Source organism: Acinonyx jubatus, chromosome A1 (genome assembly GCF_027475565.1).
Source record: "Acinonyx jubatus isolate Ajub_Pintada_27869175 chromosome A1, VMU_Ajub_asm_v1.0, whole genome shotgun sequence".
Lineage (NCBI taxonomy): Eukaryota > Metazoa > Chordata > Mammalia > Carnivora > Felidae > Acinonyx > Acinonyx jubatus.
In genome coordinates, this window is record NC_069380.1 from 114363005 (window position 1) to 114851935 (window position 488931).

General features: G+C 48.9%; 5 protein-coding genes and 3 long non-coding RNA genes across 25 annotated transcripts; 6 read left to right on the forward strand and 2 right to left on the reverse strand.

The window, feature by feature from the left end:
- The first annotated feature begins 18224 nt into the window (after positions 1 to 18224).
- Positions 18225 to 53241, forward strand: CXXC5 (CXXC finger protein 5). 4 transcript variants are annotated; one of them, XM_027076562.2, is made up of 3 exons: positions 18225 to 18779; positions 49617 to 50719; positions 52216 to 53241. In XM_027076562.2, exon 2 carries the CDS (start codon positions 49781 to 49783, stop codon positions 50711 to 50713), a length of 933 nt encoding a protein of 310 aa, XP_026932363.1. In that variant the 5' UTR covers positions 18225 to 18779; positions 49617 to 49780; the 3' UTR covers positions 50714 to 50719; positions 52216 to 53241. The 4 variants fall into 4 exon arrangements, with proteins under 4 accessions (XP_026932363.1, XP_026932360.1, XP_026932361.1 ...); XM_027076559.2 differs by having other exon boundaries at positions 18227 to 18779; positions 49617 to 50698; XM_027076560.2 differs by lacking the exon at positions 18225 to 18779 and adding an exon at positions 18796 to 18942 and having other exon boundaries at positions 49617 to 50698.
- A 63383-nt stretch (positions 53242 to 116624) lies between these two features.
- PSD2 (pleckstrin and Sec7 domain containing 2) lies at positions 116625 to 190912 on the forward strand. Of its 9 annotated transcripts, none has more exons than XM_053221888.1 (16): positions 116625 to 117460; positions 142649 to 142800; positions 156291 to 156715; positions 159798 to 160259; positions 160686 to 160880; positions 164316 to 164396; positions 169432 to 169544; positions 170271 to 170331; positions 179980 to 180070; positions 181890 to 181933; positions 182989 to 183179; positions 183353 to 183423; positions 183851 to 184008; positions 184916 to 185060; positions 186303 to 186446; positions 189571 to 190912. In XM_053221888.1, exons 3-16 carry the CDS (start codon positions 156342 to 156344, stop codon positions 189778 to 189780), a joined length of 2340 nt encoding a protein of 779 aa, XP_053077863.1. In that variant the 5' UTR covers positions 116625 to 117460; positions 142649 to 142800; positions 156291 to 156341; the 3' UTR covers positions 189781 to 190912. The 9 variants fall into 9 exon arrangements, with proteins under 9 accessions (XP_053077863.1, XP_026932357.1, XP_053077854.1 ...); XM_053221879.1 differs by lacking the exon at positions 116625 to 117460 and adding an exon at positions 135459 to 135674 and having other exon boundaries at positions 142623 to 142800; XM_027076553.2 differs by lacking the exon at positions 116625 to 117460 and adding an exon at positions 135459 to 135674.
- A 757-nt stretch (positions 190913 to 191669) lies between these two features.
- On the reverse strand, positions 191670 to 378016 carry NRG2 (neuregulin 2). Of its 4 annotated transcripts, XR_008298138.1 has the most exons (12): positions 377051 to 378016; positions 231862 to 232033; positions 226395 to 226513; positions 216950 to 217070; positions 210458 to 210516; positions 205972 to 205995; positions 202132 to 202234; positions 199620 to 199743; positions 199167 to 199294; positions 198116 to 198343; positions 195102 to 195991; positions 191670 to 194342 (listed from the first exon to the last, which is right to left on the reverse strand). XR_008298138.1 is itself a non-coding variant. In XM_015064814.3 (11 exons), the coding sequence occupies exons 1-11, from the start codon at positions 377787 to 377789 to the stop codon at positions 195238 to 195240; spliced, it is 2571 nt and encodes an 856-aa protein (XP_014920300.2). In that variant the 5' UTR covers positions 377790 to 378016; the 3' UTR covers positions 191670 to 195237. The 4 variants fall into 4 exon arrangements, 3 of the variants coding, with proteins under 3 accessions (XP_014920300.2, XP_026932353.1, XP_026932352.1); XM_015064814.3 differs by having other exon boundaries at positions 191670 to 195991; XM_027076552.2 differs by lacking the exon at positions 205972 to 205995 and having other exon boundaries at positions 191670 to 195991.
- On the forward strand, positions 195258 to 210057 carry LOC128315384 (uncharacterized). Its single transcript, XR_008298146.1, has 3 exons — positions 195258 to 195973; positions 208094 to 208168; positions 209695 to 210057. It is a non-coding gene; the product is annotated as an uncharacterized LOC128315384 (long non-coding RNA).
- A 14820-nt stretch (positions 378017 to 392836) lies between the features above and the next one.
- Positions 392837 to 403718, reverse strand: LOC113604464 (uncharacterized). 2 transcript variants are annotated; one of them, XR_008298148.1, is made up of 4 exons: positions 400545 to 403718; positions 396029 to 396110; positions 394543 to 395786; positions 392837 to 393306 (listed from the first exon to the last, which is right to left on the reverse strand). It is a non-coding gene; the product is annotated as an uncharacterized LOC113604464 (long non-coding RNA). The 2 variants fall into 2 exon arrangements; XR_008298147.1 differs by lacking the exon at positions 392837 to 393306 and having other exon boundaries at positions 394541 to 395786.
- Positions 403719 to 433210: 29492 nt separating this feature from the next.
- On the forward strand, positions 433211 to 440688 carry PURA (purine rich element binding protein A). 3 transcript variants are annotated; one of them, XM_027076549.2, is made up of 2 exons: positions 433211 to 433585; positions 439442 to 440688. In XM_027076549.2, the coding sequence occupies exon 2, from the start codon at positions 439586 to 439588 to the stop codon at positions 440552 to 440554; it is 969 nt and encodes a 322-aa protein (XP_026932350.1). In that variant the 5' UTR covers positions 433211 to 433585; positions 439442 to 439585; the 3' UTR covers positions 440555 to 440688. The 3 variants fall into 3 exon arrangements, with proteins under 3 accessions (XP_026932350.1, XP_026932349.1, XP_026932351.1); XM_027076548.2 differs by having other exon boundaries at positions 433212 to 433724; XM_027076550.2 differs by lacking the exon at positions 433211 to 433585 and adding an exon at positions 438755 to 438913.
- A 154-nt stretch (positions 440689 to 440842) lies between these two features.
- IGIP (IgA inducing protein) lies at positions 440843 to 454214 on the forward strand. The gene has a single exon (XM_053221908.1). The coding sequence runs from the start codon at positions 453908 to 453910 to the stop codon at positions 454067 to 454069; it is 162 nt and encodes a 53-aa protein (XP_053077883.1). The 5' UTR covers positions 440843 to 453907; the 3' UTR covers positions 454070 to 454214.
- A 17281-nt stretch (positions 454215 to 471495) lies between these two features.
- Positions 471496 to 481724, forward strand: LOC128315399 (uncharacterized). The gene is made up of 3 exons (XR_008298149.1): positions 471496 to 476339; positions 479007 to 479095; positions 481589 to 481724. It is a non-coding gene; the product is annotated as an uncharacterized LOC128315399 (long non-coding RNA).
- The last annotated feature ends 7207 nt before the right edge of the window (positions 481725 to 488931 follow it).

The following is a 488931-nucleotide window of genomic DNA, read 5'->3' on the forward strand; positions in this document are numbered from 1 at the left end:
TCTACACTTTGGATAATACACAAACTTGGAAGGAGAGCTCTTGGGTTAGGGAATGGCAGGGAGGTCTGTAGAGAGAAGGATATGGTAGTGGTCAGAGGGAGGGACCGTGTTCTCTGTAGTGACCTAGTGATAGAAGCATTCCTTTCCCATTTCCAATGCTACACTATTCCCCTTTTTTCCCCCATTTCTCTTTGCCTTACCAGGTTATTTTGAGCCCTAGGTATATTATCAGGAGAAATGAATTATTTCTAGATTACTGCTGGAATGCCTATAAACTGTCCCTTGTCTGCAATTAAGGTGAAACTGGCTTTTGTCTCATTCTGCTATACCATACTCCCTAATACCCGGTGGCTTTAATAGAAGAACTTTAGTTCCTGGGTCTCCTGAATTGTGAACATATCTTTCCTTCCTTCCTTTAGTCCTTCCTTCCTACTCAGGAATAAGCATCTTTATTACCCCATAGAAAATTGTTACTAGTATTAGGGACCCATCTCCTTTTGATTCCCTTTGTGAAACACTTCATTTCAAGTGATGGGTTATTTTGGTGGATGTGAGGTTATACAAGGGAACGCAGATTTTTTCCCCCAAACATACATACATACAGGTAGAGAGTGAGTGGGGGAGGGGCAGAGAATTTCGATGCGGGGCTCAAACCCATGAGGGTGCAAGATCATGACCTGAGCCAAAATCAAGAGTTGGACACTTAACTGGTTGGGCCACCCAGGCACCCCAGAGAACACGGGTTTTTAATATGAAAATAACTGAAGGTAGCACACTTTCCAAATATACATACATTCATATACATCCACAAGGGAAAATAAATTTCCTTTGGGATGCTCCTGGAGCCTCTTTTCTACTTAATTTTTCCTTATGTTTTACACGCACTTAGGTGAAAAGTGGTTGTGAGTTCTCTGTGCTCCACAAAACTGCCTTAAAAGCCTTCAAAGCTCCAGCTGCTAAGTAGTTGGTCTTCAGGCTCCTTTGAATATTTCCAAGTCAATTCCTGGGTCTGGCCATGGGATCACTTTGTCATGTTTAATATTCATGAAACAACTACATTGCTCCATTGTTGCCTCCATATTTTACCTTAGTTGATAAGAGTGGGAAAGCTCAAGGGTTGGGACTGTCTAAAGCCTTTAAGTCCTTGGGCCTTAGTGGCTGAATGTATAACATGATCACCAACCAGCTTTGGCTTTTCTTATTGACTGTTCCTGGACTGGTTGAATCAGAGTTAGACATTTTTGTGACAAGTGGTCACTCTCCATCTCTGGATTACTTGTGGAGCTGCACCTGATCAGAGGCTGAGTATAATATGCCTCTTAACAGACAGGGAACTGTATGAATATCTTAGCACCAAGGTGGCCTCTTAATAGTTTTTTATTGAGTGGGGTTTTTTGTTTTTAACCTCCTCTGTAAGTTGTTATTGGTAGAATGGCCTTTTCTGAGGCTGGGGCTCCTGAGTGCCCAGGCTAAGCTGTCTGACTGCTGTCCAGGGAAGAGCAGCTCCGGCCTTGGTGTGCTCCTTTCAGACTTTTCCTGAGGATATTAGGAGAAATAGCTACCGTTTTCTCAGGCACCTCTCTCCTTTGCTTTGAGCTACTTGTCCTATTTGAATGTCTTCCTCAGTACTTAAAAAAACGGACTCTTAAAGGATATTCCTCTGACTTAAACTGTAGTGCCGCTAGAAAATGAGTAGAGACGGTTTAGTTTCCTGTCCTCAGGATCAACTACTCCCCCAAATGGTCAGCTTTCTCAGCTTTTAAGTTTTCCATAGGAAGTGAGGGTAGCTTTAGACGCTCCAAAGCTCCTTCTTGGGCCCCCTGACTTCAAAGTTTCTAGAAACAGCTCAAATACAATCTGACATTTGGGCTTTAGAATCAGCACAGTCTCATGGATGCGAGAGTTGGGTCATGCTTGAGATAGTTGGCAAAAGCTAGGCTACCTACTTGACTGCAAGGGTGTCTGTAGCTTCTCCCAGCTAATTAAGGAGCCGTACTGGTTAGGTCTTTCTGGGCAGTTTCCCCGCCTTCAGATGGCATTGCTGCCATCTTTGAAAAGTGTGGCTCCTTGCAGGGTGCTGCACTAAAAATTGAGGGCGGCTGGCCTTGTTTAAGAGGGCATCCAGGATTTCCCCTCACCTGCTGCACTGTGACAGAGGGATCCAAGGCTTTCTCAGGCCTGCCAGAGAAATTGAGCTTTTCTCTAAGTATGGCCCCAGGCCATCTCCTGGTCTTCCTTTAGAGGAGACAAGGAGAGGGCATAAGAATGGGTATGGGGAGGTTCTGGTGCATTGTAACAGGTTATGGGGCAGATACTGTTTCCATGAGGGTGGGTTCAACCTCTATAGAAAGGGCATTTCCTTTTGAAGTTTAAGATGTAAACTTTGGGGGAGGGGGCAGGATTCCTTTGTAATTTCTCCTCTGACACTGTCTCTGTTTGTCCTTGCTTATCCTGCCCCCTGCTGCCCTCTAACTTTAGGTGACAGTTGGATGGGTTTCAGTTACTGTGCCCACAGATGGAGGAGGTGACTAAAGTGCATTTTGCTTGAGTAGGGGTGTGAGCTGCTATCTGAGTGGATGCTAGTGCCTGAGTGGCCAGCAGAGGGCAGTGGTGACCCATGGCTGTTAAAACCGTGAGGTGGGTGGTCAGTAAATCTGCTTGGACAGAACCTGAGAGGGGCTTTTGTTGGGGTGGGGAGGCCTATTTGTGCTTAGCTTTGTCACAGTTTATCCAGAACTGGATGGACCAATATCTAGCTCAGTCAGGCCCTGTCATAGCCTTAGTCACAGCAAGGGAACAGGCCCCAAAGGCTGCCAAAAGTGTCCAACTACCAGTTCCCCTCTCTCCTCTCCATTGGTAGAGTAGCCATATCCCTAGGTTGTGGACAGGTTAGTAGGGTTCAGGGCATGGCCCTTTGCCCACCTGCCTACAGTTTGCATGGGAGTAAAGGTCCTGTCCATCACTTCATATGAATAATGAGATCTCATATTTTGGCAGTTCTCTGCCTGGTGCCCACTCTTGCCTTTCCCCAGAGGCAAGCAGTCCCTGTCACTCCAGCCAACCAGCCCAGTCTCATCTGCCTGCCCACCTACTCTGGGCAACAAGGACATGTTTTCATACCCTGAAGGATGGAGGCCTAGGGACAGGAGGAACAGAGCTGGGGACTGACTGGTTGATAGGGCTCTGGCCTTCCCTTGTTTGTTTTAATCTATCTTGTGTTTGAGGGCTCCAGGCTCCCCAGTCTTCCAGCCCAACAGCTGTGAGCCTCCAGGGCCACTACCCAGAAGCCAGCTGCCTCTTCTTGGGGAATTCTTTGAAATTCCAGTCTTGGCCATCTGGATATGCAAATGTCTCCAGATTTGCTGAACCCTACAAGTGGCTACACCCCAGGCAGAGTTGTGAGAATTCACCACCACTATCCCCAGATGGGGAAACCTGCCTAGGGGCTGTTGGTGCCTGGAACCCAGGTTTTCAACTACTGAAAGACAGACTGTAACAGTGGGAGAGAGAGGAGTCTTGAGGGCTCCCCAGATCCTACTCTAGTTTCTAACTATATAAGGGGATTTTGCGTTCAAAGGATGAGTTGAGAGGCCCTGGAGGTCCTTTCTAGAGAGCTGAGGCTCTGGGCCCAAGAAAGTCCCCATAATGAAGCCTTGGGTCTAGCCTGGCCGGTGGGTTGGGAGCTATCTGCAGGGAAAGTTCCTGATTTCCTACCCTGCCAGAGCCAGGCAATAGAGCTGGACTCATGCAGCCCAGAGTAGGGCCAGCAGCCTGGCCCCCAGAATGCCTTGCTCTCCCCCAGGCCTCCCCCTGGGGCTGGTTATCTGGCTGCAGCAGGAGGAATGTGTGCTCTGAGTGGGGAAGGGGGGTGGTCAGGGTCAGGGCGGAAACCTGGGAATGTGGACTCCCTGCCTGCCCCTGTCCCTGTTAGAGGGAGGGAACCTTGGAGAATGTGGCTGACAGGCTCCAGGCGTGGGAGAGTGTAGGTCTGCTTGTGTGTGTGAATATGTGCTGGAGGGGTCTGCGTGTGTGTGTGTGTGTGTGTGTGTGTGTGTGTGTGTGTGAACTTGTGAGAATTGTGAGCATGGACATTCCTTAGTGTTTATGTACATGGGTATGAGCATAAGCTGTGTAGCTTATGGGTTCAAATCTGGGTTTGAATCACAGGCCATGACTTTTCAATTGTATATTCTTGGGCACCTACTTTTTCTCTCCTTTACTTGATTTTCTAATCTAGAAAAGGGCACCTGGCCCTTAGGCAATGCTTGGTGGAAAATGGCCTTATCAAGTTGAAGGCTGTGGCTTTTGGGTGCTTATGAGTTCTCAAGGAGGTATGCATGGACAATAAGACATCATTCCTGGATTCCTGTAGAAGCCAGAGATTTTCCCCTCTTCACGGCAGGATCAGCTCCTGACATACCCAGGGACTTGGGGCAGGCTGTCTGGGCCTCTTTGGGGCCCACAGCTCACACACCCACTTGGTAAGACCTGCGAGAGTGTGCCAATAAACACAATGGGCAGACATTTGGTTGGACATACCTGGCCAGCCTGTGTATCCCTGAACAGGGTTTATCTGTCCCTCTGCTTCTCTTGGGGGACAAGAGGGGAGTCCATCTATCCCTTATGGTGAATAAAAGTCTAGAGAGGGGGTGGGAGGAGTTACCTCCAGCCACCTGGGATTGAGGGGTCCTGTGGAAGGAGGCCAGACTTCTGCAAGCTGTTTCCCAGCCCTACCTGAAGGATGAGGCTAAGGGATGAGCCATGGGTGATTGACTGTCGAATTGCGCACAGCCCGGGGTCCCTGCTTTCCCCCCATCCTAGGTCAGAGGCTAATAGCCTCTGTCTTACAACTCTCTCCCTAAAGAGTGTGTGTGTGCATTGTGTGCATATATGCATGTACATGTACCCATGTACACATGAGATTTGGGAGTCAGGAGTTCTTGGAGTCTGCTGACAGAACTTGGGATCCCAGCACAGAGAGGTTGGGGAATTATCCAAGGTCACACAGCTGGGCAAAACTAGGGAATGTTCATAGTCTTCCTGGGTAGAACCTTTAGGGGGAGCTCCCTGGCTGCAAGGGTTTGAAGCCCCTGGGATGACGCAGGCTTTCACTGGAGGAAGTGAGGGCTACAGCCCAGCTGGCCCTATACTGGAACCACAGGAGTGGCCTATAAGGGTGTGTTGAAGGAATGACAGATCTTGGCCCTGCTCCCACACACATGCACTGCTGGGAATGGGGGGGTTGAAATTGCTGAGATCAGTGGCCAACCCTGTTTCCTGCTTTGGATTTGGAATAGAAAGGGCTTTTCCGAGGGCCCTGGAACTGATGTCTCAGTTTCTGCATGGGGAAATGGAGAAAGGGATTAATTAGAGAGGGTCCTTAAGGAGACTATGTTAGAGGTCTGGGGCCATATGTAACAGAGTAGATTGCTACTGGGTGAGAGGTGCTTTGTGTTCTACAACTCGGTGAGAGTGTCAGGAAATTGGGCCAGTAGCTATGCACTAGTTGAGTTGCACCTGGTGAGAGATTGGGGGTGGTTTCCCCACCAGAGCCCCAGAGTGTGTGCTAGGCATGGCTCCGTAGTAGGGAAAGTGGTAACGTGTGACCACTGTTGTGGCTAAGTGTAGCAGCATTAGTTGTGTTTGTGGCACTTGAGTAGTGTTTCCCAGGTGTGTGTGATGGCAGAACTAGTTTTGTTGCTGGGATGAATCAGGTTCCTGGAGGGGAATGAACCTACTGGAGAGAGTGAGGCTATTTTAGTAGTTACAGTCATTATATTGATAGGACTCACTAATAACTATTAATAATGATCCTGAGACCGGCTGTGGTTTGAGTGCTCACCGTGTGCCTGGCCCTGTGCTAAGTGCTCACCTGGGAGAAGCTCATTTAGTTATGTCAGAACCCTGTGAGTTAATGCCGTGTTGCCTGCACCCCAGTATTTGTTTATTGTGCCACATTATATCCTCCTCTGGGGATGCCATACAGCTGCATCTGTGTCTTATTTGCTAGGTGCCACTTGTGGTGCTGTGTGGCCTTGTTGTGTACTTAGGCTCTTGATCCTGTCATGTTGCCAATATGGGGCACAACTGCATTGTTGCATAGCGTGACACCCAATTTGACAATGTTCCTTGAGGTGGTGGTGAAGATGTGTAATTTGGCTGTGTGACTTCCTTGCTTTGTTGTGTGACTTTGTTGTGCAGCCAGAGTATGCAGCTCCCTACTGTTGCCTGGTTTGAGACCAGCAAGTGGAATGTATTACTCATTTTGTGTCCTGGGGATGTTGTAGGTGTCTGGCATAGGGTCATAGGTTGTGGTGGTACAAGGGCCTGTTGTGAGTGGCAGGGTGAACTGGTTGTATGATAATGTGTCTATGGTTGTGTCTGGACACTATTGTGTGTGTCCATGTGAACCATTTGTGTAACCCTTGTGTCAAGACTTGTGGCACAAACTGTTGTGTGGTATAACTCCCATGTAGTTACTGTACCTCCTTTGTGGTGGCAGTGCCCCTTAGTGATGTTTCTCTTACTACGTATTGTGTGTCCGTGTGACCCCCTCTGTGCTGCTGTCTCCCTTTGCAAGTCTGTGTGTTGTTTGACCTCAGTGCGGATGCCCCCACCTCCGCCGGCCCGCCGCCCCTCCCCCACGCCGTCCGCCAGCGCCGCTTGGCGATCGATCGCCATTGATTGTCCCTGACGAGCTGCTCCACTTTCCAGCCAATGTCAGGAGGGGGGATCTCCGCCGCCCTGGCGGTGTCATTTCCACACACTCCCTGGGCTGCCGCCAGCGCGGGCGTCGCCAAGAGCCGGCCTGGATCGCCTAGAGCGCGGACCGGACCGCCCACACCTTGCCAGGACACCCCCGACGGGGCGGCCTGACCCCCTCTTGTAACCCTGCACCCAGGGCCCCCTTTTCCGGGTGCGTGGATGTTGTTCCCACAAGAGTTTGGGCTGGGCCCGAGGAGGAGAAGGAGAAAGAGGGGGCAGTTAGTGCTCCCGGGTGGGGGCATGCACGGGCTCCTTCCTGCGGGGAGGCGCCGGCAGGCCAACTTTGCGGGGGCCCAAACAGATGCTAATGATTTTCCGGGAGGCGCTGGTTATCTCTGGCCCCAGCCAGCCACCGCTGCTGGAGCACGGACACCTCCCCACCCTTCCTCTCACCCCCAAGAGACCCGCCAAATAACCAAACAACCCCAAGTGGACGCTGGAGGTTGAAGGCTCCCCGAGGAGCCCCCAGAACTCTGGCTGTGGGTAATGTTTGTTCTGTCCACCCAAGATGTTACTGCATCCTCTTCTGAAGATTTTCCCAAAGCCCCTTTTCGAAGCAGAGGAAACTGAGGCTCAGAGAAACCTTGCACAAGGTCACACGGACCTAGCCACTGCTCGGCTGAGTGAGTTGCCCCTCTTAGAGCCACCCTGTTGGGGACTCAACAGTCCCACATGGCCCAGGGGCTGAGCCAGTTTCCAGGCTCCCCGGTGGAAGTGCTGACGTGGCTCTGGGCAGCTGTCTGGGGCCGGGAAGCAGGGCAGATGTCACAGAGCCCAAGGGAGGAGGCGGCTCCACGGGGAGGGCAGGGAGGGGGAGGGTAGGCAGGGCCTCTAGCCTGGCCAGACACGCCTCCTCCCCCTAGGTCTGGCTGTCTGTCTGGGGCTGGGGCACAGCCACAGGCCAGGCTGACCCGCCTCCAAGTCTAGCTCCAGGTCCTCTGTGTGGCTGCTGACAAGTGCTGCAACCTCTCTGGGCCTCTTCCTCTCTTGTCAGAGCATAACAGCACCTGCTTTAGAGGGGTGTGAGCCTCCTATGACAGCAAAGGTGTACAAAGCCTCTAATCCAGTCCTGGACACACTGTTCCTGCTCAGTAAAATTCGGCTATTGTTATGGTTGTTGTCTTTGCAAGTGGGAATTCAGTGTGTCCAAAGGCAAAACTGAGTCCTGAGGGTACCACCTGGCTTCAGAGGTCATTCCAGCCAGCTTCCTGCCTTGCTGCCCCTGGCCCTCTGCATTTCTCATGCTTGTCTAGCTTTGTTCCTTGTTACTGAAGTGTCAGCCCCCCTCAGCTCTGCCTGCTGCCAGGCTGCCCCCACTCCCTCTTGTTGGTGTGGTTCCCTCCTATCTGGCCGCCACATTGGGTCCCTCGAGCAGCACAGCCCCCTGGGAACAGCAATCGATGGGGCGGAACAGCCTCCCTGACAGATGGACCCACGGAGGCTGGGCTGCTTCAGCAGAGCTCCCTAGGAAACCAGAGATAGGAGCTGAGCCACCATGGCTACCTCCTAAACAGAAATGGGAGGGAGTGGGGAGATGAGGAGGAGGAGACCAGAGCTTCCAACCAGGTCCAGACTGGGCCAGCCCTCTGGGAGTGGGCCCTGAAGGGCAGGGCAGCCCCTATGCTTTGTCCTAGACCCAGAATCCTCGTGGGGAGAGAGCTCTGTAGAGCTTACCTGGTAGGTGGGATACATCTAGTCCCCCTTCATGAGCAGTTGAAGAGTTTTTCCAGCCGCCTATCATAGGCATTTTTTCTAACAACCCCAGAGGCTGCTTGGTAGATAGGTGGATTGCCACAATTCCTCAGGCCACAAATGGCATTTAAAGCCGGAACAGCAGAAGTACCTTCTCTCACTGTGAGGGTGGGAGATGAGTAGCAGTGGTTGTGACAACCAAAAATGTCTCCAGACATTGTCCAGTGTCCTCTGGGAGGCAGAATCAGCCCTAGTTGAGAACCACTGGTCTAACCTCAGGATCAGCCCCCTGGCTTGGAAGCGGTGGCCAAGACCCACAGGGATGCCAGAGGTCCTCTGCAATAGTGGAGGGGGAGGTTTCCAAAACAGCTTTGTCCCCAGCTGTCTCAGACCCAGGAGGGTGGGAGACACTTCCCCCCCTGCACTCCGCCCCCCCCCCCCGCCCCCGCCGCCATGGCCCTAACTGCCAGGTTGGAGGGAACCATGCTTGCCTGAGATGGCAGGGCTGTTGGCGTCACTGCTCAGCTGCACCAGGCTTCATGCCAACACCTCACTGCTGAGACTACACAGCATGGGGGCGGGGGAGCGGGTGCGGTCATAGGGGGTACTCAGGCTGCCTGGGCAGCCTTCTGTCCAGCCAGTTTGAGATGGGAGGAGCCAGTATGGATGATCAGCTTCCTCCCTTCCCTTCCTTTGGTGCCCCAGCAATGTCTCTCGGCTGGTGTTGGACTGTGTATGGAGCTGGCAGGCCTCAGAGCCAGTGGGGGCTACTGCCTAGAGTAGGAGAAGGATTGTGGATACAAGTCCAGCGGGCCCAGCCAGCTGACAGCTGGTCCACCTGAGTGCCGAGCTGGCCCCTCCAGGAAGGGGAGGGAGGAAGGTTCTGTGGGCTGGCTAAATGGTGCCTAAGTCTCCGGACCCACAAGCCCTTGAGCCAGACACCTGGGGAAGGGGTTCCCTCTGGAGTCATCTTCTGCCTACCCACGCAGGCACGCAGGCACTGAGGTGAAGGAAGGTTCTCTGGTGCACAGACTCACTGCTGGGAAGTCCTACTTATGTCTAACCTACTTCCTTTCTTCCTGTAACATCTGCCCTATCCTGGACTGCATACTCTGGCCCCAGCAGAGTAAGAACCCAACATTTCGTGTTCTCTGGCCAGGGTATGCCTTTATTCCTGGAGAAGAGAACCCTTATCTGTAGGGGAAATTTCAGTCGGAATGCAGGTCACTGGGTCCTTGTGTGGGTAGACTAGACTATGGTGCCTAGTGGGCAGGGCACAGGGGATGGAGAGGGGCATTGGTGCCAGTTGACAAACTAAGGACCACAGAGAGCAGGGTTTCCCCAAGGCACACTGAACCCAACACCAGCCTAGGGGGTCCCAGAATAGGGAGGAGGAAGTGGCTGGGAGGTGGGCAGTGCCTTTGTAACCAGAGATGAGCCAAGCTGGCTGAGGTGGCAGCTTGGGGTTGGGGTTTAAAATAGCGCCTCGGCCTGGCCAGGATCGGGTTCGGGTCACCCACAAGGCAGCGTGGCCACCACCATCCAGCTCAGGTTTCTTGCCTTTCTTGATGACTTGATGGAGAACAGGACTACACAGGTATATGGGCCTGACACTACAGTCCCCTGACCAATCTGGCCTGTCTCCTTTCTCCTCCACACCCAACCCCATGGGACAGATCATCCCAGCCATCTTCTGATGACCTCCCTCCTCTTCAATAAACATTTATTTAACATCAACTGGGGACCAGGCCCTTGACAGAGCATGGAGATACAAGTAAAGCCTGACCCTGTCCCAGGCCCCAGGAGTCCTGGCTCTCAGAAATGCGTAGAAGGGGGAGAGCGATCAGTATTCAGCAGAGACCCTCTGGATTTCACTGATGTCCTGGCCTCACCTTGGAAGTCCTAGGACAAGGAAAGCAAGGGGTAGAAAGACCCCCACAGGCTGTAAGAGAGGAGGGTTAGACTTCAGATAAGCCTTCTACAGGAAAAATGGAGGTGGTTACAATGGGGAGGGGAAAATGTCTTCTAACCATTATCCTTGAAAACTCCCAGAGTGGGGCGCCTGGGTGGCTCAGTCAGTTAAGCAGCCGACTTCGGCTAAGGTCATGATCTCTCGGTCCGTGGGTTCGAGCCCCGCCTCGGGCCCTGTGCTGACAGCTCGGAGCCTGGAGCCTGTTTTGGATTCTGTGTCTCCCTCTCTCTGACCCTCCCCTGTTCATGCTCTGTCTCTCACTGTCTCAAGAATAAATAAAACGTTAAAAAAAAAAAAAACAAAAAAAAACAACAACAACTCCCAGAGTGGTTCACTCCCTCAGTGTTCCCTGGAGAAGGGACCAAACAGAATGACTTGTGCCCTCCCTCAAGGCAAATCCCTCATACCCAAGTCTGAGAGGGCATTCTGGTCCTTCTGTGTCCAAGGTGAGTGCCTACTTCCTTAGGCCCACCCAAGGAATCTCTAAGGGGCCAGGAGATAGGAAGCGGGAGTCCCTTTTTTCAATGTTTCAAAAGAAGTGAGTAGTTCCAGCCCTGCCACACTACATAATGCTATTGGAATGGTCAAAAGGCTACCTCAAAAGATGAAAAGTTCTATCTAACCTCTGCTAGAGTCTCTGGATCACTGGGGGCAGTGGCCCCTGGGGCCTGGCAGGTAGCGTTTCTCCCTACTTTCCCTTCCTTCCCCACCCATGGGTCTGAGTGGGAGGAAGTGACACAGGAGGAGGCCAAGTTAGCTCAGGGCCGACCCCTCCTAACTGGAGCAATGACCTGCCCTCTTGATGGAGCTCACATATGTCTAAAAAAGTCTTGTGTATCTTAATGATTTCTCAACATCCCCTGATTGAAGTATGCCCAATTTAGCCGTGCCGTAAGTAACTTTTTATATTTCCTGGGGGAATCGTTTCACTTATGAATCTTTTCTGAATCTGCAATCTCGATTAAAAGTTGATTTTTTTTTTTTTTTTTCTCCATCTCCTAGGCTTCTGAGATGCTTCCCTAGTGAAAAGGGTGGTAGCACCATCAATCCTCCCTCATTAGCCTGTCTTAAGCAGGGTAATTCTTAGGTGGGGGGTCGGGGGGGGGAGGGGCGGGTAGTCTCCCCTGTGGTAGCACCTGGGGTATGTGTCCTGAGAGGCAGCTAGAGGAGGGGCTTACAGAGAGGTAATGGGGGACACTGCCAGTCTCTTGCCCGCATACACTCCTGTACCTGCCCAAATCCGCACGCATGCGCACATACACACACACCCATTGTTTCACTAGGGAGGATTGTCCAGCCCATTCTGCCTTAAGGTTGTCTCTTCACCTATAGCTTAGGAATCTGAGGAGACAGAGAAACCCTCAAGGGTTCAGCTTGAAAGCACAGTTAGTTCAATCAAATCCTGGTCTGGTTTCCTGTACAGCTGCCACAGCTTGGGTAAATCACCTCTCAGAGCCTCAGTTTCCTTATTTACAAAATGGGAATGTGATTACTAAACAGATAACCAAGCACACTGCCTCCAGAAAGGCAGCCTTTATTATTTCCCTTGGGGGACTGCAGCACCAGGAAGCAGGGTTGGAACAATGCTGAGGGTCCTATCCGTTCTGAACAATATCTAGTTCTTTTCCTCAGCCCATTCATTATCTAGTCCTGGTGACACTCCTTGAGGTAGAGTGGGTGGGACTAGCATAATTACCTCCCTGAGGAGGATAAGGGTCTGGTGGGGTTGGGACTTGCCCAGGGGCTGCCCCAGGAGGCCCACCCTGAGCTCCTGACTCTCTTTTCCCTAAGAGGCAAAGGTCAGGGCTGCAGCAGGAAGGCTGGAGGGCAAACAATGGTGAGAAACTCTGAACTTTGAGAGAGGGTCCTCCCCATAGACACCCTCCTTGACAGCCCCCACACCTCCCTCCTGATCTTTGAGGGAGGGACTTCTCCAGGTGCTGGGGCCTCTGGCCGGGACCTCTGACCTCTGACTTCTGGTCTGGGGTAGACACTCTGAGAGCCAGAGTCACGACTGGGTGTGGGGCTGAGGGGACCCAGCAGCAGTGACTGTGGCTCTGGGAGTTAACGATTTACAAGGGGCCCCTTCCTGAGGCCTCCCTCCTCCCAGGCAACAGGCAACCCGTGACTGCCCAGGCGGCTAGACACAGAACCAGTCCCACCAGTTCAAAGAGGAGTTCATCCCAGGCCCACCCCCAGGCACTGCCTGAGCACCCCATTCTCTGGAGTCTGAAGGCAAGTAGAAGTTGGTGAGTGGGGTCCTCTGGTCTGAGGCTAGGTCCTGTTCAAAAGTCCCAGTGTCAAAACAAAACAAAACAAAACAAACACCCAAAAGTCTCGGTGTAAGGGGCATTAATAACCCTCTGCTGCTTTTAGGGCCAGGTCTGTGAGCCCCACCCCTCGACCTCCAGCAGGGCTTTCCCATACCACCCCACCAGACCCTGTAGATGTTGGGTAGAACATTTTCAGGCCGGGCTGGCTTCTTGATACCCAGGGTACCCCTTCCTTTGGGCTGTGTCAGGGGCCTCCTGGTTTGGGACTTTGTGTCCTCCCCCTCCTCCATGACCCCAATTTAGTTACCTTCTGGCCCCTCCCTCTTCCCCACAGCGGGGGAGGAGGAGAGGGTGCGTGGAGCCACAGCTTTGGCCTGTGAGAGGTCACAGTTGCACTCCCATAGTAGAGACAATTGAACCATGAAGGTGCCGAGAGAAGTTAAGAGCTACAGCCAGGAGCATGATGTTCCCCGAACTGCCCCCACTCCCTTTCTTCGCTCCACACACAGGCTGAGTTCCCTGCGTCTGGCAGAGAATGGGCTTGTCTGGCATGTGCGTAGCATGTCTGCATGTCTGTGGCAAAAGGGGAAATACAGAGTGTGAGTGTGTGTGTTGGCCTGGTCTCTGCTCCCTCCCAGCCTCACCCCATAGTCATTTTGTTCTGTGACTGGAGTCCCCGCCAACCCTGCCCTCCTCCTTTCTCAAGTTTACACAGCTTAGGTCTCTGCTGGGGCCACCAAACTGATTTCTCAGGGATGAGTGGGGCCTTGGCATCCTAAGAGACAGACCTGGCTTTTCTGAACTTCTTTTCTAGTTTTACACCTCTCTTTTTCCTTCAAAGGTCATGGTGGCAGGGTTGGTGAGACCTAAGGGCCAGTGGTCAGTTTATGAGGGCTGAGAACCCAGAGGCCCGGGGCCTATGTCTGAGCAGTTAAGTTTCTCTCTTCCCCTGCCCATGTTTGCACCCCTAGTCCTGCCCTGGGATTTTGGTTGAGGTCACAGTCCAGTGTGACCCCACTGAAGATTATCCTGTACCCTGCCCTGAGATAGGGCTCCAAATGTCCTGTTTCCATTTTCTTTGATACAAGCGAGGGAAGCAGGGCCCAAAGAGGGGCCCTAGACATTAGACCAGGCTCCGGACTGGCCATCTTTATTGAAGACCCTAACTCCTACAGCCCTCCCTATGCAGCCACTTCCCAGTCGTTGGATGTTTAATCAATGACCAACATTAGTTGATAAATGACAGTTGTGGAAAAGGCAGATCCCTCAGACAAGGCATGGATTTAAATCTGAGTTTTGTTACTTTGTAACCTTAAGCAGGTATCTGAGCCTGAGGATTAAATAAGCATATGCCCAGAAAGCAATTAGTGTGGTGCCAGACACATAGGAAGTGTGCAGAAAGACGTGGGCTACAATTGTTATTACTGGTACCTATTTAGTGCCAGGCTTCAGGCACAGGGCAGATAGGAGAGTCACCCTTTCAATTCATGGGTGGTAGTAGTGAGGGGACAAAGAGACAAATGAGCAAATAAAAACTATTTCTGTGCACTGTGGTCACTGTGACCATAGGAGGGGATAGATGAGGGGGCCCCAAAGCCAGGCAACAGAGTACAGTTTTTCTGTCTGTGCACTGCAAAAAGGCACCTGGTAAACAGAGCTAGGGACACTGAAAGACAGTCCATGATCTATCAAGAGCATGGGGCACCTGGGTGGCTTAGTCGGTTAAACATTCAAATTTGGCTCAGGTTATGATCTCATAGTTCATGAGTTCAAGCCCCGCACTGGGCTCTCTGCTTTCAGCACAGAGCCTGCTTGGGATCCTCCTCTGTTACCCCCTCTTTCTGTCTCTCCCCACGCTCTCTATCAAAAATAAACATTGGGGCACCTGGGTGGCTCGGTCAGTTGAGCATCCGACTTTAGCTCGGGTCATGATCTCACACAGTTTGTGGGTTCAAGCCCCACATCAGGTTCTGTGCTGACAGCTCAGAGCCTGGAGCCTGCTTCACATTCTGTGTCTCCCTCTCTCTCTGCCCTTCTCCTGCTCGTGCTCTGTGCTCTGTCTCTCCTCTCTCAAAAATAAATAAACATTAAAAAAATTTTTTTTAACTTATTTAAAAATAAATAAATAAACATTAAAAAAAAAAGAGTGTATTTATATGGGGTGCATGGCTGGCTCAGACAGAGGAGCATAGGACTCTTGATTGCCAGGTTGTGAGTTTGAGCCCCACATTGGGTGTAGAGATTACGAAAATAAGTAAACTTAAACAACAAGAAAAGGGTGGACCTACATCTCCCAAAAAAGAGTGCCTTTTCTACTTTGTACAGAGGCTAGCAGTAGCCCTGTAGATTCGGGCCAAACTGACACTGGGAATGGAAGTCAAAGAAGTGGGAGGTGACACATGCCATGGTCTTCAGTGAGGAGTTCATGAGATAAGCTTGATGAAGGCCCTCCTGGCCAGAGAGAACAGTACCCTCAGCCATGGAAACGTGAAGGGATTTTTGGGGTGTCTGAGGGAACCACAAGCGTTGGATAGTGTTGGTCTGCAGGGCCCAGGGATTGCAGGCAGTCCTAGGGCTGATTAGGGAAGTCAGCTTGAGCTGGGGAAGGGGCTTGGCTGGAGCTTATGGGTTCTGAGGAATCACTACCGGAAGTGATGGAGGTGAACCCCAGGGCACATCCATCTGTGAGAAGACTCACTAGGACAGCAAATCACCTCAGGGGTTAGGAGAACAACTTTGGTGCCAGTCTCACTTAAGTTTCCTCATCTGACAAATGGGGATGATACTACTGCTGAGGCTGAATAAAGGATTAAATGAGTTTATGTACCTAGCTGTTTAGCCTGATGCTCTACTCATAAAAGCTTCATAAATGCCAGGTGTGGATATCATAACCAGGACAGGATCCTGGACTGTCACACTCCTACCCAGAATATAGTGAAGGTGGGTGCAGGGCTCCTCTTTCTCTGCAAGGTGCTGGAGACTTCAGAAATTTGATAGCTGAATCTAAGCTGATTGGTTGCATAACAATGTGAAACCTAAATATTCTTTTTTGGAGGCAAGGAATGAGGTGAGAACAGTGAACCAGGATGGCTTCACTTCTTGTGGAAGGGGTCTGGGTGGGGATGGTCTCCAGAGACCTCCCAGGAGTCCTTTCTGGGTGCCCCCACTTGTTTGTTATAGGGAAAGTTCTCTGTGGATGGCCTGCACATGACATTTCCTTTCAGGTTGTGTTCTCCCTGTGGATACTTCTGCCTCTCTCTTCTTTGGTTCCTACCTGGGTTGAATAGGTGAGAGTCTGAGTCTCCCTCCAGGAGAAGACCAAGGTTCCAAGATCCAACCTCTAAACTGGGCCAGGCGTATACCAATACCCCTTGCCTGAGAAAGTCATCATTGGGATCATTTGGCTCATCTTCATTGCAGCCTGCCACCCCTTGGCCTTTGCCCTCCTGACTTCAATGGGGGGGGGGGGGAGTGGGGGCCAGAGGTGGGCAGAGGTCTTACACACACACACACACACACACACACACACACACAAAGTGGGTAATAATAATTCCCTTAGGTGGAGCTACTACCCACTCTCCATGAATATCACCAGCATGAAGCTTTTTTTGGGTGTGCAGAACCTGATTCTGCACTGACCCTGGACTGTAGGAGCCCTTCAGGACTGAGTTTCATTTCTTTGCTCCTAGTCCTCTGAGGCCTGCTGCTAACTCCTGGGGAATAAGTTCCCCCTCACAGTCAGTGCTCAGCTTCCCCAGAAAGGTAAGTAGAGGTGGGCTAAGTACTTAGAGATTCTGGAGGATCTAGACCTGGGACTCTGCCTCCTTTTTCTTATATGGTTAGTGCCCAATACAGTACCTGACACTCAGGGTAGGGCCCAGAATGTCTCTCTTTAAGCAGTTTAGGGGTGGTAATCTAGAGGTGTTCAATTTTCTTAAAACTGTGTTCCCAAAGCAAGTACCTTGCTTTTACCCACATGGTTCGTTTGTTTGAGGTGGCTTTGAGGAAGGGTGCTGGAGAGAAGAGAGGAGAGAAGAGAAGAGGGCTAAACACCTCCCTTAGGAGCCATTCTTAGCACTTAGTTAAGGAAGGATACTTCTCAGCATTTGTGGAAAGGAGGGAATGTCCACGATGTCTCTGGAGGGGTCACTGCCTGTGGCTTGGAAGGTCAAGATTGGTAAAGAAGCAACACATTTCAGATGAACTCTGCCCTTTGACATCTCCCTAACTCCCCTATGCCTGGTTGGGTCAAGGTCCCAAGGCCAAATTTAGAAGGCTTGGGGAATGGGCTGCTCCCAGAAGACCCAGGCCCCAAGGCCCTCTCCTGCCTTGGAGACAGGCAGGCCACACAGAGAGGAAGCAGTGAGGTGGGAGTTGGTTTCAGTTCTCCCACCCAGGCTGTGCCAGTGGCTGGAGGCACGGGGTTAGAGGCTGTTAACTCTCTCTTATCTGAGCTGCAGTAGATTCGCGGGTGTACATATAACCCTAGGCAGACTTCCTGGGCACGCTACCCGTCTCTTATTAGGGTCTCCAGTCGGGTTTTTTTGTTTTGTTTTTGTTTTTTGCCTGGAGGAAACATAAACCCACCTACAAATTCCACAGAACCAGAGAAACTTCCCACTTTGGGATTATCTGCAGTTTGGGATTATATGAGCCTGGGGCTTGCTCTGTGGGCCCCTGAAGTGAAGAGAAGACATCTGCAGCTTTAGGATTAGCCCAAGCTGGGCAGATGGAGGGGGCACTGAGTGAGGGGAAGGATATTCGGGCACAAATCTGTACCCTGGGCTTTTGTTCTCTTTCAACCAGTTTCTACTGAGTACTGCTCTGTGCCAGGCACTGTTTCAGGCTCCGTTTGTAGGCCACAGTCTCAGGGATCCACAATGTAGTTGCCTTAGCCCCAGGAGTCAGGGCTTGGACTGGCGCTGGAGTAGGAGAGAAAATGTCCTTTCTTAGATCGCTTTCCTCATCTGTAAAATGGGGACAAGAATCTTCTCTCCTGGTCTTCCCGGGAACTAGAGCCTACTGAGTCCCGGAAAGTGCTGGGGGAAGGGTGGGGTCTTTGAACCGGAGTCTAGCTCCAAGTGCCCTAGGCTAGGAGTTCCAGGCCCTACGCGCACCAGAGCTGAGGGGCGAGGCCAAGCCCTCCCTACTGGTCCAGGTAGCTTCCGGCGTGCTTAGGCAAGGGGGCAGAGGGATCGCGGATTTCCCCGCGAGGTAGGTCGTCGAGACCAGGTCGTCACAAAATAGGGAAGGTCCTCTTATTTTTTGTAAAGTTGCGGAAAAAAGAGATGAAGACGGGGCGCGCTGGGGAGCTGAGCCTGGGCCGACCTCGTCAGAGCGTGGGGAGCTCGAGGCGCAGTGGCTGCGGCTCCGGCCTCAGAGCCTGCGGCGTCCAAGTGGCCAGAGCTGAGCTGGGAGGGAGGCGGAGGGAGGAGGGAGGGGAGCTGAGGTGGAGGCGGGCGGGGTGGAGGGGGGGGAGAGGAGGGAGCGTCGAGTCCGGTCCGGGTTTTGCCGGCAGCCCCCGGGCAGCGTTCAGAGCTCCTGCCCGGGCGGGCGCGCGGCGGCGGCGGCGGCAGAGGCGGCGGAGCCTGAGCGGGGATGTAGAGGCGGCGGCACTGGCGGCAGCAGAGGCGGCGGCGGCGGCAAGAGCAGGCGCCCGAGCCCAGCGAGAAGAGCGGCCGAACCTTGCCCCCCGAAGCCGGGCCCCGCGTCCCAGCCCTGCCCAGCCTGCGCCCAGCCATGCGCGCCGCCTGCTGAGTCCGGACGCCTCACGCTGCGCCCTCCGCCCGCCGCGCCGCGCTTCGCTCGGGGGTGATTAGTTGCTTTTTGTTGTTTTTTAATTTGGGCCGCGGGGAGGGGGAGGAGGGGCAGGTGCTGCAGGCTCCCCCCCCTCCCCGCCTCGGGCCAGCCGCGGCGGCGTGACTCCGGCTCCGGACCCGGGCACGGCGGGCGGCGCGGCTGGAGCGGAGCGCACCGCGGCGGTGGTGCCCAGAGCGGAGCGCAGCTCCCCGCCCCACCCCTCCCCCTCGGCCTCGCGGCGGCGGCGGCCGTGGCGGCTTGGACGACTCTGAGAGCCGGTAGGTGTCGGGCCACGGCCCTCCCCCGACCCCCCCGGAGGCCGGCCCCCTCCCCTTCCCCGCCTACCTCCCTCTCCTCCCTCGGGGCCCGGTGCGCGGCCGGGGCCGGAGTTCGCTGCAAGTCGGCGGAAAGTTTGGCGGCGCGAGCTCCCCCGAAGTTCAGGTGCGGAGAGCCAGGGACGGGAAAGGAGGGGTCCGTGTTTGGGAGGGGCGGGGGGCGCCCGCAGGCTGAGCCGCGGAGCCCTGTAGCCTGGGAGCCCTAGCGCTGGTGATCGCTCGGTGGCCGCTGCTATACTCAAGCCTCCCCAAGCCGCAGTCGGCTCGGTCGCAGATCACTGAGTACAGACAAAAAGAGGGGTTTTAGGGTCGGGGACTGCGGTTTGGGCGCCGTGGGTTGGGACCGAGGCTCTCCCTGCGGGGTACCGTCCCCTCCCCAAGTACTCGAGCTTGAGGGCGCTGGGGCGGCGGGAGCCCGGGTCCTCACCTCTTGGTGTTGGGCGGGCGCTCCGCCTGCGGGGGCGGCTGATTGGAGATATGCGGCGCGCACTCCCCCCGTCAGACCCCTCGCAGCCCTGTGTTTTGGGGGCTACAGTAACTGCTGCCCTGGACCACGCGTGGCTGAGTCTCACCCCTCCACTTGGAGGGGGCGGCGGCCACTTCTATATTTCCCCTATGGTTCCTCGCCCCCGCTGCCCGCCGGGTGCCTGGCGGGCTGATCAAGTTTGACCTTTTTTTTTCCCCCCTTCTTTTTTACCGTCTAAGTATCAACCCCCACCACAACCTCCGCTCTCCGAGGCCTCTCTTTCCCGTCCTCTCCAGCCTTGGGGAGTCTTTCAGCCTGTCTCCCGAGCTCCGCGTGGCCAAGCAGCGTGCAAAGCCAGGGAGGGAGACTGGGGGTGTTCCTGTAGCTGCGGAGTGTGGGAGGCGGGTGTCCCAGGCGCCTGCCTCGCTGCTTTGGCCCCAAATTTACCCATGAAGTTCGGCCCCAAGCCCCCCTCCCCTTTGCTTCCCTAGAGCGAGGGGCTGAACCGCCGCGAGAAGAATGTGTTAATTTTCTTGCTGGGGGAAGTTGTCCTCTCCCGGAGTGGGCTGCTTTCCGGCGGGGAGCGCGGGGTGCGCCTGGCTTTGTTTATTTGTAGAATCGACAGAAAGTGAGTGACCCCAGTTTTTAAATTGGGGGGCTGCTTCCGGGACCTGTCAGAAGAGCTGAAGGGCCCAATAAGGGAGCAAGATAGCTTTTTTTTTTTTCTTTCCCGCTCGGAAGGGGTGCGCGGAGTTGGGCTGGTGCCATGGGCTGCAAGGAGGCAGCAGCAGATTTGGGGGGTTCTGTAGGGACTCATCCGTCAAGACCCACACCTCCCTTTTTCTCCCGAGACAAGGGTCTGAAGGCAGCCGCGCCCTACTTTGCCCCCAGGATCCTGGGTAGTCTGCGAGTCGCATCTTCGTGTTGGGGGAGAGCTGAACCGGGATCCGGCAAGCCAGCTTCTTGACCTCCGCCTTTCCCTGAGCGGCGGGCGCTGTTCGGAGCCCTCGGTTTTGTGGTGGGCCCAGCCCCCCCGCGTTTGCTCAGGAAGCGCTGGGGAGGGGGGCTTGTGTGTTCGTTCGGCCCTCGCCCCCGCCGGAGCCGCCCCGGGCGGCTGGCAAACAGAGTCCCTTTCAAGTTTTCCGCTGGGGCCGCCTGGCGGGGGCTGCGTGCGCGGTCGCTGCGGACTTGTTTGGAGCGCTATTTGAACGCCCGGCGCCACCTCAGCTGCCCCGGCCCGCGGGGGCGGGGGTATCCTTCCGTGCAACTGAGAGCATTTCAATTAGATGTTTTTACCGGTCGCACTGGCCTAAGCTTCGCGTGAGCCCCCTCCCGAAAGACCCCGTATCCTGGGTCCCAACTGCCGCAGGAACCCCAGGAACTGGTACCCGAGGTCTCCTCCCAACTCTTTTTTTGAGAGCTATGAGGGGAGACTGAGGTCGGTGCTACCTACTACTGTCTAGTGTTGATTTAGCAGTTTCCCTGGATGAGACTCAAGCAGGAGCTGAGGGGGGGGGGGTAATGGCCCGCTCTGCAGCTGTCACCCCCCTCCCAGAACGGAAATCGTTCTCTCCTGGGGAGGAGGGAGAGGGGGTGATTTTTGTCCTGGGAAGGGGTGGGAACAGCTGAGGAAGGTTGGCGTCTGAGTTCTCAGTCAGCCCTGGGGAGCTTGGTAGAAGCACCCCAACCTCATCTTGGCATGAGCTGGGGCTCTCCCAGGGAAGCCCCTAAGCCAGCCTTGTGGCTCCCTCTCCAAAGCCACCTCCCTTTCCAAGGTGGGGGCAGAGGTTCCTCTGCAGAAGACAGACCCTTGGCTGGCTGGCTGTCGGTTGGCGCCTTATTTATGTGTGTATTTGGGCCCGGCTGTTTTCCCGGCTCAGCAGGTGACCCTGGCCTGGGCCTCCTATCTCTCCCCCGACAGAGCCTGTTGACTTACCCGTGGGCCAGCGGCCTCGTCTTTATCACGTGAGGCCTGGAATGTCCACCCGCCTGGGCTGGGCCGGGTGGGGGAAGGGAGAAGGAGGGGAGGATTCTGCATCCAGGGCCCAGGCCAGCACAGGCCTCTGTTCCATGGGTTCCCACTGTAAGCCCCAACTCTTGATTCCTCTTTCTAGCTTTTTGCCTGCCTTCTACCCATTTGACAAGTATGAAACTGAGGCTTATAGGAGTGTGGCAAGCAGGGTTGTATCTGCATAAAGAACCAAGCCTCTGAGAATTAAATGCCCCACCTTCTTTAGAGCCCCACCTAGCTATTTATGGGAGAGTGGAATGGAAATGGGGGTCTCTCTGGGGGGAGGGGTGTGGGCTGAGCTGAGGTCAGCTGACTTTTTAAGGATTCTAGATAGGTCGGAGGAATGAGGGGGTATACTGATGAGCCAGACCCAGGCCTGCTTTCCTAGAGCCCCCTGTCTGGTGGGGTGACGATTAAGGCAGAACTAACTCCCCAGTCCTGGTGCTCTGGAGCATGGCCTTATTGGCCAGGGATGGGGCAGGGCTCATTTACTGTTATTACTGTTATTATTGTCTATTCTCTATATGTAAATAACTTATTCATTCATTGCCCCAACATACATTTTTTGAGCACCTACTATGTGTCAAGCCCCACCTTTCTAACTCTGCCCCTGCTTGGGAGGCAGGCCCAGGGTAGAAGCCCCTCCCTCTTTCCCCACCCACTGGGGCCTGGATTGGGGCTTCCCACCCTTTTTTTCTGGTGCTCTCCCTCCCTTATCCCTACCACCTCTTATCCCTACCACCTGGTGCTGTCCTAGCCTCTCTCTCTCTCTCTCTCTCTCTCTCTCTCTCTCTCTCTCTGTGTGTGTGTGTGTGTGTGTGTGTGTGCGCGCGCGCGCGTGTGTGTGAAGTGTCCTTGATTAAGTGTATTAATAGTTAAACTCTCACTCATAGCTGGAACTCACCAGACCACAAAAAGCCTCCCCAGTTACTCACGCGCTACTGCCCAACAAGAATATCCCACTCAAGTTTTTTTTTTTTTCTTTCTCTTACTTCCCCCTTCATTCCCCCCAACACTGAGCCCACCTCCCAGGCTACAGGCAATGAAAAAGGACTGACCCCCTCAAAGACCCAGGAATCTCCCAGCCATTCCACCTGCCCCCTAAAGCCCAAGGCAGTGTCAGCTGCTAGATGAGGCTGTGTGGGTCTAGTCTGTTGGTCTGGGATGTGGGAAGCTGGGTGGTGTGTGTGCTTATGACTCAGGGCATGTGGTATCTGTAAATCTGTGTGTTGAACGTGTGTCCGTCTGCCTGCCTTGGGGGGGTGGGAGTCTGAGCATGTGTATATTTGTGCATCAGGGCATGTGTATCTGTGGATCTAGGAGTTGTGTATGTCTGCATTGCATCTGTACATGTGTGTTTGTGAATCTGAGTACATATCTGAAAGTTGGATTTGTCCTTGTGAATCTGGGAATGTGCATATTCTGAGTTGTGTGTGCTTAGAATTTTGGAGTGTGTACTTGTGATTTGTGTATATCTGTGTTTTGTGTATTGTAAATCTGGGGGTGTTTGACTCCCTGAGTAGTGAATCTGAATTGGGAAAGTGGTATGTGAATCTGGGAGTGGGCATATCTGAGCTGTGCGGGCAGTGGTCTGTGTCTGTCTTTGGTGGCTGGTGTCTGTGTTCCTTTCTTTTTCTGTATCCGTCTGCCAGTCTGTCTTTCTGAGTCTCTCCCTCCCTCTTCCTCTCTGGTTGAGGCTGTGTGTGTGTGTGTGTGTGTGTGTGTGTGTGTGTGTGTGTCTGTGTAGCATTGAACCTCTCCCACCCCGTCCTTCCCCTCCTCTGCCCTCCCTGGCAGTAACTGGGCAGCCTCCCCGTCTGCCTGCCTGCTGGGAGTTTTGGAAGCTGTGGAGGGAGACAGGCTGGGGCCGGGGTGACAGCGCGTATCCACGGCGATGGCAGCCTGTGATTATGGGAATAAAAGGATTTTAAGGTCATGGGTGTATTTTTTTTTCTTCTGTTTTGTTTTTCCCCCCTTTGGTGGAGCTGGTGGCAGCAAAGGGCCAGAGCTGTGTGTCTGCAGGTTGGGAGTCTGTCCCCATGCAAGTGAACATGGATATGTGGTGCTTTCCTGGAAGCATGAATACATGTGTGTACATGCATGAGCAGAGCCTGTGAAAGTATGTGTTCTACGTGTGTTCTAGCTGCCTGCTCCCCATGTGAGAGGCCACAGGGCTATTCCCTGGGGGAGAATTCCCAGGAAAACTTTTTGCTTCTGGGAGAGACATGGAGCTGGAACCCTGCAGTCCTCTATATCCTTAAGAGCCGTCTGGCCTGATCCCTGCCTACCCGACCTTCCCTCCACAGTAGGGTGTCTTTTGCCAGAGACTGGCTGGGCCCAGTCACCTGGGCCAGGCCACATCTTGGGGTGTCAGTGCCCCTGGCCCTGCTCCAGTCCCTGTAATTGCATTCTGCCGCCTAATCCCCCGCCAGCTCAATTAGATCGCAAATTCTTCTTCATTTCCTGCCTCTGATGCTGGCCTCCCTCTGGGCTCGCAGGGCCTGGGAGAGAGGGAGGGGATCCTGCCCCCCTCCTGCCCGCATCAGGGGCTCTTAGAGGGTGTGATTAGTTGCTGGCACACTGGCCCTGGGGTGCAGGTTGGAACCTTGGGGGCCGACAGGACAGCTCTGTTGGTCTTCTTTGGACTAGCCTCAGTATTCCCATGCTGGGGGAGGGGCTTGTGTTACTGGTACATGGGCTCTAGGTAGACCAGACATCACTCTGGGCCAGGCCCCTACACACTGCCCTCACCCCGTGTCCCCACAGGCTCTGCTCGTGTTCTGTTTCCAGAGCAGTTGCTGGTCACCCTCTGGCACAGTAGTCGTGACCTTGTTTTTGACCTTTCATTGGTGTCTGTTCTGGAGGTCAGTAGGACCACTGAGCTCTTCTCTACTGGGTCCTCTTAACTTCCTCCCTGGTCTCAAGGGAGACTCTGACCTCACCCAGACAAGTGTGTTTGAGCACTGGCTCTGGAGTCACACCTCGTTCCAAATCTTGGCCACGCCACTGTCTAGCTGGGTATATGACCTTTGGGTGAGTTGTGTTCTCTGTGATCCTCAGTTTCCTTATCCCTGAAATGGGATAATAAGAGTGCCTGCCTCACAAGGCCATTTTCAGATGGACACAAGGATAGTTGGTCAGTGCCCAGCACCAGTAGCTAACCCACAGCATGCAATAAAAGTTGGTTTTCCTGGTGACAAGGGCTTCATACCCCTAGTGAAAAGGAAGAAAAGAGTTGGTGGCTCACACATAGCATTTCCGTTTCCATTCTGCTCATTACCAGGTGTGTGACGTTGAGCACATCACTTTGCCTCTCTGGGTTTCTCTTCCCCATCTGTAAAATGGGACTGGTAATAGACCTGACCTCCTAGAACACGCGGGAGGGCTATCTGCATGCAGATGCTTGGCCCCAGCTGCCCGCCCCAGCAGGTTTTCACCATATTGGTTACCTTCCTTTTTCTTTCATCACACCAAGCCTAGGGTGGTGTGGGACTGGTGAAGGCTCAGGCGCAGGGACAGGGGGACTGGCCAAGGTCATGAGGCCCGGGTGGGGTGGGAGGGCTAGGGGATGACCTGCTGGCTTGCTCACTCGTTTACTCGCTGGCTCAGCTGAGCTGTGAGGCATGGACTTCCCTCCCCGCTGGTCTCTGTGGAAAGTGGTGGCTTGGCTGATTTTTTTCTGTAAAGGGGAAGCTTGATGTCTACCCTCTCCTTCCCCAGGAGGCACCCGTGGCAGCGGCTGTGCTGACAGGCCTCCTGGCCTTCTTGCTTGGGTAGCTGGCAGCTCTGGAAGGCCGACTGCACACAGATCAGCCACAGGGAAGAGGGAACCGCTAAGGTCCCCCGCCATCACTCATCCCCACGGCCCCTCCCACCCTCAGCCTGGTCCCTTTGGATAGAAAGACAGAAAGGAGCCACAGCAGGAGAGTTGGGGAGACTGGCTCTGCCGGAGGTGGTGGAGAGGGATGGGGTGTGGATAGGGGGTCAGGAGCCCTCTGCTGCAGGGTCCCAGGATCTCCCTGGCTAGTCTTCTTATTTCTATGACCTCTGTCACTCACTGGCCTAGGTTCTTTAATATTTCATGGCCTGTGGAGCCAGCCCCCTGCCCTAGCCCCCTTTGTCTGTCTGCTTCCCCCCTTGGGGCATCCCTGTCGCTGAGTTGCTGAATTACTGACCCCAAGAGGCTGCCTTCCCGTTCCCCCAACTGGCCCCAACACCTTCTGTACCCCTCCTGACTTGTCTCCCCACACCTCTACTTGTCACACCTTCCACCTCATACACATCATCGTCTCCCCTTCTCTGACATCTCTGACCATCTCCCTGCCCTTTTCCTCCATTTTCCTCTTTTGTTGGCCTCCTCCTCAGCGGAACAGAAACCGTGGCAACTGGTCCGTCTGCCTGCTCCCCTGTCCACCCCTTCCTGCCCCCTCCCCCTAGCTGTGCTGGGCGTGAGAGCTGGTTTTATTTATTTTTCTGTTTGTTTGGGAAGAGGGCAGTGGCAGTTCTGGGCCCTGGCTGCTGCGCTCTGCCTAGAGCGGCGGGCAGACGGGCCGTGCTGGCCTCCCAGGAATGTGGCTGGGACGCCCCGCGCTATATTTACTCCCCTCCAGCTGCCGGCCCCAGCAGGGCAGAGCCAGGCCTGCCCGGTGGCCCTGGGGGAGCCCTGTACCCACCCTCCCCTGTCCAGCAGACCCCACGTAGCCCTTGGGCCCACCACTCCCTCCTTTCCCTGTGACCTCTTCTGACCTCCTTGGACTCGCCTGGCCTGCCAACAGGAACACTCGTGTGCCGTGCCAGTATAGACGCAAAGTGCGGGTGCTAGGGCCTGATTCCTGTGGGGCAGCACCTGGTAGCCCCACACCCCCACCCAGGGGCCTAGCTTAGGCCTGTAATCTGGTGGCCAGAACTATGCAAAGCATCTTTCTGGGGCTCTCCCCACCAGGCCTGGTCCCTGATCTTGCCACAGTGCCCTCAGCTCTGCTGCTCAGCAATGCTGGCAGGGGTAGGGTGGGTTGGGGCCTGGGGCAGCTTTGAGCAGCTGTGTTCTGTGCACTGCTCTCCCCCTCCCACGTAATGTGCCCTCTGCTAGACCTCCCGGGTTTCTCACATAGACATCTGTGTGCACACCTGAGTGCTTGGACATACATGTGCAACACATATGAACACATGCTGGATTATACCTTCCTTGGAGGCAGGGCCATGCCTCCTGTCATTGATTCCCTCATTCATCAGATGCTCATGGGGTTTTGTGAGCCCGCGCCTTGCCAGCCATGCAATGGGATATGGCAGTGATTCCTTCTTGTACCCCCAGTGTCTGGCACCAGCCAAGTAATGGAAGAGCTTTAGCTTCTGCTGTAATCAATTGCTATCCCCCCATTATTACTATAGTAATAATAATAATAATAATAATAATAAAGTTTCCACAATGGTAATGGCAATGGCTAACATCCTAAACCCTTACTGGGGCAGGCACTGTGTTAATGGCTTTCTTTAGTCCTCACAGTAGCCCAGTGGTTGGATGCTGTTAGCATCCCAGTATACAGTTGAGGAAACTGAGGCTGGACAGTTTGTTACTTGCCCCAGGACTTGCCACTTGGGGTTGGGTCCTGGCACAGCTCTTGACTGGCTGTGAACACCATGAGAATAGACACGGTTGTTCTGCATGTTTACTGCACCGTCCACACTGCCTGGCATACATCAGGCACTCCCTGTGTTTGTTGACTAGAAGCCTTGCACTCCTTCTTGGGGCCCTCATACCCCTGGCAGGGGGCCTGAGGTGGTGTGTGTGTGGCGGGGGGCGATTGGCCAGTTGGACAAATGAATTAATGAATGATCAGATGATTCAGTGGGAATGAGTGCTCTCAAGGGACACTGGGTGGGAGATGTGCTTGTGCTGGCGATTGGACTGCTATGTGGAGATCAACTGTCCCAGTAGAGGATTCTGAGAAGTGGAATGGGGGGAGGGGCTGAGAAATGTGGCCAGAGACCAGTAGGCTGCTGGGGCCTAGCCCTTGGTGCAGGTCATGTCTTCTGCCAAGATCTCGGTTTTTCCATCTGTCAAATGGGCTTGGGAGGCTTTGTCCTCACTGGCTTTCAGTTGGCCTGGTCTGGGACTGGCCTAGGGAGCCTGAGAGGTGAGGGGACTGTGGTGGAAGGGAGGAAGCAGTGGGTGGTGAAGACAGGAAGATTAAGCGTGGAGCTTGGCTTGGAACCTGAGAAGCAGGGAGACCAGCCCTGACCTGACGCCTTGTCCTCCCTCTGAGCTGCAGGGTGGAGGTGCAGGTTCACAAACCTCTAGCTACCCACTCTTGTCAGAGCTGGGCTTCCTGACATCTGCAGTGTCAGTGGCTGTGTGTGCCATGAGGGGGTGGCCTGTCTTCCAGGACTAGATTGGCTCTATCTCCTGGCCCATAGCCGCCCCCCCCCCCCCATCCCCACCGCCTTTCCAGTTCCTGTTGATCCTGATGGGAGAGACCCACCCCTTCTGCATGATCCACCTTCTCCAAAGCTAGATGGGGTCTTGGTTAGCTGGGTCCATAACTCCAGTTGAGAGTGGGCTTGGCCCCCTTTCTTCCTGGGAGTGTAAGATCTTGGTGGCCTAGAATTTTTAGTCACAGGAATTTAGAATCAGAATGCTTGGAGCGGAGGGATTCTTTTCAGGATTCTTGTCGTGTTGGGATTCTAGAATCACAGAACCATGAGTTTTACTGCAAAGGAAGCGTGAATGGTCATGTTTCAATCTTGTTTGACGCTAGGGGACAGTGAGGATCTGAGAGGAGGGGCTTCCCTGTGGTGCCCTCAAGTGACATGAGTATGTACCTGAGACAGAAACCCAGGTCTGTCTCTGATCTACCCCTCTTTGGAGATCTGGGCTGGTATGGGGAGTGGGCTGTGTGGGCCCAGTCAGGCAGCAAGGGGGTGCGGCTGGCCTGTAGGCACAGGAGGGGTCCTTGTGGCGGTGCCCACCCACCCGCTGCCCACCCGCCTGCTGCCCACGCTTCCCGAGGCACCAGTGTGAGGAGGAAATGCCGGCTGTTGCTTCCAGCGACAGCCGGCAGGGCCGGGCGGCTTCCCAGCTCCCCCTCTGATTCATGGCCGCCTGCAGCTCCCCCCTCCCCTGGGGGCCTCAGCAGCCCCATCTGTGCAATGGGGAGAGGAGGCTTTACCCCAGAGTCTAACGTCACAAAGGCAATGAATTTGGGGCTCTTTTCAAGATCACCATGATGCTTCGAGAGTGTTGGGAGACCAGCTTGGAATAGCCAGCTGGGCGTTTGGACCCGGAGCATTGAGAAGTTCTGCTTGGAGTCAGTCACCCTAATGCCTCCTATAGTCTGAATTGGTGCTGAATTGGTTCCTGGGGCAGAAAGTGTGGTGGGTGGTAAAAGGAAGAGCACTGGATGGGAGGCTTAGGTCACTGGGCTCTCTCTTGACCTCAGTATACCCATCTGCAAAATGGAGGATGTTATTCAATGAGGTCTTATTCACTGTCAACTCTACCTGGGTATGTGCTGGATGAGGTGCATACTGGGAATGCTGAGGCAAGTAGCAGAGTGGTGGGGCAGGGCGGGGGTCTCTTTGGCTGCAGACATGGGGCGGGAGTATGATTTGGCTGAAGGGGTGGCTCTAGGAGAAGGAATGAGGTAGGGGGGAGATAAGGAGCCTGCCAGCAAGGCAATGTCCAGCGGAAAATCCCAGCCGTTCTCAGGAAGCGTTTCCTCCACCGGTCTCCTGGGAGGGAGGCAAGGCAAGCAGGAAGGCGAGTAGATGGGGGCAAACAAAGCCCCCCAGCCAGTCTGAGTGGAGATGTCCCTGGCCTGGCAGCTAGGCGGGTGTGCCCCTCGCACTGCGGGAGGGCTGGAACGCACCCCCCACCATGCTCTGAAACTGGGCCTGTGGTGGGAGGGCCAGGGCTGCCAGGAGGGGCCGGGCCATAGTCCAGATTTCAAAGCCTTCCCCAGGGGCCTCGTGGTGCCCTCCGCCCTGTCCTGAGCTGCCGCCGCGGGGGTGGCAGATGCTGTTTCATCGGCTGAGGCAAGTGGGAGGCCTCCGGAAGGTCCTCCTGGGAGGTTCCGGGGGGCAGTGGGGGCGTCAGCAGCTGCCGCCCAGCCAGAGCTGGCTCACAGTGGCCTCCCAGGTCCCTGTGTACCCCAGGCTTGGGGCCTGGGGGAAGTGCTTTGGAATTGAGACTGGTCCCCCCTGCCTTTGCCTCACCCACCCCCCCCAACACACACACACACACGCGCGCGCACACACACACACACACACACACACACACACACACACACACTGCCCACCAAGCTTCTTGGCTCTGGCCACCTCCCATCCCTGGCTGTGTCTGCAGAGCCCCCCGGGGAAGGCAGGGGAGGAGGCGCAGTGGGCTCAGAACAGCGGGTGCCCGTGCAGCCAAGTATTTGTGCGAGCTGTCAGAGACAGACAGGCATGTGGGGAATTTGGTGCGTGTGGGGCTGGGGGAAGCAGCCGGGTGGGCAGGCAGGCAGGGAGGGAAGGTGGGGGTGCCTCCCCCGCCTGTTGAACCCTGCAGAGACCACTGTTTTCCCCAGCCCCAAACCAGAAGGTATGTCAGGCACTGTCTTCCTGCCTGTACCAGTGCAGTGAGACTATGACCCTTGCTAGGGTCTGATATGGTGCTGACACTGGGGAAGGGGGTGCCATGTTGAGTGTTGGAGCCTGGGAGAAGCTGTCTGGTGAAGTGTGGAGCCAGGCAGGAATGCGGGTTGTGCCCGACTCTGGCCTCCAGGAAATAGCAGCTGTTATGCTCCCATGTACCCCCGCCACCAACCCCCCTGCCCCCAAGCCTGGCACAACTTGTTTCCTGGCCAGGGTCCGGCTGGGGCAGATTGGAGGAGCCTGGTATTGCCCAGTCTGGGCAAGGAACAGGCTGGGTGGAAGGGGCCATGTTTATAAGCCTACAGGTACTTGGGGTGCTGGGGAGGGGCTTCCCCCAGACATTCTTTTGCGAAAGCAGGTTGGAGTCACTTGGATGAGGGGAACTTGGCCCTTCTTTCCCTGGACAGAGACCCCAATTTAGTCCCCTTTGGGGTCTGCTCTCCAGTAGTGCCTATTAGGCATGTTAGGGCCTAGAGTTGAGTAATACTTGATGTTTCATATCTGAGAACTCAGAGAGGGGGCTACACTGGCCCAAGATCCCATGGTGGGCTCCCCAGCCTTCTCTCTACCCTCATGTGGGTGGGGCCAATGGGGAAGAGGTGAACATTGGGGGTTTGCTGGGGTGGGGGGACTATATTTAGTCCTGCAGAGCCAGGGGGCCCCTGGGAGCAGCTGTCAGTGGGGGGACAGACAGAGGCCTGGAGCTGCATTTAGTCTGGACAGAAATATCCTCCCCCCACCCACCCACCCACTGGCTGGGCGGCCAGGCTGCGGGCTTGTCCCCTGAGGGGCAGCTTGCCTGGGCCTGGCGGCCGGCGGGACAGGCAAGATGACCCGATAGGCTTTTCCCAGCTCAGGTTTCGATGAAACAGGAACCGGAGCCACAGCCTGGGCTGTGGGGGCCAGGGCAGCCGGAGCCTAGGGGGCCAGGGCGGCCTCCCCCTACTCCCCCCTTCTCCCTGTGGTGCAGCCTCCCATTCTCTGAGGCCTGGGGAAGAGGCAGGTTATTTATCAAGCCAGCCTCCCTGCCGTGTCTGCCTGCGCCTCCCCCCACCTTGCCTCCCCCAACCTTGCCTCCCCCCCCCCCCCCCCGACTCTTGTGCTGGCGGCCATGAGCCTAGCAGAGCAGGGTGAGCTGGGCGGGCGGGCAGGCGGCAGGATGAGCTCAGGAGACGTGAGTCACCCCATCCCTAGCAGCCCCACGAGGCCCTGCGGCCTTGCAGGCAGAGCGCACTCACGCACTCCTCACACGGCACACCCAGGGGCACACGCTTGGGACAGACACATTTCACTCAGCACACGTAGTTCCACAGGACCCAGCACATACAACCAATGCACACAGTGCGGTCCTGGTCACCTAATCTGTGGACGCTTACAGTCACAGCCCTGGCTTCTGGCATGTACACATGCTGGCACATACGTAGTCACACGTGGGCGTGCTGTACCCCTGGGAGGACCCCAGACACCGCTGCAGTGAAGTTGTATGTCTGCTCCATCTTCAGGACACAGCCCGCAACCACATGGTCCCATAGAATCGGGCCAGGAGCACTGACACAACAGAACCTGGCATGTGTGCCCACACATGTGTACACACACACACGCAAACACACATGATACAGTTGAGGCACCACTTACCCAAATGACCATTGGCCAATGTAGAGTCACCTGAGTTCTGTAAGGTAGGTGTGAGAAGGGAGGTGTTTTCTCCCATCCCCCAGGCTGGCTTGGCTTTCTCTAGGGGAAGAGGCCCAAGTGTCAGGCTTGGAAATGTTAAACCCACCCTGACCTCCAGGATGAAGTCTGACCCCGGTAGAGCAGGTTGGGTACAAATGGGGGAGAGATACAGAGGTAGCCAGGAAGAGGAAAGATCTGGAAAAGAAAAGCTGTGGAAGATATGTTTTTCTGGGAGTGCCGAGTGGCCAGCTGCTGCCCCACTCAGCGGGCAGGTCCTTGGGAGTTTGGGGGTAGCAGAAATTGGGGGAAGAGACCCCCTTGTTCTAGTGAGCTGTGCCCCAGGAGCCTGCCTGCTCACTCTGGCACCCGCTTTCCTCAGTTCTTTTGGCTCCCAAATCTCATCATCTCCCCCACCTTGCAACTGGTACCCTGAGATTTAGAATTCAGACAAATTTCCTGGTTCTTAGTCTACTGGCCTACAAAATGGGTACAGAGTTGACCTGAATACCAGGAGCGGCTGGGCTGCTGGATTGGAGGGATGCCCTCAAGGAGCCTGTAAGTTTCTGCTGTGCATTGGGTCTAGGGCTTGCCTTCCCTGGACTGGGCAGAACTGGGGGCATGTCTGTTTTTCATATACTGAAAAACACCTGTTTTCAGATTAGAGAATTGAGTCTGATGGGTCTGACTTCATGGTCATGAAGGGCTTTAGACACAATCACCCAGCACCCAGACTACAGATCATTCTGGCTCTACAAGGTTGAGAGAGCCCAGAAGGGGTCAAGAGGAAGGTGGCTGTAAGGTCTTGGGCCCAGGCTAGCTCCCATCTCCTGGCCACACAGATCTCCCTCATAAAGGCCTAGACAGTGGTCAGGGAGGGAAGGAGGGGCCCAGGCATTCTGAAGTAAACAAACAGCAATGGTCAGTCAGGAGTCCTGAGCCATGGACTCGAGTGGGACAGGCCTGGGCTCCAGACTTGGCTTGGTCACTGCCTGCTTTGCAATCATGGGCCACTCTGACCTCACTTTTGCCACCTATAAAATGAGTATGGACCTTATCTCTGTGTCTCAAAGCTATGAGACCTGAAATAGATAGTGGGGTGTGGTTCTCACTATGTCTCACCTGGATCTCCAGGTGAATCCAGACCTCCTCCCGAACTGACTGCTCCACCAAAGCTGGCATTTTCCTGGGAGTGGTACCCCACCACAAGGACTCCTTAATTAGACTATCTTGGATTCAGCCTTCTTTAGGGCTGTTCTCAGGGAACGCTAAGGTGTGGGAGTGTAGAGGCTGACCTTGGGGCCACAGGGAGGGGGAGGCATGGGAATGGGTTGGACCCAGGGAGAGGAATGTGGGGTCCTTGGGTGTCTGGACATCCCTGGGGGCTTTACAACATGGGAGGAAGCAGAGTCAACCATAGATCGACTTCTATGGATTGAATAGATATGAGTCTATGCATTCTCAGTTCCCCAACCCACCAGTACACAACAAGGCCACAAGTTAGACTCAGCAGGGACTTACAGGTGGCAAATAGGTTCTTTGCAGGGTGGTGAGGGGCTTGGCAGACACCTGTGTGAATGCACTGTTGGGACCACTGGAGACAGAAGTGCTGACATAGAGCAGGCCGGGCTGGGGGCCCAGGGAGGGAGGAGGAAAGGTTGGCAGGAAGTATAGATGCGTTCTTCCTGTGGCCAGAAAAGGCAATGCAGGCCTGGACAGCTGAGTGCTGCCCTCTCTATAGACTTCAGACCTCTACCAATGTTCATCTCTCTTTGTTCCTTCAGGTAAGAGGGCAGGGGAGAAATGATCTCCATGGGGCTGGGGAACTGAAGCACAAGGGATTGGCTCAGATTCAAAGGCAAACAGTGACAGAACTGGGGCCACAACCTAGGTTACCCAGCACTCCTGGCTTGAGCTGTTCTTGACGCTCTTGTACTGGCTGATGATGGCAGTAAAAATAATACAGCTGTCATTTGTTGAGCACCTTCTGTATGCTGGCCCTGCACTGAGAACTTCTGTCCTCTCTAGGACCCTGACGAGGGTGGGGCTGTCATCCTGTGCGCTTTACAGACCATGGAATGGGCTGAGCAAGGTCAAGCAACTTCTCTGAGGCCATCTAGAATGTGAGCTGTAGATTGGGAGAAGAAGCCCGATCCCAAAGCCCACTTGGACACTTTCATGGTCTGAAACTGTGCTTCAGGGCAGGGGGGGTCCTACCCATCCCCATAATCACATGACAAGTAATGTTTCTGGTTGGGCCATCCTCTTCCCCACCTGTGCCCAGCTCCATGACTGTCCTAGGGCCCTCTGCTATCTCAGGGCACTCCCCAGGTTTGGACACAAGGGCCTTGGGACTGCTGACTCCTTAGGCCTGGGAAGAGTGAGCCCTGTTGACTCTGGCTTCTGCAAGGGTTGTGATTCACTGGGACTGGGGTAGAAGACCAGGGGATGCACCGGGGAGCAGATTGGTGCCCTTTACGGTTTCGGGGATATCCTTGCACACAAGTTCTGGGAAATTCAATTGCTGTGCTTGTGGGAGCCGCCTGGAGTCCTGGTCAGGGTCACATACCTCCTGCATCCCCCAGCCTCCCACCTTCCTGGGGGCTCCTTTCCCTTCTAGGGAGCCCTGCATGGAGTAGTCGAGAAAGTGCCCTTGAGTTAGAGATATCTAATTCTGTACACAGGGGCAGCCAGAGCAGTGACCCCCCACCCCCAGTCAGTGTGCCAGTTAGCCAGCGAGAGCACCAGGCACAGTGTGGCCCTAGGTCAGGACTCAGTAGAGGTCACTGAGTCAGGTTTTTGTTCTGGAAGTTGGTATTGGCTTCAGATGGAGGAGGAGATTCTCTGGGTTTAGGGTCCTGGGCTATGTGGCAAGTCACTTCCCCTTTCTGGTCTCAGTTTCTACATCTGTGAAATGACAGACAGTCTGCTGAACACGTTCTCTGGGGGAGGGGTAAGTCAGTCAGACACACACCCACATGCCTTCAGCTGGTGTTCCCAGGTCCCCCAGGCCCAGTGTTCCTGTAGCCCTCACACTGGCCACCGGATCCAGGAGGAACAAGGCAGGCTCTAGAATTGGGCAAGCCTGGATTTTATTTTTTTTATTTTTTATTAAAAAAATTTTTTTTTATGTTTATTTATTTTTGAGACAGAGAGAGATAGAGCCTGAACAGGGAAGGGTCAGAGAGAGAGGGAGACGCAGAATCTGAAGCAGGCTCCAGGCTCTGAGCTGTCAGCACAGAGCCCGACGCGGGGCTTGAACTCACGGACCATGAGATCATGACCTGAGCCGAAGTCAGGCACTTAACCGACTGAGCCACCCAGGCGCCTCAAGTCTGAGCCTCAGTGTCTTCATCTGTGAAATGGGTGAACCTTGGTGCTTACTTCTGGGTTACTACTGTGAGGATAAAACAAAGTGTGGACAGAGCACCTGGCACAGACTCTGTCGATGGTAGTGACAGTGGAACCCTGACGAATACCCCGAGCTGTCCTCCTGGTTGCTGTCCCCCGCCCAACCTTGGTCTCAGGGATTCTGGGAAGGAGACAGTGCCAGTCTGCTGGCTCAGCCGGCTTGGCCACTGACCTTCAGAGCACCCAGGCTGTCAAGGCCGCCCGCCTGCCCGCCCGCCCGCCTCCCTACCTGCCTGCCTGCCTGCCTGCCGGGCGGGCAGGGAGGGGCGCCAGCCAGCTCTTCGCCTGATGCTACCCGCCCCTGCTCCCACTCTCCTCTTCCTCTCTGCGCCTGTGTGTGAGCTAATTAATCTCAGCCCCTTTGGGAAATTAGAACGCTGCAGCCGCGGCCTCCTCAACCTCGCAGTGCCTGTGCTGCTACTGGGCCCTGCCAAGACCCACTGTGGTTTGGGGGCATGGGGTGGGGGGTGGGGGAGCAGGATGAGCTGGGCAGGTGTGAGTCTCCCTGAGCGCCCCCCCCCCCCCCATCCTGACCAGGGAGCTCTGGCTTTCTAGCTTCCTCCCCTTCCAGACAGCATCCATAAGGACATCAGGCAATTGCTTCGCTGGGTGAAACTCAACCCCCAGCACCTCCCTACACTGGTCCTGGGGCTGGTATGGTCATCCCTCACCCCACGTTCGATCTCGTTGCGGGGTCCTGTTGCCTGCCCAGTTCAGGCTGATGCAGATAGATGTAATTATGGAATTTTGCTTGGGAAATTAATTTGAAAAAGTTAATTAATTGGTGGTTCCGGAGGTGGCAGGCTCCACGCCCAGCCAGTCCTACTGACGTCAGTGCTGACCCGCCTGAGACGTGCAGCTTCCTGGGCAGGCTGGGGAGAGGGACCCCAGTGACCTGATTGGGCAGTCCTGGTGCAGGCAGAAGCACAGTGAGGAGGAAGAGGCAGACTAGTATCCTCACCCAGTGTTGGCACATGGAAAGTGTGTGTTGACTGGACGTGCTAGATGAACTTGGGCATCCTGAGAACTCCGCCACTTGTTAGCATGTTCAACAAACCATTGTCAAGCTTCTGTATACCACACCCAGTGTCTCAAGTGTCCATAGCCAGCATAGACAGCTGAATGTTTTGTCCACTTCTTATAAATCTCTTTTCTCAAAACCTCTAAACGTATACCCAAAGGCTTTTCTAAAGGGTTCAAGGGACATTATAGATCCATTGTGCAGATGGAGTAACTGAGGCCCAGAGAGGATGTGACTTGCCCATCTTTTAAGCTCTGTCCTCCAGCAGGATGGCTTAGGGGGTGTATAAAGCTTAGGCTTCTTCCCAGGGGAGGAATACTTCCACGGGCAGCCCCCTTCCAAGTTCCAAGTGACAGGGGCCTTAAAGTTGGCTCTGTTCCCTAAGGAGAGGGCCAGAGAACGTGGCCAGCCCCCAACCCTGGCTCCCCTGGTCCTGTTGTGTCTCCTGCCCCGACCCCACTATCAGACATGTATGTTGCCCTGTGTGTGCATGTAGGGGCTTCCTCCACCACCCTACCTAATCCTCAAGATGACCTAGCTGGCTGAGGCAGGAGCCTCCTGCCCCGGGGCTCCCTTTGGTACATAGAGACCCCATTTCTAGTACCTCCTGGCAAGGGCCCCTGACCAAGTTCTAGTGTCTAGAGGAGTGTGGGCTCAGTAAAGTCTTTGTCCAGACTATGGAAGGGTAAGGGCTGGGGCAAGAGGTAGCCATCTATAAAATAGGAGAATGAGAGCCAAGTGGACCGTTAGGACAGGTCAGGGATAGTGACTTGCAGGAGGTCAGCAAGGTGAGGAACTTGGGCTTTCAAGAGGTTTGGACCTGCATTCTTCCAAGCTGTGTGGCTTGGGCAGGTTCCTCAGCTTTTCTGAGATACTTTCCTCATCTGTTAAATGGGATGATCACATAGGCCACTCAGAGTGCTGTGGTGAAGCACAAGGTGGTAGAATCACTTGAGGTGTCTGGCCTTGGCACCAGGCCGGGTGGGAGAACAGGGAGCCAGTGGGACTGTGCTGGTCCCAGGGCCTGAGAAAGCCCACAGGGTTTTGGAAGGGAATCTGGTGCATGTGGTTGGACCGAGGAACTGGAGGACACAAGAGGAGGTGATACTTGTGGGGCATCCAGGGGCCAACAGCTTGCAGCCCAGAGCCCTGGGGCCCTCTAGGGGGAGTCATTCCGTACAGCATCACTCCCAGATTTGTTTAGCACGTTCCCTCAGGACGTTCCCACGACCCAAATGGGACCTGCAGTTAATTGTGTAGGCCTCACCTGATAGTTGTTCAGAATAAAAGTGACCATCATGGACAGGCTGAGCTGGGCACTTTGCATCCCACAGCACTCTGATGTGGTCTGTACTGAATTTCTTCAAGGCCTGACTTGGAGGCTTGGGTTTAAGCAGGCCATACCTATTCCCTGAGCATCCTGTGTAAGCTGGGTATAGGGTCAAAAGGGAGAAGAAGCTTCTTCAACCCACCTTCCCTCCACGAAGCTCTATGGTACTGCCTTCCAGCTCGTTAGACCATTGGCTGAGTGTTCAGGGCTCTCTGCACAGACTGTTAAACATTCCTGTGAGTGTATCTGTCCATAGGTGCCATATATAGCACCCTAGACTGGGAGCTCCTTGAGGGTGGGGTCCATGGCATCTCTCTCTGTATCCCATGCCTAGCACAGAGTTAGCTCTAAATAGGATAGGGCTGTTTTCCTATTTTGTAGGCAGACAAGTTAAGGCTCTGTGAGGACGTTGCTCAGCCAAGGTGAACACAGCCTTTTGAGGGGCAGAGCTAACCTGGCCCAGGTGGGTGTGGGGCTGCTGGTGCCCTCCTGGGGACCTTGTGTGGGCCTCACTACCTTCCCTGACTTCCCTGGGGCCTGCAGCTCCTGATCCACTTGGCGGGCAGTGTTCCCAGTATCCAGGCTTAAGCCCTGTGCTCCCAAGAGTGGGGAGTGAGGAATTCTGGCATCAGAGTGTCAGAGGGCAGATCTTAATCTCTCCAAGCCTCAGTTTCTTCATCTGTGAAATGGGGATCTTGGTACTTCTGCCTGGTAGAGCTTGGGGGTGGGGGAGTGGTTACAAGAAATAATGCATGTGTTCTTAGCTCCATGCCTCCTTAAGTGTTCCGCCATGGTTATTATTATTGTTGACACTGTTACTGTGTTACCATTACATTATTATTCTCGCTCTCCGGGCCCCAGCGGCTGCGGTGGCTTTGGGCCTGGACACAGAGCTCTCGTCTGCAGAGAAGGAGTTACAGTTTCTAATTAGTGCCCCAAGGAGAGGGCCTAGGTTTTTATTTTTTCTGGAGGATCCCACCTGCCCAAGGCTTCCCCAGCCCCTGTCATACCCTCCCCAGCCTCAGGTAGGGGGCCTGGCTCCAGGCAAAAGCCTCCCCAAATTTCCCCTGCCACTCCCCCCGCCTCGCAGACCTCTGGGGCCATGAATCATTTATGAGGCAAAAATGAAACCAATTAAGGACAAACTTTGAAAGCCTCTAATTGCTGCGCCTGGTGGCACCGGGGAATGAGGGGAGGCAGGCCTGCTCGGTGCGGAATCTCCTTGGCCCGGTCCTTCCCAGGCCGCCTGTCCCACAGCGTCTCAGGGCGCCGCGTCCTCTCGGCTCCCCGCCGCCTCCCGGCCGGCCGCGAACGTGCCTGCGCGGCTCTGGCTGCTGCGTCTGCCGCCCCGGCGCCCGGTCGGGTCCCAGGCCGACTAATTAGGCCCGGCTCCCCTCCCCGCGCCGCCCGCTCCAGGCCCGAGGTGATGGCGGCTGTTCCTGCCGTTCTGGGGCCTGTGCCCCAGAGCTGGCCGCGTTTCTCGGGGCGGGAGCCAGCTCGGCTCGCCTGGCTTAACCCAGACGAGCCCAGGACGCCCTGTCCCTGAACTGGGAGGCTGGGGCTCCCCACGCCCCCACAGTGGGGTACAGGCGAGGGTAGGCTTCCGTCGGTGCTGGGGCACATGGTTGGACAGTGCCATTCAGTTTCAGGCAGAGCCGCTCTGCTCAGCACAGCAAGAGTGGAAGGAGCCGGAGCTGGAGGGGGGGGGGGTGTGGGGGGGGGGTGGCTGATGAGAGGGAAGCTGGGAGATGCAGGGCAAGGGGTAGGGCGGGGTATTGAGCTCCTGAAGTGTTGCAGCGGAACCCACCTCTTCCCCTCAGCTTTGTCAGGAACACAGTGACCTAATGCAGATTCCTTAGCCTTAGTTTCCCTGTTTGTAAATTATCAGGACTGACCAATCTTCTCCTGATTCGAGATTTGAGGAACTGGGCTTTATATCCCCTACTTCCCTCTCTTGTGAGCTCTGGGAGGGTGGAGGTCAGGGTCTGGAGTATGGACCCAGCAGGGCCTGCCTCACTGCCATGAGCTCTGGGCACGGGTGACCAACCTGCTCGCTGTGCTGAGGGCCAGGCAGGCCCTGGGCACTCAGGCACGTTGTTTGCTGAAACCAAATTTCTGTGCTTGTGTTTTTCCATAATTATATTAGCAGGTGGGATTTTTCCTCGGGGAGGCAGTGGGAGGGGGAGCGCCATGGCAGTGTCCCCGCCTGCTCTGAGCGTGAGCTCACACTCAGCTCTGCCCGCCCGCCTGTAATGATTTTTTAATTATGCAGCCAGTGCTCGGAATTGTTAATCCGCCTCCAGCCCAGCATCCCCTCTTGCAGCTCACACCCCAGCCCCTCACTGGTGTCCCCAGAGTGGTGGTGCCCAGCCGGGTGTCCATCACCGATGCTTAAAGTCCCCACCACAGTGAGAAAGAGGTTAGGCAGAGAGGGCCGCAGGGGTAACTCTGCTCCATGTGCATGTGACAGAACTTGGTGGTGGTGGGGCCTGTGGCTCTCTTTGTCCTCCTTCCCTCCTTTAGCCCCAGCATGGCTTGTACCATGGCTCCAGGATAGCTGTGGCTCTGGACAGGGACAGAGGAGGGATCAGTGCTCACCCCTGAGTGATTTGGCCACACCCATTTCAGAGACATTAGCCCCACTCTCCAGCCTTGTGTGACCCCAAGGACACACACAAGTATGATCTTTGTCTCTGTCACACACACAGTCACACTCTGCTTCCCTTCCACTCAGACTCACAGCTACACAAGCACAATAGCATGCTCTGTGTTTCTCACACACATAGCCACACCTGAGGACCAGGGTGCCCTCAGGAGACCACATAGCTGCCTCCTGTGGCCTACAGTGCCCTGCCCCCACTCCCTTGCCTTCATACCTTCCACCCCCACCCCCTAACTGGGATGCACTCTGAGGCCTTCCTTCTCCCACCGGGTGCAGTGGCTGCCTGTTGTGGCTGGGCCTGCCTGGACATCCATCGACCTGGCCTGGGGGAGGTGGCGGGGGTGGGGGCTGTTCTGCAGCACCGTGGCGGCGGCTCCTCTCCAGGCGCCCAGCTGTGGCATCTGTCAAGGTCAGATAGCGACTCCGGAACCAGCCGGCTCGGCCCCATGGCCCCTCTCGCCTCATTATTTTTGTGTTCCGGGGCTGCGGCGACACCTCCCTCCTTCCTCCTCAGCCTCCTGCCTCATGCCTGCCTCCCCCACGCCTCTGCAGGGAGGGCCTGCGGTCTGGGGGCTTTTGTTTTCCAGTTTTTTCCACGCTCAGGCCAGGCAGGCTGGGTGAGACGCTGGTCAGAGCTGTTAAGTCTTGAACAACAGGCAAGGAAGGTGCCTCCCTCGTGACTGGGACAGGCTTTCGGCTAGTGGAACCCTGGGTTGGTTTCTCAGGGGGACAAACTGAACGTGGGTGGAACCCAACCCCCACCAAAGCTCAAGCACACCTGTGTGTAGCTTCCTGTTTCCATAGGGGCCCCAGCACCTGGCACCAGTTCCTGTCTGCACCATCCCCATTCCAGTCAGGCCCCACATTCACATCTCAGAACCCCTAGAGGCCCTGATACAATTCCGTGTGTGCACATGCACACAAACACACTGGTATACACACGGCGGCAGTGTGTTGACACTCATGGGCCAGAAGAACCCACAAACATCTACCCGCCACGTAAACCACTATACTGTACACACATGCACACTGAGGCGTATGCTCACATCCACAGATGTAGATAACACACACTCTACTTGTACACACAAGGAGGTAACACGGTCACAGACATTCACCTGTACTGGTTTATAAGCCTCATGTATACATCAGTGTTCACACCCACAGAGTGACATCTTGAGTCTGTGCACTCACACCTGGGCACACCCGGAGTCCCCAGACACACACACTCATGCACACAGCACGCGCAGTATCTGACACACCTCCCAGGTGGATACATGCAGATATCCTGGTCCATAGTGCTGCTCTTCACGATACGCACTCCAGCCAGAGCTCACTCCCTGGGGCCCAGTGTTTCTTGAGCACATTTATACCACCCAGGAGGCATTTGTCCCTGAAATGCTGAAGTGAGCTTGAGGCCTCCCCCTTGATGTGCTCTGTGTGTCCAGGGAGCCCCTGGAGAGTGGGAAATGGTGGTTGACAGATGGACTGTCCTACCAGCCTGGTCAGCCTCTTTATGTAGACCAACCTGGGCCCAAGAACACCAAGATGGAGTGTGACGGGGGCAGGTCCCGGGTTCACATGGTGAACTTGGTGGCTTCTGGCAGAGAGGGCGGCCTCAGGTGGGATGGCCTCTCAGGTTCTGTTTCTGGGTCCCTGGCCACCACCAGCCCCCAGTTAGGGTGTGTAAGTGTTGGGGGAATGAGATGTGGGCAGACTCCAGGCCCCCCAGGGTCTCTGGGGTAGTCCTGGCCATCCACTCACTTCCTCCGCCAGCTGTGGACTGCTGTGACCACCCTTGAGAGGGGGAGGTAGCTGGAGGTTTAGCAGTGACAGGGCCCCCACCCCCCAGGAAACTCAAAACCCTGGGCCAGCCGCGGGTGGCGGGTTGGGGCAGGCACAAAGAGGGCCTCTGTGCGGCCCGGCTGGGCTGCCCACAGGATTCTGGGGGAGGAGGCAGGAGCCGGTTTCCGTCCCATTCTGCTTCCTGCGGAGGCCGCCGGAATGCCCGGAGCTCTGGCCTAGCCTGGCCCGTCCGGCCCACCCGCAGCCCCTTCCCCTGTCTTTTCCTGGGCCTTAGGGTACAGCTGCAGAGTTCTCTGCAACAGTGCCTTCACATGTTTGCCCAGAGCCTGAGAGCCATCCCCCAGAACCCATGGGAAACCTAGGGGGTTCCCCTAGGCTGGGCTGAACTGGACCTCATCCTCCAGCCATAATCCCTCCTTCCATGTCCCTCAGAGCCCTTGGCCAGTGTTGGAGAGCCAGGCCTTGGGGGTCACACAGACCTGGTTTCCAAATCCTGGCTTTGCCACTTATTGACCTTGTGACCTTAGGCAGGTGACTTTACTTCCCTGAGTCTCACCCTGTAAATGGGTGACAATACTAGTTAAAGAGTTACAGAAAGAATTCAGTGAGAAAATGTGTGTAAAATGCTTAGCACAGTACTAGAGTGAGTGTGCGTTATTAGGGTCTGCTATTACGTCTTCTGGGGACATAGGATTGGGAAAGAGCTAGATGCTGCTCTCCCAAATAGGTCTTACATGTGGGGCTTTTTCTCAACCCTATGACCTATTCAAAACCCTTCTCTCCAGTCTTCAGTTTCCCTATCTGCAAATCACATCACAGGCAGATTCAAGTTCTCTGGGATTTAGAGGATGGGAGGGGGTCACTATCTAGAGTCTTTTCTCTGTGTCTCTCTACCTTTTTCCTCGTGGGCCCCTCAGGGATAGTGACTTTTTACAGTTTGGGGTGAGGAATAAGATCCATTCTCCATTTTACAGATGGGAGACTGAGGCTCAGTGTAGGCAAGAGGTTTGGTCAAGTCAACAGGAAGAGACAGGATGGAGCCAGAAACCTAGACTTTAGGACTCTCGTCCCCTACATGGTCCTGTTAACACCCTTGCTCCCCACACACAAGCCCTGGAAAGATAGATCCCCCTCCTCTAATTCCTTGGCCCACTTATGTTGAGCTAGCCTTCCTCGGCTTACCCAGCGGGAGGGAGATCCTGAGTGAGTGAGTGGGTGGGCTCTGATCCCAGGTCGGTGTCAGCTTGGTCATTAGTTTGGGAAACGTTAGTCTAGATCCAGAGGGTCCCAAATGGAGAGGGCATTGCTTTCTCTACATCACAGCTGTTTACCAAACTGCCTGCTCTAAATGGGGCAGTAATCATCTTCCTTCAGAAGGTGTGTAGGAAGATTCAGTGAGACAAGGAATACAGTGTCTGGCACACGGGAAGTCCTCGTTCCTTAACATATTAGCTATTTACCCTCCTGGTTCCATGTGATAGACAGAGAAACACACTCAGAGGCCTTATGCCAAGGTCACACAGAGAGGAAGGACTCTTCTGATCCTTCTGCTCTTCTAGGGAGGGAACCTGGCCTGACAGAGGTACCTGGTAAGGAAGGCTTTGTCTTTATCTGAAGTGTCCCAGATCACTCCCTAGAGCTGCAGGTCAGGGGACACTGCCTGCCTGGGGCCTCAGTGTTCTTGTCCATGAAATGGGCTGACCCCCTCCTCCAGCTGTTTTTTGAGAACTCTGTAAAGGAGAGTAAAGTACCGTGTACTCCTGGGGTCTTCTTTAGCATGTTTCATTCTTCACGTAATGGGGTTTGTGCCTGCCCTAGGTGAAGGGGTCTAAGAGGGTCAGGGGTATGGAGTCAGGGAAACAGAACTGTAGCCCCCTGCTGTCTTTGGTAGTTGGTCTTGCGGGGGTTATTAGTCCTGAGGAAATTCTAGTAGTACTGAGGACATGTCCTACCCCAGGCCATCTGCTGGGTGTTAGCAGTGGTTAGTGTGTACCCGAATGTGTGTTCACCTATAGCTGGATGTGTGCCCTGTGCTCTCTAGCGAGGGCTGCATTTCTCCCAGCCTCCAAGACCACTGTCTCCATGTGCATCTCCTTGGGCCTGAGTGGGGCTTTTTTTCCCCTCTGGAAACTCCCTAGGCTGAATCATGGAAATCAGAGATGCCACCCCCAATCCCGCCCTCCCCCCCTCCCCCAGCTTGCTCAGCTCATCTAAGTTCAACCACCATAGCCTGTGGTCTGTTCTCTTCACCACCACTGCTTTGCCCACCATCAGTCTGTCTGTCCATCTCACCTCCCCTGGAGGCCAAGAAGACCAGCTCCAAAGTTGGTGGAGGGGACATGAAGAGGGTGTAGCAGGGATTTCAGGAGTGCCCATGGAAGTGTGGGGAAGAATGTGAAGAGCCAGAGTGTGCAGGTCTGCAAAGCTGGCCTGCCCAGACGATGGCGGAATGGTGGGCCCTACTGGGCCAGTGCCTCTGGGTCCTGAAGGCCCCTCTGGAATGCAACCTCCTCCAAGAAGCCTTCCGTCAGCAGGTAGGACGGCTGGGAGTCTATTCTAGCCAGCAAAGGAGCAAGAGAGGATTGGCGCCTTGCCCTCAGACTTTGCCCTTGGCAGTGGTGGTGGTGGCGCAACTCTGTAAATTTATTAAAAATCATTGAATCGTACACTAATAAATGGGTGAATTTTATTGTTTATAAACTATGCGGGGCACCTGGGTGGCTCAGTCGGTTGAGCATCCAAATCTTGACTTCAGCTCAGGTCATGATCTCACAGTTCGATGGTTCGAGTCCCAAGTCAGGCTCCATGCTAACAGATCGGAGTCTTCTTGGGATTCTCTCCCTCTCTTTCTGTCTTTCGGTCTCTCTCTCTCAAAATAAATACACTTTAAAAAAAAAAAAAAGAAGAAAGAAAGAAACTATACCTCAGTAAAGCTGTTAAAAAAAAATCCTACCCTTGGCCTCAGCGCCCTGCCCAGTTGGGACTCGGCCAACCTCCCGACCATACCTCGCACCCTCTTCCTTCTTTCTTCTTTTTTTTTTTTTTTTTTTTGAAGCAAACTCTACCCCCCAACAGGGGGATCAAACTCACGACCCTGAGATCAAGAGTCACATGCTGTACCACATGCTCTACCGACGAGCCAGGGACCCTTCTTCCCCTTTTCTTAAGAACTGTTTTCTGGCTCATGTCCCCTTTGGTAACCTCCCCTTGTCTTTAGCTCACAGGCTAGCAGTCCCTTCCTCCAGAAAGGCCTCCAGTGCTCCACTTGGTTGCCTTCCTGCTCTCATTTCATATTGGTTCATGTGACCACTGGCCAAGCTCCTGTGTACTCCTCCAGGGCCGTGCTGGGTCTGTATCCTGCACTGTTTCCCCAGTACCACAGGGCATGGGGCCGCTTTTGGGTAAATGGTAGTGGGATGTGTGCATGTCTCTGTGCAGACAGCGTCATGCCTCCCCCCCAGTGCCCCTTCCCCCATTGCGGTCTGGCCCAAAGGCCTCAGGACAGAGCCCTGCTGGGGATGAATCCTGGCTCACCTGGAGCTCAGGGTGGAGGGAGGGCATTATCATCACCTCTGGTGACTTCATTGCCAGCTGGCATTATGAGGTCAGTAGCCCAGGATTCCAGGTTCCTGCCTGGGCATCTCCAAGCCCCCCAGGTGAAGACACGACACTGGGGTCTGTGACAACTCATCCCCACAACCACGTAGAGGTGACAGGCATGGTAACAACCCTGGAGGGTGGGGGCGGCCTTGGGATTGCTGGGTCACCTTGCCCTGGACTACTTTGTCAGTTGCACAGGTAGAGAGCAAAGGTAATCCCAGAGCAGGGTGACTAACACTTAGATTCTGGGTTCAAATTCTAACGGTCCTGGGTACCAGCTGCTTGACCTTGGCCTGACAGCTTGAACCTCTTTGAGCCTCAATTTCTTCATCTCTCAAATTAATTATTTCTGTTTTGCTGGCCGCTGGCTTCTGGGAGGAGTCGGAAGGAGAGCAGACATGTAAAGCATAAGAGTGCAGGGACTGGTACACAGTAGGTGCTCAATAAATGCTACCTGATAGAGTTAGTTAAGAGACCCTGGGTGTCACTTGTTACTGGGAGCTAGTTGAAGTGGGGTGGGTCTCTGTCTTCTGGTGCTGGCTAGGGCCTGAGAGTAGAGGCAGGGGGCAGTCCCAGTGGCAGGAGAGTGGCCCCAGCTTTGACTTCCTCTCTTCCCAGTTTTGCCAGTAAGCCAGAGCCCATAGGAGGTTGGGCCACAAGGCCAGGCCCTGAGGCCAAGAACCCATTGACCCTCAGCCCTCCTTCCTATCTATCTCTGCTTCCCTGGGCCTGGGCCAGAGTGGGCTGGGGACCACCCACCCCCTGCCTCCCTTTCAGAGCTGTGGGCATATCCAACTGCTTTCTCTTGGTCCTCAGGTCCCCGAGTGTAGGATTCTCTCCCTCAGGGCTGTTTCTATGTCTGTCAGACCCTCAAGTCTTCAAAGCTGGGCTAAGAGCCTTGGATCTCTCTGAGCCCGGGTCCGTCCATTTTCTGCTTCCCATGAAGCTCTGTTTTCTAACCTTGACCCTTTGCCCTGTCCTCTCCAAGTCCCCCTTTCTCTGACCCACCCCTCAAGTTCTCTGTCTCATGATCCTCCCGTAGCACCTGTCTCTGTTCTTCTGCCCCCATGTCCCCCTCTGCCCCCCAGCTCTCCATGACGGGTTACCCCCCCACACCCCCCTCATCCCCCTCCCTCTGGGCTCTGTCCCCACCCGTCAGCCCCTGGTCCCAGCTCCCGGCCGGCCCGGCTCCTGCATGGACAAAGGGGTCCTTTGTGGGCTGACCGCGGCTGGCGGGGCGGCGGGGCGCTGGCTCCGCATTGCTGATGAAACGGAGCCCTTTGTTGTCCCTCCTCAGGCGCAGTATTTCTTTTTGGGGGCTGGATGCGTTCCTGGCAGGGCCGATGATGGATGCGCCCGCCGCCGCCCGCCTGCCCGCCAGCTTTCCCTCCCGCTCATTCCCGCTCCGCTTCAACGCAGCCCCAGCTCCTCCCCTGCTGCCTGGGCACTGCCAGGCCCTTCGTAGCCTGGGAGGGGGTTGCCGTGTGCCTTGCAGTAAAGGACTAGGGCCTGGGAGAAGGTCTTAAGTCCTCCCCTTCCGTGAGTAGGGCAAACAAGCCCTGTGGTCATTGGTCCACTGGGACCAGGGCATCAGCTTTTCCCAGGGTCTAAAGGAGAAGATGAGCCAGGTATAGGGGCAGATTTGGAGCAAGCTTAGGGACCAGGCCTTGGGGACTAACTAGATGTTGGTATCTACCCACTCTGGGGTTTGGGGACAGAATTACCTGTGTGCCAGTCCCCCTTCTGTACTCCCCACCTTCAGTTTCTGTGGCTGACACATCAGTGTTCTGCCTGCAGCACCTGTTTGATGACATATCACGTCGTCTGCTCCATAGCTCAGCATGTCCCAGGACATGGGGGGGCTGGGAGAGGGTAATCCCTGAGGAAGGACAGAAAAATGAAAGATCAGAGAAATTCAAAGAAAGGGCCAGAGATGAACAGAACATGAGGTTTTGTCCCTACCACAAGACTCAGGATGGAGACAAAAGCAGAGAGACTCAGCCAGAGCGCCAGCCCTGAACGCAGGCCCGTGTTGGAGGGAGCTGACTTCTAATTGACCTGCCCGCCCTGTACACAGAGCCAGATCCTGAAGCTGGGAGGAGGGAGGGAGGGAGTAGAGCAAGAGCAGCGTTAATGCAGCTATCGATTTCTGCCACCAGCCAGCAGGCCGCAGAGGCGGGGACACACAGGGGGGCTAGGGCGCAGACTGCTCCCCTCCCCACCTCTCCAACCCAAGGGCTCCTACCTTCTTCTGTCTTCTCCCCTCACCATGTCTGGGGCTGCTGGAGCTTGCTCCGGAGCAGGGTAGTTGAGCTCAGATGGGCAGGGGCAGTTAATTTGGGGTGACAGTCTCTAGCCCTGATCTCACTGGCCCTGGTCTCCAGCACCTAGCCAGGTGTCACTGATGCCCAGAGGGGTACTGATTTCTGAGCGAGGGCCTGAAGAGCCAGCCTGGGCTTAGCCCTCAGGAGGTGGGACAGAACACAGCTATCCTTGGGCATACATCATCCCCTTCCTCTTACTACAACTCTGATCTCTGTGGTACCCCCAGCCCAGCCTGGACACCTTGCCAGGCCCTCCTGGGTTTGTCCTGGTAGAATGTGCCAGCTTGCCCAGCTCTTCCTTACCACCCATCTACCTTCACTAGGAAGGAGCGTTCGTGGGCCAGTGCTCTCTGGGGAGAGGCAGGGAGCGTCTGGCTGTCTGCTGACGCCTGCCATTTTTGACTCACTCAGGAGCCAGAGCTTTTCCCTTTCCTATACGCACTCCTCCTTGTGGCCACTCCTTAGCAGCCCTGCCTGCTCAGGGCCTCAATTTCCCCCTGTGTAAGTGCAGAGGGTTGGACTAGATGACCTCCCGGGACCAGGACCGGCTGAGTCCTGTGACTGGGGGATGGTGGGGTTGCCTGGGGACAAAGATGTATGTGTGCCGGCCCCAATCCTAGGGCGGGACAGGCCCCGCCAGATGTGCGCCTCCCCCTTGAGCCGCCAGCTGCTCAGGCTGGGCCCTCTCCTCCCGCCCTTCTCCCAGGGGTTGCTGGGCCACGGCAGGCAGGCAGGCAGGCAGACAGGGAAGGGATGCGAGAGAGCCAGGGCTGATGAGGAAACGGCCGCTCCATTCCTTCTGGACAGTTCCTCCCAGACCCAAGGAGCCTGGCTGCTCGCTCATAAGCCTTAGCCCTGGGGCCTAAGCAGAGCAGGCTCTGTCCTAGAAAGGGGCACCTCTGAAACATGGATGTGGCCCAAGAACAGGCTCTGCTCCCTGGAGGGTCACACCCACTCGTCCCAGCCTGCACCAGCCAGAGGCCCTTCCTGCCCACAGCCTACCCCAGCTCTGAGCTCTCACTGGGACCTCATCCCAGACCCATCTGGGAGCCAGGCTGGAGCACAGCAGGGAGGCCTGAGTAGAGACAAGAGTGGGGTCTGAGGTAATGATGACTGTGGTTTGAGAGTGAGGAGGAATCGTGTGTTCGATATGTACACAGTGTGTCCCCGCATTCTTACAGGAGAAGGATTGTCCTCTGGCACAGTGCTGCCTGCCCTCTAGCAAGAGGATACATGCTCCTTGAAATAAGGATCCTGTGCGCTATTTGGTAACCCCTGTTAGAGTCACTTTACTTTCCCTGCAGGACTTGTCAGAGCATTGAGATAGATAATCAGTATGTATTAGGAGTTGCCAAATGAGGGCCTAGGAGCAGCTTCCCAGATTTCTGGTCTATACGTTCAAGCTTTGCAGAGGCTGTTCCAACCCCTCTTTGTAGATGGGTCACAGAAGGAAGATGAGGAAGCAGAAGGTGACTCTATAACCCTCTGAGGTTCATAAACATCTCTAGCTCTTCCCTACTACCCCAGCCCAGGAAGAAGTGGCTGCAGATCTAGGCTGTACGGATTCAGGCTGGGCTTCCACCATGATGTTCATTAACCGTAGATCCCTGCTCAGTTCTAAACCTTATGTAAAACGGAGTATTCCTAGCCACTACTTCAAAGGGTGCTTGTGAGTCTGAACTGAAGTAGTACAAATAAAAAATACCTAACCATGTTGGGTCTGGCAGTTAAATAAATGCCCAGTGGGGCTTGTGGTTGTTACTACATGGGGGTACAGTTGTTGGTAGTGGTGGTGACGTTGGGGAAGGAAGTGTTTACTGCTGCCCTGACCCTATACTCTTTTGTCCCGATAGAGAGAAGATCCTTCCACGTGGACACCTGACCATGTGCCTGCCCTGAGCAGCAGGGCCCCCCAGCCATCTCTGTTGTGGGCAGCAGGGCCCGGTGCTCGTCTGTGGACCCCCCGCAGTTGGCAGGCCCCCCCCCCCAGCAGCGGGCTCTGGGCCTCGGCCCCACCATGTCGAGCCTCGGCAGTAGCCCCCAGGACAGTGGTGGCAGCAGCAGCAGCAACAGCAATGGCAGCGGGAGCAGCGGCCCCAAGGCAGGAGTGGCTGACAAGAGCGCGGCGGTGGCCACTGCCACCCCAGCCTCGGTGGCGGATGATGCACCACCCCCAGAACGTCGGAACAAGAGCGGCATCATCAGCGAACCCCTCAACAAGAGTCTGCGCCGCTCCCGCCCTCTCTCCCACTACTCTTCCTTTGGGGGCAGTGGTGGCAGCGGCGGTGGTGGCAGCATGATGGGCAGTGAGTCTGCTGAAAAGGCTGCTGCCGCTGCGGCTGCCGCCTCCCTGTTGGCCAATGGGCATGACCTGGCGGCAGCCATGGCTGTGGACAAAAGCAACCCTACCTCAAAGCACAAAAGTGGTGCTGTGGCCAGCCTGCTGAGCAAGGCAGAGCGGGCCACGGAGCTGGCAGCCGAGGGACAGCTGACGCTGCAGCAATTCGCGCAGTCCACGGAGATGCTGAAGCGCGTGGTGCAGGAGCACCTTCCGCTGATGAGCGAGGCGGGTGCCGGCCTGCCCGATATGGAGGCCGTGGCGGGTGCCGAAGCCCTCAATGGCCAGTCCGACTTCCCCTACCTGGGCGCCTTCCCCATCAACCCGGGCCTCTTCATCATGACCCCGGCGGGCGTGTTCCTGGCCGAGAGTGCGCTGCACATGGCCGGCCTTGCCGAGTACCCCATGCAGGGAGAGCTGGCCTCAGCCATCAGCTCGGGCAAGAAGAAGCGGAAACGCTGCGGCATGTGCGCGCCCTGCCGACGGCGCATCAACTGCGAGCAGTGCAGCAGTTGTAGGAACCGAAAGACTGGCCATCAGATTTGCAAATTCAGAAAATGTGAGGAACTCAAAAAGAAGCCTTCCGCTGCTCTGGAGGTAACGGCGCCTTAGAGGGAGGTGTGTGGGCTCTTGTGTCTGTCTGGCAGTCCAAACCCACCCCCCAGCCCCCCAAACCCGCTTTTCCTACCTGGGCGAGTGGGGGCTGCTCAGCCAGTCCCTGGGCTCTCGGGTTCTAGAGCAGGCTCCCAGACACCAGTTCACTGCCCAAAAAAGTCAGAGCCACATCCTGAGATCTCATTAGGTTGTAGTTTGCAAGGCCAGCATAAAGTTCCAGGAGGGGGCCTAGCACTTCCCAGCCAGGCCCGGGGATCCTGAACCCCCTCCTGGAGTTTTGGGCCAGCTACTGATGTTCCCGTGTAGGTCCAAAGTTGCTGACTTTCAGACATATTCTAACGTTTCCAGTCCATAACCTAGGATGCTGGGGGCTCTTCCTTGTCCCACTTGAGGGGTTCTCTCCTGTGGACCATGTGGCTTTGAGGGGTAAGCCCTTCACTTGCCCCTTCAGAGCCTGGCCTTTCCCCTAAGGCCACCCAAGGATAGAGCGGCCCCCGTGCTCACTGCCCTGCTCTAAGGCCTGGAAGAACCCTGCGTCTAGACATCCAGTTGACAGATTTGGGGTTTCTTGGGGCCCCACAGTCAGTCTGGCTACACAGGTAATGGCCACGGGTCCTACGGGCCTGGAGTGAGGGGGTTGCTGTGATCTTGGGGTGTAGGCAAGGCCTGTCCACCATGGGATGATCGGCTTAGAGCAGGCAGAAGGGTTCCCAAGCTGCTTTCTTTCTCTCCACCCTCGTGGCAGAGCTTGTCCCTGTGCCCCCAGCCGTGGCAGCCTAGCTGTGGTGCCAGGCCTGGGTACAAAAGCATCTTTTCAGCCTGCTGTCCCAGCCCCGGCCCCGCCCCTCTATGAGTGGGCTGGACGCAAATGTTCAGAATGGTTGGAAAACAATAATGGCATCCCAGCCATGGCTACTCCCCACCCCCAAGCCCCAAACCTCATATATCTGCTCTCCTGCCCAGAGAATACACCTCTATGCACACAGAGGCACTCACCTCTCATCTAGTGTAGACACACACATGCGCGCACAAGCGCACACACGGCCCTGCCCAGTACCCAGTCTTACTGTAGGTGCACAGCAAATCCCCTCTCTCCCCACCACACTTCCGGACACACTATACACCGTGGCATCGCTTGAGACACACGTCCGTATGCTTACATGCTCCCTCGACAGAAACATGCACACAGCCCCAGATGCACCAAAGCCACTCGGCGCTTGTAGCCTCTGGACCAGGGGAATGGGTCTTCCTGTTTGGAAGGAGGGTTCCTGGACACAGTGGCTCAGGGGGCCTCAGGGTGCTCCGGGCCCTCCAGCGGCCCAGCGGGTCAAGGCTTCTTCTCTGGCCTGGTCAGGATGGCAGGAACTCCACGGGGTGGCTGCCTTTACTCCATGCCCGTCCCTCCGCCATGAGGCCGTCCACGGGGGAGCGTCTTTGCATCAGGCCCCGCCGGACCCTGACTGAACTCTCTCCTTGTTTTTGTCTCCCGCCCCCGCCAGAAGGTGATGCTTCCGACGGGAGCCGCCTTCCGGTGGTTTCAGTGACGGCGGCGGGAACCCAAAGCTGCCCTCTCCGTGCAATGTCACTGCTCGTGTGGTCTCCGGCAAGGGATTCGGGCGAAGACAAACGGATGCACCCGTCTTTAGAACCAAAAATATTCTCTCACAGATTTCATTCCTGTTTTTATATATATATTTTTTGTTGTCGTTTTAACATCTCCACGTCCCTAGTATAAAAAGAAAAAGGAAAAAAATTTTAACTGCTTTTTCGGAAGAACAACAACAAAAAAGAGGTAGAGACGAATCTATAAAGTACCGAGACTTCCTGGGCAAAGAATGGACAATCAGTTTCCTTCCTGTGTCGATGTCGATGTTGTCTGTGCAGGAGATGCAGTTTTTGTGTAGAGAATGTAAATTTTCTGTAACCTTTTGAAATCTAGTTACTAATAAGCACTACTGTAATTTAGCACAGTTTAACTCCACCCTCATTTAAACTTCCTTTGATTCTTTCCGACCATGAAATAGTGCATAGTTTGCCTGGAGAATCCACTCACGTTTATAAAGAGAATGTGGATGGCGCCGCGTCGAGAAGCCCCTCTATCCATCCACATGTGCAGAGCTGCGGCGAGGAGCTCACAGAGGGGGAGGGAGCAGCCCACCCACCCCTGGGCCCAGGCCAGCCATGCTGCACTCGCGGTACCCAGAATGGGATCCCCCCTACCCCGACAATGATGATTTTGCAAAAATGAAAGTTCTGTTCCTTTATCCATTGAGATCTGGGGAGCCCGTGTCTCAATATTTCCGATCCTGGCTACTTCCCTTAGAGAAAATAAGTCCTTTTTTTCTGGCCTCGCTGATGGCAACAGAAGAAAGGGCTTCTTTGCGTGGCCCCCTGCTGGTGGGTGTGGGTGCCTGGGGGGGCCCCCTTGCCCACGGCCAGCTTCCTGCTGATGAACATGCTGTTTGTATTGTTTTAGGAAACCAGGCTGTTTTGTGAATAAAACGAATGCATGTTTGTGTCACGAAGCACCGATGGCTTCTTGCTCTCCGGTTTGGGGGGCTGGCTTGGGGGCTGTCGCTGGGCAGGGGTTGTCTGGAGCCACCTTGAGAAGAAAGAAGGATGGCTTGGGGACATTTAGAGTGGGGATCTCTTGGGTACTGAGGCCCTGTGGTACCTGAAGGGGGTCAAGCAGGAGCAGCCGGCCTGGCTGACGTGGTGAAAGTGCTGTTAAAGTGACTGGTACTGGAACATCTCGTCTGCCCGGTTGTACCCCCTGCCTCAGAACCCGGACCTCCGGGGACCTTCACTCACTTGGGGCCACCATCTCTATTTACCTAAAGTCGTCGGGGCCTGATCAGTGCAGAGCAGCCCGCAGTACTGGAGGAAGGGCCCAAGCTGCCTGTTCGGTTTCTTTCTTGCAGGGGTCTACTGCTCCCCCAACCGCTGCGGTGACACCCCAGGGAGCAGGTTTAGCCCAGGTTTGTGGGGACCTGGCTGTGCCCAGAATGCATGCAGAAACCTCCCTACCCCCACATACCCCTCTTCAGGCCTGAGGGCTGGCTGCTGGACTGGGGCCTGGGGGGATCCTTGGCTTTGGTTCTTGTACGACTTTCTCCACCCCCAGAAAATGTGTTGGCGCAAGGCTGTCTGCGACCTCAGAGGCCAGATGTCTGGGGAAATCACCACATAGCCACATGGTCTACGCCAAGGCAGCCTGAACAGGAAGGAGTGACAGCTGCATGGCCCCCACCCCTGCATATCACAGAGGCCGGCCTGCAGGATGAGACCTATCATCCACCTGACGGTGGAGGCCTTCCCACCCAGCTGCTTTGAGCCTGGCTGAGATGGAGGCTAGACTTGAGGGAGGACTTCCTGACAATGTCGGGGCCTCGCTTCAGGTGGGTGAGGGCTTTCAGGACGAGGGAAGGGGCAACTTCTGAAGCTGAGTGGGCAGCGAGCTGGGCGAGATGAGCTGCCTCTTGCTATTGTTCCTGGGAGGAGAAAAAGCAGCCCATATTGGGTGGGGGCTCTGACCCCCAACCCCTTCCCAGTGTCACAAGCTCCCTTAGAGCACCAGGAGCTCAACAGCCTGGCCTGGCACAGCAGGGGCAGGCGGGGGTGGTAGGAGGCAGCTTTCAACTCCAGCTCTGCCTGGGAAAAATTCCCTTTCATGTGGCTGCCTGTGATCTCTCCAGGCGGCTCTGCCGAAGGGGGGCGTCCAGCGGGGAGTAGGGGGAGGTGTTGTAGCCAGGAGCACCCTCATCCCCTGCAGGAGGCAAACTGCAACACCTCCAGATCCTCGAGTGGGTGGGGAGGGTCCTCCTTGGGGGCATCAGGGTGGGAAGCCTGGCCAGCAGGGGGCACCCAGGCAGGACGCCCCCGCCTGCCCCCGCCCTGCTGCTGGCAGTACACAGGCCGCAGATGGCCTCGGCCAGCCCTCATTGGCATGCCTACAGGTGTGGGGTGGATGGCTCCAGTGCCAACCCCGAGGGGGGTGCTGTGACTCAGCCAGGCTGTACCTTTTAGTGTGCCAACCCACAGCCCAGCCATGGCTCCTGGGCCTACCCCTAAACACAGAGAAGCCCTACGCTTGAAGCCCCTCACCTCTTCCACCTCTTCCATCTTGGGCCTCTGTGCTCTGCTTGTGGAAATGGTAGGCCAGCCCCTCTGTCTGGAGGAGGCGTAGCAGGGGTGGGGATGGCTGTGGGCTGAACGCAAACGCATGATGAGACCTCAGCTACCTCATCTGGGAAACGGGGACAATAATCATCTCTCCTCCATAAAGTTGCCTGAGGTTGAAATGAGATCACTCTAGGGAAGGGCCTGGCTCATCTTAAGCACTCGGTCAAATGGCAGCTGGTGTTGCTATTTTAAAGCTATTCACCTAAATCTCACCAAGATGTCCCCCACCTTCTGCCCAGGGTGTGGGTCCTCCCTAAAGCCCTAGCCACCTCACCTCCTGCCTCCCACTTCTCCCTGCCATGGGGTAGCTGCTGCCCCTTCCCGCGGGCTCCAGCCCTGGCCAAGCCCTGCTCCAGCATTGTCCATCTCTGCCCATTTCTGTCTGGCTCACTGTCTCCAAATCTCCATCTTGATGGTCTCTAGTGGTCTCTGACTCTCTTCTCTGTCTCTGTCTTACCATCTTTCCACGTCTCTGAGTCTCCACGTGTCTCTCCCTGTATCTTGCACCTCTGTGTCTTCTGTTGCAGGCTCACCCCTGCTGCTCTCCTGCTGACAGGGAAGTACTTAGAGGGAGGCTCCCTGTGGAGCTGTATGTCCAATTCCCTTCCCTAGGGGTGCCCTCCACTCCCCACTGCTACAGTTGGGAGCCTGACTTCCTGGTGACCTGGGAGTCTTCAGCCCATGCTCTCCTTTCCTCTACCTGGATGGCAGGGGTGGTTGGGGGTACACCCGAGGAAAGAGAGAAACCCAGCCTCCGTGTAACCATGTGTGTGTGTGTGTGTGAAACAGAGAAACAGACAGACAGACTTCAAGGCCCAGACAACCATGTGAGGCCTTGTGCAATAATGTGGATACATGTGACACGAAAATAGATCTGTGACAGTGTGTGGTAGGCTATGTGAGATCTCATATGGCCATGGGTGAACGTATGACATCAGCAGCCACACTTTGGGGTATTTGTGACATTGCATGTGTAATCCTGTGACACTACAATCCTGTAACAGACCCAATGTGATACCAGGTTGTACGGCTCGATGTGTGACATTGGGCAATCACGTGTGTGACATCGGATATGCAACACTGATATTGTATGACATGCATGACCCTGTGACAGACACTGGGTGATTCTATGTGGCTTGGGACATTGTGTCTGTGTAACCATCATGGGTGTGGCCTGAGACTGACACCAGGGATTCTATGTGAGTGTATGATGCCAGGTTGTGACCATGCTGTGACCCTGTGACACCGCTTGCATGACCCTGGGCGTGTGCTCGTGACGTTGTGTGTCAGTGTGCACCTGTGATCCCCTCGGTGATGCTGACACTATATGCCATGTGTGGCTTTGTGTACAACATTTCCTGGGTCTCCGCCTTGATGGCGTGCAACTCTGAGGACAGAGCGGTGTCCCTGGCAGCCCCTCTTGCCCACAGCCGGGCCCTGAGGCCCAGTCTGAGTGGGGGAGCTGGTGTGGGGGCAGCAGGCGCAGTTCCCACGGCTGCCACAGCCCCTCTCCCGGCCCTACCACCAGTTTCAGCTCCACAAAATATCCTGGCAACCCCAACCTCTTTGTTCTCTGCGGCCGCCAAAGGCCTCTCCTCACCCCAGCCTGCCCAGCGCCTGCCAGGCACCCCCCTCCCCTCCACGGCAGCAGGGTTTGGCCTGATCTAGTCCCTCGGTGCCCTTATAACCATCCCCCCCACCCCCTCACTGAGGCCCCTGTCTCATGCCCTGTCAGCACTACAGACTGGACCTTTGACCCTCTGCTATGAGCTTGCTGCGGTCATGTTGTGCAGGAAGAAGGAAGCAGCACACCTCTTGTAACGTACTAAGTGATTGTGGGCCAGGAGCTAGGTTCTCTGTATGGTTATTGCCCTTTGGTCCAAGACTAGTTGGAGGCTGTCTTCAATCTAGAATGGTTTCAAGTTGTTGAGTAAGTTTTCTTCTTTGGCTTCAGAAAATCCTCAAGGATAAGGATTACTACCTATTTTACTGACGAGAAACTGAAGCCCAGTGAGAGTGCATGATCTGCCCAAGTCACAGAGACAATGGTAGCAAGGGTCGTACGAGAACTCGGGCTTCTGGCCTCTAGCCCCTTGTACCAGCATGCTTTGGGAGGACCAGTTGCCTCCATGGAAGGGAAAGGGGACTTAGGAGTCTGAACACATGGGTCCTCTTCACTTCTTGGTCCCCACATATCAGTGTGTGTGCGTGTGTGTGTGCGTGCTTGCCCTTGCTACATGACCTTGTCCAAACACCCTTGCTTCTCTGTTTCTAGGAAAGAAGGGCAACATAGCCAGGGATTGTGGGGTGGGGTAGGGCACTTGGCAGGGTGCTTTGCCAAGCAACAAGTTCACTTCACAGTGCCAAGACCCACAGTATTTCCAACAGGGACATGGGGCTGTTGGCCCCGGGGATAGATTCTGACTTGGGCCCTTAGCCTCTATTCTCAGATTCGACTTAGCTCTGGGCAGTCACAAAGGGCGTAGTGATGGCCATTTGGCTCAGCTGCAGTCAAGGCTGCTTAGGCCTGACCTGATTGCAGCACCAGCTCCCACTCCCTCTCAGGTGCCAGAGATGGATGGATGGAGGTCATTGTGCAGCCTGCCTGGGCCCCCCACTGCCCACCCGTGGCCCTATGCTGACAGGCAATGCTGACAACAGCTAAGGTGGGGGAGGGACAGGCAGCCACTAGCATGTTAATAATATAGACCTTGGCCCGGGCACCCTGCCGGCAGGTAATGGGCACAGAGAGGCTCAGCTGCCCCCCAAGGTCACACAGCCCTGCAGGGAGTCCCATCCCCAGAGGTCCACATCTCCCCTGAGGGCCCCTTGAGGGCTCTTCTTGCCACACAGAGCAGAGAGTGGCTGGGGAGGATGGAAGGGCTGCAAGAGGGTCCCCCCGAGGCCACCGACCCGGCTGCCAAAGCGGACACTTTCATCTCTCTTCGCCTGTCGACCTGCCATCCCTCAGCGGCATTAAATTCCCCTCCTGCCAGAGAACAAGGGCTGCTTCAGATTCCAGGCAGCAGGGCGTGAAGATGGGGCGGGCCCCGGGGGGAGGAGAGTGGGGTCCTCCAGGGCTCCAGGCCTGGGTGCAAAGTGCCTGAGCTGGGAGGGGGCGGCTGAATTTGGGGGCTCTGGGGGGCCAGCTAGTAGCTGGCCTTCTGATGCAGGTTTGTTTCCTGTTGCATTCTCCCTTCTAATGGATGCCTTCCTCTTCAGGTGCTGTGTCCTCCAGGGCCTTTTTCACCCCAGCAGGCCAAGTGTAGTGTCCCTGCACCACCCCCACCACTGTACTGATCACTCTAGGTGACATCACCTGGCTTCCGGGCTGTGGTCTACAGTTCAGGGAGGGTGGCGTTAGCACCAGAAAACCTTCTGTAGGCTGAATAAATACATTATGTCCTCTTTCTGGGCATGTTTTCCTCTTGCAAATTTCCATCCCTAATTTGAGCGCTGTTCACAGGTGGGAGAGACTTACTAGAAAGAGCCCCCTTTCCCTAGCCCCCATAGAACATCCATACTCTGCAGATCTATGCTTGGTTAGAGGTACTAATGATATCCCCAGTCTCACTATGCATAAAACTTGTGGCCAGGCATTGGACCAATCCATTGCACTTACTAGCTCATTGAATCCTCACAATAATCCAAGAGGAGGGCATTTATCAGTCAGTCCATTTTATGGATGAGAAAGTTGAGGTTCAGAGAGGTAGAAGTGGAAAAACACACAAGATCAACACAGGTGGGTTCCTCTGGTTTCAGAAGTCCTTTAAACACCTGGTTATGCTTCAGGCTTTGGCTGGAAGGAGCCCCCCCACCCCCCACCCCACATGCTGCCTGTGATCATGCCCAGATGTGGGATTAGGGTCAAGCATTACTTCCTTAAACTTTTCTGCACTTTCTGACTCTGTGTTTTTTCACTCTTTTTTGTTGCAATAGATGTATATTGCTTTTCAAATCAGAAAACCTAATAAAAGTTCTTTAACCAAATGTTCTTAAGCCCAGAAAGGTTTGGAAACAAAGAATACTGTGTGGAGTGAGGGTGGGGGATGAGAGGGTAGCCCAGGAACACTGCTCCCTCCCCTGGAATGACAGGGTTTGGGTATTTGGGGGGCCCAAAGTGGGTGCAGCCTGAATCCACTTGGGCTTCTGCCTCCATGGTGACTTCCCACCACTCTCCCAGCCCCTCACCCAGCTCTGAGGCCTGTCCAGGAGGGGGCACCGCATGTGGCTGAGTTTTAGCTCTGCTGCAGGAGGATCCATAGGCAGCTGCTGGGGTCCAGGGGGAGTGACTGCGAGGGTGAGGGCCAGAGAAGTGCCCGCCGTTGATAAGGCGACAGAGCCCTCGGGAGCCAGGATGCAGTGAAGCCATGGAAACGTGGCTGAGGTGTGAGGCTGGTTCAGCGCTTCCCTCAGGTGGCTGCCTCCCAGGCCTGGTGGGGGCCCAGCAAGACAGGCCTATTCACTCCCTGACCTCCTGAAGACTGGGCTTGGGCAGGCTGCTGGGCACGCTTGATGTCACCCCTGCCCACTTTCCCCAGGGCCAGGCTGGGATCAAGCATCGGGTCTGAGTGGGGAGAGCTGAGGACAGAGGCAAGGGTACTGTGAGTCCTCTGCTCCAAAGTCCCCTGACCCCATTCTGTAATCCCTCCCACTTTCTACTACCCAGTTCCTTTCCTATAAATATGTGTGCATTATTTACCTTAAGCATTTTGATAAATCATAATAGCAGAGACATCTGCTGTCAAAACTGCAAACTGCATTTGGGGCTCAGCTGGTGGCCGAGGGCTAGAGCCTGGGGGTGCAAGGGTTCTGATGGTCCAAGGGGGATAATATGGATGACCACCCCCCCCCCCGCAACTCCTCATCCAAGGAAGGGCCTTGAAGGAGCCCCAGACCCCATCCTTTGGGACCCCTCCTCACCAGCTGCTGACCACGAAACCTTCCCAAGGAGGCTATCCACACCCCCCCATCTGTGTTCCCTCCTTCTGCCTCCCTCTGCCTCAGAATTAATGCAGCCGTGACAGCGGCTGAGGAGTCCCCGGAGCGGAGATTAACTCCTGGGGCAGCGCAGGCGGGGTTGACCATGGGAGGCTGAGGAGTGGGGGCCTGATGCACAGTCCTCACGAGATTAATCGCCCTGCAGCCGGCTTCATCACGAGGGTGCCCAGTGCTCTGACCCCCCCCACCCCAGCAGGGGCACTTGGCTCTATCAGGAGTTTGCCCTGCCTCCTGCAGCCCCCACAGCCCCCAGTCCAACTGGTGGAAGGATTTTGGTTGCTGAAACTGAGTTCCCTTATTTTGTCTTACCTTCCTGGTGGCCATCGGGAACCCTGAGGACCAAGCAGCAATCCTGTGGCCTCTTTCTCTCCCGTTCCCAGCTTGGCTCAGCAGCCTAGGGAGGGGGAGGCTTTTAACCCTTGCCTGCCTCCTGCTGGTTCTGCTGGCCCCACAGGCCTGTGGGTTCTGAGAGCAGAGCTGGGGGATGGGGGGCTCAAAGAGGAGTGCAGTGGGACTGCCAGCTCCAGCCTAATGGGCCTGCTGTCCAGCCCTTCTACCCATCCTGGGGGAGTCTGTGGAGATGGTGGATGGAGAGCATCCTGGACAGATACCAGAGTAAGAATTGCTGGTTGATAAAGCACTGGGGCCGGGGACCTGGGTATTGGCCTTTCTCGGCTAGTCACCCACTTAAATATCTTCTAGGTGTTGCAGCTAGTGTGACTGAGGTTAGACATGGGAGTAAAGTCCCCCAGGCAGGTGGGACCTAAGGGAGGCGGGGCTGTGGTTGGAATCTGCCTTGACTCTGCAAGTCTGGCTGGAGAAGCCTCTTCTGTGCACCCACTGCCGCACGTGCCCCCATCACAGCCCTGCTGGAACCGTACCGCGTGAACTCTTCTTGTTCACTGGTTGGTCTTCCCAGCTAGAAGGTGAGCCCCAGGGAGGAAGGGCTTGTCTTGCTGGCACCTATTAGGTGCTCAGTAATGCCGAATAAATGGATGAGTTGGAGGTAGAAGACATGGGTTGGCCCTCTGTGTATAAGGAGCAGAGGGAAGAAACTATTCGGTCTGAGCTTGAGGTTCCCAAGTGCCGTGCCACAGGCTGGGGGCTGCCAAGAGGGGACCCCAAGAGAAAAAAGGGTCTGCAGCCAGGTACTGAGTTGATGCTCACAGGCTCTATGACTTTCTCTAAGAAGCCTCTTCTCCAGGCTTTAGTTTGCACATCAGCAAGTAGCCCCTTCCCAGAGGTGCTAGGGGCGTGGGATGAGAAGTCCTGCATACAAAGAACCTGTGAAATTTTAAGCCTTGTACCCCTTGGTGAATACAAGATCTGCATGGATGGGAAAAACCAAGAAGGCTTCTCAGACGACTGTGAGAGGAGTTCAACCTCAAAGAACCATGCTGCTTACCTAGGAGACTTGGAGACTGGAACTTCAGCGGCAGTGAGGAGACCGTACCGGAGGAAGTTGACCCTGAGCTCCAGGATGAGTGTTTATATTTTGTCTTGGGGACAGTGGAAGCCAGTGATGGTTCCGGAACCTGGGCAGCCTTTGAAAGGACTTAAGTCTGAAGTGATCTCTTTAGTCAACCTGGATGTGTGGGGCATATTCCTAACCATCTCTCCACCCTTGCAGCTGGGGTGGGGAGTCAGTAGAAGGCTGTGATCCTTGTCAGGTCCTCTTCCGAGGAAACTAAAACATATCCTGTGCTAGAGAGTCGGGGGGAGGGGGAGGTTAAGCCTGACAAGAAGTGATCTGTAGGTCTGGGGGCCTTGACCACTCATTACAGGGTGGGGAATCCAAGCCAGGCTGGTTGGAAGGCTTCAGAGCCTGTTCACTTCCTGGGGATGGAGATATAGGGACGTCTGGGCCCCACCTCTTACCCCCAAGACCCTAGAGGCAGCAGAGTTCTGGGCTTGGAGGCAAGGGGCTAGGATTTCCATGCAAGCTCTGCCCTCTAGCTGGCTTCATGATCACATGACCAAATGCATAGCCAACCCTTCCTGTTCCTGACTTCTCCAATCAGTGCAATAGAGTCCGTTCTGGCATCAAAGTTCTAGGCCTTTCCTGGGGTGTTAGGCCTCAGGAGGGAGCTTTAATTTCAGGGTCCTTCACTCTAGCCCCCTCCCCCACCCTTGTGCTAGCCCCCCCCTTCTGCTTTGCCACCCACACCCCCCTCACCCCTGACCCTGTGGCCAGCAGCCTCTGCTGCTGTCATCCGTTGTCATGGGAACCTCGCAGCTCTGACCTTGCGGGCGCTGGAGAGAGCTGCCCTGGAGCTCCTAGCAGGGGAAGCCAAGGGTAGCAGGGGGTGAGATGGGGGTGCCTATCCCTGCCAGGTTGGCTGGGTTCTGATGCATCCCATGGGAAGATGGCATTGGAAAGATGACCTGGATGGGGGGTGCTGGGGTGCAGGGTCTCAGGGCCTTACTGCTCCTACTCCCTAGGGTCTCTGCCCCTTTCCAGGCTGCCCCCCGCCAAACCTGGATCCAGACTGGCGGTGGTAGGGAGGTGGTAGGGAGGGGGGGGGCGGGTGCCTTCCCATCTCCCTCAGAGCCCTGAGCTCAGCTCATTCTCGAGGCTAAAAATACCAGGGAGGCGGCAGCAGCAGCTCCCCTGACACCCTGTCCGCTGCACCCCCCCACCAGCAACACACACACACACACACACACACACACACCCTGGACCAGGTGCCAAGGTACAGCTTAACTCATAATGGTCCATGAAGTTAACTGAAGTTCTGTCCCTGTGTGAGACCCAGAGCTGGGCTCCACTTCCACCTCTGACCTCTATTTGCTGTGTGATTTTGGGGTAGTCCTCCAGCCTCTCCAGTCCAGGCCTTGGTTTCCCTTTCTGTGTAATGAAGGAGCTACCAGGAAGAGGGGAGGCTCAGGAATGGAGGAGAGTCTGCCCCATCTCATTTAATGACCATAATAGTCCTGGCAGCTCCTTGAGGTATAATCTCCCTTTTCTAGATAACCACACTGAGGCTGGGGAGGTAGGGGTAGCTCAAAGGGTGCTAATTGGGCCTTTGTGTTCCAGGGTGGTCCTCTCTTGTCCTGCAGTGGCCAGCTGAGCTTCTGGGACCCACAGGCATTTGGTGAAAAATAGGTCTGTGCCCCCACAGTAGGGTGGGGGTCAGCTCCCTCTAATCTCACAATAATTCCCAGTTCTGTGAGCATGATTGCGACTGAGGAGTCCAAACTGCCCTCCACCCAGGGTCTGGCTGAGGTTTGAGGTAAAGATCCACATTGCCCACCCATCTGTGGTTGAAGTTCAGGTGAGTATCTACACTGCCCATTTGCCCTGGGCCTATGTCTTCTTTCTACCAACCCTAGGCTCAGACTTCATTTTGGGTTTCATACTCTCTCTTCTGGAAACCAGAATTTTTGCTCATCACCTCTGCTTTAGAGGAGGCCCAGTGTCCTCTGCGGACCAATGGGAGAAAGAAACATGAGTGCCCCTGCTATTTCCAGGAACCTTCTGGCACCCATGGAATCCACCATGGAAGACACGGTCATTGAGCACTGAAAGGCCTGGGAAACCAAACCTCGCTCTCAGAGAACCCTAGGATTCCGCTGCTGTGAAACCCGAGTCACTGAGTCCTGCTCCTTTCCTCTTACCTTGTCACCCAACTCCATGGACATCTTGAGAACCACAGGGCATACCTGCCCACAGACCCAAGGTCTCAAAATCTAGGCCTTGTTTCTGCAGGACCAGGGCATGGATTCTCAAAGAGGCCACCCAATTCTGCAGTGCAGACCGGCTTTGAGTCATACAGTCTAAGTTTGCAACCTCAGCTTTTCCCTTCAGTTACTGTGTGACACTGGGCAGGACACTTCATCTTTCTGGGTCTCTTTATCTATCTGTAGAACAGGTGTTTAATAATACCTGTTCAAAAAAAAATAGTACTTGTTCATAAGGGTTGCTGCAAGGGTTAAGTGAAATATTTCTATAAACTGTCTGGTGGAGTAAAGCACTCGATAATCATTCTTTCAGGAGGCTGGAAGGGGAGACACATGCTCTGAAAGGGTTTGGGGACATTTGTTTATCAGTTATTCCAGTGTCAAGAACTATGTTGGTTGCTAGGTCTCAGGGCTTAAGCCCCCAGCTTGGGTCCCCCACTCTGAACTAGGGGCCTCCAAAAGAGAAGCATTACCCATTAGTTTTGTGAACATACTCTCCACCCATAAATGGATGCTCTTAAGTAAAACATCAGTAAACTGCATCACATTGGTGGGGAAAATTAAATGTAAATTAGATGGTTAAAAATGAATCCGATGCCCACTGCTTGACACTATTACCTCTTATTAAAAGTTATGAGATGTGGGCCTGAGAGAGGGGGGAGGTTGGTGGGAGGCATCTGATGGGGATTGGGGCTGTAAGGGATTGCCTACTGGAGCCCTGTTTGGTCTTTGGAAGAGGCAGACCTAGGGGATGGTCCTGCATAGGCTCTGGAGAATTCTGGGGATGCTGGGACCAGAACCCTGGGTATGGGCCTAGGTTCTGCAGATTGTGGGTCCCTGAGTCCATACCTTCCCCTCCACAAACCTCAGTGGTTCTTCATTTGTAAAAGAAGGATAATAATAGAACCTACCTCACAGGGCTGAAGTAGGACCAATATGAGATGTTTAGAAAGTACCCAGCCTTGGGCCTGGCACATAGTAAGTGTTCATTGAATAGTTGTGATTACTAGAATATCATCATCACCACCATCACTGTGATTAAGTCCCTCTCAGCAGCAGGCCCTGAGCTGAGACAAAAGCTTTACAGACAAAAGCTTCTTCACAGGCGGCCCCTTTTAGTGCATGGGGAGGATACTGTTATCTCCACTGTATTAGATGAGGAAAGCAAGTCTCAGTCAGGGGAATAAGGGATCTAGGATCACACATCCTATGAGGTAAGTGGCATTATTATTCCAAGGTCACAGAGGAACCCAAGGAACAGTAGTACTCCCCACACAAACTCTGCTTCCCAAACTTAACAGGTTACATTGACTGCTTTTTTTTTTTTTTTTTTTTTTTTGTGCACCTGCCCTGTGCTCCAGGTCCAGTGCTGGGTGTGGTGCCCACAGGTAAGTCATTCTGGAGTGAGGAAGACAGTCAGCCAGTCAGCCAGTCAGCCAGAGAGGAGAGAGAGGCTAAATCCCAAAGGAGTATTCTAACCAGAGCAAGAGTCCAGAGAATATACAGGCCTGGGAAGGGGGTCTGAAAACAAACCCCCACCCCCACCCCGGCCAGGTGCAATCTGGTTCAGTATTATGAGAGATTGAAAGAGACTGGAGGGAGGATGGGCAGGGCAGGTAACAGGACCAGCCCGAGCAAGGCTGGGAGGCTGGAAAGCCGGCGGCCAGGCCTGTGGTGGGCTGTGGAGGGTGCACGATGAGGGGGTGGGAACACGGAGCGGGTGAGTCACCGTTTCTGAGCCAGGCAGGCGGCTGCTGCGGAGCGGGGGGCGCATTCCTGGCTGGCAGGGCGGCCGGCACTAATGTCTTTCCCACATGGCCCCGAATTCCCGGCTCTCGGCACGATCACACGGGCAAGACGCTCCCGCGGCCACCCCCGCCCCAGCTGCCTCCTTCCCACAGAGAGGGGAAGGGGGAGGGAGTGCGGTGAAGGCGGGCGGAACTGGCCTCTCCCGGGAGGGCTGGGGGTTCGGGGGTCTTGGGCTTGGCCTCCCAGGGGCCTGCGGCCACAGCGCACCCTGCGCAGTGAGAGCCACTCACAGGGCGGTTTTAATCAAAATAACAGCGGGGCTGGGCCTGTGAAGCAGGAAAGGAAGGAGGCGCGGACGGCCATCGGTCCCTGGCCACATCCCTGCTTCTCTGGCCCCCACTCACCCACCCCCGCCCTGTGCAGGGCCCTGGCAGAGAAGGAGCGTTGTTGGAGGGCGCCCTGGCAGATCCGCGGCGGGACCGTCCGCAACTCCCGCAGCCTCCGATTGGACGCCATCTGCCCCCTCCCCTCCTTCCTGACCCTTGGGCTCTGGCTGGGGTGGGGGACTATCTGAGACTGCTGTGCATCCGGTGGGGGGCTGGGACGGGGGTTCCTGGAAGAGGCCACACCCAGGCCCTCATTCTGTGGGGCGGACAGCCCCAGCGCAGACTGAGGGGACTATGAGCCACTGCTCTCCCACGCAGCCCCTGTCGCTGGGCCAGGCCCCTGGGGGGGAAACTGAGGCTGCGAGGGCGGAGGGGCCCACCCAGAGCTCCCTGTCTGCTGGGGAAAGTTGGCGGTTGTCCCTCCCAGCTGGGCTCAGAGGCGCTAATGAGAGTTAAATGCAGGGCGTGAGTCACCTCAGGGGCGGGGGGGGGGTGGGGGGGGTGGGGGGGGTGGGGGTGGGGGCTGGAACCACCCCCAGATGTGGATCCTGGGTGGAATGGAGGTTTGTCCAGACGGCTCAGACTTTTCCTCACTTGCCTGTGCTTTACCCCCTACTCCTTGGCAGGTGGGACCTGGATTCCTGACCCAGCAGATCAGGCCCTGTCACCTGGGCCAACTTCTCTCAAATGGCTGGCTGCCCTAAGGAGTGGGATGGGTTGGGGGTCAGAGACTATGGAACCACAGGGGGAATTCCAAATCCGAAGATGGGGTCCAGTACCCCAGGATTTGGGGGTTGGACCAACACCTGGGATTGTCTAGTAGCGGTGAGCCCTGGGATATGGTGATGTGTCTTGGGATGGGGGTGGGCAAAGGGCCCAGGCCACCCGGAAGGATCCCTTCAAACCCCTACCGCCCATCTGGCCTCACTCAGACCACCAGGCTGTGACCACACAGGGTGCCTGTCCCCCCCACTCCTTAGCCTTGACCTCAGACCAGCACAGGGACATCAGTCTGCAGTCCTTATGACAGGGCAGACTGTGTGTGTATGTGTGTGCATGCATGTGGCCCTGTGACTGGGTCTATTTGTGCCACTGTGTGTATTTGTGACTGAATGTGTTGTTGTGTATATTTATGTGAGACTGGATGTCTGTGTGGGTCTCAGTATTGCAGGTGGCTTGAGATGGAATGTGGGTTTCTGCATGTCTATATCTGTGTGTCCCTTCTATGTCTCTGTGTGGGTCTTTCCGTGTGACTGTGAGTGTCTGTGTCAGCCTAGTTTCATCCACAGGATCCCTGGTCCCTCCCTAAACACCCTATCACCACCACCACCACCAGGAGCCACAGGGTTAGCCAAGTGGATCTGGAGGGGGGCTCTGGGGAGATACAGTGCCCGCTGTTTCCAGAATGTAATGGCCCGGCTGGGTGGGCAGCACCAGGGGGTGGGCATAGGCAAGGGCAGCCACGGGAGAGAAATGCGGACAGGGGAGGGCCTCTGCTCAGCAGTCCCCTCCCAGCTCCCTCTGCTCCCAGCCCAGCGCCTCCTGGCAAGAGCTTATTTGCATGGTATTTACATTTCATTTGCATCGCGTTCAATTAAAAACCTGACCAGCTCCCGCCTGCCTGGCGCTGCCTGCCCAGCCTGGTGAAAATGTTGGTTGGGCATTGCCTGCCGCCTTCCCACCCCCCCAACCCCCCCACCCCTATGGGTTGACTGATGTGGGAGGGGTCTTCCCTTCCATGAGATCATCCAAGTCACCCATCCTAGGAGTGAGAGGGCTAGAAGTACAAATGGAGAAACTGAGCTCTAGAAAGATTGCTGGGAGCTCCAGACTAAGGACCAGTCTTGGATAGAGCGAGAAGAATATTAGTAGTAACAGCTGCCCTTTACGGAAGAGTCACTGTGCCAGGAGTGGTGCCAACACTTGGAAACAATATCTCGTTTGAACTTTGCTACCTGTTGAGGTCAGGCCTTGCATTATTTCCATTTCACAGATGTAAACAAAACTAAGGCTGGAGAGAGCAAGCCCAAGGTCACTCAGCTGATCCATAATTGAAATCTCTGTCAGTATGACTTTCAAGTCCATGCTCCAGACCCTAAGCATGACTGCTAAAAGTACAGTACTCCCCTCCTGGTGAAGCAAGCTCATTACCCCCAGAGTCCTTAGCTCCAGGACAAGCTACTGCAGCTTTCACCCTAGGCTGGGGGCTGGCCCAGATGTTGCTCTTCTCTAGCTTCCTAAACTGACATCCATGCCAATCCCTGGTTATAGGGTGCAACACACCCTGTAGAAGTCTTTTCTGGCACAGGGCCATAGTCTTGACTGTTGCAGGACTGCCCCTTTTGGCAGTCAGAGCTAGTGACTTTGTAAAAGACAATTAAAGACCCTAATAATGAAAACAACTCTAGGGGAAACTTATAGCTGGGCTAAGGGTGAAGGATAGGTTGGAGAGATCAGGCAGGCCCATGAAAACATCGAAGGCCCCGGAGCAAACTTGGGCACTGGGAACCCTCAAGGCCTCCCCTGTCCTGGATCAGGAGCCTTCTTGGAACCTCCTCTCACCTGGCCACAGCTCAGCTGGTGGATGTCATCTACACAGGTAGGAACTTTTGGAACTGGGGAGAGTAGAAGTTCCCAGGCTGTCCATTGAAGGGTCATCTAAGGCCCAGAATCCAGCCCTGGAAGTGGGGACCCCTGGTATTGACAGGCCCCCAGTGCCCTCCCCGCAATAAAGGCCACTTTTCCCTTCCCCCACCACCCTTAGGGCTCTAGAGGGACTCCACCGACCCTTGAACTGGGGTACCTGGCTAATCAGCAAACACCTCCCCCTACCTCTATTTCCGTGATTAGTTCAGGAATAGACACGTGACCTAGGCCTGGCCAATTGGGATGAATCCCAAGGTTTGGGTTGGAATTATTGAGGGGGAGGGGGTCTGATCTGGTAGTGTAAGAATTTGAGGCCACCATCACTTGAGAGCTATCTATGAATGAATCCAGCAAGGGGAAACTGATCCTTGTATTTGAAGCCAAACACTCCTACCTGAGCCTCAGAATGAACTAATAGGTTCTAATTTTGCTTCAGCAAGTGTATATTGGGTTTCTGTCACTTACAGCCTGAAGTCCTTATCATTGAGTGCATGCTTTGCCCATTTCTGCCTTCAGACCTTTGCCCATCCGTTTCTTTGCCTAGACTGCCCTCCTCTTGCCCTATCCTGACTAGTCATGCCTGTGTTTAGAGGTCCAGCTCACTTCTCTGGAAAGCTCACTTCCATTCTGTACCCATCTTTCCTGGCTCCACCCTCCTGGGAGTGTTACCGAGAACTTCTGACCTCTAGCCTGGCTCCCAGTGTCTATGCCCAGAACTGCTATGCTAATTCCCTTTTCCAGGGCTTGTGTCTCATTGTCCCAGATGATAAATTCCTAAATGGCATAAACTGAGGGATGCCTGGCTGGTTCAATCCGAGGAATGTGTGACTCTTGATTTTGGGGTTGTGAGTTCGAGCCCCATGTTGGGTGTAGAGATTACTTTAAAAAAAAAATCTTAGAAACAACAAAAAAGTCTAAATGGCATAAACTGAGTCTCCTCCTAGGAGAGGAGTGATTCAGTACAGTGGTTAGACCCTTGGCTTTGGAATCAGGCAGCCTCAGTTCACATTCTGGCCCATCTGTGTGAACTTTGAACCAGTCCCTCCACCTCTGAGCCTTAGTTTTCTGTTCTATAAAATGGGGATGTTGTGAGAATTGAATAAGTCTGCATGAAAAAAAAAATTACTTAGCACAGTCAGTTCAGAAATGTTTACTACACACCCACTCTGTGCCCAGAACTGAGGGTTTAGCTGTGAAACACCCACAGTCATGGCATGGTCCCTTACCCTCAGAGCAGCTGAGGGTAGAAGTTAGGGAAGTGGCCCCAGCTGCAGCGGACAGTCAGGAGGGTGGCGGCCATCCTCCCCAGCTTGCTGGCACTCCTTTCTGTGCACAGCAACCCCCCCCCCCCCCCCCCCCCCCCCCCGCCCCAGTCCCTTTTCCTTCCAGGGCACTGGGGGCCCTGGGTAGGGTGAGGCCTGGTCATCCCCTCCCCCTTCCTCTCCCCTCCCTGTTGTCCCTTGGAGCCAGTGCCGCTCAGAGTTAATCTCCTCGCCCGTCAGGGGGTGACAGGAGGTGTCTGTCATTCGGAGCCGAGGCCGTCAGCCTTGCTGGCTAATTGGGGCGCAGGCGCCGGGAGCACGGGAAATGGCCGGAGGGAAGGAGCGGGAATGAGGGAAGGGAGGCTGCCCTCACCTCCTTCCCGCCAGGCTTGGGGCTGATCCACAGGGCTCCTTAGGGGAGGGGAAGGCCAATCAAAGGAGGAAGGGGCTGTGGGATGGGGACTCTGTGACCTTGGGCATATTGCTATTCCTCTCTGGGCTTCTTATTATTATTCATAATGACAACAGCTAGCCTTTATTGAGCAATTACTGTGTAAATCACTTCCCAGCATGCCTGCCAAAAACCTCCAATGGTTTTCTATGGCCCTTGGAATTAAAGCCAGACTTCTTCTAAGGTCCTTGAGGACCCCCAATACTTAAGCCTCTGTCCTCCCAGCTCCCTGTCTCCAGCCACACCAGCCTCCCCACAGGGCAAGTTCTTCCTGCCTCAGGGCCTTTGCACTTGCTGTTTCTACTCCTTGGAACACTCTTCCTCAGCCTCTTAATATGATTGACTCCGCCTCATTATTCAGGTCTTGGCTCAAATGACACCTCAGAGACAAGGTTCCCGACCACCTCATCCAAAACTCTCTGTCCCCTACCGCCTTTTACACCGTCACCCTTTTACATTATCCTAGTTATATTTTCACAGAATTTGTCATAATGTGAAATTCTCTCATGTACATATTTGTGGTTTATATTCATTCTCCCTCTCTGGAATGGAAATCCCTAAGAACAGGAGACCTTGTCTCTGTGATTTACTACTGAAACCCCAGTGCCTAAAACAATGCCCGGCACTTGGAAAGCACTCAATAGATGGTGATTAAGTAAATGAAATTCAGGCATTTTATTAAGGACTTCATTCAACTTACTTCTCAGAAGAATCTTAGAAGGTTGGTATTATTTCCGTGTGACATGAGGAAACTGAGGCTCACAAAGATTCTGTGACTCATTGGAGTTAGTCCCAGAACTGTGACCCTAGAGGTTTAAGGGCTATGGGGATGATTGTGAGGGCCTCTGCCAGCCTGGCCCCTCGGCTAGCATAGGCCAGTGATGGGGTCATGGCACAAGGAGAAGAGGCCAAGGGCCAGGAGACGCCACACCAGGGTGGAAAGTTCTGCTGGGGGTCAGCTGAAGGCAGCCCAGGGCACCTCTTTTGGGTTTGGGGGCTTAGCCTATTCAGGCTCCTCTAACAAAATTACCATAGACTGGGTGGCTAAAACAATACATATTTATTCCTCACAGTTCTGGGGACTGGGAAGTCCAAGATCAAGGCGCTGGCAGGTTCAATGTCCAATGAAAACTGCTTCCCAGTGCATAGATGGATGGCTGTCTTCTTATGATTCCTTCCATGGCGAAAGGGACTAGAGAGCTCTCTGGGGTCCCTTTCATAACAGTACTAATCCCACTCCTGACGTCTCTACCCTTGTGACCTAAACACCTCCCAAAGCCTCCACCTCCTAATACCATAACACTGGGGGTTAGGATTTCAATACACACATTTTGGGGGGACACAGACATTCAGTCTATGACAGAAGTAGAACCCAACATGCTGTACAGTGAGGTGGGTACATGAAGTTGGTGGTGCACACGGGGGACCTTCTCACAGTACAGACATTTCCCTGCCTCAGGGCAGGGGTGAGGTGTGAGCTGTGAGCTAGGGTGGCAGGCCAGGACTCTCAAAGTCTCTTCCTCCCTTCCTACTTCTTATGTCCCTTCCAGCCTGGCAGTGTGCTGGTTCCTCAAGGCCTGGCACAATCTGGCCCTTGCCTCCCTTTCACTTCTCTTCCCCTGCTGTCCTTGAGAGAGAAAGAGAGAGAGAGGGCACAAGTGACGGCCAGACAGAGAGAGAGAGAGAGAGAAGCAGGGCTTGTGCTCACCCAAGGTGGGGCACAGAGCTCACCCAATGTGGGACTCGAACTCATGAACTGTGGGCTCATGACCTGAGCCGAAGTCAGATGCTTAATGACTGAGCGCCCCCAGGCACCCGTCTCTACTCATCCTTTGAAACCCAGCCCATCCTGCATTCTTTAGGAAGGGCTTCCAGGGGAGTGTTTGTGCAGTGGTTGCTGTAGGTCTGATGTCTGCCGGGCTGTCAGCACCCTGTGTCATCCTCAGCACCCATCACATGGCTGCACAAAGCCACTTAGTAAGCATCGTGCTGCCTCCTATCTATCCACGGTCCCAGGTAAGCCCATTACTCTAAGTTCCCTGCTGTCTGGTTCCCTATTCAGCTTCTAGGTGCTTCCAAGCCTGAAATCACAGCCTGGAGTGGGGGAAGGGACATGTATGGACTACAAGATGTCTCTGCAAATCAGTCTTCAACTGCTGACACCTCATGGCCAATCAGACCCCAAGACATTCATTACAGTGATGTCTGGGTCCAATGAGGACAGGTTATTGGCCTCTGTTAACTCATGTGGATCATGCCGCATGAGCCAATCACAGCAGCTCCCTCCTCCTGTTTCCATGTCAGGATCTTTTAGGAGGTCCTAACCTGGTTAAAGGTCTAGGTTGAGGCCAAGCTGTGTGTACTTTGCCCTCCTGCCCCATTATCAGAGCAACAGTTTCCTCCTTTCCAGTCTTTGCTACTGTCCTGTTCCTGGCATCTGTTTCTTCCTGCCCCTTGTCTCCCTCTCTCCAGCCCAAGTAGCCATATCAGAGAAGTGTAGGAGCGCCTGGGTGGCTCAGTTAAGCACCCAACTCTTGGTTTCACCTCAGATCACCGTCTCACGGTTCGTGGGTTCAAGCTCTGTGTTGGGCTCTGCACTGACAGCACGGAGCCAACTTGGGATTCTCTCTCTCCCTCTCTCTGCCCCTCCCCGACTCATTTTCTCTCTCTCAAAATAAATAAACATTTAAAAATAATAATAAAATTAAAGACAAAAAAGGAAAGTGTATGGGTGTGAGGTCAGCTGTTGGGGAGGCAGACTGGCCCTATGTGAGGGGAGGCTGGGATCCTGCTGAGGGGGAGGGGGTGGGCAGGAACAGGGCCCTGCAGAGATGCCTCCTCCTTTCCCTTCTTCTCAACCACTGTCAGTACGAGTCAGGCACCCAGACCCCAGATGTTTCCTGCTGCGCTATGTGTGTTTGTGTTCGTGTGCCCCTGCTCCTGCATACACACCAGTGTCGGCCACTGGCTCCCCTGCTCTGACCTACCACTTTCCCCAGGAAGGGATGGAGGCGAGGTAGGGATGAGGGGAGGCAGGAGGAATCTTCCTATCTCTGTCCCCACAGTACTGGAAATAGACAAGTTTAGGTGGACCCTAAATGGGTACCCCCAAGCCTCTACCCCCTGTTCTGGGTCAGGGGATGTGGCAGGGGGAGGGGGCGTGGACATCAAGAGGGGGAATAGGGTACCAGGCCTGGCCTCTGTGCCTTTTAATGTAATGTGAACAGCATGCAAAGCAGATGCAAATATTATGCAAACTAGAACTTTTCTTTTTCTAGTCAACAGCTCTGACAGACTCTGAAATGGGCTACAGGGGGCCCAGAACTCAAGGGGAGGTATGGAAGTGAGGGCAGACATCATCACTGCTTTGTCAAGAGAATGCTACACTCAAAACAGTACCTACCTGAGCACCTACTGCATACCTAGCACCGGGGTATATAGTATATTGGGCTGCTGAGGAGTCAGATGAAAACCAAGGCATAGAGGAAGTTTAGGAAAGTGAGAACAAGATCCGGCTCCATAGGAGTTTGGTTGAAGGCCTTTAAGAGACATCCTGCATGCATTTAATAGCATGTGAGACCAGATAGCAGAGTGGTTAAATTCTCCTGTTCCGGCCTCACCTAGACCTGGGTTTGGTTCCCAGCTCCATTACTTTAATTGCTGTGTGATCTTAGGCAAGGCACTTTAACTCTGAAGTTTGTTTGTTTGCTTATACATTGAGAACAGTGATACCATAGACCTCATTGGGTGGTCATAAGGCCTAAGTGACACGTATGGACTGCGGGTGGGGGGTGAGGGCATTGTGCCTGGCCCAGGGTAAAGTCTCCATAAAGGAGAATTGTGCCTATAGGAACTGCTTTGCTAAGGGAGCCTCCCACCCCTCCACCAGCTACTGCCCCAATGAGCTCCAACAGCACAAAATGCAATAAGCAAGCATCTGTTTGGGGGCAGGGCCTGGGTTTGCTTCTCTCTGTCCCCACCACAACCTTGTCTGGAGGGTCACTCAACTGATTGAATGAATGATAATTAAATGGTCTCAACTCTTCTGGCAGGCAGGGAGGGCAGGCCAGGACTGAGACCACTGAGGGGTTCAGAGGGTTATCCCCGGGTTGTGGGTTGGGGTCCTGGGATCCCAGCAGTCACTGTAGTACACAACCACTGGGTGAGTCTCTTTCAATGGATCCCCACCCCCTCAGCTTCCCTCCAAACAAAGGTGTTGGGAGAGGATGGGGGGGAGGAGCTTCTGCCCTCAGCAAATGAAAACAAGGTCAGAGGTTGGGTGGAAGGCCAGGGGATGGTTCTGGTACAAAGAGGTAGGTGCATGTCTGGGGAGAAGGGGGAGTTCAGGGCAGCGGTAGAGGTGATTGAGTAGTAACAACACCCATAATAAGAGCCAAAATTTATCAAGTACCTAACATTTTACCAGGTTATATACGGTATTCAAACCTTACAGTAACAATCTTGATTATTGACCCTCCTTTTTTTAAAGTTTATTTTATTTTTGAGAGAGACCGCGAGCAGGGAAGGAGCAGAGAGAGGCGGGGACAGAGGATCCGAAGCAGGCTCCGTGCTGACAGCAGAGAGTCCAATGTGGGGCTTGAACTCACAAACGGTGAGATTGTGACCTGAGCCGATGTTGGACGCTTAACCACTTAACCGACTGAGCCACCCAGGTGCCCCATCGACACCCCCTTTTAAAATGTATTTTTATTTTTTGAGAGAGAGCAAAAGAGAGAGAGAGCTAGCGAGCACGTGAGAACAGGAGCAGGGGAGGGGCAGAGAATCCCAAGCAGGCTCCACACCGCCAGCATGCAGCACGATGAGGGGCTCCAACCCACGAACCGTGAGATCATGACCTGAGCAGAATTCAAGAGTCCAACGCGCAACTGACTGAGCCACCCAGGTGTCCTGATTATAGTCCCCTTTTTAAATTCTTGAGGAAATTGATAGAGATGCTTGCCCAAGGACACTCAGCTGGTGAGTATCAGCACCAGGATTTGAACCCTGGCATTCTTGCTCCAAGGCTTTAACATCCACCTCTAAGTAGCTCCTTCCCTGCTCCCAATGGCTGACCCGGGTTCAAATCCCTTTTCTCTCACCAAGCTTCTGTTGCTCTTCTTCACCCCCACATTCCCTTCATCTGCCTGGATATATCACTAATCCAGTAACCTGTCCTCCACCCCATTTCTCCCCTCCACCCCCATGCTTTTCCCCTCCTCCCTGCTTGTATTTTTGCCTTCTTCTGATCTATATTGTAGCCAGAGGGATCTTTTAAAAATTTAAGTCAGACCATGTCATTCCCAGCTTAGAACACACCAAAGACTCCCACTGCACTTTGCATAAACCCTGACCTCTCACCTGATCTGCCAAATCCTGCTCCATTTGTTTCCCCTTTGGACCTGAGGTCATGCCCAGAGGGACATGTTCCACACCCTGTCCTTTGCCTGGCTGGTTCCTCCTGATCTTTCAAGCCTCAGTTCAGCTCTCACCCCCTCAGAGAGACCCTCTTTGACAACTATAGTTAATATGGTCCCCTTCCTGAGGTCAGTCTCACATGACCAATTTTAATATCTCCATGGCTCTTCAGACTGTTTGAAATGATCTTGTTCAACTATTTGTTTACTTGATTATGGCCTGTCTCCTTGAATTAGAATGTACGTTCTGTGAGTCTGGGGATAAGACGATTTGTTTTCTGGTGTCTTCATAGTCTAAACAGTGCCTGGCACTTAGTAGGTACTTAAAAACAAAAACATCTGAAAGAATGTGTGATCTGGATCAAGAAGTCTCGGCCCTTCTCTACCTCAGTTTCCTTTTTCTATTGGGTTCTGCCTCCTTGGCTCAGCCTCCCCAGGAGCGCTCTGGATGAGCTCAGAGATGGCAAAAGGCTCCCTCCGGGGGAGGGAGGGCACGATGCCCGCCGGGGGATGAGGTCAGCGCGGCAGGCACTTCTCCGCCAAGCCGGAGGCCAGCAGTGTCGAAAAGATCCTCTTGGCTAGACCCCTGCCCAGGCCTGAGATCCTAGATGGGCAGGGGAGGGCGCGCAACCCCTTCCTCCGGTGGGAAGCTCCTCCCGGTGGGGCCTCCTCTCCCCCCCCCCCCTCCCCGGGGAGGCAGGTGGAGCTGCGTCTTCATCTTTGTTCCCATCTGGAGCGCGTTTGGCGCGGCGTGGCGGGGGCGGGGCTGCGCCCCCGCGGTGCCCGGAGAGACGGGCCCGCCCGCTTATCTGATCTGCGGCTAATTGAAACTCCCTGCTCGCGAAGGTCAGCTCGGTCCCCTGACAGCTGCCGAGCCGAGCCGGGCCGGATGGAAAACCCGGGCTGTGCAGGGCCCGGCGGGGCGCGGTGGGGAGGGGTTGTGGGGGGCTGCTTCTGCGGCAAAGTAGACAAAGGCGGCCCCTCCCTCCTCGTGCGCGCCGCTGGGGGTCCCAGAGGTAGCGGCCCTCGCCCTCACCCGGCGGGGCGCTCCGGCCGGGTCACGTGACCTAAGGCCACAGAGGAGGGGGGGACACCCTTAATCCCTACGCGTCCGCCCACCCGGCTCCCACGCCGGGGCCCCGTCTGGGGTCTCTGGGAGAGTCACCCCCAACTTCCTGCCCCTACCCCGCCTCCACGCCCCGGCTCTGAGACTTCCTGCCTCCCCGGCTCCGGGCAGCCCAGGCTGTGGGAAGCTGGCGGGGCGGGGGCGGCCTGATCCCCTCCCCCTGCGCGCTCGACAGGGCGCTGGGGGTCCGGGAGGAAGTGTGCGCGGTGGGGGGCACGGCCTGGCCCCGGGGAGGCCATCCGGTGGGGCAGGTGCGGCCTTAGCCCTGGGAGGGAGGGCTGGCGGGCTTGTTGCTAATGGTGCTGCGGCGGGGGGAGGGCACCGCGGGGAGCCCCGTTTCCAGGGTTCCGGGTGCGGATGTGGCTAGCTCTGGAGACTCCAACCCCGCCCGCCGCGCCCTAGGCGAGCCCAGGCCCTGAGCAGCCTGCACGCGTCCCCTCACCTCCCGCCTTTTGGGTCTAGGCTGAGGTGCTGGGGCGCTCCCAAGGTGTAACTTACAGCCTCCAGGCAGACCGCGCCCTTGAGCAAAGCCTTTTAGGCCTCGGCTTCCCCAGCCTGAAAAAAATAACCCCAACCACAGCTACCATTTTTCAGAACCTCTTGCCAAACATAGTGTTAAGTGTTTAACGTACTTTGTCTCAAGGCTCACAATTCCATTTTGCTGATGAGCAAGCTGAGACGCAGAGAGGTTGTGACTTGCCCGAAGTCACATAGCTAGTAAGTTACCCAGGAGGGACTTGGCTGACTCCAGAGTTCTTAACCACGGGTGGTCTCATTTTAGCAAGAGCTTTGGAGTTGTGCGCCTATATAGGTCGATCCCCCAGGGTATTCACAAGTGCGGTGAGCCCCTCGGCGGCTTCTTGCCGCACATGTTCCCGTCTTGGAGCTAGGCACGTGTTTCTTGGCGCATTCCCGCGTGCTAGAGCCCGGGGACAGAGGCACAACAGCCTAGCGCGCTGGTGCCCAGGTGCGCCGTTCTCGGTTGGGTCCCGGCAGAGTCATATGGCCTGAGCCGCGGGCTGAGTGGAGCGGGGGCGGGGAACTCGGAGTAGAGTCCACGCGGGCCGCGGCGCCTGGGAGGCCGCAATCCGGGCGCCTGCAGCCGGCGAGGCGCGGGGTGACGCGCGGGGGCCCAGCTACCGTGACCTCCTCCGCGGTTTCCATGGAGACGGTGCACTATAAATAAAAAAAAAAAAAAAAAGAGGAATTTCAAACCCGTTTTCTACGGCGCTTGGCGGGAGGGGGGAGGAAAGCTCTCTTTGAATCGAGTTTCCCATTTCACCTTCCCAGGCGGTGGGAGAGCTTCCCCCGCAGCCCAGCCGGGAAATTGCCGCCCCTCACACCGCGTGGCGCCCCCCGAGGAAGCTAATTAGCGCAGCCCGGGGAGCTGGGGACTGGGGACCTGGCCCCGGGGGGCCGGTCCCGCCTCTTAGGGGGGCGCCTACAAATTGCCACACCCCCCCATCTCTCCAGGCGCGCACGCAGCCCGGCGCGGGACGGGGCACAGGGCGCAGGCGGGAGGTCGCATCTGCAGCTTTGGCGCAATGAATCAGGCGCGGCCGTCGCCGCCGCCGCGGAGCGCGTCTGGCATCCGGAGTCTCCCGGGATCGAAAATAATTTGGGCAAAGCGGTGGGAGGTGTGTGCGCGCGCGCTCCGAGGGGAGGGCGGGGGAGCAGGCCGGGCGGGGTGCGCGGGGCGGGGGGAGGTGCCATCCGACAGCCCCGCTGTGGTGAGAACAGAGTTGACACTTCTTTCCTTTCCACTTACTGCGGCAAGTACGGAGAGGAAGCTTAACCCTCTCGCTGCTTGGAAGATTGGAGGCGCCGCGAGCGCCCTCGTGAGGGCGTGCCAGGGTTGGGGGGCAGGTGTGTAGGGTCTTTTGAGACAGGACCTTGCTGCCTGTTGGCTTCAGCTCTCTGCCTCCTTACACTGGCGCCTGAACATTCCTCCAGTCATCCTTCGGGAGCTTTTCTCGGTTCCCCTTTATCTTCTTCAGATCTGGCTAGTGTCAGCCCTAGGGCCTCAGTTTCCCAACCTAACCAAGAGGATGGGAGTTCTTCTGTAGCACTTTCCCTATCTTGCCACCCGTTTTGCGACCCTCTGGGTTGGGGATTGGGCAGAGATGGGGGTGGGTGGTTAGGGCAATGGGTGCAGGAGTGGGAGCTCCACCCTCCTTCATCTCCCGCTTACACTCTGGGTGCCCTTCATCAAAATGGCCGGGTTCCTGTTTTTGCTTCTGACGGCAGAAATGTCACCGCCGCTGCATTAAGCACACTCGGTGGGAACTGGGTTTGGCTTGAGGAGCTGGCGCTCAGCCCTGCCAAGCTGCTTGCTGCAGGGGGTTGGGTGGGCCGGCTGGCCAGTTGGCCTGGCTGGGGTCAGCCTTTGTCTGTGTGGGTTCCTACCTTCCTGCCTCTCTGGCATCCCCAGGCTTCCCCTCCCTCAGCTTTGCTCAAGTTTCTTGGGGGGACGGAGGCATCTGTTCAGACCCTTGTGGCCGTTTGGCTCAAGGATGGCCGGAAGAGATGATGGGGTAGGGACAGAATTCACTTCTTCCTTCACATCCCCATGATGGGGAGCACCTCTGAAATTCATAATCTCCCCATTGGAGGAGGTTTGTTCATTGGATGAGGAACAAGCAGTAGCCAGGCCTCAGAGCATCCCCAGCTTTGTGACCTGAAGTTCCCCCAGCAGGGCCTAAACAGGGGTGCTTTCCAATTTCCTTTACCTTCTTTGCAGCCAAGGGATCCCCCCGGCCCCCAGGGATTCTCAAACCTTGGTGCACATCAGACCACTTGTGGATGTGGGGAGGGAGGGCAGATGTGGGGAATATGTAGTCTTGAGTCAGTGGGTCTGGGGTGGTCCTGTCATTGCTTGCTTCACAAGACCCCAGGGGAGGCCTTGGCTTTCACTTGGAGGCATGACCCCTTACGACCTCACCCAGGAATCAGAGCTAGGAGTCCTACAGAGATCTGACGTCATGGCAATTAGCACTCTCACTGCACACCCTGGGAGATTGGGAGAGGAGAAGGGAGTGTCTAGGGTCACCTGGTAAGGTAGGGGCTTCATTGTTAAGAGTATGGCCTCTCTTGGCTCTGCCCCTAATCAACTGCATGCTGGAGAGCAGATGAGCTAAACTGTGCCTTGGTTTCCTCTTTTGCAAAATCCGGATAACACTAGCAGTTATAACACACCAAAACGATGGGACACTGTGTGGGAAGTGCTGAGTGCAGGTCCAGGTACTTAGTTAATTCCATGATTAATGTGAACTTTATCATTGTCATCACTATTAGAACCACGACTGCAACTCAGGTCTGTGGTTCAGATGGTAGTTTTGGAAGCAGAGGGTCAGGCCCAACCATCTCTGTCTGGTTCCCCAAGTCTGGTCCTTCAGGGGCTCCATCAGGTCCTGGGCAGGGAAGAGTGCGTGTAGGGCAGGAGTGAGTCCCATGAGACCAGGGGGTGGTCTCATCTGTGGGTGTCATCCATCTGAAGCCCTAAGAAGGGTATCCTTTTTTACTCTACAGAAGCATTGCCCTCACATAGCTCTAATAGTTAGGGATGCTCATTGGTCACTGGCCTGGTTAGTGCCTGAAGCCTCGCCCCTCCTAGACCCATGCCCAGCTACACTTTTTTTTTTTTAAGTTTTTTTTGTTTGCATTTATTTATGTAACCTCTACATCCAGTGTGGGCCTTGAACTCAAGACCTCAAGATGGCATGCTCTTCCCGCTTAGCCAGCCAGGCGCCCGTGGCTATGCTCCTTTGTCAAGTCTCAGATTCTCTGCTGGTGGGGAAAAGGCCAGGTAGCCTCCCGAGGGATGGCAGTGAGACCAGGAGTGTTGATTTTGGGCATTTTGGGAGCAGGAACAGGATGGGAATGGGGATGTGGGATTCGACCTCCCTTAGCTCAAGGAGGACGTAGGACCAAAATGTTACTGGAACATAGGGCTGATGTCTGCTAAATTCAGGGGCTTTGGGCCTACTGGTTTCTGAAGTGTCACCCAGGGATTATGGTCAGAATGCTGGAAGGACTTTCTGAAAACGAGGGCTGTGTTCTGGAGAGGGTCCTAAGGTGGCGCCTGGACACAAGAGCGTTTTCAAGTCTGACTTTGGGAAGGGGTGTGTGTTTACTTGAGCCTGGTGGATGGCTGAGATGATCTCTTAGAGCTCCTTCCTTAGAGGGCCCTGCTGTTGTCACACACACTTGCCCACACGTCTACCCTTGCTCAGCCAATACTCATCCAGATTCACATTGGTCCTCATGTTTTGATGCCTCCACATACACATTTTTATACACACATGCTAAAACATCACATGTGCATTGTATGTATATACACCTAGGCATGAACACACACAAGTATACACTTGGATATCCAGATGCACAGAAATTAACATGCGTGTACACATGGGTATCCTCATGCACCCATGCACACATCAGTACCTGTGTACACACATTAACACCCATGTACACACACATGAGCACACATGGGCAAATGCCTAGGCGTTTACTCTCTCATCAGCTCATTTGTGTGTATATGGATTGCCTGTTTCCCACAAGGATAGAGCTTCATTGCCAACTACCCCAGAGAACAGAGATTTGGTCAACCATGCGTAGTGCTCAGCAGTTGTACAATACAGTGTTATTTGGAATAGATGATTAAATGTATAAGTGTGTACAGGAATGTATGAGTCAATAATAACCAGATAGTAAAAGCACCCACTGTTTATTGAGCACGTACTTTGTGTCTAATCCTTGGCTAAGTGCTGTCTTCACAGGTATCACCTCATCTAAGCCTAAGTAGGAAGCGAGTGCTATTATAATTCCTGTTTAGGCCTGTGGGAACTGAGGCTCTGAGAAATGGTCAGTACCTGTATTAGTGTCCCAGGATGCCCTACCAAAGTACCACAGGCTGGGCGGCTTCACCCACAGACATTTATTGTCTCACAGTTCTGGAGATTAGAAGTCCAAATCAAGATATTGGCCACCTCCTTTTAAAGGCTATGAGGGAAGGAACTGTTCCAGTCCTCTGTCCTTGACTCGTAGATGGCCGTCTTCTCTGTATGTCTTTATATCGTCTTCCTTGTATGAGTGCCTGTGGCCAAATTTTCCCCTTCTTGTAAAGATACCAGTCGTACTGGATGCGAGCCCACCCCAATGAGCTCATTTTAACTTGATCATCTCTGTAAGGACTCTGTCTCCAAATAAGGTCACATTCTGAGGTCCTGGGGGTTAGAGACATCAGCATATGAACTTCGGGGAGGACACAATTCAACCCATAACACTACCCAAGGTCACATGTCTAGAAAGTAGGGTAAGCAGGATTTGATCCGAGATCTGGAATGCCAGAGCCCACACTTAGCTCTTATTCTGTGTTGTAGTGTGTGTGTATGTGTGTGTCCTAGTGGTCACTGTCTGTAGCTCCCATCTCCCACCAGCACGTGGGCATCTAGTGCCTGTGTGCATGAGCGGCCAGTGGCCCTGCCTCACTGGCACGCTGGTAGCTTTAATGCTCCTTTGGCTATGATATGGGGACCCAAAGCTGTTCTCCAGGACCCTGGTGGCTGGTGCTGCCCGACAAGTCAACAATGACAGGAATGCTTGGAGATGCACACAGGGGCTGGGGCTGCCTGACTCCCTCCACCAGCTGCCATCTCGGATCCTGCGGCCTCATTTCAGAGGCTGCTGGCTTTGAAACACTGGGCCCAGTCAGGCGGGAAGCTGGAGCCAGTGTGGGGGCAGGGGGCAGTCACGAGGCCTTCCTGCATCAGCTGGGGCAGCTAGGACTAGGCAGGCCCTGTGCCGACCTTTGTCCTGATAGCCCGAACCTTTCCTTGTGCTGCAAGAAGGCAGAGGGGCTGGACCTTACCCCTCCTGCTCCTCTGAGCTTGGCTAGAGATGCTAAAAAAGAAACCCGGCCCTTGGGCCAAAGAGGGAGAAAAAGCCCCCAGTCTGATGAGGGAGGCACCGCCTCAATCCTACAAGGACCCCAGACTTGGGCCTCACGGCTTCTGCTGTCAGAGGTTTTTCAGTTTGAAGAGTCCTAGTTTTTCTGAGTCTCAATTTGTCCATCCATGCAGTGGGGATGACAGTCCAGTTTGCTATGAAGGTTCTGGAGTTACTATGGTAGGGAGGGACCAGGATTGACATGGGCGTCTTACTCCCTGCATAGCTATAGCATTCAGGGGGATGATGATGATATGGTGATGGGTAATATTTACTGAGCATCGATAGGGTCTCAAACTAAATGCTTACTGCATTCTTTACCTAATTATTTACCTAATCATTTAATCCTTCCAAAAAGTCCAGGAGGCAGCTACCATCATCACTGCCATTTTCTAGGTGAAGAAATGGGTTCAGTGAGGTGAACTTGCCCAAAGTCACCCAGTGAGAGAGTAGAGGTTTGACCCTACTCTATGCATTCACAGCAGGCCCTGAACTTGCATGAAGATGAGGGTCCCCAGATGGAAGGCCTCGGAGTGAGACTCTCCCATATTTAGTAATGGTTCTGGTGTTGGGGTCCCCACACTCTGAGCCCTACCCTTGCCTTGGGGTGGGGTCTGAGGTGTGTTCATAATGATGACAATATGTATCCTTCACCAAGGTGAATCAAGCACCTGACTCCACACCTTTGAATTTGGTCCTCACAGCAGCCCTGTGGGAATTATTCCTGCTTTACAGATGATGATACAGAGTGCTGGAGTCAGTCTCCAGAACAAGTTGGAAGGGCTGCACAGGTCTCAAACTCAGGTCTCCTGAGTCCATGAGGATAGTCTTTCTGCTAGAGGCAGGCAAGTGTCTTTGGATGCTTTTTTAAGTTTATTTATTTATTTATTAATTATGATTTTTTTTAACATTTATTTATTTTTAAGGGAGACGGGGACAGAGGATCTGAAGCAGGGTCCATGCTGACAGCAGAGAGCCTGATGTGGGGCTTGAACTCAGGAACCGTGAGATCATGACCTGAGCTGAAATCAAGAGTCAGACCTTCAATCGACTGAGCCACCCAGGCACCCCAACAGGCAGGCAAGTATCTTTGGGTCATTTCAGAGCAAAAGTTCTGGTTCCTTTCCCCAGTGCTGGGTTGCTGGAACTGTGATTGAATGTAGGGACAGGTAAGGAGAGCTTGTGGGTTCACAAGAACCAGTTCCCAATAGCAACACCAATGTCAATAGTTGACATATATTGAACACTCACTTTGTGGCATGGGTGACGTATATGTGTGTTTTTGTAGCCTTAGAATCTTTTTTTTTTTTTTTTTTAGAGGGAGAGAGACAGAGAGCGCAAGAGAGCACGGATGGGGAGAGAAACAGAGGAAGAGAGAGAGAGGTTTTTTTTTTTTTTAATTTTTAAAGATTTATTTTTGATTTTTTAAGAATATTTATATATTTTTGAGAGAGGGAGGGAGAGAGAGATCACAGTGGGGGAGGGGTAGAGAGAGAGGGAGACACAGAATCCGAAGCAGGCTCTAGGCTCTGAGCTGTCAGCACAGTTTATTTATTCTGAGAGAGTGTGTGTATGAAAGCAGAGGAGGGGGGAGAGAGAGAGAGAGAGAGAGAGAGAGAGAGAGAGAGAGAGAGAGAGAGAGAAAGAGAGAATCCCAAGCAGGCTCCATGCTCAGCATGGAGACCAATGCCGGGCTCAAATTCACCATTGCAAAATCACTGCAAAATCATGACCTGAGCCAAAATCAAGAGTCAATCACACAACAGACTGAGCCACCGAGGCGCCCCCTCTCAGAATCTTCCTTAACAGCATCCTTCAGGCAGCTGCGGCCAACGAAGATGAGTAGGCACAGGAACTCCGTTCAAATAAGCCAATTTTAGTAAGCACCTGTGCTGAAGCAGGCACTGGGCTGGGCCCACGGGTTGTAGGGGACAACAAGAGCAACATGTGGAAGGCAGATGTAAGATGTTGTGATAATATAGGGGAACAGCTAGACCGTGGGGACACAGACACCAGGGCTAGGAAGGATTTCCCAGACGAAGTAATATTTAAGCTGAGAACGGAGAGTTAATAGGGTTTAGCCAGGCAAGAAAGGGTTGGGCGAGGGGAAGAGTTCTAGGCTGAGAGAACAGCCTAGAACCAGGGAGGCCTGAAGGTGGGAAGAGAACAGCCTCTCTGATGAACGTAAGGAAGCTAACTATGGCAGAGAATGGCATGTGAAGGGCTGTTGGGGAGGGCAGAGCATTGACTCAGGGCACTGCAGGCCAGGATAAGAGGTCTGGTTCGGACCCTGTGGTATGGGATCTGCTGATCCAGCTTCCATCCCTGTTTCCACGTGGTACTTTCCTATCTCCAAGACCCTTTCACATCAGTCAGATCCACCTAATACTCTTAGAAGTAGGTGGGGTATGGGTCACTGTGCCCATTTTATAGATGAGGAAACTGAATCGCAGAGGTTACAAGCTTGGTCCATTTTACCTGATAAGGCTGGTAAGAGGGGCACTGGGCCTCAGCCCCAGACATCTTCAGGCAGGTGCTGAGCCAAGGGTCTGGGTTACTTGCAGGAAATCAGTGTGGATTCTGGGACAATGGTTACAGGGTGGGGTAGAGGCACAGTCTGGTTTGGGGAAGCCCTGGGACTGTAGGGGGAGGGTGGGGATTCCTCCCCCTGAAGCTCCAGGCTGCACAGGACTGCTGCTGCCTCCCTTTCTCCCTCTTGCAGTCCATCCCCAGGGGCTTGCAGGGGGTGAGTCAGCCTGGATGAAGTCACCCACTTCCTCGCAGCCTGCGCCCCCTGACCTGGAAGGCGCCTGCCAGGGGCACCAGCCGAGCCGGAGGACAAGCTGGGCAGCTCTCCAGGTCGCTCCCTCGCAGTTGATTTAGGGGGGCTGGAGGTGTCCGGAGCCATCAGAAGCAGCTGGGTGTCTGGGGCTGCGAGGCCCATAAGTCATGCCACCACCCGCCGTTCCCCGCAGTGCTCCCCGAGAGGTCTGTGATGAATCGCCAGGGACTGGGCTCATCAAAATCAGTTTATGCCAAAAGGAAATTAATTTCTGTTTCTCTGAGATGGGGTGTGGGGAAGGCAAGGGCAGCTCCAGAGTCAGGCCTGTGACAACACTGTGGGGAGGGGCTGGAGTCCTACAGTGTGGCCATCGTGGTCCCTGGGCTAGATGGAGGTCCTGCCCATGCTATAGAGGGGGTGACTGAGTCTCCAAAGGAGCCTCTTAGTCTTGGGAACAAGAACCCAGATTTTGTTCTTTTTATTAGTTCTTTCTCTCCTCCTCCCTTCTCTATTTCTGTAAGTATTTCTTAGCACCTACTATGTGCCAGGCACTGTTCTATGGTGAGAACACTATAGTGCATGGGACAGAGTCCTGCTTTCATGGAGCATACGTTCTGGTTAGGTAAGACAGACAGACTAGTAATAGATACGTAAGAAAGTGTAAGGGGAGAGTGCTAGGCCAGCCTTAAAACAGGGTGGATGTGACCAACTTACCTAGCTGATCCAGTGGTCAGGGAAGACCTCTGAAGAGTTAGGTAAGCTGATACTTGAGTTTGGGGAAGAAGATAGCCTACCAGTTGTTAGGCAACTCAATATCTAGCCCTGTTGGGGCTGGGGCTGGGGCTGGGATAGGAGGAGAGTGCATTTTAGGAGAAGGAACCAATGAATATAAAGGCAGGAAACTCCCAGCCAAGCACTCCCCTTGTGAGCCCTGGCTGCCGACTGAGTCCACCGTGTGCCCAGCCTGGGGCCTGGTTGTGTCGGTGGTGGGGGGTGGGGGTGGGGGCAGGCTGGGTACATGGCTCTGCTTCCTGGAATGTCTGTCTTACTAGGAGGAGAGTTCGGTAATTGAATACATTATCTTTATTAGAAACAAGAATGGACTGCTTATAGGGAAATTCATAAGATTCTTTAAAGATGAAAGAGGAGATGTCAAAGAAACATCCGGTGGGACAGCTGGCCCTGGCCCAGCGATCTGGTTTCAGTATTCTTGAGCCATGGGGCTGATTTGTGGTAAGGTGTGAGCAGCTGAGTCAGTCCTTTCTCCACCCAGCTTTACTTGAGTCCCTCTCTCTGTTAGGAGCCCTCAGTGGCTCCCTGTTGCCCAGTACCAAGAATAACAGTTGTTAGTTCTTGACTAGTTACTTTAGGCTGGGCAGAGCGCTTGTCTGAATTCTCAGAACAATGCTATGAGGTGGATACTTTTATTATTTTCATTTTGCAGATAAGGAATGTGAGCCTTGGAGAGGGGAAGAGACTTTTCCAAGGTCCTGTAGCTGGTCAGTGACAAAGTCAGGATTCACACTCACAGCCTGAGCCATTAATTGCCACAGCCTCCCCTGTAGGTGCATCCCACTCTTATGGACTCTTGATCCGCTTTCTCCTTATCCTGTGCTCCACCAAACTAGCACAGAGCTCCTTTGCTGCTCCCCAACCATGCTACCCAGTGTCCCACCTCAAAACCTTTGCATGTGCTGTTCTCTCCATTTGCAGTCCCTTCCTTCCCCAGCTTTTTGTTGAAACCCTAACCGTTCTCCATGGTTTAGTTCGGCTTCTTCCTTCCCCGTGAAGTCACGCGTTTATTCTCACAAACAAGGAGGCTGCCCTTTATGTCTTATGCCCCACAGTTCTATTGGGGCTACTCTCTGGGTCCCAATCACACATATTTTGTGTGCCCAGAGATTGGAGTGTGACAGTCTAGGATTTAGATTTTGGTCTCGTTTCTGTCACATATTGACTCTGCCATCTTGGGAGGGGAACAACCTTTGTAAGCCTCAGTTTCTTCATTAGTAAAGTGAAGCTATAGTGGGGAGCAAATAGACGATGAATTAGAAACTCATCATAGAGTCCAGTTAGCACCGAATAAGTGGCGACTATTGTTACATAGCCTTTCCCAGCCTCAGTTTTATCATCTATAAAGTGGAAGAAATAGGAGAAATACAGTAATTCAATGCTCCCTTGTAGGGTGGTCATAAAAGGGTATCTGCTACACAGCTAGCTGGTGCTCAACCAGAGAGGTCAGATTTAGGGATTCATCACATTTCTTTCCCTCCCAGGCCCAGCCCAGGGTTTTGTGGGTTGGAGAATATTTTTTCAGAAGTTGAGGTAGATTTACATTTCCGAGGGATATGGCCTCCCTCAGTCCAGGCAGCCCTCAAACCCAGTCTGGGTGCCCACAGCATGTCTAACATCATCATCATCATCATCATCATCATCATCATCATCATTAATTTTTTTGATATGGGCAACTGGTATTTTCTTCATTTTATGTAAAGCACTTTTGGAAAACTTTGCTGTTATTGATCTGTAGCCTATTATTTAAGTACAGTTAGTGGCTGCACATGCAGCTTCAAGTAAAGCCCCCAGTTCCCTTCCAAACAGACAGCTATGAGTCCTTCCTAAGTAGCAATTTGGGAATGCTCTCTATCCAGCGCCCCCCCCCTCCCCACTGCCCTTCTTGGTTATGAAGCAAATTCTCTGGAAACTGTTCTTTAGTGGCTGGGGTGGGAGGGGTGGTGGTGGGGGAAGACCCCAGGTCCTCACAGAAGGAGGCCTTCAGCCACCTTCACGGGGAGACCAGGTCTGAATAGAATTAGCAGAAAGATGGACTGACCCAGGGGCAAGCTGGGAAATCTACTTTGAGATGGGGGAGGGGGCTGTCCTTAGAAGGCCAGTGGGGCCTTCTTCCCTAAAGACCTGCAGTCTTTCCTACCCATTCTTCAGGGCAACTGTCAGTTCATTTTCAGAGCCGAGAAGACTAAGTGCCAATGGTCCTCATCTTGGGGCTATTTCTCTAGGGATTGGGATGGATCCTACTTTAGAAGTAGAGACAGGGGTGCCTGGGTGGTTCGGTTGGTTGGGTGTCCGACTTCAGCTCAGGTCATGATCTCACGGTTCATCAGTTCAAACCCCATGTCAGGCTCTGTGCTGACAGCTCAGAGCCTGGAGCCTGCTTTGGATTCTGTCTCCCTCCCTCTCTGCCCCTCCCCTGCTCATACTCTATCTGTCTCTCTCTCTCTCAAAAAAAAAAAAATGAATAAATGTTAAAAAAAGATGTTAGAAGTTCAGAGACAGCCAATGGGAGGCTTGATTGTGTCTTCTTTTGGGGCCACAACCAATGGAAATGGAGCTTTTCAGAGGAAGAGGCTCTGTCCAAAGAGTAGCCCTTGAGGGTGGGGGTTCCTGCAGTCTGGCTGGTCCATTGGGTGCCCAGGTGTCCCTGGTTGGGGTCTGAGCATCAGTTTGAAAGCATTGGAGGAGCTGGAGAAACTACTTTGTAGTTTGGAAAATTGGGTTAAGAATAGAGAAAGGGGGCAGCAAACCCTGGGAAGAGTATCTTTTCGGTTCATGGTGCCTGAGAATTTCAAGAGATCCTTTGTCTGGAGGGACATGGAGACCTGGGAGTAAGTGAGCCTCCAGGTGGCTCTGTAGGCCTGGTAGCCCCTCCCTCCTCCCCTTCCCCTCCCCGATATTCCACAGCCCTATGTATCCAGGAACAGCAGAGGCTTTGCAGTGAGTGACAAAGCAGATGGTGTGTGGTGTCAGGAGGAGAGAGAACTCCTTGGGCTTGTCTGGTCAACCTTTACCTCCTCTGCCCTAGAGTGTTGAGAGTCCAGCCATCTTTTTTGTATATTCACTTATTTAATCAACAGTGTTTCTTAAGGGGTGCCTGGGTGGCTCAGTTGGTTAAGCGTCCCACTCTTGATTTCAGCTCAGGTGATGACCTCAGAGTTTGTGAGTTCGAGCCCCATGTTGAGCTGCAGGCTGACAGCACAACACAAGAGCCTGCTTGGGATTCTCTCTCTCCTCTCTCTCTGCCGCAAGCTTGTGTGCATGCATGTACTCACTCTGTCTCTCTTCTTCTCAAAATAAATAAATAAACTTGAAAAACAACAACAACAAAGTTTCTTGAGATCCCCTGTGGCCCCAGGTATTGTGCTGGGGACTAGGCCCCTTGACCCAAAATATGTCCCTCTTAAAGCCCTCAAGGGGGTTCACTAATAAGAGAGATGGGTCTGAGGTTGGAGATGCTTACAGCAACATCCCCTAATCTGGTTAAGAAGCCAGGGATGACTGCCTTGAAGTGAATTGCTGCATTCCTATTATTAGCACCTCCACTTATTAGCTGTGTGACATTGATAGAGTTCCTTAACCTTGCTGTGCATTACTTTCCTCGTCTTTAATTAATATATTTTTTAAGTTTTAATTTAATGAATTTATTTATTTCTGAGAGAGAGAGAGAACAGGGAAGGGGTAGGATAGGGACAGAGAAAATCCTAAGCAGACTCCACGTCCAAGCCCAGCACAGAGCCTAAGGAGGGGGCTCAATCTCACCACTGTGAGACCGTGACCTGAGCTGAAATCAGGAGTCTGATGCTTAACCAACTGAGCCACCCAGGAGCCCCTTAATATTTTATGAATTTATTTAAAGTTTATTTATTGTTGAGAGACAGCACAAGTGGGGGGAGGGGGGCAGTAAGAGAGGGAGAGAGAATCCCAAGCAGGTTTTGTGTGCTGTCAGTGAAGAAGCCAAAGTTCAAGGTTCTCATGAACCATGAGGTCAGGACCTGAGCCGAAATCAACAGTCAGACGCCTAACCGACTGAGCCACCTAGGCGCCCCAGATTTTATTTTTAAGTAATTTCTACGTTCAGTTTGTAGCTCGGAACTCACAACCCCAAGATCAAGAGTTGTATGCTCTAGGGGACTGAGCCAGCCTGGCACCCCTACTTTCTTCATCTTTAAAATGGGAATAATAATTGGTTCCTGGCTGGATCATTTGGTAGAGCATATGGCTCTTGATCTCAGTTGTGGCTTTGGGCCCCATGTTGGATGTAGAGATTACTAAAAGTAAAATCTTAAAAAAAAAAAAAAAAAAAAAAAACGAAAAGAAGAAAAAAGAAAAAAAAACAAAGAAAATGAGAATAGTAATAGTACTTACCTCAAAAGTTTGCTGTGAAGATTTAATGAGTTAATACATGTCAATATTCCTTAGAATAGTGCCTGCCACACAGTAAGTATTCTGTAAGTATTAAATAAAAGATAAAAACGGCTACCACTTGCATGAGTAAGACTTGGCAGACAATTAAATGGGAAAGTGTCCTAGGCAAAGAGAACAAAGGCCTGGATGTGACAAAGTAGTTTCCTCCAAGGAACTTGGTTCTGTGTCACCTGGTGGGTGTGACTGATGGCTGTCCTGGTCAAAAATTTGGGCTAGAAACTCCTCCACCTCCACGGTGTGGTCTTGGGGCTGGTCAGGTCTTGGCCTGAGATGCCACTGAGTCCATGGGCTGGGCCACAGCCCCTTATCCATTCCTCTGCCCGTCCTGCTGCCGCCTGTGAGCTCCGCTCTGGCTGAGCAGTGCTGGGCATTCCCCTGTGGGCATCCGGAGCTCCAGGTGTGGTGGGGAAGCCCTGGGGGCAGGAGGGCTTGGGGGAGGTGCTCTCTGAACAATGTCCTAAGGGAAAATGAAAATTTCCCCAGACGGGGAGGGAGGGAGTTCCAGGCTGAGGGAACAACCTAAAGAAATGTTTTGAGGGAGAGATCCCTACTCAGAAGAGAGACAAAAAGACTTTGGGTGGAGTTTAAGCTCTGGCCCTGGGGAGCCCTATTTGGGTTTTATCAGGGGTTTTGGATTGTCCTCCCCATGGCCTCTAGACCCAGGATGGGTGGTGGCCTAAGAGATTAAAGTCCGTCCAGTCTTGCTCCAGGGCCAGCCCAGAAGCTGGGGTAGGGGTGCCGGTTGCCTGGGTTCCTCCCTCCCTCTGCAGAGCCAGGAGGGCTTGGCAAAGCAACAAGGCAGCCTTTGTGTCCCTCTTTGCGTCTAGGCAGGTCTGGCCCAGCCTAGGCTGCTGCTGGTTTCAGTGCCCTGTGATCCTGTCCAGGCAGTGCAGGGTGGGACGGGCAGGGTGTCCTCAGGGTTCCTAGTGTGGCTGCCTTGTGTCCCTTGCACCCCCACCAGGGCTCCCCAGGGGAGGATACCTGTGGCATGGAGTACACGGGTATGTGTGGGGCTGGCATTGAGGACCCAGAGCAGGTAGTGGGTGGGCAGAGATGTGCACAAGGGAGGGGGATGGGACCTGGATGGGAAGGCTCCTGTGTGCCGCAGCATGTGCCTAAGGGGTACCCCAGGGTGAGTTCTGTGAGTGTGCACTGGGGTGAGGATGTGCTTCTGGGTGTGAGGGTCTGGGCTGTAGCACACGAACAGCCCCCAGCCTGCTCAGAACAGAGCACTGCTGTCTCTCAGTAGCGGCAACAACGAGGCCTCTCTCTTGGCACATAATGTCCCCTCTGTATTGTCTGCTGTGCAGTGGTGACGATAATTTTAAGGTCCAAATCCTTCTCGTGGGGGGCAGGGTAGGGGGGAGTTTGGAGGCATCTGGGGAGGGCTAGAGCTCCTAGGCGGGTTTCTGCCTGTGTGCAGAGGTCTGTTGCGTGTTTGGGCCCTCCCTCTACATACCCACAAACCCTACAGGGGCAGCAGAGAGAAATAAGGACTCCCAGAAGCCTCTGCCAGAATTCCCGCCCGTCTGCCCAGACTTCAAGGCCTGGGGCCTGGACCTCTTCAAAGGAACTAGCTCTGATAGCCCCTTTCACTCACTGCCTGGTCTCTGCTCGTCCAGATGTTTCTTCATGTCTATCCCTAGTCTTTCTTGCTGTGGACGCACTAGACCAGCAGTTGCCAACCTTTTTGTTGTCAGGACTCCATTCCAGGCTTAATAATTACCAAAAACTCCCAAAGAGCTTTTGTTGATGTGAGTTATATCCACCAAGATTTACTATATTAGAAATTGAAACAGAAAATTAAGAACACGTATTTATTCATTTATTTAAAAATAACAGTAACAGTTCATTACATGTTAACATACATAATACGCTTTTATGAAAAATAACTTTATTTTCCAGAACAAAACAAAGTTAGCAGGAGGAGTGGCGTTGTTTTTACACTTTGGCAATCTCATTAATATCTGGCTTAATAGAGCAAACAGCCCCCCCTTGGGATTAGATTCTAATACCTGCTTTTGCTTTCAATTTGTTGTGGTATGTTTGTTTTTCTGTTGTTGAAGTATATGAAGAAAATCTGGCCTCATACAGATCTTTGGGAGGAAAAGTGAGGAGTATTTTCATAGCCTTTTCAGATAATTTGATACTACACCAAAACTTGACAAATGGCAGTTTCTTAAAGGCTAGTTGCCATGTAGAATCTGAAACCCTATCCATGAACTTTGCATATTCTGTTACATGAAGGTCCATTTGTCTGTCTTGTACTTTAAATGGATCTCTGGCCCATGCATGATTTTATAACATCATGCACTGGTCATTTACAGAGCATTAGTTCACGGAGTTATGCAAATCTCTCAAATGTTAATACATTCCATTATATAATATTTAATACTCAAATCCATTGATACCACCACCAATTTCATCAGAAATATCCAGGAAACTATCAAGCTTATGATGACCTATACAAGTATTTTAAAATTCAAAATTTTGCTTAAAAAATAGAATTTTATCATTAGCAATAAATACGGTAGTTGTTTTCCCTGGAGTGACATCCTCACTTGATTCTTTTTGAGAGAATACCCGCCGAATACCCGAGTCTAAAGTTTGTCAGTCTTTTCTTGTGGTGTTCTATAAAAAAAACAGCTAGTTCATCTCGTAACTCGAACATTCACACAAGTAATTTTCCTCAAGGCAACAATCATACTTTGGTATGTTACAGAGGTACTTTATGTGAATTTCCCATACATAACGTTAAATAGACGTGTAGGCAATGTTTGAGATTTACTACAATTACTAATTTTATTGCTTTGCTTCAATAAACACATTCTTTTCTTCTTAAATGTTTATTTTGAGAGAGAGAACAAGCGTGCACACACATGCCCATGCACAAGGGGAAGGTCCAGAGAGAGGGGGGAGAGATAATCCAAAGCAGGCTCCACGTTGTCAGTGCAGAGCCCCAAGTGGGGCTTGATCCCATGAACTGTGAGATCATGACCTGAGCTAAAACCAAGAGCCAGAGGCTTAACTGACTGAGCCACCCAGACACCCCTATTTTTTTTAAGTAGGCTCTGTGCCCAACGTGGGGCTCAAATTCACAATCCCCAAATCAAGAGTTGCATGCTGTAGGGGCGCCTGAGTGGCTCAGTCTGTTGAACATTTGACTTCGGCCTCACGTCATGATATCATAGTTCATGGGTTTGAGCCCTGTATTGGGCTCTCTGCTGTCAGCTGGGGGCTTGGAGCCTGCTTCAAATTCTGTCTCCCTCTCTCTGCCCCTCCCCAACTCATGCTCTGTCTCTCTCTGTCTCTCAAAAAGGAATAAATGTTGGGGCGCCTGGGTGGCTCAGTCAGTTAAGCGTCCGACTTCAGCCCGGGTCACGATCTCGCGGTCCGTGAGTTCGAGCCCCGTGTCAGGCTCTGGGCTGATGGCTCAGAGCCTGGAGCCTGCTTCCGATTCTGTGTCTCCCTCTCTCTCTGCCCCTCCCCCGTTCATGCTCTGTCTCTTTCTCTGTCTCAAAAATAAATAAACGTTAAAAAAAAAAACCAACTTAAAAAAAAAAGGAATAAATGTTAAAAAAAAAAAATTAAAAAAAAAGTTTCATTCTCTACCGACTGAACCAGCCACGCACCCCAGCAAAGACATTCTTAAGTGAAACTAGCTATTTTTTTTTTTTTTTTTTTAATGGATGCTTTTGACACTGACGAATATAGTGACTCCTACCTAGTATAGTTTTGGTGTTACTGTCTTGATTTGTGGTAAGGCACCCACAATTTTATCCACCTTTGCTTTCTCACCATCAGTGCAAATCTCAATGTGGTTAAAAGGTCAAATAATGTCTTAGTATTATTAGTAAAGTAATTTTGACTTCATCTACCCCTGAGAAGATCTCATAGACTCCCAGGGGTCTGTGGACCCTGCTTTGAGAACTGCTGCCCTAGGTTATTCTGTGTCATTTTGTTTCTCAGTGGTGATGAGCATGTCTTATGTATTTCACTGATTAGGACACGGAGGCCCAGCAGAGCCCCACACGGGTCTTCATCTCTCATTCCAGCACTGGAGTGAGAATTTTTTTCCTGGCGGGCACTGGGGAGGCTTCTCAAGGGAGTGGCATAGATCTGATGAATGGGCAGAATGCCAGAATGTCGGGGGAAGGGACCTGGGAGTGCATTCGTGGTGAAGGGAACAGCATTGGTAAAGGCCTAGGGAAAAGAACACAGGATGAGGCCAGATAACAAGGGCCTCGAATGCCAGCCCCAGGGCAATGGCACCACAGAGCATGTTGACAGCTGAAGCAGAAGATGAGATGTGCCCAGAGACAGGGAGGGCCCTGGGTCCTTCACTAGCTGGCCTTCCCAAGACAGCTGGCCTCAGGGCTGTGTCCTTAGGGTTGGGTTAACATATGGCCACTCAGATGGGCCATGATCATGATGGGCAGAGTGTGGTCTCCTGCCCAGAATTCCCTGCTGAAAAGTGTCTCCATGGGTTTCTGTACCGACAGTCAGCTTCTCTTCTCCTTTGTATTGGCTTTCGTGGTAATAGTGACTAGCTTCCCCTAGTTTCTTGTGCCACGCACGAATGTGATGGTGATTTGGGCAGAGGTGGCAAAGAAGAGAGCGATGGGTAGTAGGGATGTGTTGGTGTGTTGTCAGGGCCTCGGCCCAAATCCTGTGAAAGTGGGGGCGTCAGAGCTGGCCCTGAGCAGGGACTGCCTCCTTACCCTACTCCAGACCCGGCCTGCCCTTCTTCTCCTCCAGTGGCCCTGCATCCCTGCCCCGCCTTGTCCCCCTTGAGCTGCAGGAACCCAGGTCTGACATGGGGAGCCAGACCTCAGCTTCTTGCAAGACAGGCCTTGACATCCTGCTGTGCACATCTGTGCTCCTGGGCTGGGTGCCTGGTCCTGCATGGGTATGCCACACATGTGTTCATGGCTGTGCTTTGTGACAGCGTAGGTATGTCTTGTGCCATGTGTATTTGTGACTGTGTCACATGATGTGCTGCACATGTTTGTGAGCTTGTACACCCTGCCATGCACACTGAGTTGTGTGTGTGTTTGCTTTTGTGTCTTGAGTTGGGTGGCGTGTACGTGTATAGAATTTTGTATATCTTTTGGGGGGTGTGAGTGTTACTGTGGTGGGTATGTGTTTTTGTGTGATGGTTTGTCAGTGTGTATCTTGGCCCAGTCCCAGAAGAAGGCCCACTGAGGTGCTGGGGGTGGGGACTGTGCCCAGATAGGGAGCCTCCAGCCAGGAGGTCTGACTGGGAATGGACATGTCCTCTCTGGCCCAGAGAGCATCACACGCCCTCAAAGAGCCCCTGTCCAGCTTCACCACCGGCTGGAAAGGGGGCATGAAGAAACCAAAACAACCTCAGCCCACCTTCCACACCTTGCTGGCACTTGAACCTAGTGGTGGTGGCCCGGTGCCCTGGGCCTGCTCTCCTAGGGCTGCAAGCGCTGTGTGTTGTGGGGGTTGGGCAGGGGCCAGAGACACGACTCAGTTTGGCCCTGGTGGCCAATTTCAGCTTATAATGGACCACAGAGGCAGAGCTGACCCCAGGCGTTGTCGGGGCTGGGGCTGGGGCTGGGGCTGGGGCTGCAGGGAGAATCAGCCCCATTGAGCCAGGCCTGATGCTAAGTTCATTACGTGTGTTATTCATTCAGCAAATATTTATTGTATGTGTGCTTGGTTCTGGGTCTGGCTTTAGGTGTTGGGAGTATAGCAGTCACCTCACTGAATTAGCTGGGAGAGAGGAGACCACTGTGTGTCTCACAAATGGAGAAACACATCCTGAAAAGAATAGCTTAAGTCACAAGAAAGCTGAGATTTGAAGCCAGGCCTGTCTCATGCCAGAGCCCTCTACCCCCTGCCCTTGATTCTCACCATTACAGCCTGTGTGTCCATTGAGCTAGGACCAGCAGGGTGAAAGGTAGGCAGATGATGCTTGGCTAGCCTTGAGCTCCATCCAGGCTATATTGGTTGATGCAGGAGAGCAGGTATAGCAACTAAATCAGCTCCTAGTGGCTCAGCAGGGAAGGTGGTTTGCCTGGGGTGGTCCCTCAAGGTTGTGCATAAAGGTGGTCAGGTGGAGATTCAGGTGTGGGAACGGAGTGGAGGGTATACCTTGTGTTTCTAGGACGCATTGGGACCCAAGGGAATGCCTCCTCACTGGCTATAGGACCTGGGATGCTTCACTCTGAGCCTCAGCTTCCTTATCTGTGAAGTGGGCATAATGGTTATCCCTCTCAGTGGTACAGTGCTCATGGCCTGATGCCTGGCGCACAGTAGGGCAGCTAGGGGGATTGGGCAGAGCTGGAAGTTGGCAGGGCCTCCCTAGGGCTCTCTACTCAGTCCCAGGAAATGGGTAGTGGGTAGGGAGGAGGAGGAGGAGCAGATGTGCCCGCGTCTCACAAGAGCAGCCACATTTAGCCACCAAGTCAGGATTGAAATATTCCTGAGGGAGAAGAACCCTCAGGCTTCAGGGCTGCAACAGCTCGTCAGTGGGGAGCGGGGAAGGGATGTTGTCACCATCTGCCTCGTGTCTGTCTGCGACTAAAATAATACTGGGGTGAGACTCGCCGCAGGCACGGGCCCAGCCGCAAGGTTCCCCGGAAGAGGGAGGGGCCAGGGGGTACTGGCAGGCTCCTGGAGGGATCAGCCTCATGAGTGCGGGGCCAGGGGACCCCCCAGACCTGGCCACCTTCTGCTCCCGAGGGGAGACAGAGCGTGTGCTGAGATCCCAGTAAAGCAGGGGCAACAACAGAAACAAAACAGGAGGGACAGACAAATTGCCTGATTCAGCTTCCATGAGCTGATCCAGAATATTGAAACCAGAAAACGTAGCAAGAAGCTATTTTAATTTCAGCCGACGTATAAGTTTTGGGTCTATGGTTTACTGTGGTTTTTATTTTGAATCAAATATGGAGAATGCTCCATAATCTCAGAGCTCAGGGCTCTGGGGACTGAGTGCCCGCCTTTCCCACTGGGCACAGGGGTCCCTTGTCAACTGCCTCTAGGTGTTGGTACCCCTCGGCCTGGGCAGGTGCCCCTTTAGATCAGGACCTGGCTGAGAGCCTGATGCTTGGCCTCTGGGTGGTGAAGCAGTCACGTCTGGTCTTTTGCTATGGGTCTCACCAGACACGAGCAGTTGGATATTTTTGTTTTTGCAGAGAGAACAGACCCATGACCTCAGAGGTTTATTTTAACTGCGGAAGCACCCTAGCTGCTGGTTGCTGTGTGCTGACATAGCGCTGGGCTGTCAGTTCAGCAGGCAGCACTTGAGTACCTATTGTGTGCAGGCCATGAGCTAGGATGGGCTGGGACCCCTCTCAGCATACAAGGCCAGCCACCTGAGTGCCAGGGAGGGGGATGGGAGTGTCAGCGAGGGATTCAGGATATGGCAGGAGACCATGCTGTCGTCCTGGAAAGGTGACAGATGTACTCAGCCTTGAAGAGGAGAAAGGTGGTGACAGCAAAGGAGAGAGGGGAAGATGCCCAAGGCAGAGGGAACCTGGATTACACAGACCACCACTCTGGGGGGCTCTTTGTGGCGAGGGTTTGCATGTCTTAGATGCAACGTGGAGCCCTTGCTGTAGGCCTGCCCCCATGCTAACGCCTTTACATGTGTTTTTCTAGTCAGTCCTTACCAACATCTCATGAGGTCAGTATGCTCAGTGCTCATCTTGCAGATGAGGACATTGAGGCTCAGATGTCTAGCGACTTGTGCAAGCAGTAGAGGCATGGCCTTGAGCTACAGTGTGCCACCCCCGGACAATGCCGTCATTCAGCAGGCCGTAACTCAAACCCCCAGAGCACACTGTAGAGTATCCTCGGATGGTTGGGGTCTCTCATCTCCATCTGGTTATAATGACCAAAGGAAACTCTTTCTGGAGTGTGTGAGTATGTGTATGTGGGGGAGAGGGATGCAGGTGGGAACCCGGACACCCCTGCTTTCCAACCTTTAGTAAATCTCTTCCTCCTCTGAGCCTCAGTTTCCTCATCTGTGAAATGGGGCTATAGTACCTGCTGTGCAGGCTCCTGGAGAGGATTAAAAGTGAAAGCAGCTATGAGAAGTCCTCTGTGAGTTCATTGAGGCCTCAGTCAGGGCTGATTCTCCTCAAAACACCAGGAGCCATCTTCCCAGAACAATCCAGCCACCAAGCTTTCCCTGCAGCTGACAGGCTCCCGCCACCACAGCAGCCACCACCCTGAATTATTCAGGACCCTCCAGGCCTCTGTGGCAGCCCCTCCCCTCCCCCTGCACGCCAGGCTGTCAGCACCAGCCTCCAAGCCTCTGCCAGGGCTCTGCTGACTCAGGGCCCCAGAACTTCAGCTTGTTCAGGTGTGGCAGTGAGTGTGACAGGGTGCAAGAGTGTGAATATGGCCGAGTATGAGAGAATGATAGTGTGTGGTTGCACATGAGTGTGCAAGTGTGTGTGATGGAGGGTGTGGTGTGTACCTGTGTGAGTGTGAAAGTATGTGAACATGGCTATATGAGGGTACGTGGATGTGTGAGGGTGAGTTTGTGAGTGAGAGCCTCTGTATGTTGTGATTCACCTCGTGTGGGTGAGGATGGCAGTATCTGGAGCCTCTTTAGGTGCAGATCAACTAGGCTCAGGGCTGAGGTCCCTGTGGTTAAGAGTACACAGTGACCTGGGAGTCAAATTCCAGCCTAGAGAGGGAGGGAGCATCATCCCCCTATTTCCAGAATCCCTTAAGGGTTGGGTACGGGGGTGGGAGGAGAGGTTTGGGAAGAAGGATATATAGTAGTTGGATCACGGACAGGACCTGGGGGTCCACTACCTTGCGGGGCTCAGATCGCTACCAGACTGTTCCTGGTGTTATCTCATTTCCTGATGACTTGAGACCTTCAGAGGACAAGCACTTCCCTCCACTGTCCCTTTCCTCCCCCTGGCTCAGGGCTGAGAGTCCCTAGGTGAGAGGTAGGGGACTGTTTTCTTAGATCTGTGGCCAGATGGCAGCCCTCCAGGACTTAGGGGCTTTCGGGAGGGGGCAAGCATCCACTGACACTCTTGCTGGAGGGCCCCCACCCATAGGCAGGAAAGACAGAGCAGACTTTGGTCTGCTGGACCCCTTCTCCTACCTAGGCACTGGCCCTCCTGAAGGTTACTGTCTGCTGTGTGGCAAGATAGAGCTCCTGGGGCGGTGGGAGTGGGATTGAGGAACTAGGAGCCTGCAGTGTGTGGAGGTTGGGGGTGGTCTGTGTGTGAGCTTTGCTGTGGGTGGTGAGGTCTGTGTGTTGGTGTGACGATGTGGGTGGCTGTCTGAGTTTGTGTTTGTATCAGGGAGTTTGTACGTGTGTGACTGTATGTGTGTCACTGTATGTGTGACTGTGCTTGTCTTTACCTACTCGTTCGTGTGCGAGTACCTGTTTGTGTAACTGGCTGAGCACATGCCATCTGTATTTGAGTATGCATGTGTGTAGAGGCGGGTGACAGATGATTGACAGGGAGAGTGTGGGGCCACACTCAGCCCCACAGCTTCATCCCTCCTCAGGCCCCGGTTGGCCCGGGCTGCCATCCTGTCGGACTGGCTGGGACCATGACCCTGGGAATGTGATTGCCTGGCTTGGGCTGGCATTACCTCAGAGCCACATGGAGCAGAGCTACAGGTAGGGGAGGTGAGACAAGTGACAGACTTGATGACTACAGGGGACAGATAGAATGGGCTACAGGAGTAGGGCTGCTGGAGCCTGATGCCTGGGTCCAAGTCCAAGCTCCTCCACTCACTAGAGTTGGGCATGTCACTTCCTTCTCTGAGCCTCAATTTCCTCATGAAAACAACGGGGGTCATGAGAACTTGGGGTGCAGGGCCCACACACTAAGCATTACTCACCAAATGTCCTATGAGCCTGTCTTCTCATTCTGGCTCTGGGAAGTTGGTCATTTGGAGGCCTGGACCCTGGCCTGCCAAAGGCAGTGTTCAGCCAAAGGCAGGGACAAGTTTGACTTGTCCCTGTACATGTACATGTGGAGGGCTCATAGGAACTAAGTGAGCAGGTCACCCTGTCCATCCCCCTACATTTTGGGAGGGTCTGTCCCCAGCCCCCAGACCAGGGCGCATTTTCCATTCCTCTACTCCTCCCGTGGTCTGGAATGGAGCAAGTCCTGTCTGACCTCACTTTCTCTCCTCTGTAAAGCCAGGCAGGTAAGGTGAGTGAGTGGAACAGGAGGACCAAGTGCGTCTGTTGCCAGGTCCTGAGAGCTAGCTAGCTCCCCTAGTGCCCCACACCCTCTCCTCTGTGGAGCTGTGGCCGGGCAGCTGTCCACTGGGCTGAGCGGGTTAGCAACACAAGACAGATGGCGAGGGATTATCTCAGCTTCTCAGAGAGCAATGGTGGCAGTGGTTGGGGCGGGGATGGGGGGAGGCTCTCACACTCTCCCTGCGTGTGTATACATACACACTCACAAATGCATGCAAGCACATACAGCTCCCCACTCCTGCCCCAGACCCAGCCCAGCCTCCTGCTATTATTTATGAGGCGGGCAGGGAGATAGGAGGAGAGAGGAGATTCTGAGAATTGGTGACAACTGTTGGACTTGGCAATTTTGTCCCTGTCCCACTTGACCCCTGGACAAGCAGGGACTTTGAGAAAGCCCTCCCAGGCCCCTCTTGGACTCTGCCCTTGCTTCTGGGGTTTCTCTGCAACTGCCTCCACTCAGAATGGTATGTTTAGGAAAGCATAGACTTGTAGAGAAGCTTGAAGCCCAGAGATGTGTGAGATGTGCCCAAAGTCACACAGTAAGTTTGGCACATCAGCAGGCTGAGCTCTGGGACTTGGCAGGTGGTGGCCTCTCAGATGTCTGTGCACTGGCTGTGGGGTCCCTGGGTCTTCTGTAAACTGGAACTTGTTACTGCCCAATGTCCCACAGGGTGCATAACCTGTCACAGGAACAGCTGCTACACCCAGGACTCAGGCACAGCCTCTCCTTCACATATACTTCAGGCTCTGGATGAAGGCTATTTGGAGTTGAGTGACAGAGCTGGCTCTCCAGGATATGTCACTGGGAAAGAAAGAAAAAGAGGTTAGAGCCCTACTAGAGTGAATTCTCCCACATGTCCCCCAGTTTGCCATAGGCGGACAGTGGAGGGACTTTCTTTTCAGCTTTAGCCACAGATTTAGTCCCCCCCCCCCCCCCCCCCCCCGCCTTAGACACCCTCTCCTCCCCCCAGGTCTGAGTCATCTGTGCTGGGCCCTAGGGAGGGGTGTGGGCCAGGAAGCTGGGCTGGATTTGTACATGGTAATCCCAGGGGACCCTTTTTTTTGAGGGGGAGGGCAGAGTGAAGGCCTCAGGACAGAAACTGGTTGTCCACTAGTCCAAAGTCCAGACCGCTTTTCCCTCCCCTAGAGTGACTCAGGACCTGCTGGGCCCAGGAGTGTGAACTAGAGGCAGTGTAAGGTTGATACGGTGGCCTGGTCCCACTCTCTGCAGAGTGAACCCTCTCCTCTAGGCCTCTGAGGCTTCAGTCTGTCACTGGACCCCCATGTATTCATGGGTGTCTATCTGGGATTCAAGGTCAGGCTGGCCTGGAGGTCAGCCAGGGAAGCACCTGGACCTACCTTTAAAGCTGCATTATTTGAGGGCCTGCAGAACTTGGTGACAGGACCCACACTGTTCCTGTCACAGACAAGACTCTTGGCACCACAGGCTTCCCCCTCCCAAGCCAAGCCAGGCCCTTTCTATCTCCCAATTCCAGTCTGAAATAACACCTCACCACACATCTGGGGATCTGGAGGTGGGCACAGGGAAGGGGTGCTGGTGGAACCCAGGTGCTGGGTTCAGGTCGAGCTCTACCTCTCTGACCGTACAACCTCCAGTTGGTCACATGTATGCTGAGGGCTGGGCGAGACCTCGTCAAAGCTCCCCTCCTCTCCTCAGAGCTTGGCGGGGGGGGGGGGGGGGGGGGCTACGTGAACCTGAGGAATCTGAGCTTCGTTCTCTCTCTCATCAGTGGGATTTTTCTCATCGTTTTCTTAAGGTTTCAAAGTAACATTCTAAAGAGGTACCGTGAGAACCAATCAGAGAGCCTATGTAAATGAAGACTCGCTGATTGGCTGTCTCCTTCACGCCCTTTACGAAACTTCAACTTCATCAACTCAGCAAAGATTTTTTTCCTCTGGCCTCTCGCTCCCTGCAGGAGGTGGGGCTGGGGTTAGTCACCCGGGCCGTCCCCCCTGCTGCAGGCAGGCTGGCCCCGCCAAGTCGGGCCTCTTAGGACAGAGCGAGGCGAGGGCGCCGCTCCCGCGGGGCTCTCGGGGGTTTATTCTGGCACAGAATCTCCGCGGGGGCGGCATGGGGAGTGAGCCCCCTCCTCCTTGTAGGACAGCTGCAGAGAGGGCTGCAGGCCGCGGGTATCGAGCTTGGCTGGACCGGATCGATATCTGCCCGCTGGACTGATGCGCCGCGGAGTCGGCTCGACAGGGTGGGCTCTGCGGCAGAGTGATGGCTGTGCAGGCCTCCCCCCTCATTCTCTTCACCGGCACTTCTGGGGAAACCGAGGCGGGGAAGTGGTTTTGGGATGGAGGGCGCGGCCTGAGGGAGCGACTTTCTTGTTCTGGGTCAAAACCCTCATGTGGGGGCGGGGTTAGCCCGGGACCGCGCCCTGCTCCCCAACTCCTCTCGTCCGCAATCCCCACGATCACGCACAGCTCGAGGCGGTCCCCGCCTGTATCTCGTCCCCTTGTTCTATCCTTCGCCTTCCTCCCATTCTCTTTGTATGTCTCCTTTCTGGCTCTGAGGTCTCTCCCTCCCTTCTCTGTCGGTGGGTGTCTCTGTGTCTATCTCTACCTCTCAGTCTCCATTTCTGTCTCTGTCCCTGGGTCTCTGGCTAGGTCTCTTTTTCATCTTGCTCATTTTCCCTTTCTCTCTTTGTCTGTCTGGCTCTCTTTTCTCCCTCCCTGCAGCCCCCCCTCCCCCCCCAACACACACCTCACAGTCCTGTTTACGACATCCCCAGGGTTGGCAGGTGGGCGGGGCTGCAGCAGAGAGGGGGTGAGGGAGGGAGACGCAGCCTCCCCCCCAGCTGTTAACCTTCACGCTTCAGGCCTCTGCGGATGGCAGAGGAGGGGGAAAGCCCAGCTGCCAGCTTGGCGGAGGTGACCAGGCGGGGGCTGGGGGCTGCCCCTCCCTCTGGGTTTGTCTCTGGGGAGATCTAAGGCCGGAAGGAGTGTGACGGGAGGGCACCTCCCGGCAGAGAGAGGCTATTGGCGGCTGAGTGGCCTCCCGAAGGCTTTTGCTGGCCGGGCGGGTGCCCAAAGGCGGCTCTGAGCCGCGCCGGCCCTGCCCGCGGTCGGGCCGGACGTGGGGGCCGGCGTGAGAATCCCGCCCATCTGTGAGCCGGCCTCACGCCGTCAGACCCAATTTATCTCGCCGCCAAAGTTTCACAGCCATCTGCTCGAGTGGAACGGCTTCCAGCGCTGGCCCCACCGGGCCCCCCAGCCAGCGCGGGGATGTTTTCCAATACGGCAGTATCGCAGCCCCCCACCCTAAAGCAAGGAGGGGGTGTAGGGGGAGGCGGCAGAGCGCGGTGCGTGGGGCTGGCAGGCAGCCCTCTCCGGCGAGCAAGCCGACCCTGAATTTTAAGCGATTGATCAGGAAGCGCAGGCCGTTCCCATCACTTAGAGCAGCCAAATGCGACGGCGCAGGGATTTGAAGGGGCCTTTGCGGAGGCAGTAATGAGGTCACCGTCACCGCGCCAGCCTGCGGTCGGCGGGTGGGAGTGGGAGTGGGGGTGCGGGGTGGGCTGCGAGTACACACGTGTGTACACATGCCTGTGAACAGAGCCACACCTGTATCCACATAACCCCCAAGGCCCCAGCACTGACCCAGGAGAACTCAGCATTCGGATATGAGCTGCTCACTGGCCCCCCTACCCCCACTAGCACCGTCAGAAAGACCAAGCTAGAACCTATTCCTTGTTCCATCCATGACCACCTCAGGCAGCTTTAGCACAGGAACTCCAAACCTCCTCCCCTCTCCACTATGTGCCTAAAATACAAATGTTTGGGCACCTGCCCGTTGCACTTCTGAACAAGCCTCCAGAGACAGATGTACCCCAGGCCCCAGGCAATCACACAGGTGCATACCTTCGGATTACACACCTGACCTCAATGCTCATGCAGTGGTATGGTCCTTACTATCCCCCCCACCCCAAACATGCACACAGGAGCTCCACCATTCTCAGCCAGCACTAAGGAACATATGAGCCCACACACCTCCCCTACCCAGGATACACATGTGCACACTGGCTCTGATGACCCCTCCACCCACCCCCCACCCCCCCCCCCCAGAGCTTGCTGCTGTGTCCTTAGGGTGGGCGCCTCCACTGCCTGCCAGGCAGCTTGGGTGCAGACCTCAAAGAGAACAAAGGCCTGGCGGGTTGGGAGGGAGGGGGTGCTGAGCCCCCAGCCTCGTCCTCCTTGGCGATGCTCGTCTGTCTCAGCTCCGCGGCCACTGCATCGAGCGGCTCTGATTGCCGAGTAAATCACCGCGATGATCTGAATAATTATCGTCCCCTGAAAAGGGGAAAAAAAAAAAACCAAGGGAATAAATAAACAGAGGGGAGAGCAGCCACCTGATTTCTCAGAGCCCTGATGGGGGAAATACAACAGGGTGGGTGTCACTGGTTCTCTACAGATCCCAAGGGCTACCTTGGGTTGCAGAGCAGGTGTGGATGGGGTGGGCATCAGGGTAGAGTCCTTCCATAGAGGTGGAAGTTAGGGTCCTATCCATCCTCTTCATTCATCAGGCCAGCTCCTATGCCCACCGCAACCCATCTGGCCTGTCTCTGCTTCTCACAAAATCAGGCCCACTTGTCCTGTCTCTTGGGCTTGGCTGAAACTCATCTGCCCCCTGGGGCACTCTCTCCATTCCACTTCAGCTTGCCTGACTCTCCCATTTCTGAAGGGTGAACCCTATGCCACTTTCTCTGGGAGGTTCTACCTGACTGCCCAGGCCTACAGCACCCTCCCCTCCTAACATTCCACTTCTAACTCCTGATTCCATATAGCCTGACTAATTTGGGGATGTTCACCAGGTCTCCTCAGCTGGATAGAGAGCTTTGGTAAAAAGCAGCTATGTTTTAAACAAAAGAATGATAATAACAACAGCAGCTACTATCCCGTCTTGAGCATTTTTTTCTGTGCTGGCCCATGCTAAAACCCTTCTGGAATCCTCCCCAGAATCCTGTAATATTCCTGTTTTACTAATGGGGAAACTGAGGCTCAGCTAGAGTAAAGCTTGGCACTTCCCTTTCTCCAGGATAGGTAGAGCATGCAACTCTTGATCTCAGAGTTGTGAACTCAAGCCCCACATTGGGCATGAAGCTTACTTAAAAATAAATAAATAAGATGCTCATCATCTTCTGGAGTCTTTCTGGAGTCCCCCTGATCCTACATTTTGGAGCACCATGACATAAATGCCTCAACCCCATCTTGCCCATTCCTGCCCCCCCCTTCCTATCCTCAGGAGGTGTGCCATCCATGCATTGTGACCCCCGACCTCCCAAAGGGCACGACCCTTCCCCACAGCCCCAGCATCAAAGGAGGGGCAGCTCAGTCCTATGCTTCTCCTGCCTGAAATGGTTCCAGATGTGGGGCCTGCCTGCAGGGGCCTGCAGAAGATGCAGGGTGACGTCTGGCACATGGCTAGGTTTCCTCCTGGAGGCTGCCCTGTGAGAGGCCCGTCTACCTCCCTCTCCTGGCACCTGGTCGGTAAATGGAAGCAGAACTTGGTTCAGCGAGGAAGTCTCCCAGGAGGCTGGGGCAGGAGAGAAGTTGAACTCACTGTGGGTTTGCATTCTACCCTCCATGGGGGGCAGGCTGTCGGATCTGGGGCCTGGTGGCTGTATCCATGGCTGATTCTCCAGGTTATATAAGGAGGCCCAGGACTTAATGGTTTCAATCCCCCATACTCCTCAGAGAAATGCAATTGTAGGTAAGGGGAAACTTGTTTTGAGTCCGGGGTCCCAAATTGGCTCCTGGCTGAGGGTACTTGTGCAGACTTCTCCCATGGGGGTCCCGATTCAGGGACCCAAGTGTTCCTAGGGGAATGAGAGGTGTGTGTGGAAACCTTTGTCTGTGGGTTGGGTAGAGAAGAGACAAGTGAGACTTAGTGTTGATCAAGAAAGACATCCAGGTAGTCCCACCTTTGTGTGGGCGAAAATGAGGCAGGGCCGAAGCTGGCTCAGAGAAACCCTCAGCCCCTACTCCCCAGCCTCTAGAGCCCAAGGCAGTACTTCCTCCCTGGGAGGGAGGCAGAGGTGGCCAATGTCCATGGTGTGGTTTATAGGTACCCCAACCCCAACACCTCTGCCAGCTACTCTTAGTCTCAGAGCAGAACAGGATGTCTTGGCTCCCTGCTTCCCCCAACAAGTAAGATATTTCTTTGGCATTTGTTATGTGCTGGTTCAGAGCATACTCAGTAGATGGGGCAGCATACTCACTCACCCACACAGCCTCACTTCTCCCCTTTCCCCCCAGAATATGACCACTGGGAACCCCGGGAGAGGCAGTAACGAGTGTGGTAAGATGTTTGGAATTAGGCACACCAAGGTTCAGAATCTCGCTCTACTACTTATTGGCTGTGAACAAGTCAATGAACCTCAGTTTCCATGTCTGCAAAGTGGGAATTCTAGTAGAAACCCATGTTCAATAGTGTGTCTATTTCATAATGCGTCTGTGAGGGTTCAGTGAGGTATCTGGCTGTAGACTCTAGCACAGAGCTCAGTCCATGGTGACTGTTCATCACCATTAGTTATTACAGAAGGCTGGAGGAGGGAACTTCAGGTTGCTCCTTGGCCAAACTAGGGCAGCCCCGCTATGGCATGGCTGGTGTCCAGCCTCTCTCTTCAGGTTTGTAGGTTGTAGGTTGTTGGTCTTGGCCGGTCCCCTGAACTGTGCAGACTCCCACTCTCCTGCAAGCTTGGTTCCCCTGTCTGCCACAGCCTCTCCCTACTGGCCTGGTTTGGCTCTTTCTCTCTACCTGCCCATAATTCTATCTATCCATTCCCCCCCCCCCCCCGCCCTCAATGCATAGAGCACTCCCCCATGCAAGAACATCCCTCCACCCCCAATCCCACATCAGCTCAACTCATCAGGCCAACCACAAAATAGTCACAAACATGCATTCACACCCGGGTGCACACAGGCAAGGGGATAGGCACAGCAGCAAAGTGGTAGAGAGACACAACTATGCACATGCTCATGCTCAAGTGCACATGGGCTTGAGGACATCCCACTGACATACACACACACGTGTACACACAGCACAAATAGGTACAAACGGGTACGTACAGACACTCAGCAACAAGCACACAAGGATATGCAAGCATATTGCACACATAGGAATTCACAGGCATATGCGCTCACCACTGTACACATGCATACATGGAACAGACAGGCACAAACAGGTACATAGAGACACACAAGCGTGTCTGCACAGTATGGCACATGCACACACGTACACACACATAGGCACACACCAGCTCTCTCGCCCCCACCCCCTGCAGGGAGCTGGCTGTCCGCCAAGCCTGGCGCTTTCTGCTGGGTGTGCACAACCTTTCACAGGCTCTAATTGAGTCGAGGGTGATTTATAACGCAGCAGCGCCCCTGCCCTAGTGGGCTGCCCCCTCCTGCTGCAGCCCTGGTCAGATCCTTCGGCCACCACCCCCCCCCCCCCCACCACCGCAACCAATCCTCCTCACCCTGGGTCACACACACAGACCCCTTAGAAGGAGAAGGAGGGCTTCCCTCCTAGCCACCAGTTCTTTTCTTTATTCTTGCCTTACTCCTGGGCCAAACTCTGAGCTCTGAGAGGTTTTGCCTACCATCACCACCACCACCACCGCCACCACCAAACCCAGCGTTACACAGCCCAGCTACCAGAAGCCCTACCACATCCTTTCTAACCTGCCTGTTTAGGGACAGCCAGGACCTGGACTGCAGATCCCATGTGTTTCCTGAGCTACAGCAGGAGAAACTGGATTTAGACATGAGAAGGGACTTCCCCAGTGAGCTGGGTGCAGGGGTGGGCTTTGCTTATCAGGGGCTGGGGGAGCCTGGTTCGGGGTGATGGGAGAGGGAGAGACCAGTGAGAATCTTGTTTCCTGCTTCTTTGTCCTTTTGGGTAACTGAGCTGACTGTCACCCTCCCTGCCAGCTGTCCCCATGGCCTGTGTGGCTGGGCCTGTGATTAATCGCATTAATTAGACCTTGAGGTTTGGCTCATAAAGTCCCCTTGTCCACCTAAGAAGAAGCTGCAGGGAGGGCTTTTGTCCTGGTGTGTGGAGGGGAGTATGAACCCTGACCCCTCACCTCTGACTCCAACATGGACTAGCAGCTTTACCTTGGCCTATTAGCTCAGCCCGAGAGCTATTTCATCCCACAGACTCGTGTGTTGGATGCTGATGCTGTTAACTCATTTGACAGTGAGAGCACCCAAGACTCAGAGAGGCCAAGTCCTTGTTCAAGTTACATACCTGGTTCACGGCAGAACTGGGGTTTGAAATCAGACAACAGAGTAAAGGATGCCTGACCCAGATCCTGGCTTTATGATGAAGACTTATCTGGCTCCCAAGACCCCTAGTACTCAGGGTGCTGGTTTTTGGAGCAGGAGAGGCTCCTTGGAGGGGCTAGTCCTCCTGTTCTCAGATATGAAGTTAGCTTACAGCATGAGGGACTCAAATTAGATTTAAGAGGGACCTAACCTGGCAGTAAAGTGATTGGGAGCCAAGACTGGTGTGTGTGTGCGTGTGCGTGTGCGTGTGCGTGTGTGTGTGTGTGTATGTGTTGGGGAGATATGCAGTGGAGAGTCTGGGCTGCCCCTAAAGGAGTCCACATGGTAATGGCATTCAACATTTAGTACTTTCCTATTGCCTATTGACATACACAATCCCTTGGAGAGGAGTTGAACCCCATTTTAGAGATGAATAACACTGATATTCTGACAGTTTAAACCATCTGCCCCAGCCTCATGAATTCAAGGCAGCTGCACTCCCACCCCTTCCCCCACTGCCATGTTCTCCCCCTTCTGTGGTCCAATGACCCCACTTCATCTGGGCTATGGATCAACCCAGCCCCTGGCCCTCCTGAACTCACTGGAACACATTTGAACACATGCGAGCGAAGGTGTGAGATGGGTGGCCTTGAGGGCACAGGGTGCGTCTCAGAGACTCTGTTACTTGGGGATTTGTGCTAGGATGTGTGTGTCACTGTGTGTGCTTAATGTGACCTAAGTCTATTTGTGTGTGTGAGTGTTTGGGATGCTGTGTGGATTTGTGCTTGTCTCTGTGTATCTTTGCATGTTTGTATTTGTCTGTAGATGTCAGTGTATATCAGTGTGTCTCTGCATGGCTTGTGTCATGTGTTTGTATATTTCTGTGAATTTCCTCTTCATTGTGTGTGCGTGTGTGTGTGTGTGTGTGTGTGTTTGTGTTATCTGTCTCTGTACCAGCTTTTGGGTATGTCTCTATGTGAGCATCTCTGTAGGCCCTGCTGGGTGTGTGTCCATGTGGCTCCCTGTTGGTTTCTGCAGGTGACTTTAGGTGTGACAATGTGTCCATGTGTCTGTATCTGTGTGTGACTGTCTTACCTGTATCCGTATAGATGAGGCACAATGTGTGCGTGTCACAGGACAGTGCTGTCTGTGACTGTGTTTCAGAAATGGGACTAGGGTGGGTACAAAATTTCTTGGTAACCAGGGAAATTATTTTAGTGTAGTATTTTTCAAAAATCACAATCAATGCAAAAAAAAATCCATGGTGAAAAAATATAAAACTATTAAAGACAGGATCAGTATGTGTGCACGTCTGCGTGACTGTGTGTGTGGCTGTGACTGTGTGCCCTCCCTCCCGCTCCCCGCCAGGTGAGCCCACCCCCCCTCCAGTCACGCTGCGCTGGGCTGAGCCGCGGTAATTTCCGAGTCGGCGGCGGCTTTGTGTGCACCGGCCGCTGTCTTGGGGGCGGGGATGGAAGGGAGGGTTATTTCTCCCCCCTCTTCCTTTTTATTGGGTCATTAACAACGGCCCGGACTGCCGCTGCGCCCCCCCCTTTCATGTCTGCCGCGCCTCCCGCCATTATCTCCCTCCGCCGCGCGGCGTAATTCGATGCCAATCAGGTTTGGGGCGCGGAGGCGGCCGGATCAAAGACCGGGCCGCGGCGCTGGAGGGAGTGGGGTGGGGGCCGGGCTGTGCTCCCCCGAGGTCGCGGCACCCACCGTGTGTCCCGCCCCAGCGCCTAGGGTCAGACTGAAGAGGCCCCGCCCAACCCGTGATTGGGGCGGGGGTGTCAGAAAACCGCATGGGGTGACGAGGTGCTCGTTGGCTGGACTGGAGTGCCCTGGACCAGTGGCCGGGTCCAGCGAGGCACCGGAGCGATTCGTGGGCTGGAGGTTGAGGGTGGCTTCCTACAGGGCGTGGCCTTTAGGCGGAGCTTTGAAAGATTTCGGTAACAAATGTGTGGAACCAGTAGGGAAATGACATTCTAGGCAGAGGGACCTGCTTGGGCAAAGGCTGGGAGGCAGGAACCAGCAGTGCTTTAGGAATAGAGAGAATTCTTCTGGCTGGGCGTTTGTGCTGTGTTCCATGGGCATGGAGCAATGGGGGGTTCTTGACAGGGAGGCACAGACTCTCAGGTGGCCTTCAGGGTAATTTATCTGATGATGTCTTCTGCTTGCTGGAAGCTCAGCCCACTCGGTTTCTTCCCCTGGGAAATGGGGAAGCTATCAGCTTCCCCCACCTCCTCCACAAGAGATTAGTGAGAAGGTGAACGTGATAAAACAAATGCAACTCACATTTATTGAGCACTTACTATCTGCCAGGCCAGGCCCCAGTCTTGGTTCATCAGCATAACTAGCTCTACAAGGTTAGATAGAGTTCACTTCACAGAAGTGCAAACTGAGGCACAGAGAGCTACAGTGACCTGCCCAAGCTTCTGTAACTGGTGACCTGCACAGTTGAGATTTGAACCAGGCTTATAGATCCAGAGCTCACAGAAGGAGGGTCTTCCCCTGGGAGAGTCCCTGCCCCTGCTTTGTACCCTACTCCATCCCACCTGGGCCTTGGGGAAGGATGGGAGTGAAGGTTTTAGAGACGCCTGCCGCCTGTGTGGGGAGGCAGTGATTCCACAGTGGTCTGGGTGAGGACCAGAATCATCCTCCACAGACTCACAGCCACCTCCCTTGCTTACAGCCCTTGGCCTTGGGCGAGTCACCTGCCACCTTCCCCAAGTCTGCTCCTTCATCTGTAAAATGGGGTTAACAAATTTCTTTTGGCTTGTCCCTGAGGAGTCAGTGAGTGAATGCAGCAAAGGGTATTTTGAAAGTAAAATGCAGTATAAATTGGATTTTTATTATCACCATCAGCCAAAGACTTGGAGGGTGGGTGTCTGCCAGACATTCCCGGCAGAGGATGGAAAGCCCCTTCTCCCCCTAAGAAAATGCGTGTTTAGTCTTTGGTTCTGGAGAGAGTGTTCTCCTACCACCATTCCTGAGACACAGAGAAATATATTTTTCTCTCCCAAATAGTGCTGGGTCTTCACAACTCTAAGTATATCAGACCTGAGAATGTTCTGAGCAAACGTTGGTATACGTAATATATGCTTCTGTTCTGAACTAAATAAACACAGGCTTCTGGACTGTGAGGGTGCCACCCAGCAAGGGTCTTCACCAAAGGTCTGCCCTCGACCCCTCAACCTCAGATCTGGGATTGGGTGTTGGGAGTTGTGGGGAGTGGGGAGGCAGGGCCCTGAGTCCTTAGAGCCTTCCAGATAGTTTCCTGTACCTGCTTGGGCTGGGTGTGCACTGGCACTGGAGAGATAGATGTAGGAGTCCCACAGCGAGTGCCCGTTCTGGTGAGGGAGGCCAGTGAGAGCACAGTTCTTGCACAGAGGAGCACTCTTTTTTCCTAGAGGGATAAATAGTTGGATTGAGAAGAACAGAAGAACGAATAGGAGTTTACCACATGAGGGCTGGGGACAGGAGGCACATTTCAGGAATGTACAAAGCCTGGAGGCCTGAAGGAACAGTGCATAGTGAGTATTTCTGGAGGTGGGGAGGATGAGCAGGGGGGCTAGACTGGAAAGGGCAGACCTGAAGAAACTTGGCAGTAATCCTGAGGATGTTGGGGACCCAGGGCAGCTTCAGAGCAGAAAGTCACCCTAACTCTGCCTCCTCATCTGTAGTGTGGGTACAAGACACTCCTCCCCCCACTCCCACCCCAACCCCGCAGGCCTGGATGGAAGGTAAATGATAGAGAGGAAGGGGAGGTGCTTGTACTTTCATACCCCCCCTCCCACTCAGGGAGCTAAGGGATGGGCAGAGGGTGTGGTGAGGAGGCAGTGATGCGGGGCTCTGTTCCCACTGTTCTCCGCGCACAGGGAGACAGAGCAGGGATCCAGAGCCCCCTCCCAGATCTGATCTGGACTGCCAGATGGAGGTGGCCACGATTAGCAGCTCCAGGTGACATGGGCACGTGACTTTGGTGATGTCTACCACCGAGGAAATAGGATCTTGGTTCTGGCTTTTAGGTCAGGAAAGCGGCTCTCACTGAGGGGCTCTGCAGGGCCCGGCCTCAGAACCGACCAGGTTCTTTCTGCCATCTATTGGTTCTACATTTCCTACCTTCCTAAAGGAGGTCCCTTGTCCCCCATCCTCCACTCCTCCTGGGGAGTCCCCGCCTGGCTGGAGCTGGGTGCCTATGTGTGTTGGGAAAGGGGGTGGTGGCTGCGCCGCACACCGCAGATCCCAGCTGCCTCTGGACGCTGAAAAATCCAATTTTCTTCCTAATTGCCACCGCCCGCGCTCTCTCTCCCCTCACAGCCTACTTCTGCTTGGCGGCGCCTGGTCCCCCACGCTCCCCCTACTCCTGCCTCCCGCTACCCACCCCACGGCAGACGCTGCCCCCCCTCGCGGTCACCCGTGTCGGGACGCACCATATATCATGTCCGCAGCCGGGAGGGGCTGGGGGAGCGGACAGGCACCCGCCCTGGGTTCCCTGACGAAATCGTCCTTTTCCGCGGCGGAGGATGACAGGTTGTGGGAACAACAGCTTGAATTACGGAAAGAAGTTTCCCCACTGAGTTAATCTGCAGTGGCTGGAGGTGACCTTCTGGAGACGGCGATTAATCACGGGCCGTGGCGGGCGCCGCGCCACGCCGGGCCCTTTGGGGGAATACTAATTCCACTACAAGATAAATCATAATTTGACAATAATCATCTGCCCTAATCACTCCAATTCTTCTGTTTAATTATTTGTATACACCGCGTTTCTTCAGCGAGGACCCCTTGTGCCTGTGGGTGGGGAGAGGACAGCCGCCTGGGTGCAGACCCCTCTTTGGCCTCTTGGCCTCTTGGCTCTACTATATGCTTGGGGAAGCCTGAGTCAGAACTGCTAGGGAGAACCTTGGAGCTCAGAGTTATGACAGCATGACTGGGGAAACTGAGACTCAGAAAGATGACAGGCCTTGCCGAGGTCCTATGGCAAGCTTTGGGTAAACCAGGGTGAAGACTAAGGGCTCAGTGTTTAGTCCTAGGCTGTACTCCATGGCACTACCCTGTTGAAGAATGGCCCAGAGTGCCTCACTTCCACTGTCCTATTCCCTGACTCCTGTCCGCAGTATCCTGTTAAGCCTGGTTCCCTCCATCTGCCAGCGTGGACAGGATTGTTGCCTGTTTCCATTCCCTTCACCTGAGCCCTGGGCCCGCCTGGCCACTCAGGACATGAGGATGAGGGGTTGTGGGCATCTGAGCAGGGGTTGCCTGCTTCCATCTACCAGTGCTATGTGACCACTGACAGTTGATGGGACCTTTTGGAAGCCTTTAACATCCGTAGCCTTTCTCTGTGAATTGGATGGGGCTCCCTCTCTCCCAGGGTGATAGAGACCTAGCCCCATGCCAGATTCATAGGAGTTCTCACAGATGCTTCCTGCTGCCCCTTCCTGCTCTGCCAGGCCCCAGCCACTAGAGTCCTATATTTTCTGCCTCCGCCCACCCTCCCAAATCTGGCTCCTGGTGCCGCCATGTTCATCCCTGGGTTGGGCTGCCAGGAGAGTTCCAGGGACCTAATTTTGCCCCTGACGTTCCCCTTGGAGGGGCTGGCTGGGCTGCTGCCAGCTCTGGCTCCCTGAAGCAGGAATCAGAATGACTCAGTGTCTTTCTTTTTCCAGGCCAGCTCCTGGCACCCCTTGATGAGGGGTATTGGTGAAGAGGGTACAGTGGGGGCTGTTGGACCCAGCATGGCCCGCCCCCCTGAGATGTGGCTCATGTGGGAACTGTGGTGTGCCTTTGTGGCAGTGTGAGGGGGGATGACTTCCTTAAACAAAAGCCAAAAGCCTAGCTGGGTGTGTGCTGATGGGGCCACAGCCACAGAGAATGATACACGGATGATAATGAAAATAATGGTAACAGCAGTGAATCGTTCATTCCCAACAGCAGCCTGCCAGGGGATCCTCGTCCCAAGGACAGTTGATGAAAGGCTGATGCTAGAAACAAAGCCCTTATCCTCAGGATGCCCCAAATTCAGGGAAGAGATGTGGCCCCTTTGTTCAGATCAGAGAGAGAAGAAGGAAGCGGGGAAAAATACAAACCACAGTATTACCTGGCTACATTTATGGAGCTCCTGCCATGTGTCAGGCTCCATGTTCAGTACTCGGCCTGTTTCACATCTCTAAGTTCTCATGACCACCTGTGAGTGGGGTGTGATGTCAGGCCATTTTACAGATGGGGAAACCGAGTCTCAGGGAGGCAAAGTCACTTGCTTTATGTCACCGAGTTTATGAGTACAAGGTTGGGATTTGAACTCAGTCTCCTATTCCATCCCCTTCTGCCTCCTAGAAATGTCAACAAAGCCGCTTCATCAGTATTGTACAATTTCTGGTCAGAGGGTCTGGGAAAAGCTGAGCTAGTCTCTTCACTTGTCAGAGTCTGCTTTCCCTGCTATGCAGTTGAGAGACTGGGGATATGACAGGGCACTGGGTCCCTGCCTTGGTCTTCCATACCTGTGAGTCCCTCATGGAGTCCGACTTCCCTCGCTTCTGCTGTAGTTTCCCTTCCCTCATCCTCTGTGGTCACAGCATTCCCTTCTTCTGTGTCTTTGGCTAGATCTGTGCCCTTCCATTCTAGTTCCTCAGTGACCCTTGCCTGGAGGAGGGGATATATATGGGACAGGCAGTGTCTTGTACCTAGTGGCCTCCATCTAGTAATATTCCCTGACGGCCCCTGGGCAGATCAGCCATGGCTTGTGATCCATAGGGACAGTGTTGGCTTTGTGAGAGGTGTTTTGGTTAGGCACCCCTTAGCTATCCTGTGGTCCTTTCTTTACCCAACCTAGAGTTGGAGTATTCCCACACACGAGGCAGGGCTCTAGAGGGTGGCTGAGCAGGAATACCCTACCCCAGCTGTAAAGATCTGAAGGGGGTCATTTAGCCTTTCTGAACCTCAGTTTCCTTATCTGCAAACTAGAAGTACTAATACCCGGCACACATTAAGTACTCAATAATTGTGACCTATCGTTAGTGTAAGTATCAGCCTGTATGGTGAGATCACAGAGACACTCTCCCTTGGCCTGGCCCCTAAGTTGCCTTTTGTGGGTGTTCAAGAGGGGAGGGGCATCCCTCTGCAGACAAGACTCCACTCAGAAAGCCACTGGGTCAGCCCCTTCCCACTGGGGCTGCCTCTGTTCCCCGCCCCCGCCTGGGGTCTGACAAGTGAGGAGAGGGCTGGCGGGGAGGTGGTGGAGCTGTGGCAGAAGAGAGGGGAGCCAAAGGTTGGCCGAGTGGGGGAGAGATGGCCTGGGGGGAGAGCAGCTGAGTCGCTGGGGAGGGTGGGAGGCTGTCGTGCTATAAATACCTCCCAGGTAACAGGACCCGTAAATGAAGGGAGGGAATTAGTCACATTTCGTGGCGCCTGGGAGAGAGGACAGGGAGCAATGACCTGAATCCATGGAAGGGAAAAAATTAGGCTAACCTTGAGATGGGGGGGGGGGTGGTGGTTAGGGCTGGATATTGTGCCTCCTCAGAGGAGTGTCCGGGACTCCATCTGCTGGACAGGGGCCAGGGAGGAATAATCTTGGCAGGAGGGGTCTGGAAGGGACAGCTTGTCTACTCCATGCCCGGATGTGTGAGGGTCTCTTTTCTTCTCAAGGATTCCCTAGCCTCTCTCACAAACTCAATCCTATTCCTCTTGGAAGTTCTTCCTGGGGTCTAGCCTTGATCTTTCCTCATGCCACTCTGAAGTATGTTCCCATTTGCTGCCCTCCTGAAGCCCTTGCTCTCCCTGAAGCCCCTATGTTATCGTGCATGTACCTCTGTGTCATTCCCTGGGTTCCTGGTTCAGGCAGAAGATTCTTTGCTTGGGAAGGCAAGAAGGTTGTGTCCTGCTTCCTCTCTGGACCCCACTGCGGGGGCTGGGTCCGCTTGTCCCTCACTGGGCTGATGACCATGGCCTGCCCTCCACTCCCCCAGCCCCCCTCTTCATGGTTGCCAGAGCAACAGTCAGTACATGTTCTCACTTGCTTACACCTTCCCTACTCCTCTAGGAATGGAGTCCAGGCCCCTTGGCTTGCATACCCAGCCTGCTCCATCAGCCTCCAAGCAGCTTTCTTACCACATCTGCACTTGCTCTCTCTCACACCCAGCCTGCAGCTCTCAATTCTCCACGTCTTTGCACGGACTGGCCTTTCAGTTGAGGGTAACCTCTCCTTGTTCTGCCTGTTAGATTTGCATTTTCTCCCAGGCCCCAAGTTCTGAAATTCCCCCAGCTGCCTCCCCAGCTGAGTTGGGTCCTCCTCATCTATGCTCTGGAAACACTTCTGGCAGGGGTAGTGTGGGAAAGTGGTTAAGATCCAAAGTAGAAGGCCAGACTTGCCTCATCCTATGTGGCCTCTGGTGAGTAAATGAGCTCTCCTATGCCTCAGTTTCCTCATCTGTAAAAAGGGGTTCTCACAGTGCTTCCCAAGGGTGATGCACTTTGGGTGAGCCCTGTGTGAGGAGGGCTTAGCACGTAGTCAGCGGGTGGCTGCTGTTGGGGTCACAGTATTGATCGCACTGTTTCTGTGTCTGTCTCCTCTGTGGGCTGTGAGATGGGGGGGGGGGGGGCGGGTGGCGCTGCGTCCCCGTGTGACTCGTCGCCGCAGCCGCAGTGGCCAGCTCGCGCCTGGCACTGAGACGGTCGGCAAATGTTTGCTGAATTAATGAGTGGGGGCTGCAGGGCGGGCTTGGGCTGCAGTTCCGCCTGGGCTGCTGCAGCTGGGGCGCCTGTGTACATGTGTGTGCGGTGGGAGCATGAGTGAGGGGTGTCTGTGGGGTGGGGGAGCCGTATCCGTGTCCCGTCCCGGGGGTCTGGCGGCGCCGTGGGCAGCCTGGCGCGCCCGCTCCCTGGGGTCCCCGCCCAGCGCCTGCCTGGCTGCGGGACCCCGTTGCCAGGAGCAGTCAGGATGCGGCAGCGTCTCCATGGCAACGCGGCATCTCGAGCCGCGCGCCGCCCTCCCCCGGCGCCCCGCTGTGGGCAGGAGGCCGAGCCTGGCAGCCCCTCCCGGCCCAGCAGCCAGCAAGCTGGGCCAGGAGGCCAAAGCCTGGTGGGAGGGACTGAGGAGGGGGCTCCTTATTTTTCTAGAGATGAGGGGCTGACCTGTCTTTACTTCCCTCTCCATCGGGGGGGGGGGGGGAGGTAGACAATGTGAGGGCTCTGTCCTCTGTCCATGTGCAGCCCCAGCCCCCCCCCCCCCCTTTTCTGGCTAGGAAACCAGGAACAGGTCCTGGTCAGCGCAGGAGACCCTCACTGGCCAAGGGACATCTCTGATCTAAGTCCTGGCTGTGAAAATGACACAATGATCCAGGCTTGAGGGGCTGTTGTGAGGGGGCATTGAGGGACTGCTGGGGAAGTGCCATCCTGGTCTGTGGTGTGAGTGCAAGCCCAGTGACTTCCAGTGCCCACACAATGTCCACCAGTACCCCCCACTTCTCACCGATAAATGCCCAAGTCCCCAGTACCTGCCAAGAACTGTCCTAATGTCCCTTTACCTTCTTGGTCATGCCGTATCCCCGAAACCCATTCAAAGCTTCCCCCTGTGGGCTCAGTGACACCCCAAGTTCTCATCCAGTGCCTTTTGTACTCAACATTTTCCCAGTGCCTCCCAGTACTTCCAAGTACCCACTTGCTATGTAATTGTTATCCATTCTCCCCTTATGCTTACTCAGTATTTTCAGATATCCATTTAACACCCTCCCCAATTACTATCCAGTAACTAAACGGTGCTTTCCTTCCAGTTTAGGCTTGGTGCCCCTTAATACCCCGCGGGATGACCCACTGCCCCTAGTGCCCTTCTATTATTCACCCGGTACTTTGCATATCCAGTGTAGATCCCAGTACCTTCCCAGCACTCCTCTTCACCCAGTGCCACTACAACCTCAGTCTGCCCAGTGTACTCCCACTACGCACCTCCTGCTCCACTCTCTGCTTCCTAGTAAATCCCCCTTATCCTCCTGCCTCCCCGCACTGCCCCAGCTAGAGCTCCGCCAGGCCGCAGTGCTCGTTGGGACCAGGAGGGGGCGCATGAACGGTCAGCCAAAGACAAGCTGCGGGCGCGGCCGGGGTGGAGGTCGAGAGGCTGCATCCGAGGCTGTTGTCTTACGGAGCCTAAGTCCAAGCCCAGCGGGGGGCTGCATTTCGGGGGAATCCTGCCAGCAGTGACGCACCCCACCCTCATCCTCTGTTAGCCCCGCCGGGTTCGTTGCCACAGCCGTCGTGGCTTCGGCTCTGGGAGGGGGCGCGCGCCCTCTGGTGGCCACAAAGCAGCTCAGCTCTCCTGGCTGCTGCGCGGGGACAGGGAGGTGCGTTCCTTCCCTTCCTTTTCCACGTCCTAGTTTATTGGGCCTGTCCTTGAGGTGGTACGCGGAGGGGGTGGGGGTGGAGCGTTGGGATTGTCGGCAATCCAGCCTCCTCTCTGGGGGCAAGACAGAGGGACTGGAGACTGGGATGAAACGAGAATATTGGCTAGGAAGCTTGGGACTGAGGGTCCCTGGAAAGGGACTGTGGGAGCAGAATGGTGGGAGGTGGGGGGAGCGCTGAATCTGCCAAGAAATGGGTCTCTCCTCGTGGATCTAGCAATTTGGGCTTTTATCTCGTGTGCTGCCTACAGAAGGTTTGGGGAATGATAAGGGGGTGGTGGTAGGGTGAGGTGTCTCCAGGCCAAGCCTGGCAGCTCCTGCCTGGCCCTAAACCCTTCACAATGGGATCTGCTTTCATCGACCTACTCCTGGACGACCCCATTATGGCCTCTGCCCACCTGCCTGGGCGTGTTCCCTAATCTTCAGCAGTCCTGGAGGTTTCTTCTCCTCTGTGTAATGGGGAAATAGATGGAGCTAAGCCAGAGGAACCCAGGTTAGACTCCTACAGTCTGTACTGAATTGGAGTGACCTTAGCTTATAGGACCATCCAGGGTCAGGTCTGTAATCTTGTGCCCATCTGTGATCTGGCATGAAGACAGCACTCAGGGAGCCTCTGCTCAGTGGATTAGTGAGTGAGGTCCTTCGAGATGCCTTTTGCATTTTCTTCTTCACTGCATGGATGAGGAAACTGAGGCGCCTAGGAAGTAAATAATTATTCCAGGATCGCCAAGAGTGGATGGTTTGGCGGGAATGTGAGAAAGAGCACTGGCCAGTCTGGGTTTGGTCTCCATTCTGATACTCGCTGAAGGAGCTTGGCCCACCCCTTCTAAGCTCGATCTCCTCATTTATAAATGGAGAATAACCACTCTACTTCCTTCCTTGTGAGGAATCTGATGATGATGTTGGGGAGAATTATAATGATTATAGGTGCTGTTGGCTGAGTGCTTATGCCAGGTGCCATGTAAAGTGACTCAGCACATGAGATCCAAGAGGTTATTATACTAGGTTGACAAAGGCTCAGGGCCTTCCTGAAGAGGCTCTCAGTGACGACCAGCTCACAGGCAGAGTGACAAAGCCCTTACCAGGCCTGGTGCCAGACTCCAGGCCTCCAGGATGAGCTCCAGAGCTCCTCTGCTGGTGCTTGGGCTGGAGGCAGGGGGAGGGACAAGATGACCTTGGGCTGTCTCCTGTGCAATGCTCCCATGTTCCTAGGCCTGGATCAGATTTCCGGCCCCCGGGAGGGCAGAGGGGGCTAGTTGATGGAAGAAGCATGTGTCCTGGCCCGGGCAGCTGGACCTGGGGGCCTTGCCCTGGAACCTGGGGCCTTTCCTGCAGAGGGAATATCCAAGAGCAGGAAGGAAGGAAGTGGGGAGGGGGAGGAAGGAGGGGTGGGAGAAAGGACGGGACAGGCCCCAGCTGGGAGTGAGTTCTCTCTGAGGCTGGCCAAGGCAAGAAGACGTCTGCATTGGCCTGGCTGAGGCTTTTGGGTTGGTTACCCTGGCTGGAGCTTGGATGTGTGTGTGGTGGGGGCAAGAAAAGAAGATGAGTCTCCTCATCTGTGTAACAGGTAGAACACTGCCTTCCGGACTGGATGGGTATAAACAATAAGGTCAGGAATGTAAAGGAGGTGGGGCCTGGAACATAGCAGGTGCCTCAAGTCTGTTAGCTCCCCCTACCTGTCCTGGCTGCCCTGGCTGTGAGAAAATAGACAGCTCAAACAGAGGCCAGTGAACTCATGCATCCTTTCAACAACCACTACTGAATACCTACTATGTGTTGGGTCTGGCGCTATTAACCTGATTAAGAGTCAGTCCTTGCCCTTACAGAGCCCGTCGACACTGAGGGGAGGGATGTGTCACCAGGCAGTGATGGGGGGGCGGGGAGCACAGGGCCTGTGACAGTCCAGGGGAAGAGCCTGACCCAGCCTGGGGAGGTGAGAGAAGACTACTTGGAGGAGGTGATATTCATGTCTGGGCCCAAAGGATGAGTATGCATTAGCCAGAAGAAGGGGCATAGTGAGTGTGTGTGTGGGGGGGGTAGTTCTAGGGAAGGGCAGGTCCCAAGCCGATTGGTTCAGGAAGAACAGGGCTATGGCTGCAGCAGAATGTGTGGCAATGAGCAGTGCTTGGAGGGGAGGCAGAGACTTGGTGCTCAGGGATAGGGCTGGGATTTCATCCCAAGGGCGCTGGGGAGCCACAGAAAGTTCTAAGTAGGTATGGCATGGTTAGAATCGGAATAAGGCCCAATAGAGGGCACTCAGGGCCTCCATGTTGTGCCCTGCCACCTCTGTGCCCTCATCCCTCATGGTTCCTTGATGGGGAGCAGGCAGGCTAGAGCATCACAGCCCCCTAGTAACCCCTCAGGTTTTCCTACCCTCTTCTTTGCCAATCCTCTCCCCTACGTGGACATTATATCCCTTGGATAAGCCAACACCTTACTCTGACCATGAAGCCCCATCACAGGGAAAGATCAAGCAACCCTCAGTCTCTTCCTTGCAGTCCTTCTTATGAGTCAGCCAAAGGTAGAGAGTGTTGGGAGGATGCGGGCAAATCAAATGAAGTAAACAGTTGAGTTAGTTTGTACAGTGTTTCCACTGCTCAGGTGAAAATGAAGTACAGGAGTATGCACAAGCTTCACAATACAAATTGCATAATTTTGGTGATCCTGCAAACGAGTGAAATGTCCTTATATTTGCATTTTAAAACTGGCATTGCACAACATAAAGATGAATGGTAAAATTCATGGTAGCCGTTTAAGTTTTTAATTTTTCTTTGCTTAGAATGACATTATGTAGCAAATAAAAAAACACATCATGTCAAGTTGAGAGACCACACGGGAAAGGAAAAAGCTTTATATGTATTTAGTTTTATATTTGAGTGTCTTTAATATTTAAGCGCCTTGAATGCATTCCCTTGCTCTTTGGACAAGGGGTTCCACATCCACGTTTTTTGCTGGGTCCTGCAGTGTAACCAGTCCCAGGAGGAAGACCCCTTGTGTCCACATTATGGGGTGGACCTGTGAGGGCGGGACCCAGGACTGCCCACCCCTGGGCATTCCCTCTGTGATGCAGCCAGTGTGGTGGGTCAGGCTCTCAATTCCCTGGGCCCAGGACTGCAGGTAGAAATGGATATGCCTTGGGGCGCCTGGGTGGCTCAGTCGGTTAAGCAGCTCAGGTCATGATCTCGCGGTCCGTGAGTTCGAGCCCCGCGTCGGGCTCTGTGCTGACAGCTCTGAGCCTGGAGACTGTTTCAGATTCTGTGTCTCCCTCTCTCTGACCCTCCCCCGTTCATGCTCTGTCTCTCTCTGTCTCAAAAATAAATAAAAAAAAGTTAAAAAAAAAAAATGGATGTGCCTCCTTTTGTATAATATGCCTCCCAACTGGTGAAGACCTAAGCCCTCCCTGGGGGTCCTTTTCTCTCCTGGTGGGCCACAGTCCAGGGTTTGGGGCAGTGAAGGGCATTTGGGGGAGGCCAGCTTCCTCAGGCCTGAAGATGATGCCATCTGTGGCCTTTGAGGGCATCTTCACTGACTATCAACCTGCCCTCCAGCCTGGCAAGCCCCATGGGTTCCTGGTTCCTTCCCTTTAAGATGGGGCTTCCCAAAGACAGGGCCTGCAGACGGGCCTCAGAAACAGGCTGTGGTGAAGCTGGAGAGGGGCTTCTGTCTTCCCTCTTCCGTCAGCTGTCCCCACCTGGGTGAGGGAGAGGGCATGGGTTCCATCTCCTCTGCTTGCTTTTGAGGGATAGAGAAGGGAGGAATGAAACCCCCTTGGCAGTGATCAGCCAGCAACCCGCTGCCTGTACGAGGCCCTCAAGCTCGAGGCACAGGAGTGGTGGTGGGAGCGCAGCGAGGTGGGAAGAAAGGGCCTCATCAGACTGGCCCCTTGAGGAAGGCAGGGGAAGTGGGCAGCACAGGGTGGTTAAGACTCCTATGGTGTGATCCTTTGAGCTTATCCATAAGAAGCAGTCAGTGCATTTAGCTGTTGCCGTTCACAGAAACTTACCTGTTGGGAGGAGGAGGTTGGTGAATTGGCGGGGCCTCCCACCTCTGCCACCAGGAATGCCCTCCATGCCCTCTTCCTCTCCCAGTCTTCCTCATTTCCTCTCCACCCTGCTTCCCGTTTCTCTCACTGTAACATACCAGGCTTGTGCCCACCTCAGGGCCTTTGCACTTGCTTTTTTGGGATGTGGGGAGAGAGAGAAAGTGTACATGAGCTCACGAGCAGGGGAAAGGGGCAGAGAGAGAGAGAGAGAGAGAGAGAGAGAGAATCTCAAGCAGGCTCCATGCCCAGAGCCCCACAGACAAGGGGCTTGATCTCACAACCATGAGGTCATGACCTGAGCCCACATCAAGAGTTGGATGCTTAACTGACTGAGCCACTCAGCCCCGCCCCCCCCCCCCCTCCCCCCCCCCCCGCCCCGGACCTGCTTTTCATTTTGTCTGTAACTCTGGTCTCCTAGCTACTTGATGACTGACTTTATTGTTTCTTGGGTCTTAGCATAAATGTCACCCCCAGGATGGTGCACCCCACTGCCCAGCTGACATCTCTCTGGTGAAGCCACTCTTACATTTCATTGTTCTAATTTTCCTCACAGTACTTGATAGGTGGTAATTTTGTTTACTTGTTCACTGTCTTTCTCCCCTCCCTGCAGGCTGTGAGCCTCAGGCCTTCACCTTGTCTGTCTTGTTCCCCCATGTCCTCAGTGAGTGGCAGCACATAGTAGGTATACTGCACAGAGAGCGCCCTGCTTTTATTTTACAGTTTAGTTCACAGTTTAATGAATGAGGTGGGATTAAACAAGCCGACACGTTTGCTACATGTTTTTGTTTTGTTTTGTTTTGTTTTGCTGTTGTTGTTTTTAATTGTGGTGAGATACAACATAACATGAAAATTACCATCTTGGGGGGTGCGTGGGTGGCTCACTTGTTTCAGCATCCAACTCTTGGTTTTGGCTCAGGTCACGATCTCGTGGTTTGTGAGCCGAGCTCCACATTGGGCTCCACACTGATGGTGTGGAGCCCGCTTGGGATTCTCTCTCTCCCTCTTTCTCTGCCCTTCCCTTGCTTGTGCTCTTTCTCAAAATAAACAAAAACTTAAAAACAAAATTTACCATGTTAACGATTTTTTCTTATCTTAACTATTTTTCAGTTCAGTGGCATTAAGTACATTCACACGGTTATGCAACCATCACCACCATCCATCCCTGAACTCTCTTCATTTTTCACAATCGAAATGCTGTACCCATTAAACACTAACTCCCCAACCCTCCACTTCCTCAGCCCCTGGCAACACCATTCTACTTTTTGTCTCTATGAGTTTTTTTTTTAAATTTATTTTTAAGTCATCTTTACACCCACAAGTCTAAGGTCAAGAGTCACATGCTCCACTGACTGAACCAGCCAGGCACCCCACGTTTGACTATTCTAGATAGCTCATATAAATGTAATTATACAGTATTTATATTTGTGACTGGCTTATTTTACTCAGGATTATGTACTCAAGGTTCATCCATGTTGTGGTTGTCAGAATTCCCTTACTTAAAAAAATTTTTTTTTAATGTTTATATTTATTTTTGAGAGAGAGTGAGAGAGAGAGAGAGTGAGCATGAGCAGGGGAAGGGCAGAGAGAGAGAGGGAAGCAGGCTCCAAGCTCCTACCTGTCAGCGTGGAGCCCAATGCGGAGCTCGAACTGCAAGCTCATGACCTGAGCCAAAGTCGGACGCTTAACCGATGGAGCCACCCAGGTGCCCCAGAATTCCCTTCCTTTTTAAGACTGAATAATATATCCATTTTATGTACACACCACAGTTGGTTTATCCGTTCATCCATCAATGGACACTTGGGTTGTTTCCCTCTCTCGGCTATTGTGAATAATGCTGCTATGAATGTGGGTGTACAAAAATCTCTTGGAGACCTTGCTTTCAATTCTCTTGTGTATATACCCAGAAGTGGAATTGTTGGATCATATGGTAATCTTATTTTTAGCTTTTTGAGGAACCACCATACTGCTGTGGACAGCAGCTGCACCCTTTTACATTCCTACCAGCGGTGCACAAGGGTTCCAATTTTTCCACATCCTTGCCAACCCTTGTTCTTTCCTTTTTTTTTTTTTTAAATAGTAGCCACGCCCAAACGGGTGTGAGGTGATGCCTCGCTGTGGTGTTGATTGGCATTTCTCTAATGATTAGGGTACACATTTTTTTAGAATTATTAAAAAAATTTTTTTTAAATGTTTATTTATTTTTGAGAGAGAGAGAGAGACAGAGCACGAGCGGGGTAGGAGCAGAGAGAGAGAGGGAGACACAGAATCAGAAGCAGGCTCCAGGCTCTGAGCTGTCAGCACAGAGCCTGATGCAGGGCCTGAACTCACAAACCATGAGATCATGACCTGAGCCAAGGCCAGACGCTCAGCCGACTGAGCCACCCAGGTGCCCCTAGGATACACAGTTTGAAGTTAACATCTTTTAAGAGAATGAAGGGTAGGGAGCCTCTTAACTCTGGTGGTCTGGAAGGAGGTGGTATTTAAATTTAGAAGGGAAGGAGGCAGCCAGTGGAGGATCTGGAGGAAGAACATTCCAGTAAGTGCAGGGGGCAGGCTGAAGTGTGAGTGAGCGCTGCATATTTTTGCTGGGGAAATAGTGAACAAATAATGGGCAAGAGGATGGTGATGGGAGATGTGGTCTGAGGGGGTGGGTAGGGCTTTAGCCCTTGTAAAGGAGTTTGTATATGCAGTTTATAGTATGCACTGGTTTCTTCAAGTCAGGTGGAGGAGGGGAGACACAGGGGACAGAGGGATGGACGGAGGGAAAAACGGGCTGATTGGGGGATGATGTTGCTGTTGTGTGTGTGTATCTGGACAGTGTGCGCGGTGCTTGTGGCTGTGTGCCTGTGTACATACATGTGCATGGAGGCCTGAGGGGTGTGTGTGTGTGTGTGTGTGTGCACGTGTGTGGACACTCCCAGAAGCCTCGGATCGTTATGTGATCTCTCTTAAGAATGTGCTGTGTCCACTTCCCTTTAGCCCACAATGGCCGCCCCAGCCAGGAGGGCACCGTGCTTCTTTCCGGGCTCCTACAACCGGCCTGGAACCAGCAGGAAGGATGCGGAGCCATACCTAGGGGTTGAGCCTCGTCTCTGAGAATGACAACCAGTCTTTGAAGTTTTGAAGGCAAGAGCTTGTGTGTCTGAGACCGGGAGAGGCCTCCAAGCCACTCCTTTGCGAGGCAGCAAGGGGCAAGGGGGCGAATGGCTGGGCAAGCAGGGCCGGCTGCTGCAGTACCGATAAGGGCCGCACGGGGGCAGCAGAGGACGCTGAGCGAGGAGAGGAGGCGGGAGTAAGGGATGAGAGAGGAAGGGTATCGTGCACAGAGGGGCGGAGCTCTGTGGTTTGTTTCCAGGTGGCTGGGTGTAAGAAAACAAAGTGAAGCCAGGAGCTCATCACCGTCCCAGTGGCGTTGCATTTTATCCTCACAGGCCCAGAGAAGTGGAGTCACTTGCCCAAGGTTTTTCAGTACGGGGATTCAGACTAAGCCTGCCTGACCGCTCTGCCTGTGCTCTGACCACTGCCCCACCCTGAATGAGTTCATCTGCAGGGGAGTACCGGTTTGTTCATCTGTCTCCTGGCCTCACCCGGCCCCCACCACTCCCTGTCTCATCAGACCACCCTCCTGCTTTGGGCAGGGCCTTGTAGGCTGGGAAAGGAAGCTGGGACTTGAGACCCCTTCCTGAGGACCCCAGGAGGAGCGGTTCAGATGCATGCCTACATCAACAGGGTATCAATGGCACAGTAGTATCAGGTCTCTTTCCAACCTTCCCCCTATGCTTTGGGCTGGGGAGATTCTAGAAAATCTGGCTGAACCCCTGGCCTGCCTCTGGGGCCCCCGCCACCTCTGCTGGATTTCCTCTAATCACTAGCTAGGCCCAATTCCCGAGGACTGTAAGCTGAAATACAACCAGAGTCCCCCTCAAAAAAATACACCCCCCCACTCCCCTCCCCTCATATAAGTGTGTGACTAGCAGTTTGGCTGTCCCTGGGAAAAGAAAAAAACATGGATGGTTTCAGCTGAGACCATTGAACAGAGGGGCAGAATGAAGCCCTGAGAGGGGCAGGCAATCATCCAGGATCATGTAGCAAAGCAGGGGCTGAGGCCTTGTTCATTTTTATCCAGAAAGGACTAAAGGCTCTAGACAGGGAAATCAGTAAGATATATCCCCACAGGTTGGAGACTGAGGGGTCAGAAGAACAGTGAACTGGCTTCCTCCTCCAGAAAGTCTGCCCTGACCATCTCCTCTGCCACTAGTATGAGAAATGGCCTCAGAGTTCCCTTGACATTTTGTCTGGTCAGGGTGGCTGACAAGATTGTCTGAGTTGCTTTAATCAACCTCAGAGACCCTCAGGCCTTTGTCTCAGTCAGCCTAGAAATCCCTTCTCTAGCCCTCCTAGCAGACAGCTGCCTATCCTACTTGCATACCTCATATGACAGGGAGCTCACTGCCTTAAAAGGCAGCCTGTTCCATTGTAAGACCACTCCTTCCAATGAGAACAGACTGGCCTTCTTCTGCTGTTGGAGCTAGCACACACCGTGGAGCAGAGAACGTGTGCCCCCAGAGAAGTCCCCCTGCAAGATCCAGTTACACCATGAACTTTCCCCTTAACTCAAGCATCAGTTGTATCCAACTGGTGGCACTGGAGGTGTCCAGGAATGAGGGGGTGTGTCCCCAGGGAGATGCAAGGGGAAATGAGACAGTGCGTGCAGATGGGAAATGGAGATTTCCGTGGAAATAGGACAGCAGGGCCAGCGTGATAAGGAGAAACTAAAGCCCCCAAGAGCTGCAGGGATTAGGATGGGGCGGTGCACTGAGTAGCCTGTGTCACAGGGTGGGGCCTTTAGTGAAGGGCAGAGTAACTCCGGAGACCTGCTTTCCCTTCCCAACCATGTGTGTAGAGTGTCTTTCCATTTCGGCAGGTATTTGTGGCATACCATCTTAATTGCTGCATAATACTCCGGTGCATAAAGACATCATGATTTCTTTAACCACCGCCCAACTTCGGGACATTTGGTTACATCTTTTTGCCATTTTGCAGTGAACATCCTTGTAGCTATATTTTTACCCACTTCTCTCTCTCTGTATTTTCTTAAGACGAAGGATAACTTCCTAACAATGGAACTGCTGGATTGAAGAGCAGGAACATTTTAAGGCTTTTTTTTTTTTTTAATGTTTATTTATTCTTGACAGAGAGAGACAGAGCATGAGCGGGGGAGGGGCAGAGAGAGAGGGGGACACAGAATCCGAAGCAGGCTCTGGGCTCTGAGCTGTCAGCACAGAGCCAGAGGCGGGGCTCAAACCTGTGAACCGTGAGATCATGACCTGAGCAAGCCAGACGCTTAACCGACTGAGCCACCCAGGCACCCCGACATTTTAAGGCTTTTGATACACGTTGACAGATTTTTTTTTTTTTCCTTAAAAGATGGCACCATATTTGACTCCTAACAGTGGTATGAACATGCCTGTTTCTCCACACCCTAACCATTGGTTGTCTTTTCTTTTTTTAATGTTGGTTGGTTGGTTGGTTGGTTGGTTATTTATTTATTTATTTGTTTATTTATTTATTTATTTATTTTTGAGAGAGAGAGAGAGCGTGTGCAAGCAGGGGAGGGGCAGAGAGAGAGGGAGACACAGAATCTGAGGCAGGTTCCAGACCCCGAGCTGTCAGCATAGAGCCTGACACAGGGCTTGAACTCACAAACTGTGAGATCATGACCTGAGCTGAAGTCGGATGCTTAACCGACTGAGCCACCCAGGTGTGTGCCCCAGTTGTCTTCTTTTTCCGATATTTATTATTCAAACCTTAAACATAAAAAAAGTTGAAGACATTTTACGGTTACCATCACTCAGGCTTTACGGTTTACATTACACTATATTTGCTTTATCACTATCCGTGCTTCCCCCCTCCATCTATCTGTTCATCTTGTTCATCTTCTTAAAAATTTTTTTTTAACATTTTATTTATTTTTGAGAGAGAGAGATAGAGTATGAGCAGGGAAGGGGCAGAGACACAGGGAGACACAGAATCCAAAGCAGGCTCCAGGCTCTGAGCAGCACAGAGCCTGATGTGGGACTCGAACCCATGAACTGCAAGATCATGACCTAAGCCAAAGTCAGATGCTTAACCAACAGAGCCACCCAGGCACTCCAGTTTATATTCTTTCTTACATGTGTTTCAAAGGAAGTTGCAGGAACAGTACACTTTACTCCCAGACACGTCAACATGTATATCACTAGCTAGAGTATAGTATCTGTGTATGGTTGTTGGCTTTTTTTGAGACAAAACTTTAATATAATGAGATGCACACATCTTACCCATATCATTGGTTGCATTTTGACAAATGTCTATACTTGTATACCCCACCTCCTATCAAGATATAGAATATTTCCATCACTGCAGAAAGTTTCCTACTCACCCCTACCTCTGCTGTTCTGATTTCTTTCCACAATAGCTTAGTTTTGCCCATTCTAGAACTTCATAAAAATGGAATCATACAGTATCTACTCTTTTTGTGTCTGGCTTATTGTATTTAGCATATGTTTTGGAGATTCATCCATGGTATGTGTATATCAGCAGTTTTTTCTTTTTTACTGTTGAGTAGAATTCCATTGTATGGATGTATAACAGTTTGTTAATACATTTGCCTCTTTTTTTTTTAAAGGTTTAAAAAAAATTTTTTTTAATGTTTATTTATTTTTGAGACAGAGAGAGACAGAGCATGAATGGGGGAGGGTCAGAGAGAGAGGGAGACACAGAATCTGAAACGGGCTCCAGGCTCTGAGCTGTCAGCACAGAGCCCGACGCGGGGCTCGAACTCACGGACGGTGAGATCATGACCTGAGCCGAAGTCGGACGCTTAACCGGCTGAGCCACCCAGGCGCCCCAATACATTTGCCTCTTGATGGACACCTGGGCTGGTTCCAGTTTGGGGCCATTGTAAATAAAGCTGCTATGAACATTCCTGTACAAGTCTTTGTGTGAACATATGTTTTCATTTCTCTTGAGTACCTAGAAGTGGAATTGCTGGATCATAGGGTAGTTGTATGTTTAGTTTTATAAGAAACTATTTGAACTTTTTTTTTTTAAGTTTGCTTATTTACTTAGAGAGAGAGTACGGGGGGGGGGGAGGGGCTGAGAGAGAGAGAGAGAGAGAATCCCAAGCAAGCTCTGCACTGTCAGCAGGAGTCCAACATGGGGCTTGGATTCATGGGACCGTGAGATTGTGACCTGAGCTGAAATCAAGAGTCAGACACTCAACCAACCGAGCCACCCAGGTGCCCCAAGAAACTGCCCAATCTTTTTCCAAAATGGTTATACATTCCCACCCACAAAGAGTGATCTCTGCCACTGAGTTTGAAGCTTAGAACACGATGGGGTTGTCATCTCCTTGGTTTTGGATGCTAGAGCTCAGTGAATACCACTTAAGGTCATAATAGCAGGGTTGGCTGCAGTTTCCCTGGACATCACTGGACACCTTGGGCTGTTTCTCATAGACAGATGAATGGACGGATGCTCAGCCAAGTCTTGTTGACCCTGAACTTGTACAATTGCTTTGTTGGAACCTGAATGTCAGCTTTTCCATTTGTCCTCATTAAATTCCATCTTGTTTGTTTTGACTTAACCCTGCAGCCAATCCTGATAATGGTGAGAGCAGCAAACTCAGCCAACACTGAGCTCCCTCACTCAGACTTCAGAACAACCCTAATGGGGAGCTACTATTATCCCCATTTTAGAGGTGAGGAAATTGAAGCACAGACAGGTTCAGTAACTTTCCTAAGCTGATCCAGTCATAAATGAGCTAGGATCAGAACCCAGGTAGTTGGGATCCCGACATTGTGATTTTAACCATTCACTCTGTTGTCCCTTTCTAACTTCTGATGTCATCTCCCTCCATCTCCCAGTTTCTGCAAACACACTGAGCATGCCTCTAGGTCTTCATCCAAATTTTTGGTTAAAAGATAAAAGCAAAAGCAAGAAACTTATGGACCAGGTAAGTCCAGGGCCAAGGTCAGAGCTTGGTGACATGCTTCGAAAGATCTCCTTTTGCGCTTGCCTTATTTGACTTGTCCATAATCTTTGATAGTGATTACTCCACCAGAGCAAAGCCATGGAGCTTGGATCCAGGCTTGGCTTTCCACTGGTCTCAGGACAGTCTTCATCAAATACGTCTCTGGAATCCCCATTTCAAATCAGTCCCCAGATACCTGTTCAGGGGCACTAGGAACAAAGGAAAAAAAATGGTGGGGCTGGGGTAGCTCTTATTTGAGCCCATGTGGGCACCCAGTGGCCCTTCATAGCCTCCAGGTCTTGGCCCAGTGTCTAGCAGATAGCAGGTGCTCAACAAATTCTTTTGGATTATTTTTTTGATGGCTGCCTTATTTTTAATTGTGGTAAAATATACGTAACATAAAAGTCAACAATTTTAACCATTTTTAAGTGTGCAGTTCGGTGGTATTAGGTATATCACAAATGTTGTGCAACCCTTACCACTATTTCTAGAACTTTATCATCATCCCAACAAAAACTCTACTAGAAAATAACTCTCCGTTCTCTCCAGCTCCCGGTAACTGCTAGTATACTTTATGCTTCTATGAATTGACCTATTCTAGATATTTATTATAAGCAGAAACATAATATTTGTCCTTTGGTGTCTGACTTCTTTCACTTAACATAATGTTCTCAAGGTTCATCCATGTTGTAGCATGTGTCAGAATTTCCTTATTTTTTGTTTTTTTTTTTTTGAACCTTTTTCTTTTTTTCAATGTTTATTTTATTTTTGAAAGAGAGAGAGCATGAGCAGGGGAGAGGCAGAGAATGAAGGGGACAGAGGATCCAGAGCGGGCTCTGTGCTGACAGCAATGAGCCCCATGTGGGGCTCAAACTCTCCAACTGTGAGATCATGACCTGAGCCGAAGTCGGACACTCAACCGACTGAGCCAGCTGCTCCTGAATTTCCTTCCTTTTTAAGACTGATACTATTCCATTGTATGTATACACCACACTTTGTTTATCCATTCATCTGTCCGTGGACACTTAAGTTGTTTCCACTTTTTGGCTACTGTGACTTAATGCTGCTTTGCAACTTGTTGTTATTTCATAATCCCTTTGTAATCTGGTTTTTCCCAACCCTTCTCATTCAGATGGCTGTTGTAAAGGCCCCTGTGACTTTCATGTTGCTAAATTCAATGGTCACCTTTCAGTCTTCACCTCTCTTGATCCATCAGGAGCACTGGACTTGATCCATCTCCTTCCTCCTTGATATTATTTCTTCCTTGGGCTTATAGGATCCCTCATTCTCTGGCTTCCCCTCTGCCTCTAGATGCTCCTCCTCTTCAGCATCCCGTCTTGTTTCTCTCCTTCCTCCTCCCCTACCTCTGAATATGGGAGGATCTCAGGGCTGCATTCTTGGCCCTCTGACACATGTGCCCCCACTCCTGGGCGGCCTCATCACTTTTCCTGAATGTACCCCATAGCCCAGACCTTTCTCACGTCTATCTGCCTATCTGACATCTCCACTTGGGTGGCCACTTGATATGTCAGGCTCCACCCATCCAAAACTGAACACTTGTTTTCCTCTTCAGACACGGTCTGCCCCACTTCCCCACTTTAGTTCCTGGCAATTCTGTCATTCCCATTGTTCAGGCCCTCCAATTTTGCTTCAGTCTTGACATCTCTTTCTCTTAAACCCCACACCCAATATCTCAACTCATCTTATTGGCTTTACCTTCAAAATACAGCTAGAATCTGGTTATTTTCCCCCAGCTCTACTGCTACCCCCAGGGTTCTGGAATTCAGCAGTAATCCCCTAACTGGTCTCCAGGCTCAGCCCTGACCCATCCAGTCTGTCCCCATACAGCAGCCAAAGGGATCCTTTAAAAATACAAGTCAATGGGACACCTGGGTGGCTCAGTCCATTGAGCATCCGACACTTGGTTTCAGCTCAGCTCATGGTCTCATGGGATTGAGCCCCACATCGGGTTCTGTACTGACAGTGCAGAGCCTGCTTGGGATTCTCTTTCCCTCTCTCTCTGCCCCTTCCCTGCTGGTGTGCACTCTCTGTTTCTCAAAATAAAAATAAATAAACACAAAAAGAAAGAAAGAAAGAAAGAAAGAAAGAAAGAAAGAAAGAAAGAAAGAAAGAAAGAAAGAAAGAAATCCAAGTCAAATAAGGTCAGTTCTTTGTCCCAGAGTTTGGGTGGTTCCTCATGCCTTTAAGAGTCAAAGCCATAGCCCTTATGTAGCCTACAAGGCTCTACATCTTTGGACCCCCACCTCATGCTCTACACTCTCTTGCTCCCTTTGCTCCTTGCTGTTCCTAGAATATGCCAGGCACACTCCCAACTCAGAGTCTTTGTGCTGACTGTTCCTGGTCCTTGGATTGCCCCCCACCCCGCCCACACATCTACATGACAAATTCCTTTACCCTTTTCTCATCTTTGTTCAAATTCACTTTCTCAGAGTCTTTCAGTAGCATTCTATTTAAAGTTGCAATAGCTGTCACCCCATCCACCCTCCTTATCCCCTTTATGCTTCCCTATTTCCTCTTGGAGTACTTGTCACTGTCTTCTTATAAATTTTACTTATTTATTGTGTTTATTATTTCTTTTCTCCTCTCGCCCCCACTAGAAATGATTCAGAAGGTCATGGATTGTCCTCTTTTATTTACTGATATTGTTCACTCAGAAGAGTGCTTGGTGCATGTAGGGCTTCAATAAAAATTTGTTGAAAGAGTGAGTGAAGAACGCAAGTGTGATAATTTGGGAAGAGATCTGGAATCTAAAAATGGGTCGGAGTCGAGAAAAGGTGGGCTTCTGGCCGGATGTCGTGGACATTAGCGCTGTTTGCTGTGCAGCAGTGATCCCCTTGCTCCTGATAACTCTCGCCTTGTTTGCCTTTGGGACATAGCTTCTCCCGCCACCAATCCATATGGATTACCTGGGCTGGCTCCACCCCTCGAGACTTTTGCTTATATTCTTGGGATGGGGAAGGCTTCTTCCCTCAAAGCTAGACACAAGCTCAGAGCTGCCTTACCCGTTTTGTTACGTTGTTGAAAAAGACTGCTGGGAGATGAAGCCAACACACAGGGATACTGGGCTGCAGGTGTGGAGAAAGATATGTGGAAGACTAGACGCAATACTGCTTGCAGCTGGCTCTACTCCTGGACTCCTCGTTTACACGAGCCTCTTTTCATGAAAGCTGGTTTCTGTCCTTTGCAATCACTTAACACCGTACCTGCCCGGGCTCGTGAATTGGGAAGTGAGGAAGGTCTGAGGCGGGTCTGCAGCGTGTGGGAGGTGGCCGGCCCCAGTGGCAGTCTCAAGTGAGAGGGGCTGAGCATACAGATGGCATTCAGTTATTAGTGCTGAATGGAGGGAACTAGGGAACAGATTTGCCACAGCCCCGCCCTAGAGGAGCTCTCAGTCTGTCAGGGGAGAAAGGCATGGACCCTAACTGGGGCAAGACAGACTGAGAGATCCTGTTAGATATACCAGCTGCAAGCTAGGTTGACGTGGATTGTGCCCATGGTTGGGTGGGAAGCGGGAAGGGGAAGATCTTCCCTACAGAGCTAATTCCTGACTGGCTACTTCTCCCCCAGCGCCCAGTACATGTGAAAGAGCCCGGTTAAAATACACACTAGGGCTTTGCCATTTATTAGAGGTATGTTCAAGGGTAGGCCACTTAACTTTCCTAGCTTCAGTGTCCTCATAGGTAAAATGGAATGAATGCTGTCCACCTCATAGGGTTTCCGTGTGGATGAAATGAGATAGTGTGTGAAATGAGATAATGCCGAGAATTTAGGATGAACCCGGTTCACAGAACACTCTTAATAAAAATCAGCTGCTGTGATTGTGCCTGGTGGTGCAGGTGCAGTTCTTGTAGACACCAGCAGGTGACGCCCTGACCCCAAAAGAGCCCATTCTTCGACAGACTACTTTAAGAAGGGCTCCGGAAGGGGTTGGGCAGGGCGGCCTCTCGGATCTCCGCCAGTTAGACTCCTGCCTTCCCGGCTGTGGTGGGGAGAGGTAGCTGCGTTCCCCTCAGTTCCAAGAGCGGGCCTGGGTCACCATGGGATAGTGGAGCCTCAGTTTTCCATCCGTATTTTGGAAGAGCATGGGCTTCGGAGACTGCCTGGGTCAAGTTGAGGAAATACTCAGGTTGGATCAGGTAAAGGACTAGCCAGAAGGAGCGAGCATCCCGTCACGGAGGCTGGTTAGAGAGGGCCTGAGGCTGGCCCTCGGGGCACGGCTGGTGTTGAGGCAGGGGGATGACCCATATGACCTCTGTTTTCTTCCTTTCTGGATGAGAGATGGAGAGCGGGGCTGCCCGCCACGGCTGACCCAGGACCGTGCCTGACCTGGTGACGCGGGACGCTCTGGTAATTCTGTATTTGGCCAGCAGAGGGAAGCAGAGAGCCTCCTGGGCTTCGCGAGGCGTCCCTGCCAGCCTTGGAGCTCGCTCGCCCTCCCGGGAACTTGCTGCTCCAGGCCTCCTGGGGCAGGAGTCCGCGTATTCCGAGTCTCTCAGCGTGCCCTCCTCTCTTCCGCTGGGCTTCTTGAGGGCGGGGAGCGGGAATGGGGAGAGGAACGCGTGGGATGAGGGGAGGGTCAGCTTCAACACGTATTTAGTGCCTCCTCTAGCAGAGCCGCATCTTCCCTGGGCCTCAGTAACTGGGATGGGATCTGGCGGCAACTCTACTCCTAGGTGCTCCGACTTCCTGGTGTTATCTCTCCAAGGATAAGGATTTGGGGGCAGAAGGGGAGCCTCTCTCTAACCCTCATAACCCAGGCCTGGAGGGTCAGCTGCACCTCCGGAAGCAGGGGAGTGCCCACCCCATGGCACTCTGGCCAGTTCCCGGTATCCTCCTGGACAGGCTCCCAGAGGCCCACAAAGGCCTTCAGACAAAGTTCTGGGCCAGGCTTTGCCTGTGCCCTGGGCCCACAGCCCTCTGGCTCTAAGGAACTGCAAGTCCCTGGCACTTCTTATGGGGTTTTGTCCACTAGCCCTGGACCAGTGCTGGCAGGGCCCTGTGCTGGGGGGTGGGGGTAGGACAGGCAACTCTCAGAGCTGTGCAGTCTCCCGTCTTTCCCTCCTGCCCGTGGCCTCGCTCTCCTCCAGGACACCTTCCCCCACACATCATGCCTGCTCAGGCTATGTCTTTTCCCCACTTGTCCTTCTCTTGGCTGCAAGTCCAAATCTTTGCCATCCTCAGGTCCTGCTTATATCCTACCGCTCATTTCTTCATCCATCCGTTTATTCAACAAGTATTTATTGAGCTCCTGCAATGCTCCAGGCCCTTGCTAGATGCTGGGGATCCAGCATTTACAAGACATAGTTCCTGTCCTTTTTGGAGTTCATAGTCCAGGGAGAGAGTAGGTAGGAGACTAGTAAAACTCATACCTAAAACTGGATTCCATTGTGTGATAATTGGGGTGAAGCAGATAAGCTGCCAGCTTCAGGAAGCTCTACCTACAGAGGTGTTTCCCCTGGAAAGTCATCTGATAGGTTGTGAGCTGCGGAGGAAGGGTTTTGGTTTGGCCCTGCTCCTCCTCCTCCCAGGGCCAGGCTCACAGGCATGCACTAGGTGCTCAATAAATGTTGTTTGTACACATGGATGAATCATCATTCTCATGGCCAGGGGCTGTCCAGTGAGAATGGCATTTCCTCCCAACATAAGAGTCATAGGTAATGCTGGGGATCGTACAGATAAGACCCTGAGGTTCCAAGGATTGCATCCTAGGCCTCTGTGGCTTCCTGCCTCGCTCCTCACCACACAGCGTCCCTACCTCGGGCTCTGTCAGAGTCCCATGGCCCATGCATGGGTTTGTCTGTGACCTCTCATTCATCCATTCTTTGGCTCTATCACCTTTTGGGTGCCCACTGTACCCTGGCCCTGAGCTCTTGAGGAAGTGGGGACCTAGAGAAGAGAGGGTCCTTGCTGTCATGGACCATCCAGTCCAGACAGTAATGGCGCAGCGCAATGCATGCTGTGATAGGGGAAGATGATGGTGCTTTGTGAGCCTGGAGGGCTGTTTGCTCAGTCTGGGGGCACCTCCTCAAAGAGGCCTCCTCTGGTCATCTGGCTGAAGGAGCTCCCATTTCCAGCTGGGTGCTTTTACAGCCCCATTTTTTCCCCCCGGAGTACTTTTTAGTATCTGCAGTTACCTTCTTTCTTTATCTGTTAGTGTTTTCATTATCTGAGCGCTTTACTGAGTGCCTGCTATGTGTCAGGCAATGTTCTAGGCCCTGGGCATATAGACGTTGAAAGAACAAATTTCCTTCTCTCTTGGAGCTTATGGTCTAGTGATGATAGTGGTGGTAGGAAGACAGACAATAACCAGAATAAATAGGCAGGCATGTAGTATATAAATACATGTTATGGAGGAAAAGCAAGCAGGCAAAGGGGAGACTGTTAGTATTTTAGGCAGATGGCTAAAGGGGGTGAGGGGTGTTTTAAGCAGAGGGAATAGCAAGTTCAAAGGCCCTGAAGTGGGAATGTGCCTAGTGTGTTAGAGGATCAATGAGGAGGCCACTGTGGCTGGAGAGGAGTGAGGTCAGACAGGTGGGAGGGCCCAGATCATGTAGGACCTTGTAGCCTTTGTAGAGCTCTGCTTTAACTCTTAGGGACATGAGAGCCATTGGAAGCTTTTGAGCAGAGGAGTCACATGATCTGGCTTACGTTTAACAGGATCCCTCTGGCTGCTGTGTTGGATATGTTGGTAGTGGGGTTGGGTGCAAGTGGGGGGACCAGTTAGGAGGCTACGGTAACAATCCAGGTGAGAGGCGATTGTGACTGCAGCCAGGTGGTGGCAATGGGGCTGATGAGCAGTGACCAATTTGAGACATAGTTTGAAAGTAGATCCCACGGGGTCTGTTGAGGTATTGCATGTAGCGGGGGAGAGAGAGACAAGGACAACGCCTGGGTTTGGGCCTGAGCTGATGGCAGGAAGGTGGTGGCATCTACTGCGGTGAGGAAGAGGTCAGTTCCCATTGTGATCACTCAGAGCTGCTCTTTGTACATCGTGGTGGAGCCCTCAGGTCAGCCGTTGGGTATGAGGGTCTGACCTGAGCCAGAAGAGGTTTGGGCTAGAGAATCACACAGGATGATCCTTGGGGTTTAGATGGGCTTTGAAGCCAGGTGGGTGCACCACGGAGGAGGGAGGTGGAAAAGAAGACAGATGACTGAGGTATTTGGGAGTCAGGGGGTGGAGGAGGAACAAAGAAGGGCGAGAAGGTAGAGCCAGGGATATGGGAAAGCGGTATGAGTCCTGGAAGTCAATGGGAGGAACTATTTCAAGGAGGAGGGGTGATCAAGTGTTGTCAAATGCTGCCAATGAGTTAAGATGAGGTGTGAGCATTGACTTTTGTATTTGACATCATAGTAGTCACTAAGGATCAGGCCCCAGTCTGTCTAGTCCATTTGTACAAATATGAGAAAGAGGCCCCTCTAGGCGGACCTGGTGTGCAGGCACACAGAAGGGAGTCACCTCGGTATAAAGGAAAAGGTGTCTGTCCCCCGCCTGATGTAGTCTTGTACCAGGCACAGCATGGTGAGAAGACAGAAAGCTGGATTTCAGCTCCTTCTCCATGCCTTGCGCCCTTGTGCAGTGCCCAGCCTGTACACCTGTACTCAGCAGCTGTGTTGGTGACCTGGATGAGCAGTATCAGTGGAATGAGTGTGGATGAGGGGATGAGAGTCAGATTGGAGTGAGTTCAAGAGAGAAGGAGAGAGAAATTGGAGAGCGTGGACAACTTCTTCAAGGAGCTTTGCTGTATTGGGGAAAAAGAAATGGCACCGTAGCTGGAGGGGCTGGAGGGTTGAGAGAAATTAGCCAAGAGAGAGTCAGTGAAGAGAAGGCATCCTAGGCACAGGACCAGCATAAGCAAAGTGAGGTTATTAGAAATGGTTGGGTTACGTAAGGGTGGATGAGTCCTAGAACATCACATTTGAGGTGAGAGGTGTCAGGAGAGGACACCGGACAGGTGGGCTGGGGCCTTTGTCTTTGAGGCACAGGGGCAAGGGCAGGGTTGGCTAGGTGCACAGTAGGCACTCACTGAGTATTGCAGGATTGGCCTGGCGAATCCCTACCCAGCCTCTCACCCCCTGGCCTCAATCCACTAGCTGGAAGATGGGTGTTTCAGGTGTTCTCTAGGCCAAGCATCCTCTGGATCATATCCCCTTCCTCCGGGTGGTAGGTCTCAGGTTCTGGCCTCTTCTTCTCCCTGGATGCCCCACCCTGCTCAGGCTGAAGAAGAGGAGGAGGCCCTGCCTGGGTCTAGGGAGGCAGGAGGTCAGGTAGAGGCCTCACCGTGGCAGAGGCGGTGGTGGGCTAAGTGGATTGGGAACTAGGCCCCTTCCTCCTGTCCAGCCTCCAACACCTGCCTTCCTGAGACTCACCTTCAGGGGGCTGGGGGGAGGTGGGAAGGAGGATGGAGTCGACACTTGGAGGAAGGGGGAGAAGCTGCTGATCCTTTTTTCCCTGGAGGGATACTGAGGAATGTATTCCATTTTGGCTGCTGGGTGGGGAGACGCTGACCCTATTCTCTTTTAAGAGGCAAAAGTAGCTACACGAAATAATAATAACCCTCTCTCCTGTGTCCAGGGCACCCAAAGCACTCTCTCACACAGAGGCCATCTGTGGCCTTGTGACAGCTCTTTGAGCTAGTTCCACTTTACATGGGAAAGTGAGATTCAGGGAGGGGTTATAGCTCCCATGGTCACACAGCCAGGAAACAGCAGCGGTCAGGTTAGAGCCCAGGTCTCTGGCCCTGGCCCACTCATGCCCACTGCAACAGGCTCCCGCAGCTGCCAATGATGGGGAGCAGACCCAGGCCAGGGACTAGGTTTTGTGTGCCAGATTAAGTGGAGAGACAGCTGTATCTCCCTCTGGGCTCCCTCCATTCTTGCCTTTCATGTATATTTATTAGGTGTGCTAGGTACTGAGCATACATTGTGAAGAAGAAGACCTTGCCTTCAGGGGGATCACAGTCCATCTAGGTGGACAGAGAGTGAATAATCCATTCCATGAGTAAGTCACTCATTACATCTGGAGTAACCACAGCCTGTTGGGTGCTTCTGTGCTCCAGGTCTTGGGTGGGTGGGCACTGAGCATATTGGCTCCTTTTATCCCCATTCCAGCCACACAAGACAGGGGCTACTACTATCCTTATTGGGTAGTTGAGGAAGTGGAAGGTCAGAGGGGTTGTTGAGATGTGACTTGAGCTCATGGGTTCTGAACATGGGGAATATGGAGGCAAAGCCCTGTCACCTCTTTTTCACCCCACAGCTCCTGTTGGTTGTCGCCCATCCTTACCTACAGGTAGCAGATGGCAGTAGATTAGAGGGCAGGACAGCAGGGAAGCCATGTTCCCTCTGTGCCTTCGAAGAAGATCCTGGGCACTTGGAGTAGAGTGGCCCCCTTGTTTCTAGGCTCTGTGGGAATCTCCTAGGGTTTGATGGGCAGTAAGGGGGTGTGGCCTGAGAGCCTTCTCAATTGCCCAGCTGTGTCTCTAGGATCTGACCTCCTGGGACCTTAAGCAAGTGGCTAGTGCTTTGGGGGCCTCAGTTTTCTCATCTGTAAAATGGTTTGTTCTGAGAATTAAATATAACACATGGAAAACATTTAATGTGGGCTTTGGCACATGGTAGATATACAGTTCATAACGGAAGTGTCCCCATGGTTGATGAAACCCCAGCTCCATCTGTGGCCCAGCTTGAAGATGGAGGAGACTCATCACAACTCAGACCCTGCATCTCCCATTATTGCCACTCTGCACAGCTTAGATACCCCTCATAGATCAGCAAATCTTCTCATGTCTCTCACCCTCTGCTCCCTAAGAAGAGAGCCCCTAAATGTGTGTGTGAATATAGGTGGAAGGAAGATCAGAGAAAGCTTCTTGGAGGAAGGGGCATTTAAGAAGGGATCTGAGGACTGAGTAGGAGTTCATTGAGCACAGCATGGTCAAGGCCTGCTCAGGCAGAGGGTGGAACACCTGCAAAGGTCTGGAGGTGGGGAGCAGCTGAGTTCAGTGAACAACCCCTGGGGGCTGGAGTGGAAAGAAAATTGTGGAAAGTGGCCTTTTGCAGTAGGGCTGACTCTAACCTGATCTCTGTTTTTAGTGGGACTGGGCTTGCTCACCCTCCCCTGCTCCCCCCAGTTTCTGGTCTCTCTAGATTCCTATGGGTGGGGCCCTTTACTACTTATCTCAGAGGTGGAATCTTGCCCTGCAGAAGCCTCACCGCTAGGAAGTTCTTCTTGGTGTCTAGCCCAGGTGCATTACTGACATGCTTCTTTAGAGCTGGGGTCCTGGGGAGGAGCTCTTTAAGCTGTTGACTAGCATGGGGGGGTGGGGGGGGGCTGTGGGGCAAGTCCCTTGGGACCCCCCTCCTCCTGACCTCTTGCTGGGAGTCCACATTCTTGATTGGACCCACCTTTCCCCTCTACCTCCTTCAGGGTTTCTCCCCTTTGTCTCATCTTCTGTCCTAAGCCCCCCTACTCTCCCCATATCCCAGGTCTGTCTGTCCCTCTGTCTCAGTAGGTAGGTAGGTAGGTAGGTAGGACAGGCTCAGTTTACCCATCTCTGAGATGGTCCACCTTGTCTCCTGTCCAGGTAGGGTCTCTCCGGGCTTGTGTGTGGGGGGCGGAGGGCAAAGAGCAGAGGACCAGACCTCAGAAGCAGGGCAAGGATCTGTTCCCTCCTTCACCTGGAGGAGGGCTGATCCCATCCTACGGACTCAGGGTTTGGGTCTGAGGCTGAGGGTCTTGCAGCGGGGGCGGTGGCTGGGTTTGACCTGGGGTTGGAGGACAGCTGGGGCCCAGATGGGCAAGGTTGTGGGGGGGGGGGCGGAACCTCGCAGCGCTCCCCTTCCCCCCTTTCTTAAAGGGCCGGGCGCGGGGCTGAGCGGGAAGAGGCCAGCTGCACCATCCCAGGCTGGGTCTGGGCACACAGTGGGGACCTGGGAGTTGGAGGCTTGGCGGGCGGGCCAGCCCGAGTGGCTGCTGTCGCCTCCAGCTCCGCTCCCGCCCGCCTGCAGTCCCCCCGCCCTTCCCCGCCCTTCCCGCTCCTCCCTCCCTCCCTCCCTCCCTCCTTCTCTCTTTCCTTCCCTCCCTCCAGCCGTCCGTCCCCTCATCTCTGCTCAGCTTCTCCACAGCCTCGGCTCTGACACCTGAAGGGACAGAAGCGGGCACGGGGAGTCCCGACAGGCGGTTGTGGAGTGGGACGGTCAGTCAAGCAGAGGCCTCCGCATGGCCCCGCCGTGAGAGCCTGGACCCAGCGACTGGGACCCGGAGCGGTGAGTGGGGCCGCGGGGCCACTTGGTCCCAGGGCCCTCGTTCCGGGACCCCGCCCCTCCCCAAGTCGGATTGGGGGCCAGTGGGGGATGCTGGGGGGAACGCACTATGGGTGGTGGGCGCCGCCCTCCGCCCTCCGCCCTCCATGCCCGCCCGGGTCTGCTTAACAAAGCTACATTTTGAGATCAATTCCGTGGCGGCTGGAGCATCCGAAGGATACGGTTGTCATGGAGATGGGGCCGTGAGAGGAAAGCCCGGGGATGGCCGGGGATGGCCGGGTCTGGGCCGGGGAATGGGGGCGCCACTAGAGAACCCCAGGCCAGCCTGCAGGGCCAGTCAGGGCCAGCCGGCCCAGTTGCCTTCTGGGCTCTGCCTCCTGATCCCCCCCTTTTGTATAATCTAAGATACACGTGTGCGTTGATGGGGTGCCAGTGGCAGCTTGGTGGCAGGAGACCCAGGGTGTTGGGTGGTTGCCGGGGCCTGCTGGCAGCTACCTTTACCATCGAGCAGCTTTGAGGATTTATTTCTGTTTCCAGTTTCCTAACTTTGACAGCCTGGCTTGGCGGCCAGGCCTTCTCAGCTCTGGACTCTGCTGCTGTAACAGGGGCTTACATGGGGGCGTGGCAGGCAGCGGGCAAGGCTGAGAAGGCACATAATGGCCGTGGCAGCCGCAGGGAGGGAGGGGTCCTTAGAGCCTGCTGCTGGGGCTGGGGTGGGGCAGGGAATCCAGATGTGGGGACCACCCTGCCCAGATGGCTCCCTCCTAAGAGGAGGTATTCTGACTCTTGCTGTCCCTGGAGGATCTGGGGACTTCCTGAATGAGAACTGGAGACATTGTCTCCACACAGGCTCAGGGGGCCACTGCCCCAGCCTACCCCTTTGTCTTGGGGCCATCTTGGGGGTGGGGTGCTGGAAGAGAACTGGGGACAGAAGCACCAGCCACAATGGGAGTGGGTGTAAGATTTCTGGCAGGTTCAGGATAAGTCAGGCTGAGCTTGATGGGTGGGTGAAGGGGGGGGCGGGCAGAGAGCAGGGAGAGAACTCAGGGTTTGGCCAGGGCAGATGGGCAGCCTGGGTCTAGGGGGAGGCATTTGAACTTTCCTAGGCTCCCAGCTCCTTCTTCCAGACTCTGGAAACAAGAGCTACTTAATGGAGTGTTCTCAGGCAGCTTGAGGGAGAGTGGGTAAGGGGCATTGTGACTACCTCCAAGCCCAACCCCTAACCCTGGGCAAATACAGTCATTCTTCCACCCCTTTCCCTGCGAAGTTAGGAGCCCTACCTGCCAGGGAAATTCTGTGACCTGGGATCTCTGAATCAGTAAAATGGGCCAGCTGCCCTCTGGAGGAGAGACCTGCTCACCCAAGAGCCCCCCCCCCCCACCCCCCATGGCGAAATACATTGACAGGACAGAGAGGGAGGGCTCTGAGGGGGACATTACCTCACCAAGCTTCGGTATATTGAGCACTACCACTGGCTAAGTACTCTCATACACACAACCACCTTTAGAGGATTATACTATTACTCCCACTTTGTGGGGGTGGATACTGATGCTCAGGGAAAAGTTGCTTGTTCAAAGGCACTTAGTAAGTAGCAGGATCAGGATTTGTACCTGGGCAGAACTGTCTGCTGCTTGGACCTATGTCCCCAGTCTCATTCTCTTCTTCCCTGAAATGCAAGTCAGGAGGGAGACTGCAGGAGACTGCATGCCTTTCCATCTGGAGCAAGGGAATGACCTTGGGGGAAACTGAGGCACTAAGCTAGGGTCTTCTAGAGACATGGGATCGAGGCATTCCCATTCAGGACATTTGCTTGCAGGAAAATGACACTGCCTCTCGTGACAGAAGATGTTCTAGGCATCCTTTGCCAGATGGTCTTTTCCAGGAAAATCTGTTTTGAGCGGCATCTTATGTCTGGGGCTCCATATTTAGCCTGGCTCCTCACACAGGAGGATACACTCAGACTGTCACCCTTTGAGGGGTGTTTGAGGGGGGGAGGAGTGGTGAGCCTGGGCCAGCCCTGGCTTCTTGGCACAGGTCAGGCAGAGGTGGGGCAGGACTGCCTTGCTGGTCTCCCTGGGACCTGGCTGTTTTCTGCAGAGCCCCTTGTCCTTCTAAGGGAGTTTGCTCACAGGTAGGTCTTCCTTGGGGTCTGATCCCTTTTAGGTGTGAGCCATTCCAGAGCTGTGCCTGCCTGGCCCCAATGGGCTCTAGCGTCTAGCTTGTGGCCTGTCGCTGTGCCATACTGCCTCTCTGACTCCTGCCCAGGCAGGCTGGGCCCTGAGCTTCCCTCTTGGCAATGTCTCCCTTGCCTCCTTTCCTTCCCCCCTAACTCTTTGTCTTGTCACACCTGGTAGTACAATGAATACCCACCTATACACCCTTCACCTAGAAATCTAGAGACCTAGATTTGCCAGCTGTGGACGTTCTACCCACATTTGTTTTCCTCTGTCTCTGAACACTTTGGAAGTAAGTTGCAGACATCATAACACTTCACCTCTGAATAATTCAGCATGAGTTTCCTGAGACGGGGACATTTTTCTACATAATGACTATATATTGCCATACTCAAGAAGTTTCACAATGATACAATTTAACCTAATATGTAATCTATATTCAAATTTCTCCAGTTGTACCAGTAATATCCTTTATAGCTGTTTTAAAAGCAAGTTTTGATCAAGGATCACACTGTTGCATTTAGTTACATATCTTTAGTCTCCTTTAATCTGTAACAATAGCCCTGCTTTTTTTTTTTTTTTTTTTTTTAAGTCTTTTATAACATTGTCAATTTTAAAGAGCCGGGGTCAGTCTTCCTGTAGAATGTTCTACATTCTGAATTTGTTTCATGGCTTGCTCATGAGTAGATTCATGTTAAACATTTTTTGGCAAGAATATCCCACAGATGATGTTTGCTTCCTTCTCATTGCTTCTCATCAGGAGGCAGATGCCATCAGCTTGTCCTGTAATAGGTGATCATTTAAGTTAGGTCACTTGGCTAAGGAGTCCCTTTGTTTTACTCTGTTCCTCTCTTTTTCCACTTCCAGAAGCTTCATCCACCTGGTCATCCATGCATCAGGTCAGCAAAACTGACCGAGCCAGTACTTCAAACCACATACTGGAGAAGGGTGATTCAGCAGACACTGATGAGGTCTTCAAGGAATTCTCAACCTCAGGGGTGGTGTGGGGGTGAGCCACGACTGGGGCAGAAAGTAGTGTGGGGGCACAAGTAGGGGAGCAGGGATGGAGGGGGGCAAGACAAGAAGAAAAGGGGTGGGGCCTGGAATGTGGGCTGATGAGCAGGCCCTTTCTCCAAGGACACAGGGAGCCACCAAAGGCTTTTGAGAGGGGAGTAATGGGGGCAGATGTGTGTGTTGGAAAAGACGTGCTGAGGAAGATGGAAGGGGATTGGCAGGGCCAGAATGTTGGACAAGGGATTGGTCATGCTGCCAGTGATGTGACCCGGTGCAAGATGCCAGGCAATGGATTTGGGACCGCCGCATGTGGCAGCCACAGGGCATGCACGGTGGGAACGGAGTTGGTGGGGTGGTGGCCTTGTGGGACTGGGATCTGGCAGATGGGAGGTGGAGAGAAGGAAAAGGAGACATGGAGGAGGCAGACTGGATAGACGCTGGCATCGGGCTAGAGGTGGGGAGAGCGGTCTTGAGCTGGCCTGGGAAGGGTGATGGAGAATGCAGTTTTGAGTGTGTGAGGTCCACGTTACTTTCCAGGTGAGAAGAACGGTGTGTGGGAAGCTCATTTTTCAGGTGTTGGTGGCTACCTGTGGCTACCCTCTCAGACGGTCTTTTGGAATGAGGGCAGAGAGAAAGCTCTTCATGACTCAAAGTAGGGAATGGGTGGTGGACTTTCTGGCACCAGCAGGGGAAGGAGTTTGAGCAGGGGCCACTATAAAACTGAGGATAATCCGTCCTTTGCAGACCCCCAACACCCTTACCTCATTTTGCTTCTTCATGCTTGCTTGGCCAAACCCCAACTCTGGTGAAATCCCAACACCCTGCACGCTCCACACCTGCACCTGTGAAGCCAAATGGGGCTGAGAAAAACCACTACGCCAACTGGTCTCACTTTAAGTTCAAAACTTTGAACTTCAGGTGTGTCCTTAGTGCCGTCCAGCAGTCCCACCATGGGTCCTGAGTCTATCCCCTCTCCCCCTACCTGCTGACTGTTTCACACTTCTACCCTCAGTTCTCTCTCTCAGCTGATGATACTGCTTCCTACTTCCTTGAGCAAATGGAAGCAGTGAAAACTTTCTCAGACTCCCAGTGCTACAGTCACCCATCTGCCAGCTCCACAGCCACCACCCTGCCTTCCTCCTATCCCTGGGGGGGAAGTATTCCTGCTCCTGGTGAAGGCCACCCCTCTGCTTGTGCACTAGATCCTGTCCCCTTGTGCCTGCTTGAAGGTATTGCTCCGGCTAGTGTCCCCTCCTACGATATGAGTTCCCCCTGTACTGGATCATTCCACCAGTGGATACTTGCTGTTGTTTCTCCTATCTTAAAAGGTGGCTCTCCTGTCTTCTCCATCCAGCTACCACTGCCTCTGTTTGCTCCCCTTCATAGAAGTACTCCCCAGAAGGGTTGTCTAGACTCATTGGCTCCTGGTTCTCGCTTCCCACGCTCTCTTGACTCCACTCTAGTTGGGCTTTCACCTCCTCCCACTAGTCACTCGAGGTCACCACTGACCTCCAAGTTGCCACACTCAGTGGCCAAGTCTCGGTCCTCATCTGAAGCGTCTGACACATTCAGTGTCTCCCTCTTCTTGAAATATTCTCTTGGACTTCCAGGACATCCATTTTCCTGTTTTCTTCCCACTTTGTGGGTTGATCCTAATCCGTTTCTTTTTCCCCCTGCCCATCCATGGCTCATCCCTTGCACGGCACGGCTGGTCTTCTTCCTTTCCATTTACTCCTGTACTGATCTTGTCCAGACCTGTGGCTTTAAATACACCTATCTACATGCTACCAGCTCCCACATTTATACCCTCAATTTTGGGCACTCTCCTGAGCTCCAGTAACCTTCTCAGCACTTCTCAACACTTCCAGCTCAACTTGTCCAAAGCTGACCTCCTGATCTTCCTCCCCAGACCTGTTCCACCTGGTCTTCCCCATCCTTCCAGGTGCTCAGGGCCCAAGCACAGTCATTCCAGACTCCTCTTTGTCTCCTACCCCATGTACTGCTCATCAAGCGGTGAGGCTTTTACCAGCCATCAGATCTTCTGTCAGTGGGTTATGGCTGAATAGGAGGGACTATCTCAGAAATGGGGACAGGGATGCAATAGTGGGATGGTCCACTACAGCCCATTTCACACCAGCTGGTTTTGCAGCCTTCATCTAGCCTCAAGGAGACCACAACCTTTGTTAAGACCCTGTGCTGAAGTCCTAAAGCAGAAACAGGATCGAGCAGGGGAAGGGGGGACAGGGGGATTCAGCAAGGCTGAGGTTAAGTGGAGCTATAACATCAAGAGGTTGGGAAGGGGTGCGGAGAAAGTGACAGGAGAGGAGGCAGAGAAGGAGAGGGGCTTTAGGGAGATGATGGGGGGGCAGATAGAGAATGTGAGGATCTAGGGAGTATCGAGTAAGTAAAACTTGGGCCCAGAAAAGGGAGGGTGAAATTTCTAGGTGTATCTCTCCTAGCTATCAAGCCAGACTGAGGGGCAGCTGCTCAGTGATTGACCCCTCAGATCTGCCCTCAGTCAGGCATGTGAGCTGAGGCAGGGTTGACTTGCACCTGATCAGTCTCTTGCAGCTCTTGGGGTTCAACTATCATTCTGCAGCCTCTTGAGTCAAATGGGGCTCAAGAAGCAGAATGAGTCCCAGGTACCCTGTGAAGCTCCAGGAAACAGAGCAGTGGCCAGTCACTTAACCAGAACAGCCTAGTCCCTTGCAGTCCCAGATAACTGAAGGCCCACCCTGTAGGGAAGCCAGCTGGAGGTAGAGTCCCCAGCCGTAAATGTGACTTGGGATTTGACGGCAGACATGAATTGCATCATGTTGAGGGCTCTCCAAACCAGCAAGCAGATATATGCAAATGCTGAGCAAAGGAGGGTGCCAAGTGGCTGGGGGATGGGGAGACAAGCAAGCCAGGAGACATCAAGGAATGACCTTTGCAAAGCTGGGCCCAGGGGCCCTTGAAAGTCCCAGCAGGGTCTGGGGCACATGCAGATAAGATGCAAATGTGCACCCAGCCCTGGGGACCTTTGACTGTCCAACCATGAGAAAGGGGAGACCTTCCAGATGCCCACAACCTAAGGCAAAGCTGGTTCCCCAGGGGCCAAACTGGGAGGAAGAAAACCAGGTGATGTTGGGCTCCCTAATGACCCTGAACTGGCACTAAGTGAAGGGCTTGGGCAGCTTTTAAGGGAGGCCCAGGACCCTGGTGCTTGCCCTGCATGTAGTATTGCCCTTGTGCCTTGAGATGGAAAGCTAGGAGGGAGCCTGGCCTGGGGCGGGAAAGTTGGTGGGGCCGGGACTGTAAGGTCTTCACTTGCCTCAGAAAAGGGTAGGGTGCTCTCTCTGCCCCACCTCCTGGGCCCTAAGGTTGGAGGCTTTCTCCTGCCCCACCCTCAGGCTGGCCCTCTGAAACCCTTGCCTCAGAAGCCGCTCTGACAGGCTGCCGAGGGAAAATGTCTGCAGGGCCCGCTGAGTGTCCTGTGCTGCTCTCGGGTGCCTTCTGTCTCCAGTGTGGGCAGCTTGCTCTTTCCCCTGAGGGCCTGAGAGAGGGTTCTGGGAAGCACTTGTGCCTGGCTCTGAGCACCTCAGCCTTGCCAGCTCCTTCAGTCCTCACTGCAGCCCTGTAAGGCAGATGCTGCCAGCACCCTGCATTTTATAGAGGAAAGTGCTGAGGCTCTGAGAGGTCACACAGCTGATGGGTAGCAGAGCTGGGATTTGCAGGCAGATCTTTCTGACTGTACAGTTAGGACACTGACCCACTGTCCTGGACTCCTACTCTGAGGCACCTGTTGCTGCATGAGATCCTCCAAGTTGGGAAGACCAAGTAGGTTTGGAGGGATTGGGGTCACTTTGAGGAATGGAAGCAGGGAAATTTCCAAGGCTCCTGGGTAGACCTTCATTTCGTCCTGGTTACATCCCCTGCCCCCAAGCAGTTGGGTCATTGAAGAGACACATGACTGAGCTGATCTTTGCCTAGGGATGGTACTTAGAGCTCTGACCTCCAGACTCCTTAGCTGACAGAGGCTTGGGGAGAGCATGGTGAGCCTGGGGGACCAGGGACGCCCCCCCCCCCCCAAGGAGGGGTCTTCCTGTAAGCTTCCTGTTGCCCTTGCTGTCAGTGGCCCAGCAGGGTCTTGTGGAATCCTGGAGTGCCCAGGCCTGGGCTAACCCGGGCCCCGCGAATGTTATGGGCCACATCTGGCCGAAGTCTGTCCTGAGCACTTACTATACATCAGCCCCTAGGCATGTAAGGTCCTCATCTCCATCTCATCACCTGGGGAGACTGCCTCATGAGTGGCTGCCCAGGTCCCTTTGTTCAGTGTGTGTGTGGGCATGTATGTATGTGTTGAGAAATGCCCACACCCTATATTTCATTGATCATCTTATTTAACTGTTCCTGTGTGTATGTGCATGTGTGACTATCCCAGCCCATGTGCTAAAATCTGGATGAGCTAGGGAGTCATGTAGTAAGAGTTTGGGGAAAGGCAGTGGGATATTAGGGAGGTTTCCAGAGTGGGCTCCCAAGGGGCAAAGAATAGCTCTGAGATGAAAAGGTTTCCAGCTTTTTTTCTCCCTGGCAAGTAGGCCCTTCTGGGATGCTGAGTGTCCACTGTTGGAGGTGGGAGGTCTTTCAAGCCTATCCCATTTGGAGTTCATGCCCAGGGCATATGGATGGGCTTTAGGAGCACATGAGCCTCTTAAAAATACTCAAAATGTTGTGCACATATGTGAGTCTGTCTGGGTGGGATCCACAGCTCTGTCAAATGTTCAGAGAAGTCCAAGACTTGGAAATGGTTAGGAATCTCTTATGTACATGGGGAAATGAGGCCAGGGAAGGGTTTCATTTGTCTAAATTCCCCTAGCACATTAGAGGCAAAACCTTATTCCAGAATGATTTTCTCTGATTCTATTTCCTTCTACACCTATCGTTCCTGGGCTCTAAGTACTCTTGGACATTCCACAGGCTCCTAGATTTTGCCTGTCCTGGGTAGTGCTCAGCACCATGGGTTCCCCACCTCAGCTCTGCCTCCTGTATCCCCATTTCCACCAAATAGGCCTGTACTTTCCTATCTCCTGCCAAACCCACACAAGCCACCTGATGCTGCTGTATGTGGCTGTGGCCACTATGAGTGTGGGTCCTCCCATCTTCCACCCTAACCTGGGTTGTCCCTTTCCTGCTCCTGGCTTCTCCCAAAGCAGAATAATTTCAGACCCAGCCACCCATTGATGTAGGTCTAACTGCCCTGAACCTAGCTCCTAGGCATGGAGGGTCCTCATCTCTGTCTCATCACCTGGGGAGACTGCCTCATGGGTGACTGCCCAGGTCCCTTCGTGTGTGTGTGTGCATGTGCATGTATGTATGTGCCCAGAAATGCCCACCATATGCTTGTTCACAGACATGCACACAGGCATCAGCACCCATGCATTATCCTTCAGTCTTATAGAACATGTTGGGCCCTGGAACCCTCCTTGTTGAGCCCTCTTCTCCAGACCTTTCCTTGGGCTTCTTACCGTCCCTGGCTTGGATCTCTGCGTGGAAACCACACAAGGTTATTCCATGCAGAATGCTAGCCTTGCCACTTTCTAGCTTTGTGGCCCTAAGCATGTTCCTCAACTTCTCTTAGCTTCTGCTTTTACAACAGTGATGTTGATAATCTCCAGGCTATTCACCAAACGTTTAAAACAGTGCCCGCTGTTTGCCAGGCATGGTGCTAGGCTCTGGGGCAGACAGTGAATGTGACATAGTCCCCACCCTCCTGAACTTACATCCTAGTGAGGGAGATGGGCAGGAAATAAGGAAACAAATAGAAAAAGGAGTTTCAGTTCTGTTAAGTGATGCTTAGCAGATAAAATGCTCTGTGGAGGAGTGTGAGAGGGCAGGGTGTTAAGAGAGGGCCTCTCTGAGGAGGCAGCATTGGAGTGGAGCCCTAAGTGGCAGAAGAGGCAGTCATTTAGAGATCTAGGGAAAGAGCATTCTAGGCCAAGGGTACAGCTGGTGCAAAGGCCCTGAGGTGGGAATGAGCTCAGGGAGCAGAAAGAAGGCCAATGTGGCTGATGGCTTGGGGGATGGGGAGAGGGCAGTGAACCAGCATAGACCAGGCCTTTTTAGGCCATGCTGAGGAGAATGAATTCTAATCGAAGGGCATTGGGAACTATTGGAGGGTTATGAGTGAGGGAGGGATATAATGTGATTTGTGTTTTCATAGCTCATTCCAGCTGCCATGGGTAAAGTGAGGAGGGGGACAAGATTGTTGTAGGTGCAGCTGAGACCCAGAAAGTGGCTGGTTTGACATTTAGCCCTGGCCCAACCAGTGTTCCACTGACATCACGGGTCCACCTTAGTTGGAGCTCAAAAAGATGCTGCCAAGCCCAAGGTCATCTCAAGGGCAGTGAGGAGCAGGAGCCCCTGCTCGGAGTAGGGTCTGGTTTATGCTGAGTGAGAATGCAGGGGATCTAACTACTGCCAGCTTGTCATTTTCAGGCTTCTGCTTGGGATCAGTGCCCTGGGGCCCAGCTGTACTAACTCTCTTGCTCTTGCCAGCAGGGCTGGACATGGACAGGGTCACTGCTTCGGGTAGAGTCTCCTGGTTAAAGATTTGAGCCCTTAATCTTGTGGGAGGATCTCACGGAGGGCCTGGGAAACTGGGGGTTGGTTAATCCAGCACCTCCAGCCCATCTAGGCACAGAAGGAAGCTACTTTTGAGTTTTAGAGGCAGCTCCTCCATTGTGTGACCTTGGGCACATCCTCTCCTGGTTCTGTGCCTCAGTTTCCCCGTTTGTCAAATGTAGTGGTGGGAAGAGTGGACCATAGCTGACTTTTCCCTTGACCTCTGTAAGAGTTTGTTCTGCCTTGGATTTCTACTTTCTCAGCATTCATGACCTCAGGTACTCCTACCAGCCCTGGGGAAGGAGAGCAGAAGTGATGCTCCCATTCTGCAGATGGGTTCACAAAGGCCAGAGAGGATGATGTATCCCAGGGCACATGAAGGTTCAGAGGGAGGGCTTGGGGCATTGTTTGACATCCCTGACCTAAAGCCCCCCCCCCCTTATGTACCCCTCTCTTGGGTCAGAAAGAAGAGGGGGGTCCTGGCTTGGCTATTTCTGGGCTCAACTGGCCCTCAGCCCAGGCAGGGACTCTGGGCCCCCCGCCCAGAGTGGAGCTCAATGCTGTCCCTTGTCTGCCCACCCCCAGAAACTAAGGACACGGCCCAGTGCCCAGTGTTGGCAGAACCTCCACCCGGCTCCCAGCTGCAGGAGGACATGGCAGGGCAGGTAGGGCTGGAGCCAGCCTGAGGCAGCTGCGGGAAGTTGGGGGATGAGGTAGGGGCCTCCCAAGGAGTCCTTGATTTGTTCTTAACCTTGGCTTTGAGGCTGGTGTAAAATGAGCATCAGGTGAAGCTGCTTATGCTTTCAAGTCTCAGGCCTCCTGGGAGCTCAGACAGAGCCCTGACCACAGGGGAGGCACTCTGTCCTGCTGGGCTCAGCCTCCACGTGTGGGTGTGGGAGCGAAGCACCCTGGTGGAATTGGGTTGAAGCCCTGTGCCCCAGATCCAATGCACATCCAGGCCCCTGGGCTAGAAAGCAGGCCAGAGGACTAGAACTCAGGCAGCAAGCCAAAAGTCTCCACTCTCCCTCCTCTTTCCTTTAGAAATGCTCCCCCCACCCCCAAGAAGTCTCAGTTGAGGAGATGACCTCCTGTTCTCCCCCCTCTGAGTACACAACCAGAGGGAACAGATTGAAATAGCAACTGCAGCAGCAGGGATTTAGGGCAGACCAGAAAGAAACCCTCACTTAGTGCCGAGCCCCTTGGGGTCCCCAGCGTCCTAGGATCAGGGCCCAGATATTCTAGAGCCTAGATCTTCAGATTTGTTTTTTAAAATAAAATCTTAAGCTCATGAGGTCTTCAAAACTCTAGATTCTAGGAAGGAATGCTCAGGGTGGGTGGGCTGAGGCCCCAGACCTCTGTCTACCCCACTCAATAACAGATTCCTATATCTGGTCCCTGTAGATTCTGGTTTAGGAGGTTTGGGGGAGGGCTCATAATCTGTATTTTAACAAGTCCCTCCAGTGACACTTAGGACCAGGCAAGTATAGGCAATCTGGGTCTCACTTAAATCCTTTTTGCTATACTTACAAGCTGTTCTGGTGCAGCCTCTCAGGCTGACAAGTCCCTCTCCTTCAGCCTCCCCTGAACCCTCAGGACCCCTTTTCAGAGGAGCCTGGGGTTGTTGGGGGGAAGTTGAAGCCTGAAGAAGGAAGGAAAGTGTGCCTGGGTGGCTCCATCGGTTAAGTGTCAGACTCTTGATCTCAGCTCAGGTCTTGATCTCAGGGTCATGAGTTCAAGCCCATCATTGGGCTCAGTGCTGGGCATGAAGTGTACTTAGAAAGAAAGAAAGAAAGAAAGAAAGAAAGAAAGAAAGAAAGAAAGAAAGAAAGAAAGAAAGAAAAGAAAGAAAAGAAAGAAAGAGAAGGAAAGGAAGGAAGGAAGAAAGACAGAAGAAGGAAGAAAGAAAGAAAGAAAGAAGAAAGAAGGAAGAAAGAAAGAAGAAGGAAGGAAGGAAGGAAGGAAGAAAGAAAGAAAAAAAGAAAAGAAAGAAAAAAAGAAAAGAAAGAAAAAAAGAAAAGAAAGAAAGAGGTGCCTGGGTAGCTCAGTCAGTTGAACATCCAACTTCGACTCGGGTCATGATTTCAAAGTTGGTGGGTTTGAGCCCTTCGTTGAGCTCTGTGCTGACAGATCAGAGCCTGGAGCCTGTTTCAGATTCTGTGTCTCCCTCTCTCCCTGCCCCTCTCCCACTCGCTCACTCTTGCTCTCTCTCTCTCTTACACAAATAAATAAACATTAAAAAAATTAAAGACAGAAAGAGAAAAAGAAAGAAGGAAGGAAGTCATTTGGAGGGGCTCGTGTGTATCTCCGATGACAAAGATCATGGGTGGGGTGGGGTGGGGTGATGCAGAAATAGCCTAGACTGGGTGGGGCCAGGGGCAGAGAGACAGTTGAGGGGGAGCCAGAACACAGCCCATTGCATCTGCCCTCTCATCTGGGATAAGATTGAGCAGGAAGCCTCTGGGAAATTGGGCTGGTTTTGATCAGTTTAAAAAGGGGGCAGGGAAAGGGGTGTCTGGGTGGCTTAGTTGGTTAAGCGTCCAACTTCAGCTCAGGTCATGATCTTGTGGTTCATGGGTTAGAGCCCTGCATTGGGCTCTGTGGCGACAGCTTGGAGCCTGGAGCCTGCTTTGGATTCTGTGTCTCCCTCTTTCTCTGCCCCTCCCCTACTCACACTCTGTCTCTTTCTCTCAAAAGTAAACATTAAAAAAAATTTTTTTTAAAAAGGGGGTAGGGATGGATATGGCAAGTGAAATGGGTCTCCTCATTTTAAGAGGAGTTACAAACCCAAAGCATGGCAGATGGGAGTAGGGCTGGCTTGGCTGGTGCAGTGAGGAGGCCCCGACCTCGACCCATACAGATCACACAATGAGTTAGGCGAGCAAGGCCAAGGTCCCCTTCTGGTACTCTCCCCAGAATGCCCCATAGCAGCCTCCTCTTAAGTCCCTTCTCAAGGCTGGGTGAGCTCTGGGGGGCTGGATGTGGAGGGGAACCCCAGGCCCCCACCTCTTTTCTCCTCTCACAGCCAGGGCTTTGGGCACTGAGCAACAAAGGCAGGCTTGCTCTAGGCCAGGGTCCTGGGTGGTGCCTCACCAGCCCAGCACCCTGGACAGCGCCTCACGCTGGGCCTCAGGTTGGTTTCTCTGGGTTGATGTCTGGTTCTGATAAAGCTGCACTTCTGTTGACTTCCTTGCCTCCTGTCTTAACTGTCCCTCTAAAGGCAGCCCCATCTCAGTTCCCTCCATTCACCACAAATTCGCTTTTGTCTGGCTCCTGGAGTCAGGGTGAGAACATGGAAAGAGGCAAGAGGGCTAACTGGTGTCAGCCTGGAGTTTTCGTCTACATCACATACCAGCTGGAAAGGAAGAGGGTTTCCAGAGATCTTGGACCCTTCCCATTCCTCCCAACCTGGATCTTTCTCAGAGAGCTTTGGTGGGTTCTTATGGGCACAACAGAGACATCAAAGAAGTAACAGGGAAGGCAGGACTGTGGCACACAAGATGGCCGGGGGTCAGGGGAGAGGTGAGCGGGGCTGGCCCGAGGAGGCTACAGTCTGAACCCATACTCCAGCCAGGAGGTCCTGAGATCTTCTCAGCCATCCTCTTGTCCCCAGGCAGGCTACTTGGCACTGGTTTTTTCTTGTCTTTAGACCCCCCAGCACCTGTCCTGTCTGACTTACCTTTTCATTTCTCTATCTGCCTCCAGGTCTAGTGGAGTCCCAGGAGCAGTCAGCACAGAGTGGAAGTAGTGGCTGCCATGGATGAGGATAAGCTTCCATCTGTACTACCTGGGGAAGGTGGTGCTGCCTGGGACCCCAGCTTGGAGTCCGAGGAAGAACCAGGGGCCGAGAATGGAATGGCACAGAGTCAGGACCTGAACAGTAGCTACAATAGCCCAGGGCATGAGATAAGGGGCACTCTGGTGGACACCGAGGAGCCTGCACAGGGCCCGAACGTGGCCCTCCGTGGCCTCAGCCTTGGCCTTTCCCTCACCAATGGCCTAGTCCTGGGGCCAGACTCAAACATTCTGGAAGATTCTACACAGTCCAGGCCCTGGAGGGCTGGTGGGCTGGCAGAGGGGGACGATGCTTCCAGGAATCTATGTCTGGACACTGAGGACCCTCAGCTGGGGTAAGTTGGTGTCTTGGGTTGGGGACTTGCTGCATTTGGCCACTCCAATGCCATATGGCTTGGGCCTAGCCACTTAGCCTCTCTGGTTTTTGTTTTTCTCCTCCATAAAATGGGAATTACATCTCCCTGTTTTGCCCGGCTTCTGGGTGTTTTGGAAGGCTGGAGCCATTACATTTCAAAGGCTAGCAGGCCTGTTGTGCTCTCTACCCACAGCCCCCCAAACCATCATGGGCTCTTTCTATGTGGGGTCGGAGGGCCACACTCCCTCCTTCCCAGGCTTTGCAGTAGAGTTCCAAAATGCTTTGATGCAGAAGGTCATCTGGTCCAGCCTTCTGCTTCCTGGAGGTGAAGATCTCCCAATTCTGCAACTGACCTCAGAAGAGTAGGCTTCATGGGTTAATCCCTGACAGCTACCCCACCCCCTGCTTGAGTGCCATCCAGAGGTTCTACCAAGAATCTCACTTCAGTTCTACTAACTGAAGTTACACTCCATTTCTATTATCTTCAGCAGGAAGCAGAGAGACCTACATGTCTTGGAGGTACTAGTTGGACAAGGAGGGTGGGAAAGGGACAGGGGAATGTCCTGAGAAAAGAAAGTATATAGAAGTCTTAGTGTGCACAGCTGCAGGCCCTGGCCTGGATGAGCCAGTGTGCATGGGTGGCATGCCTCGTGGTCTGGCCTGTGCATTATTGTGTGCATAGGAATGTGTGAACATGCTGATGTGCATGGGTCTTTGTGGTCGTGTGTTTGTGTGTGGGGGTTTGAGTGTGCCTGGCCTGTGCATTTGTGGGCACTTGGGTCTGCATGTGTCAGGGCTGAGTGTGGCTAGCTCTGTGGATAGGAATGTGAGTTTATGGGGTTGGGTGCCTGTGTGTACCAAATATGCTGTGGCTATGAGTGTTTCCATCCAGACAGGTCCTAGGGCAGCCGTCTGCCTGGCCGTGGGGTGCAGGCAGGGGTCTGGGGCTTCTTGGAGCCTACGGCTTGTGTTTAGGTGGCATATTTATTTGGGATGGCTGAAATTGGGGGTAGATGGAAGTTTGGAGATTGGGCTAATAGTCTTCAGGCCTCTGTCAGAACCACCTCTCAGGTCTGCTCAGATGCATGAGAAGGTGGGAGATAGTGGGATGGGGGAGACCATTCATGGCTCTGACAATGAGATGAGAGCCCCCCACTCCCACCACCAAGGGCAAGGATCTGTATTATTCAGGTATCTCTGGGATCTAGCACAGGCCTAGCCAAAGTGTCTCTGCTGGGAAGATTTTGAGTGTCTGCTCTGGTGACCAGGGCAGTGACCCTTTTCATCTGTCTCTTCCTCCTGGAATTCAGTAGAGGCAACCACACCAGTGCACTGTCACACTTCCTGCCATATTTTAGATTTCTGCCGTCCTCCCCAGTTCCTTCTCCAGCAAGAGAAGGCTTAATGAGACTGTGGTCTCAGAGCCTACTGGAACTGGGGCAGGAGAAAGCTGGCTGTGACTCCAGCTTTTTCTCTCAGGTTGGTATGCTTCCCCAGGGAACACACTAGGACCACATCTTAGATCTGGGGTTTAAGGAGGTGTTTGAGGGGTGGGGGTATCTCCCAGTCCACCTACGGCTCGGTGTCTCCCATGCAGCAGGTGGTGGGGGAGAAGCAGGGTGCAGCTAATCCTCAGGGGCAGTGAGGGATGCACTTCCTTGCAAATGGTGGGTTTCAATTTATCTGAAATGGGCCTCCTCAGCCTGCTTCTTTCTTTGTCTGTGTCTTTTCCTCTTCCTGCCTCTGTGCTTCTGTCTCTATTTTTGTCTCTCTTACTGTCTCTCTTACTCTGTCATGCTTTGTATCTCTTTTCTCAGACGTTTGTCTCTCTTATTTCTCTGTCTCTTTTATCTTGTCTCTCTTTTGTCTCATCTCTCTTGGTCTCGCTCTTTGTCAGTCTTTCCTCTTCCTTACCTGTCCTTTCTACTTACCTGTGCTTCTTCCCAGTGGATAAGAATCTTCCCAGGATACCTTGGTTTAGCTCTGTGTGATACTCTATTCTGGGTGCTGGGGATACATCAGTGAATAGAACATACAAAAATTCCTGCTGTCATGGAGCGTATGATCTAGTGGGTAGATAGATAATGAATCATAAAAATAATAATTATATAGTATGTAGGAAGGGGGTAAGTGCTTTGGAAAACCATGAAGTAGGAAAAAGGGGTAGGGTGTTTGGGGGCAGGTCTCAGCTATAAATGGGGTGCTCAGGGCATATCTCATTGAGAAGGGGACAAGGAAGGAGGGCTTCAGCTTGAGGGAAGAGCACTGTGGGCAGAGAAACAGCCAGTGCAAAGACCTCTTCCAGGGATGGGACAGGGCCCTGCAATAGCTTAGGCAGTGTCTTAAGCCACAGGGCTGACTAACATTTGTTTGTTCACCCAGTGCACCATTCAGTAGGGTTAATAAGCACATACTATGTGCTGGGTGTTCCTTGGCCTTGTGGGGGGTGGGACTGGGGAACAGATGGTAAACAGGGGAACAAACAATACGACAGACATGCTGATGGGGGCTGGGAGGAAGTGAGGCTATAACCTGAGGATTGAGAATAAAGAGAGGGGCCAGAGTGGTGGGTGGTGTGGACCTGCCTTCCTCAGTCTCCCTGAGGAGGTGACATTAAGGCAAGGCCTGAGAGCTATAATGTAGTTGGCCAAGCTGAGAACTTTCAAGCAAAATTTTGACCCAGAGTTACTCTAGTTTGGTAGGGGGATGCCCATGCGTTCTGGAAAGCCTGGAGGCAGCAGGCCCTGTGCCACCGTGGAGGAAGAGGCCTCCCATTCATTCATTCATTCATTCATTCATTCATTCAGACAAGTGATGTCTACTCTAAGCCAGGTCCAGGCAGGCACTGGGTGGGACCACGCCTGTCCTTTTCACTGCCAAACCCTCGTACCCAATCCAGGACCTGACACCTAGTGCTCAGTAAGTATCGGCCAAAAGAATAAACAGGAAACAATCCATGTCTGCTCCTGTCCCCGGGGAGTTCCCAGACAGATTGGTGCAGTCCTAGCACCTGTAACGGGGGACACCACAGGAGGATGGTGACTGGTCATTGCATCCCACAGGTCGGGTGGCCCTGGAGAGCCAGATGTGCGGGATGGCTTCAGTGCCACATTCGAGAAGATCGTGGAGTCTGAGCTGCTGCGGGGCACCCAGTACAGCAGCCTCGACTCCCTGGACGTGCTGAGCCTCACGGATGAGAGTGACAGCTGTGTCAGCTTCGAGGCCCCCCTGACACCCCTCATCCAGCAGCGGGCCCGTGATAGCCCTGAGCCAGGGGCTGGCTTAGGCAATGGGGACATGGGGCCTGAGGGAGACATGGGAGCAGCTGGTGGTGACGGGGATCTGGGCAGCCCCCTGCGGCGCTCCATCTCCTGCAGCCGATCAGAGAACGTCCTGAGCCGCCTGTCTCTAACTGCTGTGCCCAATGGCTTCCATGAAGATGGACCCCCGGGTCCAGGTGGGGAGGAGGAGGAGGAGGAGGAGGAAGAGGAGGAGGACACAGACAAGTTGCTGAACTCAGCCAGGTGAGGCAGGACCTAGGCTGGGAACTGGGAGAACCATTGAGCAGATGGGGAAACTGAGATCCAGAGCAGGCAAAGCAAGTTAGGGCAACCCAGTGCACCCAGAGAGAACAAGGTCTCTCTGAGGTATCGTGTCCTTCCTCTGCACCCAGACTTCCCATCCTGGTCCTGAGGTTCCATGCTGCTCTTCTGGGCCTCTCTTGCCTTGGTGGGGCCAGGGAAGTATGCTGTGGGTCGTGTAGCTTCTAGTCATCTCACTGAGGGGCTCTTCTAAATGACTTGATTCTTCCTGATGCACTGGAGCTTCTTTCCCTGCTCTGGCTCCTGCGTGGGTTTTCCAAGGCCTGGGGAGACCTTCCAGCCTCCACCTGGGGCTTCTGACCCTGGGCCTCTGACCCCTTTTCTCCTGTCCCCACCTTCCCTGTGCAGTGACCCCAGCTTAAAGGATGGCTTTTCAGACTCGGACTCAGAGCTGAGCAGCTCGGAGGGGCTGGAGCCTGGCAGCACAGACCCACTGGCCAATGGGTGCCAGGGGGTCAGTGAAGCTGCTCGTCGGCTGGCCCGCCGCCTCTACCACCTTGAGGGCTTCCAGCGCTGTGACGTCGCCCGGCAGCTAGGCAAGAAGTGAGTCTGTCTCCTGTACCCCCCCTCCCCAGGCAAATCCAGTGTCCTCTCAGCCTGAAAGGGGTGTGGGTGACTTCAGTGAGGGGTGCCTGGTGTTGGGGGGCTCCCAGTAGTCCCCAGGAGCTCCTCCTCCTGCCACTGTCCTCATTCCTGGCCTTGCCCTAAATCTGTTTCCTTTTTGGGCTGCCTGGGTGAAGGCCCATGCTCTGGGGGGCGGGGGAATATAGTGGCAGGGCGGTCCCTCGGGGCTGGGGAGTGTGATGTGGCATGTGGTTTTGGGACCATGATGATGGTAGTGAGGACACAGCAGTGGGGCAGGGCAAGGGAGAGGAGAACCTGCATCTGCCTGGGACCCATGAGCTGGGAAGGGGTTCTTGGCCCTCATTAAACCCTACTCTCAGTCTTTTGGGATTGGCTAAGGGGGCTGAAGCTACCAAAGCACAAGCCCTGGCCTTGAGACTATGGAAAGGGGACTAGCCAGATGAGAGTCCTGAGGTGCGCAGTGCAGAGGGTGGGGGTGAGTAGGCGGGGACTGTGAGGGTAAGGGAATCACGTGGGGCATCCTGAGCATGTCTGACCATCAGCATGGCCACCTGCCTTTGCCCTTCCTCCAGAGGGCCTCCCACAACCACATTAAGGCACTGAGATGAGCGGAGGCAGTCATAGCCCCCAAGGCAGAGGGGACAGTCCAGCCCCTAGACCCCAAGTCAGAGCTTAGGTCACAGGGGGGTGTTGAGGATAGCTCCACTTGGGATCCTTCCCTCACTTCTCTCCCCCTCCTTCCTCCTCTACCCTTCTCAGCCTCCATGTTACTGGGCTTGCCTCCTAGCTCCGGCCCAGACATCACAGCAGGACTTCGAAGCCCTGCCTGTCCCCCTGGGCTGTAGTCCCCACCCCCAACCTAATAGCCTTCAGGAGGCTCCTCCAGGAGCCTTGGTTGTGGTTGATCTGCATCCTCCTGTCCTTCTGACCACTCTGCTCCAAGAATTTCCTTCAGCATTTAACTGCTTAACTACGCTTGTCTCTCCCATCTGTAAAACAGAAATTCTTCCTCAGTTACACTTCTTCTCCCAGCCTCTTTGCAGCCAGAATTCTGGGGTTTACTGCCCTGCGTGGCCTCAGCCCCCTCTTCCTCTCCATATTCAGCTCCTGGGGCAGGCTTCTTCCCCACCCAATGCCTGCAGCAGCCCATCTAGGCCAAGGCCATTAGTGGCCTTTGTCTTTGAATATAGTGGCTGCTACCAGGCCTCAACTTACCTGGCTCAACATCACAGACACACACCCCACTCCTTTTTCCTTAAATTTTTTATTATGTGAACTTCAACCATATACAAAACCAGAGAAAATAATACATTAAACCTCCTTTTAGGGGCACTTGGGTGGCTAAGTTGGTTAAGCTTTCAACTCTTGATTTTGGCTCAGGTCATGATCCAGCCCCACAATGGGTTCCGTATTGGCCTCTGGGCTCTGTGCTGACAGTGCAGAGCCTGCTTGGGATTCTCTTTCTCCCTCTCTCTCTCTGCCCCTCTCATGCTCTCTCTCTCAAAACAAACAAACAAACAAACAAGCAAAGAAACAAACATCAACCTTCCCTCCAATCTTCCACATACCCATTACACAGCTTCAAAGTTAATAATATCCACCTACCACCCCCACCCCCACCACCCCCCTTCCTTGCCATTTGTTAGACTATTTTAAGGCATATTTTAGGCACTCTATCATTTGATCCATAAAAACATTAGTATATGTCTGTTAATGATAAGGATTTTTATTTTATTTATTTTTTAAAATATTTATTTTGAGAGAAAGTACAAGTGTGGGAGGGGCAGAGATCCCATGATCCCATGCTCATGATTCCATGAGATCATGACCAGAGCCGAAATCAAGAATCAGACAGGGGCGCCTGGGTGGCTCAGTCGGTTAAGTGTCTGACTTTGGCTCAGGTCATGATCTCACGGTTTGTGAGTTTGAGCCCTGCATTGGGTTCTGTGCTGACAGCTCAGAGCCTGGAGTCTGTTTCAGATGCTTTGTCTTCCTCTCTCTCTCTCTCTGTCTCTGTCTCTCTCAAAAATAAATAAATATGAAAAAAAAAAAGGATCAGACAATTAACTGACTGAGCCACCCATGCAACCCTAACTGATAAGGATTTTTAAGTATAATCATAATTCCATTATAATTTTTAACAAAACTTACCCAAAATTCCATAGAATCTCTAATATTTAGTGTCAGTTTAATTTTCTGTCTCAGAAATGCTTCTCTATCAGGATGCAAACAAGGTCCACACGACATTACAGTTGGCCAATATGTCTCTTGAGTCTCCCTCTCTCTCTCTTTTTTCCTTCTCTTAAGTCTCTTAAACAATAGTTTGCCAGGCTGCCTCCTTTTTCTTAAGGCTGTGTATCTGTTGAAGAAACAATCATTTGTCCAGAAGAATTTTCCACGATTTGGATTTGGTGTCCCCGCGGAGTTACCTCACGCTTTCCCTATTGCCTCAGTCCCTAGTCTCCTGTAAATGGGAGGGAGAGCTTGGGGCTTGAGTAGGTTCAGGTGGAAATTCGTTCTCTTTCAGTCAAGAATTCATCACTTCAGTCTCCTTGAAACACTCGTGGCCTCCAGGATACTGTATCCCTTCTTCTCTGGCTGCTGTTTTCTCAGTCTCCTTTACTGGCTCCCTCTCTCTTCTCATTCGGCCTGCATCCTTAAGAGGGACTTCCTCTGATCTCCGTCCTGAGTCTGCACCTTCCTCTTGCATGGGCTCATCCTTTCTTCCAAGTCATTAACCAGCTCACAGCTCTCACAGGGGTACATCCAGCTCTACCTGTTGGACAGCTGTGGACACCTCCCCCCAGGGCCACCTCCAGTGTCATGCCCCACACGATTCCATCTCCCGTGGATTCTTCCTCTGAAATCTCCTTCCCAACCCCTCTGGGAGAGCCACTGCAGCCTCCGGGGGGGGGGGGGGTGTCTCCACTCAGCAGGTGGTGTTCCACATTCAGATCTGACCACTCACGCATCTCCTCCCTGCTTTATACCCTTCCACATCACTAACCCATCCTTCCCTTGCCCCTCAGGCCCTGCTCCCTCCCTCATCTCTTGCTGCTATGTTCCTGCTGTCTGGCTCCAGCCACATGGCCCTGCTGAGAGCTTCTTAGACATGTTGTGCAGTTTCCTCTACTGGGGACACTTTGTATCATCCCTCTCCCTACTCCCTTCCCCTGACTGGCTTACTTTCTGAGACAGCACCTCCTTTCTAAAACCTTCCTAATGCCCCTCCCAAGGATAAGCTGTCAGAGTCCAACTTGCCAGCAGCGGGAGGCAACCTAGGGAAGGGCAGGTCAGGTGGGTGGGTCACGGTACCCCAGGGCCCACTCCCCATGTACCTCCTATTGTTTGCTATGCCCTATTTCTAATGGATACCTCATGCTCTCCTGACAGTAACGAGTTCAGCAGGCTGGTGGCTGGGGAGTATCTCAGTTTCTTCGACTTCTCAGGCCTGACTCTGGACCGAGCGCTCAGGTCAGTGGGGTTGGGATGGGGCGGTGTCCACAGGTGGTACAGGCCACTGTCTGGATTCTCATGCCAGCTGTATCCTAAACTTGCTGTGCATCCTTGGGCAAGTCTCTTGACCCCTCTGGGAAGGCTGTGGAGAAGGGGCCATGAGCACGTCAGCAGTCCAACAACTCAGTGAGTGCCTGCTATGTGGTGGGCTGAGGATATGAAGATATGAAGGTGGGAATGTGGTCCGGACTTTTAAGAGAGGCAAGGGCAAAGGGCTTGCCTGTATTGAGTACTTCCTGTTTGCCAGAGGCAGTAGATCTTTATACTCCCTGCTGACTTCATTCATCCTCTCCACACCCCTGTAGGGTAGGGTTATCTTTGCCATTTACAAATGAAGAACCAGCTGATAGGTAAAGTGATTCCCTTCAGTCACTGAGGGGGGAGATGACAAAAATGGGATTTGATCTCAGGTCCTATTGGTGTTTGGACAGAGTATCTTTCAGGAGGGTCAGGTACAGGCCTCGGTGTGGGGAGGAGTGGATGGAGTTCCTCCCAGGGTCTAGCAGTCCTTGGTGGCAGGGCCCGCGAGGAGTCACCAGGCCACAGCCCTAGGGGCGGGGGACAGCAGTCTCTGAGCTAAGTGGGGGGTGGTCCCAAATGTTAGATCTCGCCATGTCCCACATGTCTCTTACACTTAAAAAAATGTATTTTCCATTCTTTTTTCTCTACTTCGCTTGGGATATTTTCTGTTGACCAGCTTTTAGTTCACTTATCCTTTTTTCTGTGTCTAATATTCTGTTAAACCCATTTACTGAGTGTTTACTTTTAACTATTATATTTTTCAGTTCTAGATTTTCATTTTGTTATTTTTTAATTTTTTAATTTTTAAAAAATATTTTTACTTAATCTCATACCCAACATGGGGCTCAAACTCACAATGCCGAGATCAGGAGTTGCATGTATATCTGACTGAGCCAGCCAGGTGCCCCCCAGTTTTTAAAAAATAGATTCTAATTCTCTGGGGGAATTTATTCTCATCTTTTCATGCATTTTCTCCACCGTTCCCTCTCTTTTTGAACATAAATATATATATTATATATAATAAATATATTTTTATATATAAAATATATATTATATATATACAAAATATTTTTAAAATGTTTGTTTTTGAGAGAGAAAGAGAGAGAGCATGCAAGCAGGGGGAGGAGCAGAGAGAGGGACAGAGGATGCAAAGTGGGCTCTATGCTGACAGCAGAAAGCCCAGTGCTGGGCTCAAACTCACGACTGCTAGATCATGACCTGAGCTGAAATCAAGAGTCGGATGCTTCACCAACTGAGTCACTCAGGTGCCCCTGAACATATATATATATGTGTATATATATATATATATATATATATATACACATATATATGTATATATGTGTATATATATATGTATATATGTATATATGTGTATATGTGTATGTATATATGTATATACATACACATATATATACATATATATGTATGTATATGTGTATACACGTGTGTATATACACATACACATATATATTTATTTATTTAAAATATTTTTAAAATTTATGCTTATTTTTGAGAGAGAGAGAGAGAGAGAGAGAGAGAGTGAGCAGGGGAGGGGCAAAGAGAGAGGGAGACACAGAATCTGAAGCCGGTTCCAGCTTCTGAGCTGTCAGCACAGAGTTCAACGTAGTGCTTGAACTCATAGACCACAATATCATGACCTGAGCTGAAGTTGGACTCTAAACTGACTGAGCCACCCAGGACCCCTATATATCATATATATATATATATCTCATATATATCATATATATATATCACATATATATGATATATATATCATATATATATCATATATATATGATATATAGCATATATATAGCATATACATATCATATATATATGATATATAAGATATATATATCTTAATGTTTATTATTTTGAGAGAGAGAGAGAAGAATGCTCACACGGTGGGGGAAGGGCACAGAGAGAGGGAAAGAGAATCCCAAGCAGGCCTTGCACTGCCACTGCAGAGCCTAATGTGGGGCTTGATCTCGCAACCTGTGAGATCATGACTTGAGTGGAAGTCAAGAGTTGGACACTTAACCAACTGAGCCACCTAGGCACCCCTCTTTTTGAACGTATTAATCATAGTTATTTCGAAGTCCTTGTCTGCTCATCACAATGTCTGTACTGTTGGAATCAGCTGTATCTGTTTCTATTGTCTCTTTTTCTTCTCTTGGTTTTCCATCCATATATCCTGTTTCTCTGCATGTTCAGTGATTTTTTTTATTAGATGCTGTGCATTTTGTATGGAATTATAGTGGCTCTAGGTTATTATATACTCCTCCCACAAAGGTTTACCTTTTCCTTTCCTGGGCAATTAGAGGGTGTGCAGTCTTAATCCAACCAGGGATGAGCTGAAGAGAGGCTGCACAAAAGTTTGGTAAACCTCAGCGTTCCCCCTTATCCACTGGAAGCCTAATGTGTTCACTGGGGTCTCTTCCTTTGGTGGGTCCTGAATCCTAATTGCATTTCCTCAGTGTGGCAAGAGTGTCATAAAAACCCCAATTCCTCTACTTCTTAGAGGCTTTCTGCTTAGCTTCTTAGCATCTTGCCCCTCACATCTTCAGAATTTGGCCAATGTCTCTAAGGGAACACTGGCCATGTGTTCACAGCCCCTCAGGTCTCCAGGTTTGTGTCTTAAGCTCCCTGAAGCCACCAAGTGTTCTGCGTCTTGCCTTTGCCAATAATCAACAATGCCCCCAAGGAAAAAGCAGCTGTAGACCAGCCCCTCACCTCAGCCCTTATGGCCTTCTGGTTTTTGTGGCATCAGTGGCTTCCTGATAGCTTTAGAGAGATTCATTCTGTCTCGCTTATCTCAGGTTCTCAGTGGAAGTGTCAGTCTGTTGCAGGGCGCTGTATCCTGAGCTGAGTGTGAAGTATGCATTGGGATGAGGAAGGTTGGTTGGAGAAGATGTTCACTAGGGTCAGCTCATGATCAGAGGCGTGGGTGCTTGGCTGGAGAACCTTGTATACCAGCCCAATAGATTTAGGATCGACTGCACAGGCACCGGGGAGCCACAGAACGTGCTGGGTATAAAACAGTGTTTTGGGAGGTAGTGCTGGTGGCCTTTGATCTGGAGGTGTGCAGGTTTCTGAAGAGGGTCTGGTGGGAAAGGACAGGCGTGAGATGGGCAGTGGGACTAGAGGAAAGGTTGGTGTGAGGGGTCATCCGGAGGATTGACTAGAGGGATTTGTGTTGCCAGACTTCAGTGGGGGAGGTTGGGCAGTGGTAAGGCTGACCCTGGGGGCCTCCTGAGGGTTTGGTGGTGGCCATGTTGGGTTGTGGCTTGGTGAGGACCCCTGGGGAAGGGGTATTTGGACTGATGAGTAGGAGCTGGATGGATGGCTTGTAGGTAGGACAAATCAAGGCTGAGATGGGAGATGGATTCTAAAAAGTCCTAGTGGAGTGTAGTTAGAGGGGGCGGGCAGAGCTGGGTGCCGGGTGGGGAAAGAGAACAGGGAATAGGAGACACCAGAGCCGGGAAGGAGAGTACTAGAGGGCAGACAGAGTGGATTGGTTTTTTTTTTTTTAATGTTTATTTATTTAATTTTGGGGGGGGAGGGGCAGAGAGAGAGGAAAGATAGAGAATCCCAAGCAGACTCCACACTGTTAGCACAGAGCCTGATGCTGGGGCTCGATCTTACAAACCTTGAGGTCATAACTGAGTCAAAATCTAGAATCAGCCTCTCAACTGACTGAGCCACTCAGGCGCCCCCAGAATGTTTTTGTCTGACAGTCGTTGACTGATTGGGATTGAAGTAGAACGTGGTCTGCAGTTTGAGATGCCTTGGGAGGCTTAGAGGCTAAGGGCTGGCCAAGGTGGACTCCCGGGTCTCAGGGTGCCTTAGGAGCAGCATGAGAGAGCATAAAGCAAAATAGGCTTTCAAGGAACCAAATGAACCATGGCAAAGTTAGGAACAAACTAGTCTCGTGAACCCTGGACAGATAGAGGCTCAAGTTTGCTCAGCTTGCAGTTTTCCTTCCCAAGAAGAGTTGTGCCTCAGCCCCATCTCCCAGCCCCTCTGGTTTTGCTATCAACTCTCATGGGCCCCTGAGAGCCAGTGACTTTTGAAGTAGGCAAGGAGAGGGGTTCAGAGCTGCCCAGTAGAGGAGCAAAAGTCCTTCCAGATAGCTTCAGCCCGCTCAGAGGCATGGGGCAGTGAACGTGCCTGTGCTGTCTAGGGTGTGAATGTGGTGTGGGAGGTTGGGGGGAGGGGACCTTGGAGGGATAGGAGAGACAGGTGGCATGATCATGAAGGCCAGAACATGAGAAGTTTGGCCGTTATCCTGACTGCTTTGGGGAGCCAATGACAGGTTTTAAGCAGGGACGAGTCTCGACTACATGTTTGTTTAGAAAGGCCATTCGGTATCTGCAAGGAAGATGTATCAAGGAGGTGCAGGGGTGTACCTGTCTGGAGGCTGCTGCGGGTGTCCTGGGCATATGATGAGGGCAGAGGAGGAGGAGGATTTGAGATCAGGGGTGAAGAACAAGGTGTTGGGACTTGGCGACAGCTCAGATTTGGGGTGGGGGAAGAGTGAGGGAGGCCAGGGTGGGGCCTGGGGCTCAGCTGGTGGCACATCTGGTGAGGAGCAGGAATGACTGAGGAGGAACAGTCTGAGGGGCAGCTGTGGCCAATCCAGGCCCCGCCAGAGAGGATGGAGAGAGTGGTGGGTATTTATCCTGAAGCAGAGCTGATGGTAGCCCTGAGGTGCTCATCTGCCTTTGTTCTTCATAATCTGTCCCCTGCTTCCTTCCTGGAGGGCACTGAGGACTGAAATTCTAAATGCCCTTAGCCTCCACACTCCAGAGGCTGTCCTGCGGGCCAAGATGTCCCCCTTGGCCCAGATGCTGGGGCCCTAGAGCCCTGGCCCACTCTGGCAGGTTTATGTGGTATGTGTGTGGGGGGATTCCTACCCTAGACTGGTTCAGGGACTCTAGGAGGCCTTCAGCATCCTTGAATTGCCTTCCAGAACCTTCCTGAAGGCTTTCCCACTGATGGGGGAGACGCAGGAGCGTGAGCGGGTCCTTACACACTTCTCCCGCCGGTACTGCCAGTGCAACCCGGATGACAGCACCTCGGAAGGTACGGCCATCTGTCCCACCTGCCGCCCCTGCTGGGCCCTGGCTTCCTCCTACCCTTGGTCCATGTGACACCTCTGTCCTGTTCAGTGAACATTGAATGATGGCACATAGAGTGGGGTCTGCTTGCTGGACGAGAGACCTTCCAAATGTCTTGCCCATTGTCATTCTCTGTGCCTGGAAGTCCTCGATCCTAGAGTCAGTCTTTTGGTTTTTCATTCTCCCTGCTCCCCCTGGCAGTGCTGATTCTTGGTGTGGTAGGAGTCCTGGTGTGGAGGTCTGGGTTGGGGCCCTCTTCGCCCTCTTAGCAGCAGCACTTTCCTGTGGATGGACTCGAGTCCCAGGAACTGGGGGACTAGGCCAGTTATTGGAGGAGACAAAGGCCAAGGCAGGGACATAGTCCACGACCCATAGCCACTCCTGGGTCTGAGTGTCAGGATAAGTTTGGTCACAGGAGGCAGGAGTCTGGCCTATAGCAGGCCCAGGGAGCTCAGGTCCCTTGTGAGGGAGGGGTTGGCCCTGACCTGGGGCAGGCAAGTGACTCTGGTGTTGCAGTGGGGGGGTAGAGCAGGAAGCGTCACATAGCTTCTGGGCCCTGAGGTGCATTTGGCTGGTGGCTGGCCTCTTCCTTTCTCCAAGGTCTTCAGGTTGGCTCTGTCAGGAGACAGGTGGGTGGCTGGGTTTGAAGAAATGGGTCCTCACACTGAGGGTGCCACCATCTCTGATTTAGATGGGATCCACACTCTCACCTGTGCTCTGATGCTGCTCAACACGGACCTGCACGGACATGTGAGTTGGGGAGGCAGGAAAGGGGCATGTGCTCGCACTGACCCACCCCTGCGCTGTCCTGGGGCTCACTCTTTCTCCCATCCCTCTTCCTGATCCCTGCTTGCTGGCCATGGTTCTTTAAGCAGACCTGGGAGTTGGACAACTTGGCTTCTAGGCTTGGCTCTGCCTTAGTTTATTCACCTGAGATCTGCCAGGATGCCTTGCCCCCAAGCAGAGAGTATAGCTGAGGCACAGGGAAATTGGGGTTTGCTAAATAAGACATGCCAGCCCCAGCTGTGTCGACTCCAGGCATTGCTAAAGAGCTAGTGCTCTTCCTGCCCCTGTCTGGCAAGTCCGGATGTGGCCCTGTTGAAGTGCCTCGCCCCAGGCAGCCCCCACCTGTCAAATGGTAGGTTGCCCTCAGGAGGCGGTCTCATCACCCCGACCCACCCCCAGGCAATTAGTGAAGTAAAAGGTGGGTGCCCCAGGCTGTGAGGCTGTGCCATCACAGGCCTGGGCTCTCTGTGTTGTTTGTGGCTCAATAACTCCTTCTTCTCTCCTTCCTCTGCTCCGGGGACCCCCCCTCTTTGGTCTCTCTTGCCCTCCTTCAGGTGGTAAGTGTAGCCGGTGGTGTGCATGCCCTGTGAGCCTAGACCTCGCATCTCCATGTTACCCCTTCTGTGTCCCTCATCACCTCATCTGCCCCGTCATTGCTCATCCAGGGGTGGTCAGAGCCCCTGTGTTGGGTTGGGGATATTTCGTTGACACATGGGGACCACAGGCCAAGTCTGGTTCTGGAGTTAATCGGGAAAGTTCAGGGCACATAGAGTGGAAGAAAGAGCTAGGACAGACCCAGCTTCAGATCCTGCTCTTGCCTCCAAGTGGAGGCTCTGTGACGCTGGACAAGACATTGAGCGTCAGATTCTGCATCTGTGAGGTGGGAATAGGTGGGAATAATGATTTCCTGACAAGTGGCCTGGGGAGGATGGAGAGAATTAATATGCACAACACCAAGCATCAAGGTTGGGTACCTAGTAAGGATTTAATTATGAATAACATCATTATGTAAGAATAACAATAGGACTCATTATTGATATTAATATTTAAATGAGGGAGAGCCCCAAGGCCTAGCTTGTAGATCCCTGGAGAGTTAAGAATGTGAAGACCATAGCCTAATGGCAACCTGAGAGGGCATGGGTACCCTGGGGCACCTGACTAGGAAGGGTGCCGGCATTGGTGACCTCGGCTTAAGGAGTAGTCATGTGACAGTTTCCTTTATGTCTGCCTGGGCTGGCAGCCTGTTTGTGGAACAGGAGAGTAGATGTGTGCCTTCCCTGGGAATGTCTCCAGAACTAATACCCATTAACCGGCTAATGTTCCCCCAAGACTGCTCGCTTTGTATGGAGAGCAGGTATTGCTACTGTACCTTAAAAGGAGCATTAAACACACCCCTCCTCTCCCGATTCCCACCCTTGGTTGGGCCTGAGGGCAATCTTAGGACCCAGTTACTGCTTTGCCAAGTCATGGATGCTCCGTGGTTAAGAACTGCAACAGCCGCTTAGGTCAAGGGTACCCCTGAGCTTGGTGGGCTGTAGCTGCCCACCCCCCACATCAATGCTGGCAGCTGAGGAGGAACATCAGCACCTTCCCAGAGCAGAAGTGGGTGGGGCAGGATTGCGGTTTCTGGAGCCAACAGACATTGAGGATCCCGTCTTTCTCTCTTGAGGCAGTATTGCAAAAGGATCAGGAGAAAGCGTTCTGGGTCAGAGTCCCCAGTATTTCCCCACAGGACAGCTGTGTGGCCTGGGGCAAGTTACCTCACTAAACCTCCCATTCACCTTCATAAAGTTCCTGTGAGGCTTAAGGAGACAGAACTTGTGAAGTACTCAGCTCCCCCTCGGGTTGCAGTTAGTGTGAGCTCTCTCCAAAGGCTCCCAATTGAAGCAGCTCCCCCTGCTTTGTGCTCCCCCGCCATCCCCCACTCCTCTGCTCTCTGGAGACTGAGTGCCGGCTGGATGTGGGGATCTCAGGAATGTGGGGCCTGCTAGAGCCCCAGACAACTTCTCTGGTCAGAGAAAGAGACAGTAAAGGAGCTGGCAGAGGGGTAGGTGCATGTTCTTCAGGTGGACAGTTTTAGTAGCTATTTCATGTAGGCTTGAAGAGAAAGTTCATTCTGCAGTTGTTGGTTGAAACGTTGTGTATGTAGATAAGGTCAAGTCTTTTCACTGTGTTGTGCAAATCTTACATATCCTTACTGATTTTTTTTTTATCGTGGTCAAATACACATAACATACCATCTTAATCATTTTAAAGTGCACAATTCAGTGGAATTAAGTATACTCCTATGGTGTGCTATCATCACCACTCCGTACTTCCAGAACTTTCTTGTCACCCCGAACTGGGGTTGTAATGTTGCAGGGTTTCCTGTACCCATTAGCAGCCACTCTCCATTCTCTCCTCCCCCCAGCCCCTGGCAACCACTAATTTGCTTTCTGCATCTATGGATTTGCTTATTCTGTATATTTAATGTGAATTCACTCATAAAATATATGGCCTTTGTGTTTGGCTTCTTTCACTTACCATATGTCTTCAAGGTTTGTCCATCTTACAGCATGTGTCAATATTTCATTCTTTTTTATGACCAGATAATATTCCATTGCACGGATGTCCCATGTTTTATGTATCTATTTATCTGTTGATGTATATTTGGGTTGTTTCCTCCTTCTGGGTAGTGATTATGATTTATGCTGCTGTGAACATTTGCGTCCAGTCTTTTTTTTGTTTGAACACCTGTTTTCAATTCCTAAGAGTAGACTAGGTATATCATATGCTAATTTGGTGCCTAACTTTTTGAGGAACTGTGGAAATGTTTTCCATAGTGGCTGAACTATTTTAAATTCCCACTGCCAGTACATGAGGGTTTTAGTTTTTCCACATCCTCTTTAATGCTTCTTTCTTTTTTGATAGCCATTCTGGGGGATATGAAGTGCTGTCTGATTGTGGTTTTGATCTACATTTTCCTGATGACTAATGATGTTGAGCATCTTTTCATGTTTTTTTGACCATTTGTATATCTTCTTTGGAGAAATGCCTATTTGAGTACTTTGCCCATATTTTGGATTAAAAAAATTTAACAATTGTAGTAAAAAAAATTTTTTTTAATTGGGGTAAAAGATGTATAACACTAAAGTTACCATCTTATATAATGTAGGTCAGTAGTGTTAAGTCTATTCACATTGTTGTGCAAGTAATCTCTGGAACTTTTTCATCTTCCCAAACTGAAATTCTACACATATTAAACAACTACTCCTCAACACCCCTCTCCACCTTGCTACTGACAACTACCTTTCTCCTTTATGTTTCTGTGAATTTGACTATTCCAGATTCCTCATACAAGTGGAATCATACAAAATTTATATTTTTGTGACTCATTTATGCCATGTAGTATAATGTCCTAATGGTTCATCCATGTTATAGCATGTGACAGAATTTTTAAGGCTAAGTAATATTCCATTGTATGTATGTATTCCATTTTGTTTATCCTTTCATCTGCTGATGGACACTTGGATTGCTTTCACCTTTTGGTTTTTGTGAATAATACTGCTATGGATATATGGATGTGCAAATATTTCTTTGAGACCCTGCTTTAAATTCTGTTAGGTATATGTTCACTTTCTGAACAGCCATACTGTTTTCCATAGTGACTGAACCATTTTACATTCCGACCAGCAGGGCACAAATTTTCTAATTTTACTACATCCTTGCTGACACTTATTTTCTGTGTTTTGATAGTAGCCATCCTTTTTTAAAATGTTTATTTATTTCTGAGAGAGAGAGAGAGAGAGAGAGAGAGAGCGAGCACGAGCAGAGAAGGGGCAGAGAGAGAGACACCCACACACAGAATCCAAAGCAGGTTCCAGGCTCTGAGCTGTCAGCACAGAGCCCAACACAGGGCTTGAACCCATGAAGTGTGAGATCATGACCTGAGCTGAAGTCGGATGCTTAACTGACTGAGCCATCCAGGCGCCCCAATAATAGCCATCCTAATGACTGTGGAGTTATATCATCTCATTGTGGTTTTGGTTTGCATTTCCCTAATGATTTGTGATGTTGAGCGTCTTTTCATATGCTTATTGATCATTTATACATTTTCTTAGGAGAATCGTTCCTTAAAACCCTTTGCTCATTTTTAATTGCATAGTTTGTGCTTTTGTTGTTGAGTTTATATATTTTGGATACTGTACCCTTATCAGATATATGGTTAGGAAAAATTTTTCCCATTCTGTAAGTTGTCTTTTCACTCTCTTGATATATCTTTTGGTGCACAAAAGTTTTTAAGTTTGAAGAAGTCCTATTTATTTATTTATTTATTTATTTATTTATTTATTTATTTTTGCTTGCTTGCTTGCTTGCTTGTGTTTTGGTGTCATCTAAGAAACCATTACCAAATCCAAGATTACAAAGATTTATCTCTATGTTTCCTTTTGAGAGTTTTATGGTGTTGGGTCTTATGTTTAGATCTTTGATCCATTCTGAGTTAATTTTTATATATGGAGTGAAGTAAGGGTTCAGTTTCATTCTTTTGCTGTGGGTATCCAGTTGTCCCAGCACCGTTTGTTAAAGAGACTATTCTTTCCTCATTAGATGGTCTTGGCTATGTTAATTGACCATAATATTACAATATGTAAGTGTATCAAAGTAACACACTGTATACCATAAATGGATGCAATGTTATATGTCAGATTTACTCAATAAAAAACATTCAGATGTCCACAGAGGTATGGGTGTGTTTATGGGCTCTTAAGTTAGTGCCATTGATCTATATGTCTATTCTTAGGTCAGTGCTCCACTATCTTGATTACCTTTGTCTGTAGTAAAAGTTTTCTTTTTTGACTTTTTTTTTATTTTGAGAGAGAGCGAGCTAGAGAGAGGGAGCAAGCACAAGTGAGGGAGCAGCAGAGAGGGAGACAGACAAGGAATCCCAATCCCAATCTGTGCTGACAGTGTGAAGTTTGAACCCAAGAACCATGAGATCATGACCTGAGCTGAAATCAAGAGTCAGATGCTTAATGGATTGAGTCAGCCTGTAGTAAGTTTTGATATCAGGAAGTGTGAGTCTTCCAACTTTGTTCTTTTGCAAGTTTGGGCTATTGGGAGCCCTTACAGTTCCATATGAATTTGAATATAAAGTTTTACATTTCTGCAAAAAAGGCCATTGGGATTTTGATAGGGGTTGCATTGAATCTATAGATCAATTTGGGAGTATTACCATTGTAGCTATATTAAGTCTTCCAATCCCTGAACACTAGATGTCATTTTTTTATTTAGGTCTTCAATTTCTTTTGTCAATCTTTTGTAGTTTTCAGTATACAAATCTTTTACCTCCTTGGTTACATTTATTGCTAAGTATTCTTTTTAATATTATTGTAAATGAAATTGTTTTCTTAATTTCATTTTATGATCATTCTTTACCAACATAGAAATATAATTGATTTTTGTGTGCTCTTATGTTCTGCAACTTTCCAGAATGTGTTTATTTTTTGGTATATTCTTTAGGATTTTCTGTATACAAGATCATGTCATTTGTGAATAGATAGAGTTTTCCTTCTTCCTTTCTAATTTGGATGCCTTTTACTTCTTTTGCTTGCCTAATTGCTCTGGCTGGAACTTCCAGGACAATGTTGAATAGAAATGGGGAAAGTGGGCATCCTTGCCTTTTCCTGATCTTAGGGGAAAAGCTTTCAGTCTTGTACCATTGAGTATGATGTTAGCTGTGAGTTTTTCATAAATGCTTTTTAGTATTCTGAGGAAGTTCTATTCCTAGTTTGTTGGTTTTTTTTTTTTTAAGTGAAAGAAGGGTTGAATTTTGTGAAATGCTTTTTCTGCATCAGTTGAGAGGATCATGTGGTTCCCCCCTGCCTTCATTCTATTAATGTGGTGTATTACGTTGCTAGATTTCTGTGTGTTGAACCACCTTGCATTACTGGGATACATTCCATTTGGTCATGCTATATAATCCTTTCAAAATGCTGCTGGATTCTGTTTGCTAGTATTTTGTTGAGGGTTTTGCATTTATATTCCTAAGGGATATTGTTACGTAGTTTTCTTGTGATGTCTTTTTCTGGTTTTGGTGTAAGGTAATGTTGGCCTTATAGAATGAGTTAGGGAGTTTTCCCGCTTCAGTTTTTTGGAAGAGTTTGAGAAGTATTGGTGTTAATTTTTCTCTAAATGTTTGGTAAAGTTTACGGAAGCCATCTGGTTCTGGACTTTTCTTTTGTGAGGTTTTTAATCATTGATTCAGTCTTTTTATTTCTTATAGATCTATTCAAATTTCCTATTTCTGCTTGAGCATTTTTGATAGTTTGTGTGTTTCTAGGAGATTGTCCATTTTATCTCATTGTTGTTAATGAATTGTTTAGTATTCTTGTTCTTCCTGTTACTGAGAGAACAGTGTTAAAATTCCCAACCAAGATTGTGAATGTGTCATTCTCTTTTTTTGGTTTTCTAAATTTTTGTCTTTTATTTTTTGAGACTATATTATTAGGTGCATACACATTTAGAATGCTTATATCATCTGACAGATTGGCCCTTTTATCACTATGAAAATGTCTCTTTTTATCTCTAGTAAGTTTTCTTGTCTTCAAGTCTATTTTGTCAGGTACTAGTGTGGTTATACTGGAGTTCTTTTGTTAGTGTTTGCATGTACAGTATATGTTTTTCCATCCTTTGTTTCTAAGATTTCTGTCCCTTTATTTAAGAGGTCTTCTTGTATGATATACTTAAAAACAAGTCTGATAGTCTTTGCCTGTTAATTTGACCATTTAATGAATTACTAATATAATTAAATTTAAACATACCAGGATATGATTTGTTTTCTCTGACTTACCTTTTCTATGTTCCTTTCCCCTCCTTTTTTTTTTTTTTTTTTTTTTGCCTACTTTTGGATTATTAAAGTATTTTTTAGAATTTCCTTTTATCCCAGGGGCGCTTGGGTGGCTCAGTCAGTTAAGCGTCTGACTCTTGATTTCTGCTCAGGTCATGATCTCACAGTTCATGAGATCTAGCCCCGGGTCAGGCTCTGCACTGACTGTGAGGAACCTGCTTGGGATTATTTCTCTCCCTTTCTTTCTGTCCTTCCCCTGCTCACACTCATGCTCTCTCTCTCTCTTTCTCAAATGTTAAACTTAAAAAAAAAAAAAAGAATTCCCTTTTATCCCATTAACCTGTTAAGTTGTTCATTCTTTCAGAATTCTTTTGTTGGTTTGCAATGTGCATCCTAACTTATTAATGTACTTTTGCCACTTCCTGAGGGATGAAATAACCTTAAAACGCTTTAACTTCATTTCTCCATTTATTGCCCTCTCAACTTATGTATCACCATTATCATCTTTTAAACTATTATATTTCTCTCTATACTTTGTTCCCCAGAAAACTTTCTTATTGTTGTTTTATACAATCAGTATTCATTTAGATGTAGCCACCTTTTTGCTGCTCTTCATTCCTTTCTACTTTTTCATGCTTCCATCTGGGATAATTTTCCTCTTGTCGGAAGAAGTCCCTTTAGTGTTTCCTTTCTTTTTTTTTAATGTTTATTTATTTTTGAGGCAGAGAGAGACAGAGTATGAGCAGAGGAGGAGCAGAGAGAGAGGGAGACACAGAATCTGCAGCAGGCTCCAGGCTCTGAGCTGTCAGCACAGAGCCCGATGCGGGGCTTGAACTCACAAGCTGTGAGATCATGACCTGAGCTGAAGTCGGCTGCTCAACCGACTGAGCCACCCAGGCGCTCCTAGTGTTTCCTTTCTTAATTTCATCTTTTTTTGTTGTTGAAATATGACTGGGGTATTGCCCAGGGCCCCTTGTCCTTGCTGGGCCCTGCACTCCAGTTTTTGTTCTCCACTCCTCCTGACCTCTCAGTTGTTCGGCCTCTTGGCCACTGCTTGTGAGTTGGCAAATGCTTCAAGGAGGAAATCTTCTCCTTATTGCGCTCACGTCTCCATGCTTCCTTTCTTTGTAGGATCTTTACCCTTGAAGTCCTCACTGCTCTGTATTTCTCCAATGCCTTCCCGCAGATGTTTTATTAATATCTTGACCAGCAATTGTTTCTGTTAGGAAGATTCATTTGCAACAAGATAGCCTGTCATTTCTAGGATTAAAAATCTTGCCTGGTTATTTTTTGATTTTGAACTCCTGACTGGTGGCTGGGGGATGTTCAGTGTGTGGAACTCAGACATTATTGCCTCATATTCCTGTTATGAATGTGGACATAAATGGCTATTATGCAGGTACATATATGTCCATGTAAAATGTACACATAAACATAAGAAACATACCCTATTGAGGCACATACAAGATCTTGTCTCCTTAACCCTTTGGAAAGGTATAGAAAATTCTTGCTTGTCAGCTACTTACAAAGCCTTATGTTCCCTTATATTCTTGTTTTCTGAATTATTTTCTGTGGTATGTGAGCGTCCCACATGATATTAATAGATTCTCTTTGTTAAGATGGGGCTAAGGTCAATGGATACGGGAAGCTGTACATGGAATCCTCTCTTTGGAGACTCCCAACACACAAAAGCACATTAAGCACTCTGAATCATGCACATAAACTTATTTGATTATGAAGTCTTTTTTGGGGGAATCCCTATTCCCATCTGTAGGTAAGTCTTGGGAAATATTGTCTTAAAGTAAACCTAAATCCACAAAATCCTACACCAATAGGTATCTGATGTTCAAGGGTCTTCATCTTTACAAAGATGAAGTGCCACCCAGTGTGTCTTCAAACATGGATATTGCAAGAAGAGTCTGAAAGTATGTACATCAGGTGTTGGGTTTGGAGGACTGGAGCCCCTCTGCTATTCAGTGGTTTAAAAAAGGCAGAACTTGGGGGTATAGTCATTCTCAGCTCTTTGTCTGTTTGTGCCTCCTGGAGTGAGACCATCTGCTTGGGTTCCCTTGGCCCCAGCCCAGCTCAGCATGGGGTACCCATGTGTGTTGATGGAAATTGATTTTTGATTCTCTTAAGACCAACCTCTCCCTCACTTCACCTACCTCTTGGAGGTCTTGCCGCCCCTCTGTACAGGTGAGAGGGTGAGACAGTTGTGACGGAATACACAGAGCTTCTGCTCAGCAGCCAAGAGGCCTGGGTTCAAGTCCTGGTGCTGTGTGACCTTGGGAGAGTTAACCATGGAGTAGCGGGTGAGAGCATGGGCTTTGGTGTCAGACACACTCAGCCCTTCCACTTCCTTGCTGTGTGATCATGGGCACGTCACTTCACCTTCCTGTACCTCAGTTTCCTTAACTGTCAAATGGGGATGATGATAATACTCACCTCACCTTCTCCTTGTTGTGAGAACGAAATAAAATAATGCATGTCAAGTACAATCCCTGGAACACACTAGGCACCTGGCAGATATCAACTATTATATAATTGAGTCCAACCTGACTCCATCTGGGCGAGAGGAGAACTCCAACTTTTCATGATGCTTGAGGGTGAGATAGAATCTTGAAAGTGAAAAAGAGTTTTGTAAACCCTTGGAGACAAAGGGAAATCGAGGCAGTATTTTTCATTACTGCCCTTGATGCTGCCTCCACCCTTCTGGCTGGGCAGGGCAGGGTGTGGGGATCACACGAGCCTCATCCCTACTCTCAGCTAGAACCATTTCTCCATTACAGAACATTGGCAAGAAGATGTCCTGTCAGCAATTCATTGCCAACTTGGACCAGCTGAATGATGGCCAAGACTTTGCCAAAGACCTGCTCAAGGTAAAATCTGTTAAGGGTTCCCATGCTCACATGTGGGTGGGGAATAGGTGGGGAGGAGAGAGATCTCTGCTCCACTAAATCTTGACAATCTAGAATTTTTCTTTCTTTCTTTTTTTTTTTTAAGTTTATTTATTTATTTATTTTGGGAGAGAGATTATGCATGCTGGTGCATGAACAGGGGAAGGGCAGAGAGAGAGAGAGAGCGGGAGAGAGAATCCCAAGCAGGCTGTGTCATTAGTGCAGAGCCTGACCTGGGGCTTGATCTCACAAACGGTGAGATTATGACCTGACCCAAAATCAAGAATTGGATGTTTAACTGACTGAGCCACCTAGATGCCCCTAGATTTTTCAAAAATGTTTATTTATTTATTTTGTGTTTGAGAAAGAGATAGAGAGCAGGGGAGGGGCAAAGAGAGGGAAACAGAGAATCCCAAGCAGGCCCTACACTGTGAGTGCAGAGTCGGATGGAAGGCTTGAACTCATGAACTATGAGATGATGACCTGAGCTAACATCATGAGTTGGACACTTCACCAACTATGCCACCCAGGAGCTCCTAGATTTTTTTAAAGTAATCTTTACACCCAACATGGGGCTCGAACTCATGACCCAGAGATCAGGAGTTACATGCTCTACTGACTGAGCCATCCAGGTACCCACCTGACAGTCTAGGTTTTTAATACTGGGGTCAGGGCCACCATGACTTTGGGACAGAGTTAGTGAACATCCAGTTCAACATTTGACTGTTACGTGTTCCCTGAGTTAGGCAGAGGGATAGGCTTTATGAGACTTGTTTTTGGCACTCCATTATCATTATTGCTGTTATGGCAATCCTCAAACCTTCCACCAGTTGTTACAGCTGCCATGGCCACGACCACCACCTTGATCACCGCTGCCACTTTCACCACAACTATTAATGTCATCACCACCGTGAAAAACCCACCCATTTTTTCAACATCACCAGGAATTAAGGGATTCTAGTTTTCTTGTGAGGTTAGAGCCCAGGGCAGAACTCAACAAGCCTTTCAAGCCTGGTCAGTTCTCTGCCTTGGGGGAAAGAGGAGCAGGTTTATGGGGGTGGGGTAAGTGATGAGTTCAGTTTTAGACAGTGGGTTTGAAGGATATGGTGATGCCAGGTAGGTAGTTGGATAATGAGTCTGGAGGTCAAAAAATAGAACATTGTCTCCATCACTCTTCTTACCATAATTATTTTTTTTCACCATCAAGGAGTGCTTGTTAAGAAGTATATGGGAGGGTCACCTGTCAGCATCTGTTGTGCTAACCGCTCAGAGCCTTCAGCCTGCTTCAGATTCTGTGTCTCTCTCTTTCTCTGCCCCTCCCCTGCTTGTGCTCTGTCTCTCAAAAATAAATAAACATGAAAAAGAAAAAAAAAAGAATGTATTTGTGAAATCAAATGACCCCATCTCCCCACCCACGCCATCTACCCAACCTCCCATGCAGCCGTCCTTTCATCCATTCACCTACCCAGAAACTCATTTACCTGCCCCTATGCCCACCCATCATCCACACATACACCTTCTACACCCATGAGCACTCACTCACCCACTCATTTCTCCACCCGTCCACCTACCCACCAACCTATCTGCCCATCTCATCATCAGATCTATTCACCCATTCATCTGAACAATCATCTCCCCACCCACCCCACATTCATTCACCCACCCAACAAACAACTGTGAATCAAATACCCATTTTGCCCCACTGGCTGAAATGATACTTCACTACATCCACATTACTAGAGATTCAGATTTCTTTGACTTTTCATCTGAAGTCATCTCTTTTTCTTTTTCCCTGTTGTAGACCCTTTACAACTCCATCAAGAATGAAAAGCTGGAATGGGCCATGTGAGTAGTGCCCATGGGCACAGGTATGGGGAAAGTGAGTCACTGGGAAGGAAAAAAAGGGAGTGGCTGAGGGTGCAGGGAAGTCACTTCTGTCACTCTCCATGGTGCTGATATCTCCCAGCCCAGGGCTCTGGTGACCCCTGTCCAGCAGGTCAGCACCACACGTTGAGTTCCCCTTTGGGTACATTTTTTATCTTGATAAAAAGTGTGAAGTGTTTACACTGGTATGGAATAGATTAAACTGTGACTTGAGTTTCATGATGGCCACAACTTGTTTTCTATACTGCAATATTGCCACTATTCCCAATGATGATAGTTTCCTTCTTGGGAGGTAAGCAGGCAGGAAGCATGAGACCCCAGTGTAACAGCTCTTGGTAGTGGGGAGGGGCAACTGTCACTATAACTTGTTCCTCTGCAAAGGCAGTTAGACCTGGAGGTGCCCAGCCATCTGGAAAGAGGTGTGGTGACCTTGCTGGGTGGGGAGACTGAGAGGCTCCTTGGGAAAGTGGCTGCCCCACCCTCCTGTGCTCTCCAGGGCACCTTGGTCTTTGGGTACATGTAGAGATCCCAGGTAGGAATTGTGAGGAATTCCAACAACACTGAGAAGATCTGGCATTTTTCTACCAGGGCTCTAATGGGGATCCTAAACTTTAGGGGCCTCATCTACTGGCCCACCTTTCCCCAACATGTTTGTGGGGCTTGGTCAGCAGCTTCAGGCTGGCCATGGGTCACTGCTCCCTGGGGCTGGGCTTTCAGGGTTGTATGGAAGAGAAGAAATAAGGAATAAAACCAATAAGGTCTCCAACTTTGTGGTCAAAGAGTGCTTGGAGGATTGGAGCTTGAAGGCCAAAAATCAAAGCTCAGAGGACAGGGGTCAGAATCAAAGACTAAGGAGAGGGGTCAAATATATGGATCTGTGATCTGGAATTGGAACCTCTTTACCTCTGCTCTTCACCTCTGACTGCTTCCCAGAGGAGTGGTTGGTGAGGAGGTAGCATGTCCATGTGGGGCTAAGGCTTTCATGGAGGTGGTGCTCAGGCCTCCTATTTTCCTAGTGATGAGGACGAACTGAGGAAATCACTGTCTGAGCTGGTGGATGACAAGTTTGGGACAGGCACCAAGAAGGTGACACGGATCCTGGATGGTGGCAACCCCTTCCTGGATGTTCCACAGGCTCTCAGCGCTACCACCTACAAGCATGGCGTGCTGACTCGAAAGACTCACGCCGACATGGATGGCAAGAGGAGTGGGTGTCAGGCAGGGGAAGGGACATGGGGAGGGATGCCAGTCTGGGGGGAGGGTCTGGCCCCATGGCTGCTCGTCTGGGGTTGCACACCTAGGTAGAATGTAAGGGGATGTGGGGGAGGAGATAATTGGGGTGGGTGGTTGTGGCCACACTACCCTTACCCCCATCCCTAGCACCCCGTGGGAGGCGTGGCTGGAAGAAATTCTACGCGGTGCTCAAAGGGACCATCCTGTACTTGCAGAAGGTGAGAGACTGCCCCCAGAGTCCTCACCCAAAAAAGGCCAGTGCAGTCTTCCAACCGGCCCCTGCCTTGTGGTGCTCAGAGGGTCCCTGGCAGGACGTGGGGCTTAGGCAGATGCTGGGTCTTCCCCTCATTAAAACCTGACTCAAGCTCAGTCAGAGCCTTGGGTTTTCAGGGAAGGGCCTTTTAAGTGCCCACGAGTCCGAGGATACCCAGTGGAAGTTCTCTTTGGCCTTGGGACAAACCAAGGTGTGGAGAGGAGAGGCTGGAGTGCTTTGTTGGGGAGGGCATGGCACCAGAGTGGCAAGAGCTGAATGAAGAATGGAAGGAGAGCAAAAGGGAGGGGATGGCGAGGGTCGAGGAAGTGTGGGCTAGCAAACCAGAGCCTGGTGATGACAGAGGCTTGCCCGCCCCCACCCCATCTGTCCAGGATGAGTACAGGCCTGACAAAGCTCTGTCTGAGGGTGACTTGAAGAATGCCATTCGTGTGCACCATGCTCTGGCCACCAGGGCCTCCGACTACAGCAAGAAGTCCAATGTGCTCAAGCTGAAGACAGCTGACTGGAGGGTCTTCCTCTTCCAGGCACCGTAAGTAGGAGTGGGAGTCCCCTCACTCCTACCCTGGCCTCAGGGCCTGCAGCATCGAGCCTACCCTGCACCCCTCTCCTCATCCATCTCAGGCGGGGTGCCCTGCACGTCAGCCACACGACTGACAGCTGGGGTCGCCCAAAGTAGAGGTTCTTAAGTGTGGTCTTCAGCATCTCCTGGAAATGTGTTAGAAATGCAATTTCTTTGGCCCCACCTTAGACCTATTGAATCAAAAACTCTGGGGCTGGGCCAGCAGTTGTGTTCTAACCAGGCTTTCAGGTGATTCAGTTGCACGCTGAAGTCCCTACGTCCAAGGCAGATGGAGTCTTAATGAATCATCCTTTACTGTAAATCAGGGTGGGGAAATGGATAGGAAAGACTTGTCCTGTAGTTTCCCTGGAAGACCTCTGTACACTCCCCTTCATCCTGTCCTGTGACTTGAGATTGGAGTTTCATGTGTCACATGAGCTTAAAAGGAGGGAGGCTGGTAGGTGACCTCTCAAGATGGGAGTGTGTATGCTGGACGAGGTAGTGGGGAAGGGACAGGAAACCCGAGTGGGGACATTGCTTGTCCAGTTATCTCTAGGTTCGAGTCATCCAGGGATCACCTGCTGACTCTAAGTCCTCTTACTCCAGGGCCATTAGCTCTGGACCTGGACAGCTTGATTTTCATGTGAAAATCCAGGTCTTGCCTAGCCACTGGGAGTGAGAGGAGCTCTGTACATAGACTTGACCAGGCCCATCCAACCCCCATCCCGCCATCCTCCCTCACTCCTTTGTCCCCCTTTTGTGAAGGGATTGATGGCCTCCCTATGCCAGGCTAGTGCTGGGTCCTGGGGCCTGGGTAGGGGACAGGGGGTCCTATTGTGAGAAGCCGGTGCCATCTCCCCTCCCATCCTGTCCTCAGGAGCAAGGAAGAAATGCTGTCCTGGATCCTTAGGATCAACCTGGTGGCTGCCATCTTCTCAGCCCCGTCCTTCCCCGCGGCTGTCAGCTCCATGAAGAAGTTCTGTCGGCCCCTGCTGCCCTCCTGCACCACTCGCCTCTGCCAGGTACAAGCTCCCGGGACCCCAATGCCACCTCCTCAGGCTGTGTCCAGCCAGGCCCCCCGTTCAGCAGCCTCCACCTCAGCTTCTAGATGGTGCCTGATCTTGGGCTAAGAGACAAAGTGAAGAGGCAGATATTCTCCTCCATCCCCATTGCGCCCCAACCCCATTTACAGATGGGATGACTGAGGCCATACACCACACAGAGGCTTACATTCTTCTCTGCCAATGGGGGTGTATCCTGTGGATGTCATTGTGAGTCTGTGGGCATTGTGCGTGTCTGAGCATGAATGCAAGAGAATGTGTGTGCCGCAGGGAGCTGGGGACAGGTGAGACTCAGCTGGCTCTTTTGCTGTCCTGATCTACCCTTAAATATTTTATTTGTAATCCTAAAAAAAAAAACTACGTGAATTTTTCAGGGGTAGTTTGGAGAGGAGAGGATAAATGGTGGAACGCTACTTGGGAGGTGGAGGGCAGCAGGGGCTCCATGCCGCCTGTCTTCGTCAGGCCCCCCTTCTGTACTGGGCCCTTGCCTTGGACCTCTCCATTGAGCTACCAGAGCCCTTGTGCACGCACATGCAACGCACACACACACGCAGACCCCACGCAGGCATACACCATACAGGTACACACACACGTGCTCTCTTCCCGCACCTCCACTGCACACACATGTGCATACATACGCACACAGGTGCAGCCCACTGCTCACACAGCATGAAGTGGTCTGGCCGTACTCCGGTGGGTGGGATGTACGTGTGCACCTGTCTGTGAGGAACAGTGTCTCTGCCTGTCTTTGGGTATGATCCTGGGTCTGTAACCATGGAGTCTGTCTGGGGGAGAATGCGAGAGAATGTGTGCATCCTGTGGAGCCAGGGGTAGCAGAGGCCAGGCTGTCCCTTGGTCCATCGTGTTTGTGTGTGCCCGTGAGAGTCCCTGTGAACCGGGGTGGGGGCAGAGTGCATCTGGAGTGCTGGTGTGCCTGTGTCAGCGTCTACACACACGTTCCAGTGTGCGGGCCTCTCATCTCCTGAGCCTGCCGCAGATTTATCCAGGAGAGTTGATGCTGATGAAAGCAAGGAGCGGGCAGTGGAAGAGTGGAGGGCCACTCCCTCAGGTCCTCCACATACTTGATGTCCCCGGCCCGGCCTCAGTTTCCCTTTGGTGAAGCAGATCCAGCAGGCCGGGATTAGACCCACCCCTGTGCCGTCCTGAGAGTGGGCCCTCACAGTCCAGGACATGTCTTTGCAGGAGGAGCAGCTGCGTTCTCATGAGAATAAGTTGAGGCAGGTGACTGCGGAGCTGGCTGAGCACAGGTGTCACCCTGTCGAGAGGGGCGTCAAGTCCAAGGAGGCCGAGGAGAACCGGCTGAAGGAGCACTATCTCACTTTTGAGGTGGGTTCTCCATGGGGCCGATTGCGAAGCTCAGGGCTGGGGCAGGAGGAGGAAGCCAGCTCTTCTCCTGTCGCCAACATCATTCTACAGCCAGGGACTCCTGGTTTGGGCCCTCCCCACTTTGGGGGTTCCCCTGAGGTGCTCTTGAGCCATGCACGGCCTCCTGTGGGCCAGTCTCTGCACAGTCCAGCTGCCAATTGTTAATCAAGCACTGTGCCCTCACCTGTGTCTCTCAAAGAGCACCAGGCGGGTACCACCCTTCTCTAAGACCCTCTTCACCTCCATGCCCCCATGACCCAGCCGCCCACTCCGGAAGCTGTTACAACAAAACCACAGACCGCTTGAGCCTGTCTGCATGGCCTGCTCCCCCTTTTGTGTCATTTTCCTTTTTTGCACATGTTTATCAAGCACAGCATCTAAGTTCTCCCTTCTCCCATCTTGCCTTTCCCTGCCCCCTCCTGCCCCCTGATTCTCTGCAAACGAGGCTGATGGAGCATCACTCTCACTGGGTCAAGCAGAGGGGGGCAGCTTGTGGGAGGGAGGTGGGAACCACTTGTCCCTTTTGGACAGCCTTTGTGTTGACCTGCTTGCAGGAGTGGACAATATAGAGGCTCAGACAGCCTCTGGAGCAGGAAGGGCAGGAAGTAACCAATCTCAATCTCTAGATTTCCACATTGATTTTCTGTTGAGGTATGAGGAAAAGGGAGTTCCCACAAGAGATCCTGACCTTTAAAAAAACATAAAGCTGTTCAGCTTTTGAAATCTTCTCAGACCCACTCTCTCTGCAGTGTAAGCATAGGGATGGCAAAAGCTACAGTGGACTGATCTCTCGCTAATTGCCAGGCAGCTGCGATTCCCTTCACTTCCCTTGTACTGATTGATTTCATCCTCATGTCAACTCTGTGAAGTGAGGTCTGTTATTATCCCCATTTTACAGATGGGAAAATTGAGGCTTAGAGAGAGCAGATCATTTGCCTGAGGTGACAGTTAAGAAGTGCTGGAGCCTGAATCCTAACCGAGGCAGTGAGTCGGATTGGAATTTCAGCACCCCTGTCTTTCTCACTTCCCGCTGGCTTAACTGGGAGAGGGGGATGGGTCCTGGAGGTGAAGCCCAGCAATGAAGGGTCTTTCTGTTCATGTCGCAGAGCTGTGTGAGAACAGTGTCTCCTCACCTGTAGTCCCTGCTTCTTCTAGGATCTCAGCCTCTCCTGACTGTGGTGAGGGCTGGAAGCTCAGAGTCAGGCCCTCAGACACTGCCAAATCTCCCCTTCTAAATGTTTACCAATTTATAACACTTTAAATAGCTTATGAATGTACTACTCTGTCCATGCCCTCACCAACACTGGACACTACTGAATGTTTCAATCATCACTAATCTGAGAGGTTTAACCAGGGGTATCTTATATTAATTTGGATTAAAAACGTTTTAATTGTGGCAAATACATATAACATCAGATTTATCGTCTTAACCATTTTTAAGTATGTAGTTCAGTAGTATTGAGTCTACTCACATTGTTATGCAAGTAATCTCCAGAACTTTTTCATCTTCCTAAACTGAAATTCTACACCCATTAAACAGCAACTCCCCAGCCCCTCCCTCTGCACTCTGCCTTCCACCCCCAGCAACCGCTGTTCTACCTTCGTCTCTCTGAGTTTGACTCCGTACTTCGTATGAGTGGAATCATCCAGGATTTGTGGTTTTGTGACTGGCTTGTCCTCAAGTTAATCCACGTTGTGGCTTGTGTCAGAATTTCCTTCCTTTTTAGGCTGAATGATATTCCATTGTATATAGATACCACTTCTTATCTTTTCATATACTGCTGGACATTTGGGTTGCTTTCATCTCTCGGCTCTTATAAATAGTGTTGCTATGAATATGGGTGTGCAAATATTTCTGAGATCCTGCCTTAAGTTTTTGTGGGTATATGCCCCAAAATGGTATTGCTAAATCACAAGATAATGCTATTTTTCACTTTATTTTTTTAAGTTTATTTATTTATTTTGAGAGAGAGGGGTGGGGAAGGGCAGGGAGAGACGGAGAGAGAGAATCCCAAGCAGGCTCCGCACTGTCAGCGTGGAGCCTGACGCGAGGCTCGAACTCAGAAACTGTGAGCTCATGACCTGAGCTGATATCAAGAGGTAGATGCTTAACCCACTGAACCATCTCGGTGCTCCTGTTATTTTTCACTTTCTGAAGAAAAGCCATACTGTTTTCTACAGCAGTATGCCATTCCAGTGTTCCCTACATCCTCACCAACACTTAGTTGCTGAGTTTTCTTTGATAGTAGTTGTCTTAATAGGTGTGAGGTGATACCCCATTGTGATTTTGATCCACATTTCCCTGATGATAATGATGTTGAGCATCTGTTCATGTGCTTATTGGTCATTTGTATGCCTTCTTTGGAGAAATGTCTAGTCAAGACATTTGCCATGTTTTTAATTAAAAATTTTTAATGTTTGTTTATTTTTGAGAGACAGAGTGCAAGCAGGAGAGGGGCATAGAGAGAAGGAGACACAGAATCTGAAGCAGGCTCCAGGCTCTGAGCGGTCAGCACAGAGCCCGACGTGGGGCTCGAACTCACAAACCGTTAGATCGTGACCTGAGTAGAAGTCGGACACTTAACCGACTGAGCCACCCAGGGGCTCCAACATTTGCCATTTTTTAATTGAGTTGTTTGTGTTTTTGTTTTTGAATTACAGGAGTTTTTAATATATTTCATAGATTTCTGGCTACTAGACCCTTATTACATACATGATTTGCAAATATTTTTTTCCATTCTGTGGATTGCCTTTTCACTGTGTTGTTCATGTCCTTTGATACACATGAGTTTTAAATTTCATAATCCCATTTGTCTCTTTTTAGTTTTGTTGTCAGTGCTTTTGGTGTCCTAGTCAAGAAATCACAGCTAATTAACTTGAAAATTTAAAATTGTGAGTGACATTTCTGTGCATGCCCCTTGCCTATTTTTTTTATTGGGTTGTTGATCTCCTTTTTTATTGATTTGTGAGAGCTCTCTGAATATTAAGGAAATTAGTCTTTTGTCACATAAAGTACACATACTTTTTCGTGTTTTGTTGTTTGTCCTTTGACTTTGTTTTTGGCCTTTCTCTGCCCTTTTTCCAGAAAAGCCGTTATGAGACCTATATCCACCTCTTGGCTGTGAAAATCAAAGTGGGCTCAGATGACCTGGAGCGGATTGAGGCCCGGCTGGCCACCTTGGAAGGGGATGACCCTTCTCTCCGCAAGACACACTCAAGCCCGGCCCTCAGTCAGGGCCACGGGACTGTGACTGGCTGCAAAGCCATGAAGGATACCGCCGGGCCTGATACTTAGCTGGCATGGATGGGCGAGCCCCAGAGGCAGGCAAATGTCCCCAGAGGGGTCAGTGAGCACAATTCCAGCTGGGGGCCACTTGCACCAGCTCCAGGCAGTTGACAGGCAGCCAGAGGGGTGCAGAGAGCCCTGTGGGCCAAGGAGATGGAGATGCTTACTCATGGCGTTGATCTTGCATCTTGGGGTTTTTCCGGGCCTCAGACCTTCTCCCCAGCCCTCATATTCCTCTCCACCATGGAGCCTCATTTTGTAGGCCAGTTGTATGCATGTTCTAGACACCATCTCACTGGGAAAGGAGGACTGGCCGCTGGCTTCCCGGGCCCTCCCCTCCTCACAAGTTCCTCCCCTGATCTCCCTTATTTCCAAGGGCAGGACTTGACTCCAGGTCTCAGCTTGGATCCTCGGCTGTTCCCCTCCTCCTTCTTCAGACTTGACCAGCAGCGGGTCTGCAGACCACCAGCACCATCCTCTCCTCCCTCCACCTTGTACCTTTTGGAACCATGCCCTGTTCTCCTGTCTCCCTTTGCAATAATCCAGGACCCGGGCCTGTTCCCTCGATGCCAAGTCGTCTCCACTCGTGTGTGCGTCCACCTCACCTTCCATTTATGGAGGCCACTACTGCTTTCTTTTATATGGACAAAAATGTATATATATATAAGAATTATATATATATATATATATATATATATATATATATATATATATATATGGAATCCCTTTAAAGATGATTTTGGAACTGATATCAGGATGAAATATGATGAAGAAAAAGCCTATTTCAGCACTCCACCTGTTAGCAAGGAGGGCTGCTGGGCTGCTATCTAGTCCCTTGGTGGCCCTGACACTCTGGGAGGGAAGGTGGAGGCGGCGCTGAACCCCTCTCACTGCTTTTCCCCTCTTCCGGCTGACCTGTGACTTACTCTGCTCTTACAGTTGATGCTTTGGAATAAGTAGACAGTGTGTGTATATGCCACCCCATCTGTCCCACAGGCATTGCAGGGTGTGAGTGGGATGGACCATGGCCCTGTTTATATTTTGGTCTTTATGTTGGTGCTGCCAGGTCTCTGAGCTACAGAGGTGGCCTCTTGTACAGATCTACTGCTACAGGAATAAAAGACACTCTGCCTTGCCAACAGCCACTTGTCAACAAGCCCAAAGATGTTTGTGGGGGTAGGGGGGGAGACGTTATGGAAGCCAGTAATTTCTGGTCTTGAAAAAAAAAGGGAATAAGAAGTGGCTGATTGTTCTTTAAGTTGATACTTCTTTCACTCTTCTAGTGACTCACAAAGGCTAGCTAAGGACATGCTTGGGAAGGGTAGACAAATTTGCCCTGCGATGATCACAGACTAGCATCCTGTAAACCCTGCATTCCTCAGACTGACAAGTGGTGGGGGCGATGGGACCCTCAGTGTAGCTATGATGAGCAAATCCTTTATATTTTTAAAATAGATTAGTCTGGGCAGCACTCTGACCTCAGTGGTAACATATTTAGTTAGTTGCAAGGTTGGCTTATCTATTAAGTACCTAACATTTACAAGCACGCTCCCATTTGATGCAAGGGACGTAGAAGTCTGTGAAAATAGGTAGTGATTTAAATCCAGGTTATTTAATTTGGATCAGCTGAAGTGTATTTTACAGCCAAACCATCTGGCCCCTTCATTTTGCTGAGGGGAAGTAAATGTTCATTTAAGTGAAATTGAAAGAGCAATGTAATGTAAAAGAGCTCTCTGTACTATCTCCAGGCTGGCTCAAAGGTCTCTGATTTTTGGGGTCAGTTTCCCACCCTCCACCTCACGAGGGCGGGTGAATGAAAGCAGAGGAGCGGGCTTCTGTCTGCTGCAGACAGATCTGCTTCCCTGAGCACTAGTGATGTCTCCCATCAGTAAAAAAAATCTTTAGTTCACTTTCTTAATTGTATAATTATTTATTGTAAATTATATACATGTACTACTGTACTAAAATATTATGTACATTATAAAACATACACAAAAATAGAAATTTAAAAAGATGAGATGAAAATAAATCTAAATCAGAGTTCTAATATTTTTTTCCTGCATTCTAATGGACCATCACATTCCCCCACAACCTCTGCCCCTAATATGCCCATTTTCCAGGACTGTCCAAACCCAGAGGATGGAGGACCACAGGCAAGATGCAGTAAGTGGTTTGCGCCACCGGGTGGTCCCTGCAGACTCAGGGACTTCTGGGGACTGACCCTGGATCACAGCGTTTCTTTGAGCCTTCATTTTCTCATTCAGTGAAGGTCAACAGTGCCGCACACTGTGCTAGGTGCTGAGGATACTGTGGTGAGAAGAGGACTGAGCAGCTCCCTGTCCACCTGGGGCTCACAGTCTAGTGGGGAGGGGGACAGGACGTCACCATTACCATTTGGGAGCCTGGGAACACTGGGGAGAAAACCAAAACTGACCTGGCAGAGAGAAGAAGACAGATTGGAGGAGTGGGGAAGACCACCAACTCAGGAAGTCTCCAGAATGTCCTAAGTGCTTGTGGGGGACAGGGTGGTAGTAGGGAAGCTGCTTGACAGGGCTATACCTCTTCCTGATGGGCCACTAAAGATGCCCTAAGGCATCAATTTGGGAGGCACAAGGGAAAAAGAGCCTCTCTGGCCACACCGGTTCCCAGGTCCCATTCACGCTTGGGAAATGAATGGGTGACGGATTAGGTTCTGGCCTTAGACTCTCAGTAGGTATTTTAGAATCCAGAGCAGCTAACAACGCTACCAAATCACTTGATACAATTATTTGGGGTCATGAGAAGTCCAATGGGTTCACCGAGAGGTCACTCACAATTACTGGGGTTCACAAAGAGGTCAGTGGGTTCACTGAAGTCACAGAGGTGGTTTCTGACTGAAAATTTAGAAGGTAACAGCAACTCCGAGCCCTCAGAAGGGTCATATTGACACTGAGGGCTCCGGAAAAGGCCAATAGGTTCACCAAGAGGTCATTCACGACCATTGGGGTTCACATAGAGGTCAGAAATCACATAGAGGAATTATTGGCTGTTAGAAAAGCTTAAAGCCAACAGCAAACTCAGAGCCAGCAAAGGGATTTGGATGAGATCATCAGAGGGGCCCTGGGAGAGGTGATTTGCAGGTTTACGTACGATTCAGTTCTTTATTTTCCTTTGTTTTTTTTATAACAGGTACTTATCCCCCCCAGCCCCCCACAATGAACACCGTAACTTTAGTCCTTTCTTTACTTTTCCCCATCACGTCCCTTCACCCAGTTTTTGCCACTCTGCGTGATTCAAGAATGCAAGGCACAGGACACCATCATCATCATCAAATTAGCCACTAATAAGCATCATATGCCAGAAGCAATACTGGGTGCTTTATAGATAATCTCCACAGTGACCCTTTGAGGTAGGTATTGGCATCACCCTTTAACAGCTGAGGAAACAGTGGCCTAGAGAAGTCACATAGCCCGTGAGGGGCGGAGCTAGAATTTGAACTGCGCCCCTCTCAGCCTTAATGAAGCCTCTCTGTCCCGCCCATTTGTAGGTCTTCAAAGCGACCACACACATTCTGGGGGCGATCGTGCATGTGTGCACACACGTCAACCACCTGAGCTCTTTGGCTAGATGACTTCCTTGTGTCCGGCTGGAACATAAGGGATCCTGGCACTGGTTTAATAAATTAATCAATGAGGGAAAAGGCTTATGCACCCTGGACGGCCATCTACCTTCTCCATGCCTTCCTCAGGGACTGCAGGTTTAAACAGGCCCTGGCTCTGAGGGGCTATAAAGTTGGGAAAAGCACAACACCCTGTGGGCTTACAAGCTGCAGCAGCTGTGGTCTTCCTGGCAGCCAAGGGTACCCATTATGCCACCTTGCATGTCCAGGCTTTGCCTGTGACATGCTTGAGGCCCCAAGGGTCATCTTGCCTCAGCTGCCCCAGTGCCAATCCCACAACCCTTCCCTCCTCACCCACATAGGCCCGGAAATTGTTGCCTCAGTCCAGCCCCAGGAGCTCCAGGGTAGGAAGTGGGCCAGAGGTCTGAGGCTGAGCTCAAAGCAGAGTAATCTGCATCAGCCCCTTGGCCAGGTTCCCCAGAAGCCAGGGGGGATACCCGGTGAATAATCTTGGAGGAGGGAGGAGGGTTGGAGCCTGTCCTGGGAGCTGAAGCCAGGGAGATTAGAGGGACAGTCTCTTCCTCCCAGGGACTAGCCTGGCCCTCTCCAATCTCCACCCCAACATCCATCCATCTCCACCCAGGTCCTCATTCTCACCTGGGGGCTAGGCACACACAGTCAAACATGAGTTATTTCTGATTTTATTTATAATATAAAAATGTTCAAGTGTCAACAGTCAGGTGTTTGGACATTTCAGGGCAGGGTTCTCATTTGTTTGTTTGTTTGTTTAAACAATTACCTTTTGACAAATTAGCAGTGGACCCAGTTTTGCGGGGTGGGGAGGGAGTGGAATTCGTAGGTGGCTTGGGGTCTGGAAGGAAATGGTGTTACTTTATTGCTAAAAGGGGAATCAAATACACTGTGGAGTGGCTCTTCTCGGTCCCAGCGTGACCATGCATCCAATCTAAAGAATCTGAAATGCAAAGGACATGCAGGCATAAAATAGAAAAGACAACCTGTAAACGAAGGTGCTGCAGAGGACGGAAGGGCATCCTGGAGGCCACAGGGGAGGAGGAGCTGGAGCTTTGGGGCCCTGGCAGAGCTGCCCCCTCCCTGGGGCGGTGCTGTTGGGAAGACCTCTTAGTGCCCCCTCCCTTAGCAGCTATGAGGAGCAGGGTGGCCCCCTCCCCATTCTGGTTGCTGTCGCTGGGCCTCAAGTCTCCCCCCCCCCCAAAAGTTACCTGACCCCAACTCTAGCTCCAAGCCTAGGATCCCCACCATCTCCTCGCCTTCTCCTCAGGGTGTCGGGGGCCTGAAGATCTTGCCTGAGGGCAAAGCTACTCCTGTCCTCATTTCCTTCTTCAGGGCGGATCCCCTCCCAGCCCCCACCCTTGCCCCCACTAACACCCAGCAGTCTTTTCTTTGCCGGCTTCCTCTCACCCCTGCCAGCTGGGGATCCTACAGTCCCCTCAGCCCCACCCCACCCCACAACCCCGACTTCTCTCCAGGAGCTCCAGATTAGCGTACAGCAAAAGGCACCACAATATAGGTTTCTATTAAAGAGTCAAAAAATTGGCCCATCTCTCTTTTTTTTTTGTTGTTTCTTTTTTTTTTTCCGAAGCTGTAAATCAGGATGTTACATATAAATAGTTTCCCTATAAAAACGTCTTTGCCGTTAGCTAGTATTATAAGACAATTTTTGCTAAAATGAAAATAAAACATTTTGTTATACCTTTTTCCTTTTATAGAAAATAAAAATATTTTTATTTCTTTTTTTCCTCCTTTCTCTCTCCAGGCGGTGGTCTCTGTTCTCCGTAAAGACAGTGGGGCAGGCGAGGCGGAGGGGGGCGGCGGGGCGGCGGGGGCCCCTAGAGGGGCGCCGAGTCCTGCTTGCCCCGCGGGGGAGGCCCGCGGCTGTGTCTGCTGCTGGCCCGCGTGCTGTGGCTGTCCAGGGAGTAGTAAGTCCTGCTGTCGGCCGCCGGGCACAGCGGCGGCGAGTCCGAGCGCAGCGCATCGTGCGCCGCGCGCAGGCCGAGGAAAGGCGTACTCTCGGCCGCCAGCGCACCGTCCGCGTCGTCGTCCGAGCCTGAGGCCGAGCCGCCACCCGAGCCGCTGCTCAGCGACAGCGAGTCCCGCGCCGCGCGTGCGCGCTGCGCCGCCAGCCCGTTGAGGCGCGAGCGGCGCCAGCGCCGGGGCCCCGCCGACGTCCTGCGGGACGCGCCGCGGGCGCGCGGCCGCGGTGGGGGAGGGGGCGCGCACTCCTGCGTGGTCTCGTACTCGTCGTCCTCCGGGATGCGGAAGGGGCTGGCTGGCAGGCTGCCCAGGCTGCCGCCCAGCGCGCAGGCCCCGCGCCGCGGCCCGGGCCCCGCCGCGGGGTAGTAGTAGCTGTCGTAACTGCGCTGCATGTCCGCGCCGGGTCCCGGCCCGGGGCCAGGGGGCGCCGGCTGCCGCAGAAGCGGCTGCTGCTCCGCCAGGCGGTAGCTGATGGGTGCGGCCGGCGGCAGCGACACTGCGTGAGCGGAGTTGGGGGACGTGATCTCAAAAGTCGGCACCTGCGTGGCCAGCGAGTAGTGGAAGTCCACTGGAGAAAGGCGCGCGGGCGTGGTCAGTGCCGACACGTACCTGCGGAGAGATGCAGAGGCGTGGGCTGGGGGTTACGGGTTATGGGTTGCGGTGGAAGAGGTGGACCACTGGTAGTGCCTGGGATCCCGCCCGCCCGAATGATGGTGGCAGTCCTCAGTGACCTTAAGCAATTTACTTAACCTCCCCCAGGCTCGGTTTCCTTATGTGTTAAGAGGAGATAACCACAGTGCTCATTCCAGGCTGTTGTTGGAATGATTCCATAAACGTATCACATGGCATGTGCCGGTGCCACTGCCTGCCTGATGCTCCAACGTGAACGGTCCTTTTGGTGTGAGGGATGCACACAGTCACCAATATTCTTGAACTGTTACTTTGGGTCAGGCTCAGATTGGGGCATTTTACATGCACCATTTCATCTAATACGGTAATTCTGTAAGACCCTTACTTTAGTCCCATACCACACATGAGAAAACTGAGACTCAGAACATTTAAGTGACTTGCTCAAGGTTCACACAACCGGGAAGTAGTAGGGCTGGGATTTGAACCGATGCCAGGCAGAACCAGGACTTATGCTTCCCTGCTCTCCAGAGCCCTTATTACTCTCTTTCTGGATCGTCTGACTTCCCTCTCCCACATGGACATCCAGTTAACCACCATACCCCACCTCCTGGAACACACCCTTTGCCCTGCTCTACCTCGACCTGGGCCTAATTGTTCACTCTGGTTATTCCCCCACTCCAGGGTCTCTCCTCCACTGTATGCAGTTTCCAAAGCAATCTTTTAAAGTCAGTTTTGCTTAAGGAGGCCCTTCCTGCCCCAGGGCCATCAGCCATCTACCTGGCCCCAGTCTACCTGTTCAGGCCCAGCTCCATTCTCCCTACATCTCACCCTGCTCTGGGCATCTCACTCACTAGCAATGTTCTTAAGTGCCTCTGCTAGTACAGCTCAAGGTACTCCCTTGCCTGGAAAGCTCTCCCTGTCTCTCTGCCTCCCAACCAGTAAGAAGTTCTATTGCTATTGATAATGATTGATAACAACCTAGTGTAGCCAAGTAGGAGTCAGAGAGCTTTGTGCACATGATCTCTGATGGCCTTCGCAAGAACCATGCATGATAGGTATTGTTTTTCATGTTCCACAGCTGAGGAAACAAGGCACAGGCGATCAACCTGCTGCAAATCACATAGGTGGTGGAGCTGGGCTTTAAAAGGTTGGGTATGGAAAACCTGGCTGCCTCCTAGAGTCTGCAGTTAGGCTGGGTCTGTCTGTCCTGCTGGGATGTCCTGTGCTTAGCACGTTCCATAGGACGCTGTGAGTTTCAGTGGTTTGTGTCTATGGCTGGGAGCTTCTCAGTAGCAAAAACAAGATGGACCGTCTCTGGACCCCCAGGCAGGCTGCTCAGTGAGGGCTGGCAGGGAGTAGGTGAAGTTAGAGCCAGAGAACATTTCCTCTCCCTCCACTCCAGCCTGGAGTTCCCAGTACTATGCACCTTCCTCTGCTCTCCTCCCACAGACCCCACTTGCTAAGGGCCACTGGAGGGCTGAGCAACGTAGAGGGCTGGCCTCCTATGACTCCTGGCTTGGAGTCAGGGAAGAAGGGGAGTTTCCTGGTTCTCAGTGCAGCCACTGCTCGGAAACCCAATGGTGTCTTGATCCCTGGGCCTTGTTGCTGATACTGCCAGGGCCTGCAGTCCTTCTTGGCTCATGCCCAGCCTGCCCTGGTCATTCTCTTTGCAGACAGCCTCCCCTCCCACCCTTCAGTCTGCTCGATCTTGGTGTCTTTCTGTTCCCACTGGGACATGGGGCCTCTAGGTGACACCAGGGTAGGGCTACCATATGTTCTGGCTTGTCCAGAACAGCCACTGTTTGTTCCTGATGTTCTAGTGCAATTATAGCATCCTCTTCAACTTTGAAAAGTGTCCCAGTAGGACAATTAAATTAGATGGTCACTCCACACCAGGGTCCACTGGCTCAAACTCAGTCCCAGTCTGTCATTAACATGCACCCTGAGCAGATCATTCCCCCTTTCAGGGACCTTGCTTGCCCGTCTGAAAAATGGACATGGGAATTTTTGGAGTGTCTCTGAGGTGCCCTAAGGGTCGGCCCTGGGTCATTGGTGCCAGTCCTCTGGCCAAGGTGGGGCACAGGACACAAGATAGGAACTGACCTCTCGCTATGTGGGGAGTCACGCAGAGAGTCTACGGAGTCGTGGTAAGGTGGCACGGCAGCCCTGCGCCGCTCCTCCAGGCTGTAGGCCGCTGCCCGCCGTGCCCGGGCCTCCACACACGCTGGGCTGTTGCACTTGCTGGTGCCCACTGATGACAGCATGATGCCCGACTGGGAGTCAGAGGTCAGGCTTTCAGAACGTTCCAGGCTCCACGTGTGGCTCTCATGCCTAGAGAAGCCAGGTGGAGGTGAGGTGGGGGATCAGGAAGGGGCAGGACAGCCTAACAGGTGTGGTCCCAGGTCCCCCCGCCCCCCGGTTCTTCATTTCATTTCAGGCACCCTCAGCTCAATGCCCTTCTCCACTCTGAGCTGACATGTAGTATGATGGAGGGAAAAGGAGGGCTAGGGTCCTGTGGATGGGTGAGCCCCAACAGGTGTAAGCCTTTTCTTTTCCTTTGTACAACCAACCTCCCCCTAGCCTCAGCCCGGGGCCCCGGGTCCACTCCCATGATCCTTAGCCTCTTATGTCAGGAGCGCAGCCCTAGTGGCCAATACATGGGGGCCCGGCCTATTCCATGCTGTTCCCCAGGGAAGAAGGAGGCCAACCATGTTATTGAGCTGTATGAACCTTTGTGCTTGGGTGAACAAAGAAAAGGAGGCTAAGGTGGACTAGGTTCGTAAAAGCAAACTCAGGAGAGAGCATCTAATAGGTCTGGGTGTTTGGATGAGGAGGCATTTTATGCCAGATAATGTGGTGCTAATGAGGTCCAACCAAAACTACATGTTAGGTGGGAGCCCAGTGATGCTGTTGTTCCTCTGGGGCTGGTTTAGACTGGAAAAGGGAATCCGGTCCCCTGAGGATGGATGAATGTTTGGTGGTGGGTGCCGGTCTGAAGTCCTTTACCTATATCCCTTGACTCAGAGGGACCCTCAGTACAGGGCATAGCCTGGCTGGGAGGTTTCTTTGTGTGTCTCTGGGCATATGTGTTAGTGCTTTCTGTGGGTGTGCATACAGGAGTCTGCAAATCTCTGTGGGTCTGGGTGGTGCCCACCTGTGGCTGGAGGTGGGTGTGGCTGTGGAACAGTGGTGAGAAGGAGAACAGGAGTGGCTCCCAGAGAAGGTGGTCTCCGTTTCCCTCCGGATGACATGGTCTGTGGCTGGCACATTCTTGGAGATATACTGCAACAGACACAGTTGGGCGGGAGTTAGTGACGAGTGAGTGGGTCAGCCCTCCTTCCGGGTGGGGATGGGGAAGTGAAGCACTAAGCTTCAGGTTGGGGAGTGGTCCACTGGATAAGTGACTTGATGTTAGGGCAGCGGTGGCCCCAGCAAATCAACCCCTTAAGGAAGTGGGCAAAGCGAGGCCAGTCATTCTGGTGAGGCTAGGCGAGGCTAGCGGGCAAGGCTGAGCATGGGATGGGCTGGCTGCTGCCCCGGCCCTTCCTTGCAGGGCACGTGACAAAGGCTGGCAGTACAGTGAAGGGGTTCTGGTAATACCACTCACATCTGCCATCTGGATCTCCTCAGGGTCCAGCCGGGGGTGGCTGGGCCCGTTGGCCAAGCTCCGATTCTGGTGGGCTGGGCACATGTTCTGCCGGAGGTGATTGTGCATCTGCTTCCGCTGTTTTCTGTATAGGAGAAGGGTGTGTTAGCCACCCCCCCACCCCCACCCCATACAATGTATGAAATTCCCTAGCTGTCCCTCCAGGGGAACTCTTCTACCTCTGCCCTGGATGCCGGGGCAGTCTCCTGCTACCGCTGTTCCCTGTGCTCAGCCTGCTCTCAGCCAGGACCCCCTGCTGGTCTGCCTCCTCCACTATCACCACGAGCTTGAATTCAGCAGGACCTGAGCATAGTGGTTCTGAGCTTTGGCTCTGCTGAGAGAGCTTTGGCTCTACTACATCCTAGCTATGTAATCCTGGGCCAGTTACTTAAACTCTCCATGGTTCACTTTCCTCATCTTACAGTGGGGTGACCATTTACCCATCCCAAAGTCACCTGAGAATTAAGAGCTGATAAAATATTCAGGCACTGGCCCACCCACCCACCCACCCATTCATTCATTCATTTGCTCTTTCTTGGGTTTTTGCTATGTGCCAGATGCTGTTTTGGAACAGTGAAGGAGACAGACACAATCCCTACCCTCGTGGGGCTGGCAGGCCAGTAGGGGAGGCAGATAATAAACACATAAACAAATTAATAAACAAGATACTTTCAGTAAAATGCAATGAGAAAAATAAAACATGGTGCTATGGTCAGGGGCCTGTGGGACTACTTTACATTGGCCATATTAAGTGCCCAACACATTTGTTCTGTAATCAACAAGTCTAATCATGTCACTCCCATTTAAAACCCTTCATTGGGGGTGCCTCGGCGGCTCAGTCGGTTAAGCGTCCGACTTGGGCTCAGGTCATGATCTCATGGTTCGTGAGTTCAGATCCTGCATTGGGCTCTCTGCTGTCAGCACAAAGCCTGCTTCAGAGCCTCTGTGCTCCCCTGCTCATGCTCATGCTCTCTCTCAAAAATAAACATTAAAAACCAAAAACAACAAAACCCATCGCTGGCCCTCTCTCAGTGCCCTCTCACTTCCCTAGCTTGCTGTATCCTTGGGGGGCTTATTTCTGATCCCCCACCATGCTGCCCTCTCTACCCTTTGGACCTCTGCACATACTGTTACATCCCAATGGAGCACACTCTCTTGCCTCTTCTTCACCTGCTAACTCCTGCTCTTCTCTTAGGCTCAGCCTAAATGCTGCTTCCTCAGAGAAACCCTTCTTGCCTTCCAGCCAAAGTTAGGCACCCCTGCAATGCATCTTATCACACTGGACATCTTGCTTAGAGCACTGGCCATGGGCCTGGTGCAGGGCCTGGTATCTAGCAGGCAGTGAATGAAAGTTTGCTGAAGAAATGAATGAGGTTAGAATAGGGGCTTGCTTTTCCACTAGTTCTTGACCTCATTTTTCCTACCTGGGCCCAGTCTCCTCTGGGATCCTTGAGCCCCAAATCCCAAGGCCGGCAGGGCCTTAGATCCCATAGATTGGCATAGCAGGAGTCAAGACCACGGGACTCAGTACACTAAATGGTGGCTATGCCCAGACCTTGCTTTCTGGATAAGAATGGATGGGACAAACCTATCATTTTCTCTGCACTACATCACTCTACAACCTTCATTGGCTCCCTATCATTTATAGAATAAACCCAGGCTTCCTAGCTTGGGATTCAATGCCCTATGGTACTATCTAGGTTCCAGCTGTCTTTTTAGACTCATGCCTTTTCCTTGACCCCAGAATTACTCCAACTAGTCTGGGCTGCTCGTGCTCTAGGAACACAGCTGACCCTTTCCCACATTTGTCTGTCAGCCTGCACTCTTGTACAGGAACTGGCAGCACCCTTTCTGCACCTTTCTTTCCCTTGCTCTAAAGTTCTGCCCCATCTTTCCTCTGCCCAGAAGTGACCCGGCCTCATCTTCTCTGGGCTCTGGCCTGGCCCGCTCCCAAGTGAGACGACGCAGTATGTCCCAAGGTCTCTTTTTCCACTGGGAATGCAGCCTTCTTTTCTGTGCTTCCTCACTCCCAACACTGCTCCAGCACCAGCCTACTTGATAAGGCAGATGCCCCTTCACAGTGTCGTCTGAGGTGCATACTAGGATCACTCCCGCTTTACAGATGAGGACTCCGAGAGATCCGTCAATTTACTCAGGGTCATGGTAAATGGGAGAGCTGAATTCAAACTCAGATCTGTCTTCTTCCAACACTCGTGCTCACAACAATTCTTGTTCATTCCTCTGGGGCCTGTCCCTCCTACCCTCTGCTCCTGCTTCTTGGCCCAGCCCTTCCTCTCCACACCAGCTGCAGAGGCCCCTGAAGGGGCTGTTGGGGCATAAGGGGGTGGCCAGGCCAGACATGGGGAGGGTGTGTGTGGGAGGGTGGGGGGTGGAGAGAGACTGTTTTCACAAAAGCAGTCCTGGAGGCCCATCCCTAGTTGGCCTACTGCAGGCCTGAGTGTCTGACACTCACTTAGTCTTGCAGTAGGCGACCACGCAGACAATGCCCACGACCAGCAGAGCCACGCAGATACCGGTGATAGTCAGGACCCTCTTCTGGTACAGCTCCTCGGCTTCTGCAGAGGCAGAAGAAGAGGATGTGAGGGGGCAGGGCAGGAGGCAGATCCAAGGGGAAAGTGGTGCAAAGAACCCACCCCCACCTGCCCCCAAAGCTTTGGGCTCCCTTCAGCTCAGGGCCTCCCAGCTCCTTTGCATCTCCTCCTTCCCCAGCTAGTCCCTCCCTTCTGGATTGCTTTCTGTTGCCCCTAAATCCTCCCACATGTGATCTGCTCACAAGTGACTGAATTCACCTTCCCAAACCCTACACCCTGCCCAGAGCACATGAATGGAAAATGCAGGGGGTGGGGGTGGGTGGGATGGAGGTGAAATTCCAAAGGCCACAGGCGAGGGCAACCCGGCTTGGCCAGCAACCTTGCCCTGCTCCACTATGGCCTGATGGCTTCAAAGAGCCTGGATGGGTTGGGGAGAGCTGTTCTTCATGGCAGTGAACATGTAGACTCTCGGCAGAGCTGGCTTGCCATTTCTGCTTTGCTAAGAAAGGCAAGGACGTCAGACAGGACATCAGACCCAGAGGCTGGACTTAGGAGGGACGCCAGGAGCAGGGACAGAGCAGACCAGGCCCATGGAGGAGGGCATAGAGAAAAAGGCCTTGATTTGTTCCTGCACCCTGGATAGCATGTGGCCCTGGCCCATACCAGCCCTTCCCTTTGCTTTCGAGAAACCCACGAATGGCAGCATAGCCCTTGGTGCCTAGGAAAGTTCTTGTGCTCAAGGAGCAGCCGCCACCCTTTCTGAGGGGTTGAGCTAGGCTGGGTCTCAAAAAGAACCAGCCATCCCTTCCACCTCCTACTTCTTGGTGGGGCAACTCTTGCCCGTCTAGAGCAGAGAAAACCAGGAGGAAGAAAAGGAAAAAGGTGACAGCAGCAGCCTAGGCATCCCCTGCCCCCACCTGTACCTGCCAGCTGGCCCCTCCACATGGCCCCCTCCCCCCAGCACAGGGATAGGTGGACGCTAGACCCCAGCACCGTGGTAGAGCCCTGGGAAATGTCCTGAAGTCCTTGGACTTGCAGCCCCTCCTGTGTACACCAACCAGCAAAAACTGAGAGTACAAACCCTCTAGACACACATACCTTTAGGGCTCTGGCTATCTGCACACAGATCCCTTCACAAAGATACACTCATACGTGTCTAGAGAAGTGTGTGTGTGTGCGCGCGCACACACACACACACACACACACACACGCACACACTCATGCAGTCTTAACCCTCCACCCTGGCCCCCCATCTCTGGGCTCTGTGGTCCATATCCTGCTTCTGGTTCTCATCCCTGCCCACTCCCAGTCCGCTCCAGTGGGGCATCTGTCTCTGTCATTCCTCGGAGACCACTCTGGTCATGGTCACCAACAACTACCCACTTCCAAGTCCTGTGGTCATTTGCTTCCCTCTCGGCTCACTCCCCCTGGATGGCTCTTCTTTCCTGGGTGTCGCCCTCTTTCACCGGCTGACCTGTTCAGTTGCTGCTTCCTACTCTTCTATGTGGCCTGCAAGGTAGAAGGGCCCAGAGCTCTCAGGCTTCTTTCCTTCCTCCACGTGCCCTCTCTCCCCTCATGATCTCACCCAGCTCAGACTTTAAATACCATCTGTATGCAGGGGACTCTCAAATTTGTATCTCCTGCTCTGACTTCTGCCTGAGCTCCAGACTGCTCTACCCAAGGGCCACGGCCAAACAGAAGTGCTGATTCCCCAGCCTCTTTCCATACCTGCTCCTGGCCCTTCCCATGTCGTCAGTGGTCGCACCACCTCCCCTACTGCTCAGGCCCTGAACTTGGCATCACTGCTGATGACTCCTTTCTCCCCGCCTGCTCTGATACCTAGTCCTTCAGCAAGTCTTCTCAGCTCTGCCTCCCAAGTAGATTCTGGGTTTGGCCACTTCCACTGCTTCTAGCTCAGTCCAGGATGGTGTCATCTCTCACCTGGATAGCAGGTCACCTTCTGACAGGCTTCCTTGCTTCCACTGCTCCCCAGCCTGTCTCCCAACCCAGTCTATTCTCTGCCCCCAAGCCTGCAGATCGTTTACTCCTTGGCTTCAAACTCACAATGGCCACCCCCTGCGATTCGAATACAACCCAAAGACCTGCCATGGCCTAGGAGGCCTGGGTTACCATCTCAGCCCTCCTTTTACATCTCGTCATTGGTTCAGTCCCCATGTCTTCTGTGACCAAAGTCGCTGGCATTCCTTCTGTCCACTGAGCAAGGCAAGCCCACTCCAACCACACCCTCCCTAACTTGCCTCCAACACCCTCCTCCAGCTGTTGGCAGGGCTGGCTACTTTTTATCAGGTTTTAGCGCAGATGCTACCTCATCGCATCAGCCTTTCCTGGCCACTTAGCTAAAGTAACTGTCTCCAGCTTGGCACCCTGCCATCACCTTCTTTTATTTTCAGTAGGGCACTTACCACCACCTGCTATCTTTCCTGTTTGTTGCGTGTCTCATACTGTGAATTTGAGTGCCAGGAAGGCAGAGACTCTGCATGCCAGATCGCCAGAGTTGGCAAATTCTGGGGTTCAGTAGATGTCTGTCGAGTTGGTGCACGAATGGACATACAGACCGCCATTACAGACACAGGCATTTATTCGCACACGCGCACACTCACCTCCGCACCCTCCCAGTTCCACCTGCACAGCACTCAGCCCTTAACACAAAGACGCCCTGCTGTGTGCCTCTGTGCACTCACATCCTGCACAGAGAGACCTAACAAGGTGTGTGACGTCCCCCCCCCAACAAACACACACCCCTGCAGGTTCGTGTCATGCACCGTCACACACAGACTCACCCCTCTCCTCCCGTCCCATCACCAGCAGCACATAGACACACACGCTTCCACAGGCTTTTAGCTCTATCTTCTGAGGAGAGCTGATAGGGGCTGGGTGGTGAGGGAAGCGGGGCCTCTCCAGACCTGCCTCAAGAACAGCCTTTTCAGAACTGCAGGCTCTGCACCGCCTCTGAGGTCTGACCCCATCGAAGCCTTGACCCCTCCGAGTCCCTGCATCTCTCCATTTAAGCCTGGGTGGAGCCTCCCAGCTCAGAGAGAGGACAGAACACTGCCTCCAAGTCCCTTTCCATTCATTGTGTCTCCCAGGGGCCAGAGGGAAGAAGTGGGAGGGAGGTAAGGTTCTGAGCTGGGGGGGGGGCAGGAGGGTGAGCACCGGAGGCCGGCTCACCCTTGACCCTTGCTCGTCTGGCCCACAGGCGAACACGCATACCATTGTGGAGACAGATCATGAAGGGAATGACAGCCTCAAGCAGATGGCAAAGCCTGGCAGACAGACATGGGGCAGGGGGCAGAGACAAATGGGCATTATTAGCTGCCAGCGTGGTGCAGAATGAAAAGCAGTGGAGATGGAAGTGGGAAAAGGAAGGAGAATTAAAGTCAAATTAAAGAGGGTGCCTCTCTGCACAACTCTCCAAGCCAGGATTTCATGGCTTCCGGACACCAGCTCTCCAGGGGCCTGTCTCTTGTCTGGCCAACCCTTTGGGCATCAGCTTGGGAAGCTCCTCCCCCAGTGAGGCCTCAGGCGAGGGGGCCCCGCTGTACACTGGGGGCACCTATTCTGCCCTTCTCTTGTCTCCCCCAAATCAACGTAGTTTATGATGGGACATTTTGGGAGGGCCAGGGGAGATTTTTGGAATCATCCCTTTTCCGTTTTTTGGAAAGGAAACCAGCACACATGGTGTCAGAGGTTGTGGAGAGGGCTGGGGTGGATGGCACTGACTGACACATAGAGCTTCGTACCCTTTAGTTCAAATCCAAGATGCTCTGGCAGTGCAGAAGAGAGCAGGGTCAGAGAGGGGAGGGGATGGAGGGAGAGATACAGAGAGAGATTGGGGAGCGGGGAGGGCAGGAGAGAGAGAGAGAGAGAGAGAGAGAGAGAGAGAGAGAGAAACGTTGGTCAGGATTCTTCAGACACCAGCAGCCAGCCTGTGAGGTGAAAGCAGGTTAGTGGTGTCCCCTCCCGGCCTCCTGAACCCCTGCCCTGGCACCCAGTCCCCAGGAGCCCTGAGGGGGGTGGAAAGAGGAAATGTTAGGATCAGCAGGCAGGGCAGGTTCTTTAGAGATGAGCTGTGGGGTTAGTACCTGATGGGGAGGCGGAGGCGCAAGAGTCAGTCGGCAGATGTCCCCAGGGAGGAAAGGTGAGTGGGGGTGGGGGTCTGAGGAGTCCTGTTTCCCCCTGCCCCCAGCTCCAGGGCCAGGCCTTCCACACTCCCACGCCCCTCCTGGAGACCGCCTGCTCGGCCCTGAGCTTGTTCACCGGGCCCTTTTTTCTGTTCAGAATGAGGGCATGGGGTGCCCAGACTGGTCCCTGTCCCTGTCCTGCCTCCAAAGGCCCGTCTCCTGGGAGCCTGGGCATGAAGACTCCTGAGTTTGTGGGGACAGGAGGAGGCTCCAGCCAGCAGGTCACTTGCCACATCTTGACACTTCCAACACCTTAGATGCCTACAGGGCCTAGGCCTTGGGGTCGGGTCCTGATTTCACCACTTAGAAAAGCAAACTGCAACTTCTAGGAAGAGACAGGTGGGTTCACCTGTGGAACACGCGTGTCAGACGGTGAGCCAGTCGCACTCTGAAGTCGATCGTGTTGTACAGGTGCGCTTTCAGAGCCCTGTGAGGTGGGCGCCCACGCCATTGAGATCAAAGGGCCCAAGGGTCAGCCCTGCCCCAGACCCACTGTGTCTCCAAGTGTACCAGGCCTATCCACCTCTTAGAGTCTTCTCTGTTCACATTGGAGCTCTGGGAACTCTGCTACCCGGCCGTACCTCAGAATCATCCAGACCGATGGGCTCAGGCTGTGGGGTGGCAGCCCAGAAATCTCAACAGTGTTTCTGAAAAGCTCACCTACCATTCTACTGTAGCCAGCGCCTGTCTGCAGGCTCTGAGTTTCAGTTTTGTCCCTAATTTGCTGTGTGCACGTGGGCAAGTCTAGTCTCTGTTTCCTCATCTGTCAAAAGTGTCTATATGCAGTGAGAGGAAGACATGAGAGGCCTGGACAGTGGGAGGCTCAGTGTGTATGAAGGGGCCCAGTCCGTGGCCTCCCCACATGCACAGTCAGCGCCATGACATCCGGGGAGGAGGTGAACTTGTGTTCTGATGTTCTCATCTCCTGTAGGGGAAGGAGAGCATGGGGGCCATCAGCTGGAAGTCCTTTTCTGTTCCTGCTGATTGAGTCTCTGGGCCTGACTGGTTTAGTCATGAGAACTGACCACCTGGAGTAGCGAGCTGGGTCCCAAAGCCTTTGACGAGTTTTCTTCTGCTTCCCTGCTCTGGGAACCAAGTAATAGCGGCGGCAGCAGCTTCTGGGCCTCCTAACTGACCTCCCCTTTCAGTTGAAGGCCAGTACGGTTTTGGGTGGGTCAGCGGTGGCTGACAGGACTGGTGATGTCACTGCCGGGAAGGCAGCCCTGCTTTCCTCTCACAGGGGATGGATTCTGAAGGGACGGTGGCTATGTCTGCCCCTGTCAAAGATGCCCCCCAGTCATCATGTTCATAGGCTGCCACTCAGCCAGGACAGAGTGGCACCATTGAGTCACAGGTCCTATTGGGCAGACATTTGCATATTGACCAGTAACCATGGCAACCCGATGCTGGACTCCCAGCAGGGCCAGGTTTACCAGATGATACACAAAGTCTTCATCCTGGACACATCTTATGACACACAGTTACAGGGGCCTGGCCGGGGAGGCCAGGACACGGGCCCCTGATGAGAGCACATCCTCATATGTTTGTGCGTGTGAGTGCAGGCATGTGCTTGTGTGTTTGAGCACGTGTCAGTAGGTGCTTACGTGTGTGTGTGTATGTAGGTACGTGTGTGTGTTCTTTCACTTGGGGGGCATACCGATGTGCAGGTTTTGACTCTCAGGAAATGGAGTGGCTGTCAGGGGAAGAAGGAATGCAATTGTGGCCATAGGCTCTGTTTCCATGGACTCTGCAAAAGGTAATCTGGTCTAGAGGCTGTCTGGGCAGAGGGAGAAAGTCAGACCCTTTGCTCAGGGCTTGCTGGGAGTCAGCCACCAGGGTACTGGTGGGGGACCTCCTGCCTCCTACCCCATACCAGCTGTAGCCGCAAGAGGTACTCAGCTGCTCTCCAACAACAGCGGCCGGCTCTCTGCTAAGCCTTCGTAGGGAGCACTGTACTCCCATCCTCAACGGCAACCCTCGAGGTGTAAATGTTACTACCCCCATTTTAGAGATGAGAAAACAAACTCGGAGAGGTTAAATGAGGCCCCAGAACTAGTGAGCTCAGCAGCTGGCATTTTTATTCAGATCTATCTGAATCCAAAGCCTGAACACTTAAAGGTAGCATTTTCTGCTACCTTTTCAATAATTATCTGATGCCTTAAGTGCCGTAAGTGCTCTGGGCAAAGTGCTTGAAGACTAGAAATCCTTCATGCAAAGGTAACAGCAATGATCCTGATGACACTAGGCAGAAAGGCCTGTGGCAGCATTTCTAGACTTTTTCTGGGCTCTTGAGGCCCTGCTGACCCTTCAAGCAGCTCTGAGCTGAAAGATGAAGTGGCCCAGCTGGCAGAGAAGCTTGGCCAATGGCCAAGTTCTGGAGGCTCTGCTCCTCTGATTCGGGACGGGCTGGGACTCCCTGTCCAGAACAGTCCCGTAAGCCAGGGAGGCTCTGGACCTAAGGGTGAATAGGAATAGGTCCTCCATTGCCTCTTTCCCCTGGTCCTTAGCCTTGGCCTGGCTGCTCTGTTCCCTCCTGAGGCCCCTCCTGACCTATGGTCTTCCATAGGTGGGGCTGGGTCTGACTCTGCAATTCTTCCTGGAGCCTGGGCTCTGGAGAATTCTGGACCACATGCCCTGCCCACAGCTCTCCTCTTATCCCCATAGCCTTCCTCCCTGGCCTTCAGCCGGAGGGGCGTGGGGGAAGTGCTGCCTCCCACACACTGTGAAGACAGTTGACCGTCTGGGCTGACCAGCCCCCACCTCCCTGCGGCCTCTACTTTCCTCTTTAAGTCATGGCTTCCAAGCTCTAGCAGGGAGAAGGAGGTGATGATTTCTAGGCTTTTGTGCTGTGGCCTAAGGAGGACTGGGTAGACTTGTTTCTCTACCCTGAAACCCAAAGTCAAAAACCACTTTTCTCCAAAGGGCTACCTAAATGACCCTCTGGGTCCTGCTCTAGGCCTCTCCTGGAGCTCTGCCTCTCACCCAGGCACCATCACTTTGGTTCCTAATTCTTCATGGGATACAGCTGTCCTAGGAGAGGAGGAGGTGGGGTGGGCTGAGCAAGGGCCTAGTATGTTCTGAAGGATGGGTGACAGTGTCCTGCCTTGCAGGCCAAGAGACTGGTGGGCCCCAGATGGAGTCCATAGCTGGCCGGGGGCTTTTTGCTCTGCTATGCCTCCACCTGGTGATGCTTGAAGAAATTGTTCCCAGCCTCAAATAAAACACTCTATAATTAGGGTCTCATCTTTCTGCTGCAGGGCTCACATTTTTTTTTTTTCCCAGCTAACTAGGCAAACCAGAAAGCTCCAACCTCACAAGTGGAAGAAAGGAAGGGAATGGAGTCCTGGATGGGGACTCAGACCAGAGAGGGCCTGGAGAGAATCACCAATCATCCCTTGAATCCTCATTTCCTCTTTTAGTAGGCAGCAAACCCCCATCCCACCCTATCCTTGAGCCGCATAAATGTCTCTGGCCTCTGGCCTCTGTGGAAACCAGTGCCCTGGGGCTTGTTCTCCCTCAGCATCCCCTTCCCCACTCTCCCCCATCGCCCCAAGTCAAATAAAACAAACTCTGGCCAGACCCAAAGACAGGCTGAGAACTTGTTTGTCTCTCGCAAACGCACCAGCACACACGTGCATACACTCATTGCCTGGCCCCATCAGCACCTGACATCCTCAACAGGCTTTAAAAGGCAGGCGAGGGCCCCGCTCATGCTTCTCCCATTGCTGGCCAGGCTGTCCGCTCTCAGAAGTGGTGCGGAGGCCTGAGCGCAGCCCCCCCACGCTTGCAGAGAGAATCCGGGGCTGTTACAGTGCCCAGCCAAGAGTCGGGATGGGGTGGGGGGTGGCAGGGGGGCAAATCCGTCTCCTCCGAACAGGCTTCTAGTTAGCACTGACGACTGAGAGGAGCCCAGGACACTACCACTCCCTAGCCCCCTCCCTTCCCCCGCGGCTCCCTCTGGTCTCTCTAGGCAAGGCCCGGTCCCTCTCGCGTGGGGAGATTGTCAGTCACCAGGGAGGAAAAGAAATAGAAGAAAGAGACATACTGGAGAAGTTGACCATTGCGAACTGCTGACACCTGTCCCCGGTGTATCCCACAGGGCACCTACCAAAAGAAAGAAAACCAGAAAGAGAGAGCCAGGATAGCAAGACACAGGCATTGCAACACCCCGGCACGGGCTCCTGCCGATGCCAGCTGGGTTCCTTGCCACCGTTACCGCTTGTACTGGCCTTGCCACTCTGCCCCTTACCTGCAGCCCTGAACTTTAAACCCAAGGATTAGGCCAAAAAATGAAAAACAAAGCAAAACAAAAGAACAAACCAAAATACAAAAAAAGAAAGAGAAACAAAACAAAACAGCCAAAGATCAAAACAACCAACACCCCTGGCCCTATGCCCTACATTGGGGGGACTGCACCCGGAAGCTTTCTAAGGAGCAGGGACTTGTGTTTGTATCTTCAAACATACTTTGCTTAGGATCTGGCATGTACAATCGCAAAGGCAGTTTCTCCAAACATCTCTGTCCGAAGAATCCGTTTGGACATCTGGAGAAGGAAAAGGGGAAAAATCACAGAACAAACTGGCATCATCCGCGAGGCTCAGGTTAGAAATCAAAGTGCACAGTGATGAATGAGAAAACCAAGTCGGGCGCTGGGGCACACTCGTAGCTGCAGGGGCTGGAGTCAGGGCTGGGGGGGAGGGCTCAGAAATCTTCAAAATCTCTCTATCCGGTGTTGCTCCGTGGGTGGTGGGGGGCAGGGGTGGGGCGGAGAGGAGGATGACTGAGGGAAGCGGGTGGGGAAATTGGGAACCTAATGCCCAATTGTCCTGCGGGTGTGGAGACTTCCCTTCTGACCTGCCTGGGGTCCCATGAAGCCAGAAAGGTAGCCCCTGGTGCCAGGCAGTCAGGTAGGATGCCGGGAGCCTTCCAGAATACCAAGTTCTGGGAAGCCATTCCTTCCAGGCCCTACCAAAGGGTTCTCTCCAGGGCCCTGGGCAGGTTTTCTCATCCATGAAACAGCCCCCAGAAAGCTCAAAGGAGAACTCCGGAATGCTGTTCCCAGACTGTGTGCCCATGACAAAGGTGACCTTGGAGGTGTTTCATCTGTTCTCTCAAAGAGGGTTCTGTGGCCAAATAAATTTAGGAAATCCGTTCCCAGACTTCCTTAGAGAGTTGCAGTGCACGCTGGCATATGAAAGGCTAGGAAAAGTTTTGTAGGAGGAAAGAGCTTGAATATTCCAGTATGTTCCCAATTTATTTGACCAAGGAAGACGTTTTTTGAGGAACCCTTGTTAACATGGTTTGGGGAAGGCTGCCCTAGAGCAATACACAGGGGGGAAAAGGCTTAGTGGGGAACAAGGTGAGGCTGGGGAGGAGCCGGAATTACCAACGTCTCACAGCTGGCCTGCCAAGGCCAGGTGCAGGCTATCTACCCTCAGGTGGCAAGAACCACAATCGGGGATGTGGAGGGCTACAGCAGGCTCCCTGAGAACCCTGAAGCTTCTTCCAGTTAGGGGTCTACTGGCTGCCTGGACGCCTGTCTTTTCCCCATGACCTGCTCCTCCGTCACTGCCTGGCTCTGGTGGGACCGCATTCTCCCATGTTGTCTCTTCTGTAGCTACAGAGCACCACCCACTCTCCCTGACCTTGTCCTTACCCCCAGGTACACTTGCTTCTGCTCTCTGGCTGCCCCTCTCCTCTCAAGTGAGTCCCTGTCTTGCAGACTTCTGGGAGACGTGTCCTGCCCTGTACTCTCCTCTGAACCCAGCAAGGCCAGATACCTAAGGGAAGCTTAAAGACAGGGCCAGACTGACCACCACCCCCCCATTCCCCTACTCGAAGATGGGTTTTGGCTGCTTCTGCCTCTTTTTCTTGGGGAAATTAGGTAACCCCATCACGGATGTTTCCTCAATAATAGATCACTGTGCAACATTAATCAGTAAACTTTCTCAAGAGGTGAGAGTACTCTACCTCTTAGCATTCTCGTGTAAACCAACCATCAGCGACCTCTTGAGCTTATGGGGGTGGCTCCCATTGGCTATGATAGACCCTCAGGGAAATCCTGTTGACTCCAATCTAGCTGGGGGGTGGGGAGTGGCTGGTGAGCAGACAGCTGGAGTTTCTCTGGGCCTTGATGGCATCTCCCTCAGGGGAGGCAGGAGGCTGGTCCCTGCAGTGTTGGCAGTGTGCGGAGGTATGCCTAGCCAGTGGGTAGGGGTGGAGGACTGGGAAGTGTGTCTGAAGAAAGTGGAGGGGGAGTGGTTACAAGGGAAACTGATGCACGTTCATCCTGTTGAACAGGGTGGCTCCCGGGAGGAGGGAGAGGAGGAGGAGGAGGAGGCAGCGACGGCTAACCCTTAATATATCCTTCTCTGACCTAAGCGTCCCGTCCCAGGAAAATGGAAGTAGGGCCTAAGGCTTTCCAACCAGCTCCAGTCAGGCTCAGCTCTCCTTTCTCAGCTCTCAGAGACTGATATCCACTTGGGGTGGGGACTAGAGGGGAGAATAAAGCAGCAGCACCTTTGGGGGTGGAGGATAAAGACCCAGGAAATTGCCAAAATGATTCTTGGAATCCTCAAAGGAATAAGAAAGAGATACATTTGACAGTGTCCAATGTCTAAGATTAGCCCAGCTCGTGTGTGTGTGTGTGTGTGTGTGTATTTGTGTTTAAGAGAGAGAATGGGGTAGTGCAGGGGCAGGAGGGGCAAAGGGAAAATTTATCTCTTTGCTGATAGTCAAGGGATGCTGTCCCATGGCTCTTGGGAGACTGATGATAACTAAGCACATCCCTGAGTCCCTGATCCCACACCCAGCCTGGACTGCCCCAACTGCCTCCTCAGATCTTTCATGACTACTGAGTTGTACAACCCCAGGTGGCACCACGGACACGGTCTATAACGTGAATGTGCCCCCCCTGGAGTTATGTAATACGGTCCTAATCTTCCTGCCCTGGGACATGTGTTCCCCACTGGCTGAATAAAAGAAAAGGCAATGGGGGATGGGCATAGCACAGGGGTTGGGGACTGGCTCCCCATACTGTCCTTTGGGCATTAGATCCTTCCAGGAGGCTCCTGGGCTCTCCTTATCCCTGCTTGTTGAAAATGAGCCACATCCGGGAGCCTGAGGCTTCCCTAGAGAAGATTCTGGGAGTGGGCCTACAGCCTTGCTACCCTGCACTCAGGACCATGTAACAGGGTACGGGCTACACAAACCCGTCCACCACGAGTGGGGTCTGACTCAGTGTGGATGGCTGGCCGGTAGTGGGTTCCCACTGAAAGAGGGATTGGCGCTCTGAGTTTCAGCAGCACAGGGGACAGATTAAAAGGAGTGGCAGGTCATAGCTTTCTCAGCCCTCCCCCACATCATGAGCTATGACTATGGGAAGATCTGTGCCCAGGGCTGGAGAAGAGCAGGGTGAGACAGGGGCAGAGAGGAGAGCCCATGGGCTGTATCTGGGGTGACAGAGAGGTTGGAACTCTGCCTCCCCGTTTTCCCACCCACCTCCCGGGCCTCAGTTTCTCCTTTTGGTAGCCTGGGGATAATGCCATGTGTGCTGCCCTCACCCGAGGGAGGGGGAGGATGAAGGATGAGGGTGTGCCCCGGGGCACTGGAGGGGGGTGAAGGGTCTCTGGCCTCATGAGGGGTGGGGTGGAGATGTGGAGAGGATGAGCAGGCAGATGGGTATGGGATGGGGGAACCACCTGAACATGGGGAGGGACAGGGGGAGCAGAAGAGGGGGAGGGATGAGCTTGATGGGAAAGGGAGGCATGCCGCTGGTATGTGCACAGGGCTGGAAAGAGAGTCTTGTTCTGTCATCATCCCCTGAACCAGTCCCCAAGAGTCACGCACCAACCGTGCTCTACAAAAACACGGAGAGAAGAGGAGAAAGCAGCGAGAAGAAGTGCAGAGGTCCCTGTCTGGCCCAGACAGGAGACCGTCACCTTGATTTGGACCCCCGTTTTCAAATCCCCCTAAGTTTTCTTTCTTTAAAACAAAATTCAGTATCAGTGACACTGTTTCTTTTGGCTCTGAATTCCAGAAAAACAGGGACGGAGTGTGCCTGCTTTCCAACACTCCCTGCAGGGCTCTGAACCAATACACAACAACAAGTGTCAGAAAACCAGGAAGGAAAACTGAGTTTTATAGAAACTGGAATGAAACTGACCAGTCTAGTTTCATTATCCAAGCTAAGCGGAAATGCAAAAAAATCAAAATAAAAAGTAAACAAACAGCACAAATGGTAAGACGTGAGTTCTGTTTCCTATATTCTTTCCTTTTTATTCCATTCAGGTGTCATCAGGAATCCCAAGAGGCCTGCCCCCCACTTCCCTCCCAGCTCACCCACCCCCAGAATGGCCTCTGGGTTCTGCCCTGCCCCCCACCCCCCTGTCCTTCTCCAGCACAGCTCTGAGGACTTGCCCTCCTGAAAGCGATCTCCCCTGAGGGCTCAGGGAGTCAGGGAAGTTGGTTCCAGGAGCCCTGGCTAGGGCTGACCTAGGGCAGGTTGAAATGGGGAGGTGGTGCTTCTGGGTACCAAGGTCAAGTTCTAAGCAGGGAATCCCAGTTGCCCTGGTGAGGAGGGGCACAGGACACCATCTTCATAATGATTTAGGCTCCTGCCCTCTGCTACTCTCAGATTTAGCTGGGGGTGACTCAGAAGGTCCTAGGGCTACAGCCTTGCTGGCAGGACCCTTTGGAATCTCACAAGCTCATCACGCCACTTTCCACGCTAAATGCTAGCACTGGAGCCCTGCAATCCCATGGCCCTCTGTGGCCCTGGTACCTGTCCTGGGTGGCTGAAAACTTCCCTGCCTGGAGCCAGGGCTGATCTCCTTAATGCTGCTGGATTCCTTCAAGGTTCCAGGGTCCAAGGGGCTAGGGAGGTGTGGTGTGTACGTGTTTGTGTGTGTTGTGTGTGTGTGTGTGTGTGTTTGGGGATTAAAAAAAGAGGGGCCTGCAGGGCCGGGCCATGTCTGTGGGGGTACTCCAGAACGCTTATGAGTTTCTGTAGATGTATTGCAGAGAGCTCAGACCATTTTCAAGTCTAGAATGTTCCACACGGTCTCTAGCACTAATGTGGCAGCCTCCTAGGGGCAGAAGGAGGGAAAGATGAGGGGCTGAGTCCAGGCTGAGAATTTCCCTGGGGGACCTGCTGTGGCTGCAAATTCAGGATGGGGGAGGACAGTAAGGGGATGGCAGCAGGTGCAGGGTGGGATTGGGGGGGAAGCCGGCAAAGGAGGCCCGCTGGGGAAAGAGGCACAGATCTGCCTGGCAGTCCGGGTCTAGCTCAGCTAGCCCGGCACAGAGGGGAGAGTGTCAAGGAGGCACGGCCCCTCATTATCCCCGTGTGAGGTGGAGGGGTCTTTGGCTAAGGCTGTAGTCAGTGGGGGGATGCAGCTCTGGAGCTGGAGCCCAGAGGCAGGAGAGCTGAGAGGTGCTGAATCTGACCTTGTCTGTGAGGAGGGCAAATGCCTCTCTGAATTTCTACTAATACTCCAGTGGCTTTTGCCCAGATGCCATGGGAATGGGGCAACTGTGGCACCTTGCCAGGGTCCTAGGCTTGGGGTGCTTTGAAAACCCGAAGTTGTTAACTAGTGCCCCCTACCCCTCCTCAGGATCTGGCCAGAACCTGTACTGCCCTCACCAAGCTCTTCCTCCGGCTCCTCATACACCCACCAGAGAACCTGTCAGGGGTCCCGTGGGCTCAACTGCTTGAATAGGACCCAGCTAGACCTGAACAAGCCCTCCTGGGTTACTGTGCTCCCATCTGCCCTGTTTGCTAAGGGGAGTAGGATGAAAATCCTGCTGGGTAGAGAAGCCCCAACTTGAGCTTCTTCTTAACCTTGACCTTCCCCAGGTTGTGTCTGGGCCACAGCCAGAGTGGTGTCTTTGCTGGTGTCCCCTCACCCCATAGAGAGGGGCTAGGGTCTGAAGTGGCAGAAGCAGCACCCAGGGTGTATCTGAACACCAGGCAGGGAGAGTAGCCAGGTCTTGAGGTGAGCACCGGACGCAGAGTCCTCGTCTCCCCTCAAGGCTCTGAGAGCAGACCCTCCACTACCAAGGGCACTGGGAATTGTGCTTTGCCGGACCCTGCCAGGCTCTTCACTGCTGGGGAAGACACACCATGGGAAATGTTCATCAGAACACAGTTTGGAGAGTTGCTGAGAAATGGGGCGGGGGGGGTGAGTGGTACAGAGAGAAGGGGGAGAGAGAAAGGGAGGGGGAGAGAGAACCCAGTGCCTAGGGCATAGACTGGCATCCCCATCTCCCTAAAAGGTGGTGGTGAAAGGGTGGACACTGGGAGAGAGGGTGGGTAGGGGCCTGAGAACCTGGCACTGCAGAAGCCCTGAGCCCTTCAGAGTTTACATCTCCCTATATTCTAGGAAAGGCCTGGGAAGTGGGGCAAACCTCCCTGTCTACACCCCTTGGGGACCCCCTGTCAGTGGCCTGAAGCCCACTTTTCCTAGAGCCCTCCACTTCTGCCCCAGCGTCTCTCACCCTAGTCTTGCCCCCACGCCCACCCCCACTGGCCACTTACTTGCAGGAGAGCTGGTTGATGCCCTCGATGTAGTAGCAGACGCCTCCATTGACACAATAGGACTTGGCCGTCTCGTTGCACTTCCGGGCATGCCCCGACCATGATGATAGAGTGGTACTCACTGGGGGTATGAGAGACACGTACCAGTGACCCACTGAGACCACCTCTGGGCCCCAGGCACCACCTCTTTCATGGCCCTTCATGGCTCATCTCAAAGTTGGAAGATCAGGAACTGCAGGAATAGCTGGAGAGGGAAGGTCTGGTGGTCCCTCCCAGTCACCAACAAGGCAAAGGGGAGGCCACCAGGAGCTCTAACCCTTTGCCCAGCACCACCCTGCTGGTGGTGCACCTGTGCTCTGGGCAAACCTCCAAAGGCCAGGAAGATTTGCTGTATTTGGGGAGGGATGAGAGACTAGCAGAAAATGCTCCTTCTGCTGGAATAGGAGCCCACTTCTTGCCTGCCTTTCTAGGGGCTCCACTGCAGGTGGATGAGACACCATGTGTTTTGTAGGGAACAAAGTCACAGGGGTGCTGGAAGGAGACATCTCTATCAGTCTGCACTGCTTGGGCTCTCGAGGTAGGGTGGCTGGAAGGGAGCTGGGCTTTGAAGGGAATGGCACCTTTAGGACACTCATTCTCTAAGATCTAGAGAGATGGGAGGAGAATCCTAGCTTCTATGTCTTCCTCCTTTGTCCCAGAGGGGACAAGCCTCCCAGGAATGCTAGAGAGGCTGCTCTGCCCATCGCATAAGCCCCCACCCCAGGGTTTTCATTGCATCTGCTCTCACAAGGCAGCCCTGTCCTCCCCCACCCAGTCAGCTGTTGCCTTGGAAGGGAGCGTCCAGGCCTCAACTGCCCAGGTTATAAATCCTGGACGTCAGGTTGCTGGACAGGAGGTGGGCTTGAGAGAGGCCTGTATGATGGCTGGGAAGTGAAAACTTGGTGAGAGTGAGGCTGGGCTTTAAGGCTGCTGACCCACACAGCACATCTGATTGGTCAGATTCATTTGATCCATGAAAATAACTAAGGTCCTGCTCACCCACGGGATGCCATCCAGAAACCTGGTTTCAAGTGAAAAGTCTTGCCCCAAATGTTTTCATCTGTAAGCTAACTCCTGAGGCTGTGTACCCAGATCGGGGAGTCCCTCAGCCTCTGGGGCTCTGAGGGTCTCTCACTCCCACCCAGCAGCAGCCTCCTGAGGTGCTCCTGTCTCCTCAAGGGTACCGAGTCCCTATCCACCCCCTCTCCGTGGTGATGGGGTTGAGAGGAGGAGGAGGAGGAGGAGGGCAGGCACTTGGCGCCCTCAGTGTTTAGACATGTGGGAGACAGATGGAGCGCGGGGACTGGGAGTGTATACACAGCTCTGCCTCTGTATATGTCTGAGGAGCTTGCTGATAAAACCCGGCGGGCAGGGCCAGCTCCCACCTTCCCCTCCACACCATGCCTGCTGCTGCTCTGGCATCCCTGAACCCCAACCCTGCGGTGGTCCCCTGCCAACAGCTGGGACCTGCGTGCTGGCAGCGACAGGAGGCCTCTGCTGGTCTCTGCCCACTCTGGGTCAGGGAGACCCAGGGAACCAAGACAAAGACAGAGAAGAGAAACAGCTGAGGTGATCTTGCCTGCGAGTTGTAAAATCTGTTGCTCTGGGGGACACCAGAGGTTGCCCTGCCCTTCAGTTACACTGACAAGGAGGAGTGAAGAAAAAGAGCAGGGGAACGCCCATCCAGAGCCACGGTGTGTGTTGTGACAAGGCCTCGGGGCTGCTGACGCCTGGTTGAGCCTTCTCACCAGCCGGCCAGTCCCTCGTGGAAGAACACATCAGCACCGAGGCTTGACATCAGCAGACGAATGCAAACACGGTGTGGACCACCGGCCGGGGCCTCTCGAGGGAGCTGGCTAAGGCAGGAGTCTTGATTCCCTCTGAGGTTGTGGGTGGCAAAGACTGCCCACTGCCGCGCTGAGTGAGCAGCGGACAGACGTGAGGATGGTGGCGGGGACCACAGCTGTCCACATGCATGTCTGTGCTCGTGGAGGCCTTGGGAGGCAGAGGATGACTCTTGCAGCAAGATGGGGCCTCAGCTGGGATGCACGGCCTGGGCTGTCAGAACCATGTCATCATGGGGACTAGGCCAAGGCCCAGAAAGGCAAAAAAGGGTGGGCAATGGGGGAGCCAGTCACAGGGGGTTGTGGGGGGGGGGAATGACCACAGGCCTCTCCACTTCAGAAGGAACTTGAGGCCACCCACTCTGATGGCAGGGCCTTCCCAAGTACCCACAGCCCAGCTCTGCTGGTGGGGAAGGCTCACGCCAGGAAGATTTCCACACTGAAGATGCACATTCATGCTGTTCCAGCACACACGGACTCCCACGGCAGCTTGTCTACGCTCCCTTGTCAGCATATCCGTATTTCTTCACTGTGTTCTCCCATGTTTGGGGAAGTGAAGATGACCTACGGACTCCAGGTTGGAGACTCTGGCCGCCCCCTCTTGACGCCCCCATTGGGATGGTCCACAGCCTCCCCAGGTGGGGCTCCTGATTATCTGCCCAGTCACTTGCTCCCCCAGGCTTGCTCTGAGCTGCACAAACCTAAGACCTGGAGGGCATCTTGAATACCTTTCCGTCCTTTATTATTCCCACCCATCTATCACTGAGGCTGCCTTTCTACCTCCTCACAAGGCTCTGTCCATGTGTCCCCACTGGTCCCCAGCCCGGGCCTCCATGGTCTCTCTCTCGGATGACCACAACACAGCCTCTTCACCGCTCTTTCTGCCCTCACTCTTGCCTTCATCTCTCACCATTTTGCTTCATTGCTGTCAAAGTGATCTTTAAAATATGTAAAAGCAGTCAATCACTGCCACGAATCAAAACCCTCCAATGGCTTCCATTTACACTCAGAACACTTTCCCCAGTCCCCCCGCCTCCCCCACTTCGTGTCCTATCCCTCTCTTAGAGTATATTCATACTATACTGGCTTAGTCCAGCTCCTCTACCAAGCCAGGTGTCTTCCCGTCCAGGGTTTTCAAAGTATCAGCATCTCAGAGAGGCTTCCCAGGCTCCTCCCTCACTCCTTCTCTTAGCTGTGTACATTTGCACGTCTAGTACTTATTCTAACATAATTAAGTGACCAGCTCCTTCACCCGAATGTAAGCTCCATCTGGACAAGGTCCATGTCTGTCTTCAACAACAAACTCCAATGTTCAGCATAGTGCTTGAGATGTAACGGGGTGCCTAACAAGTGTTTACAAATATTCGTTATGAGCAAACAAATATCTGAATCTTCAGAGTAAGGTGGCTTCTACTACCATCCCAGGAGCTACCCTGGTCAACTTGGCCTGATGATGACTGAAGCATCATCTCCTATAGTGCAAATTTTCCTGGCAGGTCACTGGGGGAAATGAAAATCAAAACCACCATGAGATACCACTTCACACCCACTTGGATGGCTATAGTCAAATGGACAATAACACACAGTGGTGAAGATGTGGAGAAATTGGAATCTCTGTACATTGCTGGTGGGAATATAAAATGGCGCACCCACTTTAGAACACCGCCTGGTAGTTCCCCAACAAGTGAAACCTAGAGTTACCATGTGACCAGGCAACTACACTTCCAGGTATATACCCAAGAGAATGAAAAACCTATGTCCACCCAAAAACGTGTTCGTGAATATTCTAGCAGCGTTGTGCCTAATAGCCCAAATGGGGAAACACCTCAGATGACCCAACAACCCAAACTGATGAATGGATACACAAAAGACGTTCTATCCATACAATGGAATATTAGTCACGAAAAGGAAAGAAGTGCTTCTGTATGCTACAACATGGATGAATCTCAAAAACCTGATGTTAAATGGAAGAAACCGGTCATAAAAGGCCACATATTATATGATTCTATTTATATGAAGTGTCCAGATTAGGGAAATCTGTGGAGGCAGAAAATAGGTGTGTGGTTGCCAGAAGCTGAGGGATGCGGGATTGGGGAGCGTGTGCTAATGGGTTTAGGGTTTCTGAAAATATTTGGGAATTGGTGGTGATGGTTATTCAACCTTGTGAAAATCCTAAAAGCCGGTGAATTTTATGGTATATAAGTTATACCTACAATTTTTTGATTTTAAAAATTACCTGGAGGGGGAGCCTGGGTGGCTCAGTTAGTTGGGTGTCAGACTCTTGATTTTGGATTGGGTCATGATCCCAGGGTTGTGGGGTCGAGTCCTGCATCAGGCTCTGCACTGAACGTGGAGCCTGCTTAAGATTCTCTCTCTCCTTCTGTCCCATCCTGGCTTGCATGCTCGCTCTCTTTCTCTCTCTCAAAAAAAAAAAAAAAATGCCTGGAAGAATGGCTAAAATCAAAAATGTAAGGAACAGCAAGTATTGGTGAGGTTGTGGAGAAACAGGAACCCTTTGTGCTCCGTTGGGGGGAATGCAAACTGGTGCAACCACTGTGGAAAACGGTATGGAGGTTCCTTAAAAAAGTAAAATTAGCATATGATCCAATAATCCCACTACTGGGTATTTACCCAAATAATATGAAAACACTAATTCAAAAAGATATGTGCAACCCTAGGTTTATTGCAGCATTATTTACGATAGCCAAGATATGGAAGCGACTCAAGTATCCATCCATAGATGAAGGAAAAGAAAAGATGTGGTATATACATACATAATGGAATATTACTCAGCCATAAAAAAGAATGCAATCTCAATGTTTGCAACTTGGATGGATCTAGGGGACAATGCAAAGTGAAATATGTCAGTCAGAGAAAGACATATACAGCATATGATTTCACTCATATGCGGGATTCAAGAAACAAAGGAATAAAGAAAGAGACAAAAAAATCAGGCCCTTAAATCGAGCAAACTAGTGGTTGCCAGAGGGGAGAGGGGTGGGGGATGGGTGAAATAGGTGCAGGCTATGAAGAGCTCATTTGTGGGGAGCACAGAGCAAAGTAAAGAGTTGTTGAATCACTATACGATGCACCTGAAACTAATATTGCATGCTAATTATATTGGAATTAAAATTGAAAATGCCTGGAAGAGTAATCCCAGGAGGTTTCTATCAGCCATTAGTGTCTTAGTGGGCATGAGCTTATCCAGGCTTTGAAGAGGGAAGGGCCAGGAGGAGAGCTGATAGCGATGGGCCTGTCTCCTGCCAGCCGGTTGCTGCAAGCACTCTTCACCGTTGCTCTTGGAGAAACCTTTTCTTCTCTTTCAAGGCCCAGGTCAAGTGATCTTGCTCCATCAAGGCTCCCTCCCACCTGCTCAGTCTGCCCCCTTTCCTGCTGTTAAAGTTGCCTCTCTTTCCTCTTCCATGGGTTAGAACGGGCCGATGCTCTGAATTTGGGTTTTAGCTTCCTATCAGGAACTTTGAGGGACCTAGACTAGAAGCCAAGACTGTGACTCCCCTGAGTTTACAGCAGGGTCTTTCTGAGTAAGGCCTTACTGAATATGTGAGCAAAAGAGCAGGTGTGTGTGTGTGATTAAACAGCCAGCCTTTCTAAGCCCCCCCACCCCACCCCACCCCACCCCGGCCCCCGTAAGGGACTCCCTCTCCAGGGCTTCCATGGTCTTGTGACACCCCAGGTCAAGTCTGCCTACCCTCTGGGGCAAAGCTAGGCTCAGATCGATATCCTGGGATTGGAGCAGCCACCCTGAGATATTCCCGAGATCTCTTTCAGCTGGGGATGAGGCAGCTGGTTTCCATAACCCAGAGATGGGTCGGACCAAGCTGATTGTTTTATTAACAGCACCACACACTTCTTGCTGACTCCTCCTCCTCCCAGGCAACCAGGAAGGCAGTCTCTCGTGAGCTGGTAGAGTTATGACTGTAAGAAGCGTCTGCTTCAATTTGAGGAAGGAGCATCAGGCTCCGCAGGAACAGAGCCAAAGCAGGGAGCCAAGAGTCGCAGCAATGCCCCTTGAGCAGCCACTGCTCCTTGCCTCCTGTGCCCTCTTCTGGCCACCCCGCCCCTTAGCCCTGGCTTCCCTGGGGCCCGGGCGGGCCAAACCAACCCACCTTGGGATGAGTCACAAGGGGGCAGGCACAGCTGCCCGCTACCCGCCCTTCATCTCCTCCCCAGGGTGCGGCTGCTGCCAGTCTTCTGGGTTCCATGGGTAAACAAGGAGCCTGGGTATCTCTGCCTGTGGAAATGTCCTCCACGGGGATCCTCCTGATACCCTGCAAGTGGCCCTGTTCACCGCCCCATGTCAAGGGTAGGGGCCTACTATGAACTGAGCACGGCAACAGAAGAGGTGGGGTGTGTGTGTGTGTGTGTGCACGCGTGCACGCATGTGGTGGTGGCTAGGTGCACAAGTGTCAGTCTTGACATCAAACTCAGAATCCCAGAATTTTATGGGCAACGGGTCTAGAGATGATCTGGTTCCGCCTCACAGGGGGAAATGGAAGATAAGCGAGGTGGAGGAACTCTCCCAGGCTTGCACGACAGAGCTCAGAAGAGACCAAAGCTCTGGACTCTCTGCCACTCTGCCCTGCCGCTCTCCTGCTGGGCTGGAGGGAGGAAAGGCATGGAGCCCTGTGGGAAGCTCCCAGGGCCCAGCCCAAACCTCCACTGCCTGGTTCCCTAACTGATCAGAACACGGACTGCTAAGGGCTGACAGAAGGCCATGGGTGGGGTGGGGCTTCAGCTTATCTGAGGGGGTCTTAAAATGGTCTACAGTCTCAGACCCCAAACCCACAGGAGAGAGGGCACTGCTGTGGTTTTCCGCACAGCAGCCCTTCCCTCTTACTCTACTGCCGACACCCGTCGAGGGAAGTGCCCCTGTGTAGTTCTGGCAGGCCCATCACTCAGACTCTGTATACACACGAGCCTGGAAAAGATGCCACCCCATCTCCTGAGCACAGTGACTGGGCCAAGCGGGGCGTGTGAATTAAGTCGGTCATTTGGCATCCATCCTTGTGATCATATGAGTGGATGTAGAGACAAAGCTATCTCTTTTTCTCTGGGAGAGAGGCTGGGGTGATGTAAACATGGAGCTGTCTGAGGCCATGGCCTCTTCTTCCCAATCCATTCCCCAAACATGGGAGAAGCCCATTTTGCCGTAGGAGAGAGTGAGGACAATACCCAGAGGGAGAGAGCATCTTGATCCCGACTCTGAGGACTTGGATTCTATCAGTTCTACCTGTGGATTTCCCAGTTTTAAAAACCAATCAATTACTTAAGGTAGTTTTAAGTTGGGTTCTTGTCAGTTCTAACCAAGAAAATCTTGAATAATAAAACAATAAACATCAAGTCCAAAGTTGATCTAAGAATGTCTGCCCACTATGGCTGGAGGTAACAGGTGCTGGACACCTAGCATGGTCCATTTTCCTGGGCTTGGGACAGGTTAGGAGGAGCAGGGAGTGCAGGTACTGGAGCATATGGGAGTCAGTAAAGGCCTTGGAGAAGATTATAAATCCTTTTCTATATTTACCAGGTGCGTACTGTAAGCCAGGCACTGTGTTAGGCTCTGAGGTTAGAATGGCGATCAGGCTACACGTAGCCCCACGGAGCTCAGGGTCTCAGTGTTTGCTAACTACTTTTACATTGTATAGTGCTCTCATGAACCATCAGTTAGACTTGGGGCAGAATATTTAACCACTTTGAGCTTCAGTCTCATAATTTATAAAATACACCATGGGCTTGTCAGGGTTCAAGATACAGTGTGGAATGTGGAATGGAGCAGCTCTCAGTAAACAGTAGCTGTTACTGTAACTCCTGGGGAGAAGGCATCATTCCTGCTCTCCCCGCTCCTGTCTCCATCATTCCATGGTGGAGGTCACACTTGCATAAAAAAAAAAAGTTCGGCAACAGTATGAGATTTGAAAAATGATACAATAGAATTCAGGAAAGACCACAGTTGGCCAAGAAGTGGCCTGGGAGCGAGGCCTGGGGGTGACACTGGTGGGATGAAGGGGTCAGGGAGGACGGCAGCCTGGGAGAGATGGCACGAGAAGAGGAATATGAATGGACTGTAAGGGACTGACACAGTTACGGCTGGAAAGATCGTTTGGGCCAAGTTGGTGTGAACTGGGTTGTGGACAAAGTCCTTGTTCTGTGGTACCATGGGGTAGGGGCATGACAAGATAAAAGCATCTTAAGAGGCTACTGCTCAGGTTTAGGTGAATCAAGATGAAACCTGGGCCAGGTTGCCTCTGACATAGGGTTGGAATGGGGGGTACAGATGTGAGAAAGATCCAGAAAGAAGATCAACCAGGACTCTGAGACCTGGAACTATACAATATAGTGGACGAGGAGCCTCAGAACCTGGGAGAATAGGGGAACCCCTTACAACATGGGGCAGGCAGGGTCTGCAGCGAGTTTTTCTCCAAGGGTCTCAGGGCAAGGAACATTCCACGTTCTCCTGATAATGCTGGGTTTAGGGAGCACTGGAGGCCTGTCCAGTGGAAGTACTGGCAGGTGAAGGCAGATACAGGATTAGATGGGCAGGGGCAGGCCTGGAAGCGAACCCAAATAACCAGGTAGCCAAGTGATATGCCCAGTGTGTGGGTGGTGCTGGGAAGACAGCGAGCTGTTTGGAGTTAGTTCCTGGTTTGGAGTTAGTTCCCGGGGCTAGAGTGGAAGCATGCGGTCTAAGGACAGGCAGCTCCGGCCACTTTCTGGTCAAGGGAAACCAGGTTGTCTGCCCACTGACACTGTAGCTGCCATGGTGGAGGCAGGAAGCTAAGGGTGCCCTGGGTGCTGTGGGCTCCTGAACTCGCATGTTTTTAATTTTGTTTAACGTTTATTTTTGAGAAAGTGCGAGCGGGGAAGGGGTAGAGAGAGAGGGAGACACAGAATCTGAAGCAGGCTCCAGGCTCTGAGCTAACAGCTCAGAGCCTGACACGGGGCTTGAACTCATGAACCATGAGATCAGAACCTGAGCTGAAGTTGGACACTTAACCGACTGAGCCACCCAGGCACCCTGACTGCGTATGTTTTTAAGGAAGAGGCCCACCTGTTGGAGAAGGGTCTGCAGTCCCTGAAAAGAGGCCACCCGCAGGGGCCAATCCACCCAAGTCTCCTGGCCATGGCCCCCACCAAGATGGCTGCCTGCACTCGGGTGCCCAGCAAAGCAACAGGCAGTCAGCTCCCACACGCCCGGGGCCTGCCTCTCCCCGGAGCCCCGCTCCTGGCAGCCCAGCCTCCCATAATTGCCTTCTAAAAATATCTCTTCCCCACCCCCACCTCTTGATTTCAAAATATTTAGTTTTCAGGATATTTAAAATGAGAGCTGGCGGCTCTTCCAGGCCCAGATAACAAAGCTAAACATTTATGCTTGGACTGCATTTCTCTGAATCGGCCCAGATCTCGGGGATTGATAGGGCAGCAGCAGGAGGGGAGGGGAATCAAGTGCAAGATGGATCATGTGCGGGCCTCCAGAGGGCTGGGGGCAACTGGCCCGCCCCATCAAACACCCATAGGACCCCTCCCCTTGTTGGGGGACCACCTACCGCTGTTGACATGGAGCCGGCCCCGAACCGTGTCCTTCCCCAGGATGTTCTCAGCCTCGCAGACATACTCCCCAGCGTCCTCCACCTTCACCTTGTTGAACTGTAGTCGTGAGTTCTTTCTGGTTAGGGAGGGGATAAGAGGGGGAGAGACGTGAGCCAAGGCCCTGGCTGTCTGTGGATTCCCAGCGGTCACCTCTTCCCATACAGCCCCAGTGGCTGTGCAGGGTGGGTGGGAAGTAGATTCTGGGTTCCAGGTAGAATGCTGAGTCCCCGGAGCTGGAGGGGGACCTAGGGGCTCAGGAGAACACAGGGAAGAGCTAGTGGCTGCACATATGTTCTAAATCTATGAACCCGCATGTCCACTTTTCTAGGGCCAGACCTTCTTTGTACCCTTTTTGTGGGGGAGACAAGTGGGGTCTCCTAAGGAAGTCACATGGCTACCTCTCTCCTCTCCTTTTGGTGTCCCTCCCCCAGTCGCGGTGTTTCCCTCAAAACAGGGCAGCCTCTGGCTTGCTATTTACCTCAGACTTCCCTTAGAAGTGGCAGCCTGTCACTCTAGATATGGAAGACCTGTTCCCAGGTACCTGGGCAGGCCCTTGATCTAACAGGTTCCCATGGTAACTGTGCCCAGCCTCCTGGTCCCAAACTGTAGCTCCCCTGTCTTCATATTAGCCCTGCCACCAGGGGTACTCTGGGGCCTCTCCCAGGGGCTTTAGCTTCATTCACTCATTCATTCATTCATTCGTCAATTTAATAAAGCTTCTGTGTCCTTGAATTTTGGATACGTCAAGGGAACAAACAGATCCTAATCCTAACGGCCTGACTTGCCCCTCATGGCTAACATGAAAGCGGACAGGGCAGTACAGATGGGAAAACTGAGTCCTAGAGGGGCTTCTGGATTTGTCCAAAAACACCTGGCAAGGTGAAAGCAGAGGTGGGTGAAAAGCGGGAATTGGTGGGACACGGGCCCCTCGGTGGCTCATGGACTATTTCCCAGAGCCCAAGGCTGGGGCTACCCCCTCTGTGAAGGGCTTTTCACCCAGTCCCTGCATGCCGAGAGTTGTGGGGCCAGGCCTGGGCAGGGACTCCGTGCTGTGTGTGACTCCAGGGCACCAGGCCCCGGTTCTCCTCTTCTTTCTGAAGACCCTGCCAAACCTCTCCTTCCTTCCCAGGGTTTCTCTGCGCTTGCCCCAGGGTACCTGGGCTCTGCAGGGTCTGTTCACACCTCCCATCCCTCTCTCTGCCACAGTGCTCTTGAGGGGCCCATCCGAGCTCTGGATAAAGCCTAGTACCCCAGCCCGGCCCCCAGGGGGAAACAAGAAGTAGCATGAAAATTTCTTTACATGATGTAACCTCTTCCTCTTTTTAGCCCCAAATTAAAACACCAGATTCCCAGAATCTGTGTTCTGTGTTGGAGGGGTGGTGGAACAGGAGGTAGGGCAGTACAGCTGTCACTGTCCTAAGCCCAGGGATGAAAACCAGAGCCACGAAAGCTGCTGGGGGAAGGACAGGGGAGCGAGGCTGGGCCCTGGGTAGAGGAGGCAGCAAATGGACCGCCATCGTCACTGGGGCTGTACTCTGGAGCTCCCCGTTTCCTGGGCTCGCCTCTGCCTCCAGGGGGGGCCTCCTCTCAGATCACCTCACTCTAAGATCCTCCAAATGAGGGTCCATGAGGTTGTCTGGTCAGCAGGCCCTGTTGCTGTGGTGACATCCTCGCTGATGTCTCGGCGACAGCTGCCTGGCTGCCCCCGCAACTCCATCCCTCCAACCCTTCCCAGCTCAAGCCAGTCTCTGTCTCCTTGGCCTGGTGTCTGCCTCCAAACTTCTTCTGTCAATTCAAGTTTGTTCTCTTCATTAAACAGAGCCCTGGAGGCCCCTCTGGCTAAAACAGCATCTCCTTCCTGGCTCCAGCCTAATTAGATACCACAAAGTCCAGCTGCCCCAGGACCAGGCTTCTCTCACTTCTTGGCCACCAGCAGCAATTCCCTGACACTGGGTGAGAAGCGCAGATGACCACCTGAGGCTCGCAGGGTCAAGGTATAGGGGGCACAGAGCCAGAATCTCCTTCTCACCCACTGCTGTACTCAAAGGAGCTTCCTTTACACCACATCCCATGTAACAGGAAAGAAAGGTGGAGTTAGGCTCACAGATACCTGGAGGGATAAAAGCTGGAAATGGAAGGAAGGCCTTCCCACACAAGGTATATGAGACCTTCAGAAAGTGTAGGTCCAGGGCTGAGGGAGAGGCCCTCTCCTTTGAGGAACTGGAAAGAGGCAAGTGGACAGAAGCAACGACCCCTAGGTTTACTGGTTGCAGGCACCTTAGTTTATCAGCTGTGTGATGATCTCGTCAGTTCCAGGGAGGGGGGCCCAGACTTGCATAAGAGACCCTGGGGTCAGAGCCAAAGGGTATAGGCTCTATGGTTCTCTTAGCCCTAGAGGAGCAGGGGCCACTACATTCTCTTCTCACTCCTAGCTCCCGTAGGAAGCCCCGAGGATTCAAGATTCTCTCCCACCTTCCTGGTGCCCACTGCCCGCTCGCCACAATGACCCAGGCCTGCCCCTGTGATGGGTGCCCCTCCCCTCCTTCCTCCGCCAGTTTTCTGCTGGCAGGAACGCATCCTCCACCCGTCCGCACATTTTCCTCAGTGCCTACCTCCTGCTGCCTGCCTGAGGGGCCTGTTCCAGCTTGCCCCTCATAAATAAGGGAACACGCGGTTCTGCAGGGGCGGGACCTGCGCCCAGGGCTTGGGGGGGCCTGGTTTTCTTCTGGCACAGGAAGGCTTGGGTGAGACACCTCAGCATGGCGGCCCTAGAGATAGCCAGCACCCGCCGGGAAGGGGGCCTCTGAGAACCAAGAGCCATTTTAAGAGCTACTGTGGCCTGGCAGATGGCGTGCTAGGATGACCAAAGAGCAAGCTGTAGTGTGGGTGGAAGGAAAGAGAGATTTGGCCAGAAAGGAGACTCCTGCTCCTGTCCCTGGCCCCCTGGTAGGTGAAGCATGTGTGTGGAGGTGGCAGGCCTCTTTGCCACAGTGAGGGAATCCGAAGTTCTCCATCACAGCTCCCCGTCTTCTACCCAGCCAACTCGCTGCTGGGAGCCCAGGAGCAGGTTGGGTGGAGCGAAGTTTCAGGAATGCAGCAAATGGGACAGGGCCCTAACAGAAAGAAGGCAGGAGGCACACTTCAGGCTCTTAGGGGTCCCCAATACCGAGGACTGAAAGACTTGACCACGTACTCTTTCTGGACTGGGTAACCCATTTGTCATATGAGGCTTAGGGCGCCTGGGTGACTCAGTTGGTTAAGCGTCTGACTTTGGCTCAGGTCATGATCTCAGTTTGTGGGTTTGAGTCCTGTGTCGGACTCTCCCCTGACAGTGTAGAGCCTGCTTGAGATGTTCTCTCTCCAAATTTCTCTGCCCCTCCCCCACTAATGCATGCACATACTCTCTTTCTCTCAAAATAAATAAACTTGAAGAAAAAAAAAAAGTGAGGCTTAACCAGGACGGTAACTTGCTCAAAGTCTAGGTCATCCCAAAGGGTGTCTTGTCCAGTCCTAGAGTCGCCCTGAACCCGGGAGAGGACATCTAGTTCTGCAAGATTCTCATCAATGTAACACTCAATGCGGATGTCCTCCACCAGGCTGTACAGGGCAAAAGGGTGTATATGGGTGGCATCCAGCCTCTGAGGCTCTCTCATGCTAGAGGGAAAGAGAACCCCCAAAATGAATGGAACGGTGTCCAAGGCACCATGAGAAGAGACCATGAGAGCTTCCTGGAGGGTTCAGGGAGGTGTCCCAGAGGATATGACATTTAATCTGGACCTGGAGAACTTTGCCAGGGACAAGGTGGGGGAGGGGGGAGCTGCCAGCATAGCTGGGGTCCAAGTCCAGGGTCATGAAAGGAAAAGACCAGGGATCAGGAGCACTGAGGAGTTGGGGAGCAGCATGGCAGTGACTTAAAGGTGAGGAAGAGAGGAGTTGGAAGGGTCCTGAGGTCTGGGTTGAGGCTGGCATACAGCAGGCTCTCAAGATCTATCCAGCAAATGAGTGAATGATCAGATATGTGTCCATGTTAGAAAGGTCATCCCCTGCCAGGGTCACAGGGCTCAGTGGACCTCTAAAACTATAAGCAAAACTGGGTGGATAAGGCACATTTTTCTCTGAAAAAAAGGGTGGGGGCCTTCACCACATTCTGTATTGGAAGCTAGACTAGAGGCTCTGTGAGGGTGGGGGGACCATGTCTGGGTCAATCGCCAGTGTACGTCCAGCCTCTGGCAGAGTAGAGTGCCTGGCACAGGGCTGATGTTCCATATGCACATGTTAGATACAGAGATGAGCTCACAAACGGGCCTGTGGCCCCGGAAAAGTGGGGATGGCCAAGAGTGGGACCGTGGAGGACAAGAGGCCAGAGGCAGGAGAGCAGATAAGAAACATGCAGGGCAGGGAGCAGGGTGTCTCCTGCTGGAGGGGGTGGTGCCAAGCAGCAGGCACTCCACTTCCACGACAGCTGTGAGGAGAGCACAGGAGGGTGAGGCAGGGCCAGAGAGGGCAAGGGGGAGAGGCTAGACTGGGGCATACAGGATCAGAGCTGTCTCTGGGTATCTTGGGGGTGGGATCTAGTGTTCAGCTGGCAGTGTGGATCTGGAACTCCGGTATAAAAAAAAAAAAAAAAAAGTCATCACAGGGTTATCAGCTCAGAGAGGGTGAAATCACCCACAGGTGGAGAGGGAGGGAGAAGAGGAGGGAAGCCCCCTCGACAGGAAACTTCCAGCCCTGATGGTGACTGAGAGAATGGTCAGAGGCACGGAAGGACCAGGAAGGGGGGCTGCAGAGGCAAGAGAGCAGGTGGCATCCATGCCAGTGGCTGCAGAAGGGCCTGGAGGCAAGGGGCTTGGGAGGTCTGAGGTTGCCAGGTCTCTCAAGAGCCACAGCCATAGGCAGAGTGGGGGTGTATTTACAAGGCAGATTCCAGGAAGGCAAAGAGGTGTGGAGGACGACAGGGTGGAGTCAGTGGACATGAAACTGACCCTCCATGATGGTGGAGAGAAGTGGGATGGGCAAGAAGTGGAGGAGGGAGAGGGGCAGTGATGTGGAGGGAAAGCTTTCAGAAGGGAGGTGATGTGAGAGGGTTGGCGTTGGAGAGAAAAAGGTGGAGGTCATCACTCATGATCTCCCAGATGCATCCTGGAACCAGTCTTTCCCTGAAGATGGCCAAATGTGGGCTTTCGGACACTGTGGCAGATCCTGTGAGAAGTTTTGGGGACAAGAGGGGACTTCCGCAGGTAAAGCTGAGTTTGATAATCCATCCAGAGACATTCATTAAGCATCTACAGCCTGCACGACACTGGGCCAACATAATCCAGAGCTGCAAGGAGAGATTGGGCGTGGCCAGGAAGGGGGGACCAGGGCCGGTCCCTCCTTTTCAGGGAGGATGGAGGGCAGCCAGGTGGACAGAGTGTTTTTTCTCACCTGCCGTTGCCGTACTTGATGCGAATGTCACGGCTGCGGTTGAGCTCCTTGCCATCCTTGAACCAGCGATAGGAGGGCTGAGGGTTGCCCGCTGCTGCCTCACACTTCAGTGATTGCTTCTCACCCACCTGTCCCGTCTGGCTCTTCATCTTCTTCAGCTTGGGCCGGGTGGCTGTGGGGTACAAGGCAGGGAGGTGAGCACTGGTGGCAGAGGGGGCAGGCAAGTGCCAAGTGTGAGCAGTGCAGGAAGGGCCGCCCCTCCTGGTGTCATTTGCCAGTTCAATTCGATAAGCGTTCACAGAGGGCCTGCCATGATGTCAATGTGGCTACTACCTATGGGTTTTCCTTCGTGCCTGGAACGGTACCAGGAATTTTATAAACCTTAACTTATGAAAAAACCCCATGAACTCACTGCAATGATAAAGCCCCTTTATGGATGGCGAAAACTGCGGCTCAAAATGGTGACATCGCTTCCTCAAGGTGAACTGGGATTCAAACCCAGGTTCCCTTGACTTCAGTGCTCAGGCTCTAACTGGTGTCCCAGACCCCCAGGCCTAAGCTGGCCTAGAGGACACAGGCAGACCAAGATGACAGACACCGCTCCTGCCCTCAGGAAGTTCAGTCTGGTAGGAGAGCTGTAACCTGGCATTAACATCGCAGCATGGTTCACAGAGGCCCGAAGTTACAAAAACTGAGGGGAGCGACCCCAATCCAGGCTGGGGGAGGAGCTAACTTAGCTAAGAGCTGAAGAAGGCTAAGGGGCCAGAGTGGGTAGGAAGGGAGGTGGGCCAGGCAGAGTCAGCATTGTGGCTCAAGAGAATCCCATGCGGTCCGGCGGCTGGGCTCACTCGGATGGGCCGAGTGGAGCAGCTGTCTGGGTGATAAAGCTTGGAGCTACACTGGTGGGCACAGGCCCACCTAGTGCTGCAGGCCTGCAAATGTCAAGCTACTAGAGGCTTCTCCCAATTTTCTTACACATAATTCTGTTTCCACATGCCCACTCTCCCATGCTTCATCTCCTTGTCCCCTTCCCCTCAACAACCTAAACCAAAAAAAGAAGAAAAAAAAAAAAAGGGGAAAAGTACTCTGTTCACAGGAAGGTAAGGGCAAACCCGTGCTCCCTGCTGTGGTAATAATTCCACTGGGACAGCCCTTCACACGTTACACAATGCCTTCATGCATGCTCTCATTTGATCCCGGAGCTCTGTAAGGCAAGTGTCATTGCCGACATGGATGGTGAAGATGAGACTCAGAGAAGTTAAGAAACTTGACCAACGCCACACAGCCAGGCCGCCACGGAGCTGGCACCAGAGCCCAGGTGTTTGGGTTTGCAACAGGTCAGGCTTGTAGCAGCCTGGTGTCTGCTTTGCAGCCCGTGTCTCTTTTGGGAGAATGAGGACCTCATTGAAATCCTTCCAACAGCAGAAGCGATGGTCTGCTGGGGCTAGGGAGTTGTCCGGTGACTGAATGGTCTAGGCTGGCTCTGGACGAAGGTGCCTGAGGGGGCCTGGCGGTCCCCCATTGAGCCTACCTCTGAGCTGCTGCTTGGAGGCAGGGGGAAGATGCCAGCGGGGAGAGAAGAGAGAGAAAGGGCTCCCGAAGCCTCAAAAACGATAAACCTAGACCCCAAAAAACAGTGCTTGTGAAACGATTTTGTTCATTTGGGAAAACTTAACAATATAGATGGATAAAAGAAGCAATCATCCATCATCCTAGTACTCAGAAGTAACGTATAGCGACACACACACGCGTTGTAAACAAATGGGTCAGTGTCAGTAACATGTTTCTTTCATTTAATGAAACAAGGCCTTTGAGCTTGGCCTTAATTATTTTTTAATACTTTATTAAAAATTTTTTCATGTTTATTTATCTATTTTGAGACAAAGAAAGCACGAGCAGGGGAGGGGCAGAGAGAGAATCCCAAGCAGGCTCCGTGCTGTCGGTGCAGAGCCAGAGGCGTGTCTCAATCTCACGAACCGTGAGGTCATGACCTGAGCCAAAATCAAGAGTCAGATGTTTAACCAGCTGAGCCATCCAGGCGCCCCTGTTTGTTTATTTATTTTAAATAGGCTCCACGCCCAACGTGGGGCTTGAACTCCCCATCCTGAGATCAAGAGCTACATGCTCCTACTGAGCCAGTCAGGCGCCCATTGGCATTAATTATTAATAATAGCATTTCCCCAACTGAATTCTATAGGACATGAATATCCAGAGGGATGATAATAGGTATTACTTAAGAAAAGAGTTCCATGATCAAATCAGTTTGGGGAACAAGTGGGGAAACACGGTTAAAGAAGTATCATCACTGACTTTGGTATGATTCTCCAACCAAGGGTCTTAGAACTTTTTTTTCAGAACCCTCAGTAGCATTTCAAGGAAATAAAGTTATGCAGAATAGCTCTAAACATAACTTACATGTATATATATTTATAGATATATACATATTTTCATATCTTCACGTAAATCAAAATTCAAGAAGTGTAAAAGGGTATATGGTTTAAAAAACAAGTCTCCCTCTGGGGCACGTGGGTGGCTCAGTTGGTTGTGCCTCCGACTCTTGATTTTGGCTTGGATCATGATGCCAGTGTTGTGGGATCCAGGCCCACATTGGTCAGGCTCCATGCTGAGCGTGGAGCCTGCTTACGACTCCTCTCTCCTGGAGCACCTGGGTGGGTCAGTCGGTTAAGCATCTGACTCTTGGTTTCAGCTTGGGTCATGATCTCACGGTTCATGGGTTCGAATCCTGTATCGGGCTCTGCCTGGCAGTGTGGAGCCTGCTTGGGACTCTCTCCTCCCTCTTTCTCTCTGCCTCTTCCCTGCTCTCTCTCTCTTTAAATAAACATTAAAAAAAAGGATTCTTTCTCCCTCTCCCCCTCTCCCCACCTTGCATTCTCTCTCTCTCTAAAATAAAACCAAAAAACAAGTCACCGTCTAACTTCTTTCCACAGCCACACAATTGTCTTTGCAGGAGGCAACCAATTGTATCAGTTCTGTTTATATCATTTCAGAGACATTTCAGGTATTTTATACAAACCCTACTGTTTACACATTATCTTCTCATTTTTCATGGTTGTATACTATTCTGGTGTAGGTGTATCATCATTTCCGCAACCAATTCCTATCCTGGGGTATGAAGCATGTTTTCTCCCATCCCCCACAGGATTAGCAGGCCCAGAGGAACATCCTGGCAACCTGACTCAGTATATAGATCTAGTGTGTTCATCCAGCGCACGCAGTGTTCATCCTTTGTACACACCCAGCGTGTACGGTTGGACACGTGGGATGGCTCTTGACTCAGACCGCCTGGATTCAAATCCAGGCTTTGCTACTTCTTGGCTTTGTGTCCTCAGGCTATTGACCTAATCCTTTTGTGCCTCGGTTTTCGTATCCATGAAATGCGGGTGATAATAACAGCTCCTACCTCATGGGATGATAGCTGTATGGATCATATGAGACCATGCATGTAAAGCCAGGCTTGCACAGAGCATGAAACAAAGGTTAGCTATTATTGTTTCTTTCTTACTATCCACAATAATTTCCTAAGGCAATCTTTCTAAAAGTGGAATTGCTGCATCAAAAGGGTATGCGATCTTCCTCATCCTTAAACATTGCCAAATTGCCTTCTGGAAAGGTTGCGCCAATTTGCACTCCCACCAGTGAATGACAGTGCCTGTTTTTTCCACACCCTCACTAACATGAGGTATGATCATGTATTTAATCTTTGCCAATTAGCTAGGCAAAAGATAACATCTCTTTGTTGTTTTAGTTTGCATTTATTTGATTCCTGGTGAGGCTGACCACTTTTTATAAATGTATTGACTCATTGTATTGCTGAATTGCCTGTTCATGTCTGTACTCTGTTTTTCTAATGGGTGCTCATCTTCTTTTTGATCTGTGAGAGTTTTATATAAATAGTAAGGCTATTAACCTTTTGCTATAATTTTTTCCCCAATTACCTGCTTCTTATATTTTTAAATGCTGGTTTGGTGTGTTTTTTGTTTGTTTGTTTTTGACACCCAGAGGTTTTGTGTGTATCAACCTATCAGTCTGTTGGACTTTCTGGAACATCATTATTCTAAGTATGATTGAAGTCCTGCCTCAGCATCCTTGCCCTTTGCCTACACCACACTCTCCTTCATCTACTTGCTCTGGGGTCCCTAGTCACTTCTTATCAAGAGTTCTTAACCTTAGATGCTACTGAGAAACACAGGAAGCTTTAACAATTATGTAGGTGCCTAGAACATATCCTAGATGTTGTGAATCTATCTATCTATCTTTTATTTATTTTAACGTTTATTTATTTTTGAGACAGGGAGAGACAGAGCGTGAATGGGGGAGGGTCAGAGGAGAGGGTGACACAGAATCCGAAACAGGCTCCAGGCTCTGAGCTGTCAGCACAGAGCCCGATGCGGGGCTCGAACTCATGGACCGCGAAATCATGACCTGAGCCGAAGTCGGCCGCTTAACTGACTGAGCCACCCAGGCGCCCCTAATATTTATTTATTTTGAGAGAGAGAGAGAGAGAGTAGCGGAGGGGCAAAGAGAGAGGGGGAGAGAGTCCCAAGCAGGCTCTGTCAGTGCCGATCCCGATGTAGGTCTCGAACTCACAAACCGAGAGATCAGGACCTGAGCCAAAGTCAAGAGTCGGATGCTTAACTGACTGAGCCAGCCTGGTGCCCCCGAATATATATATTTAAAGATATATAACATAAAGGAAAGTGCACATCTTTTAAGTATATAGCTCAGTGACTGGAGCCAAACTAAAAACATCTTCACAGGTGGCTTTCCTTTAAAGTTAGGTTGACACCTAGTGATTTAACAATCTCTTGGTCAATTGGTGACCTCCAACTACTCTCCTCCTCCTTCTCATAAACTGGGGATGCAGAGAGCTCTTCTCAAGTTCCAAGGTGCCTCCCACCACTGCATGGGGAATGTTGACCTTTCTTGCAGTTCTGAGACAAAGGGGCCTCCTGCCTTCCCCCACCCTTCAGTGAGCCATGGTGCGGATGGGGGTTACCTGGTGAGAGGAAATGGTGGTCACTCTACTACCTTGTTTCCCAGCATGAGTCCTAACACAATAGTACACACTGGGCCTGGGGCTACTGCTAATGGTGGTGATGGAGAGGGCGTGGTTATGTTCAGACTGACTCCAGAAACAGCAGGCATAACTCCAATTTAGGGGGCCTGAGGACCTGGGGGCTCCAAAGGCATTCCCTGCCACCACTGGAAAATCCAGGATTGCATTTCAGATCACAAGGAGTCCACTCTAGTGGGAATTCTGTGTGACCTGATAGCTGCTTCTTGATCATCTACTCACTTCAGAACAACCCCATCTAGTCACTTGTTCCTCATTCATTCAATCATTCATTCATTCAACCTACTATATGACAGGCATTGTTCTGGGCCATGAATAGATACCAGTGCACAAGACAGATAAGATTCCTACTTCTTAGGGAACCTGAGTTTTAGTGAGGAGGAGGATAGACAACAGCAAATAATCAATAGGGACTATGAGGCAGCAATAAGCAGCAGGATGAAGTCCTGGAAGTGGGAATGAGCTTAGTGAGTTCAAGGGCTAAAAGAGGCCCATGTGGCTGGAAGACTCTGGAAGGCAGGGTGGTAGCATGAGGGGTGCCTGGAGAGGTAGGCCCGGTGACCGATGTGAGGCTATGTGAGCTAAGGTGTGAAGTCTGGATTTGTTTTTGTTTTTGTTTTTGTTTTTTTACCTCTTACGTGCCTTCTAGAAAATTTTAAATTACACATTTGGATTGCATTATATTCCTATTTGACAGCAATGGCCTGAAGGACGACAAAATAAAAGTAACCATCCATTTGAATCATGCTATGTTCTTTACAAAGGGTCTTCTTTTACATTTATTAACAGTTCCTCCAAGACTTATCTGAGATATTACAAACCTTGCCTCCTCTCTAACAGTGTCTAGTTCTGGTCCCTGCTCACAGAAATCTTAGTTCATGGCTCTCTGGAAGCCAAAGATGGTGTTTTGAAAGGGAACATGACCCTGAGAATGGGCTGCATTTTTTGTGTCAGGCAAGTTCCTTGGAGGGGTGGGGAAGTGGCTCAGGTGACAGGAAAGAGAAGACCCTTGAGGTGGCACTTGGAACAATAGCCAGAGGACCTCTGCTCCCTCACTCCTGGGCCCAGAGCCCACGAGTCCATAGGGAGGAGTATGGACAATGTCCCCGAGATGGCTCAGATTTGTTTTTGTACATGTGATGGGAAGAAATCAGAGGCTTACAAGTCAGGGAATGACCTGATCTTACTTTGTACATTTTAAGGTCATTCTTTTTTTTTTTTTTTTTTTAATGTTTATTCATTTATTTTGAGAGAGAAAGAACATGAGCAGGGGAGGGGCAGAGAGATTGTGAGACAAGAGGATCCGAAGTAGGCTCTGTGCTGACAGCACAGAATCTGATGATCTGATGTGTGGCTCAAACCCTTGAACAGCAAGATCATGACCTAAGCTGAAGTGAGACACTTAACTGAGAGAGCCACCCAGTCTTCTCTAAGGTCATTCTTCTGCTGAGCCACGATTGCTTCTCCCACTGTGGTTTCCAGCCCTTGGAACCAGTACCAACCCCTGGGGACACGTGGGACAAGGCTATGTGGCTGTTCACACCTCAGACCTGGAGGCAGTGCTTTTGGGGCTTCAGACATGACCGGGCCAGCTCTGACTCCTGCCCGGGCACCCTCTCTGCATGGGGTCCAGTATTGTCTGCGTCTATGTTATGGCCCAGGGCCCATAGTGCATTGCTAGTGTGAGGTATGGAGATCATGGTACTGTGTCCCAAGAATGTGTTGGGGCCTGAGCTAAAACAAGCAAAGGAACAGGCTTCTTGGGATGGGTAGGATTTGTCAGGGCAAGAGCTGGAGCGACCTGGTGGGCAGGCGCTCACCCCTGACTCAGCTGACTTGTGTTTACTGAGTGCCTACTGTGTGCCAGGTTCTGTGCTTTGTCCAAGACAGAAATGATCTAGCTTCGTAGGGGTAACCCCTCCTACCCCTCAAGGAGTTTAGTTTGTCCCTCTCTGTTATTGTTTTGTTACATAAGAAATACATTTCTGTTGTAGAAACATTATATGATACAAGTAAGGCGAAAGAAAAGCACATCTAAATCCATTCAGTTACCTCCAGGGAAAAAACCACCATCGACATTTTCAAATATCTCCTGCAAGACTTTTCTAAAATGTTTTATGTCCTACTGTTTGGTAAATATATTGTAAAAACACTTTCCCAAATCTAGAAATATAAACCTCAATGATTCTAATGGCTGTATGATGTCTCGTTGTTCAGATGAATTGATTGGGTTGTCTCGAATGTTCTGGTAATATTAACAATACTGCAATAAACTGCTCTGTAAATTCAACTTTGTAGCCAAAGGGAGGTGTCACAGTCCTAAGGGTCTGTGTTCTCCCCCACACAGAAGGGATCTCAAAGGCCCCCCCAGCACGTAAGAGAGTGGGCAGATGAGAGACATTGGGTAGGAGAAAGAGGAAGATCTGGGTGCACAAGAAGGGGGTCCCAAAACTGTCACTGATACCCTGCTTCCCTGTGGCTGCTCCTTCCCCCCATGTGGAAGGGCAGACAGCAAGCCGATGGCCTAGGTGGCCCTTGGTGATGGCAGTCCTCCCTTTTCCTCCCACAGCGTCTCCTCCTCAAACCAAGCCCTCTCTGCTGAGCTACCATGCTTCTTGAGAGGTTATTTCATCCAGCCCCCTTCCTCCTGGCACAGTGCCCACCTAAGCAGCAGGACCGGTGCTCTCTGGAGTGGGGATGTGGGGAGGTCTCCTTTGGCAGCTTTAGGACAGTAAGAGGAAGATCTCCCGAGGATGACCCAGGTTGCCACGAAAAGATTTCCCTTGAGGATGGGTCCTGTCAAACATTAAGACGGATCTCCACAGTTGCCACAAGCTGGGCCACACACAGGGTGTCTGGTGGCTTCTGCTTCCTCATCACCTGACGCCAAGCCAGGGCATCTGGCCTGTATGTGTGTGCGAGGGAATCCCCACCAAGCATCTCACTGAAGATAACAACAGCAAGAACAACCAGGGCAGCTCCTTTCACACATCCCAGCCCTGAGGCCAGGAGGTACCGCTGCTGCCAGCAGCTTGACCTCATTCCTCTCGGCAGTGGGCGGTGGGTGCGGAGCCCGCCGAGATCTGAGAGCAAGACAGACGCCCAGGACAGGGCCAGGCAGCCCAGCCGGGGAGGACCTGGCCCGGCCTCCCTCCTAGTAACAAGGCGGCAGGGACAGTGGACTCTTAAAAGGGTTAATGACCCTCACCTCATGACTAAGGCTGAGCAGTCCCCTTTGCAGGGCAACACCTGGAGACAATGCGGCCAGCCTGCCTGGCATCAAAGTCTCCCACTGCCATGCTGCTGGCGGGCTGCGGGCTGGCCCCCTCCCCACCCTTCCCCTACCCATAAAGTGACTGCAGCCTATTGGAGGTTAATTACAGACTCCAAGTTCAAATGAGAAAGAAAAGACCCATTGAAAGCACAGCTGGTTTAAGTGGGCACAGAGGGCCTACTCTGTGAAACGGGCAGCCGGGTATCCTCCCTATGGCCTGCAGAAGAGCCATTCACACTCACAGGCCAGGCCTCCCAAAGGGAGTGTCCACCCTGCTGGGGCCCCTTGGCTTTCCCTGAGCCACATTCCCTCAGCCAACCAGGCCCAGCCTGGTGCCTGGGCCTGCCCTGCCCTATTCTCACACCCGTCCAACAAATACCCACCTCCAACAATCTCTATGATATATCAGGCACCCGGCATCAGAGATAGGGTTTTGAGCAAGACAACATGGCTTCTGCATTCTGCCTCCGGTGAGACTGAGACTGGCAGGAGGCAGAACCTCCCGGAAGACCATTTCCCTGCATCCCTATCAGGCCTTCAGCTCTACAGGCCAGGCGCCTGGCACCTCAGCTACAAGGTAGAGAGAAGAAGGGCCAGGGTTAGCTGGGGATGGGAGCTAGGAGGGGAGGCAGACCCTGTTCCAGGAGGGCGGGTGCAGAGGAAGGCGAAAGGAAGAAGGAGGAGGAGACAAAATCTGGAAGCTCCAATACCAACAGAAACGGTTCCTGCTTCAGAGCTTCTCCTGCCCATCCAGGAGTGCCCATCCACGGACACCCAACCATACAGTGCAAATGTAGGGCATAAACAGGCCTGGTCTGACCACCAGGGCCAACAGTATGGCCACCCCAGCCCCCTCTGCCAGGAGCCGGGCACCCTGACAGAAACGCTGGCTTCCTTGGGGCCCTGCCGAGCCAGAGATGCTCAGCTCCTGGAGGATTCAGGCAGGTATGGGCTGCAGTCCCTAGGGTAGTCTCAGGGCTGAGATGTGGGGATATGAGCAGCAGTGATGGGGGAGTGAAGGGATGTCACCTATGTCTGGGGAACACAGCACAGGTTCACAGGACAGAGGTGCCCATTGCCGGGACAGCCTATGGTGCTCAGAACAGATACACGGTCTCCCTGGGTTCTTACCAGTACTTGGGGTGCAGGCCACAGCCACCCAGAGTTGACACGGATGAGGCACAGAGGAAGTAGCACGGCAACAGAGGAGAGAGTGGCAGCTGGGGACACTGCAGTTCAGCTCTTTGTCCCTGTCTCCTGATTTTCTAGCTTCGGCCCTTAGGTAAGTGGTTTAGCCTCTCTGGGCCTCAGCTGACTCATCTGTAAACCACTTTCTGCCTACGTTAGAGGAATGGAGGAAAAGAAGGCTCTCTATGGAGGGACGGAAGGCTTCTTACCATTATCACCCCTTCAGCTGCTGGGGGTGGAAATGTGGACAAAGCAGAGATGACAGTCCTGGAAGGCCTTTACCATTTGCCCAAACTCTGTTTAATCTCCCCACTGGGGAAGACTGGGCTCTGGGCCAAAGTCTTGGGCCCAGCCCCGAAGAACCCTCGGAGGGGAGTGCCTGCAGCTGCTGCACAAGAGAGAGAGCCCAGAGAGAGAGCCAAGGAGGAGATCCCAGAGCCCCTACCCCCTTCAGGACGGGCCTGCGCTTCCCACCTCCTCAGCCTGGCTGGAGAAAGTTGTTTCTGAAGTTCTGGGTCATGAGGAAATGTAGCGGGGGCGGAGAAAGGGGAGGCACCTTATACGCTAGACAAGACGGGCTTCTCAAACTGGGATACATGCAAAGCTGCAGGATGATCTCAGGGCCTCTTTCTGAAGGCTCTGCCAAGATCGTTAGTAAGAAAAAGCAGCATCTTTGTATTAAAGCAAACAGACATATGATGGGGATTTTTAAGATAAAACAAAAATGAAAGAATTCCAAGAAACATTGGATTTCAGGGGGGAAGGTCTTAGCAGGCACGATAGGAGAGATGTACAGGCCCATGTGCTCACCAAATGCAGGTACCACAGTGGGTGTAGGGGGCCCAGGTTGCTGGAGGCCCAGACTCCTTCCCTGCAAATCCATCAACAAGCATGCAGAGCCTGGTCTAGGCACTCTGGGGTCTTGGAGGGCTCAGATGTGGGCCTTGGGGTCCAGGCTAATGAGGGGGGGGGCGCGGTTGGAAGGGATTCACTCCAAAATGAATGACTGCCTAGATATTTAGTCACTGGCTCAAACAGAGCATGTGGGAAATCAGTTTCTCCATCATCTCTCTCAGACCACTCTTTCTCCTGGGTTCCCTCTTTCAGTCACCTTGTCATCTGTGACAACTGTGTCACTCTTGACTCTCTCCAAAGGTCAAGACCATTCACCTTCTACCAAGCCTCTTTACCCTCCTAACCCTCCCTTGTCTGCCTGGTTCAGGTCATACTGCTTCCTCTACCCCCAACAGCGATGCACTGGCAGTGAACATGGGGCAGATTCACCTCTATGTGCCTCTCTTCCATTCAGAAACCTCCCTTGGCTCCACGATGTCTGTAGAAGAAAGGCCACCTGCCTTCCCTGGCTAACAGCCAGAGCCCTTGGGGGAAGCTTGCTGGGTCAGTGAATAGGCCCCCTTCCCATACACACCTCTCTGCTTTCCCCCCTACAACTCCCCTTCAGGAACTGCATATTCCAGGCAAATCAAATCACCAGCTGCTCCCCAAATATGTCTATTCTGTATTCTGCCGGTCTCTGTGCCCTCTGCTCATGCTTCCCCGCTATGCCATTCCCCACACAGAAGCACAGTTGAGAGGGTCAGACGCGTAGGCCGTGGCATCAGACCCATCTCGGTTTGCATCTTGGTTCTGCCCAGTGTCTTGTATAACTAGACAAGTTGCTTAATGTCTCTGAGCCTTTATTTCTTGTCTGCAAAACAGGGGCAATCTCACCCATCTCCTACAACTGTGGCGGAATTAAGTGGGGGTAATGTATGTCAAGAATGGCTCAGTATCTGGGATAGAGAGCTCAGTAACCAGTCGCTCTTAACCTTGATTACTCAGGATGTCCTCAGGTGCCCCTGCCCTCTCTAAACGACCCAACCAGGAGCAATCTCTGCCTCATGCAGACTCCCTGAGCATTTCCCTGCCCTATTTGGGGGTTTTCTACCTTGGGGGAAACCAAGTTCTTAACGTTCTAGACCGTGGAGACCTTGGGGAGAGGATGTGTTGGAGAATCGCTCTATTCCTGGCCTCAGGCACCGAGTAGGTGCTCCCTGGTCGCTGGCTGAATGAATGAGTGATGTAGAGCTGTACTGTGACAGGCGGTGAGTCACAGGGGTCCTGAGCAAGGCTGATGCGAGCACTCAGGGGAGGATGGGGCCCCTCGACAGCTAAGCCCAGAGCCCTTTCCCGCCTGACACTCCTCCCCAACTCAGCCCTTGCCTTCCCCTCAGTCCAGACAGACATCTGCTGCAGGACGGCAGAGCAGGTGATGAAATGGGGTGTTTCATTGAGGACTACTCTTGCTCGGCCCACCAGGCTGCCCAACCCCCGGGGGGCCTCTGGCCACAGGCAGGAAGAGCAGCCAGGGCAGCCTTCTCCTGTGAGACTGCTCTCCTCAAACGAAGGAGGGGTCAGTGGGGTCTCCGTGTACAGGAGTGACAGGGCTTGGGGATGTTCTCCTTTGTTCATGCACCCAAGTATGTATCGGATACTCGGCACATGTCAGGTACTGAGGGCCAAGCAGACATGGTCTTGGCCCCAGTGGAGATTCCAGCTGAGCGGGCTTCACCCAGACAGTGGGATGGGTACTGTGATGGGGAGGGCCACAGAGGATAGACCTTACCCTCCCTCCTCACCTTGGGGCAGGATGCGTTGTGTGGAGCAGGCAAAGCCCGAAGAATGACGGGAGTTAGCCGAAAGAAGGGAAACAGCACTCCAGGCAAAAGGAATGGCAAGTTCAAGGGGCCAGGGCAGGAGACCACAGTGCACTGGGGGAGAGAAATTCTACCTGACGGGGTCATCATATGTGAGGGTGGAGACATGAGGCTACAGCAGGCCAAGGAGGGGGCAGTGCCTCACAAAGCTGTTGCTATCCTTGCCCTGGAGCCACCAAACCCCTTGCCTTGTTGGTGTGTGGACTTCTCTCTCTGGGCCTCAGTTTCCCCATCTGTACAGTGAAGGGACTGCACCATGAGCTCAGATCCAGCCTCACCTGACTCCATCAGAAATCACAGATAAGGCTGTTTCAGATAAGTCTAAACCCATCAGCCTAACCTTCAGAAAACGCACTGTTTGGCCCCGTTGGTCTGTCCCTCCTACACACCGTGTTTGGCAGCACGTCTTCAGGACTGCACTTTATTTCCCAGCACCCTCTGTTCTGCACATTTATTTGTTCAAGTGGTTTCCTCAGCCCGAAGGTCCAGCCTGGTAGACTTTGGAGGATGGAAGGGCTGGGGTTAAAAGAGTTCTCTACCACAGTCCTTCTATCCTCCAGTGTCTATCAAAACCCCATCTCTTCCAGGAAGCCTTCCAGATTCCTCTGATGGGAATGAGTCCTCCTTTCCATTCTTTGTCAGCCCTGGCCAGGGTCAGCATTGCAATTGCAGTTAAGTCTGTCCATGCTTACCTTGTCCCACAAGGTGGCGACCCCACGCCCCAACGATGGCCTGTAGCCCCCAAGCATCATGCCTGGCACTGATGCGTTGGTTTAACACCCATGGGCCTGACAGGCCCTCTACAGGGTTCTGCTCTGGGAGGCTAGCTGCCCAGCTCCACCAGTGGTTCCCATACTTCATCACAACCAACCAGAGGGCTTGGCTAAAACACACATACTGGCCCCTAGCCCCCCAAGTTTCTGTTTCAGTAGGTCAGGAGTGGGACCCAAGAATTTGCATTTCTAGCAAGTTCCCAGTTTACGCCTTAAATCAGGCTCCTGATGATCTAAACATTCATCTGTTGGACAAGGGACTTAATAGGACACCAGAAAACTACCCAGACTTGTGCCAGATCTTGCTGGACTCTCTGGACCCCTTGCTTGGTTTTTGGCTAGGCAACTTGACCCTAATAACCTCAATCTTCCCAGGAATACTTGCCTCAGGGCCACCTGAGAAGGCGAGTGCCACCTCAGGGCCTTGGAGCTGCCCTCTTGTGTCAGTGTCATGTGGTTCCTGTTCACACCTGACTGTCCCAGTCCCACTGTGAGCTGTTGAGAGCAGGGACTCAATCTGCTCATCTCAGTATCCCCTAAACCCTGCCCAAGAGCCCAGGATATAAATGCCTGACCAGCTGATGTGATGGGAAGGACCCATTCCTACAGGTGGACAAGTGCCCCTTTCTGGTTTTTCTTGAGGGCACAAACTGGAAAAGCCAGAGCCTAGGGGGTGGGCGGTGCATGGTGAGGCAGGGCAGGGTGCAGACCTGAGCCTAGTGACCCCGCCACTAATTCGTGGTCATATCACAGGCAAGTCATGAAGGCTCCTTGCATTAGTTTTCTCATCTGTAAAGTGGGGATGATAAAATAATACCTACACTTCACAGAATCAGTATTGGCATGTAGTGAGTGCTCGGTGAATGATAGCTGCTTCCCCCTCTCCCAGTGCAAGTTGGGCATGAACATGATCCTATCTCTTGGAAGGCCCTTTCTCACACTGCTGAGTTCCTACTCACCAACCAGGTCTCAGCTTAAAAGTCACCTCCTCTGCGAAGCCCTCCCTACAAATAATTCTCCTCCTCACCATACATTGTACGTTTCTCTGGCTTTATACTTGGTTCTAATCACAGGTATTTGTGTAAAGATCTGTCTGAGCTTACTGAGGGCTGGGGCTGTGATTTATTCATGTAGTAGGAGCTCGGTGAAAGTTTGTAAAACCGAATTCACAAAAATGAGTGAAAGGACGTGCAGTATGTATAGTTACCCTGTGGCCAGGGCCTGGAAATCCTGATAAACGGTCACGCCAAGGCTGGGTTGGAGGAGGACAGCAAGGACACAGTGCACTTGACTCTGCTATTTATAAATGGTGTGCTGGAGGCTGAGAAATGGTAGGAAAACACAATGGGAATGTGATTCCGATAGGCTCCTGGTCTCAAGTTTTGGCAACGCTTTGCCAGCTTTAAAGAAAAAGACAACCCTCTCTTCTCTGTGCCAACTGTCCTTTCGGGCCAGCCTTGTAAGCCAGAGAGCAGAGGAAGCTGGAAAGGTGAGTGGGGCTGACCAGGCACCCTGGGAAGCCCGCTTCAAGGCCAGGGCCAGGGCTTGTCCATGTTGGGCCAGCACCTTTTCCTCCACACACTCTTCACTCTGGTGCCACGCTAAGGTCAGGCTGTCTTGACGTGGCCCTGGAGCTTCTGCAGCAAGGACAGAGGACAATAATAGGGATCACTTGAAGATTCCTGATCTCTGAGTCCAAAGTCCTCTGCTTCCCACAGAGCTGCGGCTTCTTCCTCCAGCAGCTAGCTCATGGAATCCACGTAGGTCAGAAGGCCCGAGGGAAGGAAGGGACGAGCTCACACTTTTTAAAGGGAGAATATCCCCTCTGCTTGCAGCCTGAAGCCTTCCGTGCGATTTTACGTCTGTCCCAGACCTACTGGCCACCCAGTTCCCCACCCCTTGTGACTCACTGCCCTACTCCAGCCTCCCTGCTATGCCAGTCTGGAAAGACTAGAGCTCTCGGTCCCCTCGTCCCCCCTGCTGAGTGCCTGAGACCTGGGCTGAGGGACGATGAGTCCTGGTCTGTAAACTGCTTTGAGCTGTCAGGATGAAAGACTGTTGGGAAGTACAAAGTCACTCTCTGCTTGTCGGTATTGATCCTAATGAACTCTCAGGTGCCAGGGAGCCGGAGCAGAGCGTGAGGCCCACGGCTGAGCCCCAGAGTGGCAGGAGGACTGCTCTAGGTGCCTGGCTCGGCAGGATCAGCCAGGGGCCAAGGCCAGAGTTGGAGATGGCCAAAACGAGCAACAGATGCGGCTCAGATGTGTGTGTGTGGGCACATCACCACCTCTGACCCGACCCTGGACAGCCTAAAGAGAGTAGTTTGTCCTAGAAGTCTGGATGCTATTTTTACCAGAGGCCAAAGATGAACAAGATGGGAGAGAGAGGCCGTGCAAGGATTTCTCTGTTTCCATTCAAATGAGATGCGTCCAGAGTTCTCAGCTGGTGATGTTAATCCACCTTCATACTCCCAGGGCACCCTGCTGAAGACCAAAGTCTGGGCCCGGCCCTGCCCTGCCCTGCTGGGGCAGATACAACTTCCCAATTTACAGCGAGCACCAAGGGAGAGGACCCTTCCATCCAGCCCTGACTGGTCTTTGGCGGGGGGGGGGGGGGGGGGGGGGGGCGCACACAGGTTCTAAATCATTGGTCTTTCCTAATTCCAAAGTCTTTCTTCAAAACCACCTTCAGAGGTTTTCAGTTTTTGGGGGGCCAGCTCCTCCTCGACCCCAATCTCACGGCTCTCCTTCCCTTGGGATTCTCAGAGACACAGGGCCTGAGGACTGAGGTTCTGCCCTTACCATGGAGAAGGTAAGAGTTGAGAGCAGAACCTATTTCCAGAAGCCCAGACAGAGGGAGGGCAGTGCCTGGGGTCACACAGAGGCAGAGCAGGGAGTAGACCCCAGGTACAAGAGTGGGTTTATTATCCATCTCTCAATGCTGCTGCCAAGGCCGGCAAGGCCATGCCAGTGCTCTCCCTTCCCCCAGTCCCCTGGGATAAAGGGAAATGGGGGCGGGGAATGGGGGAACTGGCTCCAGGTAGGGATACCAGGCATCAGCCCCACTAACTCTCACTGAGTCATGGAGCAGAGCCTGCCCTTCAGCCCCACCCGGTACTCCTGCACTAAGGCAGAAGAAAAGCTTCTCTCCCATTGCTGGCCTGGGTGTGTGTGTGTGGGGGTACCCCTCCTGCTGTTTGCCAAGGAGGATATGGGGGTTTGCTGGGTGTCTGGTGGATGGGTGAGGAGCCAATTAATGTCCCCTTCTCTTTATTCCTTTCTCCCTCCCACTTTCCAGGTCCCACCCCCACTCTCACCCCCACCCTCTAAGTTGAAGATTTTAGTGGATAACTTGCTCACACTCTCCATGTCTGCACCTCCTGATCTTTCAATCAAATGTGGCCCCATCCTGGCTAGGACCCCTCTCCAGCTGCCCAGTGCCCATGTTCTTCCCTGCTGGGATGTTCTGAGCATGCAATAAGAGGACCCTGCAGCCTCAGGTGGGCCTGGAGGGGAATTGTGAGGGAGGCCTCCAGCTCTGTAGGCCACTGTTGACTTAAGTATTCATTCTATGGAGTTTGAAATCACACCTCCTAGTCACATCACAGACTTAAGACTGTTGCTTTTCATTGACATGGTACTTTCTCTTGGTATCTTGTTTTGGAGCATGACCCTTCCCCATGACCCCCCCCCCCCCCCCCCCCCGCCATTCCATATTCTCCAAGGTCTCCACAGTTCCTCTAACTCAGGCCTTGGGTCTGTTTGGTATCTGCTCACCAGCCAACACCCTGAAGGAAGGCATTCTGAAGAGCTGGCTTCCCAGTGGGAAGCAGGTAATAAGATGAAGCAGAGAAGAAAAAAGACCGGGAAAGATTATAATTAGACATCAGGAAGGACTTTCTCACCAGGGTAGATTCTGGAAGAGATCATTGAGAGGCCTGTGGAGTCTCCTACTCATAGTCCACACCCACCTGTGTGCTATGAATACTCTACCCCTGGCAGTAGGTATTCTCCTTTCTCTGACACTATTGATTCTTGCCCATCAAAGCCCGCCAAGTGGCTTCCTTGACATTGGGAAGGTGTCCTTACCTAGTCATCTTTCCAAGCTGCGCATGATAGGATGTGTTTGGGGTAGAGAAGCAGGGAGAAATGGGGTGGCTCACTGAACCAAATCCATGAATTTTGACCCTGAAAACAGGCCATCTTGAATTTCTTCAGGACTCCGATTGGGAGCTGATCCCATATATACCACATATGCCCAGCTTAAGCTGACCCACATACTACTCAGGGCAGACCTACTGTGTGCATTTCCTTGGGGTGGACTCCTAGACACAGGTGCCTAGCAGAGATGGGCAAAGAGGTGTTCTTTATGAAGAATACAACACAGTCCTAGCCTTTAAATTCTTCTAGCTCCTTCCTTCTACCAGGCTGATGCCAACGTTTGGCTTCTAAGCTCTTCCCAACAAAGAGACTTCACAGGCTACCTTGCTACTCTTCCCCCCTCATTATAAAGAAATTCGGAAAAGGAAAGGGATTTGGCCATATCCTCAACCACCATTGAAGCCTCCCAACTCTCAGTCTGGTGCTCTTTGGAAGCCATTTATATGATAGCTCTAGCAGGAACCCGAGTGAGGAGGCAGAGATCCAGCAAAATGAACACATCATTGTTGAGACAGTGCTGATTTGAAGCTTTAAGACCTATCTCTGGAACTTATTTTGGGCCTTTAACCTCAGTAAGCCTCAGTTGCTCCCTCTGTAAAATGGAGCGAAGACCACCTGCCCCCAGAGTTGTTATGAGAAGAAAATGGGAGGTGAAGCATGCCTAGCCTACTGACTAGTAGTCATTAACAACATGCTTGCCTGAAGAAGAAAAAAGTGAGAATCCAGGGTTTCCCGAATGTGCCCAAATAATGGCAGCCTAGTTCTACAAGGGAGGACCTGCACCCTCTAGGTCCACCTGAGAAGCCCAAGACCAGTGCACTCAGTGGGGCCTTTCCTCCTTCAGCCTGCAGCTGCCCAGGGAGGCCCCCAAAGCGGGTGTCAGCACAGGGCTCTGTTCACCCAGGGCACCTTCTCACCTCCCTCCCTGGGGACAGAATCCAAGGGCCCAAGAGAGCACTCCTGAAGACAAGAGGAAGACAAACGCCTGGTGCCTGGTCCAGTTCTGGGGGAAATGTCACAGAGCAGCGGCTCCCCACTCCCTGGCGCTCACCAGGTGGACAGGGCATCCCCTCCCAGGCTCCAGAGCTGGCAGGCGCTGCTGCTCTTGCTCCAATGGCAGAGCGGAACTCATGGAGGTGTGGCACATGGGTGGGAGTGCGCCCAGAGCACACTCCGAGGCAGGAGAGGCAGTGACAGCTCCTGGAGCGCTCCGCCGCCAGGCCAGGCCCCGCGTCTACTGATCGCTTTCTGTCCGTGCCTCTGGCTCCATCCTGCCACTCACTCCGGGCTCGCGGTCTGCAGGCCGTTCCCGGGGGGGGCAGCGCCTCTCTGCCGCCCCCTTCGTGGGGACGCAGCGGCCCGGGGACAGGCGCGCACAGCCACCGGCGGACTCTGGGCGCGCAGTCCCTTTGCCCACCCGGCCACGGAGCCCCGCTCGCAAGCAGGCACTCACGCTCCTCGGTGCCTGTCACCTCAGCGACGGCTCGCACAGCCCCCAAACTCACCAGCTCGGTGCTGGGCGGCAGGTTTCTCCCAGTGAAACTGGCTTTCTGGGCGCGCTGAGGTGTGCCCTACCTTTCTCCCCGGGTTCGGGCTCCCGCTCCCGCTTCCTTCCCTCTCGGTGCTTCTTGCCGCGGCCTCGGCCCCTCCTCCTGGACTCCGACATTCTGCCCGGGGTCCCAGGCGGTGGGACCGACGCGAGGCGCGGGAGGCAGAGACGGCCTCCGCTCTCCGCTGGCGCGCTGCGCCCCCGCTGCCTGCAGCCCCAGTGCCCGAGCGCGGCGCCTTTCTTATAGGGCGGTCACACCCTCCGGGGGAGGGGAGCAGCCAGCCTTAACTCTTCCCCTCCCGCGCCCGCCGTCCTCGCCCCCCCTCCCTACCCGTGCAGGCTGCGGGGAGCTGCGGAGGGGTGTGCCGGGGGGCCGGGTCTGAGCCCTGGACCCCCTCCCGGGGCCCACCGAGGGACGCAGGACCGGTGCCCAAACAGAGCGCTGCAGCTCTCGTCGCTGGAGACGGGGCTCAGCTGGGCTGGGGGCCGAGCCATGATTGGGGAGGGGGGAGTAGAGATCCCCCAGCGAGGGCCAGGCTAAGGACAGCATGGGGGTGGGGAGAGAGTGAGAGTAGGGCCCAGGAAGGGACCAAAATGAAGCCCACTGGCCACCCCCCAGTGGGGCAGGACGCGAGCTCTTGATTCTTGCAGTGTTTCTCCACCGCCTTGTGGGCCCCCCAGAGTCTTATAGGCAGTTTGCCTGTGCCTCCTCATCCCTGAAGGTCTGGCCTCAACCCCATGGGATATCACCATCTGGGGGAATACTTTTTATGCAGCCACTATTTGTGTTTGGCTGTGGGAGTCTGTGGCCCAGGAGCCCCTCCCAGTCAAGGCAGGCTGCAGCCTGAAGGGAACCTGGGTGCCCCAGGTGGCTTGTAGCCCCTCTCCCACACACACTCTGACAGCCCAGGCTGCCAGCACCAGCTGGCTCCTCTCTTCAAGACCTGTGGAGGTGAATTGAGACACTGACCCCCCCCCCCCCCACACTTCCCACAAGCCACTGGGCAAGAGCTGCCAGAAAGGACAGCGTCCTGGCTCCAGCCTGGGTGTGGTGCTGAAAGGGTTACATAGCAAAGGCTCTCCCTCTTCTGGCTCCCAGAAAGCCTGAGCCTGCGGTTTGCCTGCCTCTCTCTGCCGGAGGTGTCCCCTTACAGCCATCCCAACTGGAATCCGAGTCAAAGATCATCTTAGCCAGTCCTCTGCCTCCTCAGGACAGGGTCCCAAGGCTTCTCTGGAGTGTCCTCCTTAGATGAGCCTGGAGCAAGCTAGGTCTCTGGGTCAAGGCCAGGGACTCTGGGGCTCCAGGGCTGCCTGAGGGCCTGGCCAGACTTTGAGGCCAAACTGAGGGTGAGCAAGTGGACACAGAAAGAGAGAAGATGGAGGCAGTGCCCATGCAGAGGGCTGATCTCCGGTGCTCTTGGGGCCTCCGGCCTGTCCCACAGGGGCCAGGTTTGGAGAGACCAACTGTAAGAGCTATCAGCCCTCTCATATCCCACGGTGAGCACTCACCTTTATTCATGTAGCATGGCTCCCTGTGAGGTGGGCAGTGAGGGGTCCTGGGCAGAGCCCAAGCCTACGCCCAAGCCCGGGTCTCACTCCTGCTCCAACCCCTTCCTTATTCAGCTTCCTAAATAGCACTCTTATCTGCCTTTCCCCAGCCAACCACTGCTGCCTCAGTTCACTCCCTCCTCCTGTCCTACACACTCTGATCTCCTTGCTTGAAGTCTTGCCCTCTCAGTTCTGACCTCCTCAAGGCCATCAGACAGAACTTTCTAAAACACAAGCCAGATCACTTCACTATTACCTGCAGGTTCAACCTAAGCTCCTCCTTGGTATTCGGAGCCAATTCCATTGGGCCTTAGCTTACAGCCTTCTAGCCCCTAATCGTGCGCCTCAGCCACATTTACCTACAAGCCACATACACTATATCTTTGCACATACCAATGTCTCTGCCCAGAATGGCCTTCCCCCGCTTCTTGGCCTGGCCAACCTCTCTGTTCATTCATTTAGCAAATCTGTAGCAAGGCTCACTGGGTTTTAGGCACAGTGCTACATGCTGGGGGTTGGGGGTGAGCAAGACAGACACGGGTCTACTTATGTGCAGGTTACACTCTTGGTGGGGACAGACACAGCTAATTACACAAATAGTAAATTGATTAAACTTTGTGTGAAAGATTAAGGGGACATATTCATTCAACAAACATTTCTGTATCTTGATATCCAGGTCCGTAGAGGAAACAGTGTAGAGAGGGAAGGCTTTCGTTAAGAAGCATTTAAATTGGACATCGAAGAATGACTAGGAGTTGGCTGGACTAAGGGGAGGAGCATTCCTGGCAGAAGCAACAATATATCTAAGGCTGTGGGGCAGGAGGAAGCTTTCTTGCCTTTGCAAAACAAAAGGATGGTCAGTATGCTGAGGGGTGTGTGTGTGTGTCTGTGTATGACTACTGTGTACGGGTATGTGTCTATGTGTATAGGGTGTGTGTGGTATATGTATGAGTGTGTATGTGTGTCTGCATTTGAGGTACATGTGTATGAACATGGGGTGTGTGTGTGGGTACACAGGGAGCAGAAGGAAACTGGAGAGGGGTCAAGGAGTGGTCAGACCAAGCAGGACATTGTAGGCTCAGAAAAAACCCCTGAGCGTACAATGGGCTTTATCCTAGAAGCAGTGGTCTGCTATCATAAGATTTCAAGCAAGGTGGGAGAGGTCACTGATTAGATCCTCTGCTTCTTTAGTAATTTTCATCTATCTTTTTAAGAACACATCACTTTGTATTGTTTTGAATTTCTACCTCTATCTCTCTCACTAGAATCAGGCCTCTTTAGGGCTGGGACCCCAGCACCTGGCACGTGGTAAGTGGTCAGTACCTCCCTATGGGACAGATGAGTGACCCCTCCTGCTAGCGAAGCATGGCCAAGGGCAGCAACAAGATAAAATAGCCCCAAGCGGAAGCCTGCAGGCCAACTGAAGATAACTTCTTTGGGGTAGAGCTCTCCTGGCAGTCTAAGACCCATCATGGCTTTGTATCAATGCATTAGAGTCAGAAAAGCCATGACAATTCGAAGGGGGCACTCTCCATCGGCTGGGGAATCCAGAAGCAGTGTTGAGAGGGGTGGGGCTTGAAGAAAGTCTTCAAGGATAGGGAGGATTTTTTTTTTCTTTTTAAGTAGGCTTCATGCCCAGCGCAGAGCCCAATGTGGCCCTTGAACCCATGACCCTGAGGGCAGGAGACCTGAATTGAGATCAAGAGTCAGATGCTCAACCAACTGAGCCACCCAGGCTCCCTGAAGGATGGGGAGGATTTTGATGGGAGCAGGCGAAGACTTAGCAGGTGCATTTCCTGGGAGCTTGCTCAGGAGATGATGTGCAGAGCAGGCTTCTGTTAGGCGACTACAGGAGCTACACATAATTAATATAGCAAATACTTTCTGGATGCTTAGTGCATGCCAGAGCTCAGAGTGCCTAGCACACTATATATGTTATCTCTTGTAATCCCCACAACACTCCTGTGAGGTAGTTTTAGTCATTCTCCCAGTTTTACCGAAGAAGAAACAAAGACTAGGGATGATGTGACTGGGAAGTGGCAACAGAGGACTCACACCAGAGCTACCTCACTAGGGCCCATGCTCTTCATCATTACGCTGTACTGCTTGTGTGTAGGCTGGGGAAATGCGTTGCCTGCCAGGCTGATGCTTTTGGACTATTAGGAAATAATGGGAATTCACTGATGAGTTTTTGAGGGAGTGACGTGGACATTGGAAAAATTAATCTGACTGGAGTATGCAAGATAGATGGAAAGGGGAAGAGAGTGGAGGTAAGGGAACTGGCTAAGCAGCCCAACCATTAAATATTTCTGTAGGGCCCTGTATGTGCCTGGCCCTGAGCATCATGGGTAAGGAAGGCCTGAACTGGGGGTAAGGGAGCAAAAACAGTAGTAGTAAGAGCAGCTAACATAATATCCTTAATATACACTTCTTCACAACAGCACTATGATGTAAGTCTATTATTATCCCCATTTTGCAGGTGAGGAAACTGAGGCACAGAGAGTCAAAGTTATTTTTATTTGTCCTAGTCGAGCAACGAGTAAGTGGCAGAGCAGAATTAGGAGCCTATGCATTTGGGTACCCACAGCCCATTCCCCTAAGCCCAAGTCATGGTGTTGCTCAAGAAGATGTGGAAAAGGGAGAAAGAGGAGAGAAAGGGCCTCTTCCTCAGGACCTGCACAGTTCCATAGCCCTGTGATTGAGGCTCAGTGCCAAGGTCACTGGCAAGTGGAGAGAGCAGGCATGCCAGCCTCTGCAGCAGAGCAGTTTGGGGAAGGACAGCAGGCACTTGGAGCCTCCCCAGCCGGGACCAGGGCTCCTATGAGGAGCCTGAAAATGACCCTGGGAGAACCCCTTCTTCTTACCACGGGTTGTGTAATGCTCCGTACAACCTCCTGTGGGAGCCAGTGGAACCCTGGACAGGCCTAGAGACCACATCCCCCAGAGAAGAAGCCTCTCCCCGAGCCTGGTTTCACAAAGAGATGCTAATAGTAACATAACAAGTTAATTCAATTCCTTTAAGGAGCAAAAACATAATGTTAACTGGCTTACAAACTTCTTTTTTTCCTTTCTAACATTTTCCCCTCCACTTTGAGGCTGTGCCATGGGCAAACTTTGAAGTTTAGGAAAGTTTAGACTTGTTTGAGTCATGTGCAAAAATGCCTTTGAGTGAAAAGACGGAAAAAAAAAAACCCCACACTACCCCTCCCCCCACCTGAGACTTGGGGGCTCCAAGAAGATTACCTATAAAGTTTTCCTGAAAAGGGGTCTTGGGACCAAGCTGGGGTTTGCCCCCTCCCTTTGGACTCATTGCTCAGTGGGAATCCTCTAGATGCATGTCAGTGACTTCAGACTGGGGAGAGCCTGAAGTAGTCCTTTAAAGGTCACCTCCTGCCCCAGGATAAGTCCCCTCTGAGCCATCCCAGAGCCACATTCTATTTGCCTGGGGGTTAAAAGCCCTTGAAGATGAGGCTACCCTCACTCTCGGCCACCCCACCTCAGTGCCTCCAAGTCATGAGCCTCATCCCCCTCCCTCCCTCCCCACACAGAGAGGCTGCCAGAGGAGGAAACAGATCAATATGCCACTCCCTGCAGGACCAGAGAAATCTCCACTCCCTGGGGGATTATGCAAGGCCTGGGAAGCCCATTACCACCACTGACTCTAGGATGCAGCAGGATCCTGGCTGGAGCCCTGGCATGCCCCAGGGAGCAAGTGAGGGCCAGTCCCAGCTCACCAGGCCCAGAGAGCACAGAAGCTGAACCCTGGCCATCACTCCTGCATCCCCGTGGCTTCGGCAATCCACAATGGATTTCTTCTCTCTCACACAAGTTCACTCATGCTTCTGCTTCCTTCACAGCCTTTTTGGGCAGCCAAAAAGAAGGGGGCCGCATGGTCTGGACCAGAAAGGCTGGGTTAGATGCAAGGACATCTGGGCTTGGGCCCAGTTTTGTCCTTGAAATTAGATTAATCTGAACAGATCACTTTCTACACCAGGGACTCAGGCTACAAAATGAGAAGTGCCCCTAGATCCCTCTGTCTACCAGCCCAGGAAGGCTGCAAGAATCTAGGTGATTGAAGGAGTAAGGGGCTCGAGATCACTGGAGAAGAGCCCTTGATTGCTGGGTGTGGATGCCTCTGGAGCCAGAACACAGACCTGTATTATCCAGGGTAATTCTGGATAATTCTCTCAGAATTGTGCCTAACTGCTCAGCACGTATACTTACACTCACACCTTGGTGCGTAAACTTCACTGAGCCCTGGTCTACCAGAGAGATTGAAATTAGTCACCCTGCCCAGGGTCCAAACCAGTCCCCCCTAGACTGTGATATTTTGAACAAGACTTGATTTCTCTTTAAAAAAGAAAGTAAAAGAAAAGGGCCCACAGGCTTTTCCAATAGGGATTTCACTAAGTGGCTAAGGAAGTCATTTCTGATCTTCCAGAAATGCTAAGGCCTGGCCTTGGGGAGCTCCCTAGGCTCAGAGGCCATGCCAACAGTGCTAAGGTGGTGAGCCACACCTTCCTGCCATGACCTTTTGACCTCATCTCCTTTCCTTTTGCTCCCAGGGGACATAGGTCATCTGGTCCAGAGCCTGGGCTGGGCCCAGGCCGCGGGGGGCTGCCATGGGTGGGCACTTCTGTCTTCATTTCCACCATTTAGGAGGCTCCTCGTACTTCAGCCCACCCAACCCCAAACCCAGAAGGGAATTCAAGCTCCCCGCTCGAGAGTTTGGTCTCTCTCCTTCATTTTGGACCCTCTTAGGTGAAAGAAGGACGTGGAAGGGAAGAGGCTAGCCCATCCCCGGATGAGTGCTGGGAGGCACCAGGAAAGAGAAGAAAGCATTGGCCAGAGAGAGGGTGGGGAGCCTCTTCTGGCTCCAGGGGCCGGGAGAAGAAAGCCCAGGCAGCAATGGGAGAGCAAAGGAGGGGAGAGGTGAGGCGACAGGCAGGCCTGGGCAGGGCTGGAAGCACATGGGGAGAGGAAGTGAGAAAGTAGAGCAGCCCAGGGATGAGGGAGGGGCAGGAGGTGGGAGTGCGATTGATGGAGAAGACAAAGGAAGGAAGCGGAACAGAGCAGAGGCAGAGGGAGGCGGCCGCCATTACTTCCAGTGTCCCCAGGGACCTGCTGGAGCCTCTTGGGCAAGTCTCTTTCCCTCTCTGGCCTGTCTTTTCATCTGGAAAACGTGAGGTTGGGGTAGATGATCTCAAGAGGTACCCCATCTGAGGTACCCGAGGGTGCCAAGCTTGCCAGAAAGAGGGGAGATGGCTGGGAGTAGGAGAGGGAGTGGTCCCCAGTCCCACAGATGGAGAAAAGATATTCCTGGTTCATAGGCCCTTTTCCCAGCTCCATGCTTTCCCTCAGCCCCTTCCTGGTGTAGCCCCTTGGCCTGGCAGAAGCCCTGGGTTGTCTGTGAGTCCCTCTTTTAGGCTGCAGGGAGGCACGGGGCTGGTGGAAAGCTGGGGGTCCAGTATTAGGCCCCGCTGCAGGTGAGTAAGCCATCCTGGGTTCCCGCTGCCAGACTCTTCCAGGATATGGCCTTGGGATAAACTGCCCTGTCTGCACTGAAACACCTGGGAATTCCCAGCACTCCATCTTACGTGACCTGGAGCCACATTCTCCCTGGGGTGAGAGGTGGGAGCCTGTGTAACTTTCCCAGGGTCGGGGGTGATTCAGTGCTCCTGCCTGCCTCCCTCTTCAAGTTAACTGCGTAATTACACAGCAATAATAATAACTGGCACTTACACACCAAGTCCTAAGTACATAATTTATTTATGTAACGACATAATGACTGTTTGCTGGCCTGGGGGCTGTGGGGACCATGTGCAAAGGCTTAGCTGCCATCTGTACCACCCGGCGGACACTGACTACGTGGATCAGCAACCCATGGGAGCCACGTTTCCTAGAAGCAGTCGTCATCCAGCCTGAGGGTCCTGTCCTAGTGCAGCAGGGGTGAAGAAGGGCCAGCTCTCTTACGTGGAGTTTGCTTACATCACTCTATCCACTCTAGGGGGTGAGGTTAGCAGTGCCAATGCCCACTCCCATCCCCTTGAGGACTGAGGGGGATCCTCCAGAAGGTTACACAGTCCCTTTCTGGGCAGAGGGAGAAAATTCATGCCAGGCTGGCAAATTTGGAGAGACTCTGGGTCACCGCCCAGGGAAACAAGAGGCCTTGCCCAATATAGGCATTTATGAGCCTGGAGGCAAAAAATTCTCTTCTCTCAGCCCTGCCCAGCCTAGCCCTACCCAGCTCAGCCCTGCCATCCTTGGCTTGGCTGGTCCTGGGACCACAGCCCAGCTTGCCTGGCCTGGCCTGGATACTGGTTCCCATGTAGACCTTTTGGGAATTCCCAATGGACAACTTCACAGATGCTAACTTCCTAGTGGCTATAGCTGGTCTCAAGGAACCTGAAGACCCAGGGTGCCTAGACGGCTCAGTCGGTTAAGCGTCCAACTTCAGCTCAGGTCACGATCTTGCAGTGTGTGGGTTCAGGCCCATGTCTGGGCTCTGTGCTGGCACTCTGTAGCCTGCTTGGGATTCTCTCTCTTTCTCCCTCTCTTTGCCCCTGCCCTGCTCACACTGTCTCTCAAAAGAACCTCAAGACCCAACTCCAGTCCTGTCCTCTTTATTCTTACTACCATCAAATCAGCCCTCTACTTTTCCTTGGAGCCCCTGTTCACAGCTCATGAACGTTCCAGCACTACTAACCACAAAGCAAGAACCACTAGGACATCTAGGCTGTTGGCTGTTGGAGCAATCTGGAGCTGTGAATACCATAATTCATCCAGGAGCAGGACCTACCAATTTCAAGTGGATATGATATCGAGATAGGGCCAGAAAGCCTGAGTTCTCTTTCCAGCTCAGCCAGATTTTGCTGGTAGTTCCTGGGAAGTAATATTCTCCCTTCAGCCTCAGTGTCACTTACCTGTGGACCAAGGGAAAGTGAAATACTATCCAAGGGCTGTTCTAGCAATAAACCTTCAAAGAAGAGCTCTGAATCTCCAAATCTGTTCCCAACCCTGGGAACCTCATCCCTTGCTGCGGGCTGCTGCCCTCGTAGCTGGCCCTCTAGTAGCCTCCCTCCTACTTTGGAAGGTCAACCACTGGTTTCCAGAAACCTCTATCTTCTAAGCCCAGCTGTGGATGCATGTGGGGATGCCCATGGGAACCAGCATGCACATACATGGCCTCAGGGGCTCTCAGCACTGCACTTGGCCATTGGCCATTGCAGAATCCCTGCAGATTTCTTAGGGCTGCATGCTACAGCATCAAATCGCTGCTGCTGCTGCTGTTGATGATGATGAGGAGGAGGAGGAGGAGGAGGAGGAGAATGGCAGGGGTGGTGACTTTGATGGCTCCTTAGACCCATACTCACCCCTCAATCTGCTTCCTACACTCTGCCCCAGTCACACCAGCCTTCTGGTAATTCCGACTCCCTCTCCCAGCCACTCCAGAGCAGTGGGTTCTGGAAACTGTGGTCAGTGAAGTGTCTCCCACAAGCCTTTGCCTAATTATGCACATTGTTCTGGGGTTCTGACTGATGTCCAGCCAAGTGCTTCCTTTATGTGATTTCATACATAAGCTTCCCCTTAAATCACTGGGCATCTCCAACACCACCGGCCTACCCCCTAGCTTCTGGGGCTCAGCTAGCAGCCACTGGCTTCAACAGCTCAGCTGCCTGTGGGGAGCCCCAGCCAAGCCTTCTTGCCCTCACCTCTGCCTTGCCTTTGCTCCTTGGGGGTCAGGCATTGCTCGCTCAGCACCTGCTATGTGATGGGCACAGTGCTGGGCACTGCAGGATACGAAGGCCCTGTCTTCAGGAGCTCACGATCTAGAGGGAAGACAACACTCTCAAAGATGGACAAAAATCACAGCCTAAGAGAGCAGAAATTTATGGACAATTTCCTGCAAAAGGATGAGACCATGTATCCTGGAATTTCCTGGGGGAGAGAGAGCTAAGTGTGACCTGGGGTGGTCAGTGAAGGTGGGATTCCTATAAAAAGGGGAAGATACCATTTAACAGAAAGCGCAGGAGGTGGGATGTGAGCTGGGGGTGAGAAGAGGGAGGCCAGAGGGAGGTACACTGACTTATCAGGGAAACTGGTGCCTCAAACGCCCACCTGTGCCCTTGGGCCATTTCCCTGTCCCTCATGTCTCAGGACCAGGGAGCCCCCACATTTGGAGTAGCCTTAAGGCCACCCCAGGCACAGAACTCAGCATCCCTTAGGGCTCCCTTTCTCTCGCTGCGTGCTGGGGTTCCACAAAGAAGAGTGACACCCGCTCCCTAATCTGTACACACACAGACACACGCTAAAGACAGCAGCTTCAGGAGCTCCTCTGCCAAATCTCCTAGGATCGTCCCCCTCCATCCTCTCCCCTCCCCCTCTCCCTCACCATCTCATTCACTCAAATCGGTGTACACCTCACCCCCCTTTTAAATCCCTCCCATCCATTACATAACTCTGTTTGGGCTTATTTTTGCCCAGAGGTATGAGCTGCATTTCTGCATATTTAAGCTGTCCTTGATTCATTCCTGCCCGTTTCTTAGTTCTGTTTGCCCAGGTGCCCGCCCGCCCCACCCACAGGCTCTGAGGCCCCGGGAACATGCCCACGTTAGGCTCAGCTTGCCTCACAGCTAGTGGCTGTTCCACTCCAGGTCCAAAGGAGTGGACACAGAGCCACACCAGGGCCCCACTAGTTGGGTCCTAGGCCGTGGTAGTCCCTGGGGCTGGCCATACTGCAGTCACAAAAATGCTGGTACCTGCCATTGCTCTCCTTTCTTCCCTCCCAGTGAGCATTGGCCCTTGTATCTCCTAGTCCTCTCTACCCCCATGCTTGCACCCTGGCTGCAGTTCAAGGGGGGAGGGGGCAGTGGGAGAAAAGACAAAATGCTAATTAACGGCTTATTTCCTATTAGCTTCTTACAAATAGAACGGCTTAATGTCATTACTGAAATGGTTGCAAGGGGGCTCTTGTTGCACTATAAAATAATTAGCTGACAATCATTATTTTATTTTTAAGAGCTCATTACCAAATAGGCTGTAATTCACTCTCTAGCCTTCCCTCCTGCTGTGGAGACAGGGTGATTTGGTGGACAACGGTGTGGGGAGACTTTGTGCTCAGGGTCACCAGTTGAAATGAGGATTGTGCTTAGCTGTTTCCAGCTACTGTAAGGAGCTGGCGCCTGCTGAGCCACGAAGGCTTGACAGGCTTGAATGGTGGCCAGGGCCTCCCAGGTCCTGTCCACATTACAGTGGTGTCTGAGGCAGGCCCCTGATCTCTGGGGCCCCAGAGAGGACACTGAACTCCTCGGGAGACCCTGCCACTCAAATTTTGCTCCTGGCATGCCAGTGCTACCCCTCCATGCCCTCACCCTCTGCTCTGTATACCCCGCTCAAGAGCTACCCGTCGGGTACTGTGCTCCTGCCACGTGGCCGGCTGGCTGCCTGATCCATATGTGCTCTCTTGTAACAACTCTGAGTATTGTTATCCGATTTACAAGCAGAATTACATAGAAAGGCCGTGTGTGGTAAATTCCAGATGATCATCTAGCCAAAGTGAAAGGATCATGGTAACCTCTGTTTTGCAAAAGATGAGAATGGGGCACAGGAGATGCTTCCCTGGAATATGGCACAGCCTGGGCAGAGGCACATGAGTGGGAGCCCACAAAGTGGGTTCACAGGATGATGAACATTCCAGTCTGACTGACATAAAAGACTCATGCAGGGAGTCATGGTTGATAAGCCTGGGGAGAGAGGATGGGGACCAGATGGCTCGGAGCTCTGAGAGCTCATGCCAAGAAAATGAGAGGACATAGAAGGTTTTTAGGCAAGGAGGTGACCCAACTGAAGTTCTCTTCTCCGAGACTCATCTGGCAGCAATGTGCAGGGCAGAATGGAGCAGGACGAGTCTGGAGGCATCAAGAATGATCAGTGCAACATTTTTCACGATGGTAGCCACCTTTAAGACTACGCTGGGGTGCTTGCTGCAAATGCGGAACGATGATCCCATACAGTACATTCTGAATCACAGTCTCTCGAGTGGGGCTAGAGTTGGTGTTTGTAACTATTTTGATGCGGATGGTATGTGAAACACACTTGGAGAAAACTGGCCCTAGATAATCCAGTCCCCACTGCTCAGCTTGGCATTGGAAGCTTTCTGTAACCTGTCCCCACCAATTTTTTCTCCTCACGACTGTATTTTTAAAGTTAATTGAGATATAATGCACATGCCATACAAGTGAACCACTTAAAGTGTACAATTCACTGTCCCTGGTATACTTAGAGAGTCGTGCAACCATCACTACATTCAATTTAAGTCCTTTTCATCTCTCCCCAAAAGAAACTCTGTATTCTTTAGTACCCCTCTTCCCTTATTACGTATAGCCCAATGCAACCATAGATCAACTTTCTGTCTGTATAGATTTGCCTCTTCTGGACATTTCATATAAATGCAATCACACAGCATGTCTTCTTTTGTGCCTGACTCTCTTCACGTAGCCTACTGTTTCCAAGGTACATCTATGCTATAGCATGTATCAGTACTTCATTCGTTTTTATGGCCAAATAATATTCCATTGTATGGATGTACCATGTCTTTTTTTTTTTTTTTTTTTGGTTGCTTGTGCTTTGGGCATCACATCTTAGAAACCATTACCTGGGGTGCCTGGGTGGCTCTGTCGGTTAAGTGTCCGACTCTTGGATTCGATTCAGGTCATGACCTCACAGTTCGTGAATTCGAGCCCCGCATAGGGCTCTGCACTGACACCTGTGGAGCCTGCATGAGACTCTCTGTCTCCCTCTCTTTCTGCCCTTCCCCTGTTGTGTCTCTCTCTCTCTCTAAAATAAATAAACATTAAAAAAAAAAACCACATTATCTAATCTGAGGAAGGTCACGAAGATTTATGCCTATTTATGTTTTCTAAGAGTCTTGTATTTTTAGCTTTTACAATTTTATCTTTGATCCATGTTAAGTTTTGTATATAGTGTGATGTATTCTTTTGCATGCAAATATCCCATTGTCCTAGCACCACTGTTAAAGATACTACAAGTGCATCAGTTCCTCTCAGCGATTCTTACATGGACTGCAGTTTGAGAACAAATGCATTAGAGGATACAGAACCAGGCTAAGCAGTGTGTGACAGGGCTTAAAGTAGTGTTATTATCATGAAGTGGCACCTGGGTGGCTCAGTTGGTTAAGTGTCCGACATCGGCTCGGAGCATGATCTCGTGGTTCGCTAGTTCAAGCCCTGCATCAGGCTCTGTGCTGACAGCTCAGAGCCTGGAGCCTGTTTTGGATTCTGTGTCTCCCTCTCTCTCTGACCTTCCCCTGCTCATTCCCCCTCTCTCTCTCAAAAATAAAACATTAAAAAAAAATTAAAAAACGGAAGTGAGATAAAAGGATGGATGAGCGATAGAAGGATGAAGGACATGGTAACACAAGGTGATGGAGTGGTTGTAATGATCCATAAAAATTCAAAGATGGTACCATGATTGCATGTTTCCTTGCATCCCTACCCTTCCATAGCGTAAAACGTGTTTCTACATACTTTGTCTCATTTGGTCCTCTTACTGAGGTAGGGAGGCCATTACTATCTCCATATAACAGAGGAGGAGAGTGAGGGTCCAACAAGTGGTTAGTGAGCAGCCTAGGCAGCCCCAAGACTCTAAACACTGGTGATCTGAATGCTGACGGAAGCTGAGGAAACAGGCACCAGTGCTGCTTTAGCTGTTTAGACAGGTTGGCCTGGAGCCGCAGGCAGGGCATGCCTAGCAGACATCCGAAATGGCAGCGCTGGAGCTGGCTCTAGAGGTCGGGGTTGAAGATGGGGTTTGGGGACTGGCTCCTAAAGAACATCATTAATGGTATTGGGGCAAGCAAGCTGGCCAGGGAGAAAGTGCGGACGGAGAAGAGGAAGGCGAGAAAGCAGGCCTGTATTTAGAGGCCAGGAAGCATCAAAACAGTGGACAGGAAAAGAGCTAGAAGAATTTTCTGGGCAGACGGTGGGTCAACCAGTAGCAAACACTGAATAAATAGCTAGAAGGGTGAAAACTTCCTGAAGGAGATGGGTGGGTGGGTGGGGGGGCTCGGAGGGAATGTCACAAATCACTGCTGTGAAGATTGGCTATGGGACCACACTTCAGTGCCTGATGGGACTGTGTTACATGAAGGACACCCTTTTTGAATTGTTTTGTAAAGCAGATAATTGCTCTCTAATACCTCTTTCCCTTTCTCTCAAGAAGAATTTGCACAGAAAAGTTTTGCGTAAAGCTAGTTATGCCTGCCTGTGGAAGAGAGCACAATGTGTTTTCCAAAATGCTTCCCCTCCCGAGGGCACGGTGGCCAGGCCAGGTTTCTTCAGTCTGAGTACAGATTAGGCAGGCAATTCTGAGTTTTCAGCTTACACTCAAAGTCAGGGAAATGGTAGGTGTGGGGTCACTAACTCTCCCCTCCCCATGACCCCTGGGCCCCATATGGCTCTGTTAGTAAGAGCAGAAGCACTTGCCAGGGACCTGGTCCTTATGTTTGGTTTGTATGCATTACCTGCTTGAGAAAATGATCTTCAATGTTCCTGAATCCCTGTAACTAAGTGATATTTGGGGGGGGGGGGCGGCGCATGGGAGGTGACAAGATGAGGGACACAATGTTAGAATGATCAAGCATCTGGAAAAGGGTACTGGATCCTCTCTTGTCCCACATCTTAGCTCTTACGGATTTAGTTTGTATCAGGGTAGAGGTGGGGGCAGAGTAAGTTACAGGACTAAATTCCTGGCCTTGTAGATAGTTTATTTCAATTGAGCAGGGCTCTCTGAGCACCCAGCGTATGCAAGCTAAGCACGGTGGGGGACACAGTGATGTTGAAGATAATCCCAGTCTTGAGGCTCTCGCAATCGCCATGCTAACAGACCAGAGTTGCGGTCTCTTGCACATACTTGCCATGCAAATATTTGTGAAAACAAAATTGAATTAGAATACACAATGCAGGGCTCTAAAAGTGAAGCAATCAATGCACACCATGGAATACTAGGTAACCACTTCAATGACAAATATGTTGGCTATGTCGATGTACAAAGACTGTAAATAAAATACAGTAATTGAACAAGGCAGAGACCACACCAGAGACAGCTGTTCAAGGCTCTCAGCCAAAATCAGAGAGGCTGTGGAGGGCAGTAAGGATTTATATGTTTGGTGTTCCATAAGTTTCCTTCCTGTAAACTAGCTTAGGTTCATAACAAAAATGAGTATTCTAGAAAACAAGTGCTACAGAACTATGGAGGATGGAATGGTCATGGAAGAATGAGACTACAGCTAGGTCTTGATGGATGGATAAATTTTACCCAAACCGAAGAGGGTAGAGAGTATATACAGGGAGAATAGCATATATAAGTGTTCAGAGATAAGAATGTGCAGACTATCATAAGGCATAGTGAGGGCGTCAGCTTAGCTTGGAAAAGTAGATGTGGATCCTGATGTGAAGGCTTACATGCCAACCTAAGGTGTCTAGATTCTATTTTAGTCTGAACAGGATTCTGAGTCTCATTAATCTTCACACTTGTGAGGATTAAGTGAGTTAATCCAGGCAAAGTCTTTAGATCAGTACTAAATGTTTGCTTAGTATTATTATTTTCATCTTTGTGGCTTGTCTCCCAACTAAACCATTTCTGTTGAGGGCAGGGATTCAATCTTTCAGAGAAGGGAGGAAGTAGTGGGTGATCAGTTAAGCAAAACTCACCAGGGTAAGGTTCTCAGTGTAAAACATGACTTCTCTGAGATTTGAAGACACTAATCAGGTATTAAGGGGATATCTGGGGTGGAGATTGAAGACAGGAAAAGGAGATTCTTCCAGACAAAGGAGAGAGCATATAGGAAAGCCCAAAGAGAAAAGAAAGTACAGAAAACTAAAAAAAAGTTTAGCTACCGCCTCTGAGAAGGTTTCTGTTTTAAAAGCAAATGACAAAGAGGTTATAGTAAGGTTGCAGGAAAACAGGGTTCTCACTTAATACACAAAAGTCAGCCACTTTCCTATGTACCACCAATGAACAAGTGGAATTTGAAATTAAAAAGTCACCATTTACATTAGCACCCCTCCAAAATGAAAAACTTAGGTATAAATCTAACAAAAATATGTACAAGACCTACATGAGGAAAACTACAAAGCTCTAATGAAAGATATCAAAGAAAAACTAAATAGATGGAGGGCTATTCCATATTCATGGATAGGAAGATTCAATATTGTCAGGATGTCAGTTCTTCCCAACTTGATATCTACATTCAATACAATCTCAATCAAAAAAATCCCAGCAAGGTATTTAGTGGATATTGACAAACTGGTTCTAAAGTTTACATGGAGAGGAAAGGTCCCAGAATTAGCCAACTCAACCTTGAAAGGGAAGAACACAGAGAAGTGATGTTATTCAAATCAAGACTTTCTGTAAAGCTACAGTAATCAGGACAGTGTGATATGCGGAAGATACACAAATGTATCAATGAAACAGAGCCCACATAAATATAATCAACGGATTTTTGACAAATAAAGGCAATACAATGAAAAAACAATGGTTTTTTCAACAAATGGTGTTAGAATATTCACATGCAAAAAAGTCAGTCTAAGCATATATCTTATACCTTCCATAATTATCTCAAAATGGATGATAAATGTAAATGGAAAATGGAAAACTATAAAATTCCTAGAATATAATACAGGAGAAAGTCTAAATGACCTTGGGTTTGGCAATGACTTTCTAGACACACCACCAAAGTCGTGATCCCTGAAGAAATAGTTGATAAGCTGGACTTCATGAATATTAAAAACTTCTACATGTTCTCAACATTAAAAAAATGATAATTACGTAACATGATAGATGTGTTAGCTAATGCTATAGTGGTAAGCATACTGCAAAATATAAACGTATCAAATCAGCAAGTTGAATACCTTAAGTTTATACAATGTTATGTGAATTATATCTTAATTATGAAACAAAACAAAACTTCTGTGAAAACGTCAAGAAAATGAGAGGACAAGTCACAGAGAGAAAATATTTGCAAGAGACACATCTGATAAAGTACTGCTATGCAAAATACACAAAGAACTCTTGAGGATTTTAAAATAGGCAAAAAACAGGTATCTCAGCACAGAGGATACACAGATGGCAAGTAAGCGTATGAAAAGATGTTCAACATCATATGTCATTAGGCAATTGCAAATTAACACAATGTAACACACCTGTTAGAATGGCCAAAATCCAGAACACTAACAACACCAAATGCTGGCAAGGGTGTGGAGGAATAGGCACTCTCATTCATTGCTGGTGGGAATGCAAAATGGTACAGCCACTTTGGAAGACAGTTTGGCGGTTTCTTACTATACTCTTACTCTACAATCCGGCAATCATGGTCCTTGGTATTTACCCAAATGAATTAAAAACTTATGTCCGCACAAAAACCAGCACAGGGATGTTGATAGCAGCTTCATTGGTAACTGCCAAAATTTGGAAGCAACCAAGATGTTCTTCAGTAGGTGAGTGGGTAAATAAACTGGTACATCTAGACAAAGGGGCATTATTCAGGGCTAACAAGAAATGAACTATTGAGCTATGAAATGACACGAAGCAAGCTTAAATGCATATTGCTGAATCAAAGAACCCAATCTGAAAAGGCTACACACACCCTGTATGTAGCCAAATATATGACATTCTGGAAAAGATAAAACTATGGAGACAGTAGAAAAAAAATCAGAGTTGCCAGTGGGTAGAGAGGAGGGAGGGACGAACAGGCAGAGTACAGAGGACTTTAGGGACAGTGAAACTATTGTGTATGATACTACAGTGGTGGATACACGTCATTATACATTTGTTAAAACCAAAAAAAATGACCAACACCATGGGTGAACCCTAATATGAACTATGGACTTAGAGTGATAAGTGCCGTGTCAATATGGGTTCATCACTTGCAACTAATGTACGACTGTGGGGGGGAGGGGCACGTCAATAGTGGAGGAGCCTATGCATGTGTGGGTATGGGTAAGTGGGAACTCTATACTTTCTGCTCGATTTTGCTGTGCAGTTTTAACTTAAAGCAAATGACAATTATGAAACAGTGTTTATGCCACATTATCTGTCATTAAAATGTTTCTTGTATTTTCCAGTGGTCTTTTAGACACTGTGGTCTGTGGTAGACATCCCTGAAATATGACAGAGCATGAACACAGGGCCGTAGTGACCTACCAGAACTTGCTAAGAAACCTCCGTGCCTGTCCTGCTCAGCCACTAATTAGCTCTGTGGCCTCAGATAGATCTCAGACTCTCCCTCCCCCACTCTCTGGAGCCCAGTTACCTCCTCCCCAACAAAGAGTTTGGATGGATCATCCCCTCGGCAAGGCCCCTTCTAGCTCTCACGTCCTATGTCTGTGCCAAAAAACTTGGAAGCTCTGGCTCTCTGGTACTTTACTTGAGAGAAAGACCTTGGAGATCAACCTCCAAGGGCTCAGCCAAACCCAAAGCCCCAGCTGTAATTCAAAAGGCCTGACAAACAAGAGACCAGCAAAACCCTAAGGACTGATGGGATCCATTAGGCCTGCTGGGGACTGTCATACATGGGACCTTTAAGCTCTCGGAAGGTAGCAGCAGCTCAGATACATAAGCTCTGCTCAAATAAGTGAATCCCAGGCCCCTCTGATCAGATAGCTCAATGCTGCCCCAGCAGTCCTGTTGGTCATCTCCCCCTTATGCTGGTTGCCAACAGGGCTAGCTGGAAAGACTGGCTCTGACAGCTCCAGGGAGCATGTCTGGTGCCAAGGACTCTGGGCTGCAGCATGCAAGGAGGAAGCAGAGAAAAGACAGCAAGCAAACCAGGCCTGGTCCAGCCCTACCCAGGATCACTGGGATGGATGAGGGAGGCCTCATTACACCTTCTGTGGCCACCTCCCATAACCCTGCAGGCCTGGCACTGAAGGGCTCTCTGAGGGGCCCATGACCCTGGAGAGGGGAAGGCCATGGCTGTCTGGACCCAAGAGTCTCTGGTGGATTTCCATCTCTTCTGATCAGAACTGAACTCTCTTTAATAAAATACCCTGGTGCTAAATCAATTAAGTTTTGACAAGAATAAATCTTTTTGGTTTGCAAGACAATATCAAGAATGCAGAATTTCTGGTAAACGAGAAAAAGAAAAAAACCCTGAATATTTTTCTTAAGGGTGATGAATTATGCCTTCCTTGTTGTGTCCTACAGACGGAATTACTCAACCGGCTTGTTCTGTTTTAATTAACCCAGCTAATAACTTCCCTGCTGGATTCCCTTGTTCATAACTTCTTGGTTTCACATAATAACGTGTTTGTTTCTTCCTTTGTGTTCTAATGAAATGATAATAACCTTCTCTGGCATTCATTTCATCCTTAATATCCGGAGATTTCATTAATATAAACCCTCTTTCCATCTGCTCTTGCTCCCTTTTAAAGGAAATATTTCTCCGTTTTCTTTACTTGTCTTCTTTGGGGAGGCTCAGCTAATCTCCTCTTTCCTCCAGAAAGAATCTTTCTGTAAGGCTTCCCTGGGCCGCCGGGGCTTGGCACGGTTTCCAGTGGCCACCTCCCTTTCCAGGGCCTCACTGATGTCTCCTCACTGCTGCTTCAGGGACAAAGACCATGGTTCACTTTGAGTCTATCCCTTGGAGGAAGGCAAGGGCACTAAGTTGCTCACACCTTTTTAGGGTGGGGGCAGGTAGGAGAATGAAAATGACACTGGTGATGTTCTCTGCAGTGACCACAGGAAACATCAAGACCAGGAACAGCCCATAGGAAGGCACTGGGAGGTGGGAACAAGAGGATGGCCCAGAGGTCAAGGAAGAGCCAGGCTAACCAAGATACCAAGATCAAGTAGGGATGGTGCAGTCCGGCAGTTCATCGATAACCTCTAGTGTCTGGTTGTCTTCTTTCTTGTTTTGGTCAGGAGCTAAATCCTGACTATTAACCAGTGTCAGGATAGAAAAATTGCTACAGAGTGAAAGCCCTGTGTTTAAAATAATGCTGCACCGAAGAATCTACTGGATCCCCACTGCTCCGCACAAACTCAGCACAGGTCTTGCCACTGTGGGGGGCGGAGACTCCACTTCTGCCTCCAAGGAGTTTCTATATGGGTGCGAAACTGACACGACGCTCCCCACAGCACCAGCAACCTCAGATCCCGAGGTCTGGTGCCCACTGAATGTGCCTACCCTGAAGGTCGTGGGGAGGGAAACTTGCAGCTGAGTGGCCAGGAAAAGCTTTCACTCTTTCCCTGAATATTTTCTTTGATTTCTACTACCATCCAGACTAGAAGCCTCTCCAGGAGTCCTTCTATTCTGTCAATAGTATAGACCCCTGGAGTGTGTTGAGGGGCTGCTGGGAATAGAGCAGTTCAAGCCTTTGAGTCAACTGGTCGAGGGGAGAAGTAAAGGCCCTGCAGCCAAACCCAGCCCAGGGGAGTAGAAGTGAGCAGGCAGACGTTGCAGTCAGGAGCCTGCAGCCAGGCTCCTGAGGTCTGTTTGAGGGCTCTGCAGGGATGGAGAGCTTGAGGAAGAGGGCAGGGCGCTATTCTGCCAGCCCAGCTCCGAAGACCCCACCGCTCCACCCACCCCACAGTGTCTTCCAAACAGTCCTCCATGGATGCAGGGAGGCTGCTTCCACCAGCTGGCAGGGCCCATTCTTGCTGCCCAGGACACCTTTACCCTATTTCCTTCCACCCGGTCACCCCCCAACCCTGCCGTGTCCTGCTACATGCACCCGGCGGGTACAGCAAATGTGGCCATTGCAGCCTCTGAGTCATCCCCCTCTAATGTGGCAGCAGGGTGTGGGGAGGGCCCCGGCCTCCCTCTGACACAGAAGGAGAATAGAAGAGCTTTTATCACCCACAACAGATGTACTTCTTCAGATCCCCAGGAGACACTGTGCCCTGTCGCACTTGCTCTGGCTTCTCGGCCAGGGTCAGCATGCTCGGGTATGGGCATCTCGCTCTGCATTTAACATTTCCCTCTGTACTTTCTGGGCCTGGCATGGGTGTCAAGCAGGAAGGATGACACTACAGAGGCAGCAGGGGAGGAAGCACTCGTGACTGAGTGCTCTGCAGGGAGCCGTGCACACAGGGCAGGCCTGGACCTGCTCAGTCACATGTGATCTTGCAAGCGTGGCTCTCGGTGGTCCTCCGTGGTAGCCACCCCTTCCCGATTCTCCCTGCTTCTCAGCCCCCCGGTTGGCTGCAGTGAGTGATGGTGCTGTGTCTATGACCACAGGAGCCTGGCCTCTGGCTACATGGTCTGTGCAGAGGACACAGACATGGCTTCTACCAGGTGTCCTGTGGGCAGGGATGAGCGGGGCTCCTGTGCGGGGATACCTCTGGGCAGGCAAGCAGTCTAACTGTGCTGTGACTTTCTCGCTTCGTGGGGCTACAAGTGGTCAGCCTCCAGATTCCAGGCTCAGGCAAGGCTGCCTCTAGCCCAACGCCGACCTAAGAATGAACGCTGAGTAAACCCCTCCAGGGCCCAAACCCCTGTTTCCTCTTCTCTCGGAGGTCTGAGGTCACTTCTTACGCTACATCCATCCCAGAGTGGGTGCAATGGGCCCCAGCCATTAGCTATACCACCTGAGCTCACCTTGCAAGCACATTCCCTCCGGGCCTTCAACCAGGCAGTCAGACACAGCCTCTGTGACCGTGGAAGGAAGAAGCTGCTTGGCTCCTGAGGGGATGGAGCTTAGGGCCCCGTGCCAGTCACTCGCTACCAGGACTCTACTGTTGGGATGTCCCTCCTGCAGCCTGACCTTCGTTTCTTCTGCAGAGTCAAGATTTTCATACAGTCCTGTTCTAAGAGGCCAAGAGGGACCTAATAAAAGGAGGTGGTACCTGGCAAGGGTCACAGCTGCCTCTCTGGGAGACCATAGTGGGAGAGCTCGCAAGCGGGAGTGGTGGTCTCTCCCCCCTGCCACCACCCCTGCTCCCTACCGTGGTTATTCTTGGCTCACTCTAGGCCCAGATGCCTCACCCGTGCCCTATTACTCCATCCTATTTGGAACCTTCGCTGCAGTGAGTTCCAGGCAGCTGCTCTCCTCCTCCCCCCCCTACCTTTAATCTCCCTCTTGTACCTGAAGCCCTCTGCTTCCCTGCTTAGAGGCTGTGGGATTGCTCCTCAAAGAATATACAAGACAGGAAAAGGAATGACTCTACTGGCCTCGGATGGGATGGCTACCAGCTCACAGCTTTGTCTAACCTCTCTGGGATACCAAAATGTGGACTTGCAGAGATTGGGGCTATGTCTCTACTCTGTCCCTTGTCCTGGGAAGAGACTCACTGTGTTAAAAAATGGAACCATCTCCTTCCTCACACTATCACCTACTGCCGGCCCCACAGTCCTCCACCACTGGCAGAGGCAAGAGGCAAAAAAAGAGCTCTCTGGCCATCAGTCAATTCCCCCATTGCCAATACTCTCATGCCTGGGGCAGCCATCCCCGCAAAGCAAGAAAGATAACAAGATGAGCATGAATGCCCAGGCCCTGAGTCCCATCACTGAGACAAGCTGTGAGAGTTGCCCAGTTCATAGAAATGAAGCCAGCCACCCTGACAGCCTCCCCCAGATCTCCACTTTTCTGCAGCAATGAACCTTGTGGGCCACCTCCTTCCTGAAAAATTTCCCTCCCATGTCCTCCTTCACTAATGATAGATTTTTCCTTTTCCTCTCACTCTGTCCATGCGAATGCTTCTCAGGATTCTGTCCTTGGCTCATTCATCCATTCATTTTTTCCTCCCTTCTATAAGCGTTTCAGCCTTGCTCTGGGCCAAATGTTGGGCTGGGCATTGGCCATTTACTTCTCACACCCACCTCTAGGACTTCCTTAAGCCCCACAGCACTACCCACCTCTTCTCCTAGCACAACCCAAGTGTGTCTCCCACGCTGGCCTTTCCTAATGGTCAGCCCCGTGTTCTCAACTCCAGCCGGGTATCTGACCCTGGAAGGTGAACCTCAAACACTACAAATGGAGCTTAACCCCTTTTCCTGGAGCCTGCTCCTTCTGGTTCTTGATTCTCTAACTTCTATTACCTGCCTCAGCATATTCTTGGCCACTGGAGCTGCAAATCAGGAGCCGTCTTTGACTGACAGCTTGGCATCACATCTAGTCACTGGCTGTGCCTGGCGAGTCCTGCCAGCATGATGTTCGTCTAACACATCTGCCCCTGCCTCCTTTTTTTTTTTTTTTAAATTTTTTTCAATGTTTACTTATTTTTGAGACAGAGAAAGACAGAGCATGAACGAGGGAGGGTCAGAGAGAGGAAGACACAGAATCTGAAGCAGGCTCCAGGCTCCGAGCTGTCAGCACAGAGCCCGATGCAGGGCTCAAACTCACGGACTGTGAGATCATGACCTGAGCCGAAGTCAGATACTTAACCGACTAAACCACCCAGGCACCCCACCCCCACCCCTGCCTCTTTATTTATTCTCATCACAGCCGCCACAGTTGAGGCTCTTCCAGAGTCTCCCAACTTCCCCGCTTACATCCTGGCTTTCTAGTCCACGACCACCCAAAATATCCCATACAAAGTAGCTGGATTAATCTTCCCCAGAAAGCTTTTTATCTCATCACACCTCTACTCCACAGCATTTTTGAATGCTCTATCAGCTCTCCTGTGTCCATATCCTATGGCTTATCATTCAAGGCGTCCATGTTGTGTTTTCCCTCATTGTCCTGGCCACATGGGTCCCAAACACACCCTATGCCTTTGCAGTGGTGCTTATTCTGGCCCCTAGACTCTTTATGCCCTCTCGGCTATTTTTAAGTCTACCCATCCATGAAGAGCAGGATCAGCTGTTTCTTCCCTCAAACATGTCATGCCTTCTACTACAATGATTCCTGTGGCCTCGTTATTCTAAGTAGACAATAATCTTTAATTTACAGAAACTTTTCCCCATTCCTCATTGTACTCCTAGCATCTAACACAGGAGGGTGTTCACAGTGCTTGTCAAATGAATGAATTTATAATTCCTGTGGGCTACAAGCTCTACAGAAGGAGGATGTGAGGAGTGGTTACAGTTGTACAGAAATGTCTGCCAAGCACATTTCCATCTGAGTACAAAGGAAATGGTACCTACAGGAGGCTACTTGTAAGTTTTTCTCTTAATGTTTTTAACCACGGGACTGCTCCTCCTCCCTGTCAAAAGATTGGATACCGTAGCTTCTCAAGGATCCCTCCAACACTCAGCCTCCTTCCTCCGGATGGGGTTTGGTATCTCGTAAGCCCCTCATAGGTCAATCCTCGCAGCAGCTGCTGGGTCACTCTGTCAGTGAGAAGAGTCCTCTCCATATTCTAGGCAATTCTGACTCTACCTTGGGGACAAAGGAAGAGAATCACCAACTGAGACGTTACTGCTCATCTGTTGAATACATGATGGCACTTAGGTTGAGCCATTTCAACATAATTCTTGACCTAAGATATCCCATCAGCTTCAGAAAGGGCTTTTGTGCTTACATTTTAATAAGGTTGGTTGTGGGACAAACCACGATTAGAGTGTTTTCCCATAGCACCTTCCCCCTTTCCTAAATCTCTCCTACTCCTAGTCAGGACTGGATTTATCCTCCCTTAAACCTAAGCAAAGAACCAGCCTAAAGCATGACTGGCCTGTTTCTACAAATTTGCTGTTTCATGCTTTCCCTGGGGGAAGGGAGGTGAGTGAGTTCTAAAAGAGGTTTTCTCTTTCAATTTGCTGGAGTAAACCGAAGGACTTGGCTAAGCAGTGAAGAGGTGATCGCATGTACACAGCACTGAAAGCGAGATGTTTGCTATTCTTTAGGAAACTATCTGCAGAGAGATGGTTTATGTTTTATCTGTTTTAGCCACGTGCAGGGTATTTTTGGAAAAGGATTCAACGAGAGAACAGAAGTCCTCCAGGTCTCAAAGTTAGAAAAGTAGCAGAGTCCCGTTGAAACTTTTAGACAGGTTCCCTTTGGTCTGTGTTTCTTCTTCTGGCAGGAAGTCTGCTTTCCATCTCTGTAGATCACACTTGTGCTTCTGATGATAAAATGCATGCCTCACTGACTTCCAGACACTCACTGCGGCTGGCCCCGCTCAAGGCTCCACTTGCCAAAAATGGCTGGAGAATAACCACCAGGGGGACAACAAAGGCCATACAGGCTACCAAGTAGGGGCTCAGGGTTCAGGGAGGGGCAGCCCATGGGTGGAGCCTGATGGAAAGGGTAGTCTGCACTGAAGGAGACACATAGGCCATGGGCTCCTGTCTGTAGTGACAGAGGTGTGACTAGAATGCTAGCCCACTAGACAACACCAAAGAGCCAATTTATCTGTGTCTGTTCCACATGGTGACAGGCAGACTGGTGGCCAGCAAGAGCAAGAGGGTACACATCCAACTAGAATAAGAAGTCAAGGGCACAAGAGCTTTGAGTCAAATGGACCTGAGTTTGATTGCCAGCCTTGTCATTCATTCTCACTAGCTGATAACTTAAGATTCACCATCTCACCTTGCTGAGCCTCAAGTTCCTCAGATGTAAAATGAAGAAAATGATACTTTACAAAACTGTTGGGAAATGAAAGGAAATGATAGTATAAAGTGCCTAGGACAAGATCTGTCACACAGAAGGAACTCAATTTGCTGATATTCTAGCGAAAAAATATATAAATGTAACCCCAAATCCTGAAGGAGTTCATAATCTATCTGAAAATACAAATTATATGAACATTAGCAAACAAAACATGATATGATCAGGCGCTAGACGGCGGGAGCACAACTTTAAACGTAGCAGTTCAGAGATAAGATCTCTGAGGGTCACAGTCATCAAGAAAGTCAAGGTGGACAAAGTAGGATGAGAGTAGGTCTTTGAACGCAGGATATGAAGGCAAAAAGTAGAGAGCAGGCCCTTCCCCTGATCCCAGGCCATAGGGGAAATGCTGGGGCCAGGTTTAAAGAGTGAAGCCCCAAAGGCCAAGAACAACCAAGTTAATGTGATAAAGAGCCAAGTAGGGGGAGACCAGGTTTTCAGGCCTTGTGCCAGGTTCTGGGAGTACGGTGATGAACAATGAGTCTAGTGGGTAAAGCAAGCCATGAAATAGGTACTATGAGAGCTTCCATATCTTGCTGGTGAGAGATGGATGGGTATAAATGACACAGAGGGGAATTTGGTAATAGCCACAAAAACTTTAAATGCACATACCCTTTGATCGGGCAATTTTCACTTACAAGAGCGAATGATGTTCACTGATCATTTTAGTAGCAGAAGATTGGAAACAGCTATCAACTAGAACAAAACCCCAATAATCCCAGTTAACATTCACAGAACACTCTGCTGAACAAGAGAACATATTTGCTTCAAGTGCTTATGGAATATTTACCAAGCTAGATCATATTCTGGGCCATAATACAAATGTCAATAAACTTTAAAAGATTCAAATCATACAATTCATAATAGAATTAAATTAGAAACCAGCAACAGAAAGTTATAGGGAAAATCCTCAAATACTTATGAATTAAACAATACATTTCTAAATAACCCAGGAGTCACAGAATGAATCACAAGAAAAATTAGAAAATATTTGGAATCAAATGAAAATATGACATATCAAAATTTGTGGGATTCGGTTCAGGCAGTAGTTAGAGAAACAATTATGGAATTAAGCCCTTATGTGAGAAAAGAAGAAAGGTCTCAGTCAGTGACCTATGCTTCCACTTTAAGAGACCAGAAAAAGAGCAAGTTAAACCCAAAGTAAACAGAAAAAGGAAATAATAAAGATTGTGTTCATGAAACTAGTCAGCCTCATGCAGGCTGTGTATTTTGTGCATACACAAAAATAAACTCAAAGTGGATTAAAGACCTTAATGTGAGACCTGAAACCATAAAAATCCTAGAAGAGACCATAGGCAATAATGTCTCTGACACTGGCCATAGCAACATTTTTCTATATCTGTCTCTTGAGGCAAGGGAAATAAAAGCAAAAATAAACTATTGGGACTACCTCAAAACAAAACAAAACAAAAACACAACCTTCTGCCCAGTGAAAGAAACAATCAACAAAACTAAAAAGCAACCTACTGAATGGAAGATCTTTGCAAATAACATATCCAATAAAGGGTTAGTATCCAAAATATATAAAGAACTTCTACAAACAAACACTCTAAAAAAAACCAAATGATCTAATTAAAAAATGGACAGAAGACATGAACAGACATTTCTCCAAACAAGACATCCAGATGGCCAACAGGCACAGGAAAAGAGAGGCTCAACATCACTGACCATCAGGGAAATGCAAATCAAAACTACAATGATATCTCACTTCACATGTGTCAGAATGGCTAAAATCAAAAACACAAGAAACAACAAGTGTTGTTGAGGATATGGAGAAAAAGGAACCCTCTTGCACTGTTGGTGGAAATGCAAACTGGCGAAGCCACTGTGGAAAACAATATGGAGGGTCCTCAAAAAGTTAAAAATGGAACTACCTTACAATCCAGTAATCACACTACTGGGTATTTACCCCAAAATACAAAAACACTAATTCAAAGGGATACATGCACCCCTATGTTTATAGCAGCATCATTTACAATAGCCAAATTACGGAAGCAGCCCAAATGTCCATCTATAGACAAACGGATAAAGGTGATGTGGTATATGTATTCAATGTAATATTATTCGGCCATAAAAAGAATGAATTCTTGCCATTTGCAACAACATGGATGGAGCTAGAGAGTAAAATGCTAAGCAAAATAAATCAGAGAAATATAAATACCATATGATTTCACTCATGTGGAATTTAAGAAACAAAACAAATAAGCAAAGGGAAAAAATAAGAGTCCATCCAAGAAACAGACACTTAATTATAGAGAACAAACTGATGGTTACCAGAGGATAGGTGGCGAGGGTGGGAAATGGGTGAAATGGGTGATGGTGACTAAGGCATGCACTTGTTGTGATGAGCACTGGGTGATGTATGGAATTGCTAAATCAACTATTTTGTACACCTGAAACTAATACAACACTGTATGTTAAGTATACTGCAATTAAAATTAAAAAAGATGTATTCATGAATCAGAAGACTTAATATTGTTAAAATGTAATTCCTCTCTAAGTTGCTCTATCAATTCAATGAAATCCTAATGAAACTCCCAGTAGGCTTTTTAGTAGAAATTGACAAGCTGATTCAAAGATGTATGTGGAAATGCAATGGACCCAGAATAGCCAAAGCCGAAGTTTGGAAAAGAAAAGGAAAAAAAAAAAAAAGCTGGGAAACTTAAACTACTTGATTTCTTATAGACTTACTATAAAGCTGTAAAAATCAAGGCAATGTGATTAGAAAATAAACAAATAACTGTATATGTAAACAAAGTATCCAAAAATAGATCTACACAATAGATCCATAGATATTTGACAAAGATCCTAAGGTAATTCAAGGGAATTCTTGGGGGAAAAGAACAATGTTTTCAACAAATGGTGCTAGAACAAGTGCATAGCCATACACACAAAAATGAACCTTGACCCTCACCTCACTTTATATAGGGAAATTAACTCAAAAGGGATCATGGACCTAAGTATAAGAGCTAAAACTATAAACCTTCTAAGAAGTAAACATAGGGGAGATTCTTAGTGACCTTGGGTTTGGCAAAGATTTTTTAAGTGGGACTCAAAAATACAAAATGTAAAAGAAGAAATAAATTGGACTTTAAAATTAAAAATCTTCTGCTCTTCAAATGACAGTGTTATGAAAATGAAAAGTCAAACCACAGGCTGGGAAAAAATCTACAAAACCTACCTGGCAAAGGGATTATATTTAGAATATTAAAAAATTCTTATAAATAAGTAATATAAAGACACATGACTCATTTTAAAAAATGGGCAAAAGATTTGAACAGATACTTTACCAAAAGAGATATACCAATGGCAAAGAAGCACATGGAAAGATGCTTAACATCATTAGCCGTCAGGGAAATGCAAATTAAAACCACAGTGAGGGGTATCTGGGTGGCTCAGTCAGTTGAGCGTCTGACTTCTGCTCAGGTCATGATCTCTTGGTTCGTGGATTCGAGCCCTAAGTCGGGCTCTGTGCTGACAGCTCAGAGCCTGGACCCTGCTTTGGATTCTGTGTCTCTCTCTCTCTTTCTCTGCTCTCCCCTGTTTGTGTTCTGTCTCTCTCTCTCAAAAATAAGGAAACATTAACAAATTAAAAAAAACACACACACAATGAGATAAAACTGTATACCCACCAGAATGGCCAAAATTAGAAAGAATGATGAGGTTGTGGAGGAGGATGTGGAACAATTGGAACTCCCGTGAACTGCCAGGCAAGTAAAATGGTACAGTTTGGTAGTTTCTGAAAAAATTAAACATATACACCTCCATATCAACCTGTCATGCCATTCCTAGGGATTTATCCAAGAAAAATGGAAACTTGTACACGAATGTTCAGAGTAGTTTTGCCGCAAACTAGAAACAAAATGTCCCTCAACAGGTGAATGAATAAACACATTGTGCCATATCATACAATGGGATATTACTTAGTGATAAAGTGGAAGAAACATAGCATACACATAACATAACATGGATAAACCTCAGAAACATGCTTATCAGAAAAAAAAAAACCCAGACCCAAAATATGTGGTGATTCCATTGAAATGAAATTCTAGAAATAAAAATTTAATCTCATCTCCATTGACAGAAAGCAAATCAGCGATTGCCTGGGGCATGAGGGAACTTTCTGGGGTAATGGAATTGTTCTATAACATGATTGTGATAATATTTCACATGATTGTATACCCTTGTCAAAATTAATAGAATTGTACACTTACAATTGGTGTTTATTGTATATAAATTCTATCTCAATTTTTTGAAAAAAGGATGACATAGTTCTATATACAGAGTAAATTTCTAAATTTATCATAAGTGTGTGGGGGGGGGCACACCTAGACTTAGAACTATGTATATAATACACTATCGCTTGTAGAAAAAAAAGAAAACATTTGTGTATGCCCTATGTACATTGAGCATCTCTAGAAGGATACCCAAGAAAATGTAATAGTGGTAGCCTCTAAGAAGAGGGAGGAATTCAGTGGCTGGAGTCTGAAATAGGCAGAAACCTTTGTTTTCCATCATGCTTTCTTGTACTTTCTCCCATGCATACTTTTAAAAAGATTACTGATACAGGGGAGGTACAGGACGCTATGGAAGTTCCTAGGGGGTTATCAAAAAATACTTCCTTGAAAAAGCCTTGTCTAAGGCAGGACCTGAAGGACAATAAAGAGTCAACCAATGGGAGTGGGGGCAGAAAGTGGAAGAGCATCCCAGGCAAAAGGAACAGCATGAGCAAAGATCCTAAGAAAAGAAAGAGTGACATCGAGCAACCACAGGGTAGTTCTGTGGAGCTAGAAGGTTAAAGGACAAAGATGAGGTTGGGAAATAGGTGGGGGCTGATTTTCATTTTGTAAGCTAGAGGTCAGCAAACTTTTTCGATAAAGCACCAGGTGGTAAATATTTTAGACTTTGTGGGCCAAGAAACAAAATTAATGATATATTGCGAGTATATATGCAAGAAGAGAAAAAAATGATTTCCATATACTTTTTATTGATGAAATTCAAAATATAATAATTGAGCATATTTTGTCATACAGGTCTACTAACGAGAATAACGGAATTCTTTTCAGGGGGGCAGTAAATAACAAACACTTCACTTAAACTTCACTTAATTGGGATGCAAAGTTAGCGTTCCTATCGTGAAAACTGATTGCAAATGTTCACCTGGTGATGCTGATCCGTAATGAGATTTTATGTATTTTGTCTTTGGAAAACGTCTTCTCATGCAGATAAGTACCGCCAAATATATCAATTCATGAGCATATGATCTTCCTTGCACATATTCATCACTTAAAAGGTATTTATAGAATTCTATTAGATTCTTCTCTTGATACTAGCCTGTCATTCCGTTGCAGATCAGTCACGTCCAATTGAAGGTTAGGAGGAACCTCCTCGACCGCTCAGTTAAATGACTTTTGAAATATGGAAATTTCCCTTGCACTTGCATCAACATCAGAAGAAATACAGATGGAACTATACTTGGAGCTCAGAAAATCCTTCCCTGCACATTTGTGTGGGAATGGAGAGATCCTGCTTATAATTTCTGATAGCGCGGGAAGTGTATAAAGCAGCTTGACATTGCTTGTGATTGAAACAACATTAGGCTCATCAAAATTATTTTACCAGAACAGAAATCTCACAAATAACGATTGTTTGGACTTGTAATTTTAGGCTTAGTTCACTAATAAATATGATCAAGTCTGCAGCAAAAGCTTAAATTCCCAAACCGTTCAGGGTTCGAGGACAGGGCTGGGGGGTGGGGAGAGGCAGTTTTTCTCATTCAGAAAAATTGCTCTCTCTGCTCTGAACTCAAAAATATCACAGTAAAGCTTTACGACTGTTAAGCCGTCAAAATGTTATATAATAGGAGAAGTTCTATATTTGGCTCTTATTTCTGACAAAAATGTACAGGACTATCAATGGTTAAATTCCCAAGAGTGCATATATTGTATCTGTCTACCTACCTATCCATCTACAGATATGTATAATATATATAAGTCCACTGTTGACACTACTGGTTGAATAACACATGACGGATTAAAATATTTCCCTCAGAGTACCTGCCAATGAATAATACAGAAGAACTATAGGCTTTAGACACATTTTCCATTTTCACACGTTTTGTGAATTTGCCCAACTAAGCCTTTTTATGCTCCGCACGTATTTCTGCCATCATTAGCTATACCACATCTTAGCAGATTCCACCTCAGGTGGTACTGAATTAGTGTTGTCTCAACTATTCTCGACTGTATTTGCTCTAGGCCGACTACTCCTTAGGACCAATTCTCTGGTCACTTGCAACTTGGCATGGATTCCTTGAATGAATAGTAATAATGGGCCAGTGTCGCTAACATCTGTCGGCTTATCCAGAGCCAAGGAAAACCACTTGAAATCATTTGCCTTGTCTCTTAGTTTACCAGTTACATTGCTCTCGATGTCCTCAGCTCTTTGAACAACTATTCTTGCCGAAAGGCTAACAGTCTTAAGCGAGTTTATTTTCTCTGGACACATTCTTTGGTTGCTACAATCAGACCCGATTTAATTAACTCACCATTTGTAAACAGCTTTCCTTCCTTCGCTAACAAATGAGCCACTTGGAAACTTACTTTGCTTGCAGCTTGATTTTCATTTTTTATTTTTGTGAAGAGTTCTGTGATGACATAATCCGTTTTAAATTTTCTAATTTTTTGAGCCATTGTTTTCCTCTGACTTGGGGATATTGTGATGCATACTTAGTTTGTAATGCTGATGTATATTGTGTTCTTTTAGCATAGCTATAATGTCATTGTGGAACAAATATTCCTTGTAATTTAATTTGATAACAAGATAATCCCTAGTCCACTACAGCCTCAAAAGTATAGCATTCAAAGTCTACTTTTCTTTTCTTGTTTCGACATGATGTGTGCACCGTTAATAGTAAATAAAATAAAATGCCATACTGTAGTGATACATATGTCACTTGAAATGCTGTCAAATTTTAAGTGCATCACTGTTTTGTAGTGGAGCAGAGCAAAATGATGACAGCATCATATATGGTCTTTATTGCAACGACTCAAGTCTGCTATTGTAAGGCAAAAACAGTCATAGAAAATAGGTAAACAAGGGGTGCCTGGGTGATTCAGTCAGTTCAGCATTCTACTTCAGCTCAGGACATGATCTCATGGCTCGTGAGTTCAAGCCCTGCGTTGGGCTCTGTGCTGACAGCTGAGAGCCTGGAGCCTGCTTCAGATTCTGTGTCTCCCTCTCTCTCTGTCCCAACCCCCGCTTGTGCTCTGTCTCTCAAAAATAAATAAACATTAAAAAAAAAGAAAATAGGCAAACAAGTGGGCAGCACGGCTTTGCACTAAAATAACTTCACTTATGGGCACTAAAATTTGAATTTCATAACATTTTCACATGTCACAAATAGTATCCTTTGATTTTTTTCAACCACAAAAAATGTATAGGTAAGAAAATTGATAAAAGTCATCTAGATTGGAAAGGAGAAACAATCCAAAAATTAAGAGCACAATTTAATTTGTAACAACATCAAAAAGAATAAAATATCTAAGGATAAATTTAACAAATCAAGTGCAGAACTTAAACTCTCAAAATTACAAAATACATTGCAGAAAGAAATGAAAGATCTAAATACTACATGGAAACACATTATCTGCTCATAAATTAGAAGTCTTAATACTGCTAAGATGGCAATACTCCCCAAATGTACACATAATGCTTACACCTCAGTAAGAAAAAGGCAAGCCAACCCAATTTAGAATTGGGAAAAAAATTTTTTAAATTTAAACGGGCAAAGGGCAACTCAACAACAGAAACAAACAACCTGATTAAAAAATGAGCAGGGGCACCTGGGTGGCTCCGTCAGTTAAGCGTCCGACTTCGATGCCTCATGGTCTCCTGGTTTGTGAGTTTGAGCCCCTCATGGGGCTTACTGCTGTCAGCATGGAGCCGGCTTTGCATCCTCTGTCATCTCTCTCTCTGCCCCCATCCCCCAACTCACACACCCGCTCTCTCAAAAATAAACATAAAAAATTTTTTTTTAGATTAAAAAATAAGCAAAGGACTTGTGTAAACATTTTGCTAAAGAAGATATATAGATGACCAATAAGCAAATGAAAAGATGCTCATCATTAGTCATTAGGGAAATGCAAATCAAATCCTGAGACACTACCTCACACCCACTAGGATGGCTAGAATAAAAAAAAAGGCAGGTAATAACAAACATGGGTGAAGATGCGGAGAGACTGGAAGCCTCACACATTGCTGCTTTGGAAAACTGGCAGTTCCTCAAAAGGTTAAACACAGAGTTGCCATAGGACTGTGCAATCCACTCCCTGACGGGGTATATACTAAAGAGAAATGGAAACTTGCATTCCTACAAAAGCTTATAAACAAATGTTTGAAGAAGGATTATTCATAATAGTAAAAAAGTAGAAACAACTCAAATGTCCATCTACTGATGAGTGGATAAATAAAATGTGTATATATACACTCATATATACATACAATGGAATATTATTTGGCAATAAAAGGAACAAAGCACTGATTCAAATTACAACATGGATAAACTTTGAAAACATGATACTAAGTGAAAGAAACCAGTCACAAAGGACCACACATTGCATAATTCCATTTATATGGAATGTCCAGAATAGACCTATCTATACAGACAAAAAGCTAATTAGTGATTGCCTAGGGCTAGGGGGTGGTGGCAGGCTAAAAAGTATGGGTTTCTCTTTGGAGTGATGAAAATGTTCTAAAATTGATTGTAGTGATGGTTGCACAACTCTGTGAATATTTTTTTAAATGTTTATTTTTTGAGAGAGAGAGACAGAGTGCAAGCAGGGGAGGGGCAGAGACAGAGGGAGATACAGAATCCGAAGCAGGCTCCAGGCTCTGAGCTGTCAGCACAGGGCCGGACGTGGGGCTGGATCTCACAAACCGTGAGATCATGACCTGAGCCGAAGTCAGATGTTTAACCAATTGAGCCACCCAGGTGCCCCTCTGTGAATATTTTTTAAGTTTTATTCATTTATTTTGAGAGAGACAGTGTGAGTGGGGAAGGGACAGAGAGAGAGGGAGAGAGAGAATCCCAAGCAGGCTCCATGCTGCCTGTGTATAGACCGACACGGGCTCAAAGCCAGAAAACCGTGAGATCATGGCCAGAGCCAAAACCGAGAGCCGAATGCTTAAGCGACTGAGCCACCCAGGCACTCCCAACTCTGTGAATATATTAAAAACCACTGTTTTATTTTTTTTTTAATGTTGATTTTTGAGAGAAAGAGAGAGCACGAGTCAGAGAGGGGAAGAGAAAGAGGGAAACAGAGGATCCAAAGTGGACTTCGGGCTGACAGCACAGAGCCCAATGCAGGCTCTAACCCATGAACCACAAGATCATGACCTGAGCTGAAGTCAGACGCTTAACCAAGCACCCCTAAAAACCACTGTTTTAAAAACCAGCTATTCCCCACTCTACCAAATGTAAAAATGTAGCTTGTTGGGCCATACCAAAACAGGCAGCAGACTCCTGTCCTGCGGTCAATACTCTCCACAGCCACAATTGAACCAGAATCCACACAATCTCATTGCACTTGACATCTGGTCATATTCAACCTCTGTCAAGACTAGTGGGAAAGAAATTTACCTGTGCATTTCCTGAGAGACCTAACCTGAATGGACCCCTTTGGACCCCAAACCAGAGGTCCAATTCACAAATCACTGTTACCATTATGTTGATCTCACTGCCACCATTTGAGCCGACCATCTCGGCCCCTGTCCCAGCCCATGTCCGAACTTCTAGCCCAGCCAATATCCTGGCCACTGCTGCCAGTAGCAGCTCCCATTTATTGGGCACCTACTAGGTTGTCTCTGATCCTCACTGCAGACCTGCATACCAAGGAATCTGGACTTTATCCTGAGTGCTATGAGAAGCTAATAAATGGTTTTAAGCAATGTAGTGATAAGGTCATATCTGCATATTAAGATTTATTCTCACTGTAGCTTGGAGAATGGATGTTAAGACTGGAGTTTGACCAATTAACAGGCTGTTGCAGGAATTCCAGGTAAGATAAGGGGTGATGACAGCGAGGATGAAGAGAAGTGGTAGAATTGAGGGATGCTCAGAAGGCCAGATTTAGAGAATTTGATTTCAGATTGGATGGGGATGAGACAGAGGCTACAGTCAAGATTCCCCCAGCATAGGCAAGTTCAGTGGTCAAGGGCAGCCATGTCCCATTAACTGTCCAAGTGTGTGAGTCCTCATGCCCCTGAGGCTCCCAAGACCAGACCACTCAAGTCTCCATCAGTAGGGTTCCCCAAAGATCCATAATGTAGGCATTTCAAGAACCGAACTGATAAGACTTATTCGACCACTATAGAAATGGTTTCCTGTCTCCCCTTTCCCTTTAAGAGAAAAAGGTCTCTACTCTTTATATCAAAGGATCTCCAGGAGGCTCAGTCTTTCCTTTGCCAAATTTCTATCATTTCTACCTCTCTATCCGTCCTTACAAATCCATTAATCAATTAATTCCACAGATACTTGATGGTCCTGTTATCTACCCGGCATGGTATACCGTATTAGGTTTAAGAATTCAGAAATGATCTCCTTCCCTGTAGCTTATCCTGCTTTTAGGAAAAGACCCAGAGCTCACTTTTCCTGAAGCACAAATGAAATGATGTCATAATGTGATCTTCCTTTAGGGAAATTTGAGTTACCTTCTTTTCTTATTTCAAAAGTAATTTGCAGGGGCGCCTGGGTGGCTCAGTCGGTTGGGCGGCCGACTTCGGCTCAGGTCATGATCTCACGGTCCGGGAGTTCGAGCCCCGCGTCGGGCTCTGTGCTGACAGCTCAGAGCCTGGAGCCTGTTTCAGATTCTGTGTCTCCCTCTCTCTGACCCTCCCCCGTTTATGCTCTGTCTCTCTCTGTCTCAAAAATAAATAAACGTTAAAAAAAAAAAAGTAATTTGCAGGTAAATGCAAATAAGGCATAAACACCGCTAGAACTTCCACCAGCTGAAGATAATCATTAGAAACATGTTGGTCAATGTCTTGCCAGACTTCCATGCTATTTCTTCCTTCTCTGCTTCTATTTTACTTTAAGGGATTTACATGTAACTTAAGAAGAGCATCTTGGGCTAAGGAATGACCTCGTGTGACTACTATTTGGTGCAGAAAGCTTTCCTTAAGCCCTCAAAAGTCACATCTCTCAGGTTTCCAACATCAGTGTTGTTTCTAAAGGAGGTCCTCCTGGGTATCTGGCCACAGCTATGTGTTCATGTTTACTAGTGTCCTCTACACAAGCCGTGCCCACCTCAGTTTTAGAGTATAAGAAAAGGAAATAACAGACACCCTCAAAGCTAGGGCAGGGGCCGGTTGGGGTGCAAGGTCTTCCAAAGGGCAGCTAGAAGTGCTACATCCTTTGCATGACTTCTGCCTCTGTCCGAATAGCAAATTATTGCTAGGACTGGCCCATCAGTGACAAAGAGACAAGTGAAAATTTGTTAAGAGAGTGGTGTCCCAGAGTCTTCCTCGGGGAAACCTGATTAAAAGGATTATTTCAAAGGATCATTAATAGAAAAAGAATTTCGGACTCCCTAGGGTAGAGCTGCCTGCCTCTGAGCCAGGCTGTTTCAACACTTCTAACATGTCCCCCCAAAGGTCAACTGGAGTGAGCTGCACACGAGAGACGAAACTCCCCATGCCAGGGACACAGATGGCCAAGGCTGGCCTTGTCCCTGATTGGCTGAACGTTCTTGACTTGCCCCAGTGGAGAGCTGGAGTGTTTGCCCATCCCCCCCAGGAAATGGAATGCAGCCCTAGAGGGACCAATATACATCCCTCACACCCAGGGTTATAATATGCTTTCTGTAGCACATTTAGTTTCTTTCCGAGTAGAAGATTCTTGGGGCGCCAGGGTGGCTCAGTCATTTAAGCATTTGACTTCGGCTGAGGTCATGGTTTCACGGTCGGTGAGTTTGAGCCCCATGATGGGCTCTGTGCCGACAGCTGAGACCCTGGAGCCTGCTTCAGATTCTGTGTCTCCCTCTCTCTCTGCCCCTCCCCCGCTTGCATTCTGTCTCTGTCTCTCTCAACAATAAACATTAAAAAATTTTTTAAAAAATTCTTGAAGTAGAGAGAGTTGAAGTCCCTCCTTTCACTAAAACCTTCCCATTACCACCTCTTCAGAAAGGTGCAGGTCCTGAAGCTGGGGAGCAGGGGAGGGGTAGTTGGGGACATCCCCAGGGTGACCATTCCTCCTGCAGATGCCTGCAAGCACAGTTGCCTCCTTCCCTGGGGCAAATTACTCTCCACAGCTGGGAATGAACCGGGGTCCACACAAGCTCATTGCCCCTGACATCTGGTCACATCCAACTTCAAGGATGCCCTATACCAACACTTCTGGGTGGGGCGGGGGGTGGCAGTGGGGAAGAATTCAGCTCTGGACTTCCTGAGAGACCTAACCTGAGGACCCCTCTGGTCCCCAAAACAGAGGTCCACGAATCATTCCAGGCACTTTGATGATCACTACCACCATTCCAGCCCACCATCTTAGCTGCATTCCAACTACTAGCCCAGCCAACATCCTGGCCACCTCTGCAGACAGTAGCTCCTATTTATTGAGCACTTGTTACACTGTCTCTGATCCTCACCGCAAACATGCCAACTTCACTGAAAGAAAACAGTGGCTCCAAAATGTTGAGTCGCCGTGCAGAGAAGAGGTAGAGCTGGATGATTCCCCAGCCTGTGCGGTTCCCACTGCCCCATGCCCCCTCCCTAGGGTGGGCTGGGCTCTGGATGCAGACTGAGAGGGTAATGTGCAAAACTGCTGGCTATGTGACTGCGGACAAGTCTTTTACCATCTCTGTGTTTCCATTTCATGTCTATAATGACCATTTTGTTTGAGGCAGGCAGAGATAACACAACAGTGGTTTTATTTGGGGGCGGGGGTGGGGAGGGAATTTGTGTTTGTGCATCCGTGGCTATGTATTGGGATCAGGTGACCCAGGGGTGAGGCCACTGTTCCTGCTCTGCAAGCCCAGGGCAGCCACACACTGGTGGGACCTAGTCAATCATGGTCAGGCTGGAGGCTGCCTATCCATTCCCTGCTGTCCCTCCAGCATGCCACATTCTGTGGTCAGGAAGAGGGTCCCCAGGAGGTGCTGCTGGAATGTTCCATCTGCTGGGAGCCCTTTGGAGGGCTGATGGAACGATAAGGCAACAATAGCAGCCTGGGCTCTGTGGCTCCCTTCTTTCCCTCTAATGAGGTGCCTTCTGCCCCACAGACATGGAAAGCTCCCAAGTTCCCCACAGATGCCTCCTCGGCCCATCAGCCTGCCTTTCATCCTACACCACCCAGTTTTCTCAACTCCTAATTGTGTTTGTGAGACCTCAGTCCCCAGGCCCTTCACCAACCAGGCAGAAAACCCACTGGTTACAAACACTACAACCTCAGCCCAGCACCCCTCGCTACATGCCCTCCCCCTGGCTTACCCTGGCAGCCTTGCCCTGCCTGGCAGGAAGGCCAAAGCTCATAGCCTCAGGGTCTCGGCCGTGGAAGATCCAGAGAATACAGGGGCCAAGAAGGAGGACCTGCGGATGGGTAGGGGCATTCACCAGCTAGGTTGCCAGGGAGACAGCATGGCATAAGGGCGTGTAATTTGCAGTCACATAGACAGGGTTTAGAATTCTGGCTCTGCCTCTTCCTGGCCGTGTCACCTTGGGCAAGAGATTTAACCTTTCTGGGCCACGCTTTCCTCACGTGTAAAACAAAGATAATAATAGCTACCTTGCAAGGTGGTTGTGGGGATTAACTAATGTATTTAAAGCACCTAGCTCGGCGTCTGATACGCATTTGGCACCCACTACATGCCCGTTTCCTTTCCCTTTCCGGATCTGCCTGCCCAGCCTCTGCCAACACCAGTGGGCAAACAAACTTGGCAGATGACCTCTCAATTATCTGAGGATCCAGGGCGCTCGGTGTCTGTATCTTTTGTCCTTTAAGCTGCACAAGCTGTGGACTACAAAAGGGAGGCAAGAGGGAAATGAGACAAGGGTGGGAGAAGGTGGGTGAGCAGCCGAGGGCACAGAGGGTAGCCTCAGCAGGAGACAGGAGGGCTTGTGTGGCTTAGGGCCAGGAGTGCCTCAAAATAAGTGCACCAGGAACTTGTTGAGAACAGCTGGCCCCGGAGCGGGTAGAGGGTAGGCTCCAGATTCAGAGCCTGGTTTCAAGCAGGTCCTTCCCACTAGCCTGTCTGGGCTGGAAGCAGGGAACGTGATATTTGCATACCTCCACAGATGTGTCCCAACAGCCTGCCTGCCCTACCACGGTGCAGGAGGAATAATTGCACCAAGGCCAAGCTCCCCTTGGAGAGCCAGATGACCTCAGTCCTTCTGTGCTCCAAACACAAGGGGATGGGTGTGTGTGTGTGTGAGTGTGTGTGTGTGTGTGTGTGTGTGTGTGTGTGTGTGCGCGCGCAGTTCCAGCCCCTAGCAGAGGAGGCTGCAGGCCTGGGTTCAGAGGGATGCAACATCTGGCCAGCTGTGAGCCTGAGCCAGATGTGCGCCGACCAGATGTAGGGCAAGCTCCCCTGGGTGGGGGGCTGCACAGGAGGGAGTCGCAACCTCATTGTGCGGCCTAATCCTGAACATATTACTCTGGAATATGTGCACCATCAACAGCATCGCCATAAAAAAAAGGCCCCAGTAAGAGAAAAGAAGAAAGAGCAAAGCTCTTGAGAGGTGTCAGCAGGCCTCTGACACAGTTTCTGGGGTAGGGGGGAGCTGGGGAGAGAGTCTGGGCTAGCTAGCACTTAACCTTGGGCCCTAGCAGTGCATGTGCTTGTGAGGACTGGTGCGGGGGAGTTGGGGGGCGGGCGGCTGAGCTGGGAGGTGTGTCTTCCACCCTGTAGAGAGAGCTACTGAAAGCTCAAAGCAAGCTCAAAGCGATGGACACAGCCAAAGAGAGGTTTTGTGACTGAGATTTAAGGGTTAATGGATCTGGGGGAAGGGGGCGTCTGAGTCTGGGAGAGCTAGGAGTGAGCCAGAGAACAACTCTGGGCCTCCTTCCTCAGCCTTCCTGAAACTAGGTATTCTGGATGCTTCCAGCAGGGAAAGCACTGGAATGTCTGTGTACTCATTCCCTCTCCACTGTCCCCACTCCCATCTGCCCTCTATTCCCCTCCCTTCCCCCCACTTCCCAACCTGAGAGAACCTTCCAGACAAGACACAAAGACGCAAAGCCAGGGTATCAGGGCTGGGCCACCTTCCCATCTGGGGGCATTGGGCCTAGGCTTGTTTTGGAGCACTGACAAGATGGGGTGGTCACAGCAGACTTCCTGGAGGAGGAGTCTTTAAAAGATAAGAGGGATTTGGCTAGACGATGAGGACAAGACACGTCCTGTTCAGCTGAGGAGGTCCCAGGTCCCAGGCCCCAGGGCCCAGGCCCCTGGCCCCTGGCCCCTGGCCCCTGGCCCCTGAGAAGCCGAGGTAGACAGGGAAAAACGGAGAAAGAAAGGATGTAAGAGAAAAATCACGTGAGAACCAGAAGGACCTCAGAGCCCATGTGGCCCAAGCCCTTCATCTGACAACAGGAAGAAAGAGCAGAAAGAGGCAGACAGCAGGAGGAAGCTGTGAAAGGGATCCCCAACTATGGGCTTACAGCTACTCAGGGCACCACACCCTACCCCCAGGCAGCATCTCTGCCCCAGAACCCCAAAGAGAGCCTGAAAGAATGGGCCAACGTTGAGGGCAGGCATGCGGCTGACTTGGGAGAAGGGAGGGGGCGGTTGGAAGCCGCCAAAGAATGAGACCCAGAGAGGGTTGGGAGACACGCAGGAATAAGTAAGGGGTTGGGCTGTCCGTTCTCTCCCTCTACCTCCTACATGATTGAGGCAAGCACAACTGCTTCTCATTAGCAAAAGTGACCGTGGAGGAGAAATCCAGCCCAGCCCAGCCCAGGTCACGGTCACAGCCCTGAGCAGCCAGCCTCAACCAAGCCAGAGAGGAGGCAGACTGGGGCCCCCAGGGGACCTGCAGCTGCTGTCCAGCTCTGGGGTCCCAAGGCCACCATGTGAGCACCTAGAGTGGGCAGTGATGAAAGGGAAGAATTTAAATGGTTGGAGGAACAGGAAGGAAGGGAAGTTATGCCAACACCCTCCTTCTGGCTGTCTTGCCTGTTTTTTCCCTCCTAATTCATTCATCAACATCATGGCCAAATCCAACCCCACCAATCTCCTGCTGAGAAAGTGGCAGTGGCTTTCCAAGGCCTAAATAAAGACAAACTTCTGAGCCCCAATTTAAAGATTCTCCGTGATTTAGCTCCCCTGGACCTCACCAGTTCTCACTCTCTAACCCTAGCTCTCCACTCCAGCTACTCTCCATGAAGGTCCCTGCGTGCAGCCTAACCAAGTCTGTATCTTTGCTCACACCGTTTTTCCTAACATAAAATGGCTTTTTGTCTCTACCAACTCATTATTAGGGCCCCTCTTACATTCCATTCGTCTCTAAAACTGGGAGAGTCATAGTGCCCACCTCATAGGATTTTTGTAAAGATAAAATTAGAAAGTACTTGGAACAGAGCCTGGCACAGAGTAAACGTTAGCTATTAGTATAGTGATTACTGATCTCTTCATTTTCCTCTTGGTCTGAGCCCAGGTTCTACCCTCTCTATAGAGGATCCCTTACCTGACCCCTGCACCCATGACTGTCATCACCCTCCTTCGTGTATTTACCGGCTTGATTTACTTCTGTCCAAATGGTGTGTGTCGGGTGCCCTAGAGGATGCTAGGCACCGTGCTAGGCAGCAGGGGGAAGTGGGGAACAAGATAGTTACTGTCCTGCCCTCAAAGAGCTTACAGTCCAGAGAGAATCAAACAAGAAAAAGGCAGTTACAAGGGGGTGTGCAAGAGCTGGGCTCGGGCTACCTATGCACACAGGAGCAAGCCCAGTATAGAGGATCAGGGAGGGCTTCTTGGAGGAGGTGATAAATAAGCAGGCATCTGAAAGGTGAATAGGCATTAGCAGGTAGAGGGAGGGAGAGGTGTTGCAAAAGGTAGGTATAGCACGAGGGGAGGGAGGATGATGGATTTGCAAACCGCAGCGAGCTCAGTAGGGTTACGACTGAGAGGCTGGAGAAAGCTGAGGCCAGAGAGATTTGGCAGGAGCAGGATCCAGAGAGCCTGTGTAAACTGGACTGGGACGCCGGGGCTGAGTCCTGTGCGCAACAGGGAATCATGGCAGGGGCTGCCTGCTCACTTTGGCCATCAACATATGCGCCTGGAACTATTTTAACTGTTTCACATCTGTCAGATTGCATCGTAAATTTATAATCTAGTGCCTTCTTACATGCCTTTTTTCAGTCTATAAACAAGTAGATAACTATTGGATGTTCCTAGAGCAGACCATGGACTGCACTGTGTTGTGCATAGAGCAGGAGCCAGGTGCTATACAGGAGCATGCTGCACTCAAGAGAGGTGAGCGGAACCTGGGTCAGTCCCCAGGCACAGGCAGCCTGGGGAAAGCACTCAGATGCCCTGACACTAAGTCTCTTCCTCTGTAAACTGAAAACCATGCCGCCTGTCAATCCGCCTGCCACACACGGGAACACAAATGGAAGCCCTGCAAAAGTACAGAGAAGGAGGAAGCAGATACCGAGGCCGTAGCAGGAAGGTTGGATGCCACTTCAGGGCTGGCTCTGGAGGCTGGGGAAGGGAGCCCAAACCAAGAACAAGAAACAAATGTGTGCATCTCAGCAACTGCCCCACCCAGCCACAGTGCCCTCTGTGTCCCTTTCTCTCTGGCCAGCTTGTGGGAATGACCATCAACCCTGGAAACCACCCACATTGACCCCAAACACGTATTGCAGTTACTGGGGACCTGACGAAGTCAGGTTAGGAAGCTCTGGGCTGTCCTGTCCTGACCAATTAGCACTTCCTCCAGGAAGCCTTCCCTGATCGATGCTCTCTCCCTTCTCTGACTTTTTGGACTTTCAGGCATCACCATTCATGGAATACATGACTGTGACTTCCCTCTAAGAGCTCTCAGTCCTCAGAGGGCCTCTCTCAACTTCAAGACTCTAAGCACCTTGAGGGCAGGATCCATCTGTGGCCTCTCTGGCATCCTCCACGGTCCCCAGTCCAGCCTTCTCAAAGGTGTTGAGTTGCTGGTTCCTGTTCCTTCCTCTTTGAAGTTGAGGAAGAGGATCTGAGGATCTGAATGGGCCAGAGCTGGGTCCTAGGGATAGAGAGGGGAAGAAGAGTGGCCTCCCCTGACATACACCCTATTGTGCTTTCAATCGCCAAGGGCCAGAAGCTGGGAGCCGCGGTCATGTGGTTGTCAGATGGAAAGGCTAAAGCAGCTGGGCAACAAGTGTTGAAATCCCAGTAGGCAGAATGTGGAAGTTCAGGGAGGCAAGACGGGGAGGCCAACAGCTGCCCAGCAGGAAATTTAAATGCACTGCAGGTTCTAGTGCCTGACAATGGGGCTAAGGCAAAGCCCCACTCCAGGCGGCTGCCCCAAACCTCTCCCCACTTGCACGGTACAGTGGGTGTGCCCAGAGAATCACAGCTGAAATATGGGCTACCATCTGGAGATGACAAGGTCTGGAGACACTGTCACCAAACGGCCTTCTCCCTGAGGCAATCAGGGCAGGCCTCATCAGCACTTTGAAATGAGCCTCTGGCTGGTTCCAGATGTGGGACCAGATGTGAGAAAATGACATCCTGGCATTGGCTGGGTCCGTCCTCCACCCTCCCAGCTAGCAGGACTTTCTGAAGGTCTTCCTACCCATGCCCTGCCTGCTTAACTCCCTTGGTCTCATACCCACCAGCTGCAGGACTCTCGTGGCTGGCCAAGTGGCTCCTCGTGTCTGGATTTGGCCCACCCCAGAATCAGTTTATTGTCTTGTTCCTTGGAGGTAGGAACTAGCTGGTCACCATTCCCGAAATGTCAAAATCGGGAAGACATCTGGCATGTGTGTATGCGTACATATGCATGTATGTGCATGCACACTTGTCTAAACGGCCCTAAGAACAAGAGGCCAAGTCAGATCCCTGGCCCTGTGAGGGGCACTGGAGAGGGTGTGGCCCTGCCCATGCACTATTCAGGTCAGGAAGCCAAGAAGGTGAGGAGAGGGCTGCCAGGGCCACGGAGGAAGCAAGTGGTGCGTCTAGGGGACTGAGGTCTCAGGCATCAGGCTCCAAGTTTCTTTCCACACGGCCACCGCCTGCCACTCCACTCCAGCCCCTAAAACCCCCAGCTCTAATCACTGTCTTGGTCTGCAGAGTGAAGAGAGCCTGTTTCCTGGGGTCGAGGCTCTCACTGCCATGTGCTATAGGTGTCGATGTGCAGACGTCAGAGCGACGAGGAGCATTCAAAAGATGGCATGTCCTCTTCCAAGTTGGAGCAGGCAGAGCTAGAAAGTGTTTGAAAGAAGCCAAGAGGGATTGAGGGGGAGGGGGTAGCTGAGAAGAGAGTCCCCAAACACTAGTGTCTGAAGGATGGAACCCAGGGCATGTGGCCTGATGGGGGAGGGCTCTCTTGCTCCCCCAAGGGAGACCCCCCCCCCCCGTTTTCTATGGGCACATGAGCTGTCATCACTTCATTCCTCAGGGGCCAGCCCGTCTGGATTCTCCCCACCCCAGTAGATCAGGACTCTGGAACTCGTGACTGCTCTGGACTATAAGGTGCCTCCTGGAAACTTCCTGGGATAAGGGCCTCAGATGTAAGCTTTCCAAAGACCGGCTCACTTTATCTTGCACAGCAGTGAAAGCCCTGACTCTCACTTTGCCCAGCCTCAGTCTCTCAGTCTGTGAAATAGGCAGAGACCACGCAGAGTGGGAAAGGAAACGGCTGACATCTTCGAGCAGAAGGGGTGGCCACCTCCTTCCCCAATCACTCCCACGTGAGCTATGGTTCTAGACCTGGGGTCCGCTCTGGCTTTATTTGGAGGGGGCTACCATATAGGGGTGAAGGCCAGCAGGCAGGAAAAGAATGCAGTTTTTCAAGCATCAATAATTTTCTGAATCTGAAACCTCTTTTCCAAACTTCACAGAGCACATAATGTACAGTCCCCTTCATTAAGGATTAATTACTAGCCAAGTTTGAAGTCTTTGGAGTTGTTTGCGAGTTATTTGAGCTGAAAAAGAAAACAGAACTATGTTGTTGTTTCTTCTAAATGGAAAAAGGATATTTTTTTGTGGGTGTTTGCAATGCTCACAAACAGCTGAAGGGGTTTTTACTCTATCTTTCCAAAAATCATTGCTCCAGGCCATGACCAAATATGGAAAAAATGACCCAAAAAAATACAAATCCCCAAACCATGAACTTTTCAGAAAGTTGCAAATAGCTGAAATAGAAGCATGCAATAGAAATGGCCAGCGGCCTCGCCTAGCACCATCTCCCAGGATTTCCTGCCCCCACCTCCGCCCACTACTCATGTCTGCAAGGTACCCAGGCATCTCTCCAGAGACTTTCTCTTCTAGGCGTCCAAGAACCAAGCTGCCAGGCACAGCACTAGATTAACATCCTCATTTCACAGGTGAGGAAACCGAGGCCCACTAGAGGGCTTAAATAACTTGCCTTAGGCCATGCAGCGAGCTCCTGCAGAAGTAGATCCCAGGCTGGCTTTTACCTAGCAGTCACCCCCATTCCCAGAAATGTTGCCGGGAAGACTGGGGCAGGGTCTCTGGAACAAGAAGCCATCTGTGGCTGTGCTTGGCCCACGCACGTCCCTGAGAATAAGGTGGGCATTGTAGAGGAGAGGGTTGGAGACAGGGACAAAGACTCCTTCCCTATCTGGGAAGGGGAGGGTGGCTGACTCTCATCAAAGAACACACTCGTTGTACCCACCACTGTCCCAGGTAGCTCTGACCCCCACCCTCCCCAACTCCTGGACAGCTGGCGTTGAGGGAGGATGTGTAGGGGTTGGTGATGCTGCACCCCTTTCTGTAGGTCCCAGTCTCTGATTCACCAGAGCAAGGTCACATCGGGAACCTCCTCCACGACATCTCTATAACCATGGCTCAGGCCAAGGCTCCTGGGACGTCATTCCCCAGACCAATTGCCCCTAAGGTGATACAGAAGGGGACGGGGGCTCTCCTCTCCTCAGAGCTGAGGTTGGAGTTCTGCCTTGGCACAAATGGGCTGCCCTAGGTACAGTCTAGAATGGTAATATCTTTTTGAGGTTAAAACTCTGGCACCAGGCTTCTGGGGTTTGAATTCTGACGCTATCACTTGCTGTCTGACCTGCAAGTTACCCAACCTCCCTGTGACTCAGTTTCCTCTTCTGTACACGGAAATAACACCTGCACCTCCATCCTCGCGTTCACAATAAGCGCGATTTAAGTTGTAGCTATTATTACCACTGTTATCTGTTCAATATCTGCAACTTATGGAAGAATAAACAAATGGATACCTAAGAACCCAGAACCTACTACCTAGGTGGGACAGAACCTGCCCATTTTTAACCTCCTGCCAGCTCCTCCATTTAACCCTGAAAAAGTTGCCAGGCTCGTCTGGGCCTTGGTTTCTCCATTAGTAATACGGGGATAATAGAACCCTTTGCTGTTCTGTCAAGTTCTTTGAGAGGCTTGGATGAAAGGCAGCAGCAGCGGGGTGAGATGCTGCTATTACAGCTAATGACAGAAGCAACACGCTCGTAAGCCGGTGCCCAGCTCTGACTCAGGCTGTTTACGGTTCTAGGCCTTGCCAGTGGGGGGGGGGGGGGGGGGCTGAGTGGGTCTGTGGTTTGGGGAGAAGAGGGAGCCCTGGCTGGTGCCCTCACCTGCCCTACTGTCTTAATGCATCTGCTGTGAGCAAGCTTCCCGCAGGGTGTCCTCTCTCTGGGTTGAACCCCTACTGCCCTGTCTCCCCAGGAATCCTCGCCTCCCTCACCCCCAGGACGGCCCCCCTCCTCCCCTTCTGCCAGGACTCCGGGATGTGTGTGACACATCACTCGAGAGGACAATCAAGCCTACTTAGAAACATGTGGAAGCCATGGTCTGAGGCTGAAGCGGCCAGAAGAATAAAACATTCTCCAAGGCCAGGTCCTCCCTCTCTCACCAGCTAAAGGACAGAGATGCAGAAGGGCCAGTCAGCATGGGCTGGACTCACTCTGTGACCTCCACATCTGGTCAGATGCTGCTGGTCTCTTCCTCCCCTTGGGGAGCTTCTAATGGGAGGCTGACCAGGGAAGGGAAGCTTTCATAAATAAGCCCCCTCCAGAAGGTCCTGCGGGCCACTCCTGTTTTGTATCACCAGTTTGGTTTCTAGATTGGGATTGGCCCCTCGGTCCCTCTGGGGACTGGAGATGGAAGGGGGGCTGGTGAAACCAAAAAGCAACTGCTATCCCCAGCCGCCTGAACGAAGAGCTCTCTGCCTGGCAGTTCAGTCCACTTCCAGGAAGCCTCTGCAGTAGCCTCTGTCCCAACCTTAGCAATGGCCTGGGGACGCGCACACTCATCCTCCTAGATCCCAGGATGACTCAGGGCCAAGGCAGCCCTAGGCAAATGCCATCTGGCCTCCCAAAGTGCCTCCCCTTTACCAAAGCTCTGGCTTTCCTCACCAGTCCAAAGAGCAACAGGTCACTGGATGGCCCGATGGCACGAGGCGCTGGCAGCAAGGGCTACCTGCCTGCCGCTTCCACTCTGTCTCTCTGGCCCCAAGAACTAGTCCTTGACCTCCTGGGACCCTTATCCCCTCTCCTCAAGCTCCTGCTGTGCACAAGTCCAATTCCCGATTGTCCTTCCTTCTGTTAATGCTACTAAGCCCCAAGAGCATATCATGTGGCAGACATGGGTGCCAGAATTGGGAAGAGCTAAAGCAAGCGTGGAAAGAGGAACCCTATTTCGGAGACAGCTATGGAGGTTGGAGGAGGAAAAAACTGAACCTCCAATTGGAGAAGGGCTGGCCCAAAACCAGCAGGCTTGAAACAGGCAGGACAGAATGGGAAACAGTAGGTGAAGACTGGGGAGAGCATTCTAGGCAGGGCACAGCACTAGTAAGAAGTGGAGGAGGTAAGTCACTTGTCATCTCCAGAAGAATCAGCTCCTACGGGGCACAAAGACTTGGGGGAAATGGAGAGTGACCCCTGATTGTGCTCTGGGAATCCTGGGCAGTGAGGGGAGCACATGGATTCAGTGTGCGGTGTGGGCCTAGCCAGGGCAGTCAGCTCACAGAAACTCCCTGGAGTTAAACACAGGGGCCTCTTCCTCAGAAATCTAAGCAACTTTACAGAGGTGGCCTCCTTGACCTTCCCAAGCCCTGGAAAGCAGGGAGGAACTGAAAGGAAACACTCTCATCACTATTTAACAGAGAAGGAAACCGAGGCTCATTAGTGCTTAGTCATCTGCCCAAGGTCTTAGTGTAAGTCAGCCACCAAGCCGGTAGAATATTCTGGAAGCCCAGGGTCCTCAAGAGGTCACCTACTCCACCACTTGCCCCAGGCAGGCCGGATCCCAACAAATGGGGCATCTGACTATGCCTAACCATGTTGAATTCAGATCTAGCCTGAATCCTTCCTGCTGCGGTTTAAACATACAACTTCTCATTTTAAAAAAAGGGTGGGGGGACGTGCCTGGGTGACTCAGTCGGTTAAGTGCCCAACTCTTGATTTTGGCTCAGGTCATTATCTCATGGTTCATGGGTTCGGGCCCCACCTCAGGCTCTCTGCTGACAGCCTGGGGCCTGCTTGGGATTCTCTCTCTCTCCCTCTCTCTGTTCCTCCCTGACTTGCACTCTCTCACTCTCTCTCAAAATAAATAAATACACTTAAAAAAAAATAAACATGCAACTTCTCTGCTCCATAGGCAGGATGGAGTCATATAAGAGCCCCCTATGGACCAGAAGGTTATTTTTGGGCTCCCCCTCAGATTTCTCTTCTCCATGTTCGATCTCAACAGTTTCTTTCACTGTAGGTCCATGCCTGCCATGATGGACTTAGTATAAACACAAGGGGCTCTACAACCATCAGATGAACGAAAAGAGGGTAAATAAATGAATAAACCAACCAACGATTTCCAGATAAGCAAAACACTTGGGCCTCCGTGAAACAGATCTGAAACAGCAGTCTCCAGGCATACCTAAACTGCTCAACAACCTGACATGATAGATGTACAGCCACTGCTTAGGGTAATCTGGAGATATCTCGAGGCCATATCCTTACTTTAAAAACACCCGTATCAAAAAATAAAAAAACCCAAGCAAACAAACAAACGCCATGAGTATGTTTCCTCCTTCTGTATCTTATTGCTTTTGCATCTTCAGAGCCTTTGCTGGGCTGGGGCCACATGTTTTCTCTTTGCCTTCTAAACCCTACAACACACGGGTGCAGACACACACACATGTGCATACACACATGTACTTGTGTGGACAAATAGGCACCAGCCCCTGTGAGTGAACCCATCCCCATCTCAACCAGGTTGGCATTTCTGCTGGCATTTTTAAAAAAGTTTTATTTATTTATTTATTTTTGAGAGAGAGAGTGCGAGAGAGAGAGCACCAGCAGGAGAGGCACAGAGAGAGAGGGAGAGGGAGAATCCCAACCAGGCTCCGTGCTGTCAGTGCAGAGACTGATGCGGGGCTCAGTCCCATGAATCCATGAGATCATGATCGAGCTGAAATCAAGAGTCTGATCCTCAACCAACCGAGCCCCTCTGCTGGCATCTTTTGATCTAGAGGGTTACTTCTGCAGACTGTTCAGATCTATGTCCCTGAAAATCCTCCTCATCTTCATGCCTATGATCCTGATATATGGAAAGAACTGCGCCCTAAGCCCTATACATGTATGTATCATTTATGCTTACTACGTTCTAGGCACTGTGCCGAACACTAGATGTGTATGTTCCCGACTGATCCTCACAAACCACCCTATAGGTCACAGAAGAGGAAGCTGAGACTCAGAGAGGTGAAGTCTGGCTGATAAACAACAGGTCTGCCTGACTTCAGAGCCTACTCTCTTATCTTGCTTGCTGTCCTGCCTCTCCCTAAGCCCAGTTATGAGGGGGGACTTGAATGTCCCCACCGCTCCCTGCCCCCCCAACCCCCACCCCAGCAAGCAGAACCACATCTAGGTAAGAATACTCGATCGCAAGACGGGGTGTTGTTCATGTTCAGCAACGTGTCTTTGTTCAAACTGGTTCCTTTTCTGGTTGTTTCCTTTTCTCCTAATCTCAGATTGAAGACCTATTATTTCCAAGCCAGGAAAAAAGAACAAGGGGGAAAAAAGGCAGCTCTGTTCCAGGAACTGTAATATCTCTCCTCTGTGCTGCCCAGTTTCTCACTTCTCTGACTCTTGGACAAGCCCAGCCATGCCTGGCCCCCAGATTTGGCAGGGGCATTGATCACAAAGCCTTTTTAGGGTCTTCTCTTCCCCCTTATACCTTCAGGCCAAGATGAGAGTGTGAGAGCAAGGAAAAGAGAAGAAAAGATCAAGGAAAAGAGAAGAAAAGAAGATCAAGGAAAGGCACTGGAAAATGATGATAAACTCTAGTTCCCAAACTAGCCCTCTACTGTGTACCCTAGTCTCTTGGGAATCTACCACGTATCCCTTTCCTGGCCTAGAGAAGCAGCCCCAGAGAGAATGTGTGGTTAGTCACACACAGAAACAAAGACACGCATAGATGTGGGTGCCCACACCAGACTGTCATAAACATACATGCCAGCCTGGTCTTATTCACAGAGGCACTCAGAGCCTCAAGGGACACAAATCCCCTTGAGGCTGAGACACATATAATCATGAGCACATGCGCTCGCAATCACGTTTCCAAACATTACCATAAACATGCCCTTTCTCTGAGGCACAAACACTGTCACATGCACGCTCAGGGCGTGCGTACCAGGTCTCTGGGCACAGACATTTGTGGACAGGACCAAAAGACAAAGGCTGGAGGCAGACCCTTGAATCAGAGGGGCCTCCAAAAGTTATGGGACCTCGATTTCTCTGCTCCCGCTTCATTCAATCAATGAAGCTGGGGAACGGGCTGGGTCCCATCTAGACCAGGGAGTAGGGAGAGCCCCCACCCCAAAGCACAGCCCATCTATCCTGAGCCAGTAGAGGCCACGCTTATGCCAGGAAGGATGGTTTGTGTCTGAATGTCAGAGACACCACTGTGTCTCCCGGGAGAGAGTGGCGCTTCCGGCATCAGGCCAGCAGGAGCCTCTAACCTGCAGTTGGCATCCACTCTCCTGGCTGACGGGAAACAAAGGTGCCTTGATGCGGGGCCCTATGAATGTCGGTGGCAGGAGGCACGTCAGCGCTGCCCTGGGGCAGGAGCTCTGCCATCACCTGGTTAACCCCACATGGTCAGGCCGCTCCTCTGGCCTCCCCACGTGCACAAAGTTCCTTTTTCCCTGGACGCGGGCCAGCATGTGCTCCCCTCCAAGACCCCAAGACCCCAAGTGATCCAGAGGGCTAGACAGCTCACTACTCTCCAGGCCAGAGGAGAGCACCCCGGAGGGATACCCCAACTTTTCATGTGGGTTCACCCGAACCAAAGCCACGGGTTTTCCAAAAAGGTAAACAGCTGTTTGGAGGAGAAGGCAGCCCATGCCAGCACAGCTGGCAGATCCAGAGCCAAGAGCTCCGACAGGTCCAGAGCCATTGCATTCCCCTGCCCGACCTGGGCCCAAGGCGGCAACACGATGCTTCTGGACAGCGCCGGCAGCAGCTGCTCCAGGGGCCACCAGGAGGCTATGGCTTTCATGCCACCCCACCAGTCCTGCTGATGCTCCTGTACGTGATCAGGGACTCAACGTTTCCCCCAGACAGACCCCGATGGAAGGACTGTGCTTCTGCCGATGAATCCAGCGCCCCCTGCAGCAAAGCCAGGGGTTATCCTTTTTGCCCAGACACATCCCCTTCCCACCCCAGGGAGCCCTTCACCCCAGATGCAGTCAGTGCTAAAAGGAAAAGCTCCTAGGAGTGCTTGTCAGCATAGCTCTTGCCGGGGACAGAATGACTCTGAGGTCAACTCAGCAGAGGTGTGAGTGTGGGGCTCAAGGCTTCTGCAGAGGAAGAGGGTTACTAGTCCCCAGGGGAGAGAGTTCTGGGAGCATGGCCCCTCCTGTGATCATCACAGCACCCAAACCAGCCTACGTATTTCCTTTCCAGGACCAATCACAATACGTAATTGTGTTGTTTTCGTACTTGCTTGTTTATTTTCTGTTTCCTCCACTAGGATATAAGCTCCATGAGTTTAGGGACCACATCTGTCTTATTTACTGTTACATCCCAGTGCTATCCTGGTGCTTGGCACAAAGGGAGGGACTCTGTAAGACTTACTGAACAAATGAATGAATGCTCTCTGCCCACAAAACATCAACTGCCAAAAATACAGGAGTAAAGTACCTAAAGACCCAGACAATCCAGGTCAGGAATGGAAAGAAGTTCTCCAAGGAAGGCCTACCTGTTCCTCATCTACCTGTCAGCTCATACCATATTCCACAAAGCTATTGTGGTTTTTTAAAAAAATTTTTTAATGTTTACTTCTGAGAGAGAGACAGAGCACAAGCAGGGGAGGGACAGAGAAAAGGAGACAAAGAATCTGAAGCAGCCTCCAGGCTCTGAGTTGTCAGCACAGAGCCCAATGCGGGGCTTGAACCCACGAACTGCGAGATCATGACCTGAGCTGAAGTCAGATGCTTAACTGACTGAGCCCCCCAGGCACCCCACCACAAAGCTATTCTGAGCACCTATTATGTGGCGCTGGAAACTGAGGAGACCTCCATGAAATTCAAAACCAAAACCAAAACCTTGGCCCCTTGCCTTAAGGAGATGGCACTTTGGTAAGGAAGACATATTAGTACACAAATAATTATAACTCAGTCTGACTAGTGCCATCAGAGAGGTAAGAACAGAGGACCTAGGCTTAGGGAGCTGGGTAGCTCTCATGGAGGAGAGATTTCTAAGATGAGCTCCAAGGAGTGCTGTGAATTAGCCAGCAAAGGCAGTGGGGAAGAAAAGGGGAGGAGGAGAGTTTATAAAAAGGGACCAGTACATGCAACAGCCTAGAAGTGAGAGAGCATGTGGCTTCAACAAGGAGGGAAGGGAGGTTCAGCGTGGCCAGTGATGGTGACAGAATGCCAGGAGGGGCTGGAAAGGCAAGCAGGAGGCCCTGGAAAACAGTGTGGAGAGCCACCGAGGGGCTGTAAGCAGAAAGTAAAAGAAAATTCCCTAATTGGGGCACCTGGGTGGCTCAGTTGGTTAAGCATCCAACTCTTGATTTTAACTCAGGTCATGATCTCATGATTTGTGAGATAGAGCCCTGAGACGGGCTCTGCACTGACAGTGGTGGAACCTGCTTGGGATTCTCTCTCTCTCCCTCTCTCTCTTTGCTCCTACCCCGGTTGTGCTTGTTCTCTCGCTCTCAAAACAAATAAACAAACTTAAAAAAAAAAAAAAGAAAATTCCTAAGTACTCAGGAAAGGAAGCTCAGAGCACAGCTGCTCAGGCAGAGGGCAAGTGGCCCTTCCTCCATCCCTAATGGAGGGCAGGAGACTATGAGAGCTGCTCAGAAGGAGGCCTGGGAGGAGATGGGGTCGTGCAGGGCGCCCAGCCCTCCCCAGTGGCTCCAGGTGAATAGATTCTCCAATGCCCTTTGCTTTGAGAGGTAACCCCCCGGGGTGGCAGGAGACCTGAGATGTCAGTCCCGTGGGCAATGTGTGAGGGGCCTCCGTACTTCCAGCCCACAGGGATACGGTGAATGGCAGAGCCTGGAGGGAGGAGGAAGCTCAGGGTGGTGCTGAGGTCAAGGATCATGGGAGCCACAGAAGCTATTTACAGTCAGTGTCCTCCCTAGAATCCAGGCATCTCCAGGGACCGCTGATCTCACGTCCTGCTCAGGGCTGGGCACAAAGTAGAGGCCCAAGAAATGTTTCCCATGGGCAGAGGAATAGAAGCTCATTCAGGCAGGCTCAGGAAACAGATCACACCCATTGGGTCAGGGGAATTTCTCTACTGAAGATAAAAAGCAAGACCCTTTCCTCTCCTTCCACATCCTGTGGTCCACAAAGGGCGCTATGGCTAAAGGTGCCCTCTCACTAGGTCAGAGAACAAAAGCTGATGAAGGTGCTGCTGTCGTGTAGGAGGTGGGCTCAGAAGACAGTTGGGGACCTAGTGCGAGGAGGAGCAGACATGCATATAAGGAGAGGCTGGTGACTTAAGGTCCTTCAAAAGCCAGGCCCCACCAGAGATGAGGAAGGCCTGAGCTCCAGTCAGGAGTCAGCCACCAACCTATCATGTAGCTTTGGAAAAATTTTCAACCCTGGCATTGATTTCCTCACCTATAAAAGGAAAACAGGGCTGCATGGTCACTCAAGTCCTTCCAGCACTTTGATCCAGTGGGGAGGAGGCTTTGTTGGCCCCCAAGGTCACCGGGTGAAATACCTCTGCTTTCCTACCAGGCACAACAGTCTTCGTCTGATGGCTTTCCACTCTGATGAAATACCTGGATGGAATACCATGGTCAGGCCCAGGATTCTGTCTATCAGATTCCCCGGGAAGAAGTTAGGAGGGGGACGTGAGAGTACAAAGCTGGAAGCAAGCTGTTGACAGAATACAAAAAGAAAGGAACCCAGTGGGGCTGGGCCCCGAGCTGAGAGGGCTGGGTGAGGGGGACAGCTGGGACCTGGAGCCCCAAGAGTGTAGAAACAGCCCAGAATTTGAATGGCCTCCCCAGAGAAGAGCCCAGGAGAACTCGTCCTGCGTCCAGCCCTGCAAGCCTGCCCCAGGACTAGCCTTCCTCCCAGGCCTGTGAAGTCAGGAATCAGGTAGATCAGCGCAGAGGAGGAAGGGCCAGAGAGACAGCAGTAGCTTCCCTCCACAACTTGCAGGGATTGGGAAGGAGGAAGGAAGGCTGGAAAAGGAGAAGCGGTACTTCCAAAGCTAGAGCACCAATCTACCATCCACACAAGGAGATCTCCATTCAACTAACCTGCAGTGAGGGCCTGCTCCCATCAGGCTGTATTCTAGACACCACTCTGAGGAGCAACGTGGTACAATCTCTGACAGGCTGCACGCACAGGCCACCGAGAAACTCGCTCCATCGCCCCCACAGGGCAGCAGATGGGGAGGGAAGCAGGAGATCTCTGGGAGCACCTACAGCCTGGGGAGGCTTTTCCGGTGGCTTTTGCCCAGGAGGAGGGGGCCCCCTTCCAGACGACAGTGCAAGATGGGCTACAAAGCCTGCCCCGCCACCTGGTGGACAGAGAAGGAAGGTGCTGAAGACAAGGCTCAGACAGGTAGTGTCCTGCCACCTGGTGGAAAGCAGGGGCGGAGGATTCTGGAGCTCACACAATCCACCCTAGCTGCTGACCACTCCGACTCACCCAGCCCCTTGGCTGCCTGTTGTCTGAGGCTAGAGTCTGAAAGATTAAACAGTACAATGGTATATGCCCAACCATTCAATTCAGTTCATTCACCCATCCAAACATCCATTCATCTACACAACCAGTCCAGAACTTAGAATCGCTTACTATCTGTAAGGCGTTGTGGAGATTCTGAAGGACAGTAAGTTACAAGACTTGATCCGGCCCTCAGGGAGTAAGGCTCTTTTTCTAGGACTTCCCTCTTTCCCATAGACCTTCACCTACATCATCTCCCTTAATCCTTGCAAAACCCAGAGAGGTATGTATTATTCCCACATTCCACATGGACACATTCAAACCGTGAGGAGTCAAGTGACTTGTCCAAAGTCTCACAGCTGGTAAGCACCAAAAACCCAGGGCTTTTCATTGGTCAAACAACCATTCCTCCAATATGCCAGGCACTGTGGCAACAGCCTGGTGAGTGCCAAAGACATCAAGAAGTACACACAGGATATTGGGCGAGGCTAATGCGGAATTTTATGCAAAATTCTCTCCACAGCATGAGCAAGAAGAGCTACAGTTTTAATAATGACAGTAAGGGCTAATGTTCACATAGTGCTTACTATATGCGAGGCACTGTGCTCAGTGCTTTATATCAACTGACCCACGTAAGCCCCTGTGAGGTAGGGGGTATTAACCCCACACTGCACATGAGGGCACTCAAACCAGAGAGAGAGTTTCACTAACTAACTGGCAGGGCCAAGATACAAACCCAGGCAATCTGGCTCTAGAGCCTGCACCCTTGACCATGAAGCTATATGGCCCTAAGGTAAAGGTGAATGGTTTGCACATGTTATTGGACTGACCTGGAACAGAAACTCAGAGATCACGCCGTGGTCTTCTGACCCAGGGAGTAGACCCTGGCCCTCAGGCAGGGGTGAGAAAGGACCATGCTAATTTAAACCTCCAAGATTAGGGCCAACTTGCTTTGCTTCTTTTAATAACCCATTATGACTGACACAGAATTTCCTACAGCTTTTCTGAAGCAAGTTCTAGATTTGGCAGAAGGAAGTAAGGATTGAGAGCTATCTTCAAATATCTGTAGGACCATTATCTGGAAGGACTAAATTTGCTCTGCATAGTTTGAACAGACAGGCATGAGACTAATGGGCAAAAGTTAAGGGAAGCAGATGCTATCTCAATAGAAAAAATAGTCCTACTAATTAGAGTTGACCCCTCTGGAAGCCCTCAAAAAAGAGTGAGCTTTCAGGCAGTAGGAGCATTCAAACAAGGATCACTAGTTGGCAGAGAAGCTAGAAGACCATTTTCTATACAGGGATCTTAGTGTCCCTTCCAAAGCTGAGATGTCAAGATGTCACAACAGCTTTTTCCTCTCTTCCTTTCTTTACAAGCATTTAGTGAATCAGCCCTCTGCTAGGTAAGCGAGATTACAAATGTGACTAAGATGCCATACTTGCCCTCAAAGATTTTAGAGTTTAGAGGGGGTAGTGAGCCTCTAGACCCACCCCAAATAATATATGATGGCCTTTGGCTTATACTACCTTTGCCTTTCATACAGGAAGGGTGAGGGAAATACGTTCCCTTTCTGTCCTTATTGGAACACTTCTCTACCTCCAGTTGACATATAAACTTAAATAATATTGAAAACTGGGTGTGATCTACGAATCATCTAAAAATAATAGTATAAATAATAGCAATAAAAACAAACAACATGATTTTACTCTGTGCCAAGCATCGCACCGGTCACTTTACAAATACGATTTTTACTTAATTCTACCGGCAAAAGTTCAAAGGCAAGCTTAATAATCTTTCAAATCGCTAAAGGGTTCTCCGAAAAGAAAAGAAAAGAAAAGAAAAGAAAGGTGTCTGTTCTCCACATTGCCTAAGTCACGCCACAGGATGACGGTTTTATTTTGCAAGAAGACTAGGCTAGAACATTCTGGGAACAAGATGGTACAAAACACTGGAGTAAAACAACCAACGAAGGCTGTGGTGTTTCCCGCTTCGGAAGACTGGGACAACAACATGGGTTTCCGTTGGGTTCTGGTGGTAAAAGGAAGGGAATAGAGAAGATCACCTGGTTTGGGCACCAGATAAGGTCTGGGCACATGGCTGCCTGCACCTTTCAGGCCAGGTGGATAAAAGTCCACATCATAAGGAGGTGGCCTTTGTAGGGCTACCAGAACTACAGCAATGTTCCCACCTCCCACTAGAGGGACTCTCGGAGCAAGGCACCGGAAAAATGCAGGCAAGGCTTATTTGGGCGCTGCCCGAAGTAAGAGTTCTAAATTTCCCTCCCCACTCCAGCCCTCCATAGCCATGCCCCCCTCCCCCATCCCTCTTTCCCTAACCACTCCAGCCCCTGTCCCTCTGCTGGCTGACCTCTAGAGTACCTTTGGGGCTGTTCTTCTCCAGCATGCAGCCCGTGCAGGAAAGACCAGAGAGCAAGGGCGGGCAGGGGGGGATGTACTGTGGAGGGGAGGGGTGCAAGGGTAGGAGGGTTGAAAGGGGGTTCATCACTGGGAGATAACCCCAAGTGCTAAACATCAGGGAGAAATGGCATTGTTAATCTTTACATCTAACCAAAGTAGAATGTGTAAAACCTGACGGGACTCCTTACCACTATCCACAAACATTTTCAAATGTGTTTGCTTCAGACATAAAAATGAGGACAGCCAGTTTTTCTTTTCTGCCTTGAGTTTTGAATATTAACACGTCTGTATCCTTCTTAAAAGAGCACACAGCGGCAACCCCGCCATCCTGGAGCCCATCCACTTGCCTGACCCCAGTATCTCTAACACGAAGAGAAAAGAAGTTGATCCAGCCCTGCCTTTGAACCACAGTAAAAACCACCTCAGATGCCTCCCGCTACCCCAGATGCCAAGCGTATGGCATTTATAGGCCCTTAAGTGTTTCCTGAGAGTTCCCAGGGTTGGCACAAAATTTAATCTAAACACTACCTCCTCCGTGATCTCTCTGCCTGCCTCAGCTTTGGTGCGTGTACCTATCTTTCACTAGATGGTAAGTCACTTCTTCCTGGGCATCCAAATGGCTGGGTTCGCAGCAGGGAAAGAATGAGGTGGGCATCTGTTTCACAACATGCCCATCCTTAGGAGGCAGCTGACAAGAAGCCAATTTTGCCGTCCATTCTTTTCCCAAATTCTATGCTACAACCGCAGGGAATGACAGGGAGGAGCTGTGGCCCAGATCCAGAAGGAAATTAAATAGCCTTAAATTAGGTCAAACACGCCTTTGGCACAAACCCACCAAAGGAAAAACCGGAAGACAGCATGTTTCCTTTCCAGTTACAAAATCAATGTATAAAAATCAAGAGTCCTCACGTACATAAGCAATTTACAATTAGAAAATATAACGAAAAAACCCCATTCCATTAAATATGTCAATAAAAATGTAAAATGATAGGAGTAATTAGTAAGAAATGTATAGGATCTACCAACAGAAAAGGAAAGGAAACAAACTAAAGGAAACAAACAGACAAGAATTGATAGAAAAATGTACTACTTTACAATGTAAATCTTTCCAAGTTAATCTCTTAACACCATTCCAGTAAAAATACCAAGGGCATAATTGATTCTCGATCTCATCTGGAAGAATCAACATTTGAGAAAAGCCAAGAAAAATTAAAAATTAGATATTAAAATTAAGCTACAATAATTTAAAAAGTGTGGACGATGCAAGGAAATGCAAATCAAAACTACAATGAGATACCATCTCATACCTATCAGAATGGCTAAAATAAAAATAAGAAACAACAAGCGTTGGCAAGGATGTGATGGAGAAAGGGGAACCCTCATGCACTGTTGGTCAGAATGCAGACTGGTGCAGCCATTCCGGAAAACAGTATGGAGGTTCCTCAAAAAGTTAAAAATAAAATCCTATGATCCAGTAATTGTGCTACCAGGTATTTACCCAAAGAATACAAAAATACTAATTCAAAGGGATACATGCACCTTGATGTTTATAGCAGCATTATCTACCATAGCCAAATTATGGAAACAGTCCAAGTGTCCATCGTTTGATGAATCGATATATACACACACACACACACACACACACATACGTATATACACATGTATATACATACATATGTATATACGTATATATGTGTGTATATATGTATATACATATGTATATATGTACAGATATGTACATATGTATATATACAGATGTGTGTGTGTGTATATATATATATATACACACACACACACACACATACAGAAGATTGCTCGGCCATAAAAAAGAAGAAATCTTGCCATTTGCAACAACATAGATGGAACCAGAGAGTATTATGCTAAGTGAAAATAAGTCAGAGAAGACAAATACCATATGATTTCACTTGTGGAATTTAAGAAACAAAACAAATGAGCAAAGGGAAATGAGAGAGAGAGGCAAACCAAGAAACAGACTCTCCACTATAAAGAACAAATTGATGGGTCCCAGAGTGGGGTGGGGTGGGGGGATGGGTGAAGTAGGTGATGGGGATTAAGGAAGACTTCTCCTGAGGAGCACTGGGTAGGGTATGGAATTATTGAATCACTATATTGTACACCTGAAACTAATATCACACTGTATATTAACTAACTGCAATTTAAATAAAAACTTTAAAAAGGGTGGATGAAGCATCAGAATAGATAGGTCAGTAGAAAGTATTATAAAAGCAAGAAACAATTTTAAGTGTCTTCATTAAGTGTGCCAGTGCTTATATGAAATGTATTATAAGTACATGGAGAATGTAGGTGAAATTTCATATTAAGGAAGTAAAGATAGATTGTCCAATAAGATGCTAGGATAAAAAAATTTTAACTAAAATTTTTAAAACACCACACTTATGACACACAGAAATAAACTGTGGACACTTAAAAGATTTAAATGTTGTTTTTAAATTTTTTAAATGTTTATTTATTTTTGAAGGAGAGACAGGGCATGAGCAGGGGAGGGGCAGAGAGAGAGGGAGGCACAGAATCCAAAGCAGGCTCCAGGCTCCAAGCTGTCAGCACAGAGCCCAATGTGGGGCTCATACTCACAAACCATGAGATCATGACCTGAGCTGAAGTCAGTCGCTTAACCTACTGGCCACCCCAAAGATTTAAATGTTAAATAAAACACTAGAACACTTAGATGGATGTTTATGTAATGTAGAAGTAGAAGTCTTTCAAAGCATAGATCAAAAGATAGTCCCAAAATAAATATTAGTATGTTTATTACTTTAAAAATGTATATCTTCATGTCAAAAAAGGTCATAAAACCAAATGCAAATAATGAAGTAGTAAAGCTACTATATGCAACATTTACCAAACAAAATGAAGGTTAATAATGCTCTCGACAGAAGAAGAATCTTGTAAAACAGTAAGAAAAGATAAATACCTCAATAGAAGAAGGCACAAAGACATAAAAGAAACTCAAAATGTTAATAAACATATTAAAATGTTCAGCCTAAATAGTAATCAAAGTAAATGAAATAACATTTTGCATATCAGATATTAAAGGCAAAAAATAACACCGGAGATGTGTGCACAGACAGACGAACACTGGTGGTGAAGGATAAATTGGTACAATTTTTCTGATTTGTAATGTAGTGAGAGGGATCACAAGCCTTAAAAGGTGTGTGTCTGTAGTCCCTACAGTTCCATCTGGGCTGGGAATTCATCCTAAGGAAGTAAGAATATGCAAAACAGAACAAAACAACAAAGAACAACAACAACAACAACAAAAAACCTCATCTAGAAGCACAACTGGAAAACTGGAATAACAAAAAAGCCTGAAAACAAATTACATTTCTAATAATACATAATTGATAAAATAAATTATAGTTCTATCCATACAATGAAAGACTATGTGACTTTTTTAAATGATGGCATAAAAATACGGCTGTTGCCAAGGAAAGATGTTCCTATATACTTTTAAATGAAAAAAGGGACAGATTATGAGACAGTAGGTACAGTTGGGTCCCATTTTTAAAAGTTTTTTTTTTTTTGAAAGAGAGGGAGTGAGAGAGAGAGCATGCACGCACATGTATGCCAGGGCACAGGGGAGGGGAAGAGGTAGAAGGCAAGAGAGAATCCCAAGCAGGTTACATGTCCCAGCACCCCCCCAGCCCCCCACCCCCAACCCCCACAGAGGTTGACAGGGGGCTCCATCTCACAGCCATGAGATCATGACCTGAGCCGAAATCAAGAATTGGATGCTCAACTGACTGAGCCTCCCCAGGAACCCCAAACAATCTTTATACATAGGAAAAGATCTGGAGGAATTTACTTCAAAACATTTCCAGTTTCACTGCTGGGTGGTAAAATTATGCGTGTCCTGGGGTTTTGCTTTTTCATCATCCATACTTCCTAACTTTTCTACATTAAGCACTTCCTGTGCAATTTTTAAATAAATAAAAAAAAATAGCCAATTGGGTGGCTCAGTTGGTTAAGCATCTGACTTCGGCTCAGGTCATGATCTTGAGGTCCATGAGTTTGAGCCCTGTGTTGGACTTTGCGCTGACAGCTCGGAGCCTGGAGCCTGCTTGGGATTCTGTGTCTCCCTCTCTCTCTGCCCCTCCCCTGCTCGTACTCTGTCCCTCTCTCTGTCTCTCAAAAATAAATAAACATTAAAAGTATTTTTTTAATAAAAAAAAATATAGGAGCTGCTAGCAATTCCCAGATACGCATTCCTCCTTGGCCCTGTTTAGTCTGGGAGATAAAAAGGTTTCATTAAGGAGAAATGATCCCATGGCTTAAAAATATATACCTCCGCCCCAAAGTTTCATGCCAATTCCTCGCTCAGGTTCTTCCTCCTCACTGAGAAAACTGCCACCGAAGGCTATAAGGTGACAAGGATTCCAGCTTTCCTCTTCTCCTCCCCAACTCCCAAGGGGATTATCTCTTTTCCTGGCAAACTGGGAACGAAATCGGCCATGAAAGGTAACAGGGTACTCCAAAACTCTCCAACCAGATGGGTGAAGGGGAGGAGGCCCTGGGGCAGCAAAGAGGGGTATCTGGGTTAAGTAGGCAGCGCATGAATCTGAGCTATGCCACCTACACCATAAGACAGCAAGGGGTGAGGTAACAGAGATCAAAGCTCCCTGAAGGACTGGGAGCAGAAGCAAGACAATGACACTTCCAACTAGGGTTATAATTATATATTTCTTAAAAAAATTTTTTTTAATGTTTATTTTTGAGAGAGAGGGAGAGTACAAGCTGGGGAGGGGCAGAGACAGGGAGACAGAGGATCTGAAGCAGTCTCCAGGCTCTGACAGCAGAGAGTCTGATGCGGGGCTCAAACTCACAAACCGTGAGATCATGGCCCGAGCCGAAGTCAGACGCTCAAGTGACAGACCCACCCCGGTGCCCTCATTATGTATTTCTAAATAGAATAATTTACCAGAAATTTTTTTCCTCCAGTCACAGTCTAAATTATTAAAAATTGAAAACTCCAAACTGCTCCCCTGCCTCAGCTGTTTCCATCCCCCCTCCTCCCCCTCCTTTCTCCACACCAGGTACAGGCCTCAGAAATGGCCTCATGCTCCATCCCAACCTCAGGACCGACCATTCTCAGCACCAAGTCTGGGGACAGCAGCTCTCCGACTGGGCCCAGGCCAGGGCGCCTGCCCTTACAGGGCCTCTGCGGCCAGGTCACAGGTCCAGGCCATTTCCGCCTTAAACCCAGAGGGGGACAGGTCTATAGAACAACTCCTTAGATGCCATAAATGTTTCCTGGATGTGGAAAACCCATTTCCTGGTCTGTATGTGGGCCACGGGCCTCCTATGTGGGCTGGCAGCCAACCTGCCTCTGGAAAAGAGGTTTCTTGAACATGCTGATACACAAGTGCCTTGTGTGTGTCAAAAGTGTCTATTTATCATATGCACTACATGTGTATGAATGTTCGGGCCACCCTCAGTAATATAGGAATGTCCCTGTACCTCCTCCTCCTCTCTTGGAATCGCTCAGCTGGTTCTAACCCCAGGCAGCCTTGAACTTGAAATCAAAATCAAGTCCAGCCTCTCTGATGCTCTACTTTCTGGTAAAAAGGAAGAAGGAGGAGGAGGAGGGGGAGAAGGAGAAGAGGGAGGAGAGGAAGAAGGAAGGGGAGAGAGGGGAGGAAAAGGAAGAGGGAGAAAAGGGAGAAGAAAGAGGAGGAGGAGAAGAAGGAGAAAGAGCTGGTCTAAATACCTTTCCCAGGGCAGCAGGAACTCACAGTGAGATCCCTCTGTCCCTATTCTGCTGGCCTCCGGAGCCTGAGAGGCACAGATGCGAGCCTCCCGCTAGAGGAGCAGACCCTGCTGTGTGCCCCAGCTGGGCCGAGTCTTCTGCCCTGGCCCTGGTCCTGCTGTCATAGTGGGGCTGCTCCCACTACCCCTCCTAAGCGTGATGTTGAGGACCCCAGGCCAGTATATAGCCCTCGAGCCTCTGTGTGGGGAGCCAGAAAAGCTGACACAGAGCCAGGTGCCAGGCTGGGGAGGCACCCTGCACGAGGAACCCTGTGGACAGTCCTCTTTATGTCATTACACAAGTGGGGTGGCCCTCCAGAGCCCAAGGGCCATCTGGGGAACATCAGGCAGCACCAAGACAGGTTGGCTGTGGCAGTCAGGACAGGGCTGGGACTATCCTCTGCCAAGGCTACAGGCTTCCTTTGCAGCTGGTAGAGAAGCAAACGGGGAGGCTCAACAGTCCCCACCCCCACCCCCACCTCAGTACATAAGAGGAAAGCCTTCTCTATCCCAGGGCTGAAGTGCTTCTCGGCAATTGGTGCTTTCTAACTACTTGGAATTCCAAAAGGGCAACAGACCTCAGAGTTTAAAAAAAAAAAAAAAAAAAAAAAAAGTAATTCTTAGAGCTGGAAGTAAAACTGATCTGCTCAAACAAATACTAAAAATAACTGCCATTTATTAAGCATTTATTACGAGCTCAATTAGGCGTTTTGCATAAATTACAGTTACTCCTAAGAACAACTCCACAAAGTCGCTATCCTTATATTTTCCTTATAACACAGATGCGGGAATGGATGCACAGAGAGGTTGAGAGACTTGCCCAAAGTTACCAGTTTGTGAGAGGCTGGTCAGGTCTATATGACTTTCAAGTCCACGTTCTCTACCACGCAGGGACACTGCCTCTGGGGTCCTGACAAATCACCCTTTTTTATGAATAAATGAACTCTCTGTGTAGTGCTTATGCTCTTCAGGAGTGGGTTTCTTTGATGTTTCAGAAAAACATATTGCTCAGAGTGGTTTCTCTAGAGACCTTATCCCTGAAGGCTCTTGAAGCAGCCAAGGGCAGTAAACTCAAGTGCAGAGCCTATAGCGTCGGGATCTTCCCTTGATGGGCAGCCAAGTGATTGATTCTATACAAAGACAAATCTATCCCACCAATCTTCAGGCTCATTCCCCAGGTGCCAGTGACGCTCAGTGCCTGGGGAAGCAGCTTTGACCCATTTGCTCCCTGGTTTTCCCACCGGCAGCCCCCAGATCCTCTGGACAAAGGTTCTGGGATAGATTGACAAGGTTGCAGAGAGGCAGAGGCAGAGGAGACCCAGAGCCATTAATCTAATCCTATCATTCCACAGATGAGAAGGCCGAGGCTGAAGGAGGTCATTAAAGCACTGTTGGTCTCCTGGCATCTTCTTATCTTTCCCACAAGCTTAGGCCCTAAGGGTAGGGCCAGATGTTAGTGCTTATGTGTACAATTCCTTTTGTAGAAGCAGGAGTCTGAGAATGAGAGGGAGGAAGAGAAGTATAAATGGTTAAGAGCACTACGTGGGAGTGAGAGAGACCAAGGTTCAAATGCTCACTTTGCTTCTGCACAGCTCTGTGATCTTGCCAAGTGACTTAATCTCTTTGTGCCTCACTTCCCTCTTCGGCAACAGAGATAATAATAGTGCCAACCTTACAGGACTGGTCTAAGAATTAATCACAATAATGTATAGCCCAGTGCCTGGCTCAACTATAAAGGAGTAATAAATAAGAAACTCTGAATAAAGGATGGACTTTAGTTAATAACGTGCTGATATTGATTCATTAATTTTAATGATGGTACTACCCTGATAAGATGTGAATAATAGGGAAAACTGGATTGGGATGTATGGGGATCCTCTGGACTATCTTCACCATTTTTCTGTAAATTTAAAACAGCTAACATAAAGGGTTTACTTAAAATAATAAAAGAGCAGTATAGAAGAAATCGTGTTTGTTAGTGGAGGAAATGATTACGAGACATGTCCCTGACACTCTGGAAACAGCCAGGAAAAGTTGAGCAGCAAGTCGGACAGCATCAAAGACCCTAATGCTCAGTCAACTCAAGTCTGCTCCAATTCCCAACCGCAAATATCAACAGGCAATGGGATTGACAGGCATCAAGGCATCAGGATAAGACTACTAAGTCGGAGGTCAGATAGATACCACGGTTAAGGGGCCAATTCTCATCTACCATTTAGCATCTCTTCGGTCCTGGGCAGAGACCCTCCTCTCTCAAGCTCCTTTCCCCCATCCCTGCAGACTGTTTCTCCCTGTCTAGAGTAGAGTTGTCACGGGGCTGAAACGAGAAGTGTGGCGGGCAGCCTCTAAAATGCCCCTGGTAGGCACCTGGGTGGCTCAGTCGGTTAAGCATCCGATTTCGGCTCAGGTCACGATCTTGCGGTTTGAGAGTTAGAACCCCACGGTGGGCTCTGTGTTGACAGCTTGGAACCCAGAGCCTGCTTTGGATTCTGTGTCTCCTTCTCTGTGTACCCTCCCCTGCTCGTACTCTGTATGTGTGTCTCTCTCAAAAATAAATAAACATAAAAAACTGTTTAATACCCTCAATAATCCCCACTCTTGGCAGTCACACTCCTGTGTAACCTTCTCCCCCTGGCTGTAGGTTGGACTTACTGACTTGCTGCTAACAAACAGAAAATGTCAAATGATGGGGTGTCAGGTTTGAGCTGAGGGTATAAAAAGACTGGGCTTCGTTCCTGGCCTGGGGAAAGCTAGCTGCCTCGTTGATGGGCAGGCCCTGCAGAGAGGCTCCTGTGGGTGAGCCAGGAAGCGCATCTTCTGAAGCCTCGAACAATATTCGAGTGCTAGGAGCCCCTTCAGCCCCCCACTCAGACCTCGAGATGACCGTGATGCTGGATACCTCCTCTGCTGCCACCTCCTGAAAGACCCCAAGCCACAAGCCCCCGGCCGAGTTGTGCCCGGATCCTCAGTACACAGAGAGATAACAAATGTTTTTTTTGCTGTTTGGAGCCACTACCGTTGGAGGTAATTTTTTCATGCGGTACTATGTAACTAATATAAGAGATTCTCTGCGAAAGAAAAAGAAAGCACAAACTCGGTGGAAAACTAGAAGCTCAGGAATGTCAAAACAAAACAAAACCCTAGAGCCCATCTGACCCCATGGCAGCCCTTCTACATAGCCACCGCACATGCCATTTCTGCTTATCACGGTCTCTCCCTTCCTCTCGCTTCCTGAACATCTGGAGACAGATGGGTTTGGTGACGGCAGCCCAGGAACTCTGCTCACACTGGGAAGAACTCTGGGGTCCAGGGACAGTCAGGTGGGGCAGGCTAGCTCTGCCCTGGCTCGAGGCAGGGGCCTGGCTTCAGATCAAGCCAAACAGCCGTCCCAGAGACATTCAGCCCAGCTTTTGGGGGGATTTCTCTGTCCAATTCACTGCATCACCCCAAATAGTCTATCTTCCTTCTACCTCGTTGTGCTCCTTCTTTAAAAAAATTTTTTTTAACATTTATTTATTTTTGAGAGGCAGAGAGACAGAGCACAAGTGGGGGAGGAACAGAGAGTGAGAAGAAGACACAGAATCTCAGGCAGGCTCCAGGCTCCGGGCTCTGAGCTGTCAGCACAGAGACCGACACAGGGCTTGAACCCACGAACTGGGAGATCATGACCTCAGCTGATGTTGCACACTTAACCGACTGAGCCACCCAGGCGCCCCTCATTGTGCTCCTTCTAAGGCTGCCTCCAAGATAAAGAGAACCTCTTGAAAGTGGATCCAACCTTACACCTACAGGAAGGAACAGGCCAACAATCTATACTCCCAGCACAAGGGCAGCTGCAGTATATGCTCCAGGCCAGACACTCCTCCCATGGCCACTATTCCCAGGCACAGATCCTTGAAGGGTGAGGAGCAGGAAGCCCATCCATCTTCCGAGAGAAGTCCAAGTTCTCCAGCAGTCATTCAGCACCCCCAACTCCAGTGAGCTCTGTGGGGGAAGAATGGTTTTGAAAGGTTGGGGCCACTGTGGAGAGAAAATGATCTATTCACACTAGAAGGACTCGATGTAACGCCAACACCAACCTCCACCATCGCCTGGCTTCGATACAGGTTTTCCTCCCAGTTTCTTTCCCTCTCTCTTCTTCCCAGCACTTCTCTCCCCAAACTTTCTGGGCTTGCCAGGCAGCTCCTTTTCCCTGGGGAATCTCCCTCCTACTTTCCTTTCCCAAATGGCTGAAATCTATGCAACTCTCAACTTGATTACCCCCTAAAAGCGGCTGGGTGTGCAGAGAAGTGGTTTCTGTAGATGCTCCTCCGAGGGGGGCAGGAGAAGGATGCAGACGCTAAGCCTTAGCTCCTGGGGCGCAGCCATGGCTGTGAAGAGCTGGCAGAAGCATTAACAGTGGTGGCAGCTCCCCAGGAAGGGCCTCCTGTGGTGTGACAGAAATGAGGGCCCAGAAGGGAGCCAGCGGGATTCAGGCTGGGCTTGCGGCACGCGCTCTCGGGTCCAGCAGGGCACATGGCAGTTGCTCACACCCAGCACCAGCCTGCGAGGTCTGCTTATCTTGGACCAGGACCTGCCCCCTGGCCATCCCTGCTCCTCCAACATCCCCTTCTCCCAGAGCAGGACTTGAACCATTTTTCCCAAACCTAGGGCTAGCGTTCACAGGCAGAAAAATGTAGACACAGCCATGGGAGAGGGGGCCAGTCTTCCCAGCAGCCATTTCCTTCCCTGCTCTGGATCTACCCTCATGTGGGACTCTTACAGAGCCTTCACCTACCACGCTGGATGGTGTCAGTCGTGCGTCCGGCACCTTCCCCCTTCTCTGAACACAGGGATGCTAATCCAGAGAGAGTCCAGGTGGCAGTGTGGGGAGCCAGGGTGAAGTTACGGTTCTAGTCCGGGGCCCTCAGAAGCAAGTAATTAGTCAAGGGACAGGTCTCAGAACCCCCAGGACTCCACCGAGGGCTCCATGGCTCCAGCACGCTGTGAGGAAATCTCAGCTTAGCATTGGAGGAGTACTTAATCTGGTGCAACCAGGCGTGCACTCCAACCACAGAGGCTGGGTCCTGCTCAGATCTGTGCTCCCCGCACAGAGCCTAGCCCAGGGTGGGTCCCCAATATGTCTCTCCTCTCCCCTGTGCCCAGTGCTGACACGCTCCAGGCTGCCAGCCTGGAGGAGACACTAATGCGGAGAAAAACGAGGAACGGAGCGATATCTAGAGGCGCGGCTGGAGAAGGGAAGGGTTCACAGCTATCCCCGAGGCCGTGACAGCCACAGAGCATGACAGGGCGTACAACTCAGCTCTCAGAAGATGCCTTACAGGGCTCAGGGGTTAAGAGGCCTCACTGAGGGCAAAAAGGAATTAATTCAGTGGGAGTCATCAGCAAGGCATGGCTTCCCACATTTCCTCACACGAGGGGTTCTTTCTACTCTCTATTTGCTATAGAATCAAGATGAAACTCCTCTGCCTGGAATTCAAAACAGTCTGCAATCTGGCTCCCTCCCCGCCCTCTCACTGCTTCTCTACCCCCAGCCTCTCTGCACGGTCCTGGGTGCCCAGCATGCGGGCCTCATGGCCGTCCGGCTTCTTCCCATCCCCACAAATGGCACTCCTTTCCTCCTCCCTCCCTCTTTCCAACAGATCCAAACCTGTGAGCACTGGGTCCTGGCCCCATTCTCTGTGAAGCCTGTTCTGATCACTTCAGCCCACACTGATCTCTGCCTTTTCTGAACTCCTACAGCGCTCCTAGCCTGCACCACATGACCAAGCCCGTTTATAGCAACTCGCATTGCTCATTAGTTGCTCTTCTTCTGGTTGTAGCCAACTGGAACAGGAGAGCTGCACAGTACCCGCCAGCACCACAAGGCCAGGTTCGAGTTCTCTGAGAGGTGGGACATACTGGAATTGTTCTATGTCTCTCCTGGTCCAGGGTAGGCTCTGTAAATGCCAGCCATCATTTCTTTTCGGTTTTCAGGTGCTATCTTCCTCCCATCCCCAGCAAGGTGCCTGGCTCTCCCTGGTACAGTGAGCTGGGGCACAGGTTCGGAAGACCAGTTCCTTGGTGGGGTCCGCTAAGTGGGCTGAGGAGTGGTCTTTTCCAGGGCTGGCCTTTTATCGTCTGCCTCGGTCAGAAACTGCCTTAACGGGGTGCCCACCACCCTGTCTGCCACGCCTCCGCTCCCACACTCCCCTTCATCAGGCTTTATCAGCCCGCTCCCGTCTCTACCAGGCCAAGCCCTGACGTCTGGGGGGATTAACTTGCCCCGATTGCTCAGCACCACAGCCTCTGTTTATGACACTAGGTCTCTGGAGTGTTGCACATTCCTGTGGACAGGGAGGAGCCATTTCATGCAAGATGTTCTGTCACGATTCTCACAGTCTCTGTGCTGAAGGTAAGCAGATGGGTCAGAGTGGCCTCCTCCTCTCCTCTCCCCCATTCCCACAGTGAGGGAGCCAGCCTATCTTAAGATTTGAAAAGAAGGTGGCTGTGAGTTTGACCAGACAAGCCACTAAAACTGCCTTCCAGAGAGTTGAACCCCAAGGTGCCCAGTGTCAGATGACAAGGTCTCTGCTTCTTGGGAGGCATCAGTGTCTTATGCTGAGAGTGGTCCCCAGGACAGAGTGGATCCAGTGCGAGGCCCAGCCTGAAGGCTGGCCCATCCTGGGGCTGCTCCTCTGTGGGCCTTTTCCATGCTGAGCCTCTAGGACACTCCTCGTGAGGTTTCCAAGCCTCACTGCCCTCTCGGCCCCTTAGATGCTTGCCTTCATTGCCTCTGTTTCTACTGTTAGCCCTCAGTCTCACGGCTAGAAAGGCAAAAAAAAAAAAACTACGCTGTTATACTTTCAATGAGTTCATACACACGTAATTTCATTACATGTTCCCGGCATTCTTTCATGTCAGAGAGCTTAAGGATTCGTCTCCTCAAGCCCAAGAAATAATGTGACCTGCTCACGTTGTTAGCGACTTATATATGGTATTGAATGGACCCTAGAGTTTCAAACACTTACGGTTGTTTTTAATGATATATGGCCTCAACTCCCTGCCCTCTCATACTGAAAACTTTCTTACCATAAATAATGTTTTCCTGCCACTCGACAATTCTAAAAGAGAGAAGAAATAGGCACCAATTCTATCATAAACTTCTATCCCCACTCCTATATCCCCACCAGGATCATGGAGACATCTACCTTGCATACACAGAAATGCCTTGATTGTGATAGGTATATAAGGATATTTAGTCAACGTGGATTCAGCGTCATTCTCATCAATGCCTTGCACATGTGTGTGTGTATTTAATTGTATCAGCTTTACACTTGGCCCTAAAACCTCAATTCTAAGAATTTATTATAAGGAAAGAGAGATGAATACTAAGAGGTATATACAAAGTTGTTCAACAAAGCATTATTTACAATAATGAGATACTTGGAAGGGCCTGCATTACAAATGGCTTACACTTGGGTATTTGTTAAATAAAGTTTGGTTCTTTCAAATGATAGAACATCAGCCATTAAAATTCAGGTTTCTGAAGAACAATTAATGGCATGGGTAGAGAGTCACCATATAGTAATAGGTGAGAAAAAATAGTATATAAATTATGATAGTAAGACCTAGTAAGGAGAAAAAAATATATATGCGTGGAAAAATAATCTGGAAGGAAATTTACCAAGACTTACAAGAGGATGTATTTTGGCATGCTAAAATTGTGAATCATTTTTCTTTTTTTCACAATGTGTTTCTGGGTTTTCAATATTTCCTACAATGGGCATTTATTACTCTTAAGATAAGAAAACGGGAGTACCTGGGTGGCTCAGTGGGTGAAGCATCCAACTTTGGCTCAGGTCATGATCTCACGGTCTGTGAGTTCGAGCCCCACATTGGGCTCTGTGCTAACAGCTCACAGCCTGGAGCCTGCTTCGGATTCTGTGTCTCCCTTTCTCTTTGCCCCTCCCCTGTTCGTGTTCTGTCTCTTTCTCCCTCTCTCTCAAAAATAAATAAACATTAAAAAAATTTTTTTTAATAGGAAAACATAACAAATGCTGATTTTTGTTAAATTCTTTTTTCATTTTCCATAACAGCCCCTGTCAGTATTTAGGACAGGGGAAGTTAGCCCATTTTACAGACAGCATAATAAGCACAGAGAAACTAAGTGACAACCAATGTCACAAAGCAACTGAAGATCAACATCAGGATCTGGACCCAGGTGTCCTCAGACCTAGCTTGTGACCCTTCTGCTCCACTATATGGCCTCCCTAGATGACCATTTTCCTACAGCTTAGTCATGCTTTTACTTTCAGCCCAGAGACTTGTGAAACTTACCTTCCTCGGGCACATGCTCTCCACCCTTGTATTCTGGGATGTGCCCATACAGACACCAGCCTCACTGGGGGCCAAAAAACTGGGACAATCAGACCTTAGGGGTAGGGGATGAGAGCCAAAGAGCATTTTGATTCCACCTCAAGGGACTGCCATAGTGCTGGGCACTTGGTAGGGGCTCAGTAGGTACTTGGCTGGCAGGCCCTTCTGCACAGGTTGTTCTAAGAGCTTTGCTCACAGCAGCTGCCAACTGACCTCCAGGGAAAACCAGGCCTTCACTGCTCCTCCCCAAGAAAAATGCATCTCCTCTCTTCACCCAATAAGGCCAAGGAGTTGGACATCCTAAGGCAGTGGTTCAGAACCTTTTGGGGGTTACTTAACTCTCTGAGAATCTGATGCAAGTTATGGACCTCCTGCAGAAAAGTGCATACAAGCTGATACCCATAGACTCGTGTACATAATTCATGAAGGTTTACAGACCTTCTGAAGCTAACCTAGATCCTAGCTTCTAGGTCTGAGCAGACAGAGTGCCAGGGGAAGCATGAAAGCCAGGCCCCTCCTCAAAGCCCTACCAGAGTTCCGCTCCTTCCCTGGCTCTTTCAACTTGCCACTTCTCTGCCTCAGTGAGCCCTAATTAGCTTCTCTCTGGGAGGTGACTCAGGGCCATTATCCTCCCTTCACCCCTGATGACCCATTGGGAGGAGAGGGGAAGTGACTTACATAGAGTCATACCATGAGTCAGTGCACAAGCCAAGACTAGAATATGGCTTTTGGGGCTCCCAGGGCTATATTTAGGCCACTGGGAAAAGTGCTTCTCACAGCAGGGTCTGGACATATGCAGAGAAGGGACAAAGGCAGATGGTAACCACAGCTCCAGGATAGTAGAAAGAGACAGAATCTGGAGCTTCGTCGCCTTGAAGCACCCCTTTCTTGCAACGCTAGAATGCTTAGGAGAGCGTCATCCTCACTCTGTGCGAGAAGAAAGTGAGGTGACAGGAAGGGATGAAGAACTCTGAGTTCCTGGCTCTGCTGTCATGTTCTTCCCTCCAGCCACTGCAGACCCAGGCGAAACCTCAGCCTGTCTGCACGTCAGTCACAGCCCCTGGGACCTCCCTTCCAGGCTCTTGTGTTAGAGGAAAATGGCTTTGGCCTAGGTCAGTCAATGTCATGAACTAGCAATCAGATTTCTCTTATAAAATATACATACACACAGTTCTTAAGACATCACTGTTATAGAACTAGAGTCCCCTGCTCAAGGCCAGAGAGGAAAAGGTAAAAAGAACTGATTATGTAACAAGAACTGATTTCTAGATCAGCAAGGATCTATCTAGCAAGTCATGTCAATTAATACCAATAACTTCTACCCACCCTCACTGACCTTTCCAATCCCACATCTAAAAGGACCCCTGGGAACATCTCCTGAGTAACCCAACTTCTGTAGTGCCTTCCAATAGAACTTTCTATGGTGATGGAAATGTTTCAGATCCATGCTGTCCAATATGGTAGCCATTAGCCACATGTGGCTATTGAACACTTGAAATGTAATTAGTACAACCGAGGAACTGAATTTTAAATTTTTACTTATTTTTAATTAATTTAAATTGCCTCCTGTGGCTAGTGGCTACTATATTTGGATAGTGCAGCTCCAGATGCTCTGAAGGGACATGAACTTGAGTAATTAATTGATTAATTCTTTTATATGCCTGCTTCACCTTTACCCAAATGAATCAGAAAAACTGCCGGGTTTGTTAGAAATCCCCAGGGCTCTTTGGGGGTTAAGGGTGGGCAGAGTCTGAAGGGAAGACTCTAGGCAGCAAAGAAGGGAAGAGTTCTCTTTGGTCCATGTGTTAGGAAGCCTTTCCCAAGGAAGAGATTATGCCATCTCATATCCTAGACTACATGCTCCAGGGAAGGAGCCACTGCAGGAATCCAAAGCCCTAAGGATGCCCGCTGAAGGAAGCAGGGAAGTACTCTGAATGGTAAGAATGCTGGCCAGAGAGAGACTGAATGACCACGAAAATCATTCCAGGGGAAATTGCTAGAAAGATACACATACCCTCAACTGCCAATGAGACCATTCTGAATATAGAGCTCTGGACGGAGAAAGGAAGGAACAAGCCTCTTTTGTGGGTAGGCCTTATACTGCCAGTGGGAACTAAAAGCATTATAACCCTTCAGAAAGGTAATTTGGTAATATGTATCAACGGCCTTGTTAAATGCACATGTCCTTTGGTACAACAATTTCACTTCTGAAAGTGGCATTTAAGAAATTGATTTAGATATCTGAAGATTAAGCTATAAGGCTATTCATTTTATTTTATTTAAAAAAGTGTTTTTAACATTTATTCATTTTTGAGAGACAGAGCACAAGTGGGGGAGGAGCAGAGGGAGTGAGACACAGAATCAGAAGCAGGCTCCAGGCTCTGAGTGGTCAGCACAGAGCCCACATCGGGGCTCAAATTCATGAACCGTGAGATCATGACCTGAGCCAAAGTTGGACGCTTAACCGACTGAGCCACCCAGGTGCCCCAACAAGGATATTCATTTTAGACTGTTTTAGGGAGCGAAAAATATTGTAAACAATTGAAATTACAAGAGCTGATTGTTAAAATAAATTGTGGTACCTTCATATAATAGAATATTCCTCACCTCCCACATCTAAGCCATGAGAGCAAGTCTTCTATCACCTCTTAAATATATTCTGACTCTGTCCATTACTCTCTATCACAACTGCTACCATCAGGTACAGAGCATCCCCTTGAACGGGATTACTACTCAGCCTCCTAGCTGGTCGCCTTGCTTCTACCTTTACCCCCTTCAACCCATTCTCCACATAGCAGCCAGAGCTGGCTAGCTTGCTGACTGGCTACCTGGGTAACTGTTTTAACACAATAAGCACTCATAATCCACCACCTAAGGTGAAAGCTAGGAGCTTGACGATCACCTTTTCTAACCCTGTAGGTCACCAGACGACCGATCTCCTTACCTCTTCCCATGCCAGGCAGCCATCATCCTGAATCCTCATTCCTTTGCTTTCCTTTTTATGTAGTGTTGCTTCATCTATAAGAATTGCTAACTATGCCTATTTTTATGAAAGTTATTTCTAATTTAATGAAAAGAACATCACGTGGTATGCAATATTTTTTGTACTTACAGTATTCTGCTAAGATTCATGCATATTGTTGGACGTCACTATAGTTCATTCCTTTGCACTGCTGTCTAATATTCCATAGTGTTTATAGACCTATTTTATCCAAAGTGTAAGACTTTCACGGTTTTTATTATTATAAACAATACAGTCTGGTCCGTGTCCCTCATTGGATATGTGCTCTTGGATACATTCCTAGGAGTGGAATGTCTGCATTATAGGCTATGTGAATGTTTAACTTTTCACCAGTTTAAACTTCCATCAGCAAGTTTGAAGATCCTGTGGCTGCAACTGCTTTCCAATCCCTGGTATTAGAAGATTTCTCAATTTTTGCCAATCATCTGGGTGCTAAAATTTTCTAGTTATACTCTTAATTTTTACCTCCCCAATCACTCACAACATGAACATCTCTTTACGTTTTTAGGGATCTTAAGTGTTTCCTGTTCTGTGAAATTCTTGTTATTTCATTTGTCCATTTTTAAAAATTGGGTTATTTGTGTTTTTCTTATTAATTTGTTGGAATGGTTTTTTATGTATTCCTGACACTAATCCTCTGCTGGTTATGTGTGCAGCAAATATCTTTTCCCAGTCTATAAGTTGTCTTTTCGCTTTCTTTAACATGTCTTTTGACATATAAAAATTCTTAATATTATTATGGCCAAACTTGCCTACTTTTATTTTGTAGTCAATATTGTTTGTGTCTTATTTAAAAATCTTTCCTTACTCAAATTCTAAAAGATAATCACCTACGTTACCTACTAAGAGGCTTAAAGTTGTGGGGATTTTTTTATATTTCAATCTTTAAACCATCTGGAGTTGATGTTTTGCATATGGTGTAAGGCAGGCATCCAATTTCACCTTTTTGCATATGCATTTTTTTCAAGTTCCATTTATTATATAGTTTTTTAAATTTTCCTACTGATTTGACATTCTACTTCTGTTATATGCCAGAGTTCTCTATCTATGTGAGTCTGGTTCTGAGCCCTCTAATCTCCTTTATTGGTGGATTTGTTTATTCTCATGCCAAGACCACACTGTCTTGATCACCTTGGCTTCCTACTGAGTTCTGGTATCTGGCAGAGCAAGTCTTTCCTCTCTACTTGGTCTTCAAAATTTCAGAATCCCTGTCAAATAACAGGAAAAACCCTGTTGGGGTTTTCATTGGAATGTGTAGGTCAGATAGAGGAGAACGGAAGAAGTTGCCATCTTTATGGTATTAAGTTTTCCTATCTGTGAGTGTAGTATCTCCCTCCATTTAATTAGTTCTCCTTTGAATACCTCTTCATGGAATACCTCTTTTTTCTCCCGTGAAAGATGTGTACACCTTTTGTTAAATTTATTCTTAAGTATTTGATTTTCTTTGATGGTATTTTTTAAAGTTTATTTATTTATTTTGGGGGGAGGGAAGAGAGCACATGTGAGCAAGAGAGGGGCAGAGAGAGAAGAGAGAATCCCAAGCAGCCCAAGGCAGGCCTCGAACACACAAACCATTAAGATCATGACATGAGCCGTAACCAAGAGTGGGACACTTAACCCACTGAGCCACCCAAATGCCCCTCTCTGACGGTGTTTTTAATGCAACTTCTCTTTATGTTTCCTAGCTTGTTGTTGGTATAAAGAATGCAAATTACTTTTACATATTAATCTTACATCAACTTAACTGGCTAAATTCTATTCTAAATTCTAATACTTTTTCTCAATATTCTAATAAATTTTCTAAATATTGTTTGGGGTTTTCTATGCAAATAATGACACATCATGCAAATAATGACTGTTTTATTTGCTCTCTTCTAATTCTTATGCCTCTCACTTCTTTTTCCTGAATTTTTGTGCTGGTGATAACGAGCATATACGCTTTGTTCCTGTTTCAAAATGAATTCTTCTAACATTTCCCTAAATGGGGAAATGTTTGCTGTAGTATTTTTATAGTAACTCTTATCTGGTGGAAAAACTTCCCTTTCATTCCAGTTTATCAGGAATAGTTGCTGAGTTTTTTTTAAACTTTTTTTTATAGCTACAGTAACACAAATATAGAAAACAGCACAAAACAAATGTACAGTTTAGTTATTATAAGACTAACACCTCTGTAACCACCATTCATGACTCTTTGAGAGGCAGTTTTATCACCAAAACCTGAATCTCTAAACGCTATAGTTTAGTTTTACCTAATTTCTTTTCATCTTTTTTTATTTTTATTTTTTTTTATTAAGACTTTACTTTTTAGAGCCGTTTTTAGGGTCACAGCAAAATTGAGGGAAAGGCACAGAGAGTTCCCATATGCCCCCTGACTCCACAAATGCACAGCCTCCCCACTATCAACATCCTCCACCAGAGTGGTCCATTTGTCACAAGTGATAAACCTACCCTGACATATCATTATCACTCAGAGTCTATAGTTTACATTGTGGATCACTCTTGGTGTTGTATATCCTACGTTTGGACAAATGTATCATGATAGGGATCCATCATTATGGTATTACACACAGTATTTTCACTGCCTTAAAAAATCCTCTGTGCTCTGCCTATTCATTCTTTCCCCTACAACCCCTGGCAACCACTGATCTCTTTATTGCCTCCATGGTTTTGCCTTTCCCAGAATATCATACAGCTGGGACATATAGTATGTAGACTTTTCAGATTGGGATCTTTCACTTAGTAATATGCATTTACCTAATTAAAAACATTTTTTTAATGTTTATTTATTTTTGAGAGAGACAGAGCGTGAGCAAGGGAGGGGCAGACAGAGAGGGAGACACAGAATCCAAAGTCTGAGCTGTCAGCACAGAGCCCCATGCGGGGCTCGAACTCACAAACTGCTGTGAGATCATGACCTGAGACAAAGGCACCCAACCGACTGAGCCACCTAGGTGCCCCTACCTAATTTTTAAATATGTCTTAATCCTTATCCCCCTATCTTGTAATCTACTCAGTGAAGACACCAGATGATTTATTGTGTGTTGTTTCCCTCTGTTGGGTGTTGATTTTTATCAAAAGTTTTCTTTGAATCTAACAAAATGATTATGTGGGGTGTTTGTCTCTCTTTTAATCTGTTAATGAGATAAAAATTACGTTTACAGAAAGCAATATTCCTAAAACAGATCAGATCATGTCACATCCCTCCAACGGCTTCTCGGTGACCTTAGAATAGAATCCAAATTCTTGACCATGGCCTACAAGGCCCAACAAGCGTCCTATAAAAAGTTCCATCTACATCTAACTCTCTACTTCATACACAAATTTCCCTCTTTCTCCCTGCTGTTAGCCACCGAGGCTTTCTCATGGCTCTTCAAACGTGCCAAGTTTATTCCCAAGCTTTGGTTCTTGTATTAGCTGTTCTCTCTTTCTGGAATGTTTTTCCCCTGATCTCTACATAGGAAGCTCCTCTGTCATTCTCATGTTTTTTTTTTTTTAATAAGTTTTTTTGAAAATTATTTTGAGAGAGAGAGCGAGCGAGTGGGGCAGGGGCAGAGAGAAAGGGGGCGAGAGAGAATCCCAAGCAGGCTCTGCACTGTCAGTGTAGAGCCCGATGAGGGGCTCGATCTCATGACCCATGAGATTCTGAACTGATCCAAAGTCGGATGCTTAACTGACTGAGCCACCCAGGTGCCCCTCATGTGTTTTCAATAACCCTTATCAGTATCTGCAATTAGTCTGTTCATTTGTTCATTTTACTGTCCTATCCCGTTCATCTCAATCCACAACATAAGCTTCAAGCAAGCTTTGCTCACTGCTTTATTCCTACAGTCTAAACTGGTACCTGGCACTGTGTCAGTCCTCAATGAATATTTATTATGTCAAGATTATACTACAGGAATTTATTGACAGGTAAAGATATTCAAACCATATTAAGCTAATCAAAGGAGTATGTATCCCTGATAAGATTTTGTTTTTTAAAAAAACACATCTGTAGGAATGCAAACTGGCACAGCCACTCTGGAAAACAGTATGGAGGTTCCTCAAAAAAATTAAAAATAGAACCACCCTACTACCCAGCATTTGCACTACTAGGTATTTATCCAAGGGATACAGGTGTGCTGTTTCGAAGGGACACATGCGCACCCCCATGTTTATAGCAGCACTATCCACAATAGCCAAAGTATGGACAGAGCCCAAATGTCCATGGATGGATGAATGGATAAAGAACATGTAGTATATATACACGATGGAGTATGACTCGGCAATCGAAAAGAATGAAATCTTGTCATTTGCAACTACGTGGATGGAACTACAGGGTATTATGCTAAGAGAAATTAGTCAGAGAAAGACAAATATATGACTTGACTCATGTGAGAAATTTAAGATACAAAACAGACGAACATAAGGGAAGGGAAATAAAAGTAATATAAAAACAGGGAGGGGGACAAAACATAAGAGACTTAAATACGGAGAACAGAGGGTTACTGGAGGTGTTGTGGGAGGGGGGATGGGCTAAACGGTAAGGGGCACTAAGGAATCTACTCTTGAAATCATTGTTGCACTATATGCTAACTAATTTGGATATAAATTTTTAAAAAATAATAAAAAAAAGAAAAAAAACACATCTGTATGTGTGTCTGAATCTGAAGAGCCAAAATTCTCTTGGGACAGAAGCACAAAATTCTGTCATCTCTGGGAGAGTGACACTGTATCTATTACTGGCATTTATGTTCTTGTCTGTATTTTCTGGGTTTTCAAAATTTCTTTGACAAGCACATATTGTGTTTATTATAAGACAAAATAATAAAAGTAACCTTGTTATGATGAAAGGACAAGATTCTTTCCTTTAAAAAAAAATGCAGTCTAGTTAAAAGCCCATAAAAACCCCTCCTATACTCAAGAATCAGCTCCAGCCTATGGTACACGCCCTATACTGGGTGTCATCGGAACGCAAGGACTACATCTGCGTTGATTTAGTCATAATATTCTGCCTTGTTCCAAAAAAAAAAAAAAGGAATTATGGCTCACAGGAAGGTCCCTCCCTTGTCACCTCTTCAGGGAGATGAGACATACACAGACCATAAAGTGAAGTCTTTGCATTTGGTGGCTGTGTCTCCCTCAGTTTCACATTCCCCCAGAACCTACCAAGGATGTGCCTGGACCACTGGTGCTCACTGAATAGTAGTTGAAATAAACAGTTTAGCATTTATGATATCGCAACGTGCGCCTGAGTAAAATGCCGAACAAAATGAGGAGTTGTTAGGTTTAATGGGTCTAGAGTTTCCATTTTGCCAGATGAAAAAAAAATATCCTAGAGATCTGTTGCATAACAATGTGAATAGACGTCACACTACTGAACTACATGTAGAAACGGTTATGATGGTCAATTTTGCGACTTGGTTTTTATCACATAAAAAATATATATATACCAGGGGCACCTGGGTGGCTCAGTCGGTTAAGAGTCTGACTTCGGCTCGGGTCAGGAGCCCGCTTCAGATCCTCCGTGTCCCTCTCTCTCTGCCCCTCCCCTGCTCTCGCTCTCTGTGTCTATCAAAAATAAATAAAAGCATTTAAAAAAATATATGCCAAAGAAAGCAGTACAGACTAGTACAGACAACAGTGCTAAAGGCGTTTGGTCCGGGAGGGATCACTGTGCATACGGGCGGTCTGGGAAGACTTGGGGAGGAAGGACTTAAGCAGGTCAGGGAAAGAAGAGTAAAGTGACTTCTGCAAAATGAGGGAGGACAATTCGGAGAGGAGGCATACAGAGGACACAGCATGCAAATGTACTGGGGGCCAGTGAATAAATGGCTCTGCTGAACGAACTACGGAAGGCTTAAAAAGGTCACTATAGTTGGAATAAGAGTGTGAAGGGTGGGGGTTGGGTCAGAACGTGAAAGGCCTTTGGATGCCGGGCTGAGGCGTCTGGACTTGAGCCTGGAGGCAATGAGAAGAGACGGAAGATTTTAGTTTGGGGAAATGAGGTGATAAAAGGGGTATTTAAAAAATACTAATTAGCATTCAAATTAGAACATAGTACCCATTAATCTCAAACCTGCTGACAGGGAAGGAAAAGGAAGCACCCAAGCTCCTAGTGTGACATTCAGATGACAGCTATTGCTGAGACAGACAGAGTCTAGACCAAATAGGTCACCTGAAGGAGCTTTTCAGGGAAGAGACCCTGTCCCACGCTGCTACTGCAAAAAGATGGATTCTATCACTCTTATAACCTTTTCCCACAGAGGCTCACAATCTCAGAAGCGCCTTTTTCTTCCCAGCACTGTAATTAGCTAGACGGTGGGTAGCAGTGATTTCCTGGCTAAAGTATAAAGTATGAAGAAGGCCAGATTTAAAAAACACGGCTCCCACATATGCCCACAGGGCAACCCAGCCTGAGCTGCTGTGTGCCTAGGAAATACACGAGTTTCCATAACCAGAAGGAACACTTAGAGCTTCTTCCCAGGCGTGTGCTCTCTGAACAGGAAATAAGAGGGCTACCCAGTGCCCCCCATCCTTGGCCAGCTACCGTGTCTTTTCAGGAACTGAAGACCAGAGTGAGCCAAGGGGCTGTCCCCACAGAATAAGGGACATGTGACTCCACTGGATCTGTCCCCCCACAACTGTTATAGGACGTTCCAACTCTTTTCCCCAAAGAAAGGGAAAATGTCGGAAGTTATATTATTTACAAGTTAATGCATACGCACCAAAAAACAGAAAATGGAGAAGCAAAACGAAGATTAATGAAATAGTCATGTTTTAGCATGTTATTATATTAACAAATAGAAATGCACTCATACTGGACACACTATTTTTTTTTTAAGTTTTATTTATTCTTGACAGAGAGAGTACTCATGCGAGAGAGGGAGGGGCAGAGAGAAAGGGGGACAGGGAATCCGGAGTGGGCTCTAGGCCGGCAGCAGCGAGCCCCATGTGGGACTCGAACTCACAAATTGTGAGATCATGACCTGAGCCGAAGTTGGACGCTCAACTGACTGAGCCCTCCAGGTGCCCCTGGACATACTATTTTAGAACCGAATTTTTTTTCACTGAGCAATCTACTGTGGATATTTTTGGATGTCAATAAATAGAATTCTACCAAAACAATGTGTGATGGTTGCCTGGTATTTCACAACATGGGAAATATTAGAGACGACAGTCTAGTGAACCGATGTCTCTTTGTTTGATATTTCGGTTGTTCCCAGTTTTGGGCTACTATAAACAATGCTACGGCAAATATCTAGGAAATCAATAACCTCATCCCTACGATCCTAACATCGTTGTTGGTGGTGAATGTGTTAAAAATGTCCGGGAAAGTCCTACTCCAAGGATATCCTTGTAACACTTACTTTAAGAAAAGTGTGGGCCTTCAGGGACCTGACTCAAATCTCATTTCTGCCAGGAAGGCTTTTCTTGTCCCTATCAATCCAAAGTGCTTCCTCTCCCGTCCAAGTGCTGTGATCTCCTGCTCAGTGGGTGTGCCCCTCCTTTGGCATTCAAAACCTGCCTGGCCTGATCTTCACCATGTGTCCTTGTCGCTCCAATTATACCAGAAGCTGCTTGAAGGCAGAGAACACATTGGGCACTTCTTTGTAGTCCCAAAATGATAACACCTGTGATTAGCACTCAATCATATTTGTTAAATTATTTCATTTAAAAGTCTGATGGGACATGGTGAGGGGGAGGAGTGGTGGGATCTCTTATAATCTTAATCAGGATTTATGGGTAGTCATTGGGAATGAGGAACTAGATAAAGAGCCCACCTTTCTTTTGCCATCTTTTGCCCATCCTTTCTTTTGCTAGACCTCAGTGCCCTGACAGTGACCCGCCTCACCTCCTTGGCCCTAAACATTCAAAGGCTTTGACAACTCAAAGACCAGCAGAAATAAACAGAATAATCTTTTTGTTGTTGTTGTTGTTATTGTTTATTTATTTTTGAGAGAGAGAGAGAGAGAGAGAGAGAGAGAGAGAGAGAGAGAGAGACAGACAGCATGAGCAGGGAAGGGGCAGAGAGAGACAGAATCTGAAGCAGGCTCCAGGCTCTGAGCTGTCAGACAGAACCCAACAGGGGCTCGACCTCACAGACCGTAAGATCATGACCTGAGCTGAAGTCAGTTGCTTAACCAACTGAGCCACCCAGGCACCCCTGGAATAATCTTATAAAGACCATCTAACACATGGTTTGCCAGCACTGCTCTAAGGGTGTCTGTCTAAGCAGCAAGTCGCCTCCATCCCCAAACAGCACTTTCCATGCTTTTTAGTGAAGGGGGGAGAACAAACAGACCTGCCCCAAAGATTAAGGGACAGCACCACTGCGTAATCCTGGATGAAGGCCAGACACAGCACAGCTGCTCTGCCATGTGGAGCATCACATGCCAAACAGCAGAGAGAGATGGAAGCCAGCCCTTGGAGCAAGGGTTCAGTGGTCAGTGAAGATACCCTGCCTTTGCCCATGACAGACCTGGAATAAAGCAAACTCCCAGAAAAAGGTAGCAGGGGGATCCTGTTCAGCCAGAAGGCAGAACTTCCAAGCAACAGCTTTCTCGAAACGGACCTGGGACCAAAGGATGCCAGGGGCCAGGTCCAACCTGGTGAGGGGCCAAAGTTAACCCTCCTTCTTGGCACTCAGTTACTCAGAGCATTGTACCTACAGGTATATCTGGGAGTTTTTGTCAAACACCTGCTCTGCCCTAGACCTGGGCTAAGAGCAGTGAGTTAGGTCAGAAATAAGGCACAGGCCTGTCCCCATAGATCTACAGTCTGGCTAGAGGTCTGAAGTGAGAGAGAGAATAAGGAACGAGATGCTGTGACTCTGTGTTGGTGGGCAGAGGCTGGGGGCGGAGGTGGGGAGTGGAAAGTCAGGAACTCGAGGAGGAAGTCAGGAGACCTAGGTTCTAGAGCTCTCTGCCGCCAGTGAAAAAATGACAGAGCTTTGGGTAAAGCACTTCACCTCTTTGGGCCTCTAGTTTCTATACTCAAAAAATGACACACTAATCCCAATGCTGCCCACAAAAGAGCTAATAGGTCAGAATGTGGCTCTAAAAAAGCCTCAGAGTGCTGCAGAACGTCTTCATTGTGGTCAATACTTACATATTTAAACTGAACCAGAAGCCAAGAAAGCCTTTGGAAGGCCAGCCAGCCCTCTGTCTCGGGTACTCGCCTACTGGTAAGGTTTCCTGGCAGACCAACCCCACATCAGAGTCCCACAGTATCTACTTCATTGCCAGAGCCCCGATAACCTCGAGATAACCTGCCGCCCCCCTTCTACTCTCCTCATCCTTGTCTCCCTCCAAGTCGTGTCTCTACCGGTGATGGGACAAGAAATGCAGAACTCAGTCACTGTGATGAAAAACCTCAATTTTCAGAAGGCCAATTTGTGCTCTTGACAAGGCCGAAATAAGAATAATGGTGGAGGGGAGGGAGGGGAGGGTGGGTGATGGGTAGTGAGGAGGGCACCTTTTGGGATGAGCACTGGGTGTTGTACGGAAACCAATTTGACAATAAATTTCATAGATTGAAAAAAAAAAAAAAAGAATAATGGTGAAGGATTTCCGGATTTGGGGTAAGGGGTAAGAACATAGAAATGCAGGAATAGGGAAGATAGGTAGGGGAGATAAGACAAGGGAACGAATTGTTCAAACCAGTGAAACCAAGAAGGGTTCTAGATTTCTAAGTTGTAGCAGAGGCCGCTCAGGCTCCACATCACGCACCCCTCAGCCCACCTCCGGTTTTTGCACGCCTGTTCTGTGTGAGCTCAGGTGTCCCTCCTGACAAAAGGGTCACACCTCAAGCACAGAGCTCCGTGGGACCTTTTCTGACACATAAGGACAGTGCTCATAAGGACAATGCTCAGTCAGTGGGGAATGGGAGCTGGTGGGTAGATGCTCCAGGTGTGCACCTGCCAGCTGACAATTCCACGAGGCATCTGTGTGATTTCCAGAAAGCCCTAGAAGAACTGAGCCCCCAGTGCACATGGTAGGATCCCTAGTACTACACCCTCGTGTTGGCTCCCCCTGCTCCCCTGCCTCGTCCCCACTCAGGTCCTCCCTCATTCATGCTTTGTGGGATTTCCTCTCAAATAAACTATCCATGTCCAAGTCCTCACCTCAGATTCTGCTTTCAAGTGAAACCAAACCAAAAGCATCAGTAGAGAATCTGGTGCTTTCAAGCTGGTTAGAGAGTTTTATGGTGACTTGGCATCTTTTATTCAAGGGATATGACACGTTACTCTGAAAAAGCTTCCTCGTAATTAGTTCTTGGCTCGCTGCTCACCACCAGGTCTGGTTACTCAACTGGATGGAAGTCTAGCTCGCTAGACCACTGTCCTACCAAGGAAGGCTCACAAAAGGAGGGAAGGGCCCCAAAGTTTACTGGTGTTCCGTGCCTCTTTGGAATCATTATTCAGGAGGTAAGATTATTATACAACCTCAATTTCATCTCCCCCACTGCACACCGTCCCATGCGGAGCTCTGCCAAACATCACCCCCTCCTGGAAGAACCAACAGTCTTTTACAAGGAGCGTGATTTCATTTTGGAAAAAGGAGGAGAGTCGTAGGAGGGAAATCTCCCAGACTACATGGGAAATACATTCTGGGTGAGAACACTTTGGTGCGGAGAGTGTGTGTCCCATTCAAGGAAGCCTGGGGAAAGACAACATGCACATGCGCCACAGGCACACACACACACACACACACACACACACACACGCACGCACACAGAAAAATACACATACAGGTGTGCAGGAAAAGACGGTTATCAAAATATCAGCCATAGTTGTCCCAGAGTTAAGGGGATTATAGGTCACTCTTATCCTTTTCTTTATACTCTCATGTACTTTCTATAATGAATGTGTAACACCCTTAAGTCTTTAATTATAAAAGAATGATGTTTGGGGCACCTGCGTGGCTCAGTTGGTTAAGCATCTGACTCTTGATTTCACCTCAGGCCGTGATCTCACAGTTCGTGAGTTCAAGCCTCACATCAGGCTCCGGATTCTCTGTCCCCCCACCTCTCTCTCTCTCTGCCTCCCCTCTCAAAAATAAATAAATTAAAAAAAAAAAAAAAAGAATGACCCTTGTCCCTTCCAAACTCTATCTGCAGAGCCCTAAACATGACCTATAAATGTCCACAGATTTGATAAGGGGATAATCTGGGACAACAGCAGATTCCAAATCTTGTGCTGGGAGGTTCTTAGACAAGAGATGTAGAAACACAAAATAGTCTCATTTATCAAGCACTTCCTCCCTCCGTAACTTGGACTCTCAGAGGAAGTGAGGCACAGAAATCCGAGTCAATTGCCCACACACCTCTGTGCCTGAACTTTGACCTTCACTGTCCTCTGCACCTTGCTTTTCAGCGTCCCCTGCTGAAGAGACTTGGGGGCATGAAGCTTGGCCTTCTCGTCCCCCCAGGCACTTGGGACCTGCTGAATGGTGAGGGGCCTGAAAGGCAGCAGTCAGGGAGCCAGGGAGCCCCTGAACCAAGCCAGTTTTTAAGTAGGCGTGAAAACCCATCAGCTGGAAACAACGAAGGCGGCGGCAGGCAGGCGGAATGATTCTGGGTGAAGGAACATTGTAAATGTTGTCACCCAAAATAGAGCTGAGCTGAACTTGGCTCCCAGGCACTGCAAGCCTCCTTCCTGCTCCCTGTTGGCTCCCTTTCGAAGCCCTGGAGATGCTCCCCAGTCGCCACACCTCCTCCTGCCTGCTGCCAGGATTGGCTTGTCTCTGCCTCTCCTCGAACCTGGAGACAGTGGGCAGAGCAGCAGCTCCAACCTAGGGCTCATGGAGTCAGCGGGGGGACAGTCTCAGATCCCCCTGGCTCAGCAACCATACGGACTCTAAAGCCAGACAGTGGGGAACTCGTGAGGTCTGAGCAGACCTACCAGGATGACAGCGTGGAGCTCTCCCATCACCTCTACCCCTCACCACTCTCGCACCCTCAACCTCCAGCCCTGCCCTGTGTGCTGTGAACCATCCAGTCCCCCAAGTCAGAAGGTTCAGCATTACCTTCAATAAAGCCTTCTCTCTTACCCCCACAGGTAATTATTCACCTAGACGTATGACTCCCCCTTCAAACTGGCTCTCTAATCCATTCCCTTCTTTCTTTTTTACACTTTCTGTTGTGCTTTGGGCTTTGTCTTCTTTCCCAGATTACTACAGGAGCTTCCTAACTGTCGCCCCTACCTTCAGTCCTCTCCGTCATCAGATGTGCTCCAACCTCACAGGGTACCGCGGCAATCGCCTCTTCAAATGCTTTTTGAGGGCTCCTCCCCACCTAAAGAATGAAGTTCAAACCCTTGAACATGGCACTCAAGGTCCTTCCCCACCTCTCTGTGACCCACTTTGCTAGCCTTGTCTTCTGCCTCTTCTGCACCTTCACACCCCATGTCCTAGCTACACGAGACCTCTCAGATTCCCCCGAATTTTCTAGAGCCAAAGTGTTAGAGTGAGACCTTACGTGAAGCCTGCGGCTTCTGGTCTTGCTGATGAACTCCCCCACCTCCAACACTGCTGTACTTCTGGTGGTGTCTATACCATTTATCGGGCACTTGGCTCATCCAGTTGGGTGGAGCTTGTGTTCCTTTGGGTCATCACCACTAAGCTAGAAGAGCTTAAAAGAAGAAATTGTCGGGGAGCCTGGGTGGCTCAGCTGGTTAAGTATCTGACTTCGGCTCAGGTCATGATCTCATGGTTTGTGGGTTCCAGCCCTGCATCGGGCTCTGTGCTGTCAGTTTGGAGCCTGGAGCCTGCTTCGGATTCTGTGTCTCCCTCTCTCTCTGCCCTCCCCCACTCGTACTCTGTCTTTCCGTCTCTCTCTCTCTCAAGAATAAGTAAACATTAAAAAAATTTTTAAAATGAAAGAAGAAATTGTTTTCCATATTCATTTGCCCCTGTACCCACCACTGTGCCCTATACTTTATAGTATTTCATATACATTTTCAGCTTACGATGATGATACCATTAGTCATCTGTTCACACACGGGTATGTTATTACCCCAACCCAATTATAAGCAACTTGAAGTTATAGGCCACTTCTTAAATTTCTTTTTATCTGCTTAAACACATAGCAGAGTGCCTTGGGTACCTCAGAAAGTGATTGATAAACATATAGCCCAATTATAAAAGCAGATATTCCTTCATTCCACAAGTATTTATTGAGCACCTGCTATTTGCCAAGTACTATTCTGTACATGAGAGATGCGGCAGAGAACAAAAGAGACAAAAATCCTTGTCTTCCTGGAGCCTGTAATTTTTTGTGGAAGGAGACAGATATTTAGAGGGTGAATCAGTAAAATACACAGTAATGGGAGATCATGATAAGAGCTAAGGTGAAAAATAAAACCTAAAGAGGGACAAGAAGTGAGAGGATTGCAATTTTAGATCGGATGGCCTGAGAAGTCCTCATCAAGGAGGTGATATTCGAAGAGTGAGGGAAGTAGGGGAATAAGCCAGGAAGATTTCTAGGCGAAGCATGCAACACGTACAACAGCAAAGCAGAGCAAACAACAAATACAAGTGCAGAGGCAGGAGAAAGCCTGGCAGGTTCAGAGAATGACAAGGAAGACCGCAAGTGGTAAAGAGGGAGAAATGAGGGGAGAGGGCAGATCTGGGGTCAGAGCGATGACAGACCAGAATATGCAAGTGGGCCTTTAGTCATCTTGATCTGGGTAGCAAAGCCAGACGAGGCTCCTAGCAGACGACTCGTATGAGCAGACTTATTTTTTATTTTTTGGTCCATCTCATGGTTGCGTTCAGAATAGACTGAAGAGGGGTACGGGTAGAAGCAGAGAGACCAGTTTGGAAGCTATTAAAACAACGAGGCAAGAAATAATGGCAGCTTGGATCAAGTGGATAATTGGGGAGGTGATGAGAAAAGAGGAGTTTGTCAGTTGATGGGCAAAACTGCCTGGCTGTCTCTTGTAATCTTCCCCAGTTCAAAAAATGGCAGGACCAGTTGTTCGGGCCAAACGTCTTGGCGCCAAAGTGTGCTCCTCCTCTCTCCTCTCACTCCACATCCAATTCTTTCACAAAGCCTGCATGTTCTACCTTGAAATAGTTCCAGGGGCACCTGGGTGGCTCCGTCACTTAAGCGTCTGACCCTTGATTTCAGCTCAGGTCACGATCTTATGGTTTGTGAGTTCGAGCCCCGTGTCAGACTCTGTCTGCACTGACAGCGCAGAGCCTGCCTGGGACTCTCTCTCTTCCCCCCGTCTCTGCCCCCACCCTGCTGGCACACGCTCTCTCTCTCTAAATAAAGAAATAAACTTAAAAAAAAAAAAAGAAATACATCCAGACTCCAGCCGCTTCTCATCACCTCCCCCATTATCCACTTGTTCCAAGCCACCGGTATCTCTTGCTTGGTTGTTATAACAGCCTTCCAATAAACTAGTTAATTTCCTACTTTTGCTCATTCTACTATAGTTATGTAACATGCTAACATTAGGGGAAGTTGGTGAGGGGTGTATAGGAACCTTCTGTACTGGTTTTGCAAATTTTGTGTAAGTACCAATAGGAAACTAATATACAGAGGTATCAAGATAAATAGATCACCTTTTGCAAAGAGCTACCGGTCTTGAATGAAGACTTCATCAAGGAATAACATATCCCATCAAGATTATGTCTTTAGCTCTGCTTTACAGTGCATAGTATTCTACAGTTAATAAATGCAGAAAGAGAAAAGCGCCATCAGGCAAACGCCACAAACAACTGTTGCAAACAGTATCCACCAATGGATGCTAAAATTAGCAGTCAAAAGTTGGAAGCGCAAAAGAATTTGCATAGTCTCAGAATATATCCCCAAGATATTTATTGCCTATAAAGGGAAAGATAGTAACCTCACAGTGGAGAAATTCGCCAGACAGCACCTAACCAAGTGATCCAGGTTACCATCACCAGTGAGATGAGGACACAACCTCATTTCTGTGGTAATCTTGTCAAAAAGGCATAACTTCAATGATGAGAAAAAAGACAATCCAAACTGAGGTACATTCTTCAAAACAACTGGTCAACACTCTTCAACAGTGTCAAGATTGTGAAAAACAAAGAGAGATTTAAAAACTTTAAAAAATGAGAGGCGCACCTGGGTGGCTCCGTTGGTTGAACATCGGCTCAAGTCATGATCACGCAGTTTGTGAGTTCGAGCCCCACATCAGGCTCACTGCTATCAGACTGTCAATACAGAGCCCGCTTCAGATCCTCTGGCCCCTCTCTGTACCCCTCCCCTGCTTGCACTCTCCCCAAAATAAATAAATATATTTTTTCAAAAATTACAGGAGACGGAGGGATAAGAACTAAATGCAACCTGGTGGGATCCTAGGTAGTAGGCTCCTGGAGCAGAAAAACAACATGAGTGGAAAACTGAGGAAATTTAAATAAGGTGTATATTGCAATGTACAGTATTGTACTGATGTTAATTTCCTCATTTTGATCATTCTACTCCAGTTACATGAGATGTTAATGACAGGCGGAGTTGGGTGAGAGGTGTATGGGATCTCTCTGCACTATTTTTGCAACTTTTCTATCAGTCTAAATTCAGTTCAAAATAAAACACTTAAAGAGATAGGTTACGGCTCCAGATGTACCATTGATTAAACATCGCCCCACAGCTTTAGGCACCTTTCCCTCAGTTTTACTGCAGAACAAGATGAACCTGAAATCCTCTCAGGGAATGTGGCATTGGGTGGGTGGGTCTCCCCCCAAAATGTCTGTTAGACCTTATGCTCCCTAGATGCAGAAGTATGAATTTGAAAGGAAAGATCCCCCCTACCCCCAAGATTTAAGTATCTCTCTTCCCACATATGAGAGTTCCTCCTGTGAACATTAAAGGACCTGATGATGGAGGTAAAAGCGCCCTTACCGAGCATCAGTTCACCAGAGATCTTCACCTTCACTTCCACTAGCCAGAGGAAGGTGGTCAGGGACTAGAAGCTGGTTCTCCACCAGACTCAGTCACCCCAGCAGTGTGGCAGGGCCAACGCTGACCTTCCTCTAAGCATCTGCCTCTATAATAAAGGAGCAAGCGCGGGGTCTCAAAACCTCTCTCTCTCCCTGACGGTATCACTGCCTGCCTCTGTTTACCTTCCAGTCCCACAGTGAGTACATTCTTAGAGACAGCCATGGTAGGAGTGCTTTGGATCACCAAGACCAGAAGGGCCATCAAGGTCTTGTCCACAACTGCATGGACCCAACATCTGCCCACCCCTTTGCCCAGTCTATCCCCAGCACCTCAATGATCTTAAGCTCATGTCAAGATGAGAAATTACACTTTCTCCACGTTCTCTTACTAAGGATGGCCAGAATGCATCCAGGAGGCTGGGGGGAGGAATTGGAGAGGGTAGAGTGCAGGTGAGGGGCAGGGAGGAAACGCTGACTCTAGTAAAACTCCTTCTAGCCAGCTCCACGTCAGATGTGACTCTCTAAGCCTTCCACGTAGGCCACTGGATTCCTACTCTAGAAAACCACGTGCTAGAGGCGTCTAGGTCAGAGGCTCTGAAAATCAGTGGCCCCTTCAGAAGACTGGTTAGGACAGGGCCCTTAGCACACATCACCTCATTCCTGGGGCCAGGCCAAAAAGACAGGATTTTCATATGGCATGCCCTGCTGTGGGCGCTCTAGTCTTGGGTCTTAGTTCTGTTGATAATTCTAAAATATGCCATCTGTCACTCAACCTGGTCCGTACATGTTCTGCCCAGCCATACCATGAGAGCAGACCACTACTGTGCTTTCAGGGCTCTTGAGCAATACTACAAACAAAATGGGGACTGTTCAGCTTCAGCAGAAGCCTGAGGTGTTGAAGAAAGCTTTTTTTGAAGTACAGATTGCCCCAATTTGGCTCTCTCATACACTGCTGGTATGAAATGGCACAACCATTCTGGAAGGCAGCTGGATAATATATATCCAAAGCCTTAAAAGTGTTCCCACCCTTCGACCCAGCAATTCTGCTTCTAGGAATTATCTTAAGGAAATCAGAGTTGCACACAAAGATTCATGCCCAAGGTTGCTATCCCAGTATTAGCTCTTAGAGTAAGAAATGGACACAAAAAATGTCATGCAACCAAAAATTGATGAAATAAAACACATGACATTCTTCAGATGGCCTTCTATGTGTCCATTAAAAATCACATTTCCCAAGAACGGTTTGCCATATATTATGATATGATCCTGATTTGGTCTCTACGTGGCACGGGAGAGGACAGGTATGCAAATTAAAAATGTAGGAAGAAAATACCCTCCAAGAGTAGTTATCTCTAGGTGGTTGAGAGGCTGATGAATCTTTTTAGATTTTCTTCTTTATACTTTTCTGCTGCTTCTGAATTTTTCCCAACCAACACCGATTACTATTCTAATAAGGAAAACTGATAGCCCCATTTTATAGGTGAATAAACAGGGTTATAGAGTCTCATTGCCCTAGGACCTTGAGTGAGTCAGACGTGAAACCAGAAACAAAGAGCATGATTCTCAAAAGCCTCGCTTGCGTCACAAGGCGCCAGCGCGTGTGCAGTGGACAGTGGTTCTTAACTGGGACGATTTTGCCCCCCCGGGGACAACCAGTGTGTCTGGAGACATTCTAGGTTGTCCTGACTGCAGGAGGGGGGCGTACTACCACTGCTAAACTTCTTACAATGCACCCCACAACGAAGAATCATTTGGCTCAAAATGCCAGGAGTGCCACGGTCAGAAACCGTGCTCTAGGAGAAGGGAACCACAAATTTATTCCCTCACCACTGCACTTTGAAAAAGCTCAGGTGGCTCAAAAATACATCAGGAACTTCCAACCCGCTTCACATCCTGTGCGAGCGGTAGTGCCTTCTGCTTCAAACAGGATCTGACTTGGCAGTTAACGTGCCCCGGGCTGCAGAGCACCAGGGACATTACTACTAATATGAGGCAGCCTTCCACTTCCAGTTGGAGAAAAATAAATGGTATTTCACGCCAGAGCCCTAACGAACACCAACGGGACGCGGCTCAAGATCAAGAATTCAGACAGAGGAGGGGAGCCACGGGAGGGTGGGGGCAGAAGTGGTGCCCTGAGACCACAAGGCCGCCGGACTGAGCAGCGGAGGCCTGTTTGCGTGTCCTTCCTCTGCATTTCCACTTCTGGCACCTCACGAGTCCCAGGTGACCACGGCCAGACTTAGCTCCCAAGTCTCTTTAGAATAGTAGACAAGGAGCGAGTCCCACTCAAACCCTGAGAACGATTCTTCCCCCTCTTGGAAACTGTCCTCCATCCACGGGGCCACCTGCTTGGACTTATCGATGGGTTTCAAGGAGAGATAAATGTGATGCCAGAATTTCCTCCTCTGTGATCTTGAGCCCAATTTAGCATTCCACAGGACTGAAGAGCCAGAAGGATCCTTGAGCAAACCCCGCCCTTTACAGATCAGGAAACCGAGTCCCAGAGAAACCAAGTGTCAGGCCCAAGTCACACAGCTTATGACAGACAGAGCCAGTACCTGAACCCAGATCTTCCATCCTTCTATTCCTTCCTTTCTTCTAGTCACCAGGAAGTCCGGTGCTATAGGACCACAGTCTTGTCAGAGGATTCTGTTACCCTCTAGCGAAATTTCACAAGAGAACGGGTGTGGAGGGACCCACGAAGGAATGTGGACACACTGGGCAGAATGTCATCAATGTCTCCCACTTGGCCTGGCCACTGAGGACAAGCTCACAGAAGCTGTTTGAGGAGAGCAAAGGTGTATCCCACAACAAGCCTAAATTTCTAGTGTTGCTGCTGCCGTATCCTTCAAGGAACCTAGCCAAACTTATTTCAGCAGAAACAAAAGGGCTGGGGTCCCACTGGGGTTCCTGCAGGCCCCTTTCACTGGATAGTTGACCACTCAACTGGTTTGCTTCATCTATTCAGTAAATACTTATTGAGCACCTATTATATGCCAGAAACTGAGCTGGGCACATGCCATCTGGGTCTGATCTAGTCTCTGCAAGGTCCAGACCTCTGCAAGGTCGGTCCTATTCATGGATTGCTTCGAGATCCCTTACTCCTAGGCACTCCAAGTTTCCCTCCAGTAAGCTCATCATTACCTGAGCTAGCTTAGGAGAATCTGATTTTGGTTTGTGACCAAGGAAGCACAACTATAACCAAATGAAATACTGCAATAAATTTCACACGGGTCAGCACTCATTGCCAAGTTAAAACCCTCAAGGAAAAAGAAGAGCCTATTTGCCCCAGCAGCGGAGGGAAAATAATCTTCTGACAAATTATAGGCTCAGAGACAAGACTTATGGGCTCAAAAAAATAAAAGCATGAAGACAGGAGAAGTTGGTAATATGGTTAGAATGTGGGACCTGTAGTCAGACAGGCCTGCCTCTGCTTCTAACTAGCTGAATGGCCTTAAGCAGTTCACTTAACCTCTCTGAGTCTCACGTCTCCATATGAAAAAGAGGATAACAGGGGCACTTGGGTGGCACAGTTGGATAAGCGTCTGACTTCGGCTCAGGTCATGATCTCATGGTTCGTGATTCGAGCCCCACATCGGGCTCTGTGCTGATAGCTCAGACCCTGGATCCTGCTTCCGATTCTGTGTATCTCTCTCTCTCTCTCTCTCTCTCTCTCTGCCCCTCTCTCACTTGTATTCTCTCTCTCTCTCAAAAACAAATAAACATTAAAAAAAAAAAAAAGGATAACAGCAATAGTACCAACTTCCTAGGGTTGTCGTGAGGACTGAATGAGATAACACGTGCCAAACAATTACCTAGCATTGGTACATATTCAGTAGCAATTGTCTCTGGCACTTAGGAGCCACTGGGAGGCTGTCCTGGGAGGCTGTTCTGGAATGTGGCAAGGCAGGGATGAAAGCCCTTACCAAGCCAACAGAAGTGGAAGCTTAGCAGTCCCACGGTACTGTGAGGGCAGCTCACCAGTCGTCAAAGTCCCATGGAAAAATCAGCAGCATCTGAAGATGTTGCTGCTGTAGCAGGGGTCACACGGAGTCTCTCACCTGCCCTGCCTCAGGGTGGCAGTGTCCTAAATTCCCCCCAGACCTCTTCTTCCTAGAATCAGGCTGAAGGCTCTTGAGCAGTAGAGCCTTGGAATATAGTCCCCATAACTCTGACATCCTACACACAGAGGCACTTATAAAAATGCTTTAAACTAAATATTTCTTTACTGTCAGCTAACAGAACTAGGAAAGCACACCTAAGTTCACAGATGAAAGCCAGGTAGGCCACGACTGACTCCCTCTCCCATCCACAAGGAGCAGTGTCTTACTCATGCTGGATTACGTACCTTCAGTTCCGGCCAGGACCCTCCGTGATCCAGGTGGAGAACTTCAAAAGCATCTGACACATCCGTGCTCTCCCAGGAGATTCTCCAAGACCTGTCAAGTATTGTCTAAACATCCTCTGAATCAGGCCCTGCTTGGCTCATGGCTCACTGCCATTGCCTTTGTCCAGGCCCTCCTCATCCACTGGAGGGCGCTCTCTGTCACTTGTCCCTCCCACTCCCATAGCTGGAGACCAAAATCGAATTAGGTCCCTTCTACAGAAAAGCCTTCAAGGGATTTTCTCTTGGTACAAACAGTAAAGGCCCAACTTCTCAGCATAGCACACAAGACCCTTTCCAATGGGTCTTAACAGAGGTACCTTCCACCACTTTGGACACAGTTCCTTGCACGTCTACGTGTCATTGCCCATGTTATCCTCTCTTAAAATTCTTGTGTGCCATCTTTTCCTACTTGTTCCTCATCTCTCTCTGGCCACTCCTTAGCCCTCCTTCAGGCTTGTGACAGCAGCCCCTGACATAGCCCCTAATGCTCCCGCCTCCTAATATTCCTGTCTATATGCAACATCTCCCCTGGAGTGTGGACTGGACCTAGTGACTCACTTCCGCTAAAGGGAATATAACAAAAGGGATACGTGAACTTCCGTAGCTGGGTTATAAAAAAGACTGTGACCTGAACGTGGCCTGCTCTCTAGCACTGTCTCCCTTGCTTGCTCTGAAGGAAGTCAGGTGCCAAGTCATGAACTACCCTGTGATGACACCCATGTGGCAAGGAACCGATGTCTCTGGCCAATAGCCAGTGAGGACATGAAGCCTGCCAGTGGCCACGCGAGTGAGCTTGAAAGTCTCCTGTTGTGTCTTGAGATGCTGGAGCCCTGGCTGACCCCTTAGTTGTAGACTTGTAAAAATGCCTAGGTCTGAGGACTCAGCCAAGTGACATCTGGATTCCTGACCCACAGAAACTGTGAGGAAATAGACGTTTGTTGTTTTAAGCCACCAAGTTTCAGGGTAATTTGTTATGCAGCCACAGTCATATGAGGGCCCAGCTCAATGTCACTCATCTCTCAAGCATTCCTCAACACCCTCTTCTATCCCCCAGTCCATCCACACTTCTCCTGCCGTTCATGGGATAAAGCCAAACTCTTTAATATAGCCCTGAAGGCCCTACGTGTTGATTCCATTCACCTGATCTTTTTTTTTTAAGTTTATTTATTTATTTTGAGAGAGAGAAAGAGAGAGCACAAGCAGGGGAGAGGCAGAGAGAGAGGGAGAGAGAGAGAAACTCAAGCAGGCCCTGTGATGTCAGCACAGAGCCTGATGTGGGGCTTGAACTAACAGAGCCCGATGAGAGGCTCAAGCTCACGAACCGCAAGATGATGACCTGATCCGAAATCAAGAATCAGATGGTTGCCTAACTGACTGAGCCACCCAGGTGCCCCCATTCACCTCACCTTTAAAAAAGTTTTTTTAACGTGTATTTATTATTGAGAGACAGAGAGACAGAGCATGAGCATGGGAGGGACAGAGAGAGGGGGAGACACAGAATCTGAAGCAGGCTCCAGGCTCTGAGCTGTCAGCACAGAGCCTGATGCGGGTCTCGAACTCACAAACCACAAGGTCATGACCGGAGCTGAAGTCAGACACTTAACTGACTGAGCCACCCAGGCGCCCCTCACCTCACCTTCTTAAACTCATCTAGCATCATTGCACGTGGCACCTGCAGTAACAGTCTTCTTTCGGTTATCCCAGCATGCCCCAGGCTCACATTTATCCCTTTGTACCTACTGTTTCCACTTTCTGAAGTACTTATCTTTTCTCTTTACCTAGTTAACTTCCATTTGTTCTTCAAAGTCCCCACACACGTCTTTCCGCCAGGAAGACCTCCAGCCCCCACGCCTGGGCTTAAGGTGTCCTCCATTTGCACTGCTCTTCCCTGTTCTGTTCTAATCACGGCATTTATCACACGATGCTGTCGGTGCCTTTGACTTGCTTCCCTGCTGGGCTGGACTGCAAGCCGTTCGAGGGCAGGACACATGTCTATTGTTCATATATGTTAACTTTTAGAAATTTCATTACACCGGTCAAGTGGTCTTTCCAATATCTTGGCTTCTCAGTTCCTTGAATTCTTCCAGTGATCTTGTATTCTACTCTCCTCTGGCCACTGACTCATTCACCTACCATAGTCCTTGTCATCACCAGAAATTGCAACCCCTCCATGATGTTGAATGTATGCATCCTACTCTCCAGCCACTTTCCAGCTCAGTCCCTCTAGAATTTGGACCCCAACAATTCTTTTATCCTAACAGGATCTACAGTCTATTGGTGCTATCTTTTCACTGGTCCTCACAGTGCCCTCCCTTCCCTTCTCTCCCAGTTCACCTTCATAACAGATCTTTATAATAATTCCGTTTCTTCACTGTGTTAAACTATAATCCTAGTTAAATCCAGCCTGGTAGGGCATGTGGGTGGTTCAGTTCGTTAAGTGTCCAGCTCTTGATTTGGGCTCAGGTAATGATCTCATGGTTTATGAATTCAAGCCCTGCGTTGCGCCCTGTGCTGACAGTGCGGAGCCTGCTTGGGATTGTCTCTCTCTACCTCTTTCTGCCTGCCCCTCCTTCTCTCTCTCTCTCAAAATAAATAAATAAACTTTAAAAAAAAATCCAACCCCATTTTTGCATCCAAGCAATCGAATGCAGCTAGAGAAAAACCCGTAACTGTGTAGACTGGTCTCACTTTAAATTCATGACCATGGGGGCGCCTGGGTAGCTCAGTTGGTTGAGCTTCCGACTCCGGCTCAGGTCACGATCTCACAGTCTATGAGTTCAAGCCCCACGTCGGGCTCTGTGCTGACAGCTCGGAGCCTGGAGCCTGCTTCAGATTCTGTGTCTCCTCTGACCCTCCCCCGTTCATGCTCTGTCTCTCTCTGTCTCAGAAATAAATAAACATTAAAAAAATAATAATAAAAAAAATAAATTCATGACCATGATCCAAAGGTGGACACTTATAATGGTCCCTGACAATTATACTGGATCTTCCCACTTTATTCACTCACGAAGATGACTATTGCACACCTTCTTTCTCCTCAAACCTCTAATACTCCTCCCACATGCTCTCAGCCCATGATTTTATTTCCTACTTCACTGAGAAAATGGAAACAACCAAAGGAGAATTTCCAGAGACTCTCCCCACACACAACATTTATGCACCTATCAGCATCCATACACATAATTCTGCCTTTCTTCTTGTTACTAAGATGAACTATCCATGGTCCCTGAGCCAACCCTTCTGCTGGTACTCCAGATCTCACCACTCCCTACGTTAGGAAATCATTCCAACCATCTCCCCTCACCCTCCTACATATTAACTTCCTCTTCCCATCTGGATCATTCCAACCAGTACAGAAGCATGCTGTTAATTCCCTCATCTTAAAACAAATAATAATAGGGGCACCTGGGTGGCTCAGTTGGTTAAGTGTTCGACTTTTGGTTTGGGCTCAGGGCATGATCTCACGATTCGTGAGACTGAGCCCCATGCCGGGCTCTGTGCTGACAGTGCAGAGCCTGCTTGGGATTCTCTGTCTCCCTCTCTCTCTACCCCTCCCCCATTTGCACACATGCACACACACTCTCTCCAAATAAATAAACGTTAAAAAAATTTTATAAAAAAATAACTACTAATCGTTTCAGTTTGGAGAGAGGAAGAAGTTCTGGAGATGGATGGTGGTGATAGCTGCCCCAAAATGTGAATGTACTTAGTGCCACTGAACTATATGCTTATTAATGGTTAAAATAGTAAATTTTATGTATATTTTACCATAATAAAAAAATAATAAAATTAAAACTCTCCCGATTCCACTTCCCTTATCAGCTTCCTACCTCTTCTCATCCCCTCTTTTGTACCACAACATGCCAAGCCACCACCAACTCTCACCTAGATGTTTGCAGTGGCCTCCTAACCGGTTTCTGTTTTCACCCTTGCTCCCGAAGGTCTATGGTCAATATGGGAGAGTCTGTGATCCCTTTCAAATATGAGTCATATCAAATAGCTCCTCTACTCAAAACCCTCCAGTGGATCTGGTTTTCACTCAAAGAAAAAGCCAAATCTTCACAATGGCCTACAAGGCCCCTTGTGATCCGGCACCTGCTGCCTCTGTAACCTCAGCTCGTTCCACCCCAGGCATGTGGACCTTTTGCTGTTCCCTGAACAAAATCCATATGTCGAACTCTGTCGCCTCCTTCAAGTCTCTGCTCTACTGTCACCTTGTAAGTTAGGTCTATCATAACCACCCCATTTAAGATTGCAACTCACCCCCTGTACTCCCTTTACCCCTTTCCATTAGTTTCATTTTTCTTTTTATGTTATTTAATTTACTTATTTTTTTAACTTTATTTTTATTTATTTTGAGAGAGAGAGGGCAAGCAGAGGAGGAGCAGAGAGATGGGGAGACAGAATAACAGGCAGGCTCCACACTCTCAGCACAGAGTGCGACGTGGGGCTTGAACTCATAAACTGTGAGATCATGACCTGAGCCAAAGTCAGGGGTCAAATGCTTAACTGACTAAGCCACCCGGGTGCCCCTAATTTACTTATTTATCATGTATATTCTATATTATTGGTCTCTCCCCACCTAGAAAGTAAATTCCATGAGGGCAGAGATTTTTGTTGTTCAATATTCCAAACACCTGGAGGAGGTCCTGGTCTATAGGAAGAACTAAAATATTGTTGAATATGTGAACAAGCCCAGCATAATGCCTAGCACGTGACAAACGCTTACCAAATATTTTTATGAATGGTTGAATGAATAAATGAATGGTTTATCACTAAGCTATGAGCTTCCCATGGGCAGAGGTGTGATTTACTCATCTTTGTGTCCTCCATATACAGACAGTAATGGAGATTCAATAAATGTCGGTTAAATAAAAGAAAAAAAACCCATGAAAATGAGTGAGGGGAGACTGGAAGTGTGAGGTGCCAGCATTCTAAGGTTCAGATTCCAAGTATCCTGTTTCCTCCCACAGCCACTCCCAGCCTGGAGCTTTCCATTTCTAGATCTTGCAGGATGGAATTCTCAATGACACCTAGCTGAAGAAGCTCTTCCCTGCATGCTTTAGCTAAGGCTTCACCATCTGACCACACAGGCCGAGTTCCCAGGCAGGTGCACAGCGAGCCCACCAGTAACAGGTGCCAACCAGGCTCCCGTAAGCTTCAGCTCCAACTCAGGCTTCCGGTCCCCAAATTCTGATAACCTAGAAACTGGAAAATCAAGTTACTTCAACAAACGCATCCCTTGTGTTTCTCCTTCCAGGCTCCACATCTCAATAGGTAAGACTGGTATTGGCTCAGATGCCCTTGCAGCCCATCACTCATTGCTAACCCTCCAGGAGGAGGGGAGTGAAATGGCTCCTAAAGCCACAGTCGTGGGATAGGCTGCTCCCATCGGCCACCCTTACTCACAGCAGGGAGGAAGCAATTCACCTTCCTGGCTCCAGAGCCCTGCTTGCAACGGGAGGACAGGAGGACGTATAGGCTGTCACCTGTATGAGAAGCAGGAAGGGGGGGGGGGGGTGCAGAAGAGAGCCAGTGCCAACCTGGAAGTCAAGCAGGAGGAGTTTGAACTCTTACTACCTCATTCTCTGACCTTGAGCAAGTGACTTCACTCTCTAGGCCTTTATCTTCTCACATTTAAAACTAAATTTTGAACCAGATAAGCTAAAGACATGATTCCTATAAAACTGAACTATCATGGGCTTCTCTAACTTGACAGTTTGGGAGGACATTGTCTGCATACACCTCCCTGCAAATTCATCTTAACTCTGTCCCCCCTAGCTCACCCGTCATGCATTCATAAAAATAACACTCCAGGTGCCTGCCACCTACGTGCAAGGCCCTGTGCTAGGACTGTCCGAATGTGACACAGTCTCTGCTCTTACGAGGTCATGGTCCAGCAGGGAGACAGATATCGGCTGTCAAACGATGTTTTGGTTATTACCATGAGTAAGTGCTAGATGATAGTGGCACTGCGTGAGCAGAGGTAGCATACCGGTCGCCTAGTCTGGGGTTTCAGAGAGCCTTCCTGAAGGAAGAAACACCTGAGCAGAGCGCAGAAGGACAGAAGGAAGGGCACTTCAGAGACAGGAAAGAACACATACAAATGGCCTGACACAGGAGTCGGGTCTTGTCAAAGCCAGTGTGACCCCAGAGCAGGGTGAAGAGCAGGGGGAGGGGATGCCATTGATGAAGCCCTCACAGGCCCAACCCCGCAGGGCCTGGAGGCCACGAGAGGGATGCGGTTGTAATATACATCAAGGTTAAAGAAAGGGATTGGAGCAGCCTAGGGGTGGCAGACTCAAATCTGACTAGACGTGTGTTTTAAAAAAAATTTTTAAGTGTATTTCTTTTAAGAGAGCGCTAGCATGAGAGGGGGAGGGACAGAGAGAGAGGGAGAGAAAGAGAGTGAGAGAGAACCCCAAGCAGGCTCTGCACTGACAGTGTGAACCCAACGTGGGGCTTGAACTCAACAACCGTGAGATCATGACCTGAGCTGAAGTTAAGAGTTGGGGGTTTAACTGACTGAGCCACTCAGGCGCCCCTTGGTGTGTGTTTTTCAAAGCCCACTATTGTGAAGAATGAGGACTCCAAGGGGCACAGGTCGATAATAAAAAGGCCTGTAATGAAGTAACTCTAGGAAAACCGGTGAAAGCTGGTCAGTATTTGACATGGGTGATGTCAGTGAAGAGAAAGATTCAAGAGAGATTTAGGAGGGAAAAGTAACAAGATGGGGGTTGGGGGGGGGCAGGTTGCAGGTAGGAAAGAAGAAATTAACAAAGTGCAACCCAAGTGGTTAAATTAGGGGACATTGTTAGAGGACCAGGTTTGGGAAGGGGGCGATATTATTAGTTCAGTCTGGGACATACTGAGTTTGAGATAGCTGTGAGACGTCAAGTAGGGAAGATGAGTAGGAAGTTGAATATAACCTGGAGCTCAAAGTTCTCCAACTAAACGCATGAATTTGAGGGTCCTCATAGACACAGTCACTGAAGCCATGAAAACTGCATCCAGAGAGAGTAGGAGAAACAAAGAAAATCTCGAGTGGAGACTTAAGGCACTCCCCCATTTAAAACCTGGATAGAGGGGCACCTGGGTGGCTCAGTAGGTTAAGCATCGACTATTGGTTTCAGCTCAGCTTATGATCTCATGGGTTTGTGAGTTCGAACCGCATTAGGCTCTGTGTGAGCAGTGAGGAACCTGCTTGGGATTCTCTCTCCCTCTCTCTCTATGCCTACCCTGCTTGCACTCTCCCTCTCTCTAAATAAATAAATAAACATTAAAAAAAAAAAGAAAGAAAGAAAAGAAAAGAAGTAAAAACTGGGTAGAAAGAAAAGAGCTAAAAACCAGAGAATGTGAGGGAATGGCCAGAACTGCAGGAGGAAGACTAAGGGTGACATGACGGCAGCCGAGCCGACGGCCCGTTTCAAGAAGCCGGGGTCAGTTCATCGGATCAAAGTGCTGAGAGATGAGACAAGATGGGGAATGGCTGTGGACGTCAGGTTCAAGGACTTGGAGTTCACTTAGCGCATCTCTGATGGAGTGGGGATTGGGGAGGATGCCAAATAGGGGGACAGAAGAGGTCGGGAAACAGAGACAAAGCGTAGAAACTGTTCCTCCAAGAAGTCCAGCTGGAAAGAGAACAGAAAGCCAGGCAGGAACTGCAGATGGGAGAGACGGAAGTATGTTGAAAAGTGGATAGAAAAGATTCAGCGGAGATGAAGACAGAGAAAGGACAGTGGAGAGAAGGAAGAGTTGACAGTGTCTGGGTCCTGGGAAAGTGGGAGGGCAGAGCTGGCCTCAGACAGCGAGGGCAGCTCCTCAGCAGGTCAGGAGGGAGGAGGTGAGGGTGATTTAAGTATGCCAGTCAGTTTATATTCGTCCCTCCAAATGCACAGCTATAAAATCAGCCCTGCTGATGCTTTCCAGAGAAAACCGCCAAATCTATAGGCCCGTGCGTTGCTGTTGCGCAACCTAGACCCCAGGAAGCAAACAACCTCTGTGGGTCCCATTTCGACACCTACTACCAAACACACTCCCTCCTCTGCCCTGGGTTTGAGTCAGAACAAGGCCAAATGGGAGCTGCTTCCAGCCGAGCTGTCTGCAGGAGTTGCCACAGGATCTCAGGCCATGTATAACCAGGTCCAATGGGGGAAAGGACCAAAAACAACAATGGAATAGAAGTCATAAAGCACGCACATACAGACAGAGGGGTCAGATGGCATGGCGTGCTCGGAAGGAAAAACAGCCCCACTCCTTCCCACAGTAACTTTGAAAGGGGGCGGAGGCTGCCTCGCTGCCTAACAGACTCAGCTCTTGTTTTACACACTACAGTCCAGGCTGAGATGCCTCCCACGTTGCTGCCCAGGCGCCTAACCTAGGGTTTCCCCAGGCCTGGGATAGGGGGCAGTTTCCCCACCTCGCTGTCTTATAACTGTGGCTATGACTCTGGGACTGGGATTCAGTAAGCATCTCTCAGTTCAAAGTGCACAAACAGCACAAGGACACAAAGATTTAAAATGATAAGTGCTTGCCAAGGTCACAGGAAGCAGAAGACCGAAACACAGACGCTGCTAAATCAAGGTCAGCACTTGACCCCCTGCAGATCCAAGCCAACCCACTCCCCATCCAGGCCCTGTCCCCGCAGCTTGCTCTCTTTTCAATCCTCTGAGGCGCCCCTTCCTTCCCTGGACCACAGAGAGGATACTCACTCACAGCGCCAGTGCTTCTAACAAAAGCTCATCCCCGAGGGAAAATCAACAGAAAAGCTTAATTCCTAATGAAGAACTGTACAAGAAACCTATTTAGAATGCTGCCTCCTGGGTCCCTGTCGCCCACAGTCCCCAAAGCACTGGGGAAGGCAAGAAGAAAAGGCAGGGAATTACGGGGAAGTGATAACTGACACTTAGCAGACTGCCTATAATAAGCAAATGACATAAGAGAAATAAACACAGCTTTGGGGAGAGGTGCCGCATGCGCTGGCCTAGCAGGCCCAGGGGCTCCAGGGAGGCACGCTGGGCTAGAAACCCCGTTATTTCTAGGGCACCAAGCAGTGTCTGACCTGAATCGGGAGGTTCTGGAAGCAGAGGCCAGAGGGCCAATCAGAGGCTGAGCAACGCAGGACAGCTCCAACCAGGAGCTGTGGTCACCAGCCCATTCCCAGAATTGAGTGGGGGGCGACCCACAGAACTCTTCAAAGAACCCAGTCCAGTCATCTCTTGAATCTCCTTAGCCAGGAGGGAATATCTAGGTAATCAGTAAGAGCACATAATCCCCTTATCAGCTCTCTTTGTTTTCCGACCAGCTCTGCCTAGAAAGCAGGACTTTGAATTAGCTCCATTGCTTCTAACTAGTGTGGCCAGCTTGGAACTCACCTAATTGTTCTGAGCCTCAGGTTCCTAGATGTAACATCTGGAAGAGAAGGCCACCTTCCTAGGTTGTTGTGAGAATCAAATGAAGTAATGTCTATAAAAAGTAATGTCTATAAAAGTACGTGCTTGGCCAATGTTAGTGCCTCTCTCTCTCACATCTTCACCTGAGCATTTGCATTTACATTTGTAAGCACAAGTTCTTAGTCCGTATTCCCTGAACCCACAGCAGAGGACCAGATGGGCAGTGGCTCACGAGTGTCCCTGCCATTCGTTTGGAAAGGTGGATAGCCGTCCATACCTAGGTCATCAATAAAAGACTGAAACAACAAGAATTGGTACTAAGAAAGAGGCTCTGGATTTGCATTTGAACCTGAAGAGCTTTCAAAAGGTAAAAGAAAACAAGAACAGAATCCAGGCTGAAGAGAAGCTCCCCTGAGGGTGCAGTGGCGGTCTGGGTACTTGGAAGGTTTATGTTAGGAGTTTACGGGACAGAGATAGGAGCCCAGTTCCCCACCTTCTACCAGCCCAGAGCCCAGTACAGTCAAACCTAGGGCAATATAAACTATCCATTAACCCAAACGCACTCGTCTTCCACTTTTTGAGGAAGCAGGAAATGATGGCAAAATTGTCATTCGAGATTTTTTTTTTAAATCAAGAAGCAGGATACATCCCCAAACCAGGAATATATGTTCAAGCCAAACTTCTGCTTCCAGAGGTCTGTGCAGCAAGAAAGGAGAACCACGATGCACGACGCGATGCTCAAGGGCAGACTGAGCTCCACAAGTGCTGAGGCAGCGAAATGCCCCATGCATTTCAGCAAGATCTTCTCTAGCAAAGGTTGAGATAAAATAGCTTTTCATATAGAAAAAAAGGAAAGAGTTTGTAGATGTGGCCCGCCTGTTTCCAAGAAAAGAGTTAGCTGATTTCATCACATCTACTGTAAGGCACAGGCACATTTCCGAGATGTTCATGTACAGAGCAGGGGAAGTGTTTCACAGAGCCAGTGAAATAGGATATGTCTGCCGGAGGAAAAACTCCATGCCATGCCTCAAACTCCCACTCTGTGGCTTTGCCCTTTAAGTCCTTGGCAGAGGGACTATGAAGAGGTTATGCAAAAAGCACACTCAGGACAGTCATCTTTTTTTTTTTTTTTTTTTGAGACACAGAGACAGAGCACGTGAGCAGGGGAGGGACAGAAGAGAGAGGAAGAGAGAGAGAATCCCAAGCAGACTCCACACTGTCAGTGCAGAGCCAGAAGCAGGGCTCAAACTCATGAGCCATGAGATCATGATCCAAGCAGAAACCAAGATTTGGACACTTAACCAACTGAGCCACCCAGGTGCCCCAGGACAGTAATCTTTAAGACCGAGTAAACTGGTTTGTAGTTGTAACAATCACAGAACATTCTGGTACAGCACTTTGCAATCTCAAAGCGCTTTCACAGATATTATTTATATCCGTGTCAGGAAAGAAAAGTATCATTAGCCTTATTTTCCAGTTAAGGAAACAGGCTCACAAAGGTCAGTTGTCCCAAGGTCACAGAGCTAGTAAGTGGCAAATTGGAGTTTAAAGTGACATCTCTCTCCTAGGACAGTGCTGTCTGTTTTATGAGATAAGTGTGAGGTTAGGATCAATCCAGCATGTCCCCTGAAGAAGTCCTTAAGTAATGCCTGACCTCTATATTTTTAAGTTCTATCCCTCCTCAACACTGTTTTCCTTGGAATGATCCTTAAAGGCCTACGGGGCTATGCAATACTGGAAGACACCATGCTCTGCCTATCCTCTGGAAGTCACTTGCCTATGGCATGTAACAGAACAATCACATAAGTTTCATACCACACAGGAAACCCACGATTCCCTGAAATATCACCTCTGCATCCATAACATGCACATGGCCTCATCTCTTAATTCCTTGTTCAGTCCAGGCAGAAGGGTCCTAGGATCCTGGTCTACGTGTACTTAGGGAACAATGAAGACGAGACATTCACTTATTCCAGATGGCTGGGAGACCCCTGAAGAACAAAGGGAGAGAGTCAGAAATGGTCTTCCAATCTAGGGGAGGAACGACCCTCACCCGCAAGCCCACAGGCCTTATTTTAGGAAATATTAGGGCTCATCCCAAAGGAAGAATAGCTTACATATCTGCATCATAAAACAAAAAATCTCCATCCTCAGCTCTCAGCTTCCCTGCAGGAGTCCTCTGCCCTCATGGCATCAGCTACCCCCTCCTCATTTGTACGCTGTGGACTTGTAATTCTACATCTCCAATGGGATCCTCTCTCCAGGGAGCCAGCCCTCTTTCACTGCTGTCCACCTCTTATGTTGCAGTCTCACTAAACCACTTCCCATCCCGGGGCAAACATTTAGTGAGCTAGGTCCTGTGCCCTGTGCTGGTCCCAAAATATGTTTGGAACTTTCTTTCCTCCATGATGTTATTCAAGTTCTTCTCTCTACCTGGAATGACCTTCCCCTGCTACCAACTATCAAAGTCCAAGGTGACTCCTCTTTCAAGGTCTATCTACAATCCCATCTCCTTCTTCTTCAAGTCTTTTCTGATGTCTCTAACCAGATAGGCATTTGCTCCCCACTTTATGTGCCTCTCGTAGTGCAACACTGAGTGCCCTTTAACAACGATTGGACGACCTGCCATTCCCTCACTAGAACTGCACCAGCTCCTTAATGGTATATCCATGTCATGCCCATTTTTACATTTCCTGCAACGAGTTCTGCACAAAGGCGGCAGCTAACAAATATTTTGAGGTCCTATTGTCCATTGTAGTTTCTGCTTGGGTCTCCCATTCACAAGGGGAAGCCTAGAGTAATGGCCTGGGTTCAGAATGCTGGCTCTGCCATTTACTGACAGCTTCGATATTGGGCAAATTATTTAACCTTTGCACCTATGAGTTTTCTCCTTTGTGATCAAGGGGATAATAATAAAGTATTTCTTGTATATGGTTATAAGAGCTGAGTTAATGCTTATATAGTGGTTAGTACAGTGCCAAATTCATAGTAAGTGTCACATAAGTGTTTGTTAAGTAAATAAAATCATTGCCAAACTCGTCATTTTCCTCCTTAAAAATTACTTTTCTCGGGGGCACCTGGGTGGCTCAGTCAGCTGAGCGTCCGACTTCAGCTCAGATCATGATCTTGCAGTTTGTGAGTTCGAGCCCCGCATCGGGCTCTGTGCTGACAGTTCAGACCCTGGAGCCTGCTTCAGATTCTGTGTCTCCCTCTCTCTCTGCCCCTCCCCTGCTCACACTGTGTGTCTGTCTCTCTCTCAAAAATAAAATAAACATTAAAAAAATTTTTTTTTAATTTACTTTTCCTCACAACTTCTCCATTTCTGTAATGGCACTATTATTTTTCCCAGTTTTCCAAGTTTAAACTTTGACCCCTTTCTCCGCTTCATGACCCCTTTCCCAGCTGCCGCCCAGCTCATGATGAAGTCTTACAGATTCTGGAAAGAAACAGCATAGTTTACCTGCCTCTCCCCCAGTTTTCATGGCTTTAAGGACTTTATAGCTCCCTCCTTGATCTCTGGAACATGTATCTCTCGCCAACTCCAGTCCACTCTGAATTGTGTATGTAACGTATTTGCAAACATTCCTCTCTTCATATCATATCTCTGCACCAGTACCTACAATGGGGCCATATCACCTCCAGAACTAAGTCCATGCTCCTTCCCCTGTCTCTGGAGACCGTCTTTAATCTGGTCCTGCCCTGCTTTCCTAATCTTATCTCCCCACTATCTCTACTCCAACCACACTAATCTCCTCATGGTTCTGTAAAGACATCTTGCTTGTCCCTACTTCTGCTCACATTGTTCTTTTGGCCTAGAAGCCTTTCCCTTATCCTCCTAAATCCCAAAAACCTATTCATTCAAGACTGACCTCCAGTCCTAACTCTGTTCAGAAAATTTCAGCCCCCACTGATCTTCCTCATCTCTGAATTCTTTAGTCTATTTTCCCTTTTTGCAATTATTATATATCTTTGTTTTATGTCGCCTGCTATGGATTCATGTGAATAGGACATCCTCAACTAGCCTGGAAACCTCTCAAGGGCAAGACACATGACTACTAGACCTCTCTAGCATCCTTCAAAGAAAACAACAATAAAGGAGCTAAACTATATACCTATTAGTCAACATTTGGTGACAAACTTGCCTCTCCCTTTCTTTGGGAGGCAGGGAGTGAATGAGAATGGGGCCTCCTACCCATCTAGCTGATCTTATACGCTGTGTTCACAGATGGTGTGGCAACCCTACCTGGGGGATTTGCCATAGCCAAAAAGCCCACTCTCTCTGTTGACAAATGCCAATAATCCCTGTAATCTAGGCTGCCATATGGTTCACCCAGTTGTGTAGCAAAATTGGTTTGTATGGACAGACCAAGTAGGCCAGCCCTATGGAATGGAGGGAGGTCACCTTGAGCTAGCCCTGCCGAAAACAAGCAGGCAGAGTCCCCAAGGACAAGCCAAAGGTCAAGCAGATGCAAAACCCACATGCCCTGATGCACCTGTCAACTGAATCTACCCCTCCCGTGGAATCTAAAGACATGGGCCCAACAAGTCCCCCCCACCTCAAGACTCTTGAGACCTCCTTAGAGGAATCCACAGCTGGACAAGGGCAGAAAAGAGGTTACACTGCCTTCCCTGCATGGAGACAGCTGTCCAAAGTCAGAGTTTAACTTCTGTCTTCACAGCATCTGGTCCTGAGGGCCATTAACAGTAAAACATTTTTATCATGGAGCCAGCTGTCCTAATTTAGGAGGGGCACACCCCATTTTTGATCAACTGTTTATCATTTTACCCATTTTCCTTCCTTTGTGGATTTCAAAGGCAGAAAGAGGTCAGGCCCCATCATCTTCCTAAATTGCCCCAATCCCTCCCATCCAATTATCACAATCACAGACTCAGGGAGTCTGCTCGGATTTGATACTCAGAAAGGAATACAGGGAAGCACAGCTTCAAGAAAGAAATTCAGCGCTCCAGACATCCAGACTGTCCCTCAGTCTGGGATTTTGCTAAAATTTTCAAAGAAAAGCTATAAACCCATGCAGGATCTCGTTTGATGCCATGCCACTTACCTAGTTGGCTTGAAACACTCTCTCCTCCCCAGTTCTCCCAGCTGAAGAAGAAACCAGCATTTGTCAGCTCAAAACAAAGCCCAGGGTGTAAGGACAGGCTGCACAAGGTCACAGAGAAAGCAGTGGGCTGAGACTGGACCTGGGAAGGCCGATTTCCAGGAAGGGCTCTCATCATTTAAAAGCAAAACGACAACCAAAAACCTGACAACGCCCGAAGAGTCTCCTCTTCTTTGACTGAGGACACAGCCCAGACTCTCCTCCTGGCCACCTAAAAGAAGCTTCTGTCGCTTGTGACAGCCTGATTTTTATGGCAGTTCTGCCACTCACTTACCACCAATCACTCTATCCACATCCTAATGTGCTAATGCCCCCGATAACCCCCGTAATAGCTGCTCTGATACTCAAAGAAGAAAGCTCTGAGTATCAAGAGGAAGTTCGATGTATCCTTTGTGATAAATAGGCCTTCTCTTAACTTTGGCCGATTTTGAACTGGCTCTCTTGGCTATGATCTTTGGGAATGGCACACGTAGGTACTCTGGAGTCACACAGGAGAAGAAATCATTTCTTCACTCATTTTCCCCTCAAGTGATATTTGTGGAGATCCTGTAACATGCCGAGTTCCATGAAAGTGATAGGGATACAATGGCATACAGAACAGCCAAATTCTCCTAGCCCTGAATAATCTGAGGTGCTTAGTAATAAGCACCCTGAATAATCAAGGTGTTTCCCATTGAGGCTAATAAAACACAGACTGTAGTGCACACATCAGAGATTTGGTTTTCATTGGTATAAACAGCAGCAGCAGTAACAGTAGAGTCCAATATAGCCCTGGGTAACTAAACCAACCCCCAATTTTCATCGAAAGCAGCTGCCTCAATCTGCTACTTTCGTACATCTCTGCCAACATATTGCATACCTAGGCCAATCTCCTTCCATGAACCAGACGTTTATTCTAATTGCCAGTTCTAATCGTACAGTAGAATCCATTCTCTCTTCAAGTCATCAGGCAGTTGTTAGCGACCTAACGTAACTAAGGCACACAAAAAAATAAGTAAAATACATCCTTTGCTGCAGTTCCATCTTACAGTCAAGAAGCACATAGTCTAGGGCCGCCTGGGTGGCTCAGTCGGTTAGGCAGCCGACTTTGGCTCGGGTCATGATCTCGTGGTCCATGGGTTTGAGCCCCGCGTCAGGCTCTGCGCTGAAGGTTGCGAGCCTAGAGCCTGCTTTGGATTCTCTCTCTGCCCCTCCCCTGCTCGTGCTCATTCTCTCTCTCTCTCTTAAAATAAATAAACATTAAAAAGAAGAAGCAGCAGCAGCAGAAGCAGAAGCTCATAGGCTAGGGATCATACACAAACACCTGCTTCCCTATCCGACCATGCTAAATGAAAGAATAGACCATTACGATTACAGAAGAGCTAACAACTGCTACAGGAACATAGAGGATGCCATGATTCATTCAGACTGAGGGGATCAGAAAAAGCTTTGAGGAGAAGTGGGCTATGAGCTGAACTTTGAAGGATGAGGAGGCTAGCAACTGACTGAGAAAGAAAGGAAAAGCATACCAAGCCAGGGAAACAAAATGCACAAAAGCATTAAGGAAGAAAAATGTAAAATGTGTCCTAAATTTTCAAAATGGCACAGCCTGGCTCCAGCAAAGAGTAAGTGTGGAAGAGTGGGCTGCAGTCTTAAAGGCCAGTTGGGTCAAATTGTGGAAGGCCCTGCATGTCATGTGAAGGCGTTTTCACTTTATCCTATAAATGATAAGAGGCTGATGAAGACTTCTGGGTTGGGCAGACACAATTACTTTGCTTTAGAAAGCTAATTCCAGGAAAGATGATAGAAGAAAGACTCTGAAAATGGGGAATTCCCTTTAGCAGCTACTGTACAGTCTAAGGGAGATACAAGTACCCAACTAGAGCATCATGAATGAAAAGACTTGTTTTGAAGAAACTTTGCAGTAGTAAAAACTGTCATGAACTTGACAATGTACTGGACACAGGGATGAAGGTAAGAAAGGAACCAAAGACAATGTTGAGGTTCCTAATGGCTTGGAAGACTAGATTGATGTTATCTCAGACGGGAGTGTCTTTTACAACATAGGATATGGTAAGGGGATAATGAACTCAGTTTGAGGCATTTTGAATAGTATCCTTTGTTAGGACCTCAGCAAAATCAAAAGCAATGTCTCAAAGAATCTTTGCAACAGACAAAAGGCCCTTAATGATCTTAAGGTCATGCCTCCCAGGTCCTTTCCAATCAAGAATAGGGATTCCACTAATCTCAAGGGTGTTGTCCCACAGCAGCCCACAGGGAGCTCAAGGTAGAGACGAACTCATCTTGGTAAGATTTGAGGGTGTGGCTTTTGTCTAACATAGTGAACCCTGATAAGATTCATAGGCAGACCACACATTTTTAAAAAGAAGTGTACTAGCAAGAACACTGCCTAAAAGGGGCCAAGCGCTACAAAATAAAAAGGCTTTAGACCCCCCAAACATCTACAGGTAGGAAGTAGACTGAGTGTGCTATATATAGTCTTTATTTTCTATATAGTATGATGTTTTGACATCTTAAAAAACCCTTTCTGTCTGGAGAGACTGCACCAGTCAGGGCTAGCCACTACTTAGAAATAGCAAAAGACTGTGTCAAGACTATGCCTTTGACATGCAAACTAACCACTTCAGAGCCATACTCTTCTACCTTCCCCTTAATCATCCCAGGACCAGGTACCAGGCAAGCAGGTACCACCCTTATAGCTTAGAGTCCACCAAAACTATTCAAACCAGCCAATCCTAAATAATTCACCCTGTCCTGGGTCTCTATTCCCAAGGAAATCCCAATAAAGTCTCTGGCCTAATACTTTTTGCACTTTTCTGTCTTCTGTCACCTGCCCCAACGCAGGCATTTTTTTCTGTGACCCTATGTGGCATGTGGTGAGCCCTTCTCTAGGACCTGTGAGTATAGTAACCTTTGTCTTTTTGTGCCTCTCCTGTGTCTTCTCTTGTGGCTGCACCTGACTGACCATCACTTGAAAGAATGCTGAGTAAAGTCCTTAGCTGCAAACACGGGCCATATTTTATGGAAAAGGAAGGATAATTTAGAGGGCAAAACCAGGAGCCTATAGGGTAGAACCAAGAATAGTAGAGAATCATTCGCAGACAGTAGGACTGAGCCTAATCACATGCCAGGCTGGATTTCAGAACTGCTAATGGACTAGTGGCTTCGGTTGCCCCCCTTCCAAATGGGAACATCTACCTTAGATAGAAGGCCAAGGAGACATGACAGCTAAATGTGATGTGAGATTCTAGATTGGATCCTGGACTAGGAAAAGGCCATTAGTAAGACAATTGGCAAAATTTGAATAAGGTCTATAGATTAGTTAATAGTATTGCATCTGGGGGGCCTGGGGGGCTCAGTTGGTTAAGCGTCTGACTGTTGGTTTCAGCTTAGGTCATGATCTCACATTTTGTGGGGTCGAGCCCTGCGTTGGGCTCCACTTTGACAGCATGGGGCCTGCTTGGGATTTGTTCTCTCCCTCTCTCTGACCCTCTGCTTGCTCACTTTCTCTCTCTCTCTCTCAAAATAAATAAAAAAGCTTTAAAAAATAGAATTACATCAATACTATTATTCATTTCCTGGTGTGGATAATTTTGCATGGTTGTATAATTTGGGGAAGCTGGGAAAAGGAAAGTCTTTGTACTTTTTGCAACTTTCTTGCACATTTTGAATTATCTCAAAACTTAAAATAAAAATAAAGTCACTTCAAAATGTTTAAGTATTACCAATTTCTAAAATGGGGCAATTATGGCAGTTACCCTACATCAATCCCAGCATTGTATGGTGGTGGGGGGGGGGGTGGGCAGGGGTTGAGGGGAGTCAGATAACTTGTTCCTATAGTTCACTTCTTCAACTCAGGAGGAACCATACTCAAGTTGTTGTACCTAAGGAACTGCTTTAGAGAAGCATCATCTGCACATACACTTGATTAAGAGGATGAGATCCTGGACCCTGAGCCTGAGTCTAAGCCTGAGTCTGGTATTATAATAGATGAGCCATTTTGAAGGAGTAGGATTTGGGGTGAGGATGAGTGTATTTTTCATATAAATGGTTTGTGACCAGAAAGCAGACTGTAATGGTTTCAAAACACATCCACAGATTCTTTGACAATCCTTCCACCAAGAAATAGTCTAATTCTGCTCCCCTTGAACCTGGTCAGGGCTTAGTAACTAACTCTCTTCTAACAAACAGAATGTGGCAGAAGTGACTTTTGAGGCTAGATCATAAAAGACAACTCAGCTTTTGCCTGGCCCTCTCTTGGGATGCTCCCAGGTAAGGTCCCTGGCCCATAACCCCAGCTAAGCTCCCAGATGAGAACGGCCAGCAATGGCTTCTAGACATGTCAAAAGGAAACTTTGAAGTGACCCAGTCTCAGCTACTGTCTGACTGTTCAGCCACCATGTGACCAAAAATTACATGAAAGATGCTAACCTCCTAGCTGAGCCCAGTCAGTCCCCAGGACTTTGAGAAATAATGACAAAGAACTGTCGCTGTTGGAAGCCACTTCATTTTGGGGTGATTTGTTATGCAGTAATAGATACCTGAAACAATGCGCCACAGGCAGGTGGAAACTGGGACTCAGAAAAATTAAGCGACTTTCCCCAAGCTCACATAGCTAGTAAGGAACAGAGCCGGGATTTTAATAAATATCAGTCTGAATCCCAAACCGTTTTCTTTCCACTAACAACAGACGTGTCAACAACAGTAATTGCGGCTAGCCTGCATCGAAGGTTTCCTCCAAGCAGGCAATTTTCTAAGCACTTTATGTGGAGTGACTCACTGAAACCTGACCCCAATGTCACGTGGTAGGTGTTATTATTAGCCCCATGTTATAGTTGGGGAACCGGGGGCAAAAAGAGGTTAATGAATTTGCCCAAAGTGATACAGCTAGTAAGTCACAGAGCCAAGATTCACCCTTCAAAGTCGGCTCTGGAGCATGCAGTCTTAACCACTATGTGATATATAGTTGAAACTTTCTTTTCTTTTCTTTTCTTTTCTTTCTTTCTTTCTTTCTTTCTTTCTTTCTTTCTTTCTTTCTTATGTTTATTTATTTTTGAGAGAGAGAGCATGAGAGCAAGCTGGGTAGGGGCAGAGAGAGAGGGAGACAGAGGATCTGAAGTGGGCTCTGTGCTGACAGCAGAGAGCCCTATGCAGGGCTCAGACTCATGAACCGTGAGATCACGACCGGAGCTGAAGTCAGATGCTTAACGGACTGAGCCACCCAGGCACCCTAATATAGTTGAAACTTTAGAACAGACTACATACATTGAGAAGAGAACCAGGGACAGCCCCTTAGGAGCTGTATCCTTATAAGACAGTCAGAAGAAGACCCAGTGATGGAAAAACATGAGAGGTATGTAAGAGGGGAAGGAACCAAACACTACGTGTACAACATCACTGGAGGAACCCATGGCAGGGTCCACAAAGCAGCTTCAGTCTTTAAAGGTGAATGGGTCAATAGCAATCCAGCCATGGCCCCTTCCCCAAATTCACAGTTGTCAGTAACAAACTCTTCCAAAGCAAGTGATCTTTGAACTGTAGAAGAGAGAGTAACATTCACCCTCTGAGACGGGAACAGAAGCAGCACTATCGCCCTTTTCTACTTTGCTCTTACAATGACAACATTCACCCTTCCTCTGGACTGACTAGGTGGTTACTTAACTTCAGAGATGAGAAAAGTCAACTTGTGTACTCACTTTAAAAAAATATGGTTTGTGAGCTTGGCCCAGTGAAGACCATCAAACCAACTAGGACCTTCTATGCAATTGATGTGATTGATTCCCTCACAGACTGAATCTAAAACCAATGCCTTTAACCTTTACTTCTGTACAATAAGCTCTGGGCCTAAGGCTCATTCACCAGAGGCCCTGAGGCTGTGATACCACACAGAAGAATCTAGGAGCCCATGTTCACTGTGGGCAAAGTAGAAGTGGGGCGGGGGGGTGGCAGTGGGAACTGGCAGAGGTGAAAACAATATTCCCAGGGGAACTAGTCTCAGCTCCAGCTCCCATTTGCCCTCTCAGTTAGATGGGAGCATAACACGCACAGCAGAAACCTACTCAGATAATTTGCATAATGAGAAACAAAGACAGGAAGCCCCTCCCAATCTGGGGGCCCTCCATGTGCCTCCTTCAACCTACAAGTTAGATTCTTTCCCATTGGCAAGAAGTTTCTCTCAGAGGTGGTAATGTTTTGCTTGGGCCACAGCATGACTACCTGGCTCCACGTCCTAGGTTCTTCTCAGTATTGGCCTGAATCATTTGGGCCGAGCCCTGGGAGTGCCATCTTCAAGGATGACTGTCAGTACTTGGCCAAGACACTTTAACATACACGTTACTAGGAGGCCCCATGCGTGTCACTAGCCTTTTTGGAAAAAGCATTCCCTTTTGAAAATGACACTTGCAAGTATGGGAGAGGCTTTCTTGGAAAAACCCCATGTTTTGTCCAAAAGAACTGGACCTGAAACTCCACCAGATTTGTCATATGTGATTCCTCCCTCACCGGTCCCTATCCCAGGCCTTGTTCATTATCTTCTCATTGGGTCCATCAGTCCTAACGTCCAAGAAAGCATTGGAAAGTTTGCACTAGAAATTTCTGGCAACTTCTCTGGTTCTTGGGAATGGGGGCTGAGGAGTGGCACTTACAATGATGACAAAAGCAGGTGTGACAGCAGACCCAAGCAAGGAGCACCAAGGGCTCTCAGAAGCAAGGAGCACCAACAGGTTCTCAGAAATGAACCCACATGAAGGGACTAGGAAAAGGAAACCAACTAAGAGGAAGCTGTCTTTGGAAGCCCCAGTGTCCTTTGAAAGAAGCTCTTCCCTTGTGGGCTTTAGTTTCACTCTGTGACAACTGGATCATGTTGTGGGCTGAGACTCATTTCTTCCTTTTTAAAAATTCTTCTTTTTATTATTTTCCCTCTGAAATCCAATCAACCAATGACAATACTGGGAAAGTTGCACTGGATACAGCCTTGCTATTCTTTTTCTCATTCCGTGATAGGAAGTGAGACATGACAGAGCTCCTTAATCTATCCGTTCCATCCTGACTGGTAAATAAACTCTCCTCTCTGAAACCAAACTTATTCCAAAAGAGAGTCATCAATCAGGCAGTGCTTGTGATATTCATCACTGGCCTAAGCAACTGTGGTGAGGTACTCTGCTGAGATTATACTTATGGCCACAGGTACCAGTGGGAGCGATTGACTTGAGGAAGCCGCGTGCCATAGCCCTGTGCAAAGTGATGACTAGTGATCCTTAGGCACTCTGAGCTAGAAGAGAAAAACCCTCTTGAGACCCACCCCCAACCCCCTGCCCAAAACATCAGCCAAGCAGATGTGGAAAAAAATGCCTCATTTCAAGGAAATGGTAAAGGATGAACATGCCAGCAGGGCTCCTGGGTGGCTCAGTCGGTTGAGTGTCTGACTTTGGCTCAGTTCATGATCTCATGGTTGGTGAGTTTGAGCCCCACATTGGGCTCTGTGCTGACAGTGCAGACAGAGCCTGCTTGGGATCCTCTGTCTCCCTCTCTCTGCCCCTTCCCTGCTCATGCTTGCGCTCACGCACACTCTCCCTCTGTCTCAAGCTAAATAAATAAACTGAAAAAAAAAAAAAAAAAAGGATGAACATGCCAAAGAGAGACATGAAGAAACACTGAGTTTCCCCTCCCCGACCTTTTAGCAAACAACTGTGATCTAAGAACCAGTCCTAGCCTTCAGAAGCCCTCAAGCTGCCTACTAGGCAGCGAGGTACAACAACTTGTAATTTGTAGTCTCTGCTTACTACAGAGGACACCTGGTCATGCCTCTTACTTCTTAAAATATTCAGCCTGAAGCATGAACATGTCAAAGTAACTGAGTGCAACTGGACATTCCAGTGAGAAACCCAAGTGGGGAACATCCTAAAAAGTCATATGGCAAGTGAAACTGGAGAATTTTTTTGCAGAATGCCAACTAACCAAAAGACAGAAAGGAAACACAAGCCAAAATATTACCACGTGTGAGGAAAACCACCTAGTCATAATTCTAAAACTCAAGAAAAGAGAATTACCTGCAAGAAAATGAAGATGCTATAGATTACAAAGGGGAAGAAAAGTGAACAGAAATATAACTGAGAACCCAAATTCTGCCCTTTATCAAAATGTCTGAAAATACTTTCTATGATTGGTCTAGTCTGAGTTGTCATTTGAAGAACCTTAAAATTTGTCTAGGGGAAAAGTGGCCAGTAGAGAAAGCAAAAAGGATCCACTCACTCCCTTCTTTCTTGGCAATAGCCATTAATCAAATATTTGTCATATGTTAACTTACTTCCCCCAAAGATTTTACAATCAGGTGAAGTAGATAAGATACTGACCCATCAAAAGGTAATTAACAATGCATGGCATTAAATGATACGTGTCATATGCATGGTATAGGTCATAAATACTAAAACTCTAAGAAAATAATAAGGAACACTTGAGGTTGGGGATGTGTGGTCAGCCCAGGATCTGAGGGTTAATAATAGCCAAAAAATATTTAGAGGAAGAAGGCAAGGTGAGGAATCTTTGTCCTACAAACATTTAAGGATCTACGATTCATACTTTCATCAGGTTCTGCACATTAATCAATTAAGGAAAATTAAACCCCCAAAACTCCAAAAATGCCCCCTGTTCCATGACCACACCTGGGCAGCCCCTAGATCCACACCAACTCAGTGCAGAAACAAGGAAAGACAGAGTATGAATAGTGTAGTGTGAAAGCATCCCCAATGCTGGAAGCCCCCAAATCAAAGCAGGATGAGTCAGGGATCTGCTCTTTTGGGGCGGGGAAAAAAGAAAAGACACTGTCAGCCATTTTCCAGGGACTTTCAGCAGCTCCTCCTAATAACAGCTAAAACCAGTGATAGTCAAAGAGCAGGCCTGGCAGGACTCCAGAACGTGGACCCCACAAGCATGTTGAGATTTTGAAATGCACATTTTGGAGTATGGATCTTAGTCATAGCCATCCTATTTGTGAAACAGAGAAAAGCAGTATCTATCTGTGGGCTTCTCAGAATATTGATCAACAGAGAGCCATGGATACATCAAGACTGATAGGACCTCCGTAGAACCAGCATGAACTTCCCTACAGAGAGACCGCACACATAATCCCTTCTCTTCTCATCACCTCAACCAGCCCTACCCAGTGACTCTGTATTGAGATAAATAGGGACATCTGGGTTAAAAATACAGTGGTTGGTGAAAATCTCCCCCTTGCCTGCCTGCAGTCCGCTTCTAGAACTTAAAATTTTCACTTATTAGTTGTCCTGCTCACATTGATCTCATAAGATTTAGTTAATAATTAATATTTTTTAACATTTATTATTGGGTGCTGTGCTAATCATTCTACACATATTATCTCATTTAATACAGCTATCCTATTAAGTGCTATCACTATCCCCATTTTATAGGAAAGTAATTTGCCCAACATCACTGAGTTCGAAAATGTAGAAGACGGTTTCCAAACCCAGGTCTGTTTGGCTGTAAAGCCCAAGTTCTTAGTCATTATACCATACTTGGTAGAATTTTTATTTTTTTAAAGGAAGGGCATCTATGAAAAACTTTCAGCTAACATCATACTTAATGGTGAAGGTCTGAATGCTTTCCACCACGACTAGAACAAAGATGTTTGTTCTCACCACTTGTATTCAACATTGTCCTTGGCAGTGCTAGCTGGTGGAATAAGGAAAGAAAAAGAAATAAAGGCAAACAGGTTAGAAAGTAAAAAGTAAAACTGTCTTTTCTTCACTGACAACATAGTCATGTACACAGAGAAAACTCCTTAAGAAGTCTACCCAAAAAAGTTACTAGGAATAATAAGTGAATTTATTAAGGTCACAGGATACGAAGTCAAGATTTTAAAAATTATCATCCTGTATGCTAGCAATTAATAACTGGAAAACAAAATTAAACAAAAATACCCTTCACAGTAGCATCCAGAAAACCTGAAATACTTAGGGATAAATTTAACAAAATACGTGCAAGACCCATTCACCGATGACCACAAAACTTTACTGAACTGCTCTTAACGTTCAAATACTACTTGTGTGATTGCAAATAAAGTCTTCAGCCTAGCATTCAAAACAGGTGAAAATGTGACCCTCATCTACTTCTCCAGACCCTTTCTCCCGTTCTCCTTTTCATTCTGGTTATTTTGCATACTACAAATATGCCCCTCTGCTGAAGAGAATGGTGGCTCTCTCTGCATGAAATCCATGTAGTCAATCAATTGGTCTCTATCTCTAAACCACCCCTACCTCAACTATCCCTGGCTGTTAGAATCCCATCTCAAACTACTTCTCCAAGAAACTTTCTTTAATCCTCTAACTGAATATGATCTTCTTTTCCTCTCAGATGCTTCCCCTGCTCCCAAAAGCACTACGCTGGTATCTTACGGCATTTATCATATTCTGGATTGAACTGCTGCTCTATCTTTGTACTTCCAGACTGTAAACTCCTTGATGACAGGAACTGTGTCTGATATAACTACCCAGAAAATACCTAGTTCTTTACACAGAGCACACCTATAAGTATTTGTTGAAGCAAGCATTTGAAAGATGGAATTGAAACCAAGCTCTCTTAGTAATACAACCTCAGGAATACCAAAATGCATCACTGTCACAATAGAATTAATGATGTCCTGACTGTCCCGGGGACTGAACCAGGTATTTAGCCATGGGGTGACTTTCCTCTCACTCAGCTCTGAGGAATGTGAGCTCAGTTTGTCTTCTGTTAGTCGGACCAATAGCAAGATCAAGACCAAGTAAAACATCCTAGCCTAGAGGACAAAGACAGATCCTCAGTCTGAATAAACAGATCAGTGAGGGAAAAGAGGAGGGGGAAGCCGATGTCATCAGCACAAGGCAGGAAATCTATGAAGACAAAAGAGAAGCACTAAAGATTCTGTTTCTGAAAAAAGGATAAAAAGCGACCTGAACGTCACATCTTGGGGGGCTGTGTTGCTGTAGTATACGGAAGTTTCTAGGATACCTGTGCCTCTGCCACTCTGGACACATCTGCAAGGGTAAATGGACTATTAACTGCCTCCAGACCACCCCAGGAGGCAAGCAGCATGGCCAGGTCCTGAGCAGAGGCACAGGGAGGAGCTAACAGGCTCTGTCCCAGAGAAGGTCCCTGGAGAGGTAACTTGGCTCTCACTGCAAGTACAGAGTGGGAAGGGAATGTTACTGTACAATGGAGCTCATATACCACACTTGGCTAGAGGCAACTCGCCAGAGAAAGAAGGCTCCTTAACTGAGCCTCATTTATAATTATCGAAAGACATCACAGCTGATTAACAGCAAATGCTCTTAGTCAACATGAATCTCTGTCTTTTGACCCCAGATTGGCAAGAGCTCCAAGCTCTTTGCCTGAGTACAGCATGTCCTCTTTCAAGTCATCCTGATGCCTTTTAGTCACCCTCTGGGCTCCTACAGTTGCCATAGCCTAACATGGAGCTCTCCTTCACAAAGATTTACCTGTGTGCACTGATGTTTTTAAAGGAGGCTAATTTCACAGACTTGTCATAATTTAGCACTTCCACCGGTTAATTCACTTACTTTCCCCAGTTTTCTAACGTGTTGCCTATATCATCTCTTGAAATTCGTAAACTGACTTTATTTATAAGCGCTAATTCCAATAAGTGAGTAGGAGGGGAAGATTAATTCACTAGAAACAAGACAAAAATCCCCATTTCACATACCTTTGAAAATCTGGGGGGAGGTTTTTACTTTTGGTTCAAATTATACTGCCACCACTTCAGACCTTGAAAAGAAAGACCCCAGAACAAGTTGTTGAAGACTGCACAGGGGAAACTTCATTGATATTAACATTCCTTTTCCAAATCAATGTGCGGAATTACCAAATGCCACTAAGCCAGAAGGATTGAGAGGGTTAAAAACTTCCACTGTTGGATTTCCATATTTGTTTTTTGCTTACGTATTCTAGTGGCAATTCCCCGATGCTCTGAAATCTCAACACTACATTCAAATTGGTTATCTTAAACGTACTTCAAAATAGTATTCAAGTGGCTAGTCCTAGAATTTACCAATTGTACAGGAATACAGTCAAAATCAAACTCTTCATCAACAGCTGAAGTCTTCGACTTGGCTTCTAAATGAAAATCAAAGCAATCATGCACTGTAGGGTTTTCTCTTTCCACATATGGAATCATGTGATTTCTCACACGGATTCTGTTGTGAGATTATCAAGAGTGTGAAACAGTAGGAATTGCTGTACCGGCAGAGCTATGGCCCTAAAGCTCAGTGGCAAATCTTTGCATCTCTCCTTTGAGCGTCCCAATTAAGATTCATCACAAAATTCACTGTCACAGAAAACTTCTTAAAGGCAAAGTATCTGGAAAACAATTTGGGATTTTCATTCCTGACCCAAGGGTTATATTTGCGAGGTAGGGTGGTGACATACTCAAAAAGCTAAATACAGTTTTATAAGGAAAAAAGCTATTGATGCACTCACTATTAGGAAATAAAATGAAAATGTCCTAGATAATAAAAGACGGTAAAGAGGATTGGAACCAAGAAGTGAGTCACCTAGTTAGTTAATCCACCACCCTCTCTAGTTCCCAAGATATTTGTTAACTCAAACTGTTAGTTGTTTTATTTTAGTTGTTTTATTTTCATTTAAACATGAGGGTGAGGGAGTGGTAATCTATTCTCCAAAAAGAAAAAAAAAGAGGGTCCTCTCCAGCAAGACCTTTATTCTTGACACTGCTCAAATCCCATTAACACTAATCAGCCCAGTGATTAAGCACATTGTGGTTAAGCACTCTAGTTGATAACTCCTCCTTTGGAAAAAAGGTTCCCATAGCGACAGGTAAAGGCTATCATCAAACTCAGCTTTTGAGACTTGGTGTCACAGATCAGAGTTAAGATTGTTTTAGCATTAATCTGGAGGCTTGCTTTTTTAACTTCACTTGACTTCGTTCATTCAAAAGACCCTTAGGAGAGTCCCTCTATAAACCAGCACAGTACCAACATCAGGGACCAGGAGAGGTAGAAGGACCTCAAAGATAAAATATGATTCCCACCGCCAAGAATTACAAACTGCTATGGAAAGCAGCCACTGAAAGAACGAATGACTTTATGATAGTAATGCTACCCCTAAATCTATAACCAAGCCTTGTCCTTACCACCATGGATGGTCAGTTTCTAGTCTAGTTTCACTTTCCCATCTTCAAGCTGCAGCACAGCTGGGTTTCCAGCTGGCTGGGGAAGAAAAGATTCTTTAAATAAACAGCATTTTAAAAATATGCAGTCACTTTTGCTTTACCAAATTTTGTGAACCACCTTCCCCTAACATGTGAATCTGGATGTCAAATTAATTAAACACTATTTGAAAGAATGTAAAGTGCTCCAGGAATACACCTTTTCCATCTTTAACAACAAAGAACACTATACACTGGAAGAAAACTGCAAGTCAGAAAGTTCCAAAGGAAGAATGATCTTTTTTTTTTTTTTTTTTTTTGGTAACACATCGGCTGTGTCTATTCAACAAGGAAACAGCTTAAAAGCATATACATAGGAAACCAACAAGATAGGGTGTGATTATACCAAAATATATGCACCCACTGTTAAAAATGCAGGCCCGCTTGCAGAACAGGATGCCTTGTGCAGAGTTGCTAATCTCTAAGACTTCTTTCGAACTCTTTTTCATCTCCTTTCCACAGAAGGCATAGAAAACAGCTCATGTATGCAATCTTAGAAATGCAAAGATTTTACTCAACTCTTTACCACCAGAGGTAGTAATTTTGGTTGAATGATACACATGAGATCTATAAAAATACCCCTCTGACACATACTGCTATTGCAGCCAGATTTCACATGCTTCAAATCGATATTCTACAGTTGCGGTGAAATTAGCCATTATGAGGACCTTCTAGAAAGGGTCCAGTATGACCCCTCACTGATGCTACTGAGATATTTGCTAACTTTTAAGCTCAGTATCACTCTATATGGTATATTATCCCAAAGTCCTGGCCCACCAAAACACACCTTTCTAGATGATCTCCCCAGGAACCATACCTCTCTGAATCCAGACACATTCAGAGCTGGAACTGGCTAAACAAAGTAACAATTCAACCACAGTTGCTCAATATAACGGCCATGATGACAGTTTCTGAGTGCCAGTTTCCCTATTTTGCAATGGGCAGATCTGCTCCAAGGAGAAAATGTTCCCAATGACCCTGTGGCCTAGAGGGCTTTCTTTAGAGACAGAAAACAGAAAATGAATTTGTTAGTTATTTCCTGCTGAACACAAGGAAGGTGTTGTGGTTAGTTAGGATGATTTTGTTTCCTTATTCAATATACCATCACCAGTGCATGCTTTCTGCTTTCTTTAACCCCGTAGTCGAAAATAGGAAAATGTAGTCTATGTTCTTCTGCCACACGATCACCAGTTCCACAAGTTTCCTCTAGCAAATATGTCCTTTAATTTCTAATCCCCTTGTATAAAGCCCCCCTCCTGAACTGACCCAGATCTATATGTTATCAACTCAAAGCAAAAATATTTGCATTTCTGAAGTGTTTACTTCCATGCTCATTCCTGCTCCTTGACAATTTGCAGTGTGGGAGAGGCTTCTCCTTAGCACGGATTGCAGTATCTTCTGGGCACTATACTACCCATGCCATTTCAATCATATGAGGCGATCATAAGCTCAAAGCAGACAACATTTCTGACCTCCAAATCCTTCCTGATCACACATTCAACTATTAAACTATTAAACTCTCACTAAAACGAACAAGGCATAATTGTCAGGAGGGAAGGAGTAAAGGAGGAGGAGGAAGACAGGGGATTACCTGACAATCACCATTGGGTCTCAGTAGACCAGACTAGTGATTATGTGGTGATGTGCCCTTTGCATATTCAGGAGCAACTCACCGAAACCAAAACAGAAGCTGTCCTTGGACAAGGTTCAATAAATGTTTTTACTATCTATTTCCCACTGCACAATACAGATTCACAGCTCCCCACGGGGTCTCAGATAAAATACTTAACAATAAAAAATTAGACATTCTTAACTGGTCTCAACTTGTCATCATAAAACATTTAAGACATTAAAGAGCAGTCAACAATATTCCTCAGAACAATGTCAGAGAGAGAAACTGCTGTTACCACCAAAGTTTTTCCCTCCTTATTAAGATACTTCAAGATTCTTCTGATCAAAGTGATCACTGTTCAACATAATGCCTAGATATACTACCATCACTAAATTAAAATTTGTCTCCTGAAGGACGGCGGCAGGGGTGGGGGGGGGGTTGGTAAGAGGAGAAAAGCTTCCAAAAGTCAAAGGCATTGATCTAGAAAGATAAGGGCAGCAAAACCTCCTATGAGCTGTTACACATTCTTTGCTTCTCAAAACCTATCTAGAACCAATTGGTAAACTGGTAAACAAGCCAACTTCGGTGGCCATCCAGGACATCTGTCACAATTCAGTGATTACACAGCTCAGAGTCACACAGCAAGCACCAAATTCAGCCTTACTTGGGACAAAATGAAACCCCAATATGAATAAGCACAAGATAAGCTAACACCAGATACTCCAGTATGGGGCCGATTTGGTTTGAAATACCTTACTGAGAAGTATTGGGTGCAGGAATAAGAAACAAAAGCTCTTAAACTGATATTTCTTTGACTTTTGTCATGGGAGACCTCCACTCCCACCTACAGAGACCTACAGATTTCAGTGTTTTGTTTCCAGTCACCTGCGTTCCTGTGCAGCGCCCAAAACCATGAAGATCAGAGACGCAGTCAACACATCCTGCCAGTAAGATGTCAGAGCTTGAACTTACAGCATTCAGCAGAAGTAAGTTACTCTCTTTCACTGTCATCACCATCAACAGACCTAGCGAAATCTCCCAGAAACAGCCAAGAGAGGTGTCTGCTCGATGGTCCTGGACGTTAGGAGAAAGCATGCTAACTGCTTAGCAAAGACGGGCAATCACAATGGAGAAAACACCCGAGCCACATGGAGGACGGAAAACAGTAGCATAAAAAGTCCAACTCTGTCTGCGCCAGCGGTGTGGATGAGCAGAACCCGGAGCCCAGGAGAGGAAGGAGGGGGCGGGGGCCATCATTCCCTAGGAGAACTTGTAAGCGGAGGCCTTCACAAGCTGGGAGTCTGCCCGGCCGCTCCTGCAGACCCTCTCCAGCCTGAGCAAGGCAGGCCCATGGGAGCAGAGCGGGCAAGGCCTCCGAGGGTCACTCCTGACTCACTGAGCCTCGGGCCAGCACCGCCCGGACTTCTCCGTTTTTCCTGCCGCTACTGGGCTATGATGGCAGCTTTCCAGCTCCACTTGCCATACATCAGCCGCAGATCGCTGCTGGCACAGGCCAGCGCCTTCCCCCGCCCCCCACCCCTGGCACACTTTGAGCCCGATCCTCCTTCTCCCCAACCCCAACCCCCTCACCCACCCGTGCCAGGCGCCCTGCCCAGGGGCGGCCCCACCCCCCAGCAGCCCGCCGCTGCCAGGCCTGGGCACCTGCAGCACCTCTCCGCCCCACCCCCATTCTCTACCACCTCTCCCCTCCCCCCTTTCTCTAGCAGAGGGAGGGGGCGACTCACCGCAGTCAGTGCACAGGATCTTGCCCACCTCTTTCTTGAGGTTTTTGCCGTTGGTGTCGATGGGGGCAAAGGCCGTCTTAAACACTAAGGGCTGCTCCGTGGGCTCCAGGAAAAAGATGTAGCGCTGGTTCCTTTCGAGCGGCGCACAGGAGCCCACGCTGATCACCTGCTCGCGCTGCAGACCCCCGCTCCGGAGCGGCCACTTGTCCAGCACCTTTACCAGCGCCACCCGACCCGAGGCAGGCGGCTCTCGGGTGCTGTTGGAGCTGGAGCCGCCGGCCGGGGCTAACCCCTGTACCTTGCCCTCCACCACCACGGGTGCCTTATACGCCTGGTCCTGCACCGACTTGAGGCTAGGCGAGTAGCAGGCGAGCGACACACCGAAGAGCAGCATGGAGAAGCCGGGGGCCGGGTCGCGCCTCATGCCGCCGGCGGCTGCGGCTCGAGAGCGGGCGGCGGCTCTCCGGGCTGCGGGGCTGCGGGGCTGCGGCTGTTGCGGCGGCCGCGGCTCTGGGGGCGCAGCGGGACGGGAGATGCTGCTGTTGCTGCTGCTGCTGCTGCTCCTGCTGCTGCTCTCGCTGCTGCTGCTGCTGCTGCTGCTCCTCTCGCTGCTGCCGCTGCTGCTGCCGCTGCTGCTGCTGCTGCTGCTGCTGCCGCTGCTGCTGCTGTCGCTGTAGCTGCTGCACCGAGCCTTCTCCAGTGGCGGCGGCGGCAGCGCTGAGCAGCAAACCTGCCGCATCTGGCCAGGCCATTTGGGGGGCTCCGCCGCTCCGCCGCCGCCGCCTTGGGAGGGGAAACAGAGCCCGCTAGAAAACCGGAAACAGCGTAACGTTAGCGCCTCGTAGCCCTCCACCGGCAGCCCGGGGAGGCGGCCCAGCTAGGGCAGGGGGCAGGCGGCAAGCGGGCCGCGATGCGCAGCGCGGAGCCGCGCGGCGCTCCCACCCTGCGCGCCAGGACCTGGAGGAGGATGCGGAGAACAGGACGCCCGCCCACTTGCTCTCTCGCGCCCCCTCTACCCCCGGACCGAGTGAGGAGCGCGGCTTCTGCAGGGGAAGCTTGGGACTGCACTGCCTTAGCGCCCGGCTTCGGGGCCCGCAGGGGCGCGGGAGGAATCGCGCTACCTTAGCTCTTGGGATTTATGGGCAGGACAGTAGGGCAGTGTGTGACGAGAGGACTGAGTAGAGATAAGGGATTCTGGCGCCGTCCTATGAAAGTGGGAGTGGGACACAGGGTGTGCCCCTGCCTTTTGGCCATCAGCTGGAGCAGCCAGGGAGATTTCCACGCGAGGTGTGGCGGGCCAGCCCTCCACCTCCTGGGTTGTCCCCTTCCTTGGCAGGACCCTAGAGGCCGGCCCCTAGTCGACCCCACGTGTTCGGCCCTGCCAACACCTAGTGAGCTCTAGAGGTATGAATTGAGGTGGGGAAGGATTCCAGTCCCATCATTTTTGGAAAGAGTTAGGGCTACGTGGAGTCTTGTCTCGGCATCGAGGACACCTAACGCCACCAGGGTGGTGGCTGGGAGTGGGTCCATTCCCAAGACTCTGGGCTTTCTGCAGCTGCTAGACAGGGCCAGGCGCTGCACAACCTCATCTTCTTTTAAAAAAGCTCTTCCCTAAGGGAGGTAGGGGGCTTCTCGGGAGCCAGCTTGAGAGCCAGAGCCTGCCTGTCAGGGCCAGAGGCTGGCTGTTCCATAGGAAAAGGTTTCTTTGTAGAAGTCTGATGCGTGCAAGAGGCAGAAGGGTTTGGTCCACTGGAGCCGGCATCTGATTTAAAAAAGCAAATCCAGGATCCATTCTCCTCCTATCAATAAGGATCTAGTTTTCAATACCCAGCTTATTCTTATATCCTTGAAGGATGTGGAACTCAGGAATTCTACTCAGATCTTAGAGAATTTTACCCCTGCCTGGGCCCCGCAGGAAGCCAGCCCAGGGATGTCTGGCTTAGGCTTGGACAGCTATTCTGGAAAGGAAGGATTGAGCTAAACCTTCCCTAGCTGTCGAAGAGACACCTCAAACCTAACGTACCCAAAGCCAACAGTGTTATTTCTCCCACCCCACTCCAAACTGGCTATAGTTGTCAATGGCAGTATTTTATACTTGGCCACCTGGTCCCTTGAAATAAGTCCCATGGTCTCCCCTTATTTTCCCTCATCCAATCAATCACCAAGTCCTTCTGCTCTACCTTTTAAAAAATCTCCAGTGTATCCTCTCCGGCCCTGCTGTGAATGCCTGAGGTCCAAGTGCTCATCATCTCTCACCTCGGCTACCACCACACTTCCTAACTAGTCTCTGCACCCTTTGCCCCATCGCCCTCCTCCAGTGCTACCACCGTCAGAGTCACCCTTCTAAAGATGAAATGTAGATATGAGTTGGCCATGCCACGGCTCGGAGGACTCAAGTCCACAGACTCTTCAGCATGACTCTTCATGGGCTCCCTCTACCTAACCAGCTCCATACGCTGGGAGCCAACCCACCACCCCAGGAATCCTCAGCACAGCCTGCTGTTTCTTGCTGTGCTTCCACAGATAATGTCTGTGTCCAGAAGCCTTACCTCAACCTTGTCCATCTGGGAAAACTATTCTTTCCCCAAGGCCCAGCTCAGCATTATACCTCATCTCTTCCTTCCTCACATCTACCTCCATCCCCAGAACCATACACATAACATGATGGAATTAATCCCTTCCTCTTTCATGTAACCATGGGCCTCATACATATTACTGGATGGCACCGACCTATACTAAAAGCAGCTGTTAGTGGGTTTGCATTAGACCCATTAGACCAGGCACCTTAACAGCAGGGACTATGTCCTATTAGTCTCTGGAGGACTATAACACAGTGGCTGGCATAGAACAGAGATCAGCAAATCTTCAGTGAAGAAAGGAGGGAAGGAAGAAAACGATCTAAAGTCAGCTCTCTTAAGAGAGCCAGTCTTGTTGGCCCCTTCAACGTTCCCCTTTATATTTTCGTAGATCATGATCTCCCATGTCACAGAACGTCACTGTAAGGAATATTGCTAACTTCACTCTCCTGTTTCTCAGTGGACCACCCAGTCCCAGGGAGGAAAAGGAACTTACTCAAGATCACACACAGCCAGGACTGTACTGAGACCTCGGTTCCGGAGACCAGAGTGGTAAAGAACTTGCATTCTGGGGTCAAGCAGAGCTGGGTTTCAAATCAGTTCTGTAATTCACAAACTTTGGGATGAGCCCGTTTTTCTCTCTAGGCCTTCGTTTCCTCATATGTATAATGGAGATCATCATAGGGTTTACCCCATAAAGTTGTTTCATTGCTCGTTATATACTAATATCCAGTTGAATGGCTCCTCTGTGCCAAACGCTGAGGCACACTACGGACCACTGGATATACTGCAGGGAACCAAACTGACACTGTCCCTGCTCTTAAAGCCTGTACTGTTGGGAAAAGCAACAGTAAACAAATAGACAGATAGGTAACTAATTGCTTATAGAGGTTCGTTTCCTGAAGGAAATAAATAGGATGAAATGATAGGGAATAATGGAAAGGGGAGAGGGCAGGTAAACTTGGATACTAGAAAGCTTCTCTGAGGAGATAACACTTAAGCTGAGAGAAGGATTTGAAGGATGTGGATTATATGCGGTAATAAGTGTAAAGTGCTTAGAACAATGCCTGATACAGAGTAAGGGCCGAAATTAATGTTGAATATTACTGTTAACTTTCTTATACCAGTGGTTCCCAACTTAGAGCTGAGAATCTCTAAGTGCTGTGTAGTTAATGTACACTTGGACTTTCTGTATATTAACGGATACAATTCAACTTTTCAATAGTAGATGCCACCTTGACGAACAAAAACACACATCCTCTTTCCTTTTTTCACGGACCCATTTTAAAGTATAACAAGACAGGGAGCGCCTGGGTGACTCAATCCGTTGAACGTCTGGCTTCAGCTCAGGTCATGATCTCATGGTTCTTGAGTTCGAGCCCCATGTCAGGCTCTGTGCTTGCAGCTCAGAGCCTAGAGCCTGCTTCGGATACTGTGTCTCCCTCTCTCTTGTCCCCTCCCCTGCTCGTGCTCTGTCTGTCTCTCTCTCTCAAAAATAAACAAACATTAAAAATTATTTAAAGTATAACAAGACATTGTTAGGTATGAAGAACAGTGGAAAGATATCCTATCATTTTGTCTTGTTTTAAAGGATAAATATGTAAGTATTTGTAAAGCATAGATTACCTTTGAAAGGACACAGCAGAAACTGAAACAACAGTGGGCTCTGGGAAGGGCACTGAGTGAGGAGCGAGTGAAAGTACTATACCCTTTTGTACTGTGTGAATGTTATATCAGGCTCGTATACTACCTGTTTAAAAAAAAATGTTTCAGAGGATCCTCTAACTTCATACTGTTTCTAATTGTTATCATGTATGTTCTTAATCAAAAGCTACTTCCGGGGCACCTGGGTGGCCCAGTCAGTTAAGCACCTGACTTCGGCCCAGGTCATGATCTTGCAGTTTGTGAGTTCAAGCCCTGCATCGGTCTCTGTGCTGACAGCTCAGAGCCTGGAACCTGCTTTGGATTCTGTGTCTCCATCCTTCTCTTCCCCTTCCCTGCTTGTGTGCTCTCTCTCAAAAATAAACATTTAAAATTTTTTTTTAAAAAGCTACTTCAAATAGAACTTTCATTGTATGGGATTCCTTGAAATTATTTTTTGGCCTTAAGATGAAAGTCTGATGCTAAAAAGGGTTGGGAATTATTGCATTATAATTTTACTCTCTTCAGAACAAAAGGAAAGTTTTGAAATCCCAGCAGACTACTAGAATTCCCGTGGCCACAGAAAGTGGGGCCGTAGGCAGAGACTTCTAAGGGGAAGAGAAGTACCTGTCCAGGTTTCCTGTCCAGCTTCCAGAATTAGCCTCAAGCCTTTAGTATAGAAAAGCAGGGTGTCTGGTTTCCTAGAAGGACACACCCAATTGGCTCTTTCCTGGCGATCAAAGTGAATTAGTGTGCATGTTTTAGAAAATAAATCTTGATTGGGCACCTGGGTGGCTCAATCGGTTGAGCATCCAACTCTTGATTTTGGCTCAAGTCATGATCTCACTGTTCCTGAGTTCAAGCCCGGCATCAGTCTCTGTGCTGGCAGCATGGAGCCTGCTTGGGATTCTCAATCTCAAGCTCTCTCTGCCCCTCCCCTGCTTTCTCTCTGTCTCTCTCTCTCTTTAAAAATGGATAAACATTTTAAAAGTTTAATAGACAAAAAAAGAAAATAAATCTTGATATTCTGAACCTGCTAACTAGTCATAATTCAACAACTGATCATAAAAATAATAGGCCATTTATTAATGGTCTATCATATGTCAGGAGCTTCGTGTTTATATTTCCATACCTCAACAGTTTTGCATTTTACAAGCTGAAGAGACTTGTAGAGGATTAATAACTTGCCCAAATGGCAGAGTTAGGATTCCCGTTCAGGTTCGTCGTTGCCCAAATGCTTGCTTTGTGCGCACCACTGCCACATCTCTCTGCCTCACCCTGTTGTCATCGGAGAGGTCCCTAACCTCTCCCAGATACTTCTATCAGTGGCAGACTATCTGAAACGTATACCACTGGAGACCAAGGGGTGGAGGCAACGTTTTACAAACAGATGAGGAAAATTGAGACATTGCGAGAATTGATGTGACTTTCCCAAGATCACAAAGTCTACTAATAGGGCCAAGATTTATCACAAACTCAAAGCTCACACTTTTGGGAGGTTTTTCGTTTGTTTTATTTTTTTCTCTTTATTTTTATTTTTTCAGCTTAATTGAGGTATCATGGACAAAAGTGTAATATAAAGTGCAAAAGCCAATCATTTTCTACATAGATAGATAAAGTGTTTTCTATACACTGTTATCAACTATACTCACCCTGTGTACTTTAGATCCCAAGAGCTTATTCATTTTATAAATGAAAGTTTACATTCTTTTGCCAATCTCTCCCCCTTCCCCCACTCCCCAGCCCCTGACAACCGCCATTCTATTCTGTTTCTATAAGTCTAACTTTCATTTTATTTTATTTTATTCTTTTGTTTTGTTGTGTTTTAAGATTCCACCCATAAATGATACCGTGCAGTATTTGTCTTCCTGTGTCTGGCTCATTTCGCTTAGCATAATGTCCTCTAGGTTCACCCGTTTGTGGCAAATAGAATTGTTTTCTTTTTTAAGGCTGAATAATAATAATTTTATAGAGAGTGACATATCCCATCTTTATCCACTCATTCACTGATGGACATCTGGGTTGTTTCTGTACCTTGGCTGTTGCGAACAGCACTGCCACAAACATGGGAGTGTATAGATATACCTCTTTAAGATAATTGTGTTTCCTGTGGCTCAAGCTCATACTTTTGAACAGAACAACCCGGAGAAATAGAAAGCCAGACCTGTTGACTATACCATGGCTCCCCACCAGGTTGTGAAAAAACTGGTTCATGGTAGCAGTGGGCTGTGTCACTATATAATAATCACTGAGAATAAAAACAGAAGTAGACAGAATGGTATAGACATTCTGAATTCGAGATAGAACACCCACATGAAAAGCTTGGCTCCTTCTCCCAGATCCCTCCTACACAGGATGGGCTTCTTCCAGCTTTAGCCGATTCAGTGGCCATATCTGGCCACTGAACCAGGTTACACGAGTCACTACGACCAGGAGAACTGGCTCGTGGAGGAGATGTGTCTGGCTTTTATGTGGTCGCTGAGTCTTACAAATCCAGCCAAACACTGCAGGACAGTCTCGTTTTCTAAATAAAGACATTTTGTAAACTTCTTTTTTCTCCTTTTGAGATCTGTTTTCTAAATTTGGCTTCCAGAGCGACTCTCAGGTTCTGTGTGGTTAATTTCTTTTCCTCCAAGGAGTTTCAAACAGGGGACTAAACAGAAAACAGATACTGAGAATCTGAGGATATTAGCCCTGGGAAGGACTTCAGCATCAATGCAGCCCGATGTCTTCTTTTCTCAGAGGTAGACAGAGGCCACGGAGATGATTTGATTTGCTCAAGGTCACGCAGCTTAGTTAGTGGCAGAAACGGCACCCAAACCTCCACGCCTTGCCTGTTTTGTGCTGTTTTGTCCAGGGTTCAAAATCCTGGCTCCACCCCTGCTAGAATGTGAGCAGGTCACTTCACCTTTCTAGGCCTTGGTTTCCTCCCCCGCTAATACTGGGGTAATGATGTATCTACCTCTTAGGGGTTTTGTGAGGATTCAATGAGATAATTCATGCAAAATGCTTCACGGTATCTGGCACCGAGTAACTGGCTGAGAGTGTGAGCGATGGGCTCAGACTGTCCACATCTGAATTCCGGCGCTGCCACTTGCTTAGCCGATTTTTTGGCCGAGTTACTTAACTTCTCTGTGTCTCTGTGGCCTCAGCTGTAAAATGGGTAAAGTGATAATAGGTTCTCCCTCATTACAGTCGTTGTGAGGCTTAAATATAATATGTAGGCTACTTAAAACAATGCCTGGCACACGTTAGCTAGTATTAGAATAACCGCTTTTCTTATCCTAAGTAGCTAGACTTTACCCCAAATTCAGTGGTTTTAAAACCACCCATTGTCCTATGTTTTGAACACATGCTAAAATTCTTAGGAGTAGAGCCTGATGTTTGTTTGCTTGCTTGTTTATTTAATTATTGATGCAAAGTCACAGCATTGATAGTCCCAGCTCCCAATGAAGGGAGGACAGGGTTCAATAATTTATAGCCTAGGGCTGTGTCAGATGCCCAAGGGTTTCTACTCTCCAATTTGCTGGAAAGGGCAGCACCCCCTCTGTCTGAGTCCTTCCATCTGGGATAATAATACTTATTTCTTTGTAAAGTGCTTGGAGACCTTCAGATGAAAAGTGCTATGTGAGCACAAATTATTATCTCTTTTCCAGATATCACTTTTAGATTCAAATCCAGAAGCTCCCCAAAACGGAGCACAGCAGAGGTATAATCTGGACATAGATTATCAGGTTCACGTTGTCACCTTCAGATAGTACCTCCCTGCTTCACCCCATCATTACTTCTCTTTTACATGTCAGAGTGTATCTAATTGGGACTGGGGAAAAATGAGACACCCCCAAGCTGGATGTTTTTGCTGGTTAGCATTCAAAGATTTTCCTCCCTCTGTTTTCCTGATTTGTGTATTTGGAATCCTCTCCTGAGGTCAACAGGAACTCTGAGGTTGATTCAACTCTGGGGGCGTGAAGCAGAACGAGAAGAAGAAATTATTCTTATTCCCAAATCCTCAGGCTAGTGTACCTTTGAGTGTCCAATTCAACCTTGTCTCTACCTCATAATTTCCAATTCATGTGCATTCTTTTTCATTTGCTTCCTAGACACTTCCAATGTGTCCAAGGTCAGAAATGTTAAGACTTTACCTTTCCTGAATTTTCTTTCTGATTCATAAGCTTATTTATTCACTCTACCAGAAAGCACCTATTGAAAACCTACTATGCATACTGACCCAGATGCTAAAGAAATAATTGTCTTGGTTCCTTTTAGCTTGAGCTAAAATCTAGGCTGAATTAAAGTCAGGAGCTAACACTTGCCCTTGACCACCCCTCTACTCCTTCTATCCCTCCCCTCTCCCTGGGCCAATGTGCACACACTTTTCTCCTATGATGTCACCCTCCTCTTTGCTTCTCAGGCTCAATGACCCACGGTTCTCTCAGCTCCTCCAATTCTGAGGGCACAGAGAGTTTGTCATGCAAATGAGAGGTCCTCAATGTTTGCTGAACATAACAAGCTCAATTCCACTAAGGGGTTAATATCTATTAAGGCCTAATGCATTATATTCTTTAAGTTGTGGCTTAGTTTCTAAAACATCCCACATTATTCATTCCAAAATAAAGTTATTCCCCCCAAAAATGTCATTCGTTCCTTCTTTTTAAAAATCCATATAATTATGGGGCGCCTGGGTGGCGCAGTCGGTTAAGCGTCCGACTTCAGCCAGGTCACGATCTCGCGGTCCGTGAGTTCGAGCCCCGCGTCAGGCTCTGGGCTGATGGCTCAGAGCCTGGAGCCTGTTTCCGATTCTGTGTCTCCCTCTCTCTCTGCCCCTCCCCCGTTCATGCTCTGTCTCTCTCTGTCCCAAAAATAAATAAACGTTGAAAAAAAATCCATATAATTAATATTTATTTTGCCATTTATCACTCAAAACTATTTTCAGTGCCTACTCTAGACCAAGCTTTATCCAAGATGATGAGAATGCAGGTACAAATAAGACACACGAAGTCCCTGCACCTGAAGAGCTTACGCTTTTAAAGGGAGACAGACACTAAAAAGGAAATGACACAAAACATTTTAGCAAGAGAAAGAAAAGAGGAAGAGAGAGTGTGTGAGTATGACTAGATTGGAAGTGAGCCGAACAGACTGCCACTCACAGGGATGGCCTCTCTAAGGAGGCAGGATTTGAGCTGAGATTTTTTTTTAATGTTTATTTATTTTTGAGAGAGAGAGAGGGAGAGAGGGAGGGACAGAGAGAGGAGGAGACACAGAATCTGAAGCAGGCTCCAGGCTCCGAGCTGTCAGCCCAGAGCCCGATGTGGGCTCGAACCCACAAACCGTGCCATCATGACCTGAGCCGAAGTTGGGTGCTTAAACGACTGAGCCACCCAGGTGCTCCTGAGCTGAGATCTTAAGGAGGAAGAGGAGTTGACATACAAAACTCTGGGAGCAGAGCATTTGAGGCAGAGGGGAGAGCACCATACAAAGGACCTGAGGCAACGACAAACTTGACGAGATCAGAGTGGGGAAGGAAGGCCAGTGAGACTGGAAATTGTTATAATTTTTTTAATGTTTATTTATTTTGAGAGAGAGAGCGCATGTGCACACAAGTGTGGGAGGGGAGAGAGAGAGAGTGAGAGAGAGAGAATCCCAAGCAGGCTCCATGCTGTCAGCGCAGAGCCCCACGTGGGGTTCAATCCCATGACCCTGAGATCACGACCAGAGCCAAAATCAAGAGTCGGAGGCTCCACCGACTGAGCCACCCAGGCACCCCAGAAATTGTTATGTCGAGGGGAAAAGCGTGGCATGGAATGAGGTTAGGGAGATAAGTAGGGATCAGACTTAGGCTGAGCCTTGCATGCTATTGTAGGTGTGGATTTTATTCTACGTACAATGAGAAGTCACTGGAGGGTTTAAGTAAGAGGAATGACATCGTTTGGTTTATGTACAAAAGAGATCACTCTCAAATATGGGACAGAGACTGTAATGGTTACAAGAGTGAAAGCAAAGAGAGCATTTAGGAAGCTGTTAGAGTAGTGTGGGTAGGAGGTGACAGTGGCTTAGACTGGGGTAGTGGCAGAAGAGATGAAAAATGGGTGGAATTCAAAATGTAATTTGAAGGTGGAACCAACAAGGCTTGCTGGAAGATTGGGTGAAGTGAGTACAGAAAATAAAGTGATCGAGGATGACTCAAATTTTGGCTTGAGTAACTGGACAGATCGGGATAGGAAACTTAGCAAGTAACATAATGGGGCTGGAAGAAAAAAGAAAATTCTAGTTTTGACATGGTAACAGTGAGACACCTGTTAGACGTTTAAATGGAAGTTCAAGGACCAGCTGGATAGTTAAGTCTGGACTTGAAACGAGAGGTCAGAGTTCGAGGTGTAAATTTGGGCATCCACATAGAGATGTTATGTAAAGCTATAGAATGGGATAAAAAGATGAAATGAGAAATCTGATTGGGAAAAGATCTAGAACTACCCTGTCCAATAGAAATATATGTGAGGGACGCCCAGGTGGCTCAGTTGGTTAAGCCTCTGACTCTTGATTTCTGCTCAGGTCATCATCTCATGATTTGTGAGATAGAGCCCCACATGGGGCTCTGTGCTGACAGTGTGGAGACTGCTTGGGATTCTCTCTCTCCCTGTCTCTCTGCCCCTCCCCTGCTTGCACATGCTCTCTCTCTCTCAAAATAATAAACTAAATATATATATGTGAAACACCATGTAAGTTTGAGTTTTATTTTATAAATTTCTTTTAATGTTTATTTTTCAGAGAGAGAGAGAGACACAGAGTGCAAGCAGGGGAGGGGAAGAGAGAGAGGGAGACACAGAATCCGAAGCAGGCTCCAGGCTCTGAGCTGTCAGCACAGAGCCCAATGCGGGGCTCGAACTCACAAACCATGAGATCATGACCTGAGCCGAAGTTGGATGCTCAACCAGCTGAGCTACCCAGGCGCCCCTGTCATTTTAAATTTTCTAATAGCCTTATTTAAAAGGTAAAAAGAAACAGATGAAATGAATTTTAATAACTAAAAATGTCCAACATAGTATTTCAATATATACTCACAGACAATTTTAATGAGATATTTTGTATTCTTCTTGTTTCCACACTAAGTCTTTGAAATTCAGAGTGCATTTTATCCTTCCGGCAAATCTTATTTCACCCTAGCTACAGGTGGGCGGCACAAGTCTAGACCTTAGCCTGGCTCAACCCAACATTTAGAGATTGAATAGAAGAGGAGGAGTCAGAAAAGGAGACTGGGGGAATGGTGCCGTGGAAGCCAAGAGAAAGTATTTTCAAGAGAGACTGGTCAACTGTGTCCAATGTTTATAAGAGGCTGAGGATGAGAAAGAGTGATAGAATTCGCCAACATGGAATTCACTCATGACCTTGACTCAAGTTTTTTCAGTGGAGTGATGGTTTCCTGGAGGGAAGCCAGGATGGAGTCAGTGAAAGGTAAGGAAGCAGTGACAGCCAGTATAAACAACATTTTCAAAATGTTTTGCTGTGCAGACAAGCAGAGAAATGAAGCACCAGTTGGAGGGGGATGTGGATTCAAGGGAATGTTTTTACCAACACAGGAGATGCTAAAGGATGCTTGCACCTGATGGGCATGTTCCAATAAGAAGGAAAGAAATTGTTGTGGGTGAAAGGGCATAACCGAAGAGGGAAATCATTGAGAAGAAAAGAGAAGATGGGCGTCAGAGCACGGGGCGGGGGGGGGGGGGGGGGGGGGCTGCTCTTTCACAGGAAAAGCGATCCTTCTATTGTAACCGGAATGAATGGGAAAGTAGATACAGTGTCAGAGCAGAGATACAGATTAGCTTATAGATTTGGGTGCCAGAAACCTTCATTTTAACATAAAGCAAAACACAACAACACCGCCAACAAAAGATACATATTTGAGAAATGCAAGCCAGCGAGACAAAGGTAGCATGCCTGTGGAAGGGGAAAGATGGAAAACAGTACTCGTCTTTCTTTCTCTGTTTAAAAATATCAATCTGATTAATAAAGAGAAGACTATGCTTTTTCAGGGTCTGGGATGTTGGTGTCTACCCTGCAAGGTACGCCTTTCTCTGGATCGAGTTACCTATGAAACCCATAGAGTAATCACAAGGTTGCTTGTTGATCAGTCCCAGGGCAATAAATAACCTTGAGGTCATTTCATGGAGCTGTAAAAAACCCTGATGAGCTATCTCTGATACATATAACAGGGTACACATGTCTGTCACATTCAGAGTCTCTCTCCCCTGAACAATGTTGGAAACAGTAATAAAATCTCACAACCCAATCTGTGGGACAATCTACCTGAAGCCTTTTTAATCCTACATCTCTTTGAAAATCCAGGCTTCTTCCATGCCTTTACAATTTGAACGATCACCACGGGTGAAATATATCAAGCAGGATACCAACCAGGAAATAATATTCTACTTGAAATAGTTGACTTAAAATAATTTACTAAAGGGGCTATTTACAAGGCTGTGGGCAGATTTAAAAGAAACAACAGGTAGGTAGAGGCACCCAGGATTGCCAGGAGTTTGTTAAAATCTTCTCTTCCCTAGACATTCAGGGGCAAGGTGAGGAAGGGGTTATAGGATCTCAGTGAGACTGGAGCAGTGTTGGAGGTGTTGTCAGCAGCTACTACAAGACCATGGCACCATGGGTGCCTGGGTGGCTTGGTCGATTAAGCTTCTGACTTCAGCTCGGGTCATGATCTTGAGGTTTTGAGTTCTAGTCCTGCGTCGGGCTCTGTGCTGACAGCTCAGAGCCTGGAGCCTGCTGTGGATTCTGTGTCTCCCTCTCTCTGCCCCTCCCCTGCTTGTGCTCTGTCTCTCTCACTCTCAAAAATAAATAAACATAAAATTAAAACAAATAAAAGAGAAGGTGTTATTTCTCCTTTATTACGTACCAGGAAAAAAAAATCCTAAAAGTAAAAATATTTGTTTGACTTCTTAGAAAAGGAATCCTGTGCGGATTTTCATATCCTATTATTCTGGGTTCTACCACCCCCCACCTCCTTCCACCTGCACCACTGGAAAGAGGCCTAAACCTCCAGGAGACACTGGCTTACTGAGGCTTAAATTTAGACAAAAGCTTGATGTAGACATTTGAGGTCACTAAGCTTCTGTCACCATATGGACACAATCAAACAGAAAGCAATACAGCATTGTGGTTAAGAAGATAGGCTCTGAAGTCAGATTGCTTGGATTTAAATGCTTGCTCTACTATTTACTAGCTGTATGACCTTGGTAAGTGACTCCTCCTTTCCTCCGTGCCATCTGTAAATGGGGATAATAATAGTACTTATTCCGCAGGGTCATCTTATGAGGATTATATAAGACATTTCCTGTAAAGTACTTTGGATATTGTCTGGCACATAGTGAATGCTGAAGAAGAGTCTTATTATTAATAAAGCCAATTTTCTGATTCCAAAGTATTCTGTAGCCAACTCTAATTCTCGTTAATAACCTGGCCTTGGTCTCCTGTCCACATCTTTAGATCCTTCTCCAGAAACCTCTCTCTCTCTCTCTCTCTCTCTCTCTCACACACACACACACACACACACACGCTGTAGATAGTGGAGGCCTCATTTATACCAAAGGTAAATTCATTCGTGTAGTAATTTATTTTCTGAACATCCATTATGTCCCAAATACTGGACTAGGTGCTAAGCATAACATAAAAGTGAGAAAAAACAAACTTAGCCCTTGCCCTTAGGAACTTGTGATCCAATGAGGGAGAGAGACATTAATTAAATTACTACAAAACAAACAAACAAAAAACCCTAGGCTAGGGCAATGTCCTCCAGTGAATTATGACATTGCAGCCCAGTTTTACCAGAGTCTAGAGGAAAGGAGGTGACCGGAATTTTATGAACTATGAGCGAGACACCAGGCTGTACTGTCCAATATGGTAGCCACTACCCATATGTGGCTATTTAAAAATTGTGTGTAAGCAATTAAAACTAGGTAAATTTTGGGGTGCCTGGGTGGCTCAGTCGGTTAAGCGTCCGACTTCGGCTCAGGTCATGATCTCACGGTCCGTGGGTTCGAGCCCCACATCGGGCTCTGTGCTGACAGCTCAGAACCTGGAGCCTGTTTCAGATTCTGTGTCTCCCTCTCTCTCTGCCCCTCCCCCGTTCATGCTCTGTCTCTCTCTGTCTCAAAAATAAATAAACGTTAAAAAAAAAAAAACCAAACTAGGTAAAATTTAAATTCTGCCCCTCATTCACACCAGCCACATTGCAAGTGCTCAATCACCATACATCACTAGAGGTTATTATATTAAACAGTGAAAACATAGAAGATTTCCATCGTTGTAGACAGTTTTTAGAACGTTTAGTGTATTTGAGGCCCTGCAGGTGGCCTCAAATATGAAAGAAATTCCTGTGGCTCAGAAAGGGGATTTTGCAGGCAAAGGTAGGCAAAGTGCAGGGTGCCTAGGTGGCTAAGTCAGTTGAGCCTCTGACTTTGGCTTACTTTGGCTCAGGTTGTGATCTCGTGATGGGGGGTGGGGGGGGAGAAGGGTGGGGGTGGGGAGGGGTTGTGAGTTTGAGCGCTGCATTGGGCTCACTGCTGTCAGCTTGTCAGTGCAGAGCCTACTTCAGATCCTCTGCTCCTCTCTCTCTCTGCCCCTCCCCCGCTCGCTCTCTCTCTCTCTCTCTCTCTCTCTCTCTCAAAAAATAAATAAAACATTTTTTAAAAAATAGGAAAAGTGTTGGGGCGCCTGGGTGGCTCAGTCGGTTAAGCGTCCGACTTCAGCTCAGGTCACGATCTCGAGGTCCGTGAGTTCGAGCCCTGCGTCGGGCTCTGGGCTGACAGCTCAGAGCCTGGAGCCTGTTTCAGATTCTGTGTCTCCCTCTCTCTCTGCCCCTCCCCCGTTCATGCTCTGTCTCTCTCTGTCTCAAAAATAAATAAACGTTGAAAAAAATTTTAAAAAAGTAGGAAAAGTGCTATAAAATACAGAAACTGTTGAAGAGATAAAGCTTTCCAACTTGGAACCCTGATTTCCAGTAGACATAAGGGTACGGTGTAATAAAATGTTTATAGTATCGCATGTCTCTGCTACCAACCACTTCCTCACCAAAATGGTATTTTTTTCAGTGGAAATTTATGTTCAGCTTCAGGTATTTTTTTAGTTTGTAATTTTGTGATATAAGTCCTGGGGAAAACAAAATGCCTTAAAAAAAATTTTTTTTTTAATTTAGTTATTTTTGAGAGAGAGACACAGAGTGAGAGCAGGAAAGGGGCAGAGAGAGAGGGAAACACAGAATCCAAAGCAGGCTCCAGGCTCTGAGCTGTCAGCACAGAGCCTAACGTGGGGCTCCAACTCAGAACCTCAAGATCATGACCTGAGTTGAAGTCGGATGCTCAACTGACTGAGCCACCCAGGCGCCCCAGAACGCCTTTTAAAATGAATTCTAATGCTTACATTTCAGTTGCTTATTAAAATGAAAAACTATAGGGGACAAGTGGCTCTTCCCAGAAGCTACATTTTTTTTTTTTGTATTTATGAACATATCTTTTTCATGAACATACAACTTTTTCAGCTTTCCTTCTCACTGTTCTCTCAGGCACACAAAGGTTTGAGTATAACTGACTGTGTTTCTATCCATGGACTCAGAGGCAAGAGCTCTCCATTTCCCCTGTGTACAATCATTCTTTCAATGCTCCCCTTTCTTTTGTATATGAAAAGTCACACACACAAAAATGCCATAACTAGTTGGGGGGAAATGGGACTTTAAAACTTTGCATTAGGGATAAATCTGCCATGTGCACAGAAAACTAAGAGGAATCTTGGTCACAGGTGGCAGTTTTTTTTTTTTTTAACGTTTTATTTATTTTTGAGACAGGGAGAGACAGAGCATGAACAGGGGAGGGTCAGAGAGAGGGAGACACAGAATCTGAAACAGGCTCCAGGCTCTGAGCTGTCAGCACACAGCCCAACGCGGGGCTCGAACTCATGGACTGCAAGATCATGACCTGAGCCGGTCAGCCGCCGAACCAACTGAGCCATCCAGGTGCCCCTCAGGTGGCAGTTTTTTACCTGGAAAAAGAAATGCAAATCACCAAAAGAGTAATGAAGTTTTGTTTACATCCTGGATCTACGAAAAATCACAGTTGTTGTTGTTGCTATTGTTGAGAATTCTTATCAGATGGTTTTAAATGGCAAGACAAAACATGGATATCATTCTTCCCAGGTATAGATTTTATGGGTAGGTTTTAAATGGTGGCCCCCAAAGCTGAAACTACCCCAATATTGAATCCCTTTCCAAACAGCCAAGCAGTTAGACAGGTAAGAAGTCCTTCTCCCTTGAGACCACCATGCTGTGAGGAAGCCCAAGCAACTGTGTGGCAAGGCCCAAGTGTAGGAAGAGCAGGGCCCCTGACTGACAGCCCCAGCTAGCACCCAGGACCAACTGCTGGCCATGAGAGTGAGGCCATTGGGACATTCTGCCTTCCCCAGCACCTCAGCCAACACCACAGGAAGCAGAAGAACCACCTAGTCAATTTACAGAATGGTGAGAAATAATAAATTGTGGTTTTAAGCCCCTAAGTTTGGAAGTAGCTTGTTAAAAGGCAAGAAATACTGAAACAGTATCTTAGACAAGACTATCTAGAGACTATGTAGCTTACCTTCTTTATGCACTTTGTAGGTAATATTTTATTTCGATGACCTCAACTGTGTTGTGGTAGGAGAAAAAATGACAGGCATTCCCCCTTCTTCCCACTACCAAATATACCAACCTTTCCATACCTGGACTCACTCTCTCCCTTTCCTCTGTCACACTGGAACAACTGTTTACCCGTTCCTATCAAAAGCCAACACTGCCAGTGTGTTCCAGATCCCCTCCTTTCTTGCCTTTTGAAGAACTTCGCTTAATTATGTTTTCCTTCTGCTACATCATCAATTTTTCCCTTTTACCTCATTGCCATTTGTGTACTGATAATGGGAATAATAATATCATCTATTTTTTTAAAAAGCTTCTTTGGCTCTGTATTCCCTTCCCCCAATGTCCACTCTTCTTGTTTCCATTCATAACAAAACTTCATGAATCAGTTGTCTGTGGGACTTATTTCCGCTTTTCATTCCCACAACCCACTCCCACAGGGGTTCTATCCACACCATTTCACTTAAGGTCTCCTCTCTGGCTCTTCCTCCTCTGATCAAACTCAAATTGGTATTCGTCAGGCATCAGTACAGAGAATGAATTAACTCTAGAAACACATCACAAAGGAAGTGATGAGGGGGAGGGTTTCTGAAGGATAGATGGAAACTCACCGGGAGGACAAAGAGAAAAATTTATCAGGCAAGGACCACGACAAAGTGGCATTCCTAAAGGAGTGGCTGTCCCTGGATAAATCACACTGTGTGTCTTCCTCCCCCAAAGTTTTTACGGGTAATGTCACCTTTGAAGAAATAGCAACAAAAGCCTTGGACAAAAAGTAGAAACAAAACAAAAAAATTAAGTTAGATTTGCAGAAAAGGAACAAGCAGTCCAGGCAGTCTTGGTGATGGGTGGTGTGTATGTATTTGAGCTTTTATATCCTAATATCTGTATGCATATTTTTATCTATCACAAATTAGCCAACATTGAGGTTATGATACAGCTAACTAAAAAAATTACCTACAAACAACTTTTATAGAGTGCACTCTTGCATAAAGAAAAGTGTAATAAATAAACTTTCCCATTTCTTTTTGAACAACATAGGGCTCACATTTTAAAAACGTTGGAAACTATGTCCTCTGAGGCACCTGGGTGGCTTAGTGAGTTGGGTATCTGACTCTTGATTTTGGCTCAGGTCATGATCCCAGGGTCATGGGATCAAGCCCCACATCAGGATCTGTGCTGAATGTGCAACCTGCTTAAGATTCTCTTCCTCCCTCTCCCTCTACCCCCTACACCGCTCGTTCTCTCTCTCTCTCTCAAATAATAATTAAAAAAAAAAACTATGTCTTCCACTTTCTAAATTTCTGTGTTCTCTGTGAAAGCATGTTAATTAACATGCAGCCTTTCTATGAAGACTGTAATATATACACACATACATACAAATTGTTTGGAGCCTAGGCAAAGAAAAAGAAAGAAAATTAAATCTACTACAACTTTTCTCTGGTCTAAGTTGGAATATCTGAATCAACTAATAAGCATACCATTGTTTATCTGGCTCTGTAAGATACACTTAAATGTTCAAGAATATGTAAACATAATTACCATGTATAGTCAAGTAAAAATCAGAAAATTTTACTTAGCAAGTATATGTGCACTTATGGGAAATATGAGGATTGTTAATTTAATCAACAGTTTGACCTCAAGAAATTCACAGTGTAAACTGAGGAGAGAATACTCACACATTTATTAACCAGAAATAAGACTTGAAAGTGTGAATGAAGTCCTGAGCTATGCCATAAGAACTGTATGCACTCTCCGTGTTCTGAGGACAAAAGCAATGTTAATGGGAAGCATGACCTCCAGAATGCCCATGGCCTTCTTACAACTTTCTATCTCTTTTTAAAAAAGTTTCCTCCTGTGTTAAAAAAAAGAGAAAGTTTATTAGGGAAAATTTGGAAAATAGAGGAAAGAGAGAAAATAAAAACAAAATCAATTATTCATACCCCAAAGAATTAGCTCCTAAGGGTTCTTTTTTAAATATGAGAGCCATTTGAAAAAAAAAAAACAGTAAAATTAGACACATTCTTGATACCATGAAAAAGAATACACTCTAAGTGAATGAGAGCTTTAATTGTAAATAAATAAATAAATAAATACCATACAAGTTCTGGAAGAAAATTTGGGTGAATTTCTCTTTAACCTCTTTGTAGGGGCAGACTTTGTAACTATAATTTGAAACCTAGAGGCAAGAACAACGAAAGATTGATAAATTTAACCACATAAAAATAAAAATGTTTTGTGTGACAAAACACCATAAGCAAAATCAAAAGACAAATGACAAAATGGGATATAATGTTCACAATATGTATCACAGATAAAGGGTTAATGTTTTAAGTTTGCTTCTTAACAACCTCCTTAAAATGGAGAAAAGTTTACCAAAAATCCCATAGAAAAATAAGCATGAGGCATGAACAGACAATTCACAAAGAAACACACAAAGATGGGTTTTAAACATACAAAATGATGTTCAACTTCGTTCATAACAAGAGAAATGTAAATTATTATTTAAAAAAATTTTTTTCATGTTTACTTATTTTTTGAGAGACAGAGCGCGAGCATGGGGCAGGGGCAGAGAGAGAGGGAATCACAGAATCCAAAGCAGGCTCCAGGCTATGAGCTGTCAGCACAGAGCCCGATGCGGGGCTCAAACTCATGAACCTCGAGATCATGACCTGAGCTGAAGTTGGATGCTTAACTGACTGAGCCACCCAGGCGCCCCAAGAGAAATGTAAATTATTAAAGTGTATTGAGGTATCATTGCTCACACACTAGATTGGCAAAAAAATCAAAAGCCTAACAAGACATTCTGTTGGTAAGGATGTAAGAAAACATGCTTTCATAGATTACTGGAGGGAATGTGGCAAAACTATGTATAAATTTTCCATTCAACACAGCAATCCCACTTTAGAAATTGATCCTGAAATACAACTCCAATAATATAAAACTATCCATGAAGAAGAACATAAAAATGTGAGTGAACATTGCAGCATTATTTGTAATTTCAAAATATTGGAAAGGATCTAAATATCTAAATGAGGGAGGTTATTTCAAAGCAATAGTACATCCATACCTTGGAGTACTATGCAACTATAAAAAAGAATGAGGATGATCTCTGTGAACTGTATGGAATGATTTCCAGGACATAGTAAATGAAAAAAGCAACGTGCAAAAGAGCATATTTAATATGTTACCTTTTGTATAAGAATAAAGGGAAAATAAGAAAATATGATTATCATTACAAAAAAGAAAAACTAGAAACCAACGAAGTGTGTTTCCCATAAGGAGTAAGGGTTGAGGAGAATGAATGGAAGGAACACAGCTGGGAGCCTGAGTGTAACTTTTTGTGTAGTTTTGACTTTTGAAAGCATGTTAATATCTTACATATTCAAAAATCAATTAAATCAATAAGAAAGGAAAACAAAACTAAAACCAAAGCCAAAACAAATGTAATTTATTTTAAATGACTATTATGACCACACTGAATGGGAAAAAAATATAACAGAATGAAGTAATTCAAGGAACTTATGAACATAATATATCCTCAGATACCTCTAAGAGGTATCTTGCTTACAACAGAATGCAAAGAGGGGCACCTGGGTGGCTCAGTTGGTTAAGCGTCCAACTTCGGCTCAGGTCATGATCTCGCAGTTCATGAGTTCGAACCCTGCATTGGGCTCTGTGCTGACAGCTCAGAGCGTGGAGCCTGCTTTGGATTCTGTGTCTCCCTCTCTCTCTGCCCCTCACTCACTCACACTCTCTCAAAAATAAATAAACTTAAAAAAAAAAATAGAGCAGAATGCTAAGAACCCAGAGCCAAGTATTCAATAAGCAGTTGTTTAAAGCCCACAATACCTTTTTTTTTTTAAGTTGGCTCCATACCCAACATGGGATTTGAACTCATGACCCAGAGATCAAGAGTCGCATGCTCTACAGACTGAGCCAGCCAGGCACCCCAAAGCCTGGGATACTAGTAAAGGCCCATGAAAGTGTTCTAATTTTTATTTCTTTAAAAAGAAATCCAAAGAAAAATAAAGGTAATAACAATAAATCCAGCTTGGATCATATTCATCTTTACACAAACACGGTCATAAAATATAATTTAAACAAATTTTTATGGAGTAAGGGGCCCACGACAGCAAAGAGCACAGGCTCCACGAAAATCCTAACGCAGCCCTGTGGCAACAACTGGTATTTGTGGACAGGATGCAAATTGGAAAAGCATCATTTTGCAACCTTCAGGGTAAAGACTGGATAAAGCAAGAACCATCACTAAGTGCTAGATCTAAGGGAAAGTTTTGGTGAAAATGAAGAATAGGATATTTACATGGTCTTAAACTAGCTCACCCCTTTCCCCCACTTCCTAGTCGTTGTAAGAAAGAAAAAGAAAGGATAATTATACAGTGGGGACACCAAGCACCTCCTTGACTGGGTGATCAAAATTAGCATCACCTACGCGAGACAGATGAGCACCATGTCCCTCCAGATGCAATTCCCTGAGACGGTCACAGCATCATCTAGGCAGCAGTCCTGCTAAAAGGGTATAAACCCAATATGATTATGAGGAAACATCAGACAAATAGGAAACGAAAAGTGTTCTATTTTCTAAAAAAGATGGGGGTGTGGAGAAATTATACCCTCCAAAAATGTCAATGTCAGAAAAGGCAACAGCTGGGAAAGCTTCCAGGTTTAGGAGACATGACAACTAAATGCTCTACCTGAACCTAAAATTGAACCTGTACTAGAAGGGGAAAACCTATAAGGGACATCATTAGATCAACTAAAATATTTGGAATATGGGCAGTAAATTAGATAAAAGTATCATACCTATGTGAATTTATGAAAGTAACAAGTAGACAGCAAAGCCCTATTCTGCAGAAATCAATAATAAAGTACTTAGGGGTAATAAACTATAATGTATGTTAACTTACCTCAAATGATTCAGAAAAAAAAAAGTGTGTGTGTGTGTGTGTGTGTGTGTGTGTGTTTGTGTGTGGTGAGAGAAACAGAACAAACGATAAAGCAAATGAAGTAAAAGATAACAATAGATGAATCTTTGTAAAGGGTATACAAGTGTTCCTTGTACTGTATATTTGCTATGTTCCTTAAGTTTGAAGTTATTTCCAAGTAAGTTTTTAAAACTTAAAAAATACAAGAACATGCTAGAGTGTCACATATTGATTAGAACTAATACTGTACAAACAACATTAGCTGGACTTTTTCACTATAAATAGTTTCTCATATTATTAATAATCTCTGAATCTCATTTAAAATGTCTGTGAACATTCTATCAAATTGCACTCTAGAGTTTGTGGGGCATTTCCTTATTGTTAAATATTTAGATTATTTTAAATTTTTCCTCATTAAACAATGTTTACAGTGCTTAAGCTTAAGAGTTGTAAAATCCTATTACGTATATTTGAAATCTCAACTCCATTATTTACTGGCTGTGTAGGCTTGAGTCAATTACTTCTCTTTCTATGCCCCAATTTCCTCAAGCAGGCATAATCATATTCAGGGTTGTTGTTCGGGGAGCCTGGGTGGCTCAGTCGGTTGAGCATCTGACTCTTGGTTTTGGCCCAGGTCGTGATCTCACCATTTGTGATTTCGAGCCTCATGTTGGGCTCTGTGCTGACAGTGTAGAGCCTTCTTGGGATTCTGTCTCTCTCTCTTCCTCTCTCTCTGTCCCTTCCCCACTGGCTCACACTCGTCTGTGCACGCGTGCTCTCTCTCTCTCAAAATAAATAAATCAATTAAAACTTAAAATAATAAATGATAAAAAATAAAAATAAAATGAGACTTTCATGTATATGACTTAAAATTATCCCTAGAACATAGTAATAATTCAACAAATATTAGTTATTTCTATAATTTTTTTGCATTAAGCTTTTTATTTTGGGGGGGATTTAACTTTTGCAACATTAACCGTTTAATATAAAGGCAATGTTAAATTTTGGAATATGGAAAAGAATTCATGATGCAGACAGAGGAATGGTGGTATTCTGAACAATGACACCAATGCTTTTCTGATATTTGCTTTCTGTAATTTAAAAAGAGTGTACAGTTCATCTAATAAACAGACATCTCTTGCTATCCTAAGGCATACCACAAGGTGGCAGCATAACCAATTAATTGGCAATATTAATGTAAATAGGTGATTTTCAAACTAAAATTTGCAAAGTCCCAGAATAGAAAGAGGGCTGTTCTTTGAAAAAAAAGCATGGTCACAGCTGACACATTACATCTATGGCTGGTGAATCAGCTGAGGTACATCTGTCCCAATACCTCATTAGGTTGGCCAGACATCCCTGAACTTACTCATCATTCCTCCGACTCCATTTCCATCCAGCCTAAAAACCTTTTCCTCCTTCAGACCTTCCCCTCTCAGTAAATGACAGTACAACACTACCATTCACCTAACTGCTGATGGCAGAAACTTAAAGCCATTCTATTGTAGCATGGAGGTTTTGGTTGTTGATCTCTACTTCTGTTATATTACGGTAAAAAAAAAAAAAGTTGTCTGTATGATATCAATTCTTTTGTTATTTCTTGAGACTGGCTTTGTAGTAAAATTTTATAAGTTTTCTATGTGTACTTAAGGAGAACAAGTACTTACCCTCTTTTAGGTGAATGACTCTGGCTATATCCGTTAAATAAAGCTTGTTAATTGTGTTGTTCATATCTCCTATATCCTTATTAATATTTTGTCTGTTTTTTTCTGTTTCTGTAGGAAATGTGGTTAAAAAATAATCTCCCAATGTAGTTAAAGATTTGTTAATTTCTTTCATTTCTGTCAATGACATTGTTGCTTTATATCTATTGAAAATAGATTTTAAGTTACATATAAGTTCAGAATTGCCGTATCTCCTTGTTAAATTATTCCTTTATTTTCCTTATCATTATTCCTTTTATTTTTTTAAATCTTTACTCTTAACAGTCCTTTTCACCTTAAAGGGTATTTGGTCTGGTTTTAATATTACTCTACTAACATCTTGTCGGGTAATATTTACCCATCACGTATTTTCCCATTCATTTGCTTTCAACCTTTCTATGCCTTTGTGTTTTAGCTATGTCTATGGTAAACAGTATATAGCTACATTTTTAAAATTATTATCTAGTGTGAGCAGTTCTGATTTTTAATTGGCAAGTTTAATCTATTTATATATTGAAATTACTGGCATGTTTGGACTTATTGCAACAATTCTGATACATTTTTTTTTACAATACTATTTCTTTGATTCTTCCCCCCCCCCATCCCTTTTATTGGATTGATCTGGTTTTAATTTGTTCTTTTTCTTTGCCTTCTTTGTTTTACAGTCTTCATAGTATGTTTTTATCCTTTTTGTAATTATTCTTACATTTTTAACATGTATATTAGAAAGTCTAAAGTTAATTTATCTACTCTCTTCCTGAATAATCAAGAGCATTAGGAAGCTTTATCTCCAATCATCCTCCCTCTCACTGTTGTTCATTGTTGTTATCTAGTACCTTCTCAAGTTAGACTCTAATATCACTGTTAATCTTGTTTACAATCAATGCTTATTTAGAGATGCTCTCATGTTTAGCGATTTTCTTGCTTCAAATGACTTTTTTGCATTACATCATTCCCTTGATTACAATCCTTCAGTAGCTTCATGTTCAAAAGAATAATATCCAAGTCCTCTGCCATAGCTTACAGTACCCAGCATGATCTGGCCCCTCCCTGCTTCTCAAGTCTTCCCCCATGCCAGTCTTCCCCATTGCTCGCTGTCCTCCAGCCACAACCATCTTCTGGCCCTGGGAAGTGGCTATAAATGAACACCAATTTCTTTCCCACCTCAAATCCTAGGCACATTCTTTTCCTTCAGTTCAGTATGGTGTTCTTTCTATTCTTCCTGTGACTCGCTCTCTCTCCTTCTCAGCTTAAGTGTAATGATCTTCAATGATCTTCTCAAAGACATTTTCTCTTGCCACCTAGAGAGATTAGGTCCCCTCCGTCCCATAATTCTATAAAAGCACTCTGTTTATTCCTCCGTGTACTTATCACAAATCATAATTACATACTTGAATATGTGTTTCCTTGTTTGGTGCCTGCCTCTTTGTCCAGATTGGGCTCTATGAGAACATCACTGGGAATGAAAAGCCAGTGAGAATGAGAAACATTTTAAAAGAAGGAATTACACATTTTTATATCAAATTAGATAAGAAAGCAAATAGAAGGAAAACTTAAATGCATTTCTAAGGTTCTCCTTTGAAAGTCTGTAAGAGTAGGGATACAACTTCCAGAAATAGAAAAATTGGGAAAAGAATTCCATTTGAATGAAATTAAGAAAGGGGAAAAACTACTCCTGCTTAGAAATGTTAAGGCTAAAGTAACAGTAGGACATCAATGTGAAAATGTCACAGGAACAGTCAGCATTATGCTGGCGGAACATAGGTTAGTGGTCAGGACCGGTGATGCAGTTTGGGGAATAACTTATACATTTTTTCATCTCTTATCAATTTAATATTCAGTTTCTCATTGAGCCATTCCAAACTGTCTGCTTTGTCCCCATTCATTCAACAAATATTCTTCCTGGCTCTGTGCTAAATGCAAGGTTACAATAGCTAACTAAGTAGTTAACTACAACGGATGCTATTCGTGCCCTCATGAGACTTACAGCATTAAGGGTGAGAAAGACCATTCAATAAGCATTTGCAATAGAATATGATCCACTCTGCCGGAGGGATTAGTTAAGAGTGGTATTAGGAGCACAGAGCAGGACAAATTAACCTAGTCTGTAGAGTCAGGGAAAAATTTCCAGGGGGAAGTTGCACCTTTCTGAAACCCCAAGGAGAATAAGGAGTTCTTCAGGAAACAAGGTAGGAAGGAAAATCCCTCCCTAGAAGAAACATGTATGCAAAATTTTAAAGGAAGAAAAAAACATACATGCTCAAGTATTCCTACTCTCTCAAGGAAATAGTCTCTATCCAGCACTTTAAAAAAAATTTAGGTTGGTTGAGGTATAATTTATAGATAGTAAAATTCACCTTTTAATGTGTAAAGCTCTATGAATTTTGACGAACTTATAGAGTCACGTAACCATTGCAACAAACAAAATATATAGTATTTCTATCACCCTACAAAGTTCCCTCACACCTCCTTTTACCCCTCTTACCCTCGGCCCCCTGGCAACTGCTGATTCGATTTCTGTCCCTATATTTTTCCCTTTTCCAAATGTCACATAAATGGAATCATATAGTATGTTGTCTTTCTAATCTGGCTCCTTTCACAGAACTTAATACTTTCCAGAGTGATTTATGTTGTTGCGTGTATCAGCAGTTTTTTTTTTTCTTTTTATTGCTGAACAGTATTCCATTGTATAGATGTACCATGATTTGTTGCCAGTTTTTGGAAAATATGGACAAAGCTGCTATGAATATTAGCCTCAAGGTTTTCCTGTGGTATAAGTCTTCACTTCTCTTGGGTAAATATGTTTAACTTTATAGGAAATTGCCAGACTGTTCCCCCAAACAGTCTGTATCATGTTGCATTCCCACTACTAATGTATGAGTTCCAATGTCCTGCATCCTCGTCAGCATTTGACATTATCAGCTGTTATCAGTACTCTGGTACGAATTTAGGCTATTCTACTAGTGGTATCTCACTGTTACTTTGATTTGCATTTTCGGGGTGCCTGGGTGGCTCAGTCAGTTAAGCAACTGGCTCTTGATTTCAGCTCAAGTTGTGAACTCACAGCTTGTGAGTTTTAGCCCCGCGTGGGGCTCTGCGCTGACAGCATGGAGCCTGCTTGGGTATCTCTGTCTTCTCTTTCTCTCTCTGCCCTTCCCCACCCCCCCCCCCAGCTCTCTCTCTTTGTCTCTGTCTCTCAAAAACAAATGAACATTAAAAAATTTTTTTTGCATTTTCCTATTGACTAATAACGTCAAGCATCTTTTCATGTACATCTGTCTATCTTCTTTTGTAAAGGGACTGTTCAAATATTTTGCCTATTTTTTCTTTCTTGGATTGTTTGTGTTCTTATTATTGCATTTAGAGAATCCTTTATCAGATATGTGGGTTTTTTTTTTTAAGATTTTATTTTTTAAGTAATCTCTACACCCAATGTAGGACTTGAACTCACAACCTGGAGATCGAGAGTCACATGCTCTACTGACTTAGCCAGCCAGGCACCGCTCAGATAAGTGTTGTGCAGTGGTTCTTCCCAGTGGGTAGCTTGTCTTTTCTTCTTCTCAGACTGTCTTACAAAGAGCAGCATTTGGGGTTTTTTTGCAAAGTCTAATTTATTACATTTTTCCTCTTCTACCCAGCCTTTTAAACTATTCCTTCTCATCCCTTTCCAACACGGTCTTCCTTCACTGCCTTCAGTCATGCAGAAGACTCCCACTTTTTTTTTACAAAAAATCTGCACTTGCACTTTTGGACATTTCTGCATTGTTACTGTCTGTTTTCTCTTTATTTCTCTGATAGATATTTAGAATGACTGTTCTCTGGAAGCCTCCATTTCCTTACTACTTCATCATTCCTTAAATCCCTGAAATTTTGCTTCCATTCACACCACACTACCAAAACTAACCTCTGGATGTCACCAAAAAACCTCTTACGTGTCAATCCCAAGACTATTTTCTAGACCCTAATTCTCCTCTACTGCCTTTTGACATAATCCTTTCCTTCCAAAAATTACTTTTCAACCTCTTTCAGTGTTCCCAAAAAGATGATTGAAGGCTGTATAGTTTTCCTTTAGGGATGAATTCAGTTGTTATTTAATGTCATGTCATTTAATGTCTCATATTTATAAGAGTTTATTTAATGAATAAAATCAACTTTTTTATTGTTCTGAATTCAGACTGAAGCAATAAATATGAAATGGGTGTTAAATTAGTCACCGGTAACTAATTCCCTTACATGAGTGAATATTCCCATTTGTTTTTTCAATGACTTCCTTGTCTTTTCTTTTTAATTAATTAATTAATTTTTTAAAAATTCACATCCAAGTTAGCATATAGTGCAACAATGATTTCAGGATTAGATGCCTTAATGCCCCTTACCCCTTTAGCCCATCCCCCCCCACACACAACTCCTCCAGTAACCCTCTGTTTGTTCTCCATACTTAAGAGTTTCTTGTGTTTTGTCCCCTTCCCTGTTTTTATATTGTTTTTGCTTCCCTTCCCTTATGTTCATCTGTTTTGTCTCTTAAATTCCTCATATGTGGGGCGCCTGGGTGGCTCAGTCGGTTAGGCGTCCGACTTTGGCTCAGGGCTCATGATCTCACGGTCTGTGAGTTCGAGCCCCGCATCGGGCTCTGTGCTGACAGCTCAGAGCCTGGAGCCTGTTTCAGATTCTGTGTCTCCCTCTCTCTCTGCCCCTCCCCTGTTCATGCTCTGTCTCTCTCTGTCTCAAAACTAAATAAACGTTAAAAAAAAATTCCTCATATGAGTGAAGTCATATGATAGCTGTCTTTCTCTGATTGACTAATTTTGCTTAGCATAATACCCTCTAGTTCCATCCACATAGTTGCAAATGGCAAGATTTCATTCTTTTTGATTGCCGAGTCATACTCCATTGTATAGATATACTACATCTTCTTTATCCATTCATCTGTCGATGGACATTTGGTCTCTTTCCATACTTTGGTTATTGCCAATAGCGCTGCTATAAACACTGGGGTGCCTGTGCCCCTTCGAAACAGCACACCTGTATCTCTTGGATAAATACCTATTAGTGCAATTGCTGGGTAGGATAGTAGGGAACATCCATACTGTTTTCCAGAGCGGCTGCACCAGTTTGCATTCCCACCAGCAGTGCAAAAGAGATCCTCTGTCTCCGCATCCTCGCCAACATCTGTTGTTGCCCGAGTTGTTAATGTTAGCCATCCTGACAGGTGTGAGGTAGTATCTCATCATGGTTTTGATTTGTATTTCCCTGATGATGAGTGATGTTGAGAATGTTTTCATGTGTCTGTCAGCCATCTGGATGTCTTCTTTGGAGAAGTGTCTATTCATTCCTTGTCTTTTTAAAAAATCTATATTCCCAGTGACATAAATTTCAACCCACCTTTGATAGTGATTCTTTATTATAAATTTGAACTACTACAGCCCAAATGAGTGAAGTTTTACTCTAGCTTTCTCATTATAGTATGTTCATATACATGATATCATGTATTAGGAAGAAATACAATCCAGGAGCAATCTGCTGGGATTGTAGAAACTACAATCTGGGTAGAGAAACTAAAACACAATAAAATCATAGCGAGCACAGCAAAGAAATTCTAGTTTTGATTTTGCCTCATTGGAACCAGAAATAGCAACAAGTTCATTCTTGGGTATCCTGCTAATTGTCAACCGTATCCTTTCATTTGCCTGGTCTTTCTTTTTTCCCTTTTTTATTTCCTTGAATTAGCATAATGACCAGAGAGTGTGACTAAATCAAATCACCCCATTTCTCTCAACTATAGGTCAAAGTAATTGTTTTTGGTATCCCATCCAGCATTTCTGCAGGCTTCCTTTCCACCTGCTAGAAAGTCTGCTTTCTGATGGACAGCTCCTACTTCTTTCTTCTTGGACACAGCAAAACAGAGCAATGGCTAAAATTTTCCTGAAATTCATTAGTGCCACATAAGCCAGTCTAGGGAAATCAGTGTCCTGAAGTCTTCAATGTCTCTGTCGTGAGAATATCAGTGCATTCTGAGCACATTGGGAAGCAGCATGATATAGGAAAAAGAGCTTTGGAGTTAGGAAGACCCTCAATTCAGATCAATTCTGACTGCCACTTACTAGCACTTACTAGCATTTTGACCAGTCAATAAATCCTCTGAGCATGTTTCCTCATCTGTGAAAGAGAGCTGATAACATCTACTTTAACAGGAAGCATGAGGAAAGAATCTCATACTTAGGAAGTACCCAATACATTTTGGTCCCTTTCTTCCCCCTTGTGCACAATAATTCTTTTTTTTAATGGTTATTTATTTATTTCAGAGAAAGAGAGAGAGCACATGCAGTGGGCTAGAGGCAGAGAGAGACAGAGAGAGGGAGACACAGAATATGAAGCAGGCTCCAGGCTCCGAGCTGTCAGCACAGAGCTTGACCTGGGGCTCAAACCCATGAGCCATGAGATTTTTTTTTTTAAGGTTTATTTATTTTTGAGACAGAGAGAGACAGAGAATGAGTGGAGGAGGATCAGAGAGAGAGGGAGACACAGAATCCAAAACAGGCTCCAGGCTCTGAGCAGTCAGCACAGAGCCCGATGCGGGCTCGAACTCACGGACCGCGAGATCATGACCTGAGCCGAAGTCGGCTGCTTAACCAACTGAGCCACCCAGGCGCCCCTGAACCATGAGATCTTGAGCTGAGCCAAAGGCAGACACTTAACTGACGGAGCCATCCGGGCACCCCCACAATAATTCTTTTAATCAAGAATGAGTCTTTAAAATGTCTCCCTTTCTTGATGCACTGGTGCAAAGCTAATCCTTTGACACTCTCCATAAGAGGCACTGACATGATGGTGAGGTAAGGGGATATACTGTCTCCTGAATATGTTTGTGTTTTCACAGAGACTCTGAGGAAAGGAACTTTTGATGCAGCAAGGGCAGCGCTAGTGGCACAAAAAGTATCATGCCCTAGGAAATCTCAAAGTTCTGTGAAGCATCTCAAGAAGTTTCTGAAAGCATAGTAACAGGAGACTTACTAGTTTCCTCCTGCTCTGTGACCTTAGAGACCACACCTTAACAATAGGTACCTTGGCCAACAACATTCAATTGTACTATTTTGCATGGGAAGAGCATAAGGGCTCTATAAAAATCATACAGCACCTACAAGTCTGTAAAGAAAGTTCAAGTCACTTTATATACCTTTTTTTTTTTTTTAAGAGTATTTATTTTGGGAGAGAGCGAGAGAGAGCAGGGGAGGGGCAGAGAGAGGGGAAGAGAGAGAATCCCAAGTAGGTTCTGTGCTGGCAACAGAGAGCCAGACTCAGGGATCAATCCCATGAACCACTAGATCATGACCTGAGCTGAAACTAAGAGTTGGACACTCAACCGACTGAGCCACCCAGGCGCCCCTATATCTTTCTTTAATCCTGAAATATTGTACATATACTATGTGAAATACAGTAACTTTATTTTGAAACTTATTTTTGTCCAGGCGCCTGGGTGGCTCAATCAGTTAAGCATCCAACTTCCGTTAAGGTCATGATCTCGTGGTTCGCGAGTTCCAGCCCTGTGTCAGGCTCTGTGCTGACAGCTCAGAGGCTGGAGCCTGCTTCAGATTCTGTCTCTGTCTGTCTCTGCCCCTCCCCCACTCGTGCTCTGTCTCTCTCTCTCTCTCTCTCAGAAATAAACATTTAAAAAAACTGTATAAAAAAAGAAACATTTTTGTCAAATTAAGAGTACACATGGGGTGCCTGGGTGGCTCAGTTGGTTGGGCGTTGACTTCGGCTCAGGTCATGATTTGTGAGTTGGAGCCCCACATCAAGCCCCACAGTGGGCAGTCAGTGCAGAGCCTACTTCTTCAGATCCTCTGTCCCCTTCTCCCTCTGCCTCCCACCTGCTCACACTCTCTCTGTCTCAAAAAAAAAAATAAATAAACAAAACAAAAAAAGAACCAAAAAAAAGAGTACACATAATCTTTGACTATTATACTTCTATAAATCTGTCCTAGAATATAGATAGATGATAGATATGCTTGTTGCAGTTTATTTGTACTAATAAAGCCTAGAGACCACTGGTTCATTATTATAGCATAGTCATATGATGAAATGTTATCAACTCATTAAATAATAAACAATTAATAATGAAGTAGCAACTGCATGCCCAGAACCTTATTAAATGCTGAAGGGGAATAAAAAGAAGTATAAAGCATGTCTTATCCAGCAGGAGCCTATGACCTGGTTGGGAAGGGTCAAAGATGCACCTATCTCTGGTTTAAATTTTGTGTCTTCCATGTGACTCAACTCTTTGATTTGTGTTCTTGAAAAATAATCTTCTGGGGCCACCTGGCTGGCTCAGTTTGCAGAGCACATGATTCTTGATCTCAGGATTATGAGTTCCAGTCCTGTGTTGGGTGTGGAGACTACTTTTTTAAAAATAAATAATAAATTTAAAAAACAAAAAGAATCTTCTGGACTAGGGGTCATCAAACTACAGCTTATGGGCCATAACCCAACTATTTGCCTACTTTTTTCCTTGTCTATTTTTGTAAATAAAATTTTACTGGAATTCAGCCATGCCCATTTATTTGCCAATTGTCTACGGCTACTTTCCTGATACAGAGTTGAGTACTTGCAACAGAGACCATATGGCCCACAGAGCTAAAAATATGGACTAACTCTCCCTTTACAGAAAAAGTTTGTCAACTCCTGTTGTAGGCCTTAAAAACAAACAAAATAAAAAGCTTAAAATGGTTGGGAATTAAACTAGATGGTTTAAAAATATGTCCATAAATTTTTTTATATACTTTCCCTTAAAAGGTGAAGCTGAAGTCTCCTCTCTTTGAGTGGGGACCAAAACTTGGTGACTTCCTTCTAACAAATAGAGTATGGCATAAATAAGAGTGTGGGGCTTCTGAGATTATATCATAAAAGATGTTACAGCCTTCTCTTTGCTCTCGTTCAGATAACTTGCTGAGGGGAAGCCAGTTGCTATGTTGTGAGTATATCCAAGCAGTCCCACGGAGAGGTCCATGTGGCAAGGAACTGAAACTTGGTGCCAACAGCTAGCAAGGAAATAATGCCTTCTACTAACAGTATGTGAGGGAACCATGTTAGAAGTGGATCCCTCAGCTCAGGTCAAGCCTTCAATTAACCGGACCCCTAGGTGATGTTTTGACAGCAACTTCATGAGAGACCCTGAGTCAGAATGACCCAGTTAGCCATTCCTGAATTCTTGACCCACAAAAACTATGAAACAATACATACGTTGTTTTGAGCTACTAAATTTGAGGGTAATTCGTGATTCAGCGATAGATAACTAATACAAAGCTGAACGCTTTAGATCCTCTAGAGCAGCGGGTCTGTAAAAAATTTTTTAAAGGGCCAGACAGTGAATGTTTTAGGTTTGTGGGTCATTTGATTCATTGCAATGACCCAACTCTGCCATTGTAGCAGGAAAGCAGCCACACACGACAGGTAAGCAAATGAGCATGGCCGTGTTCCAATAAAACATCATTTACAAAAACAGGTAACAGGCCTATAGGCCACAGTCTGCCAACATCTGGTCTAGACAAACCAATTTTAATGATATCAAGCCATGATTAGAAAGAAGTGATAGAGGGGCCTAGATGGCTCAGTCAGTTAAGCATCTGACTCTTGATTTTGGCTCAGGTCATGATCTCACAGTTCGTGGGGTCAAGCCCGGAATAGGGCTCTGCGCTGACAGTGCAGAGGCTGTTTGGGATTCTCTCTCCCTCTCTCTCTGCCCCTCCCCTGCTCACACTCATGCCCTCACTCTCTCTCTAATAAATAAATCAACATTTAAAAAACAAAGGAAGGAAGGAAGGAAGGAAGGAAGGAAGGAAGGAAGGAAGGAAGGAAGGAGTGATAGGTGATAGAGGCTGGGGGAGTTTTCAGCTTCAAGCTGCAAAGCCAGCTACCAGGGAAACCCATGATTAGGAAAGGCAATGTGCATGATGCCACGATTTTCTTTTTATCTTTCCCTGCTAGTTTTTGCCAAGAGGTTAGAGAAATAAAGTAATTGCAAGGGTGATGGGACTTTTCTTCTAAGAAATCTCAGGCTGAGCACTGACCAGAAAAGAGAATGAGAGAACAGAGAAGAGGAAAAAAATGCTTTTCTCAGTTTTGCCAACCTCCTAAAACCTCTGAGCACCAGTGCCACAGGTGGTGTTTTAAACACGCAAAGCAAGCTTATTAAGGGTGAGAGGAGGATGATTTCCCATTAACACCTGGAAATAAGAACAAGGGCATCTGACTGGCTCACTCAGAAGAGTATGCAGCTCTTGATCTCGGGGTTGTGAGTTCAAGCCCCATGTTAGGTGTAGAGATTAAATAAATAAATAAATAAATAAATAAATAAATAAAAACTTAAAAAAAAAAAAAGAAGAAGAAGGACCTGGTAACTGTTAGTGGAAATTAAAAAGGGATCCAAACTTTACTGAAGTCTATTTCTTAACATTATGCTGTAAGTATATCATATTTTCTTTGTGGTCCTTAGAAGTTAGGAATGGTTGGGGCACCTGGGTTGCACAGTTGGTTGAGCTACTGATTCTCGATCTTAGCTTAGGTCATGGTCTCACAGTTCATGAGTTTAAGCCCTGCATCAGGCTCTGTGCTGAGGGTGCAGGGTCTGGTTGGGATTCTCTCTCCTTCTCTCCCTGCCCCTCCCCTGCTTATTCTCTCTCTCTCTCTCAAAAAAAAAAAATAAATAAATAAACAGATAAAAAAGAAGTTAGGAATGGTTCTGATCTGTAAATTCACCAAACACATCATTATAAAAGAAAAACAAACCTCATACCTACCTGGAATCACATGCTAACCATATGTCTGTTAGAAGTCATTATTTTTAGTGGCAACTCCTCAAACTGCAGGCTTACCATGCGGCCATCCAACCCCGGACCTATTGTAATCTTAGCTAATATTTACTGAACACCTAATAAATACCAGGTGCTGGGGTAAGCACATTACATGCATTATTTCATAATCCTCCTAACAACCCTGTGCAGTCAATATAATTATAATCCCCATTTTATGGATGAGAAAAAAAATGATACTCAGTGACTTATCCAAGGTCACTCAGCTACTAACTGGCAGAGCTAGAACTTGAACCTAGGCAGTTTACTTCTGGGGCCCATGGTCCTAACTAGCTCCCTCCACCAGCACTGACGAGAAAAGGTTAAGTGCAACATTGTGTGGTAGCTATGACCTCACATTTTCTTTCAAAGAAGGACAATTTAGTTGAATGAAGAGAATTCACATGCATTAAGCAATTGGAAAACACGCTTACAAAACACAATACCAACAATCATTCATTACCACACGGTAGAATAGCATCTAAGGAGGTGGGGGGAGGGGGAGGTCCTAATCAACATGTAAGGGAAAAACTCAAGTAGGCAGACTACTCCAAGATTCCTGAAACTTGCTCCTAAAGTACAGTTCTATAGACATGGCTTTATAAGGACACAACAGATTCACGTCTCCCTGGGATGTATCCTGAGTCAGAGGAATAGCTGAGAGTGCACTTCAAAATTTAAATCCTCTCTCCTCTCTTCTGTTACATAGAGTTGAATGTACTTAATTTTAAAATACTTATGACGTTACCCCAGTGTAACACAAACCTGGAACAGAACGTAAATGCTAAGATGACCCAAAGTAAAGAACATTAGTAAATTCTTTTTTATAAACACAGCACAGGAGTTCAGTACCTCGGGGGTACTTCAGCATGTCTCTGTCATGGCATATTCACAATGTCCATTTTTCCTCAGCCACCTTAGCCTACCCTGTGCATGGACACGAATCAGGCCGTCACAAGCAGAGGAACTTACTCTCTCTTCTAGCTGTCTAAAATCAGTACAGGAATTGAGGGGCTTTTGGAGACAACAGGTGACAGAACTAGGCTGGGATCAAGAAACTTAGGAACCACTGCCTGGAAAAGAAAGATAAAGCCACAAGAGGACAGGAAAGGACAATTAAGAATGTTCTGCTAGAGAACTGATTTCAGAGAAAGAAGGCAAAAAGCATAGGATGAGAAAAGCTCTCCGCAAAAACCAGTACCCCCGGGGCACCTGGGTGGTTCAGTCGGTTGAGTGTCTGACTCTTGATTTTGGCTCAGGTCATGATCCCAGGATCATGGGATTGATCCCCACGTCTGACTCTGCACTGGTCTCCCTCTCTCTCTGCTCCTCCCCGGGCTCAGTCTCTCCCTCTTTCAAGAATAAACTTTTTAAGAGATTATAAAAAACAAGACAGTACCTCCTGCATATGTCTAGTTCCCGTATTAAGCCAAGTTCAGAAGGGAGCCTGTTCACAAACAGAATCATTGTAAGGCTGAAAAAGAAAATAGAAGAGGTTGAAACAGAGCCAGAGCAAGGGTAAGCTGAGCGACACACTCCCCTTGGACACCAAATTTAAGAGGTAACCCCCAAAACTCAGCAATCAAATAAATAATAGTTTAATGCAATAGTTTAAAAAGCAAATTGGCAAACTAAAGCTGGCCACCAGCTTTGCAAATAAAGTTTTACTGGAAGCAGGGTCAGGTTCAGGGTGAAGTGACTGAAGCGGGGTAGAATTCTACAAGGCAGAATTCTGTCTTGACTTAAAATGTTGACGTTTTATTCATCGTGGACTTTTTTTTTTCTTTACTAATTGTCAAGTTTTAAAAAACATTCACTTAAAACATTATTTATTTTTGGCTCCCCTTAATTTTTGAAAAATGTTTATTTATTGTTGAGAGAGGGAGAGCACACATGCACAAGTGAGCGTGACAAAGGAGGGGCAGAGAGAGGGAGAAAGAGAATCCCAAGCCAATAGCGCAGAGCCAGACATGGGGCTCGAACCGACGAACCATGAGATCCTAACCCGAACCAAAATCAAGAGTCGGACACTTAACTGACTAAGCCTCCCAGGCCCTCTAAGTTCCCCTCAGATTTTGCGCTTCACTCACCACACCCTAGTCCTGCCTGGGTTGCAGAAGAGAGAGAGGAGCAGGAAGAGAGAGTGGTTTAAGAGTTCATGCAGGGATTTGAGGTCAAGACCTAAAGCAGAAAAGTGGGAGACTCCGTTTTATCCTGCTGTGTGCGTTCTGTGCCCTGGGCGCCCTCATGCCAGTGAAGGCTGGTCTTTCATTGAGCTCCTTCCCTTGACTTGGCAGCTGCACTCACTTTTATATGCAGGTTCTGGAATGCTGGGAGCTGTATGGCAGCCAACATCTCTACTCTCCCTTCTCAAACATGACGTTCTCTGTAATTCAGTTACAGACACCTCTTTCCTTAGCCTTCTCACCCAGGGAGCCTGATCAAGGAATCTAAGAACTAAGCCTCATTTGCCTTCTCTGGGTATGCAAGTGAATTTGCATATATCTTGTGTCCATTTGCATTCCTCTCACATGGGGCATTTAGAATAAAAACAACATTCATGAATCAAAATGAAGCTTGTTCCATTCTTTCTCTGTCAAAGTATGGCGTAAGTAAAAGGATACCACAGTGTGAGAAGGAGCTGAAATTATATTTGCCAGGGTTACGTGTAGTTTTAAAAGCAATCCAATTTGGTGGCATTTACCACCACAAAATTGGCATTTAATATTTATGGGCTTAGCCTTGGAGAAATCAGTCATGACTGAAATAGCCACCCCCTTCCGCTTCCATTCTTGTAGAAATTTGGGCCAAGAGCCCCTAGAAGCTGAAACTCCTTTTCCTTCGGCAAGACACCAGTTAGAGGGTGGGAAGCCTCGTGGTTCCACTTAGCTGATTTTTCCATTTGAGATGAAGTGGATGAAGAACTGATTACAAAGGAGAAAAAGAAAGACTGTTGCTTCTTATCCTCCCTCAGCCCCTTTGGAAGCTGAAAGAGCTCAAGAAACGAAAAGAGCAGTCTGGTATGAACATTGCACGGAATTTCATCTAAAGAAACAAACCAGTGGACTAGAGACTACTAGTGCAAAACAAGATGGAGCTCAAAATGATGAAAAGTGGTATCACAAATAATAAGGGCAAGCTCATTATAGAGTTGTTTAAAAAAGTAGAGTGGGGGGCGCCTGGGTGGCTCAGTCGGTTAAGCGGCCGACTTCGGCTCAGGTCATGATCTCGCAGTCTGTGAGTTTGAGCCCCGCGTCGGGCTCTGTGCTGACAGCTCAGAGCCTGGAGCCTGTTTCGGATTCTGTGTCTCCCTCTCTCTGACCCTCCCCCGTTCATGCTCTGTCTCTCTCTGTCTCAAAAATAAATAAACGCTAAAAAAAATTAAAAAACAAACAAACAACAAACAAAATAAATAAAAAAGTAGAGTGGATAAGTAAGAGTACATCAACATGTCTCCAGCACTAAGAGACCCAGAGGGTGTGAGCCTTGCAATCTGTGTGACAGGTAGAGAGTTAAGAGAAGTATGACTCAATCCTTCACAGCTTGAAAAAAAAAATCCCCTTAGTTCATTTAACCTTATTTTAAAATATCCAGTTCTTGAGGCAACTTTCTGGTTATTGGGTAATTTGTAACCAAGAAAAAGGGTGTTCTGGACAACGAATTTCTATTTCTGAACAGATATATTTCTGTATAGTTTAATGCCATGGCACTCTGGTTTACAATTCAGGGTTTTGTAAATTTGGTTAGTAGGAATTGATGCTCAATTCAACTATTTTTTGTTTGTTTTGTTGTTGTTGTTTGTTTTTGAGAGAGAGAGAGCATGCACATGGGCAGGGGAGGGGCAGAGAGAGAGGGAGAGAAAGAGAATCCCAGGTGGGCTCCATGCCCAGCATGAGCCCCATCAGGGACTTGGTCTCACTACATGAGATCATGACCTGAGCTAAAGTCAAGAGTTAGGTGCTTAACCGACTGAGCCACCCAGGTGCCCCCAATTCAACTCTTGTTTGAATTGATCAAATCAAGCTTCTGACCAACCTGTCACCAAGCCTTATAATTCCTTCCTGTAAAATGTCACATTCAGGGTGTCTGGGTGGCTCAGTCAGTTAAGTGTCTGACTTTTGATTTCAGCTCAGGTCATGATCTCGCAGTTTGTGGGTTTGAGCCCCATGTTGGCCTCTGCACTGAGATTCTCTCTCTCTCTTAGGATTCTCTCTTGGGATTCTCTTTCTTTCTGTCTCTCTCTCAAAATAAATAAACTTAAAAAAAGAGTTTAGCTCTTGTTAAATGTAACCATCCTTATCTTTGACCAATTTTGAATTAATTTTGCATACGGAGTGAGGTAGGGATCCAATTTTGTTTTTTTGCATGTCAATATCCAGTTGTTCCTGCACCATTTGTGAAAAGACTCTTCTTTTCCCCATTGAATCATTTTGGAATGCTTGTTGAAAATCAAAGTATTACTTTAAAATCAAAAAACAAAATCAAAGTAATAAAAAAAAAAGAAAATATGTTTCCTCTTTTCTTCTCTATTAGTTCTCTTACTTTTCATTAGATTCTTATGCCCTCATACTCATATTGATGCAATGGCCTAATTATCTTGCCTATCATTGACAGAACAGAGTAATGTCTCTTTATTACCACCATGTTATTTACTTGCTCAAAAGTGGATCAAATTACTATTACTAAAGTATCAACTTGTGACTAGACCTCAGAGCATAGTTACCCAACAAACTACAGTCATCTATAGCCTAAAATAATCAGCCAGATTGCCCACTGCTTCTACTGTAGATGGATTAGAAAGAAAACTGAGTTAAAATATAATCAAGAACAAAAGAGTAAGGAGATATATTCTTTTTACCAGGGAGTAAAAATATTATTTTATTTAATTTTTTTAATGTTTATTTATTTTTGAGAGAGAGACAGACAGGCTGTGAGCAGGGAAAGGGCAGAGAGAAAGGGAGATAGAATCTGAAGCAGGCTCCAGGCTCTGAGCTGTCAGCACAGAGCCTGACGCGGGGCTCAAACTCACGGACCGTGAGATCATGACGTGAGCTGAAGTCGGACGCTTAACCGACTGAGCCACCCCGGCGCCCCTAAAAATATTATTTTAATCTCAAAATCAACTGTCATTTATTCTTTCTACACATTAACTGGATGCCTACTATGTGTTCCAGGATTATAAGAAGGAATAAGATCCAGATGCCGTGCTCTAATTGTTCACAGTTTAGAAAAGAAGACAATTATTTTAAAAGATAAACTATAATCCAACGTTGTAAGTGCAATAATAAAAATGTGAAGAAAGCACGGTGGGAACACCAGAGTGCAGCAAGTTTAATTATAGGAAGATTCTTTTTTTCCTTAATAGATCTGTTAAATTGCCACTACAATTATCTGGAACTACGTTTTTTAATGTTTATTTATTTATTTTGAGAGAGAAAGAATGAGAGTGAGAGAGCAGGGGAGGAGCAGAGAGAGAGGGAGAGAGAGAGAATCTCCAGCAGGCTCTATGCTGTCAGCAGGGAGCCCTCCAGGGGGCTCGATCCCAGGACCATGAAATCAACACCTGAGCTGAAATCAAGAGTCGGATGCTCAGCTGACTGTGCCACCTATATACCTCTGCCTTTCTTCTTATCTAATAGTATAGTTATCTAGAATAGAATGATAAACCTGAAGGAAAAAACTGAACAGCCAAAAAAAGATGTCAGAACTTTTTAATGTCTTTCATTTTGCCATAAGGGATACCCTCAGGCTCAAGGCCTATTGACTTTTGTCTTAGGCAATTTTAACAAGCGTGTTAATTTTTTAAAACCCATGGGAGACAATAAGGAACAAATAAACATGCTAATTTCTGAGAGAAGAGTTGAGAAGGAGCAGCAAAAATGAAAATGCTGCCATAATAACAAAATGCACACCAAGTCTGGGTACCCTCCATACCTGCTGCAACAGCCAATGAGGGTAGCACTGTGCCAGCACGTGGAACTGAAATTCCTAATCATTATTCCTAATCAATAATTAATAGTTAATTTATCATCAACACTCTGTTTGAGAGATGGTCAAGCCTCAGACCAGACGTCCCTGTCCCAGAAACTTCATCCTAAAGAAAGATTGTAATGAAGGGAGACCTAAGGTCCTAGAAGGACTATTTCCTTTTTAAATTTTTAAAAGAAATTTCCAGTATAATTAACATACAGTGTTGTATTAACTTCAGGTGTACAACATAGTGATCCAACCATTCTATACATTACTCAGCACTCATCACGACAAGTGCACTCCTTAATCCCCTTCACCTATTTCACCCATCCCCCACCCATTTCTGCTCTGGTAACCATGTTTATTCTCTCTCTCTATTTTTTAAAGCTTATTTATTTATTTTGAGAGAGAGGGAGAGTAGGGGAGAGGCAGAGAGAGAGAGAGAGAGAGAGAGAGAGAGAGAGAATCCCAAGCAGGCTCTGCACTGTTGGTGCAGAGCCCCACACGAGACTTGATCCCATGAACCGTGAAATCATGACCTGAGCCAAAGTCAATAGTGATTTAACTGCCTAAGCCACCCAGGCACCCCCAGTTTGTTCTCTATATTTAAGAGTCTGCTAGAAAGACTATTTCTTTTTTTTTTTTATTTTTTTTCAACGTTTATTTATTTTTTGGGACAGAGAGAGACAGAGCATGAACGGGGGAGGGGCAGAGAGAGAGGGAGACACAGAATCGGAAACAGGCTCCAGGCTCTGAGCCATCAGCCCAGAGCCTGACGCGGGGCTCGAACTCACGGACCGCGAGATCGTGACCTGGCTGAAGTCGGACGCTTAACCGACTGCGCCATCCAGGCGCCCCTAGAAAGACTATTTCTAACCAAGCAAATGGGAAGGCCAGAATCTTCTGAGGGAGATAAACTTAAGAGAATTTTTCACTATCTCTGATGAACATGATCAGGAAATATGACTTAAGTTGAGAGGAACCTCAGCTTCAGAACAGTGCAGAAAAATATGGGCTGAAATAATCCTGATTCTATAAATTAGGACAAACTCTTCTCTCTTCTGCTAACAAAATAAATCTAGGCTGCCTTGAGGGAAAAAAGAAATGTTCATTTGTTTCATCCCAAAGTAAGTATAAGAACAAAATCTGACAAAGCTGCCACAAGTTTTAAAAAGCTACTGAGAAAATATTAACTAAAATACTAGCAAATAAAATTCAGCAACATCTTTAAAAAATTAAACACCAGACTAAATAAGACCACATCAGGAATGTAAGAATAGTTCAACATGAGGGAATTTATTGTGATAACTAGGCATATTAACAAATTAAAAGAGAAAAAGTATATTATCATCATGTTGAGTGGTTTTTTGATTGATTCATTCAGCCAACAAAGTTTCATTATGCACTTACTGTGTACCACCACGTGCTATACTAGGTGATAAAGATATGGCACAAATGGAAAAAGGCTTTGCCCACAACCGCTTACGTTTTAGTCACGATAGATAAACAATAAATTGTTGGGCAAATAGATATATAATATCTGTGATTACATGCTATGAAACAAATAAAACAGGCTAAGGAAGACGATGATAAAAAGGATGCTATTTCATATAGGGTCACAAGGAAGGCCTCTCTGTTAAGATTACTTTTGAGCAAGACCTAAAGGAAGTGAGGGTGCTAGCCAAGAGGATATCTGGGGGAAGAGCATTCTGGGTGGAGAAAACAGCAAATGCAAAGACCATGAAATGGGAGAGAGCCTAGAATTTTCAGGGATGCCAATATGGCGGGCATAGAGCAAGCAAAATGGAGACTGGAAGAACACAAGTTTAGAGAGGCAGAGGGCGGAGAAGACAGATGATGTGTGGCCTGTAGGCTGGTTTTTATTCTGTTTGAGACCTGTGATTGAGACCACTAGAAGGTTTTGCATAGAAAAGTGACATGATCTGACATCCACTGTAAAAAGATTTCTTCTGACTACTAGGATGAAAATTGGCTCTAGGGTTAAAGGTAGGAAAGCAGGTGAGCAGATAAGAAAATGCTGCAATGGTCCAAGTAAGGAACAATAGTAGCAAGTACCAGTATGGTAGTAAGTGGAGGTGGGGAGAAGTGGTTACATCCTGGATGTGTTGTGAATTCTATTACACTATGAGGCTGACTTTTTTTTTTTCATTAGGGACCTCCGTGCATATACATTCTCCATGTCAGTTTGATTTTCCAGAGGAAGACCTCCTATTTCCTACCTGGAGATAGGAACAGTCTGGCTGCGAGCTTTCTGGAGCTGGGTAGAGAAAAGAGCAGTGTCCTGTTTAGATACAGACTTTTATGTCTTCAAACCATACCCTTGTTTTCATACCCAGTTCTCAGAGCCTGGTAAGCCAAAGTCTGGAGCCTTTCTAATTCAGTTTTTCCAGAGAAGATGCCTTCCTTCTCCTGCCTGGTGAGGGAGAAGAAACCATCTGACCACCCAGGGTGGGAATGGGGGGTGGGGGGTGAGAATCTAGGTTCTCTCTGAGCCTTATATAAACATACCTCATTCTATTGCACTTTGCTTTATTGTGCTTCACAGATACTGCACTTTTTTACAGATCAAAGGTTTGTGGCATCCCTGCATTTAGCTATCAGCACCAGTTTTCCAACAGCATTTACTCACTTCGTGTTTCTGTGTCACATTTCGGTAATTCTGACAATATTTCAAACTTTTTCATTATTATTATATTTAGTATGGTGGTCTGTAATCAATGGTTATGACTCACTGAGTGCCCAGTGAAGGCGATGCTAATGCTGGTTAGCATTTTTTAGCAATCAAGTATTTTTAAATTAAAGTGTGTACGTTATTTTTTAGACATATTGCTATTGCACACTTACAGTATAGTATAAGCATAACTTTTATATGCACTGGTTAAGAAAGCTTTATTGCAGTAGTCTGGAATCAAACCCACAATATCTCCTAGGTACACCTGAATATAGTCTTCACCCCTGCAATTCCTGTGGCTTTTTTAGGTTCTATGGGACAAATCTGTGCACTTATTACTGATGTCTTCTTCCTCTGCAATACCTAGGTTTTACCATTCTCTGACCTGTTACGTCATTTATCATTTCCCCATCCACTTTTAGCCTTCATGTACTCTACCTTGGGGTTAAAGATGTCTCCTAATGTCGTTGAATATGGAGTTCACGTTTCTATTTCTTGTTATCCTCCTACAAATGCCTTTAAACATACTAAATATGACTAATATCATTCACAACAGGAAACTACAAATTAAAACTTCAGTAAGCTATCACTTCTTACCTATCACACTAGCAAACATCATTCACAAGTTTCCTCACCACATAAGCCTTTCCATGAGTGGGTTGTCTAAGTGTCCTCAAGACCTGGTAGCTGGCTTCCTCCAGAACAAGTGATAGAAGAGACAGAAAGTCCAAGATAGAGATTGCAGTCTTTTTTTGAAACAGCTTTATTGAGATATAATTCATATATCATACAATTGACCCATTCAAAGTATACAATTCAATGACTTTTGTATGTTTACAGAGTTTTGCAGTTATTATCACATCAATGTTAAAACATGTTTTATCACTTCTAAAAGAAACTGTGAACTAAGCTATCACACCACGTGCTCCCCCACCCCCACCCCCACCCATGCAGCTCTAGGCAACTATGAGTCTATTTTCTGTCTCTAAAGATTTGCCTATTCTGGACATCACATATAAATAGAATCATACAATATCTGGTCTTTTGTGACCAACTTCCTTCAATTAGCATGTTTTTAAGTTTCAACCATGTGGTAGCCTCTGTATTTCATTTCTTTTTATTAGGTGCTCTCTTTTTTTCCCACTATCTTTCAGTGAAATTCCTACTTGTTTCTACTTACATATACAGAGTTTTCTGTCTCTTACTTTTCTAGGGCCCAGAAAGACCTGGGCCTTTTTGGCTCAGGATCTAGGTTGGCACTTCCTGGCCACAGAAAAAGTGCCTTAAAGAACTAGCTGAGGTTCTCATTTGGACTGTGGTCCCTGGGTCCTTCCAGTCTTTTATATCCTAATCTTACAAGTGATGCACACTACTTATGCCACATTCTGTTAGTTATCAGATCAATCCACGCACAACCTGGCAGAGGAATACACAAGGGTGTGAAGACCAGAAGTCAGGAATGGCCGAGGGCCATTTGGGGGCTGCCTACCACGGTAAGGATGTTCCTTGCTGTCCTTGTAAGGAGTAAAGACTTAAACTCTAGATATCCCGCATCTTACACATCACTGCTTACAAAAGAACAAAAGCAAACAAGAAAAAGCTCATATATACTGCATAATACAAAGAAAAAGCCCTCACTGCAAGGGAGGTTTGGTAGGAGTCGGTCTTATTTCAGCAGCACCTGATGTCCCTGGGTCAATATAGAAAGTGAGTATCTGGCATTATGGGAATGAGGAAATGAGGCTTAACACTTGGCTTTAAAAGAGAACATTGAAAGAAACCAACGGCTGATAGCAACTTGACTATACACCATGTCAGCTATATAAATAAAGTTGAAAAACACTCACCTGGCGTAAATGTATTCATCCTGATGAATGATTATTTCCAATTATAGCTACTGTACCATAGAAAAGAAAGTAACTGCAGCTTTCTTATGGTTTGGTCATGAATATTCACTCCGTCATTTTGTTAGTCAACAAATGTTCATAGTACAGCAGGGACTTTTGCACTCAGTTAATATTGTGAGTTCCCTTTTGGGATATGACACTATATTTAACAACATAATAAAGAAACATAAGACACATAAAACAAATACACGGTCCCTTCCTTCAAAAATCCTTCATTCAAAGGCAAGAAAAAATAGACAAATGACAAACTGGTATTTGTTTTTAAAGACAATAAACCTTATAAAAGTTCTTCTTTAAAATATACATGTATTGCCGTTTGTCTTGAATTCCGTTTGTTCATCTCCATGTGTTTTTAGTTATTGACGAAAACTGTTTATATACAAAATGGCTTTTTCAATTAAAAACACACACACACACACATTTTAGGGCACAGTGAAGCAGCACCAGCTGTCTAGACCTCTTTTCCTGGCTAATGTGTGTAGGTCAGTTCAGTGGGTAACAGTAGTAAGATGATCATTTGGAGTTTTAAAACATCTTTGAGAGATTAATTTGTGTTGCATCATGTAAATGTAACCATATCAAAAGTAGGTAAGTTGGATCTCTTTGGTACAATTAAAATACAAAGTAATACACATAGATATCTTTACTAAACTTGATTGAGAGGAAATATTCCAGATCGACAGACTGAAAAATAGTTTTATTTAAAATAGTTGCACAGATAGGTGTAAACTCAAGATCAGACTAATCTATGATGGACCAATATGAAAGAATGTAGTTTCCATTTCTGCATAGCATTAACAAGAAATTTTAGTTCGTGTATGCAAGATCAACTTAAAAGCAACATGCAAACTACCCAGCTTCCATCCTATCTCAGTTTTAACACTCTTAGCAGAAACGATCACACAAATAAATACTTTCTTTCAAAGGAACTCCCAGGCACAGTAATGAGGCTGCAAGTTCTTAATGTAGAAAGGAAGGGGAAGTTTAAAAAACTTCAAGTAACAATGACTTCTTCCCACCTATAAAAAGCAGAAAGGTACCATTTTACCCCCACTAGACTGGCCAAAATTATATGTAACGATACCAAATTTTGGGAGTACATAGAATCATTATAAACTGTGAGAACATTGAAAAGTCTTTGGCATTAATTATATCACAAAGTTGAATATTGGTATACTCTCCAACCCAAAATCTTACTCCTAGGTATACAGCCAAGAGAAACACTTTGCGTGTGTGACCAAGAGGCATACACAAACATTTTTATAGCAACGATTTTGTAATTTTTTGAAAGGCTAGAAAAGACTCAAATGTTTATCAGCAGGAGAACAAATTGAGATATATTCATACAATAGAATGTTATATGGTACTGAAACTCAACAATCATTATATACAACAATTTGAATGAATTTTGGTAACATAGTGTTGAGTAAAAAGGGCAAATCCCAGAAAACTGTATATTGGACGACAGCATTTTTCTAAAGCTCAAAAACATACAAGTCAAACAACATATTGTTTTACCATAGATACATTTGTCGTAAAACTAATCTTTTAGGGGTGCCTGGGTGGCTCTATCGGTTAAGCATCAGACTTCGGCTCGGGTCATGATCTCATAGTTTGTGAGTTCGAGCCCCACATTGGGCTCTGCAGAACCTCCTTGGGATTCTCTCTCCCTCTTTCTCTGTCTCAAAATAAATAGACTTTAAAAAAAAAACCTAACTTTTTAATATAAGACTCAATTTTAAAAAGAAAGCAGCAATTGAAAGATAAGCATACGGTTCAGGATACTGGGTACGCCTGAAGACAGGAGAAGAGAGAGAGTAGGAGCCCAGGCAGAGTGGATGCAAGTTACTGGGAAAAGTTCTAGTTCTTGGACTGGGTAGTTCATTAATTATATTATCAAGCTTATAGCTAATACATGTGTTACATAGGTCTTTTGTATGTATTAAAAAGAAAAACGTTAAAAGATTGATCTAGCTCATCCTCACTCCAACTGAGAGAGAAATGATGCTTTTTTTTTAAGATTTAAAAACATTTTTTAAAGTAATCTCTACATCTAATGTGGGGATTGAACTCACAACCCGGAGATCAGGAGTCACATGTTCCACTGACTGAGCCAGCCGGTGGCCTGAGCTGACGTTTACCCTGCATGTAAAGAAACAGAGTGGTATGGTCCTGTCTTCAAATAAGGAATGAGACAAAGAGTTCTGCAAAATAGACCTCCTCTCAAAGATACTGGTAGATTTTAAAGAGAATAATCAGCCTAGCAGGAGCCAAGAGATTATGAGTGAAATTAAATCTAGGTAAATTAAATGGAAATCTTCTTTCTAACATATGAATGGATTGTGTGGCAAAATGAACCTCTTGCCTCTCAGTCTGAAAATTGTGATGATCCAGGATGGGATCTCAGCATTACCAGGTGAACTTAAAATTTCCAGAGATGAAAGGAACAAGAGAGCTTTCAGGAAAATGGGAGGTTCAGAATAGAACAGCCAGGATAAAATAAGCAAAAACTACAAAGGCTAAACGGATTTATTTATTCAGCAAAATTTTCTTTTTTTTTTCTTTTTAAGGTTATTTATTTAGTTCGTTTTTTAATATAATTTATTGTCAAATTGGTTTACATAAAACACCCAGTGCTCATCCCAACAAGCGCATCCTCAATGCCCATCACCCATTTGAGAGAGACAGAGACAGTGTGAATCGGGGAGGCAGAGTGGGGGGGGGGGGTGGGAGAGAATTCCAAGCAGGCTCTGCACAGTCAGCACAGAACCTGATGCGGGACTCGAACTCAAAAAACTGTGAGATCATGACCTGAGCCGAAACCAAGAGTTGGAGGCTTAACCGACTCAGCCCCCCAGGAACCCCCCAATAAAATTTTCTTTAGCATAAACTGCACAGCAGGGAGAGGGAAGGGACTGGAGTGATAGAGTAATTAAGACCCACTCCCTGCTCTCAAGGAACTCATACTACAGTAACGAGGAAAAACCTTTCAATGTGCAAATGGAAGACATATCAAGAGAAATCATAATAGGGAGTTCAGATAGAGAAAGCGAGTATAATGGTTCAGAACCAAGAAAAGGGAAGAATACTTGAAAGTTTTGGAGAACAATGTAACTGATGAATCTAGTAGTAAGAGGACAGTTTTAATTTTAAGGCCAAGGCCTATGAGCCTGAAATCTGGAGAGAGAGAGAGAAGGAGAGACAGAGAGAGAGACTGAGAACTTGGCTTGTGTCTTAAGAGAGAGCAGGAAAAGTTAGTGCCACGGGGCAGGGCAGGGGGAGGGGTAGAGTTCACAGTTATGGAGCATTTACCATGTGCCAGATCCTCCTCTAGATGCTTTTTACGAATTAACCAATTTAATCCTCATTATATATCTATGTGGCTGTTGGTATTATCCTTGCTTAAGTAATTTGCCCAAAATCACAGTTAGGAATTTGAAAGCAGAATTTTGAATCTGAAAGGTTAGATTACCCAGACCATGTCCTTAACTGCCGCACTGAATAGAGGAGGGATCTTCTAACTAAAAGTAAGAAAAAACAGAAGAGCCAAAACAGTTATTCATCACATGAATTTATTAAAGTTTGTTTATATACAGTTGAGATAAGCTATAAAATTATAAAATGAAATTTTTAGCCCCAAGACATTGTTACAATTTGGTAAATATTAATGGTTTGCCTCAAAGGTTTTGTATTGATTAGATACTATGAATGTAGAATAATGCAGAGGAACTAGCTGTGTCTCTGGAACACGGTCTTAGGAGAAAATGTTATCTTCTTGATCTCTCAGGAGATAGAGGCATAAAGGTAGGCAAGGTAATCCTTGGCAAAGCCCTCAATTTTTCATATAATAAACTAATGTTCTTTATAACCAAGCTCATTGCAAATATGTATTTATTCAGTCTCTTTTTTCCTTCTCAGCAATTTAAGAACTGACTTGTTGGCTTGTTTCATTCAACAGTATGCTAATGAGATAAAATTGATGGGTTTAATTCCTTTACAGCTCCTTTAGCCATGAACGGCACCCTTAAACTTAGCATACGTGAGCTGTTGAGTGACTCCTGAGAAATTATGTTTGGCTCAGAACAAGTCTATCAACATTACACAAAAGATAATGCTTCACTGAGTGTCTCACAATAGATTTCTAGGACAATCAAGAATAGATACTTGGGAAGAAAGTTCGATATAATATACTTACTCAAACTGCCCCTACCTGTGTTATACAGTTGTAATAGTCTTTGCCCAACTTCATGAAACACACTCAATCTTGCTTTTAGATAGCAATCAATCAATGAATCAATACAAAAATGACCTCAGTTTCTAATTGCTTATGGAGAATTTTTACCTGAGGACAAAATAATAAAAACAAAATCAGTTCCAACTCAAAAAAATGAGACTTTAATATGCTAGGAATAAAGTTATCTGAAGCAAGTTATGTAATTCATTGAGTTATAGAAACCTACAAGTCAGCGACAGAGCTTTATTTAGCAGGTGGTACTTCTCAGTAAACGAGATGCAAATTTTTAAATGTGATCTGACATCTGACAAGGCCACAATAGTAAGGGAAGTGCTTCATAATTATGCAAGGATATTCAGTGAAGAAAAGGATGGTGAAAGATAAGGTTAACATGAAAACCTATCAGACTGAGAATGAGGATAAGTAAATCTGCAATCTCAAATGAGAATAGAAATGGCTGAAATTAAATCAGAAGCAAATAAAATAAAACGAGGGGCGCCTGGATGGCTCAGTCAGTTAGGCATCCGACTTTGGCTCAGGTGGCTCAGGTCATGATCTCACCGTGAGTTCCAGCCCTGCATCAGGTTCTGTGCTGAGAGCTCAGAACCTGGAACCTGCTTTGGATTCTGTGTTTCCCTCTCCCTCTCTGTCCCTCCCCCACTCACTCTCTGTCTGTCTCTCTCTCTCAAAAATGAATAAACATTTAAAAATTTTTTAATAAAAATAAATAAAATGAAAAAAATTGTTGAAGGATGTTAGTAAAGAAAGTGTAAAGTTTTGGTGTCTGATATTTCAGAGTATAAGTGAAAACTCATGGTCTTGGAAAGGGCTGATATTTAAAACTTGTCCAAAGCAGAGGAGAGGGAGAAAGGGATAAGGAGATGGAGAATTAGTTTACTGACAAAGAATGCAAGCTAGGAAGAAAAATTGTCTAGGTTCAATTCTTAGCTCTGTCATTTAGTAGCTGTGTAATTTTGGCAGTTTCCTTAATCTGTCTGCACCTCAGTTTTCTCATTTGTAAAATGAGGAAAATAAACTTATAAGGCCATTGTGAGGATTTTATGAGCTGATACACAGAACATTTACATAGTTTTAGATACATAATAAGAGCACTACATAAATGTTATACTTTGAATAAAAGATACCTAAAGATTAACATCAATAGCAATATTTAATCAGAGAATCAAGAAAAAATCTGGTACAGCTATGCAATCCTTTATCCAAAATCCTTGGGACCAAATATGATCCTGAATCAATTTTTTTTAATATTTTAGGAATATAACATGTTATGCCAACTATATTTTACTTAACCAGTGTTGTCCTGGGCAGCAGTCTCCAATCAAACACATATTTCCATAATGAAATGCATCAATAGTCACACCAAATGGAATAATGAAGACTTTAAATAGAGTTATGTCTGTTCAGATCAGTTTTTACACCAAAAAATTAAGAAAAAAGTGTTTTGGATTTTGGATTTGCAGATAAGGAATTGTGAAGCTTTGTCTACCATAAATCTTATTGTATTAAATAATGGAATAATAAGCATGGGAAATACAGAGCAATAATGATATGAAATGAAAAACTTTACTGAAAACCTAATGTGTACCCAGAAAATCTAATGACTTTTTCTCTCTTAAGGAAAAAAAAAAAAAAAAAAAAACAGATGTGTACATAGTTACCACATGGGATGTTACCTGGATTACAGCTGGGTGACTTTATGCGGCATAAATTTTTCATGATGCCCAGAACATCTCCCCAGATGTTCGCATGAATGACTATTTCAGGTCTCTGCTCAAATGTTACTTCCTCAGAGAGGATTCCTTCATCACTCCATTTAAAATATCACATGGGAGGCATGTGCACACACAATCACACAGTGAACTCTTGCCCCTTTACTGCTTTTTCTTTTAAGCACTTACCACTATCCAACATTATCTTTTTTTTAAAATTTCTTTAACATTTATTCAGTTTTGAAAGACAGAGAGCATGAGCAGGGGGAGGGGGCAGACAGAGAGGGGAAACACAGAATCTGAAGCCGACTCCAGGCTCTGAGCTGTTGGCACAGAGCCCGACGCGGGGCTTGAACCTGCAAACCGTGAGATCATGACCTGACCCGAAGTCGGCCCCTCAACCGACTGAGCCACCCAGGTGCCCCCAACATTATCTTACATATTTGTTTATTATCTGTCTTACTAGACTGGAAACTCTATGGAAACAGAAACTTGGTCTGTTCAGCACCTGGAACAATGTCTGGTGAATAGGCAATTGATAGATACTGTTCAATAAATGATTTAAGAAAACGAGGCTGATAAACAGTGATGGGTTCCAAGAACTAGTCCTGATATAGCAGGTAATACTTTCCAAAAGGAAATTCAAAGCAAAAAAAAAAAAAATGCCACCTAAACATCAGCTGTAATATGTTTATGTAATATATATATTAATGGAATTCCAGAATGGTAATTTAAAAACATTTCTTCCCTATACACATACTTATCAAGCAAATATTTATGTGCTATCTAAGAGGTAAAAACTAATTATTACACTTACATTTACATTTCATAATTAATTTTGAGTAGGTAGACAAGAAGAAAAGGTATACTTAAAGTTAAAAAAGACTAAATATTAAAGAATTACAAAATAAAGATACAAAATATTAAAGAAAGAACTTACTTAGGGTTTTTCCCATGGAAGATTCTCTTGATTTTTCCCCTGACATATTTGACTCACCACTGAGGGAAACCAACTGATTTTCATCTAATTGGAAAGTGCTACTACATTCGGTTATAAAAATGGTCTAAATTAGCTTCAGAGGGCAGTGGAATCTGGTTGTATGTACACACCCACTTATGTATGCATGTATTTAATCTTGCTCCAGGTAGTAAAACTGCAATACATTTATATTTTAAAGTAAGCCAACAAGGGAATTTTGGGGTCACCATAAAACGTGCAACAAAGTTCAATAGTACTTTCAGTGCAGATAGATCCACTGTTTGGAAAGGCCCAGCTTTGCTCTTCATTGTCTCTTCATCTCATCCATATGTCAGCTGTGACTTGGGAATTACTTTTTAAAAGAAGGAAAGGAAAGGGAAAAGTACAGATTGGAATTTAGGCCAAACAGTGGCAAAAGTATAAAAACTAACTACCATTTTCAAGTTACCATACTGTATATTACAAACTGACATTCCATTGATCGTGGTTAAAATACCATCATTTCAACATGTGTGCCTTTTGCACTTTTTTCTTTCCGTTATTCTTTAAAAAATTTTTTTTAATGTTTTTATTTTATTTTTAAGAGACAGAGACAGAGCATGAGTGGGGGAGGGGCAGAGGGAGAGGGAGACACAGAATCTGTCTGAAGCAGGCTCCAGGCTCTGAGCTGTCAGCACAACTTGAACCCACGTCCAGAGCCAAAGTTGGACCAAGTCGTATGCCTTACAGACTGAGCCACCCAGGTGCCTCATTCTTTCCATTACTCTTAAACTGAGAAGAAAGAAACAAAAACAAAAGAATATTCCAACAGCGGTTTAATGGCTTTCAAACTCTGTTACCTCAGATTATGCAAGGATTTTCCATTAGGATTACTTGAAAAAGTAATGGAAATTGAGAATGTATATGTTTCCCACAGGAAGAGGGGCTCCCTGAAATAAGACAAATTAGCACACATATCTTGGCCAAGTGTTGTGATTCAATGACTCCAGGATAGGAAGAAGGAGGTAAAAAAGATGAAACCAGACAACCAGTACCAAAAAAGATCAGAGGCTCATCGACAGTGAGATCAAGTTTAAATAATTACTGGCCTCTTTGCTCTCAAGTGGTATTTGATGGTATCGTGGGCAGGAGGATGAGGAGTGATTTGCCACAGCTCTAGACCCTCAACAGAGAGGATTCTGCTTACCTGCTTTTGATAATGGTTCAATACCATGTTAGCATTAAAGGAGTAAACTAAACGGTCCACTTCAATAAATCTTACATCAACAAAGAAAAAGCTGTCCTTGTTTAAGTGAAAATTCCAGATCATCAACATAATCTGTTTCAGGGCATATATGAACTATACAAGTCTCATGCTTCTGACTCTTGTCTTCAAGTCCCTAAACTGGAATAAAACCAGATAAATGCCTGAGGAACCACTTCGCACCCCAAACACGTGCAAACTTTGTTCAACAGAACACTTTACTGCCAAAATGGAGTTGGCAGAAGTTTGGAGCAAAGGCCCCCAGGCTGCATGATTTGCTGGCACCAGAGAGCTTAAAAATCTTAACATAATACTGCTGAGTTTGAGCCCTACCAACTTGCTTGAGACTCCTTCTCTAAGTTTGATCTGAGAAAGATGGAAGCTGCCATCAAGAAAGACTTTATTAACACTTCATCCTCTACCCAGAAATAATTTGATTTCCCACTCCTGATGAACATACAGATATATTCTTGGGTTGTTTTGTTTACTTATAAATTTACAACTTATATTGTAAATCTAACATAGTCTATTCTGAAATACATGTAAATTCAATTTTGCTTGGTGGCTTGGATAAAGGCGTACAGGGAAACCTACTGCAAAAAGATTGATTATGATGACGTTCTACTTAGAAAATACTGATCTAAATAGCTCCCATATATGATTCAATCACAACTGATTACCCTCAAACACTGTGGCAGAAATTCAGATGTAGAATATCTATAAGTTGCTATCAATTTATATATAGTTCAGTTTGTATTATCACTTCTCTGAGTTTGAGTAATGGTGGTTTAGTTTGTATATGAACAATTTAGGAAGCGAGGAAAGGAGCCAGGAAGAATTCTTCTCTTTCACAAGGGTCAACAGTAAGGTGCTATTTGGGATCCTCTTAAGCTTGATGCAGTTTAATGAAGAATTATAAAATTATTACAATTATAAAATTGTAGTTAGGGGTGCCTGGCTGGCTCGGTTGGTAGATCATGCAACTCTAGATTTTGGGGTCATGAGTTCAAGCCCTACCTTGGCAGGAGAGCTTACATAAAAAATAAAATTATAGTTAGAATACTGGCAACTATACAAATAGTAACTTTAAACTTGTAAATTTTTAATATGCAGTATTGAGAAACTATGGTTTGTTTTGGAAGGTTATTTTGTGCTGGTTCAATAGGAGATCAGGTTTAGAATAAAGATGCTACTTGCGCCTCATATACCTAAAAAAAAAAAAGAAGAAGAAGAAAAAGAAAAAGCTCTTTAAAAACTTTCAAATCTTTTCCTTCAGTAACTCCATGTATTAATTTCTCTGAAAGCCTTTCTGTTTTTTGTCCTCTGGAACCTCCTAAATATTCTAATTCTCAGATATGATTTCATATTTCTAATCTCCACAATAGAGTTGGATGTATTTAGGACAAAACACTCTTTAGGATATCCAGTTGCAGAAGACTGTAGTTTTAAAGATATTTATATAGTAGTGCTGCCACCTAAAGATGAGGTGAATAAAGAAGCAATTCAAAAGAAATGACCCATCATTCTTAAACCTGTCTCAAAAGTTTTTTCACCTCTAACTAGGGATTAATAAACACTTCGTTGTTAGTATAGAATCTGAATTGTTTCACAATAACTTATTGCACAGCTGATTTTCTGTGGCAGGGAATTCCAATCTCAAACCTTTTAGAGTCCTCTGTGATTTGGCGTCTCCAGGAATACCTCGAAAATTTCTCTCAGATATTAGCACTGACTACAATACATGGGGACGGGGGACAGGGGCATCCAAAGATACCCACAAGTAAACAATTGAGGGATTTCTGGTTTAGTGGATAAAGTAGGTGATACTAGATCCCTTTATGGGTCACAGACTCCCTGCAACTCTGAACTGACGTTTTTCTAACTCAATTTTCTCATCTATAAAATGGGGTTAATTTCATCTCACTCCTACTTGCCTCAAAGGTTTAACTCGATAAGCTTCCTAAAAAAAAGTCCAGTCCTATAAGTGAGTTTAAAAGTTTAATATTGCCTAATAAAAGGGTATTTTACCGTGTATTGCAAGGTAACTTCAAAATAAAATATGCTCAGCTAAATAAGTTAGGACAGTGGCTAAATTTTTAACTACAGAATGACTTCTCTGACATCTATTTAAATCAGGATAAAGATGGTTAAGGTAGCTTTCTATTTTGCAGCTGATAACTTTTAATTGACCCATCTTCCATGACGCAGTGTTGCAGGACAGAGATGTGATAGCATACAAAGTATGGAAGAAAGTTACCGTGCACCAAACATCTTGTCAAACTTGGTAAGATTTCAAGAAAACTCTTAAAGGACACTTTATAATTCTGCATTTCGCCCCTGCGTAGTAATTTATGAAAATTAACTCGTCTCTTACATTTTCTCCCTCTCAGCCCAAGGACGCATAAATAATATTTATCAGGGTTTTGTCCTTAGTCACAGTCCCTCAAAGGGGCCCAGTTTCACCTACACTGCGTGGGAGGCTGGGCAGCAACCCCACGCTTCCTGTCAAGGATTCCTGGGGCTTAAGCCTGAACGTGGCCTCGCCTCTTTCTTCTTTATGCTAATTCTGCCCTTCTAGCCCTCTCGGCAGGCGTCTGAAGACCAAGGTGAGACCCTCCCGGGAGATAAAAGGTCTGTTGCCTCCTGAGAGATGCGGGCGGAACAAGGGCATAGGGAGAGGGTGACAGGGTGGGAGCTGCACGGATAACGACGCTTAGGGCCCTAGGTTGGAGCTGGTGCAGGCCCTACAGGGCTCTAGACCCGCCAGAGCCTAGCTCCAGCCTTCAAAGCCCAACGCGGGTTAAGTCCTCCTAGGGGCGCCACGGGCGGCGAGTGGAGGAAGTGCGCGCAAAGAGGCCACAGGCAGCCCCTTCCTCAGACGCGCCTCAAGGCCTGGGCCCGCGGGCTGTTGACGCGCCAACGGCGCAGAAGGCGCGCGCACGCGCAAGAGGAGGGCGGAGGGAGCGCGCTCGGCGCCCGCCGCCGCGGCGACTGAAACGGAGGGACGCGAGGGCGGAGGGCGCGAGCCACGGGGGGAGGATGGGGGAGAGATGGTGGGTAGCGCGGAGCGCGCGCTGACGTCGCTCGGAGTCACGCACGGAGCGCCGGGTTACGCGCCGACGTCTGGCTGCCACGACTTGCCGTCTGCGGCGGCGGCGAGCGGATCCCGCAGGGGAAGGAGGAGGAGGAGGGAGAGCCAAGGGGGCTGTGAGTGAGCGGGAGAAGCAGGGTGTGAGCCGGACTTGCCCGCGGGAGGGAGAACGAGCGAGAGCCGGGCCAGCCATCCGAGCCGCCTCCTCCTCCTCCCCTCGGCGTCCCGCCCCCGCCTGCCAGCCCGCCCTCCTTCCTCTTCAGCCGGCTGAGCCCGAGTGAGGCGCCGCTCAGCTCGCGCTGCTGTCCAGGACAGGTGTGCGCGCGCGCGCCCTCCTCCCCCTCCTCCCCTCCCCCTTTCCTCGCGCCAGCCTAGCGCCTGCCTCGCGCGCGCCCTCCCTCCCTCCAGCCCGCGCCCTCCCTCACCTGCGGCAGGACAGCGCCCGCCCGCCAGGGTAAGCCCCTCGCGACCTTCCCTGCTGCCACTGCCACAACTCGAGGTGCCGCCCACCCTGTCCCCTCTAATTGCCCTCTTTGCCCCAGGAATAATTACTGTACCATTGTAGACATCTTCGCACCCTCCCTCCGGGGACTCAGGCAGTGCAGCAACGCCCCCCCCTCCCGTAGCGCACGAACGAACGAACGGACTCCCACCTCCAAAAAAGAACAAAATCACACGCCCCTTAAAAAAAAAAAGAAAAAAAAAAAAAGACATTCCTACCTCTGCTGACGGTAGTAGACCACCAGTGGTGCCGTTTGCTTAGCAATCCCTAAGCCCCATTTCCCCTGGCCATCTTCGCCCGGGCCTGGGACAGTGCGCCAAATGTGGCCGACACTCCCTGCACAGCAACCCTGGCAGGAAGGGAGAGGAAGGAGGGTTCAAGGCTTCACTACCAACCCCTCCTCTCCTCTGTTCAACCCCCACCCCCGCAATGCATACACCCGCCCAGGATGCGTTGTAAAAATAAAAAATAATACATTGGTGCTGACATCGCAGATGAAGGCAGGCCCAAGGATGGGTGGCTCGAACAAGGCGTTTTTGCTGCCCCACGGAGCTAGGTCAGCTCAACAGCCTCCCCTGTCTTTGTTCGGGGGCAAAAGGAACGGATGCGAAGCTGGAGGGTCTTCCCTTTGAGTGACAGTGGGCTCCGGAGGCGGCTGAGGTGTCTTTAGAAGGGACCCCCACAAATATATCTGCCTTGATTCTGAACTTGGAGAGAGAAAGGCCCCAGTCCGGCTAGGGCAACTTTCTTTGGCTCGTTGCTTTCTATCCCCAAATAAATGCCACCTTCATTTCCGCTGTGCGTGAGGGACCCTTTTGAGGGTTCTAATTCGTTCTGTCGGGCCAGGGGCTCTTGGAGAGCTTTTTGCAGCGGTGTCTGTGATTGTGTCCCGTGTCCTTGGAAGGGAGGTCCCAGTGCTTTGTAATAGACGGAATTTGGTTTGACATCTTTTGGTAGACTGTGAGAGGAGAAAAGGATTTTTTTGTATTATTATTGGTTCAAGACCCCCACTGCTCCCAGCCCAAACTGACGTTTGCGAATTGCGGCTTTGAAAATTGGAGTGTTGAGTAGAGTGTGGAGAGAGTTGCTGATTTCATTCCTTTGGGTACTAGTAAAACCTTTTAAGTATCAGCCGGAAGAGAGTGAGCTATTGACATTTGCATCGGTTCTGTTTGGGCCTTTTGGGTACATAAAATGTCGGGTTCTCGGAATCTTTTATCGAATTTAGAATGTGTGCTACGTTTATTTAACTCTTTTGTAAATGCTTACAGTGAAAACGTTTTGTGAAATGCGAGGGTTCTATCACATGGATTGTTCTCTTCAGGTTTTAAATGTTTAATTCATATCTTTAAACATTAAAATAGCATTGGAGAGGCATAATTTTGAAGATTAGGTGAGCTGTAGAAGGACAATGTGCTTTTAAAAAATGATTGATGAAATACTACTACTGTTAGTCCTTGTTGTTGTTAAACGTTAACATTTACTTAAGAGCTTCCTTTCATTTTCCTGGTAGATGGCCATGAGAAGAAATGGGTAATTCCTCCACTTTGAACACTTGCAGTACAACATTCCAGTTACTTTTAATAATTTGGGTATTGAAGATAATTGTGTAGTTTAAGACAGGCATTTAACCTAAGCAGCACTTGAAAACAATTCCTAATGTTCTTGCTTCTCTTTTGTTTTGGAAATCTGTGATACTAATCAGCATATTGTTTCTGTTGGGAACTCCATAACTAAAAGGGTTTATTACCCAGAGGTAGATTCTCTCCCTCCAAGTTTATTTTATAAATGTGTGTGTGTGTGTTAATTTTTGCTTTTAAAGACTAAAGCTTATTAGAATCACCCGTAGTTCAGGCTGAGGAAAATTGAAGCTTTTTTCCTTTTTGTTCTGCCTAATGTTTGTTTCACTTGTGAACAATATTTGTTGGTAAGAGTTTGTTAACGGCATAGAGATAGTGGGATTAAAAATAAAGCAATCTCTGTTCTCTTCAAAATGTGTGTGTAGTATTAATAAAAGAGCTCAAGAAATCTAGACGTTTATCAGATTTTTTAAAGTAAGCAAACTTTGAGTAGAAAGGGAATATTTTTTGATGATTTTTAATTAACACTGATATTTTGCTGCATGTTAATTTATTTCGTTTCCTCTTTGCCTTTCCTGCATTGTATTGAAAATTTCAATTTAATTTTACAACTGTTTGTTTCAGAATAACAAATTCAAGAGGCTAAATACTAGAACACTTTTCATTTACTAAGTATATTATTTAGGTAATTAACAAATGGCTAGAAGTCATTTTAAATCTACAAATTTTCTAATGGATTTTCAATGTTAGGATGCAGATCTAACTCTGAAATTCTTTTTAAGCTTCTAAACTTTTTAAGACCTTCCTCTGAGACAATATTCATTCTTCCCAGACTGCCTTTTAAGGCTACCGTATTCTGTAGCCTAAGGAAAGCCGCCTTTCACCATCTCCTTCCTAGTCTGACCAAAGCCCCACATTTACAGGCTTATCCTGAAATTAACTTTTTGAGAAGTGAAAATGTGCTGAATATCCAATTTATCATTGAATTGTTTTGGAAAAGCCATTATTAACCTTGCTTACCTTTTAGATACATTTGTAAAATAGGGGACAAGCTGGTATATAATGGTAGAAATTTTATACATATATAATAAATAACGTAAAATAAGTAAATGCATATTTATGTGAAGAGATCCAGGTCTCAGTGGTTTGCTGATTTGAGTTTAAAATTCCCATTTTGAACATGCAAATGATATTTAACTTGTGTTTTGTCTAGAAGCTTCATCAGTTGCCTGTGCGCTGGGGAACTAAGAACTCAGTTGCTGGTGACACTTTTTCAGAAAATCAGGGTGTTCCCAAAGTCAAACTGCTTCAGAACCCCTGGATATAAATGTTTGGGACAGAGAAACGAGAAATTTAAACTCTAAAGTTGGTCACGGAAGGTGGGCATTTTTAAAGCCCTTGTTTTCTGTCCTGGGGGAAGCAGTCATTAGCGTAGAAGAATGGGACCGGCAGGCGCGTGTCTCCTCATCACAATCCCATTGGGCTTCTTGCTGTAAGAGCTTTCTTGAGGGGGCAAGCGCTTGGTTCTGCGCAGGGTAAACCCCAGAAGAAGAGCAGCGGCTCTTGATCAGACGGATCGAAACAGATCTTAGCCTCAGTTTACAGCTGGAAGCGTAATGCCCCGCCCTACTCTGTGCGGAGACCCTGCCACTCAGCCTTTGCGTCCCAGTTTGGGGCCAGGGTCTATCCAGGGTCCTGATCGCTACTGTGTGAGCTTGAAGGAGCCACTGCTTTTTCTCGTTTTAATTCTTTCGCGGTGGGAAGTGCGCCAACAGTTCTTCTCTCCCCTTCCTTGCAGACTTGGGGACAAGGGAGGGAGTTTAGAAAAATCAGCAATAAAATGGCACTACTCGGTACTGGAGGATGCCCCCAACTAAGGAAAAGTTTTTTATGGAGCCCAAAGCCTGGATTTCTGTCTGTCAGAATGGGCCTCCCCTTCAGGGAACCATTTCAGGGACCATTTCAGGGACTAGTAGGTGGTTCTGGGGCTGGTTCCCACAGCACTACTCCAGTTTGCTCTTTGGTAGCCATAGTGCTTTTCCCTGTTTCTTGCTCTTTAGCGGGAAGTAGCAAACATCAGCCCAGAGCCAGAGTAGCTAATGCTGGGTAGAACGGAGCCCTTGCTAAAAGAAAAAGCAAGCTGTGAATACTTCGGAGGCAGGTTTGCTCAGGAGGTGAAGGGATATATTAGGGAGCTTTGAGGGCTCAGGTATTGACAAGGTTTAGGTCCTAGACTTATCTGGGTTTCGTGATCCTTAGTCCTCTCCAGCCCTTTCTTTTCCAGGAAGCTTGCACAACTGTGGTACTCAGCTGTCTGTGAAGCTGAATGAGGGAGGGAAGACTCCTTACTTTGGGGGTTGAGGGATGTTGGGTGGGAATGGCACCCACAGATGGGACAGAAACACTCTTCTAGGGATGGAGGCAACAATCCATGTTTGAGAAAGCCAGGAATAAGGCTGTGATGTCTATCCCCTGAGCCCCCTGCAGAAGGTGATAAGGAGAATGTAGGGGTAATGGCAGGGGTTCTCCTGGAGATAGGCCTGAGCTTCCCCACAACTCTTAGAACTGCAGACTGCAGGGAGGGAGTATGAGCATTTGCTATATATGTAGGAGAAGGAAAACAGGCCCTAGATTATGCCTTAGATCTAGAAAGAAAGAAATCCCTTCTTTCCGAGTCTCTTTCTGAGACCAGAGACCCCCTTTAGCTGTCACTGTCCAAAGATTCATTGGTTAATTAATGGTTGGTAACCTAGCTGTCTACCTAAAAACCACTAATCATGTAATGCTTTACTTTTTTGAGAGGTAGGGGCTCTCCTGGACACTAAGGAGTTTCTGGGAGGAGGGGTAAAAGGGGCGAGCGAACCTGCGTTAATGAAACCCGTAAGGAAGTGCGTTTCCCAGGAAATTCCTGACATTTTTAGCTCGTGAATTTACTAAATCTTGCTTGGTTTTCTCCTCCATTCTGGGTCCTTCCAGAGGGGAAGAAGAGTGGGTTAGGGGCTGAAGGCTTGGCAGGGCCTGGTTCATCCGCAGAGCTGGCCGGCAACCCAGGCTGGGCTCAGCCTTGAGCAGGGTGCCCCCCTTCCCCAAATCTCGGAAGGAGGAGGGGGAGGCAGGCGGGCAGTTGTGGTCCCACTGGGGGCTGGTTGAAGGTTTTTGGGTGAACGTGGGGTTTCTTTTTGATTGTTGCTTGGGGGGAAGGGCAAAGCCAACGAGAACAGGCACTGCGGGCACCCCGGCCCTGGTGCGGCTGCCGTCCTCTGCTTGGCTCCCCCCCGCCGGTGAGTGCGCCCGCCCGCCCGCCCGCCCGCCCGCCCGCCCGACTGTGCGGGGCTGCGGTTGGGGGGAGGGGGGAGCGGGATCATCTGAGGCCAGAGCCGCTGCCGTGCGCTGGGAGGGGGAAGCGGCGGGAGCGAGGGGAGGGACGGGCTAGGTGTCTGCTGCTCCGCGCCACTGCTGCCGGCGCCCCGTCCTCATCCTAGGCAGCCCCTTCTGCAGCTAAGGGTTACCGCCGCACCACCTCTCCTGTTCCTTGACCGCCTCTGCGGCCAGGGCTCTGCGGTAGGAGATAGCCCAGGCGGGCAGTGGGTGGGCCTGTCTGGGTTTGGGTTTGGGTCTGACTGAGGCCCACATGTAAGGGGGTGGCCGTGACTTGGTGTCCCCTGTCTGCAGCGGGCTCAGTAGCGCTTCACAGGCCCTTCCCTCCACATCCTCTCTTCGGGGTCACTGGAATGCAGAACTCAGGCCCTCTCCCTGTGCTTAGTATGGCAGTCCCCTTCTCACCCCTGGTCCCCCAACTCCCTGGGCCGAGGCCGCCCAGGGTCTGGCCAACAGCGACAGCCACAGTGGTGGTGGCGGCAGCAGCTGCGACGCGGCGCGTCCCACAACCTCCCCCCCCCCCCCACACGCCAGGGGTGTGGGGTGAGGGCCGGCGGGTGGGCGCCGCCTGGCGGGCGGGCGGTCGGGGGGCTGGCATCAGGGAGGGGGCGAATGTCACGTGCCGGCGGGCGGGTGGGCGCGTACAGTAGGGCGCCCTGCTACTGTACTGGGGAGTCAGTGCCCTGTTACCGGGTCTCGTCTCTCCCGCAGATCTCGCGAGAGTGGCTGACTGGCTGTGGGGGTTGCGGCGGCAGCAGGCGGAGCCGGGGAGGGAAAGCAGCGGCGGCTGAGGCGACTGAGGCGGCGGGCGGAGCGGCAGGCGGCGGCGGCGGCGCGGCGGCGGAGCGCAGCATCATGGCGGACCGAGACAGCGGCAGCGAGCAGGGTGGTGCGGCGCTGGGCTCGGGCGGCTCCCTGGGGCACCCAGGCTCGGGCTCGGGCTCCGGCGGGGGCGGTGGTGGCGGCGGGGGCGGCGGCGGCAGTGGCGGCGGCGGCGGAGGGGCCCCGGGGGGGCTGCAGCACGAGACGCAGGAGCTGGCCTCCAAGCGGGTGGACATCCAGAACAAGCGCTTCTACCTGGACGTGAAGCAGAACGCCAAGGGCCGCTTCCTGAAGATCGCTGAGGTGGGCGCGGGCGGCAACAAGAGCCGCCTCACTCTCTCCATGTCAGTGGCCGTGGAGTTCCGCGACTACCTGGGCGACTTCATCGAGCACTACGCGCAGCTGGGCCCCAGCCAGCCGCCGGACCTGGCCCAGGCGCAGGACGAGCCGCGCCGGGCGCTCAAGAGCGAGTTCCTGGTGCGCGAGAACCGCAAGTACTACATGGATCTCAAGGAGAACCAGCGCGGCCGCTTCCTGCGCATCCGCCAGACGGTCAACCGGGGGCCCGGCCTGGGCTCCACGCAGGGCCAGACCATTGCGCTGCCCGCACAGGGGCTCATCGAGTTCCGCGACGCTCTGGCCAAGCTCATCGATGACTACGGAGTGGAGGAGGAGCCGGCCGAGCTGCCCGAGGGCACCTCCTTGACTGTGGACAACAAGCGCTTCTTCTTCGATGTGGGCTCCAACAAGTACGGCGTGTTTATGCGAGTGAGCGAGGTGAAGCCCACTTACCGCAACTCCATCACCGTGCCCTACAAGGTGTGGGCCAAGTTCGGACACACCTTCTGCAAGTACTCGGAGGAGATGAAGAAGATTCAAGAGAAACAGAGGGAGAAGCGAGCTGCCTGTGAGCAGCTCCACCAGCAGCAGCAGCAACAGCAGGAGGAGACCGCCGCTGCCACCCTGTTGCTGCAGGGTGAAGAAGAAGGGGAAGAAGATTGATCAAACTGAATGGAAAAAACCCACACACACATGCATACACACACACACACACACACAACCACACACAGAAAATATACTGTAAAGAAAGAGAGAAAATAAAAAGTTAAAAAGTAAAAAAAAAAAAAAAAAAAAAACTGTTAACTCCAAGGGAGCACCACCCACAGAACCTCCACCAACTGACAGTTTCTCTTCTTGACTTGCCACCCATCGCTGGATGTTGTCCACTTTATCCACCATATAAAACAGTAAGCAGCTGCTAAAAACAAAAAACAAAAAAAATACAAAAAGTAATAACATTATATGAACTGTGTTTCCTACTTGATTAAAAAATATAAAGAACTGAGTGTTTATTTCCCTAATTAACCAAGAACTTTTGTACACGTTTAAGCTATTATTATTAAAAGTGTTTGCAAAATGGTCAAGATTATAATATTGCTGAATTATATAAAAGTCCTTTTCATGTTGAGCTAACATTTGACTTTAGCACAAAAAAGAGATATTTTAGAACACGTAAAATAATATTTTTAGTTTTTCTCATTTTGTTACCAAATTTCAAACCTTACATGGAGGTTATTATAGTATATTTGACACCCTATATACCTGTGATTAGAGATGTGTATATATATGAGGGCTAGGCATGCTGTGTGTCTGAGCTTTGTCTAAATGTTATGCAGAAGTTTGTAGAGTTAAAGGTACGTAGGTTTAATTCATGCAAGGTAAACAATAAGTGCTCTCTTTTATACAATATGCATTGCATCTGGACCTTAAACATATAAAAATGGTCAGTGAAACTTCTGTGAACATGAAGAAATTATTAAAAAAGGCATTTAAATGAAATTTGCTAAGTTGTGATTTTTACGGTTGGAACCAAAGTTATTCAATAGTCAAAGGAAAAAGAGGAAAGAAAGAAAAAGGAAATCTCCCATAATATTTTTCTGCATCTGTTTGCTTTGATTGAGTAGGTGTTTTGTCATTATTGTGTATATGAGATATATCGTTCATAATATATTTTTTTTATTATGTGTAGAAAGATTTTAAAAACTTAAACTAACGTGCAGCAATTTCCAGTGAACCTGTACTTGGACATCAGGTAGCAAGTCTATTTGTGGTCACTAGCACTGTCTCCTAAACTAGTAAGAGGTCTGAAGCTATTCTTTGATTTTTGCCAGTGCTATTAACTTATGTAGACCTGTTAAAAAGCAGAGCAACACAATTATAGTTATCCTACTGAGCCATGGATTCTGAGTTTCATTTTAAAAGTGAAAGCCAAGTTGGTATGTGTAAAGGATTTCCATGTAGCTGTGGTGCTAGTTATTACTGGCTACATTATATGCTAAGTGTATTTGTGTTCCCCAAGTGTACAAGCCTTCTATCAAAAGTATGTTCTATAACTCATATATTCAAGGTGTAGGGTATGAAAATGCAAAGCTTAGGAGAGCACTTTACCAGGCTGGTGTCCTCCAAACTGAAATTGTTTGTATCGATAGTCTTTTACAGGTTTTCATTTAAAGATGTTCGTGTGCTTTTAATTGACAACTAACTTCTTGCTGCTGTATAGTAAAATATTAATATATTTTTATCATTAAACTGCTGCATGACTATCATCTTTGAGTGAAGAGAAAATGTTATAAAAAAGATGCCTTAAACAGTACATTTTGGTTTGGAATTCTGTAGAAAGTATTTTGGTTTAAAAAAAAAGGATTTTGTCTGCTATAGAGAGTTCTGGGGATGGAATTGTTTCTTGGCAAATCCATCCATATAGATCTTACTGCTGTATGTAGAAGACACCACCTGTAGGAGCTGGAAGGTATCAGTGCTTCTCACATTGTAAAGCATTGGCCTAGGAAGGTGAAACAGTTGTCTTTTTGAAGGATTTTTTTTTTCTGCTGGTTCTTTGGGTTTTGATTTGATATTTTTAAGCTCCCTGGTTGAGTGTGTTGTCTTTGTTTTTGAGATCTACTGTATGTGTTGAATAACAAGCTATTTCCATTGTACTGTGCATTTTCCCATTAAATTGTTTGTTTTTAATATTCATACAATGTTAAATATGAGGTGACCGTACAATAGTTAGGAATTTCTTTACTTACAAAATCACTGGAAATGATTAAATTGCTTTTCCCTTTCCCCCAAGGTGCATTTTTCTTATTTCCATATAGTAAAGTTGAGCTTTTACAGTGCATAATGTGACATTTGGAATGCTTATCAACTGCATGTAAACATTAATAACCTGCACTTTTTTGTCTTAAGGTTTGTTGAGCTGTTTTGTTCACTGTACTTTTACTGTGATATGGAAAAGACTGCATTCTCTGTGCTGTTACTAGTTAGGAAAGAGAATTGCTTTGATTTTGTCTCTTGTTTACTATAGCTTCTTAAAGTTAAGCCTTGTACTACAGGTTGTTGGAGTACTCCTAGATCAGTGTTTCATAGTAGCCAGCAATAAGTAGTGCAAGTCAACAAAAACACAGCAAACTTAGGCAAAGTGTCCTTTATTTGAGATGCGAGTTCTTTCATGAGGTTTTCTTTAGGGTCACTGTTACCTAAAGTGAAACCTTTCTTACCTACAGACTTCAGATTCTGCTTGGAATCCTACCGGATCAATAAGCACATGTATTGTGCAATTGTCTTTACACTATAACAGTTAAACACAATCTTACTAAGATTTTGAAACCAGTGTCTGATTTATGGTCATTGGGTTTAAAAAGAAATCCACATGCAAATATTTTAAGACTTAAGAGGTGATCTTAGAAAAGACTAAGTGACTGTAAAGATGCTCTTTTTTGCATCTCACTTTACCTCCCCAAGCACCCTCCCAACCTTTCCTCCCTCTACTGTTTCATCCTTTACCCACCCCTCCCCCCAGGTGCTCGGTACTTTACCAAGGTTCTATATCTCAGTGTTTTATGTTGGAGTTTTTCCTTGTTTTTTATTTTACTAGTTGGTAAACCCTGTTTGTGCTGAAATGAAAAAGGAAATGGTATATTTGACCATATGTGTTATTCATAGAAGACAGTATGATCAAATGTGCCAAAAACAAGCAAACAAAACTTAATTCCTGACAAGTATGCCTTATTTTTAATGATCTGCTTTGTCTTACAATTAAGGTCCAAGAGCTTGGTTAAACTATATTATTTGCCTAAGTATAAAAGAAAACTTGAAATGCATTGCAATATTGACGTTCTTTAAAATGAGAGACACTGTCAAGTAATTTAATCCAGAGATCAGCCACCAGATTTGAAATGCCCATATATGTGTGTGTGTTTGGTGTTGTTCGTTTTTTTTTTTCTTTTAAATCACCAAATCTTTTTTTAAGCTACTTTTTATTTGTGCCTCCTATTTATCATGCTGATGTTAGAAGCAGCAGTCATCCAGCCACAGAGGGAGCTAAAGTTAACTAACCAGAACTGTAGAAATCATTATACATGCCTTTGACAACAAAGGAAGTTCATAAGAAAAGCCATGTCGGCTTTTCCTCTACTAGATACAGATTGAAGGTAGATGAATATTTGCCAAATGGAAAAGAGAGACAATGTGAGTCAGGAAAGACAAACTTTCCCAGCTTCCTAAAAGCCATGGAGAGTAGAAACCAAAACCCAACAGTGAAATAAAAACCTTGAAAGTCTCACTTTCTAGTCCCATGCAGGGGTTGAAATTTGACTCAAAGTGGAAAATATATCGATGTGTTTTTTAGGTCTTCACATCTAGAGATGGATAACTATTCCAATTTGATTGTTCAGGTAATGGAGAAAGCTGCTAGTAATTTTAACCCCTGCCTAAAGAAGACATAATTTCATTTGGGAGCAAATACTTATTGCCTTGAAAAATAGCACTGTAATAGCCTATGATAATTAGTTGTAGAATAACCTTTATCCCTTTTAAACTATGCAAATTATTAAATAAGTGTAAATTAGGACTCAATTAAAGATAGTTGATTATATTGCAATCAGATGGCATTCACAAACTTAACTGGAGCATATACAAATGAAATCTATTAGTCTAAGAGTTTTGTATGCTAACAGAAAAATATAATTTAGCTACCTATTCTAAAAATGGTGAATATTATTAATATTGTATAATAGGACTGGGAAGACTGCCTCCTTTTTTGAAGAGAGAGAGATTAAGGATTTTTATAATTGTTTTTCATCAAATTTTAATATTTTTGTCAAATTTTTAGGTATTTAATTTGTAAAACAGTTTGCTTTGTACTGGCATACAGAAAATAGGGTATTGATTTTAAACTTTTTGAAGCCAAGTGATCAAGTACATTTGTAATAAAAGTCAATGGATATATATCAGTTGTACTCACTGTTTTCATTTCTTATTCTTACCAATATAGGAATGCTGTACTTTTTCTGCAGGAACACTGAACTAAATTTGGGTGGAAGGGAGGGGAAAAGATCAGTCCATTGATAATGAGAATCTGGGTGGGTACCATGGCCCAAGCACTTTATATATAATCTTTAAGTCAATTAAGATTTGGTATATTAAAAAAGATGCACATATCAATTTTTTTTCTTCCTGTTTTCATATGGAACTTGATGTTTGTGGGGGTTATCTCATTCATTGTTTCTTTGCTTTAACATTTTGCATTTGGCACTGTTGAAACTTTCTAAACATTTTTTTTTTTTTAATGACATGTTGGGTTATATGCCAGCCATGGAGAACCCACCATGGGCATGATTACTTATATCTCCCACACGTGGTTCGCCCTCTCTTCTTCAGTATTCTCACTCATTTTCTCATATCTCACACACACACACACACACACACACACACACACACACACACTTCCAGATTATTTTTAAATGGAGAGTTCTGAAATTGTTGCTCTAGTTGTTCTCATAGCTCCACAATTCATTTTACTTTACATGTGAATATACTTTTAATATTTTCCCCATTAAAAAAATCAGATACCAAATCTAATGACTTTTTTGCAAGTTATTTCAATATCAGAATGAGATCCTGCTTTCTATGTAAAAGAATGCTAAAAGAAGCAAATCTTCAGCAGGTTAGGTTTGGAACAATTGGTGATAACTCTGAGTATAACATTTATAGTTGATTATCCTTAAATTTGAATATATTAATAATTTGGAGCAATATATACTTCCTCATCAAGAGTAGAATGAATAGGAAAGAGATTTATCAGAATTGCTTAAGTGAATAAATTCACTAAAGTTATTTGTGCAAAATTGTCTGTCAAAGTTTACCTATTTTTAAATCATACATTATAATACTTCTGGGTTTTTAAATTGCGAGTTAACTGAATTTAGACCATTTGTAATGAAGTACATTATAAAACTAAAATGATCATTGTTATTGAAACTACTGTTTTCACTCAGCAACATTAATTGCTATAGAGAATTTGCAATATATTTTTAAGAAAAGCTGATTTTAATATTTGGGGAGTTATTTGATCCTAAAAACCTAGATTTAAGGCCTAGGCCGTTTGACAGGCTCTTTTCAAACAGAATTTTCATTATTATGGGCTAAGTGAAGATCATCTAAACTAGCATTAGCATGTCAGGTGGAATTTCATAATGCAAAAACAACCAAGTGAAAAGTAAAAGATATGATTGGTTTCAAGCCAACAATTTGTCATCTTCCAGCTGCTAAACTGACTACCAAATTTTGATGTTGAATGGTCTAGGCAATTCATGTCATTAGGAAAGCTGAGTATGGCAGAGGTCATTTGTTAGAAATATTTTTTCTTACAACAATTTCATAGTTACTCATGTATTTTTATTTTGTCCCCATATTATGTTTGGTATTTGTTTTCTTTCTTTTCCCCTGATGTGCTTTGCTTTTGTGGAAAATTGTCGTGTTCGATAGGTAGAAACATGGTGGTGATCCTCTATGTAAAATAAAGTTAATTACAGACCCAAAATATTTCATTCATTTTGGAATTGGAAGAGTTTTGAATTTTCATGAAAGCATACTTTGTTTTGGTGATGATTAGGAATCTGCTTATTAATTAAAATTTTGTAGCATTCCATGGAAAAATTTAAGCTAAGAGTTTAATTTTCTTTATTTAGGGAATACTTTAATAATTCAAGAGCCTCCAAGTTCAAGGACCAAACCTTTATATTCTGGAATTTTGAGAATCATGGAAATACTCTTCTTAACATGTGTTTTAGTCTAAACTAGATTAAAACAGAAGGATCCTTGGAGGACTTAAGCTGTCCTTATTGTGAAGTAGCAAACTTACGGGACAGGTGACTTATGTATTCACCTGGACTAGCTTAACTAGTGATGGGCATCAGCTAATGAATTATTAGATACATGTTGGGATTAGGTCAGACTCCCATTAAGCTGGAGTAGATTGGCAATTTCCAGTGTAGGTCGTTGTTGGTGGCATTTGACCTACCTCCCTACCATGTACATTTGGCTTTTTTTTCCCTCCCATCCTCCTTTTTCCTTGTTTCTCTCTCCTTTATTCTTCTCCTTGCCATAGTCCTGCCAGTGACACTCACGCTTACCCTTTTAAGAGGGAAGTAAAGAAATTGCTGGCTCCTGCCTTAGAACATAGCTAACTGATCCCAGAAAGATTTCTGTATGATAAGATAATTGCGCAGTTTTTCTGAGTGCTATTTTCCCTATACTCTTAAGTTGGCAGTTTGAAGGGCATCGAAATTGTTAAGAAATTTGTGAATTGAAGAGAGTAAGAAGTATGTGTATTTTAGGTAAGTTACTGGAGGCTGAGATTTACTGGTTTGGAAATTTGAGAGCAGAAAGGGAAGAACTGTTTAATGTGTTCATGAATGGGAGTGTGAGTTATATAAGCGAATGGTTTGGAGGTAAAGTGGGAGAAATTGTTATTAGAGGTAGGTAAAGTTTCTAAGGTGGAGTCTTAAATGAGAGTTGTTTGCTAAGGACAATGAAGTTGATATTCACTAATGAAGTTTCAGTAAAGCCAGAGAAAATGGGTCCCTTGTTGGTTATGAGAAAGCTATTGGTCTGTAGCTAGTTGTTAGGATGATGATGCATTATACAAATCTATTTTCAGGTGTAAGATGTTTGCTTTTCTGGACAAATTAAGTAGCACAATTGTGGAATGACAGCTTTTGTGGTCAAAGCATGTTGGTACTAGGGACTTACTATTTTGAGGGAAAGAAGATTAAGGAAATTTTAAACTGTTTCAGTTATCATTTTAAACTATCAGAAAGTTTATTATACAGACTATTTTCCTGGGCTCATGTTACAGTGTAGTTTAGCTTTACTTCTCAAAATGGTCCTTAGATCAAAGCATTAGATTTTCCAGTTCATAAGGATCCATATTGTGTTTGTTTTTAGATAACCTTGAGCCTTTGGTCCACATTAATTTCTTACAAGAAGAGAATAAGCCAGGTAAAAACACTAAACTATAATTTTAGGTATTTTTCAAATTTTTTTACACTTGCAGTCCCACCATTTAACACTGTGGGCCTATGAGACCCTCAATAATATTATATTGCTGAAATTAGGTGACATACCCTCCCAAACTCTAATTTCTGTTTGTTTTCCCACTTTTCCTGTTACTTTAAAATCGTAGAATTCCCAAGTGTTCAGTGGTGGCAGATGTTAATAATATAATTTAGTGTATCTTGGAAGTTCTTATGTTCTTTGTAGGGTGAATTGATAGTGTTTAGATTTCTCTTCCCAGTATCCCAGGAACATTTTTAATTATTTAAGATAAAGAATTGTTATAGTATTTTGTTTTTAAATTGCATAATTCAAGTATATTTTGAATCTTTTTTAGTTTAATATGGACTTATTCTCAGTGATTCTGACAGATTATTTATTTCATTTTACCCAAATCTGTATGCATTAGTGGTAAAATTTCTTTAAAGATAGCTGAAAAAAGAGGTTCTGATTTTGTATCTGGAAAAGTAACTTTTTTTCCCCAAATATCAAGTTCACTAATAATAGCAGAATTCTTTTTATTATAATTTATTTTTTAGAGTTAGCACTTAGTATGCTTTTCGCATCATACAGATTTTAAATTATAATACACATACATTCTATAACTTGTTCAAGTCCTTGCAGAGCCTTGTTAAATAGCCCCTCCCTTAGGAATTGTTTTTTAAAAAGTGAATTCCCAAACCTAGTGAAGAACCAGTGATTTAAATGACTGCCTTTGAAAGGATTCCTTGAGTCTAGTCAATAGAGATAAATGATAGCCCATTTCCATGCTGCATACAGTTGTTAGGGTTTATAAAGTTGTCAATATATAAAAGTGCAAAAGCAGGAAAGATGTAAAGTTGCCTATAAAATTTCTAGTTTTCATTATTTGCACTATTTATCTTTGCACTTGATTTTTTGAAAGTTAAGACTAGTCACTTTCACTTTTGTTTCTAGTCTTTTCTAATTTCTTACAGAATTGTTTTCAATATCCCACCCAAAGCAAAACTTATATGCAATTAAATATGCTTTATAAGTCCAAGAAAATATTTCTTAGTGTTAGCTATGTAGAACAAAAATTTGTTTTGATAAAATTTTTAATATGGGCCTTTATTTGCCAATGTAATCCTTTGTAAATGTGAGCTTTATTAAACTATTTGAATAGACAAAATGAAAGCTTAGGATAGAAAAAAAAAAAATATATATATATATGAAACGATGTCTTTGAGATCCAGCTTCTAGCCTGAGATGGCCTGGTTTTGGAGTGTTGATTGTTTTTACTGAAGTCAATGGGATCTGAGTCTAGCTGGGTATTGGCTTAAAAAGCTGGAAGTGAAGTGGGTGGCAAGTGGCAGCTCCCTCTTTCATGTAGTTTTCCATAATGCTCATAGAGTTTCATCATGGTCTATGTGATATAACTGGTATTGAAATAATTACATTAAATGAGTATTCCTTTTTGGAATTCAAGGTTCACTCACTTTTTGAGGGGGGGAGGGTAGCAAGGGATAAGAGTCTTTATTTTAACTAGAAGCATTCTTATAACCTCAAGATGTGCTCTAGAAAGAATAGGAGAACAAGATGTGTACCTGTGAACTTATTTTTTGTCTTAGTGAGGTTGTGAAACACAGTGTTTAAAATTGCAAAAAAAAAAAAAAAAGTTGATAGTTTTGTCAATAGAACAGAAATGTGTTTTGGCTAAAATTAATTTTTGTAAGTTATTTAATTTTTTTCATTTTATATTCCCTTTCCCATAGCCTTTTAGGCATTTCATACTTAAAACTAACAAGCAAGAGGCCTCTCTTTAGATCTGGTTTATTTTTGGAATGCCTGAGTGTGTTTCTGGATGGGGGTAGGGGGGGCAGAGGGTGGTGGTTTAATTCTTGACATGCTCTTCTCAGCATGTTTTGGTAGTCTTTCTGGATCTCATGTTTGCAAATTCTGTTGGTAATTCAGTGATGTATTGAAATGAGAAAGTCCTCTATGACATAGTGTGAATGTTTGTGGCTGGACTTTACTGTAGAACCTTGTGCTTTTGTTTTCAACTGGGATAGAAATTAAACTTCCATTTTGTTTAGATTTTAGGTTTATCTAGTGGAATTGTGCCCGGTAGTTGTCTAACTGTGGACCAATTTTGGGGGATGAAAGTTGACAAATGTGTATTTGACTCTAGATAATCCTTTACTCAAAATTGTAAATTAAGGGTTTGTAGTATTAGAGTTGTCTTAAGTTTTAGGTTGTCAGATCTTTAAATGTAGATTATCAGCATTATGTTTATGAATTTCCTTAGGGAAAAGAGAAAAATTCAATCTCCAAACCTTTTCTTGGAGACTAAACTTACCATATATGGAAAATGAAAATATTTTAGAAAATGGCTTTGATTATTTTTAATGGAGTTTAATCAGCTTAATTAATTATTTTTCCTAGGTTGAAGCACTTATTTCCCAAATGTGAATAAAGGGAAAAGATCAGCAATTTGGCCCCTTTTTTTTGAGGCCATTTTTAGTTTTCTGCTCCCATTTCCCAGTCCTAGTATAAAATGAATTACGGGTATCCCTCTAAGTCCCTGTAACCCCTTTTTGAGATCACAGATACCTTTGATAATCTGATGAAAGTGATGGGCCCTCTCCCCAGATTTAAAAAAATGCACATACATAGATAATTTTACATACAACCTCAGGGGCATCACACATCTTCTGAAACCCAAGTTAAGGATCTCTGCTCTAAGAAAACTCTGTAGAGAAAATTGTAATGCAATTAATTGATAAAATAAAGAACTATTAGCTTAAAACATTTCAGATTGGAATTATTGTTAGATGGTGGCCCCTACTAGCAAAATGTGACATTGCAACCAGCTTTGCTAGACACTATAACATCCAGACAGAAGGAAAAAGCAATGTTCTGAGAGCTATTTATAAGGAGTTAGGGCATCTCTAGACGTGGGAGCCATTCCTGGTTCAAGGCAGGGGTCAGGGTGCCTAACAGCTTCTCGCAGGGTAGAGTTTGATAAACCACAATGCTCAGGATGCCAAGAGGTTAGCTATTATCTTAACCTCTTCCTCACCAAAAGATTTTAGTTTTGTCTGTTGGGAAAAAAGATGTCACTAGGAAAAAAAGATTTGCCTTACAACTTTGCTGGAACACATCAGTTTGGTGATGTATGGGACACCAGTATTATTTTTGAGAAGGTACATAAAACCAAAGTAAATTATTCTCTATGTAGAACATTATTTACTAGTAGCACATTATTTACTGTTTGGATGTGTTAGCTTGGACAATTTTTACCAGTAAATATTGATTTTATTTAAAACTGGGAATCCAGTTTATAAATAGGATAGTTGTTGTATCTGTCCTTTCCCCTATGTAAAGAACAGTTTAAAGATTTATGCATACTTTTTACTTTTCTCTCTTGATGCCATGGAATGGGGTGGGCGGGGTGGGGGGGAGATCTTTGAGTCAACAACTGACAAAATGTCTTCTCCAAATTAAAAAATTGAGAAACAGCACTTTAACTCTACACCATTTTAATGCATGTATTAGTTTTCATAATGATTTTTGGTGCATGCCTTTGGGCTTCTTCAAAAGTGTACAATAGGAAAGTATATTTCCTTTCTTAGAAAGGAGATTTTTTTCTACTTTGCAACTTGTGATTACAAAAATCTTCCTCTGTGGGAAGATTAACCATGTATTGAACTACTGAAAAGTATATATTTTTAGATATACAGAAGGAATCTACATGGAGCAGCATTCAGACCTATATAGAAACCATAGCATTCTGTATAGGACCAAAAGGAAATAACATTAAACACTTAAACAGACTTTGTTGGGTAGAAATACCTTTAGATCTTGCATTGACTTCCAAAAAGAAAATACCACAGAAGTTTGCTGAAAACTTTTGTTGTGTGAATTTTCTCTGTCAGTGTATTTAGCCCAAATACAACAGCTTTGGGTTAACACATACATAAGAATCAAAAAGAAAAACAAAACAAAACAAAACAAAGCTAACTAAATAGATCAGTCTGGTTTGCCAATCCAGCTTAACTGAAATAAGTAAACTAATCACTTGGAACATGAAAAACTGTCCAACTCCTCTAAGGTTTTGACAAAATAACCTTGGCTGATGTGGGAAGATTCCCACTTTGATTTCTGACCTGACAGTGAAGATTCATGCTTGACATGATTTCAAACCTGACAGTGTCTGTTTAAGGAGCTATGGTACAGTTTGCTAATTCAATCCCAGATACCTGTTGATTACCTGTGAGATCTAGAGTCCAAAGTAGCCAGCAGCCATATCCCTGAGTGCTCTGTGCCCATCAGATCTCTTAAAGCAAGCAGGGTTGGGACAGGTCACAGCTCAGATGAGTGACCTCAGGTGCTGTGGACAGCCCCAGATTCAAGAATTGTATCTGTTTTCTTGGGAGTCATCACTGAACTAATGTCCCACATGGTGTTACTTACTGTAGATGCTCTCTCTTGGAGGAGGCCTAGAGCACACATCCTAATTGCTTGTGGTACTCAGAGAGGGGGTGCTAACTCTGAGGCCCTGGCCAAATTCCAGTTTAGGGATGTGGGTCTTCTTCTTGCCATTCTAATTGGAAATGTGCATCGCTTCCCATTTTCCCTGTTGACCTCAGTGCAAACTGCATTAGCCTGTTTCTTTGCCCTGGTCCCAAGTAAGATGCTGGTGTGTATTATATGGGCCAAGTTCATGCCTTATCTTAATGCACAAGAGTTGAGGAAGGAGTGAGCTCCATGTCAAAGTGCCCTGTAGTTGAAGCGTAAACTCTTGTGAGGCTTTGGAGATGAAATGGGCCCTTTTAGCATAAATTGGGGAATATGCACTAGCCGGAGGCTTCCAGCCATGAGGTGTGAATTGAAACCTATTTCCCTCTTTTCTTATAGCATGTTGAGAAAATCTGTTGGGTTTTCAGCAGTCAGGGAAGGCCGGAGTTCTGCAGCTTTAATCTGGGTAACTGAGGCTGGTTGGGGCAAGACTTTGGTTAATTAACTGGGTTCTCAGATGCCACAGACTCCGTGAAAAGTCACCATTATTTTCAATGGTTGTGATAGAATTTCCCCCCAGTAGCCATTATTTTAAGATTATATTGCAGAGTTGCTTTATTTGAGCTTTTCATGTATACACAATCCCAAACTGGAAGAAATAATTTTAAAAAATAAAAAAGGAATCCTGCTGTGAAAGGTATATATTACTCTAGATTTTTCTTACTGTAAATATTGTAAGATTGTAATACTGTCGATATTTTATTAACCAACAAATGTTAATCTATGTGAATTCAGACTTATTTTAAATGTGCTTCTTATTTACTGTGTGTGGTCCCTGTTGCTGACAGTATTAAGTTATATTCTGATGTAAGATTAACTTTATTAAAGAATGTAAACATTAATGTTTCCTTATGGGAAAACAAATAAAGTATAAAGAAGACAATTCTTTTCATTAAATATACTGTGTATTTACACTTGCTAGACCCAGCACCACTTATCAATTTAGTACACTGTTCAGAATTTTAGTTAACACAGCTGACATGGTTGTGCTCTGTTTTGAAAGTCTAAAAGGAGGTATTGTTGGAATATAAAGTTTGTATTTGTCTGCTGTGAATCATAATCTTGAAATTTCTAATCAATTTGTAAAACTTTTATAGTAAAACATTTTAATGACAATTTAAAAATTTACTTCTCTAAAGAATGGTCAAAAGAGTATCCTTTCAAAAATAGAATTGTTCTTTAATATCTTTCCAAAATGACTTTGGTTAAATGGACCAGATGTATATTAGTTAAAATTTAGGACAAAGTTGTGATATTCTTTGAGTTTACAAGTTAATCCGTATTGGAGATGTGCCAATTATACAGTAGAATATCATTAATTTGCACTGTTTGGGGACCCCATTAAGAATGCTGAATTTTGCCAACTAAGAAGTAAGCAAATGCAATTTAAAAAGTAAATTTGAGCATTCTGTATTAAATATGTGCAGTTATTATCACATGAAGAAGCGCAGTGTGTCGGGCTGTAATATAACCATACTTGCTGTCATGTTCTCCCATCTCAGTGCTGGGAACTCACCATGTGGAAACCAAGCAAATGTGTTGTGCATCAGCCGGCTTGAGTTTGTTCAATATCAAAGCTGAAACTAGCGAGGTCTGCTGTACTGCTTATTGAAGTATTGTGATTCTTTTAGGCATTGATTCTTACAAAATATATACTGTAACAGTATACTTTGTACAGATTTAAATTTTATTTGAAAAAATGAAATAAAGTAGGCAAAAAAATAAAGATGTTTATTTTTCATGTGACTATATAAACAGATCAGTCTTTTGTTTCAGTGTCTTTGGGGGGACCTGGTTGCTCTTGCATTTTTTTTTCGTTGATAGATGGAAACTGTTTTTCGTACTTAGTAACAGGTATACTTGCCTGATGGTTAATTGGCTTCAAGCATTAAGTGTGCTCTCTCTCACCCTGGAAAACTCTATTTTCTATTTTATTTTAAAACAAATTTATTTATTTCTAAAGATTTTATTTGAATGACTTGCCTGTTTTCTTGAGTCAGTTTTTAAAATTCTCTGACAGCATGATGGTTAACCCAGCCATCACAACTAAGGAGAAAGAAAAACTTGTCCCATAAATTATGCCCCTTTCCCACGGAAGTTTTTTTTTGTTTGTTTTCTGTCGTTTTAAATTTGAAATTGGTTCAGGCTAGTAGAAGAGCTACAAAAGAGTACATAACAAAACATGAAGAGAATCCTCTGCAGAAAATAGAGGTTGTGCTTTAAAATAAGATCCTTTCAAAACTGCTTTTCTGGTGAGTGGAGTGGTAGGCAGAGAATGAAGTCACCAATGAAAATGTGCAGGAGTGATCCTTCAGAATAGTTTTAATGGGGTCTTCTTATAGGAAATTAGCTTATTGGACCAAAAAAATGGAGTAGCAGCCTTAGGTACATGACATTTCACCCAACCTTTGGGAAGTAGAGTTGGAAGTTTTATTTCTGGCTTTCTCCCCGTTTTATCTTTGCTCATGCTTTCACTTACCTTCAGGCTGGATATAAGGAGGCTTGGAACAAGCAGTTGCAGGAACTTTATTCACACCATGGAAAAATTTTCAGTGGTATTTAAATGTATGTGACAGCGGTTACATTCTAAAGACTGATGTGTGGCCATAATAATATCTCAAGATCCTAGTATTACAGTTCCAGGCTTTCCTGGGTGAATCCCAAGAAAGTTTTGCTGTTGTTGTTGCTGTTTTTTTTTTTTTTTCTTGCTAAAATGGCCCTCCTTTCTACATCTGACAATCATCAATCCAATACAGAATAATGCAGAAACTTTGTTGTATGAAAACTTAAAACTGAGAGTGTCACTGTTTGGACATAGGAGGCGCAGAGCAAAGAAAAGTTTTCCCTAAGCTCTGCAGGGCCTTTGATTCAGGGGTCACACACCGAACAGGAGACCAGATTCCCTTCTGGGCTCTGGGTGGAATCAGACAAACCCCTGGATCCCTGTCCAAGAGTTGAGCTCTCTAGTTATGTAGGAGCTTGAGGTGGGAACTCTAGCCTTGATTTGTGGTAAATATAAGAGGATTAAAAATCAGAAGCCAGGCCCCTTCCTCACTGTGGCCTTCCCCTTTTAAAGATTCCAGATGGGACTATGGTTAAAGATGACCTGTGGTCATGTTGAAGAGCAAGTAGTGAAGTTCTGCAGGGCTACAGGGGGAACATCCCAGACTTGGGATAGTCTGTACTACAGGACAAAGCTTATAGTACCATTCGAGACCCTCAAGAAAGGTGCCCAGGATGTTCAACAGAACTATTTGTCATTTTTATGTAGCACTTTGTTTTCTAAAGTGATGTAATTGTCAATCTCTTCTCTGCCCCACCTCTAATAGATGTTAACTTTTATTTGACCGTGTGGTGTGTCATTTACTTTGGCTCTTTTGCGTGGTTTTAAGAAATCTCCCTTGTTCCTAGTTCCAGCAACAGTTTCTTTCTAAGCAGACAGGACTTTCTGATTTAGAGTACAGGGTTTTGGAAGAGGTTGTGCTCATTCAGGATCAGAGGAAAGAAGAGATCTCTTTTTCAGTGTTTGACTGCTAGCTAACCTCAGGGCCAGCACACATCACCACCTCTTTCACTGCAGCACCATCCCCCACACTTCTGGGACTGGAGGAGGAGGAGCCTTTTTTTTTCCCCCTGAAAATGGGGATTCTACCTTCATATTGCAAATCTCCAGAGTGTTTTCAGTAATGTCATTCCAGTTCCCTACCAACACTGATTTTATTTCTTTTGATTTCTTCAAATCAGGCCATTTGACACTTAGGTTGGCAATGAGGAAATGTCACAAAACAGAGTCAGTGAATGTTGCAGTGTTTAAAAGAGCAGGATATCCCCACTTACAGCCAATGGGATTGCCCAGTTAACCTCACCATCCTAGGAATCCTGACTGTCCTTGCATACCAAGTTCACACCTTTACACCTTCCCCAACTAGCAGGAGTTTCTGTATCATTCTCCTGGGGAGATTGGCAGCAGCTCTAACCTACCCCACTTTTTTGGTCTCTGGCAGTGACAGTAAGGGTGTGTCTGTACTGCTACCATCTTACATTTTTCCAGATCCACTACTTTTTATTTATTTGTTTAAACACTGAATGCTCAGAATATGAAAGGTTCCAAGCTAAGTGTTTTATCTAGGTTTTTAAATTTAATTCTAATACAACCCAAGAGATAGGCACTATCATTACCCCCATTTTACGGAAGAGGAGACTAAGGCACAGAGAGATTAAGTAACATGCCCAGGGTCACATAGTCAGGTCACAAGTCACAAGTCCTGGCGAGCTAATGTCAAAGCACATCCTTGGTCTCACTCTAGTGTATTGTCTTCCCCATAAGGTTCTGCCTCCTCTTCTAACTTGTAGAGTCTCCCTGACTTTGCCTCACCTTAGGATGTATTTAGCTGAATGGCAAAGCTTATGTTCCCTGTATAGCTCAAAAGCCACACTTCCTGTTCTGAAGGTTGATTCATGAATGAATCCACATTTTCATTTCCCCCTCCCCTTTCATGGGGGAATGACTTACTCAGAGGAGGGCTGAGGAAAGCTGGCAAGTAGCCTTTCTAGGCCTCTCTCCACTGCTCTTGTTTAAGCACAGCCCTAAATACTATTCCTGCCTTTTCCCACCCTCACCACAATGGCTTGATCAAAGAGCTCTGTGAATGAAGCCCTTGAATTCTGTCTAGTGGAGTTGTTGATTTCTTTCTTTTTCCCAGATTATAGCCCCCAGCAGACACCCTGTCCTCCTTAAGGCAGACCTCCTATCTCGGCCCATCTGGCTTCAGATATAGGCTCAGAAAGGATCAGGAGGCAGTCTCTAGGAAAGGACCCCGGTCAGCCCAGATTCCCAAAACCTCACTATTCACCAGTAATTGCCCTACTTATTGGATCAACTAGTCCTGTAGTTTCTAGCACAGAGTTAGTGTTTGGGCTTTTAGGTCTCTAAAGGCACTTTCCTGCATCCTCTAAAATGCTATTTTCCAGATGCTTCCTGACCTCCAAAAGGAGGTCCAGAGTCTGTCACTCTCCAGGGGCCTCTTCCAAAAATAAAATATGAAATTCCTGGGGACTTGGGGTGGTTTAGATGGCTGTGGCATCTGTTAGAACTCTTGTCTGAAAAGAGAAGTTCATAATTTAAACTGGAAGCCCTCATGTGTTTTGTATCCTCTAAAGTAGTGATTCTTAAAGCGTGGTCCCTGGACCTAAAAGCATGAGTATTCCCTTAGAAATTGTTAGAATTGCAAATTCTTGGGCCCAACTCCACACTGAACTGAATCAGAACCTTAGCTTTGCTCTTCTGGGGCCCAGCAATCCCTGTTGTAACAAACTTACCAGGTCATTCTATGGCACGTTGAAGTGTGAGAGCCACGGTTCTCTAAAGCAAAGGTTCTTCACGTCTTTGGGAGTCTTTGGTTTGAGAATCTGATGAAAGCTTGTGATCCTTTCACCTGCTTCACAGACCCCCTGAGGCCAAGTTAAGAATCTCTGCTCTGCAACTTAGAGCTTGTCCATCCCTCTCTGGCTTCCACCCTCTCAACACCACCTCCAGAAGGGGTGGCCACATCTCTATTTGTTCTTTCATCTGTGTACTGTTGGTTGTCGCCCAGGGTGCACGGGGAGAAGAGCATACTCCATGTATGTGCTACAACTGTAACCCACGGCCTCCAGGCAAAACCCAAATGTTCAGGCATGGGCCAGCAGCCCAGGAGCCTGGGACCAAACAGAAAAGTGATTCTTCTAGAGCTGGAAGCTCCGTGACAGAACAGAACCGCTAAAAACTGCTGAACTTCTATACAGTCCTGGCTGGAGCTTGCTAGTTGCAGGTAGATTTCTGTCAATGGCCAGTCCTGGCTCTACCTGTTGTCCCTGGTTTGGATGACAAATTATGTGGTCGCCCATTTTCTCACCTAACTGCCTCCTCGCCAGTCTCCTTACTGCCATTCTTTCCCCCTGCAGTCCATTCTCCACACAGCAGCCCACTTGTAAATACGATGTTGAGGCCCTTATGAGCTGGCCCCTGCCTAACTGTCCAGCTTTCTGTCCTTCCTTTTACCTCTTGTTCACTTCTCTTAAGCCATAGGGTCATCTCCTTGCATCTTGAATGTGTGGAGCCGATTGCCACCTAAAGGTCTTTGGCTTTGCTCTTCCTTCCACCTGGAATGTACTTCCCTCCAGATCTCCACACAGCTGTCCCTTCTCCTAATAGGCCTCAGCTTGTACATTCTTGCTTCAAGGAGGCCGCCCCTGACAACCCAAACTGAAATGGCCCCTCCAATCACTCTCCCTCACTGCTCTCTTTCAGTTGTCTTCCTAGTGCCTATCATTGTCCAAGATTGTCTTTATTGTCTTTTTCTGTCAATGGGCTAATGCCGTGAGGGCAGGACTCACTGAGGCATCCCCAGTGTCCAGATGAGGCTGGCATACGGCAGACACTCAGTAAACATATGTTAGCTAAATGACTGGACTCCAGCAAATCCAGGCCATTTCTGAAAGTCAGCTGTGCCTCTGGGGCTAACTTCCTCATCCACTTTGAATGCAAGTATTGTCCCTCTGTTTTATCTCGCGGCTGGCCCACAGGTGACTTAGGCGCCCTGAATAGGAGATGATTTTCTCTGCCTATTGCCAACTTAGCATCCTTAGCATCCTGTGCCTCCCACCTCTGTATGGGCCTCAGTATCTCCTCTCCCTAGCTCTTTCATCTCTAGATGAGGCTCTGGGGAAAAGACAGTAACCGTGAACTCAACAGATAGCTTAATGCCCTCTCTGCCCTCAAAAGCTTCCCAAAGCATCATTAGTTGGGGCTCTAGCCATTCAGCATGAATTTGGGGGCCCCTTGGCCACTAAGCATATGAATGGCTTTTCACTTGATAAGCTGGGCACTTACTCTCCCTGGAATCTACTAATTGAGGAAAGGGAGGAGACTAGCCATCTGAGAAGTGATGTGCCCTGTTTCTAAATGCTGAGGGGTAGGAGCTATCTAGAGAATTATGCCTTCCATAGAGCACCAATATCATTGGTGACATTTCACTGAATCCTGACTCTTCTATTCTCTGTTACTTGGCCCTCTCCCCCCCCCCACAATCTTTCACATGGTTGTGGTGACAGTCATACCCCCTCCCCCTAAAAACTCTGCAGGGAAGAAGCAGAAGAGAGCCTTCCTTCTTGATTCTAAACCTGAGGAGGAAATGGGGCTCCTGAGCTCAGCTGAGTTTAAAATAAATTTAGGCTCCAGGCTATGGAGTTATACAGTCATAGCAAAGTCTTACAGAAATAGGAGAAAGAATTTGAGGGTTTCTAGCCAGTTCTCCATAAAGTGGATCCTTGGAGAACCAGGCTGCTGCATGGTGGGCAGAGGGTGGGGAATGGGAAGCAAGGACTTGGGAGACCAGACTGTCACTCTGGAGGATTTCCAAGGCTTTTGTGTGAGTCCTGGTCTTTGGGGAAGGAGCCTAGCGCCTAGCGTGGGGGTTAAAAGTATCAGGTGTGAAATCAGGCCTAGGTGCAAATCTAGGCTCTGTCACTCACTAGCTCTGTGCCTTAAGCAATTCTACCTAACCTCTCCTAGTCTCAATTTCCTCATCTGTAAATGGGATAATAGTGCCTACCTCATTTGATTGTTGGGAAGATTAAGTGAAACAATTTATGTCAAGAGCTTATAGCACAGCTCTTGCCACAGTAACGTTCAAGAAGTGCTATCCTTATCCTTATCCTTATTGTCATTGTATTGTTGTGGTTGTTATTGGAAAAGGGGAGAAAAATGTGGAACTTGAGCAGTCAGTAGGAGCACTGCCTCCAGCAGCCTCTGCATTCTAGGTAGAGGAACCATGCGAAGAGCAGATGCCTCTAGAATAAATAGCTAGTCTGCATTCAGCTAAAGGGAGGGGAACCCGTTCTGACCCCTTCCCGTTTCAGCCTAGGTACAGGCCTACCCTCATTCATACCTTTCTTTCTCCTGCCAGTCCAAGGAGGATCACTCTGTGGCTCTCTCTTCACAGACCTCGTTTTATACGGGACCAGATTTATTTTGGTCTTTTATTGAGTGTCTCTGTTCTAGACCTGGGGTGTCTGAGGTTTTGTGGTGGTGGTGGATTAGAGTGCTTTTTTAAAAAACAAAATGTGGTCTCTGTCTAGAGACTCTGCTTCCTTCTGGCTACAGGCAACAGCAGAGACTCTGCCATCTGCCAAGGGTGTGGGATGACTAGAGGTCAATGCTGAATATTAATTCACCTGTTGGACATATAAGATAGCAGTTAATCAGCCCTGGGAAACAGCTCTTGCGTAAGAAAAGGAGTGATTTGCCTTTGGCAGAAATTCTTAAGCTGGTGTTTTGGGGGGTCTGTAAAGCTGAAGTTTTTATACAAAATTGTACCTGTATGTGCAATGTACATTTTTCCAAGAAGAGGATCCATAGTTTTCTTCAAAACTCTCAAGGGAAGTCACAGCCCAAATAGGTTCAGAATCACTGGTCCTGATCTGAGAATGGAAATAGAAGCCTCCTCTAGGGGTCTCTAAGAAGCTTCTTCCCTCAGCCTGGCTGATTGACAGGACTGTTAGTGAAAAGGGTGTGGAAGGGCTGCTTAGGCTTTGAGGAAAGAGAGCTACCCTGCATATTGGACCTGTGTTGGGTGGTTGGAGCCTGCTGTATCCATTCAGGAAGTTGGGGGTTTTGAGGTAGCTAAATAACCCCTCTTTTCCCTGAAGTGTGGTTACGATATTATAAGGCACTCTAAACTGCCATATTTTATGCCACATGGGGTTCTGATCTGGTGTCCTCTCAGAAGTAGGAGGCAGGGTTGGGTGCTTCTCGAGGTGTGTTTTGGTGGTCTCAGTGGTGGGGGAGGTGGGAATTTCATTATGTTGCCCTCACTTGAAAGTCCGGAGGAACATAGTTGGTACTCAGCCATAATTTGTGCATTGATATAGAGTTGTTTCCTTTCCTTTTGAAGATATTAAATCTAAGGTCCATGGTCTATTTCTTAACTTCCTGGAGACCAGTGGCTTCTCCTGACCCCTGTGGCATCTTTTCTTGAGGGGTCAGGTGCCTTGGTTGTATTTCCAGTTGTGTTTATTTACTTCTTACTCTTCACCCTACAAATCCTGAACATTTCTGAAAGCCTCCTTGGGGCTTTGATTATTTGATGCTTCTTGTAATATGATTCCATCATTGAGCCTATGCCCCAATTCTAGGCAGTCCTGATTCTGTCTTGTACTTTTTCTCAATACCCATCATTCCTTGTTGCAGTTTCTTGTTCATGTTAGAAAATGGCATCTGCCTCCCTGCTGAGACTTTTCTCCCTCCTCTCAAACCTCAGGTCCATGTCCTCAACCCAGCTTACTGGGTGGCATCAGAATGCAGTAGAGGTTTCCTAACACTTGACTGTCCTCTTACCTAAATCAGGCAAACATGCTCTGAGCTCAGAGTCAGCTCACAAGTGGGCAGTACAGACTGAGAGTGGCTGAGCACAGTGGTTCCCAGGGCTCTTCCAAGAGTAGAGCCTGATCCTCATAGAGTGAATTGTCTGAAGAAGGCTCCATGGGACAAGAGTTTCACTTTGTTTTGAGGGCCTTGTTCTCCAAACATGAAATAGTCAAGTCTCCAGGACACAGGCCTCTGACTTGGGGCCATCAGACCACGCAAGGCCACCCAGCTCATCCAAGGACATAGGCACATCCATCATCGCTGCCACTGGGGGTCTGGGCAAGGGCCATCATCCCAAGACTGCCCTGATCCCCACAGAGCTGAGGCATCTCATGGAAGTGATTAAAGCCCACACAAGGTGACATTTTTTCAGCATGCTCTTCCAAAAGTCTCTGTGCGGGGGAAATGAGGTCTTGGGAGGAGCTGCCTGAGCCACATCCACTTTGTGAAAGATGAGCCTAAGGACTGAGAACGTGACGTCTGCCAGAGAGGCAGCCTTGTTCCTGTTCCTCACCCAGGGCCTCCTATCTTGCTTTACCACCTCCTCTCCTATACCCTGCTCCCCTTCACCCACTCATTTTGACTGGCTCCTAGTAACTATGATTTGAATTATCTCTTGATTATAGGGCTCTGAGGATGATGGACAGTGGGGAGTGGCCATCCTCTGGTGTTTATTGGCTTCCTCCTGAACCCTGACTTCTGAGAAGGAATTGCGAGGGGAAAGACAAGGCCATCTGGTCTTTCAGTCTGCTCTTGGTCAGATCAAGCCACCCCTCAGTCCAGGCCAACCTTAATGGTTCCTTGGGTTATACAGAGGCTTTTTATTCTGATCAAATGTATCAGTCCTCTCCTTTATGCCTTGGTATTTATGGTCTTTAAATAAGATTTCCCTATCCTTAGATAATAAACATATTCTCCCATATTTTCTTGTATTTCTCTTATAGTTATCTTTCTGTGTTAGTTCTTTAATCCATCTGGAATTTGTTTTCATACATGATGTGCATTAGGAGTCTAGAATTTTTTTTCCAGAGGGTCACATGTTGTCCAGAATCATTCTATAGGCTATCCTCTCCCCAGTGACTTGAAATACCACTCATCATATTTAAAATTCCCATAAGTACATGTGACTGTTTCTGGATTTTCTATTCCACTGCATTGAACTTTTTCATGTTCTTTGGACCAGTACCACACCATTTCACTTGTAGTTTTTCAGTATGTTTTGATACAATGTATTTTCCTCCTCTGTTTTTCCCACCCAAATTGTTTTATTATTCTTAACATATTTTATCCTTCTGGATGTACTTTCCAATCAGCTTGCCCAGTTTCATTTAACAAGTGCTATTAGGATTTTGATTGGAATTTTATCTTATTATATAAATCAAGCTGGAGAGAGTTGATCTCTTTACAGTATTGAGTCTTCTCGTCCAGAAACAGAATGTCTCAGCTATGTTCTGAAAGGCCTCTGGGGGAGACATTCTCTCTTCTGCTGACTCCTGCAATCCCCTCAGCAGCCCTTGGCTGTTGCCTCATGCCACCAGATCCTCCTATTGCCATGTCCTATGATTCTAGCTTATTCATTCCCTCTTCCCACTCAGATATGGGTGAAGCACTTGAGCATTTGCTTTTGCGCAGGCATTCCAAGCTTTATCTTTCCAAGACTCCAAAGAGCTCCAGGGGGATTGTCCTATCTCCTTTGTTCCCTGCCTTTACATCCCGTTCCCAGTATCTCCCTTCTCATCTCACTCCCTCGGGAATTGCAGTGTTTCTTATCTAGACTAGGACAGCTTGATGTTTCCTTTGGTCGGACTTCCCTGGGAATCTGGTTGGCCTGAAACACAAGCCCTCATTCTGATCTCTCTTTTCATATTATTCCACATCATTTCTAAGCTTTGTCCCGACAAGATGGACAGAAAGAAGAGCTCACAGGGTATTTAAGGGAATAGCAGTAGTATTAGTGAGTCTATGCCAACTACCCACACTAAAGGCAAGAGTTTATTACCACTGATTTGCCAAAAGGTACCAACTCATGGCTCTGTACACAAGCCTGGCCTCCACAGAGCATCTAGGAATTCGTAGCCATTTTTGATCCCTGATTTCTGTCATGTGCACCAGCTTCAGGAGGCAGGCTGCTGCTACATCAGGCTGACTGGCAAAGGGCTAGGGGTGAAGCAAGAAGGTCCTTCTGCTCAAAACCCTTCCAGGGACAGCAGTATTCAGCAACTTTGTTGCCACCATTAAAGCCAAAGGAGCCAGAACTAAAGTTGTGTGGGTTCTCAGGCCAGGCACGGTGACCAGGAAGTAGGAAAACAGGAGCCTAACATGGGGTCCAGGTCCCTGCCTCACCCCCAGAAGTGCTTTCAGGAGATGTACAATAGCAACACTAAGACATAGGCAGTTTTCCCAAAGCATCTGCATGCATACTCGGTACCTGGAAAGTCCACAGGGCCCCGACACCCAGACATAGTTTGTCCAGCCATGTTCTTCTCCTATTACTACGTCCACTTGGCTCTCTCTGCATCACGTCCTCCTGCTTCCAGGCTCCCGTGGGGTCAGGTCAGCACGAGTTACCACTAAAATATCACCTGTGGCCTTGACAAATCTTTACCTGCTACTTAGCGGGGGGATAAGATTTCAGGGTAAGGACTGCAGAATTTGTTACAGGGATTGGAAGGTTATTCTAACCTAAGTCCATTACAGAAAGTGATTCCTAGACATTTGTGTCTCAAAGGACAGAATGAGCCACTCCAGCATAGTGAACCAATTTCAGGGACAGAAAATCTGCCACCAGTGGCTGGAGAAAGTTCTGGTAACACAAACAGAGCTACAGTGTCTGATTCCTTGAGATCTTTCTTTCAAATACGATATGCTGCAAAGATTTTTCCCTAGCAATTCCCCACCCTACCCCCCATGTTGCTTAAGGCCCAGCCAGCCACCCAGTTTTACATGTCTAAATCTGAAATCAAAGTCCTAGGCAGGGAGAGAGAGGGATTGTCACAAGTAATTGCAACATCCCACAAGAATTTGTTTGGAGTTAAAAGGAGCCAAACCTGGGCCTTCTCCAAAGCTTACAAGTCTGAGCTTTTTGAGAACCACATTTGATCTCTTCCAGTGTATTGAATGTAAATGTTTGTCTTGCATCTGCTTGGCAGATCTAGGGGACCCTGTAGAACTCCCGTGACCCACCAAGGTGACAGGTGTGGCTCTCCCTAGTACAGGACAGTGTGGGGATCTGCTTGCTATGAACCACAGGCCCCCAGAGTTGGTCTTAACTTTCTGAGCCATGCTAGCGGTGGGAACATGAGCCCAGGGGAGGAGGAGGGACACAAGTTGTAAGGGGCAAGGGCTCCCAGGTGGCTGCAGGGAGGGACTTGGAGAGGAGGGGAGTGGGCACACTGTTACATCCTTTCTCAGCAACTCACACACTCACTGTGCCCTTGCCCCTGCCCCTACATTTTCTCATTTTATTCTTACCTGTTCACTTCATGACATTGTTTTGAGATGATGTTCTTTTTCCATATAAAGAATAGTCACCTTCAAAGTGAAAGCTTAAGGCTCAAATACAGTAGCTACCCTGACTATATCTCAAGACAGCCCAGCATTATTGGAGGATATAGTTGGCTATTATGAACCATATACAATCATCATCATCATCATCATCATCATCATCATCAGTTACCACTTACTGAGCCCTTACTTTGTGCACAGCTCCCCCTTGTGAGGTTGACATTGCTGTTTCCCTATTTGACAGAGTAGAGGCCAGGCCTGGTGAGGTTAAGTCAGAGTGGGAGCTGGGCCTCCAGAGAACCTGGGACATTGCCATGGCTCATTTTCTTTAGGAAGGAGCAAAAGGAAGCAGAGCCCAGTGAGGCACCTGGCAGCCCCACCAGTTGGAAACTGCCAGGCGCTATTGGAAGGGCCTTTCATGGCATGTGTTTCCTGGGCCCCAGGTCTCCCACAGCTTACCCAGGACCATTGGGAAGTGAAGCCTCAGAGATGGAGATGGAATGGGAGAAGAGAGAGAAGGCTGGGCAGTTCTGTCTTGGTTCCCTAGAAAACGCTCATATCCTCATGGGCATGCAGGACCCTGTGGGCATGTAGCTCTGCCTTCCTCCTCCCATCTCTCCAGGACACCAGGGGGTGAGGCTTTTTCTGAGAAGTGGGTTTAACATTCCTCATTCCCACCACTCTGGCCCTAGCTTTAAAGAACGCAAAGAGAGCCAGAGTAGGCCAACGTAGATTTCTACTTTAAGGCCAAACTGTCCCTCAGCCCAATTTCTTTCCAGCACAGCCTAATATCTCTTTGTCCCCTTTGCTGATTTACATGGTAGGTTTATTTAATTAGCCAGAGATGAGTCAAAGTGCAGTTGTCCTCAGAGTTAATTAATATTTACTGAGCCACCCCACAGTGAGTGACGCCAAGACTGGACTGTGTCCTCTGTATCAGCTTAGGGAACAGACTTCAACCTCTTGTACCTGGCTGGGATTGGGACCCGGAACCAAAGAGTAGGGATGAGGGATCTTTGAGCTAAGAGGAACAAATGAGGTTATGCACTAACATGCCTGCCATAGTGTGGGGCACATAGTAAGGACTTAGAAATTGATAGCTGTGCTTGCAAATTTTAAAAAGGAGTGGCAGGGAAAGGTGGCTGAGAGACTATGTTCCCCCTATGGGACATATTCCAAGGGAGGGGGGTAATGGCAGCAGATGTGAGGGGATACAGACGCTCAGGTGCAGTCAGATAAGCATCATTTATGAAGAAATCAGGCATGCTTCTCCCTATGAAAATAGGCCCCTGCTAGAAGAGAGAGAAAGTGGAGAGTAGCTAACCCTGAAGGAATTCATGCAGAGCATGAGTAAATGGAAGCTCTCTTTTAGCTGTGATTGGACTGCAAAGGGAAAGACACCTGGGCAAGGGGTCACTGGCCTATGTGGTCCCTGCTAGGCCTGGACCCTTCCGTTTCTCCAGCCCTTTGTGCACACACCAGAACTCTACCCCACTCTTACTCAGAAGACTTTTGACCCTTCCAAATGGTGCTTCCTTCGGCCCTCTCCTGTGGAGTGCTGTGACAAAGCACTCACTGTGGCAGAATTTGGTGACAGTGCTTGTCCTCTCCCTCTGCCTCCTCTTGGGCTGCCATGTCTGAGGATCATATACAGCCTGCCCGGCTGACTCTTGGGCTGCAGGGGAGTCCCATTCCCCAAAGCCATCTTTGCAGTTACCAGCTCTAGACAGCCAGCTCCTGACTCTCCTGGCTGTCTACCCCCGTCTTCCTAGGGGAAGTGCCAACATAGCCAGTGCCTGTGTTTCTGGGCTCTTCAGTCTCTGTCTGCTAGCCTTGCCCTCATGGCCCCAGCAGAGCCTGTTCCAGAGTCAGGCTGAAAGGTCACCATGAAACAGCCCAGCCCCAGGCATGGATAGGCCTCTTTGGAAGCCAAGGCCATCGCTTCTCGGCCTTTTGGCTAAGATCAAGTGTGGAAGCCAAGGCCAAGTGGGAAGTCATGCTGCTGAGACAGGACCCAGTGGTCTGTCTGTCTCCAGCTCCCAGATAGATGGCTTTCTAAGTCAAACATGAGGCAAGATCCCAGCAGCCATAAGACTTGGACAAATTTGGGCAGGAGGGCTGAATCAGGCCTGCAAGTTTCATTCTGGGTTTGCCATAAAAAGGTCTTTCCAATTACCTAAGATAAATTTGATAAGGAGAATGGAATGGGAAAGGGGGAAGAAACACCACAGCCAGATTATCAATTATAGGCAGCTTTAGTAGGTTTGAGGTTCTGAGGCCCCTGCGCCCCCTGCTGGCCCCTCACACAGCCTACTGCCCTTGGGCTTCCTCTTCCCCAGGAGGCAGCCTGGCGCTTCTCGAAGTGCTGCTTCACTGGCCCCTTCCCCTCGCCGCCAGCATCTGTTCTCTCTCTCTTCCATAACCTGGGTTTCCTCCTTCCTGACAAAAACCTCTACATCTAACCCAAGCTTTTTTTTTTTTTTTTTGGTAGTGTATGACCCAGCCACCTTGCTTTCCTACCAGCACACATGCCCCTCAGAACCGTGCAAGGGGCATCCTTCCTTAGACAGCATATCAGAGCAAGACTCTGCTGCTGCTCCCCAGAGGGGTTTCCAGTTTCCAGCTCTTCCGTCTCCCTCTGTCTTTCCCACTGCAGAAGCCAGCCTTTACCAGGGCCTCTAGGATTGACCACCCTAACTCTCCTACCACCAGCCCTCCACTCCAGATTGGACCAGGAATATCTATCCTCTCTACCACCTTCCCTCTCCTTCCAAATAACTGTCCACTGGGAAAATTTTAATGGCTCCAGTGTTCATACTCCAGTCGGCTCTCACCATGCTCTCCCCCTGGAGCTCCTGCTGCCGGGCCACTTCTGTGCCAATAGTCTCCTGAGTGTGTTTGTTCTCTGAGATTGGAAGTACCTAGAGGGCAAGAGGACTTTTATCTCCTACAAAACCTAAGGGCAGTGCTAGGCTCCCAGTGGGCACTCGGGACCAGGTTGAATGCTGATCTTCTGATAACCTCCAAGCACTGCCTCAGAGCTCTCTGCCTGCCCTAAGGTCTGGGTGTGGCAGGTCCGAGTGTGGCTAGGTCTGCCAAGGTTACCTTTGTCAGATCACTGCAGAAAAGAGGGGAGATATGGGGACCCTTCCCAGAATGGATGAGAATAGGAGGGTGGCTTTTATTTCCAGAGAGATTGGGTGAGGGGAGGGAGGACCAGTAGGGGATGAGGTCCCTGGGTGTCCGTCATCGTGCTAGTGGAGAAGCCCACGCGGGATATGGAGGACTTGGTTCCAGGGGAAGTCCCAAACCTCATAGATGCCGCGTTCCATCGTTCCTCCATTCCTCCAAGGGCGGCCTGCCTCCTGGTTTGCAGTCCCGGGACGGATTCTTACGGGACCTCGGGCGGCGCCCAGTGCTGCTGTGGACAGCTCATTCCGCGGCGGTGGCGGCGGCGCCGCCCCGCGAGTCCCGTCGCCGCCAGGGGGCGAATAAGGTGCCCGGCCACCCTTGGGACGCCCGGGGCGCGGGCGCTACGCTCAGAGAGGCCCGGCCGGGGAAGACGCGCCCGCCAGGACCGCCTCTTGCTCCCGCTGTTGTCGCAGCCCGGCCGGGCCGCTAACTGTAACCCCGCCCTCAGGCCGGCTCCGGTTTCTCCAGGTGCCCCAGGGCTGGGCTGGGCGCAGCTGCCGGGCGCCGCACAGGTGGCGGGGCCGCCAGCGCACCCGGCTCAGCGCGCGTGGGGCTTTTCCCGGCCGACTCCCCGCGTTCCCTTCCCGCCTCTCCGCCGGCCTCTTGGCAGCCCTGGCTCTGCTCTCACGGCTGCCCCGATTGCGGGGCCGGTGACTGAGTAGGCCGCACCCTGGGCGCAGCAAATGGAGGACGCTGGCTTTTAAGGATGGGGCGAGGGAGGACGTAGCTCGGTTCCCCGCCTTCTCCCCACTCCTCCGAAGCGGCCGCGGGCGGTGCGCGGGCTGGTCTCTGCTGCGCTCGGGGCGGCGGGGGGCGCTCCGGTCGGCCGGCTGCTTGAGACCCGCCGGCGCGTACGCTCTGCGCCTGCACCTTTTGGAGCGGGCCTCTACCGACTCGGACCTCAGCCGGCCTCCGAGATACACGCCACCCCGGCTGCGGTCCGTCTCCTACCGAAGCGGCCGTGTTTGGCTTTAGGAAAACAAAACCAAAAAAGTGGGTTTGCATTTGCACACGTCGACTCTGCTCTGGGTCAGCTAGTGGTGAGGACCGTATTTTAAATCTGTGGCCTGCAGCCTAAGACCTGGGCGGCTCAGGAAGGATACCCCCCGAGCCCCCACCCCTGGCCTTGGCATTTCTGGGGATCTTTCATCTTTTTTTCCCCTAAAGGTTTTACTTTTAAGTAATCTCTACACCCAACATGGGGCTCAAACTCACTCTTGATCTTGAGAGATCAAGAGTCACTCTCTCCCCTGACTGAACTAGCCAGGCATCCCTGGATGATAAGCTGTTTGCATAGAAAAAGAGTGCATCATTCTTTGGGACCCAAGTCAGCCTTTATCAAAAATGTCCCTGCCCAACTTGATAGTTGCTTGTGTGTGTGTGTGTGTGTGTGTGTGTGTGTGTGTGTGTAATCCTTTCTGTGTCCATTCACTAGCCTGCATCCGTTCTGGGTAAATATTTCTGTCATTGAATAAAAGAAAGTCAAGTTTATGGTTCATTTCAAAAGGAGTCTTTGAAACAGCACTCTCTCTAGTTGCCTGATAGTCTCCCACATTTTGGTTGGGTTTGGTTCGGTTTGGGGGTTTTTGCAACCCTCAAGTAAGGAATAAGTGTTAAATGAGGTCTCAATCTGCTCATAAGTTCTAGTTTCAAATCCTACCTTTTAGCACAGGTTTCCACAGTATGACTGCCAGGGCGGACATATGTCAGTCCTTATTCTAATTCATGATGGTCAGATAGATGCTCAGACAAACCTTTGGGGAGAGGTTCCCAAGTGAGCACACTCCTCTGCCCCCCGAAGACAAAACAAGACCGGTTTGTAAGCTAGGAGGGGTGATCACTAAATGACCTAAGTTGCTTTTAAGCTCTGAGATGTGGGGTTGAGGTGCAAACTCCAAAATCTGTTTAGCATCCAGGATTTGGGTCCCAGGAGACTCACATTCTCCTTCTCAGTTTATCTGGACTTGGAAGGTGGGCTCAGAAATCAGAAAGCCTGAGCGATTCTGTGGCCCTGAGGAAGCCTTGCCTCCCAGGACACAGTGCTCATGCTCTGCTGACAATGCAGGGCATCTGCCGCAAGTCTGGCACAGGATCCCACCCGTGGCCTCTCTGTCCAGTTCCCCATGTGTGTCTGAGACTTCCTGGCTCTGTGAAGGCAAGGAATGGCCTGAAGTCCAGAGCCTCATATGACCATGAGACCCTCATGTCTGAAGAGTGGCACTTGTGGGAGCCCTGGCTCCAAGTCCCCAACCTCAGGACGCTCTGGGGTAGTATCAGGTGAACAGTCTGCATGGCCACAACCTCTGGTCCTGGCCCAGATACCTACTGTGCTGCTACCCAAGCTCTTCTTGGAGCTTTCCCAGAAGTGAGTGCTATTCAGATGTGGCTCCCTTAGGGCTTCCCCACTTACCCGAATGCAACAACCTGCCTGGAAGATCACCCCCAGTTCAGCCCACCCAAGGCTCTCCTCCTATGTGCTTCTAGAGTCAGCACTACCCTCCCCTTCTCAGCCCTGCTGGGGAGCCCTTTGTAACCAGGAGAGCTACCTAGAGGAGAAAGCCTTGTCCTCCCTGCCTCACAGATGACAAGGGATAAAGATATGAGTCTCGGGGAGCCTGGGTGGCTCAGTCGGTTAAGCCACCAACTTCCACTCAGGTCATGATCTCACGGCTTGCAAGTCAAGCTCTATGCTGACAGCTCAGAGCCTGGAGCCTGCTTCGGATTCTGTGTCTCCCTCTCTCTCTGTCCCTCCCCCACTCACACTCTGTCTCTCTCTCTCCAAAATAAACAAATATTAAAAAAAAATTTTTTTAATAAAAAAAAAAAGGTATGAGTCTCACTAACACACCTGCAAAGGCTCCTCTTGCCTCATTTTCACTCCCGGTGAATTTTCCATCCCACACAAGAAGTGGTCCATGCCCTCAGAGAGCTCGTGGTGTCTAATGGAGGAATTTATTCTTTAATTCATTCATTTACCAAATGTGTATTAAGCACCAACTATGTGCCAGGCCCTGTGGCCAGTACTAGGGAGACAGGGAAGAAGAAAAGCTAGCTCCAGCCATCTTCATAGTACCACCTCATAGACTCATGGTCCATAGGGGAGACAGACTTAGGGGAAAGAATTATATGCCATGATAAAGAGAATCACAGGATCCTTTAAGCGCGTGTAAACAGGGTAGGGAGAGAGTCTGAGTGGGAGGGGCAGAAGGAGGGAGCAGACTGGAATCTGGTATGGTGCTTACCTTCCTCCTGAAACCTGCTCCTCCAGAATGCTCCTTCCTAGACCCTGTCCCTCACCTCCACACCCAAAAAATCTGCCAGGGCCTCCACATGGCTCTGTCTCTGAGGATGCCAGGCACCCTTCCTTGGTGCCTGTTGAGTGGTGCCAGGAGGCTGCAGTGTCCCACATGGCCACTGACTCAAGTTTCCAGGCCATAGAGGGGTGGAGTCTCAGGATGTGGGGCCACTATGGCCCCGCCTCCTGAGCTCCATCGGAAAAGCTGGACTGTGGCATTTAAAAAAAGAACCCCTAGGATAGGAGCAATGAAGTTGGGCACATTCATATTCACACTCCCTGCCACTCCACCGGCTCTCTGGCCACCTCATTATACAAGGGCTGGCCATGATAAGTCCCCACGCCCCATCCCTCAGGAGAGGGGCAGCAAAGCCCCTGTCCTGGAACTCATCCAACAAAACAGCCATTCCAGACACCTGGATCCACCCGGCTTGGCTCCTCTTCCACTCGGCATCCTGGCTTGCAGATGGGTGGGACAGGCCACCCTGCTTCCAGGTAAGGACCGCATTGCCCAGACACCCAGGGGGCCTCCCTTGGGAACACCAGTACCCTGGCACAGAGGCAAGAAGCAGCCCCTCCATGGCCCGCCCACCTTCAGACTGGCTCAGGGAAGGCTGAGGATCCCTCTGCTCCTTCCGCATGGCAGCAGGGAGTCTGATACCACCTATGGCTGGAGGCTGGGGGGCGGGGGAGCGCTGCTCACTGTGGGAGCTTGACTCTGGCCTCAGCTCAAGGAGCAACAGTGTGGCCAGGGCCACCAACTGATGTCCATCCTTGGGGATAGCCTCTCTCTCATGCCTCCTTGGTGTCATCAGGAGAGCACTGCAGGGTGGCCTGCCTGGGAATGCCAGCGTCCCTCAGCTGAACGCAGGTGCCAGTGCCACTGCCACAGGTTAACCAGCAGCAGCCTACAGTAGATGAGGTGGCCTGGATCCTCAGGCAGCCATGTCCTCTGCATTTTGCTTCAGGATGTGGGGCCACTGTGGAATGTAAAGATGGAATCTGCATCTTTACAGATGTGGATGAGCCTGATGTGTGTGTGTGTGGGGGGGGTGCAGGTGTAACCCCCTGGGTGGCTCCCGTTTGTGAGGCCAAAGCCTGGGATCTAGGGGAAAGCTACATGGACCTGCTTTACTCCGTGGCTCAGGCCGTTAGGGAACTGGGTCTCTCAGCTTCCTCTCTGCTACAAAGCAGCTGAATTTTGGTGCCCTTGAGACCCCAAGCACAGGGAAAGGGGCCGCTTCTGCTGCTGGTGTCACTGTCCATGAGTCATCTTTGTGGAGAGAAAAATTGAGAATTCTCATTGCAAAGCCAGGAGCATGGCGCTGAGCAAAGGTGTGACCATTGTTATCACTTTTCTGGCCAGGCGTGCGTCGCACCCCACTCTTGAGCAGCTGGCGTCCCCCATGGCCTCCAGGCCAGGGCTCTTGGCCCTTGAATGGCAGGGCTGCCCACTTGTCTGAGTTTCCCACATGCAGAAGATGGAACAAGACCTCCCTGAGCTTTTGAACATGGTAAGGACAATGGCACGACCACTAGGGCCTCCAGGCAAGGGGTAGGGGCAGAGAAGGAGCGCTGACCCTGCCTTAGAGCCTGGTGGGCCCTTTTCTCCTCTCAGTTCAGTTCACTGAGCTCCATTGTAAGGTATTATAAGTGTTCAAGAAATTCTGACTCTGTTAGGCTGGACAGTATTAAAGTATCCTGGAAACACAAATAATAATAATAGTAATACACCATTTATGATTCACTTGATATGTGCACTCTGAGCTCAATGAATTATGTGAATTTTATTATTCAGTCCTTACAACTTTTTAAGAGAGATGTGCTGTCATTGTCCCCATTTTATAACCTAGGAGACTGAGACTCTGAGGAATGAAGTCACTAGCCCAAGGTCACACACAGCCAGTTAAGATTAAAACTGACACCTGTCTGTCTCCAGGGTTTGTACCATCCATCCCTCCTACATATATCCCCTGGGGTCCTGAGCTGGTGGAGGGAGGAGCACTGGATAGAGGGTGGGTGCCATGCTGGCCTCCACCTTTGGTCAAGTTCATCCTGCCTCCACACAAATTGTTTTTCTGGTCTTGGGGCTAGTGGCCTGATGGTGGGCAGTGAGGCCTCCAGATATCATGGCAGGAAGGTGGCAGCTTGCCCATGTTTCCAGTGGCTGAGCTCCCCTGATGCCCAGGCTGACTCTGCCCTCCACCTTGGGCCTAGGTAGTGATTTCCCAAACCCTGGTACCTGGCAGGCAGGCAGCCATGAGATTGAGGACTCACCCATAAGATCAGAGGTGCCTTTGAAGCCCTAACCCAAACACAAGTGGGCAGAGAACCTGCCACAGAAGTCACTTGTTGGTCCCATGTGTCCAGGAGCTCCCCCTGGACACCACTGCCACGGGTCCCAGAGCTGCCCTGGCTTCTGCACTGTGGGAAGGCATGGCCCTACAGAGGGGATAGGGTGGGGACAAGGGGGAAATAGGATACCCAACCAGCAACCAGAGGGTTCCCTCCCCTCTCCAGAGGACATCACAGACCTATGGGAATGAGAGTCACCCCTTGTCTGGAGTAGCCAGGGGGAGGGAAGGGGCTCTTTCTGGGGATTATTACATTCAGTCCTTCAAGCGACACAAAGAAGGTGTCATAATTGCCCATTTTACAGAAGAGGAAACCCGGCTCAAGGTCCTTCAACTGGCATGTGGCCTTGTGGTTAACTTCTCTGCTGCACCACCTCCACAGCCCTTACTAGGTTATGACAAGGCTGGGGTTGAAGGAAAGAGAAAGGGGGTTTCAAATGCAGGACTTAGAGAAGAGACAGGAGTCATTCCACTCCCACCCCCCACATCCACAATAAACTGTGAACTCCTAAAGCCATGAATGAGATTGATCACCACTCACAGAGTCCAGGGGAGCACCTTCCCCCACGCAAGTCCTGTGTGTGCCCAGCAATGGCACCAGCCCTGTCCTCAGACAGGTGGCAGTAGTGAGAGGGGACAGATACGTTACAAGGCACCTACTCTGGAGATGCAGCATGAGTGCTAGGTGACGTGGACGGCCAGCCAACCCAGCCTGGGAGAGGGAGAGGTCAGCAAGCTTCCTGGGGTTGGGGGGGTGGGGGAGGGAGGTGATCCTAAAGAAAGAGTAGGAATTAAATTAGACAAAAGTGATAACCAGTGGTAGAGGCAGAGCGGAGCATTATGAGCAGGGACCAGGAAGCCTAAGTCCTTTTGAGGCAGCTGAGAAATGGGGGTGAGGAGGTGGGGCAAGAGGCCAGAGGAGAGGGCTGTGGGTGGTCAGGCCAGAAATCACAGACCCTAAAGGCAGGGCTTGTGAGTTTCCAAGCCTGAGGAACCTGGAACAGCCAGACACCCTCCCACAGTCTCCCCGTGGACATCACTGTGAACCGGACCGGGAACATTCCAGCCTAATCAAAGCTCAGATCGGCAAGTTCCAGAGGCTCTATGCACTGAGGCCAAGGCCAATTTCCCCCCGGGAGTTTGCCTGCTCCTTGCCCAGCCAGGCTGGAGTGGGGGCTCCCAGATCCTCTGAGATTCCTCCAGACCCTCAGAAGGTTGGAGGCCCGAGTTTTCCCTCTCCAGATTCTGGGGCAACTGGGTAGGGATGGAGGGGAGTGGGGTGGAAATGGAGTCAGAGGCCCCACCTGTATGTAGGAGGAGCTGGAAAATCCTGCCTGAGGAAGAGGACTTTGGAGCGATCAGGTTCTCAGGAGGCCCCTGCTCGGGCTGATATTTCTAGAAAGGGCCCAAAGGCAAGATTTCAGCCTCAACCTGAGCGCAAGCTAGCACTGCTGCCCTCCACCAGCCCAGCCCTGGCCTCCTCTCAGGGGTGACTGGAAGGGAGGACAGACACTAGGATATGGAAGCAACAGCCCCCAGCCCTGGAAATGGGGTGTTGTTTGGCCAACTGGACTGCAGTCTCTGTTTTCAGTTAATAATTTTTATTTCATTGTGAAAGCTTCCATTCTTTAATTAACAGCATCATGCTTTAAAAAAAAAAGAAGATTTTATTTTTTTAGGTAATCTCTACACTCAACATGGGGCTTGAACTCACAACCCTGAGATCAAGAGTCACATGCTCTACTGACTGGGCCAGCCAGGCACCCCAACAGTGTCATGCTTTTGAGGGCAACGCTTTTCCTAGGAGGGTGGCAGGGTATAGGGACAGGTATCTTAAGTACACTACCTAATGTCACCAATTTCTGCCTGAGATTAAAAAGACAGAGATGCCCCCTTCCTTCCCTCTTTATACATTGGAGAACCTCCTCTATCTCCTCACCCCTCCCTCAGCTCACACCTTCTCCCCTCTCTCTCCCTGGCTCCCGGAACTGGTCTGTGGCATTGGCAAAAGTTAAATACAGAGAATCAGTGAGAAGGAAGACAGAGAGATTAGGCTCCCTCAGGAGAAGGGGTCCCCATCTCACCTCACAGGTTGGCCAGGTAAGTAGGGGTGGGATGCTGGGAGTGAGCTTGGGGTGGGTGACTCCCCTTTCCAGAACCTCTGAGCTTTCTGTAACAGGCCCAAGGACCTGGTGTCATCAGCCGACTGCGCAGGGAGGGAACCTCCCCTTGCTGACCTGGCTGATCCCCATCTGGAGGCTGGCCAAACTCTGCAACTCAGTGTGGCCTTGTCTCGGAGCCGTCATCAATGACAGTACCAGCAGCCACAGCAGAGAAGATTGTGTACTGAGGGCTTGCTTGGTGTCTGCACTATGCTTGCGCATTCTTCGTTCGTTGTCTTTTTAAATCCTCACAAACCACATGAGCATTTAATTAACCCCAATTTACAGATGAGGCAACTGAGGCTCAGAGGAGTTAAGTGACTTCCCACAGCCTCATGGTTTATAAGTGACAGTGTCAGGACTCAAACCAAGTCTGACTGACTCCGGAGCCTGTAGAGGGTGGATGAAGCTGGACCAACATTGCTCCTGCCCTACCACGCCAGCTCACCCCCAGGGCATTACTGGGCAATACCTTCAGCACTCTGCAGCCCATCTGACCTCTGCTCATTTTTTTTTTTTTAATGTTTATTTATTTTTGAAAGAGGGCAAAAAGAGGGAGACGCAGAATCTGAATTAGGCTCTAGGCTCTGAGCTGTCAGCACAGAGCCCAACGCAAGGCCCAAACTCATGAACCATGACAGGAGCAGAAGTCTGACACTTTACAGACTGAGCCATCAAGGCGCCCCTGATCTTCTGCTCATCTTAAGCCCAGTTCTGCCCCAGGGCCTGGCCCACCCTCCCAGAGCTGGAGAAGGAGCAGGATGGGCTCCAGAATGTTCTACAGCTCCTCCATCCTCAACACCCCCAACCCCTGTAGCTATTTCAAACACTTGTAATGCAAAGATCTTATCTGTCCTAGACTTGTTCATTGTGCTTATAACACACTTGATCCGTGTCTCAAAAGTGACGGCTGCTTGGGTATTTCATGGAGAGGGGAGTTGGTGGCAGAGCCAGTGCACTCTGGCACGTGGGACGGGGCCTGAGCTCAGCTTGGCACACTGACGGGGCACAGCCTGGCCAGTGTCGGCGTCACACACACGTCAGAGTAGCCATGGTCACTTTTGTTAGTTGAGATTACTGCACTCGGCCCGGAAAAAGAAAGAAGGGAGGGGGGCAAGCCCAACAGGTCCAAGTGGGTGAGGGAGCAGGCACCACAGACTCCTGGGGGCAGAGTTGACCAGAGATTTGTGGCTCAGGCTGGCAAGAAGGGATGCCAGGGCTCTGGTGATCACCCCCTCCCCTGCCCTGGGGGGGGAGGGGTTCTCTCCCTGCCTCCCCACTGCTTCCTGCTCTTACCCCACATTGCCTGGGGCACCTGAAACCACCTCCCTCACCTCCCAGGAACACAGGCTTTGGAGTCCAAGGAACCTGGGTTTGAATCCTGAGACTCTAAGCAAGTTACTTAACCTCTCCGGACCACAGTAATGCTAATGTTTATTAAGTGCCCACTATGTGCCAGGATAGTTCATCTACTTACTAAATCCTCAAAACCACCTTATGAGGGTTGGCGCTATTATTATTGCCCCTATGTTATAAACAAGGAGACCGAGGTTTGGGTCGAGTAATTTGCCAAAGCTGGTAGCTTGCAGCTCCCCCGATGTGCTGGTGGCTGGTTGGTGTGTGGGGACACTCAGAACCACTGGCTCGGCCCCAGCCCACTTTGCAGAGAGGCTGCAGACCTCCCTGTAGCAGCCAGGGATGCTGAGCCAGGTGAGCAGGCTGCCGGCGTCCCACTTCAGAGGCCTCTCGGACCCTGTGGAAGGCCTTTCCTGCCCACCTCCCTGAAAGGCTCTTCCTCCTTCCTCCGGGATGGGCTGGGGGCCTCACCTGGTGTGGGCGTGTCTCCAGGTGACACAAGGGAAGGGCAGGGGCTCTCAGGAGGAGCCTGTGTACTTGGGGTGCATTTGTTTTTAATCTACTCCTTCCAACCACTTGCTTGGCCCAGGGTGGGCCTGATGTTCCACTGGGTGATTGGAGCGGTCCCCAGAAGGGGCTGCTTTAAGAGAGGGGTCTTCTTGGATAGCTCCTTATCCCCATCCTTCAGGTCCTAACCCACCAGTCACTTCCTGAGGGAATGGCTCAGGCCAGGCCCTTGTCCTGTCCCCTTATTGCAGTACCAAGTGTTGCTTTAATCACCATCTCCCCTCCCCTCCAGGACGGAGTGCTTTTTGAGGGCGGAGACAAAATAACTTTGCTCATCACTGCCCCTAGGGCCTGGACCCACCTGACTTCTGCACAGTAAGCCAGAGCCTGCCTGGACCCACAGTGCCCCAGGGAGGCAGAGATGTAGCAAGAGGGTGTCCCCAGTGGTGATTGCAGCAGAGCAGATCTGACCCTGATCTGAGGATAAGACCTGCCATCGGAGATAGGGACGGGCCCCCATCAGCCTCAACTTCCTGCGCCAGTTCGCAGAAGAAACCAAACCAGAACTTTACAAGGGACAGGTACCAGTGGAACGGCCCTCTCAGCCTCAGACCCTTCACCTTGGCTGGCACCTGCCTTGAGCACTCTGGCTTTGGCCTCTGTGAAGGTTGCTTCCCCAACAACAGCAACAGCAGCAATAACAGTATTACTGAATATTCACCCAGTGCTTACTGTGTTCCAGGCCCTGTGCCAAGCACCTTCCATGATTATCTCTCAGAATCCCTCTAACAACCTCAGAAGACAGGGGCCGTTTTCATCTTCATTTTACAGGTGAGGAAACTAAAACTCAGAAAGGTTAAGTGGTGTTTGCAAAATTGCCCAGCATGTGAGGGGTGGAGGTGGGATTGTGAAGCCAGAGCCCAGCACCAGAAGTCTTAACCCCCAAATGCCTCCATGGCATGCCTCTCTAATTTGATAGGGGCAGGTCCCACCCACTCATTGGACCCATTCATTCACACATGAAGTACATTCACACATGCAGAATCGACTGGAACGTGAAGCCCTGTCCCACACCCAGGGCTCAATAGGGCACTCATTCATATTTATTGAACACCTGCTGTATGCCAGATCCTGTACTAGGTGCCAAGGATACACTGGTGAACAAAACAGACCCAAACCCTGCTCTCATGGAGCATATATTCTAGTGGAAAAGAATAAAATACGTATCCAATTGCAAACTGTGATACAGGCCAAGAAGGAAAACTACAGCTGGTTTTGGGGCAGAACAATATGGGAGGACATCATTGAGACAGGGGAGGAGGCCTTTCGGAGATAACATTTATACCGTAACATAATCAATCAATCAGCCAATTGATTAATCCAGGCCATAGCGGTGGTCAGTTTCACCTGCTGTGATTTGCACCTGCTGTGATTTGCGTAGTAGACGTTTCCCTCAGCTTTCGTCTCCATCAAGGAAAGGGCTGCAGTCCACGGCCATTTTGCCATTTGTTGAGAGAAGAGCCCTTGAGTTTCCAGACCTTGGTGACCTCAGAACAAAAGGTGAAGGAAAGTATGACCTCACTTAGCTTTTTTGATAAAGCGGGAAGGGCAGGGTCCCCCACACCCCATCAGTAAGTGAGCGGCCGGCCCCCCGCCCGGCCTCCCTCCCCTCCCCGCCCTCGGAAGTGTGGTGCTCTGTCGCCACCTGGTGGACATAACAGACCATGCAGGGGCGGCCAAGCTCCTCCGTCCAGGGTAGGATTCAGATTGTTGTGGCTTCCCTTGGGCGGCGGCTGTGAAAAGGAGGCAGGGGGTTTAGGTGACTTCCTGGCAAGGGGCGGGGAAGAGGAGAAGGAGCGAGGGTGGATGGGGAATTGCTGCTTGAGAGTCAACTGACTGGAGATGGACAATGGCCCCATTGTGTCCGGGGCCTTGACCTTGATTTCCTGCCACTCTCATCTCCGGCGTGGCATCACCCGGGTCTGATTGGCCAGGAGTCCACTCCGTGACAGTGGGCGGGCCCCGCGGCTGGAACGCAAGCAATGGGCTCCCCGAAGGGCGAGACGCGTGACCGGTCCAGTCCCCCCAGGAAGCCCAGGGAAAGCCAACACCTCTCAGAAGTCCTTTCCTCCTCGCTCTGCGCCATGGGGAATGTGGGGGAGCCAGAACCGTGCGCGCTCTCGTTGAAAGGCGTGCTGCCGGGTTGGTTAAGGATTGAGGGCTCTCCTCTCAAAGACCCTGCCCCAAATTAATTATGGGATCCTGGGACACAGTCTGTCGAACCACCCACCCCACCTCCCTTTGTTTTTAAGTACACATCCATGGATACCATTCCCATTGTAAAAAATCTTACTCAATGCAGTAAAAAGCTAAAGTTCTCCCCCTCTGTCACACTCAGCACCCTCCTCAGGTAACTACTGTTGTTTCATGTGTGTCCTTCCTGACTTCATATGACAAATCTGTCTATCATTTAGTGTATGTACTCTCTGGGCCTCACTTTTCTAATCTGAAAATGGGAATGGAAATAATAGAAAAGCTACCTGAGATCATTCTCAGGTGTTTAATTCGGCACCCCGCACGGGGTCAGTGATTATTGTTACCATCGTTGCCGTCTTTCCTGTCAGTATCCTCAGACCTCGGACCCAAATCTGAAGTCTAGATAGAAACCTTTTCTCACTCTACAGCCTGCTCCTCCCCTTCCTGCTTCTCCCTTCTAACAAACTGTGATAAAAATCTGTGTTCCCTAATGCCTGTGTGTGTATGTGTGTGTGTGTTTTTAAGCCAGAAAGAGCATCTGGTGTTTTCTGCATGTTCTTCTCTGCCCTTCCCTTCCCTCACCCTCACTCTTCCCCTTGCCTTCCATGTTTGACCTAGATGCAACCCCTCACCCCACTGCAGGGGGAATATCCCATTCTGTGCCAGAGGAAGAGACTTCCATGGCCCACAAGGTGCTGCTGAACCCACAGTGACTCCACATAAAAGCAGTCCCCTGGGAGTAGGGCTAGTGGCTCAAGAGGGAGGGCACTCTGTGACAGGCCACACGGTAGAGCAGTAAGTGCAGGGTCAGCTGGCCGAGCACCCCAGGTTGTGGCCAAGGGCAAGTCCCTTGGCCTCTCTGAGCCTCAGCTATCTCACCTGTGCAGTGGGCTCCTAACAACAGCCACCACATTGAGCTGCTGTGAGAATAACGCGGCACCCATAAAGGGACCTGGCCCTGAGAAAACGAAATGGTAGTTATTATTATGTTGGAAAACAAAGTGTCATGTTTATTTAGCATTTTATGCTTGCAACGGGAATTTATAAGTTCTTCCTTCTTTTTAAAAGGAGCTAGTCTGTGGAGAAGGAAGTTTGGTTTTGATTTACAAGTCTCCAGAGAAAGGGAAATTCCTTTACCTCCGCTTTTGTTGGAGCAGCCAGTTGTCACTTCCTGGAGCTGTTGCTGGTCTCTCAGATGGCCCACAGAGCTCCCTCCAGCCAGAGAACACCAGAGTACGGGACACTGAAGGACCTCCCTGTTCCAGAGAGTGCAGCAGGGATAACGTCAAACCCATGTAAGTAAGACAAGGCCAAATCACCCATTCAATGAACAGCCGTCGGGCAGGTGCTCTGTGCCCAGCCTGTATCACATGGGACTGCACAGCCCAGGGTCCCTGTGACACAGGGGCTTAATTAGGGTAAAAAAATTACTACACATACTAGCTAATTTTTACTCGGTTCTTATTAGATGTCAAGTATGTTATAAGCACAGTGAACAAACGTAGGACAGATAAGATCTTTGCCCTCAAGTAGCTTGTCTTTTAATGGTTTTTCACATGATACCCTCCTCTTTTTTTTTTTCCTTTGGCATAATTTACACGTATTAAAATTTGCCTTTTCTTAGTGTAAAGTTCTGTGAGTTTTGACAAACACAAGTCATGTAACCACCATCACAGTCAAGGTATAGAATATGTTCATCGCGTCCTGAATGTCCCTCTTGCTCTTTAGTGACCGACCCCTCCTCCCGCATCCCCAGGCACTGGCAGCCACTGATCTGATGCCTATCCTTATAGTTTTGACTTTTCCAAAATCGAATCCTTCAGTGTGTAGTCATTTGCATCTGGCTCCTCTACTTACCACGATGTTTTGATATCTATCTGTATTGTACATTATCAGCGGTTCATGCCTTGTTTTCTGTCTTTCAACTTTTTTATAATTTCTAATTTTATTTATATTTTGAGAGAAAGAGTGAGAGAGAACAGGGGAGGGGCCGGGAGAGAGGGAGAGAGAGAATCTCAAGCAGGCTCTGCACTGTCAGCACAGAGCGTGATGCAGGGCTCCAACTCACGAACCGTGAGAGAGACCATGACCTGGGTGAAATGAACGAGCCACCCATGCGCCTCTCTTTCAACTTTTTTTTTTTTACAAAACTTTTCCAATATAAAGTTAAAAGAATAATTTAGTCAATACCTATAAACCCACCACCTAGATTCAATAATTGTTTCCCTTTTGCCATATTTCAAAATGATGTATATACATAGGCATATATATTGGCTGAACCGTTTGAAAGTACTTCTAGAACTTCAACACAGGGCTCCTGGGTGGCTCAATTGTTAAGCATCTGACTTCAGCTCAGGTCATGATCTCACAGTTGGTGAGTTTGCATCCTACATCAGGTGGGTTCAAGGCCCCGCTTTGGGTGAGGGCAAGACCCTCTTCAGGTAAAACATGAGCCCTGGGTGAGCACCGCCTCTCTCTCTCTCTCTCTCTCTCTCTCTCTGCCCTTTGTGGGATTCTCTTTCTTTCTGCCTCTCACTTACTTGTGCCCTCTCTCTCTCTCTCTTTCTCTCAAAATAAATACATAGGTAAATAAGAATAAATCCTCAACATCTATTACCTAGGAAGGAGGACATCTGATGAGCATGTCATACAAGGAAGTTGACAACAATTCCCAAGTGTCATCTACTATCCATCCATTTGCAAATGTCCCCTATTTAAAAAAAAAAAAAAGTCTTTTGTAACTTTTTACCTGGCAGAGTTTTGTCTCTAAATTTTTAGTTTTGAAGACATTATAAACTTACAGGAAGATGCAGAAAGTTAAGAGATCCATCCATTGGACAGCCTCCTACAATGGGTGGCATCTCATATAGAGCTGTTGGAAAATATCCAAACCAGGACATTGACGTTGGTACATTATTGCTAATTAGACTGTAGACCTGATTCATTTTCACCATTTATAACCTGCACTCATTTGTGTGTATGGACATGTGCATAGCTCTATGCACTTAAGTCCCGTGTACAGATCTGCATCTCCACCACCACAGTCAAGGGGTGGACTGCTACCTCGCCACAGAAGGATTCTCTGGTGCTGCCTCTCTGTATGTACCCGCTCTCGCTACTTGCCTCCCTGTCCCCAGGTCACCACGATCTGTTCTCCAACTCTATATATAGTCTTGTTGTTTTGAGACTAGTATATACGTGAAATTACACAGTATGCAACCTTTTGAGATTGAACTTTTTTTCACTAAGCAGAATGCCCTTGAGGTCCCTCTAGGTTGTCTTGTGTGTTATCAACAGTTCATTTGCTTTAATGGCTGAGTAGTATTCTCACACAGATGTACCACACTGTAGCCTCCAGTTGAAGGACATGTGAATTATTTCCAATTTTGGCGATTATGTAAATAAAGTCACAGACATTTATGTACAGCTTTGCATGTGAACGTAAGGTTCATTTCATTTGGCGGCATCGCTGGGTTGCACAGTCAAGTGTAAGTTTATCTTTATGTGAACTGGCCAACTCTTCTGCAAATTGGCCGCACCGTTTTGCATTCCCAGCAGCTTGTGTGAGGGTTGCCATTGCTCTGCATCTTGCCAACACTAGCTGTTAGCACTTAATTTTTTTTTAATTCTAGCCATTCTAATATATGTGTAATGGTATCCCACATAACTTTTTAAAACTTTTTTTTTTAACGTTTATTCATTTTTGAGAGACAGAGAGAGACAGAGCATGAGCAGAGGAGGGCCAGAGAGAGAGGGAGACACAGAATCCAAAGCAGGCTCCAGGCTCTGAGCTGTCAGCACAGAGCCCGATGTGGGGCTTGAACTCACCAACCATGAGATCATGACCTGAGCTAAAGTCAGATGCTTAACCAACTGAGCCACTCAGGCACCCCACATACCTTTTTTTAAAATATTTATTTATTTGGGGGAGAGCGCAAGTGGGGGAGACATAAAAAGAGGAGAACAGAGGATCTGAAGCATGCTTCTGTGCTGACAGGCTGACAGCAGTGAGCCCGATGTGGGTCTCAAACAAACCGTGAGATCATGACCTGAGCTGAAGTGGGACGTTCAAACAACTGAGCCACCCAGCTGCTCCCCACACAGCTTTTATATCATACATAAGCCCGAGTTATAACTGTTCTGCAAACCCTCCAGTGGCTTCCCATCAGAGTCAGAATAAAATTCAAACTCGTATCTAAGGCCTGCCAGACCCTCTTCCCCATCTTACAGGCTTTGCCCCTCGCTCTGCTCCAGCCCCAGTGAGCTGACCTCCCAAGTTTCTCCACCACAAGGCTTTTCACTTGTGGTTCCATATGCCTAGAATGTTTTTTCCCAGGTATCCACCTGGCTCATTCTCTGTCACATCAGCTTCTCTGAGAAACTTCCTGGTGGTCAAAATGAGCCATATCCCCACCCTCCTCTTCATAATTCTCTTACCCTGTTTAATTTTTCTTCATAGTGCTTACCTCTTCTTGATAAAATATATGTCAGTCACCGAATTGGTTGCTGTCTGTCTCCCCCATAAGGACAGGGATTGGCTCTCAATGACTATCTCCACTGCTCAACACAATGCTTGGCACAGAGGAGACACTCGATAAATACTTGTTGAATGAGTGTGTATCAGAAACCTCTGGTGACCCTCTTCTCATCCTTCTGACCCACCTTTTACTCATCTGGCATCCTGGCAACCAGCTTGGAGCAGGTGGAAGCCCCTGGGCTTAGCTGCCCCCCACAGCTCTTGCCTTCTGCCCACGGCAAGCACCGGGGCCTGCAAGTGTGAGGAGGTTAGGGGCTGGGGTTAGCAGATAGAGGCTCCCTTCTCTGACACTCGGTGGAAGTTTTGAAGTGCACTCAGCAGGTCCCAGCAGACAGAGCCCCCGTTGCCCACAGCACTGACCAGCTCCATAGCACACATGTCCTGGCTTTCTTCCCTTCTCATCCACTGTCCCACTCCACTGTTCCTAGAATCAGTGCTCCCTAGAGCAGTGCTCCACTGCTCCCTAGAATCAAGTCCCTAGAGGTGACTTGCAAGCAAGCCCTTCTTCTGCCTCCTCTACCCTGCAAGGAGGTAGCAGGGGTGGAAAAGAGCCCAGATTAAAATAAAACAAATATATGGAGCTTATAGTCTAGTGGGAGAGACGAATGAGAATTTGAAAAAGAAAACAAAATTTAAATACCTACAGGTGAAGGGATAGATTTTTCAACAAATGGTACCGGAGTAACGGAATATCCAACTGGAAAACAGTGGATCTCAATCCTTACTTCCCAACATACTTGAAATACATCCAAGAACTAAAGATTTAACAAAGAAAAACTATACAACTTCCAGAAGAAAGCAGAGGTGAAAATCTACATGACCTTGGGATAGGCAGAGTTTTCTTAGATCACAGGTAGAACCAATCATAAAAAAGGGAGGAGAGACAGCATTATATGTCACAGAGTGGAAAAGAGTTTTGCAATTCATATTTTTGACAATAATCTGCATCTACAACATACGGAGAAATATATAAATAAAAAGAAAGCAAACAACCAAATTAAAATACGGCAAAAGATTTTTAAAAATACTTTAAAGGAAGATATACAAATATTCGTAAGTACTTGAAAAATTTGTTCAGTGTTATTAGCCATTAGGGAAATATAAATTAAAACCACAATGAAATGACACCATACACCCATTAGAATGGCTAAAATTGAAAACACTGGTAATAAGTGTTGACAAGGATGTGGACCAACTGGAATTCTCACACACTGCTGGTAAGAGTGTGAAATGGAAAAACACTTTGGAAAAAAGGTTGGCAGTATCTTATAAAATTAAACATACACTTACCATCTTATAGTTCTCCATCATATATCCAGTGTAGTTATTTACCCGAAGGTAATAAAAATGGGTGTCTACACAAAGACTTGCATGCAAATTGTCAAAATAGCTTTATTCATAATAGCCCCAAACTGGAAATGGCCCGGGTGTCCATCAACAGGCCAATAGATATATTGTGGAATATTCATACTCAGTAATAAAGACACAAATACTGATAAGTGCTACAACATGACTAAACCTGCAAAACATTATGCTGACTGAAAGCAGCCAGACAGAAGAGTACAACCTTGTGATTACATTTAAATGAAGTTCTAGAACAAGCAAAATGGAGCTATGGGAACAGGAAGTAGAGCAGTGGTTGTCTGGGGCTGGCCATAAGTGGGTACAGAATACTGACTGGAAAGAGGGATCAGGAAAATTATACAAGTTATGGAAATACTCTGTATCTTAAGTCGAGTGGTGGATATATGGATATGGGTCATAACTCCTCTAACTGTGAACTTAAACAGATGCCTTTTGTTTATGCAAGTTATACGTCAATAAGGCTGATTTTATTTTTATTTCTTTTAACGTTTTATATATTTTTGAGACAGAGAGAGACAGAGCATGAACGGGGAAGGGGCAGAGAGAGAGGGAGACACAGAATCGGAAGCAGGCTCCAGGCTCCGAGCCATCAGCCCAGAGCCCGACGCGGGGCTCGAACTCACGGACCGTGAGATGGTGACCTGAGTCGAAGTCAGACGCTTAACCGACTGAGCCACCCAGACGCCCCAATAAGGCTGATTTTAAACAAGAAGTAGTGATCGCTTGTGATAAGTGTTCCAGAGGGAAGATATTATGGTATTATAAGAGAGGAAAATGGGGAAGAAAGACTACTTCTGATGGCTGGGCAAGGAAGTTCTCTTCAGGAGGTGATACTAGAGCAGAGATCTCAATGTTAAGATGGAGACACCCAGGGAAAGATCTAGGGGAGGGCATTCGAGGAAAAGGTCCCCTCAGGAACAAAGACCCAGAATCAGGAAGGAGTTTGGTGCTCTTGGCCACAGTCCCCAGGCCAGTGTGACTGGGTGAAGTGGCTGGGGCAGAGTGCAAGGAGACTGGGTGGAGAGGTGGGCAGGAGCCTGATCCTGAAGGACTTTATCAGCCCTGATAAAGGTTTGGAATTTGAAATGGATAAAATGCACACGGTCTAGTGGGGCAGAAACACAGAAGCAAATAAAAGCAATACAGGGTTATGGGTGATATATTTGGGGTGTGTACAGAAATAACGGAGGGAGTAGTCAGAACTGGGAACCTGGGAACATCTGGGAAGGCGTCCTAGAGGAGGTGACATTTCGGTTGAGGTTTAAGGAAGAGTAGCAGAGGGGAAAGGATATCGCAGGGGAGGGAACTGTGTCCATAGAAATCCAGAGGTGCACAGCCCCACGGAACATTCAAGACCTGAGCATAACGTAAGTTTAGTTGGAGTTTTCCCTGTAGGAACAGAAGTGGCAGGAGATCTGAGGTTGTAGGGAGAGGGGCTTTTGAGTCCTGCAGAGGATGGAAAACCCCGAAAGAATTTTAAGTAAGGGAGTATTAGGGCCAGGTTTACATTTCTTTAAAAGTTTATGAAACGTTTTTTTAAGTTGAGTGTGGGTAGAGAGGGAGAGAGAGAGAATCCTAAGCAGGCTCTGCACATCAGTGCAAAGCCCAATACAGGGTTTGAACCCACAAACTGTGAGATCAGGACATGACCTCAGCTGAGATCAAGGGTCTGAGCCACCCAGGAACCCCCAGGTTTACATATCAGATCAAGACGTCCAGAATGGGCAGGCTTGGAAAGCAAGACCACTGTTTCTGGAGTGAGATCAAGGGAAGGCCCGAACAGGAGCAGGTGGTAAACGGTGAAGGGCCTCACTCTGCTACGAGGTGACTGGGCCTGTCCTGAAGCTGGGAGACTTCCTGGTTTCTGGCTTTGAGGACTGGCTTCCCTGGGGGACGATGATCTGGTTAAGTAGGACAGGTCAGGAGAAACAGGTTGAGGAAAAGATCTGCAGTTTGAGGCGCCAGAGGGTCCTAAATGCTAACTTCGATGTGTGCCTGCTCCCTCGGAAGGCTTGTTACTTGAAGATGCCTAGGCCCTGGCCCCAGTGAGTCAGAAGCAGTGGGTCTAGAATGGAGCCCAGGAATGTGTATGTGTACAAAGCGCCAAGTGCCACACCCAGTCTGATGCTGGTAGACTTCATACCTACAGAGCTGCCGTTTTGGCCTCTCCAGGTGCCTGGGGCAGGAGGCAGGACAAGCACATTCTCATCTGGACTTTGGCCAAAGCAGTTCAGAAATTCAGGCAAAGGTGACATCTAAAAGAAGGCTCTGGATGTAATGGGATCAAAGGTAGCTTGTTATCTTCGTTGCTGCAACTAAAGAATTACAATAAAGTGGCCCTGGTCATCACGTGTAACTCCTGATTATGTGTCCAAGATGCCTCAGAAACTAGCGGTCAGGCCAAGACTGAGCCTATGTGTGCGTATGTATCCTCTCCTAGGTTGTGGATGGCAGGGCGTGACGGGGATTCATGGAGTCCATGGGGAAGTCTGTGTGAGTTCTGTGCAAA

Excerpts from the sequence above, each read along its gene's own strand:
- CXXC5 (XM_027076559.2), top strand. The coding sequence starts at position 49,781 with ATGTCGAGCCTCGGCAGTAGCCCCCAGGACAGTGGTGGCAGCAGCAGC. Across the intron at positions 50,699-52,215 it reads AGCCTTCCGCTGCTCTGGAG|AAGGTGATGCTTCCGACGGG; the intron begins GTAACGGCGCCT and ends CGCCCCCGCCAG.
- PURA (XM_027076549.2), top strand. The coding sequence starts at position 439,586 with ATGGCGGACCGAGACAGCGGCAGCGAGCAGGGTGGTGCGGCGCTGGGC.
- PSD2 (XM_053221888.1), top strand. The coding sequence starts at position 156,342 with ATGGATGAGGATAAGCTTCCATCTGTACTACCTGGGGAAGGTGGTGCT. Across the intron at positions 180,071-181,889 it reads TTGCCAAAGACCTGCTCAAG|ACCCTTTACAACTCCATCAA; the intron begins GTAAAATCTGTT and ends TCCCTGTTGTAG. Across the intron at positions 184,009-184,915 it reads GTCTTCCTCTTCCAGGCACC|GAGCAAGGAAGAAATGCTGT; the intron begins GTAAGTAGGAGT and ends TCCTGTCCTCAG.
- NRG2 (XM_015064814.3), bottom strand. The coding sequence starts at position 377,789 with ATGCGGCAGGTTTGCTGCTCAGCGCTGCCGCCGCCGCCACTGGAGAAG. Across the intron at positions 205,996-210,457 it reads CGCAATGGTCAACTTCTCCA|AGCATCTTGGATTTGAACTA; the intron begins GTATGTCTCTTT and ends CTGCACTGCCAG. Across the intron at positions 199,744-202,131 it reads GTCGCCTACTGCAAGACTAA|AAAACAGCGGAAGCAGATGC; the intron begins GTGAGTGTCAGA and ends TCTCCTATACAG.
- IGIP (XM_053221908.1), top strand. The coding sequence starts at position 453,908 with ATGTGCAGTTATTATCACATGAAGAAGCGCAGTGTGTCGGGCTGTAAT.